This window comes from Lycorma delicatula, chromosome 4 (assembly GCF_047948215.1).
Source record: "Lycorma delicatula isolate Av1 chromosome 4, ASM4794821v1, whole genome shotgun sequence".
NCBI lineage: Eukaryota > Metazoa > Arthropoda > Insecta > Hemiptera > Fulgoridae > Lycorma > Lycorma delicatula.
In genome coordinates, this window is record NC_134458.1 from 52,251,136 (window position 1) to 52,827,851 (window position 576,716).

The 576,716-nt window shown below is 29.2% G+C and overlaps 2 protein-coding genes and 1 long non-coding RNA gene across 4 annotated transcripts in view; 1 reads left to right on the plus strand and 2 right to left on the minus strand.

The window, feature by feature from the left end:
* Positions 1-181,740: 181,740 nt before the first annotated feature.
* Positions 181,741-480,996, minus strand: Lim1 (LIM homeobox 1). Of its 2 annotated transcripts, XM_075361932.1 has the most exons (8): positions 480,567-480,996; positions 472,351-472,416; positions 409,534-409,741; positions 341,103-341,302; positions 223,699-223,893; positions 212,039-212,256; positions 186,185-186,464; positions 181,741-182,342 (listed from the first exon to the last, which is right to left on the minus strand). In XM_075361932.1, exons 2-8 carry the CDS (start codon positions 472,391-472,393, stop codon positions 182,128-182,130), a joined length of 1,359 nt encoding a protein of 452 aa, XP_075218047.1. In that variant the 5' UTR covers positions 472,394-472,416; positions 480,567-480,996; the 3' UTR covers positions 181,741-182,127. The 2 variants fall into 2 exon arrangements, with proteins under 2 accessions (XP_075218047.1, XP_075218048.1); XM_075361933.1 differs by lacking the exon at positions 472,351-472,416.
* A 69,817-nt stretch (positions 480,997-550,813) lies between these two features.
* Positions 550,814-576,716, minus strand: part of LOC142323392 (alpha-tocopherol transfer protein-like) — a 77,737-nt gene continuing 51,834 nt past the window's right edge. The window contains exons 3-7 of the mRNA XM_075362957.1: positions 570,396-570,552; positions 561,072-561,324; positions 560,081-560,191; positions 556,381-556,489; positions 550,814-553,630 (exon numbers count right to left, since the gene is read on the minus strand). Of these exons, the coding sequence (XP_075219072.1) occupies positions 553,467-553,630; positions 556,381-556,489; positions 560,081-560,191; positions 561,072-561,324; positions 570,396-570,552 (794 nt within the window). The 3' untranslated portion in view covers positions 550,814-553,466. The remainder of the gene's footprint in view (positions 553,631-556,380; positions 556,490-560,080; positions 560,192-561,071; positions 561,325-570,395; positions 570,553-576,716) is intronic.
* The window catches only part of LOC142323393 (uncharacterized), a 101,914-nt gene continuing 96,290 nt past the window's right edge, over positions 571,093-576,716 (plus strand). The window contains exons 1-2 of the long non-coding RNA XR_012756099.1: positions 571,093-571,415; positions 574,213-574,391. This is a non-coding gene — a long non-coding RNA (uncharacterized LOC142323393). The remainder of the gene's footprint in view (positions 571,416-574,212; positions 574,392-576,716) is intronic.

Here is a 576,716-nt window from a genome sequence, read left to right on the forward strand (position 1 = left end):
TCTTCGTGCAGAATATTTAAATAAAATAATTTATTGTAACTAGTTATTTTTCGTAACCGATTTAGTAATATAGTAAATTATTTCAAGATACAATAAATCTTTGAATAAAAATTTCTGAGAAAATTTTAGTTTTTTGCCCCGCTTTTTTCTTTTATATATTACTACTTCGTATATGTTACAGAATATATTTATTTAACGAAAAAAATAACATAGGTTAGATCGATGTAGATAAGAATAGATTTTTACGAGGAATCTAACCCTGCTAAGCAAGATATCTTTTATTGAATATCAGTAAAGTCTTGTATTAAGTAAAATTAATCATTTAAATTGAATGCTTTTATTATTTTTTTTTTTTAAATTACGATATTTTACTGTTTTGGATTGCAATATAAAATTGATTAAAAATTAAGTCTTCAATGTAAAAATTTATCGAAACGGGACCAGATGTAAAAGAGAAAAAAACTATTCCATATATGTACAGTTTCAGTTTTGTACAAAGTATATTAGACTATTTTAGATTTTACAATCCCACAATTTCGTAAAATTATAATTATAGTATCCCTCTAGTGATTGTTTATTATATCCATCCTTGTTTTATCAATTTTATTTCATCTTTTACCTTTCTCTCCACAGATCATCTTCATTAAATTTCTTTCATATCCGTATATGACTTATCCAATTTACCTTTCTCTTCATCATAGCAGATAATAATTATCTTCATTTCTTAATTCTATATAAGACTTCTTTATTGCGTATTTTACTTCTTATTACATTCTATAAAACCGATCTTTAAAAATGAAAATCTCCTGTTACTTCCCTTTAAAACAAAAATTGGCTAAATGTAATTTATTTACAATTTTACCAAAATATCATTAAACTTAATCTATGAAATTAAACTAACCGGGTTATACTATATAAATTATCCAATATTTGAAGAAATTGTTAGCCGTTTACTTCTTTTAAACAAAAATATTAAGTAAAGATTTTTTAAATAAAGTTTTGTTGTTTATTTTGTCGTATTTAACAGTTTCCACAACTATAGTTCAATCAATTTATTTCTCACAAATAAATCCAACATTTAGTTAGGAATATAAATAAATATTCTATTACAAAAAAATTAACTTATTGCATAGTATATAAATATATTTTTTTTTTATTTAAAAAAAAATATTAAGTATTCAGTTTGAAGGACAATTAAAGTCGAAGAGATTAAAGACCTATATATTTTATTAAAATTATAATAAGAATAATAATTTATGACTAATAATATAAATAATCAGAAGATCAAAATGAAACTGCAGACACTTTCTCGTAAAGAAAATAAAAATTCATTTTTTTAACATGATGATTAGTAATACAAATTTAGCAAGCAAAGTACATACTAAATTATATTAATGGCTTTATTTTATAACAAAATAACATCTGGTGTATATCTTATAACGAAAACTGCTGTATTAAAAAATTAAAAATTAAGCATAACCGTTTATTTTTTTAATTTGTCAAATATAAATTTATTAATTATTTTATTAAAATTTGAAAATCTTTGTTCGTTAAAAGTGTGTTTTTTTTTTTTTTAATTAATGGATGCAATCATGCATAAATAAAGTAAAAGTACGGTTATATATATATAAAAATTCAGCTACTTAAAATAAAACTGGCTGAAATAATTTTGGAAAATATAACATAGCAAATGAGCACACTAAATGTGCTTCCTCTGTGCAACCTTAATACAGCGAAGCACGAAAAATAATCTATTACTAAATATTTTGCAGCCCGGTAAATCCTGACTTAAAAAACCGCAATCAGCTGCTTGTCGTTAAAATCGATCAGCCACATCCTTTGATAGTAACAAATCTAACGTACGCAGCGTTAGATTTTACTATAACTCTCCGCAGGCTATCCTTCGCTTCTCTCATATCGCTATGTACTATACAGCAAAATCTTGTTTACGTCCTATTCTACGGCGATCCCAATAACAAATGAAAGACATAGAAAGTTTATTTATATAATAGCAATCTGAGGGATATGCGAATCAACCGGATCCGTATTCACTGGGGCTTATCTATAGCAAAGGATATTTTCTGAGAGCGGATCGGGTTCGGGATTTATGATACGTTACGACCGACTTTATCTTAGTGCTGTCACTCGGCCCCAGCTAACTTACAACGTAAGGCGCTGATGCAAAGGGATTATGACCAAGCAGTTAACAGTTAGATGCCGTAGTAGGAAACGAGTTAAAAGTGTATTTCAACGAAACGGGATAAACTTCTTCAGAAATAACGAACTTTCCAGGTTTACTAGGGAGTTAATAGAATTAAAAGATTTCTTCCTTCCTTCTTCACCAAGCCCAATATACCATTGCAAATAAGCATGTCGTGCCCAGCGGAACGTCGATTATATTACACGTAACCTCTGTTCACCGTAATTGCTGTATGTCTAGTGAACATATTATACCTTTCAGAGAAAGCAACTCTGACTGTTGCTTCTTAGATCATAGCGTTATATCAAGAAGTATCTCATAATCTATGTATAAAATCATTATACCAAGAAATATCTCGTAGTCTATGTATAAAATATTATCATAGGTACAATAATTACATTAAGAAGTATTATAAATATTATTGGCCTTTATTTCAAATTCTTTTAAACTATTAGAGCCAGAAACGTTTAAGTTTTGGTAAAAATAAATCATAAAAGGTGAAAAATTTACTCTAAATTATTCATGATGAAAGTTTTTAATTATTTAAGATTAATTTTAAAATCGGTCTGGTCATAAAAAAAAATTGGAAAAACTGTTTTTTTGACCAAAGAATATGTTTTCTATAACGATACTATAATTCAGCTAATTGTTATAAATATATACTGTTAGAATAGTATAAATTCTCTGTAAAAATAAATGTATGTTATATGTTTAGAAGTTAAACGTTGATAATGTAGAAAAAACAAAAGGAAAGGGGAAAGAACGTGAGGCAAATGGGGGAGAAAAAAAGAGGTAAACAGGTTTTTTTTCGAGGAGACAACTCTATAGGTTATCTATCTATTTTAGCTTAGACAATAAAATAAAAATACTGGGTAAAAACGTGGTTGGGATCCTCAGTAAAGCAGGTGTCCAATTATTTCAAGGTAAACCCTTAATTCTGTGAAAACACAACCAATTTTACCTTTTATGTACAAAAATTGGATAAATTTCCCCCTTATACTACGTATCTTTCAACAGCTTAATAGTACCACGTACACCAATAAACGCGCTTAACATTACATAACATCCTTCTGGTTAAAAAAAAACATACTATATAATAATATCAATTATAATTATTAGAAACTGATAATAATTATTTGGAATTCTTTCTTATACAATGTCGACTGTATAAACAACATTTTTAATTCTGTTATTATCTTAATGTATAATAACTGCACAGCGTAATCGTATACATGCATGCACGCACATATATACAAAAAGTATATGTAAATTAAGCTAGTTCCTATGTCTTATTAGAGACAAAAAAATTAACCTGTAAATGCTCACAGCATTAAATCTTTTTTAAATATAATAAAAATTTAGATTTACATTAATTCCAGAATTGATTTTTAAGAATAAAAAAAAAAATATCTAAAACTAATCATCCCCTTTTATTTTTTCATATTCCACTTTCAAAAATAAAGACGGTCTTAGTTATTCGAAATAATAATTCTTTTTATATATGTATATATATATAATTTGAGACCCCCCTCAAAGTCCCACTGTATTCTTCAACGTGGTGAGGGTGTGAACTGTGGAGGTGACAGCCCACAGGTGAGTTACAGGGGCACGGCGAAGGACCTGGCAACCCACCCCGTTATTCTTGCCAAGAAAATTGTATGGAAAGTTCTTCAACGATTTCAAATATGGTATGTAATGGTAGGACCCCTCCTTGATCGGCCACGAAGTGCCGAACAAGCAACTGGGGAAGGGCGTCAGTTCTCCACCATTAACCATTTGGGCATTTATGACGTAGGTGGGAGAACCCTCCTGGGCACCCAGCCGCTGATGAAGCCCATGGAGAACATAGTGGCCTGAGCCAAAAGAAAATCAAAAGGATTACAACATGGAATATACGCGGAATGCCACAAGGAAAATTGCACATTGTGAAATCAGAAATGACCCGACTTAATGTCGGTTTACTCGGTATGAGTAAACTACACTGGACAGACAATGGCCATTTTGCCTCTGATGACATCTCTATCTGCTATTCTGGTCATGACAGCATCAAAAGAAATGGTGTAGTCTTCATCGCGAATAAGGTTAGCTCGTGCTGTGGAAAGTTATACAGTAGTTAACGACCGGATTATGACCATTCGAATCCGGGGGAAGCCGATGAATATAACTACTGTACAAGTGTATGCACCATCCATAGCTGAAAGTGAAGATTAAATTGACGATTTTTATGCGAAAGTACATGAAACACTGGAACAGGTGTCTAAAAAGAAGATGATATACATTATTGGGGATTTTAATGCCAAAGTTGGGACCAAACAGGAACAGGGAATCTGTGACAGGTTTGGGTTAGGGAATCGAAATGAAGCTGGCGACAGATTAGTCCAGTTCTGCCAAGAACACAAATTGACCATCACTAACACCCTCTATGAGCCGCCGAAACGGCGTTTGTACACCTAGACATCCCCAGATGGCATATATCGTAATCAGATTGATTTCATCTTATGCAGTTAGCGATGGCGAGGCTCCGTTCTAGCAGTAAAAACGTTCCCTGGAGCAGATTGTGCGTCTCAACACGAGCAATTGGTAATCAAGTTGAAAGTCAGGGTATGTAATAACAAGAAAAATGCTCCTCCATAGAGGTTTGATATCATCAAGATTCCGCCAGCATATACCATAGAGGTGAAGAACAAGTTCGAGCTGCTTAATACTGATGAGAAGCTACCTGAGGAATTATGGCAAGAATTCCAATCTAAGTCATAGAAGTGGCTCTAGAACACATACCATACAAAAAGTGGGGAAAATGATCCAAATACCCGTCACCACATTTACTGAAAAACGAAGAACAGCAAAAGCTATTGGCAATAGAGATGAATTCAAGGGAATAAATGCTGATTTTCAACGTTCCGCTAGACAAGAAAAGGAAGCGTATTGTAAGCAACGTTACAAGTAGCTAGAAGAGAAGTTTAGTAGAGGCCACACCAGAGGTCTCTCTGCTCAAATAAAACAAGTCTAAAACTCTTTCAGTCCCCGCAAAGCAACCATCAAGAATAATAACGGAAAATACTTATCTGAGCAATCCAATATCAAAGACCGATGGCGACAGTATTAGAAGAATTATATGCAAGCACTAATATGTCTCAGTTGCCAGTTATAAGTACTCCATATGAATTGGAACCATTTATATTAGAAGAAAGATTTGGGCTCTGAAACAGCTCCTAAATAATAAGACTCCTGACATAGAACTGCTGAGACCTACTCGTATTCCACCAGCAGCAATCACAGCATTATGTCAAAAAATCTTGGAATCTGACGCATGCCCAATTGATTGGAAAAGGTCTGTTTTCATCTCATTAAAAAAAAAAGGTGAGGCTCGGATCTGTTCAAACTACCACGATAGCCTTGATCTCCCATGCAAGTAAGGTCTTTTTGAAGGTTATCCAGAACCATCTCAAATCGACCACTGATGCTCAGGAAATCGACCGGATGTCCAAGCTGGTTTTCGAAGTGGTCGTGGCATCCGTGACCACATTGCGAATTTGCGTTGGATTCTGGAGAGGACCCACGAACATCAAAAGACCATCTATCTATGCTTTGTCGATTATTCCAAAGCATTTGATTCTGTTAGACGGGTAGGTGGTGGGAATCAAAGATCTATTCATGGAAGATCATCAGTACCAAACAAATTAACGAATCCGAAGGAAAATTTCATAAACCTACCCGGGTATCGGTTACTTATCCTTTCCACAGTTCCTAGGGAGGTATTCTTATGTTGGATAGGAGTTGTATGTAACTGATCAATGTTTTGAGCAGACCAGTTTAAATACAACTATATTAAAAAAAACAAAAAAACAAGAAGTTACCCAGAAACAGAAAGGATCTTCCTAAGAGAATATTCTCACAAAAAACAAATTGGTCAACCCTTTTTTACTTAAATAAAAAGGATTCCCCTCGTAAAAAAGGATTTGTTAAATTGTTTTATTGAGGTTATTCTCTTCTTAAAAAAATTTGCGGGAGGAAACAAGAGCTTTGATAATTAATTCTCAACGGTACATTATATTTAAATTTATTTTTTGTTGAAAGATTAAATATAAAATAGTAAATAAATAAAATATGCTAACTTAAACAGTCACTACTTATCTAAAATAATTTAAATAAAACATAACTGCATGTACAATTTGAACCATTCTGAATCATTAGTGGAATTTTATTATTCGGCTTGCATTTTAGAACCTCACAAAATTTCCAGATAATTCCGTTAAATTTTTTGGGTACGGTTCATTATGATTTAAAAATTAAGTGAATGTACAGTCACATGTAATATTTAAATTGGTTGGAAGAGAAAATAATTGAAACTTAAAGAAATCTATGTTTTATAAATTTCTCCAGAAATTTCTTGTTTAAAAATGTATTGTATAAATGTCCTTATATAAAATTTCAGTTACCTAAATCTAAAAATAAATTTGATTTTAACTGAAATTTCTAATTAAGGAAATTTTGTGTTTTTTTGACTCGTATAAAACTGAGGTATCTTTAACTGAAGGTTAAAGATAGTATCTTATCTGAAGATACAACCTTTTTCAAAAAGATATTTATAGAATAAAGATATTTTGAATGATATTTAATTTGTTCTTTAAAACACGGGTTCAGGTAGTATGTGCTTTATATGTCGCATGTAAAGTGAAGATTCAAGAGACAACTAGGAGAGTAAACAAGAATAGAAGATTATGTTTAAAAACAAAACAAATAAATTTTCCTTTATTTCAGTCTATTTAAAATTTATTATATTATTTTTATTTGAATTTTCATTTAATTTGGCTCTACTTAATCGAAAATATGTATTCAACAACTTTAGTGAACAAACATTCAAGGAAAACTTTAAAATTTTTATTGAAAATTAATTAAAGAAATTTGGTGTAACCGGTGGATCAATTATTTACTATTTTTCTTTTAATTGCGTATTTTTATTCAGAATGTATTTAAAACATATTCTATTATAAAAATTTAAGCTTATATATTTTACGATTATACTTGCTTAAAACTGACTTTTGACATTTTCTTTTAGTAGTGAAAATATTTTTCAAGTTCTATTATATAAAACAAAACAATAAAAGATCGTTTTCTTCTTAAAAGTAGTAAACGATTTTTAAAATTGTTAACCAAGAATAAAAATCCCTCTATTGGGGAAAAAAGTCTTTATTTATATTTTTCTTATCTTTTCGATATCAAAAATTGGTATACATTAAATTACTCGTTGAAAATTAAAATTCATTTATTACATCCCAAAAAAGCGTTTTTTTTTTTTTTTTTTACAAAAAGAGTAATTTGAATAACAATCAAGAATTATCAAAGTACACATAATTTTCCAGAAGGTAATATTTACAATCAGAATAATTTAGCTTAAATAAACGAGTGAAATTATGTACTTGTAAATTATTTTAAATTAAAAACGTATAACCTGCTTCATAATAGACATAATATTAAAAATTAGTTAATTCAGAATGATCACAAATTATTCAGCGCATTAAGTTGTTTACAATTACAAAGCATTGTACTTACATCAGTATTTCGTTGTTGAACAAGGCATTTCAAACAGTTTTGTTTTCAACAGTTATTAATTTCACATAAGTTCCACATGGGCACCTTTTGTGGCGCGTAAAATATTTAGACGGTATTCAATTTCACGCCACACATTACGAAGAATAACTGGAGTTATTCCAATAATTACACTTTCGATTCTTCATTTTAGTTCATTGATGTTGACAAACTTCGTTGCGTACTCCCTGTCTTTGACAAAATCCCAAAGAAAGGAATCGAGTGGCATAACGTCAGAAGAACGAGGTGGCCAGAAATTGTTCCATCACGGCCGAACCAACGCCGAAAATTGTTCATATAGGTAGTTTTTAACATATAAACCCAGTGTGGTGGTACGCCTTTTTGTTAGAAGTAAACGTTAGATTGTCGATATTCAGATCTGTGTTCTATATCAGCTGATTTCGAAGTCCAGAGTTCCAACGTTCAAATCCTAACAAAGACATTTACTTTTTTACGGATTTGAATACTAGATCGTGGATACCGGTGTTCTTTGTTGGTTGGGTTTATACTTCACTTACACTCATACATATCATCTTCATTCATCCTTTGAAGTAATAACTGACGGTGATTCCCGGAGGCTAAACAGGAAAAAAATGATCCGTGTTCTACACACTCCTGCAACATGTCTAGATAATTAGCGATAGTAACCGTTGGCTCGGCGAAGAAGATCATTTCATAAGCAGTCAACGCACACAAAACTTTTCAATCAGGTTGTGTTTGTCGTCGAACGGCAAAAGAGGGATCTCGCTACTTCATATCAAAAAATTTTTAAACGCAATATCTTAATTCACTTTATCAAGAATGATCACAGCAAAATTGTAACGGATTGGTTAATCGTAATCATCAATCGCATGCACCGACTGAATTTTCTATACATGAAGTTTTAGGTGCTTGTAGAGAATCTTCACGATTGTCGATTGCGGTATTCCCAGTTCTAAATTCGCACGAGAGTCAATTTATCAGGGTTTCTCTGAGAATTTTCTCTTACTCGATCCACAATTTCCAAGGTGTCGTGAGGCGTGCCAACTCCTTTTTTGTTTACTACTTCATGTATCCTTAAACTGCTTATACCGACGTTTAATAGTGTTTTTATTAGAGGATCACCGCCGTATTTTAAACGAAAACGTCTAAGAACAGTAAATACAGTTCCGCTTTCATTAAACTATAGTACGCATATTACTTTCACGTGCCAGGTAGCCACTGCTCAACTGACATCGCGCCAGCGTGTTCATTTAAGGTCATCAGTAACTCTAGTACCTACAATAATGTTAAAAAAAATCATCGTGCGCTCCATTGCTTTGCACATTCTTTATTAACCCTTAAAATGCGCTGAATAACTTATGCCCACTGTATTTTTCGTGTAATTTAAGAAATTTATTTCCATTAACAACTATTAAATTAAAATAAAATCTAATAGTTATACATTACGACTTTTATTAATTAAATTTTTATTTTTATAAAACTCTAGTAACGAAATATTTGTAGTTTTTGTTACAACTTAGCTTGTAATAAGATTCTGTAAACGGTTTCGTTTACAGAATCGAGCTCACAGAATGGATAAACACCAGTATTCCCTTGAAATTTCCACCGATATTAAGATTTTGTTTGAAGCTCACCGTAAAAAAGAAGTGTTATCCGGTTGTCATATAGTGATGTCATAGTCCCAAAAATTGATTTCTGGTCTGTAATTAAAAAATGTACGCGTGATTTTTCAGCCATTTACGATTAAAATAAATATTAATAATTCAGTATTTTTTTATATGAATATTATTTAATACATTTGAGTAAGGTATTTTTTTTAGATCCTTTCAGTTATTTTAAAATCGTTAAATAATTAATTAACATGTAGGGAAATATTTAGCGTAGACATATTTTATTCAGTCAATAGATTGACGTAATAGCTTACGTAGTAACTGGAGGTAAGAAAATTTTTTATTTAATCTTATCTACACAAAATAATTAATTTAATAGAAATGTACTGTTCTCGTCACCGGTGTATAAATTACACGACATCGGGATGTTATTTGTAGAAAAGATACAATGATTTATAAATGACGGTAATAGAAAAAATTTAAAGGAAATTTTAGCGGTAGTTTTACAGTGATGAATTATTCTATCTTTTCGAAAATCGAGGGGTGACCATCTATTTTGTTGAAATCTTTTATTTTCTATTTATCATGGGAGAGGAAAAAGATATCTAAAATACCTTAAAAATGAAAGAAATCATTACTCTTGTAGGGAGTCTGATAAAAGTGCACTAATAAAATAAAAACAATATAAACTTTTCTATCATTTATCAATTGTTAAGAAGTTTAGAGATGCTGATATAATACAGTCAACAAATAACATTCTGTGGTACTTTATCAATACATTTTACAATTTCAGAAGATCTCACATTTTAATTTCTCACTGCCATACTTTTGATTGTAGAATTAAATAATTTTTGTCCTAAAAAATAAGATTTCTTTAATGTTCGAATGGAATTTAATTTAAATATTTCCTTGAGGACGGAGCATTCAGGTAACAGGCTATCTCTGCAGTAATCGAATAATAAAATACTAAACAGTTATTGAGAAATTTGTAAAATTCAGTTACCATTCACATATTAATAAGGGACATTATACATATATTTCAGTTTATCAGGAGTCGTAACAACCGGTTATATCATCACCACTAATAATGAAAGTTAGAATGCTGATATTTAGATTCAGGAATCAAATATTTAGAAATGTAAAGATTCTGTTAAAAACAACCACTTAATTACATCCCAGAGAAATCTCTATCTTTATATTTGTACATAGAGGTCATATAAACATAATCCGGCTAATTAGCATTCAAGGATAAACAGTGTTATCTAAATGATTTTCAGTACCTCTTTCCTTTTTGGTTTAAAACAGCTTTAAAAACAAATTGTTTTTCTTTTTCAAAATTCGATGAAATCTATAAAAAAGATTTAAATCATAAGTTTTGCAACTGTTCTAATAAAATCTATATAAAATATTTGTGATGAAATTTATTAGCGTCCGGCAATCTGCACATTTCATATTGTCAGATTACCCGTTTATTGGCGTGAAATAAATCCATTAGGGATGTACGCAATCAGTTAAAACACAAACAACAAATAAAATTTAAAGGAGATTTATCAACAATTTTCCCTTTATATAAGGTAAACTACTCCAGTCAATCAGCAGTCGGAGCGATACTATTATCTCTGTTTTTTTTAATATTTCTGTCCGATTCAATAAATTGCTTTCAAATGAAATAAAAGTATGTTTACTATATAAAATCTAGTTGACAGCTATAAATAATAACTAAATTCATAATTTAATTCCAATTTTTTCTACGGATTAAAAAACACAGGCAACATTTGTTTTTCACTTGTTCTGTATGATGTAAAATTCAGAGAACGATAAATTGTAGCTTAGCAGCTAGATCTTGTGATCGTTTATAAAATCCTTTCGTAGTGTCATGTGATAAAGGATTTCAACCAATGGTCAGTGAACGGTAACCATTATCTCTGGTTTTGAATTCACCTTTTCCTTTTTTAAAAATTGTTTTTAAAATGAAACCAGAGATTTCTCTTGTATACAATCTGATGGAATATATTTTTAAAAAATAAATAAATAAAAAATTTTGTGAATTTTATTTCTTTCATTTAATTTGAATTGTTACAATTTTTTCCGTGAGGATGAAAGTCACATATGACAGTGTAACTTTTCAGTTATTTTTTGTTTTTTTCTTTTTTTATCTTTACAGTTTATAAAATTATTTAGGTTTGTGTAATATATATTTAAGAAATAATCAGAGAGTGATAAAATGCGTTAAATAATAAGGTTTTAGAGAATTTTACTAAGATTAATTTTAAAGATCTAGAGGACATAGAAAATTTTTTAAGACTTGTGGCTTATTTGGTATTTTAAATATGATAATTGGTTATGAGTAAAAATATTACCTGAAATAATAAATTAAATTTAGTTCTTAAGATTTATAAAAAGTGTTTACTTTTCTTAATCCCTTGTTAAACTGTCAGCAGTACTTTCTGCGTGAACGGTCGGGTTTCATCTTTCTTATTTCTGAATCTAATTTAAAACGCGTAAAGATTAATATTTTATTTTTTCATTGAGAAGGTTGGCACTCTTTGTTAATTCTAAATGATTTATAGAAATTTCTGAGCGTATGATATTTTATATGGCTTTAAATATAATTTAATAATACACTTATTTTATTTATTATGGCGTATATTTATTTTTTAACTGATTTTTTTATACCTGATAAATGTAACTCACGTTTATATACAAGTGACCCACGAAGAAAAGGAGAAATATTCAGAACATGTTCTACTGGTGAAAACAATAAAAAAGTTCATATAAACATAGGCCTGGAAACTCTTTGTTTTCGATTCACGGCTAGCACAGATTTCAGCTCTTCTAATAAAAGAAGCCCTACTGTAAATTTTGGGACCCAAATTAAGAAGTAAACGTGATGGTTTCTTATGTAATTTAAGCTGAAAAATAGGATAAATGAAGTCCCACTGTAACTGTATTAGTTTTTAAGATATCCGGCTAAAACACAAAATTCGGTGTCGAAAAACAAGTTTTTTTTTTAAATATAGCACAATAGTTTTGTTAAATGATTAAGAAATGCGGAAAATTTAGTAACAAAACTTGTGGAGAATTTAATTCTGAGAAATAATTCTGAGAAAAATAACGTAAACACAGCCAATAAGGTACATAAAAACTTTTAAAAATTGGTTTTTTATTGAAGCAAAACAGACGAAAAATAGACTGAAAATCGTATTATTCTTTCTGTACTTAATGAACAATCTTTTAAAGCGTTCTTTTTATACATTCTTCGATTTATCAGCATTTACGAACGAAAGGGTCATCTCCAACCTGTTCATTTTCTGTTGAACATCAAGTAAATCATCGTGTTAATGATGAACATCATGTGGTTCATCATATTCAGCGTAGCTCAGGCATTAGTACTAGGCGAATTTCAATTCGCACTGGTTTGTCAAAAAACAAAGTGTGACTCATCTTACAGAAAGAAAATATTTATCCTTTCCGCATGCAGAAGGTTCAAAATTTTCAGCTAACAAATTACTCCCAGCGGTTAAACTTGTGTCATTAACCTGTAGACAACGCTGATAAGGTAAATTCAGTTTTATTTACTGATGAAACCCATTTTACGATAAATGGATTCTTCAGTTCTAAAAATAGTAAATTATGGAGCGAAGGCAATCCACATGATATTGTGGAAACTAGTTTCCAACATAGATTTTACATTAATGTTTGGTCTGGTATGATTTATTACAAAATTCTGGGACCTTTTGTTGTAGATGTACCTTGTATACTAGATTGCAAATGATTTTTTAGCTCGACGGTGCAACGCCACATTTTTCTTTAGTAGTTAGAAATCACTTGAATGCTAATATCTTAAACTGGATTGGCGCGGTGGACCAATCGATTGGCCACCACGATCAACTGACTTAACGCCACGAGATTACTTCATTTAGGGCCATATGAAAACAGCATATCAACAAAAAGTTAAAACGAAAGAAGAGTTACTCATTAAAGTCCGAAATGCTATTGAATTTATACGAAACGTTTCTGAGATGATACGGAAAGCCACCGGAAATATTTTACGTCGAGCAGAATCCTGTGTACATAGTGAGGGAGGGAATTTCGAACAATTACTGTAACTGTGGTTGGTTATTCTGTTATCATTTATCATTTCATTTATTTTATTGTTTTTATTTTTCTTTATAAAGACTAATTTTTCTTAGGTACAGAAAGAATAATGCAATTTTCTGTCTATTTTTCGTCTGTTTTACTTAATAAAAAAACCGATTTTTAAAAGTTTTTATTTACATTATATTGTTTGTATTTACGTTAATTTTCTCATAATTAAATTTTATACAAGTTTTCTTAAATTTTCCGCATTTATTAATCATTTAACAAAGCTACTGTACTACAAACCTAAATAAACTTGTTTTTCGACACGGAATTTTGTGTTTTACGTCGGATATCTTAAAAACTAATACAGTTACAGTGCTGAGACTTACTTCTCAACTCAAATTACATATTGGAGCACCAAATTTACCCCGTAATTTGAGTCCCAAAAATTACAGTAGGGGGCATCTTTTTACTGGAAGATCTAAAATCCAGGCGAAATCTTTTGTTAGCCGTAACTAGGAAACAAAACGTTTCTAGACCTATGTTTATACGAATTCTTTTCAATATTTTCACTAGTAGAGCGTGCTCTGAAAGTTTCTTCGTGGAACACCTGTATATAATTATTATTGATATATTATTTCATTATTTTGGTTTTTTCTTATAATAATGACACCGTAGATCTTTATTTGTACTCTTTTCTGTGAAATAGATTATCATTAACAGTTAAATTTCATACCCGTTAAGGGATACTGTCGTGTAATAATATTAGAATATTAGATATACATATTTAAAAACGGCCGTTATGTAATTGAAAACCGATGGATGAGTAATTTTAAATAAAACGACACATCACATATCGAGAGGGCGGTGATCTTATAACGATCGATACGTCCTTGTATAATATGCTCAGCAGCTGTTAACGCGGAGAAGTGAAAGAAGAAATAAAATCAACGTAATTCGTCGTTTAAACCGATTCCAGATAGCCTGAAGCGAAGAGCCCGAACTAACTTCCTGCAATTATCGAGGGAAAAGGCATGAGAGGCATCAGGCCGTCCTAATAAACTATAATCGGTTGCGCGCAACTTATTTTGACCATCGAAAGCAAACCGATTACCCGTTCCCTAATAATAAGGGATCGGTCGTAAAACTCAGGAAGCGACTAAAAAAAACACTATAACAATATCGAGACCGGTTTCCTTACTTTGTCCTACCTCAATTTTCTGTTCATTATCGAACAATAGCCGACGCAATTGTCACAAAGGATAAATCACAACTGCAAAAAGAAAGAAATACAACTCGGCATTTCTTCTCCGCTTGTTGCAACGACCGACCTAAAAGTAAAATGACAACGAAGTAAAGAAAAAGGGAACGTTATAATCTTAGTCTACTTAAAATAATAATATTAATAAAAGGAAATAACAAAAACAAAAAAATTACAGCGGTAGATAAATAACCTTGCTATAAATACGGAAAATAAAAATATTTTTTATCGTTAAAAATAACGGATTTAAAAAAAAATTGTAAGAAAAAAATTATGTGTACTTAAATAATAAATTATTATTGCGAATCCCGAGAAGCTATTTAAAATTTAAACTACTATATATCAAACGGTAAAATAAGTAAACTAAAAAAGAAAAGAGAATGATTAAAAATATGTATAAAAATGGACTTAAGATAATAAAAACAGTATTCTAAACTTAGTGCAAAATCCGAGTTGAATTAAAAATAACAAAAATCTTAAGTTCTAATACTGAAAATTAAATTGATGAACAGAAAGAAAATAGCTAAATTGTAGTAAATGCATATTGTACTCGTATAATTAATTCCACTATAGAAAGAGGCACATTAATTTCTTGCTTCACACTATCTGTTTCAGTCTTTTTTATCGCTGAAAATTATATAAAATAAAAGTACAAGTGAGAATAATCAAAATCACTTTCTCTGAGAGTAAGCTGTGTTCATTATACTCCCTTTTGGAATAATATGAAAGTGTCGTTTGTTTGAATGAACAACACTTGTAATTACTTATTCTTGCACTTGATATGCAGTATTTTATTGGATTGAGAGAACAATAAGGAACCATTCTCTTTTTAAATTTCTAAGTAATCTTAATATAGGATAGTAATACGGCTTTGTATTCTGATGACTGTTTTAAGATAACATCTTAAAGATGATTTTGGAATTCTCGAGAGTGGCTAGTCTCATAATGTCAGGTTGGCTACAACCGGTAATAGACATATTATGAAAAAAAAAAAACAATTATTAATGTTAGTATATTTTGTATAATTATTAGACTCGGTTTAAATTGTCCCTATATTTCAGATCACTAGGAATATTTTGCGTAATTTCTAATCGGCTTCCTTTTTTTCTAGATGTATTTAGCCTTATTATTTATGAGAAAGTAAAATAACGTTAATATTAAATTTTATAACTTTCTTTTATCAAAAACAATCATTTTTGTTTAATGGTTGCTTTGTAAGTGGTATTTCTTGGATAATTTTTTTATTTTATCTTTTTGTTTATAGTTTACTTAAATTTCCTTTTAACTAGTAATAATGACTGCTAAAGAATCGAAATACGTATTTATTTCTAGGCTTATATTTTATTTTAATTATTCTTTATCATTCCCTTAGTAATTTTATTCAATAATAATCTTTTATCGTATTTCATTTTTTGTATTTGATTTTAAACAAATCACCTCTTCGCTCACCTCATCAAACATTTAAATTTTTTTTTACATCTATTTGGAACATCAATAAATTTTCAACTTCTGTGTACATCGACTGTGTTTTTTAAAGAATGGCTATTGTGTCTCGAATATCAATTGGTAATCAGATATTTGTCATATACTATATTTTTTTATATATATATAATTTGAACCGTTACAAATTTTTTAAAGTTTACTTAACGTTTTTAATAGCCTTCTAAAATTTCAATTATGAGCAAAATTCCTTCCTCAGAAAAAAAGTGGAGCCTGGGGACTCGCAACAAAGTAAATGAAACTCTATCCTCTGAAGGTATAGAAAATTAATAAACTTTATTTTTATTCTTACAAAGATTTAATTAAAATTCATGATTATAAAACCTTACGGGGTGTAGAGTAGAATAAAAATGTCAAAAATAATAAAAAAATGAATGATATTCATAAAATTTAAACAAAACACGATCTATGTTAAAAGAAAAGCTTAACATTAAAATTAAAAAAAAAAGAAAACATTACCGAATTAAAATGTTATTTATGAAAATATTATATTTAAGTTCAATCTTTATAAAAAAGATGCTTTTCTGCTAGCAGGATGGAAATGATAATCCACCAGGAATTAATTAGATAAGAAATAATTTAGAACTCGCTTGGGCTTAAACTACAGCAGTTTGCAAGTTTTGTTAAAACATGAAGGACAGTGATCAGGTAATACTAAACAATTCACCGCCAGTAATTACTAAGGATTCTGTGACATATCCCATTCGTGAAACTTTAAATCTAAGATACTAATATCTCCTACAATACTTAAGAGTTGAGTGATAAGAAATGAAAGAGTAGTGCTTAGCTAAAATTTAGTTGCCGGTTTGCATACCTGTAATATATCTTTCTCCCATCTACTCTCACTTATTGGTTGTAGCACGGTCATTTTACACAAGCACCTACAATGCGATAAAATGGGTGCAACGATTTAGCAGTGTTGCGCCTGCTTGAATAGTAGTGTGATTTGTTGTTATATCTACAGCCAATGGCTACGTGGAAGCTAGGTTCCCTCTCATATAAATCTAGAATTGAACTGAAATATACAAGAGTAAAAAGCAAATTTATTTGTCATCATTTTATTTTATTGTTCACCGATCGATTCTAGTCTGAACTATTTTCTTGTCCTTCACGTAATTCTTACATTCTACATTTTGAATTATCTTTTATTTGTAATATAATCTTTATCACGGGTCATTTCTTTCTGCAATTTTAGAACTAAATTTGCTAACCCTTGACGCTGCATTATCTGGTGCAGTAAACACGTTCTTCTTTGTAAAAAACTTTACCGTAACTGGTTTTTCTTTTCCAGTTAAAACTTTTTGTACTTTTACCTATCCATCAATTTTAAAAAAAATTACATACCGTAATGTCATATTCCAAAGATTTTCAGTTTTTCCTTTCATGCTTTTCATATATTTGGTATAACAGATATACTCTAAATAAATATTTTTTAATACATTTTTTCTGATTCGTAAATCTTTGTTTTATACAAATTTATTCTATGCATGTCTTTTCTCCATGTTTGTGCCAATCTGCTGTTGATATCGTCCCTACTTTCTCCATTTTTAGTCACTTCTTAAATAGTCAGAGGTCCGATTGGAAAGCTCCGATTAAATCAGAGGTCCGACTGGAGACTATTTTTTCTATTTTTCGTCAAGGCTACCCTATAATGTTGTATAATAAAAAGAGGAATTAAAGGAAAAACGAGATTTCACTTTCTTGGAAAATACAGCTGGTCCTTTTTTAAAATAATCTTTTTTAGCTTCGAAGTACTCCTAGTAAATGCTGAATTTGAAGTATTCATCCAGTACCAAAAGCTTGCAAGCTCTTCCATTGATTATAAAGTTAAAGAATCCAAAACGGGATTTAAATTGTAGGTTTATGTATAAAATTTTTATTTAATAAATACTGTGTATGTTTGTTGTTTTATTCATAGCAGTTTGTATTATTAATCGGATTTATTTTTTTAAGGTTAAATTAGTTCGCCAGATTTGATTTAATGAGGTATATGTGTGAGTTACACGTCAGTTCATGGAATGCTTGATAAATATTTATATAAAAATTATACATTTTAAAAAACTTGGTTGTGATCCACAATTGTAATGTGAATACTAATTTTATTTTGTTATTATTTTATTTTTATTCTCTTTGTAGATTAATGGATGCTTCTCTCTTTGGGAAACTAAACTCTATAACGTGTACAAGATGTTGCCCCGTGTATCTAACAGTCATCAAATGAATAATTATCAATTTTTTATGTACGCGATTGGTTATCTTCAAAATATATAATAATATTTTGCTGTTATTAGATGGTAAGTTTAATTCTTTTATCAATCAATATTTTACAACATTTTTTATCATTTAATTTCTTTTTAACTGTTTGAAATAGTTTTTATTTACATCCTTTTTATAGAATTTGAATTGGTAACACCTAAAATAGTTTAATTAAACTTTTTTTACGTCTTAATGTGAAACATTATTTCTCATCAGTAAATTTATTTTTATCCAAACTAAAAATTGGACAGTTTTGTGATAGCTGCCTTCATATTTGTACATGTTAAAATTACAATTTTTCTGACAGTGGATTTTGGGTAATTTTTTTTTAGCATTATCTGTACGTAATCTTCAATCATCGGTCGACACTTTAAAAAAAAATATTTTGTCATCTGTAGGGAAGAAAAATTTATTACCCAGAAAAGCACTTACCTGCAATATGTTAATGGAATGTAAAAGTATTCTATAAATTTTAACTTATTCATTTATTTAAAAAAAATCAAACCTGCAATACGATATACGCGTATCATTTAAACTTTGTTTTTGAAATTTTAAAACTTCACTTGAAGTTACCTAATATATTTTTAAGTATTTTTATTTACAGTAATTTAGTAATTTTATTATGCCCCAATATAAATTTAGAGGATTTAAGAATAATCGGAGATGAAAAAGAAAGTATGTGGAAGATTTAAAAGAAAGATTTCAAGGAAGTATGTGTGGAATATTGTAAGAAGAATTAAAATCATCCTGAATTAATTTCGTTGCAGAATTTATTATTCAAAATAACAACGGTTATTTACCTAAAAAGTGTAGATAATATATGTAAAGCATTTTTTCTACACGAAAAAGGATAAGTGATACTTTACACTTTGTATTCAAATTTCTCTTACGGATGTATCGTACTGCAAGAAGAAGCAGTCGGAGTTACTTTTTCTGAAAGTAATAATATTTCTTATATAGCCAGATCCATTTGTGAACAGTATAAGGTGTTATCTTATAGGGATGAGCCTTTGCAAAGAAATGAACCTATATCGAAATGCAGATGTAAAGAGCACCTGCATTTCCATGCACTTTGTATGCCGATCCGTTATATCATAATGTATTCGGATCAGTGAAAAAGGCAGTGATAAACTTCTTTATTCGTTATTTTCCTCAGAGACCTTAGAATGATACATTCCTGGGTGAATTTATTGTTCCATTGTCGAGAGAGATTTGTACCTAATGCCAGATCGCCTACAAGTGTTGAGTAATTACACAAAAAATAAATAAATAAATAAATAAATTATTAAATAAATAATAAATATAAAAATAAATTCTGTCGATTAGAAAAAAAATATACCGGGATTTTAAGTCTTACGCTTGCGAGACTTTAGTCTTGCGAGTATGATTTTATACGAGCATTCGTAATATATTATAGTCAGTACTAATTAAAACTGAGTACGACTATTTCCTAAAAATGCATTTCGTATTCAAAAGAAAGGATATTTCCAGGTATTTCCAATCACCTTAATTGTCTTCTTCTGCTTCTTTTTCCATTAGTACCGATTGTTCTGATATGCTGTTCTGTACAAGAAAAAATATATAGGAAATAATAATAAGATTATCATTTTACTCCGAAGTATTTTGCTCAAGATTTGTTGGTTATTAGTTAATATATCCCCCGTGGTAATATACCTCATAGATCGACCTTGTGTTATTGCTACTGAATATATTTCCGGTTAATAATTGTTTATAATTTCTTGCTTAAGTTTTCTATCATAGATAAAGAAAATAAGTTACTAGAATCAAAGAAACGTGTTAGTTGCACCACAAACTCATCACACTTTACAACCACCTATATAAAAAAATAATAAAATAAAAAAAATAGTAATAATTGTAAGTAAGCAGTGAAGGACAAAGTGAAGAAATATAAGAGGCACATATTTAGAAAAATTATATACATACCTTTTCTTGACTGTTACTGACTTTTTTTTGTATATATTTGTGTGTATATATGTGTGTGTGTGTGTTTGTCTGTTTTGTGTGTGTGTGTGTGTATGTGCCTTTTATTTTAATATCTACTTTAACTTAGAAATCAAATAATGAGTAAACTTACCTCGCACAGTTCGCTACAATTGTGTGTTAATTGACAGTTGTTGGATATACCGACATTATAGTCGGGCCGTGTTTAACACCGACTATAATAACAATTACAATTACAATTGCATCCAGGGTCGACAAATTGAGCAACGCACACACACACTCACACACACAAACAAACACACACAAGCACATTCTCATTGTACGTTTGTAATCACGACTTATTTTACCTTGGAAAAGGAATAAATACTTACATTTATATATTTTCAAAAACCGCTGTCATTAAATCCACCGAGAAAAACCACAGTTTTTTATACATTTATATAAATGTTGTAACATTTTTTTATATTATTGTCAAATACGTGGTATGTTTGACGATTACGAAATAATAAAAAAAACTACTATAGATCTTGGTACTGAGGTACAAACTGGGTTGTTCGAACCCGATAAGTTTTTTTTTTTTTTTTAATATTATTATGTTTTAATATTTATGAATAATTAATTTGGTCTTCGGCAATGGTACATAATTTATTTTTATTTTAACTTATGAAAAGTTAGTTTAATAACCTAGAATTCTTCCACTTATTTTAAATCTAAAATTATCTTCATCTGAAAATTAAAAATTATGCTTCATAGAAACGCTTTTTTCAATTTTTATTTACGTTTATACTTTTTCTGGTATTTCCTGAAATATTTTTATTCAAAATAAATTCCCAGGTAGTAAAAATATAAAAAAGATACTATCAAATGATAACGGACCTCCCTCACGTTTATAATTTAAAAAATATTTTCGTGTGAAATTTATTTAAAATTCCATTTTCTGTTAATTTTAATTCTAAGAACGTACTAAATTAAAAAAAAATAAAATAAAATAACAAGACGTAACACTTAAGAATCATTATTAAGTGAAAATCAATAACTATATGCGCGTTTCGATTGTGATACAGTAATAATGAGGAAATATAAAGGAATTATTTAATGATTAAAGAGACTTATTAAAATTTGTTTTAATTCATCTATATTTACTGATGATTATTGTTTAACAATGGAATTGTGCATTTAGGTTTTATTTTATTTTGATTCCTAAAAATTTCACTTTGTTAATTTTCATCCTTTATTAATGTAATCGTGAAAAAATTGTTCTGTTTAATTTGGACAGATGGTAAGCGCTCATTCGAAATTAGAAAAACTGAAAAACTGTTGAACTGTTGAAATTTAAAGATTTATATATATATATATATATTCGTCAAGAGAGTAGAATAATTATTTTTTTAATTATTCTAATTTACGATGTAGCTATACCATTTCAATTAGAGTTGTGGTACTTTAAGCAGAATTAATTTATTACCCGTTAAGTTACATCAAATCAGATCCGCCGATAAAAATATACAGAAAAAATTTTTATATAATTTTCGCAAAAAACTTCCATGCTTTTTTTATTTTTTTTTTGTTACGACCTTAGTTTATTTGGTTTCAAACCTAGGTCATCCCTACACACCGATTTATCGAATAAACTTCACAGGTTATCAGATCCTCAAATTTTTGCTTTAAATATGTTATTTAAGAAAAAAGTGTTAGAAAAAAGGTGCTAGATTTAAACAGTATAGAAAGCGACCAATCAAATACTGTAAAATCTATGACTTGATATTTGCGACGGCCAATTCGGAACGGGTATGAACATTGGGAATGAGAAGATTAATATTATCGTCTCTTCCCTGCAGGAGATCGGGCTTCAGTCATCGTCCGAGAAGACTCGAGTAGTTGTAGTTTTACGGGTAGGTGATCCCATAAGGTTCATTCAGGGTCGGAACCAAGGTAATCCTCCCTTTCTCTGTAGTGCTTCCCAGAAATATGTGATGAAGGTGTTGAATAAAACCGAAAAACGGCAGCCGCCATCGGTCGGATAATAACCAACATCAGGGGTCCCTGCACATCGAAGCGGAAGTGTTGTACGGATCGACCAGTCTGGTTTGTCACGATAAAAAGGGGATGAGCCTGTGCAATTCTTAATCGAGTGTGCAGTTTTAGTTTGTCTCTCTTCGGATATGCTGAGGACATATCTCGGATAATTTCGGCTGCTGGCGAAGTGATTGGACTTGCACCTCTGCACTTCTTCGCTTGGAAGAGGGAAAAGATGTACCAGGGATAAAATAAGACGGACGCAGAGTCATCGTTTGTCTGCAGGTGGCAAGAGAGATGAGATCAATAGATGAAGGGCCGGTGGACGTACAGACTTATCCCGGACCACCAAAGATGACTAGACCGTAAAAACGAGGAACTGGGGTACGAGTTAATCCAGTTCCTTATCGATCTCGATCGTTTTAAAGCGTACCTCTGCACGTGGTTGTTGATACCCGTAGCGGATTGTGGTTATTACGGAGAGTAAGATACCGTAGAACATATGGTGTTCTTGTGCGTTTTGTTCTTGTAGCATAGGAAAGCATGCTTGGGAGAATTTGGCGTGCTTACCTCAAATAACATCATGGGGACTATGCTGCATACTGAACGGGCATGGCACGCGATGTCCACGATGTCAGTCAAGATCATTCGTACAAAGAATGCGGAGGAAGTGCAGGGGTGAATAATTTCCCTTCGATTCTCCCTTGGGCTGTAGTCATATTAAAGAAGGTTCGACTCCAAGGTGGAGAAACCGATAAAAACAAAACTGTAAAATCAAGTGTGAAAAGATGTGATTTCTACATGTAAAATAAGACTACAAAATTGATTATATTTATTAAAATTGTTTTTAATTTTTAATGAAGAATATTTATATTTGGTTTTAATATATTATACTATACAGGAAAAAAACGATATTTACTTATCGCCTATCGTGTGGGTGTATAAAGTTTTCTTTAACAAAGGTGTATTTAATATAAACGAGTAAAAGGTAAATGATGCTTCTTAGAGTGTTTTTTATACTCATATTTATAATAAATGCGTTTTTAGTCAGAAGGGTTATTATTTAATGACACAAAATCTTTATGAAGGTATTCTGATACAAATGTCCATTTTGATACATCTGCGGAGGGATGAGTTTGAAACTCTTAAACGTAATAGTTTTATTTACCATTGTTCGATCTCTTCAGTAATGAATTAGATCGTTAAAAGCAGATGTTTTCTGTACAACAGTCGGTTCAATATTATTTCTATGGATTTATTTGAGAATGGACAAACGAATTCTTCTTAACGCAACAAGTCGTTTCTGATTGACCTATTAGGAAAACGTTCTGCTCGTTTTATTTTATTATTTTCAATAATTTAATTTTCTTAAATTTTCTATAAATTTATTTTGTTTTTGTAATGAAAAAAAATTTCACTTCGAGAAAAAATAATTAACAATCATCAAAAAATAAATTTTATAAAATCAGAATTTTATTTTTGAAAGGGAGGATAAAAATTTGTTATAAAATAAAATCAATTCTTTAATACCGATATTAAATAAGATGCTGCGGCTGTATTTATCATCTAATACTCTCCGCGTAAATCGGTTAGTTAATTGCACGTTATTTATGTGTAATAATGGTGTACACATAAAGCATTATTCAACTAGTGATTCGCAGGAGACATATAAACAGGAAGACGGTAGCCTCGAAGGGACCTCCTTCACTCTTATTAACCTCAAGAAGAAATAAATTCCGTAATAAATCTGTCCGTGCGTCGGGTATATTGAATTTCAAAACAGGAGTCGATGCCGTAGGGTAAATCCAAAATTTAATGTGAACATATTTTTCTAAGCTCAAAGTATTATGATATATGTATATATGTACATATATATATATATACACATGTGCGTGTGTGTGTGTATTTATACCTCCTTACGTATGTTTGTTGAAAAAAAAAGTACATAATATTGAAGAATTTATCTTGAACGCCAATTTGCGTCATTAAAATATAACATAAATAACAATTGTGAAGTGAGTGACTGGCATCGTCGGTCTATCTATTAATCTTGCCAGTAAATAACACACCAAGCTTGAACCGAGCATCAATCAATGGGGTTACGTTTTAGGTATCATTAATCATAAAAAACTCGCTCCTTTCTTGTCCTTAAAAACTGACAGACGAGTGCTTCATGATAAGAAGGGCTGCGGTTAGGTTTTGGTACATCCGTAGTGTAAAAGGTACTGTTACCTCGATTACACCGATCGGAAGGTACATTTTTATATTTATTTTTTTTAATTATACAATAAAGAAACCCTTTTATAGAAAAAAATAAAATACCAGAAAAAATAAAAGTAACTTCAATAAGTTCATAATTTATGTGGATTTTAAAGTAAAGGTATCTACTTTTTTCTCGAAGAATTTCCCCTGTTTAAAAATAATAATTTTTAACTTCTTACGGCATACATTGAAAAATTTACGAGCTTTTACCGGATGTAAGTTATACATATTAATTTTGAAATTTTATCGCAACCAAAAATATATTATTTAAAATTTTAAAAAAGTAATAATTTTGAAAAAGAAATCAAATAAACATAAAAAATGTTTTTAAATAAACAGTAATTTCCGAGTTATTATATAAAACGTGATTTAAAATTTTAACATGAACGGAGATATTGTATTATTTTGCGAATATCGTAAATCATTAAAAATAATTTATCAGCTGCTTTCGGAATTTTAAGAATTCAAAATTCTTTATGTCAGCTATAAAAATTAACTTAAAAAAATTTTATTCGTTAGACTTCTTTTTGTGGAAAACAGGGCATTATAACCTTCTTTTTGGAGCTATCCTTGATCAGGAAATTCATTCCTGTTTTGTAACAGTGGAATTTAAAAAAAATAAAGACTATAGTGAAGAAAAAATATATTTCTCTGACGTTTAATTTAAATATTAATTGCATAATTTATAACATAGAAAAAAGACTAGGAAGTGTAATACTTAATTAAAAAGTCACCTGTAAATATGATAAAATTAAATTTTTATTGTTATATTTTTTATCACTAAGATATATTTGTCATTAAGATATATTTAAAAAAAAAAAATTAAAAACAAATCGTCCTAAAAAATTATTATAATTGCCTCTTTTGACTTTTAGAGGTGGGTGGAAATTAAAAAATAGCTATTAAAATCTTAAAAATGCGTAGTTTAGTAACGCCATAAAAAAATCGAAATTTAAGGAAGAATTTAAAAATTATGTTTTACTTTCTCTAATTTTATTTTGAAAGGCGGTTTTATATAAAAAAACATTTTATTTAAATTTTTTTTTATAATTCTACAAAGAATAAAAAACAAAAACGATAGTTATACCAGTATTAAAACAAACTTTCATAAGTAATACAAAAAATAAAAACTTGTGTTTAAATAAAGAAAAGAATGAAACGACTTAAAGAAATTACTACATAATTTAAGATTACTCTATCTGGAATGTGCAAATTGAATTATTGTTTTTATTATAAATTTTGTTGCGAGAATAATTTGAATTTGATATTCAATCAGATTACATATAACATATCATAATCACAATATAACAACCCAGTACTAACCAATAATAAAAAAAGAATATCTTCTAGTATTTTAAATTTTTTTTTTTGTCTTCAGTCATTTGACTGGTTTGATGCAGCTCTCCAAGATTCTCTATCTAGTGCTAGTCGTTTCATTTCAGTATACCCTCTACATTCTACATCCCTAACAATTTGTTTTACATATTCCAAACGTGGCCTGCCTACACAATTTTTCCTTTCTACCTGTCCTTCCAATATTAAAGCGACTATTCCAGGATGCCTTAGTATGTGGCCTATAAGTCTGTCTCTTCTTTTAACTATATTTTTGCAAATGCTTCTTTCTTCATCTATTTGCCGCAATACCTCTTCATTTGTCACTTTATCCACCCATGATTTTTAACATTCTCCTATAGCACTACATTTCAAAAGCTTCTAATCTTTTCTTCTCAGATACTCCGATCGTCCAAGTTTCACTTCCATATAAAGCGACACTCCAAACATACACTTTCAAAAATCTTTTCCTGACATTTTAATTAATTTTTGATGTAAACAAATTATATTTCTTACTGAAGGCTCGTTTAGCTTGTGCTATTCGGCATTTTATATCGCTCCTGCTTCGTCCATCTTTAATAATTCTACTTTCCAAATAACAAGACATATTAAAAAAAGAGAATATTAAGAAAAAGGTGCATCAAAATTCGAACATGCACCCTTTCCTTGAATTCGGTTTAAAAATACATCACATACCAAATGTATGTGATATCGTTTGGAATAAAAATTTCTTCGGATTATAACTAATCTACTGATGGAAAAAACTTCTAGAAAGTATTGTCCTGAATATATTTCCCTTCTTCATCGATTCTATTTCCACTCAACATTTATAGTCTTTTGTACTGTAGTTGAATTTATATATATGTATATATTCTGATGTAATACCATTCTGAAGGATCAAAGCGGTATTTTTCTGCTGATAAGCTAACTTTCTCTCTTTATCTACTGGTAAAGAATAAAAAACTAGTTTTTGACACGTTGGACTATTTCAAGACCAGAATGTTTTAAGACATGGATTCTTAAAACTAGGTAATACAATATTCATCTTAAAATCATTACCAGTTCCTTCCTGTTCTATATGGTTCAAAAAGGGAAATACTTATTTATAGAAAAGTGAAATCTGGTAAATATTATTTCGTTTTGACGCAAAGCGGTGCAATAACTAAAACTTTCTTAAGATTTTCCGATGAATGGGCCAAATCCTGATTACTGTTCTTAATTCTATATATAATCAAACTTTTATATAAAATTAGAAACTATAACTGATAAAAAGTGTGTGGGAAGTGGGAAAATGGTGAAGTTATAAAATAAAAAATAAAACTATGTTGAATTAAAAAAAAAAAAAATCACTTGTTTCATAAAAACTGAATCCTATTCTCGTTCATTTTTATATGTATTTTTTACATTTATTTTTAGTTCTACTTTTCCATTTTATAAATACACTAAACAGCTTAAGTTCTTACTTCAGTCGAATACAAAAGTCCTGGAATAGTATTTATAAAAAAATAAGTATATTGCATTTAAAAGAAGTTGTTTATGCAAGTGAACTTTCTTTTGTTTTCTGTTATATATTAATATTTTTTATTTTTTATTTATTAGGTTTTTTTACGGTATTGTTGAAAGAAACTAATAAGAAAAACTATCTAGTTTTTTATATTATTTAAAAAAAAATAACTGTTTATTATTATTTTTTATAGTTTTAGTTCTTTTCTTGCATCTTTCTAAAAAGTAATATTTGAAAATTTGTTGTCGAAAATAGATTGAAATGCGAGAAAAAACAAGGGATTTTCCAAAATTTAAATGCTTTGTAATCAAAATTAATTAATTTTCATATTTTTAAATATTTTATTACTGAGATTTATTTTATGTCTATCGATTAAGAAAAATAAATGTATATATATATATATATATCTGTAAATTTAATTTAATATTTTAAAAAATTATTAAAATTTTAAACTTCGGTATACTTATTTTTCCCATTTTCAATTAAAGGTGTTTGAAATTGTAGTTTTTTAGACAGCAAAAAGCTACTGTTATATTTCTTACAAAAATATTTCTCGTTAACTATTATTAAAATTTAAGTTTTAAATTGATTTCTCTTATCCGTAAAAGAGATCATCAATAAATAAAATTTGTGAAAGATTAGTTTAAAGTTAATTCTGTTTTAAGGTACGCTGCTATCTTAAGACAACATAAAATATAGTGAAATCTCTAATGATGATAAATCTTTACAAAAAAATTATTTTTTAAAAATCATTAAAATTTAAATTCATGAAAAATATTGAAAATTACCACGTTATACGAAATAATAAATAATGTCACATTTATAAAATAATAATAATACAGATTTAAAAAAAAAATTTCACATTTTTTATAAGAACTACGTTTTTAGAGGTTATGTTTTTACCGCCTTTATTCTAATAAGGATACAAAATTGTTTCCTTTCTCATAAAGTCTTCTCTGAAGAATTTTTTTTTAATTTTAGTTATTAGGCTAAACTAAAAAAGTTAAAAAACCATTTAAAAAGACTACAGTTGAATTTTTAAGAATTTCTCTTCAAAAATGTTAAAGGGTATTATTTCTCAGTAACTTACTCTCTGTTAAAAAAATAAATAAAAGTAACGTTTGATAATTGTAAAATCAAATAAGCCGCAAAATAAACACGCACACGTGCATGCATCTGTTACTGTGAAAGACCGATATCTGGCAAATGTCGATATTATCCGGTGAATATTGACACATATCAAATACGTCGGTGAAAGACCGATATATTTACTTATTCGAACCTTCGCCGGTATATGTCGACAAACCCAGATAAGCTCTGGTGGGGTCAAAACGATAACAAGAAATTAAAAAAACAATCACCCAATACCAATCTCTATAGATTACTAAAAATTCTCGTAAGTTTAAATTTAAGCCAAACATAACCTACGCTCGCTGATCTCGTCTAATTAACGTTAAATGTACAAATGATATATGTTATTCTCCAAAATTTGTGGTGTTTAATCAAATTCACCTCATTTAGCATGCACCGATTATTAAAGTTGAATAAAAATATTTTTTATAAAAAAAATTGAACAATGGTCAAACCATCTGACCATTTAATTGTATCGTTATCATTCATCCATGCAGTTACCATGTTCTGTGTATCCTTAATGACACTTTAAATTTATAAAATGCTGAAAATTTGATAAAATTTTTATATAAATGCAGTAAATTTGATTAATCGTTTCCAATGTTGGAAAATATCATATATAATTTGTATATTTAAAGTTAAATAGACGAGGTTAGGGAGGGTATTTCATGTTTAATTTAAATTTAAACTTCATTTTTTAACGAGGGTTTTTGTAATCTATTTACCTTTGAGACTGGTATCGGATGATATTTTTTTTTTAATTCTGTAGTTATCGTTTCGACCGCCGCCAGAGCTTATCTTTGTTTGTCCACATATACCGACGAAGGTCCGAATAAGCAAATAGTTCGGCCTTTCACCGACGTATATGGTTGAGCCGACATTTACCGGAGAATATCGACATTTGCCAGATATCGGTCTTTCACGGTAACATATATACAAAGTTATTAACCAAGACTCTAATAGTTTTGGATTTAATAAACCACAAAAACGGGCTGGGCAAAAGCAATGAAAGAGGGGACCGACTTATAGAGTTTTGCACGAAGTATAATTTAGTAATTGCCAACACCCAATTTAAAAATCATAATAGAAGAATATACACTTGGAAAAAGCCAGGCGATACTGCAAGGTATCAGATAGATTATATCATGGTTAAGCAAAGATTTAGAAATCAACTCGTTGACTGCAAAACTTACCCTGGAGCAGACATTGATAGCGACCATAATTTGGTGATAATGAAATGTAGATTGGGGTTTAAAAACCTGAAGAAAAGGTGTCAGATGAATCGGTGGAATTTAGAGAAGCTTGAGGAAGAGGAGGTAAAGAAGATTTTTGAGGAGGACATCGCAAGAGGTCTGAGTAAAAAAGATAAGGTAGAAAATGTAGAAGAAGAATGGGAGAATGTTAAAAAGGAAAATCTTAAATCAGCAGAAGCAAACTTAGGCGGAATAAAGAGAACTGGTAGAAAACCTTGGGTTTCAGACGATATATTGCAGCTGATGGATGAACGTAGAAAATATAAGAATGCTAGTGATGAAGAAAGTAAAAGGAACTATCGGCAATTAAGAAATGCTATAAACAGGAAGTGTAAACTGGCGAAAGAAGAGTGGATTAAAGAAAAGTGTACAGAAGTGGAAAGAGAAATGAACATTGGTAAAATAGACGGAGCATACAGGAAAGTTAAGGAAAATTTTGGGGTACATAAATTAAAATGTAATAATGTGTTAAACAAAGATGGTACACCAATATATAATACGAAAGGTAAAGTCGATAGATGGGTGGAATACATTGAGGAGTTATACGCAGGAAATGAATTAGAAAATGGTGTTATAGAGGAAGAAGAGGAAGTTGAGGAGGATGAAATGGGAGAAACAATACTGAGATCTGAATTTAAGAGAGCATTAAAAGATTTAAATGGCAGAAAGGCTCCTGGAATAGACGGAATACCTGTAGAATTACTGCGCAGTGCAGGTCAGGAAGCGATTGATAGATTTATACAAACTGGTGTGTAATATTTAAGAAAAAGGGCAATTTCCGTCAGACTTCAAAAAAAGTGTTATAGTCATGATACCAAAGAAAGCAGGGGCAGATAAATGTGAAGAATACAGAACAATTAGTTTAACTAGTCATGCATCAAAAATCTTAACTAGAATTCTATACAGAAGAATTGAGAGGAGAGTGGAAGAAGTGTTAGGAGAAGACCAATTTTGTTTCAGGAAAAGTATAGGAACAAGGGAAGCAATTTTAGGCCTCAGATTAATAGTAGAAGGAAGATTAAAGAAAAACAAACCAACATACTTGGCGTTTATAGACCTAGAAAAGGCATTCGATAACGTAGACTGGAATAAAATGTTCAGCATTTTAAAAAAATTAGGGTTCAAATACAGAGATAGAAGAACAATTGCTAACATGTACAGGAACCAAACAGCAACAATAACAATTGAAGAACATAAGAAAGAAGCCCTAATAAGAAAGGGAGTCCGACAAGGATGTTCCCTATCGCCGTTACTTTTTAATCTTTACATGGAACTAGCAGTTAATGATGATATAGTAATTCTAGCCGAGAGTAAAAAGGATTTAGAAGAAACAATGAACGGCATAGATGAAGTCCTACGCAAAAACTATCGCATGAAAATAAACAAGAACAAAACAAAAGTAATGAAATGTAGTAAAAATAACAAAGATGGACCACTGAATGTGAAAATAGGAGGAGAAAAGATTATGGAGGTAGAAGAATTTTGTTATTTGGGAAGTAAAATTACTAAAGATGGACGAAGCAGGAGCGATATAAAATGCCGAATAGCACAAGCTAAACGAGCCTTCAGTAAGAAATATAATTTGTTTACATCAAAAATGAATTTAAATGTCAGGAAAAGATTTTTGAAAGTGTATGTTTGGAGTGTCGCTTTATATGGAAGTGAAACTTGGACAATCGGAGTATCTGAGAAGAAAAGATTAGAAGCTTTTGAAATGCGGTGCTATAGGAGAATGTTAAAAATCAGATGGGTGGATAAAGTGACAAATGAAGAGGTATTGCGGCAAATAGATGAAGAAAGTAGCATTTGGAAAAATATAGTTAAAAGAAGAGACAGACTTATAGGCCACATACTAAGGCATCCTGGAATAGTCGCTTTAATATTGGAAGGACAGGTAGAAGGGAAACATTGTGTAGGCAGGCCACGTTTGGAGTATGTAAAACAAATTGTTAGGGTTGTAGGATGTAGAGGGTATACTGAAATGAAACGACTAGCACTAGATAGGGAATCTTGGAGAGCTGCATCAAACCAGTCAAATGACTGAAGACAAAAAAAAAAAGACCACAAAATTTCTTAAAACAAGAAAATAAATGACGGTTGGTCTTTTATACTGTGCGAGAACGTTTTACTTCTATAAAAACCGTAACACTTAGAAAAATCTTAGTAGAAATTAATAAAAACGTATGACCTGCCGTAAAACGTTTCACTGTAAGATAAATTGAATATTGTCCTTATTATCAATTTATGTGTGTAAATTCTTTCGGTAAAAAAAAAGAAAATTAAAATTGAAAAATACATTTTGATTAAACAATCAAGGTTAATTTATTACAGTGATCGTATAAATAATAAATTAAGTTAATCTTATGATAGTAATTAAAAATCATTATAACAGTAATGAAAATAAAGTTAAATTTTTTAAATGTTTGGAAAAGTAAGTGATCAGCAAATTATATGCGTTTTCTTAACAAGTGAGAGGAGATATTCGATCACGTATTTTTTAGTTAGCCTTCTTCTGATAAATTATCCATAATTTCAGACTTAAAAACCAGGAAGGAGGGGTAAAAAGAGAGATCACGGTAAAGAAGAAAAAAGAGTGAATGAGCGAGCGGGAGACCGAGAAAGAAAGAGAGGGAAGTAGTACCTTCGCTAGTCCATTCAGTAATTCCGGGTCATTAGAAGAAGCCACTTGAGGCAATGCCTTAGGCTTGTAATGGAAAATGCCGGCTCGCTAAGATAATTGCAGCATTTATCTGGCGACAATCAAAATAATGAAACAATTATTAAATAACTCGGACCGCGGCCACTACCTACCCGACGTATCATCCCCTGCCATTAATTATGGCCTATTATTGTTATTATTATTATTACTTCTTTTTTTTGTTATAAATTTAACAAATTTTATGTTGTAAATATATAATAATTAATTATTATTTACAGTATTAAACTTTAAAGCGATAAAATTACAGTTAATTTTTCAAAATTATATTCGGCAGTTTTTGTACTTTAGTCAGAAAAAAATAAAGTATAGAAATTTTTTAAGGACCCCAAAAATTAAAATTGTGATAAATTTCTATAGGTAGAGTCGACTTCTAAATTTTCTGAAACCAAAAGTTCTCCTATTAAGGGGTATTTTTAAAAAAATCCATTTTCAGTTTTATTTTCTTAAACTGAAATTTAAAAGAGAAATATTTAAAAAAATTTTATGATATGTTTATAACACAATATTTACTTGTCTATTTGATATAAACGTAATATAATAATTAATGTATTAACATAATTATGAAATTCTGGATTTTTCATCGGAATTATAATTGCGGTTTCAATTTCGTTTTTAGAATTTGGTTAGAGAACAGAAGATATTTTGTAATGTAAAGAAATATTTTTTTTATGATTTCAAGGCAATGTATTATATTTTTTTAAATTTTCTTATGAAATCCATCTTTATTTTAACTAAAAATAGTGTGTTTTTTATCATGCATTAAATCAGAATTTAATTCAGAAGGAAAAAATTAAATCACGTAGAAAATTTTAAAATCGATTTTATTGAAAATACTTGTTTTTTTAATTTTGATCAGGTTACGATAAGAAATGTTATTCCTATTTTTTTATTCCTTACGATATATTATATTAAAAAATAATAATAAGAAACTAGCTAATGCCAAGTGCAATAGCAACTAGGAAATCGATTTAAAAAAAAGGGAAATTCTTGCTCGATTCGATATGTATTTATTTTCTTTAAAATATTTTTTAAACTTTTATTACGTTTTAATTCATCACCAAATAATCTGATTTCAAAAATTATATTTTTAAATTGTAGAGGAAGTACCTTTGGTGTGTTAGTTTCCCAAATAGTTGAACAATTTGAAGTTAGATCTACGTAGTTTATTTACTTTTTTGTCACCCTAGTATAAATTTTCATTAGGTTACGATATTCAATGTATTTTCGCTGAAAAATTCAAGAATTTTATCGGAAAACTTAAGATAAAACTCCCTCTCATTCTGTAGAGCCTTAACTCATGCTAGATAGCTGTCTCTATGTCGTTTCTCAGTATTATTTTTTTTTTATCTTTATCAAGATGCATGATTTTTTCATCTTTGAATTTCTTATGAACGATTTGTTTTAAAAGTAATGTTTTTTTGTTATGTTTTACATGTTTAAAAGGATAATATTAAATTAAATTAGCTTAGATAAAACCGTTTTTAAAAACCGTCTCAAAAAACAGAAAAACAAAAAAACCACAGTTCAACTATTTTTTTTTAAATTTAGGCATCAAATTAATTCTTTAGTAGGCACCAAATTAAAAATATCTATCAGCAACAAACAAACCCATAATTTTTTTACATAGCTTCAAAAGTCGAAATCTCAAGAATTAAAAACCGAGGAAATCTGGGTTGGGAGTTGCATGTGCTATCGGTACGCTAAAATTTTTGAGGTGGAGGAAAGAAGGATGGTTGGTGAATTTGGGTTCTGTAGATTCTTAATCGCTCTCGCCATCTTCTTTGTCTTACATCGGCCGGGTCAAGGCTGGGCCGGGTTCGATATTGTGAGAAGTAGCTCCTTCTTGTTTGGCCTGTCTTTCCGTACTTTTTATTGTACATAATTACAGACCGTAGTATTAGAAAGACCTGCGAGCCCTGAAAAGGGCAAAACAGGGAAAAGTGCAGACCTCTTCGCTCTTCCGTCGGGTGACTACTGGGTTTCTTTTTCATCATCTTCTCTACCTTTCCGTGGTCTTCATCATTTTCTCTAAATAAGATAAAGGGTTACGGAGTGACTAACAGTTCATATAAGTAGGACATTTGCGTACACGAGAGTTCAGCGATTACCTTGTGTGCACCGTATACGACGAGAAGCAAGAAACAATTATTCATTTTCTTCTATACATATGTGCATATAGGAAGGGTTTGGGGGGGTCCTTGTTGATATGTCGGTTTATTCAGTCTGTAGCACCTGTAACAGATTTGAAACAAAAGAAAGGAACATTTTGAGTGGCATCAGTATAAAAGAAGCCAACATAGGTTTTTCAAGAGGAGGTTTTATATATATATATATATATATATATATATATACTAGATTGGAGGTAAATCTTGAGACCTCTGTGTGAAATATGAAGTTTTTCATTCCCCTTTTCTTTATTTTAAGCGCACTATGAGTTATAGTAATTAGATAAAAAATATATCCGAAAATATAATCGTATTCTCCTGTCCTAGACAGAGACCATCTAATTTACCATTGATTCATAATTTTGAAGGCTGTAATGTCATAAAATCAGCAAAAATTATTATAATTACATACAATAATGAATTGCTCTCACAATTTCGAATGGAAATTATGTTTCTTTTACTGGCGGCATAACCAAATGCTAGCAGCAAATTTGACAGGAGACAGAATCTACCACCAAAAATGGGGTAACCATTTTCAGAAGTAATCAGCATCCTGTATTTAGGGATTTACGGGAATATGAGAAGTTCCCTGTTATCTTTCTAACCGAGTTCCGAATATTTTATGTAACATATCGGTATGCAAAGCAGGTAATATTCCTGCAAATAATACTTTTTTTATCCTCTCGAAGTAAATCGGACTGTTGCCTGATCTACCACAGATAACAGCCGTGTGAAAGACTAGAATATACAGTATTTAATAACAAATTAATGTTTCCTTTTTACAATAAAATACGTTAATTGTGTATATTCTCTCTACTTAATTGGAAAATCTATCAAAAATAAAGAAAGTATGTGGTTTATTTTTTCGTAATATTAATCTTTTTTCATTCTCATTGAATTTTTAATGGTGGTTTAAAATGTAGTAACCTACAGTAATCATTTAAGGAGGAACTGTATCATGGTTCGGAAAAATCTTCTGAATTCTAACATTAAGATATAAACCACGATTGTATCTAGCTCAAATTATTTTTTTTTTTTTTTTTTTTTTTTTTTAGTATTTTTCATTACATTAATATAAATTATTTCATTCATTTCTTTTCATAATTTTTTTTTTCAGCAAGTAAATTACGTAATTAGAATTAAATTACAAGTTTCCTTTGTACAATTATTTGGGAAAAAATCAACTTTTTTTATAGTTTACTAGGCATTCATATAAATTTACTTGTATTTTTTTTTTGTAAATCAAAATATATCATTAAAATGCGGTTTCTCGGTCTTGAATATTTTTAGATTTATTAATATTTACCTTTTACTCAGAAGCTAGTCAAGAAATAAGTATTAAATTTTAAATTATATGCAGATATTTTTATTGTACGTATGTAAGTTTTAAAAAGTAAATTATATACAAATTAAAATATTTTAAAATTTAAAAAAGTTAATTTTAATCATGTAACGGTAATTTTTTTTCTCTAAATCAAAACATTAGTAATCGGTACGTAATTCTGCGTTATAATTAGGAAGAAAAATTAGAATTTTAATATTAGTAGTTATGAAAAATTATATGAGTTCCGGTTATGAGGTTGATGGAATCTCGATTTTATTTAAATGAAATAAGTACGAATAAAAAGGAAGGAATGTAGTAATGAAAGAGCATCTCGGTTAGGAATCAGTACTCCAATACAAATGGAATTTAAAATCTTTAAATACTCCATTTTCTTCATTCCTGCGCATTAACTAGGATTTTTATATTTCTAATGAAAATTTACTGTAATTTTTTATAAGAATTTCATTTCAATTGATGCATCGGATTTTTATGTTTACTTGTGTGAAAGCGTGACTCAAACCGTGTACCCTTCATATCCATATGAAGAAGTTGCACCCCTCTTCGTTGTAGATGTAAATGTATATATATATATATATATGAATCTTATATAGTTATTTTTCTATGTATTTATGAATGCGCATAAATTATAATTTTGTTATAAAAGAAGATATATGTTAAATGATTAAAATAGAAAGTTTTACTAAAATCGATTCACTACTCAATTTATAAAAAAATAATACCTCGATCATTGGAGTTTATATGTTTTAAAAGTTCGTGATATAACCGTATAAAAAAAATAATTAATTAATTATTTAACGTATTTTAATGATTTATAAATGTCGCATTCATTAAAAAGATTCTATTATTAATCACCATAACAGGTTTATAAAGATTTTTTTTGGATTGCACAACGTTATGATAGTTTCAAAGAAAGTGGAATGGTGGCCTTCGAAGGCCGTCTCATTTTTTTAACCTCATACGTATATTAAGAATATTACTTTAGTACTTTTTTTAATATATATACTTTTATTCATAAATTCTCACGACATTATTTGAATGAATGAATAAATGAAAAATGTACATAAATTTAAAAATATAAACTTACAAAAATGTGAATTTACAGATTTAAAACTTACATTCTATTTCAAAAAAATAAATGTTTTAGAATTGAACTAATGAATTTCTTTTAGTGTGCAACACACGTTAAAAAGTTTGGGACAATTAATTAATGATTTTGAAACCTCAAAATAGGCCTTGTTAAAACAACACGTCTATAAATTTTCTTGAATCCGTTTTATAGCTGTCATATCCTCAGCGGATCGGACCAAAAATCTTAAGAACGATGAGAGTGGGTATTAAAAAATCTACTACATAAAAAACCATACTGCTTTGCGTATAATAGCTTTATGATTATTTTTTTTTTCATCAGATATTTCGCCATAAAATTTCAGTACTAGAATTTTTGTAGAAAGCTTCGTATTACGGACGTAAAGCGCTGTGGTGATGTTCAACGTTTAACATCTGCGGCCTCGTTTACGTTGCAATGATAAATTAAAAACGGCATGAAAGTACTAAGGCGAGGTCACAGGTGAACGCGTGATCCAGCTGTAAGCCGCCCTCCTACTCGGTACCCGCATCACTGTGGATTACCCTACGAAAGAATATCACCAACCTCTACATCCCTCTCTACCTCCCCTCATTGACTGTTTCTATCTCGCTTATTCGTTGTACGAGAGAGAGAGATTGTAGTACGCGTAAGATGGTAAAGAATATCCGTGTGTTAAAGCTTACCGTATAAGTTCCTGGCTATCAGACCGGTTTTCGTAATTAGTCTATAGCTACATGGAAAATGAGCGACTCCGTGTTCCCATTGATCGTGTAACGATTGTCGACCGTCAGAAGATAAGCCTGTATTATTCAACCTCTACAGTTATCGGCCGATTCATGTTATAAAATGACCCAAACATGCATCCCGACAAACCACTTCTGATACCTTAGAAATATACACCGTATAATAACCTAAGTATAGATCAAAACAAAAACAAGTTTTGTTATAAGTAAAAACAAAACGTATCCAGCTATACGAGTAAAAAAAATAAGAAAAAAAAACCAATGGTTAAGCGCTTTAACAGCTTTCATTCATTTAAAATTTTTACTATATAAAATTTTAAAAGTCATATTGAGGTTCAATACTAATTTTTTCAGACAAAACAAAGAAGATAAAAAATCCCCTGGAATTTCTCTTGATTTATTAACGGATGTCTTATCAGTATCAGTATGTTAGTTGATATACCGTGCAATTTTTATAATTTTTTATTTAACGGATGGATTGCTGCAATAAAAACCTGATATTGTTTCAGTAAGACGCTAAATCGATCAAAATTTCTAAAATAGCAACCGATAATGTAAAAGTGTACGTTTTTCTTTTCGTTTCGACCACTAAAAATTACGTTTGCATAGTTTTGACTTCTTTTTCTTCTTCTAAAGTGTTTTCATACTTTGCTCTGTTGATGTCGTTTTTCTTCCGTCCATTTATTCACGTTTATACCCTTCTTTTACTTTCTCTCTGGAAACTTAGATTCAAGTTTCTTGAATCACTTTTCTAAATTTATCTCTGTCTTTACTACTCAAATCTTTAGAAATGTTTTTAGATCTGTTTCTGTTCTTTTAAACTTGGTTTTGTGGCTCTGTTTATGTAGAAATTATCTATTTGTTTTGTCAGCCTTTGGTTGTTTATTCTGCATAAATGTTCATGAAACTTCTTCTTAAAATCTTCTTTTTAACAGGGAATTAAGTCTCCTATTTTTTCTGTATGTTCGTAACTTTTTTTTCACTTTGCAAACTCCATCTTCATATTTTGGTCAATATTTTTTTTTTAAATTGTTTTTTCTACTTTCAAAATATATATATATTTTTTTTAAATTATAATTTAGTTAACATGTAATTATAATTACATATAATTTAAGTGCGTGTAATTTATATTTAGATACATTATAATTAAGGTACATGTAAAAAAAATATCGAAATATTTAGTAAAGTCTGTAAGTCTGTAAGTCTTTAGTAGTCTGTAAAAAATGCAAATATTAAAACTTAAATTGCAAAAGTTCAAAAACCTTAAGAATATTACTTAAAATTAAAACTAAAGCATTATAACACGTTGATCAATTATTAAATTGATTAATTAATTGATAAATAAATAATGAATGAATAAAATAATAATTACAAGGATTCTTAATTGAAAATAAATAGTATTTACAGAACATTGTAAAGCGAGATTTTTATTTACAATATTTTCGACAAAAAATTTACTATTTAATAGTAAATTTAAAATAAAAATTTTTATTTTAAAAAAACTGTTAAAAATGTTGGTTTAGTTACGTAAAATCATTTTTCAACTAATATTTGTTTTTTTTTTTATACATATTTATTTAATATATTTAGTTTTCTTAAATAAACTTTTGCCTTCTTGTCTACTGATGATAGTTTAACTGTCGAAACGGCTACATAGTATGTTTTATTTTTTTATTATTAATTTTTGTAAACAGTTCTTGAGTTTAATTTTAATTTCCAGCTTATTTCATAGTTATTTTAACATATGTTGTTTATTTATATAAATTACAACTTAATTAAAATCATATATAAAATTTTAAGAAGTTCAATTTTTAATCTTTGCAATTTTTGAAAAAAAAAATATAAGATAAATTAAGATTAATTTTTTGCAGTATTATATTTTGTTTAGTATTATATTAGCCTCCGCGGCGCGAGTGTTAGCCTCTCGCCCTTTCATCCGGAGGTCCCGGGTTCGAATCTCGGTCAGGCATGGCAATTTCACACGTTACAAAATTGCCATATCCTCTGAATCAATACCTAACGGTGGTCGCGGAGACTAAAAAAAAGCTTAGTATTGTGAGAAAACGATATATTTTGATATACAAACAAATCTAAGAAAATAATTGTTCAAAAACGCCCAAATGTGATGAGAACAATGAGAAAAAATTATTTAGAAGTTATTACGGCACGACTTTACAATTTTTTTTTCAAGTTTCGCACGGACGTAAACTCAAAGTGGGTTGGAAGTCAGTCAGAAAGATTAATTTTTGGGAGTTTTCTTCTAGGTCTTTAAAAAAATATTTAAGTAACGAAATGAAATTGCATAAGCTAACAAAAAAAAATATTGAAAAGTAAAATAAGACTAAATTCTATGTATTAACAATATTTATGACTAAAGCTAATTATTAGCTTCAAAATTATCAGTACAAAGACATATATCGACAAAGATATAGAGTGCAAAATATAGTAGCTAGATTGAACGTAATAATTTATTTATTTATTCGTAATAAAAATGCCACTGTTGAAGCTAGTCTTAGTTTAGTATTATTATTTTGTTACTGTATTGAGGTTATTATTTCTTATAAACTTATTCTGCACTGTTTTATGAGCATATATATATATATATATATATATATATAAATGCAATAAACTGCATGTAATAATATTAATACGAACAAAAACAAAGAAAAAACTACGAATACGAGGATTGCATTAGCAACAGCATATCTGGTTGCGTATGCACTCCTAGTTAAATACTTCTTTCGTTAAAGTCGTGATGTTTTACACCTTACGCCAAAAATAATTTTATTTCATATTAAAAAAGTACATTATTCTCGATGCAGCTGCAACTGAATGCGCATTAAAAGTGTGGCAGTCTCTACACACTCTCTATTAATACACAACCAACGGCTATAATAAATTTCATGTTTAGCTACCGAACGATATTATTATAAATACTATCATTATTCAAACTATCAAGGATAACCTATCTAGAATCTCGACTTATAACTAGCCTATATGACAATATATATATCGTTATTTCGATATATCGATACGTATTGGAGGTTAATTATTATATCTCAGTAATCGATTAGACCTGTAATTAATTTATAATTAACCGAATAATTGCAATTGAATTGACTATATCCCAGCAAATAATTATTAATATTACCAAGTAATATAATCATTAATACAAGAAAAAATTATTTATCAAGGAGATAAAATAAATTATCAAAAAATATAAACAGTTTCTTCTGTATGCTACATACAAAATGTTTACTAAATTATTACTAAGCAAATATAGCTGCTATGATTTAGCAATGGTACTATTATTTGAGCGAAAATTGAAAATGAATTAGAAGGAAGATGAATCGTATAGATTTGTTCCTGTGAGATAAATAAGTTTTCAAAATAAATAACCGTAAAATATAGGTAGATAGACAGTAGCGAATTAATAATAGCATATGCTCTATCTTATATATGCTTTATCCTAATAAAGTGTATTAAAATTTCATGAATTTTGCTTCTACGTATAAACGGATGGTTAAGCATATAAAGAAGACAGGAAAGAATTTAGATAAGGAAAAAGAAAAAAGCATGTTAGCTTCAAAAATAATTTAAATAATTAAAAAGAAATGTTTAATATCTGTATGGAGTATAGCGTTTTATACAGTGAAATATGGAAAATATAAAGATTAAAAAAGCAAAAATATGATAGACTTTTAAAAATATGGAGTTTTATACGTATAGTATAAAAATATTGAAAATTAATTGGGTTGAAAAAATACGAATTGGTATTGAAGGCTATAAAAGAGATTTTTATTATAAATTTCACATCATATAACCTAAAAATCTAGATTCTTAGATCTTCTTTAAAGGATATTAATATAGATCTAATTTAATCTGCATGAAAACAATATAAAAGGTTAAAAATGTACGGGAGACATAAATAAACGTAATACAAGATATAAAATTTATTAAATATAATGAAATTAGAATATTACTGCCACATATACTGACACATGACGCAAATAATTATTAAAATATTAAATTATTAAAAAATTTAATTAAAATAAATGAAAGTAGATTAATAAATAAGCCACATTTTTTTAAATATTCTATTTTGGAAAATATTTGTGTATATATACACACAGTATAAAAAAGTAATGGAAACTTCTAAATGACTTTTCAACAATTTAACATAAAGGATATAAATTTACCAAATGCTAATTCCTTCTTACGACCTATTTTTCGATTTGAGACCACCACTTCCTAACCACAGCTTATAAAAATTATAAAAATGGAAATGGTAGAGATAAAAAGGGACTGAAAAAGTAAAACGTTTGATGTTAGAAATTGCAGGTTACAATCTTTTATTCTTTCTTTTTCCTGTTTAGCCTCCGGTAATTACCTTCCAGATAATACTTCGGAGGATGAATGAGGATGATATGTATGAGTGTAAATGAAGTGTAGTCTTGTACAGTCTCGACCATTCCTGAGATGTGTGGATTTAATTGAAACCTAACCACCACCAAATAACACCGGTATCCACGATCTAGTATTCAAATCCTTGCAAAAATAACTGACTTTATTAAGACTTGAACGCTGGAACTCTCGTCTTCCAAATTAGCTGATTTGGGAAGACCCGTTCACCACTAGACCAACCCGGTGGTACTAACCAACATTTAATGTTTCGTTCATTTATTATTCTTCACAGCTGGTTTTAAAAGTGATCTGCAATACACCCAAGTACTGATCTTTTTGAAAAAGAGATCGTTTTGAAATAGGAATATTTGATAATTTTTTTTTTTAGTGTTTCACTATTGAGCAGAATTTATGAGGTATTATAAATCGGTTTTGAAACTAACTGTTAAAAGTATTATACGGCCGTCATTTTGGTTAGGTTTGTTTTAGTATTAAAGTGTTTTACATCAGAATGGTTTTACTTTTTTAATTTCATTTAAAATGATGTATCGCAATCGTATACTTTTCTTTTGAAACTTTTCAGTTTTCTTCCGATGGGGCATGGTGTGTGGTCGTCTGACACCGAAACATATATCGTCTGGGAAAGATCATTTGATAAATCTCATTTTTCTATGTTTAACTATTGAAGTGTTATTTAAGATTTACCATACTTAATTAACACTTTTATATATATATACTAGAATGGCCATCGCGGCTTCACCCACGCTATATGATTACTTTAGTTTCGCGATGCGGTCAAGGGATATTTAGCAGATCAGGGCTCGTTTCACTCAACCTTCCCCTCTAGCCAGGGCGCTCTGTCCGCTGAATAACCCTGTGCTCATAAAATTCATGCTTGTAAGAATAATAATGATAAATAGAAATTAAAGCCTGTTCAATTTATTAAACAAAAAATCAGTATATTCTAATGTCTTCAGAGCAACAGTTTGGTCAGAAGAGGACCTACAGCTTTGAGTGATCTGAAGAATGCGGGTTTCAAAATAATCAGTCTTTATCTTAAAAATATTAGTCATATTTGGTTATCTGTTTTTTGTACGAATAGAATTCTATTTTTCCCGGTACTTAGCTTGCCCGGCAAACACCAGTGACCGTACTTTATTTCTCAGTTTTTTAAATTAAAATGTTTTTTTTTTTTTCATTTAATGTTTATTAGTCAGTAACTGGAGGTAGGTGCAGTCAGTCGCGTGTCATATACAGTATAAGTGTCGATGGCAGTATTGGTTGAGACGCCGCGCCGTACACCATCGAACCCCTTAAAAATTCGAAATTCAAAAAAATTAAATCCGAAAATGGTTTTTAAATGTTTACCTGAAGAGTTTTTTCAAACCAAAATATAATGAATACCGTTTAGTGTAGCTGCAAATTGGTAAAATTTAGTATCATTTTTCAAAATATTTTTACCTTTCTTCATCCCTTTCAACGTTGAATTTCGAAAATTCTAGAGATTGGTTTTTAGATATTCGTATGAAGACTAAACATACAAAAAATGAAGTTGATATCTTCATTTATTATCGAGAAATAAAAAAAATATATCATTTTACTTCATTTTAACCCGTTAAACTCGGACTTTCAAAAAATCCTTTCTCAATGTGCACTTACCGTAAGAAGAACTTGTATAGACATTTTCATCAGTTTATCTTCAGTAGTTTTTTCTGGGCGTTGATTATGAATACACTCACTACTTGTTTTATGTATAGAACGGAGGATTTTTATTAGAAAACTCTATTCATAACTTTATTCCAGTAAGTTTTGTCGATAAGAGACTAAAGAGCGTATCTGGACCTTCACAAAATTTTCTTTCCCCATGCCAAAAATTGCAACGCCAGAAACTTCACCTATTAGCAACATAAAAACAGGAAAAACAGAAAATTTTAGCTGTTTTTTTCATATTTTTTATTATAAAAAATGAAATAAAAAAAAGCCGTTATTAAAGATATTGCGACAATAATAAACGTTTAATGTGAAAAAAAAAAACAGAGAAATTGGTCCACGGTTTATTAAAGAATTTGACGTAAAATTTGAAATAGAAAACAAATTTTTTATGATTCGTAATAATCAACAAAGTACAGAAATATTGTAAAACGTAATGCTCTTATATTTAACTGGAAATTAATCACGGGATTAAAAGAAGTTACGACATCTTTGTTTTTCTGATTGTATTATTTATGTAAAATATATTTTTTTGAGAAAACACTCTTTACAGGAACGAAGAAAGATTACAGGAGAAAGAATATGAATATCGTTAACACGGGCATTTCGAGTCGTTCACCAAAAAATTCGACTGTTTGTTACTATTTTGGAAACAAGATTGTAAAAGACACAATATTTAAAATATCTGAAGACCATTTTAGTTTAAAAGTATGAAGAATGGCATAGTTCAAAATCTACAAGGTTTTGTCATACAGTCCTACTACCCATCAACAATTTATACCCTAACTTATTATTATAAGATACAATTACACGAAAAATTTAATTAAATCCTCACAATATTATCTTCATATTAGTAAAAATAAACAGGAGTAAAAAATCAATTTACACACAATCATACGACCAAATAGTACATAGCAATTAACATAATCCTGGAGTAGACATATTAAACAGGTGTTAACTACTCAGAATTTTTCTATTACGTTTGGCAGACTGGATTAACATCTAACTATAAACTTAAACAACAATTAGACTAAAAATGTTACGCGTAAAAACAGAATCATCCTCTCATTTAATTCACCTCATACAAACAGGACTTATAACATACATGATATAAATTTTACCCATTTCAAGCAAAAGTCACTAACTTAGCGCGCTCGATGAATATAAAGATTACGATTATGTTAAATTAAAAAATGGTAATACAAATAATAATTAAATTAACAAATAAAACACATCGGGTATAAAGAGTGTTCAGAAAGTAACGCTTCTTTATGGAAAAATGAGTAAGTTACAATAGTTGTTGAAAGTGACCTCCAGAATGAGATTAATATAATTGAAAAAGACATTGCATGCTCTTAAACACATGTTGCAAAGTTTGTTGAGGAATTTCAGCGATATACCGTTCATTTTATCTCTGCAATTCGAGAATGGTGTGAGGACGAGCTTTGCAAGCAGCATCCTTAAGGTATTCCCACAATAACACGTCAGGAGGGGATAAATCAGGAGACCGCGGGGGTCTCAACCCCTTCGAAATCTTGTTCATGAACACACAGATCCAAGAAAGTCATAGTGTTATTGGCTGTACGAGCCATATCATTATCCTGCTGAAACCAAGTGTACTCTAACCGGTCTGCAGGTATAGTATTTATAAATTGTTGCATCATCTGTATGTAGCGCTCAGGCGCGGGGTCTTCTTTCCGCGGTTAGGTTTCCTAGCTTAGTTCTTGAGGGCGACGTGGTAGCTGCAGGTGTCCGTTGTCTTCATTCTGAAGGCATAAACACGTAAATCTATCTCGGGGTGAACTTTACCGATGTAGATGTCCCTCGGGGCATCTGCATCGGTGGCATCTCTGCGGGGCCTGGACTGAAAGCTGTGTGGCACAATCAGTTTGAGGGCGAGAAGATGTCCTCCGTTAAAGCCACTACTGGCTAGGAACGGAGGGGGTGGTGTAGCGACCGGACACGCTACGAGGTGGGATCTTCTCCCCTCGGGGGGAATCGAGATGTATGTAGCGCTCACCGTTCACTGTGCCCTGAAAGAATGTCATGAAGATTTACATTGTAAATGCCTACGTGACTTTGCACACCAAACACCAATTTTTTGTCCGTGGAAAGGAGACTATTGCACCTAATGTGGATTTTCCTTAAAACAAATGCGTGAATTCTGTGCATTCATACACCCATTAACGTGGAACCGTGCTTCGTCAGACGGAAACCCATCATCGAGTTCTTCCCCGTCTGGAATTACAGATGACATGAACCGCTGACAGAAAGCTACACGTTTTCCAGTGTCTGCAGACAACAACTCGTGAACAACACGAATTCTGTACGGATGCATCTTTAAACACTTGCACAATGCCGTGTGGGCACTACCGACGGCGAGACTAGACCGGTTAGGTAGGCGTCGCACAGGCTTCTTGGTACTAACAGAATATGCAGCATGTACGTCAATCAACTACTCTGGTGTTATCAATTTCGGTCGACCTCTTTTGGCTCCATCTGCCACATTCCCAGTCTCTTGGAATTTGTCGTACCGCCCCTTGATGGTTTGGTGCATCCACACCATACTTTTCTGTGAAGGCATTCTAGGTGTGGGCGTAACTAGCCAATATATCTAATGTATTGGGAAACAACGAATATTCTGTGCTGCATTGTGTAATCCATTTTTCCTCAATTTTCCTCAATTAAACCTTTAAAAACAGAAGAAAACACTCTTCCGTTACTTTTTGAACACTCTATTATTCTGTAATTTATTAAAGGAATTTCCTAATCTAATCAAAACGGGTACATCAACTATTGTACAACATACTAAAGTATCGACAAGCGGTAACTGATGTATAATAGCCCCGAAAATATCTGAAATATAATTACATTTAGTAATTGTAGTTATTAAATATTTAATAATCGACTTTAAAATTAATGGAAATTGTTCTTCCAAATTACCTCTAGGAGCTAATTAGCAGAGTCTTGAGTGGAGATGCCGGTAGCAACAACAATTTATGTTTTTTCTAAAATAATAACTGTATGATTGATATAAATCATAAAATTTTAATCAAAATAAGTGTAAATTCTATTTTTTTCTTGTTTTTTTTGCCGTTATCTTTTGGTCCGTTGTAAAACATTGGAGTAACGTTTAAAATCACATCATAGGTTTGAGTTCCGAGTTATATATACAACTAAAAAGGTTTCCTGCGGTTTTTATCCCATTTCGTTCACTGAGACTAACGCCATGATAATATAAATAACTCACAGCCAAGCATTAGGTAAGCCGTGTCGTAATCATGCCAGTCCTGTTAACGAAATTCCCGCCTTTATAATGTTAAATCGATTTTGTTATCCAGCATAAAAGTACTTTGAAATAAATTGTGAAAAAATATTCCGAATTTTCCCTCTTTTTTTATGTTTATATTTATTATTTATAATTATTATACATTACATTACATTATTATTTAAAATTATAATTATTTTATTTTGGTATAAACATAAAGTATTTGAAAAATGTTGAATTATTTCTTATCATAATATGAACTGATGAGGTCACCTTTATATTAATCATGTAGTTTATGGAATATGCTTAATATCTGAGTATGTAGTTGTGTAATTAGAGCTAATGACGTATTTTATATTGAAATTTAATTTTAAAGATCTTCCTTGTAACCACTACTATCTTTTTGCCTTTGTAAAGGTATTATCATACTCTGAAAAAAAAAATAGTTTTTAACATAAGATAAACTCGATATGTTGAATTATTTTTTGAACTATATTTTCATATAAAACTTTACCTTTTTTTTTACTTTTAGTACATTGTTATTTATATTTTTACGGTGCCGATAACTGCGCGCATTATAATTTAATGTTTTCAAACGATTTTAATTTCCTTGAAAATTGAGAAACTTAGTTTATGGAGTGAACAAGGAGCAGTGGATAGAAAGATGGCTTTTAAAACAGTATATAACCTATAATAATTTATTATTTAAAAATAATAAAATACAGTTCATGGACGAGGATCGCAGTTACCTACGGTTCTCGATTAAATACAGGTTGCATCAAATGTTCAAAAGATTTTTTATTTTCATTTGACTTGCCAAATTTGATTCTTATTAAAAAAAAAATATATATATATATATACGGTTGGTGGATCGTATATTTATGCTCCAGGTTAGATCATTTGGTACTATAAGTGTGGGATAAAGCTGTAGCAAGAATAAAGTTTAAACCAGGTAATTGGGAATGATACTAAATAATACGTTAAGTTAAAAGAATAACGGAAAATGTAAAAGAATACAGAATAACACCGAACTGGTCAAAATATTGATGGCAAAAATATGGGTCTGAGTGATGTATTATGATAAAGGATGTTCAAAAAGTGACGCAACCTTATGGAAGAATGTTTCCTTCTTTTGCTGAAGGTTTAAGTGAGGAAAAATGGGTTACACAATGCAACACATATATTAATAATAACTATAATATATAATTATTAATATATTAATTGTTTTCCAATACATTAGATTTGCCAGTTATGCCCAGATCTAGAATGCCTTCACAGAAAAGTACGGTGTAGATGCACCAAAGAAGTCCTCTATCAAGCGGTTGTACGTCAAGTTCAAAAAAAGGGAACGTGACAGATGCAGAAGTGCTGATATCAGAAACGTTGATCGACGTGCAAGCTCAACGTGCGTCTCAAGAAATCTGTGCGACGCCTATCTAGCCGGTCTGGTCTCTCTGTCGGTAGTCCCCACGCGGCATTGTACAACTGTTTAAAAATGCATCCGTACAGAATTCGTGTTGTTCGCAAATTGTTACCTGCAGACGCTTGAAAACGTGTAGCTTTCTGTCAGCGGTTCATGTCTTCTGTAACGCAAGATAGAGAAGAACTCTATTATTGATATTGGTCTGACGAGGCATGGTTCCACCTTGATGGATACGTGAATGCACAAAATTTACGCATTTGGTTTACGGAAAATCCACACCCGTCGGACGTCTTCTCTACACGGACAAATGGTGCGTGTTTGGTGTGCAATGTCATGTAGGCGATTCTTGATGACATTCTTTCACGGTACAGTGAACAGTGAAAGACTATTCACGCAGACCGGCTAGAGTACAAGTGGTTTCAGCAGGACAGTGGTACGGCTCGTACATCCAAAAATACTATGACTTTCTTTGATAAGTGTTTTCATTGACAAGTGATTGGAAGGGGTTTTGGTCCCTCGGTCTTCTGATTTATCTCCTTCTGACTTTTTATCTACATTTTCAACAACTATTGTAACACTCATTTTTCCCATAAGGTTGCATCACTTTTTGAACATTCTGTATTTTAACGTAAACTGGGTACTTATCCTCTCAAACGTTATAGCTTTAACATCATATTTTTAAGCGGTTGTCACATACCATCCACAATATTTGCCTGTGTAAGCTTAAACAAATATTTTAAATACATTTTTTTTTAACCTCCGGGACCACCGGTATTGCTTCAGAGGATGAGATGAATGTTTTCATCTCGAAGCCGGGACCTCCGGATGAAAGGCCGAGACGGTACCACTCGCGCCACGGAGGTCGGCATTTTAAATACACTTATGTCACCTGAAGATCGCGTACATAGAACTTAACACTTTCCCAAACTTAGGACGCAAAAGCGAATATAAAAACAAACTTATCGCCTCACCCCTACATATAATAAATTATAATATAACCGATTATAACCAAAACAAAAGATACGTCACTCTTTTTTACATACAATACCTAAAGAAATGAACGAATTAAAATTTCTGTCAACTTTGGAAAAGTTGGATACAAACTCACAAAAAACTAATACAAAACATAATCCACTGTTACATTGTCTCAGCACATATAAATTAAAATATTCCGACTGTACAATATTCTCTATTGATAATACTACGGTTTGTTGGATAAAACAAAGATAATGTGAACGTATAAAGCTGAGTCAACCATTTGTCAATAACCTCGTAAAACGAAATCAAAAACCACTGACATTAACAACACTGTCTAGTTATACTAATAATAACTTATCATTGTCAGTTCAATACTTTGCGGTTGGTTACACTTGTAACCGTACGAAAAAAATAGGATCGCATCTTATCGGACATGTACATTATAAAATGTAAATAAACACATACTATAACGGCATGCTAAATGAACGATACACTTAAAATATAACGGGCTTATTCGATCTGTTTGTCTTCCTAATTCAGAAAAAATATAAAATATCAATCGGGAATAGCTGATATCATTATAGCTGATGTCAAAGTTACAACGGCAGCACCGGTCAATGAAGTTAGCCGGACGAGTGACTGAAAGCGTTATGATGTGTTATAAAAATATTTTATTATTTTCATCGCTGTAAAATGTTCAATGCTCATTCTTAACACCGTGTATCCAGTCATTATTTTACTGAAATATAATTCTGCTTTCCAATATGCATCTGGCTGATGTGCAGGGAAAAATTAATTTTTTTAGTAGAGGTGCTACCCTTTTGTCCGTTTAACGTATCTGTAATTCGATCAATTATAAATACTAAGTACAAACGAACAGGTCTTACCCTTCATAACTTTTAACTTTTTAAACGCGCACACACACACACACACACACACACACACACACAGCTATTGCCATATATATCTTTTTATTACAGCTATTATACCATTGGCAAGAAATCATCTTTTACTCTCAAGATTGGTAATATTTACAAACACAATTTAAAATTTTAATTGTCTACATATAAAATAATCATCGCCAATTTAGTTCTTTGTAGTAGATTTTTCCTCTTTTTTATCAGTTATTTCGTTTTAGGGTACCGTGAAATTTATGTATAGAAAAATAATTGTCAAGACTTAAATTCAAATAAATTGTCAATTTTTATATAATATTAGGTGTTTTTTATTGTCTTTAATTTACGTTGCACGTGTCAAAAGCGAATTTAAATTTGTATTTATATTTTCTATGTTTATTTTCCATAGTATGATAATGAATTTGTAACACTGGCAACAGAATTAATACAAACCATAATTAGATAGTTATTTCCAGAAAGAAAAAAATATGTTTTGTACTCTTTAAAAGTTTTTTGTTTTATAATAATTTTATGAAACAAGGCCCGTTCGTATGATTATACAATAATAATAATTTATAAAAATCACTTACCAACAACCTTTTTATAAATGATCCAGTACTTTCGGATACCAAATCCATCTTCAGCAACTCAAAAAACTTTTATAATATTCTTAAAATAAAAAAAACCTAAAATTCATTTGTCGTTATGTAAAATGTAAAAATGTACAAGAGTGGTCGTCATGTTTTACATTTAATTATGTCCTTTTAAATTATTATTTAATTATGTCGACTTAGCCTCCAGTCACAATAAAAGTTTCCATCGTTATCCACAATTTTCCACCGTTTTATTTTGTTGTCTAGAGTTGGAAGTACAATTAGCGTGTGAACTTATTAACATAAGTTCTTCGCTGCAAAAAAATTTTTGTTTCGTCACGTAAAGAGAAATTGAAGATTAAAATTGTATCTTAATATGAATTTAAATTAATTTGATAAAGGATTTAAAAAAGATTCATTTTTCCTAATAAATTAAACATTTTCTTTAATATCGGTAATCTCATCGATCTTTTGTACTTCAACCTTCTTTTTTACTGTGTGGATCTATCGATCTTAATATATTCGATGCAAATTATAGCCACAAATCTTTTTCTTTATGAATTTTAAGTTTCTCTTATACTCAAAATTAATACTCTGCAATATTTCTTTTGTCACTCCAAATTAATTATTACTGATTTTCTTAAGCTCTTATCCTTTATATTTCATCCTTTAGTAAAATCTTGATAAAAATGTTCATATGATTCCCATTAAAATTTATTTCGAAATAGCAATTACCAAATGTAAAAATAAATAAAAAAGAATATTTGTACTTTACTAAGTTTTACATTCCTGTTAATATCTCCAGGAAGTGATCTAGATAGATCTTTGAGATCAATTTTCTCAAAATTTTGCAAACGTAATACTTCATATTAAACTCAGCACAAGCGTACATGTTTATCTTACCATTTAAAAAAAACATTGTCCCCAAATTCCCTTCTTCCTCAAATATCGAAAAAAACATTTTTTTTATTTACTGTATATTTTCTAATTGAAGTTCTTTTTTTTTTTTAACTGAATTTTTACGGGCATCGACTGCTAAGGTCATTAGCCCTCGTCACATTCTTTAATAGAAATTATTATCTCCATCAGGATCGTCATATGTAAGGGTGTAAGAGCCCTTACATTTTATTTAAAAACACAAACTTCAAAATAAACATTAAAACATAAAAGACAAGGACAATCACAAACACTTACGGGGTGTAAAGGGCCCCAATATTAAAATTTGAGATAGGTTCTCAAAAGACCATGAAATTAAAATTAAAATTAAACTTATCAATACCATATCTTTCTTTCTTTCTTCTACGAAGTCTCATTTATAGTTTGTTTAAGCACCCTCGGGGCGACCAGAACCGCCGTTGAGCAGTATATCAGTCGTGCCAGGGCGCCGTGGCAGTTGAATCCTTCTTATATCAGGCCATAGGCATGCACGGCGTACACCCATAGCCTCGCGTCCTCAATCCACCCTTGAGGGTCCCCCATGCCATTATCGGAAACACCCCGACTCACTGCTCTTGAATGCAGGTGAGCCAAAATGGCCTAGGCAAGAGGGCTACCTCCCGTCACTATACGTGCCACGCTTCGAGACTCCCTTATATGTATATATAATACTACCGCTTAGAGTATCTTTTACCACAGCTTTGAACTTCCATTTTATAGACTTTTAAGAAGTCCACTGGCGTGTAAAAATGCAACTATATTTTCTTCATTTCCATTATCCAGATCAGCACTAATATTATATGTAAGACGGAACCTCTTTCTGAGGTCCTCATATATGGTACACTCTTCTATTAGATGCTTCATTGTCAGTGTTTTATTACAAACACCGCACATTGGTCTCACTTCGCCGGTTAACATATATAAATTTGTTAATCGCGTGTGACCGATTCTAAGTCTGGTCACCGCTACTTGTTCTCGGCGAGTCAACTTAAAGTCGCTTTTCCATTTATAAGGAGAAGTTTTAACTGAGTTTAATTTTGTATTTAAACTCCTCCATTCAGCGTTCCACTTGTTTTTTACTATGTTTGTTTGACGGTTTTTAACATCTGCCACTCTTACAGGAAATGTATCCAAATCATCGCAGACTGTTGCCTTTCTGGCAGCTTCGTCTGCGATTTCATTACCTGTAATACCAGCATGCCCTGGAGTCCATACAAATACGCATCGCTGTCCTCGTTGTTTTAGTACGTATAAAATGGATAGGATGTTTGCAATTAAGACATCCTTAATGTTCTTGTTCCGAATTGCAACGAGTGCACTTAATGAATCGGAACATATTAGCACTCTCTCTTCGCAATAGTGTTCAGTGTAGCGAAGAGCTTGCTGAATTGCAGTGAGTTCTGCCGTGTAGACACTGGCCACATCTGGCAGTCTCCAAAAGTGGACTTCTTCATTTACATATATCGAGCATCCAACACCATGTTCGGTTTTAGAACCGTCTGTATAAATTCTAATATGTTCTTCGTAACTACTGACGGTTGCTAAAAATTCCTGCTGGATGATCACTGCTGGTTTCTTTTTTATTTCTCCTTGAGAGAGATCCAAATTTGTATTTACCGCTGGCAAGAGCCATGGCGGTATTTCTCTAGTAGAAATTGTTAGTGACTCTGGTATAGCAATTTCATATTTTCTTCTTAATTCGTGGTACCTAATTCCGGTTGGTCTGAAATAGGTAGCACGATGTTCATATACTGCAGCCATAGGATGATTCGTAAACAATTTATTATTTATATGAGCAGGGAAAGCCCATACATTTGCTGCATATCTTAACAAAAGGACCTCTCTTCTATAATGTAGTGGCATTATTCCGGCTTCAGACATCAGACAAGCCGCCGGACTTGTGCGGAAAGCGCCTGTTGCATATCTTATTCCGCTATTATGAACTACGTCTAACTTTCTTAAGTGCGACTTTCTAGCGGATGAATATACGATACATCCGTAGTCTAGTTTAGATTGAACCAATGCTTTATACAATCTCAATAATGTCTCTTTGTCTGAGCCCCAATTTTAATTCGATAACCATTTTATAATGTTTAGGGCTCTTTTGCATCTATCACTCAAGTCCTGTATATGTAATCCCCATGTAAGGGATTTATCCAATACTAGTCCTAAATACCTTACGCTATCTTTATATTGTATTGGATTATCGTCAATTGTCAACACAGGACTTTGATGAGGAATGACGGCGAACCCTGCGGTATGCCATTTTCCAAGATTCTTTCACATGAATATTCATTGTTGACACCTACTTGGAAGGTACGGTCATTCATGTAGTTGCTGAGCAGTATAGGCAGATTGCCACGAATGCCCCATTCATGTATCTGGAGCATTATACCATGACGCCAGGTCATATCGAAAGCCTTCTGAAGATCAAAGAAGACTCCGACACAATGTTTCCTTTTAATAAAGCTGTTATATATAATGTCCTCTAAGCTGATCATTTGATCAGTGGTAGAATGGTATTGCCGAAAACCTGCTTGATATGGTGATATCAGGTTTTCTTTTTCCAAAACCCAGACGAGTCGATTATTAATCATTTTTTCCAGTATTTTTACCATACCGCACGTCAAAGAAATAGGACGATAGCTATTGGGGTCTGTTAAATTTTTATTTTTCTTTGGTACTGGAACAACATGAGCTTTTTTCCACTGCCGCGGGTACGTTCCATCCCGCCATATTTTATTATAAAGTTCTAATAATCTGCGTTTTGCAGTGGTATTCAGCTGCCTGATCATATTATAATGGATTTCATCCGGACCAGCAGCTGTGTTACCTGCTTTTTCCAACGCTTTCGCGAATTCTTCCATTTTAAATGGTACATTATATGAGTAATTATACTCAGTTCTAAAATTTAGTAGACCTTCGAGTTCTTCTTTTTTGGTTCGAAAACCTTCCTCGTAGTTGGCCGTTCTGCTGGCCTTTTCGAAGTGATTGGATAACAGCTCTGCAATTTCATATGGAGTGTTTTTTATTTCATCTTCATCTTGAAGGCTAGTTATGGGAGCAAAATCATTACGCCCACAAATCGCCTTCACTTTCTTCCAAACATCTGATGCAGTAGTAGTTTTGTCGAAGGATGATACGTATTGCTGCCAGGATCGTTTTTTCGAGTCTATCATAAGACGTTTTGCATACGCCCTGTATTTCTTAAAGGCAACAAGATTTTCTATGCTAGGACGCTTCTAAAAGGCGTTATACGCCCTTTTCTTTCTTTTAATAGCTTCACTTATTTCATCGTTCCACCATGGAACGGGTTTTTTCGTAAGTTTCCCAGATGTTTTGGGAATATATCTCGATGCCGACTCAATTATTGCATTTGTTATGGCGTCGACATCGTCTCCGATAACTCCAGTTGTTTCCGGGAGTATCGTTCTAGCTGTGAAGCTCGTCCAGTCTGCCTTTTCAAATAACCATCTTTTAGGGATGGGATATATTGTTCTTGTAACATCAGTTACAATTTGCACCGGGAAATGATCGCTTCCATGCAGATCGTCTATGACATAGAAGCTGTTCCTCGGTGCTATCGATCCGCTTATAAGTGCAAGATCTATACAGGACGTCGATCCATCTCTGGCATTAAAAAGGTTCCTGATCCGTCGTTTAAAATAATAAGTTCTGAATTCATCAGGAACCCTTCCAGTTCTCTTCCACGGGGATCTACTCGATCTGATCCCCAAAGAGAATTATGAGCATTAAAGTCACCCACCAGTAAAACAGGTGGGGGAAGCTCGGAAATTAGTCTTGCTATGTCATCCTTATTACAATCAAAATACGGCAAGTATATGCTGCAGACAGTGACCTGGAGCGGACGCTTCATTCTAACGGCGACCGCTTGTAGGTTTGTGTTTAGAACAACCGCTTCGGTGGTAGCTCTAGTCGATGTTAATATAGCTACTCCACCTCTAACTCTTATATTTGGCGGTTGATCTCGCCGAAATATATTGAATCCTTTCAATTTAAAATTTTCATTTCGGCGGAAATGTGTTTCTTGCAGACATATACAGATCGGGTCTACATCATGTACCAAGCGTTGGAGCTCATGGATGTTTGAAAAACATCCATTGATGTTCCACTGTACTATCGACTCACTAATTATTAATTAAATTATTGTCTGGGTTTTCCTTTCGGCCATCCTTTTTTTCGCTTCTTCTCCATGTTGCGAACAGCAGCATGTTCGCGAAGAAGGTCGTCGCCTGTAAGGCTTCCGGTCTCCGTGTCGGAGACCACCGAAGCCGCCGACGACGACGGACATGGATCGGCGCCGGTTTCAGGCGCCGATTGAGAGGCGGCAACCTGGCCACTCCCCGACACGGGGATAGCACCGGTCACCGCCTGTGGGAGGGGGGACACTCGCCCCCCCTGTGTGATTTTTTGTGGCCTCTGGGGTTTAGAGGCCAACTCAGTTGCTGGAGGCTTTGGAGCCTCCATAACAGTCTCTGTAGGAGTCACCTTTTTCTTTTCATCAAGAATCTCACTGAGACGGACTTGACATTCTGCTTTGGCGTCCGTTTTCTTGAGAGTAAGAGCAACTTTCTGTGTTTTATCTTCAGGAGGCTGTACTAATATCTTTGGCTTTATTGGCTCTTTACTATTGAAAGGTTTCATTTTATTGTCTATAATTCTTTCAATCATATTAGCCAAGGTCGGAGCAAGTTTACTTATGAGTTGACCCTCATCGACAGCAACTGGAGCAGTGACAGGAGCGGCAGCCGCAGCCTGAGCGTAAAGTTGTTGTTGCTCTAGGCTTACGGGCGTTAACTATCTTCTTTGCATCGAAGTAGCTGACCTTTTGCAGGGTTTTTACTTCCTGCACAGCTATTTCATCTTTGTAGACAGGACAATTCCTTGATCTACAAGAATGCGCTCCTTTGCAATTAATACATGTAGGAGGCTCTTTACACGGCTCTCCCTCATGCACCTCTTCACCGCACACGCATATTTGCGGTCTTTCGCATCTAAGAGCGGTGTGGCCAAAGCGTTGGCACTTGAAGCACCTCATAGGGTGTGGGACAAATGCCCGCACATCCAAACGGTGAATCCCCGCTCTTATCTTTTCTGGCAAAGTAGGCCGATTGAAAGTGAGGACATGAGAAGCTGAGGGTAAGACCTCACCGTTCCTTCTCATGTTCAATCGACGGCACTCTATTACTCCTTGTGCTGCCAGTTCCTCTACAATCTCTTGCTCCGAACAATTTAAAAGATCCCGACAGACTACAACACCCCTTGAGGTGTTGAGCGTGCCTTGGGGATCAACACGTACAGCTAATTCTCCAATTTTCTTCAGTCCTAGAATCTTCTGAGACTGTATATCATTAACAGTCTCTACATGAAGTCCCGTGAAAGTTTTTCTTATTTCTTTAACAGGGCCTCCAGCACATTTGTTTATTTCTCGAGCGATGAGGAAAGGACTCACCTTCAAGAAATTACCTTCTTCCTTCGTAATAACCAAATACTTAGGTTTTGGGATGCTGCTCTTGAAAAAAGCTTTCTGCAAGCTTTTCCTAGCCTCAATCTCAATCCTCTTAATCTCCGTACTCTTTCGGCGTTTCGTTTCAGGCGAAACAGCCGGTTCTAAACGAGGGTGTTTGCGTGAACCCTCTGCCACGTATAATTGTTCAGTTTCCATGAACAAATAATCCCTTCTGTAGTAAGGCTAGCCGCCGGGGTACACCCCCACTCCAGGGCTACCATCCCTGGAGGTCCGTTCCGGTACTCCGGTGGAACCGGCATATGTCCTGGCAGAGAGCGGATGCGCAGTCTCTGCACTGACTCCAGGCCCCTACACACCGAAGCTTTCAGGGCTCCCATGCTCCGAACATGGGCACCTGAACTACATGCTTGCCATCGCGGGGGGCATGTGGATGACAAAAGGTCTCCGTTACACCTGCAAATAACTTTGACCGTGGCCGCCACATCGCCAGCTCTAAAGGCGGTATTAATCCATTTCCGTAATCGTTAAGAATGTCGTATCTGCAGGTGGCCGTAAAGTCCAGTCCTGTAATTCGACCTATAGATGTAAATCGACCGAAAAAATCATATCCGAGAAACAACACTCGGAACCCCGTTAGCCAGCTATATGTAATGTACTTGAGTACAGCTGTTGCCGCCCTGGACGTGGAACGTAGATGTTGTGTTCCGGACGTGGGGAATATCTACCTTAGGGCTTGAAGTTCTTTTTATGTCTTCATAAGCATAGTATTAATTGTGCAAATGCACCAAATAACGTACTTTGGGGGAACATTATGGGTGGCTGATCAAATTTAAAAAATTTTTAATTTAAAATATTTTTTCGTGTACCATTATTTTTTCACTGTATAAGAATAAATAATAAATTCTAGGAAAGTACAACAACTTTGTTGCCAGCTCTTTTATACCTTCTTAACTTTCGTATTTATTGATTTTGTTTTTTTTTTTATGCTGCTCTGATCAAGGATATCCTATGAATTATTTTGATCTTTCAGGTAAACCCTACAACACCTCCTTTTTTAATCCTTAACTAACATATTCACCTGTTTTTGTCGTAATCTAAACAATGTTTATTTATGTATCGATTTATATAAATTGCTTATTTTATTTATTTACAGTTTGAATAGAGAAACATTTTTTACAAGAAATTTTAAAAACTTTTAAAATGCGGTCAGTTGATGTGTACTGTAATCTGCGCTGTTCTTATTATGTTTTTTCCTGAATAATTAACATGAAAACGTGTAAAGAAAGAAGTAACTATTCATTTTTTTTTTAAGCAATCCAAATGCTCAGAAATTATCTCAAAATATAAATAATTCCGGAATATAATAAAAAAAAAAATATTAAAACAAAAGAAAAAAAAATAATTGTGATATTTATTTTAAACTTAAAGAAGGCAAAAAATAGAAAAGAAAATAAATCTGTCAATATAGAATTTTCATTAGAAAGATTTGCGTTTTATCCGCAACCAGAAAGGTAGCTATTAGAATCTTTTGTAACAATATTATTAATAAAAGCAAATTCGAATATTGTGACATTGACAATATAAGGTACTAATTTTAAAATAATAATTAAACATTTAGCCAAATTAAAAAATAAATGCTCTTGGGTACATGGCAGAGTATACTGTTTTCAGCATTATTATTATAATTATTATTTATTAGACTTCTTTAAAGAAATTTATATAACGTTGGTGAAATTGTTATCAAGCGTTTAAAAAAATGTGGTAACCCCTTTTATTGCTTTTTTTGTTGAATATATACTTTTTAGTTATTATTTTTCAAATTATGTTGAAATTTAAATAACTACATCCAACTTTTGATGTTTTAATTTGTAAAAGCAGAAGGTTTATACTTTCTCCCTTTATGTAAAAAAAATGAAAAAGTAATACTAGCTTAATAATCTGGCATTTTCTACATATTACCAGGTGGGAAATTGCTCGATCAAAACCATCTACATTCATAGAAACCACTTTTATTTGAAATCTTTTATCAAAAGCTGTGTAAAAATTTTTTTAAATTTTTTCTTCATTCAGTATTACTTTAAAATCAAAATTGAGTTGACAAAGCATACAAAACTATTTCTCTAAAAGAGTTGAAAACTACTTTCAAAATAAAAATAAAATATATATATATTTTTTTTTGTTCTGTTTATATGTATATATATATATATATATATATATATAAACAGAACATATATAAAGCCTAGCAGTTATTGCAAAATTATTGAAAAGAAAAATTATATATGTATACCTTTATAAATTAAAAATGATTTTCGTCAAAATGTGGGTGGAACCCTCTAATTCTGTATATATTTTATTATTAAGTTATAATTAAAATTTTTATTAGAGTTGATTTAAATTTATTCTGCGTGTTTGGTTTATGTTAATTCAGACTTTCCTGCATGAAAAAACGAAAGGACAGAAGTCTAGATAATGGACCAATTTATTTCGGTTTTATATAAAAAGCAAAGATAGGAAACAAGACGTTTATTTTGAATAATATACGGACAAACCTGTAACTTTACGTATGTGTGTGTATGTAATTTCTTGGCAAACAAAAACATTTGTCACAATAAAAACAGATTACACTAATAAACATTCTTACGATTCTGATAATGTTTTTATCAGAACTGGGATTCATTTTCTACGCATAGGCTTACAAATTAGAAGTTATTAATTAACAAATATTTCAAAATATTTTGTTAGTAAGTGAAAATATTTTTTTAATATAAATTATACCAATACCAACGGTGCCAAACGTTAAGAAAATTAAATTTTTCAAAATTTTGGGTAAAAAGTTAAAAAAAGATATATACCCTCCTTTTTTTGAGTTACATCCAATAAAAATATTTTATTTTTAAATGTCAAAATTAAAAAAAAAATATTTAATTAACATAGGATTTATAACTTCAATGGGAAAATTTCATAAAATGTCAGTATTAAATTTACACAGAATTTTATCATTTAAAAAATCTTTAAAAAATAATAAATACATGAACAATAAACAACAGTAGCAATTGAAGAACATAAGAAAGAAGCCATAATAAGAAAGGGAGTCCGACAAGGATGTTCTCTATCTCCGTTACATTTTAATCTTTACATGGCACTAGCAGTTAATGATGTTAAAGAACAATTTAGATTCGGAGTAACAGTACAAGGTGAAAAGATAAAGATGCTACGATTTGCTGATGATATAGTAATTCTAGCCGAGAATAAAAAGGATTTAGAAGAAACAATGAACGGCATAGATGAAGTCCTACGCAAGAACTATCGCATGAAAATAAACAAGAACAAAACAAAAGTAATGAAATGTAGTATAAATAACAAAGATGGACCACTGAATGTGAAAATAGGAGGAGAAAAGATTATGGAGGTAGAAGAATTTTGTTATTTGGGAAGTAGAATTACTAAAGATGGACGAAGCAGGAGCGATATAAAATGCCGAATAGCACAAGCTAAACGAGCCTTCAGTAAGAAATATAAGTTGTTTACATCAAAAATTAATTTAAATGTCAGGAAAAGATTTTTCAAAGTGTATGTTTGGAGTGCCGCTTTATATGGAAGTGAAACTTGGACAATCGGAGTATCTGAGAAGAAAAGGTTAGAAGCTTTTGAAATGTGGTGCTATAGGAGAATGTTAAAAATCAGATGGGTGGATAAAGTGACAAATGAGGAGGTATTGCGGCAAATAGATGAAGAAAGAAGCATTTGGAAAAATATAGTTAAAAGAAGAGACAGACTTATAGGCCACATACTAAGGCATCCTGGAATAGTCGCTTTAATTTTGGAAGGACAGGTAGAAGGGAAAAATTGTGTAGGCAGGCCACGTTTGGAATATGTAAAACAAATTGTTAGGGATGTAGGATGTAGAGGGTATACTGAAATGAAACGACTATCACTAGATAGGGAATCTTGGAGAGCTGCATCAAACCAGTCAAAGGACTGAAGACAAAAAAAAAAAAAATACATGAAAAAAATAAAGAAAATACATGAATACAAGAAAAAATACATGAAAAAAGAATTACATATATTTTTATTTTAATAGTTTATAATATGATTATATATTTCCTTAAATAATCTGGTAATTTATTAAAAAAAAAGTGTGTACTTTAGTATGAAAAGTATGAAAATTGTGTGTTTTTGGTAGATATTACTGCCACATAGTAGCAGGCATATCTACCGTTTCTTTCTCAAAATCGCACAGTCTAGTTGTTATGGAAGGTATATCCTCTCTTAATATTTTTATTGATTTCGGAAACTAGAAGTAAATGGAATATTACGAAGATATAACAAATAATCTCCTACCACAAATATTTAAGAATTAAAAAAAAAAAAATATTAAATTGGATTAATATTTCTTTTTTTAAACACTACTCCAACAAAATTGAATTCAAATGTTAAAGTACCCGGTGTTGCTTCGGCTTTCATTACCGGTTGAGAAATTTCAGTCAAAGTTAATAAAAAGTTATGACAATTGTTTCTAAGTGTATTTGATTTAATTCTTTTTCACTGAAATAATTCTCTTAAATACGTTCACGACGTGTTAATCAAAAAAGAAAGCTTCGTAAGATGAATGTTATCCTAAATTTTAAATTTTAAAAACTTTCTGATGAATACAATTTTATTCATTTTAATTTTCATCCCTTTAATTCTGTTATTAAAATACATCCTTAACGTATACATAAAAAAAATTATCAAAACGGAAGGCGATTTATTTTTTACATAATCTTGTTTTTTTTGTTTTTTTTTTTAAGTGTATTCTGAGGTGTAAATACCAAAAATGTATTTTCTTTCTTTGTTGCAAGAGTAATTATTTTAACTAACAAACAATACATCTTTCTAAGATATCAATTATATTAATTGCTGTCTAGTTAAAGTCAGCTCATTATCTAACTTTAGTTAAAACAGGTTTATGTCGTTCATAGGAATTCTTTTACAAACAGTAAAATAGACGAATCAAAACAATGACCAGAAATTAAAATAAACAATGATGTTGAAACAGAAGTCTTTTTACAAAGAATTACTTCATTTCCTACCATAAAAAAATCTCGATTTAATAGAATTTTAAAATAATATTTAATATCTAGAGAATATTTTTCGGATTTTTTTTGTAAATGGACTACTAAAATAATACTTATTTTTTATTAGTCTGGGAATTGTGTAGTAATTTTATTTTTATTGGACATGAGTAATTAAATTACTTAAAATATAACTATATTAAAAATGACGCTGGAAAATAGGATTTCCCCTCTATCTATGTTTAACATAACTGGATGGCTGTGTTATTGAGATATATGGATAAATTTACGATTTAATCCACCTTAAACGATAAATAAAAACAATGATAATAGAATCATTTAGAGTAACCAATCGATTCTTGAACTATTAGAATATATTTATATATTAAAAAAACATACCACGTATATTTTGATTTATATTTATAATCATAATGAATGAGAAGCACAGAAATAAGCACAGGTTTGCTAGTAATAATATTCGTAAAATATTTGTGTTTTAAATGTATATTTATTACTAAATAAAACATATATATATATATATATATATATATAATTAATTAGCTAGTTCTTTCATGAATAATATTTTTTTTAAATTTAACCATAGTTCTAATTTCACTATTTAAATAAATGCTTAAAAAATCTAACCTTTAGACTTCGTAATCAAGAATTCGTCATAAGAATATTAGCGTAATAACATGCAGTCATATCTACGGTTTATTAAAACTTATTGGGCTGATATAATAAAAATAATAGTAACAGTAATAATTATAATAATCCCGCCGACAAAACCAAACCCACGTCCGTGCAATAACATCTACGCACACGTCCGGGACAGGCAACGACACGGTACTTTTTGCTCAATGGTCTTGCTCAGGAGCTCCCCGTGGAGTACGGAATTGGCAATCCCGAGCTGTCCGAGGTGGTTGCGGTTGTGCTATTTGGTTTTACTGTTTGCAGAGGAGGTGGGAAGCATGACCCCGTGATCTTTTTTTTGCCTACGCTGGGCGGGTTGCGGACGGGAAGTGCTCATCCCTTTTCCCGGTTGTGGAGCTGAATTAAGGGTGGGCTGCTGTGAGCTTTCTCTGCCGAAGTCTTGCGCTGTCGAGTATGAGTCAATTTATTAGGCCCTTGGAAAAGATTGTCCCACGGGTGAGCGTATCGAGTCTTTACTGCTACGTGCGAACCCTGGGATGTAGTTATCGTGGGTCAGGCAGTACCTGACTCCCCGGCTCGGGTTATATCTATCAGAGGCGGTTGACTGGGGGGAACACATACAGGATCAGTGATCTGGGGCACACCCAACCGTCTCTCTTCCCGCACTTTGTGACTAACTGACTGGTGAAATATATTTTTACAAAAACTTCTATTTTGGAAAAGAAGTGTCGACCGAAAAATGGTGAACCGATTCCTAAATGTTTAGTAATCAAGAGAAAGGAAGGTGATTTTTAAAAATAAATCACAGCTTTTTTTTGATAGCTCGAGGCATCACTGAAGCGGCTGGAGGACCTGTTAAGGATACAAGAAACACTGCGACAGGATTATTTGTTGAAACCGTCAATGACATTCAGTCCTCACGGCTACTCAAAGCAAAGATGATGGTACTCATCGACATTGAAGTTGTCCCACAGAGTAGTTTAAATACTTCCAAGGGTGTTGTTGTGTGCAGGGACCGACTAAACTGCACAGAAGAAGAAATCGTTGAAGAGCTTCATCCAGAACGAGTCGTAGCATGTCGAAGATTGAACACACGACGTGATGGAGAAGTTGTACCCACCGCGCCGTATTTCCTCACGTTCACTTATCCGAGTGCCCAGCGAAGATAAAGGCTGGTTATTATCGACTTGATGTTCGTCCATTCATCCAACTCCGTTTAAGTATTTTCGGTGCCAGAAATGCGAACACACATCAGCGCGATATACAAGAAAACAAATCTGTGTGTGTGGTGAGCCGTTGCATCCTGATGACTTGTGCAGGGGCTCATCTGTGACCGTCAATTGTCACGGACACCACTCCACAAGATCGTGTAACTGTCCAGTTTATATATAAGAAGTAGCTTTCCAGGAAGTAAAGTCCGTACAGAAGGTCAGCTAATACGATGCGAAGAAAATTGTGACTAGTAGATCGCCTAAGAATACGTCCTACGCTCAGGTTGCTGCAGTTCTGGTAGCTCCTGCACCCCCCTTTAAAAGCGGAGACGTGATATCTGAACTGGCACCGGCATTAACGAAAAGGTCGAAATATCATTAACGAGAAACTGAAAACTATATCGGTCAAAGAAACAAGTCATAAACCATTACAGAAGGTAGTGGATGTTAGTAAAACACAACTTCTTCTCCACCAAGGATTGGGCCTTCAAATAGTTCTAAAGCAAAGACAAACGAAGTAACAGCTCAGCGAAAGCCTGACAAACTAAATCACAAATAAAATTCAGTTTGAGAAAATCCCCAATGAGGAATCGGAGACGACGGAAGTAATTTTGTTAGATGAAACAGATTTCGAAAAACCAACAAAGGAGCCTCTGAAAGCAAGGAGACCTTTAAACGAGAGGGAGAGCACTTCAAGCCATCCCATACGATCAAGCGGGAAGCGCATCGAGTCTCGGCTCTGATGCACTGCTGACCGTACCATCAGAGTTGGTATCATCTGATACCAGCATCAGGAGATCCTCCGTGATTTACTGTGTAGGATCAGAAGAATCCGTCTCCAAGGCCTCAGACATCCTGGATTTCGATATAGAGGCCTTTACGAAGATAGAAAAAATAAAGAAGAAAGGATGCCCTAAGGGTAAACCTAGGCAATAAAATTGAAGAAGAAGTTAGTTTATATGTGTTTAGAACTAACTGTACTTGATTTTGACAACACTTTTTCTGACAACATTTCTTTAAAAACGGTGAAGTGATTTTAAGTGTTTTAACATAATTTGAAGTGTTTTTAGAGTGTTAGTTGTAAGATTTTTATGTGGCAAGGGACTTTTACACCCTTATCATCATGTGTATATTTGGGATTTTTAATATCCTTGTACAAGTCTTACTGGACTATTTGTGATGACAAGACTAGACTTTAGACTATGTTGCTAGTGACTTTATCAGGGAGGATAAACATTTTTTCTTTTTTTTTATGTGGAAAGGGGCTAATGGCCACAGCAGTCAATGACACTAAAATTAAAAAAAAAAAAAATTAAAAATAATACTTATCAAGTTGTGAGATAAAAAGAATTTATCAAATAAAATTCTTTATAAGTTTATTTTCAATGATCTTTTAAACATATTTTCATTCCTTATAATTTTTTTTTTTTTTTTGTATTTACCATTATTCCTGGCGAATAAATTTAGATTAAGAACTAAATAGTTATACTAAAAAAGTAGACTTAATAATATGTAAAAAAATTAAATTAATCTTTTATTTATTAGGTTATTGATAAATAATGTAAATTAATATCTCACTAAAAATGAAATTAAAAAGATATTAATAATTTATGTGTACATTTGTAATTATTATTTGTATTTATCACATGTAACTATATTTATCTATAAAAGGTTACATTTATTTGTTTTACACCTTCCGTCCTAGTCTGTTTTTTATGGCTGTGATTCACAATCCATTAGAGTTTTTTTTTTCTGAGAGAAATGATTTTCATTATACCTCCTGTAATTCCTACGTTAACCAGAATGAAAGTGTTACTTGTAGTGCTGAATATTGTTGCATTTCATCGGGTTTGGCTGATATACAATCGTATATCTGGTTCAGTGAAGAAGGAAACGGTAAATTTCACGTCCCTGGCAGAGAACGCTTGTTATTCTTAAGGTCGGCTGTGTCATTTTTGGAAGTGATTTTTAATTCATGTCATGTCGCCTATAATAGTTTAAAGATATTTTATTTTTTTTTTACAAAATTTTATATTTGCGGAGATGTATTAGGGATTTTTTGTTAAGCTTATCCTGAGTAATTAAGCCAAATAGATGCCAATACATCCACACGCCCACACAGACACACGCTTACTGACGAAAAGGATTTATCACCCTTTTTTCCATTTCTTAACGTATCATGAACCCCTGAGTCCAAAAAAAATGTAGAAAGGTGATTTAAAAAAAATATATATATGTATTTTTTTTAATTTTCAAAAATATATCAGCAAGGGCCAACATTTTTTAGTAGCCATATTTGACTAAGGATATTTTATTTATAAAACTTAAACTTCTTTAATTTTTTAATGGCGTTTATATTAATTTTTTTTAGCTTGAACAATAAAAATATTTTGATTTTATTGCTTGTTAGAAAAAGAATAAAATTACTAGTAAAACTAAAGTGAACAAATCATTAAAATCCATTAATATTTATTAAAACGAAAAAATAACAATTATTCGAAATTACTTATATATTTCACAACATTCTTTTTTCTATCCCTGAATATTATTATTAATATTGTTATTGTTATTACTGTTGATGATATTAAAATATTATTATTAAGACGACGCGATCGGTATTTCATTTGAATCGTAATTATTGCAATACGGTAATCTTAAAAAAAAAAAATCATCAGTAGATGAAATTACCTTACGCGATTATATAAAGCTTATTTCTCATGAGTCATTTAACCATTAAATTTCACCTTGATTTGTTGTTGTTTCATACCGGTGACTAAGATTATACAAAACAAGATATGTAGAGGTAATACGGGCACATACTGCTGTTATGTTATCCGGTTTGACTACTTTACGCAGCCAAATTACTAAAAGTAAAGCATAATTTCCACGTTTGTAGACTTATACCCGCTTATTTTAGTCGTTATTCCCCTTGCCGTCATACATGTGTCTTCTTTCTTGCTTCGGCATAGCTCTCTATCGACGATTATTTTTTTCAGTCGCACAAATTGCAATACTTTTCAGTAGCAGGATAATCATGTACAAAATGCCAACCCTTCTTAAAAAAAAAAATTACTGTTATGTTATATATACCTATGAACTTTTAGTCACGACCATTATAAGATAAAAATAGTCTTGGTATTACTAAAAGTACTAAAAAAATGATTCCTCGAAAGTGGTCATTTAACTAAAAATTATCTGGAATAAGTCGAAACATCTCTACTTGATCATCTCGGATGACATGGGGCAAGCGTAAAATGATTCCGACGCACATTAATTACGTATCGTGGTTAAATCGCAAAATTAATGAATCTCCTGTTTGCAACAAAGTAAAACTTAATTTTATTAACTAAATAATATAACATAGAATGGTACATGCTATAGAGACGAATAAGTAAGTAGTTTTCTTGTCTTTTATGACTATACAGTAATTCTTTGGTAGGCCCCCGCTCGTTTCTACAGGTCAGTAACTCACACGGTATCCGATTAAAAAATATAATGATATAATCGCGTCATCCACACCACTCTATAATCAGTTTTGAATTTCGGTAATAAAACCTTAAAATAAAATATATAAAACCATAAACTACCTAAATAAAACATGTTCTGTATTTTTGTGCTGAGTTAAAAATATTTTGTGCGATTATATAAATATTTGGAACAATAATTGATAAAAATACCAATTTACTTTACTATTTTTTTTCCGTGTTGGTTAGCTATGAAGATTATTTGAAACTATAAAGCTGTAACTGAAGTCATTAAAAATATGACAAGGGTGACTGCAAACGTTTTAAAATTGTTAAAACACTTTGTAAGATGTAATTCGGGTTGTCTTTTTAAGTAAGTCATTTTAAGTAAATATGTTGAAATAAAAAATAATTTTAATAAAACAAAATTTTATATAAATCATTCGTGCGTTTTAACATCGATTAAAATAAAATTTAAATTTTTTAAACAATGCTTAATGTACGATTCTTCAAAGTTAACTGACCGTAGGCTTTGATAATGATGTACCTTAAGCACTCGATAGAAAATCTGTGCGCATATGAACTTGAGTTATCCAACTAATAATTCTGTTTGAATGATTTTCATAATTTTTTTCTTAAATTTATTAATTTTTTTTTGTAAACATTCGAATTTTTATCAACAGGATCCGAATTATTTATCAGTGTTACTAAAACGTCACCCGATTAATGAAAAAACGATTTAAACTTTAAAAAAAAAATGGGATTTTTTTCTGTAATAAATTTTTAAAATAATTTTGTTTATGATTGAGATATAAACAAAAATCTCGTTTTCCATACATTAAAATTTTATTTTTTAAAGATATTCGACTTCAGAATACAGTATTTTATAGAAATAATTATTTACTACAAAAACACACAAGTAAATTTATAAAAATTAAAAAAAAGGAATTTTTTTGAAACGATCAGCTTTTAGATTTTCCAGTTATCTTAATTAGAAGCTATAATTTCCAGAATAAGAACCAAGCATATCCACCAGGAATACCTAATAATTTTTTTATTATTAGTCAAACTTTCTAAAAAATATTTCTTTGATCCGATACTTTTGTTTGAAGTTCCAGTTTGGATAATAAATATTGTATGTGTGCGTGTGTATGTACGAGTATTTAACATTAGTGAAGAAATACTTTTGATAATTTCGTTAAATTTTTTTGTGAAAATTACTTATAGTAGCTAAAATTATGTTCGAATGTAGACTTAAATATTTTAAATAACTAATAAAAAAAAAAAAAAAAAAATGTAATAAAAAACTAATCTTATATCATTTAGAACCCGCTTTTCAATCCGTTGAAATTGCAGTTATGAAACTATATACATACGGTAATAATGTTTTTAAAACTCATGATTCATTGTAAAAATAGAATGTCCAGCCCACCAAGTGGAGAAGGTAATTTCGTTTTTTTAAATAGTTACCGTGTTGAAAACGATCCTCGGAAATCCCTTTAACGACAAATGTTTAAAAACTTTGTTTTTAAATATATTTAAACATTTTTTTTTTCAGTAATATTTTAATGAAGGTATAGGATAGTAAAATTGCACTACCACAAAAAAAAATTGAATACCTTTTATACCTGCTTTGCCGTAATTTGTATTGATTTTGTTTAAATAAAATGAAACAAGTATTAATGCAGAAAAGAGCATATTTATACAGAGCATATTTAATAATAATTTTCAATTATTCCTACATAATTTATTCAAATTAACTGAATGCGATAAATGTAATACAGAAAGAACAAATTATTCTACCGTGAAAGACATTTTTTTCATTTTACGGAACGTACGATATAAAACTTTCGTAACTACAGCTATAAAAATAATTTTACATAAAAAAAATTCTAAAAATTTTTGGAATAATTTTCTTTTCAGAAATTCAGTTTTACAATTTTTCAAAGTAGTCGTAACTGTGCGATCAAAAGAAGAAAATTTTTCAATCAATTTAGAACATTTGTATATTTACAAAAGTCATTGTCATGCGGTTACTTGCTCTAAGGCTGGTCTTTTGCAGTGTACCCATCTCCATTTTCTTCTACTTCCTGTTAACTTTTGAGTTCCTGACAATTCATATTTACTTTTAGATCTATTACAGTTTTTATTTTCTTCATTCTTCTCCTTTTGAAAATTTTATTGAACGTTCTACCGTTGTTTTAATCGATCACTTTTCTTTCATAATATATCCCAACCATGTTGTTGGCTTTCTTCTTCGGATTTGTTTATTATTTTCCAATGTAGCCTACTTCTTCGTAAAAAATTCTATTATTTAATTAAAAATAATAATAATTCGGAAAATAAGATCCCATAATACATCGGTTAAATATTATTTTTTGCCTTTAATAAATCTGTTACTTTCATTTTACGCTATCAATCGAATTATAATAATATTTTCATATTATTTTATTATTATTGATTTTCAGTGAACGGAGTAAAACGTAACAACAAGTAATGAAACATTAAAATTTTGCAGATTTCGTTTTGCAATTAATATTTGCCATTTTAATAATGGAAAATATAATAATAACGGTAAATTATAATAATGATAAATATAATTAATAATGATAAAAGGGGAAAAATTCGGTAAAATTCGATAATATAATGTCATTTTAATAATAGCATATGTAAGACGGGATAAAGTCGGTGTTTTAGATGAGTGTAACAAAAATACAGAGGGAATCTTAAATTGACTTATTTATTATTATTAACTACGGTATAATCTGTAGTGTTTCCGTTACCTGCTGATTAAACGTCTTATATTGTCAGTACATTCGATATTAAATGAAGTAAAAACAACATAATCACATGTTAAGACTTTAATATTTTTCTTAAAGTTTTATATGTACGCACATCAAACTTATCTTAAATTTGTATATGTATGCGCCAAATTTTTATCTATATTGAACTGTTGAACTATAATATATATCAAAGGAACAGATCAGATGAGAGCATAAAGTTTCGTCATAGCAGTTTCATCGAAACCCTGAAAATTATGACATTTAAGGTTGAGTTAGAATTGTGAAAAAAAATAAAAATTGCTGCTGGGCATACATTATTAATGCATCTACTCTTCGTTAATTTAGTTGTTGAAGGAAATTTTGAAGTCGCCCTTAGGGTACTGTAACAAAAACAACTGAATGCAATGCGACACAACTGTCGCTCTCGAATACAGTGTTACTTATCTTATACTTAAGTAGAATGAGGTTTGAAGTGGTTTCAAATGGTTTCAAATATTTACCGTGCTGAATTTACTCTTTTGGTCATAAAAATGAAGATCGTTTTTTAAATTTACATATTCTACCTCTAAAGGATGTATACTTTGATTCATAATTTTTAAAAATCAGGTGATTGACACGAGTTAAATCCTTTTAAAAAGCCGGGAGAGATAATATAAATTAACAAATTAATTTATCCGTATCATAAAACAGTAAATCGTACACAGTATCTAAGAAACATAAAACCGGTATTGAAGATGTACGATAGATGAAATGATTGTAAAAGAATAGAAAATTACTTGAAACCGGTTGCATGAATAATGATGATAAGGGGAAAATATGTTTCAAAACGGTATTAATATCTTCTTAGGAAGACTATATATTGAAAATTTTTGTTATCAAAACGGTACGAATTTCTTCGATTTCTTAATGTAAGAAAGACAAGAAAAATCACTTTTTCTCGCTCTAAGAAACTTTTAACTCGCTCTAAGAAAGCTGTACACGAACCGTTCTGGTTTTTTAATATTTAATTTTTTTTTTATTTGATGACCGACGAGCGGTGAGCGGCTGACTTGATTTCGCAGTCGGTTTTCTATACGAGTGTCGCAAAGTCATTTATATATTTCGTTAACATAACAAACGCAGCGACAGAAACAGGTAACACAACAACTCATCCGTTTCTTGATGTTCTATAGGCGATCTCACTCTATCTATCTCACCCACCGTGTTTCTATCTCTCTCGCGCTTTTTCTCTGCGAGAGGAGCTGCGGTTCCTCTCTCTCCACCCACCTGACTTCCAGAGAAGCTTGCATCACGTAGGAAGCCAACACTGGTAATTATCAGGGCCGCTAATAATACGTTGAGCTGTGTTATTTATGTGCCATGCAACCTACAATTTAAAGCAGCCACGACCAAAGAATCAAACTCCATCCAGAGCCACTCTGTTTACCGTTTTTTTATTGTTTATTTTTTACACGATGTTAGCAGGGAATTCTTATGAGAAATCCATATTATCTACTGCCAATCATATTTATTACGTTCAATTACCTACTACCTCAAAAACATATTAAGCCTACTACCCGCATCGCATTTACCTCGTTAAAAAAAATATGAATGGAAAATATTCATTATAGTAATCAAAATAATAATAATGATAATCGGTACCGAATAATTAGGGTAATTTTATATTTTCTGCCGGTCGACGTTCTTCTTTTACACAAAAATCAAAATTAGTAATATTTTAATGACATATTATATGTATCCTATACCGAATAAAAACTAAATTTCACAAATGAAGTAAACAATTTATAAGTTCTAATTTACACGCGCGTGAGAATGAACAAAAATATGCATAAAATTTAAAAAACTATCGGAAACTAAACAAAGCGAAAAAAAAGTACATTATAAAAATGACGATAAAAGCAAAATTATTTTATCTTGATAGATGATAACGTACAAACGCGTTTTGCTTTATCGGCCATCGTGTTACCACGAAAATACACCTTTTAAAAAAAATATATACCAGGAAATTGCAAAACGCAAATGTAAGTTTAAAACAATGAAAACTCATGCGTCATAACCAAACTTTAAACTTAAAATAAAAAATAATCTTAAATGTAGAATTTATCCAAATAAATGTCTAACCCGTAAAATAAACATTTTCATACATTTACGTGTTCCATCATATAACGCAGTTTTTTAATCCAGTTGAGTTAACTAATTAATAAATGTAGAACCTTGTTTTCACGATTATTTTGTAAGGTAGGAGAAATGAAGTTTAGACAGACTGCTAATCGTGATTCAGTTAAGATAAAAAAAAATGATTAGAAAATACGATTCTAACGTAATTCATTAGTAACCGATGCTAAAATAATTTTGCAATCGTTATTAACTAACTGTCCCTTCAGTAAGGATCTGATTGAACGGTTTAACTATTGCTAAAATATTTTGAATATAGTCGAAGGTTTTTCGTAAGTGTTACCTGAATTTAACTCGATAAGCTCATTTGTTCTGGAGGAAAAGTAGATTTTTTGCACCGTTTATATTTGAGACGATAAATATAAAGGAATTTATTAGTAATGTTCTGCTGTTGTCCTGAGTCTCCATTTTCAAAGGTATTACGAGCACGATTTCCACATTCTTTCTGGTAAACTCTTGAAATACTCATTTAGGGAATTTTTTGAACTTTATGATCCATTTAAAAGTAGATTTTTTACTATCTTTTGCACTACTTTCTTTTTCATAATTTTTCATTTTTGCATCACTTCTCAACATTAAAAAATAAAATTTTGAAATCCTTTCTCTTATTATTAAACTCTTTGTCTTTTTCTCAGATGTTCTGTTGGATTTATAACCCGAAAATTGTGGTAATTAAATTGATTTACTCCGAATAAAACATTTATATGGTTTAGTGGCGTCTACTTTCTCGACTGACTTGTCCAGGAACTTAGTTTCCTGTATTATAACTGTGTAATATAACCCGATATATATATATATATGTTATGAATAACCTTGCAGCAGAACGATATTCTTTGCCGTAAAATATTTTTGGCGTTTTTTATCGCTTTTTTTGTCTAATAGTTTCAAAAAAAAATTCTCAAGTACATATCTGAATTGAAAAAAAATAATATGTGCTTAAAAAAATTAATAAATTAATTGATTTATTAATAATAAATAAAATAAAAAATAATTGGTTTTGATCTTGATTAATTTTTTCAAACAATTTTTAAGTCACTGTGATTATTTCATTTAAACTTTAATGTTATGTTTAATCTTTTTACGTTTTAAAGTTTTTAAATTGTCTTTAAAATTCCGTATTTCCGTCATTTTTTCCGTTGATTTTCACTTATTGCTAATTTTTATCAAATTTCTTTGTCTTTCAGCTATTTTATTAATGTTTTTCTTTTTTTATATTTTATAAAAGGTAAAAATTTATTAGAAGATGCTGGAAATCTTCTAATAAATTTTTACCTCGGTCTTTCAGTATCCCTCTTACTTTCAAATTATTTCATCTAATTTTGAGTTTATCAAAACGCTACGTGTTTTTTGTGAAAATTGTGTCAAATTTAAGTAAAATACTTTTAGATATGTTCCATATGTATATATATATATATATATATATATATATATATATATATATATATATTAATTTTATTTATCTAATTAATTTAAGACCTCTTCATTTGTAGCTTTACTATCCCAAGATATCTTTTACATCATCTTTAAAATTTATGTCTGAAAAAATCGTGTTTCTTAGGTTTCTTCAGTAAACAGGTTTTTTGTAACCTAGTTTTCATAAAGTTTATAAAGAAAACAGCGTTTGTAAAAATGATATAAATATATAAACAATACCCATGGCGTATTCCATAAATAAATATTTCAGCTGAATAAAACCTTCTAAATTTTTTCTCAAAAAATCTTTTGTAAAAATTTAATATGGCATTTCATTCGTATCTTGAGGTTATAAGTTTTATACTTTTTCTCATCAGTACCTGATATTACTGATATGTAAACTTTATCTTAAGACGTTTCTTAACTTCAGAACATATAACTGAAATCAGAATACAAACTAATTCGAGAATAACAGCGTTTAATTTTTTTTTTGTCAAATTTACAAAACACCACAAACGACTTCCAAACCTTAACTTTCCACTCAACTGTTAAAGTTTAATTTTTAAAAAGAATTGAATATCATTATTTTTTATTGTTAATTGCGTTTTATTTAGTAGTTTTTTAAAGATTATGTCACAATTTTTAGCTTCATTTTGTGAAAATTATGGGAAAACCAACAAAATAACGAACACATAAAGAAACTGTTTACAAGAAATAAAAAGGTGTTAAACCTGAGCCTTGATTTAAAATAAGGAAAGGAATACAGGTAAATTATGTAAACTAACCACTACTAAGCGTGATCTAAAGGTATATTGTAAACGGAAATATACATATTTAAGATTTGTTTTACCTTTTCTAATTAATTTTCTTGAAGTTTCCCATGAAAATAGTTTAAATATCAAAATAAGTTATATGTTATTATACCATAAAAAACTAATGCTATACTAAATAATGATGAAAAATTAAAATTATATACTAATCATCTAGTCAAAATACTAAAGTAATCATGTAGTTTTGTTAGAATTAACTTTCCAGTGATGTTCTTTGGAAAAAACAACTTTAAAAAAAGAACTTAAAAGCGAATAATTAAAGCATTAATGTTTTTACTTGAAATTCTTCTTCACTCAGTGATTGAGATTTTCCGATAATTTATTCATCTTTTATCTTTAAAAATTTATATATATATATAAATGATATTTATTCATTTACAAGATTTATTTCTAAAAATATTATGCTTGTGAAGAAAGGTAAAAATACTAACAAACATTGTACATTTTCTTTCTTTTAGTATCGGCGTAGTCGTAAGAACTTAAATCACCATTACTGCTGAGTGAAAGTATCATTGAAAATTACTGTCTCATCTAGAAACATTTTCTATAATTTTTTTATTCATTTTTTCGTCCATTGAAAACCTTATCGAAACGTCACAAATAACATTTTTAAGAGTTCATCTCTCTTTTAAATTTTATATACTATTTGTAGTAATCTTCATTTTCTTCTGGTTGCCAATCCTGGATGATTATTATTTATACCACAACCACTTATGATCGTGTCTTTCTAATTGCGGTCAGTCTTAATTGCATTCGTTCCCAATTGCGGCCAGACCAATAGGAAGTTAAATATCAGTATTTGAAATAAGAATATTCATCGCAATTGCGGCTGCGTTATATATATATAAATAAAGATAATGTTAATGAAACAAGTTTCCTACATATGTCTACCTCTTATATTTATTCTATAATCATTCTTTGTGCTTATTTTGGATTCTAGATGTTTTGATTAATACGTTTCTAATTAATATAAATTTTTAAAATCAATCTCTTTAACAACAATTTCTTTAAATTTAAAAATAATTTTTATAAGCTAGTTTGATGATTTTTTTAAGCGGCATCTTCTAATGTACTGGTTATTCATTACTATATGCCAGCAGTTTGTCGTGAATTAAACCAAGCATTCTTAACTTCGGTTGTCAACGGAATCCGGTTCACGATCGTGTGATCTTACCTTACTGCTTATCCTTTATTTTCTAGAAATTCATTACTCCTAAAGATGTACCAAGTTTTGTGAAACCATCAGTTTTTAAGAAATGCAGTTTAACACCTTTCCCAGGATTCTTCTGTATTATTAATTCTTCTTGTTATATTTCTTTATTCTATTTTAAATAATTAGTTTTCTCTCCTGGGAAAAAAAATTTCAGCGTATTAGTGTTACCGGTTTCACACTATGTAACAAGATGTGATGAGCTAACTACCTTACTTCAATATTGGAACTTTTTAGTTTTTTTATTAAAACAATACTAACACGTAAATTAAATTGGAAAACAAGATTATGTACGTGTAAAAACCGTTCGTAAAAATTTTATTTAAAATTTAAAATTAGATTTCGATTGTTAAATAATCAGTAGATACTGACGAAAAAGTATGTAAGAAAATGTATAACAAATTAAATAAATCTATGCAAAAAGAAGAAATAATAATTATTAATTGACAAATAAACAACACTTACAAAATATTACATAACGAGTATTTTTAATATGCTTAACGCTGTTTTATTTTTGCCTTTTTAATTTTAAATAAATTTATTTAACATCATTTCGGGAAAGTGTTTAATCATAAGAACCCCTCCTTTAAATCTTTTTTATGGGAGACGATATCTCTTTCATCGGTTTTTAAGGTTCACACTGCATTTATCTTTTTGTGATAAATCTTTATCTATCCAACATAAGAGATATGTATTAAGTCGTGGTTGGCAGACAGAGTTAGAGGCTTCTGTGGTTTATAAATATTTTTAAGCTAAACTTAAAATATTGGCCTTTTTACTGGGATTTCCGACTAAAACAGACACAGTTATTGGTATTCTACTTTTATTCTAAAATACTGTTAAAAAACTCGTTTTATGTTTTGTAATTATTATATTTATTACTACTATTTTTTCTTAATTTATTATCTTATTTATACTATTCCTCTCCTTTCTACCGATAATGATTGTTAAAACAATTGAAAATGAGGTTTAATTTTTAATAAAATTTTTGTAAAATGCTTTTGATTTCCAGTTTGTTTCAATAACCATTTAGCATAGCTGATTTTTTGTATTTATGTAAAGCGTTGGATCGTCGTCTTAGGTGTTGTTTTTGTTTTTTTTTTCTGGAAATAATTATACTTATCTGGGTATATTCTCAAGTCAGTTCCGTATGGAAGCCGTTTTGAAAGATATTCCTGCTAAAAAGATTATTTTGTTAAAAAAAAGAAAAGAAAGCTACAATTGTTTGTTGTCAGTGTTTAAACACAGCTACTTTTAATGATATCCATTAATAAAGCTAAAATAGTGGTAAATCTAAAAGACGAAGTGACCCTTGTGACACCTTGAAATGAGCCGACTCCTAAAACATCTTTTAGAGAATTGTGTCGAAGAATAGATTGTAGAAACGCATTTGAGTTGGGTTTTAGGAGTTATTTTACCTCTTTTCATTATTCATTCTTTATTCATTTTTTTTTTTTTTAAATAATTTCATAGATTAAAAAATCATTGAATACGGAAAGCTTGGTGATGCCAAATAATTTACTACGTTCTTGGTATTCGTTTGTTTCTGGCACTGCCTTTACCGATACAATAAAATGATTAGCTTTAGGAGAGATCATTAAAATATAAAATGGGGCCATTTTAAGTCATTCTTAATACATTTATCTGTAGCTCATTTTCATTTAATTTTAAACTAAATATCCTGAGTTCTATTTACGATAAGGAAATTAATTTTAATGAAAAGATTGCGTTTTCATTCTAGTACTAATTAATTACACCTCATATTCGAAGAAATATGTATCGTCTATTCTAATTTATCTAAATAAGTTGTATGAAAAATTAAAGGTTGTTAATATTTTCATCAGGCCATAGTATATAAAAGTTTAAGTCTATGTGACCTAAACCTTATTGTATTAAATATTTTATCAGTTTATCGTTACAAAAAATAATAAACAAATTGACAAATAGAATTTAGGTTACTTATATCAATTAACACTAGGTTATTTGTTATATCGCTTTCGTTTTATAATGTTAAATCTCATTTCCCTTAAAAAAAATACTATTTTAAACGTGATGAGATTCAAAATAGTTTTTTTTTATTTTTAAATTATTATCAAATATTTTGTTTATAACTATAATTCAGTTTATATATATTTTTCTTCAAAGTAATTTATATTATTACATAATAATATATAAGAATAATTTAACAATTTCGCTGTTATAATAAATTGATAATAAATCAAAAAACGACTCTTAATTACAGTTTCGATAAATAAAAGAATGAAGTAGGGTTGGCGGTTTGGTGGGTGAAGGACGGGTGGCAGAGAGGAGTAGATGTGGCAGGGCTGTATACTATGAGAGGACGAGAAAGACTAAGGCTGCCGTAACGCCCACCCTGTTACTTAATCTTTGCCACCGCAGGGGTCGTACCGCCCTGTCTCGGGGTCAAGGCCTTACCCGGAGGCTCTCCTGCGCTCTTTATCCTTATCCATTCCAAGTTATACCCCTACGGCTATATATATATATATATATATATAAAATAATTATTAAAAAAATAAATAATAATTCTCAAACGGATATTTACTGTTTTATGATTAACGCCACCGTATTTTTAATTGCTACGATAAAAACATTGTATTATTTATTTTTCTTTTTTGTTTTAAATAAATTCATTCATTGTTTTTAATTTCTATTCAACATAATTATAGTAAACTTTAACCTATTGTGACGTTAATATTAAGAGTATACACGTATTTAAAAAAAAAAAAAAATATTTATATACGTATAAATAATTATCGATCTTTCAATAATGCATTTGTAAAGAAATAAACTATTAGATAGTTTATTGGAATGTATATAGAGTCCATCGCAGATTACCTTTTTTGCAACCAATTTTAAGGTTAAAATCATTAAATTTAAAATGGTAATAAACATTGAAAAACAAAAAAAAAGGTTTGAAAAATTAAATTTTTAAGTTTAATCACCGAGACTGAAACTTTCAGCAAAAAATAAACTGACAAAATTATGAAACAAATACTCCATTTATTTTTAGCAGATTTCCAAAGGATTTTCAGAAATCACTTCTGTAACCAGTCAGAATTTCTAAGGTCGTCTTAGGGAGGAGTGGCCAACTTTTGTTTACGTTGTGTCGTGTCCTAAATATGATTCTGCAATATTTATATACATATGTGTATAAAACTTGCAGTCAACAGTCTGTAAACGTTAAAAACAACAGTCTGCATGTATAAGACTTTCATCCGATCTACCGGAAGCAAATCTTAACCGATTTTGACAAAACTTGGTAGGATGATATTAACCTATTGGAAATATAGCGCTATTGATTTTCAAGAGAATCGGTTTACAGGAACCGGAGTTGGAGGCAAAAAACTGGGTTTTTGGGAATTTTCAAGGTTTTCATGTTGTAACTTCAAGGGTGATATGTTAGAAAGCCAAAATCAAATTTTTACGAGTACTACCAGGTGCGAGCTGGTTTCGCAGTGATTCAAACCCAAAATATCATGTTTGAAGACAAAATCAGATTTTTGCAAGAACTCCAGGTGCGTGCTAGTTTCGCTATAGTGCTTTAATTTCACATTAATCCAAAATGTGATCTGATATGAAGGAAAGCGGTTGATATCCTAAAATCGGTTTTGAAGTTTTAATAGTTTTGAATCACTTAGTATAGAAATAACCACCTTTTCCCTCTACAAACCAATAGGATTGTAGTATTTCGGTCACGTGACGTTGAACACACCCCTCTGTTATTTTGTTGGCGGGGATAAGATAACGGACTTCAAATTGGTACTCCGTTGTTAATTCTTCTTTAGAAACCCCTAAATCGATGACTTTCCATTTTCTATTTTCATTAACCTTAGGTCTCTTCATTCTCCAACTTTATTATTTTGGTTACTTTTCTCAACCACAGCAGAAATAAAAATTCATGTTGTAGCAACCGTGACGTGTTGACATTTTTTATTAACGAATGAAACCTCTTCCCAGCAGGACTACTATAAAACACTCAGCATTGTTTATTTATTTTTATTATTATTTTTATTTCTTGTCACTTCACAAACAATTACAGTCTCAACTGAATATTGAGAAAACTTTCTTCATCTTTCAGTCTGAAATAAACCATCTTCATTGAGAAAAACGTTTCATTCCTTAAATCTTCATTGTTAAACCGATTTACATAATTATAAGGTAAACAAACTAGAGACAGCTCGTTCTTTATAATGTCATTCAAAACGAATACCAACGAAACTCCATATTTGGTAAACACCCTTTTCATGTCTCATATAGCATATTCATGGAAACACTGAAGATCTTCTAATCTTTTTGTTGGATAAATGATTGTATACAAGGCGACACTGATGAATGTGACTGGATCAATTTGGATACGTGTTAACTGTTTGATACTAGTCAACATAGTATTAAAATTTACCAGCGTCGTAGTGTTTAAAAATTATCCCCTCCACTATCCACAACAAGATATGATAAGCATCTGGTCTTTTGGAATTAGTCACCCGATTGCGAATTTCTTGAAACAAACATTCCAATTTACAGCATCAATGATTTGTGATCCTTACAGTTCTATTCCATTCTTTTGTATAAGTGATCTAAATATCTTGACGTAATCTCTGATACATTCACACACACAATTGTATTCGTGAGTATTATTGTAGCACAAATCAAACAGACGACCACATTCGGGTACGTGAAAGGTGAATTCCTCATCCAGCAGAGCGAAAGAAGAATCGTAACTGAGATACAAAGCCGCATGTTTCATGTTGACGACAATATTAGTGAGCGGAGTCTGCTCTACGTGCTTATTGATTTGCAGTTTTGTAAACCTACCTGTTAAAAATACCAATTATCGGTAATGACGTAACATTTCTTTCACCTCTTTTATTATAAGCCCGAGCTTTTTTAATTTAAAAAACTTTTTAGATCGTGATCGCAAACTACCCAGGCTTATACGCTTCAAGCATTCATTCAATTTCTTGCGCGTGCGTACAGAACGGTATTGCTAAAACAAATTTTCCCGGTATTGCGTCGAACTCCTCGACTGTTCCGTTTGAGAAGAGTAGTAGTAAAAATGGATGAAAATTCTTTTATTGTGAAAAATGGCTATCCGGTAAATCATACACATCCATTCGTTAGAATCTAAACTAACAACTGGCTCGTTGTCTCAATGACCTCAGTGATTTTGATTTTCCTACCAGTCCCTTCTTACGGATATCGCAACCGCCTAATAAGCTGTCGAAAAAATCCTTAAATTTCTGCTTGAATGTATCTCTGATAACACGTACACAAATGATGCCTAACGGTTTCGTAGCGACACTCGTCCGAATCTCATTACCAGTGAACGTCATGGACTCTCTTTTATGATTCTCCTTCTCTTTTTCCGGCAATAGTTTGTTAGTCGATTCAGGTGAAATGTGTTCCAAATACGATAGTAGGTCTTGAAAGCGAGTTTCAAGTTTTGCCGCCATCTTCATCAAAGAACAAAGTAAGACTGTCCATCACCAGAACGATCAGCTCAAATTTAGAATAAAACTTTCCGAAAAAATACCCCCTTCATCATTGGTACCTACTGTAAAATATTTCACAGACTTTGACTTAATACCTATTATTTATACGATTTTCTTTGTAATATGTTTTCGTACAAGATAAATATATTTTCTACTTAACAATCATGCGAATCCAAAGTCCGACAGCATCAATTACATCTGAGTATGATTTAAAGAATAATAAAATCCTTCCGAAGTGTGGTATTCTTTATCTCGATGTCGGTATATCGGTCGACCTTCCTGGCAAAGTCCTTTGATGATATCTGCTATATCAACCATTCCATAAAGAAAAAAGTGCTATGCAGTGCACATTTCCCTCAATTGCGGAGAGGACAGATGTCTACATTTTTGAAATTGGATTTAAGAGCGGATTCCGCTATCTCCCAAACATTTTCGTAGTACCTACGAAGAAACGTTCCCGTTACATTGTGTATATCATGGAAAAATGTGAAAAAAATTTTCTTATCGTATAAGTGTACACAGCATCTCCGTAATCATATTCTTTATGAGGACAGCTGTTTTTAACCAATTCGCCATTCGATGATATCTCCCTTTGAGGTTAGATTTTGCATGAGGTAGGCGGAAGGAAAGAATTGTAAAGGAGTAAGGAGTGATAATCCACACCAGCCAATTCATTTATGACAAAATCATCACTATTATCGAGATAATCGTGCAACTCAATTGCACCTCTCATGACGAAAACCGAATAAGGAATGAAAAAGATATTGTTACATGCACTTCTATAAACCGAGAACAGTGGCTGCATTTACAAACCACCTTTGAAATAGAAACCTCGACGCGTTGAGAATTTTTATTAACGACTAAAATCTCTCCCCGGGAGGAATACCATAAAACACTCGTAATAAACAATTTTTTTCATATGAATGTTTGTTACATCCGCTTTTATTGCCTCATTCTGCGCAATATCAAACATGTATACAATCGATTTAAATATACCAGACATCGGAATATATATCATACAATCCGTAATTATCAGACAGTATGCTGCAGTATTGTCGAGGGTATTCGAAGAAGACTCAAAGTCGATTTCTACGTCTATCGTACCCGTCTCTAACGGATCCCTCTGCTTCAAGCATTCTAATACGAATACAAATAAATACGTCGTATACGAATTGAGAATTTTATAAAGTTGCTTGTCCTGATTAGATTTTCCCCAACTGTTTGTTACAATAAGATTTTTAAAACCGAACGAACATATTGTAGAATAAATTGTTATTGGCCTGCATGTTCTCATACGAATAGTATACAGAATTTAAATACAACCTGATATTTATGATGTTGCTATTGTAAAAATTCGAAGTGATCTTGTCGCTTGGTTCTTCCTCTCCGTTTGGAATACTACTATGACATAACCGTATTTATCCGCTTGGTAAGCGGATTTCACTGTCTACACATTATTTTGTGTTCTAAAACCAGACGGGTACTCGTATGTATTTCACCTTCTGAAAGCCATCATTATTGGTGTATCGTTTTCCACCATTTTTAATAGCTGCAACCGTTGATCATCTGCGACTTGTACGTTGGGAATCTTAAACTCAACTTTAGAAAATGTCAAATTAAAATGGTTTTACCGACTACCAAGTAAGCAAAATTACTGCCGGAAGAAGACCTATGAAGTATCAGTTCTCGTTTTCCGTTCAAAAGTATTCTCTTTTAGTCTTCAGCAAATACCATTAACAGCTCAAAGAAATGGAGATGTTTAATAGTGCTGACGCTATCTTATTCCCATCCTATTGACTATTTGTAATTCTGGTCGCGTTATCTTACAGGAAGTATATGTTTCTTTGTGGTGGTTATAACCGGATTTCTTACGCGGTCCACTTCTACGCCTGATATTTCATACCGTATTTCATCGAATAAAAAAAGAAAACAATTACTGATCGCTTCTAAACCGACATCTACCGCGTTTATTCAATTTCTTTCAGTTTTCTTTACCCAATAATGTACACATCACTATGATATAACTTTCAACCGGATGTGTGTAGACTCTTGTTGATAAAAGATATTCTTATTTTATGGTTGTTGTTTAGTTCGAAGAGGCGTCGCCGCATGAGTGTGGTATTAATAACTGGTGATTGAATCATCCAGTTTGGCGTTATTTGAATCCACGTTAAGTATGTAACTCATCGTTACTATCGGATATCAGTTCGGTGGACGTGTGCCATTGATACGGATCTAAAACGATTGAATAGAGCGTAATATTGGTAGGATTGTGTTCGGACGAGTAAAATTGACTTTTAAAGAACAATACAGAATAAATCTCATCGTTTTCTAATCGTAAAGATATGCAATACAGGTAGTTCTGAACACATTTTAATCGCTTCATTATTTGCCGATTTCAGCTTCTTTTTAATTTTAATTTTTTTTCTTTATCACTTCGGAAATACAAATTTATTTGCGTATGAATTCTGAATATTTGTGTATGAAAATTTGATTGGTCATTTCATGTCTCAACGTCATATGCATGTCTTCGATTTGGAATATGACTTTGGGTAATTCGATAATCTTGTCGGCATTATAAAAAAAAACATTGCTTTCGTCTTTCTTTTGACATTAGGTATATTATTATAGGTAATGAAAGCAATCAAACCTATTTTCATTCTCCATCTTCGAGTTGAAAAATTGGAGGAAAAAGTCGGTACTAAATAATGAAGACTTTCCTGAGAGACAAAACATTATTTTTAAGAAAGAAACTCGCACATATGTCCTCAGTTAAAGAAATCCAATTCCTATTTACGTTCGTAGTTATATGTATAAGTCTTTTGCTGGAAGTCTTAAAATATCTAATCAGATCTGACGGGGGTCTCAAGATTCCGATATTGTCAAAGTACTTAATCTTATTCCGGTTTTTACGATAATACACTCAATATGTTCATAGTTCGCTCTCCAAGTTAATACTCAACTCTATCCAGTTCATTTTTTCCAGTAACGCGTCTCCCATAAACGCGCCTCTGAAATTACTGATTTCCGATTTTACCACCAATTTCCACAAATCGACGTCCGATAGAGGACTGTGGGAAAGGACTTTTAACAGTGATATCATCTTCGCCAACTTCCTTGTCGACCTCATTTGACTTTTATTCTCTGATTTGATTCCACAACCCATACGGCATTATGGGTATGGTTTAAGGCTTTTACCACGTTTACAATTTTTTTCACCGAGTTTGTTTTTATCTTTCATGGTATTAATGAAAGCCGCATGTTATTGGTAAGCCACAATTTTTTTACCGATACCAGCCTCAGATAACTACTCTTTTCCAAGCTTTTTTTGCTAATATTCTGTCCACTTCAGCCATTTCTTCAAATATGAATACTTAGCACATCCGATATCGTGCTCCTTGCACGCGGCGCTCAGCGGATTTATACTTTTTCACCTCTTTTCAAGTATCGACTTTTCGATTCGACTTCATCAATAGAACTACCTTATTCGATTATTTTGCCGGTCCATATTTTTTCAAGCAATTTGGTGATCGGTTCGGTTATATACTTAAACGTCTTCGCATATATCTGTTATTTTTCAGTCAAACCGAGCTACAAGACCACATGTTTTCTCTGTATGTTCTTTCGATTCTTTGTGATTTTCTAGGTGATTCACTCGTGATCCTCTATTGTGGACATAACAAAACGTAATGATATATACAAGAATATCTCTCACATATGTATGTAATAAAATCAAAGGGCAGAAGCGTACCTGCCAGCGGACTCGGTAACGCAAACGTAACCGGACTCGTTAGCGTACCCGCTAGCGCTAGAGGAAACGTAAGTGGATCCATTAGCAGACACGCCAAGGGAAGCGTACAGGTTAGTCGGCTCACTTGTGTGCAGGCTTTTACAGACTAGCACGCGGGCTTAGAAAAGCATGCAGGCTAGCGAGTGCGCTGTAAATTCTGTAACAAATTATGCAACTTAGACATCGAAGTTAAAGCGGTAGCGGCTCTTTGTCTTTGGCTTTCTATATCAATAATTAAGAATACATTTTTATATCGATTCCACTACAATCGCATAAATGTTTTAATTCGTTAAACGTAAGTCCGGGGTTGTGTAATTGTGGTAAAAATATTTTAAATTGCACTCGTCCTCTCGGAATATCAGAAATAAGTTTGCGTTATTTCTTAGTAGCTGCTATGGGATTTTGCTGTACCTCTATTTTAAATAGAACATATCGATATAATTATGTTCCATAGCGAAATAAATTGTAATATTGTTTGTTTTTCATAAACATTATTATTAAAATTTATTATCAAATTTGGTTGCGTTTTTGGGGTAGAACAATCTCTTGGCTGTTATCCAAAGGATAATAATTTATACCTTCAATTCCAGACAACACGTTTTGCAAAATTTATGTTTTGGTTGATAAAGCAATTTAGAAAATTCATAGACATTGGTTAAACGAAACCGTTACGTCAGATAAATTAAAAACCGCGTTCCTCTTATTAAAGTTCAAAGGACTTCAACTAAATGCCTGACATTACTGTGAAGCACCTTGCTGTGTCTCTGTTTCATTTTATCCTCGACATAGTTTGCGCTTAAGCTATTGAAATTACACACTGATAGGTTATCTTTTGTTCCTTGAACATAATTTTTAAAAATGACGGTCCTTTGAAGCGCTTTCGCTTAAAATACGACATTTTTATCAACCCAATAATCGAGACTTTTACAAGATGGTTAAGGGACGGGGACAAAATGGCGAAGGAAGGGGAATAGCGACACGTTACCAAAATACTGCTGTCCTATTGGTTCTTGGAGGGAGAGGGTGTGACGTCAAGAGGCCTAAGGTGAATGTCAGAATTGACATTTCTATACTACTAGTCTCTTTTGGGTCAATTTGAAACGTTTATTTTTTTTGCGAGCGCTGCTCCAAAAACACACAAATTTTGGGGAGTCTTAAGCGATTTATACAGTCGCAACTAAACAACTATGTGAAAAGGATAAGGAAAAAAATAAATATACAAGTATAATGTAATATACAACTAGACAAGTATTGGAACAATACACAGTATCTCGCAGTGTTATAAAAGAATACATGATGTTAACATAACATGAAATACAATAAAACACCGAAAGCGATATTATTTTCAAAAACCATTACAGCTGTGCAGCATACATTCATTCATTGCAAAGTCAATGATGAACCCACCAGGCGAATTGGTAGCGTTTCTATATTTATTTTAAAAAGGCTCTTGTTTGGAGTCTTCCCTGTAAGGATTAACATTTTTCATGCTTTATTATGTTTATCTGTCATCACTATCATCATCATCATCATTAACTCTTAATGGATGTTTCCCTGTTTTTTACTGAAGGGAAAAAATAAAATGATTTTTTTTCTTCTGTATACTGAAGCTTTTTTGTACTGAAGTACCAAATTTTATCTGTCGCATGCTAAAGAGAAACTAAATCCGTTATGTTTTCATGAGGATCAGGTAGAGCTATATCAGTAGCTAATTTCAGTTGACAATCTCCATAATGAAGACCTTTTTATATTAAATTTTTCATGTTTGAATTCCGGTTACTCATGTCATTTGTTTTTAGAGACGTGTCCGAATAAATATCTCAACTCATAGGCTTTAAACTTACATTGTGATTTAATTCTTTACAAAAAGATTTGCTTTTAGTACGATATAATTTTAAAGATGGCAATCAAAAGTCATAAAGTATCTTATAATCAGTTTAACATTACTCACGCTTAACTGGTTTTATTCATAAAAGACAAATAGAATACTCTATTAGCATATTAATACACTTTGTTTTAATTTTGTTAACAAGAAATTAAATATTAAAATTATTGAGGGCTGATTAAGATGAATTTTTATGTTTATTGATTTATTTAAAATATGAGATTTTAGGTTATATATATTATTAGAGCTGACCATTTTTAGATGATTTTGCAAGTTTTCTTTACTTTTTTGTTTTTTTCTATTTTCCAATTTTCTCCAACCCGCTTTTTTAAATATGTCGCTAGTAAACAAAAATTGGTTCTGCTAGCAGTTTTTATCAAATAAAATAAGATATTTTTTTACACTAAATTAATTATTTATCTAATAATTATGTTAAAAATGTGTTTTTTGAATCGTGTTATTTGTTATAAATAAATATATAATATTAAATTGATGCATATGGGTTATTCGTGGTGTTATCTCAGTTAATTTTTTTATATCTTACCATATTTATTTAATCACTTAATCTGCCGCTCTTTACTTACCTGAACGTGTATCATCACCGAATTTTATTTTCCCCATCGTGATCCCTATCTTTTACCCATCAATCTTCTTACATCAACTTCCCACCTCTTGTTGGGGCTTCTCTTTGATCATTTCCTTTATAGTTTCGCCTCGTAACAACATCCTAGATAATCTCTTACGCTCTTAACACGATATCCAGGTATTAAAGGTGACTTTTTCCAATTGTATTTCTTTTTTTAAATGTTAAATGTTTTTTAAATCCGTTTCGTATATTCTGATCATCCTTTTCCTTCTAGTTTCCCATGATCCATTATTAACAAGTATCCCGATCGTTGGAACTGATTTTTTCCAGTTGCAGTCTTTAGTTTTTCATTTTTTAGAAATCTAAGAAAACAATTCCTTTATTTTGCTTAGGAATCCTATCCTTTAAGTGTCACTCATTAATAATTTTTGCTAGCTTATTTACAATGCTTGCAAATTACTTTAGTTCTTTTCGGTCACACTTCGATATAAGCAGACGTTTTTTAGGTTTGGGACAAAATAGATCGCTGTACAGGCACACTGGTCTTATTAATAATTTCCCGGTTTCCATTTATTTTCAACTACCTTTACTGAAAATATTCACGTGGTGAATATAAAACTGTCTTAAAGATGGCTTCAACCTATATTTACTAACAGACTCTTTCATATTCTACTCTACATAAGGTTTTACCTTATTCCCTAAGATTATAGAATAAATTTTACTAGTAACTTAAAGTTAAATTATTCCACTACTCTTCTGATAAACTTTTGTTATTATTTTTTTAATTGAAAAGACAATTTTGACTTTCCCCAGCATTTTGAAAATTACTGTACGTAAAGTATTCTTTCTCAGGATACTATAAACGATCTAATACAAATTAAGGACTGTTTAAGTGAAAAATAAGACAATAGAAATCTATATTAGAAGAAAGGTTTTGTAAAACTAGGCCGCAATATTATTTTTTTAGATATTTTAATTATTCATTCAAAATAATTAAGAAGAGATTATTCTTGTTGTAGATTGAATATGTAGAAACTTTATAACTGGTTACTCGTATAACAAATATATATATACTTTTTTAGGTTAAAAAATAAATAAATAAAAGTAAGTTTTTTGAACATATCAATAGTTTTTAACTCAATATCAGAGGAGTAAATAAATTTAAAGTTTGTAGAAACACCGGTAAAGTTCAGGTTTTACTTTTTATTCTTGTCTACTCAATTATTAATGAAATATTTGAACCAAATATTGTACATTTTTTTCATTGTTCAGTCGGAAAATTGTTAATATATTTTATCGTAATTAATTATTTTTTTTTTTTTAAATTGTTCAGCGTCAAAATATGAGTTTCAATGTTTAATTTTTTATTAATAAAAAGATAAAAAACGAATTGTCATCTTCGTATGTTTGCAAAATTTATTTCCTGGATGTATTTTGTTTTATTTTTACATAAAAATTAAGTATGTAGACAAATATCTATTCAGCAGTCATACACAGTAGAACAATAATTTTACTTTCTCGTCGAATATAACTATACTAAATAGGTATATAGAATAGCTATATTAAACGGAAAAGTATGGTGAACATGCCAAAAATAGGGTATTAGGTTTTTTGCGAATCTTTACATATTAGGGTCCAACAAGTTCATCTAAACCAAAACGTATGTATGTATGTATGTATGTGCATACATATGTTGCGCTCTTTTTTCCTTACATCTTAGAATTTTCTTCAAATATTTCTATATATGGGGCAATGATCATATTAATTTATTTTTTCAAAATTTGTTAAGGGATATCGCGCAAAAAAAAATTTCGATTTTCTTCAGAGCATTTTAGAAATAATTTGTTACCTACAATGAATACATAAATAATAAAAAAAATAAATAAATAAAAAGAATCAACTTATTAAAGTCTACTTTTCAAAATTGGAAAAAATTATTTTTGTACTTTTGCTTTATCTTCCTACGGTTTAGATACTTTTCAAAATTGTTTTGAAACTTTATAGCTTATATTTAAAGCTATGTCTACAAGTTGTTTAAGTTATAGATCCCATACCTAAAATAAAAAAAAAAGTTAAAAAATTTTTTTTTCCTATTTTGGTTATTGAACGGGGTGTTATATTTAAATAAAATATTACTTAAGCATATTTGTTAAACTTAACCTATTTATGAATATTTTTTTAAAAAAATCTTGCATAAAATTTATTCTTCACCTATAAAAAATGTGTATTCTGTTTTTTTTTTGTTCTAACTCATTTAATTCTCACTGATAAAAATATGTTGTATTTTTCTTCATCACTTGGGTCTATTAAAATTTAAGTAGTTTTGGTACCTATATTATATTCCGAACCCAAAATGATTAGCAATATTTTTCATTATTTTCATAAAAATTATACTTTACTTTTTCTGTGTTTTTAAACAATTCTCTTTTAAATTACTATTTTTTGTTAGCAAATATTTCTTTATCAAAAAATTTCCTAAATTTTCCCCACAGAATAAGGAATACCCTAAAATAAAAAAATAAAAATTGTTATTCAAAATTTATTTTTTATTCGGAATCTTTATGGTTAAATCTTATTTTGGTAATAATTTGACTGTCTTTACCGAGAAACTCATGTAATAATTTGCCAGTTTTTTTTTTTTGTAATAAAAAAAGCGGAATGAAAATTAGGATACATCTGAATAAAAAACACCGTATTGCCTACTAATACGTACATGTTCATTAAACGCGTGCGTATATATAACGTATTATTTACAAACGCTTACTTTGATTAAAAAAAAAATAGAATATGACTTTAAAACGAAACAATTTTAGCGTTAAACAGAATTTAAAAGGTTTCGTTGAGTCCTGTTTGCGAACTCATTAAGCTACACAGCACGTGTGCGTTACCTCGCCTAAACAGGATTGCACTCCTCTACTAGAACATATACACTTGTAACTGCTTTAGCTTCTAAACTCATATAAAAACTTTGTATATATATATATATATATATATATATATATATAAAGTAATAATAATAAATAAATAAACTTTTATGTGGACCGAAATAATATTAATTCAATTACACCTGCATCTGTTACGTTTCATTTAGTTGAATTTTTTTTCACTAATTGTATGTTACGGCTAAATATAGGCTTTATACATATGTGTGTGTGTGTATATATATATATATATATATATATATATATATATATATATAATACGTATAGTGAAAATAATATTATTTTATTGTAAATGTGTTTATAAAATCATAAAACACCATGCTTTTTATTATGCTAGGAATACAAGATTTTAGGTATTGAAATTTCGATAAAATCCATTCTTTTATCTCATGATTATTTTTTTAGGCTTTCATATTTATTTTTTGTTCCAAAAACATATTTAATATAGGAAAGATAAATATAATTTATTACCCTTTTCATTAATATTGATTTCACCATTTATCTTCTTTCTTATTCATTTTTCACTTTTAAATAACATTTCAGAAGTTAACTATCACGTATTAATTCTTTTACTAATTTTTTTTATGGCGTTATGGCAGCTGCTACTACATTCATTAACCATATTCCCAATAAGTAAATCAGGTAATTCTACCTTGATGTTTGTTGTACTAACTCGTACATGTATACTTACTGAAACTAGCATTTTTTTACGTTCTATTACTTTCATTCTAAACATTGTAACATGTTACAAAACGATATCTATACCTTTTTAAGATCGCGGCTTACTCATCGAAACAACTCTTCTTTTTATCAAATTTCCAGCTTGTAGTAAGATCCATCTATACTTGGATAAGTCAGCTATTCCTATTCTCATCTTTTTGAGATCAAATCGCTCTCAGACGACCCATTCTGGAGACGGGTGCCTGAGATATCCCTGAATATTTCTCGCTGAAGAAGACCAGGAGGCTCGCTCTTGGTGGGACTCTGGCACCTTCTGATTAATTTCTGGTTGCTGATAAGTCGGTTTTGCCCCTTTATTTTTGGAAACTGAGGAGCTAGGACCGGATTTGTCCGATAAGAGTTACTAACGGATGATTTTTCAATCTTATATTCTTTAATTCTCGGTCAGTATTTCCTCTCAGATTGTTAGTAGAACCGGTAGATGGTTTTTCATTACTTTTCTTCGGTGCAACGTTTTCAAGTAAAATAGCTATGACTTTGACCAAAACAGAAAATAGCACCGAAATGATCCGTTCGATGGTTTAAATCGGATCATAACATTCATTTAAAAAGGGAAAATCCTTGACCTTGAAGCATGTTAACATTTGTAATTTATACAAGTAGGGTAACCACTTGCCGTGGTGAACGTTTTAGGTTAAATATATGCTTTACGGACATGGACATACGTATAGTTTCTTTGCGGTGTAATATTGCATATATTTACGAGGCCTGTTTTTAAAGTAAGGTCAATTCCGAATTTTCCGCCTATATACAACATATAAATAGATAGCGCTTACATAGCTCATATTTTAATCAATAATCGGTTATTAGTAACAATATTTTAGTCATTTTGTTGTTAATTATTGATATTTTTCCATTTATAATGTGAGCTACAATTCATGATCCCGCCAAGTATGAAGTATGAGGATTAATCCGATATTTGATGGCAAAAGTAATTCTGTGGCTGAAATTCACAGAAAATTTGTTACATTTACGGGCAGAACACTATGAGTGACGGTGAAGTAAGACAGCAGTGTCGTCGTTTCGTAAAGGGCGAACGAATTGAAATTATGAAAAACGTAGCGGCCGGCCGTCAACGGATGATTTTATTGAAAAAGTTGACGAATGAATTCGAGAAAACCGGCGCTTCACCATATCAATATTGTCTCTGATGTTTCAAGAGCTTTGATTTAGGAAGTTTTGAATGAAAAATTAGGCTATAAAAAATTTTGCGCCAAAGATGTTAACCGGTACACATAAAGAAACAAGACTTGCTGAAGCAATAGGCGGCAGAATTTCTTTAAGAACGAATAAAGAAACTAGCTAAACACAATAGATGTGCTGAAGTTGTAGGAAGCTGTGAGTAGTAAAGAAATGTCGGTTCAGGAAAACCTTGAACTTTGACTTCGTTACGTTTCACAGGTCAAGGTCACATACTCCCGCCACGAACCAATAGAATTGCAGTATTATGGTCACATGACGCCACACTGACCCCCATCATTTTGCCATTTTTCCCCAGCTGTCTCTCTACTACTACTACTACTACTACTATCACTACCACCACCACCAATAACACCACTACTGTTACTACTACATGAACTCCTGCTACTATTACTATTACGGTCTACTACTACTACTATTACAGCCGCCACCACCAGTACCCCCACAACACCACCACAACCGCTAAAACCACCGCCACAACCGCCGCCACCGTCAAAACCACCACCACAACCGCCACAACCACCACCACCACCACCAACTGTGAACGCTGTGGAAATCCACAGCGTTCATACTTTTTTCCGAGTCCTCAGTTCCACTACAGGAATTCGTACGTGTTTTGTTGGTTTAATTCTGTCACCGACGAGCGCCTACCTAGTAATACCTAGTATCTAGAAAATTTAATATAAATTAATAATGTTTAATTAAATTATTTATTAATAGAAAATATTTATTATTATCTTCAAAAACCGTCAATATATTAACTATTTTATTTATAACTTTTTTTTTTGTTTTAAAGATTTTGTTAGCAGATTATTTTTAATTCTTTCTTGTACCTGCTGTATATCGTGTATAACTATTGGCACGTAAGTTGGCACGAAAAACTGCTATCATTCTGCAAACATTTGGCACGGTACTAGGCTGACTGAAAACATTGTCACTTTAATATAAATGATATCTATAACCAAAAATTCATACGATGCGATTTATATAAAATTAGTTAAGTATCCCAATTAATATTATTATTTTAAAGTACTTAAAAGAATTACTTTTTCTACTCACTTTATTTCTGTAGCTCACAAATTCTGAAGTCGCCTTAGTAGGTAGATTCTAAAGAGTTCGTGTCCAATTCTTAATTCACATTTATCAAAAAATTTTCGATATCCACATCAAACAAATGTTAATCTTCAATGTATTTTTGTCAACGTTGACAACATGCTTGCAGACATTGTTCCGCTCAGTTTCAGACGATTATCATATTCCTCTTCAGCTAACTTAAGAACGTCCGACATGTTAAAAATTGTATTTCTTTTAGCTTCTTGCCCTTTCACTTGTTTCCAAATCATTTCACTGTCATATAAGTCAGGGTGATAAGGTGGTAATCGTAGAATTGTGTGACCATAATTTCCGAAAATGTCATCTATTAGAAATTTCTTTTGATTTTCTTTCTGTAATTTATATCATATTATTTAGTCTTCATTTTTGCAGGAGAACAGTTAATTCGTTGTTCCGCTAATCATTTTGTTATATCACTTTTTAAAGAGTTAGAATTTTGCTGCTTTTGTAGTAGAACGTGTTGATACGATGCGTTATCTAGTATAATGACTGACCGAAGTGGAAAGTTGAGAATACACTTATCCCGTAACCATTTCATGTAAATTTCGGAATCCATCGATTTGTGATAATCTCCTTTCTTATTTGACTGATACATAAGTAAAGCATTTTTAACGAATCCTTTATTGCAGCAGGCATGGAAATACCCTTGGATACTGATTTTTTCAGTTTCTCATGAAGGTTTGTTTTTCCACTCACAAATTTGGTGTTCCATGACTACTGTAAATTTAGGTTTCATCTGTTTATACTACCGGTCTTCCTTCTTCGCTAATCGGAGAAATTTTTCGTAGAAATTTCATTCTTTGCATTTTAATGTCATGCCGTTCTAACAGTATTTTCCGGTTTTGTTCTTTTTTACATCTAAATTCCATTTTACTTAATATTCTCCTTAAATATCTTTCTCTCTCTTTGAAATTAATTTAATTTTCGCGGGCTTTTTGCATAATTACAATCACAGCATTTTTTGGTTACATAAAATTTATTTCTTAAACGCCTCAAAGCATGCATGTCAAACGAACCTACATTGTACACAGCACGAAAGCGACTTACATCTTTTCTCGGTGAAACGAACACGGATGGCTTCTTAGTTTCATTTGATTTTCCTTCTGCTGTAATTCTTTGGACCATTTGTTTTTATACTTTTGTCGCTTGAACAACCATATTCAGCTATTCAGTTTTCCTCATTATTCTGGTTCCGGTATTGTTTTGTAAAAATAAATTGTAAACATTGAATACAATTTCCCTCGCCTGACTGAACTTCTGTAGCGTTTCCTCCTAACTTGGGCATTTAAAAAGAAAACAACTGTATTGAAATATTAAAAATTTACATGACTGACTTTATGACTAAACCTTAAATGAAAACCACGCAACAAATCGTAAATTAAATCTCGTAACAGCTATTCACTTCATTAAGTCAAATATACACCGCAATAAATGTTTATATAATAATCACTTCTAGAACATAATTACAAGCGATGTGTTACACATGATTCTTCACCGCGTAATGATTAAAGTAGATTAAAAATTGTAAATGAAATTCTTACAATTGCGTGTTGTGTTTGCAACAATCCATAAATTGCACATTAGTCATGTATGATTTATGAATGATTTTATTATTATTAGTTGCTATGAAACAGGAAGTAGGCCTAGATCACAACACCAATATATAATTTAGAATAAAACTTAACAAATACATACACTACAGCAAGAGTATGAAACCTGTTTTTTTAAATATATTATCATACCACAAAGGACGTAAAGAAAATGACAATGTTTTTGGTTTGCTAGTAACAGAGGCCAATGAATGCAAAATTGTAGTACATAGACTTTTAGTCCCTCCGCCAACATATGTGCCGGCGAGTCTACTATTATTTGAACTCGGAATGATGTGGTTTCGTTAAAGAAACATCTGGTAATCTGCTAAATATTCTATTGAATTTTAAAAGGTTGCTAGTCAGTCCGCTTCGGAAATTGTATTTTATTATTTATTATATATATATATATATATATATATAAATATATTAGAAATTTATTCCTTTAATTTTACAGCATATATAAACTGAAGCAAACAAATATTTGGTAGGCTCCAGTAAATAAATATTTATAACATATAAATCGATTTTATATATAACTGACAAAAATTGTACTTATTGAATTAATTTCAGTCGTTGGTTGTGTATAAAAAGGATTAAGACTAAACTAATGCTATACATACAAAGAAAGCGACTGTACCACTCTTTATAAAGCCATCATTTTTCTAGTACAACAAAAAACAGAACCGGTGCTGCTGCTCTATCTGGAAAAACCGCACCGATACACTGTATCACATTAATTATCTAATTCCAACAAAGGATTAATTACCATGGTATCAAGCCGTTCCCTTAAACTCATTTAAGGGGATATGAACTGCCTATTTAATAAATAGAAGGGGCAAAAGGCTGTTTGTAGGATAATTTTTAATTTTTAAATGACTATTTTTCCTAAAAGAAGAATATACGATTCTATTTATGATAAAAAGAATAAATTTAAACGTTACTTCGTTATTGTACTTATAAATGTCACTAAAATGAATAATAATTCAAAGTATGTAAATTCAGTAATTGATGTTAGAAAAAAACTTGTATTAAGTTTCCTAATCTTTATAAATGTGAAGCTTTTAATTGTATTCAGTTAATTAACGCCAAAGTCCACCCATGAATTTTATTATTTATATTTATTGTAGCCTATTTATTATAATTACTATCACAAAGAAGTGTGAAGGTGGTTAAAATAGAAAAAAAGAGAAGAAAAGAAGGTAATGTAAAATGTTTTTAAACGGTGAAAGATTATGTTCAAATCGGTCCAATAGTTCTTGAGATTATCTACGGTTAGCGAACAAATATTTGCTTATTTTTATAACAATTCAGATTTCTTTCCCATATTTGAGAAAGTTATCAACCAGATATTAACAAAGAAAATAATGTAATTAACAAAGTAAAATAAATATAAGATTTACATTTACCTCTCCCCGCTCTCTCCCTCACTCTTTTTCTTTGTCTTTTGTGAAAAATTTTCTTTTAATCTATTCTGAAGTAAAATGAAATATTTGAAGCAATTGTGACCTAGTTATCATGATCCATATTTACGAGTATCTTATCGACACGCAAGTTTTTTTTAATTTATCACATATTAAAATAACTTATAATGTTTTTTTTTTCTTTTTTTTATGATAAGATTTTTATCGGTAGTTTAAATTTTCTAAATTAACCGTAATTATCGTAATCCAGTGCCTAATCAATTCAGTACGATTTAAAGAAGACTGGAATATAATATCTCAGATGTATTATTATATTTATAAATATTTCATCACTTAGGTGACTTTGTCCCGTTAATATATTAATCGTAACATTACTTTGATTATATGCATTTTAAATATTTACTTTATAGATGTTAATTTTTAAAATTAAACAATTACTATTTTATTTTGTATCTACAATAAATTATGAAAATTGTAACAATTTCTAAACATATATACGATATATATATATATACAAAAATAATAAAGTATTATACATAAAAAATAACTTCTTAAATTCATATTTAAAAAATTCAGTATTCAGATTTTGCTAATTTAAATTTTATTATGGCAGTTAAAATTTGTAGATTAGTAGTTTCTTGTCAGGTTGGACACAGCTTTAATCTTCGGATCAACAAAAAGATTTTAGTCGTCAAAGCTTAAAAACACATAAATCCATAGTACTTTTACATATGGTATCTGAAGTTGTATCATCGCTTGTAAATAGTAATGTGGAGGTGATATTGTACTGTGACAGGTCATCGTAGGTAGCAAGAAGCCAGTCGTTTGTAACCTGTACGCCAACCCAGTTTCCTAAACATTAATAATAAGTTAATTTTCGAAATAAGTAAAAGTTTTTTCTAGTCGATCTGAAATGTACAAGTACCTAGTATTTAATATAATAATTAAATAATTAGATTATAATTTTTTTAATAAATAAATAATAACATTCTTTTAGGTTCAATATTGAAATAAAAATTTATATATATTTTATAATAAAATTTTATCTTCCTTGAATGGCATGTAAAACGTGATAAATGTTTTAAATTATTTTCTTTTATATTAAATAGATATTACTTTTTTTAAAGATTTTTTGCAGGTAATTATTAGCAATTTCTTCAGTAGGTTTTCTGGTATCACTTATAAATAATACCTGTTTTAAAAATCTGAAGAAATTGCTTAGTATTTAATTGAATCTTATATTCGAATTACGATGGTTATTTGTTTAATATGATTTTTTTTATTCTAATATAGGTTTATCAATTTCATACTATAAAAGTGTGTTGAAATTTTCGTTTTTATACTTATATGTTACATTTTTAATTTACACGGTTCGAGTAATATCTTTGTATGCGTGATAATGACTTGAAGTGATTTTCAGAGTTGGTTTTATTGTTTTGTGTTGCGTGTATATGTCTTCCTCATAATTATGGATAAATGTGCATCCAGTTTGTCCGATCTAATATTTAATGAAGTCACTACAGTTTAATTTATAAACATCTGGGTCGCTGGATTTGTCGATTCAAAAAATCTTTCTTCTAAATGCTTTTTGAATGATGATGTGAATTTTTATTATTTTATAATAGAGTAACACTCTTTCCAAAAAATTTGGTAAATTTGTTAGTATTATGTATTTTCTACTATTAGTTATGATTTTGATATATTTATGTATTTTATATAGAATGTTGTCTATAACTGTGGATGAGTAACTGTTAACATGTGCCGGATTTTTTATTTTATTGACTGACACCAGGTGATTTCCGGTTGAAAATTGTCTGTATATCAAGCTATGTAACATATAAGAAAACTGCATGTTTGTGATGTATAGGGTGGTTAGATTTGTTATAGATAAGTGTGTCGGTTTTTTTAAATTTTTTTTTATGAATTTTAAGTGTACTTTTATTTATTTTGATTATGGTAAAGTCAAGAAAGACATTTGATTTTTAGTTTTCATTCTTTCTAGTGAAATGTACATCGAGATGAAATTTCTTGAAATTATTAGTTTAATTTAGATGAGATTTCTCCTTTAATTGTTTTGAAGTAATGTTAATTACTCAGATGACTTTCATAGATACTATTTAAGTGAACGTAACTCCCCGTAAGTGGTATTTTAAGGAGAGTAAATTTTCTGAAATTTAAAATGTTATTAGTGTTATGAGATAAGAGAAAATAAAATAATATTTTTCGTTTACCTAGTTTTAACATAAAATCGTGAGTATTTCAATTATCACGAGTTACGTCAGTTATCGTCTGACGATATCGTAACAAAGCACGCTGTAGTATTGTGCACATCTATGAATCGGAAATCGGTTTGAAGACAGCCAAATATCATCGTAAAATACAAACAACCGTTTCGTGTAGCATACACTTTCTTGGTCACGAAATAAACGTCGATTTCTTTTTATGGATATAAGTTAAACTAAGCACGGCGCAGTGGATAAAAATTGATACCTTCTGGAATTTTTTTTTGTTGAGATCATATCTTTTTCGTTACTTCGTAGTTATAATTTTTTTTTATCTTTGAAACTAACTATGAAAGTTGTAGTAGAATGAAAGGAATGGATAAGAAAAAGTTATATCATTTTAGTTGTTCCTTAGGTAAGTTATTTTTAGAAAAAAATATTATGTTTTATTTTTTTACTAATGAAGAATAATAAATTAACAAAAAATCTCAAAAAAAACACCAAAATGTCGAAGTATTTTTTTTAATCTTTAAATAGAAAGACAAAATAAAAAGTTATGGTTTTAAACGATTTCATAAAAAATCATTAATTCAGATTTGTTCATATATTTGAAAACTTCATTGTAACAAATAGAAGGAAATTTTTGCCCGTCTACAGGATTATCAGAAAATTTTACGTTTATTAGTATACGGATCCATTTCGCTATAGTAAATTATCTAACTAAAAACAGGAGACTAAATACTGAATGAAATTTTATATTAAAAATAAAAAGCTGAAAAAATTAATAAATTATGTCTTTCTTTTGAAATAATAAAAGTGTAAAATAAGTAAGAACGCCTTATTTCTAAGATACTTTTAAGGTTAATTAGCATCTTTTACTTCACTTAGAAAAAATTTTTCTCGCTTCCTTTAAAAAAAGAAAATTAATGAGCAGAATATTATAAATTAATTGCTGGGAAGAGATTCAACTTGAATTTAAATAAGTGCATAATAAATGTAATAAAAATTAGGTAATGAGTAAAAATTAAGATAAGAGAACACAAAATACCAGAAGTCGTGGAATTTTGTTATTTGGTTAGTAAAGTTACAAAATATATGATGTCAAAAGCAAATTTAAAAATATTTCAATTAAAAAAAATATTTTCAATTAAAGAGTACGAAGCGAAAAGATTTTAAAAGTTTGAGGCAAAAGACGTTTCTGATATAATAGGTATAAAGACGGGAGTAAGAACAATTAACGAAGGAAATTATTAAAATATATAAACAAATAATCTAGGATGCAAAATGTAGCAGGTACACTAAGAAAGGTAAAATGTAAGAGGTAAAATGCAAGAGATTGGCACAAAATAGAAAGCAATGGAGAAATGAATCAAGCCAAATAACTAAAGTAAAAATGAATAATAATAATAATAATCATGATTGTAAATTTAAAAAAAAAGTAATATTTAGCATGCCACATGGGGGGTTTTTAATGTTTATTTGACTAAATGACGTATTAATATGTAAAATTAGCCATTTATGTAAAAAAATATGAATTATTAAGATCGATTATTATTTACTTGGAATACACATAAAAAAAAAGAAACTAATAGATTTGGTCCGAATTTCAGTTGGACTGGAACAATAAAATTTAAGTAAATGTTGAAAGAACTAAGTTTTTTAGAACCTGTATAATTTATGTATGTATATGTGTATAAATATGTGTGTGTGTGTGTGTCCAAGCTAATTGGCGTAAGGCATACAAATTTATTTTTTTAAATAGCAGTTCATTTTTATGTTAATTAATTAATGAAATTAATAGTAATTTATTAGGTTTTTAGTTATGGGGTGTGTTTTTGTTATGTTGTGTATTTAGGCCTATAGATTTATAATTTTTAATTGTATGATTATTATGTTATTATGATAAATGTTGCTAAAAGCGAATGATTGTAAAGAATCATTTAGTAAAGTAAAAAACTGCCGGTATCTTTTTAGTAATGGTCGGTTACAAGTGTGATATAGACCTATAATTTCTGATCGTGTCAAGCTAATGTGTATTTTATTTGAAACGTATCAATTAAATTATTTAATAATCTAGAATTATAGGTATAATTCGATTTCAGGTGTTGCATTAAATTATATAAATCTATTCAATTGTATCGTTCAACGAAAACCATTATTTCCTCGACGAATTATTTACATTGCCCGGTAAAGAAGAAAAAAATTTAAAATTTTAGTATATACGTATTTATTATTTACGTACGTATAATTATATCCGACAATCGGTCCGTTCATAGCCTATTGATATCCGATTAATTCAGTCAGGTGTTTACATGTTGGCGTATTTAAGCCCTATTAAGTCCGAGACCTGTACAGATATATCATTCCCCACGGCCGTCTAGGGTGTTATTAAAGGAATTGGACTTAGTGACGTTTTCCCCGCTACCGGATAATGGAGACTGCCTAAGGCCGAGAGCGTAACAGAGCGGGCCGTAATTACAACCCGTCCACCGGCCGGAATAAATCACAATCGGCCTCCTGTCAAAACCTCTATTATTAATAACAATAATATTGAGAGTTAATCTAACGTAGCACCGACAGGTCGGTTGAAGTAGCCGTCCCTCTCTTTCTAGCTTATTTTTCTCTTTTTCCCCTCTCTATTTCTCTTAGCTCTCACTCCTTCGCTCCACTCAGTCCGCCAGGAATTAGTATTCGGTCTGCGGTCAGAAAATGAAGAATGCAATAGACAAAGTCCATCAATCTTGTCGTGTTGTTCTTCATACGCGTTTGAGTATGTGTGTTTGTGTTTTTTGTACGTGTGAGTGTTTATTGTATACATAATGTTGTACCGAGATTAAATATCTGGAGATGCTGTTTTAAAACACATCGTTCCACAGAATCTAAAACAACTTATTTTGTTCAGATTGAAAAAAAAATAATAATACTTGAAATATAAAAACCGATTTATGTAATATGTATATTGTTTACTGTAATAAATAAAATAAAATTAAACAATATTTTGTAGAAGTTATAATTATTTTATAACCCCTCAAAATCTGGACTTTTAAAATATATGACGATGTAAATAATAAATACGGTAGCTTAAACTTAAAATATTTGAGTTGGAAATGAATTTTAATACAGTTTCACAGTTTGTGTATATGTAATATAAGAGTCGCTTCAAAATCCTTTGAAATTAAGTTGTATTACTCGGTAATAAATTTTATTTTCTATCCAAAAATTTTGGATATTTTTATCTGCACGTTATTTTATTCGTTCCTTTTTTTCCATTGACAGTTAAAATTTTTATTGTCATCCATTGAAATTTTCTGACGTCGGCATCTTTACCAGAATAATGAGTTTTACAGGTACAGCTCTAAATTTCATCCGGTTTACAATGCCAAATTGAAAATCATTTGATTGAAAATTCAGAAGTATCCTCTAATGATCTCTTGGACTTAAGTTTTTTAAGTTAGGGATATTGTCATGCGTATAAGAATTTATTTTGCTTTGCTATTCTTTTGAAAGAAATATGCGATTTTAAACTATTTCATTTAAAAGTCTAATTGCACTTTCAGGTTGGCTAACTGGACTTTCAGGATAATTGGACTTATGGTTGGAACAGATATTCATATAAATCTGTTCCAACCGTTAATTATTAATTAAAAACGTTCTAAGAAAATAAAAATCGTTTGTGAATGGTTAGTTTTACAATATAAAACGTTAGCCGTAATTAAAATCATCTTGTATAGAATAGAATTAATAAAATTACATTTAGTTTTGTAGCGTATTTTGATAAAAGACAAAAAAAATTCAGATGTATAATTTGTAAGATGCACTTTATTTGATTTCCCTCAATTTTATTGCAGTTAACAAGGCATTGTTACGAAAATGTATAACTGCTAAGTTTATTCGTTTCAAAATTATTATTTATTTAAAAAAATAAAAATAAAATATCCACTTTTATATGTAATAATAATTTTATTACGTATTATAATTTTATATGGTATAATAAAACATATTTTTTATACCTTAAAACTATAAAACTTCTGTTTATTAAAAAAGGTTGTAACGTAATATTATGTATTGTTCAACTGTACTGTTTACACATCTGTTACGGCATTAAAACACAGACATGTTTGAACTATGCTGTATTTTTTACCTGAAGAAAAAACCTGTACACGTAATCTTTTTGAAAATTTACTTGTCATTTAAAATAAATACACAAAATTTCATCTTTCTAGGTTGCACATTTTACTAGTTATAGGATATATAAAATGTAGAAAATTTTAAGATTGTAATATTTAATTTTCGAAACGTTTATCTGAAATGGTGTTTTTTTTTGTTTTAAATAAACATTAATTTTTGATAACATTAAAATAACTTAGATCTACATCTTTTTAAATTTAAGTGAAAATATTTGTATAAAAATATCTCTCATAGAACGTTCTCCAACATCACCGGAATGGTTTCTACCCAGATTTTTTTTAAATACCTCTTGAAATTTATAGATTTACCGGAAAGAAATATTAAAATATATATATATATATTATTGATGAGCCTTTCATTTAATAAAAAAATGTATACAACTTGCAAATCAATAAATTTGAGGGATGACAGATAATTCAGCTTCTATTCAATTTTTTTTTTTAAATTGCAAAAATAAAGCAGACGCCTTTACCATAGGTCGAGTTATTAAATCGGTTTTTTCCTTATTACTCCATAAATCGTATTTTGAGAAAATTTTTCTTCTTTGTACATTGTTTTTTTATTCGTTCTGCTCCTGTCATAATGTTATTGATACTTTAAAAGTCTTAAACTTGTAGGCCAGCAGAATTTTTTAGAGCGGTTTGGTTTGTTATTATTATAAAGTTGATCGCTTGAATTTTTTACTACTTGAAATTTGATGCTGTATAACATTTTAACGTAAGTTATCTTTAAAAACCTCCTGATTTTGGATTGAGTGATATAGAACCTGAGAGAATTAAAGTAAAAGATACTTGTGAAAAAATAAAACGTTTAACAAAAATACAAAATCTAAGAAATAAGTCATTCTAAAGAAAGAAAATGTAGTATAAAATAAGAAAAACAAAAATAAATAAATAATAGCCGTTTATAAGAAGAGATTATTTAATTAAATATTTTTAAATAATAAGTTTATCATATAATATGATAAACATATCTGTTGTTTTTTTTAATATATAACTGAAATGATTCAGAGTAAATAAACTTGGATTGAAGCCAAATAAAATAAATAAAATGAAACTGTTCTGGCAGCTTTTGTAACGTTAAAAAAAAAGAACGGTAATATAAAAGTTGATCAGTATTACTTGTTTTTGTTTATTATAACAATATCATATGGTAAGTAATAAATCATTTTTATTTATATAAATAAAAACATTATTAATAATTAGGTAAAAATTATATTTTATGTATTTTTTATTTAGATTATGTTTGGCGATTTATTTTATTTGCATAATTGATATGGAGGAAAACAAACCTCTCATATTTTTTTAAATTTATATTGGAGAATTATAAGAAATCATATAACTTTTAAATATTTCCATTATGGGGGGCAAGAGAATCGAAAAATTAATTCTTTTTTAAGAAATTTCTACTGCGTTTAATTTTTGTGTGTACTTCTTTTGATAATAGCAAACTGACATATATCAGCCTAAAAAAACAAACAAAAATCTAGGTTAAAACATGCTAGTATTTAACCAGGATAGATAATTTAGGTGTTAAATTATATTGTGTAATATATATCAAAAAAAATTTTTTTAAATTGTAATTAAAAGAAAAAGAATTTGAAATATTTATAATCGACTTTGAAGCTGAAGGTATTTTGCTCTATCAGTACGTTTGTTTTTAGATTTTAATTTATGTTTAATCCTTACTTTTCCCAAAATTTATCAATTTTCATGACCCTTTTTCTTATGTATATTGTACAGGAAGCACTTCTGATGCTGCTATAGCTTTTTGAATGATACGTAATCATATTTTTAATCTTCTTCTCATCATAATTACTTAGCTGAAAATAATATAATGAAATATAGAATCTGAAATCATTCTGATATTCAGAGTATTTTCGTGCCAAAATTCTAGAAAATTACTTTGAAAAATTAAAATGAATATTTCCTTATTATAGGTCTATTGACAAAGAGCCTTTTCTCAATCCCTGCAGCAACCTCTTTACGTCGTTTCTCTGCAGTCCTTTACATATTTTTATAAAGATGCAAATGTTTTACTTTGGCATTTCTAACAATTGGATATTTTTTTTAGAGAAAACATTATTTTTTAGGGTTGTATACATTTCTAAACAAAAAAAAAATACATAAAAATTATAAATACAGTTCGGAATGTTGCTGTGCACTGGAATTATGGAAGAGCAATTTTGAAATTTTTTAAATTATAACTTTGGTTTTTGTTTCATTATTTTATAGAACCGGATATTACAATAACTGGAATAGTTTATAAAAGATGTTAAAAATGGCTCCTTTAACATCAGTACAACACTGCACACGTTTCAATTTATTGTCAAACACTTTAACCAGCTGATGTACTAGAATGTCTCATATGTATGCCGATATTGCGGTTTTTAGTTCGTCAACCGTGTGTGATCTGTTGCGATACACTGCTTGTTTTGCTGCCCCCCCTTAAAAAGTAATCTGAGGGTGTCAGATCGGGCTATCGTGCAGGCAAAAAACCCTCAAAATGATTCGTTTACCAAAAACATTTCGTAAAAATGTCATTGATCTGTTAGCTGTGGGCGCTGTGGTGCCATCTTGCAGGAATCAACCGCGATTGATTTTCACTTCTGTTAACTGACTAATGACGTTTGTTAAAAGCAGAATAACGATCACTATTAACTGCATTTTCAAAAAAGTTTGGACAAACAATGCGCGTTCTACATGTACCGACCCCGACTCCAATTTTGGCCTCGTGTAAAAATTGTTTGCGTGATTCATCGGGGTTAGTTTTCAACTACAGTCGTGTATTTTGTGAATTAATATACTCCCAGATGAAACCACGCTTCATCTGCAAAAAACGTAATGTCGAGGATACCTGAGGAATTTGGTCAATAAAACATTTAAATCATCGACAATAATGTAATTTTTGGCACAATCTGTAGGTTTCAGTACTTGAATACACTTTACTTTTTAGGGGAATAGTTTTAGTTCTTTTTTTACAGCTTTATGTGTGGGATCAAATCTGATATCTTGCTGCTGTTCTAAATTACGCTTGACTTTGATGGACTTTCGGCAATAGCATCCGAAATTCGGACAGCTGTTCGTTTAATTTAGATGATCTTCCACTTCGATCAGTATCATCGACAGAGCTTGTCGCCCGACATTTTATTATAAGAGTTTGAACTGTAATGCAGTGAACAACAGGAGAATTTGAAAACTTGTGCTTTTTTAAATCAGTATAATTGTCATTTTCACGAAAAAGGTGTTCAACGAGAAAAATGAGTTCATCTACCGAAAGTACCATTCCGTTTCTCGCAAGCGTTGATTCCGATTAACTAAACAACACGAAACGAAACGAAGCAAGTTCAATCAACAACTGACACCTTAATTTATTACTGAGCAACGCCCAATGAACCCACAGGGCAACCAACCCAACGCCGAAAGAAGAGAATGCACCACATAATTCTAAAGTATACTGCACAGCGACTTTCCGAACGCACTGTACAATAAAACGTAAAAGAAAATAAATTTACTTTAAGAAAAAGGAAATAAGTAAATAATATCGACTTAACAAAATTCCTGTAAAAATACTTCTGTCGCAGTAAGCGCGTCAGAAGGGTAGATTTCCATTTTTAGTTAACCTTGTAAACGTACCCAAAAATCTAGCTTTTGCCTTCTAACTCCGGTTCCTGTCAACCGATTCGATTGAAAATCAATAGGGTTCTACACCTACTAAGTGTACATCATCCTATCAAGTTTCATCAAAAATCGGTTAAAAGTTGCTCCTAGTAGAACGAAAAAAATCTGAAAATGTACAAAAATCCCTCGTTTTTTGGTCCTAACTCGGGTTCCTGCGAACCGATTGGCTTGAAAATCAATGGGCTCTATCACAGTAGCTTTACATTACCCCACCAAATTTCGTCAGAATTGTTAAAGATTTTCGTGCGGTAGAGCGGATGAAAAAATCTTATACATACATATGTATATAAACATTGCAGAATTGCGTTCCGGAGACTCCAAAACATAAAGAATAGTTGGTCCCCCATCCCACCGCCAACAACCCTTAAAATGTGACCGAGCGCAATAGCGATTTCTACAAATTCTTTGAAAACCCGCTTAAAAAATAATATTTATTGTATTATTTTTTTATGAATTTAAGTTTCTCGGTTAGGATATGAAAACGTAATAAAAAAAATTTTCTAGTGGCATATAATTAAACATTTAACTGTACTTTATCATTTATTTAAATGTTACCTATGACAGTATAAATAAAAGTATTTTGTATGCTTTATTAGTGCTCAAAAGGCTTTGTATAGAACAGTCGATAAGCATCAAACCAATCATACTTCTTAAAGTAATTTATTCTTAAGAAAATAAAAGGAAATTAAATAATTGTGCCCAATAGAACGAAAAAAAACTTAAAATGTACACAAATACTCCGCTTTTTGATTCTAATTTCCGTTTCTGTGAACCATTTCCCTTGAAAATCATTAGGGCTATATTCCCAATAGGTTTATATCACCCCATCAAGTTTTGTCGAATTCGGTTAAGATTTAGGTCCGGTAGAGCGGGAGAAAAATCTTATATACATATCTATATAGTAAACATGACCTGGCGCAGTAGCGATTTCTAAATCCTTTGAAATCCGATAAAAATATTATTTTAAATTTAAAGTATTTTAAATCGGAATAAAAAATTAAAAACAACAATCAAAATGTAAAGAAGTATTAAAATGTAAAGTTTGACTTTTTTAAAGCGTTTTTTTATAGTCTGTCTATAATTTTTTAAAGTTTATTACTCTTTTTTTTTAATTTGAAAACGAAATATCTTAAGTTAAAGGTAATAATTTTATATAAAATCTTTATATAATATATTACAATTTATTCATTTTATTTAAAATTTCTACAAGTTTTTAAAAATGTTAACGGAAAATTGATTTTTTCCCCGTTAATTTAGATATTTGTTGATTGATAATTGAAATAAGTTGTTTTATAAAAAGCAACTTGTCGATATCTAATTAAAAGAAATAAGTTTTCATATCTTGTTAAATTAAACAATTATAAAATAAGCAAGCGAAATTAAATTGATGCGAATTTAAATTATTAAATTAAAATAAGCAAGCGAAATTATTAAAATTTAAACGTCAAAGTAATAAGTTTGGCCGTACAATAAACTGGCTAGGAATATTATCGATCTAGCCTTCTGTTCTGACAACCTGGAAAAAATATTATTTCTTTAAATAATTATAAAAGATTATATCTAGTAGTGCAGGTCTTAGATGTAGAAGTGTTTTTAACAAAACACTTCGGAAAATCCTCGATCTTCACAGACTGGTGTCAAGTGTTTATATAGATTTGATTGTAACCATTACGCAATTAAAAATAAAAAAAAATATTTATCTTTTATTGGCCATACTTTAGTTGATATAAAAACAAAACATAATTTATTGAATCCATAAGTATGGTTTGCAAATGAAGGACGTCTTATTTCTAACAACTCTCTGTGTTTAGTTCATTCATCAGCTGGTATATAAAAGACTAGGTGAAGTTTATTGGGTCATACGATTAGATTTATGTCAATAAACGGTCTATTTAGGGATTCCATGATATTTTTAGTTTCTTCTAATAATAATCTAACGCCAGCTAATTTTTAAGAGCATCTATTTTTAAATTATAATATTTGTATTTATTATTTTTATAAATTTTATTACTGTATTTATTAAATACCATTAAAAATATAATAAGTATTTAACCTAACCTAAAATATAATGGCGCATTTCATATGCTTAAAAATAATCCTAGTACACTGCCCGTTTATTTGTAAAATTAAATTACATCTATTAAAATTAATTATGTTTATTAATTATTTTATTATAAATTAATTGAATTATTGTATGGAAACGACAATATCGAAACTGATGCAAACCATATCGTATTTTTAATTTTTCAGGTGAATAAAAAGAATAAAAACAATTGATATCGGCCAAATCTTTCCCAAATTATTTTATTTTTTAGCGCTTTGAAGTCACTTGAATAAAACTATCAAAATCATAGTTGGATGTCGCATATATTTGTACACTCTTTGTAGGTAAGTGTGTTTGTATCTTATGAACGACCTCGCTCAAAATTATCAAATTTAGATACATTTATCTGTATTAAGAAACCGATCTAAAAATTCAACAAAATGATACTTTAACTTCTTTGGATTTATGACTGTTATCGTGATTTAGGTTCAGTTTGTTGAAAAGTTTATTTGGGATAATTTTAAAGAAAAACTTTTTTTTATACTTTCCTCTTCTCCTTTTGCATGTCAAAAAAATTAATGTAGATATTCTGGGTTTAAGATTTTTCATCGCGTTAAAGAATAAAAATTCATAAGATAAGTTTTGTAAAAAAAAAATGGAACACATTTTCCTTTTAGCTCCACAAAAGGGAGGGCATGATTTTTTGAAGTTTTAATGAATAATTACTTGTTTAAAAAAGCTTTCGTTCTAGAGTTTAAAATTATTTTTTGTTAGTTAGAGAAACTAGTAAGTAAGGTTTGCCCCTTACTAATAATTTTCCGTTTTATCGCTGGTAGAAGAGTTAAATAATTTTAAGCTCTACATAAATGCCGGAAAACACAGCAACTTCATTGTTCCTCTAAATGAGGTGTTGTCACATAGATTACAGAAACTAAAGAAAATGTTTGAGAATAGTATTAATATCCGAAGACAACGGGCATAAATGTTAAAATTCGTCGGCGACATTAGTCTTTTGGCAAAAACGATAAATGAATAATAAATTCGATATAAAAAATTAAAAAATGAGAATCCCGGTTGTGAAAATTTATTACGTAAATTGTAAAATTATAAAAAATAAATGAAGTATGTAGGAGACAAAATACTAGAGCGATATAAGTCAAGAAGGTTTACGTCCAAAAAAATTCTGCTAGTATCAAGTACAAAGGTAAGCATTCAAAAAAATATATGTATGGAGTGTAGCACCACATGGAAGTTAAAATGGACAATAGGAAAAACGGAAAAGAAAAGAATAGAAATCTTTGAATCTGGTAATGCAAGAAGATTTCAAAAATTAGGCCGGTCGATAAAATTCCAAATGAAAATGTCTAAAACAAATAAGAGAATAGTTTGGAAAATCTTGTAAAGAGATGAACTAGGTTGATGGATCATGTATTAAGACATTCAAATTTACTTAATTTTAATTTTGGTAATGGAAGGACGTGCAGAAGGTAAAAATTGTTCAGGAAAAGAAATATTAAGATAAATGTAGGTGTTAGATTTAGTAATTATATTAAGGTTAAAAGATTAGCATAGAACAGAAAAAATAGAATAAAAACTCATTAAATCGGTCAAGTAACTGAAAAAATAAATAAATAAAATTTATTAACATTTATTACTGAGCTGCAAAATAATTTTTTTAATTTATTCAAATAGGTTTTTTTTTTAATTAAAACGGAAAATAAATTTCATTAAATTCCTTTTTAAACCTTTCCTCTTTTTTCAGTTTATTTTTTTTTAATTTGAAAGATAAAAGCAATTTTATATATATATATATATATATATATATATATATACCCAGTAACCTAGTCTCTTTTTCAAAATTATCTTATTAAAGTGTCTTTTTCTGATTCATCTGAGAAAAATCTTAAAAGTTTCACCCAACAGAAAACGTAATTTTTATGATTTTTCCACGACACATTTTATAACCCTGTATTGTTTGCTTCTGTACCTTTTCCTGTGTTTGTGCTTTATAGCTACATTCCATTCGACTCAATACAAGCATTTATTAAAACAAATTTTTCTTTTTCTAAATTATAATTTTTCTTTTTATAAAAAAAAAAATCGATGTAGATTGTTCGAGGAAGATGAAATAAAAGGTAGAAGGATTTATGAAAAAATTAAATCAAGTTTTTGAAAACTGTCAGTTTCCAAAACTTAGAGACTTAGTTTTGGAATTATGAATGTATTTAGAAAGTATTATCGATTTATTTGTAAAATATTAGAAATTTTAAATCTGTTATACGAAGTTCATAAACGTTTTAAATATTTTAACACGAGGTACATTCGTTTAAGCGGACTTATTCATTCACTAAGCGATTTTATAATTGAAAATATGCGTGCACCGGATTTTAATAGAAGGATTCAACTACAGTAAAGGCCTATATCCCATTGTTAAAGAGGGTTAGCTTACTATAGGGTGGAAAGGGCATTTGTGCATATGTCGTTTTAAAGTAGTTCCCCTTTTACAAACGACACATTTTCTGGGTACGCGGGACTGTGTAATTTCAGCACAGCAGGATTCCATTTCTAGTGAATCCAATTGATGTTAACTCGTTTAAGCGTTCCACCCAATAGAGAATTGAAGTGTGTTGAAACTCTTTACAGCCGAAGGGGGATTTAGTCTTCCAGAAAAAAATCCTCTTATGTTAATTGTTAATGTTGAGATCGATAAACAAATAAGTAAACATAAGTATGTGTTTTGAATTAAATTGTCAAAGGATGGACCTTTATATTCTTTTCCATAATAACAGAAGTATTGAACTCTTATAAAATTTAGAGTTCAACAAAACTTTTCAAATACTGAATCGTTATTACAGAACGCTCTGTGCGTATTTACTCCTAGCAAACGATTGAAAATCTTTTATTCTGAAAATGCAGCCCGAAATTTACCAATTCTATTAGAGATAACTTCCGGTTAGTAAAGTTTTAATGTAATTAAATGTTATGCTGCCTGTTGCCGTTGTAGAAATCGATAAATTTTTTTCAATTATGAATTTAATTCAGTGTAGTTTTTTGAATTTTATTGGAGTTTTATTAAAAATAAAGAATTCCTTAATTGGTGTTGTGTAGAATATATAATTCCTCTCAATACGAGGTCTGTTAAAAAAATAATGAGAAATTAAAGTGTAATCAAAAAGAATTTATTTATTCTTCTATACTGATATTACCCCCTCAATAATAATTCCCCAGAAATCTGACACAGTTTGCCCGCGTGTTTTCAACCAATATCGTACTCTAAATATTTTTTTTTTATCAGAAAATGCGTTTGGTCGTAACTGCGTCATAAACACACAAATGCCAAAAGGTCGAATCAAATAGAACCTCATTTGGCTTGAATTCTGTATTAGATTAAATGATCCAAAATAAATTAAACTTGTTTTTATTGGTATTATAATCTGAGAAATATAATTTTTTTTGTTACGTAATTTTGTTACCTGTAGGTTAATACCGTGAGATAGTAATTATTTGCAAGTATACGGTTAGATGATTAGTAGTACACTGTATAATTTTAGGTAACATCGCAAGTGAACTAGATATACCTATATGCATGTTTAACAATATATATTTTCCCTCTATGGATGTTTAATGAGAAAGAGAATTGGCTGTAATCAGAATTTAGAACTGGTATACTGACCTTGGTTTAGTTTGCAAATATAAGTGTATTAGAGGAATAAACAATATTAAAGACAAATAGCTTAACTATTCATTAGATTATAACACACACACACACACACACACACACACACACACACACACACACACACACACACACACACACACACACACACACACACACACACAATATTTGTATATTTCCTTCAAATATCAATTTATCTTAATTAGATCATAAAAAATAGTTACGGTTTGTTTGTGATAGACATAAAGGTATTCCCTGCACCCAAATGTCATCGGATTTATACATACTTGAATTTAACTATTAAACTGTGAATTAAGAAGGAGAAATTAAAACTAATTTTAATTCTCCTTTGCAAATCTAAGTACAATATTTTATTCTAATCGTACCATTTATTCTTAATTCCATAACTAGTAAGAATTTTGGGCGTCATACTCTTTTAATTTATATAATTTTTTTTTTGATTTTTGTGTCTTACTAGTCCTACCAGTTTATTTTTTAATGTAATTTTAATAATTTTTCTTATTTGATTTATTATATGCTTAATATATGCTGCAAAGAATATATACGTCGTACGGACGTCGTCGTTCTGACGGCAAGTTGACGGTTCTCGACGGAAAACTGTATAATGATAGTCTGGGTGAAAGATATGGTAAGTCTACATGAAATATATGGTAAGAGTGGATGGCTCACCTTTTAAGATTCAGAAAACAATATAAGAGTGAAATATAAATAATGGGAACTGGTATAAAATAGTAAATCTAAATACGTATCGGTGTGTAATACAATCGACTTATCGATAAGAAAAATAATCAGAGCACTTCCAGAAGATTTATTCTGAAACTGTACCTTTACAGAGAGGAAAAAAAGTGGACTGACACGCAAAAAAACCCGAGAGAAAATGTTTAATAATTGTAAAACAAATAAAAAACGAAATCATAAGTTTAAAAAATTAAGAATTATTAGTAAAATTGATAAGGTCTGTATGATAAAATATTTCCAAACAATTTACAACATTCATTTGATAGATCCCAGATCAGATCTACGAGAATTATATTTATACTGATTACTGAATATGCTGACCAATATACTTATGTATATTGAATATATTGTATCAAATAAGAAACGCTAACAGCGATACATTTTTCCAATTCAAATCGGATGAAATCAGCGGAGATTATTTACAGAAAGCAACAACAACACGGAGAAAATTGTTTGAATAAAAAAAAAGCTCTACGAATGGATTGATTATTTAAAAGTAGTAGGATTTTTTGCACATAGAAAACTCACAAGTCTACAGAGATGTTGATAATAGTGATATTCTGAGGTATGGAAGATGCAGTTTTATTCTTTACTATAGTTACCAATTTTGTGAACCACTAAGACAGTGAAAGAAAAAAATCAAGTCAAAACGACGTGGTAGTCTTTCAATAGTATGATTTTTCTATAGGAAAATGTTCGACCTCATACAATCAAAAAGCTATTTTTTCCCTTCAAGTTCTCAGGTTTTAGCTGTTAGACCATTCACAGTACAGTCCGGCCTAGCTAAGTGATTTATATCATTTTAACCCACTAAAGATGAACTACGAGTGAATCCATTTCTTTCTGATAAAAGGATGTGGAAGCAGTGCAAAATTGTCTACGCTGCAGACAGAAAGGTTTCTTCAAGGAAGGAATTAAGAATAAAAAATGGGCCGAGTGTACAAAATTAGAAGGGGATTGTATAGAAAAATAAGCATATTCCATTTATTAAAGTACAAATAAAAATAAGAATTACATTTTTTTTCCAACCCTTTTAGATTTTTATAACAGTATATTAAAAGATTAATCGTATAAAGAAGAACATAAGTGAAATTTATTTTAATTTTTATAGTAGTAAATTCATCTATCAACTAATCGAAGTTAGGTTTTTGATTTAGCCACCTTGTATTTCGTATTTGTAACATATTTGAAATATTTAATGTTTAAACTTTTTTAAATTCTGGAAAAAAGTTTTATCGGTGGAAAAATTAAATAACTATTTAGATCTATGTATTGGATACATATTTTCACATTTTTACTTTCATCTGTTTTTTCTTTTTTGAATCATCAGTCGGTTGAAAGGTTTGCTGTTTTGTTGGTATTCTCTATTCTTTTCTGTTTTTTGTGTTAATTTATTAACTAGAACACATTTCTAACATCCTAAGTTATATGTTTTGTGTATTCTCTAATCTTTGTCTTCCTGTACAGTTCTTATCTTCTAAATTTCCCTTTATTCCTAAATTAACTAAACGTGAATATTTAAATTTATGCTGTATCCATATAGTTTGTCTTATTTTCTATATAAAATCTCTCCTTACTTCTAGTTTGCTTTAAATGTCGCTTAACTTCATCTGTCCTTTATAATTTTACTATATAAATAAAAATTCGCTTATTTAGTGTAAATTTTTCATTAATAGTAATATAAGATGAACTGGATACAAGAATTTGTATCCTATAAACGAATTTTTAGAAGTTCTAAAGAAGAAACCCACGTATAATTCTACAGAATATAATTTCATTTTAGCAAACTCAGTGTTGGCCGACGAGCAATATAAGTAAAATTCTTTATCCCTGTAATAGTAACCATCAAATGCGTGTAGAATTGTCTCGGTTGAAGATTACACTAGAATTATTTTCCTGCGAATATAAACTTTATACAGTACGTCAGGTCGGCGGCAACAGCCTTTTCACTTTTCTTCTCACTCGATCGTTATGTTACGTCGGTATAAACATTTTTATTCCTGTGTTTATACTCGAGCATGACTTGTAAGGAGGTATTGATTGGGACGTGTATATATATATATATATATATATATATGTAGGAAATTTATTTCACCTTTAGAATTTCACTTACTATAGTCATTTGATCGTTATTTCAGTCTAAGATGCGTGAGTGGTCAATATAGGTGCTCTTGATCACCTAAAATATATATATTAGTAAATATTTTTTTTCTTTAACTGTCATCTCGTTATTACACAATAAATAGAGATGGAGTGTGTGTGTGTGTGTGTGTGTGTGTGTGTGTGTGTGAGAGAGAGATAGGTGGTAGAGTTAATAAATTTTGTGTGATTTTTTTCCTACATACAAAAATCTGTTACGGTCGGTTTTTAAGAGATTAATGATTGGAAAATGGTGGCCGAATTTCTTCACCGATACATTACTTTTCCACCTTTAGTTTTATAGTAAAAATAATTTATATACAAATATAAAAGGAAAATGTGATTAAAATTTTATAAAAAGGTTACCTAAGTAATTTTTATCGTGCTGTAAAGTTTATAACGATGAGAAATTTATTTATTTACTTAATTAAAATTTTTTGCGAAGTTTGCTGTCGATATAATAATTATCTTCTCGCTTTGTGTGCGTACAGATTTATTAAGTTTTACAAACTTTAAAAATCATACCGTTTCGTTTCGATGTACGTTAAATTTGAATCACAGAATCATATATCTTTATCACATTCAGACTTTTAAAATTGTTGTATTATCTATTACTATTTTATGTAGGAAAATATTTTAATTTTTTTCTTTTGAAAATGTGCTTCTACAATTTTTGTTGTCATCAGTAGTTGGCTCCTGTTCGTAGTTTATATTGAACAAAGTTTATAATAATAATTGCGCAACTTTTAAAGTAACCTGCGAAACTATAAAAGTTAAAACAGGAATTTTAAGAAAAACCCATAACTCGAAGATAATATTTATTAATTAAGAAAACTAGATGAAATTTACCAAAGTCTTGAAAAAATTGACCATACAGTGTAAAAATTTGCTCAAATTATCACATATGTAAAATAAATGAACGTAGATTAACAAAAAAAATCTATGTTTTTTTTCTAAACTAAAGTAAGCTGGTTCAAAGAAATTGAAAAAGGTTTACATTATCAAAAATTTCCATAGATAATTTTTGACAAGACAGCTTTTCAGAAAGTTAGTGAATGGATCTAAATTTCTAGAAAAACAGAAAAGAAAACAAACTGAAGAAAGGAGAAAAATGTTAAGGATAAGAATACATTTTTTTTTTAAATAAAGAAGTTAGGACTATGTATACGTAATTCTTAGGAGGCAAGAAAAAACTGCGTCAGTTGATCTCAGAAGATTTGTAGAAGGAGAGACCGAAAAAAAAGAAACCATACAACTTATGAATAGCATCCATTTTTAGGTATTTAGACAATTAGACGTAAAATCAAGAAACATTTTCGGTAAAAAAATCTTTAAATTTATTCAAAACTATCAGCTCGAATAGTTGAAAAATAAGTTTTATGATGCTCGATTTGAGACCAGACAGAAATCTAATTACTCTCTCTAATGGTTCGTAGAAGAAGGGTAAATAGCATTTCAAGCTATAAATACAGTCTCAAAAGAAGAGGCTATTTAAAAAGAGAATATAGTTGTATTTTATTTGGCAACAATCTGGTATCGTTGTGGTAATATTTAGGAATGATAAGTTATAATTAGGTAACAATCGACCTTTAATGATTATTAACCCGCGTATCAAACACTGTCAGTCAGTTTTAAATATTCTCAGGTATAACACATTTACACATAAGGTAGATTTAAAAATAAAGTTATAAAAAACTTAATTTATAAAGAACGAGGACTGTCATTACTCCGTTATAATATTTGTTAAACAGTCAATGATGCCAAAAGTTCAGGCTTAATTAGATAACAATTTATTTTATTGTTATAAGTGTAGCGTCCTAACAACAAGAATAATTTATTGTTTCTTAGGTAATTGACCGAGGATCTCCTGTATAATATAAATAACTTACAATTTTATATATATATATATATATATATATATATATATATATATATATATATATGTATGCAGCTTTCTTGCTTGTGTATCTTTATTTGAGTATGCCCTATGATATTTTAAGAATATTTTTAAATAAGATGTTAAAAATAATAATGCGGACCGGTTTTAATTAAACCTTTCTTAGTGAGAGTTGCGGTAAATTATTTTTTGAAATGTCACAATTACATAAAAAATTTTACAGAAAAATACAAAAATTTATGAATTAATTTAATTCGATCGATAAAATTCTCTGGTTGATTTGCTGACCGTTTTAAGATTAAGCTGAATTCAGCCATTTGGTTAATTTAACCGGTCCCATTTAGGATCCCATTTGATTTTTCTTAGATAATTCACCAGAAGGATGAAATAAATTCTAAAATACCGACTGATGATATTCAGTTAAGTAAATTTTATATATCTTTTTAATTTTCAGATAAACAAATCGAAAATGAAATGTACTTTTATAAGAATTAACATTTTTTAAATTCTGTACGTATGTTGTGCTGAAAAATGCTTGAATAAAATTACATAAAGTATATTCTACTAAAATTATACGATAACATTATCGATAAATTTTTTAAGAAATGCATGATAACGGAATTCAGATAATCAGAAATCGGAATTAATCAAGTATCCTTTTTGCTTTTTAACCTTTTGCCTAGTTTGATTGCATACAAAGCTAAAAAAAATATCGTATAGAAATATGTAGAATGAGGGTAAATAATCAACTTGAAAGTACGGAACTACAGTTCCGAAAGTTCAAAACATTCAAATTAATATTAATTTACAATATACCGTTAGGTATGACGTGCGTAATTTACATACAACCTAGCAAGGAGCTGTACATTTAACTTTTGTTTTATAGAAATATATTAAAGATTCATTGCAGTGAAATGATGTTGATGGATGATTTGAAATCGAATTTTAAAATCTCATAGCGTTTTCATTTTACGCCTTCGTGTAACTGAGCATAATTAACATAAACGTGTTGCGAAACGTTATTGAAGTAATATTGAAAACAAAATATTCATTTGAAAATTTAATTCGCGCGGCTCCCGGCCTCCTCTTTAGCCGACATAGGAGAAGGAGGGAAGGATGGTTAGGTTCAGTTTGTCATCTGAGCGAAGGGCGCTAATTTCCGGATAGGGTGTCACCCGGTCTCCCCTCGAAACGTTTTCATTTCAGGGCAGAAATGAAGTTACAGCGGAGGATGAAAATGAGATTTAGTAGAGGGGGGGATCCCTAACCTCTCACGCAATCCCCTTTTTGCTCCGGTTCAGCCATTCTCACTCTGCCTCACGGAAAATTTAAATTATAGCGCCTCCCGTCACTGCTTCGTACCTGCTACTACTTCTGCATCTCCAGATACTTCCCTAAAACATATCATATACAAGCTAGCGACCAAAAGCGACTCGCACCTTCTGATTAATGTTTAAAAATTATCCAGCGGCTGCTTACTCGATTTTATAGACCTACAACCGAGCTGATGTAATAAGCTTGTAATTTCAAAAATAAAAACATTCCCTAATACATCTGATTAATTTATAATTACATCATTAACAAGTTTAACGCAAGTGCACGTATAAATCTGTGTGTACATAAAACTATAGACATAATATTATTCAAGTTATATTATTACACAGCAGAAAAATGATCACAAAAATTATCAATTAAAAAAATATACAAATTAAATGGTCAAAACATTTATTTAAATAAATAAATATTTAATTAGACATACATTTTGATTGTTGAACTTTATCGCAGCGAGACTATACCTAGTAGAGCCTCCCTTTATTTAATGGAACTAATTTATTAAGTCTCATCTTTTATTCTAACTTCATACCTTCCTCCAATTTCCAGGTCACATTTAATCAGATAATCGTGGGTTATTGAACCATCAGATTGTAAGGCTGCAGTTTATTATTTTAACCAGAACCTATAAGAGGTAAAAATTGATATTTGAGGGTCAATAAAAAAATTTAATAATTGTAACCAATTAAGCAATACAAATGATCAAAAAATTGTTAACCCGTTTAAGTTTTTTGAAATACCGGGTGTTTCAAAATGAAAATCAAGGTTTTAAAGCTGCGTAATATCTCAAGTCTCATGCATATTGATTAAAAATACATGAAATGAAACTCAAACAGTTTTAGCTGTGCGAAAGCACAGCGTTTACAGCTGTTACAAGCTCTTAAAGCCTACAGGTTATGGTTTGCGTGCTAGCTTCGCGAATGAAATGATGCACCGTGACGATGAATAATTTCTTTATCGTGTCGTATTCAGTGACGAATCAACATTTCATTTTAATGAAAATATAAAACCTCATAATGTTCGTATCTGGGAATCAGAAAATCTTCGCGAAATATTGCAATGTGAACTGGACACCCCAAAACTGAATGTTTTTTGTGCCGTATCCCGACGGCAAGTTTACGAGCCGTTTTTTTTCGCGAAAGCAAGTATGTCTGGAACGAACTATCTTGATGTGATACAACTATGACTCTTCCCTCAGCTGCAATACGAAACCATAGAACTTTATTTGTCAACAAGATGGTGCGCTTTTTCACTGGCGTAACGCTGTACGCGATCGGTTGAATGAAATGCTTCCCTACCATTGGATCAGTTTCCGGGAACCAGATGACCAGGCTTGATTGCCATGGCCTCCATGTTTACCTGATCTGACCCCGTGCGATTTTTTTCTTTGGGGGGTTTATAAAGGATGAAGTGTATGTGCCACCGTTACCGGCTAACGTACCGGACTTGGAACACAGAATTGAAAACACTGTCTCACAATTACTCCAGACTTGCTGATTAAAGCATGGGATGAACTCTCCTATCGGCTGCATGTGTGCCATGTGACGAACGGTATGAAAAACTGTTTGACTTGCTCTTTTATTTTACGCATGAATTATCTATGTAGGTGAAATTTAATAAATATTACATTATTTTAAAACCCCGATATTCATTTTCAAATACGCGGTAATTACATGTTAAAGTCGATGAGCGACAGGACTATTTTTGCAAGAAATGTCTATGATTATTCCTAGTAATATATTTAAAAAAATACCTTTTGTATCTTAAAAATAAAAATACCGAATGATTTTTTTAATTAATTATTTTTTATTGATTAAATACAAATATCAGTTATTAAAAAGTCTGTTACAAATAGGTCTGATATTTTATTACTGTTTAAGATAAAATTTTAATATTGATCCATTATATTAATTTCTTTCATTATTTTAACCGTATACAGAATAATTTTATTTTTAAATTGAAAAGATCATTTACTTTTCCAGTACAAACTATTTTATTTCCGTTTGGAATTTTATCAATAGAGAAAAATTAATTTGTTGGCTTTAAAAAAAATCAACGCTGTGAGGTTAACAACATATCGAAAGATTTATAAAACTTTTTAATTTTAAATAAATTGTAATTCTAAAATTTTAATTTTATAATACTTATTTACAGGAATTCAACATAATTATAAGAAATAGTAACGTAAATATTATTTTCAAGCATTAATTTTCTTGCTTTTGACCCTGAAATATTTGTTAATGTTTTTAATTTATGAAAACTACAAAATGTGAATTACTAATTACACGGTAAACTTCTCAGGTGATTTGAATGGAGATAATAGTTACGTATAAATCTCAAATAAACCTTTCTTGTAATTTATATTGACGGCAGCTATATCTAAACATAGATCTTGAATAATTGCGACCGCAAAAGCTTGTTGCAATGAAAATTACTTTTGTATACTTTTAAATGTAACAACTAATATATGTTTTCTTTATTATAAAGAAAATCTAAGTTTTTCAATGATAAATTAACTTATACAGGAATCAGCTCTTCGAGAACAAAGTCATATCTTTTTTTTTATTTTAAATTTGTCTACTCTCTCTTTGATTTGGATCAAATATTATTTTTTAGGTTTTTCTTTTTTTTAATAAATCTTATTAATACTTCTAATATATTCACTCATACGATCTTCCGTAGAAAATAGAGAGGCACGCACACACACACACACACACACACACACACACAGAGTGTGAGAGAGGGTGAACGAGACTATTTTGACCTTGATTTTTGTACTATTGGCTACAGTGGAACTTAAAATGGGGGGTGGTAATTTTTACCAATAACAATAATTTTTCATTTACTGTGAGAATGTAAAAACTACATACGTTATTTTAACTTATAATATTAAACTTAGAATATTTTTCTATAAGGTACATAATTTAGGAAACAATTATTCTTTTCCATAAATCGTAATGAGCATTTGATTAATCATTTATGAAAAGTTTTATTAAAAGTTCATTTTTTATCAAACTTTATATATTATTCTTCAAAATCTTTCCCCAATAAATTTTGTTTATTCATAGTGATACAGTTTTTCCTTTGTAATGTAGCTTAGGTGATTATTTTTTTTATTTTTTACGTAAAACATTACGCATCAAGAAGTAATATTCCAATTTAAAATCGACTGATTGTAATCTTTTGTTATGATTATTTTATCGTTTTTAGGGATCACAGTTGGACACTAAAACGTCATAATGATGGTGGAAATGGAAGCTTTAATAACAATAATAAAAATAGTAAAAATAGAAATGTCAAGACTGGGAGTTCTTGTGAAAACGAACTAATCGGGTTAGTTTTGGTCGGGAGGAAATAGTCAGGCTTCTGCTTGCGTGCCAGCGTGCGTGCACAGTCGTCAATAATGTATAAATAACGCTTCCTCTCTGACATTTGCTTCGCATGACTCAATTGCGACCCTGTTCAGGGACAGTGATTACAGATCACGGTGCCTCACTCCACCACGCAACCTGTCTTGTCCCTTGCTTTGTTTTACAAGAATTTTCACGTCAAAATCTTGTTACACAGATCTTATTCTTTCTGAAAAAAAGTTTTGTTTTATGAAATTTTAAAAATTACATTCGATTGAATGAGAATTAAGATTATAGAAAAAATAGTTGCGTTGAAATTTACTATTATATATAATAATAGTAAACGTTTTTTTTTTTTTAAATATTAGTAATTAAATATTAGAGTCTAAAAAAATAAATGAAAACTTTTTTTTTTAATTTCATAAATTCGAAATTAAAAAAAAATTGTAAAATGATTTTTTTGATCCAAAAACCGTGTTTTTATTATTTTTTTTACTCTTTTAAATAAAATAAAGATCAGAAATTATGTTCATACGTTAAATTATTTTAAGCGAATGGTATACTAGACATTAATTGTGTACACTTTTAATAATATTCAGAATTTGTCCTTATAATATTACCCGATTAAACTTAGTTAAGGCTTATCTCTACTTCTCGTCCTCTTTTAACTACTATATGTTTAAATTTACTGGATCGATTGTGGAATAGGTGATTTTTTTTAAGTAATAAATTAGATAGGTTATAAAAAAAAATATTAATTTAATAATAATAAAAAAATATTTTTATTCAGGACAGAATTGCCTGATCTGTTAAACTGGATGGAAAATTTGACATTTTCTTGCCGATGAAAGTTAGTTTTTTCTGTTTACAACTACTTTTAGTTTAACTGAATTCCATTACACTTAGGTTATCGGTACAACAGGGATGTCCAATAAATATATATATATATTTGACCGATATATTGAACGATAATAGACCGATTAAAGAGGATATCGAATGTACCTGGTTGAACAGTTATATAGAGTTCTTATGAAGAAACAGACAAAATTTCTGGTCATATTCTACAAGTAAAAATATAGAAAAAGGTTCATACATGGCTTCGGATACGCTTCGACCCATATGAACGTTTTTTTGGTTTTTTAAATAAAATAATTATTCAAAAATCAAAAAACCCGACAACTAATTGTACCAATGTACCTAGAATAATTATGAAATACGAACAAAAAATAGTTGAATAAGTTTTTCTTACAGGCATTTTTTCAGAATACAGTAAGTTAATCAGCGATGTGAAGTTTAATATTAGTAATTCTAGATTTTATGTTGTATTCTGGTGCCTTTTAGTCTTAACAAAGTGGAGACCATTAAAGTTACCATCTCATTTAGGCTACACAGGCACCCAAATACAACAATTTAAATTTCACATCACTGACAAATTTACTGTATCCTGAAAAAATGCCTGTAAGAAAAGAAAGAAAAACCTATTTAACTATTTTTGTTCGTTTTTCATAATTTCATAATTATTCTAGGTGATGTGTAAAATTAGTAGTCAGGTTATTCGTGTTTTTAATAATTATTTTATTTAGCTTTTTTTGTTATTTCCGTAACTTTACCGTTGAATATAATAGTAGTCATTTAGATACGATACGGGTTGGTTTTTTTTTTAAGAAAGATTGTGATATTTAAACAAAAAATTTGAAAGTTAATGAATGATAATGTACATGCATATAACTCATGTATGTGCTAGCCGCGATGCATTCCTGCTTCTTTTTGCTGAGAACATTTTTGCTTATATATCTAGAGAACGATGAATTTTTCAAAAAAATCTCAAGAGACAAAATATGTTTCTTTTTTATCGTTTTATGGAATACCATTTGTATTTACTGATATATTAAAGAAGGTATATTTTATTTAGTGAAGTTTTTTTAATTTAAATCTTTTTTTAAACGATCAATGTTTCACTCAAACAAAAATGTTTGTGAAAAACAAAAGAAAAAATGAGATAATCTAATAATTATAATCACAATAAAATAACTTTTCATTTCTCATTTTATAAGAAAATAAAAAGATGGATATTAGTACCGCCTCTAAAAGTAATCATTTCATTTTTTTTAACTACATTGTAACTACGTAAAGGATAATCAACTTGTTCAAAATAAATTAAGTATTTTGTAAAAAAAATGCTTTTTATCAATTCAAAGTCCTTCAAACAGTACTTTTTAAAAAGCAATTTAAATCGTGTTTAACTGAAAATTTTTAGTTTTCAATCATTTTTTTGTAATCCTGAATGTGCTGAATAATGTGCTTGAATATAATAATTTAAATAAAAATTAATGAATTAAAATAGTACATCCGATTTCTTATAAATTCCGTTTTGAATTTGGAATTATAAACAATAATTAAGAACTAGAAACAAATATTTAAAAAAAAAATTAATATTAAAATTTTTAAATACACATATTTTATAATTCTTTAACTAAAAAACAACTTTTTTAATATTCCATAATCTGTTATTAAAAAAATAAAAATTTATTCTAAGTAAATATAAAAATAAACTTCTGTAACTAAAACTATTAAAAATTATGGTTGTGCATAAAAAAAGCAGTTGTTTTTACATAAGTTCTATTTTCTTTCAGTAAGTATTGCCGTTATAATTTTGTATTGATAATAGTAAAATATCATTGAACAGCATGACGAAAAGTGATAAAACTTTTAAAACTGTAATTTGAAAATAATTCGTTTATAATCTTTAATATCTGTAACGACATACGTACAATTATTTTTTACCATCGATCTTAAATCTTCCTTTAAAAATATTACACAGAATTCACGGTTACATATTATATAGAACGAATAATACCTAAAAACCAGGAAGCAAAATGGGCTAAACTGCTGGTAACAGCCTATACATTATTAATTTTAATTTAATGAAAAGTGAACAATTCTCTCAGAAAAATAAATATTTTCAATTCAAACTCGTTCCAAACTTTTTATTCATCTGTTGGACACACTAATTTTTACAATTAGTATTAAAGGTTTCAGGTAATAAAAAAGGAAACGGTCAGTGAGTGGTAATTTTAACTAGTATATTTTATTTTTTTTATTATTATACCTAATTACTTCATTACACAGCGATGTTTGTAGAAAAACAAATAAATTTCATTCAGTTCTATCATAACCCTTCCATCCATAACATTAAATTGATAATAACTAACGATTTGAATTGACGGACACGTTTTTTGATGACTGATAGAGATAGGAACAAAAACACGCATGCACATGCCAGTGTCATTTAATATGTTCTCTTATAGTAAGGCAAGTTTATGTTTATTTGTATAACATGTTTATGTATATACAAATAGCCTACATATTATACAGAATAAACATAAGGCATATAGGCATGTTAAATTACACGTTGTTTTCACACAGGATATTCTGTTTTGTTTTTATTAAAACGTTTCCAAAAAAAATTAAGTATTTTCATTAATAAATATTTGTTATAGGGGGAAAATATATATAAGCTACAAGGAGAAGTTTAGTAATACGTTTTGTAATTTGTAAAAACAATACTTATTTTTGTATATCCATGTATATATATATATATATATATAAAAGCCTGTCAGGCTACATATCGACTCTTAATGACATCAAAATACAGTGGATTTCCAGGTAACGTTTTTGTAGAATATACTTCTTTTTAACCAGATGGATTATATTCAAATCCGTGTAATAAAAACATGGTAGGGAAAATATGTTCAATTTTTATAAATTTTTACTCGTTTAGCAGAAAGTTCATTCTAACGGCCTATAAACTAACAAACAAAAACGTTGGAAGAAATGTATTGCAATTAGTGAGTGAATTATTTTTTTAAATCAAGAATAATACGTACAGAAAAGAACAATACGCTTGAGATTTAACAATTTCTGAGGAAAATTGACGATAAAATTGATTTTATAAAAAGAAAATGGCATAATTTTTTTTAATATAGAATTAAATTTCCTTAAATATTATATTCGAACAGTTTTTTCCTTTATGAAATAATTTTTCTGTTTTCTGTTTTAATTTCCAAAACTATTGTCAGATATCAATATGATTTACAGTTTTGCGGTTTATGACGATAAATGAATAGTGAACATAACCTTTTCGGGATTCATTAGATCAGTTTAGCCTAGAATTAGATTTTTTTTATAAAATAAAAAAGACAATAAATATAACCCAACTATTCAAATTTTCATATATTCTTAATAAATTGAAATTATAGTTTATGCAAGTTTTCACCTTAATTTAACAGGTGATAGAAATGACATATACCCGTCGCGTAAATCGACAACAGCTTTCGGGTAAATTTCTGTTAGTGATCGAGTTGACATGGTTAGATTTAATGTTTAGGTTATTAATAATATAATTGTCATAATGAAAATGTAATATTCATATATATGTAGCACATATATATATATATATGTATATATATATAACAAAATATAAAGTGTTATTTAATAAATATTAAGATTCATAAATGATTTTCTGAAAAGTTTTCAACGTTCTAGATATACATTATTACATTGGCTTCACGACTTTAATTCTATAATTTTCTGTACGGGAGAAACCCTTTTCTAAAATTTTTGTTACGGATTCTTGATGCCATTTCATTTTCTATCAGTCTGTTTTGTATATTAAAATAATTTAATAAATGTACAAGTTTAAATTTGCGTAAAAATATAAATTTATAATATACTACGGGCAGAAATTGAACTAATTGTATGTTTTTTAAAATATTTTTTGTTACCATCCATCACTATTAAAATTATGCCTTACTGAGAATTATGCATACTTTCGTTAGACTGTATAACGCTTTGTTTCTAGGCAGAAAACGGGTTTAATCAGTTGTTTTACACTTTCACTTCCCGAAATTCTTATGGTTGTGATCCATTAAAAGCTACTGAAGTACAAAAATTACCGTGGAGTTGTTTCTATGAGAATATTGATGTTTACTCTTCATTCAACTCGACTTTTTGCAATGAACGAGTGAAAGTTTAACTTTTAATAAATATTACATGCATTTCCGGGTTGACATGCTGATATGGAATATTATATTTGGCTAACTTATCTACGATAGATAGGAGGAGATAATACCTTAGGGGACAGCTCCAACCGTTCTACAACTCACCGTATCTAGCCTACCGGCAATGACGACAGTCATTTTTATTCTTGAATGACCCGATTGGGACACGTATATAGTGAAGATGATTTAATATTTTTAGGAAATGCGGTACAGTCACCTCAACATTTTTTTGAGAACCGCACATATCAACGCGGACACAGCATCCACACCGAGATTATTTTTCTTCACGTGCTAAAACGTACTGAAGATTCTTCTCATCGGCTTAATAAAAATATTTTCCTTAGTAAACTTGGTTATTGGATGCTTATTATTCTGGGTACAACCGTTATCAAAACGACATTAAAATATTTTTATTTTATATGTCCAACGGCATATTAAGGTACTAACTACTATGACGCAGCTATTTCGTGCAGATCATCTCACGTTTTGTTCGTTCCAGTAGATAAAGCTAAACAGTTCCTCACGTGTCTATCGATTCAAAAGTATATCCTATTTGATTATGGACACATAATTATGGACGCCGGCTTCAGTGGCGCGAATGGTAGCGTCTTGGCCTTTCATCCGGAGGTCCCGGGTTCGAATGCCGATCAGGCATGGCAGTTTCATACGTAAAAAATTTCATTTCACCCTCTGAAGCAATGCCTAGCGGTGGTTTCGGAGGCTGAATAAACAAATTGATTATGGACACACAGAATTTACCTTGAGATAACCTTGAATGGTTATATTTTTAAAATGTATTCCAGGTAAGTTACTCACTGGTTTTATTTGCCAGAGCGTGCGACGACCTTCGCAAATTTATCCACAACACAAACGTTTAGATTTGTTTCGTATTTCATTTTTTTATTGTATTACAGTAAGAATTCACCATTGTATACCTCTAAAATTAGATAAAAAAATATTTTTAATGAAGCCGGAAAAATAATGGTTGACCTCATATTTTTATGTAGACGTAGGATTTTATTCAAATTACATTTACAGTACGATATAGAGATAAAAATTACATAAAATTTGATAATCTACTGAGCTTCAGTAATAATATTAATGACGTTATGTAATACAGATTTATCTTTCTCCTAGTTTTCGGCAATTCCTTTAAAGTAAAGGTAGAAATAAAATAATATAAATCAAGCCGCTTTTCTCATCTCTTACGTATTTTGATCGACCAATTTCTTAGTTTTACTCATTTCATTACCTTTAAAAAAACTATCTTGTATCTAGTCAACTTATATTACGGTGAAATTTAGTTATAATAACAGTAATAACCTTTAAAAGTGAAAATTAATAAAACCTTGCAACAGGTTATAAAAAAAACTATTGACCTTGTCCGGGGATAAGCTAATCGCTAATTATCAGTGTATTGAAAACAATGGACGAATAACACTTAAGTTAAACCGATGCAGAAGCTTCAAGCTTATGTGGTAATATCAAGCAAAAAAACAAAATAAATTAATAAATAAAAACGGGTGGGTATTTAAATATCCAAATAAAAGTAAATAAACTGAATTTTTATTTTATTCCTGCAATATCAACAAAAAACCTCTTGGAATTATGTTGTCACTTGACAATGACAAAATAAATGTGTAATGTTTATTTTTTTATATATTCATCTGATGATGGGAGAAAAGTTGAAAGCGCTATTTTCGATAAAAAATTAGTTTTATTATTGTTTTATATATATATATATATATATATATATATATATATATATATAGTGTTTAACTCTAGGGTTTATGAACCCTTAAATATGAAAGGTTTAATTTATCAAATATCCTTACCTTCAAACGATATATTTTTCGATATGAAATCACTATACACTAACCACACAAAAGCCCTCAGTTGGGGGGGGGGGGGTGGCAACTCAAAAAACAAAAATGTTTGGATAGACAACCTTAACCAAAATGGCTGCCATTTAATTTTTTTCCCACCTAATTTAAAAATTGGTCTACACTACCTCTTAAATAACCGCTCATCAGTGAAACACTAAAAAAGAAATTTTAAATGCTCAAACGATCTTATTTTTCGATATGAGACTACTACTAAGACTGGAGTTGTACTGAAGAATACTTTTGAAATTAGCTGTAGAAAATATAAAACGACCACCATTTTGATTAGGATCGTCGTAGCTTGAAAATTTGTTGGCTAAAATTATTGTTTTTTAATCCCCTTTAAGATTACCTCACAATCTTACTGTTTCTATTAAAAATAATTGAGTAGTGGTCTTATACAGAATGATGCTCTGTTTTTCGAAGTAAAATTTCATCTTACGTTATTAAACGGTTGAAAATGTATTTAAAAGTTTCCCATAATTTATTAATAATCCGCAAATATGCCTGTATACAGCATTCTGTGACAAAAGATCCAATAAATCTTGAATAGAGATCATCAAAAGTCAGGAAATCTGGTGAGTCATTTATTTTACAGATATAATATTTTCCCGGTGTTGTAATGAAATCAAATCAGAGAAAACAAAGTGTTTTTTATTTTATAATTCATTTATGAAATAACGATTAAAAATACATACGTTTAAAGTTATTTGTAAAACCGAGTAAATTTACATATTAGTTAGAACAAAAATTTTTAAATAAAACTTCTCTTTTTCTAAAAATAAAATAAAGTAAGTTTCAAAATCTTCTCGAACTATATCTGTTTATAACAGATGTAAGGAAGACAGTATATGCATGTGTGAACGAAATGGGGAAGAACGGAAAGGCGTGTTTGTCAGTAATTACAAACTAAGTGAACGACATTCTTGGGTGGTGACACTACTTGTGACAAGACTATTCGCATTTTGCTTTATGGTAAGACCTATATTTTAAACAGGGAGGAGGATATCTTTATAAACACTACTATACTCGTGAAAAATTCTTTAATAACATGTAAACACATTTCAGTAATTTTACACACAATTACATTAATATAAATACGAATGTACATATTTATATAAAATGCTTAAGACAGTAAACGATGATCTATTTATGTAGATAATTATACGAAAAAGATAAGTAATTTTAATATCATTGTATAAAAATTCTTATTTATTTTATGTTTATCGATCAAAGCTCGAAAATCATGCGATTAAATTTTTTTATACGTTCACCAATTTATTTGTTTGTTTATTTTGAAAACATAGCTTTAATTAATTAAAACTTTTTAAGAAAAATCTCAACAATTTTTTCTTTTTAGAAATTTCAGTCGTTTGGCTTATTTTTATCCGTACGATTTTTATCGCAAATACTACACGACTATTTTTTTTTTCAAATTTTGTACGAAAGTTCAGTAATTATCTCTGTACAGCATAACAGTACGTAAAGTCTTAACGGAAAAATCCATGACTAACAGTAAAAAAATAAATATTTTTTCAAATAGATACATAAATATAAAAGTGGACTTCAAGAACAACTACACAACTTTAAAAGGATATAAAAATTTATTTAGATAACTTAAAGGTTCGGTCGGGGTCTCATTTCATAGTAAAATAGATCACGTTTTGACTCACCTAGTTCATTAGTACCGAATTCGGCCACCAGCGATGTTGAAAATGGATATATTTACTAGGGCGGAACGTGCTCGCTGAGTGTTTTGGTTTCACGATTTGCAGTCACCAACTGCAGTTCAACGTAATTTTCGTAGAGAGTACGCTAGGGAGCCTTCAAGTAGGCATACAATTTACTCTTGGCACCAAATCTTCGTCGAAACAGTTTGTTCTATTAAACTTACATAATCACCCACGCGTCCCTGAAGCTGCTGTGGAACAAATCAGAGAAATGTTTGTACGTAATCCGAAGTAATCATCTCGACGTGCGTCACGTAAGACTGGCATTCTACAATCGACTGTTTGGCGCATATTACGTAAACGAGTGCACTTGAAGCTATAAAAAGCTAACCGCGGTTCAACGCATTACAGACAACGATAAAGTTGGTCGGCTGCAGTTTTGAATGGAAATGACGGATAGGATTGCAAACAACGATACATTTTTGGACGATGTAATTTTTAGTGATGAGTCAACATTTCACATCAGTGACAAGGTGAACACCTATAAACGCCGAATATATATGGGGTAGCAAAAACCCTCGTGAAACTTTTCAGCAAATTCAGGATAGTCCTGAGGTCAATGTTTTTTTTCCCCTAAGCGACTAAAGACTGTACGGCCTGTTCTTCTTCCAGGAAACAACCGTAAACGGTATCGTTTATCTGGACGTGCTTCAAAATTTTCTAACTTCTCAGTTAGGCGATGATGAGCAAGATGTCCACCGATCGACGATGATCACCTAGAAGTCCGAGGTTTTCTTGATACGTGATTTCCAGGTCAGTGGATCGATGTAAAGATCCAACTGCACGGTCATCTCGCTCCCCAGATTTGAACCTGATAGATGTTTTCTACTAGGGTTTCATTAAAAATCGGGTTTATGTACTACCTTTGCCTGCTGATTTTGTTGACCTAAAATATCGAATTAACGCCGTAGCTGCAGAGGTAACGCCCGATTTGCTGGCTATAGTTTAGAATGAAATCGACTTCAAGTGAGATGTATGTCACATTAAAAATGGAAGCCATATCGAACCAAACAGAATGTTATTGACAAACTTGATGTGTTTTTTGTAAAATGAGACTTCAACGTAACCTGTAAGTTATCTCAATCGATATTTATACTCTTTTAAATTTGTGAACTTCTTTTTTTAACCCGTTGTGTTATATAACAATTAAAACAGAAATCGGTAATTTTGCTAATCCATGGATATAGAGATGTATTGCTCCAGCCATTTATATGGATGGATAAAAGGAAATCTTGAATAAACCTCTTGATCAGGGCAGTATCATATAATGCAAAATCTATTATGAAAAAAGATGATAAATTCCATAATTGTACGAATACAATTAAAAATTGTTCTTTTACAGAAAAAAATATTACTCTCTTGATGAATTTTTAAATAATATTAATTTCAAAATTAAAACTAAAAAACCCTGAATTTTCTTTACCCCGTTCAATGTATACATAAATAAGTGCTCAAATATTTTTTTATAGTCAGTTTCTGAATTAATTATTTTATATACATATTCTTTTATTTAGTATCTTCATGTCTTTACCTTTACATTGTTTAACGTGTTTATATTTATATTTTAAATAACTAATATCGACTTTAATCGCGTATATTTTTTTATTTTATAATTAATTATGTATTTTATGATGCGGTTGGTTTTCCTTCATCCAGGCAGATCCTGGGGCAGTCTCATTTTTTATCGATGGAGAAGTATTTCTACTCGTTTCTGACGTAACCTACATAATGTATAATTATATACCGATCAGGATAAAAGATTTATTTAACAAATAAAGGTAAAACATATGGTATATGAAATAATTAGAAATTAAATATGCAAATAAAAAATAATAATGATGAATTAATACAAAATAAGTTAAAACGTTTAAAGACGTTACTTGAAATTATTAGAATATGTATTAATTGTACGCGATAAAAAATTATGAAGAAAATTCCAGTTTTTATTATTTAAAAACTATCAGTAGAGAAATATTGGTTTTGTAAAATTAAATCTTATAATATAATTTAAATTGCCCCATCCACTTACATGGACAGATCAAAGGAAATCTTGAATAAACCTCTTGATCAGGGCAGTATTATATAATGCAAAGTCAATAATGAAAAGTTGATAAATTCCATATTAACGCGATTAAAAAATTGTGGAAAATCTTGGGAAGAATTTTTTTAATTACAAAAATAAGTGAGAAGATCTTTTTGTAATTGGTCGTTAATTTATTAAAATGTAAAATGAAGCATATAATAGTCTCTTTATCGAACGCCGAACACATCTTATGAATACTACACGAAAGTAGTTAATTCTGTTGTCTTATTCAATAATATTTTTAGTTATTGTTAGTAAATATATACATATATTTCGAATAGATGAACCCTTTTTTTCGATTCATCATGGGTTTTAGATTTTCCATTCTCCAAACGGTTTTTTACTCTCAATCATTAACACATTTTTATTTTTGTGTATTTTAAAATTTCAATTGTATTTTTATCACAGAAGTTATACAAAATAACTTTATCATTTATACATATAATCAAATTGTCATTAATGTTAAATTTGTCCCTTATTAGTTTCATTCATTCTCCGTTTCTCGTATAGTAAAAATCTACTTCATGGTATGTTTAAGAAAATCATTATATTCCACTTTTTTTCTTATATAAATCTTCATTTTTATCGTTAATTTACAGGCTAAAGATATCTTATATTCTAAAACTTATAATAATCTAATGAAAATTAAAAAAATAAAATCAAACTCTTTAGTAAATTGTAAATTTAATCTTTGGGTGATAATTTAATAGTAGGTGTAAGTTTGATTTAATTTCGTAATGTTATCAAAAATTTGTTTAATTTTGTCGATTATTTTTTGAGTAAAACATTCTTTCTTACAAAGCATTTCAACTTCAAATTGTGAAGTATTTTTGAAATGTTTATTGCTGTAAAAAATAAATAAAAGAATAGAGTTGTAACACTAATACATCACAATAAAATGTTTATGAATAGATATGTATATGTATAGCTTATGAAAGATTCTTTTTTCTCACAAAAAGCTAATAAAAGTAAAATTTAAGAAATTTGTAGCGTGATTTTTTTTACAAAAAAAAATATGATTTATAATTTCTCAACCACGTTACTTCTAAACTATAATATTACATATATGTATTTCTTAACTGTTTTGTGGATATATATATATATATATATATATGTGTGTGTGTGTGTGTGTGTGTGTGTGTGATTCGTGTGTATTTATGATTAAGTTATATATAAAATGCATGTATTAAATAGGTCGACCGGATTTCTATATATGGGTATATAGCCCGCAACTCAAGGACTAATCTTTTCCGCTTCAATTGTGTAGTTGTAAAAAATTATATAGGACACTATACTGACTGCAGGGCGTCAACTGAAAGGGCGTTGCATTAACAATATATCGGGTTTGCAAACATTATAAACACCAACAGTAAGGATATGCAGTACATGATTAATACTACCAGCGTGTGTGTAAGTTTCTGTGTATTTTTGATAAAAGTTTTAATCGATCTAAAAAATGTTTCATTATTAACGATTGTATAAAACTGCTATAGTTTTTCTTTTTATATATATATTACTTCAACGATTACAAACAAAAAAAATTTCACTGTCTTTAAGTTCCATTTAACGTAAAAAATTTATTTTAGTGTACGACAGAAAAGAAGAATCCTGTCTTTCAAGAGTAGACTGTATCTTACCAACCACTTATTAGAAAGAAATTGAATCTGACGTCATATATTCCATGGCAGAATGGTAGCATCTATACCTTTCATCCGAAAGATTTTAGGTTCAATTCCTGGTCAGATTTGGTGTTTTTTAAACTTTAGAAAATTAACTTCTCATCATAAAACTGCACGAGTTAGTTAATTATAGTTGGATATATTAGACCTATTGTTACCTAAGAGAAAATAAATTCAATTTATTATCTCTTGTATTATTCATAATAGCTTCAATTTATCTGAAAAAAAGACCTGAAGGAATTACTCATAATACGTATTTCGTTTTCGGCTGATTTCTCAGCAATTAGATTTCAACGTACTAACCATAATTTTCGGTTACAACGTAAAGTTTTAACTTCAAATGCTGACAGTCTCCGCCGTCTGTTAGAGAAGAATAGTCATTTCACGAGCTCTACAACGTAACAATTATGTGAAGATGTAACCCTTAAAGAGATAAACTTTTTCTTTTTGTCTGAATGATATTGTATAAATATTTCCTTTTAAATATACTATGAATTAGTTAAATTATTCAAAAAGATGAGTACCGTTTAAAAAATAATTTAAAAAATTGAGTTCTACCCCTAGAAAAAGCAGTATAATAATGCACACAGCATTTGTTTGAAATACTTGTAAACGTTTTAAAGTAAAATCCCTTTTTAATGAAATTGTTATGCCCGAATACAAGGAATCTCAAAATGGCATGTTGACGCAGAAGTTTTTCGATAAAAAAATAAAAGTATCAGATTTTTATCTTCGAAAGAAGTACATTTTTTTAATTTTTATCGAATTTAAGATAAGTAATCAAATTTTCAACATTATTTATCAAAATATTGAATCTTTTTGCGTGACAGTTTATATAAAATGTTTATTTTGTTTTTTTTAAATATTTATAACATAGTTGAAACGCTATACCTGAATCCATTCTTTTACTCACCGTTGTTCTATGCAAATTAGAAGATAGATGGCAGGAAAACAAAAGGTTAAAATATATGAAATTCAATAAATTTTTTAATCTATACCTTCAAATATTTCCTCTTATTTTGGTTAGATCATCAAGGATTATGCTGTACCTGCACAGGAAAGTATAACATTTGTAGATGAACGATATAATAACTAACGTAGGATCTAAGGTACGATGGCATTTTTTCGGTAGACTTACCGTATGTATTCCATCGTTTCATGAAGAATAGGAGCGAAGTAGTTATAAACGATTTGTTAAATTTTCATTTTTAATTAAATCTCTGTACAGCTGAAGAGTAAACTGTGGAATAAGCAAAAAAATGTCAGACTCTACAACAATCCTTTAGAGCAGTGATTCTCAACCTTTTTAGCTCCACGACCCCCAAAAATTAATAACGAATATTTGGCGACTCCCTCCCAAACCGAACCCGATGAAACCTAGTTAAAAATATTTAGCTACCTTGATAGCGGAGGGTGTGAACATGCATGAATGAAGTGTACAAACGAGCGATTTACAGGTTCCACTTTATATGTACGTACTCCTTGTAATTTGGTCTGCTTGCATAATATTCGCTATGAAAGGGTCATGTTCGAACATAAAAAAATTCAGTAGGCCGAGTATATTCTCGAAGATAAATATGATTTCTTGAAGAGATGGGTACTGAATCCATTTATTGAAACCTTGTTGCCCGGCTAAATTACCAGTTGAGATTCACAAACAGCTCATCAAAATGTCTGCCGATAAGACGTTGCAACTACAATTTATATCTGAAGATTCAGATTAGTTTTGACTTGCTAGTCGAATTGATTATGGAAATTTAGTCATAGAATCATTTAAAATATTAATCCCTTTCACCACATCTTACCTCTGTGAAAAGGGTTTTCCGTCTGTGGTTGCGCTAAAAACTAAGTATAGGAATCGTTTTATTTTATTTTCTGTGTTTGTAATATAAATCCACGTATGGAGGCATTTTTAAATGAAAAGCAAATCAACTATCCCATCAATTTATTTCTTCTTCATGTTTACTTATAAATGTAAGTAAAATTTTTATAATAAATGATTTGTTTCCTCATAAAATGATTTCGTTATTGTTTACGTGTAAATTTGTAGGCTAATTTCGCAATACCCTTTCATATCATCGCGACCCCTGAGAAACGCTGCGTGAGAAAAGCTGCTGTTGAGAAGCGCTGCTTTAGAATTTACGAACTATAATGCACAAAATTTAATGCACGTAATTAAGCACTCTTCACGTTTTCCCTAAATGGAAATTTTATGTTTTTTCAGTTGGATTTAGTTGATGAAGAAATGTTAAATTTTATTTTTTTTATTCAGTAAAAAGTACTTTATAGTTTTTCTTTGGATAAGTCACTCTTTCATTTGAACATTTATACTTTTTTTTCTGTTTCAGCAAACTAGCTTAAGCCGAAACCTGTTTACTTTTACATAACAGGAACATAAATTTATTGAAACAAATTTTAAGTTGTATTTTTTGAAAGTGGCTTAAATGATTTGGAAACTTTAATTTAGTATTATCATTGTGTGGATTAGAAAATGCTTGCAAAGCATATTTGTAGAACATGAAACTACTTAAACAAAATTATTGAAAGAGACTAATTATTTGCTTTAAAGAACTTTATAATTTCACGAACTAATTTAAAAATAAAATCGCTGAAACTTAAAAAAGTTTAAAAATAAGATTAGCTTAACTAACACATCAAAGTTCGGTACTCTATAAAAGTACCAAAGAACTTTACAGATCATCCGAATCTAATATTTTATCTAAGAAAGTTCACATAAAATTATAAGGCGCGTCTAGTAATCGTATTTAAAGCTGAAAATAATATAGATATATTACGTTAATAAAACTAAACTAATTTATTAAGTTTGAGTAATGTATATTGCCGAATTTTTCAGATTTGAATGGTAGATTTTACCGGGAGGGAACCGTGATTTGAAATAGGTATTGGTAGCAGTCATAAAAGCTATACACTAAATCGTAGCGCAAGTGTAATCACTATTTGCCACAATATAGGGGCTTGCAATCTGCTCTTACTGTTCCAGTGAGTGAAGAAAATAATACGTACATGCAGTCCCAAAACTACGATTAAGACAAGCACGGCTCTTTCAGTCGTATGAGTTAACTTTGAAAACTACTGGGATAGTATCGATAATTCTCAGAATAAAAATATTTTGTTTAATTATGTTTACTATATTATTTATTTTGCTATTAATCTGATTCATATTTAGAAATCATAATTCGTTTAAGATATACATACGATTCAATAATTCTGTATAGATATATTAATGAGTTGTGATAAATAATTAAATTTACAGGTTTATTACATTACCTAATTTTCAAAGTATCTTAATTTTACTTATTTATCAAAAAAATAAAAATAAAGTTGGACCGTTTACTTTTTTAATAACTATATTTTAAAACTATTACAGTGCTTAAAATCCTAATAGATTTTAAGTTTCTGAACATCTTTGTAAACGTTTACTTAATCTGTTGTCCAATACATCACGATCAGCACCTCTGGCTGTAAAACAACGAATAGAATATGCGATACAAAGTCACAGATCATACACGATTAGAACACACACACTAGAATTATTTCGCATGTACATTATTATTACTGCAAATAACATAATTCCGCACTATATAACTTTCACCTGTAACCCGTTTATATACCCTTGCCGGTTTTATAGAAATTGATTACAAAACAGAAGAAGGTAAATAGTCTACAGAGTAAGTAATAATTTTGTTTATTTGTTTACAAGTTTCATCTGTTCAGGCTTACACTTGATTTGTTCAATTATTCCGGCTCGATGACTTTCTGTCGTATGAGTGTCCTTCTGTTTATTTACACTTATTCATTCTTACGCTTCATTTGTTTCGAATATATCCGGTTGACTTACCTTAAAGTTTTTACTTCCACTAAACATTACTTTTGAGAAAAAAATAAATGGATAATTTTCTTTTCTGTAATGTTTCTAATGGTATTACAAATATTCTGATTACGATAGGAGTATATTTTCTTTCAGTTTTTAAATGAATTTAATTTTCTGGTTTTGCAAACTTTGATATAGTTAAAAGCAAATATCCCTGGATTTTTGTATTTTTTACTCTTCGAAGTCCTGAGTCCAAAAATAAAAATCTGTATTAAAAAATTCTATAAGAATATATAAATTTGTTTGTTGTGTGTTATAGAAATTATTTAAAATATAATCAAGAGTTTTAGGATAAGCTTGTTTATTAGGAGACAGGATTTACTGTTTTAAATTTAGGTTATTACAGTAATGTACTACATACTACTGAACTAAATACCATATATTCCCCGGGATCTACGGAAGGAATAACCAGTTGAGATTAAAAAAAAACTATTGAATGATAATTCAAATTTATTTCCTGTCGTGCATGTTCTTTGAAATATTTTATTAAATAAATCAACGCATAAATCGCGTATTTATAAATTGTATAACAATTTTTCACAAGTTTGGGAAACAAATAACATTTTTTTTTACATTATCTGAAAGTTGTTTAAAATCCTATCATTTTACTGATAAGTTAGCTAGTTATAAGTTTAGTTAAAACTGGTTTAACCGTACATCTGTAAACCGGTATGGAATGGAATGCAAAGTTGGCAGGAGTTTATTACTCCCTACTTTATCGCAGAACCTGGACAGAGTCCCTTGCTGCTGGATCATTCTAATCGGGCTTGTTTTTTTAAAAGGGTTAATTTTTAATAGCGGGTCTAATTTTTTCAAGTTTTGTTTATTATTATTTAGTATTTTAAGGACGGATTTAATTGCATTCCAATCCGTTGTTAAACCGGCGTTTTCGAACCCATTTTATGGGTCGACCGTGGAAGGCTAGGCTTACGAAACCTGTCCTCCCGACGTAATTCCCCTTCAGACCGTCCACTGAAGTCCTTTCGGTGCTAACGCTTCACAGGCTAGCAGGAATACGCCACAACGGGGCACCAACTATCAGGAGGGAGCAATGCGACCCCTACTCCGGAGGAATCGCAATTGCTGGTTTAATTTCATTTACTTGTAAGTGTTAAAGGAAAGGTTGTGTAGAAGTTCTTCATCCACTTCTGTTATGGCTGCCTTTCAGGACGCATCTCTGCTGGGCTCTGTTCCGGACTCCAGTCCGTGATGTTGGGACGAGTAGAGGATCTTCCCTCCTCCTCATCTTCTTCTTCTCCCTCTTCTTCTTCCGAAGACCTCTTCGTTCTTCTTTGGCCTGCACTTTCCAAGAATTGGTAGTAACCGAAGTTACATACCATTAACCTTGGAATTCCCGAAGCCCCGAAGGGCTGAACGGGGGAAAGTGCAGGTTTATTCGCTCTTCGTGCCGTCAGTGGCTGCTGGGCAGGTGACTGCCGGGCAGGCGGCCGCTGGGCAGGCGGCTGCTGGGCTTGTGACTGCTGGGCTCGTTCCCTCTTTCTTCTTTCTTGAAAGGAAAGGAAGGTAATAGGGAACTTACAGAATGGTGATACCTATTCGCGATCGCGGTTTTGGGGCGCGATTTTCTTAGAAGAAGTAAACAGAAATTATTTACTCCACGTAATTATTAACCTTCAGACACACGTGTGTCCGAGAAGGGGTTGGGGGGACCGCGTGGCCGCAGTGAAGAAACCATTTGTTTTGTGAAAACCGGTAGAAAGGGTAAGATATACATATCGAAACGTTTAGCAAACATAATTCAAATAATCGGTTTTTTCTTCAGTTTATCTGGAACAGGTGAAAACTTGGCAACAAAACCATAATTGTATATCCAGAGTTTCCCAAGAGATATTACGGGACTAATTCAGGAAATCAAAAAAACGCTGTGGTCAAATGTCCTATCTCTTTTCATTTTCCGTCTGTTCGCTATTTTGTATTTTTACAACAAAAATGTATATCGTAAGAACGGATTGAGATATTTTAATGAGATTTTGTATACATATTCCTGACGATATTTTATAAAAAATAAAGAGGTTTGAAAATTTTAACTTTTAAGATTTTAAAATGGCGGTCATTAAAACTTTTTAATCATTAATAACTCCATAAATATTACTTTTATCGAATTTTGCATTTTAAATAAAATTTTGAGGACTTTAGTATGAAGAAATTGACACCACACTTGTTCAAACCTGTTGATAAACAGCTGAGATACGTTTGAAATCGTTAAAGTAGATCCCAAAAATCGTACGTGATTGTGAGAAAATTATTGCGCAAAAATTATCACACTCCATGAAAAATTATGCTACTTTCATATCTGCTAAAAATGTGAAACTTTATATTTTTTATTTAGTAAAAAATGACATATCAAAATGACGTATACCCGATAAACTAAAGAAATAGAATTCAGTTTACTTTATAAATTTAATTTGCGGGACCCATTTAGCTGTTTTTTTACAGATTTTGTATAACAAGCGACTAAAAATGTTAATATTCGAAAAGCAAGGATTAAAAATACATGTTTTTGGCTTAATGCTTACTACTCGCTCAAAAATGGATTTCTTCTGGCAAAATTTAAACTTAAACCTTCCATATAATTTAATTAATTCAGTTTGAAATAACCGTTCAGATCGGTCCAGCGGTTCCCGATTTTTAAGCAAAGTTTTTGGTACATAAGTCGGAACATATTTCTTTCAGTTCTGACGTAAACATAGATGACATACTATACAGTGTTTGGTCTTTAGTCTATTAAAACCCAGGTATGAAGCAACCCGATACTGATCGACGATTTTGCATTCACTAAATTAATTATATGGTGCAACAAATGGGCTTTCCATTAAAAATTATACAGTCGTTTGAAATTCGGTTTAATGTTCTTAAAAGAGTACTCTTCTAATCAATTTCTAGGATCGTGTGTGGGATGTGGAATTATCCAACTATTATAGCTCAGCTACGTGAAAGAAATATTACCGATTGTAATGACGTAGACGAGATATGATTGACAGTTAAGATCGAGCGTTTAAAATATTTTTAGTGCTACTGTATAGGTAATTTTAAATTTATTACAATACTTTAATAAAACTCATTCTCCAGTATTAATGCGTAATTTTTCAGTACTATTACAAATTTTAATTATTTTTCTTTGAATTTAAAATTAGGATGAAGTTTCTGCTATAAAATCTAGGAAAGTAATCTTTGTTTAAAATTTAACAATTACTTTTTTATTTAGTTTTTCCTTGATTTTACTTGATAAATTTAAATTTATGTAAAACTTTATTTATCAAATAAAAAAGTGCAGAGTACAAGAGATAAAAAAATTATTACACAAAATACTGTAAAAACAAAACAATTTTTTATTTTATTTCGTAATAAAATATAAAAACTTCGTAAATTTTGAATTAATTGATGATACATTTACTGTTAATAATAAATTTTGCCAAAATGTTTTTATTTTATATTTTTATAAAGAGTGTATCACGAAGTTCTCCCGAAACTTTCATAACCTATACTCGCAAAATTAATGGAAAAAGTCCATATAAATATATGTTTGAAAATGCTTCGTTTGATAGTTATGGTTAGTGAAATATTTCGCTCGGATTTCAGCTACCCGGGTGCAATGAGGTCGTACTGAAATTTTTAGGACGTTAATTAAGGAACAGAATTAGTGATTTCTTATGGATTTTGACCTGAAAAATCGAATAAAATAGATACAAGTACTGTATTTCCAGTATTTTTTTTTGAGAAATCTGGGGTGAAAACCAATAAATTGGGGTAAAAACCCTGTTTTTTTTTAATTTTTGACTACAGTAACTATTAAATGGGTAATAAATCATAAAACATTAAAAATAAACTTGTAGAAAATTTTAATTTGAACAAAATGGTGTAAGATAAGATGAATAAAACAAAGAAAAGTTAGAATAATTCGAATTTTGTGTAGAAACAGTGCATTACTACATTCGTCAGAAAAGTATTTATTTAATGTAAAGAAAACCCTTTTTTTTGATGATGTGAAAAAATCTTTAAAATAAAATTTACTGTTAAAAATTTCTATTAAATAATTTTTTTTAAAAACTGGGATTTACACGACAATTGTAAAATAAAAATAAGTAAATAAGAATTCTTTACTAAACATATAACTCAGTTTATGATCATTTTTATTACGAGTTTAATGAATTATTGATTATATAAAAATGTTTATTAATTTTCTTTTTATCATAAAATAATGTAAGTAAGTAAAATAATAATTAAGTTTGAAGGAGTAATAGTTATTTTCTCCTTTATCGTTGGGATAAGAGATTTAAACTATAAGCTCTATTAAAATACAACAATAGTTCAGTAACATTTTTGCCAGCTTTTCAATTGCCACTTTTTCATAACTGATTTTGGAAACTTCTTCATTAAATTTGCAGTACGGTTTAAGATATAACATCATGATGGCGTCACTTTTAATATATCTCACGAATGACTAAAATGATAACTTTTTCAACGGCTTGTGGATTTACCATTCCATAAAAAATACTTCTTCATTGGCTATCTATTATATATTTTTTATTCAGTTTTTGCATTCATTCCCAATCATATGTGTGTGTGAATGTACTGATGTATTTTGTGTAAATATATATGGTATTGCAGCTTTACATTTTGTTAAAAATGGTAGTGTGTTGTGACTGGTTGAGGCATTTAGCCCACCTGTCAGCATTCTCATAAACACATCGCCCGTATTGAAATTAATCAATATACTCTCCTATCGATGACATATTGATATGCTTTTCCCCCAAACGCTCAACCCTTATCCACACCGACAGAAATAATTTTCCTTCAGTAAAAAACAAAGTTATGACTTTAATAAAGTATTCTTATTTATATGAACTGGAAAAATAATATTAACATAAGCTATTAAAAACTAAATTTTAAAATTAATAATAATAAAATATAAAAAAACGTCATTACCTGGATTTTGAATTGAATTTTTCATAATTCATATAAATATGAAGGATAACAATGTATAGATGTGTAAACATATGACACACAACGATACCCAGATGAGAAATTTACGAATTGCAACTTTTTAATAATTTTTAATCTAAGTATACATGGATATAAAAAGTTTCCGTTGTTAGTTCCCTCCATTAAGGTAATACTGTACGGTTTCTAGTTCATTCGGTTACTTACACATGCCATATTCATTCTAGGACAGGCTTGGGTATAACGTAAGTTACTACGTGGCAGTTTCAGAAACCTCTATACTTTCTGGAAGAAAACTGTATATATCTAAGCATATCAACGCGATATTTTTGATGGAATCAAGCATACTGAACTTTAGTAAAGATACACCGATCCACTGATGTGGCGGAGCGGTTGTCCATTGCCTTAATGGAAGTTTAAAGCACTCCTTCGGGTGGGATTTTTAGTCGTGTCTCTTACCATCCTTCTCCCTCTTTTTCGTACTAATCTTCATCACTTTCTCTCCGGTGATGTGTTGTATATTTTCGCTAGATGTTTGCTGAATCGGTGCTAAGGACGTTGGGTCCCTTCGTGTTATTAACACTTCGTTGTTTGTATGTTTGACTCCAGCTACTCGGTGACTTCGTTTTCTCTCCAGTAACTTAAATTTTAAGTTGCTTTATCCATAAATTACTTCCTTAGAAGGATTATAACCCGCAGGACTTATAATCCTTCTCGACAATCAGATTCATCCCTGTTTATAATAGCTTATTACCTTTTTAGGATTTTATGTATTTTGTTTCTAATAACTCATATTATAATCAAGCTTACATATTTCACTATTTTTGAGACTATGGGCATAAAATACCAGTAACACAAACAAAAGCTATTCTAAACTATTGCTTTACGGAACGGAACAGAACGCAAGAATGGCGGGAATTTCAATGTTTCTCCCTACAGATCGCAGAGCCTGGACGATGTCCCTTGCTGCTGTATCTTTCTATTATCGGGCGGATTTCATCGGTTATTTAGTGGCGGTTATAAATCTAAAGTTTTATTTATGGACGGATTTGGTAATTTGCGTTCCTATCCGTATGGACCAGCGTGAAATTTATTTACTGTGTCTGCCCGTGGGAGACTAAGCTTTTGAGCCTAGTACTCCCGGCGTGATTCCTTTTCAGTCCATCGCTGGACTGAAAAGTCCTTTCGGTACCAGCACCTTATGGGCTAGCAGCAATACGCCTACCGGGCCCTAGATATTTGGAGGGAGAATGCGCCCCCTTCTCCGGAGGGAGTCGCATATGCTGACTGAATTATCGCAAATATCGTCCGCAACGCTATGTTTTGGACGGCTTCTAATTTCTTTTGAAGCGTGGAGTTCAATTAAGCTCCCCATGCCGGGTAAGCATATGTTAGAATCGGCAGGATGTATAGCCGAAAAATGAGCAGTTTGGTCGCCAGTGGATATGGGCTGGCACTGTTCAGTACGTACTGGGTATAGTGAGGCCCTGACGGCCTTTGCCCTTTGGGTCACTTATTTAACATGTTCTCCTTAGGTAAGCCGTTTATCCAGGACTACTCCCAGGTACTTGACTGTTTTCCCAAAGAAGATTTTCTCTCCTGAGATTTCCAGCTGCCTGGCTGGAGCACATGTTTTGCATGTGAACATCACTACCACCGATTTTTCACTGTTGACCTTGATTTTCCACATATCGAGCCACGGCTCCACTAGATCCAATTTCCTTTGGAGTGTCTCGATCGCGTAACCTACACTTCTGGATTCATAATAATGTGTTGTGTCGTCGTCTGCGTATAGAGCTCTTTTGACTCCTTCCTACAGCGGCATATCGTTGACGTAGCCGTCTACAAGAACGGCGAAAGCACTGCTCCTTGGTGGACTCCAGCAGCTACGTCTCTGGTGGAGGAGATTGTTCCCCCTACGCGTACAACAAATTGTCGGTCTAGTAAATAAGACCGAATTAATCTGACATAGCGACAGGAAATCGTCGTATGCGCGAATTTATATAGCAAGCCGCTATGCCAAACTTTATCAAAGGCTTTAGCCACATCTAGAAAAACGGTTGCAGTTGCCGCTTTTCTATTTAGGCCTCCAACAAGACTGTAGATTATTTTAACCAGTTGGAGGGTCGTCGAGTGGCCCTCCCTGAACTCAAATTGTTCAGGCCGTACTTCTTTTCCCAAATGTCGCCAAGTCTCTCCAGGAAAATCCTTTCGAATAGCTTTGACAACACTGGTAATAAGGAGATCGGCCTGTAATTCTGGGGAAAGAGCACACTTTTCCCAGGTTTGGGTAGGCATACCACTTTTTCAGTTTTCCAGCAATTCGGAAAATATCCAACGTACAAAATTGATGTGAATATTGTGGTTATGGTCGCTATAAGAGCGGGTGGAACATTCCGGAATGCGCGGGCACTGATCCCGTCAACACCCGGAGACTTATCGGGACTCTATTGCTTTAGTCGATTCGGTAATGTTAGATGTTAAAAATCCGTTATAAATAAATAAAACTTCTAAAATTAAATGTGAATTTTAATTATTAAACAATAATTATTAGCAAAGATAAATGTAAAGAAATAGTTCAAATAAGAAAAAATTAATAAAACCATTACTTACGTAAACCATAAAAGAGTGTTTTGTGACTGTGTTTATAAAATAAATATATAGAAACAATAAAAATTTACAATGTATCCCCTAAGGCAATTCTAATCGAAAGCGACAAGTCGGCTTATAACAGTGTAGAACACTTAATATCCCCATTTGGACTGGCTAATTTTAGTAATTTGGTTATTTAAAATATTGATACACTAAGATAATGGTTACTTGATAAATCTGGATTTGATGTTTACCTTAGGAAAATTTATAAGATATTTTATTTTTTAACCTACTATTAGAGTAATTTAATTTATGAAAAGTAATTTGGGTATTTTGAAAAGAAAATCACACACACACACACACACACACACACACACACACACACACACACACACACACACACACACACACACACACACACACACAAAATATACTTTTTTAATTTTTTAAGATGTTATTGATTTCATGTTTAGTTTTAACAAATAACGAAATAAATTACGGCCGAAAAATAAAAAAGTAAAGAAAAATAAAGCACTAGCTGTAAGATTAAAATTAATCTTAAAAAAAAAATTTAATTTGTTGATCATAAGTTAGCGTTTTAATCAAAAACTTTTGGTTATTATTCAGTGAAAATCGGTATTTTCACAAAAATCTTTTTAGAATTAAACTGACATTATTTCGTTATTTTTTTACACTTAAGGTACGTAGTAAATAATTTAAAAATACAAAATTATAAATTCTGAATTTTCTATACCTACAAGGAAATTTGTTTTGCGAACTTTATTCGCAAACAATTCAATATGAAATCAAAAACTCATACAAGTGTGGAAGGCTGAAAGTTGAACCTTCAGCCTTCCCTCAGCATTTTTGGACCGTTTGTTTTAACGAAAAATTCCTTTTTAAGAAAGTTTTACAATTAGCCTTACTATCGAGGAAGAGAATTACAGAAGGCGTCATCTGAATTTGTTTGTTCATATTCGTTTTTTATTAATAACTGCGGTAGTATTTTAATAAAAAATCATTATGATGAAATTTTTGTAAACGCTTTCAACATGTATATAAATATTTCAGTTTTGTATACTATTCATTAACTAATTACACTAACAATCAGGAGTCAAGGTATAGAAATCAATCATTTTATGTTGGACTTATGTTTCGACAATATGAATGTATAAAATCAAATTTATTAAACCATTTCAGGATACTAAACGTTGTCTAATACGTTTTCTAATTTGTTCAAACGATTCTTCAGTGTTAAATTTTAGTCAATCGAATGCATACTTAGAAAATATTTAAATAAGGTTTAACCACCCTAGAAAGTTTATTCTAGTATTTTTTCTGGTTCTGTCAGGTTTTTACGAGGGCTATACTCTCTCCACTCTTCACTACTTATGTGTTGAACTATATTAATTTTGTGTTTCGGTCATATTCGGTAGAAGTCATGAAGCGCATTATCATTTTATTGTTGAATTCAATAACTGGCTTAAAGACATTTCTCGGCCACCCCTGCCGGTGGAGGAAGGCTCAGCCTTTACGGCTTCCCGTGGTTCTGCCGTTATATTTTTTTTCTTTCCAAGAAATAGTATTAAGTTGTTTTTATACTAGAATTATTATGAGCTTGGCGATTTTTTTTGCGGTTTAGTCAGATAAGATGCTTGTTTAGCCCTCGAGTCTGAACGTTAAGGTAACATTAAGTCTGACGTACATTTTAACAAACAGTAAATATTAATTATTTTTGAGTACGGTTTAGAGATGTGTAAAATAATATTTAATTACAAGAGGTGAAAAAAAACTAGATAAATCGGTAACATTTGTCAACAGTACTGGTAGCTACTATAATAAGATATCGGAGGCCGATTCACTTTCTCTCTCTCTTATTTTCTCTCTCTGTCACTCAGCTGCACATTGTTCGGTCCATGATTGGCTGTCTACTCCACCCACAAGCTATTCATATTTTGAACACACATTGTTATTGTTGCCTTTGCCTCTTTGCCTTTATAATGCTCTATTGAGGCCCAGCATAAGCATTGTTGCTCTTTCTATTCATACGTATAACAATAAGTTATCGACAGACAGATTACGGCGACAAAGAATTAGTTGTGTTGTGTATGTCGTACAAATCGAGGGAGCGGTACTCACGCTCGGTGGCCCACCCGAACGAACGGCCAAATGACTACTGCGCATTATGAATTTCATCCCGCACGATGTAACTGCACACGCGCACCCGCACACATCTTTATTAGGGTATAATCTTGTATAAACCTGTAGTTAGGTTCCTGGAAAAACCTAGTTTCAGAAAGCGGTCTTATATATTTTAAAAATAAAAATGTAGACCGGAAAATAGGTAGTTTTGAAAAATTCACTGACGATGGATTTTTAAATAAATCGGCTTAATTTTATACAGTGTATTTTTTATTTAATTTTATACTCGGATTACTTTTACACGTTTCCATATTTTCTAGTCGGATTTTAATGATCGCTCAAATTTTTTTTATTATTCTTTGCATACCTCTAACGATGAGAAATATTCATGAATAAAGTTTGAATCTCTGGAACAAAATGTAATCTTATCTTCAGGTTTTTTTTAAATTTTCCCGGTTGTTAATCTTTTATTTTATGAGAAGTAAAATATTTTAATTTAATCAACGTTTTACCCCTTTATAACGAGAACATTTAAATTAATTTGTTACGTAGCAGTTGGACATGTATGTTTGGTTAAACGTTTTGGTCGATGATTAAATTTTTTTTCTCAGATTTTGTTTCGTGATAAAAATATGATTTAATAAAAACCTATCGGCACAGCAGTCACTCGATTTTATGATGAATTTAGTTTTCTTAAAGCTGAAAACTTTCTGTTCATCACTGGTAGAAATGTAGATTTTAGGAACGTTATGATTCTTTCACCCGAAATTTTGTCATTAAAGTATAAAATCACATCTGCCAGATAATACGGTATTATCCATTAAAAAGTCATTACGGGTAATTTTTCAAAACTCAGACCTTGGTCGTTCTGTCACAAACATTATAGCAGTTGCATTATGTATCGATATGTTGTTCCTGTTTAAAATGTACATGGCTCCTAATTAGTTTATTTATACTGTCGTTCGTAGTAATGAGATTAGTTATTGTCATACATAAATTGATAACAATCAATTTATGTATGGAAATTCTTCGGATAAAAAACGGCGTTATTCAAAACATCGTCACATTTCCTTATATACTAGTGCTAAGTTATACCGGAAGAGATTATTATTTCCGGCTTTACTCGATAACAACTAAAAGTACTAGTCTGGCTGTTTTATACCACCATCGGTCATAAAATATAGTCCCTGAACTCTAGTTAGGTCAAAAGGCAGAATTCCATCAGAATATTCAGTTATCACGGAAACAGTTGTTTCAAGGATCTCGTCTTAATATAAAATACAGCGGCTCCAAATTCACACTCAAAACCAGCAAGGAAGTAATAATCAGAAAAAAAGGATGAATGAAAAAAGAACGAAGAAAAAATGAATGGATGATAGTAATAAATAATTCAGACAAAATATTCCGATCGTAAATAGCTTTTTCAAATCTTCTACAGATCACATTATGCTATACATTATGGTTGGTATCGTGGTACGAAATCCTCAGTATATTGGTGTATATCCAGTACAGAAATTAATGAGTACAGAGATTAATGTTGGATGATGGAGTCATAAAAAAATATCAGAGAACAAAACCGAATTTTTTTTTGAAGATACGTCCTTCTGATTCCTAAAATTGAATGGTACTGAGAAATACCTGAATGAACTTTAAACGGTTTTCCCAAAACCAATCAAAAGAGATATTACCAATAATTCATATAGTAATAATTTAAAAAGTGTATAAGAAAAAAATATGTCAAGTTTGTGCAAAATTTTTCCTTATCTTATTTGTTGTGTAATGATAGTTTAGAAATTATTTTGATAAGATATGAAAACTAAGTTACGTGATTCCTATTGTAAGCGAGACTTAATTTTATAAATACTTAGTGTAAAAATATCAACTTCTAATGACAGTTTTTTGTTACGGTTCATTTATTTAGTGTAATAAAAACATAATACAAGCATATTATATGCTCAATAATTTTTATTCCGGGGTTTAATTCAATAAATACTTTTTATTCCTTTTTTTATTCTCGAACAACCACAAATATAATTGGGCTAAACTCTTTAGCATTGTTACGCAAGAACAGTTTCGAATACCGGTATTTATGGTGTCAAATCGACCAAGAATATGCAATTTATATCAGTTGTTTTTATTTATATTTAATTTTTTTGTTCGCCTGTTTAATTTATTGTTTTCTTTTGAACTATTACAAACGTATCTATAATGTCAAAAAACTTTTACGTCCTGATGGCAAAAAGTTTGAAATTTATCAAAGTATATATATTTATCGAAATTATTTTTTTTTAATTATAATTTATTAGGTAATATAAAATAACTGATTTACTCTTTAAAATATCAGCAGTATTTTTGGAGATATTAATATTTTAAAGTTTGTATAATTTTAATCATGCACGATCTTCGTTTCAAAGAATTAAAAATAAAAAAAATATTTTCCTTAAGAAAACTTTAAACCTTTTGATATTGAAATAAATTTACTGATTTTAAGATTTTATTTTATTTTGAAATGTATTCTAGTAGATTTATTCCTCCAAGTTTTCTAAACCGATTGCAGTCATTTGTGGTAGTAAAGATGTGTGCATCTGGTTTGAAAGGGTTTAAAAAAATATATGCAGGATTTATTTTATCCTTTGAAGAAATTAACTTATATACATAATAAAAAATTAGGGTTTTGTAAAAATTTCAGTTTTTGCGGAATTTAAACTTTAACGTTTTCTTATTTGAGTGTGCTCTAAGGAAACTGTTCCTGTTTCAGTATACAGCATTAAAAAGATAACTTGATTAAGTGAAATGGAATATTTTAAACAGTTAGAAAATCAGTTTAAGTAATTCCCTTTTGGTGATTTCCATTCAAAATTTTCTTAACATCTTTGTTCTACGAACTAAAATACCTAAATAAGGTGACAAAAAAAACTCATTTTGAATATGAAAAAGTTTCATTCCAAGGGTTCTAGATTTTCATAATTTCCTTTTTTGCAAAACTCCAGATTCTTATTTCAATAACTCGATTATTACTAGAAAAAAAAAACAACTAATTATCAGTCATCCCGAACTCAAATTTAATTCAATTTTAAAGAATTTTTTACTTTAAAACCCCATTTTTGGTCAGCTTTTTGAGACGTTTTGTTTTGTTTCATGTTAGGACTTCATGTAAACGCAGTCTGCCTATGAAATACTATTTTCTAGTCTGGATAAAGAATAGAAAACTATATTTTATGATGTTTTAGCTTTCTCCTGTCGAAAAACTCATTGTCAATCGTAGTTTTTTTAATTTAGTTTGAAAGGATTTTTGTTATCCTATCCGTTTTTCAATCCCTAAAATTTTAGGTTGTCATTTCTTTTTACAATATGAAAGGCAATTAAATTAAAAAATTAAAGAATAATAATCCGTATTAAAAAACTACGAAATGAAGAATTCTTAAGCCGAATTGGAGAGGAAAGATATTTGTGCCAAAATCACGCAAAGAGACGAACTAGATTGCTGGACCTCATATTAAGAAAAAGGTTTAATTAAATACGACGTAGATGATCGTGTAGACTGTTAAAACAAAGATTAGAATATTACTCACAACTTAAAATGTGAATTTTTGTTCAAACATACAGGAATGAAGAATAGTTATAAACCAATCAAATGATTGTTGATTCAAAAAAGGAGATCAAAACCGTTTACAGTATGAATCACTCGATCACAATTTCTCTTCAAAAAGATTACGGCAAATTTTGAATTACGATTAACTAAGATGCAGTGTTTGTGGAAGATTAATATGATACTTTACACGAATAAGCGTTTATTGCTGAACTACATTATTTTAATCGGATTTGTACTTTAATTACAAAATAAAATAAAACTGTACTTCGAAACTATTTTACTTATTTGTAATTATGAAGATATTTTTGGAAACGATTTTCATTTAAAAGCTAAATGAAAATTACGCCTGTTCTAAAGACAGATATTAATGTTTAATTAAAATATTTTCACAAATGGGTTTTCCCCAAATAGTTCACCTTAGAGCACGTTAAATCATCTATTTATTTGCGGTTGTTTCTTTTTTCTGTTTTTCTATCTGCCCAGTACCTCTTCATTCTTTTTGATATCTCTTTTCTTAGGTCTTCAGAAAGTTCAGCTCTGTTTTTCTTGGGTTTTGGCGCTTCTTGGAACCTTTTAATATTTTCATCTTTTAATATTCTCTTTAAAATTTCCCTTTCTTTTTTAATTTCTTAAATTATCTTCAGTTTTTTTAGGTCTTATTGGACTTGTGTGAATCATTTGCATATATTCTCTTTACTTTGGAAGAAATCAAAAGGTTTCTAGTTGATCTACTGTCATTCATTCTAAATAAACGATAGTGAAATGCAGGTCATCATGTCTATCAATTTTAGTGTAAAATTTGTTATTTGGAATTAATTTTACCTGATCATTTTGAAATTTAGGACCTAAAGTTTTTCATATAATTTTCCTTTCTTTTTTTTCTAGATTTTCTAGCAGACCTCTGTTTCACAGTCTTAGGGTTTCTGCCGCATAGAGTGCTTCCGGCTTTATCGCAGTTTTAAGCGTCGAAATTTTGAATTCCATTATAAAGACTGTTTGTCGTATGTGGTTTTCGTTTGCTGGAAAGCTAACTCATTTTATTAGCTCTAACTTTTAACGATTTTTTATCTAAAGAATTTCAACTGATCCATTTTCCGAGATATTTGAAATTATACACTTTCTCTATTTTTTTATTATTTAAACTAAGGAAATTCGGGAAGTTTTTATCGTTAGTCAAAATTTTCGTTTACTCAAGCGCGATTTTTAGACCCATTTTAGCAGATCGCTTTTTTAATTCTCTAATTTGTTGTTCAGCTTCTTTTCAGTTTTTAGCTAATAATCCATATCATCAGCGAAAGCTTATATATTTTCAAAAAAATACTGTTAACGATGCGGTTAAAATTTTTGTTATTTAGTAGAACTTAAAATTAATTCAAGCTATTTTTGAATGAATAATTTTACCTTACGACGTTTCTCTAATTTATAACAGCTAGTTGTTCATAAGAGTTCATATTCCTGTTGGTAAAATGTTCATGTTGGTAAAAAACAGGTTCAGTTGGACTTTTCTATTTCTCAGAAGTTTTAAGTTCTTCGGCCCCAAACACTTAAAATGTTGCCTAAAATTATTTGTTTTTATCTCAGAAAATATTTAACTTATATATTATTGGGAATTGGTTAAACTAAATTTTTGAAGAATTCGAATGAAAAAGTGGATATATTTAAGCCCTATATTATTTTCAGCTCAAAGAAATTTGGACATAATAAAAATTTTACTTAAGAATCTTTTTGATTAATTTATCAAAAAAAAAATTAAATACGATAGGATATAATATCTCTAAAATAATTAAAGATTCAAACTACCGATTTGAAACTTTTTTAGAATATTTTTTTCTAACTGAGGCATTGAAAATTATTTAACTTTTTAAACAGTGGTAAGGTGTAAATATTCAAACGAAAAAATACTTTTTTTTGAAATAGCTCAAAATGTTTTCTTTAAAAATGATATTAATTATATTTTATGATACGTTAAAGCAGAGTACTTCAGTACAAGGATTTCTTTAATTTTAATAAAATGTTATTGCTACAACAGATCATTTTACTAATATAGCGGCTTTTTTCCGGTGAAATAAATAAAAAACAAAGAAATTTCATAAGGTAAAATTATTCATTCAAAAAGAGTTTGAATTAAGTGCTATTGTAAAGTAAGAATTTTTAACCGTGTCGTTGACAGTATTTTTTGGAAGTACTTGTATGTAAACCGTATGTGAAAATATTTTAATTAAACATTAATATCAGTGTTTAGAACAGGCCAATTTTCATTTAGCGTTTTAAAAAAAAATATTTTTCAAAGATATCTTAATAATTAAAAGTAAATTTTTTATTTATTTAACGTATATAAACAATTTATTTGTGTACAGTACAGTCGCTTTTTACTTATTTTGTATGCGCGTAAAACACTGATGGAGACAGTTGACAGACAGTTAATTATAAGTCAATGTTGTAGATACATTTAATATGAATATCATTCTGTTTTCGATATAGAATTTTGGTTAAAAGTCGACGTGTAATGAACATGAAAGTTCGATATGAAATTGTTGTCTTTATCCCCTGTAACAATATAGGACACAATTACCACAAAAACCACTTCAAAGGAATCCAGTACCTAGAATACGTTACTTTTATATCGTCTATAAATCAATATAAATTAAAACGATAACCGTTTTATACTTTGTAAATAGCGTTTAATTCATCATTTATTTTTTACTTAAACTACATAAAATGGACCGTGGTTTATATTCTAATATTAAAGCACATATACGAGTAAATTGATTCGTTAAAACAGATCTATCCAGATATTTGCCCGCATTCTTCCTTCTGGTATGACCATTTTGTGTTCGACTTAACGCCTATCATAATGAAGGTCTCCACCGTGGGGAAATTGGTAGAGACATTAATGACAGGACGTTAAGTCGACACAATTTTAAACACACGACGACCACATTTATATACTTTATACGCTTTAAATAACAATTTTACTTATGATAACGAAGTTTTAGTTTAAGAATAATATAAAAATGTTAAGTTCCTGAAGATGGAATTCGTTTCCGAAAGCGCTTGACGGCATAAAAAAATTTGTTTCTAAGTGGGTTTTATATTTTAATTATTTATTATATAATCATACCAACGTGACATGTTTGATAAAATTATTAAAGATATATACCTCTTCGGATTTTTGTACTTCTCCGCGTGTTGAAGTGTCTCAACCTATGTATGTAAGTTAGGTATCATAACCAAAATATTTGTAGGCGACTTGACATAAGATACAATTCGCATCTGAAATCGTCTCGATCATTCCCAAGATATCAAGAATCTCATCCCAGGCGTATTATAGAAAATAAAAAGTGAAATAGTTTTCTTTTGCCTTCTTCACTGAGCCAAACACATCCGTATTCGGGAAGTCATTACCACTATCGTGAAGTATTCTGTCACTGGCAGATTCCTGACACCAGTTCAGAAAGAAAGATCTTCCAGATCTTTCTGTCCCGAGCCAGATCTTTGGTATCTTTCTAACTTCCGTTTTTTTTTGTTATCTATCATCATCAGTCGTCGTTTTCTTCTTCTCCTTTCCCCATTCACATTACCTTCAGTCACGGTTGTTAATGTACGTTTCCCTCTTAATATAGACCGATACAGTTTCCCTTTTAATTGTTTCAAGCAGTGTTCTTTCTTCCTTTATTCTTTTCAATACGTCCTCGTTTTTAACTCTTTATATCCATTTAATCTTTTCCATTCTCCTCCACACCCGCATTTCTGTAGTTTCAATCTTATCCTTTTCTCTCTTACTGAAAGCCCACATTTCGCATCCGTATAAATGTACACTCCATACGTAACGCTTAACCAGTCTTTTCCTTAGAAATTGTTTATTTTGATGCAAAGCAGTTTCTTTTCCTTATTGAAAACCTCATTTACCATGGCTATTCTTGACTTAATTTCTGCACCACTTCTCCAATTATCATTTGACATGTTTCCAAAACATTTGTATTTCTGACCTTTACTTACGTTTCCTTCCTTTGTTTGCGGTTTTGTGATTTTGTACGAAAGTACGGGAAAGAAGAAGAAGACTGAAGATGATAGATAACATCAAGAACAGAAGTTAAAAAGATACCAAAAAGCAGGCCTGGGACAGAAAAAAATGGAGGCGTCAATGGTGTCAGGGACCCGACAATTTATATAAGTACGTGGCCAACTATTTTTCTATGGTTTCTATGGTTCTATGGTTTTAACTACAACTTAGATAATTGTTAATATGTTAGAGGAATTATAAATATTTTTTGAAAAATCTAATAAGAGATATTGATTAAGTGTTTGTCTCGAAGAGGGTTTTTACTTTTTTTTTGGAATCATTTTTTGCACGGTGTTCGTGTCGCAGTACAGTAAAATCTACAGACACGTTCTGAAAAAAAAAACAGGTCATCCTTGTTCTATAGAATGCCGAACACCTGATGTCTTGTAATTATGTCACTTATGAAAATGCGGTGTATTGCGTCGTTAGTTTAAAAGACATCAGGGTGCCTCGAATACTCATCCGATATCATCACAGTATCATTTGATTGGCTGACAGTGCTAAAGTGGATCATTATTGTAAGTTTTTAGGTGTTACATTCGTTCCTAGCTTTCTGATTCCTTTTTGTGTTTTGATATTTTAACTTTCAGTTTATTTATTTCATTTACTTAATTTTATCACGTTTATTCTTTTCAGCATTTTCAATAGTTCTTTCTAATCGTTCAATTATTCATTGAGTCTTAATTAAAATATATATCTGTCAAACGATTAGCGATGTAAATAGTACATGGACTCACCATGAGTAAAACTATGTTTGTGATTGGCACCACTGGAATTCTCAGTCGAACTCGATGATTATTTTCAGAAAGTTTTGACGTTTGTAGACCTCGGAGTTTTCATCTCGTCGGAATACGGCGACATAAACGCCATCCGTAAGGAGTCTTCTTCCTAGTACGTGGGTTTTATGGCATTAAAAAATAATAATAAATATTTTAAATAAAAAAATATTTTACTAGATATTAACTAACGCAAAAGAAACCTATTGAGGTAATAATAATAACAAAAGATTTGAAAATGTAACTCTGAATCTAAACTTCAAATTTTTACAGAATTTTTTATTTTAACCTAAAGACTAGAATTATTTTTATTAAATGTATTTAAACGAGTCCTTATCCGATTGGTGATTTTTTTAAATTATTATTAGTGGATAATATATTCAATAATTTTATTTACAGACATCTTTATTTTATTCAAACAACCAAAAATATTGTCATTTGAAAACACTTTTACTAAATTGTACAATATTTTAGTACTTAGGGTTGAATTTGAAAAAATTTTATAAAATGTTTATTAGTTTAATCAATAAACTTTTTTCGTTAGGTAAGAAGTTAACTATATAAGTTAATAATAAAATAAATACATTAAAAAAAGGAACTTTTTAATTTATCAGTAGGATTGAATTATAATCTGAGAAAATTTAGCAACATGTTTCTAGTTTGTATGAATTCTCTTCTTAGTATTTCTGTAGGTGACATATAAGAAAGAATTAACAAATCCAGAGAAAAAGATAAAATATTTGCTATAATTTATGAATACCACTTTATCAATCCAATAAACGTTTATTTTTCATTATAAGCAAATAAAAATACCAATTTAAAAAAAAAATATATAATATATCTTGCTAATGGATATTAGTTTTAATTGGTTGTTATAACTTACAAATTTATAAGTCAACATACATTCGGAAAAAGTTTTATCGGTGCTGTGGTTTTGAGATTAATTCGAAGATTTAAACGAATTTATTTGTAATATTCTGAATTTCTTTATGTTTTATATGTAATATAAAATTATATACAAAGTTTAAAAAGTATTTTTAAGCAAGTATTAATTTGTATTAACGTGTGTTGAAGACCAGTTATGTAACAAGAAAACTTTGCTGATTTTTAATTTAATTTGCAAATTAATGGAATTTAAGTACTGGCATCCTCGAAAATTTATAAATACAAAATTTATTAATTTCTTTAACCATTGTGTAAATAAATTACTAAAATCAATCAAGCAAACTAATTTTATTTTATTACCGATATTAAAATTAATTTTCAATGAAAGTGTACTATTAGAATATTCCGGGGAATGAATTACGTGAATTTAAGAAAAAAATAAAATCGAATAAAGGCCAAATAAATAGTTAAATTATAAATAACGTATGTATAAATATATTACAGTAGAATTTGTGTGTATTGATGGCTGTCGGAGTTAGAGAAGGAATTAACTAAGGGGGACAAAACATGAGACGTAATTATCATAGACATGCGCAAACATTTTTTTGAACTAGTACTTACACTGTTCTCATGTTTTATCATTTCTATTTCAAATTAATCTTCATTAATAATAGAAATCTTGTATTTAGGATACAGAATAAATATTATTTCTTCTAACATAAAATTCCCTATTTTTTTCGGCCGTGAACAAAGTGGGAGATTTAAGCAGATAGCCTTTTTATTAAAGAAGTCTACTAACAAGTTCTGGTACTTTTGTACATTTACAAATCAAATAATTGTTTCATTAAAGTGAAGCAAGATTATTTTATGTAAGTTATTTGTTTACAAGGCTGTATAGCAAAAATATCATTAAATTTTGATTCAATTTTTAATTTCTTTTCACTATTTAGAAGAGCAAAATCTGTAATTAGTATCAACTTAATCATTGAATTACAAATAAACTCGTTTAAATACGCTTGATGCAGTTGTTGTAGAAAGCTATTAAACAATTCTTTCTATAATATAAACATTTTCATATCCATATTTGCAGAATAGTGTAAACCGTTATTATTTATTTAACTTAATATCATTTTTATAATAAAAGATTATATCCAGGGTGTATAAAGTTTTACGAAATTAGGCACTAAATATGGCGTTAAGGGAGTGTAATTCTAATGGATATGTAAACCTTTTCACGTGATTTTTCAATATATTTTATCAGTATTTATAGAGATTCGAACTTATTCAGCAGAAGCGAACTTAGATGGAACAAGACTGGTAGAAAAACTGGTACCAGTCTTCAGCAGAAGACTGGTAGAAAACCTTGGCTATCAAAGGATATATTGCAACTGATGGATAAACGGTAGAAAGTATAAGAATGTTAGTGATGTAGAAGGTAAAAGGAACTATCCATAATTAAGAATTACTATAAACAGGAAGTGTAAGTTAGAAGTGTGGATTAAAGAAAAGTGTTCAGAAGTGAAGACAGAGATGATCACTGGTAAAATAGACGGATCATAAATAAAAGTTAAAGACAATTTTGTGGTACATAAATTAAAATCTAATAATGGGTTACATAAAAATGGTACACCGAATTATAATAGGAAAGAAAAAGTCGATAGATGGGTGGAATATAATGAAAAGTTATACGAGGAGAAGATATAGAGGAAGAAGAGGAAGTCGAAGAGGATGAAAAGGGAAATACAATACTGAGATCCGAATTTAATAGAATATTAAAAGATTTGAATGGCAGAAAGATCCTAGCTCCTGGGATAGAGGGATTCGTGCAGAATTACTGCGCAGTCCAGGTGAGGAAGCGATAAGTAGATTATACAAACTGTTGTGTAATATTTAAGAAAAAGGGAAGTTCCGTCAGACTTCAAAAAGAGTGTTATCATGATATCAAAGAAGGAAGAAGATAAAATGAAGATGATAAATGTGAAGAATATAGAACAATTAGCTTAACTACTCGCGCATCAAAAATCTTTACTAGAATTCTGTACAGAAGAGTGTTGAAGAGAGTGGAAGAAGTATTAGGAGAAGACCAATTTAGTTACAGGGAAAGTATAGAGAAAAGGGAAGCAATTTTAGCGCTCAGATTTATAGTAGAAGGAAGATTAAAGAAAAAAAACAACATACTTGGCATTTATAGACTTACAAAAGGCATTTGATAACATAGACTGGAATAAAATGTTCAGCATTTTAAAAAATGTACGCTTCAAGTACAGAGATAGAAGAACAATTGCTAACATTTATAGGAACCAAACTGGAACAGTAATAATCGAAGAACATTAGAAAGAAGCCGTAATTAAAAAGAAGTCCATTGAGGATGTTTGCTATCCTCGTAACTTTTTAATCTTCACATAGAACTAGCAGTTAATGATATTAAAGAATAATTTAGATCTGGAGTAACAGTGCAAGATGAAAAGATAAAGATGCTACGATATTCTGATGATATAGTAATTCTAGCTAAGAGTAAAAAAGATTTAAAAGAGACAGTGAATGGCACGGATGAAGTCCTACGCAAGAATTACCGCATGAAAATAAACAAGAACAAAACAAAAGTAATGAAATGTAGTAGAAATAATGTGGATGGCTCACTGAATATAAAAATATAAAAATAAAAAATTATGAAGGTAGAAAAATGTTGTTGTTTGGGAAATAGAAATACTATTGATGGACGAAGCAGCAGCGATATAAAATGCCGAATACCATAGGAAAAAAGAGATTTCAGTGAGAAATATAATTTGCTTACTTAAAAAATTAATCTAAACGTCTGGAAAACATTTTTGAAAGTATATGTTTAGAGCGTAGCTTTATATGGAAATAAAACTTGGACGATCTGTGTATCTGAGAAGAAAAGATTAGAACCTTTTGAAATGCGGTGCTATAGGAGAATGCTAAAAATCAGATGGGTAGATAAAGTGGCAAATGAAGACGTGCTGCGGCAAATAGATGAAGAAAGAAGCATTTGGAAAAATATAGTTAAAAGAAGAGACAGACTTAGGCCACATATTAAGGCATCCTGGAACATTCGTTTTGATATTGGAGGGACAGCTAGATGGGAAAGATTGTGCAGGCAGGCAACGTTTGGAATATGTAAAACAAATTGTTAAGGATGTCTTGGGGAGCTACATCAAACCAGTCAAATGACTGAAGACAGAAAAAAAATAAAGATTCGTCTTATCTACGTTGATGGAGTAGTTTTTGTTTAAAAATACACAAAGAGTGTATCACGAAGTCCTCCCAAGACTTTTGTAACCTATTTTACTCGTGAAAATAGTAGAAAAAGTTTATATAAACATATGTTCTGAAACGCTTCGTTTGCGAATTACGGCTAGTGAAAGATTTCGCTCGGATTTCTGCTACTCCGGTGAAATGAGGTGGTACTGAAATTTTTAGGAAGTTATTTAAGGCAGTATTAGTATTTCTTTGGTTTTTTGATTTAAAAAATCGAATACAATAGGTCCCTAAACCGTATTTTCAGTAGGTTTTGAGAAAACTGGGGAAATGTTTTGAGAAAAATGCCATAAAACCGAAAAACACAAGATAAATAAATTATATTAACTTAGCATATGTAGGACCCAAATAGAGATTTATTAAAACCGTAAAACAACTTACTTGCGCTACTTGCAGGTTAAAAAAAAAAAATCTTTAATTACAAAAATGTGTATTTTTTTAATTGTAACAGATACTGAAAAGGTACTAACGTCATATAAAACTATAAATTATGATTAACATAATACGTACTGATTTGATCGGCCATGAAATAAAGGTCATGTGACTTAAGGGAACTTTAAAACATAAAAATTCATTCACATAAGATCTATAAATAGCAATTGCATTAAATCAAACAATAATAGTCAAATATATTATGCAAACAAGTAAGATGTAATAATCTGAGTTAATAACGTTGTTAGAAATGAATTGAGAGAATAGTAATAATAAGAATGTTCGTTCGGGAAAGTCTTACTAGACTTCATTGACGACTGGTTTAATTATAAATTTTGCTGGTTTCTGAAGATTTGTATCTGAGAATGTTAAAAATTACTAAGCTCTAGTAACTTCCACTCGAATATATTTTACAGCGAACTGAAATTCCTATAAAGATGAGAAAAACTACATAAATGAGGTTGGTCAACATTTTTTTGTTAAATAAGATCAGCAGTTCTTGAAATATCATTTAGTTTTGTAAATAAATCATCTAGCGATCTCAACAAAGATCTTGAAAAATAATTATAAAAAGAAATTAAAAAAAAATTATTTTTAAATATTCGTTAAACGGATTTCAAGAGGTATGTTCTGGTTTATCAACTTTTTTTATTAAGCTACAGATTTTACAGCTTTCTAATAAAGAAAATAATGATATATTTTTCTTAATTTTTAGTACTTAATTTTATTTTAGCATTTTTTTATTTTTTTTATTTTTTATGAGTACTTTTAGTAAGTAAAAAAATACAGAGTATTTCCTACAGCGTGTATCAAGTGTTTTAAAATACAAGATTATTTTTATAAAAATTTTATTACAAAATCTTTTCATATTTCAAATGGTTACAAGTTTATTAAGAAAAGGATATTTATTATTAAAATTTCTAATTTTAGAATAAATAAAAAAAATCACGTCTGAAAATTCTGGAACCCGGAAAAGTGAAAATAGTAAAAACATCAACTGTTATTTGGAATAGTCGGTATATTGTGTTATGAGTAATTTAATTTATAACTGAAGATATAGTTTTACTTTTTACATCGATTTAAGAAATCACATCTGACAATTAGTCTATAAAAGTATTTAGATCCTCGGAATCACAAAAATGAGTATCAGTACCGTTGAATTGATGGAAAATAAATTTAATTTCAGTTAAAAAAAAAATTTAAAAAAATAGTATTCATTTTTATTTTACGAGTATTTTAAATAAGATAATTTTCGAATTTAATTTATAAACTTCTAGCAGACCCGGCAATACTTCGCTACTGCTAGATTTGAGTATATATATATATATATATATATATATATATATATATATATATAGATTAAATGAACACAATTGAAAGTTTGATAAAACATTAAAAACCGAATATTACGTAACTTCAAAAAATGTAACCTTTCACTTTATCCCTTTTTCTCTTATCCTTTTCCATTACCCCATTCCCCTTTTTCCCTTTCCTTTCCTTTATTTTTATTTTTCACTTTTGTTTTCCTGTTTCCAGCGAGTAAATCGATCCAGTAGTTTTTTAGTCTATAGCGAACACAGATACGATCATTGGCTTTTATATATACATAGAAAAAGAAAGTGTTTGTATATTTGTTTGTTTCGTAAATATTGCGACAGCAACGCCACCTAGCGTGTATAGTTTTGCAAATTTTTTTCTTTTCGCGTAACTAATATATATTCTGAATATGAACCAAATCGGACCATAAATATAATTTTTTGAAATATCTCCACCCCAGCGCCACCTAGCGGGTCCAAACTAATTCAGAAATCTTCGCGGGCGTGCGCAAAACAACTCACCAAACTTAATTTGTTCCCCGTAAATAAAATCCTGTAAATATAAGATATCTAGGTAGCCAGGTGTGGTTTGAAAATGATTATATCCTTTAAAATTTCCCGCAGCAAATTTAACGAAACTTTGGCGGTATGTTCTATCTTGTTAGAAACACACAATTTCTTCCTTATTTAGTCGGCTGATAAAAGTGTAAATGATTTCACCGCAATAATGTTCTGAGTTTACTGTGTTATGAAAAAATTTAAATATTCGTTTACGTGATATAGAACACCAAACTACTTTTTCGTCGTATAAAAAATTTTCGTCCAAAATTTCTTGAGGATTATTCACAGATCACACCCGACGTGACGAAACGGTCTGATACATAAAACATCGTTTTATATTTTAAAAAACGTAACGTCAAGATATACTCTTTTATTTATAAAATGAAAAATTATAAAATCCAAAATCCACTGGCATTAATCAAAAAGTTGAAAAAACTAGTAATGTTTAACCGATGCTCTACACTTATTTTGAACGGGTGTAGTTTTAAATGTTTAGTCAGTGCTTGTGAGTAATACTTAAGGTTCTGCTTGTTGCGCCAATTTTCTGATACATTTTTTGTTTTTAATTTGAGCTATGCGATCAGAAATATCATTCAATTTTCCACCGTCAGGGTAGATGGTCTTCGGGATTCGGCTGTGACTTTAAAAAATCCTGTTTCTCGGGGCCTGTCGATGAAATTTTACGTAGCATTATGATATGAAACATCGATGTCTGCAAACCTTTACGTATTGTGTGTATTCACCACCAATACGAAACACATTTTGAAAAAATGCGAACTCCAAATGGTAAAACTATCGATAAATAATGGAAATAAAATAGCAAACAATAGCTTCAATGGTTATCGAAATAAAAAATATTATTAACAATGAAACCTGGTAATCGTCTGTGAACAAAATCAGCTGTTAGTTTCACTGCTGACAATATCAAAAAAGAAGTTAAATCGTATTTTATTGATTAAAATATAGTCGATTTTATTTACGTGTACAGTTACATTCCGAGTAACCGGTATAATAACATTATAGATTTTTATGTATTATTAATCCCTACAAGGAATTTTCACAGCATTTATAAATAATAAAATGTTCTTTCCTCAGTTTTTAGTGATTTGCTGGTGTATTATTTTGAAATATTTGTTGAAGAACTCTTCATATTAATATTCAGTTTTTATTAGAACAGTCCATTTAAATTATATATATATAAAAGAGCAGAAAAAATATAAAATATTATAATATATTATCAGAGCCTTTAAATGGAAATTTTTTCTTAATAGTGTTCAATAAAATACTATTTTCAAATTATATAAAATAAGTAAACATATAATTATATAAAATAAGTAAATAGTGGCTAATTAGAATTCAAAATTTACGATATATGTGTACTGCTAAACGAAAAAATCCGTCTATTGAAATATATTCAAATATAGACCGCGTGTATTATATTTATTTGGTATACAAAAACTAGTAAAAACGGAACAGGTGGAGAGCTAAACGATTATAAATTAATAATGGTACTGGGTAGTTCCTCACTGCCTCAGGCCGGCCAACCCATTACCCCCTGTTGTGGGCATATGTCACCCTCGAATACACTACCCTAAAATATTATTTCTCGGTTTTCCTTTGTTCTGTCCCTTTTACTCCTGAAATGATTGTATCAACTAAATAGAAGAACAATTTGCACATAGAATAATGCGATTTTGGAAAAAAAAGAAAAACATTTGTTAATGTAGGCAATTATTGTAATTTTATTACTGTACGAATAATGTTTGTAAAAGAGAAAAAAAATCATGAAATAATTCCTCAGTACAATTAATAATATAGAGAGTAAACATAGCACGTGTATGTGTGCGCGTACCGCTGCTGATTTTATAACAAAATACAGATAACATAATTATAGGTCAGCAGAATAAAGTCAACGATGCGTGTCATGAACAAATTTACACAACACAAAGTTCGTGGATCGCGCTCACGTATGAGTCCACTATGTTATTTTCATTAAAACTACATGTAGCAATTTCATATAATCGATACATGTCACAAAAAAACGCACATGTGAATATAAAAAAAAAAGATAATATCTAGAAATTTTGTGCGTAAAAGTGTTTTAATTTCTAGACTTGTTATCACCTTTAATTCGCTGATATCATACAGTCTATATGGCATGCATAAATAAGGCTAAAAACCTTTTATTATAGTAAAATATTGATTAATATAACCTACTAGGAAATACGAGCCTTTAGAAAATCTATTTTTCATAATTAACACGTTAAAAAATGTATTTTGTTAATAGTTATTGCAAAAATTCTGTTTAACAATTATGTAAATAAATGGGAAAGAATACACGGTTGAAAGTTTTCTTTCATTAAATAAATACAGCATCTGAAACCAGATTTGCAAACGTAAATATTAAAACGTGGCTTAAAAATAAGTAATAATACATTAACAATTGAGTATAAACCATCAAATTTTTTTTAAATCACAAATACCGCCGGTAACTACAAAATTATACGATATCAATTTGGACATCCAAAGCGACTGACTATATTGATTATTTATCACTTAAACAGTTCTTTTTGTGATTTTGTTTTTACACACGCAGAAACTCACTTTTCAGTGTAAAGTAAGTACTGGGAGAAGTAAAACAATATCTTAACTATGCTATTAGCAGATAATCGCCATATTATATCAGCAAGCGAATATATTATACAGGTTTCTTTTTGAGCATATATTGCTAAAATATTTAATCTTAGTATATCATGTAAGAAGAAGAATGGAGTGACTTTTAATAGATTTTTAGCTGGTAGAATCAGCTAGATAAAGTTTTGGAACAGTTACTTACTTTCTTGGATTAAATAGATCATAATAGGTATAAATGGATATAAATGAGAAGATATATAGAGATTTACAGAGCTAACAGTACTATAAAAATCACTCTGGGAAAAGAGAGGGTACTAGCAATGCATAGCCGGGTGCATAGGGCTGGCTTTCTTCGGGTATTCTGCGGGTAAAAGACCAGCTCGGGCGTTTCACCGGCATAGTGGCCGGATTTGCACCCCTGGATCTCCTCCTTTGGAAGAGGAAGGAGATGTATAGGTAAGTGGGTAAGGCGGATGCGGAGGTTGTCCGCAGATTCCAGGAGAGACGGGATCAGTTGACGAAGGGAAGACTGACCCACAAACTGATCCCAGATGACTGGACTACAAACATGAGGACTTGGGATACGAGCTTATCCAGTTCCTTACCGGTCACCGATGTTTAAAGCATACCTGTGGACGCGGCGGACGCTGAGACCCTTCGCAGAGGGTGATTATTTCGGAGAGGAGGGCACCGCAGAATACATGGTGTTCTTGTGCGTTCGGTTCTTGCAGCATAGGGAAGCATGCTTGAAAGAATTCGGCGTGCTTACCGCAAATATCACGGGCACTATGCTGTATACCGAACGGGCGTGGCATGCGGTGTCCATGATAAGATTATCCAAACAAAGAAGGTAAAAGAAGTACAAGAGTGAGGAATTCCTCCTGAATTTCCCTTGGGGCTGTGTTCATACCAAAACAGGCCGGCCGCAAGAAGGAGAATAAAAAAAATTACTATCAAAATAAACTTCGAAGGGATGGATAGACTTTCGAAATTTAATTTATGTGGATACCTATTTTTTTTCTTGTATGGAAGTGAGACTTCCACACTGTCAGCTGTTCACAAATGTAGATTTAAAGTTTGCAATACATTCTCTGACACCGTAACAGAATACACAAGAAGATATTGGAACGTAAATGCCAAGAAAGGAAGAGAACTGGGCACATACGATTTGAATGATAAGTTACAGAGTATCGCAAGCAATGGAGGAAACATTTGGAAAAAATTCAGGTATTAATTCCGTTATTAATTTATACAATATTCTATACTCTATAAAGTATTCGGTTAAAATTAAATAAATGCATAAAACTATGCACAATATTTTATAAGGTGATTTTAAATATTTTTAAAGTATTCAGGGGAATTTTAAGTTCTTTTATAATTCATAACAAACGGTTATTTTAGTGTAATAAGTTTAATTAGTTTTCTTTATTTTTACACGACTGCCCAAAAAGGAGTGTAATGTTTTTGGGGTGTACGACTATATCTGTATGTTTGTTCCACCGTAGCAGCTCAACGGCCGAACCGATTTAGTTGTATGATCCCATGTTGGAATCCTTACATTTCTGGGAGTGACATAGGCTATATAAATAAAAAAATTAAATTAAATAATTTTAAAAAAATCTCTGTTTAATAATAATGGTCTTCCCGTAGAGACTGCGTGTGAAGTTAGAGTGGTGAGTGATGCAAGCATTTCGTGCGAGGCTAGACCAACATCACCATCAGCTTGTAACAAACGGGGTGCCTCTAGGGGGCTGTTTTGGGAGATGCAACGGGGTGCTCTTATAATATCTCTGAAAACAATGATCCGATTTTCAAAATTCAAACTGGGTATTTGTTAGTAGGTTGAAGGCTAACTTTTGCACGCATGAGGTACACTCTCGATCCAACAGATCACGGTTATTCGGATATTTTGTTATATTTTCGCAACCAATCTTCCAGTTTTCAAAATTCAAACGGAGTATTTGTTAATATAATACAAAATCACGATGAAACCAAACCAGAATCAAAATTAACTAATATACTCAGAAAATCGAGTGGCCTGCGCTTTGCCGAGACCGACTTGAGCCCGGCGAGCTCCCACAAACGGTCTTTGTAGAATTTGATGACAGTACGATTAGAGATAATGCTGTCAGTATAAGATTGAGGATCGAGCCCACTATTGTCAAATTTGATACTTTAAGGGGACAGGAGGAGACATCACTAGAAAGTATTAAATAATAAAAACAATTAGAAAAATTAGAAAACACGCCTGCCAAAAAATAAAAAAAAATTTAAAACTAAAAACCTATAATAAATCAAACTAAAAAAAAAGGAAAACAAGGTATGGAAATAAAGGACTAAACATCCTTATGTAGTATTTAATTAAAGAAAGTAATTGGTGACCAATCAATTTTCAGACAGTTTTAATTTGTTTAAATATACTTTTCATGTTGTAGAAACAGCAGGCATTTAAGGTTATCTAACGATAAGTTCACACGAGGTCTTTCATCGATAAGAAAATTTTGTCCAACGAAAATATTTAAATGCAGTCAGGGGACTTTAATTGCCCTATATTAAAGAACTCTGAATAGTAATTATTCTATATTAGAGCCCCCCGACCGCATTTAAAGATTTTCGTTGTATCTGTTTTTCCAAAATAAAAGTTATTGTTTTTGAGATATTAATATTTTAAGAATTATCACGGCCGTAATTTTTTTACAATTTTTAAACAAAAACTATTTTTGTATTAATTTGTTTTAAAAAGAAACAAACAGACAGATTGAAGACTCTCTATTTTCGGACTATCTTAGTATATACGTTTCTCTTATATTGATGTGAAGCATGATGAAATATTGGTTCGGACGACCTTTTTTTAAAAAAAAATTCTAAGTTTATTTCCATCAACTGAGATTCAAATATTTTGTTTTTTCTTTCCATATTTCACGATAACTTAAATAATTTTAATAATCCACCGGTGCTCTGCCGTTTGCTTCGACACTGCGAATATTTATATTAAAATATGATACGGTATGTTATTAAAAAAATAGGAAATTAAATAACACGTAAATATCAAAAAAGTGATAAAATGATTTCTTACTTTAAAGATCACTAATTTCTATGAATAACACGGTTATTTTAAGCTTCTAATTCTCTCTACGTTTATTTTTTTGAGCCTTCCTCAGAAGGATAGAAAATAATTTGTCTTCAGTGTTTATTCAAAATCGGCTGAATTGGTATTAAAGAATCTTACTGAAAAAAAATCTTTTCTAAAAATTTATTAACGTCTTGGTTTTCTTACTAGAAATTTCGGTAGAGTTTTCAATCTTTTCTTAATCAAAAATATTTTTCAAACATCCTCGTTCAGTGTAAATTTTATTGATACTTTTTTATTCACAGGTTTTAGATTGTAGTCATTATTATTAATTTTTTTTTCACAAATTTGAATAGATACTTTGTCACTCTTTAGGAGAATTATGTAATGGTTTGTATTTTTTTCATCTACTGATTCGAGGTTAACCTTTTGAGGTTCTTTCTTTAAAGATGTGTAAAGATTTCTTTCTTTACACGTCTTGAATTATAGTTTTAAAAAAACGAACAAATGATTATCTTCATTCGAAGATAAATATTTAGTTAAAATAGATGAATTTTAACTATAACACGATCTAGAATAATTATTTATCTACAGTTTTAAATCTATAAAACATCAAAGAAATATAAATTTATTCTGTACGGATCTCTTGTATTTATAAAAAATTATATATAACTATTTTATGGTTGAAGCATAAAGATCGTTAACCAATATTTCATTGTTATTAACCAAATAATGGTCGTTATTTTATTAACGACCATTATCGTGGATTGTTTCAGATTAATATATTTCTTTAGATCTTTAATATTTTATATACCGAGAAAGTGATGAGCGATTAAGGAAGAAGTAGTACATGTATATCCACAAATGTAGTTATAAGTAGTACGTTTTTCTTCGTATCGGTAGCAAGAATACGTTAATTTTTTCGGGAATTTAATTGATTTTTAAAATCATAGATTAACCTTAGTCCAAAATGCAATTTCTATAAGGTGACTACAGTAGATTAATAATCGCAAATTCAACAACGGCGACGACATGATATAACTTAGTGGCGTTTTGTAACAAAGTTCTGACGAAACTTTATCCTTATCATCAAAAAGTGACTAAGGAACTTTTTTCTGCAGCAATTATGCAAGGTGTATTGACTGATTATAATAGTTTTTAATTTTTGAACCTATTGTTATTATACTTTTTTTTTAATTTTAGCTTTGCAAAAACATTTAAAAACTCCAAATATGAAAGATTTGGTAAAGTAATTCTAACACTTAGCATCCTATAAGATTTGAATTAATTTAAATAGTTGGCCTACTAAACGCTATTATATGTGGAAGTATAATTTAGAGGTACAAATTAAAAAAATTATAAAATTTTAAATATTATATAAGATAACGTATTCTGTTGGTAAGTAATATATAAAAATTTCAACTGTTCGCACCCTTAAATTATAAATTAATCTTTGTTTTATTGTTACTTGTAATAACAAAATAACATAAAACTTTTAAGTTTATTATATAGAAAGTGTAGGAACACAATTTTTTGATTAACTTTTGTGTTTTCAGCAAATAAACTGCAAATAATTACATAGTTTTTTTATATGTTCTTAATAAATAAATTATATTATTTTATTTGAACCTGAATTTATCATTTTTTATTGAACGAACATTTTTTCTAGTGTACCTATAATTTTCAAAACGCGAAAACCTTTAAATCGTAATATTTCTCTACACAATTTGCATGTTATAACGATTTTAAGTTTATAATTCTAGTGGTTCCCCTATTTTTTTAAATGCTTAGAAATAATTGATTTCTGCCTTTTAGCATGTGCCCTAAATCCAAATAATATCTATTAAATCTAGAAATAATAATATAAGTAGCACGTCTGTCGGCTTTATTTCGTTATACTTCGAAATATTAGGTTAAATGAAAAAAAAATTGAATTTTGTTACACTGTAAAACAATTATCTGTGACAACCATCCTTCTTACAAATTTCTTTTTCGTAATATATTTCAAGGATCGTGGACGACAGTTTACATTTTGTATTTTTTTAAATTTTGTACAGAAAAAGTTCCAGGATTATCTGATTAACATGAGGACAAATTTATTAATTTTCTATTAGTTTTAAAGTAGAAATATAAACATTAATGTATTTTTCACTACAGTTATTTGATATTAAATTGTATTGTTTCCTATTAAGTGTTATATCAAATTTCCCCATTACTAATGAGGCTAAGTTAAATCATTATAGAAATTGATAAAAGAATTAAAATCAAATCGTGGAGGTTTAACTTGACCCAATTTTTTTAAATGATATGAAATTATATACATTCGATTCATCGTTACTGTAGCTCATTTTTTAAATTATTTTGGTAAGAAGTTTCGCAAACCGATAAAATGTTTGGATTTTCAGGTCTCAGTTACCACAAAAGAAAAAAATGGGTATGGAGTCCAAAAAAATCTGATTAATTCGTAAAAGAAATTGTTTTTAATGTATTTCTTGCCAGATTAAATATTCACACCAAACTTTACTCGTAATGTAATCTTTTATTAAATTTAATTTTAAGGTATATATGTTTCTGTCTTTTCACGAATTACGAAAGATATCAAAACAAAATTTGGTAGATATTTTAACTGTATCGATGAAAATAAAATAATTTTCTTTTATTACTGTAGGTGGAAAGGTTTTTGAAAAATTGAATTTAATATTAAAAATATTTGCGAATTTAATCATTAAAAGATTATAAATATCTGTTTTCCGAACTGTCCTTAAACAAATCAAAAAATCTCACGATTGATGCGCACTACAAGTATTTTCTAAGAAACTAATTTCGATATCTCAGAATTGTGTTTAATGAAGTAGTATAATTTTTATATGGAACATTAAATTTTTTCTCATATTTTTAGTCCCGTTGGAAAATTTTCAAATTATAAAGGAAAGAGTCATTACTGACAATAACTTTACCATTGTAGGGGAACATAGGAAACAAGGTACTTCTGATAACAACTGTATCTAATGACAAACATGCCAGAAAAAGTAATAAGTGAAATCGCTTCCCATCGTCCTCCTCAATGAGCTAAATGTATTCTTCAGATCAACATGTATTTAAGCCCATCAGATTACAGAAGATATTTTCCACTGTAACACCTCTGTTCACCACAGAGGGTCTGTATAGTGAACATCATTACATTTTGAGAAAACAACTCTGAATACTGATACTCAGTATTCACTGAATACCTCAGATGCGCAATTATAATAAGGATACGAGAAGTCACCGGAATAATAAACACTACAGGAATAGTGTAAAGCTGGAATATCCTTTTTTTGAGTGAAAGTGGCAAGTTATATTTATTGATTTTACTTAAAAGGGTAAAAAATATCATTTTTGGAAAACACTTAGAGTATTCCCAACAGAAGTTCATTATCAGTCTAAAAATAGTTTTTCATTAAGTTGACTATTTTTAAGAAATTTCCATTTTTGTAATCCAAAGATTATGCACTTCTGATTGTCGGGTCTAAAAACTAGAAAATTCGGGCTAGAAAGTAGAGATTTTACTTGTTACTTTTAAGATAAAGATTGCAAAATTTTTAATCTGAACTTTTAAAAAACAAATAGCACGATTTTAATAAAATCTTCATGTATTTATTTATTGTTACACAAAATGTGGTTTTCATAGATTTAATAACTGAAAAAAAATGTACACAAAATTATTGAAAACATTCATGGTGTTTTCTTTTTTACTATGGCACACATTATTGAATTTCAAGAAACATTGAACTGGAAGGTTGTTATATTGTTTTCAACAAATGTACATAAAAGATATTATCAAAATAGGTCTAAAAGAATTACGAGGGCCGTTCTGAAAGTTTAGGGTCCGACAAAGAAAACAAAAGATTTTTCAGAAATCTAAAAAAATATCTTCAACGTAGTCACCTTGCAGTTCGGTACACTTAACCAGTGACATTCCAAATTTTAATAGCCTCAGTACGAGGTAAAGCTAAAAAAATCTGATTAATGCTATAAAAATCTTTATTTTTTTATGGTTCACAATTTTAATATTATCTCCTTCAATATAATCCCCTCCACGATCCCTACACAGCTCCATGCGAATTTTCATTGGTCAAAGCAGTGTTGAAAGTCATTTTCAGAAAGCATGTTTATGTCGTTTTGTCTTTCACAGTTTCAACTGTCTCAAATCTCGTCCCTTTCAGTAATGATTTCACCTTGTGGAACAGAAAAATGTCACACCCGGCTAGGTTCGGTGAATGTTTCAACACAGGAATTCCATGCTTGGCCGAAAACGTATTGACAGACAATGTAGTATGGACAGGGGCGTTGTCTTGATGAAGAATCTATGACTTGTTTTTCCCCAGTTCAGATCGCTTTCTTCTTACTCGTTCGCGGAGAGTTGTTAGGACCTCATGGTAGTATTGCTGATTCACAGTTTGACCTTCAGGTATCCAATTTACGATCAAAACACCGATTTTATTAATTTTTATGTCCGTCTTTAACGTGGTAGGTCGTCCTGGACGTGGGTCATCTTCAATCCCTTCTCGTCTCTCTTTGAACCGTTTAAACCAATCAAATACCTGAATGCGTGATAAATATTCATCACCGTATACTTTTTTTTAACAAAAAATGAATTTCTGTGATGGATTTTCTTAGTTCACAAGAAATTTCACAATAACGTGTTGGTGTTTTAAAATACAACATTTTACGACGGGCTGTAGATGCAAAGTTTAATACAAACGAAGGCCACGGCCCGACTAAGGGATCCGCAGTCGACTCGACGGCACGAATGGAGAGAGGGGATGTCAGGTGATTCGGTTGTGTGCCGTATGACCTTTACGCACGCGCTGTTTGTAGATCGATCAGTCCCGTGCTTTATTTCAGTCACACCTTTTATATTGTCCAAATTTACAAAATAAGCGTTTGTTGCAGGTTTAACCTCGTCATTTGATATCAATCTTCGTCTCATTTCATCAGTTTGGGGAAAGGAAGTAATCGCTGGCATCCGAATATAGTGCATGTGGAAGCACTTCAAACCGTAGGTTATGATGTTTTGCAGCAACAACCCGAGACCTGTGTGCGCCAAATTATTGTGATGAAAGAGCACTTACTTTTTAGACGGTTTTTTAAGGACGGTTAGATTGAATGGCAACCTTCAATCGGTCCAGTAGTAAAGCATAATATTTCTTTGTAGTTCTGCTTTTTTCCAGGTAATCTGCAAGAACCATACCAAGAGAATTCCAGGAAATCGTAGAAATGATTTTTTTCTTTAGATGGGATAGTTTTTGCTTCCTTCGTTACACTTTCAACTGCCCTTATTCATTTTTTTGGAGTATTGTTTAGTCTCTGGAGTGTAATGGCAAAACCATCATTCATCCACTGTTATAAATGATTGAAAAAATCTTGGAATCACGTTGCAGTAAGTCTAAACATCCTTGAGAAGTGTTCATTCGAATGGATTTTTTGTTAAATGATAACAAACATGAGACCCATCGAGCAAAACATTTTTTTCATACCCAAAACATCGTGTAAAATGTAGTGAACACGGTTTTTCGAGATGTTTGCAATGTCATCAAGCTCGTGTACCTTCGGTGAGCCATCATTTAATTCGGTTTTATGGATTTTTCTGATGATTTATTCGGCCGTAGCGGTTTTTGGGCATCCCGAGCGTTCATCATATACGACCACGTTTAAATTCGGCAGCTCCTTTTTTAACGATGAAACGAAGGAAATAATTCTTTAAAATTTTATCTAACTCTTTTTGTACGTCTATCGCGGTTAAACATAAAAAAAGTACTTTGTAACAGTTCGAATTTCAATTTTATTTATTTTTCAAAAGACGTCCAAACTTGTTTGCTTTTAATAAAAGTGACTTAACCCAAGCGTCTGAAACTTCGCACATTTTCTAAAAAATCATACTTGACAAATATCATAGTCTTTTGCTTATACTTCCTCTATGTTTGGCTCAGAACTTTCCGAACGACCCTAGTATTACACGAGACACACATCGGTTCATGATGGACGTTTTGGACCACCCATTTTTTTTTTTTTAAGAAACTTCCACCTTTAGTAATTCCAAATTTATAAGGTATTACTCTTACCTATATGTAGTGATCTTGCTTAAAAATAAAAGTTTAAATGATTTTCATAATATTTCGTTAGTAAAATAGTGGATAGAGTGTGGGAATATGATGAGATTTAGTTGACCTATCGTAGGAATAATTGGAGTTGGAAAAATGAAATACTTTCTACTACCTTTTACACTGGATAGAGTTTACTTTTGATGGTTTTCCATACAGTGCTCACGGGGAATTGTCAGTACAACATCGTGCAGTTTCCCGTTCACGGTGTTTATCATTAGTAATCGGTCACAGATTTTCAAAGAATAAGTCGTAAAAAATTTAATCTGTTTGAAAAGGGACGAACTAATTCATATAGTATTATTTAAAAATCTTAGAAAGATTACCAAGTGATCGGAGGTGTTTTTGAGTCCACCGCCAAAAGCTGGAACTTTTGTATGTTCTGGAACGGGTAAGATAAGCATTTATTTATAACCCTCATTGCCAATAACATTTTATTCACTTTTGATGTAGCGAATAGAGAAATAGTCGTATAACAAACACTTCATTATGATGTTTTCATCCGTGAATAATTAAAAAAATTCTCTGAAATGATCTACCGAATTATCTGGACTTCTCTGGAAAATTCCGTCAAGTGCTATTTAAAACCGTCCAATGTTATACTGGTTAATTAATTCAGACAATGCTCGTTTTCATTTAACAGAGTAATAAATTTAAATAAATCTCTAGACGTTGTACTTCCGGACATTATTAGGTTTTATGCGAACAACCACAGGATTATGAAAAGTTAACTGTTCGGTGTAGAGTGACAATGTTTGGAGTCGCTTGTTCTTGAATCCTCGTCTTAAAGAACTAATCAGTAATTTTAGTAGCTCAACGGTATGCTGATTTGTTTAAATTTTGTTTAATTGGTTAAAAGAAAGATAATTTTGAACTTCAGTTCCAGAAAGATGATGATACATCCATACCGTGTAAATATTCACAGTTACATATAATCTTTCCTGATCGGTTGATTTTCGGATTAGAAATATTAATCGACGATAAAATATAAACATTAAGTGTGTGTGGTTTATTTGAGAGGGTTATTTAAAAGCAAAAGTTTTTAGAAAGACCCAAACATTACTTAAAGAACTGAAAAACGATATCATTGAAATCAAAATCGTTAGTAACAACAACATGCCGGAACGCAATTCGGAATATGATGATTAGTATGTGTTGTCAACAACGCAGCGTATTTTTTAACGTTATATTTTAACTCTTCATTATATCCATCTTGATCCTATAATTTACACCAATGATTCAGTAAGTATATTATTTTCGTGTTTCACAATTAGGTGTACGCAATTTGTAAAATATGAATCGTGACACTAAGTGAAAGTATTTTATGTTATTTTTAACAATATTTTTTTGTTTTAATTTTTTGATTTTGGCATACGAAGTTATGAAATACTAAAATCATACTGATTTAGTCTACAATGATTCGTTAGAAATTATATTTATCGAGTTTATGAAAATGCACCGTGGGTTTTGCAATGTTTAACACCCGAGTGAAACAGGACAAAATAGATAGTTTTTTGAGGTTTACTTCCTGATAAAAATGATCTCTCTTGGAGTTAGCCAAATAGCTGTATTTATTTATTTTTAAAAAAATAATCATAAAATAGACAAAGAAGAAAAATAAAAAATTCTTTTTTTTACTTTATTTTTTTTTATTTTGCCTAAAATTATCGGATATATATTTTTTTTATCACAACGCCGAATTCATTCTATCGGTTTATTAAAAACGCGTTAAAAATTGAAATGGTTGAATAATATTGTTTGAACAATATAATCTTTATTAATTTTTTCCTTCTCATAAAAATGTTATTGCGTTCACTTCGGTAGTGACTTACAGAAATGATATAACTGCTTCAGTCCAATAATGAAATAAAGTTATTTCAAACTGACTCATTTGATTTTATGTACGCGAGCGTGCACATTTCTTGTGTACGCATTCACATGCGAGAATTTGCACGCACTTAATATTACGCAGCATCGTGTTAAAATATAACACGATTCAGATTTATAGTCTATTGTATTCTTTTAACGACCATGATGAAAATAGATGCCTCTATAACCGGAGGCTATTTTTGTGTATACGTTGATTCAGTTGTTTTTTCCCATTCGAAGTTTATTTTTTTATTGTTTTTAGAATAAAGATGGATTAAATATTAGGATATGGAAGTATAAGTAAATATTATAATAATGATAGGCACTTTTTTTTTTAGTTTTTAAACACACTGTTTAATTTTCAGCATAAATAACAACACAATGTCAATTCACTGGCAATTCTCTCTCAGATTTTTTTTTAAATATATTTATATATATTTATGTATTTATATAATCAATTATTTGGGACACATTAAGTGACTTATTAATGATATCAACCCATATTTATTATTTTTTTTCCCATAATTGATATTAGAGAAAACATAAAAACGCCGGTTTTGGTTATCTATATACAATGGCATTATCTATATTACAGGTTTTACTACAACAGAAAAAAATAATAGTAATAATAATAATAATAATAATAATAATAATAAGCTATATTAAATACATAGCTAAAAATGTAGCTACTACCCTTGTGCTTCAACATTTAATAGGCCTAACCCTATCATTTTTTATTTAATATTTTACAATAGTTTATTAAAGCGTAATTATTTTATTTAATCGTTTTTTTAATTATTATTTATTATTATTATTATTATTATTTTTACATTGGATTTTTTCTTTAATTGTTAGTGAAAAGAAATAATCTCTATTTATTTAAATTTATTTAGCAATAAAAATATCACTATCATCCAATCGAATACACGTTCACCATTACTTTTACAATTTACTCTCACACTCTAACATACATATACACGCAGTCATATATTATATGTATAAAACCAGTCACTCGTACATTTTCACAAAAAAAAAAAAAAATACAACAAAAAACAAATGCTCACTATTTCTCACACTCCGATGTAAATAATTTCGTACTGTACACCTAATTCATTTGAAATGTCAATAAAACCTTTGTTACAAAAATTTTATTTGTATTGGTTATATTAGTTTTTGTTTTAAATATGAGTGTGTGTGTGTGTGTTTGTGTATGTGTGTGTGTGTGTTTAAATTTAAAAAAACAATAACAAATTAATATTAACGAGCACAATATTATAACAATAAATAATTTTATTTATTTGTTTTTATTGTTAATAATTTTTTTTTGAGATAAAAGCTTTGCACACTATACACATTTTATTATAAAACATAATATTATGTTATATATATATATATATATATATATATATATGAAATTTGAAAATAATATTGTTTATTTACTGTTTTGTAATTACAATTCCGCTTCATCAATAATTTATTTTCGATTAGAAATTTTTAAAATTAAATCAATTGTTAGATAAAAGAATCAATTTTTTTCTTTAATTTTAGTTATTTATGTATTAAATAATAATTTAATCCTGTAATATGCACAATAATAATAATAATAATAATGTATATATGATAAAATAATGAATTTTATTACTTTTTTCTACCTAAATTCATATATATTTTCTATTTTTGAATTTATAAAAACATATAATCATTCTTGTCTGTTTTATTTATTCAATTACTTTTTCTAATATATTAAAAAATGATTGTTCTAATAATCATCTAAAAAAATTACATATATATCTATTACAATGACCGGCAAAGAACATAACAAAGCCTCTTTTAGCGTATTAATTTTGTATAGCTAGCGTATATAACACAAATCATGTTAACCATATAATTTTGAAGAAGATAACAATTGAGAGATTTGATTAAGTACTAGAAGACAGGCGTATTGCAAAATAACTAAATTATTGAATTTGTTAAAATATTGAATATTTGACTTTATTAAGTAACGTTCCTAATTTGCCTAATTCTGTTTGGCTAATAAAAAAGACAACTGATTTTAAGTTTATAATAATTTTTTAGTAAGAAATGAAAAAGGTTGATGTAGATCGCAAGAAATGTGTTAAAAAAAGAACGCTGAAAACCAGGTTTTACGCCTATTTTTGTATATGAGATTTCCAAGCCTTATAAATTCGGTAGAACAGCCTGAAAATATTAAGTTGATGTATTTGAAATTTCGAGCTTTAAGCTTTAACCTTTGCAAAATTTTAAGTCGTAAACTAATCTGCTAAACACGAACGTTTCGCGTTTAGCAGATTTCAAGGCTTTTAAAAATATTTTATGACAGTTTAAAAAAATTATAATAAAATAGTATTAAAAAAATTAATTACCAAAGGATTAAAATTACATTTTTTGTATAATGCGTTAAAAAAAAGTACTGTTAATGGCTACATAAAAGCAAAGCTTTTTCATCATTGGACAGTGACTGTACTTCTGATCCGAAAAGCTACCCTGATGCAAAATAAAAAACAGCTTTAATTGAAAAGAGTTTACGTATGTTTATTTTATTAATTTATCTGTTTCTTTTCCAAACCATATAATTTACCATATAATTGAAATTATAAATTATTATTACCATATTATTAGCAAATAATATATTTTATTATTATTATTAAAATACCGTATAATTGATTTTTATAAATGGTGAAATTTTTTAAATTTCTGTTATAAAACAGTTAAAAATTCATCTTGATAAGATTACTGGAGACGCAAATATATATATGTTTTAAAACCAAATATTACCAAAATAATCACCAAAACGTCTTGAAATTCTATGAGAGTAATGATAAATTTTGTATTTTAACCAGTTATTTTACAGACTTGTTTTAAAGATTTTATAGAGCTCTCGAATTACATATACCAAAAATAGATAAAGAAAAACCGTGCTTTCCAACGTTATTTTTAGATGAAAAAGACGCGTTTCTTGTTGTTCAAATGAATTCTTAATAATTTAATCTAAAAAATAACAAATTTTATATATATAATAATATTATTATATATATATATATATATATATATATATATATATATATATATATATATATATATAATAACTATAGTTACAAAATAAAAATAGTACAAATCAGATATCTCCTTTTAATAAATCAGATTATAGTCAAACTGTAATAGATTTATGATTTATTAAGTGTAATGAAGTAGGCAGTTTTTTTAATCTAAAATAACTTACAATTTGTGAAGAATTTTTATTATTTTAATAAAATATTACGTAAAAAGTTTACATTTAAAACTTTTTAGATGTATAATTGTTTTAGAAATAACAATTTTTTTCAGATATTTAACCCATTTTCCTTTCTTTCATACAGCCTGAATATAATTAAAAAATTCAAAATATTGAGATATTTTTTTAAAAAAATATCAAACAATTTTAATATATTTACTCATTACGAGATTTTCTGTAATTTATCTTTTTATCTTGAATACTTAATCTCTATTGTTAATACATATTTTCTTAATCAGTCTTACCATTACCAAACATTAGTAAATAAATAATGTAAAATAAAGGTTATTTTATATAGACGCATCTTTCTCAAATAATAGAATATAAAATAAAAAATATTAAAAAACACAAAAAAATAAAATAAACCTATAAAAAAATTTTTAACTTATTTTTAGTGTTTATTAATTTATTTTTATTTTTTTTTACTTATTATATTAAAATTTTATCAACGATTTTCATACTACCTAAAGGAAAATCAAATGAAGATTGTCGACTATTTTTAATATGCTTTATAGATTTAAGTTTTAAATTACTTATCAGTGTTTCTGATCCTTGCTGGTAACATAGTTTATAATATATATTTATAAATTTTTTTATTCTTTTTTTTTAATAAAAATCACAGGAAAATCAGACATTTTCCAGGCATTGTTTAAACTCTTTTGTTAATATAGCTTAGCTAATGTTTACAAATTTTTACAAGTTTATTAATGTTAGGAAATTTTATAAGAATAATTGAAACTTTTGGGGGTTTTAAATTTTAATTTCTTATTTAAGAATATAAAAAGAAAACGTGAGTTTACCAGTGAATTTTTTATCGCATAAGTTACATATATTTTTATACTATAAATATAACAAAATGCGATACCGCATACAAAACACACGCTTTTCAAAATTTGTACACTTACAATATAACGTATTAAATGCGTGCGAATGTCTGAGAATTTGTTTTTAATTTTGTTATTATGTAGAACTTATTTATTAAAAATTTGTTTTGTTTTTTTCTAAATGAAGGCTATGTGTACAGTATACAAAACAATAAAAAAATAACAGTTTACTTTTATTAACAGGTCGTTTCTTCGATCATTGAATGCTTTTCAAAACTCAAACAATTATTAAATCACCTTAAATTTAACCTCGTACGTTTGTGGCTATCTGACACAAAAATTATTATCATAGTATAAAATAAATAATAGTAATAATAATAATTAATAATAATAATCGTAATAATAATAATCATAATAATAATAATAATATAAAGCTTAAAGCGATAAAATTACAGTTCCGTTTCAGGTATTTTATTTATTTTCTTTTATTATTTAATTATTTTTTCGGTAGAAATACAAGCACATTTCCCAGTATAATTATAATATTAATATTTACAAGCTTAGGAATACTATGTTTAATAGTAACGGTCGAAACAGAAACGAAGCCGGTTTAGTCCTCGCCGATAAATGAGTGAAATTCGCTCGTTGCTCGGAAATAAGTCGGCAATAAGTACGGATATCACCACACGCATACATGCACACATGCACACACACACATAATTATCCATGACGAGGAGGCAGGAACTGCAAGCGGAGCGAACGAAGAAAGGTTTATGGCGACACTTCGTCTCGTAACCGTCACTCGCTATCACCAGACGAGGCCCTCGTTTTGCAGCGATTGCGGTTCGGAAAACCCGCTATTTCCTCCTTGAGAGTTGATGAACTCAGGACTTGCCCGCTGCGATAGAAGCTGTTGCTCTGTCGCCGGAGGTGGCTGAGGCATGAACCCTGGAGGGGGGTCTGGTGTCATCCCACCGAACTCGCTGCCCATAGGCCCCATCGGTCCTGGTTCCATCGGACCTCCTGCGGACAAACACGCAATTATATTCTCTCACTACAAAACGGTTACATTGAAGAAAAAAAAAATAACACGCAATATTACAAATTACGATAATATATAACCTAGGTTATGGTACGAAAAAACATGAAATTCCTTAATTTTATGTCAACAAATAGCATTTAATCTACGATGAGCGTAGGTACAAATACTAGTTTGACCGACCATCCCAATAAAATTTGATCGTATAACGTAGTGAATGAAAAAAAAAAGAATCTTAGTAATAACAATTCATACATTTGAACACGTTCTCATATTCCACCAGGGTTAAAAAAAAATTAATTTCGTAAAAAAAAATCCTTAAACGGTTATAATATCTGTACAGAAATAAATTTTTAACAAATTGTTTCTTTTATCAAACAATATTTTAACAATTTAATTAACCAAAAATATATCAACTCTCCCTGATGATGATATAAGGCCGAAAGTGCTCAATTATATTAATTGTTATAAATAAATTAATGGGGACTGACAGATTTATTGTTATTTTAATTAATATAATATATATTTCATTAGACTTTTAAATGTAAATTTAATGCAAGCACGTTCTTTTCTGCATGAATGCTTTTCTGAGTCGTTCCAGTTTACTTTTGTTGTTTTTTTTTTTTTTACTTCAACCTATCTTCTTATAATTTTGTTACTTAAATAATGAAGTTTTTTCTCTGTCGCGTTTTATTACCTTAATTTATTCCTATTTATTTTTCAAATTGAATTTCTTCCCTAGGAATGAATATATACAAATCATTATTTCTTCTACCTTAATTTTTAATTTCGACCGAAAGAGCGCAATGTCGTCAGTGGATACATAATTAATTTTTTATTTTTGGATTGTTACTCCGTGCTGCATAATTTTTCTTTTTATTTCAGTTAATTCATCTTTCACATCGTCGGAAATTACAAAGAAAAGGAATTAAGCTACATCTTGTTTCAGAATTTTCTCTATTACAGGTTTCCTTTTCCGTTTACCCGAAAATATGCTTGTATTAACAAAAATTAAATAAATACAAGTATTTTGATAATAAAGAAATATTTTTAATCAAATAACACTTAATAAAATATTTCGTCAATTTTTGGATAACTAAAAACCAGTATGTTATTTTATATATAATTTTTTTTAATTATCTGTTTATACTTTTCAGTATATTAACCAAAATCATTATTTTAAATCAGTTACCACATCTCTTTTACTGTGCAAGGTCAATGAAATTTCGTTGTCGCTGAATTTTTCCTTTCAATTTTTGATTTAGAAAAGGTTACATAATTACATGTAAATTTGCATTTTTTTCCAAGGTAAACTCGAAAGACTAGCAAAAATATCCGTTATAAACAAGATTCCAATCAATTCACGTTCTATTATGAATATTGCAGGTTAGCCTCTAACGTATATAAAAATTTAAAACCAAAGCAATCTTTACGCCTCCTTAGTAATTTGCGTACTTACTTATTTTGATATTAGTTAAGCCTAATAGATATTTACTGTTTAAGTTATTTCAATAAAGTAGGAAACAACTAACTTAAACAACAAATAGGCTTATTTAGGTATGTACAATCGCGTTACAATTTCAGATAGAAATAAATCATGTAAATTGTCAGGAATGGTTGTAGTACAGAAAGAATATATATGTACAGAATACGTAAAAACAATTATTTATTACATAATTAAACACCTTTTCTTTTTACATAAGATTTTTTATTTTTTTTACAATAACCATCAATTTATTAAATAGGTATAATGAAATTAGGAGAAATTTTTATTTTACCGGCTATTGTGGTATACAATGCTTATATGAAGGGAAAGTAATGTAAAATACTTCACAAGTATTTTGGTCATCTTGGGCATCCCTTTTCTTTCTTTCTTTCTCATTCCAAATATTCGCAAAAACTAGTATACGATTTTGTATGTTTATATGTGTTAGTTGATGTCTATTTTGCATAATGTCTCTGAAATAAGAGAAAATATAATTACGAAGTTTTATATAGTGAATTATGTGTATGGGCCATTGATGCTATTTGTTTTTTTGAAAATCGAATAAGGGAGGGGTAGTTTTTATTTTCACATGGTGGAGCTAAATAAGATTTTATAATATCAGGAAATTTTTGAAACCGTGCTGCCGGTTGTTTTTTTTAATCTAGAGATAGCTATTATAAAACGTAAAAAATTATGGTACGTAAAAAAGGATTTAAAAAAAGATCTTTTAGATATTAAGATGTCTCATTAAAGTTTAGAAAAAGCTTTAACCTCAACATTTTTTTAAACAAATTATTATAATTAAAACCACAACAATAAAAATTAAACAGTAATTCGATTTGTAATTTGTTTAATTATTAAGTCTGTATATAAGAAAAATTAAGTTAATTGTATTAACTTTAAAAAAATACACCGTTAGTTTTTGTTTTTTTTTTTAGTTTATTAGAAACTATTTAGTTTTTTTAACTATGTAAAAAATAGAATTTTGTTTGAAAACAAACTCTGGGAGATAGTAATGATTTTTTTAAACTAAGTTTTTCTTAATTATTGGCCTACAGAGTACATTATTTTCCTCATTATTCTGGTATTAATTAAAATGTATTTAAATAAATACAGTTAAAATATATTCAGTTAAAAACTAAGTACTGCATAACTAAATTAACATTAGATGTGTACTGGATCGGTACAGCGCTGCAAACACCAAACTAAAGCGCAACCGAATTAAGTTCATATACTGGAAAAACGTAAACTAACAACTTTGATTGGAGTAAATAAAGTAATCTGCCGGTTTTTTTTAGCAAGGTATATAATAATATTGCTATTAATATTTCTACCTTCTTTATACGGTTTTCTCATATATACGAACTGAGATAGACTAAATTTAATGATAACTGAAAATTCCATAAACTACGCAAAATTAAATATTAATATTCGTACTGAATACAAATAGTAACAATAATAATAAAAATTTTAGTCATATACTATGTATATGACTATTTATTGAGTCAACTAGCGGTTTAGAAAATTTTAGTTAGTACTTTTTCCACATACAATATTAAGTTAGTCGAGCTATAGTTTTCAAAAATCATAAATTTGCAAGCGTAGTAGAAAACAAAATTAAAAAAAAAAATAGGAATAGCTGAAAATGGGAATATTAAAAATTATTCAATTTAAAAAAAAAAATTGAGTAATTTTACTAGAACTAAACAGTTTGTTTTTTTTTTTTTAGTATATCTATCTATGTGTATCTGTGTTGTATGAGTTTTCGAGTATAAAAAATCCCTGTCCTTTCAACTAAGAACGTATATTAAAATATGATTTTTTTAGTTGAGGTGAGGTTTTTTTTTAATTTTTAAATTCTCTACTATCAAGGATACTATACTTTAATTAAGATTAGATCAGCCCTAATAGATTTTTAAAGCTGTTTAAAAATTAAAAATTCCTTTTCAATTTATTTTATTGTCTCTTGAATACGTATACACAGTTTATAAAAAGTAGAACCATGGATCGAATAACAACAAAATAATTTACGCCTTTTTTTTACCAACATTTTACAGATTACATCTGATGAAATCGAAGGAATAATTATTTTTGCACTTAGTTTATTAACCAATAAGAATACACATTACTTGGATCTAGTTTTTTATTTTGAGTGTAAACGACTCTCGCTCGTTTGTACGCATTTTTTTATCGGTGAATTTATTTCATTCTTTTAAATTAGAAAAGATTTATTTTTAAGTTAAGTTGAAAAAAGAATTTATCCATTAAAATTTATTATTTTATTATTAAATCGCCTTTTTCATAAAAGAATGGTTAAAAGTTATTTTAAAATAAACAAACCTTGGGGATTAAACGATAGAGGTTGTCCTGGAGGACCGTGCGCATGATGTCCTGGAAAGAATTCATGATGAAAACCTGCAGGACCTCCATATCCGAATTCGTATTTACCATCCGCTGCAGCGAAATAAGGAAATCCTGGTGGTGGTTCATCCAAACTTCCAGGACTAAGATTCATCGGAAATCCTCTCATTTTTCTCGAACCTCCGAAGAACGGTGCTCTGCCCATAGACGTTAATTGTTTCATTCTCCTTTCTTTGCTTCGTTTGTTTTGAAACCATACCTGGAAGTAAAATAATTAATAAATAAATAAAAATAGGAAGTTTTTTAACAATATTTTATTGTTCATATTTTTATCATAAATTTGTTTCTGTTTTAATCGAAATAATTTATCGGTTTAAATCTATTGTTTGAATGTCGACAAAATTGAAAATCAAGACCGTCCCAAAGAAACGTAAATTATTTAATATGATTTTTGAGAAATTTTTCAATTTATTTTCCCGTAATTATTATCCTTTATTAATGATTACAAAGAGTAACCGTATTCTAGCATACTCTATCACAGGGGATATTAGATACAATCAGTGCAGGTACGATCTACTTCAGAAAGAATAGAAACAAGATTAAACTTGTTTTTCAACTCGTGTGTGAGCGTGCCTTTTTTCTTTTATATAGATACACTTAGCGATTAAAAAATGACTTCACAAATTTAAAAGCATATAAAAATTTATTGAGATGACTTACAGATTTGGTTGAGATCTTGTTTCACAGAAAAGCAACATCAAGTTTGTCACTCAACATACACTTTGGTTCGGTATGGCTTCCATTTGTAGTGCGATATACATCCCACCTGAAGTCGATTTCATTCCAGACTGTAGACAGCAAGTCGGGCGTTACCTGTGCAGCTGTGGCGTTAATTCGAAGTCTTAGTTCAACAAGATCAGCAGGCATAAACCCGATGGATGCAGGCAATGAAACCACACAAGAAAAAATCTAGCGGGATCACATCTGGGGATCGAGGTGGCCATGCAATTCGACCTTACGACCGATCCATCGACCTGGGAATCGTGTATCAAGAAACTCTCGGACTTCTAAGCGGTAATGAAGTGGTGCCCCGTCTTGCTGATAGTAAGAACATTTTGGTTATCATCGTCATACCGAGGATTTAGAACATTTTGAAGCATATCCAGATAGACGATACCGTTTACGGTTGCCTCCTGGAAGAAAAATGGTCCGTTCATTCTAGAAGAAGAACAACGTGTCTCGACGAAGGTTTTCTGTCAAGAGTAAATTCTATGCTTATTACGAATCTCTTTTTTTACCTTACTCTCTACAAAAATTAGTTCAACTGCAGCGCTGACTGCAAATCGTGAAACCAAAATACACAGAGAGCACGTTCCGCACCAGTAAATGTATGCATTTTTAACAGCAGTACTGACAGCGCTGGTGGCCAAATTCGTTACTAATGAACTACATGAGTCAATAATTGATGTGTTTTGCTATGAAATGAGACCTCAACCGAATCTCTGAGTTATCTCAATAAATTTTTATGTGCTTTTAAATTTGCTAAGTTCTTTTTGAATTACCAATATATATATTAATCTTATATATATTATATAAGAATTAGTATGGAGTTAATAAAAAACTGGGAAACAATCCAAGAAAATAAAATAAAAATACTAAGCTTTTTTTTTGACAACGGTATATAATTTGTTTTTTTAATTTTATTGAGGGAGCAACCAAAAGTGAATTAGTAGTAGCTCTTACCGGCATGGATGTATTACTCATAGTGAAACTGAAAGTAGATGGGAAATTTTTAAAATAGATAAGAATAAAAAGAAAGTTACGAAATGTCATACAATGGAAGACAGTTATTTTTGAAGTTATCGATATGCCAACCGGTTTGAGGCTGTGCTTCATTCCTTTCTATTTTATGTTACTCTTATGGTATTATAACGTAACTCTATCCTACATCCTCAGTTATTTAATCTATGTATCCTAATCTTTATCTTAATATACTCTTTTTCTCTTCAAAACATCCTGCTTCTATTAAGCTAATCTGAATGTCTTAATACATGTCTCTTTACAAGATTCTGCCACGTTTTCTTTTTCTCTCTTATTCGTCTAAAGCCTTTTCACGTTTTACTTTACCACCCAGCTAATTTTAAAAATCCTTCTTACGATCACATTTAAAAAGCCTTTATAATTTCCTTTCTATTTTTTCTTATAGAAAACAGAATATGAAAAGAATAAATATTTTCAAAAACGGTATTAGAGAAGGGTTTTAAAAGGCTGATAAAATACAGAATAAAGATGTTAAATATCCACATAGTTTATAAAAAGGAAAAACTCTAAAGGAAGAAAGTATTGAAATATTGCATATAAACCGGAAATTCGTATCGGCACAAAACAGAATGCAATATAAAACACCATCAAACCGTACTGATCAATTGTTAAAAAACAATTTGTAATGACATAAATACAAATTTTCATAGATATTTTAATCTACATTAGAATGTATCCACACGTTTACCGATAATGTCTTTAGTACTTCATATCTCAGTTTAATTTAAAGTTAAATGGTATAGGCAGGTTAAATTAAGCTTAAATTTTGAATCTCTTAACGGAATAAGAGATCAATGAGTTAGAAATGTTATATTAACATATTATATGCAATCGAATGTTCAAAGAATGATTTAGTTTTATATATGTATATATATATATATATATAGTATCATTAATTATTACTTGAAATCATAAGAATAATAACTGACAAACATATTTAACAAAGATTTATCATCAGTTCCTTTCTTTATAATTTTATACCTCATCGTAAAATTTATTAATCACACTTTAATTTACCTGGTTACAGAATATTTTTTACTATATATTTACAATTTTTATACGATATAAATATGTTTTTGTAAGATGTATAAAAGAAACACCGTGTAATTAATAATAATTATTAATTTCTCTTCTTTAAAAAAACAAATTTTATTGATGTTTAGCAGTAGCATTTATTTTTAACGCATTTCTTATTTAGGGAGTCTAGGGTGTAACGTTCCTACGTGACCGCTATCATTTCACAAACAATGAACGCAGCTTCCTAACGGTACTGAATTAATTAATAAAGTTACGCAATTTGTACGAATGTAATCACTGATTTAGAACTTCTACTCTTAATTTTTTACAGATTATAATGATAATAATTTTAACTATATCATATTTGTAGTATTAAGTATGTATATGCACGTATGCAAACAAAGTGTATGTATATATGCATTTGTGTCTAAAAATTAATTATTTAAATTGTTGTTTAATTATTGAGATGAATTCGTACATCGGCAATTAAAAAAAAAAAATAAATAAATAGAAATTATCAAGGTTAATTTAGTTAGTTATGAAAGAAAATCCTGTTATTAAAATTATATTTCACACGCGTATTAAGGATTAGGTATAAGTCTATAGATAATACGTTAAAGTATCAAATCTTCTGAAAATTCGAACTTCCTTTTCATTAGTCTATTTTAAATTAAACATGAAATTACTTTCAAGGACAGTGGGGTAAATAAGGAAGAAAATATTTGGAATTAAAGATATGTTTGTTTGAATTTTAAAGTAAAATTTTATTCCCTAAGAATTTGTTATAATTCAGCATCTTCGTTTGTAAAACTAGGCTTCATCGCGTCGTAATCTAATTAATATGCTTTATACTTTTATAATTATAAGTTTTACTTTTCTTATCGGGTTTATCTGAGTAAAAAATATATAATTTAATGTTAATTACACGCTCGGGACATATTCTCTCTCTACGGAAACCTTACTAGTATTGTTTCTAATCTAAAATAAATCTCGCTTATTTAATATCTTCACAGTTGGAAAAATTACACACACCTGACAAACACAAATCTTAATGTCGCCCTCAAAATCTAACGATAATTGTGAAAATCTAGAGCTACACTGTTTTGGGTAATTTTTTTCCTGATATTAATATAATATAATAAAAAAATATATATATAATGACGATTTATGGTAAGATTATATACATTTCATTACAGTCTATAATTTACGTATTTATTAACATAACAAATTATCTAACTAAGACCTTTTTATAAATTTTCCCGTTATTTGAATCAAATTTTTCCAAACACAAGGCAGGAAAAGGTACTATTGGAGTAAAATTCATTAAATATAATTTCGTAATGTTTTATCATTAAATAAATAATTTCAATACTTGGGTGTAAGAACGTAGAACTTAGAACAAAATTCATCATACATTTGAGGAATCGGGAAGGAGTATAAATTTATCTCCAAACAGCTATAAATTAAACTTTTTTCCATTCGATATGGAAGCGTTAGACTTTTATTCAGTTTTATATAGAGATTTAAAAACTCTCAATCAAAATTTTTCGTAAGTAAAAAATTACTAAATTTTATTCTGGTTCTCAAATCATCAAAATCAGAATTTCCGTTCTCAAAATATGAAAAATTCCACTAGTCTAAAGGTGATAAAGACAAAATTTTGTCAGCAAGTGAATTTACAAAAAATTAAAACAACAGCAATTACATTATTACAGAGATCTCAATGATTTTTTTTTTTTAATATACTTAAACGGTGTAGGAGTTATAAAAACTTAAATAACTCTAATCTTAAACAAAAACCGCATCAGGCTTTTATTTTGCGAATAAAACTATTCCGTTTCACTTTTGGGGAATAAGAACAAACTTTGGTAATTCATAGATATCAAGACTTTCATTCTACATTACATTGACGTCCTATGTTTACAGTGCGAGCTGTCAATAACGCATAGTTTATAAATTAAATTGTTTGTTAAATGAAATTAATTAAGTTTTAATGAAAATTTAAATACTCTGGATTTATTAAAATTTTTCAATTCTTTTTCAAGATTTTTTCCAAAAATGATCTAATTTCCAAAAACTATACATTGTAACGTTTATCTCAAAAAGTTATTAGTTTAGTAAATAACTAAATTAAAATAAGCGATCACTTTAAACGACGAAAAGAAAATACTTTAGGATAAAGTTTTTAAAAAGAGATCTCGTAGATCTGATAATGAAAAAATACCGTAGATGATTTTTGTAACTACTAACTGCGATTGTCACCCATATATGCGTGTGTATTTGTTCATAAAAAAAAGATAAATTTACAGCTAAGAAATAAATTTAAGTTCTGATTTATACTAATAGGAAATGAAAAAAAAAACAGATTGGAGATATCCCTCTTCTACATTAAAAATGATACTATTTTCTCTAAGTAAACTTTTTTCAACAGTTCATCAAACTTTTTGAGCACAAACATATTTCTTTAAAAAAATAAATAAATAAAATTATTTAAATTACACAGCGTATTGAAATTTAAATATTTAGATAGTAAAAATTGTTAGAATGTACGTATGTTAATGAAGTGAACAGCGTGGTTCTAAAAATACAAAGATGTTATTGTTATTGCGAAAATAATAATAATCAAAGTAATGGAAAAAAAATTATGTTATTTATTTTTTTTTTGGGTTGATAGTTACTACCTCGCGTCATCGGCGTCAGTACCAGCTCCTTCGAATAACAGCGATCTCCATGGAGATGAGGAGATGAGTTTCATACAAAGGAACCGCTAGCGTCTACCCGCTGTGAAGGGCTGTCCGCTCGGGACTCCGAGACTCCAGGGGGGCTTAGAGGGGCCACCCGCCCCGGTCGTATTCGCAGATTTTATTAAAACTTGTAATTTATCAAACGGTCATGTTACGAAGTGTTACAAATTACACAAGAGAACAGGCTGTTGTTAAAAAATCATAATAAATAAACGTAATAAAAAAAAAAAAAACAATAACAAACGAAATAAAATAAATGAACTACATTAACAAACGAATGCGCGTGCAGACCGACATCAACTGGTAACATTAATTCAAACAATAATTTTTAAATTTATTCACTTCATTTATTATGTATCAACACAGATTACTGGGAATGTTTCATTTAATAAGCTCTTTTAAATCGTTTTGAATAAGTATTTCATCTATCAAACAAGAGAATTTTGTACCAAATCAGTCCTAAATTTTATTTACCGTAAAATTTATAGGTGTACGAGTATCATCTTTTGGTTAGTAAAGTAAAAAAAAATAAATCACGAACAAAAGTTAGGATTCCTAGTTAAAAAAAAAATTTAAATGTCCTTGTAAATTCTATCGGCTTTATTTTCATTCTTTAGTTAAACTTGAAAGTATATTACAAGACTATTACTAGACTACGTTAAAATAGTGCTAATCCCCCCTTAAGAATGTTAAAAAAATAAAAACTATTCAAAATTAAATTTATTTATAAACTATATTCATTATTTATTTACTTTTACCTTTGTAATGTTATAAATATATCCAGAATATATTAAGATAAACAGAAATATAAGTAAATAATACCACTAGTTGAAAAAAAGTTAAGATAATAATATGTTTTTGTTTTCAAATTAACCGATCTAAAAAGAAATATATTTTACTGCCTGCATAAATGACTATTGGAAAAATGGCTTTAATATTTTAGTCGTAACTTTTTGAAAAAGGAGTTGTAATATTATTTTTTTTTTTTTTATAAAAAATACTTGTGACAATAGCCATTTATTGACCGATCTGATTTACTTTTAAATCTTGGACTAAATGTACATTCATTTATTAGTCTAAATTAATGGAAAAGTTAAATGATACGGTACAGGGAAAATTTATTATTTAAGTGGTATTACCGAAATAGTATTTAGCTTAATCTATTAATGTAATGCACGTAAAGCTCACAAGGATTTATTATACCTGACTTTACGGGTAGTTTATTTAACGTCCCTTTGTCTGTTTATATTTCTAAAACTGGAATTAAAATCCTGTTAAAACGGTATATCAAGAAAACTGGCGGTAAATAAAAATTGAAATGAATTAGTTATTATCATCAATTATACGACAATTTATTTGTTTTAGTCTTATAAAGAACGATTTCAGCTGTAATGCACTTAAGATTTGCTTATTTTTACACTGAGGATACCGTTGTGGTCTCATAAAGAATCCATACGTGGAACAATGTAGGCGTGTACCGGGATTATTGTGCGTATTAAAATGGCGTCCGTGCTTCGAACAGTTGCCACGAGTAAATATTTATAAAATCAAATTTACATATAAATACTTTAGACAGAAACAAATTAATTAATTCCTACTGGAATACAACTTTTTTAAGAAGAAATTCAGTAGTTTTAATCTAAATGTGTCCACGCTTTCTTCCAAACTTGAAACTAACTGCCTGCGTCTCTACTTCGATTCATCCTCCGAGAAATTTTTTTTCTAAACTGCAACAAAACGGAAAGAATATATTTTTGTCTAAATCTGTTGACTGATATAGTAAATTCAGTGTCAGTAACGCTCTTTTATATAAATCTTACTGTAGTCCACTTAAACAGAATCGCTTACAAATTATAAAGGGTTCTCTTATAGCTCTGTAGGCTGAAACTATTTGTTGTGCTGAAGCGATAAGTGATGTTTCTCTTTTATTCTGCAATTCCCATATATCCTACGGTATGCATCTCCGGTGTGGTAGTGTTCCGGAGCGAACGAAATTCAATAGCTTCTAGAGAAAGCGATGAGAATTCTAACCGAGTTCCCTGTTACGCTCGTTGCAGAATTCTATTTTTAAAAAATAGAAGTTTACATTACTTCTTTTTTTCCCGGATATTTATTTATTTTTTAAAATTAAGATAATTTTTAAAGCGTTTTGGCACTTATTAGATAAGCATTCTTATAACACGCGATTATTTGTTCTGCTTAACCGTTTAAAATAATTTCAATATTCGAAATGCGTTTTTTTAATATATTACAACCGCATATCGGAGTTATGAAAAAGTTTCTTACGCATGAACGTTTATAAAATCTATAAAAATACTTTTAAGTGGAAGTGATCTGCACAACTTATTAAAAACATTAAAATTGTATTAACTGTTTAAGGTTAGATCACGCTAGATAACGAAAACGTTTAAAGCAAAGCGATTAAAATAATAATAAGTGCACTGTATATGAAGCTATTAATAAAAACTTTACATATTATTTTGATTAACGATTGTGATTTACGAGTTAATGCGGGATGTTTATCGTATAAATAAAGAAAATTACCCGTTACTCAAAGTATTTTGTAATCAACTTATCTCTGTCATAATAATGCTGAATATTTTAAAGACATCCACAATTATGGTATTTTTAAAAGTAAATATGTATTTCCCAAAACATATATTATCAAGAGGTATTGATAGTGGAATAAGAATCGTTTAATTTCGGTGTTCTATGATAAAAATTTATTAAACGATCTTTGTTTCTTTTCTTTACATAAGTTAACTAAAAGATGCTAAACCGTAAAAGATTTTATTTATCGTAGAACCACCAGATCGTCATACAAGGTTTTATTTAGAATCTAAAATAAATTTCTATTTATTAGAGAACATAATCCCTTCCATAAATCTTTGATTTTTGTGAAAATTTATCATAACGTATTCAAATATATACTACAACTAAGAGGTATCCGCTAACAGTAGTATTCAATTTAACTGTCATTTATAGACTATAAGAAATATATAATCAAACTGGATTACGGATGTTTATAAAACATAAATTAATGTTTTAAATATTAAAGACGTTATCGCATCGTAATTTATTTATGTGCAAAATTGATAGTTTTCTTCTTATAGGCCTACATTTATAGGCATTATATTTAACGTATATGAAATTAATGAAAAAACGTTATTTGCCTTCATTGTTAATAATAAGAGTCTATCTATTTGTAAACACAAAGATGACTACCAAATGTCAATATATATATATATATATATATATATATGCACGCGCGCGCGCGAACACACACACCCACATATATACGCACATGTACAAGTTTACGAAGATTACATTAATCATAATACTAATCAGAAATTTATAGACTTCGATTTTTTTTTTTTATGTACACGAGTATAATCTTGTATACATACACAATAAACACGCACACAGGTTAAACAGTACGTACATATTTCAGCTCAAGGCGATCAATTACGGAATGTTGTGTTCCGAGTCTCATTTCTTCATTTTTCAGACGAATACATTACAAGCAATCCAATTTTTTGTAGTTTTTATTTTTTATTTTAAATTAACTACATGTTTGCATTGTGATTTAGTACAGGTTGTTGTGCTACGTACAATGTTGTACGAGTCTTTGTGATTATGTAGGTCTTGTCTATTGGCTGTATACCTAGCATTAAATAACCGTATTCTTTCATGCAAAATTTTTTTTATAAAAATTATTAAATTACATTAGATTGTGTCATATTATTTCTTTTTTTAATAAATTATAACCCGATTAAACATATATAATAGATTTTTAAATTTAATTGATGTTTTTATACAAACAGAAAAAGTTTATGGATACATTTTTTAATACCTTTAAATAAATAAAAAAATATAATTTCTGTTTGCTTTTTCGTATTATTACTTGTAACATTTATTTATCTTTCATAAAAGAAGAAAATAATTCTTTTTTATGATACCCCTAACATAAAAAATAACTTTAGAGTGTAAAATCTTTTTTTATAACTATAATTAAGCTTTCATGTTATTTTTAACATGAACATTAATTCTTAGTGCTTGAACTCTAATGATAAACACTTATGCATCGTTGTCTAATTTTCAAACCTGCAACAGGTATAAAAGACTGGATAGTAGAATATATATATTAAATTTATCTATGCCGAATATATTTTTAAAGTTTTTAAAAAGAATGATAGTAATTGGGTTCGGTTAATATAATTCTGGGGTTAATCCTTTTTGACACCGACGTTAAGAACATAAAGTGTATAATGACCGATCGTTCTGATCATATTATTTCAATCGTATGATTTTATTTATAAAAAGGGCTGTAATAAAATAATAATAATAAAATAGCTATTAATTACATTTGTAATTCTTAGTTCGTGGTGAATATAGTCTTTATTTAAGACTAAGGATGTTATTTTTTTATGGTCAAAGAAAGGATTTTTAACATTTCCTTATGATTGATAATTTTTTTTTTTTGTTATCTGGTGATTACATCTAACTCAGTGTTACAAATATTTTGAGCTGATTGATCTATGATCTTGCTTCGCCGAATTAAATTTAACAATCCCCCCTCCCCCCCACGAGTAACCAGGTTTTAAAATATGAAAATCCAAGGTCGCATAAATAGAAAATATAAACGCAAATCGGTTTCTTACTTTCAAGTAGAAAACATCTTTAACGGCACCCTTATAACAAATAAATATTGGAAAAAATTTTTTTTTGTCTAAATGCAGTTAATTTTATTTCATACTTTTTTTTTGTAGTATAAAATTTATAATATAATTCGTTTTATTTTTCAAAATATTTAGTTCGATGGAGTAGATCTTTAACGTCTGACAGCGTAATAAATTACGAAATACAAAATAAATTTGGTCGGCGGCCCCATAAAATTGTAATTAAAAGGGGAGGTCCCGCGTTCACTGATGACGGCTGTTCATTTTTCAACAGCCGTACCGAGTGCTACAAAACAACAAAACAAAACAAAAGGTTGGTAAATCGTCGGAGAGTTGAGGGATGCCTCCTTCTTGTTGTAAAAACGTCTCATAACTGACCGTAACTCATTAAAAACTGGAATGTAATCATATTTTTTCCCCTCCGTTGTCTAAAAGGGAAAAAACATCGCTCTTGAAGGACGCAGGAGAAAAGGATGGGCGTAGACAGAAAAAAAAAATAAAAAAAAAATAATATGCAGGCAACAAACAGGCAGCAAGATGGCGGGGGACGGCGGACCGATTCTTCATACCTTTTAGTTAGGCGAAGTCCCTTTTGTCTCTTTTTTAATGGAAGAGAATGTAAGTAAGTAACATAGTTAATGATAGTGTGCCAGCGCGAAACAATTAATTGAGAATTCTAATTCCATCCAGTTCATACACATCTCCTGTTGAGGTTTAATGATTAAGCCTACATCGAACACAATGAAATACCATTTACGCGTGTTTTTTTTTTCAACCGTATTTTCATTTACGTTTGGACACGAGTGCACATCAAATTATTTCGTTTGTAAATAAATGTAATATGTGTTGTTAAATTGATAAATAGCCGAAAGGTTTAAACGTCTTATAAAAGTTTCAATTAATTATTCACGAGTTAAAAAAATAAAATTAAGATAAAAAGGGGGTTTTGCATCTGTTATGGAATATTACGTAAGAAATGTAGTAAATCAACTGACATGTTGGATTACAGTAAATTTGTTATTGATAAATAGCGCTCTAACGTTCACCGCATGTAACTTTCTGTAAATATATTTTAAAGTATTTGCAATTTATTATGATGTAGAAAAGATTTAACCATAGACCTCTTGACTCCTCCAAAGCTACTTAAAATCTCTTTGTTTTTAGACACATCGCGAGGAACGACTAATAATAATTTTTGGTTCTTCAAAAATCGATAATTTTTCAAAAGAAAAGTATTTTAAGTAATCGAATCTATCTCCGTTGAACATTTTATGGAGATTCCTATGTAAATACTCTTACATACATATTCGTTTGTCGAAAGTTCTCTTTTAATCGATTCCGATAATTTGTTTAGTAAATATTTTTTGCAGTCATTAATCGATATTAAACCGGTATGAAAACTATCCGACTAATATACATGTAAACTGACATCGTATTAGAGGAATCGTTTAAACCCAACAAAGTGATTTTAAAATAACTGCGTGCATTTACTTAACTTCTTTTCTTAAATCTAGCATACTACATAGAAAAATCTACCACCATTTTTTGAGAAATTTAACAATGAAGTTTTACAGAAAAAACTTGTGATCTTTTTATCTGGATTATCATGTCATGTCATATCATATGTGCCCTTAGATAGGTCCATTGCACAATGTCCATCTCCATTCTTCTTCTGATCCCAGAAAGAACTTTTTAAGGTCCTGATAGCTTCCTTTTTCTTTTAGATCGTTTTTTTTAATCTTTTCCGTTCTCTTTTCTACGTAACCTTTACTGATCGTTATAGCTTTAAACAATCCTTACGATTTGTCATATCCCATTAGCTTTCGTATTCTAAATTATTCTGATTAGACTTATATATTTAGTTCACTCCCCTTCATTCATTACTAATTTAATTTTTTTCTCTGTTCATTTAATCAAACTCGGCTTGGACTATTAATTAATTATACGAATCATTTATTCTGTAATTTTTTATTTAATTGTATACAATATTTCAAAACATCATTTTGTTTAACTAATCCGTCGTCAATATGTTTTTATTATTCAATACGTCAAAAGAGCATTTAACAATCAATTTTCTAATCAGTAAATATATATTTTTTGCCAGTAAATTTCTTTTACACACACACACATACACACAAGCGCGCGCACACACAAGTATATATATATATGGACTTTATATAACTATAAAGACTCTTTTATTTTTCTTATTTAATCAATTTTTACACTTAGACTGGAAAATATTTTAATTTGTGTCGTTTTACGTTTTAATTGTATTTTACTGTGTTGGTAAAAGTGAACCTCATTCAGTTTTTTATTTTTTCTTACATATTTAATTTATTTAATTGTTTGCTTTTTCGTACTAATATTCTTTGATTAAATCTATCCTACTTAAAAATAATAGTTTTATTTTTTGTTTAAAAAACATCTTTACTGAAATATTTAATAGCAAATAACTTTTAAAAATAATAAATTTCTAGAAAACTGGAATTTTTTATAGAAAATAGAAATATATAATTAATGTGTTTAAAAAAAGTATATATGGTAAATTTACAAAATTTTTAAATTGTTAAAGATATATATGTACCATTGATACTTAATATTTATATAAACTTTTATATTAAATACAATTTTTTTTTTTATCGAAATAATCATTATGCTTATAATATATATTTCCTTTCGCAGGGATTGACAGAATTTTAAGAGCTCACGGTCGGAATGTTTAAGGCGATACCTTTACATACATTCACCTTCAAACATCGTGATTTTTTTAGGGTTATTTATTTAATTTTTATCCTCCGTTTATTGTGATTAATAGGAAGTAAATAAGAAAGAATAAATTGAACGGTTACGATTTTCCCGGCTTGGTTTTCTTTGTGCTTTTGTGTACGTATAAATGTATTTGTGATGTAACCATTGACTGTTATGTATTTACTACAAATAAAAAAAAAATCTTTACGAGTTTGAAGACCGACAACGTTCTTTAGAACGGCGTTTAAAGAATACTTGTGCATAGAGATGTGGAAAAATGAAGATTATCCTGCTTCCCATAAAGATGTTTCTGTTTATTAATGAAGTACGCATGTGTGTGTGAGCGGGTATCTGTGTGTGTTTGTGTCGGGAAGGAAAGAGGGGAATAGTAAATGGTGACATAAAGCGGTCCTGTTATTTTACTTCCACCGTGGACACTCATAATGAACAACTACATACTACCAGGGTATCTCCCCCTCTCTCCCTTAAAATTAATTTATCTACCACCTGTCACCGTCCAACAACACCACAGATTACGAGTACATGCATAGATTGCCCTATTCGACCCCTGTATAAATTCTACAGATTAAGCACACAACATGAATATTATACGGAAAAAATGTACATACTCGTTAATAAATAAATAAATATATATATATATATATATATATATAAACAAACGTACTATCACCCAGCTCGATTTTACGTCATTTTTTTTCGTTATAATATGATTTATTCTTCTAGCATCGAAGGTTACAAACGTGTACGAAGTTTTTACGCCTTTAAAACGGTTCCCATAGATTTACGTAAAATTCTGCTTACTTGAACTTCGGTCAACTATAATCCGGTTTATTCAAATTGCAATTTAGTAATTGCGACAACGAAGACTAATAGAGCGATGTTAATATTTAGCTTATCTAGTAAGGGATATAAAATATAGCTATTTAAAATTTAATCGATAAAATACATTGTCGATAAAATGATAAAATAGACAATTAAATAAGATTAACAAAGTCAGATCCTAACCTGATGGTCATGAATTATGTGGAATCTCTTGGTGACTACCATGATAGAATTTAAAAGATTTATAAACCTTTTTAACGAATTCTTTTTTACAATTTTCTTAAGAATTGGAAATACCAGAAAAATGGGAACGGGTAAACAGGATGAAAATTATGTTAAAAGTGAATGTATTTCCGTGTGTTTTATGTTGTTTTCAGGTGCCTATTAGTGTAAACAAAGTGGAGGCAATTAAAGTCGCCATCTCACATTCTCAACAGAAACATCTGACTAAATCATAAATTGTAGAAGTACTAATATTAAATTTCACATCGCTCACTAAATTAGACTATTTTGAAAAAATGCCTGTAAGAAAAGAAATAAACATTTATTTAACGATTTTTTTCGTTTTTCATAATTATTCTAGATAGATATGCACAATTAAGAGTCGGGTTATTTGTTGTTTAATAATTATTTTATTTAGGATTTTTTTGTTTACAAAACTTTACCGTTCAACATACTAGTCATCTAAATACAATACTGGTATATATATATATATTTTTTTTTTAAATGTTGCGTAATTTAAATAGAAATTTGAATTTAATGAATGAATGAAAACGTGTACGGGTTAATGAAAATAATTATCGTTCACCTACTAAACATTTAAAAAATTGCATATTGCTTTTCTCACTTTTTTGGAGACATCGCGCGCAGGTTCTGACCTATCATACTGCATCACTAACAGCAATGCAATGCAACATATACCGGCCGCAAACGGGCACTAGCCGCGATAGATTCCTGCTTCCTTTTGCCGAGTTCATTTTTCGTTTATATCTAAAGAACGATGAATTTTTCGACAAAATCACAAGTGTCTAAAGGTTTTTATTTTTATCGTTTTATGGAATACCGTGATTATTGTTTACAGAAAATAGCGTACTTTTTTAATTCTGTCTCCCGGTGAAGCGTTCTCTTTGTTTTACAAAAGACGATTTAAAATAGCCTATATTATTTCCAGACCAAAGACCTATTATTATCCAAAAGGGTTGAAATTGGTTCAGTCAAGCTACAGAAGGGAACAAGTATATATAAATTACAATTAAATACATTGCAACTCCACCTACGGACGTTGTCGGGTAATAAGTCCGATTAAATTAATTATTCGGTTATTAATTCAGTTAAATTCTATTCACTAGAAATTAAAAATGCTTTTGTTTATATTTGATGTAGCCTTCTTTAATTAGCCGCATCAGTTCAATGTAAATTATACACTACGTACAGCGGCATACTCTTAAAAAAATACATAAACATTTATGTTAGTTTTACTCAAATGTTACAAAATGTAACGTACAATTTATTTCCGGATATCTATTCAAGTATAAAGATTTTTAAGAGCAACTTGTGAAATAATATTTTAGTAAAATGAAAATTATTTTTTTAGGGATGAGAAAAATGATGAATAATCGATCATAATTTTTCTTTTTATAATTTTATGGAGAAACTTTAAGTCATTTAAATTGTATGTTAGTAACTTCTTATAAAAAACTATCGTTTGCTTCTTTAAAATTTATAGACACGATTTTTCTATTCAAATATATTGTTTTCACCGACGTGTTATCTATTAAACAAAATCGGATTTAAAACTATTGCAAAAAACAAGTTTTCCCCGTTAAAGCTTTAATCAAATTGAAATTATTACGTTTTAAAATCGTTCAATATGGAATATCGTGTACAAAATAATAGCAAATTGAATGAAGCCGGTGAAGTGACTGATAACATAATTTATAATTGACTTTTCAATCGAATATTTAATTAAATAATTAAATCGTGCTGACTCAAAACTATTTAATCAATCTTTTTTAAAAATTAATGTTCATGTGTTACTTTAAAATGTTAAATACTTAATTGTTATGGATCTTTTTCTCCGTGTTCGGCAAGGACATTTATTTATTTTTAATAAAATAATTCGAAAGAAAAAAGACATAAGTTACCTAGTAATAAAGAATTGAAATATCGATGAGAGTAAAATAAAATAATTTTTAAAAAAATTCAAAACGACTTTAATACAAGTGTAGTTTTAAAAATATTAAAGTTCTTTTTTTTATTTTTTTGAATTTATGTAGAAAATAATGGAAACTGAATATATGCAGGAAGAAACGAGTGTGTCTACAATCGACTGACTTGCTTTTACGACACTTACATATGTTTTGCTTTTAAAAAAACGACCATTAAATCATATTTATTACAGTTGATTTTTTTTTTGTTTTCCCCCTTTCTGTCCGTCTATCTCTGTCTTTCTTTCTTTTGCTTATCTTCCAAGAGGTAACGAAAAATAAAAAGAATTCTTGGATCTTCTTTAACGGCAGGCATCATTATATTAAAAAAATAAAAATGGTTATAGATAATATATATATATATATATATATATATATATATATATATATATATACCTTTTTTACATAAGGCACACCTTATATTGTATTGTTGTAATATAGATGTGTCCCCAGCCACTTCTTATAGGACTTTTAAAAATAAAAATATAAAAAATAACTATGTTTTTATTTATGTTATAGTGTAACATTATGCTAAGCTATTGAAAATTCTTCTGTTGGGTTGTGTCAGGTAACGTTTAGTTTTTTTCATCATATTGTTGATGAATAATGAACTGTAGGCTTGCTAAGGTGATACCAATGAATACAGTAGTCAGTCAAGAATAAAAATATTATCGACTCTAATACGATATAGTTTAGCTCCACTAAACCCTTACCCTGTTATTTAACTAGTGTAAGATATTAAAAATATCCGAAATTCATTTAAGCGTTTTTCAAATACAAGTGTTAGTTTTTGTTCTTATATTTTGAAATAACATCTATATAAAATCATAATATTCGTATTTATGTAGGTGTGCACAAATGTTCTTTTAAAACTTAAACCTAAGCAGATCCGGTAATATTTTTAAATGTTTTTACCGACTTTTCGAAGAAAAGTATGGTATTACCTTTGATCGTAAGGTGCGAGTAGGGGGTGAAAATTAATTTTCTTTATGTTTTGAGGTATGAGAAACACAAAAATACCATTCATTTAAACTGCGGTTTCCTTATATATTTATGTATCTATGTATAATATTTATGGCTCGAAAATTTCCAAAAGTATTCGATAAATTTCATTAAAATTTAGGTATTCTGTAGTAGTATATCTGAAGTTGTGCATTAAAAAGTTTAATGAAGATTGGTTGAGTCGTTCTTGAATTGCTCGATTTAAGGTCGAAAGAATTTGAGCAGGGCAGGTTAGAAGCGTGGTTACTGCAAGTTGAAAAACGGAAACAAAATAAAATAACAAAAATTCGGTCTTCTTGTGCAGAACTACGTAAGATTTTCTTAAATTAAAATTTAAAGTAGCTTTTTACAAATTATAAAGCTATTCGGATTATTACATTACTGATTGTCCTATAATTAAAAAGAAACCGAATCTTCATCTTTCAAATAATATCATTTTGATTAAATCACGTTTTGTAGATGAAATTTATTAAGAAAAAAATGGCTTTTACTTTAGCATTTAATTTTTAATAATCGGGTAAATTTTTCTCAAGATATCAACTGTTTCATAAAATTCTATTGTTTTCGGTTTTTTTAGGTAGGAGATAAAGTATTTTTCGTAAAAAGGGCTATCTACATGCGGTACGGATGTACAGCATATAAAATTACAGAAAAAAATGGCTTTCGATTCAATATCTTTATTTATTTCAATTTATATCGATTATCTCGATTTGTGTCTCTGTTCGTTCGTTTTTACGGGATGATATACCAACAAAGTAATATGTTTAATGTAACCCAAAGAATTATCTTAACTTTCCTTAAACATTTACAGGTTTATAATCTTAGCAACGTCTGTTATTTCTTTACTTGAAATATTTACCGGTGAACTACCTCTTCTTGAAAAATCAATGAAAATAGATTTATGTGTATATTCGCGTAGGATCCACTTTAGAAAAAAAATAGAAAAGTCAGAAAATTAACCCGGCTTCAGTTTTGGTAATTATTTTTCTATGATGCTCAGGATGCAGCTTAATAAAAAAATTCCAAGAATGAAAATTAAAAGCGAGTAGATCGTTTATAGCTTTCATAGAAACCTTTATGAAATTTTAAACGAGGGTTTCTTTTCCTACCTAGAAAGAACAGATTTTTAAAAAATTTATTCGTTGTGGATGAATTTTTGTGGAAAGTTTCAGAGGATAAACGAATAAAACTTAAAATAATTTTACATATATATATATATATATATATATATATATATATTTTATCCTTTCTCGAACTAACATTTGGATTGCTTTCATTCTTAATTAAGATATGATCCCGGAAAATTATCGGGTAGTTCGGGATGTCCTCTTATTAAATAAGTTTATTGAATTCGTAATTAGCTAAAATCGAATTCATAAGCTTTTATTTTTGCGGGCATGACTTTTCTCAGTGTGTTTTTAAAATACATTTTTATATAATAGCTTTTCTTTTATAAATGTAGAGAAATTATTTAAAAATGATGAATCTTTAGATTTTCAGTTTCGATGAAAATTTATGGTTATGTTTACAGAGATTAGATTAAAAATAATATAGTTGTATTTAAAATTATTAATTAAAAGAAATTAAGAATCCTTATTTCCTGAATAAAACTTCAATTTTTGTGAAGTTTTAGAGTAAAGAAATAATAAATCGATATTATATGCCAAAACGAATAGAGATAAATGAGAATTTCATCAAACCATCGGATGAATTGACGATACAAAAATACTTCCTTATGTGTCGTAATTTTTTTTACTATTGAATAAAAGTGTTGTAAAACACGAATAATTAACTCGGTTGATAATTCAAGTCGGCTTTTATTTTTTTAGTTCTTTGCTAATAAGAGAATATGAAATAGGCGAGTCTTTGATGTTAGTTACATTGTTCTTTAACAATATACATTGTCATCGTTATAAAAAAAAAGTAAAGATTTATTAATAACATTTTTATTTGTATACATATTGTTATTTACATAAATAACAATCGGAAAAAATTAAAATAGAAGAGTAGGTATTTAAAAGCGTCAATAAAGTACTACATTTTGAATTTATTCTTTTCAATCTATTGTAACATATGATTGAATGGCTATTTTCGTTTTTTTAATATAATTTTCTAGGAATCGTTACGTGAAAACGTAATGAAAAAATTTAATGATTAATTAGTCCCGTAGGTATGTCGTAAAAAATTTTATGTTTATGCGTTGTCATACATCTTTTCGTTGACATTAGAAAATTTCCCTTTTCGTTTTAATTAGGTGTTAAACAAAAATTGATTAATTTATATTAAAATGAAGAAAATACATAGCGTAGTAAAAAGAAAAGAAAAAAATCCTTATGCAATTCTGTTAATTAATAACGTAACAAGAAAAATCAGTAATAACTTAATAATTCCGAAGCCCTCACTATTTCGCTATCAGAAATGCACTGTTTTTCAGAGTACAACGAACTACGTACTTCTGAATAAACAGTAGACCCTACACACAAGTATCAACTCAAGTTTCAACTCGTTCACTGCATAAGCGGGTATGAAAAATACCCCTCTACATAGTTAACATAAAGCTTACATAAAAACACATACGTAGTCATCATGACCTTCAAAGTAGGTAACGCTACCTGAATACGCCGAACAATATTGCCAACAATATATACCGCAGGTAAAGAAGAAACGTCAACGTTCTAACTAACGAACCACGTTTCTAACTTGCCCCGCTCAAATTTTTTTACCTTAAATTGAGCGTAACTCAAGAACGCTCAAATTTTTACATGCACAACTTCAAAAAACTACTATCTACATTTAAATAAAATTGATCTAATTGTTTTGAAAATTTTCGAGCCACAAAATTTTATACATAGATCTCTCTCTCTCTCTCTCGCTGTATATATATATATATATATATAAGGAAACCACACATTTCAAGTGAATGATATTTTTGTACTCCTCATACCTGAAAACTTTAAAAAAATTCATTTTCATTTCCTACTCCCACCATACGATCAACGTAATACCGTATTTTTCTTAGAAAAGTCTGTTAAAACAGGTTATAAAATTATTTCAATGATTCATAGTTTTACTATTTTTAATAAATGAGCTAGCTGAACGATCCGATATTATTTTGGTTATCAATAAATAAATATTTGTTATGGGGAACTGAAAAACTATTAACTGTTTGAGAATTTCCGTAGAGCCTGAAATTTAGTTTTTCTTTATACAGTAATAAATATAAAAATTACTGTTAACTTATTTATTTACAATTGAAATATACTTAAATATATTTATTTATCTATTTACTTATTTTCAAAGAGAAAAAAATTCTACAAAAATATGTCAAGTCGATTAAGTATAATAAAAGAACAGCTGAAGATTCAGTTAAAGGTAATTTTTCATTACGTATTTAGAATATACTAAAACTTTAAAAATATTAAGAAACCATTTCAAATGAAAAAAAATTCCAACAATTTGTATAACAACTTTTAGGGAGTTTTATTCTATATAATAAAGGTTAAGATTTTATATATTAAGATTATATTATATGTTAAGATTATATATATATATATATATATATATATATATATATATATATGTATCTTCACCCTAATAATAACGCCTCATTTAGGAAAAAAAATATAACAATTTTTTGTCGCTATGTTAAACAAGTAAAAACACCTTAACCGAACCATTCACAGATTAGTAAAAATTAGAAAAAAAAGATAAATGTTATAATTAATAAATAAATTATTTTACCAGTAAATTAAAGGAATGAAAGAGAGGAAAGGACAGAGACGTTCAGTTACTCTTTATTTCTTTTATAATAAATTATATATATTTTTATCTTCTTTTATATTTTTAACATTCTATTATAGTGTTTTCATATAAGTTATTCGTTTTATTTTTATGAGTACAGATTTAAATAAATTTAGTAGAATGATCTTTCTGGAACTCAAGATAACTTCTATATTAAAAATCTTGAAAAATTTTCCAACTTTTTGTATCCGCTATGGAAATAAAACATAAGTTATTTCTATCAAAATAATCATTACTAGTCAAATTATTATTATTAACCTACTATTAATATTAAAGCTTCTAACATCATTTTGACGTATTAACCCCCATACATAATGTTTTGACGCAACAGTTTTGTCAACTCCCCGTCTTGAAATTTGAAATTTTTTTAATAATATTTATCATTTAATATCACTACTATTTATTACTTCATTCATTTGTTTAATTTTTTTAAAAGTAAATATATAAAATTTACCTTTATATTTATTGTATCATTGTTAATGTATTAGAAGATGTTCGTTGATTTTTTTGCTTATAAGTCGATCATTTGTTATAATGAAATAAATGTATTTTATTGAGGAGAAATTTAAATATTCGAACGATTGTATCAATTTGTTTTTTTTTCTTTTAAATAAAATAAAATTAGATTACTCTTTTGAAAATCTTTATGAAAGAATCTTAAGAAAAAAGTATTTAAAATTTGTGGAAAGTATTATAGTCTAAGCAACAATTTTTTTAATCGTTCAAACTGTTTTTAAAATGGAATTTTTCAATTTTTGGAAATATTGGTTATGTCTATCACGTAAAGGCAATAGATTTCCTATATTTTTTGAGCTATTTGTTATAAAATCAAAATTTCTGACTCAAGAATGAATATAAGCATTACAGAATTAAGTTAAAAATTTAAGCTTGTATCAAACTTTCGTTAGTATTTATTTATTTAAATTTTTTATTTTATTTTTAGGAAATCCTTTATGTACAAATAACGTATTTTTTTGTATTTGTTTTTTCTCCTATTATTCAACTAGTCTTAATATATTAAACCATCTTTCTTTCTTTTTTTTTGTTTCACACATAACTGACAAGAGTCGAAACGGCCTACATATATTACACATTTGAGATTTTGCTTATCATGTAATACGGTAAACAAAATTTTATTTTATACACAACATTATTTATAATTTATTTTTTCTCAAAATATATTTTCTGTGTAGTTTGAATATTAATAATTGCAGTACTTTCACAATTTAAAAAAAGAACATTATTTTAGGCTATATTAAATCAAGTCATAAGAGAAATATTATTATATTTTCGTTCTAAATTGGACTTAAAAAATAATACACAAAATAAAATAAAAATTTTAAAAAATTAGTTAATTTTTTTTGTTTAAAGCGGTACGATGAAACGCATCTGTAGTTTTGGCACTGAGTAAACATATTTAATATAAAGTGAACGGTTTAGAAGTTGATCGTGTGTGGTTTAGTGTGACGGCACGCTCCGTTAACGCTCGACGCCGACGACGCCGGCTCTCCGGTCTGACTCTTGCTTTTTGTGTAGTGTCATTTCAATTACGAGGGTCAACATTTCAGAGGACAGGTCCTCGTTAATTCGCGTGTCACCAGGAGCTCGGTGACTGATGACCGTCCCTTAATTACCTCGATTCCCTCTCGGTTCCTTCTACTTTACATAACGTTACGTAATATGCATCTCAAAACTGTAAAAATCTAAACGCGACAGTTCATAACATCACCTTAACGCCTCATCGAACACATCTCTATTATATACCGCACACGACACAACAGTTTAATTAAACCGGAAACGTTGAAATATTTATAATATAACATTTATATATCCTACTTAGACCTATCAAAATATTTTTATTAGCGTCTAATCAGATTGATGACACGTTTATAAATCCGATTAACCGAGTACAAATAAAAGTTGTACAATCGGTGTTATAATGGCCAAACATTCTCACGTAGAAAAAAATAGCTTCTGAAATCTTTTACATTTTAAACAACTATTTGTTGACAAATCTATAATTGAATTACCGTAAAAAAAAAATCTTAATAAATTTTTATGATTATCCTAAATGATTTAATTGGAAAACATTTTTGTATAGGGTTTGTCCGATCTTGTTTTTTCAATATCGATTTAACGTTTTTGATAAATCAAAAGTCTTATCTCAAGCTACACATTTTTCTATTTCATAAATTCCTTAGGTTAATTATTTAGTAAAATTTAATTTTATTATTCATATTTTCTGTATTTAGAAGTTGTCATAATGTATTTTTATTTGTTTCGGTGCACTGACGTAGCTTGTAATATCAGTACAGCTCACATAACATTTGTTTAACATTTTAAGAAAAACTGTCATGATCTACATTCAGATAAAAGTTGTTTAAAAATATTATCAGATAAAGAAAAAGCATGCAACTGGTGAATGAATAAAACAGAATAATACATATTCTTCATTACTTTTTAATTTTCTCATAGTAAAAGTGATAAAACAGTTAAAGATAAATTTATACTCTTAGCCGATCCAGCGATAATAAATATTAAAAATTATTAGTTTGCTTTAAGAAAAAGGAATTGGGTAGATTAAATAATGAATCTGATCAATTCTTTGTTATTTTTAAATAAAAGGAGGATAAACAAAAGTAATAAATAAAGGATTATATTCAAGAATAAACAAAAAGAAAAAACTTAAAAGATTTTTTGTTTATTCTTTATACTATATAACAAAGAATATAAAAATATAGTGTGATAATAAAGTCTTATGAAGATAAGACGTTAAATATTGTACCAGCCGTGCAAAACACACGAGAAATTACACGATTTGTTATTCAGGTATAACACTGTAAAAGATTGACAAGATTGAACTTAAGGAAAGTAACAAGGAAGACTGGCAGAACCTAAATAATATATATATTTGAGAATTAAAACAGAATTTAAAAAATTTTTTTTAAGAAAAATAATTCTTTTTAATTGTTATACATGAGTTTATACAAAAAATATAAATAAAAAATGGAAGATTTTGAAATGAGGTGTTACAGAAAAATATTTTGTATAAAGAACAATTTTTTAGACCATACATAATGAATAGTAGATTATATGGCAGTTATCTGAAGTTAAATGCAGGTGATACGTAAAATTAAAAGAATAAAAGTGCTCAGAATAAAAAATAATATACAATTATATGAAACCTGTCAAATAATGACTGATAAAAAATTTACAGGCCAATACGAACAGTTGACTTAAGGCATTAAGGCATTACTGGTTTTTGACACTACTAGAGTAGCCAATTTCAATAAACTATCCAATAAACAGTACTTATTACGACAAAATAATTGCACATCGCTTTTTCTCGAAAATTTTCTGTTTTCTATTATTTATTTTTTTTTTTTTTGCAATCTTTATCGAGTACTAACAGGCAAATCTACACTTGTAATACACTAATATGCTGTTTTATTTCTTTGTAAGATTTCCTTTTTGGAAAAGTACCGACAAGGAATCAAAACAACGACACGGAATCTACAGAAAATTAGATTATTTAACTGGAAAGTATTCGATTTAAAAGATAAACTTTTCAAATGATATTTTAATCATTAAAAGTAGTTAGTAAAAATAAAGTGTTAATTTTTTATCCGATCTGAAGTAGCGTTCTTTTTTTTTTAAATTCAATGGAAAGTTTTTTAAACCTCATCAAAATATTTTTAAGTAAGCGTGGGTTAATCGCCATCAGATTTACCTTTACTGGAAAGTAATTGGGATCGAAATTGTTATTGTAACTTTTTTCAAATAATAACACATTTATATAAAATTTTATTAAAAGGTATTAGTTTTGAGTTGCATCTGTAGCGCGTTAAGATGTTTAAACTTTTTGGAAATTAATTACTGTAACTATTATTTTACAGACTTAAGTTTATCGAAGCCGAGACAGTTTTACATGAAGATTGCATGCGCATAGCTAAAAATTGTAAATGAATGAACCTCCAAAATTTTGATTGTAAAATTCTTAACTTGAAGTATAAACATTTCGTTTAATTAGTTAAAAACTTTCAATTTTTAAGTATTTATTTGTTATATGAAATATTTAATATTTACTAACTTTCGTTCTGTTATTTATTATTTATACAATTCTGCTGCTATATATTAAAATTTTTAACTTGAAAAACACGAAAACATTTTCGTGTTTTTCAAGTGCCCGTCAAACATTTATCAGACCGATTTCCTGATACTTGTCTGGTAGAATTTTGTAAACATTTTATAAAACAGTTATAGAAATTTTATCTAGATTCAACTGATCTAAGATTCGTACGATTTAATCAATTTAAATAGCATTTTTGTTTCAGATTTCTGACTTCGTTATAAACTTACTATTGAAATATTTTAAATAGGGCTTTGCTCTTTAAATTAATAGGCAATTAATAAATATTTATTAAAAATTTTCCAACTCAAAACCATTTTCTAACAAAATGAAAATAGTAATTTTTTTTCAAATCGGTAAATAAGGTAGTTGTTTAATCGTCGAGTTTTGAAAATCTTTCCTTTAATTTCTCGTTTAATCTTTCTTCAGAATAAAAAAATGTTTAAGAATCTATAGTTGTATTTCAAAAAAGTTTTAAATAATTACTACAATTTCTTATTGAAGGAATCTTATAAAGAAGATATGTTATTTATGACTAACAGAACAAATTACCTCTCAGACGAGGAACTATTTTAAAATTAATCTAGGTTTTTACAAAGCCTGTTGTGTGAATTTATGAAACAAAAACAAGAAACGAAAAATATTTATATCAAGAGTAAAACGGAAAAACAACGTCAATCAAAGTAGACGTATCATTTATGTTCAAACATGTGTTAGCATATCTTTTTACTAGCAGTGAATCAAGCAACATGCGATTTTTTTTTTCTTTTCTGCTCATCTCATCTTGTTAGTCAGTAATTTATAACAAAAATAAAGAAAGAAAAAATGAAATACATCTTTACCTGTATAACTCTCATAGGAAGACCAGTTTCCTTCGCTAGTTGTTCACGGATGTGCCGTGTCGGTTTCGGTGTTTGTGAGAACGCTGTCTTGAGAATTTCAAGTTGTTTGGCTTTAATAGTCGTCCTGGGCCCCCGTCGTTTTGATCCGGAATTTCCATCGTCGGGTGATTTGTTTTCCGTTTGGGAATCTCTTGTTTCCGGATCACCGTCCAGCGATCCTAAAATAAATAAAATCAGAATTTATACTATTAGTTTTATATATTATCTATATTCTATTATTATTATTATTTTTTTTTAATCTTTAATGTTAAGAACATATCCAATCTTATTTGACGGAATCTTTATTTTTTTTTGTCTTCAGTCATTTGACTGGTTTGATGCAGCTCTCCAAGATTGCCTATCTAGTGCTAGTCGTTTCATTTCAGTATACCCCCGTACATCCTACATCTCTAACAATTTGTTTTACATATTCCAAATGTTGCCTGCCTGTACAATTTTTACATCTACCTGTCCCTCCAATATTAAAGCGACTATTCCAGGTTACTTTAATATGTGTCTCTTCTTTTAACTGTATTTTTCCAAATGCTTCTTTCTTCATCAATTTGCCGCAACACCTCTTCATGTGTCACTTTATCCACCCATCTGATTTTTAACATTCTCCTGTAGCACACATTTCAAAAGCTTCTAATCTTATCTTCTCAGGTACTCCGTTCGTCCAAGTTTCACTTCCATATAAAGCTACGCTCCAAACATATACTTTCAAAAATGTTTTCCTGACGTTTAAATTAATTTTTGAAGTAAACAAATTATATTTCTGAGTGAAGGCTCGTTTCGCCTTTGCTATTCGCCATTTTATATCGCTCCTGCTTCGTCCATCTTTAGTAATTCTACTTCCCAAATAACAAAATTCATCTACCTCCATAATCTTTTCTCTTCCTATATTTACATTCAGTGGTCCATCTTCGTTATTTCTACTACATTTCATTACTTTCGTTTTGTTCTTGTTTATTTTCATGCGGTAGTTCTTGCGTAGGACTTCATCCATGCCGTTCATTGTCTCTTCTAAATCGTTTTTACTCACGGCTAGAATTACTATGTCATCTACAAATCGTAGCACCTTTATCTTTTCATCTTTTACTGTTACTACGGATCTAAATCGTACTTAATCATCATTAACTGCTAGTTCTATGTAAAGGGAATCTTTATTACGTACGTTTGACTTTTGCCCTCGAAAAATCTTTAAAATTCAACTACGTTCATGAAAAGAATACTTAATGAAATAGCTTGGCAAAATACTACACTTTAAAAATGTTACGTCTTATATGTGCTTTTTATTGATTACGAATTGAAACCATTAACAGCTATTTGTTTTTTAATTGAAAACAAACTCTCAAGTTGCACTATACTTTTCTTGATTGTGACTCAAATTACGTTTTCTGTATTGAGCGTAAAGTACTGTTGCTGTTTTGTCTTTTTACCGGCAACTATCGGAATAACAATTTATTGATCTTAATTTAAGGTAAAAAAATACTTATTATTAAAAAAAAAACCAAATGTCGACTTCCGAGCCGTTGTGGTTGCTACTCAACCTTTTATCTAGAGTTCCTGGTTTCGAATCCGGTCAGGATTGGTATTTTTTAATCCATTCCATATTCCTATGCACAAGTTTAGATCTGAAATGGTAAACTTATCATTTGCACTAGAAAATAAATCGAATTTAATTTTGAAAGTTTGACAATTTGTTTACTCTGATTAAGATTGAGTAGGCCTGAAACATAATTTAGGAATAGCAAGCCATTTCTTTAAATATAAATTATTTGTCTAATTTTTTTAATATATTTTTTTTGTATTATCTGTCAACAGTCAGAAGAACCTTCATAGAAATAGTACTATCATCAATACAATTCACTAGTCAAGGATCATAACGAAAAATATTCTTCGTGAGTCATATATGATTGTGACCTACGCAGTAAAGATTTATTGCATTTTCGTTAAAAAAAGAATAATAAATAAATGTTTTTAAATAGATCTTGTAACAACATTAGTAAATAAGAAATATTTTTACATTGTTTTATAATTCCTTGTTTCATAAATTATTAATTAAACTTTAAAGTAACACTATAATCACTTTTTGTTTTTGATGGAATATTTTTTCTGTAAACAAAATGTTTAAATGCTCTCATGAAAAGGTATAAAAAGAATCAAAGCGTGTGAAATACTTTATATTACATCACTTCACATTCAAATCTAGATAGTAAAGGTTCTACTGTTCGTTAAAATGTATTAGATTACGTTAAAGTTAAAATAATTTATTTAAATTTCATGAAAACGGGTAGATATTCAAAGAAATCAGATGTTTGCCTTTTTTTATCGATTTTAGGAACTTTTATTCTTGAATTTATACACAAGATCATAGAGATTAATTTTACTTCATCACGATAGGTTGTACACAGATAATGAGAAATGCCATATCACACTTTTATTTTGTTAAGAACGGAAATAAAAACCTCTACAAATAAAACATTCCGGATAATATATTATGGAGAAACAGTAGCTGTTTTATTAAAACAATCCACTACAGTGCTGTAATTTTTTTCTGTCAACGATGAAATGGTTAGGAAACAATTCGGATGATTCTTAAATTTCTGGCGAAGATATTTCATTTGGAGCATAGTCAACGCATAAGTAGTAACGTTTTGTTTCTATTTTAGGTAAAAATACGCCGATACATCAAAGATTTGGTCACAGTCGAATGGAACCGTTTATCTTCTACTTCGGTTCCAATATATGTAGATTTTTCCTTCTTACTACCCATTCCATTCTCTTATCCTTAAACTTTTCTTTCTTATTTTGGATTCTGTCGATGTACTTCATCGTACGCTGAGAACATTGAAAGATTTGTAAAATAAATAACGGAATAATATAGAACGGAACTCATGAGTGACGAGGGGGGATTATTTAATCTCCTTCATATGCAGAACCTGGATTTTCTTCCTTGGTGATGGGTCTTTGTTATTTTATTGCGAGTAATTTATTTTTAGTGACAGGTATAGATTATTTTTTTATTTGAACAAGTGTGAAGTTGCATTTCGATTCTTTTCTACATCATTAGTCTTTTAAAGTTAGGGGTGTTATTACTCTGGAGATTTGTAAAATAATGCGTCTTTCTCCCGACAAAATTTCTCTTCAGTTCGTGCTCTGAAGGCCTTTCGGTTTTGCAATAAAGCACCTGGTGAGAGTCCTAGTTTTACGAAGGGGAAGTTTAAGTCTCCTTCGCGAAGAGAGTTGTGTAAGGTTGAATATGTTGTGAAGGAATTTGTTATTCACGTACTTGTCCAACGGTACCCAGACAACAAATTGTCTATCAAATAGAATCTGGTCTTTTAATCTGTTTAAAAAAAATCCTTTATTTATGTCATCAACTCATTCCTTACAGATACAATTTCCTCGTATCAAATCGCAAAAAATAATCTTGGTACAGTGGGAAAAAGCAGTATGAAGACTGGCAAATTTATACTTTACGGACCTCGGTTATTTCTTCGTACGGAGTACAGCGGTTCATATTTCTTTCTGCTTTCGTATCAAAAGTCCCGATTATCGACGTTATCCCGTTTATTATTAGAATAAACTCTCTTAATTTTCGTAAGTTAAATTACTTTCTAGCAGTTCCCTGGTGTACTTTAATTATTCTCACCCTTCACTCGGGATAAAAACTTTCAAAATGAGTAAAACGGGTAAAAATATTTAATTTTTACAATCGCTTTGTAGTACAGTGGAATACGGATAATCGGACCACTTCGGAACTAAGACCATATGGCCCTATTAAACGGCTGGCTCTATTAAACGATATTAAAGGAAAATGAGGAAACATACACAAATAAAGTACTGTATATTCTAATTATTAAACACGAGTTAATGTTATTGTTACGAAACGTTATTGTTCAGAAATTTATTTCTAATACGGTATTAAAATTATATAAACATTATTAAATTACAAGATTATTAAATTGTTTTTGAAGTCTTACATCGCTAATAAAAAGCAAAGCGTGTTAAACAAAATACAGGTACAAGTCAAAATAATGACTGTCTTTTATCGTCAGTAAAATACATAAATATGTAGTTTCATGTCTTTTTTCTTGAAAAAAACTTATATTTTGCTTTGTCGTCTCCCTTGCATTTCTTGGCGTTCTACAAATTTGGCAAAGATTTGCAGTTCTGCAAGTGAGCTTCCTTCTCCACCTTCTTGCATCAAATACTGCTATGTCCGTCAATGATTTTTTTTTTGCATCTTGTGTAGATAAGCGTTTGACTTCGGGTTCGTATTCATTATCTTCTTTCTTTTTCCTGTTTAGCCTCCGGTAACTACCGTTTAGATAATTCTTCAGAGAATGATATGTATGAGTGTAAATAAAGTGTAGTCTTGTACATTCTCAGTTTGACCATTCCTGAGATGTGTGGTTAATTGAAACCCAACGACCAAAGAACACCGGTATACAAGATCTAGTATTCAAATCCGTGTAAAAATAAGTGGCTTTACTAGGACTTGGAACTCTCGACTTCGAAATCAGCTGATCTGGGAACTCGTATTCATTATATTAAAATTGATCCAATTTTTGAGTAATTTCTTTGATTATTTCGCCGTTACTTCCATACAACTTGAAAGAATTACGTACTCTGTAGACCAGTACGTATAAAACTTTTCTCCTAGTACCTAAGGAGAAGTTATCTCTCTCTCTCTATACCGTTTAAATAACGGTTAAACGACATACATCTCTAATAAAATTTCATTATTTTACGAGTAAAATAAAGGAAAATATAATCTAATGGGCATTACAAGCGGTATTTTGGACGATAAACCGACTTAATTATGCCCAAAAAGTAGTATAATGTATTTAAGGTGTACGTATGTATGTTCCACCGTAGCAGCTCAATAACTGAACCGATTTAGATTATGATCCCGCGTTGGAATCATTACGGTACCGGGAGTCTCATAGATTATGTAATATATATATATGATGGTGATTCAAAGGAAAAGGGAAAAAATCTGGAAACTAATTCTAGAGCTGATTTAAACTAATTCTATAAGTAAAACGTTCATACAAATATACGTCCGAAAACACTTTGTTATTAAGATACGGTTACCGAAAAATTTCGAACGGATTTCAGTTCCCCCGGCGAAATTTCAGAATATTAGGGGTATTGATGGTTTCTTATGTTTTTTAACCTGAAAAATCGAATAAAACTGGTACCCGTAGTCTTCATTATATCCAACGTAAAACTGAAAAATTTGGTGACGAAAACCATTTTTGTAGGTTTTGAGTACAATAAACTTTGTTAAATGACTAATAAATGCGTAAATTTTATTATAAAAACGTCTAAAAAATTTATTTAATAAAGTTTATGAAAAACGAAAAAAAAGCAAACTTTATTAATAATAGACTTAATAAAAAAAATCTTATGAGTTTGTAAAAATTAAAAACAGCTGTTTTTAGTACAATAAATTTAGACCTTTGAAAAATAAAAATATTTTTAATTTACTTTTAAAAAAATACTCACTATGGTTTATACTCTAATAATTTATCACACGACTGCCAAAAAGAAGTGTAATGTATTTATATTTTTTTCACCGTAGGAGCTCAACAGCTGAACCGATTTAGATGCACGACCCCGCGTTGGAATCCGTACGTTACCGAGTGCTTGTATATCTAGCAGCTATGTAATATGTATAAATATATATTTATAGTTAAATAAATTTAAAAAAAAATTTTATACTGTATTCAAATACTGCATACAAAATTGTCACTCGCGCGCTCTTTAATTATCCTATATTAAAGACAATGTCAGCAACATTTTTTTTTGCAGCCGTGTTTTTTAATTTTTGATATTTATCTCTTGTTTAATATTTACAATTAAACGGCTACCCCGAATAGCCGGTGATCGTATTAACCGGAATCCACTGTATTAAATTATCAGTATAATAAATACATCAGTGTTGCATTCGTCCACTACAGTTGCAGAAATGTTCACCAACCTTACAGTTTTACTGTCACTATATTTCAAACGTTTCTTTTTCTTTTTAAATAGCCAACCACGCAGGTTATTATTAACTTTATTTTATTTCTACAAATTCCTTTTGAAATTTATCGTAATTGGCTGTGATTTATTTATTATTTGATTTGCTCCACTGTACTATATGTTTATTATTATTATTATCGCTAAAGCTATTTTATTTATACAGAAATGAATAAATAATGGATAGTTATGACTCATTTCTGAATTCACTGTTTTTTTTAAAGAAATTTAATTATCTTCCTAAACTAAATACTCTAACAGAAAAAGTGAATAGTTTATTACCATTAATAGAGTAATAAATGTTTATATTCTTCGCTCCAGTGCTACCAACGCTATAAATTTAATTTTAATGTATATAACGACATAAGTAATATTACGTTGTTTATTTATATGAAGTAAAAACTATAATTATTGCTATTGAAATACACTATTACCAAAGCATTATATTTATGATATCATTTTCAATTTTATTGCTCGGATAAAGGGGTTTACCGGTAATTGGTTAAAGATCATTTAGCCGGGTATAAGTTTCATAAAAATTTATCCTTTTTTTAAGATACATATAAGTTTTCGATTCAGTATAATCTTCTATCATGCTTACTTATTCCCAGGGTTCTTTGCTACATAATATTATGTATTGTTCGGCTTGGAATTATATCCAAAGCTCTTTCTAAATGATTATATCGTTCGGGTATTTTCATTATATCATTCCCTATATATCGTCAAAATACACGTATAATATAACATTCCGGGCTATTTATTGAATTCTTTTCTAATACTTTATTTAATTTTCTGTCATTTATTTTTTTCTTACAAAATATGTGAATTGCTAAGGGAAATCAAAATATATATATAAATAAACAAAACCAAAAAGAATAACTTTCGATAACAGTTTAAAAAACATAAGAAAATAAAGTTATAAACATATTCGACTATTAAACAATCATTATCATCAGTTACAGAGGAATTATTACAAATTATTAAATAAATAGATAAAAATATAATTTTTTTTTATATTGTTTCGCAAGTATTTTTTTTAACTGATAATAGTTTTAATTTATATTAAATTTTCTTTTTTAATTATTCATAATCTGCTTTCATAATAACCAGTTCGACCAAGAAAGAAGATCTTCTGTACGGTTATTAACGAAAGCCAAAAATACACACTTTTAAGAGACTGGACGAAAGGAACTCGATTGTTTCTTGTTCCAAGATAGAATCTTTGAAATTTTATGGAAAATATCCAGTACGTTCCAGAATAGTTTTAAATAATCGGAACAAGTTTAAATTATCTTGGCTCTAAAATATCATATATAAAAAAATAAATAAATAAGGTTTTGTTCATCTATAAAATATTACTTACAAATTTTAAAATTATCAATAAAGCTGACTCCAATTTTTAAATCTTATAGTTATAATATATGAGAATGAAATTTAGAAAACATGGAAAAAATAGAATAAATTAAAATCTACTAAAATTCTGCTTTGTTGAAATATAAAAGTTTGTACAAGACTAATATTTAGAAACAGATTGTGGCATTCAACCAGAGTTTTGTATTTTCTCACAAGATTGATTGATTATTAATACAATTAGTCGTCCCTTGAATATTGTTTACTTATACAAGATTTTAGGTATAAGCCGACTAAAAAACAGAAGTAAAGGAAGTGCGCTAAAGAGATAAATATCAGAACATCTCTTTTAGCTTTACTCTTACGAGATAAATATAAAGTAAAGATTTTGGAATATTTAGTTAGATATTTACACTAATTAATTCATATGTATTTATTCATGATTAACAACCAAAATTAAATTTAGTTTTAATTTTTTGAAAACGGATTTTAAGTGTTTGCTTTTTTAATCTTATTAGCAATGTTTTTATCTTCGAATGATGATATGAGTAACAGTATAGTTAACAGATATTTTTGTGTACTAATGACAAAAGAAGTAAATCTTTCGTTTAAAATAAATTATTTCATCGGTATTACATCTGGATTAACTCGGAGGTCGTATTATAGGTTATATTTATTATTCGATGTCATTCTTTGAGTCACCAGGCTGTATAGGAGCCATTCATTCCCTGGTAGGTTAAATCTAATATTTATGAAAATTTTTTAAATTTACCTTTGTTCTCGGAATATTTCCTTCGTGTACCCAGTGGATATTCAATCAGTCAGTTAGTTTATCATAATTATCTGGTTTAATATATTGATATATCATTAGTTACTGGTGACAAGAAAAATCTTGAAACATTTAATTCTAGAACTCAAATATAGAGTAATAATTTTTTATTCAATCAACATTTAGAGTCATTTATGAAAGTTCATAAATGAACTTTCATAAATGATATTGATCATTAATCATAAATGATCAATGGTTTGATCGTTGCGCTGGTAGGAGTTTGTGGACACATAAACACTTATCGTTTATTTGTATTTATAAAGGAAGTCCCACAAAGAAACGTAGAAAATTTCAGGGCATGTTCTACTGGTGAAAATAATTCATATAAACAGAGATCTGGAAACGCTTTGATTTTGAGTTACGGCTTGCGAAATATTTCGCCCGAATTTCAGCTCTTCTAATAAAAAGAAGCCCTACTGTAATATTTGGGGCCCAAATTAAGGAGTAAAGTTGGTGATTTCTTATGTAGTTTGAGCTGGGAAATAGGATAAAACAGGTCCCAGAACTGTAATCCACCGGGTTGGTCTAGTGGTGAATGTGTCTTCCCAAATAATCTGATTTGGAATTCGAAAATATATAATATATATATATATAATATTATATATAAAGTTCCAACATTCAAATCCTAATAATGACAGTTACGTTTATACGAATTTGAACACTAGATCGTAGATACCGGTGTTCTTTGGTGGTTGGGTTTCAATTAACCTCACATCTCAGGAACGGTCGAACTGAGACTGTACAAGACTGCACTTCATTTACACTCATACATATCATCCTCCGAAGTAATACCTGAATGGTAATTCCCTGAGGCTAAACAGGAAAAAGTAAAGGTCCCAGAACTGTAACTCCAGTTTTTTCTAAGATATCCGATGTAAAACACAAAATTCAGTGTCGAAAAACAAGTTTGTTTTTAAGTTTGTAGTAGAATAAATTTGTTAAATGCTAATAAATACCAAAGATTTAGTAACAAAGGTTGTAGAGAATTTAGTTTGGAGAAAATTAATCAATACAGCCAATAAAAATAAATAAAAACTTTTAAAAATTGGTTTTCTGTTGAAGCAAAACAGATGAAAAATAGACAGAAAATCGTATTAAAATGAATTGCTAATATAATTTTATTTACTGATGACGTCACTTTTACGAGAAACTGAGTCTTCAATTCTAAAAATAGTCATCTATGGAGGAAAACAATCCACATGATACTGTAGAAACTAGCTTCCAAGATAGATTTCACAATAATCTTTGGTGTGGGATTATTTACGACAAAATTCCGGAACCCTTTTTTTTTTTCAATGAAAATCCTACCGTAGATGCATACGTTCATTTCTTGAAAAATAATTTGTTGGCTTTTTTGGAGGATATACCTTTACAAAAGATTGCAAATGATTTCCCAGCACGATAGTTTATCGCCACATATTTCTTTAGTAGCTAAAAATCATTTGAATGCTAATTTCTTAAACTGGACTTAACGCGGTGGACCGATCGATTGGCCACTACGGTCACCTGACTTAACGTCACTAGATTGTTTCATTTGGGGGCATATTAAAACTATAGTATTCCGACAAAAAGTTAATACTTAAGAAGAGTTACTCATTAAAATAAGAAATGTTATTGAATTTCTACGAAACGATCGAGATGAGCCACCGGAAATATTTTACTTCGGGCAGAGTGATGTGTACGTAGTGAAGGATGGAATTTCGAAAAATTACTGTAACCGAGGTTTGTTATTCTGTACCATTTATCATTTCATGTATTTTTTTTTTTTCTATATTATGAATAATTTTTATTAGGTACAAAAAGAATAATACGATTTCCTTTTTATTTTTCGTCTGTATTGCTTAAAAAAAAAAACAATTTTTAAAAGTTTTTATTTACCTTTCATTCGCTGTATTTACATTAATTTTTTCAAATTAAATTTATTCTGTACATGTTTTGTTACTAAATCTTTCACATTTATTAGTCATTTAACAAAACTATTGTACTACAAACCTAAAAAAAATTGTTTTTCGACACTGAATTTTGTATTTTACGTCAGATATCTTAAGAACTACAAAGGTTATAGCTGTGGGACTTGTTTTATCCTATTTTCCGACTTAAATTACATAATAATTACGAATTTACGAATTACGAATTTGAATAGTAGATCGTGGATACCGGTGTTCTTTGGTAGTTAGGTTTCAATTAACCACACATCTCAGGAAAGGTCGAACTGATACTGTACATGACTACACTTCATTTACACTCATACATATCATCCTCATTCACCCTCTGAAGTATTATCTGAAAGGTAATTACCGGAGACTAAACAGAAAAAAAGGGTAGCACCTTTACAGCATCGTCATACAATAAATTGTTTGATATGGGTTTTGCTGGGTTTTTTTTATGTTGTTTCGGACAAGTCTGTTTTGTTTGTAAATTTCCTATTATTGGAAAGTGCTACTTTGTATGTAATTTTTTTTTATGTCAAATTATTCACTTTTATATATTTATGTTATGTTTTTCTATATTGATAGTTGAATGTTTGCCAGTCAGTCTGTTCAATGCGATATTTTTTGCAGTCATACTGTTTAATCTGTGTAGACTAAATAAATAAATAGACTATGCCATTTGAACGTCTGTTAATCTTCAAATAGATGCTATCCACAACAAAGCTACCGACGAAGAGCTAAATAATAGCTCCGAAAGGATCTAGAAGCATACTTTTTTTATATTTAGTAATTTCTTAATTTATTATTAATTCCTCCTCGTAATTTAAGTAATTTGCCTTAGAAAAGAGAATATGATTAGATTAAAAAAGATAAGAAACTTTATGTAATATTATATTATTTTGCTGTTTTGTTATCTGCACTACATTTAAACTTGTCATTATGTGACTGGTGATTGGTCCGCCGTATCGCTCATAGAGTTCGTCCTCCAACTGCCTGTCATCAATAGCACCCTACTTGCAATAATATTTAGTCCCCTCCTTTTTTATTTAAACGAATCAGCAATATACTCATAACCAGTGTGACATAATCGGTCAGTATTTATAATAATTAAGAAGAATTTAAATTCATCATGAAATGTAATGCAATTACTCTACTCGGGTGTTTTAAGTTTAGATTTTATTCCTTCCTTATAATAGTCACCTAATCGTGTTTGTTCATCTCAATATATTACTCTATTATATATTTTTTTTCATTTATACCTACATTTTTCTGTTAAATTACTTTGATAAAATATTTTTCTCCTATTAGGCAGAAACCTTTTGCATAAGGTTTTAGTAAATTAACTTCAGCCATACTAAATATAAATATCGTGAAATAAAATAAAAATAGTTTATTTTAATTTTATTATTATTATTTTATAAAAATACAAATCTTTTTAAATGTTCATGTACCAAACTATGACATTTATTAAAATTTACCTTGGTCCTCGGAATCTTCCTGTGCCGTTTTCGTGTCCGCCGTCGGTGGATGGCCAAGAGGGTCGGATAGTGAATTGTTATTCGCTTCGGGTGTCGCAGGCAGTAACTGTCCATGGTGAAGATGGTGGTGCTTTAATAAACCTCCTCCGTTATCTTCCTCTTCGTCCTCTTCAGATCCGGAGTACGGCAAACTATCTGTAAAGATAGAAAAAAGTAATCGATTATAAGATTTTTCATTTAATCAGTATTAATCAGTATAGATTTCTACACGACCAATGATTGTTGCGTACAATAGACTGACGTTCTTTTTGTTTTAGAGAAAATATCTGTTTTAGAATCATGTGATTGTACTCAAAAAGTTAATAAGCTACAAAATCGGTCTGTATATTCACCCATTACTTTACGACACAATTGGTAAAAAATTATTTACTAATTTATTCTTTACCGTAAAGTCTTATTCGAGTATGAACCGAATTTATTCTGTTCCGTTCGGTATTACATTAGGATTGTCTATAAAATTTTGTTCATAGTTTTAGGAAAATGCAGTATATATTAACAAAAAGATTGGCATAAGAGGGAATGTTATCATTTCCAGACCGAGTTGGATCATTATACTGTAAAATTCTCAACTCAAAGCTATCTGAAGATCAATACCCTGTTACAAATTTTACTTATTATAGATTCTAAATCGTCATAGATTTTTTAACCGTCTGAAAATTTATAGAAGTCGTATTAAAACTTTTATTGCTCGTCATAGTTTAAAAAGAGCAAACACATAGATGCGCAGTAGTGACTGAAGTAGTATCGTGGCTGCTAATAGTTCATTGGACTGAATAATATACCGCAGTAAAATACTATCCAGTTTGCTAGATAATGGTGTTTGCTTTTAAAACAAGTGTTGTTATATCGGTAACAAAATTTTGAAGTTAGAAGAGGAAAATAATACGTAGACTCGAATTAAGATTGATAATTTAGCAGAGTATATGAGAGAGTAAGTTTGAAGAAGTGAGGAAACTCTAAATAGAGAGGAATTAAGAAAAAGAATTAAAGTTAAAAACGATGACCCCCGTATGACACTGAGTAAGGTGAAAAAGATGAAGAGTACCGATGCAGCATCTACGTACATATGCTAATATCATTATAACGTATCAAACTGTTATTTAATATAGAAAAAAAAGATGTGAGAAGTGTCTGGTCAGCTTCATGTTTTAATTCACGAACTAAATTTTATGAGGGTGTATATAAGTTTTCTTTTTTCTCCTTATTCTTATCTGTTTGGTTAAATGAGCGCTCGCATCCTTCTGAGTGCGAGGAGAATGTGTAAGTATGTGTATGCGGGCTTAAATATGCGCTATGGTTATAATAATAAAGAAATAAATGCGGTAGGGGTCGTGAAAACGAGAGGGTTGGAAAAAAGAAAACATTACGTCACGAAAGTACGACGATATAAGTGTACGACAGTTAAGATTAAAGCGTGTGGGAGGAGCTGGTTAATATTAGTTTTACAGGAGGACGGGTGGGGGGAACGGTTAGAATTATATAGTGCGTTATGATATTAACAGGAGGGGAAGCTAATATGGACGAAGTGGTAGTAATAGTACTATTTCTACTAGTATTATTAGTAGTAGATAGGAAGGCGGGAATTCGTGTTTTTGTGCGTGTAAAATGAATCGTGCGTGCGTGCACAGTGCTTGTGTATGATATTCACAGTTTTATAATGTAGTCCCCGTAATCATCTCCGTATAAAACAGCATAACGATTAACCTAACAAAACTATAAGGTTACTTCATGTTGTAAAGGCCTTAATTTTTTTTTATAAAGATATAACACCGTTCCCCTTCTCATAATCTGTGTATATTTATATTTGCAGAATATGGGCGTGTCGTACAAAGATAGAGAATGGATCATTTTGCAAGTCTTGGAATTACGGGCCCAGAAAAAACGTATGAGTTTTTCAGTTGTATTTTGATAATGTAAAATCATCGTTACACGATATTTGAACTCAAAAAATATCTAGATTTTTTCATTAATTAGAATCCAAATCGAATCTTTTATTTTATAATATTTTTTTTTACTTTTAAAACACTCAATTTGTTTTGTAATACAGTATGATTACTCTGATTTTTAACCCTTGTAACATTTATTTGTGGATTGCTTTTCTAATATTTAATTGATATATAATACTCTGAACTTAAATGAGAGTTATAGTCAATAATTAATAGCCAAATTGTATTTTTAAATTATTTTAAAGAAAATATTAAATTCTACAGCGTATAACTGAATAAATTTGCAAATAATTACTGTTAAGTAATAGTAATAGTAATAGTAATACTCTACAAATAAACACATTAATAAACTTTGTTTTTTATATAATACATCTTAAAAATAATAAGTTTTGTAAAACAACTAGGTGAAGTATATAATAACACTTTAAAATTACATTATTAAAATAACAAATGACGAATCTTTAAATGATACTGAAGTAGTTCTCCTAAAGGACTATACCGGTAACTCAGTTAAACGTGTTTTAGTAAGCGAGTCCTCAATAATTGATACCTTAATATCATTAAGATGTTTTAGTTAGAAAACAAAGTTCTTTAATGTTTTAATTTGTAGATTTATTTCATTTTGTAGTAGTAATTATTTGCGATTATATTCAGGAATAGGTTTTAAATTTTAATATTCTATTTAAACTAGTTTAGAAATAAAATTTACCTATTAATTATTGACGATAACGTCAATAAAATACATATAAGTTCTGAAAATTCTTTGGGAAGAAATATTTCTAAGTAATTTTAAAGTGAATAATTGATTTGTTTCTTTTTTAATAATATGAAATTGTAAAATATACATCTGTCAGCATAAAAAAAAAAAAGTTTTTACACAGAAAAAAATCGACGACAAACATTCCATAAAAATCAATTATAAAATGGTTGAGTTTTTAACAGGAGTTTTTCATAGTCTACTAATAAAAAAAAATAATGGTTGGATTAGATGAAACGAAAAAATTTACCGGTAATTTAGAAACAAAGACTGATGTTGGTAGTTTCGAAGTACAATTAGACTGAGAAAATCAGCACGTCTACTATAAACAGATGAATTTCATTTCTTTCATCAGTAACAGAACTTAATACTTTTATTTCGCTATTTATTTCTAATATAAAAATATCTAATATAAGGAAAATTTGAATACTTTAATTTTTTCTCTCTTCAGTCATTTGGCTGGTTTGATGCAGCTCTCCAAGATTCCCTATCCTATCTAGTGCCAGCCGTTTCATTTCGGTATACCCTCTACATCCTACATCCCTAACAATTTGTTTTACATATTCCAAACTTTGTCTACCAGCACAATTTTTCCTATCTACATGTTCCTGCAATATTAAAGCGACTATTCCAGGATGCCTTAATATCTGTCTCTTTTGTCTGTCTCTTCTTTTAATTATGTTTTTCCAAACGCTTCTTTCTTCATCAATTTGCCGCAACACCTCTCATTTGTTACTATCCATCCATCTGATTTTCAACATTCTCCTATAGCACCATATTTAAAAAGCTTCTTATCTTTTCTTCTGAGGCACTCCGACTGTCCAAGTTTCATTTCCATATAAAGATACGCTCCAAAATATGTTTTAAAAATGTTTTCCTGTCGTTTAAATTAATTTTTGATGTAAGCAAATTATATTTTTGACTGAAAGCTCGTTTTGCCTGTGCTTTTCGGCATTTTATATCGCTTCTACTTTGTCCATTTTTAGTAATAATTCTACTTCCCAAATAACCAAATAATCTTTTCACCTTGCACTGTTACTCCGGATTTAATTTTTTTTTTTACCATTAATTGCTAGTTCTATGTAAATATTAAAAAGTAACGGTGTTAGGGAATATCCTTGTCTGAACACTTTTCTTTAATCCACTCTTCTTTTGCTAATTTGCACTTCCTGTTTATAGTATTTCTTAATTGTCGATCGCTCCTTTTACCTTCTTTATCACTAGCATTCTTACACTTTCTACGTTCCACCATCAGCTGCAATATATCCTTTCATATCCAAGGTTTTCTACCAGTTCTCTTTGTTCCGCCTAAGTTTGTTTCTGCTGAATTAAGAATTTCCTTTTTAACATCTCCCATTCTTCTTCTATAGCAATATATATTGCAATTCCTCCTCAAAAATCTTCTTTACCTCCTCTTCTTCAAGCTTCTATAAATTCTACCGATTCATCTGATACCTTTTCTTCAGGTTTTTAAACCCCAATCCACATTCCATTATCACTAAATTATGGTCGCTATCAATGTCTGCTCCAGAGTAAGCTTTGCAGTCGACGAGTTGATTTCAAAATCTTTGTTTAACAATGATATAATCTATCTGATACCTTGCACTACCACCTGGCTTTTTCCACGTGTATCTTCTTTTATTATGATTTTTAAATTGGGTGTTGGCAATTACTAAATCATACTTCGTGCAAAACTCAATCTGTCGGTTCCCTCTTTCATTCCTTTTGCCCAGTCCGTATTCACCTACAATATTTCCTTCCTTTTCTTTTCCAGTGCTTGCATTCCAATTTCTAACTATTATTAAATTTTCATCCCTTCTATAGGTTTAATTGCTTCGACAATTTCTTCCTGTACACAATCAACCTCATCATTATCATGGCCACTTGCAAGCATATAGATGTTAACAATTGTTGTCGGCCTAGGTTTTGATTTAATCCTTATTACAATGATTCTATCGCTATGAATTTGAAATGCTCTACTCTCTTCCCTATCTTGTTGTTCATTACGAAACCTACTCCTGCCTGCCCTTTATTTGAAGCTGAGTTAATTATTCCAAAATCACCTAACCAAAAGTCGTTTTCCTCTTCACACCAAATCTCACTAATTCCTACTGTGCTTACATTTATCCTAATTAAATTTTCTAAGCTATCAACCTTTATTAGACTTATAACATTCCACGCTCCAACTTGTAGAATGTTACTTTTTTTTTATTTCTCTTCCTTAGCCCCCACCCGGAGATCCGAAAGGAAGACTAGTTTACCTCCGAAATATTTTACCAAGGAAGGCGCGAATAACATTTTTGTTACATGAAAATGCAGAGAGCTACTATATTTTCTTGAAAAAAAAACAGCTGCAGTTTTTCATTACTTTCAGTACTCAGAAGATTGAGTGTGTTGATATGGCCGTTTAAGTCTTCCTGACCTACACCCTTAACAACACTGAAAGAGCTGCTGCTCTCTTTCAGCAATCACTGATAAAATAATAATATTCTCTAATAAATAGCGTAAACAAATGAAATTTACAAATTTTAATTTGATTTTAATTTATCAAAACACAAACTCCCGTTTAAAAAATAATTTTTAAAATTGGAAGTGAATTGATTTAAATGAAAAATAAGTAATAATAACGAAATTAATATAATGCAATAAAAAAGAAATATTGATAAATTATATATTAGGTAGAGAAATAATCTTCACAAAAACAGATGTTGTTTTTTGATCTCTTTTCAAAGCAAAATTAGATTGTATATGTGAAGAAAAACATTAAAAAAATAATTTTATAACCAGATAGATTATTTATCTAAAAATTATATCTACTATACACAACACACATTTAGAAGTTGAAATAAATTTTTAAAAATATATATATTTGAGTTGAACGTAGTTTTTTAAGTAAGAAAAACATGAACAATATTTTTTTTATTTATTTAATCTTAAACTGTAGGCTGATTGCCCAATTACAGTTGTTTTTTGCTTTTGCATGATCAATGAAAATTACTGTTTTTTAAGGTCCGTAAAAAAATCAAGTCTGACTGAAATTTGAACCAAACTTTTCAAATGAAATACGAAGATGCTACCAGTCTGCCACGAAGGTCGGCTTTCGTGACCTTTACTGAATCGAAATCCGACTGAATAAGGGTTTATAGAAATTTGGTATTAGGGAATCGTTAAAGGTTGATAAATTAAATTAAGATAAAAAAAATGGCTGCTGTAAGTTGTATTAAAGAAAAATAATAAAGGTATACTTCAAAACTTTTGGTTTATCAAACTTACCTTAAAGCATCCATTCCTTGAAAAAATATGCAAATGTTAAAAAGTATATTTAAATATATAGCATAAAATAAATAAAACATAAAATTGAACTGGAGGTATAAAATTTAGTAGATATTTTAAAACTAAAATAATAGCACAGAACAGAAGGGAATTGAGAATTGCATCAAACCAGTTAAACGAAACAAAAAGGTAGAAAAATCATGGGGTTTCACTTTCTTTTTTTTGTTCGTATGTTCTAGGAATTACAGAAACATAAAATGCTTCGTTTTTCTAATTTCGATCAAGTAAAAAAAAAAAATTGTTTTTTTTGTTTAATTGTATTTTACTTTTATTCCGTACGCAATAAAGAATAGTTAATAATTTTAAGCGTAAAGTAGAAGGAACAATAAGTTTTAAAAAAATAAGATAAATATGTACGTTAATCTATGTAATTTCGTAACTAAAAATCATTAGGTTTATTGTTGTAACTACCTAATGTCTGATTCTGAAGGTGTGAATCGATTTAATATGTAAGCACCCTACGGGTAAACGAGGATGGATGTAACATAATTTACTATAACCTACAGTATACAAGAGCGTTCATTAATGTATGCTTTTAACACGTGAAGGACGTCGTAGTTTTAGCCTACCCGACAATAAATTTATTGATTATGCGATGCAATAAAATAAACCACACGCGATGTCACTCTTCAATCGTTCACTTATTAATGTGGCCAAACATCGGTCGTTATCTACGGATCAACGTTCATTTCTATCCTATACTTCTTCTTTTTTTCCACTCCCTCGCCCTTTTCTAATTTATGTACTCTATTTCCGCCCGTTCTGTATATAAAAAAAAAATCAACAGTAAATGTAGTTTTATACAAGATCGATTAAGAGCTACGTCTTTATCATTTTTATTGCTTAGCCACCGGACAGGAACAATATACCCTGGTCAGTTTTACTACAGACGCACCCGTTGGGTCAAAATGAGGGAGCACTGCTCTGTAAGCCAGCGAAAGAATGGTCTACCGGAACCCGCTTGCCTCACAGAGTTTGATGTTTTCATAAAAGGGAATTAGCATAAGGAAATGCAATAGATGTTGAGCAAGAAGTACAAACGAGACAAGAGATAAACCATCTCTACCTAGAGGGTAGCTTGTACGTTCTTTCCGGGCAGCGGGCGGTCGCTTTGATCGCACTTCTTTAGAGATCGGGAAATTCTAATCCAAAATTGGGGGAGTAAATGAACAATCAACGATTATTTGCTTACCGGCTTTAATATATTCTGAAACAAAAAGTTTTTTCTTAAGAAAGTAAAAGGCCACCCGTAAAAGATATCGGGCTACAAAAAAGAAAACTCCCACCTATTCCCGGAATTAAATGCAGTACAGTATGAAGCAGAACTTAAAATCTACATTTAGAGTAAAAAAATTAGTTGTAAATACTTAAAAATGAAAGAAAAATTCAAGAAGTTAATAATCCACCAATTTAAATACGCTTTTCTTTTAAATTCCAGACAAATAAGATTATTTAAATCATAACTTCAAAAAGTTTGTTCTTGATGGAATATATCAATGAAATTACGTTTTCTACATTTAACTCGAAATACTAAATACTAATATTTGCGAGCTTAATTATAATGTTTGTGCTTTTTCATAGAGTTGAAGATGTTTATCCGATGACATACATTTTTTACAAATATTTATTTGTTACTCTTTTTGAGTATTATACCACCGCCTAACCGATTTTAATAAAACTTACAGGATTAACTTTCTTAACCAAAATTCAAATCTTGTTAATTATTATCTTAAAATATATGTAGGAGTATCATTACAAAAAATAGAGCCTTTACTCTTTTTTTTCAAAGAAAAAAAAATTAATTTTTTGGTTTTGTGTTTTAATGGATCGAACTAAAAAATTATATGAAAATATGATTTCAAATAAATCGTCCTTTTATAGAATATTTTATAACGATTCGTACCTCCCGTCTAATACATTTTATATGACACATTTTTCATAGAATGCACATTTTTCAATTTCAAAATGGGGTTGTTCAACTGATTTTTCGATTTACTAGCTGCATTGAAATATTTTAGAAATAAATTTAAAGCGATAAGACAAAAGAAATAAAAATGTTAATATATTTTTTTGGAAACTTTTTTTTAGAGTTTTTATCTAGCTTTCCCTTTCTTGTTTTTAATATATTTTATCGGAAGAATACTAGAAAATTTAACCCGTAACATTAATATTAAAAATATTGTAATGGAATACAATGGGATTTGAAATCAACAGTTAAGTGAAAAAATAAAATAAATACAGAACTTTATTCTACCTACATTTTTTAATTATTTCTTTATGTTTATGTTAATGTTAATTCTGAATTTTAAAAAATCTAGCTGTTTAAACTGATAGTCTTGATTTCTGATTTCCGTTGACTTACAGCGGAGATGAAATACTTTTAACGTTATAAAAATGTCAGCTTTTCAGCCCATTTTTGTGTCATGCGTAATTAATAAAAACTACACAAAACATAGAGGATGATTAATTGTTAACGATTTTAAGGAATTTTCATCGGTTGTTTTACGCGACATGTATTTTCCAGCAAATATACAGGTAACACTTCTCGCGGTTTTAAAGTAATGAATAATCATTATATACTCAGTTGTTATGTATTAGTACACATTAATACTATTGATTTAATCAACAGAAAACACATAAGGATTGTTGATTTTATGCACGCATCGTGTTCTGTATCCAGTATAAAAAATGAGAGTGCCGTCTCGGTATTTGAATAATAATACTAAAGAGAATTGTTTTTGTCTGCATAAATTTCATACTAAAAAGGGAAAAAAAACAAAAAAAAACGGATAAAATAATTGTCGTTACATATTTTAATTAATAAATTACTGAAAAGTAGTGCAGGTTGCCGATTCGTCTTTCAGCAGTAAAATAAAATGGGTAAATTCAGAAAAAAAAAACAATTTACTGAATTAGGTCGTTATCATTAATATAAATAGGAAACAATAAATATTACGTAAACCGATGATTATTTTATTGTACAGACAAATATATCACAGCACCAAGTATCTTACTGTATTAGATCAAAATCAAGTTTTCAGAATTCATTCAAAGTAAAAAGCGAGCATGTCAATCACATTTCTCAGCTATATCGTTGACCTTCATTTCCTTAAGATAGACATAATGCAGGATAAAGTAAATCAGTTCTTTGAAGTTCTGAAGTTCTTTGTTTAGATATTGAACAGTACGCGGTATATTTTTTAATATTTTGAACAAACTCTTGTGCCACTAAACAATGAAATATGTATTAATTGAAAAATAGAAGAAAGTTCCTGTTTTTAGTCGACCTTCTGACATTTTGACTGTTTATGTGTTCGTGATACAATTACGACCGAATTCATTTTGCTACTTTTATTAAATTTTGCAGTAAGGTTTCTTGCTAACAGGCGAAATGATGTACAAGTTACTATATTTCTTTGTTCTTTTTAAAAATGGCGTCCGCCAAATAGCAGCTAGGCTTTATAATTTGAAAGTTAACAATTTAACGAAAGATCCGATCAAATTTTAAAGCGTTCTCTACGTAGAGAATTAAATTAATAATTAAATCGTTTCGTTAAATTAGTAATTAAATAATAAAAAAGTACGGATGAGAAACTAACTCTCTCTCAGCAAGTGCAGGGCATGATAAAATTTGATTAAAATCTATATTAATTATTTAAATACAAACACATGAAATAATGTTACGTGAACTAAATATATTAAATATAAAAAATTACTAAAGAATTATTCACAGTTTAGAAGGCGCTGTTGAAAATTATTTTATATTTATGTACAGGTTGAACGGGATGAAGATAAAGCGATTTTTTTGTTTTTAATTAGTATTATTTAAAATTCATACACGTGTGTAAAAAAAACACAAAAAAAACCTTTTAATAAATTGGTGAAAAGGTTTTTCAAACGATTGGAAAATTTATTTAAAATGGTAAATGGTAACGGAAGCATTATAGCTGGTGATTCAAAAAGGACTTCACAACTTTAAAAGCATTTAAAAATTTTTTTCAGATAACTTACAGATCTTAAGGTCTCATTTCGTAGCAACACATGAAATTTTAACTCACGTAGTTCATTAGTACTAAATACGGCTACTAGCGCTGTTACCAGTGTTGTTAAAAATGGATAAATTTACTGGTGCGGAACGTGGTCGCTGTATGTTTTGGTTTCACGATCTACAGTCAGCAATTGCAGTTCAACGTAATCTTCATACAGTACGGAAGGAGCCTCCTAGAAGGCATACAATTTACTCATGGCACCAAAGCTTCGTCGAGACTGGTTGTTCTTTTAACATACACAATCACCACGACGCTCACGCGTACCTGAAGCTGCTGTGAAACAAATCAGAGAGAGCTTTGCACGCAATCCGAAAAAATCAACTCAACGTGCGTCAAGTGAGACTGGCATTCTGCAAACGACTGTTTGGCGCGTATTACGTAAACGATTGCACTTGAAGCCATAAAAACTGACCGTGGTTCAACATATTACGGATGACGACAAAGTTGATCGGCTGCAGTTTTGTTTGGAAATGGATAGGATTGCAAACAACGATACATTTTTAGACGATGCAATCTTTTAGTGATGAGTCAATGTTTCACATCAGGGGCAAGTCGAACTGCTCCTGAGTCATAACTGCCGAATATGGGGTAGCGAAAACCCTCATGATAGTTTTCAGCGCATTCATGATAGCCCTAAGGTCAACGTTTTTTGTGCCCTAAGCATCTAAGGACTGTACGGCCCCCTTTTTTTTCAGAGTCAACCGTAAATTGTATCGTTTATCTGGATATGCTTCAAAAGTTTCTAATTCCCCAGTTAGATGACGACCAAGATGGACGCCATTACTATAACCAAGACGGGCACCACCTCATTACCGCCTAGAAGTCCGAGATTTTCTTGATCCCCAGGTCGATGGATCGGTCGTGAAGGTCTAATTGCATTGCCACCACCTCGCTCCCCAGATTTGATCCTGCTCGATTTTATCTTGTGTGGTTTCATTAAAGATCGGGTTTATGTACCTCGCCCTTGCCTGCTGATCTTATTGAGCTAAGACTTTGAATTAACGCCGCACCTGCAGAGATAACGCCCGACTAGCTGGCTACAGTCTGAAATGAAATCGACTTCAGATGAATGAATTCGCATTAAAAATGGAATCCATGTGGGACCAAAGTGAATTTTGAAAGGAAAAATTTGATGTGTTTTTCTACGAAATGAAATCTCAATCAAATCTGTAAGTTATCTCGATAAATCTTTATATGTTTTTAAATTTGCGAAGTCTTTTTTGAATCACCCGGTAAGGCCCTTTCACGTAAGCCGAAGTATTGTATTGAGTAATAAGAAAATAATTTTGTTGACTGGTCTGGTAGGGATTTTTAATGTATTCTTTTTTAAAGAATAAATAATTCTTTTTAGCAGAGATTGTACATTAATAAATCTATACTTAAGGATAAATGAATGTTTAATTGTTTTAAATATTGGTTTACACAATTCATACTTGTTGGTGCCATATAAACGATCTAACAAGAAATGTTACAATGCAATTTAAAAGGATCCTTTTAAAAACTCTTTGTTTAATGATAATTGAAAGTATCAGTTAATTAGAAATGTATGATTTTATTTGTTTATAATATTATTTTAAATATTTATCCCTGATCGATAAAGAACAATAGTTTTATCGCTTTAGCAATTGATAATCAGGCTCTCTGTTCCATAATAATGTTTTTCTTGATGATAGATGTTTTTCTTTTCCGACTTTAAGGTAGTTCACGCTTACATTTTTTTAGAACGTATGTAATTTAGCCTGCTTTATATCGTGACTTTAAATATGATCAAATTATATCTTGACGTGCACCCAAATATTTTGGTATGATTATAATACTACATTATAACTTATGTACATTTAATATAACACTATTTATCATCATTTTGTCAGGTTCTTTGTAGCTTTGCAATATATCTATTTTTTTATAAACCAAACATATAACTGCACCCCTGGTTGTCAATTATTTAAATTTACATTTTTTCCTTTTGATCTATTTTTTTTGTAAAATTTTTATTGTCTTTTTTTATAAACAATAGTTTTCTTTGATAATAATCTGTTTTATTGTTAAATATTAAGAGAAAAGATAAAAACGACTTTTTTACGAATGCATCGTAAAACTAACCCAATTACAAAGCTTAATAACGATTTTTAATTCTTCATTCAGTCATATCTTATATATGGTGTGTTTTTTAATTAAATAAATGTCAGACTACTTTGTCGTGATCTATTCAACCAGTTATTTCTCATTTACGGATATTTGATCGATATAAAAAAAGCCCACTAAAGTATATGGTTGATAACAAATATCGCTATAAAAATATATTAAGGAAAGTAATTAATTCATCACTCGAGTATTCGTGTTATTTAAAATTTTATTGCAGTTTTATCTCTTATATTAATTTTTATTAGAAACTGGAGAAAATTCAAATAATAAATTTTAATAAATGAATAAAGTAAAATTAAAAAAATGTAGGATTACGTTCCACAAAATATTTCATAATTTATTTATTTATTTATTTATTTATTTTTTTTGTAGCTAAGTATGATAATAATTTACAAGAAACTTACTGACAAATAATAAATATGCCTTTTAATTATTTCATTATTTTATCATATTTCTATGAAATTTAGGTTAAAATGAAAAAAATGTATTTTTTTTCATTATTATATGAATTCAATAATGAGCATAATTAAAGTAATAAAGATTCTGTACTGTACATATAATTTCATTATTAATATTTAAACTGGAATTCTATAAATCTATTTATAGAATGTACATTTTTAAAAAAAAATAAAATTAAAATAATCATTTCTAATCGCATAAAGATGCTTAATACTATTAAATATATTAATTAATACTATTAAATATATCAATTAAAGTAGTGAAAAACTGAAACGATTTTATTACCCATCACAAACAATAAAGAGACGTATTAAGCAAGTTTTTGTAAAGTTATTAAGTTTTTTTTAAAATTATTTATCACTAATCAATACGAACCTTTATGAATTCAAAATTAAAAAAAAAATTGCATACTGATAATAAGCTCCTCTCTGAGTTTTAGAATGAGTCGGCATATAAAATGATTTTGAGAAACGATGATATTTGACGATTTTTTTTTTTAATTCTTGAAAGAATATGTCAATTTTATATTTCTACTTATTAACGGCTCCGTTCAAATAAACTTTGATCCTATTGAGCAGAGAAAATTTTAAACTAAACAAAATTATTTACTAAACAGTAAAAAATAGAAACATATCTACTGATGATTTGTACAAAGCTGACCGTTGTATTTAAAAAAAAACCAATACAGAATTTATCGATATCAATAATATTTTATTATATTTTGATGAAAAATTTATATTAAAACTGCTAGCCATCTCGTATTTTTATTAGAGAAGAATATAGTCGGTCATCTTTGAAAAGAACGATAGTGAAACAGCTGTTCAGACAACTACGATGAGAATATGAACTTCTAAACTTAGGATACGTGACCGAACTATTTTTTAACAATCAGCAAAGTTTTAGTCGTTTTATAAAAAATTCATCATTCGTTCACAACCCCATTTTAATTGTTACTAGTTGTAATTATTTACGTACCGTAATAGCGTTGTTGCTAAAATAGATTATTCTACGGGAAGAAAATCTCATATTTTTATAAATTAAAAAAGAAAAAAAAAATCACAAAAAATTATTTAAAAAATCACAGAAGGTGTTTCGGTACACAGCATCTTCCTCAGGACAGAAACAGACAAATCGCAGGTGTTACCAACAGAAACAGTGTTTTTGTTGGTAACACCTTAGGAAGGTACTGTGTACCGAAACAGTTGTTGTGATTTTTAAAATAATTTCGTGAAAATCAAATGCATATATTTTTATTTATTTTATTTTGTTATAATGGATTTTCATCAAGTAATGGCTTGATGAAATCGATTATTCGCAATAAATTCTCGTTTTTATTTTGTTGTTCGCCCTATAGAAACCTTCCTGTGATTTTTTTTAATTTCTTAAACAGAACAAAAAGACTGCTCTTAAATAACTTTAACGCTAATTCTATTTTAATAATCTATTAACGAAACTGTAGGACTTATGACGATAAAACAAATCCGTATATTTGCACATTCAATTTGTCGTAATTCTATAGTAATTTATTTTAAAATAAATAAAAAATAACAGAAAACATAAAAATTAAACTTGTAATTTTTAAATGAGTGATTTATAAGACATAACTCTGAGGAAAAAATTTTTTTTCTTCATGACAGCTACTATAAAATCGTATTTTTATACAGTACCCTATCATTTTTTTAAGCAATTAATAACAATTTGACAACTGCAGGTTGGTTGAATTTAAAAATTAATAAATAAGAATAATATCTAAAAAAAACTATTAATCCTTATTTATAGAAAGGATAAGAAGATAAAAATTTAGCTTATAATTCAATTAATCTTATAAAATAATAATTATACAGTGTATGTTTCCTATAAAATTGGTCTCGTCTCTGATGCTAGGACAAACTGACTGAAATAAATTTACGGGGTGATTTCCTTTTATGTTATATGAATCACCAATAATTTTTCAGAAAAGCTTTTTCTTTGGGGTATAGAGTACCCTCTAAGAAGTACCCCCTAAATTTCTTAGGGATATAGAGTAACTTAAAATTTATGTATATATATATATATATATATATATATATATATATATATATATATACGATAATATTTAAAAGAAACATACATATAGATAAAAATGTCATCGAATAATTTATTAAAACTTTTATGACGATCGTAAAACTATGAATGTAAATTTACATTCCTCGATAGATGATTTAAAATAAATCAGAAAGTTATACAATTAAACCTATTAAATAAATGGTAAGCGAGTCGAACTCATAATAGAAAAATGGAAAAAAAGCTTTGAAATAATGTAATAATAATAATATACCACAATAAACTCTTTTGACACAAAAGCCACTCGGTGGATATTTTCACTACTTTGTAGTACCACAACACTAAGAATTTAATAACATGTTAAAAGATTGTCGTATAGGTTGCGGTCTTTTCTCAAAGGAAATAGGCGTTTTTCAACAGAGAAGCCGGCAGCTGTTGCGAGGCCATTTGCCGTTACTGGTAAATGAGTTTATCAGCCTCCGCAAATTATTTGCGTAGGCTAACCGGAGAAATAAATTGTCCAACCGTATTCCAGATGAAAACATATATAACTTTATTTAACAAAATAGTTTCTAGATTTTGTTTTTTTTTTAAATATTATTGGAAGATTAAATATATAAATATTACGTTAAATAATATTATATTGGTTGTTTTCTCATTTTTACAAACGATTTCAAAATTCGGTTATTAAATTATCCATATTTATTATTATTTTAAACAAAATTTTATTATTTTTTTTAAAAAACTTGGTTGAAATTAAAAGATTAAATTAATTTTTTTCAACTTGGCAATGTAAACTTAACAGTAGAGATACTAGTTTATTTTAATTCTTTTAAAACTTCTAACTTTCTTTCATCAACATTATTATAAATTTGATATCAGTCAGCTTAAATATTCTGATTATTTTTCAGCCACAGTTCTTCTATTTTATATTTTTTTTAAGGAAATAGAACTGAAATCTAGAATTAGAAAAGTAGTATATGAAAGTTTATTAAAACTAATTTGCTGATAGATAGATTCTCTGTTAAGCTAATATATTTTTATTTTTATTACATTCTATATGTGGCTGTTTGTGTACTAGAAATGAAAAATATATCAAATGATAGAAAAAGATAAACAAACGCTTTATTAACATAAATATAACAAAATGAAGAAAAATCTAAGGATAAAAAAATAATAAGAATAAAAAAACGATCGTAAAATAATGCATTATTTCTCATTTAACATAGTTACACCGGTGTAGGGGTATAAAATAATTAAATCAATTCGGACGAAATAATTGCAAATAAACTAGAAGGATTCACATTAGAACAAAGAAAAGTTGAAAGAATATAAAATGTCGGAATGAAGGACGAAGAAGTAATGAGGAGAAAGAATGAAAATAAAAGATTAATCAGAAAAGTTCAGAATAGGAAAGCAGATCGGCCGAATCGGATCATATTATTAATAAAAGTAAAGGATCTATTAAAATAGTGTTTGAAGAATCAGTTATTAGAAGATGCGAAGAAGAAAGGAAAAGAAAGATTGATATTTATAGACGATTTAAAAAGAAAGTAGGAGCTATTAGGATATGAAATGTTTAGCTGGAAATAGAAAAAAATGGAGACGATTTTGCATCTACCTAAGTAATCGTGTAATGATGAAATAAAAATGATATCTAATTTTCACAATATTTTATATGAGCACCCAATTAATATGAGATAGGTCGGATTTTGATCGATAAAACTTGGATAGTTAAAGTTATTAAATATATATATATATATAAAGATTAGATTACAGGTCTAAGAAAACGTTTAAGAGAGATTTTAATACCTCGCCGACAGTATATTTATTGCATAAATAAATTCGTAATAGATTAAACGTAATTTAAAGACTAATACACTATAATCGTAATTTATTCATTTTTAATATATGCGTGAGGTTATATTACTATCGTAGAACGAAGCAACACATCACGGAAAGACAGGTGACACGTCGCAGACACGAATATGACGGCGGCCGGCAGTCTTAATGTAAAATGAGATGAGGGATTATAGAGAATAGACGGTTAGATGATGCCGCTCGAAAGGCTGGACAAACATCGTTTGGATGGTGTTGGCACTCACTCGAGTTAACGACCTGGGAAACCAACACTGGTGTTTTATAAGCCCATAGGCTTCTCCCCTAATCCGATCTCCTTACAAAAAAAAGAAAGAATAATAACAATAATAGTATACTGTGTATCTATCTATCTTTCAGTGCACGATTCGTGGCAATAAAATTATATTTTTTACCCTCTTTAATAAAAACAACAATGATAATGTTATAAATAGTAATAAAATATATTGTAATATTAAGAATTACTCGCTGAATATCCTGGTGGGTTGTAATTTCTTATTTATTGCAGAGACAGAAAATTTTCCTGAAAAAAAGTTGTTGAATATTTTAACTGCTTTAAACATTTTTCGTGAAAGTATACCCTTAATGAATAAATCACGAAAATTATTCAGTTTTGTGAAGTAGGTGAGTATGTATAAATGAGTAAGCGTAACTTCATAACTTATATATATATATATATATATATATATATATATATATATATATACGTACTCTAAAAAATGTTTTAGCAAATTTTATTCCTACTAATTTTTATTGTTTAAAATCTTTCTCCGGCGGAATCATACACAGTAGTGGAGGATTTCCTCTACTAATAACTTGGAAAACTCGTTTAAAATTTCAAAAAATGTTTTCTTACAACAGACGTTTTGCATATATTCCATGATAATACAAATATACGCTCCCGTGAAAGAGACATTAAAGAATGTTAGTATTCTCCGGTGAATGTCGACACATATTAAATACGTCGGTGAAACACTAAAATATTTGCTTATATTATTATACATACAGACCTTCGCCGGTATATGTCAACAAACACAGATAGGCTGTGGTGGGGGTTGAAACGATAACTAGAAATTAAAAAAATAAATCACCAATCTCTAAGGTAAATACGTGAAATCCTCGTAAAAGAGGATGTTTAAATTTAAGCCAAACATAACCTACGCTCGCTAACTTCGTCTAATTAACGTTAAATATATAAATTATATATGTTATTTTCCATCATCGGAGGCGATTAACCAAATTCACCGCATTCGGCATGCACTGATGGTGAAAGTTGAATAAAAATATTTTTATAAAAAAATTGAACAAAGGACAAACCATCTGACCATTTATTTGTATCGTTATCGTCCATCCGTGCGGTTAACATATTCCGTCTATCTTGATCGGGCCTTTCAATTTATAAAATGCTAAAATTTGATTACATCTTTTTATAAATGTGGTGAATTTGACTAATCGCCTCCAATGTTTCAGAATAATATTTTTAATTTGTATATTTAACGTTAATTAAATAAGGTTAGCGAGCGTAGGTTATGTTTGGCTTAAATTTAAACGTCCTTTTTTTACGAGGGTTTCTCGTAATCTATTTACCTGGGAGATTGTTATCGGGTGATTTTTTTTTAATTTATAGTTATCATTTCGACCCCCACCACAGCTTATCAGTGTTTGTCGACATATACCAGCGAAGGTCCCAATAAGAAAATATTTCGGTATTCCACATTCATCGGAGAATATCGACAGTTTCCAGATATCGGTCTTTCACAATAATATATGTTCTCCATCAAAGATCATATATATTTTTATAATGGATCAGTGATAAAAATATTTCTCTATAACATCAATAAATACTTAAACGTAATTTATTAATAAACCATATATTTTTTATAGTAAAGTAAATTAAAGCTTAAATTTTTTTATCTCCCTTTTCCTTGGTTTGGAATTTGATTGGAGCGTCGATACTTTATAACGACTACTACCTCAGTTCGGTCATTGGAAATCGTATTTGAATAAGTATTATATCATTTTTTGTTTAAATTAGTGTATATTTTATGTAATAAAAACATAATTTTATTTAATTAATAGTTAGCGAGATGATTGAAATGAGTACCACTTTACAAATGGAATTAATCTTTTAACTCACATAAAATTGAGTTAAATAAACGATTAAAGAAGAGTAATGAATAATATAAAAGGGAACAAGTCATTATGTTTAGTAGAAAAAACCGTGGATAAATTTACTACAAGATTATTAATCTTTTCTCTATATTTATTATTATTTACTGGGTTTATTTTTTTAAATTTTTTTTTTAATAATTTGTCAGAATCTAGGAGTCCAATAAATCGATTTCTTATAAATTACCATTCTCGTCAAAAATTGAGTAACATTATATGTTTTTCCCGGAGAAAATTTAATAATTAAAAAAATACATTTTTTAAATAACAAAATGAAGTTTAAATAATTATAACAATACGCAATTAAAAAAAAACTTTACTAAGAATCAAGTAACAAATTTTCAATATTTTTTTTAAAAATTCAACTTCATAAAGTCGGAACAAAATTAATAACAATTTACTAACTACGTAATTCTTCGCCGATCGCAAAGAAATTTAATCTTTAAGATGAATTTATAATGTAGTAATTCTTTTACTTTTTATACAGTTTTTAACTTGCTTTTTTATTTTTTAATGCTAATTTTATTTAAACTTTTTACTTTTGTTTTTATTTGCCTACAAAAAATGCTGTCAATATGATAAAACCTCTGGCTAAAATGCAAATGTGAAAAAACTACGTCTTTATAGAAAAAAAAAAAAAAAAAAAAAACTAAAGAACGCAACGTAAAGAGAATGCTACCTCTAGTTTCAGCAAAGGCTCTCAAAGAGTGCAGGAATATTGTGCATAAGATTTTTACTCAATTTTTTCAACTTATTGTATTCATAAGATTATGAAAAAAGTACTTTAAACATAAATATAACTTAAGATTACATAAATTATTACCCCGTAACAATCCGATACCAACAAATAACAACGAAAAGGAAATTACAAATATTTTCAAATCTTCTCTGAAGACGTTATAATTTTTTGTTATGAACAATTATCCCATTCGTGATATCTGAAGGAAGTCTACAACAGAACCATCAGAAGTATTTCCTCTACAAGGTAAAAAAAGAACCATCTAAATAGGTCGATTTCAAAGTGAGGTTTTAACATATATAAAGATTGTATATACTTACAGGTTCTATTCAAAATTAGCCTTTTAGAATTATCTGTTTTTTTTTAATTGTTTCTAGTTTTTCTTATCTTCTTTCCTGTTATTATTAATCTAACGCTATCCTCTTCAAATTTAAACATTATAAGTAAAATGACTATATATATTAACTGAAAATTTTAAAAGAACTTTTATATAGATAAAATAACAGTAAATAGGATTTGTAACGAACTACTGAGTAAGCTAGTAATTTAAAGAAATTGTAAATCTGCTTATTTGGAAAGATTGTCTAGATCTGAATTATAACTTTTATTCAGTTTCTTCTGATAAAATACATTCTGTTATATATTACTATGTTTTAATATTTATTTTCAAATACAAACATGAAAATGTTTTTATTAACACAAAAATTCATAAAATACGTTTAATGAAAACACACTTTAATAAACCAGCTAATTCTGCATTATAAACGCGATTCTACTTCTTAAATATTCAAAGTTGAATTATTTTTTAACTGATAGCAGTTTTTTTTGATTATTTATTTCACAGTATAAGGTTTAAAAAAAAATCATTCAGAAAGCATCTTTATAAGTTTAAACACTTTTAATTACTGGCATAAACATTAGAAATGTAGGATAGGAGATTAAACATAATTTCAATATTTATTTATTACTATATCAGGCTAAAATATATCGCACGAAAGGGCATATAATCAGACATATGGACTCTACATAAGATTCTCTTCATCACAGTAGAATTATAGGTATCAACTGTAACCCTAATTTTTTTTTTCATAAAATTCAGTTTATGAGAAGTGGATAATGAAATCCGAAGTTTTAAAGAACGTTTACTTGCTATGAGTGTATTTGTTTTTATTTTACGTTGTAATAAAATGTTTCTGCTTCTCAGACTCATCTTACAAACAACAGCAGTTTAATGGTACGATAATTAATCAAAAATATGATCTGTCTTTATGTATAAGGATGTATGGTTAACTGTTTCATCTCATGAAATGAGAATCTTCATTTCTCGTGACGATTTTAACTCCGAAACTGTAGATAATTTAAATATATTCTTTAAATAATCAGTAATTAGTATTCAATATTAGTAAATTATTATTTTATTTTTCAGTTTCACGACCTTAGTTTTTATCCTTTTATTTGTATAACAACAATAAAATAAAATTTTCCAAGTTAAAAAAAATATATATATTTAAAACGAGATTTTTAATTATTTTTTAAAAACTATATGTATGTATGAAACCTCGATTAAGCAATTACAAAAGGTGTTGCTAAACTTTCCAGACAAATGACCCGAGTCGATATGACCCTCTCTGACCACGTCAATCTCACTACCCTTTTGATACCTTCAATTCAAAACTTTAATAGCATTAATGTTTGTATTACTTTAACTTTAATAGCACACACACACACACACACACACATATATATATATATATATATATATATATATAAAAGTCACCGTGTCAAATTTGAAAATTTTGGTCCAGCCAATGCTGAGTTAATAACCAAAATAGATAATAACATACAAATACATAGATGCGACTGAATAAATATAAAAGTTTTGAATTTCTCAAGTTGTAATGACCTGTTGAATCCAAAAAATGTAGAAAATTTATTTTTGGCAGGATAATCATACTTTTTTCTTGTTATTTAATACGTATCGCATAACTGCTGGGGAAGTAAAAAATAAATAGAAGTATTAACAATTCAATATAAGCAAATTTTAAACTTTTAAACGTAGGTTTAGAAAGAAATACATCTATAAAACAAAATTCACAACGTTATAATGAACATAAAATTTAATTTTATTAAAATATTATATATATATATATATATATATATATAAATTTTTTAAACATATTGTCCTGTGTGTCAGATCACAATTAATTATTTATAGTTTAAAGATCACTATATATATAACTCAATTTTTAAGCTATAAATGATTAATATGTACAATTAAGAAGGATTCATTATTAGAATTTCAACTTTATTCCATTGTTATTTAACTATGGTAAACATTTTCTTCCAAAGACTTCATTTTAGTAATTAAAACCTGATTTACATTTTAACTAATTTACATTTTAATCAATGTTCATTGATTCAGTAAGTGACTATGAGAAATTTTATAATTATGTAAACAAATTTTTTATATTAACTACTTTTAACGTTCTTAATGCATAAAAAATATATTTTTTTTTTAATTTGAAATGATAATTCAAGGCAATATATTGAAATATATCTCATTTGTTTAATCAACGTTTTAATATTAATTTGATTATACGGATCAGAATTTGGGTAATGGTTGTTTTTTGTTTTAATTTAATTAAAATTGTGATGACGTTTCTGTTACACGAATAAAAATTATTTTTTTTTTTACGAATATAACAAACATATCGTCGTTGTAATGTGGGTTGATCTACAAAGTTCTTTTTAAGGAATAGGTAATGACTGGGTATTACGACAATTCCGCACCCAGGCTTTAATATTTAAAAATATGACAGGTAGATACTGTTCTATCACTCAAATTTAAAAATAATAAAATAGATAAAATCTTCCTTGAATAAGCCCTAAAAATTAAACCTTCTAAGAAATGCTGATTAGCCTTACTAAATAGATTGTTCAGAATTGTAACTTTTACATGATACGCATTGTATCTGCTGTAGGAGACGTGTGTTATAACATCATTCCGTATTCTTCGATAATATTATTAAAAAGCGTGAAAGAAGCGATTACTGCAGAAGAGAAAAAATAAGCATAAAAATGAACGATAATCTTTTTGTCCCTGACGATCAGAAGTTTAAATTATTAACTAATTAGTCATTTTGATGATGAACTGAAAGAAATTTAAACGATGTTTTTATTACGTCAAAATATTTTCAATTAAGTTTAGCAATTGTAACGACTGTCAGTGACTGTCCCCGTAAATGCGGTTAAAATAGGCTGACGTAAAAGAAACGCTATGTTTATCTTAAATCTGTTTCAATCTCTTATAAGGTTAATAATTTATTTAGGGAAATCAAAATATGTAAATTCATCCTAAAATTGCAAAAGTGTAAGTTGTTTGCAACGTTTTCCAATTATACGAGGAATAAAAATTTCCTAAATACTTTTATAAAATATTTTTCTTAATTTCGTTCGTACAGCTCAAAATCCTTTATTTTAAAGTAGATGCGAATAAAATAAAATTAAAAACTATTACATATAGGCTAGATAAGCGTTTCAACAAATGTTTTGCAGATCAAATGCGAATAAAAATATTTGTATTCTGGTTTAGTTTGACTTACATTTCTCCGAAATTCAATTTATAATAATTGAAATTTTTAAACCGTGAATCGAGCATTTATAATGTAATTCAATTTCACGTAGTGAATCGTATCACATTTATGAAGTACATACGAGTGTACACATCAATTAATATATACGTTTGTTTAAGTCTTTATAACCCTTGAGGTGTACTCGGTTAAAGTCATTGTTTCATAATGAGAAGCCTAATCCCTAAAAAAGGTGCGTTTCAAGGTGTAAGGGAGGCATGGAAGGTTTTTTACGGGTGCCGAAGATCATTAAGGTTTACCATTGTGATCAGTGATCGTCAAACCCACCGGTTATGTTTTTTAATAATTTTTAAACCCGAGGGGAAGTTTAGGTTATCCTTTTAAAGGATGACTTAAAACGAAGACTTTTTACAGTTCAGTTAACGATTTAAAATAAATAATATGATTAACATATTTTGTATTACTATGAAAGAAAGTATATAAGATGTTTTAAATACAGTAAATGCTTTCTTTATGAACAGCCAATGTTTGAATATAAAATGCATTGTTTCTTGCCAAAATCGGTTATTGAATCATTCGATTCACGTAAAGCATCTGAGATACAAAAGCTATTAGAATAGCTTTTAGTGAGAATAAATCGGTCTGTTTCCCTACATTGTCTGTGATGAATTGAGTAAAAGATTTCATAAGTAGGACTAATCATCACCTATATTTCGGGTGCGTTATCACACCGATGTGTTAAAATATGTTTAGATCAACGAAGAAATCTGGAAACCAATTTTACTAGTAATCCTGATACGGGATACACATTATTCTTTAATATTCCCTCATCGATTTTGGGAGTACCTTGTGTATAACGTTTTTTTTTTTTTTTTTAGAGAACCCATCATATGTTCATAGTAATTGTGTTTACCTGTTGTTTCGTAAAATTAAAAAAAAGAAGCATTTAAGGAATGATACGTAGCTCCTCCCAGCATCTATTCTAATTAACACCCTAAATTTTGATCGATTAACTCGAAAAATAATAAAATAAAAATAAGCTAATAAATTGGTTCCCAAAAATCAGAAAAATAAATTACTGAAAAGAAAATTCAGTGTAGGGAAATCTTTATGAAAAGCTCCAGAAATTGAAAGGTTTCCAAACCAAAATTAAAAAAAAAAAACACTAATCCGATGGTCAGAAGAAAGAAAGCGACCGTACGGTGAAATGATGAAATATTGGAAAAGATGAAAACAATAGAATAAGGCAAATAAAAATTGTAATGCGTTCCGTAGTGGAAAAATTGAAAAAAGAACGGAAAGGAATCCCGTAGATTTTCAATGTTCTGAAATTGGAAGTGAAATATCTGAAAAGTGTTGTCTTAATTATAAATATTTTTTAGGTGCAGTTATAAAAATTTTAAGCTTTTTGAATCATAGGTTAAAATCTTTTTTTATAAAACTTAAAAAGTTTTATACATTTTCAGATTTTCTAATAATTTAAATTTCAGTATCACATCTGTTTTATTTATGGAGTTTATTTTTAAAAAATAATGAGAAGTATTTCAGTATTTATTTAATTCGAAGTTATTAAACGTACATAAATAATTTAACTGAAAGATTTTATATTTATTTATAATTATTAATCTACAGGAGGTATTAAGTAGCAAAACATTTTAATAAGCGTTAATTTAAATTAATTAATTTACGTAAACCTGTTTATCAACCGCAAGAAATTTAATCCTTACTCGTTATGCTTTTATCTTCAGTATTCTTTACCGAGAGGCTTTCAAAACGTGGAACCATAAGATCGTAAGAAATATATAGTTTTGTATCTCGTCTAGGACCCGTAAAAAAACTTTTTTCATATAAAAATATATCGGCTCTTAAGGCTTAGCAGACTTAAGTATATCGATAATTCTTTTTATGGAACTTCGACTGCTAATATAAAATGCAAACGTGAATTATTTCAGTAATTTAACCGTCTGACATTCATTCATCTGTCTGAGAGTTATCATCGTAATATAAATGTTACGGTGAAGTATCGAAGTACGGTATAAGGAAACAAGAGTAAGAAACAAAATGTGTAGAACGAAGTCCCGGATGGCAAAACGGAATGATCGCGGCAAAAGAAACGCAACCGATACCGGCTGCATAACTCAAGCACCTCCTTTATTTTTTATTTTTTTGTTTTATTCGATGATGTGCCGATAAATCTTTAACACCGGACAGCAAGTTGACAGATATACTGTTGCTACGGCCGAATCGACTCGAACAGCGTTTGTAATAAATTACAGCCACAGTGTCAAAATGCGTCCGCCAAGCCGTTCGAGAGGTGTGAGAAAACACCATCACTATTTCTCTGTTTCTTCTTTTTTCCTTTTATCAATGTTTCTTCCCGCGACGGCCGTAAAACTCGAACGGTTTTACCTTTCACTATTAGAAATCGTGCAGTATTTAAAATTTACATAAGGCGCAAGTTACTTGCTCTTAACGTTACTTTAAGTATTTTATTAATTTCTTTACACCGTTTAAGTTACACACTTTAGTTACAATATTTTGTTTTATTTACAAATATTAAACCAAAACGAAACTTTTATCATTACTATAATTTTTAGAAATTAATTTATAAAATATTTTGTAGAAGGTTATTTTGTGTTAGGGTCATATACGTTTCACAACCAACCGGTTGTTTTGTTGAGATACACGTACACTACTCATTTAATAAAACATGTAAATTAGTAAATGCAATGTTATACGAGATGAAAAGTATTAAAGGATAACATTTTTTCAAACATTTTCGTTAGTATTAACTCCACCCACTTTGATAAATAAAGTGTCATTTCACCGTGACCCTCTTTCTTTTATCGGATCTGATACAGATCCTCCTCCTCGAAAATTTTGTTCTATTTCTCGGTCTTCCCTTATAAAATTTTTTTGTTCTCTTTTTGTATTTATAATTAACACTTAAAAATTTCTTTGTTTAAAGAAATTATAAGTAATAATTGAAAAAGATAATTTTGAAATAGAAGCAGAAAAGATGGAAATCGCTAAAAATATACGAGTATATTCTGAATGGGCACTTGTTTATGTACTTATCCTACTCCTGTTTTTTATTTTTATTACAATACTGAAAAATTTCACTCATAAATATTATTAATTACAGCTCGTTTTCTCAGTAATCGTAGTTATTTTATTGTAAAATAAATATGCTAAACTATTTATTTATTTTACGTTTTATTTGAAAAGCTCGCCATTTTGTTTGTATATAATAATGAAAAAGCTGATATTTTGTGGTATAATAAATGTGACTTAGTTTGTTTCACATTCTGTACTTGAACGACAGTTGTTTGTCTTTTTTTTATCATTATTTATCAATAATCCGTCGATTTATCAAATAAAAATGTTGAACAAGTGTGTGTAAAAATATGTTTATTTATATTATAAATAAAATTACGAATAGATTTTTTTTTAATCGTTGTGTTAGTTAAATTTTATAAATGTAGTGTACAATATTTTTGTGTGTGAATGCTTGTAGCAAGCTGAAGTAGGAAATCTCACTTCATAGTACATCTCCCCACGTATGTTGTCTTACGATTAGTATCGGTGCATTGCACATGGAGTCAACGTCTTGTCCATTAGATGTGTACGTGATCTATTTGTGAATCCGTCCCATATGATGTGACTGGTCGTCATTCACCACAGCCTTTGATTTATCTTTTTTTTTATTCGTTTTTTCACACAAATAATTAAAAGAGAAAGGAAATTTTAATCTCTCCCATAAAAAATTATATATTTAGATAAGGGTAACAGTAATTTTTCTGTTTCAAAAAAGAAAAATGTGAATTTTTTTAAAATAAAGTATCTATCCAAAAAAAAAAACAACAAAAAAACGCCTATATTCATAAGCTTTATTAATGACTTGTCATAAAACGTGGGACGTCATAAAAAATTGTTGTCATAATGACTACGTGTAGTAAAATGTGACATGCCTTCTTTACTGAGCCGAATGTATATACGTACTTTTACATTATTAAAGCCCTAGAATATATACGGTCAGATATAAAATTAATCTTCGTAAAAATTAATAATAATAATTGTCTAGTCAATTCATTGTGGAATACAACAGAAGGATTTTAAAATTTTTCTGGAAAAAATTTTACAAAAAAATGTAATATTTTGATATCACCTAATTGTTAATTATGAGAAAGGAAATGTTGAAGGGTTTTTTTTTTAATGGGACACAAAAGTCATATAAATTAATAAATCTAAGATTGTTCAGCTTACATATATATTGTTATTTTGTTAATGCATTTACGTTTTTTTTTTAAATTTAATTAATTAATTTTAAATTTTAATAAATAAAATTCACCTACTAATACACAGAGAAACAAAATATATACAGAATACGGCGACGATAAAAGAATTATTGAATAATTTCCTGATCTAAGGGTTGAGCTTGCTCGAAATTTTAACTGATAAAAACACAAATTTTACATGCGATAATTCGGAGTTAGGTTTACGACTTCTAAAAGTATAATGATTTTTCTTTTTTCTAGTTTAAGTTTGCCGTGGAACTTATTCAGCCAATCTTGAAAAATTAGGGTCGTCTTGCATGATGTTTTTATTTGCATACCAACGCACACCTATTGTTGAAACGACTTTTTTTTAAAAAACCTTGGTCAGTCCAGATTAAAAATATTGTGTAAATCGTAATCTTTGATTGTTTATGGTATTCTTAACATCTAATCAATAAAATCAGTTACAATTACGCAGACTTTTTCTCCACTTACCGCACAAAAAACAATATTGTTTCCAGTACAAAACCTATAAAGCCGATCAATACTGCCTTTAAATTGCTCATTATTTAAAGATTTCGCAAATAACAAAAATTTTTCTTGTATCACCGACCCGATGATCGGTTATCCTCTACTGCGTACTTCATTAAACCACGCAAAAGTAAGCTCATTAGTGTTTTCAAATTCTTGTGAACACTCCTTTTTTGAATTTTTTTTCCCGTTCTTAAACTACTTTTCTTTAATCTGTTCTTTATTTTTCAAAATTTGTTTAATCTGAGTTTTTCCACATTTGTGTTTACCGGTTAAACACCGTTGGGAAAGGCCTTTTTCACTGTCCTTTATCACATTAATTTGCGCTTTCAACGTTAAAACAGACTGTTTAAAACCCTTTTGTGACATTTTAAAACGGTTAATTGTAACAAAACTTCTACGCGGTAACACAGCACATCACCAGAACTTTACAAGTCGAACGAACACATACGGTTAAAGTTTTACACTGAAGTTATAAGCTAATAACACTCAGGATAATATTAACAAAAAGAAATTTATTACAATATGATTTCATCGACAGGAAATAAATTTGTATTCAAGTTTCATTAAAGAGAAATGAAGGAATACATGCAACATTTTGTATACGTGATTCATCGCCTTATTTCAGTAAGCGACAGTCTACCGGCTTAATTCGGTAATTGCGTGTGTTTTCGATAATTGCTTCTGTACAGTATGCATGTAAATAACTCATTTTAAGACGGACGTTAAAATTCCATGAAAGTGGTCGCTTTGTATGGAATCTAACCTAAATTATGTGGTCGCGGTTGGTAAGATAATTAATTAACCTATGAATGCAAAATTCCATCGTTCCTAATTTTTAAGTCGTTTAAGGGGGGTGGTCGTGTTTGGGAGGTGGTCGGTTGGGGAGGTTTCGTTGTATATATAAATTAAGTTATTGACACCAGTGATTCTTTTTGACAGAAAAAGAAACTTGTAATAAAATAAATAAGAAAACACAACAAAGCAATAAAATTTGACAAATATGAAACTAAGATGTAATAAAAATACTAGAAACAAGACAGAGAAATATATATATAGGACGGTGAAAAAAACAGCTGTAGGCAGTTAAATTATAAAATACGAACTAACGAATAAAGAAACACATAAAAAGGAGATTACCCTCGAACGGGATAGATTTTTCTACAGAAAATAAAAATATATACGTAATACATTAGTATTAAACATATAATTCGGAATCAGAAAGAAAATTGTTATGAATGCAGTAAGTTTATATACAAATGTAAAAACAGTAAAGACACATACAGTAAATTGCATGGAATAGAATAAAACATGGTTTTTTTTTTAATTAAAAAATAAAATATAAATATAAACATAAATAAAACTGATTGAGAACAGCATTAACGAGTATTAATAGAAATCAAGTTTAGATGAAATTATAACACTGAAGATTAATCATTTTCAGGAATTATATTTGGTATAAACGTAAAGTAAGACACTTTAAGGGATTTGAGTACATAAGTAAGCTTATTCCATGGTATTTATTTATTAAGATGTAAACTAGTAGTGTAAAAGAGAAAACGATTATGGAGTTCCATTGAACATAACAAGCAAGTGTTTTCTTTAAATTAAATATGGGCCCATTATATATCTATGTGAGAAAGAAAATTATTTAATATTATGGTTATTTTTTTTAGATTTTGAAAGGTCTGAGTTGGTTAAAAACAAAATAAAAATTTATCGGAAGATTTATTCGTTCCAAAAAAATATTTTTATTTTTATTTGAAAAATTTATGCTCACTTTGAAATTTTTGTATTTTTTTTAATTTTTGAGTATTATTGAGATTTCCTTTGGTTAATTAAATAAAAAATGTTAGATTTTAATTTTACCTTTAATATTTGCCTACACACTTTTGCTTAATTAACTTTTATTTTATCTATGCATCTGATTTTTTATGAACATGTGATACTTTTTCTGGCTGCATAGCTCTACAGTTGCAAGAAGGAAAGTATGGCAATCAATCAAAAAATGTGATATGGGTTATTGCATTTTTGACAATTCTGATCCAGGGACCCTAAAAAACAAAAAACAAAAAAAATAGTTAGTTGTAATATTCGAACGAACTAATATACGTGCGTTGACGTGTTTGAAGCTTAATAAATTTTAAATGAATAAACCGATTTGATGAAATATGGCACAGTTTCATGTATATGGAACAATTTATTGGTAAACGTTTGAGATCAATATTCTCAAGGGATGGAGTATTTTATTTCGGGTCAATTTTCTCAAAATTTTGCAAATATAACTTCATTTTAATATTAAGCTCTCAGTAAATGCGTACGTGATTATCTTACAATTTTAAAATAAATTTTGACCCCCAATTCTCCCCTTTCCTCAAAAACCAAAAAATAAGCTATCTTTTTATTTATTGTATATTTTTTAACCGATTTTGTTTTATGTCTTCCTAGCCATACCAGCAGTTCAAGTAGCCTTAAAATATACATTACGTTATTGGAGGTAAAGAAGCTGATCAAATTGTAAAAATATCGATAAATTTGAATTTTTTCATGTATAATTATTTTTTCATTATATAAGAATAGATAACCAATGCCAGGAAGTATAACAGTTTTGCTGTCAGCTTCTTTCTTTCCATAGAGTGAACGAATAAAATTTCGGGTAAACATTTTATGTTGTGTACAAAGATAAGGAAAGTCGGTAATAATGGTTACCCGTACTGTTATTGAGATAATAATTTACGTAATAGATAAAAAAGATTAATAACGAAGAGTTTCACACAATTCTAAATTTATCAGAACAATTCTAAATATTTGACAATAAATAACGGTGAAATAAATTAATCAGAAGATTTTTTTTTTAAACAATAAAATATGTAATGATTATAGTGACAAGAAATGCTATAAAATTGGCGGATATTTTCCTGAATATCGTTTTTACATTTCTTAAGTTTTTATTTTATTCTTATTAACAAAGCATTAACAGAGGTTTTTTTATTTGAAAATGAGGTAATATAAAACGAAATACAGTAAATTAGTATTTATATTTTTTCCTCTGAAAATTATAAAAATATAATAACAAATACAAATGACATAATTGTATTAAAATAAGGAGATAAAATTATCCATTGTTGAAACGAAAAACATGTAAAATATTTCTCAACGTTTCTTTTATACTGCGATGTATTATTAGTATAAAAATATTTATATGTTTCTTAGTGCAACGGAAGATAGCAAAGAAATGACGAAAGATTTTGTACGATATAAACTTTAGTCATTTCCTCTCTCGTAGATTCATTTATCTTTAATGATAAAATATGTATTTTTATTCAGTTTTCAATTGTTTTTTTCCTTTATGGTCTGTCATATATTAATCATTAAAAGTACTATGTCATACATAAAAATTCTAATTATTGTTAAAAATAATACCGGTTACCTCTCTGTTCTATAGAAATTTTACGACCGTACCACCTAAATATTTTACAAATTAACATTCAAGTATAGAAATGTTATACGTATGTTTAGGAAAATATCACGAAATAAAAATTTAGTACCTTTAATTTGATTTTTATTTATATTAAATTATAAGCGACGACAAAAAATATATAAGCCCGGAAATCGATCTTAACCGACCTAAGAAATTCCCAAAATATTCCTGCCTTTAATTGAACTCCAACGATTAAAGTAAATAGATAATAAAACGTGTAAATAAAAACTAACCGTCGATAAGCGTATTTAAACCAGAGAAGTAGATTTTCACAGAACAGTGTAATGAATAACAATTTATCGGTGAATCTTATACCATTTACTACAATTGATTATATGTACGAATATGTCCTAAGCATAATTAGTTCGTACATACAATTTTTTTTTTAAATTATTTTACTTTTTATCACATTAAAAATATTTCGTTTTTGATGGTAATAAAAACCATCATTTGTATTAATTGTTCAAAATTAAAAATAGTTTTAAAAAATTAATTAACCATTAATAAAAATTACTAGTATATACTTTTTGTATAAATAAACGTTTGAAAAAAACGATTGGTTATCAATTTTTATTTTATTTTAACAGCTTATGCGATTGATAATGACTGATTAAAAGGGTTTCTTGTTTTTTTTATTTGGTTAAATAAAAAAATTAAGATTCTTGTTAAAGATGTCAGGAAAAAAATACACAGAAAATTAAAAAGTACATGTTTTAAATAAATTAACTTTTTTGTATTTTAAAAACCGAATTTGAAAGTATTGTTTTTCAAATTACGGGTTTTCTTAGTATGCGTATTAGGAATGCATCACAACATATATATAAAATGATTTGCGTTTTTTAATAAAAACGTAGGTAAACAATATTAAAAAATAGTGTTCTTAAATTTTCTGTATCAACAGCTCTAAACTGTTAAAAAACATATAGTTTCCTTTTACTATCAAAATTTTAAATAAAAATTATGATGAGAAAATGTCATATAATGATAATATTAGCTGATTTGTAACCTGATTCTTTCACCACGTCTATCTCAGTCCACTTCGTTTAGAAAAATAAAAAATAAAAAAAAGGTAAACGTTAAGTTCCTGATAGTTCTCATTTCCTTTTTGATCGTTAATAATTTTTATTTTTTTTTGGTACTTTGTACTTTCTACTGATCTTTCTAGCATCGATTTAATCCATACTTACACGTTTGAGGTGTTCTCATTAGATTTCTATCTTCGTTCACTTTCCGTTACACTTCTTCAATTTTCATTCTGTCTATATATTTAATGTTTTCCAATCTCCTTTATGCGTATAATTTATATCCGTTCAATTTCACTTTTTTCTCCTTAGTGTCAATATTTTACATTCATATTGGTATATACTTCATTAATCGCTTCCTTAAGTTTAACTCAAATTTACAGCTTAAGAAGTATTTCTTTGTATTAAACACGCTTCAAAGAATTATTAGCCGTTGATATTCAAGATTTTATTTCACATCCACTTTTTTATCTATCATCGCACTTTTACTAGATTAATTTTTCGTTTTTTTTTTGAGGAAGTAAGTAATGTACATTTTGATTTTGTATTCTGAGCTGACGTAAATAATTGTTCCATATCGAATTTAAATATCATTTTTTAGGGTTTTACAATCTGGTAAGAATAATAATAAAAACTAGTTAAGAATAAAGGTAAAATGTGCTGACTATTTGAGATAGAGGAATAATATTTTTAAATAGGTAGATAGACTGTGTATATATTTGTATATATGGTATACTGAGTGTATATATTTGTATATATGGTATACTGATTTATACGTAAATGTAATTTTGATGTTATTTTAAATAATTTCTTTTTTTTATTCGGCATTTATGATTTTTTTATAAATATATAATGTAATTTCAGATACAAGGTAAATTATTCTTTATATTATACAAATACTAGCAGATATATGGTAATCTTCAGGCTTCTAGTGAAAATAAAATTAAATAGTTAATTCTTTGAAGATTATAATATAAAAAGATAAATTTATTTAAACACAATTTATAATTTCAGTTTACCTAATAATGTTAAAAGAAAAAACAGAAATAAGTAGTGAAACAAAAAAACAACTCCTGATCGTTAAGTAGTATGTAAGTTTGTTCGGTCAGGCATGGCATTTTTCACACACGCTACAAATCATTCATCTCTCATCCTCTGTACAGTAATGCTTAACTGCGGCCCCGGAGGTTAAAAAAAAACAAAAAAAAAAAAAAGTTTGTGCACATAAAAATACACCCGTGGACAAAATTTATCAATTTTCATGACGTTTAAAAGTTTTCTTTTTCTTTTTTTAATTATTATTTAATTTCGGTTTATAATTAACGAACTAATTAATTTGGTTTCGAGTACCTCAGAAAGTACTCGGAGTTTTAATTATTATTCTACAATTAACATTATAATTATAATAAAAGATACTGTAAAAAAAAAAGATGTAGAAATTTTTATTCGCACATGCAAGGTTGTACTTGTACTAATGAATCCAGTAAACAGAACAAAACGTTGGTAGTTGTAATAATAAACATTAAAACAACTTGCAACCTATATAAAAAACGACAACAGGGCAATTAAAAATGATTTGTACCGGCAAGTTTCGCTGATGTGTTTTTAAACGGCGTGTTTTATTTCGGTATCGGGTCGAAAGAAGAATCGTGTATTCGACGGGGGTTTATGCCACTGTAGCGAACGTAGAATCGAGAGTCCGTTCGTCCGGCCCGGCCGTACTTACGTCCGTCCTTTTTCAATGTTTATTGCTAGCAGGCGTTTTCAATTGTAAATTAATGGGAGGATGGGGCCCTCCTACGGCGACAGCCGCAGGGCGACTGCTTAGTGTTGGGATTCCGTTTACCTTACACCGCGGGGGCCCCCGGTTCCTAGACCTTTCGATCCGCTGCCTCTGTGCCGCTCCTCCGTCCCCTTCCTACCGGTCGTACAATACTCTCCCTCTTCCCTCTTTTTGCCGCTATATTGCAGGCACAATAAATACGAACATTTAGATCTATAGACGATGAAAAAAAAGCGATATTCAATATAACAGATAAATTCGACGGATACAAGTTAAATACTTTATTAATGCTATCGGTCAATGTAAATCTAGTATTAACTTCTTTGAAAAAAATTGTTTTACTAATATTAAGTGTACGTTTTATTACGTAGACGGTAGGCTTATATACGAATAATAAAATATCCGATCCGTTGTTGTTGACACACACGGCTACAACAAATCGTGTAACAATATATCAATACAACTTTTGTCGCCAGAAGAATATTAAAAAAGTTACATTAATACAGATCGTAACTTACGGCATACAGACACACTCATATACAAAAAAAAAGTAATAAACATGTGTACTCTTTGCATTCAAATTGATTACAATACACAGTTATGTATAGAATTTAGAATTTTATCGCTCTTGAAAATTATTTTATTTTGTTATTCGTATTTTTTTTTTCATTTTTTTTACGATTCAAGTTAAAAAGATTTATTATCCATTTATATTATAATAAGAGGTGAATAATGACTGTGGCTTGGAAAATAGTTGTAAACTCTTGTTACTTTCTTGTAAATAACACAAAAGTAGGTTATATTTTCATCGTTGGTGTTCTGATTTACGAAACATACAAATTACAAAATGTTTTATTTTTAACAGAAACATTTCATACAAAATACAAATTAAAATTAACAAAATAAACTCGCTTCTTTTCATTATTACACGCGCGCGCACAAACACAAAATACATATAATATAGTGACAGATTTTTAATTTTTTACCATGAAAATAAAATAATAAAGACTTTTGAAACATATTGTTATTAAAAAAATATTGAAAATTAGGTGAACCACTAAAATTCAAAATAATAGGTTTTACGAGCAGCAGTAGAGGAAAGAGATTTGTGGCGGAATCTTGATAAAAATTCAGGTCGATCAAAATTGATGGGCCATAAATGTATTTAAAGATAAGACCTAAGAGATATCTTGAGATATCCTAGGTCTAGGTAAGGGTTATGCAAGGTAATACCAGTAGAGGAAGATCTACCCACCGGGCTGGTCTAGTGGTGAACGCGTCTTCCCAAATCAGCTGATTTCAAGTCCTAGTAAAGCCAGCTATTTTTACACGGATTTGAATACTAGATCGTGGATACCGGTGTTCTTTGGTGGTTGGGTTTCAATTAACCACACATCTCAGGTATGGTCGAACTGAGAATGTACAAGACTACACTTCATTCACACTCATACATATCATCCTCATTCATCCTCTGAAGTATTATCTAAACGATAGTTACCGGAGGTTAACAAGAAAAAGAAAGAAAGAAAAGTAGAGGAAGATCTGCAACAGATGACTGAGGATGTAGAATGTACTAAATATGTGAGGTTAAAAGAGTACATCGTAACAGAAAGGAGTAAAGAAGACCGCCGAGAAGACAAAAGTTATATTTCAGAATTAAAAAATAAAAATAGATTGGTTGCTGTGCGTGAATACCGGGAAAATGATCCAGATCGAAGAGTACCGCATCGTAAAACATTTGAGACTTTGGAGAGGCGAGTTCGAGAAACAGAAACGCTTAAACCACAACGATTTGATACCAGTCGGAAACGTTTTGTGAGAAATGCTAAAGCTGAAGAACCAATACTGAATGCGGAACAAGTATCTCCCACCTCAAACACCAGAAGGTTGTCGCATCGCTTTCATGTTTCGTAATCAAGTATGTGTAGCGAATGTTACGGGAGCAACTATTAATCCGATTCCATACAACACGTATACAAGAGCAATTAAAATCTGATTTGGATAAACGGATGAAATTTGTCGATGGTTAATTAGAAATATGAACACCATCTCGATTTCCTAAGTAATATCTTAATTACTGATGAATCCTCTTTTACAAAAAACGGCATTGTAAATTATTAAAACACTCACACTTGCGCGGAAGAAAATCTGGGACTCTATTTTCTTTTTCAGTTTAGCCTCCGGAACCACCGTATGATATTATTTTGGGATGAATGAGGATAATATGTAAGAATTTTTTATGAAATTTAGGCTTCTACAGCCTCAGGTCCACCGTTCCTGAAACGTGTAGTTCATTGAAACTCAACCAATAAAAAACACCGGTATCCACGATCTAGTATGCAAGGTTATGAAGGTTTAAAGCCTTTACTATGTTTTGAACCTTAGAACTCTCGACTTCAAAATCAGCTGATTGCGATGACAAAGAACACCGCTATTCACGATCTATTTCCAGCGCACTTCATCGTTTAATGTGTGGTATGGTCTTCTTAGTGATATCTCAAACGCCCTTTTTTCTTACCGTCAACGCTCTATGAGAACGGTACTTGCATTTTTTGTAAACAAATCTCATGGAACTCTTGGAAAAGGTTTCACTTGCAGGTAGAGTGCAGATGAGGCTTTTCAATGATGGCGAACCTGCTCACTACTGTCTTGATGTGATGAATCATTTAAATAACACATTTAGTAAGCAATAGATTAGTCGAAACGGACCAGTAAATTGGCCATCTAGATCTCTCGATCTCGCGCCAGCGGACATTTTCCTTTGAGGTTGGAAAAGTCGTTAGTCTATTGCACTTGAATTAGCACATAAGAAGAACTTTGATATCGTACAATATAGAAACTGAAGCAACTATTAGGAATAGTAATGATGCTATTAGACGTACCCGGATAACATGAATTTACCGAGCTGAATTATGCGTTGAATAGAATAGGGCCACATTGAGCAACTTCTTTGTATAAATGTTTGCAGCTTTATCAATTAACCAATTTAATATTTAGTATTTTTTTAGAAAAAAACAAAACTATTTGACTGTGATTTTTTTATATATATCTTTTATTTATTTTCTTGTTACTTAAAAATCTTCTTTTTTTTTCATTTACATTATTTTGTTCACACATTGATAAAAATTGATTTGCTTAAAATCGTATCACTTTCCGATTGCTTTTGTGCGTTTTGTTTCTGATTAAATTTAACTTCTGAAATTTGTGTATAATTTTAATAGACGTTATTCAAACTAATTTTCTTAGAATTAAATTCTCTACAAAGTTGACTAGAAACATTTGTTTGTTTATTGTTAAATTAACAAAGTTATTTTATTCCATACCTAAAAAAGTGTATAACCGAAAAAACATTTTCGTGTTTTACCCCGTTTTTCTTAAAACCTAAGTAATATAGAGTTCTGGGACCACTTTTATTCAATTTCTTAGATTAAAAACTATAAGGAAGCACAAAATTTACCCTCGATTTTTCCCCCAAGAATTTTAGTACGGTTTAATTTCACAGAGGAAGCAGGAAATAGAGCTAAATTTTTCACTATCCGAAACTTGCTAACGAACCGTTTTCAGACCGATGTTTATATGATCGTTTTTTCTTATTTTTGGCTATAGAATCATCTGCTAATAAATAGATTGCCATGAAATCTGGAATACACGATATATGAGAGATACGATATATGTGTATATGTATATATATATAACGTATGTATATACCAGCCAGCTAGTCGTTGGAAGAAATTAATTACAAAATCTCTTTGACAGCAAGTTCCTGCATCAGTAAATAATACTAAGATAAAAAGAAGTCAAATCTATAAAGAAGAATGATTTGTCACAAAGCTAAACCTAACCTCTTAACAATTCACGCCCTGCTTTATTTACACTGTTCAACCCAGCCAATCTCCCAGAAAAGGCACGCAAAGGACAATCATTAACTATGTATTCTACGATTTGAGTATCAGTTTCACAATAACATGAATAAAAGTCACGTCAGTCCCCATTTAAAATTCCAATAAGCTGCACCTTTCCACTCCGGTACGGAAACGATTCAAGACAGTCCAATCCTTTCGAGGAAGGTTCATTCCACTTATTTGAGTTAGGGATTAAAATTTTTCCCGTCCGTCAAATATATCCCAGGATTGGTTTAAGGCAAAAAATCCTTTTCAATTAACTTGGAAGCTGACCTCAAGGGTGGGTTTCTTGCCCTGAGTCACCCTTCTCGGAAAGGGATATCTTGCAGGATGGGAGGTGCAGAGAACATCTGATATTGTTTTACTCTCCGAGTAATTCCTCCTTGCACCGTATTTAGGAAGAGCAATATTAGACAGCACTGGGAGTCATGGGAGAGATGGGTGCCACTAATTGTCCTAGTGATTCTATTCAGCTGGATATCGACTTCCCTAACATGAACATTATTTAGTCATTAGCGCACTAATCGGCGCAGGAATAAACTAAGGACAAAGCTGTGGAACGCAGCTCTTAAGCATCGGCTCCTCAAGTTGATCCAGCGAGATGCTGTATAATATTGGTCGTGGTTCTTACCTTCGCCGTAGTGTTTTGAAGGTGGCCTATGAAAGTTAGTGAGCGATCTAGAGTAACTCCTACGTACTGCGGTTGTTCGTTATGTTTAAGTCTCACATCATCAAAACAAATATTAAGTTTAATTTTAATTAGTCGATTCCTCAAGTGAAAGCAGGCTACTTCCGGGTTGGGTTTGAGCTTCCAGGTTCTAAAATAATGTTTAAGGGCAGCAAGATCATTGGTGAGTGTGGCTTCTGTATTTTGGAAGTCCTTATGTTGATAAGCTAAAGTAGTATCATAGGGATAAACTTCCTGCAAAAGTAACGGAATTAGCTACAGTAATTTTATTTATAACGTAAAAACAATAACTTAACAAAATTTGGATATTTTTGTTAAATTGCAAATTAAAAAATCAGTACAACGAAACAATAAAATAAATGCTAATAATCCAATACAAGAGAAACAATACATTTTTGAATATTTTTTTTGTAAATATTAATAATTAACTGTTAAGTAGCACGCTGTAAAACTAATTCCAGTTGGATATTACGCTCATTTTTAAAAAAATATCTTTTAAGCCCCCATTAACATCCTTAGTACTGATATACTTCAAATATATCCTATAATCATGAATATAAAACTTACAAATAAATATTTCGATCGATTAAAAATTGTGCACGTAATAATAAAAGTAAAAAATCTCTTTTTTTATTTTTATTTTTTAATGAAGATATTAAATTTTAATTAATCTAAATTTTCGGCCGTGTACTATGTATATGAATAATTTGTGGAATAAACGAGCTTGCGTTAGGACAAAGAAGTTTGCCAACCGACAAAGAGGGGATATAAAAAATACAAAACGAGTTGATGACAATGAGAAGTAGCTTATACGTGACAAAAAAATACGTTATAACAAGGTATAAGTGGCTATTAACAGTACAATATCCCTAATTGATCTAAGTGTTTTAATTTGAAAAGGTTTTACACTTATAAATACACAACCCTTTTGTTTTATTCTTTCAATTATTTACTTTTTTTAATTAAAAAATTAGATGAAATACATAGGGACAAACACAACACAGTAATATCTTTTTTTACATATGTTTATAAATTAAAAATTATCAGTTGTTATTAAAAAATTACGCTATTCTCAAATCATTTTTAATGTTATATCATTAGTATTGTGTAGTTATCATAAGGTAATACGAAAATAACAAATAATTGTGTTTGATTCATAGACTGTAAATCAGAGAACGATAAAAGATGTTGTGGAAGAATATGAAAAAAATAAGCATTTTATGATATAAGCATAACATAAAAATCTTTGACAACTTTCATAATTTGGATTTTCTGTATATATATTCACTAAATATTAAGAATTCTTTGGTAGAATTTTTTTTTTAGATGAATATGAATTTAAAAACATTTGTTATTCACCAGTTTTTATTCCAGTAAATACAAAGGAATCTATATTTTTAAATACTTTCCTCTAATTTTTTAGATTCTAATTTTTTGGATGTGTTCTGTTTTGGAATAATATATCACAATATTAAAATATTAATGAAGATTTTTAATTTGTGGTTACTGCTTTGGAAATAAATATCTAAAGATCGCTCTTATTTATTTCTATATATTTTATTTATTTATTTATATATATATTTTATCTACATATTTTATTTATTTATTTCTATATGCAGACTTAACTATATTCAAATTGTTTTTTTTTTCGAATATAAAATAAAAGGTAAAGAAGTATTTTGAAATATTGTTCCAAAAAATGGTGGTGAAAGTTATTAATTAATCCAATTTAGCCTCTCCAAAAATAAGCTTATTTTAAAACTACATCATTTACTTAACTGTAACTACGATTTTTTTCAATTTAAATCTTTGTTTTAAAATATTATCCTTTTTTAAATTAATAGTCTTTTTTAAACAAAATATCGATTGTAATGCTTCATCTTGTATATTTTTTTAAATAAAGAAAATCCAGTAAGACAATGGATAAAATTTTTTTCGATATTTTAAACCGATACATATAGGTATGTATATTCACTTTTTTGTAAAGGATAAAGTTTTTTTTATAAATTATTAGTTGCAATAATTATTATTAATTTTATCTTAATTTTTTTATGAAACGTTTATCACATAAATTCTGAAAACTTGCTCATTGAAATACGGTATTGAAATAACATGTAAAAAAATATGCCTGTCCGGGATTCGAACTTGGAACCGTTTGAATTGAAGCCAGAAACTTTACCGCTGCAGATAATATTTTATAATATATATTTTTTATACAAAATACATAATTCTGTATAAGTATTATAGATAGATTAACATTTACAATAATTTAGTCTAATACTGCTAAAATTCACATTATTTTAAAAGTACAGCAGGATTCTTCTGTCGAAAAGTAAATTAAAAAAAAATTCTTCAGTCATTTCTTTTACATTACTTTCAGAAATAGTGATTTTTTTAATAAATCAAAAAGTTATTTTTAAATAATCATGGTAACGTTGTATCATGTCAGTTACAAAACTGAAATTCCTCAACGGTTGATTAAAATTTTATAAGTAGCTATTTTGTCTACTTAAATTAGCCCTTTTAACCGTTTGAAAAAAAAGGTAGAAAGGTAGAAAGAAAATGGTCGAAAGGTTTAGAAGAGCTTGCATTTATTTTTTTTACTCTTCGGATTGAAAAATTCGGAAATTATTATAAACAAAATAGGACTTAGCAGGTTGATATAAATCAGTATATATTCATCTCGGTAAAAAACGCAACCGGGAAATTCCCTCCCATCTTAATTTCTCTAGAAGACGTGGTATGCACATTATGTCGCTTTCAGAACAATTCATTTCAGGTCACTTGCAACCTACCGTTAGAACACTTTATATGTTATATTATGTATACATACACACACACACACACACACACAGAGAGAGAGAGAGAGAGAGAGAGAGAGTGTGTGTCCCACGAAGAAACTGAGAAACTTTCAGGAAATATTCTACTAGTGAAAATAATGTAAAAGAATTATACAAACATAGGTCTGGAAACGCTTTATTTTTCGAGTGACGACTAACAAAAGATTTCGCCCGGATTTCAGCTCTTCTAATAAAAAGAAACCCTACTGTAATTTTTGGGACCCAAATTAAGGAGTAACGTTGGTAGTTTCTTATGTAATTTGTGCTGGAAAATAGGATAAAACATATCCCAGAACTGCAACTACAGTAGTTTTTAAGATATTCGACGTAAAATATAAAATTCGGTGTCGAAAAACAAGTTTTTTTATAAGTTTGTAGTACAATAGTTTTGTTAAATGACTAATAAATGCGGAACATTTAGAAGCAAAACCTGTAGAGAATTTAATTATAAGAAAATTACAGTAATTGTAGCCAATAAAAAGTAAAAAAACTTTTGAAAATTGGCTTTTTATCAAAACAAAATAGACGAAAAGTAATCAGAAAATAGTATTATACTATACCTGATAAACATTATTTTTGAAAGGAATAGCGCTAATTACTGAAAATAATTTTAAAAGAAACACACAATTATTTATAAAACAATTTTAGCTGTGTGTATTCAATAATTTACACAGGTAAAACGATATAATTACGTAAAAAAAAAATTGAAATGTATGTTACTGTATTTAAAGAAAATTTATTATATAGTTTGGCAGTATTAACAGTTGGTCAACAATGAAAATTGTATACTTCGTTTAAATCTGTTGTCATAAATCATCAACAGATAAAGGAAGTGTAGTGTTATCATATCGTGTATAAAAATGCCGTTTCAATTTCCTAACGATGAAAATGCTGATATAATTTTTGTTACGGATTTTATATTAAGAAATTCGAAGCTGTTCGACGTGAATATCAGGAGAGATTTTCTGGAAGGTGGATTCCAAATCCTAAAACGTTTTCTTCGGTGTATCAACATTTTCGAACGAAAGGGTCATTTCCAACGTATTCGTTTTCTGTAGAACGTCAAGTAAACCACTGTGTTAATGATGAAGATCGTGTGATTCAGCATATTCAGCGTAACCCAGGCACTAGCGCAAGGAGAATTTCATGTCGCACTGCTTTGTCATAAAACAAAGTGTGGTGCATTCTACGGAAAGAAGATGTTTATCCTTTCCGCCTGCAGAAGGTTCAAAATTTACAGCCAACAGATTACCCCCAGCAGTTGAACTTCTGTCATTGGCTTCTAGACAACGCCGTAAATTCAATTTAATTTACTTATAAAGCCACCTCTACGAGAAACGGAGTCTTCAATTCTAAAAATAGTCATTTATGGAGCGAAGGTGATCCAAATTATATATTGGAAACTAGTTTCCAACATAAATTTCACATTAATATTTGATGTGGCATTATTTATGACAAAATTAAGAAACCATTTTTTTTTTTACAAACTAGTTTTCAAGTGATTTTCTAGTTATATGTTATAACTGTCCTTTTTTCTTTAGCAGTTAGAAATCCCACGATTACTAATTTCTTAAACTGGATTAGACGTGGTGGATCAATCGATTGGCCACCACGATCACCTGATTTAACGCCACTAGATTATTTCATTTGGGGCCGTATGAAAACGACAGTATACCGAAAGAAAGTTAATACTAAAGAAGAGTTACTCATTAAAATACGAAATGCTATTGAATTTCTACGAAACGATCCTGAGATGATACGGAAAGCCACCTGAAATATTTTACATCGGGCAGAGTGCTGTGTACATAGTAAAGAATGGAATTTCGAACAATTACTGTAACCGAGGTTTGTTATTCTGTAGCATTTATGATTTCAAGTTTTTATTTACCTTTCATTGGCTGTATTTACATTAATTTTTTCAAATTAAATTTATTCTGTACATGTTCTGTTACTAAATCTTTCACATTTATTAATCATTTAACAAAGCTATTGTACTACAAACCTAAAAAAAAATTGTTTTTCGACACCGAATCGTTTATTTTACGTCGAATATCTTAAAAAATACCGTAGTTGCAGTTCTGGGATATGTTTTATCCTATTTCCCAGCACAAACTACATAAAAAACTACCAACTTTACTCCTTAATTTGAGTCCCAAAAATTACAGTAGGGCTTCTTTTTATTAGAAGAGCTGAAATCCGTGCAAAATCTTTCGCTAGTCGTAATTCAAAAACAAAGTGTTTCGAGAACTAAGTGTTAATGAGATTTTTTCATTATTTTCACCAGTAAAATATATCTTGAAAGTTTCTCCGTTACTTCGTGAGACATTCTGTATATTTGTACGTTCATAAACATGTACAAGACTTTTTAATTTCTTAATACCATTAAGCAATATTTAGGCTGTTGGATGGATAATAATTTAGTTAAATATATACAAAATCAAAGGATAATCTTATTGGTACTATAATATCTTACCGGTACGTTTTTATAGATTATATGATAAATTCAAAAAATAAACAAATAAAAATAGGATTTTATGCGGAAAATTAACTGCGAAATACAAAAAAAAAATGTCGACATCATTTTTAAAGAAACGTGCTTAATGTAATACCTTTTTTTATAATTCCTGTTTAAGTAAAATAGGTTCATAGAAAAGTGCTGCGTGAAAGGAAGTAGGTTGTCATTCTGGCATGGTTATTACTAAACGAAGAATTGTTGACTGTATTTTTACTGACGATCGTTACCTTCATGAACCAATGTCACATTCGTGCACCGCATTTATTTAATAAGCAAATAAGCATGCATCGATTATTGAACAATTAAATAAGAACATAAAAAAAGAATGTTTGTTACAAACTAGTAATAATATGGACCCTTTAATTTCCTTTTCTATTCCTGTTATTAATTTTTTTCTTCTTTTTTATTATTACAACACGTCTTGTACAATTACCTAGTTATGTTGTTATACTGGTTTTGCTCTGTTTTGTTTTTTCCTTTCTTTGAATACAGGTTATGATCTATCCGTTCGTTTAAAAATATTGATCAGTTATTAAATCAGGGTTTATTTAAATCTAAAACCTTTGTGTAACACCTTATTTTGGAAATAATTGTGTACTATCGTTTTGATTTATACGTCGATATAAAATTTTTAACCGTAAAATTTAAGAAAATTACAACAAAAATCGCAAAATACGTATTACCAAAAAATTGGTTTATTTATTTTTACAATTCTTATGAAGAAAATGTTTTAAATCTAGTTATATAACTTTCTTCATCCGGGTAGGCCTACTGAGCAATACATATTGTAATTCATTGTTGTTTGCTAAAAAACAAACCGTTACAGGAATTAATAATAGTCATTTAAACTTAAAAAAAGGGATTAAGAAATTTGAAAAAGATAAAATAAATTCCAGTTTGAAATTGAAAATATACCATACAGGAAAGTTTCAAACAAATTTTAAATAAAAATCATTAAAAAATATGTATATATCTTATTATTAAATTTTAATAAATACAACTTGATTCTAACAGATTTCATTGTCTATTAAGAGAAGACTTCTGTGTTTTTTTTTTTAATCTTCTGCACATAAATTATGATTTTTTTCTTATTCATTTGTAGCTGCAAGAAAAAACTGAGTGAGAGAGTAAATTAAAAATGAGGGTTATTAAAAAAGGGTTGGTTATTAGCAACAGTCATTTATTTGCCCGTTTTAAAAATATTATATTTTATTTCCGCCCCCCAAAACCTTAATTATTCTTATGTTCCAGAACATATCTTGTTCAGTAATCTTAAATTTCCTATCATGTACATGTTAAAAACAAACAATATTAATTATTTATAATTATAGACTACGATTTCTGCGAAATACAAGTAATATTTTTTATTAAATAGGTCAGACAACGAAAAAATATTTAATAAACATTTTAATTACTATTTTAAAATCTCCAAAATATTTGTTAAAAGCCAGGAAATTGGGTAAATTATTTTAATTTTCCATCAAGATATCACAGTTTAAAAAAAAAAAAACAAGAATGATAAAATTTACCAAACAAAACCTTTGGAAGTTATATAATTTTAGTTATTTTATACTAGGTTTATTTTTTTAAAAGCGATCAAAATATATGTTGGAAATTAAGGATCAGTTTGATTTCACAAATAATTTTGATGTAAAGGAGGTTTTTGGTTTTATTTTAGTAGATTAATTTTAAAAGGCAGATTTGAGAAGAAGAATCTTTCTTAGATTTAAGAAAGGTAATTTGACTGTGTAGGATGGGAAAAATGTTTAAACTTTAAAGGATATTGGAAGAAAACATAAGGAAAGATCAGGAAGCAGTGATAAGGGTAGAAGATGAAGAAAGACAAGCTCTGATTAAAAAAGGAGGATGAAACTAAAATTGTAGTATCTTACTGTAGTTTTTCAATTTTTATATAGAGAATCAGGTAGGAATTAAGAACAAATTTGTGACTGCAGCATTATTTTCCTTCGCGGAAAAAAATAAAAATGTTATAGCTCTTTCGGCAGAAACTAAAATAAATTCAGTTTGAAAATAAGTAAGGATAAAACAATGGTAATGCGATAGGAAAATACTAGGACGTAAACAAAAGATAATATCAAACATGATTGTAAGAATTTGAAACGTATTTTTTTAAGTATTTGTGTGAACTGCAACGTTTTATGTTAACTAAACGTAAAAAATAATTTTACTTGAAAAAGAGATAAAACAGTTCAAGGTATGCATAACCTCAACTAAACAGTAAAAAATTTTTTTAAATATTTTGCATCACAGCCTTTTTTATATTATCCTACTGAAAAATTGTTGCAGACCTGATAATCATTTGATTTAATTTGACCATGATCTTGAATCGAATAAATGAATGCAGATTTAAACTTTTAGATTTACTTAAAATAGATAAATCAATAAGGTTAAAATAATTTTTACGAGTACGTAGTTCGAATTGTTATTATATATATATTTCTATGAACAAATTCAATTAATATAATGCATGAAATTCTATTAAATAGCACAAATATGTGTACAAAAATTCATGAACAATTTATTTTTTATCGTTGTAATTTTCCATCTGTTACGAGCTTTAGCGGAAGGAATTTCGTGAAACGTGTGCGGTTGGATGCTTTCCTTTTTGTCAGACTACTGGTAGAAGGCAGAAGAACATGATTTTAATGAACGATCATTCATTTATTAAACGAGTAAAGTGTAACTTAACTTAATTATAAACAAAAAAACTTGTATATTATTCAGATAATTTTACATTTATTAATATTTTTTAATACGTTAATATAAGATTCATTCATTAAAATTACATGAACGTTTTTAATCAATGAAAAGTGCACGAAAGATATGTTGTAGTTTAATTTTCTAACAAATTTTTTACGTTTACTTTTTTAACCTACTTTACTTTGTTTTTAATATAATTATAAGCATATTTTACTATAATTATTAGGCATTAATTTTTCCTCAATTTATAAGCTGCAAGTTTATCAAAATAGATACAACCTACATCTAATAAGTTAATTAAACTTGGAATTTAAAGCTACGTTTATGTTTTTAAAATGTTAGTGATGGAGTACGGGGGTAGACGGAATCAAAGGAACACTTATTCGGTTCAGCGAAGATGAAGAGAATGATAGATAAATAGAGAGAGAGTGCTAGAGAGAAAGAGTGAAAGAGATAGAGGTCGCGGTATAAAAGTCAAGGTTAACCGTTGAGCCCCGTTGAGAGGAGCAATTAGTTAGGCCTACCGCTGTGAAAATCCATGTTACCTTCCACCGGTATAAAATAAGATTAAAAAAAAAAAATACTGAAAAAAAATAGAATTCACAGGATTCTTAAGTTGTTAACAAGATCATTAACGGCCTTGCAGTATACAGAACATAACGAAACAACCTCCCCCTAAGAGAGCGAGCAGATGTGCGCGCGCAATAGTCATCATCATTAACCCCCCACCCGCGACTAACCGACCGATGTAGTACCAAATACCTCAAATATCATTAACCCTTCGTAATATTAATACCTTAATATAGAATCTATAAACAGACCATAACCGGTTATAAAATTATGTGAGAATTTTAATTCATAATTTAAATAAATTTAAAAATAAAATACAACAAAGTTACAAGTAACGGATGGCGGGTTGAATGAAAATTTTTCCGGGTATGTTTAATTTATCCTGAAAAATATTTACATTTTTATATTTATTGTACCGTTCTAACACAAGCATGCAATGGAAAAATGAAGCGATGCGTTCGTAAGATTTTATTCCTTCGGTGATCATCGCTTCATTTTTTAATTTAAATTTATATGTAAGATAGCTGGAGTTAAGTAATGAGGTAAATACGTAGTTATTAATACAAATAATGGAAAAAATAAATTATTAATTAAAATAGATTCCACGAGTTCCATTGAAGAACTTAACAATTTATTTTATTGTTAAAAATCTAATGTGGACACCACGTGACTTCCTTGTACGCCTATTAAATTACATATACACATTGTTTCCTGCATTTCATTTAAACTTATTTCATTTGAAAGTGATATACGGTCCTCCAGTCCTTTAATAAAGTGGACAGTTACACAATTGCGTTGTAGTGGCAGTTACACATTGCATCACATTTTTTTGTGGTGTCCGTATCAGCATTTTATATTATTTTATATATTAATTTTGTTTCACGTCGTCAAATAGATATGTGGTGTAAGTGAGAAGTACCGAATCCATAACTATGAATACGTCAGTTTGAATCAGACTTCATATACATATATTTGTTTAACTTTTTTAATTTAAATATCGATTTATTAATAATTATTAACCTCTGATAGTAAAAAAATTTGAATTAAAATGAAAAGGACATAAAATTTTATTTCAGTAATAACTTCTGATATTTTTCATATTTTTTTTGTATTATTATTGAATTATTTTTTACTGTTATTTTTTTTACAATCAGAGGTTAATGATTATTAATAAATCAATATATTTAAAATTAAAAAAAAGTTAAAAAATTATGTATATGAAGTGGGATTCGAACCGATGCGCCTTCCCCTTCTAAGATCCAAATATTTCATTAATTAAAAATTTTATTTGACTATAACTCTGGAACCGATGAAAATAAGTATCACTTATGATATATCGTTGAAAAGGTCTCAACAAGGGCTTATTACTGCAGTTAAGAAAAAGTCAAAGATCCAAATTTATTTAGAGGTCTCACTGTATACAAATTTTTTTCCCAGTCGATTGCAATCAAAAGGGGAGGTGCACAACTAGATGGTACAACAGTCCTAAATACAAAATTAAAAAATTCTACGCCTAATCGTTTTTGAGTAAAGCGAGATAAATACGTACGTACAAACGTCATCCTGAAACTAGTCAAAATGGATTCAGGGATGGTCAAATGGATATTTCCGTTCAAATGTGAAAACCAAAATTTTTCGCGATTACAGTACTTCGTTTACTTAGTACAAGTAAAAAAAAAAAAAAAAGGCTAATAGTAGTTTTGAACTGGGCTTAGGAATGTCACGTATTACTCTAAAGTTTGTTATCGTTTGTTTCAAATCTTTCATCGAGGGGGAAAAAATTTTTTATTGTTAATTACAGTAAGTTTAAATATATATTACGAACCAATAAATTTAGAGCAATTTCGCCTTATTTTAGAACTCAAGATAATCTGATTTGTAAAATTTAATTAAGTTCGGTTTAGCCTTTCAGAAATTATCGTGTCTGACAAACATATACAACTATTCTATAATTTACTCGCTTCTTGATATAAAAGGAAACATAAATAATCCGGTATTGATAATATCTGACATGTTGTAAAGTCTTGAAGTAAGTAGTAGTCAACTCTTTTAGTACACGTTTCGTAATTTATTTTTAACGGATTACGAATAGCAAAAATTAACATATTTAACTATCTTAATTTGAATTCAGTAAAAATAATCATAATTTATAAAAATAAAATCGAGAGGATCTTCATTAAAGATAGGTAAAATTATTTCTGTACAATTAGTTCTTTTGAAAAGGCTGATAATTTTTAATTATTATTGCAGTGCCTTCTGACAATTTAGCGATAATTTGAACGTATCAGATACTTTTTTAAGGATTTTATGTTTAATTATTGAAGAATCTTAACAATTGTTAGATTTTAACCGACTGCGCCTGTCCCGTAAAAATTACATTTACAAAAATGCTATCGTTTCCTTTATTTTCTATCAAACCAGATGATACAACTATATCCCTGTAACGTAGCACCACGATTCGATGTCGAGACAGTAGCTTATAATGTTTCCGTTACCATTCTTACTAAGTGACCGACACATTTAAGAAACCTTCCTTAAGTTTTATTTAAAATTAAATAAATTTTTTTTTTAGAAAATCAATTTTATTCTATCGATGACCTATTCTAAGTGATCCTAATTTTTAAAAATATACTAAATTTTTTGTATCTTCGAGTAACAGATAATTTCTATTAACGCCTATAAATTACTATTCATTTGTATTTATTTGTTTGCAGTTTTCACATGTCCTTTTTATTTCATTTAATTATTATTTTTATATATATTAATATGATTTTAAACAATGATTTTGTTTTATTCTTGTACCACTTCTCTGATCTATGTTTACCACGTTTTCTCTTGATTTATTCAGAAAGATTCTATAAAATCTCTTTTTTATCTAAGGAATGGTACCTACTCATCCCTGATAGTATATATATTATACCATCCAGTTACGTACGGATTAAAATTAAATACTTATTTATTTAGTATAATTGATTTTATGCGTTAAACAGGTTTTAAAAATTATAAAAACATAAAATTTATATATGATTCAGATGTAGTAAAATATGGTATAATTTTATGGGTATTGACCAAATAATTTTACGTTAATTTTGCTGTATTTGCCATTTGTTTCTTTGAACTGAATGATTGACGATAACATTCTTTAAATTACAAAATAAATTTAGTTTTTCCTCATAATTTTGTATATCGTAGGAATTTTTATAATTCGATAATTTTCTACACCTGATTCCAAAAAAATTGGTGGACCGTAGATTTTATTGGTTTAATAAAACTCTAAACTGATTTTTACATCTACTTAAGTCGATTTTCTGCGTATAAATTGGAATAAAAATATAGAAAATAAAAAATTTATTAAGATATTTATTTATTTTATTTTACAAAAAAAAAGTTTAATTTCTAACTTTTATACAACTACAACTAATATTAATATATTTTAATTGTATAATTAAAAAATTGATAGTTCACTTTGATTTAACCTAAATGGATCTCTTTAACGGTATAAAAAACGTTCAATCGAGAAATCTAAAATATAAAAAAAAACATAAAAAAAAACAAAAAGCCGATTTAAAATTTGCTAAAAAATTGAGTTGATTATGGGTTAAAAAAATATATTAAGTAGGCTATACGTTGAACAAAAGTGGGGTCAGGTTAGAAATAACAATTTGAAACCGGAAGAGTAAGTATTAGATTCTTAGCCGTTCTATGTTTCTGCATATAACAGTTTTAATCATAAACGATAACGACGTCTATTTGAAAAAGATCATTTTCCTTGATGGTTATAGCTGCCGTTCGACCGCTAACTATTAAGGGAACTAGTCGGATACGAGAACCCGACGCTGTATAAGACCGATTGAGTACAGCGGTATCGACACCTGTGGCCGAGAGAGAAGAGGAAAAAGAGATCTTTATCTCTCAACAGCAGTACACGGAAGCGTTTACACCGCACCACTCAATAAGCGTTCGATGTACGCCCTGATGGTCGGCATACCATCATCCTCTGTAATCATCAATTTTTTTGTAATTCTAGTCGCTGCAGAAACATATTTTACCGTTATCGACTACAAGCCAACAACTTTACCCGAGTACCTGCAATTAAATATACCCAAGTCGTGAACTTTGAACGTTTCTAAAATCGCTGTAAAACGGCTCCTCGCCTACAACACAAGAGAGCAAACCTTCAAAATGTTAACTATCGATACCTCTCGACCGATTATTAAAAAAAATATATATAATAATAAAAAAATAGGCTGTATCTTTCGATATCTACAACGATGGTGAGTGTTATCGATCGCCTAATCTTTATAACGAGTTACATCAAGAAATGTTTATGTACCCTTTTTATCCGATAATTCTACGATCGACAAAAATATTTTTAGCCGTAATATAGCGTAAGAGTAGAGTGTACATTAATTAACATGCACGTAAAGTTCTTCCTTTAAACCAGCGCTGATTTTGATAAAAGATAATCAGTTTTAACTAAACTGCAATTATCTGTCCCATTACCATTTTCTTATTTAAATACTTTTTCATTCGAATGTTTTACTATTTGCAGTTTTCCTTCGTAAAAACTGGTTTGTCTTTGTGTACCTAATCAAATAAAACAATAAAACTGTACTTTTTTTAAAAAGGTATTCTACCTTCGTTGAGGAAGTAAAAAAAATTTGTAGCTTTCTTACAGCTTCGTTGTGGCCATACATACCAGTTACAAATGTTCGAGATACTTTCCATACAAACAGTTTGATTTTTCATTTTATGATTATAACAATATAACGAAAATTATACCAGTTGGCCACTGAAAAACTGAAGGGTTTGAAAAAGTCATAACTTGTTCGTTTTCAGTCTTTTTTTGCAAGTTATAGAGTATATCTTGTAGATTAAAGTGGCTACTTGTGATGTCCAGCAACTAATAAAACTCATCGAGTTTTTTTATTCCGGTGAAAGATCAATTATTCAGGCTCAGAGAAAATATGACGACATTTTAATTTCAGAGTAACTCCTAGCGGTAACATGATTCGGGACCCAATCACCCGGTTTGAAAGAACCGAATTAGTAGGCGATCTTCCGGGAAGAGGTCCTAAGCGCACTGATGCAGCGATGGAAGCTGTACGGCAGAGTGTCTTTGAGGATTCATTTGCCTCTACCCATCGTCGCTCTGCTCGACTAGGTATCGCCAGAACACCGCTTCAGAAGATTCGGAAACTGGATTTAAAAACTTTTCCATACAAGATGCATATAGTCCAAACTTTACCACCTCAAGATACTCAACAGGGCCTGCAGTAAGCCACTAAATTTCAACACCTTCTTTCTTTTTCTTGTTTAGCCTCCGGTAACTACCGTTTAGATAATTCTTCAGAGGATGAATGAGGATGATATGTATGAGTGTAAATGAAGTGTAGTCTTGTACATTCTCAGTTCGACCATTCCTGAGATGTGTGGTTAATTGAAAACCCAACCACCAAAGAACACCGGTATCCACGATCTAGTATTCAAATCCATGTAAAAATATCTGGCTTTACTAGGACTTGAACGCTGTAACTCTCGACTTCCAAATCAGCTGATTTGGGAAGACGCGTTAACCACTAGACCAACCCGGTGGGTTAAATTTCAACACCTAACTAGAGATAACTTTTGAACAACTTAATAACAAGTGATGAGGCCTATTTTCATTTAAACGGGTATATCAATAAACGAAACTGCAGATTTTAGGGTACTGGGGATCCCAGGGAATTACACCACCATCAATTGCCTCCCCAAAGATGCACTGTCTAGTGCGGTATTGTGGCTGAAAGAGTTATCGGCCCCTATTTCTTTGAAAATGAGAAAGATCAGCCAGAAAGAATCAACGGGGCTCTGTATAGGACGACAATGCTTGAAAATGTTTTACGCCCAGAGCTCGAAAATAATCATAGGTATGGTTTAAACTTAATAGAGCTATTACGCACATTGTCAGGGTGACGATGGACCTCTGCGAGAAATTTTCGGTGAATGAATAATTTAAAAAAAATGCCGAACTTGTTTGTTCTTCGCGTTCACCTGATTTGATGAGACCTGAAGACTTTTTGTGGAGTAAAAGAAGGGTTTACGTAAATAAACCTCGAACAATTCAAGAACTTAGGAAGACCATTCGAGCCGAAATTCTACGTTTAGGACCTGAAACCTTGCATACAGCCATAGAAAATGCTGTGGAAAGAGCCTGTATTTGCGAGCAGGAAAATGGTGCGTCGAGGGACGTTGCACACCTAATACTGAAAAAAATCTATAAATTATATTTCCAAATAAAATAATAAAAAAATTTAAAAAATGTATGTTCGTAAAAGTTATTTTTGTTTTATATAATTCAGTCTTTCAAGAATTTTTATCTAGAATTATTTACAATAGAATTAAGGACCAACTAGAAAGCGAGCTAGGCGATTACCAAGGTGGTTTTCGGCCTTGGCGCAGTTGTCCAGATCAAATTATTACTTTGAAATTACTTATAGATATTTATAATAGAAAGCAAAAACAGATGATTATTTCTTTTATTGATTTCAAAAAAGCGTACGATTGCATACATAGGCCTTCGATGTTAAAAATTCTGAGAAATCTCGGATCGGATCATAAATTGGTAAATATGATCGGTTTAACATTGACAAATACAAAATCTAAAGTGAAGTTTCGTGGCGAATTTTCCGAACCTTTTTACATAAAATCCGGACTGAGACAAGGTGACGGACATTCGCCTTTATTATTTAATTGTGCACGAGAATTTCTGATGCGCGAATGGTTTAAAATTAATTCAAAAAATATTCACATAGGATACAAAAGAGATAACTTAAATTTAAATTGCCTAGGATTTGCCGACGACTTAGCTTTATTAGCTAATAGTATCGCAGAAGCCAGAATACAAATAACAAGTATAGAAGAACTTGCGAATAAAATTGGACTTAAAATTTCTTACGAGAAGACTAAAATGAAGGCTATAGATCCTTTAGTTATTAATTCTGTGAATATTAATGGAAACAAAGTAGAACTTGTAGAAAAATTTAAATATCTTGGAGAGATTATTACTTGTAATTGTAACGAAAAACAAAATTGGACTGAAAGACTTAATAAATTATTTAAAGCGCTACAAGTAACCAAAAATACTTACAACAAAAAATCGCTCTCGATGAACACTAAAATTAGACATTACAAAACTGTGGTTAAACCGGTAATTACTTATGCGAGCGAGACTTTATTTAGATTAAATCAGAAAAATAGGACTGAACCTTTGCTTAAAGTTGAACGCAGGATTCTTAGAACCTGCATAAACAAAAAATATAAACATGAAAATCAGTACAGATTATTCCCTACTAAATTTCTGTACGAAAACTTGGAATCCTTAACTGATACTATGAAAAAGAAGCGAATTTCTTTCTGTGCACACTTGTTAAGATTACCGCAGGATAGGATTACTAAGTGAATTATCGATCGATTTTGGTCTTTAAAAAATCCGCCATTATGGATCAAAGAAATTAAAGAAGACATGCAAGAATTAAATTTGACTTACGAAGATTTACTTAATAAATCTGAAAAATTAAAATTTGTTATTAAAGATCCGAATACCAACTTTAAAGTAAGAACTTTTAATTATACAAAAAGGATTTATTCAGAAGAGGATCGTAAAGCAAGATCATTAAGAATGACTAAATATTGGGAGAAAGTAAAAGCTAAGAACTTAAAGGTCAAAAGATCGCCAAAAAAGACTTGAATTATTCTGACTAAAGTGGTCCTTTGCAGCCTTAAAAGTAAAAAAAAAAAAAATCAGGCTCAGTGGCCACACGGTATTTTATACAATAAACATTAACTTATATATATTAACGTAAAATAAATGTTTAATTATTTATTAAAATTCAAACAGATTTTTTCTCGTAACAAAATATTTGTGTGTGTTATATATCACAAGATTATTCAAGACAACCTGACATGATATATCTACCACTCATGAAAATAGTGTAGCTATTCTCAAGAATAAAAAATTCTTTATATGCATCACAGCCATATTATAAAGTAAAAAATTAACGTACTTTTGAGAAAAAATCGTTTAAATACCGATGGAATCCAAGTTGTGAATAGTTACAATAAATGGAGCCAGTCGTTCTAGTATTAACTGCTAATAATCGAATCAAATGCACTGATATATATATATATATATATACTCGTATATATCAGCTCGTTCTTGGATTCGGGTAATATATCCTCACCATTTAATAGGAAAAGCCAACACTTATTATTATTCTATGGTAATAGATTAAAAAAATGTCTATTTCAAATTATTTTCTGTATATGTAATATTTTAATCATCTTTGTAAACTACGTTTTAACTGATGTTTAGCTGAACTCGAATATTGTTTGATTTCTTATACATACTGAAAATAAAATTTGGCAGAGGAACGTATTATCTGTATTCTATATTCACCTCAAAACAGAAGCTTGTAAGTCATATAAATATCAGTATTATTACTATCAATTTTATTAATTACAAGCAGACCCGGCAATGCTTCGCAATTGCCAGATTTGAGCCAGAATCTATATATTTATATATATATATATATATATATATATATATATATATATATATATAAATAGATTAAATGAACACAATTGAAAGTTTGATAAAACAAAATGAACATTACGGAACTTTACAAAATTTAACGTTTCCCTTTTACCCTTTCTTCCTTTCTCCCTTTCCTCATTTCCCCCGTTTCCCCTTTTTCTTTTCTCCATTTTTCCCTTCTTCCCTTTTACCTTTTTCCCTATTTCCTTTTCCGATTTTTCCTTTTATCCCTTTTCCCCGCACGTAAATCGGTCCAATAGTTTTTTAGTCTATAGCGAACACACAAATAAAAAACATTGAAATGGAATCGTAAAATATTTAGTTAGCGTGTGTTGCTTTTACGTCCAACAGATAATGCTGTTTTTCAAAAAAGCATGTTTTTACCTGCCACAGGTATGCCATCTTAAGTATATAAATAGTAAGTATATAAAAACACGCGCGTATTCGAATGCAACGTTGTACCAAAATTTCAAAGCAATCTGTGAAGAACTTTCGGAGATTTCAGATTTTGAACAAACGAACATTTACATTTTTATTTATATAGATTTTTATCCTATATTTTTTTATCTTTTTTTAGTATAATTTCTTGTACTTTTATTTTTACAAATTGTTTATTTTTTATTTCGTATACATTTTCATTATTGTACTACCTTTATAGAGTTAACATGGAACAGAGAAACACATTAATCAAAAAATAAAAGCAAAGAAAACAAATTATATTCAATATGTTCTACCTGTGTTTTTAAATAATTTTCAACTTCGATATTAAATTTTATAAATAACATCTAACTAAGCCCAATAATTATACTCAAATAAAAATCTTATTATTAGAATACTATTGTATAAAAATAAATAAATTTGTAATGTAATATTTAATTAATATTTGAAAATAATATATACCTATTCTTTTTTAAGATTTAAATATTTTTTATTTAGTTTTTCTTCTGAATGATAATACTATATATAATTCATTATTTTTCTTAGGAGTTGATTAATTTCTTGAATCTCATATCTATCCCAGCCTTTATTATGATTTAAGAATATAAAGCATCTGAAGAATAAATGGAAATAGTTTTCTTCGATAATAATAATATTCGTTATACAGCTAGTCTTGGTTGAATTTCAGTAAGTTTGGTATACTGTTAAGTACATACTTACCCGACTAAAGAAGGCGACAAGACACCACTTCTTTCCTCATTATACTTAATCGACCTGACGTGGGATGATTATTATTCTTTCAAATAGCTATCATTCTAAAACTGATTTTTCTTTGTACCTAGAATGTCTACAACCTTTAACGTTATGGCAACTAACATGTTTTTTTTTTTAAATACATTAACTGAAGTAGTTTTTATTTTAACATCTTTTAACTGTTATTTTTGTAGAACTGCTTTAATTTATAGAATAACGCGATGAGTAAAAAATGAGTAAAGGGACAGTAAAAAATCATAAATATATCAAAAATATAAATAGAAAATTTATTCATTAATTCCAAGCCTCTTGCGTTTCAAATAGCACATTAGATTACATGTACCCGTACTTACATACTAGTAAAATATCATACCGGTTGCCAAATTAGGTGATAAATTAGAAAATATTCATCGTGTAATTAAGTCTTATTTATTAGCCCAATTATTACAGGTTGTTCTTTTAATTTTTCATTAAAAAATATTAATATTACCGTTTTGGGGCGGGCGTTATTATAATTTCTTCTTTGCTGTTGTTATTTAAGTAATGATGTAGTTATTAAAAACCAACCATACAGCCACCTGTTGTGTATTGTTCTACTCCTAATTATATATATATATATATACGCGCACTCGCATATACACGCACGCGCGCGTGCGCACGGGAATAAAATCTGTGAACTAATGCAAACAGGTAGTCCTACGTACAGTTTTACCGTTTTTATCATTATTATTAATATTCAACTTTTTTTAGCACCTCTGCTAAAGTTTTTACAGTACTAAAGAAAAATGGAAAATGTCTTAATACACTGTACAAGATTGAAAAAATAATACAGATTAATGTAACAGCTCATCAAAAATATTTAAACTTCATTATATCAATTCGGAAACGGAGTTTTAAATGCTAAAATATAATTAATTAAAAAAAAAAAGAAAAAGAAAAATATTTGTTAAAATAATGAAAATATTTTGTTTTAACCATCTTCGTATATAGTTCTAATTTTTTGAATAAAAATTGATGTGGTGTACTCAATTATTACATCTCATAATTAATTGATGAAAATTTATTTGAGTTTTATTGTATAATAACCTCATTATCCACGTTTTCTGTTAAAAAAAAAAAAATTGTAATTATTACACTGGTTAAAGCTGAATATTAAGAAAATATATGTTCTGTATAACAAGAGGTCATTTTACTATGCTTTCGAAATGTAATAAAAAATAATAATTCAAACTTGTTTTGTATAATCTTCTTTTCCAGATTAAGCCCCCTATTTTTTCTGTATATTTGTAAATTTCTTTTTCACATTTCAGTTTGTAAATTCCATCTTCATATTTTAGTCCACGAATCAATCTTTCTTAAAATTCTTTTTTTTACTTTTACTATTTCTTCTGAAAAAGCTGCAGACATTAGGCCCAACACCTTCTTCTGGAAGGACTACAGTTTTATAGTGCCTCAATCTGCAGTTTTATGACAGGGATATTTTATTGTAAATTTTCTTCGTGAGATGATGGACAGTTTCCAATTTCGTTCTCTCTTCTTCATCCCATTTTTTTTTTTTTTCAGTTTTATTCAGTGGTATGATTTCTGCCAAGTATTTATATTTTTAAACTCTACTTATTTCTTTGTTTTCGGAAATTTTTAGGGTTTGAGTTTTGTTCTCTTTTTCAATGGAAAATAAGTTAATTTTTCCACAAGAAATTTGAAGACCAGTTTTGTCTGCACATTTGCTTAGTTTTTGAATTTAGCCTCGTCTTCATCTCTTACAAAAATTGCAATATCATTTGAGAAGGCTAAAATGTTTGTATTTATGAATTTAGTTTTGGTTCCCATTTTTATGGTTCGTGTATGTTTTACTTTTTAAGTGAATCCCTATTTATTACAGAATTTTTTTTTTTAATTATTGTTTTTAATAGAGTAATTTTCAGATCAAGCAATGTTTCCTGGCAAAATTGGGTTCCCATCGGTTTATCTTATTGTTTATATAATAAGCCAAAAGCTCATTTTTTTGTTGTTTCAGTCTTTCTTTTAGTTTTTTATACGTATCCTTAGGTACAAACAGGTCTTAACAAATCGATTTCTAAGTTTCTGCCCTTTCAACGGGTTTAATTTTAATTTTAGTTTCCGAAAACCGTGGCCAACTTCCTACATATGGTAAAGGAAACGTATAAGTTTTGATATTTTGCGTTGCCGCTATACGGAGGGCAATGTAAAATATTTTTTCACGGTTTTACTGATCCTTCTCAATTATTCGAAAGGAAGGTATTTGCAAAACTTTTTGTCGATTCTTTTCTGTACGGTTTATGTAACCTTTGTACTCATCCATATTTTTATATATTAATAAGCGAGCTGTTTATATGAATTAATTCTTTTAAATGTTAAATTTACGTTAAAATAGATGCACATTAATTTGTTCTATTAGAATAGTTTATTTTAAGATAATATAAAAACAAAAAATATGATTTTTTAATGATAATGAGCTTCACGGATTTCTTTTTTTCCTAGACATATTGTAATCCTGCGCACATATCTAAATAAAAATATCCAATATTCTAATCAGAGTAAAAAAATATTTATATAAAAATTAACATAATTTTTATTTTCCATCATGTAGACCATAAGATACGAATTAATTAAAATATTATGTTAATTTCAACTAATCATGAAAAAAGACTACGATTTATTATTTTTACACAAAAAGTTTTATTACAGAAAATGTTATCAGATTATAATTCTTGACTTTAGATATAAACAGAGTTCTTATCCTAAAAAGATCGTGTTTGTTTTATTAGATATTTAGTTTTTTATAATATATAAAAAAAAACGTCTGTCGTAGTAAGTGCCACAGAAGGGCAGACTTCCAGTTTTAGTTAAGAAAGAAAGGATGTTGCACTGCTGTAATGATTTTTGAAAATACGTAATATTGGTTTCGGTGTTTTAGCGAACTTTTGTATTTAATGTTACCTTAGTAACATGTGTTCTTTTATAATACTGAGACGTATTGTATATTGTTCCCATAAATAATTATATTTGTGTATTTACGGTTTTTTTTCTTCCTCCTTTTCACATAGTTGTTAAGTTGTGAGTGCATCAATTGCTTAACACTGTTTTTTTACCAAAAACCCACTATGATAATGTTACCCATAATAATTTGTGCGGTTCCGAAACAATTAAAACTTTTAAACTGACTTTTTCGACACCAACACCTTTTCTTCACACCAGATCACATTTTGGATTATTGCGAAACTAAAGTACTATAGCAAAACTAGCTCGCAAAAATGTGATTTGGGCTACAAACTTGATGTTTTGTAACCATTGGAAAACCAGTTCGCACCTGGTGGCGCTCGCAAAAAACTAATTTTGACTTTCTAACATGTCACCCTTCAAGTTACAACATGAAAACTTTGAAAAACTACCCAAAAATCCAGTTTTTTGTCTCTAACTTCGGTTCCTCTGAACTATTCCCTTGAAAATCAATTATGTTCTATTTCTACTAGGATTACATCATCCTACCAAGGGTTCTTCATCCAAATCGGTCAAAAATTTCGCCCAGTAAAAGAAGAAAAGATGAAAATATACCAAAAAAACCTCGAATTACGGTTATAACTCCAGTTCCTGTAAACCGATCCGCTTTAAAATCAATAGGGATATATTTAAAATAATTTTACATCACCGCAACAAGTTTCATGAAAATTGGTTAAGAATTGCGTCCGGTAGAGCGGATGAAAAAATCCTAAACATACATACATTTGTACATAAAAATTGCAGAATCGTGTTCAGGAGACTCCAAAACGTAAAGAAAAGTTGATACCCCTCCGTCTCACACTGACCGAAGTAATAGCGATTTCCATAATTCATTGGAAATCATAGCTTAAAACATAGCCACTATAACTTTGTGTGTAGACTTTTATTCATAATATAGATTAATATGTTATTTTTATAAATCCCATATCACTTGAAAAATTAACGGTAGGCTGTATAAGTACGGTAAATTAAAATCGATATCATTAAGTTTTTAACGCAACATATTTCTGTTTGTTACTTTCTTTTTCGTACTAGTAATCAGAATGATTTATGAATTTATTTTTAAATAAAAATTCAGTAAAATAAAATCATATATTTATCTCCTTTTTTTCAGAAGGTAACTTACTAAATCTAAAGATTGAAAAAAAAATAGCTGCCATATAAGTCAGAGGGGAGCAGAACGGATCATCAAAAAGGAAATAAAAAGAAAGGTTTACTACGGTGGTTTCAGTTAACAAAAGCTGTTTGTCGGCCGGGTAAAGACGCCATATCTTTTTCCCTTTCAATAATGAATCTATTTGCTAGAACCCCTACCGCCCCTACCGCCATTTCAACGCGTACCTCATTTCAACACGTCTGGATAAACATTCTTTCTTTCTGATTGCTCTGTGTTTTCATAACTTCGGGGGAATATCATAGAATACTATTCAATTTGCACTGTGACGTCTAAACCTGAACCCCTCATACACTTCATACCCTCTTATACCACCACGCCTTTTGTAATTCAGATCACGGACTGAATTTTCAATGCGGTTTGTATTTATGTAAGTACGTATAGTGTAATATATACGTCTACACACAAACGTACACACAGACATATGAATTACGTGGTTGGATCGTAAAACGTTCTTTTACTTTTAGTATGGTTATTTTCAAAGATCGGTCTACCATCGATTACAAAATTATTTATATCCGTGTTTGAAAAAAAATACTAAAAAACAGTTTGTCGGTTGTTAATTCAAATTTATAACCTATTTTAATTTATATATGTATTCAAAGAAATTCTTGTTAAGTAAACAGAGAAAACCTTAAAATGGCTTCATTGATACAATTAATATTAATGAAAAAAAGTAAATATATGTAGAAAAACAATATATACCTTGTTAAAAAAATACAAATAAACTTTAAAATACATGTATACAACCAAAAAGCAGAAGCAAAAATTAAAGATTATTAAAAAAAATACATACAACTATAACACAAAAGATAAATAATAAACTAAAATATCTCACACACACACACACACACCCGCGCGCGCATAAAGAAAGAGACCTGTATTAATCGCGAGCACAACTTAGGAACTTTTTCTGGAGAATAGTAAAATAAATGTATCTGATCAGCAAACTTTGTTAAATTACTTCAGTATTTTGTTAACTGTAATCATATTATTAGTGATTAAAAGTTTTGCAAAGAGGAATAATATAAACAGTGTTCAAGTCTGTATTTATAGAATTTAAATATTAACATTTATAAATTTAATTCGGAACGTAGTAATTAATTTACGTGAATTATAAATGTAATTTTTACCACTTCTAAAATGAAAAACTAATCATTCCGTTCCTAAAAACTTTAAATCGGTTAAATTTTTTAAGATTTTACATATTTAAGATTTAAAATTCCAATATTTATTTTTAAATTATATTTTATCAATTATTTAAAATAGCATTTTTTCTTCTTATGTCAAAAGTGCAGTTAAGCAAGTAAACTCTATAGTCTTATGTATTTCGGTGTTTTAAGTGAATAATTTTTTTGTTGTACTAAATTACGTTTTTAATAATAAATAATAAATTCCAATTTGATGTTAACAAGTAACTTCTGGTATATTATTTTTATAAATTTCTCTTTCCAGCTAAATGTGGAATAGAAAACGGTAAGGTAATTTTACCGGCTGAGAAACCGTTGATGGTACATTATTTTAAGAGTTCTGAGCCTCGATTTAAATAGAAAAAACAAATTTACTCTATTACTGTTCAGTGCAGATTAAATCAATTTAAAGTTTGATGTTGTATAAATATATATTTTAGGTTGGTTGTTCCCCAGGAATTTGTTAAATTATTCCTGAATATTCATATTCCTACTCAACAGAAATATGGCTTTAATTTAGCCAATTTTTTTATGATTACAATTATAAAACTTTCAAAGTTCCAAAACAAATATTTTTTAACTCGAATCTAATACGAACTAAATGAAATCGAGTTCAGTGTGGATGTTTATTTAATTCAGATCCGTCGAATAAAAAAACAAACTGGAAATCATGAAATGTGGTGTATACAGGGCAATTTTTAATTTTTTGATTGTCTCACAACGCTAAAAAAACAGCGAAAAGATATCGCTTTCGATATAAAAATGATCCCTTCCTTCACCGAGGTTTTCTTGTATTTCTTAAAATCCTGACGTCCAAGAGAACTAAAATTTTGGTAATAGAATTCTTTATTTATGCACGTGTATTTAACAGTTGTAGGCGATTTGACATGAGTTAACAAATAATTTTCTGAAAAGACGTAGTTATCTCAAAAGATAACAAGCATCTCACGCCAAGAAAAATTTTCCATCGCCTTCTTTATTCGGAAAAGTATGTACTATTGCGTAACAGCATGCCGATCCCACTGAAATATAGGTGATATTCAGCCCACCACTTTATGGAAATAGGTGATATACACTACAGGCTGTATAATAAACATAATTATCCACAGAAAAAGCATCTCTAACTGACGATTCTTTTTCTTAGGTGTAGTGTATTCACAATTATAATAAAGACTGGATAGACGTGCAGATTAAAAAATTAATGTACCCGTTTTTACACAACTTCAACTCAATTTATGTATTTTATATGCATTTCTATGTATTTCGCTTTAAGTTTTGGAATAGTATAATTTTTTATATTGAAATGGTGTCGTAGCTGGTTTTGGAAGGGTTAGATTTGAAGAAGCATATAATAAAAAATCGGATTAAAATGTGATACGTCTCGAAGAGGACTTTATGGAAATGTTTAAATGTAATTAATTAAAATCATAAATACCATCGAAAAATTACTATTGAAAATTGTTAGGGAAAAAAAATTAAACTGTTCCCTAGAAATTAAAGATTTGTATATTTTTCAAAACGTAGACTGGATCAGCCCATAAACTTGAATCTTTAAAATAATGTTTGTTAATTAGAAGTTATCAGAGGTAGCTAAACCTTTTTTTCAGTTTTTATATTTTTAATTTTTGTAAATTACAAATTTTTCAGAGCGGGAAGGTTTTTTAATTTTTATCACAATGGCAGAAGAAAACGTTACATATATATTTTTTTTATTCACACAGTTTAAATATTGTGTTTTGAAGTTAATGATTTTATAATTTCTATCAGCAGTAATTAAAAAACCGTAGTTAAAGTCACTTTATCGGTAATAATATTTTAGAGGTTATAAAAAATACTGGATTATTTCTTATTACTTTTCTTTAAATAGATAAAATCGTAATTGTAAAAATACTATTTTCTCGGCGCCGGAGTTAAATTTTAAGATCTCTTCAACTGTCAGAAATTTTCTAGCGACATCGTTATAACTCTACATTATTTGTTCGTACCCACGACATGGCACGTATTTTAACGATTGAATAATATATATTTTAACCGAAATTAAAATTTCGGAGATATTTCATAGAAACATTTCAACTAAAATAATAATAATAATAATTAATGACGAAAAATTTACCTCATTATATTCAAGCTACTAAACATATAATTTTTATAATGTACATTTACGCAATACTCTTACGCTTTACAAATACTGTCGAAGTATAAACACATTCGTTGTATTCCATTATACATATATTTATATTGCATAAAATTATAAAACCACTAGGTAATAATTATTGCCTACTGCTACAATACTATATTTGCTTCTTTTTTTTAATAGTAAGATATATTATTCAGCGATGGTAATAATAGGGGAAAATAGGGAATGAAAGGTTGGAGGGTTTTAATTATCCTAATTTTTAATAATACAAGAAAAAATAACGTAATTTTATCTAACTTCTCATTGCTTATTTTCGGATTAGAATATCCTGTAATTATAAATATTTCGACATAATTTAGTAAATAACGTTTTTATAAATGAATCTTTGAAAATTACCAGCTAACCTAACTAATTCTAAATAAATTTTACATACACAATAGGTTACATATTCGTATAAACGCCCAAATATTTACAGGGTGTTCTACAAAGAACAGAGAAACTTTCAGGACATATTCTTCTACTGGTGAAAGTAATGAAAAAGAATCATGTAATCATAGGTCTGGAAAAGATTTGTTTTCAAGTTAGGCTAGCAAAAAATTTCGCCCGAATTTCAACTCTTCTAATAAAAAGAAATACTACTGTACCCAAATTAAGGAGTAAAGTTGGTGGTTTCTTATGTAATCGTAGCTGGAAAATAAGATAAAACAGGTCCCAGAACTGTAACTCCAGTAGTTTTTAAGATATCCGACGTAAAGCACAAAATTCGATGTAGAAAAACAAGTTTTTTTTTACATTTGTAGTACAATAGCTTTGTTAAATGATTGATATGCGAAAGACTTAGCAACAAAACTTGTAGAGACTTTAATTTTGAGAAAATTAATGTTATTACATCCGATAAAAAGTAAATAAAAACATCTAAAAATCGTTTTTTTTTTTTATTGAAGCAAAGCGGATGAATAATAGACGGAAAATCGTATTATTCTGTACCTAATAGCATTATCATTAATATTACAAAACAAAAAATAAAAAAGCTATTTAGCTATTGTGCTGCTGCAGAAAAGAAACTATCGTCGGGGGGGAAAGGGTGTATTTTATGTAATTTAATAAATTCGTATGAAAATAGAAATATATTCAATATCCGAAGAAATGAATACTAAAATTAAAACATTCTGTTAATTATATTGGCTAAGTTTTGTACGCATCTTATTTTACATTGTTACTTCTGGGTTCATTTTTTTAAGGTGTACTGAGTTAATGTCTACATAGTTAGTTTCAGATGGTAAAAGTTAATTTTTACAGACTATGTTATGTGGTGTGTTCCGTTTAAAAGGTGTCATAATCCACTGTAGTTGAATAAACGTAAGTATAGGCTTATTTCATAGACTACCTAAAAATAATTTAAAAAAGCTTTTAATTTAAAATATATACTTATTATTTTTTACGAATATTTAATTACTCGTGTACGTTCAAATTATTAAATAGAAAAAAATAGAGGAAAAATGTTCACCTTAGAAACAATAAAGAAAGAACAGGTTAGTTGGAATTTACAGATCTCTTATTTGCAATCATAAAACATGATTTTCTCAGTGCTGCAAGAGGAGAGGAGACTGGATGTCAGTCGAGAATCGTGCGTAAAAGATCTGTGTTACCTCTGATTCTATACAAGATACTGAGAGAGTTATATCCCTTGTTTAGTAAAGCAGGTACATTTTTATTCGATTTTATTGTTTAAATATACTGAAGTTTAAAGCCGTTAAAGACGAAATAATCCTAAGCTATTTAACAGTTCTATTGTATGATAAACGTACACATTTGCATGCATTCATATATACGCGTTTATTTTTTATTTGCTGTCAGTACCGACCACTTAAATAAAACATATTATCGTTGTTATCGTTATTATTTTAACAAATATTTGTTCATTCTAGTGTATTAATTAATTTTTTTTAATAAATTAAAAATTATTAATATCACTGCTTGGCTTACCTTCCTCGTTAAGCGTAATCGTAGAACGTTACTCTGCTTCTTCAGACGTTATTTTATAAAAACAAAAATTTATTTTAAATTAAAATTATATTTCAATATAGTAAATATACAATTACACAGTTACAATATAATAATAATTATAAGAAATACAGATATGTCAGGAAATATTTTTAATGATAATAATAAATAAAATTATTACCGATAAAGATTAATTTTTAATAAAATAATTATATTTTCCTACAGGATGCAGTTTTATAAATTATATTTTTATATTAAGAACTTTATTTAATGTCACAAATTAATTTTATAATACCCCATTTGAATAAACTTTCAAAGTATATATTACGTAGCAAAATTCTCAGTGTCAGGCAAAATTAAAAGATTTATATCAAATTGTTTTTCCTTTTTAATGAACGATCGTTTATCGGAATTTTCTTAAATACTCCTTAAAAGAACTGTTTTCATTATTATTTTATGTTTATATTTAATAATTAAAAATTATTTCTACATTTTAAATGTATCGCTTCAAAGAAAATTGATCAGTACATAGCTTAAATATAGGTTTTTTACTTTTGTTATACCGATTTTTCCCAGAAAGTTTTTAAAACATTAAATAAACCAATAGACGCATAATAAATTTACAGTAAAATTTTCGTTTCCATTTTCGAACATAAAAGAATCGATAATATTTTATGGCTTTATCTTTATACAGATTTTATAGAAATTCTCCTCTATTTTTTGTTATTACTCTAAACTTAGAATGGAAGGATTAGATCGAACAGAAACTTTGAGAAAAAAAGGGGTTGAAAAAATACAAAAGATCAAAGGTGGAGAAGGAGACAACATAAAAAGGGTGAATAAAAATAAATTTATGAAAATAAAAAATCAGTAGGATGATAAACGACTTAAACAAACAATGAGATTTCTCTGTACAACTTGGTCGTTTTGCAGACCATATTCTGACGACGATTTCGGAATATCTGTAATGATGAAAGTTTTCATTCCGTATTTAAATTTTTTTTATATCCAAATACCCCGATTTTCAATAACATGGGTATAACATATTAAGCGTTATTCAGTTATACTGGGTGATTAAAAAAAACTTTAAAAGCATATAAAAATTTGTTTAAGTAACTTACAGATTCGGTTGAGGTCTCATTTCATAGTAAAAATCATCAAGTTTTGACTCGCATAGTTTGTTAATACCAAATTTGGCCACCAGTGGTCACTAGTGTTGTTAAAAATGGATATATTTACTGGTGCGAAACGTGCTCGCTGTGTGTTTTGGTTTCACGATTTGCAGTAAGCAACTGCAGTTCAACGTAATTTTCGTAGAGAGTACGGTAGGGAGCTTCCTAGTAGACATACAATTTAGTATCGGCACCAAAGCAAAGGTCAACATTTTTTGTGCCCTAAGCAAAGATTGTATGGTTTGTTCTTCTTCCAGGAGGCAACCTGAAACGGTATCGTTTATCTGGACGTGCTTCAAAATTTTCTAATTCCTCACTTAGCCGATGATGACAAAGATGGACGCTATTACTATAAGCAAGACGGGACACTACCTCACTACCTCCTAGAATACTGAGATATTTTTGATTTCCAGGCAGATGGATCGATCGTGAAGGTCCAATTGCATGGTTACTACGCTCCCCAGATTTGTCTCCGCTAGATTTTTCTTGTGGAGTTTCATTAAAATCGAGTTTATGTACCGCCTTTGCCTGTTGATCTTGTTTAGCTATGACTTCGAATTCAGCGGCAGCTGCACAGGTAATGCCAAACTTGCTGGCTACAGTCCAGAATGAAATCGACTTCAGGTGGGATGTATGTCGCATTACAAACGGAAGCTATATCGAACCAAAGTGAATGTTAGGTGACAAACTTAATGTGTTTTTTTATGAAATGAGATCTCAACCGAATCTATAAGTTATCTAAATAAATTTTTGTACGCTTTTAAAATTGTGAAGTTCTTTTTAATCGCTCGGTATATACGTATTTGTAAGAATTTGTATGTTATAATCCATGATTTAATTGTTCATTGGAAAGTAAAAAAAATAGCACTATATATAGGACAAAAAAAAACGTTTAACAGGTAATTATTTTATTAGACATAAGCTTTATTCAGAATCAGTTTTTCTCTTGTACTTTTAAAAGTTTACTTTTCAAATAAAGCATAATACGACTTTTTTAATGATTGATAATATAAAGTGAATTTGATAAGGAAATCTAAATTCTCAATTTTATTTCTTCTTCTATTTTACATTAATTTTAAAATAGAATCTTTTTATTGAAAATTATCATTTTTACAAAAATTATATTAATTGAATACAGAAAAAGGTACCATTTATTATTCCACTATATTATTTGATTTATATTATTCTAAGCGTAATTATCATTTTGGAGTTAAATTTAATGTGTTGGAAAATAGAAAAAAAATTACTTTTTTACAAAATGTTTTAAAACGTCACGCACAGCTAAGTGAATCAGCCGTTCATGTTTTTTTATGTTCTTTGTTTTTGTTCATTCGACACGGTTAATTTGTACGTTTTGGTATTTCTGAATAAAAGAAAATTATCTTTTAAATAAAAAAAATATAATAATAATGATGATGATGACAAAAAGATATCGATTTTATTTCATTGTTGATAATCTACTTTTTAAAATTAAAAAAGATTATTTAAAAAATTTTTTTATACTTTCGCAATTTCTAAAAAATAAAATTATAAAGATTTTTGTCTATAACTAGCAGCAGTATTTATGCTTTTTTAGAAAAAAGGAAAGGTTTTTTTTTATTTATTATTATTATAAATGTACAAATTGCATTGAAATGAAATTTTACAGTTGACAATCTAAAGTTGTTCTGTAAGATTTTTTTTTTTAATTTACAAGAAAAATTATAAAATTTATATATTTCATGAATAAAATTTAACGTTTTTACAGGTTAAATAAAATTCCATCGGTATATAAAATTTAATGAGAGATAACTTTAATGTAATATAGGATTTGTTAGAACTCGATTGTTAGTATCGCTATCGTATAGTCCATAATATATAAATATACACACACATACACACCGCTGCCTTATTAATTACTTATTACTTTTCTTTTATTTGAAGCATTATATTAGTAATTAACCATAATGAAATAAGATATATTTTATTGCTTTTAATTGCCTTCGATCGTTTTATAAATAACCGATAACATGCTATTTTTATATCTTTGCCTTACAATATCGATGGATAAAACGTTGTCTGTTATTTATAATTTTCAATGCTAGATACTACAATACGTATAGAATTGGATAAATATGCAGTTTAAAATATAGAAAATAATTTTTATCGGTAAATAAAGCAAATCTATACATTTAATTTCAGATCGTATTTAAAAATATCTAATAAATATGTACAATTTAAAACATCATCATATGCCGGTAGATAGATCATAAGCGTATTAGAAAAATTAGCACTATAGCTATGGTTTTCAACAAGTATAAAATTATAAAATCTTTAAAAAATTAAAATAATAAGTCAAATTATTTGACCGGGTTTTAAAACATTGTGACATGAGTCCTAACCAAGAAACTCGCAATCACAAAGGTATTGTATTATATGAGCGCTTGCGAGAAGTGCTGCTTTTTACAATTGTGACGTTAAATCTTGTAGACAATTTAATTATAAGCTCTTTTGAAAGTTAACTGGTATAGCTTTTACGGTGCCTATTACTGTTAATAAGCGTGGTTTTCTTTTTTCGTAGTCGTTAAATTTTAATCTGCAGTTGTTGACTCAAGTTATTTTTCAAATTCTTTTTCTTAGAGTCGATTATCGCCGGAAATAGCGATATCTATTATCCAAACGCGTTTTCTCCCATTACAGTGATGTCTGGTGTACTGTTCTTCAGGTAGCGAGCAGTTTGAATTCTGAAGTCTCAGAGGATCCTTACTGATCATAATCAACTATTTTGTCTGGCTGATGTTCTCACTAATTTTTGCTTGTTTCTACTCCTTACTTCTTGTATAAGTGCCCGTAAATGATGGTTGCTACTTTTTTGTGCTTCTCTAAATAGTCCGTTTGTGCGATTTCTTGCAACTGAAAATTAGGTGATCAATTATCTCTTCAGCCTCTTTGCACAATCATCATTTGCTCTCACTCTGGGTCTTATCGATTTTGGCTTTGATATTATTGTTTTAAGTCCTTGGTCTTGCGCTGCTAGTATAAGGCCTTCTGTTTCTTTTTGCAGTGTTCTTTGCTTTAGCCACTGTCGTGTTTCACTGCCGCTGCTATTCTTTTCGATGTTTTTCATGTACTAGCCGTGCAATGGTTTATTCTGCCGTCTTTCTCTTCTCCTATAAACCATTTACTTTTATATTCTTTGTTACTTTGTTCACCTCTTAGAATTCCTTTTTTGCAGGCTTCCTTTAACCGTTGTTCTTGACTTCCTTCAAATATATCCGCCAGCGCTCTTTTTCTTCCTCTACTGCTTGCTGCAATTGAATCATGCCTCTTCCTCTTTCATTTATAAGCTTTAGCCACTGTCGTGTTTCACTGCCGCTGCTATTCGTTTCGATGTTTTTCATGTACTAGTCGTGCAATGGTTTATTCTGCCGTCTTTCTCTTCTCCTATTAACCATTTACTTTTATATTCTTTGTTACTTTGTTCACCTCTTAGAATTCCTTTTTTGCAGGCTTCCTTTAACCGTTGTTCTTTACTTCTTCAAATATATCCGCCAGCGCTCTTTTTCTTCCTCTACTGCTTGCTGCAATTGAATCATGCCTCTTCCTCTTTCATTTATAAGCAAGTACAGCATATCAGTGTCCGTTTTTTGGTGTAAGACATGATTAATTGTAATTTTTTTCGGGTCTTTCGGTCTAGGTTCTCTAATTCAGCTTGTGTCTAATTAACTATTCCAGCAGTATACCTAACAACAGGCACAGCCCGGTTGTTCCTGGTTTGATGGTATTGCCAACATTGAGTTTTGATTTTGATACTTTCTCCTGATGTGCTCCTTGCTTATTCTGGGTTTTACTTTTTTGTGCTTTGATTTTTTTTTTAATATTCTATCGGTGTGAGGCAATTTTCCCTCTATTTAATGACAAGATCGCTCATTTATCCAGCCCGAATTCCATTGAAGTAGCAGAACTATAGATTCGTACTGTATTTAACAGGGACTCAATTTCATCTTGGGATTTGCCGTACAATTTTATTATTAGAAAAACACATCAAATTTTGACTTACTAGTCATTAGTACCGAATTTGGCCACCAGCACTGTTAACAATCACTGATTACCATTGTTATCTTAAAAAGATTCGGCAAGAGAGACACACCCAACTGCGACTACTGCCAGGAGGTGGATGACGCAGAGCATACGATGTTCGAATGCCGAAGATGGGCACAATACAGACAATTCATAGCAGTTAATAACCTGAACGCGAATAACATAGTAGAGTGGTCGCTAAGGACGGAGCAGAACTGAAACGTTTTTAACAATTTCGCCGGTACGGTTCTTCGCACTAAGGAAGAGGAGGCGCGACGAAGGAATTGTTAGGTTCAATCGTAAATAGGGATAGGTAGACAGCCCCGTCTCTGAGAGCCTGTATGCCCTGGCGTGCAGGTTTCGGTGAGGGGATGGGGACTCCGGGGAGATTTCGCGGGGATAAAATTAAAAGACCTAGACCCGGCCGACGTGGCTGGTTTTGGGGGTGCGCCCGCTCCTAGTGCTGGTCGCGCCGGTTTGAGGCAAATGGCATAAAGACCGAGACCCGGTTTCTGTCGGCGGGGGTGGGGAACGGCATAGCCGGGCTTTGCCCTCGTCGGCGGGAATTAGAGGCAGGCAAGAAAAGATCTAGTACCGGGGCGGTTGACCTGCCGTGCCGGGTATAAAACCGGTGGGCGGGAAGTCCGCCTTAGAGTCAAAAGACACGTCTCTGGGCCGAGTATACTTAATTGGATGTCCGGCCCAGGGATTTGGGGAAAAAAAAAGGACTGTTACCAATGTAGTTAAAAATAGATACATTTACTGGTGCGGAACGTCCTCGTTGCATGTTTTGGTTCCACGATTTGCAGTCAGCAATTACAGTTCAACGTAATTTTAGTAGAGAGTAAGGTAGGAAACCTTCTAGTAAGAATATAATTTACTCTTGGCACCAAACCTTCGTTGAGACAGATTGTTCTTCTTCCAGGAGGCAACCGTAAACGGTATCGTTTATCTAGCATGATTCAAAATTTTCTAATTCCTCAGTTAGACGATGATGACCAAAATGGTCTTACTAAGAACAAGACACTACAACCGCCTAGAAGTTCGAGATTTTCTTGATACTCAACTCCTAGGTCGGTTGCCCAGATTTAACCTCACTAAGGTTTTTCTTGTGGGGTTTCATTAAAGATCAGGTTTATGTACCATTTCTGCCTGCTCATCATGTTGAGCTAAAACTTACAGCTGCAACTGGCACACGACTTGCTGGTTACAGTCTGTAATGAAATACACTTCAGGTGGGATGTATGCCTTATTACAAACAGAAGTCATATGAACAAACGTGAATGTTTGATGACAAACGTGAGTGTGTTTTTCTGTAAAATGAGACCTAAACCGAATCTGTAAGTTATCTCGATTAATTTTTATATTCTTTTACAGCTGTGAAGTTCTTTTTGAATTACCCGATTATTCGGTTCTCATTGCCTCAACATCAGGCTATTCCTGGAAAAGGTGTTTTCATAATTATTTTCCCAGTTATTAAAGAATATAATAGAGGAAACTTTTTCTTTAGTATCAAAAATGACTCGTCCATTTTTTGCTGAATCGGAGACCATGAATCTTGGAAATCTGGGAAAATAATTCTTAAATTATGTGTGTTTATATATGTACCGACATATGGGTTTTGGCGTGTACTTTACTTAGATTCTTAGGAATGGATTGTTATAAAAAATTTTAATTCGGCAGGATAACTTAACGTGAAATTAAATTTTCGCAACACCACTCCCTCGCCCCCAAAAAATCATATATACGAATTCCAGTGCTGGCCTTTGAAAACTTTTACTGTAATTAGTTAGTTAATTATTAGGGTAAAGTATGTTTTAGGTAAGCTAAAGTCTTACTTTGATAATTTTTTTTTATGATTATTAAGATTCTAAGAAACGTTTCAGCTAATAAAACTCTAATTATTTATTAAAATTTTATTTAATAGAATAAAACAAAAAAATGTTTAATCTTTTTAATATTAAAAATAATAATTTTAAAATATTAAACTGTTTTTATAAACGCTCAAAATATAAAGTTTTTTTAGTACAGTCTTGGAAAAAAGTTAACAGTAAACTATATCAACCGCAACCTGATTGTTGTAAATACTTTGTATAACTCAGAAAACAACGTTGTATAAAATAAAGCAGGATTCATTATCGATGACTGAATCCGTAGTTAATAAACTGTTAGATTAGAAAAGATAATCAAGCGACTGTAATTTTTCTTTGAATAGATAATCGGATATGCAAATGTAATTTAGTAGTTAATAAAAGTTAATAATTACATTTTTTTTAAATCATCCAAAATATTTAAATTTTAGTTATAAAGTTATCAGAATAATAAATGAAACTTTTTTTATGTACAAAAATTGGAAATGAAAAATATTTTAACATATATCAGGATGTAATGCCTGTACTGTTTAATTTAATCGTAATTCTCATAATGATATACCTGATTATACAGATGCATGTATATAATTGTTTCACAATACGCGCGCGCACGTTCACGTGTGAAACTGTTTGTATAAACTGTTTATAAAAATATAATAGAATGTGTAAATGTACACTCACCTCGTTTGTCCACCATAAATCCTAATTTCTCATATTCATAAAAATATTTATGTTACATATCACATTATAAACATCCTAAAAATCGTAACCAACTAATAATTGTATTTTAAGATTCGTTGGGCAGTGTAAAAGAAAAAATTTCACCCATCAGTTTCTGTAAAACTTGTCATAAGTCGCTTAAAAACTAAATTTTCTAAAATTGGTCGTAATAAATAGGGATTAAATAATCGGGAAACTTACTTTAGCATCTGAGATGCAGAAACTTTATCGTAAAAATTAAAGTGTGGAAACAATACGTAAAAACTTTTAGAATTTTAAATTTATTAAAAATATTTGTAATATACTTTTTTTTTAATCTAAAGAATGTACTTTTATTTAGAATTGTTTTTTTAAGATAAGAAATGCTTTCTTGACGTTTGAACTTTCTTGAGATAAATCTTCATATTATTTTATTAAAGGGGAGCGAAACAGGGCGTGGTGGTAGCCATTACTTAGTTTATTTTTTATGTATAATTTTTTCAATTTTTTATTTGATCAACACAAATAGAACTTACTTCAGCGATTTTATGCATTATTTTCTTTTTCTTTCGTATATATTTGTTTTTAATTAATTTCTTAATACAGTAATGATTATTATTAAACATATTAAAGCTCATCTAAGAGTTATTTTTAGCCGTTTTCTCTTACTTCATAGAAAATTATAATTTTTTAATTGTATTTTTTTTTTTAAATTCCGTGCACGTATTAAAATATACGCGGAAATTCAAAATTTCACAAAACAAAAAACTGATAGAATCCTATAAAAATCGTACAATAAAATCAATTTTTGTAACGTTTCGTTAAATATAAATTTTTAAAAATCATATGTTTTTTACCTGGATATCTTTCAGCCCTATTTTACTAAATAAAAAGTAGTTTTACTACATCCCGTGTCATCTAATAATAATAAGCATTATATTCTCTGTGCGATAAACCGAATTCACTCGCACATACGCATATAAAATATCTGTAAATTATTACATAAATATGTCAAACGAAAAGAAAAATTATTTAATTTTCTGTCAAACCACTGAGATAACTAGGTAGGCATCCCGGTGGATTCCGGAAGAAATATCTAATTTGCAATGTGTTGGCTCGTTTATAGAAAAGTTAAAATTGTGAAGCGTTCTGTGATGGATGCATCCCGTAAGATTTATGTTAGCGTGCCGGACCGTTAGATACGCTTGAATTCCTTTACAGATGTCGACATCTACTTCATTGTACAGACAGACACTCACTCGGCTGACTGGCTGGCGAGGTTACTTATCTCGTCTTTTACTATCCTGACCGGCCCGTTCTTACTTTTCAAACTTCGTTTCATCTTTAAATATTTCAAAACTTTGTTTTGAAATAACTTATTACAGGCATTAATTCTAATAAAATAAAAATTTACGTAAAACTTAAATATGTACACCCTATATTAGCACAAGTTAATAAATAAATCTCTCGAACTTCACTTCACCGGAATGAATCGATTCTATTTTTATTTTTTATCGAGTTACAACAAGTCTTAATCGGTTTTGTATTATATTTACTAAAGTAATTTATTCATTTATTCCGTCAACTACAGTCTAACGCCCAACTACACCGCTACCCTTGTTTTTATTTTTAATTAGAAATACGAAGAAACTAAGCCTCAGTGATGTATAAATTTATATTGAGCAAATTAAAAGTTACATTTGCGTTTATATTTAAATACGCTGTCTGCTTAAAAAAAATAATTTATTCTAAAAAACTAACAACGTACTCGTACAACTCTATAAAACCAGATAAAAGAACTATTTTCCAGTAGTTCAGCAAAATATTTAGTCCTGCAAGAAGAAAGATATACTATACTTTAGTTGAAATTTTTAATAATTTATCAACCCGTTTAAAAGATCCACTCGGTATTTAAATATAAAGACTTTCTTTTATAGAAGGATTATTACATTGTTAATGAGGTTTTAAATAATATTAACTTAAAAAACAACAATAATAATAATAAATTTTCTGCATCTTTGTTTAACGTCGTAAAAATAATATGAGCTCATATAATTTCCATTAACGCCTGACTTCCAAATTATTACTTTTTTTGATAATTTGTTATAGCTGCTGATGCATTATTTCGTATATTTATAATTTTTATTCTGACTATTAAAATTAGTTATGTTTTACACTTTATACTTTGATGAAGATCGATCCTGGAAAATACCGGGGAGGTCGTTTTTATCCGTGTAGTAGCATTCCCGCCCATTCCTTACGTGATCCATACAATATACAGTCAAAATAAAATATTTATTTATTCGTTTCTATTGCCTACATATAAAATATAATAATATTTATGAAATCTAATATACGATTTTTACATTTTTTTATTTTAATTAGAAAAAGAAAACAGAATTAGTATTTTTGTTTTATTTGGGTTGTAAAATTATTAGCCGCAGAAAAACTAAAGAATGGATTAAAAGTAATTACCATAAACAAAGAGAAATTTATTGTAGAAAAAACTCTAACACTACCACCACATAAGTTATTTAAAAGTAAACAAAAAGGAAAGAGTAGTTAAATAAACTAAAAGTTTTTAAATTATAGTTTTCACATGAGAAAGCTTAAAAATTGATGGATTTTTAAGTTCAGAATGAAGAAGTTTCAGAAGTAATTGGAGAAGTTAATAAAAAAGCTTGTGGTAGACTGTAGTAAAAAAAAAAATACAAAACATAAGGTGTTGGCTAAAAAAATAAGGTTTTAGGCTATATATTAAAGCAAACACAATTAGTAAATTTCGAAGGAAGTGAAAAAAGATTAAAATACTGTAAATGAAGACTAAAGGAAAGAATATATAAAATAGATAATTAAGAATTTTAATGGTTATGTTATAGTTAAATATTAGTGCAGAATAGAAGAAATGTGACAATATAGTCAATATTTTAATTACAAAAATCATTAGAATTTTTATAAATTGATCATAAATTCCATTTTTTTAACAGAAAAGAACGATCCTGTTTTGTTTTTTAATTGCATTGTACAAATATTACGTATGAATATATATATTAACCTCTGCAAAACAAATGAAATAATTTTCATTAACTTTTTGATAAGAGACTCCTTATCAGAAGAAATCATAGCTGAACGCCTAATCTAGAAATTTCACAGTTCATTCGTAATTATAATAGATTATTAATATTTCTTATTTTCACAAAATTTATGTATTTATTTTAATTTTAAATATAATTCCCACATTCAAAAGATACATATTGGGATATCTTTAATCTCACGTTACAACAGTCAGTATTGCTATATTAGAGTTTTTCATAGAACATTAACTGTTCAAAAACGCAATTTTTGGATATCTAGGAAACCATAAAAATAAATAAAACCGGCTGAAAAAAAAACACTTCAGATAGTAAAAAATAAAATTTTTTGTTCGATTTCGATTTTTTGAAATCGACACCAAATTAAAAAATGAACCTAAATTCCTATAATTAACGTTATAAAATCGGAACTAAACAAATAGATTTTTTATTTTTTTTTTAAGAAAATGATTTTACTTATTTAGTTTTTAATTAATTTTATTTTTATCTAAAATATAAGAAGACAGATAAAAACATACTGCCTGCATGAAAAACACAAAGACGAGAAATAGGCACCTTGATAAAAATAAAAACTGGAATGTTGATAAATATAATAAATAGAGAGAAAGAAACAGGAGGTTCTAACTAGTGTGAACTTAGGCCGTATGGAATTTGACTTTTTAACCCTCCCAACCAACTGTTCTGTTTTCGCATTTACAGTTATACTATAAATTTTTCTATAACAATATTATATTAATATTTGATTACGACATAAGAATTAGAAATATCTTATATTCTTTTAAGCAGATTTTACGTTATTTTTTAACTTAAAAAACTTACGCTTATGTTTAAGAAAATTGAAACGGAAACATTTAAAAAATGTTTTTAAAAATAAAAAAAAACATAGAAATCGATCTTATTTGACGCAATAATGTTTGAACATATATATATATATATATATATATATATATATATATATGTGTGTGTGTGTGTGGAATTCTTTTTGTAATGAATTTTCTTTAAAAAAAATTCTTTTAAAATTTGTTAAACTAAAGGAGAATATTGAAAATTAAATGATTTAATAGAATACGAAATGAAATTAGTTTAAGTTAAACTGTAAAAAAAGAAGTTTTGAAAGATTCTTAAAAGAAAAATTACTACGTCGGTAAGTCATATTAAGTAACGAAAAGTTAATATAGCAGTAAAATGAACCACAGAATATAAAACTAGTCAGCTGAAGACAGAAATTAGAATACATAATTAATTTTTCAGGTATAAAAAATAGCAAATAATATGAAAATATAAATTTTTCTTTTTCTTTTTTTTTGATATCATCCAAAAATTTGAAAAAAGTAAGGATACTGGCAACCACGTAGCAACCATTTGTAATATTATATACAGATATGTACTCTTCTTCTGTCCTAGACGGCAAATTCAAGTCAGATTTTATTAAAAATTTGCCTTAAATTTTTACGCTCCATATTTATTTCAAATTAATTGAAAAGGGTACGTTATATTATGATAAAAATCGATACTTTTCATTGTTCTTTTTCAAAAAATAAAAAATTAATGTACCGTTTAATCAAATTTTCATTACTAGATTTAGATCAAAGCGAACTTAAAATTTGAAATATAATATTCTTGGTCAATTTTTTACGATGATATCTTTTTTAAAAGGAATAAAATAACAAACAAGAAAATAGATTACCATTTGAGAATTTTTAAAGCAGCGTTTCTCGAGAAATTGCCAACATATTACGGCTTGACTTGTTTTAAGCGAATTTAAATCATTCAGGGAAAGTTCGCTTTTAAACATATCAACCGTGTGTAAACAATTAAATTTTTTGTCGTAAAGTTAAAAAAAAAAAACAAAGTAATTTTTTACTTATTAGAATAAATTATATATAGATTATTTTTTCCCTACGTGTTTTATTAAATATTTTATTTTTGATTTTATAAATAAATTATATATTATTTCTGTGTATAACATTAAACTTCATAATTTATGTACCATATCCTTATATTTCGAATTGAGTGTTCGTAATTAAAACATTTTTATACGCGTAATTAATAGCTTAACTTTAATGGCAAATTAAAAGTACGATGTTAATAGTTTCAAACGAATTGATTATGTATTTCACTTTGAAATCTTATTATAATTTTATGACTATAATTTTTAATCGTCCACAAACTTATAATAAATTATTAATAGTAATATTTTTATAACTTTATATATATATATATATATATATATAAATTATTATTACATTCTATTTATTTGCCAAAGAAGAAAATGATTTCTTCGATAAGAAAAAACAATTAAATAAATAAATTTGCTTAACATGATAATCAAGGATTATAAGTAATATTGAATCCTGTTACAATCTGATGTAAAGTGTTCCAACAATAGGAATATTTTAGGAAATATCCAAAAAATTGAAGGCCGCAATGGGTGTAGATGTGCTAACATTTGAACCTCCGAATACTAAACCGGTTTCCATAGATCATGGAATTTAAAAACGGGATGCATTTTCCATGTTATCGCGTAACGGCATACTACTGATTTTTTTTAGAGGTAACGACTGCTATGGTATTAAAGAAATTAACGACAGCTACTAAAAAAAATTATAATTAGAATGCGATGAACTTCGCCAAGGGTTCTTTACTTCGATGAACGGTCTACTGGGATCGGTTCAATGAATTTAGCGATTTAGGATGTACGTTACCTCTCCATTTTTAGGATGACAGTTTTTGAAAAGTTCCTAATGTTGCAGAAATAGCAAGGGGTTGTACTTCAGTTGGGGATAACCTTACACTATTAGATCGGTGTGACATCTTATCTTAATTTTAATATTAATATTTTCAAATTTATTATCCAAAATCTTATTGATTCACGCCAATAATTAAAAATATAAACAAAATATTGTTGAAGAGAACTTCAATATAATAAAAACTTGAGAAAAAACTTCAATCTTTAATCAACAATTATTTTTTATTAATTAAATTTCAATAAAAAAAGTTTTATCTACTGTATGGACTTACTGAGCTGATTTTGCTGTTCTCTTTTTATATGTGTTAGTAGTGGTACCTTCCGTGAAAATTAAGATACTGCTACAGTTAACTTCATTGTAAAAGCATAATTAGTACAGAATAATTTGTTTATTGATTATGCTATTATATTTTCAAATATATAAAATTTCAAATATTAAGTTAAATTATCATATTTACCATAAAATACCGTTCCTTTTTTACGTAGCCACAAAATTTCAACTTATAAAATATTAAAATAAAATCTAAAAATACAAAACATTGAAGTATTTTTATTTTAAGTTGTATCATCGCAAATTCTGTTTATCTCGGAACACATTTAATTGGTTTATACGAAATAGAATTAAAAGAAAAAAATAATTAACCCCTCTTAATCTCTACTTGTTAACTATCTTCAATTTCTCCTGCACTGAATTTAAAAAAATTACAGAAAAATTGTTTATGTTCTTATAGTAATATCTTCTTTTATATGAAAGAGAATTGCGGTAAAAACACGCAAAAAATAAAATAAAATCATACCGTATAAAAATTAACAAAAAAAAAACGTATTTAATGTAAATACCAGAGAAACTGAAAATTTTCCATTTAAAAGAATTCAGTTTATTGCCTTAAAAATTATTTTATGTTTTTGTTTGTCGAATACGTAACCTAATGTTTGTAGTACGACCTAATATGATACATATATCACTACCAAAATTAATATAGTCATTCTCAGTGATAATAATGAACATCACATGCGACGGTTATTTGTGGTATAAAGGCTTATTGTTTTTTTTCATTGATAAGAATTTACTATAGCATATCAGTTCGCCCATACCAACTAAATACCAATCTTAATCAACTCTCTACAGCTGTTACTTTCAAACTACGTGAATTTAATGTAGTTTAATTAATGAACGTCTTTCTATTGAAAAACAATGAAACTGTGTACGCTATCTGCTCAATATAAAATAATTTTTTTAAAAACGTTTAACAAATACTCTCCAGTTTTTTGAAAACTGAAAAACTTAATTTTTTTTTTGGATAGCCTGAAACAATCTATTTTTTAACTTTAACTGGATTTGTTCGTTTTATGATTATATCTAGGCAGATTTTTGTTTTTCTAATATAAATTAAAAAATTGAATGTGGAATAAATTAAATTACAAATAACTAAATTAATTAATTAATTATAAATTACAAATTTTGGATTTAACTTATACTTTTTCATTGTGTGGAGAGATTAATTCTTCTAAAAACATGTTTTGATGTTTATTTTGTAGAATTAAAAAAATTACTAAATTTAAAGTTTCGTCTCACTTTACTTTTCTTTTTTTTTAATTTTTATAATCGCATCCCTTGTTCTATAATGGTAATCTGACCCGCTTTAATAAATTATTGTCATGTTCAGATTAATAACATTTTCATTATTTTGCTTGAAAAAGTTTATTTACCCTTTTTTAAAGTATATAGGTCAATAAACTTTAACTAAAACGATTTAATATAGGTTTTTAAATAGGAAGGATAAACTCAGGTCGATAAGTGGTTCTAATCTATTAGGCCACATTATTGTAATTAAAATAATCTTTATACGCTGTACTTAATGACAGTTTCATAATGTGTGGTATATATACCGAACATCTATTTTCCCGTGTTATTACGAGGAAAAGAACGGAATATTTTTCTGATTGCAGTGCAGAGTGCAGTCGTGTTAAATCGGTTATACTTAGTCAATGCCTGTAGCCAACGACGCTATTAGCGGTGACATCGTTCGCTCGCTGGGAGTGTATATCCTACAATAGTGTGCCAGTGTAACATGATTAATGGCTACACGTTGACAGATGTTTTGTTGTATTGCGAGAGTTACTTTACTGTTTACGGCAAGCAGGCTTAACAATGCCGTAAATAAAGCGCAGTGTTTCCCCTCTACCGCTAAATTGAACGCGGACACGAACAAAATTGAGTCGCCTACACTACAGAATAAGTCATCGATGTGATAAAATACAAATGAATAAACTACTTTATATTACAATTAATAGTTTATCTTGAACTATTAATCTTCTTATGTAATATTTTTTAATAAGCGTTAAAAAAATAGTCAGAAAACTTCTCGACATAAAACTTATATTTGTAACCGGTTTCATTCTGTAGTATCATCATTCATAAAAATTATTCACGATGTTCGTAAAACCTACCCCTAAAATTTGAGAAGTTCCTATCGTATATAATTACGACCGGTTTGAAACAACTATCCGTACCCTTTCTGTTCTCTCTAAGCATTAACATAAACTTTAGTGTTACATTCTTAGTTTTCAGTTTTAAATAAATCCTACCTTTTATTAATTATTTTTTTTAAATTTATTTCTAAATTGATTACAACGAAAACAATTTCAATCTAGAATACGAGGGGAAAACAAAAAATAAATAAATAAAGAATAAAGGAATATTTTGCTCATCGCAAACATAGAACCCCGGAAAAAACGACCATAGTTTATCATACCCTAGAAACTGGTCACAAAATTAATTTATTAGAGACAAAATTTTAAAAGAAATGATTACCCTTATTACCCGTTTGATAATTGTATCTTCTTACAAACTATTTGTTTTAAAATATCTGGAGTGAAGTAAAATCATAAAAAGATTTCAGTTCAGAAAGAATTTGCAATTATATGAACTCATATTTATTAAACGATTTGATATAGTTTATCAAGTTAGTATTCCAATTAATAATTGATTAAATCCTGTTAGTATTAAGTAATTACTAGTAAAATATATTTTTCAGTACTAATTTTTATATAAATACGTATTTTTGAAAATTTACTTAATAAACAAATATTTCCGAAAAATATTTTGAAAGTTTTTCATATAAATCGCTAATTTTCTTTGGTTGAAATCTATTGTTATGTGCAGATCGTAGGAAAATAAAAGATAAAACAATAATTTAAATGAAATAACATAGAGATTATTACACTTGCTTATAATACGATTAACCCGGTGCTGTATAAAAAAAAAAAAAATGAAGTTACTGTTCCTTCCAAGGGTTACCGTGACATGATAGCGACCGAAAATAGATATATTCTTGACTCTATGTAATGCAAGAAAGAGATTTATTCGTAGTTCTTCCTATACGTTTTGAGACCTTTAGCATTGTTTAATCTTCAAACGTATTTTATAGCGTTCTAGGTCAGTTGTATTTTAATATATCGATCAAATTTTTTCACGTCATATAATACAGAATGCCGAGTCAAACCAAGTTGATTGTGAGGTTTCGTTTGTAGAAAATTATAAAATATCCGTTAGTGATATAACAATTCTAAAGTATACTACATCGAGTTATCGTAATACACAACGTTCCTTTTGTTAATGTCGGGCTTTATTCTTAGAAAATCGGCAGAGATTAGTAAGAGATAAAATGGAAATTACGCTTATTATTCGTTACAGTGGTGAAGAATTCTTAACAAATGACAAGATGGGATCAGTGAATATGCAAAATTATTTATACTCAAAAAGTAAGATTTACCGTAGGATATTTAAAAAGAAATATTCTATCAAATATTTTTCCAAATCTTAGGAATAAATATTTTTTTTTATATTTAGTCCACCTAAAAATGTTTATAATGTTGTAATTGTTGTATTGAATGTTGTAATATACTATTTGGTTTCTCCTAAAAAAAAAAAAAAAATAATAATAAAAACTCGCTGTAAAACGTTCTAATTATGTATATATCCTCTAGATTCAAAAATCACCCTCATTAATATGGAGACAAGTTATTTAACAAATTATTTCCGGTATTATACATTTAAACGATTAGTAGTACTGTAAAATAATTTTATTGGGAATTTATATCGTTTTAAACAATAAATTAAAAATAGAAATAAATTATAGATTTTTAAATTTACATCAGGTAACTTAGTATGTTAAATAAGATAATTTTAAGTTATAATCGCCTGTCCCATACCCTTTTTAAAAGTATAAATAAAAGTATATATTAATAAAAGTAAAAAGTAAAAATAAAAGTATAAATTACTACCATAATAAGTTAAAATAAATAGAAAATTAAATTAGAAATATAAATAAGTAATGCAAGATACTTTTTAATTTAATAAAACATTAATTTTTTTTTTGGAAGATCATAAGCAGAGAAGCCGTAAGGATTGTTTGTAATCAAACAAGGCTAAATTATTTGATAAATATGATATAGGATTATATTGGAAATCGAACATAAACCCGATCGATAGATCGAGAAAGCACCTCTTTACCGATGGGTTAATATATTCTAAATTTAGTTAAATTAAAAAGTAATTATTTAAAAAGGGAAAACACATAATTGGTCACTTCATTTTTGTGTCTATGGTTTTGTGTGTATATTTTTATCAAAAGGGATATTAAATTTAATGAAAACTGTAGAGGGTAGTAACAAAATAAGTGGCTTGAGAAAAGAAATATTTTTTTTTTTGTTACAGTAGATTTCGTGGGCGGAGAAGGGCTTGCCTATATTTTTAAATTAGAAAAAATAATATATAATTGCCCATCGATCAAGACCCTAAAAATTACAGCTTTTATATCGACGTTAAAACTACATTAATCTTTTTACAACTTTAACTTGCATGATTGCTTTAATCGATGGAAATATATACACCTGTTTTATTTTATTTATTTATTTTTTTTTTTAATAAATAAAAATTTTACTTCGTAAAAAATTCTGTTTATAAATTCAATTAATATAAAATATAACGATCAGATTATTGATTTACAAGAAAAGAAAAATCATAAGGTCTTCTATTACAAACAATTATTTTAGTAAAACACATATCATTGATTGCTTTTTTAACACATCAAGTTTTTGATTCATTTTGTAACGGAGATCGAAATAACACTGCATATATTATATCATTCATGAATACAATTAAAGATTTTTCATTATATTATACTAAGAAACTCATGCTGCTCCGTTGCATCAATAAATAAAGTTATAATAGATAAGCTACTTTGTGGTTCGTAAGACTTCCTTCCAGATAAAATTAGCTGTGTGTAGACCTTTAGGTTTTATCTCCAATCACATTTTTAAACGATTTTGCGCGTGATTGTACAATTTTACATGGCTAAAAACTGGTTCAAGTAGGTGGATTCTTGCTCTGTCCAGAGTTTGTGCAAACACAAACTCTACATTATTACATTGTAGATCTACATTTTTTGTTACGGTCATGCAAAATGAATTACCGAAGTCGGTATGGATTCATTTGATAAGGCTTGTCGCGGTGATCGTTTTAAGATCCAATTCAGTTCGGTATCTTAATTATTTGATGATATATGACGGTTTCAGTGTGCTTTTAAAAGTGAGGAAATGTGCGTTTATTAAAAACTTTTATCTAAATTCAACGATTGAATTCGGTATGGACTCATTTGATGACGTTTAACGGGGTGAGTGCTGTAAGATTCATATGAATTCTGTATGTTCATTATTCGCTGAGATATTTCGGTTTGAATTCCATTGAGATAAGGCTTTGAGTATGAGAAAAGCCTATGTTCACTTCAAACTACTCTCCTGTTTCACTGAGCGCAGTCAGTGTGTGCTGGTTACCTGTGGCCTGATGTAATGAGTGTTTTAAGAATCAATCGAAATCTGTTTACAAACTTTTCTTAATATACAGATATAATTCTTGGCTTTTTTGATCATTTTTATTTTTTTTATTTTATTTTTTATTTTTTTCATTTAAATGTGAAGTAGATTATATAAATAAAATATGTATTTTTCTCTCTTATTTTGGCTATTTAATCCCGCACACAAGATTTGTTGGATCGCCTGTTACTTTTAAGATAGATCTACATTAAATCTGATTAGCAAATCTACTTATTCGTAGGAGTTCCTGTCGCTATTTTGATAAAACGTTAGTTTAGCGATTAGCTTAATGGCTGAAAGTTAACTTTACCAAAAAAGATCAAAATATTAAAATTTGTTAAATTTATAAAAGGTTTTTAGGGTGGCTATTGTGTTTATTTTAAGCAGTTACTGTAGATCCGTTGTAAATGAAAAGGAGCTGTGAAATTAGAACATTTTGTGATAATACCTATTTAATGAAAATACGTTAGAAGAAAAGTTTTTTGAAGATAATGTATTTAAAAGCACAATAAAATGAAAGGGGTTTTAATAGTACATTTGGAGTAACGTTTCTAATTTTATTCAAATTATCAACATGCATTGTTTTTAAAATAAATTAGCAAATTTTATGTTTTTGCTTTTATAATAAATAATTCTGCGTAGGTCGTCACTTCCTTTGTTCGATCAGATGAAGGTAAACTTTGACCTTGTAATCTGATTTGAAAGTATAAGAATTCTTAATGGTCCCCGACACTGAGTCCGTAAACATACAGCAGATTTTATGGTCGGACACCGGATGAAAGATATTCATTATGTTTATTTGCTTAAGCCAGCTGCAGCCTACAGAAAATTGAGTCATAGATGTAAAAATAGTATTTTTAACTTTAAAAACTCAAAATCTAATAATATTTTTCTCTATTCCAAGACATAATTTTAAAAGGAAATAATTTTTATTTACAATTTTATAAAAGAAGATACTCAAATTTAATTTAATATACACGAGTTCTTTACACCCTTGGTTACAATTTAATATGTCATATTAATTATAACATATTAAATCGTATAACAACAGTTTTATTGTAACAAATTACATTACTCGTAATTGCTTTTCAATTTCTATATTCAACTTTGCTTTGTAATTTGTATACCGATATGCTCCTTTCTTAATTTTCATTCCTACTTAAATTTTTTGAATGTCAAGATCTAATGACATAGCGTGATTATATTTATGTTTTACAGTATTGTTATTGGTTACTTTACAAAGGTTGACAAACCACTTAGGTGGCAAAAATACGAAATACCCTTGTATCAGGGTTAATTGTATTGATTTATCTTTTGTCATTAAAATAAAAGAGAATTGCAACAAAAAATTAGAAATACATTTCCTCATGCCTAGAAAATGAGTGTTTACACACGCGCACACACACACACACACACACACACACACACACACACACACACACACACACACGCAAAATAGATTTTCTTTATTTTTAATGATGTTGGTAAATATACTATTCCTTTAATAAGAGATACTAAATTAAAGTAGGATTTACTTTGTAAGCAAAACTATTAAGGTAAAAAACAAACGGTAATTTTCCTCAAATGCAGTCGGATAACAAAGGTAAAATTTTTATCTGTCTAATAAATTCAACCGACAAAAATTGTGAGTTATTAATTCAAAAGTATTTTAATTTTAGAAGAAAAAACAAGAAAATATTAAGTCAAATCTTTATGTCATTTTCATTATATTTTATTTACTAACGTGAAATTTTATTTAATATTTAATTAAATATTTTAGGAATGGTATGCATTTGTTTATCTTTCGGTTGTTAATTTTTATTTTCTAAAGAAAGAATTATGTAAAAACCTTTTTATAATTAATATTTTAAAAATACTGAAACGAAATGGAGAGTGATGATTAGCCTGTAAGATAAAAAAGTAAACAAGTGTGTAAGAGAGAAAAAAATGAGAAGATAAATGTTTCATTTATGAAGATACGAAATAATAATTAATTTCCCGTGTATAGTAGCGATCACCTGGTTTTCTTTACTATCTTTTATTGCGATCATTTTCAGAAGAAGAATAAAAGTGACCGCAGTACAGGTTAAAGATATAAAATTATCCTGAAATTGATGTTAAATTCCGATAAAAGTAATTAACAAAATTATATGTTTTATTAATATTTTTTTCTTGATAATATTTATTATTATTATTATTATTATTATTATTATTATTGTTATTATTATTATTATTATTATATTTTGAAACATCTTGATCGGTTTAATTTACATAAAGGAAATAAAATATTGTGGTATTTCAGTTACATAAACTATAAAATAAATTATCCTACGTAATGCTGAACCGTCTGAAGTCATCGTCACTGGCGATGCCGAGCTTCTAGTTTCATTTTAGGATGGCACGGACAAGTCGTGCATCAAATAAGTGTGCGCTACCTTGGCGACCAGCACGTTTACACAAACTTGTAATTTTCGTGTACGTGTAACAGAAAAAGAAGGATATATATATATACGTATATAGACCTAACGCGAGAGACAGAGAGAGAACGATAGGTTAAGAACAGGAGAGGGAAAGCGAGAGGCGTGACCGACTACTCTAAAAAACGACCAGAATAAAAAGTCATGATGGCCGCGATGTCGGTCCGCTCATTCTTTCGTTCGTTGTTCGTGCACTACGTGAAGAACACAAGGGAGACCGGCTACGGCCGGTCAGCCATACCGGACCGGGCATCATCCGTTTACAACCGACAGGCCTAACTTTACTCGGACCACACGACTGAGAAAAAGCACGATTTACCGATCGGCAGCCGAATTACAGTATTACGCCGGTTGAACTGTAACAATGCCACACTCTCACCACCTTGATATCACGTAGTCGTACCTATATAGATAATATCATGTGAAAAATTTACGAACAATTCATTCTACCATTTAAACATTACTACAATTTAGATTGATTAGATTCGTAATACAATTTTCCCTTTTTCATCTTAAACTAGTCATCAGTTATGTAAAAATATGTATTGTTTAAAAATAATAATAATAATAAATGTAATTTTTTTTAATTTATCGATCAAAGGTTTTCTATCTTTTTTATATTTTAATATGAGTCATCGTAAGCCAAATGACGAAAAATCATGATCAACTATCAGATTTATTTGTATTTACATATAAAAGTATTTTTTTATAATATTTTAGCCTAAAAAAAAGTACCTTATTAAGCTTAACTTTTTATAAATCGTTCGATCTAAACAAAAATCTTCCGACCGAATTCGTTAAAATTAAATTAAAGATTTTCTACTACCAAAACGTCATATATGTTATACGTATTCGTTCAAAGAACAATTCATATAATTCGAAATTAACTACTTTAAGATTGTTATTTCTGAACCGATTTAATTTACGTATCATTTTCACTCCCTATTTTTAACTTATAGAATTATTATTTACAAATACGGGATTCTAACAGTTTATTTTCGTTGTGTTAATTAATTTTTTACTTCGTAATCTATTTGGATCATCCATGATTTTTCCAGATTAATCCTTGGACGATTCCTTTATTGTTATCGGTCGAATAGCGCGCGTCATCAATCAGTCTTTACATGATCTACACACTCTATGTGCGCAGTATATAATCTCGATAAATTATTTATTCTATTTATTATTTTTCTATTACAGGCCAAATCATTAATATTTCAGTTATTACATTCGTTCCAAAAATATGTAAGTTTCATAAAATTTTTAAACATTGCAAAAAGTTTTCTTTATAAACTTTATTTTTTATATATACGAATATATATATATTAACAATCGTTTTATAACATTTTAATTTACTTAAAATATTGAAACATAATTTTAAATTAAAGAACTTAAGATTTCTTGGTTTTATATGAAATAGAACGTTATTCTTTCGTATTTACATGCGTAAATACTATTCATAGAGATTCTGGATCGGCTGTAACCACCTTTTTTTTCCAGAAAATTTAAGTCTTTTTTAAAATAACATTTTATTTCTTATCAAAAAATTATAATAAATATTCCTCATATAACTACACACTGTTATTTAAAAAAGTATTAATAATTATTAATCAAAATTGAAAATTTGAAAGCTGGATTTTCTAAAAATGGTTTATCCGCTTTCGTTTTGACAAAACTTTATTTATGTTATCTAAAAAAATGTATTTTTATTAGTCGATAAAATACTCATCGGTTTATGTAAGACTTTTTACCATTTTTTTCGAAAGTACGAATAGTACCCTATTTCCATTCCTGTAATGCGTTTGTAATACCTTTTCCTTCATCTGATTTTTCGTGATTGAATCTCCTACTCTGGTTTATTTAATTCGCTTGTTACAAGACTTCTTATAATGTCTTCATACAAATTTGTAGATTACACTGATGAAAAGTTTACATAATGATCGTTAGATTTGGTGAAGTAAAACTTTAGGTATATGATTTTCAAGTTAAAAAAACATTTTTATTGTTGAAATATCTAAATACATTTTACCTTACGATACCTTTAATTACGTTTCGAAGTAAGTAAACTAGTGATCGATAGGGTAAATCAAGGAACGATAGATATATTTAGAAAATATAATAGTGATGATAAAGAAAAAAATGAAATAATTTTAAATAAATCATTATATACTGTAGAAATGAAGCTTAAATATATTAAACATATAGAAAATTATTGAAAAATCCAAGGAAAGCAGTAGAAAATTTTCATTAATTTTTTTTTTCTCGGAATAATAATGTAAGTCTTTATGAAAATATTTATCTTTTAATGCTGAAATTATTACTGAAAGAAGGGAAACTAAGTATGTTAGAAGTTCATTACATATAAGTTTCAAGTTAAAAAAATAAATAACTATTCACAGGGAAAATATTATATATATTTATAAAAGCCAAGTAAAGTAAAATGTTTTTAAGAAAAATTTCTTTACGCGGAATCACCTAGAATGTGCATTTCCATATATCGTAAATTATAAAACATAGGTAATAAATTCAAAAATTACCGTTAAAAAATTGTTAATTTCAACCGATAACATTTTAAGAAATAATTTACAGGCCTAAAAGAATTAAGAGTGCTCATTTCAAAAAATAAAAAATAAACCTTTAACCAGACTTAAATGGTTCTTGTACTTTAAATACATAGACTTTACGTATAAACTTATTATTTATTAAAAAATAAATAAATAAGGAATAAATAAGAAAAACCTTTTAAGTATTTACGTTTTGTCAAATACATAATTCTATAACGTACTTACATATTTATATATTATTTACCTCGGTTATTATACGCTGTTTATATACAAGGTACAGCCAATTTAAAGTTTAAAATTCAAATTGAGTTGAGAATTTAATAACATAAGAAATATTAATTTTACTAGTTTAATATTTCCGTGTAGTTTAATTACTTTTCTTTTTAAATAAGATAAAATTAAAATAAATAGTCAAAAAAAAAGTTTTATTTCTGGTAAATTAACTGCACAAAATAATCTTTGTGCGAATTAACTTTTATTAAAAACTACTTATCGTCTACTGCATTATTTTAAAAATAATTATTGGTAGTAAAATTTATCTATAGAATGTATCACGAAGTTATCCCAAGGTTTTCATAACCTAGTCTACTCGTAAAAGTAATGGAAAAAATGTATAATTGCATATATTCTAAAATGCTTCATTTGCGAGTTACGGCTAGCGATAGATTTCCCTTGGATTTCAGCTATACCGGTAAAATAAGGTCGTACTTAAAGTTTTAGGACGTTAATTAAGTAGCAAAATCAGTGATTTCTTATGGCTTTTCATCTGAAAAACCGAATAAAATAGGTCTCAGAATTGTATCTATTGTAAATTTTGAGAAATCTGGGGTTAAAATCAATAAATCGGGGTAAAAAATCCTGTTTTTTATGTTTGATATACAATAACTTTTGATAAATAGGTAATAAACGTATAAAAATGTTAAATAAAACATGTAGATAATTTAATTCTAAACAAATGAATATTAGATAATTTGGAAAGATGAAGTAAATTAAGAAAAATTCTTTTTTTTTTTAGAAACAGTGCACTAGACCAAAATGTATTATAAGTATCAATTTATTAAAAATGTTAAAAAATGAGCCCGACATTTTCAACACATTTCTTAGCACGCTTCTGTACTGCTTTTGTTGCTCTTTTTAGTTCTTTAAGGCTATTCTTAATTCGCTCAGCCGCATTCATAATGCGGACAATTAATCCCTCAGGAGAATGTATATTTGTTTTGTGTATAATATTATTCATCCATTCCCAGATATAAAAAACTAAAGATGTTAGATCAGGCGATCTGAATGGTCAGGAATGTGGACCTCCACGATCGATCCATTTCTCAAGAAAAGAATGATTTAACTGAGTGGAAACGGCACAAGTGAAGTCATAGTGCTAGTCGTATACTTAGCGTTTCAGCGCCAGAGGGATGTTCCTCTGGCGCTGAGATGCCAGAACAATCAATGTTAGAACAACATGATGTAAATAAAAACAAAAAGAAAACTTATCAATAACAGAAAATATGAATACAAAATAGATTTAAAAAAATAAAATTACTTTTTGGTTTTTTCTAAAAATTATGAATTATCAAAATGGTTACTTGATAAAGCAGCAAACATTTCTTCAAAGTAGTTGGTCAGTGTGGCCACCATTCTGCCCAATGTGTACTTTAGCTTGGCGAATCCATGCTAATCGGGCTCGTCTAATAGCATCATTATTATTCATAATAGTAGCTCCAGCTTCTATTGTACGATGTCTCAATTTTTCTTGTGTGCCAAGGCGAGCAGAATAGACTAACGTCTTCATCCAGCCCCTAAAGAAAACGTCCGCGTCCGCTAGCGTGAGGTCGGAAGATCAAGGTGGTCATTTTACTGGTCCGTTTCGACCAGTCCATTACTTACCAAATATGTTATTTAAATGATTAATCATTTACCGAAAGTAGTGAGCAGGTACGTCATCATTGAAAAACCACATCTGCAACTGGAACATCTTCCAAGAGGTCCACCACATTTTTTTACAAAAAATTCAAGTACCGCTCGCCATTGAGCCTTGGCGGTAAGATAAAAGGTCCAATGAGATTATCACTAAGAAGATCACACCACCACATTAAACGAAAAAGAGCGTTGAAAATTACTTGTAGCGATCTCATGGGAATTTTCTTCTGCCCAAATGTGAGTTTTCGATAATTTATAATGCCGTTTCTTGTAAAACAGGATTCATTAGTAATTAGAATTTTACACAGAAAATCGGGATGATGTTCATATTTTATAATTAACCATCGACAGAATTTCATCCGTTTATCAAAAGCAGGCTGTAATAACTCTTGTACACGTGATGTGTGAAACGCGTATAATTAATGGTCCCGTAACTTTTCCCACACACTTGGTTGCGAAACATGAAAGCGATGCGACAATATCCTAGTGCTTGAGGTAGGAGATAATTGTACCGCATTCAATATTCCTTTTTCAGCGTTGACATTTCTCACGAAACGTCCAGGAACAGCATCGAATCGTTGTGGTTTAACCATAGCCATTTCTGGAACTCCAAGGAGCAGAAAGCGGGGCTAAATATTTCGCAAGCCGAAACTCGCTAACAAACCGTTTGCTGACCTATGTTTATATGAACATTTTTTCTTATTTTTGGCTATAGAATCATCTCCCAAATCATCTGCCGTGCAACTTGGAATCACTCTGTATATAACAACATGTCATGAACGATTCATAATCAACGCCCAGCAAAAACTACTGAAGTTAAATAAAATTAACAAAAATTTGTTTACACGTTCAAGCGCACACTCAAAATAAAGTTTTGAAAATCCGAGTTTAAAGGGTTGAAATTTGCTGCTTTTTTTTAATTTCTCGTTAATAAATAAAGATATTACCTTGATTTTTCATGTTTGTAATCTATATATAAATAAATAAAAATGAATTTATAGATTTTTTGAAATTCCAAGTTAAAAGGGTTAAAATTGATTTTGAAATTTTTTAAACCCGGCTATTTTTTGAGCTTTCGGTAACAAATGTAGATGTCAGCATGACTCTTGGTGTATTTAATCTTCATATGAATATCTAAAAACGAATTTCTAGAGTTTTCGAAATTCGACCTTGAAAGGGGTGAAGAAGATAAAACAATTTTGAACTTTGATCGCAAGTATTCCGTATTTCTGACTATATTAAACGAGATAGTCGTTAGAATTGGGCTTTCAAATACTCTTCAGATAAATATATAAACACCATTTTTGTTTTTTTTAATTTCGATTTTTTTAATGGTTCGACGGTGTACGGCGCGGCGGCTCACCAACACAGCCATTGTTACTGTATTTTTCGACGTGACGCTACACCTGCCTCAGATTACTAGACTAAAAAAAAAAAATATAAAAAAATAATTTAAAAAAAATTAGAAACGAAGTGCAGTCACCTCCATCTGGTGTTTGTCAGGTAATACTAAGAACCGGGCAAAATAAATTATTACCCGTACGAAGGACGAGTAACCAGCGATAACTAATATTTTTAAGATGGAGGCCGACTATTTTGAAATCTGAATTCTTAGATCATTCAAAGTTAAGGCTTGCACTTACAACTGAATTATTGCTCTGAAAAAATTAAAATATACTGATATCTTTTATAGATTGAACAAACTTTAATTTTTTTATCATTATTATTCTCACTAACATGAGTTTAATGAACACAGGGTAGGGTGCAGGGAGCAGCGCCCTGACCTGCTAAATATCCCCTGACCGCGACGGGAAATGCAAGTAACCATATTACGAGAGTGAAGCCACGACGTGGATGCTATTATATACAAATATATAAATAAAAATCTAAGTTGGTATTTAATTATTAAATATACTGAGAAAACTGTGCAGTCCAAACAATCTATATGTGAAATCGTATCTAAAATCGCAATAAATTATTTGGTATTTTTTATTTATTATTAGGCGAGTGAATGATGTAAATCTTTTCTATTTTGAATGCAATTTTATTTTTTTATATCAAATAATTAATAAGCAGTAGGAAAAGTAATCAGTTAAACAATTAGAATTTATTGTAATGTGCAACCGGGCATTCCATTCCGTATTTTTGTTTTTCGGACGTCTTCAGTTTGTTTGATACTGTACTATATGTGGTAGGGAAAACAGTAAGAACATTACTGGTAACTTACCCACCCACCGCCCATTAACCTGCTTACTTCCGTAATTCTAAAATTTAACTTATATATAAAACAACAAATACAATATAAATAATAGTAATTTCATTAAAATCGGTTGGCGTATATAATAATGTTTTCAAGAATGTAAAAGTTACATGTTAAAATGTAAGAAGTTATGAATACTTGAAAATAATGATAAATATTCCTATAAACAACTTATTATTATTATTATTATGCTTTTACGGCCAACATGGGACCACTTAAGTCAATTATAGTTGGATCTTTTCTGAGAAAAGCGTGTTATTTTACTCTTCCGAGCTGCCCAGTATTTCTTCATCCGTTCAGATCTTGCTTTCTTTTCTTCATCCGTAAACACCCTCTTCGTTGTATTTTGTCGTTTGTCTGTCTTTTGTTTAAATCTAATGCTTTTGTCTTTTAGCTTTCTAATTTTTCCAGTTTTATTCTGTAGGTCAGTCAGGGAAATTCCCAATTCTTTCATATCTTCTCTAATTTCTTTGATCCATCCTACTTCTAGCTTTTGGAACCATAGCTTTTCAAAGATATTTCTTGACAGTCTTGTTTCCGGTGTCCTTATCAGATGACCAAATAAGAGATTCTTTTTTTCCGCATAGTATCAGTAACAGGCTCTATTTTTTGATACACCAACTCATTTGGCACAATCCACCATTGGCCTTCTTTTTGGTGTTTTTTATTGATATACGTTCTGACAATTCTCCTCTCTATTTTCAGAATTTTTTCACTTCGGTTTTTCTGAATGATTTTGAAAAGGGGCTCGCTTCCGTAGGTGACTACTGGCTGTACTACAGTTTTATAATGTTTAAGTTTTGTTTTAGCAGAAAGGCATTTTTTGTTATATGTTGAGCAAGTTAATTTTTGGGATTTAATCATTTTATTTGTCCTGTTTTGCCATGTCACTTTTTCATTTAAATTATAAGTTATTATTTTCCCTAGATATTTAAATTGTTTTACTATTTTAATTTTCTGATTGTTTACCGTAATGTGCTCTATTACTAGAGGATCTATGGCCATTAGTTCAGTTTTTTCGAAAGAGATATGAAGCCCTATCTTTTGTGCTAGGTTTTGAAGGCTCATGATTTGTATTTTGGCTTCTTGAATATTATTTGCTAAAACAGCGAGGTCATCTGCAAAACCTAGGCAATTTAGTGTGATGGAGTTTTTCTTAGTACCCATTTTTATATTTTTGGGATTTATTTCATACCATTTTCTCATGGCAAATTCGAGGGCGCAGTTAAAAAGGAGTGGTGAGAGGCTGTCTCCTTGCCTCAATCCAGTTTTTATGTAGAAGGGTTGAGAGAGTTCACCTCTGAATTTCACTCTGGACTGGGTATCGGTTAAAGTTAATTTTATCATGTTTACGAGTTTAGGGTGAAGGCCCAGGTTTCTCAGAATATTCAGCATGAATGGTCGGTGTATACAATCATAGGCTCTTTTAAAGTCGACGAAGGTGATTATTAGTTGTTTTTTCCGTCTTTTATATAAGTCCATCATAAGTTTTAGGGATATTATTTGCTCCGGGCAACCTCTCCATGGCCTAAATCCCCCTTGGTATTCCCCAAGTTCCAGTTCAAGTTGGTCTTTGCATCGGTTGTATATGATTCTCGACAGGATTTTGTATGTGCAATCCAGGAGAGATATGCCTCTGTAGTTTTCCGGATTAGTTTTATCCCCTTTTTTATGTAATGGATGAATGAGGGCTGTGGTCCAGTGTTCTGGAAGTTTTTCTTCGTTCCATATTTTTACGAGGCATAGATGTAGGGAAGTTTTGACTGAATAAACTGATGAATGTTTCCAGAGTTCAGCGAAAAGCTGGTCTTCTCCGCTTGCTTTGTAGTTTTTTATTTCATTTAAGGCTGCGAGAACTTCTTGAATTGTTGGCGGGTTGATATTTACCGGTGAAGTTTTACTGGAGTTTCAGTGTCAATCTCAAAAAGCTCTGGGGAGTCGTCACAGTTGAGGAGTCTATTGAAGGTTTCTGCCAAAATTTCAGCATTTTCTTTATTGGTGTGGGCCATATTTCCTTTTTTTCCTCTCAGCATAAGGGTGGGTGGTTCATATCTTTGAAGAGCCTGACCAAACATTTTATAATAGTCTCGGGAGTTAGTTTTCTTGGAACTTTCTTCTATTTGCTGAATCAAGTTTTGTTGGGCTTGTCGTTTGGTTCCTCTTATAATTTTCTGAGTTATTTTCGTTTGTTTGGTGAATTCATGGTTAGATTCTTCAGTTTTCTGGGTTTGGTGGTTGATCCAAGCCCGGTGTCGGTCTTTGAATGCTTTGTCACATTCTTCATTCCACCATTGGTGTTTTTTTCTTGGGTTTATAGGGGCTAGTTCTTCAGCTATTTCTTTCAGTTGGGATGTCAGTTCTTTTAAATTATTAGTTAATTTGATTTTTTTTTTGTTTCTTCAAAGATGGCATTGTGGATCATAAGCTCTTTTGTTTTTAGGTTGGGATTTTTTCTTTTTATGCGGGGTGCATTTTATTTTAACTTTAATTAAGTAATGGTCCGATCCAGTATCTGTTCCTCTCAAGACTTTTACATTATAAATCTCCTTGTGATAATTCCGGTCCATGCAAACATGATCGAGTTACCATTCCCCTTTTTTCCAATCTGGGTGTTTCCAAGTCTTCAATTTGTTTGGTTTTCTCATAAAATAGGTGGATTTTGAGATCATATTATGGTTACTGCAAAATTCGACAAGTCTTTGGCCGTTCTTGTTAGTTTTCTTCTGGGCAGGCCATTTTCCGATAATATCACGATATCTTCGTTCTTTACCAAGTTGGGCATTAAAGTCCCCTATTAAAATCTTGGTGTGGGTCTTATTTATGTTGTTTGCAGTTTGGTCAAGAAGTTCCCAGAATTTGTCCATCTCTTCTCTATCTTTTTTAAGATTGTTTTTGTCATTGGTGGGAGCATGGACATTTATTATGGTGTAGAATTTATTGGCTGATTTTAGGGTTAAGGTTGAAATCCTGGGGGAGTAAGACTTAAATTCTACGACTGAGTCAATTATTTTAAGATTGATTGCAAATCCTGTTTCGAACTGTGGGCAATTCTTCATCACACGTTTCCCGGGGATTCCTTTGTAAATTCTGTAACCCTGAGATTCAAACGGCTCTCGATCGGTGTTTCTCATTTCTTGAAGTCCTGCGATTAGAATTTTTTGTTTGTCCATTATGTCTGTTAGAGTTTTTAGTTTGCCGGGTTGAGTTAGAGAATTAATGTTGTGAGTGGCAATGTAGTTTATTTTCTTGTGTTTTATCCTCAATTTTAAAGTTGTGTTGTTTTTGGGTGTTTCCAAACGCTCCGATTCATTGTTATCTTTTAAGCAGCTGCCCACCGGATCCGAGTGCAGCCTTCTCTGGTATTTACCAGACGGTGGATTTTTTCTTAAAAGACCTTCCATATTTGACTTTCAAAGGCAAGTCAGCCTTGGGTGGGAATAAATTCCCGAGTTACAACTCTGGATGTGATCCAGAGAGGTGATTCCGATTTAGTTCACCAGTAGAAATCTCCACGTTTCTAACTGGTTATCCAGACGAACCAACGTGGAGGCGCAAACCGATTTTCTTAATTGAGATATTAAGTATGGAGAAAGTTTAAATCGGTTCCGGAATCATTTCATCCTATAAACAACTTATAAAATCAAATTAAGTATTGTAATGACGACTTTATTCAAAATGATTTTTTTTACCGGATTATTCAATTAAGGTATATCTCCATTCGTTTTTCTTTTATATGTTAAAAGCTGAAACACTTAACTCGTTATGTAACTTAAAATCTGAAGACCAAAAGTAAAATCTGAGACCGACATAAAATTTGAGATGTGGTTATTTAAAATAATGTTAAAAAATATTTCAAATAGATAAACATCTCCCAAATGGAAATATATTAAACCTATTCACTTGGATTGCTGTTTAATAGATATGTTGACTTTCTTGTTTCAATCCTATATCTACCTTCTCAACAGACATCATTTTTTTATTTCAAATAATCAGGTAATTGTTTTAAATTCATATAATCTATAGACTCTTATTAATATATTGTTACATTTTTAAAATGATGTTGCAAGTTTCCTAGTAAAATTAAAACATGAATAGTAAGGTAAAATGTAATCAAATCAATCAGAGAAACAAACAATTTGTATATGTATATATATTCAAGTGTTTTTTTTTTAATTTTTAAATGGAAAATAAATATTTTAGTTTAATATTTCTTTTTAATATTTATCATCGATACATTTTTTTTTATTCATGCATTTATCCAGTTTTACTTGATAAAACTTAGTGTTTTACATTAAATCAATAGTATTATTTTTTTTAAAAATGACAACTTTTTATTTTTATAAGTTTAAAATTTTTTTACGTGATTTTAATTTTTTTTTATAATCATTTAAATTACACACCTGTTAAAAGATTTTTTTTTTTAAATTTAACAAACAATTCAAACTATTTGAGAACCATATCAGTTAGAAAAATCATAGTTTTAATTATGTAACAGATACAGTAAGATGTAATACGAACGGGCTCTAGGTTATAGTGGATTCAAGTCCTAGTAAAGTCAGTTACTTTTACACGGATTTGAATACTAGATCGTGGATACCGGTGTTCTTTGGCGATCAGGTTTTAATTAACCACACGTCTCAGAAATGATCGAACTGAGATTGTGCAAAACTACACTTCATTTACACTCATATATATCATCCTTATTCATCCTCTGAAATATTATCTGAACGGTAATTACCGGAGGATAAACAGGAAAAAGAAAGAAAGGTTATAGTGGATTAAATATGAATTGGTTGTGAAAATTAGGATTCGGAAAATAAAAATTATATTTAGATATAAAACTTGAGCTCTATTAAAAATAAATAGTATATAAAATTATTTAATTATACTAAGTAATAAAAGATTTGAAAACTAAAGTAACTATGACTATCTACCTTGTGTAATTACAACTAATTATCAATTATCCACTAATTTAACCGTGATACGTATAACAAAACAAAGAACGAGGTAGGAATTCAAAAAATCTCAACGTTTGGAAACGTTGTCATATTATTATTTGAAATATATTCTTCGACTAAATTATTATTTCGTCTTCGTTCGAAGACGAAATGTATATCGAAGAAGGACGCCGTACCTCCACAAATTTAGAGTGTTTCGTTGCTACGTTTATCCATTCATTTTGCTCAGCGGCTGATAAAAATAACTGTGATGGCGAACAAACATCGTGAAGATGACGAAAAAAACGAGGCTGTAATCTAAATTTTGAAAAGTTGCGAAAATAACGGCTATCTGCTTATCATAAATAGTGAATTCCAACTAATATCAAATAATTATTAAATACTATTTATTAAAGGAAATTTACAAAATGGAAAAATACAAAAAAAAAACATTATATTAAATCAGAAAAATTGGTAAATATTTAAAAAATGAATTATTATTTATTGTAATGTAATCGTAAGGTTGCTAATTGTTACAATAATTAAACTCATACCGGTACTTATCAAAAACTCGCATCCTTATGAACCCCCACAACGCTGATTGAAATTTTATAATAGAAGTTAGAAGATTATTTCATATTGATGTATTGCAAAAATTTACTAAAACATCTTATATATTAAAAAAAATATATTAAAATCAGTCTAAAAGGATTTCTATACGAATGGCTTCCTGAACTACTTATAAATAGTCTCTTAACATCTTTTTTACTTTTTTTTTTTTTTTTAATAGAAATCAGTAGAATGTTCTATTTTTTACAATCCCAAAATTTTTAAATTATTCATCTCATTAGTATCTTAAAAAAATGCGGGTGAAATTTTTGTTTTGTATCAGATAAAATTTTATTAATATCTTATGCTGTTATATTACATATTGTAACTAATAAATTCTTTTACATCTATGATCTCATCGAGTTATTTCATATTTTTATTATTATATATATTTTTTAATTAAAATGTACACTATTACCTTAAATCCACATCTTTTTTGTTAATCCTGTATTAACAGTTTAAAGACAAATGATTTAAAATTAAATGTATATATATATATATATTATATATATGTTAATAATCTTGGTTACATATATATATATATAAAGCAACTCTTTCTTTTCAAATTTTGTTCTTGCTAAATTAAAAATCTGACCTTATTATGATTAAAAAAAATTTCGCGATATGACTAATTCAGTTTGATTTATGCATACAAATAGCTGTAATTATATAGTATTACTTTATTATTAGAGATATAATTTATATGATTTGAGGTTTATTACTAGGTATGTATTATTAGTTCAGGAAGAAACTGGTGGATTTTGTGTTAGAGATATTCATTAAAAAATAGTATATGAATTTTTATATGCGTATTATAATCTGTGCGTTACATATTTTAATTTAGAAGAAATCCCGAAGAAAAAAAATTTGTAATATTTTTTTGTATGTTAACTGGATAATACGAACAAAATATGAATTTTTTGATTTTCTTTCTTTTTGAAAATTTCTTTATTTCTTAACCGAACGGTTTAAAGAAGCTATTCATTCCTTTTCACATATGTTTAATATCTTTAAATATTTTCTTGATCCAATATTTTCAATATTATTGCTTTGAGTAGAAGTATAATTACTGTCTGCTTAATTTTTTACCCTATTCATATTTATTAGCCTATAGTAAATAGTATTTTCATCTAATACAAAAATAAACTAACTCTAATTATTCTAAACAGAATTTTTTACCCTTTACCAATAAATTATATTTAAATTTATTATTCCTAATTTAATATATCCATTTAAATTTCAGGACTTCGAAATATTTCAATATTAAATTATCTACCTATAATAAAAAATTTTAACAAAATTTGCAGTTAACATCTATTAAGATAAGGTTTCTATGATTATTTTTTATAGCTAATAGCAATTATTCACTCTTTCATTCTCTCGGAAAATGAATATGTACACCTGTTTATAATTGCATAGTATCAGAGTTCATACACTATTTTTTTTTAAATTTATATTACCAAAAAATAGTAATTTACTGGAATTCCAATCCACGTTCCACTTAAGAAATTTAGAAGTTAATTATTTATTTTCTATAAATTATGTTATCAGTCGCAATTATTATAATTATTTATAATAGTTAATTTTATTATAAAATTTTCTTTATTTATAAAATAATTTAGTAATCTCTTAAATATTCTTTTTATTAAAGTAATATAATTAATTTTGCCCGGTTGAATTTTTAGAAATTTAACCTCTTTTTTGTTTTTGGTTATGATTATACAGCATTAAAGATCAACCTTTAAAAAATACAAAATATGTGCTCCAATAAAATTATACGTAAATGTTAGATAACATAACCGAAGCGTTGTAATCGGTGTGATACGAGATAAACGTTTCTCTCGAAATAGATTTAGCTATTCTTAAAAAAAAAATCTCATACCAGGCTTACTAGAAAAATTAAGGAATGAAGTGTTTTTCTTTAGTTTAGCCTAATGTAAAGCAGGTGATATTTAATCCTATTAGTAATATATTCCATGTTCACTACACGGACTGATGTAAAAAAAAAAAATCATTGTTCATACAGAAAGAAATTACATGTAATCGCGTTTACCTTGGATGCTTTATGTGAGCTGTAAGAAATGTTAGATCAGATAATGTAAACAAAAAAATTAATGTATCCGTTTTTGTGAAAAACTTCATTGTAGGTTACACAATTTTCCCATTCATCAAGAGATGATTTATTATTTTCTTGGTGGCATATAGAATAACAATTTCAATTTACTGAGGTTATTTATTATTAATAATGCTCTAGCAACCTTTTTTTTTAGAATATTGTAACTGTTCCTGTTTGATTATTTGATTTCAAAATAAAGTTTATAAAGTCATTAACGAAACCTTTAACATAATTTGAACAAGATACAACAAAAATATTTTTAATTATTTTAAAAATGAAATAATAATAAAAAACAAATTCAAAAAGCATAATTAATTTGCAAAATTTCAAATTTTAATTTTATAAAAATTTTTTATTAGATTTTAATTCTTTGCCCATTCTAATATCTAACTTTCTCGTTTGACACTGTCATAATTTTTACAACCCTTGGAATACTAAAACTGAAAATTTCTTTATATTTATATTATTAAAAATAATGAGAGTGTGTGCGCGCGCGTAACGCTGTTACAAATCGAGAGAAACAAATTTTATATTCTAATAGAGAACCTGATAAAAAATTTCAGCATATATTCGTGTTATTTCATGGAAAATTTAAATACATACATAGAGGACCTTGCTCCTTTGACGAGGAGTGGTATGAGGGGAATAGCAGATCATCACGTGAGAACCAACAAACCGTTTGCTTTCAAATTTTCAGGATACATTTGTGTTATTCCAGAGAAAGTTTTAAGCCACAGATCGAGCACCTATCTCCTTCGGGGTTGGTTTTGAGGGGGGTATCAGAGCTTCTACGACAAGAACGAGGGAAACGTTGGAGGAAAGAGAGTTTTTCAAACTTAAATTGTTATCCATTTATTTATCAGTATTATTCTCACAAACCTGAGAATAACGAACACAGCGTTGGTCCACGGAACGGAACTGTCCTTACCGGCTAGTTAGGGAATTAAAAAATAAACAAATTAATAAATAAATACTTTTATATAATCGAAGACCTTTCTCGGATACTTTACGGATAGTTCTTTGTGTATTTGTGTGTGCGCGTGCGTGCATGTGTACTCTATATAAATGTACATGAAACAATTATTTTCGGTAAATAGGATTCGTTTTTTTTTTTGTAGCTTATATTACTGATAGAACTCGACAAATATGAGAAAATCTTCTAATCAATATTTCTAAAATAACAATTATAATTTTATCGCTTTAAAATGAAAATTATTATTTTGTTTTACTTAAAAATTTTATAACATTAACTCAAATTTAAAAAATGCATGCTAAAGTATAGTTATGTGTGTATTAAAATAAACATTTTTGTAAAAAAAATCGTAAGAACCGCTCAGCAGAAATTCATGTTTCGTTTTTTACAACAGTAATTTTTCTTTTTAATTAATTGACCATATAAGCTTCGAAGCTAGTACATGGGAATATGAAATGGAAATCTTCTAGCGTATGAAAAATCCCATGCCTGACCGAGATTCGAACCCGGGACCTCCGGATGAAAGGTCTAGACGCCTCAGAGTCGTGGTATTCCGCCACGGAGATCGGAAATTTATAAACAATATTACTGTAAGAGTGGATACATGCATACGTAAAAATTTCTTATTAAGCACCGCTACACAAGATTTTGGATAGATTTCGACTCCTTTTTTTTAAACCCTAATTTTCAGGAAAACTTTCTTTTTGTAACCCGAACATTATAATTTACTCCTTTTCGTCGCGCTTAAAAGTTGTTACGAATTAATTATTTATAATTAATTCATTACGAAGAACAATTATAAAAAAAATAAATAAATAAAGTATTACGAAATAATTATAATTTATATTACGTTTTATATTACGTAATATTTATTATGTTATTTCTATATTTAAATGGCACTATTATATAATATTATATTTTTTACATGATTTTTTTTTTATATTTTGTTAATACTTGCTGAATTTATTTAAATTTCAGTTGTATATAAATAAATAAAACATTGCAATTTAAATTATTATTATTATTATTTTATTATATATAAATTCATAAGTTATAAAACAATCCGGTAACTATTTAAATATGTTGAGATGATAATAATATAACGTAACATAAAAATATGGTAGGAGCGAAACCACAGAAATCCATCTAACGTCGAAATGAACAACAACAACAATAACAATAACAATGAGAAGCATCCATCGTCTGTTGTCCTCTTCTAAAACATTTCAACCCGGAAGCTTACAGTGATTGTGTGACTGAATGACTGCTAGAAGGGAGACGCCACAAAATTACTGCAGGTCTCCGATGCCTTTATTCAACCTGCCTTCTTAAGGTCTTGCGATTCGAAATTATACTCCTGTGAACGTAAAACTGTTTGTTTTATTTACCTCAACGGAAAAGTACAATTTATCTTCCCTATTATTATTATTATTATTTATTTTTATGATTTTTATTATTATTATTATTGTTATTATCATTATTATTTATGTTATTATTTTATTGCAATTTAAAGATTTCTCTTGATTTAATTCATAGGAACGTGTGTAAATAAAACGGTTGCACCAGTTACTCGTGTTCGTTGATATAATCTTTACCATAATAGTGATGTAAAAACAAAAATCTTGAAATAACCAAATATTAGGTAAAAAAAATCACATTTTTTCATTAAAAAATCTAGTATTATATCAACTACCACGATGAAGTATGATATTTTTAAAAAAAATATATAAAAAATGTTTTTTACTGAATGTTTCCACAGTTTTACTTCTGAAATCTAAGTTTATTTAATCCTGATATGTGCTTGAAATTTAAAAAAATGATTATTATGTAAATGAATAGTATACTTGATCTATGTTATATTCGTTCGTTTAACATGTTTTCTCATAAATAATTTATGTAAATTTCAGATTGTTCAAGATCATAGTTCTTATGTGATATGTTTTGCAGCAGATATATATATATATATATATATATATATATATATTCTTTGAAATGATTTGCAATTCTTGATTCGACTGTTGTCTGTAGTGCCTGTAAGAGTTCCGTGTATCCGTAGGTGAATATAATTCTGTCTATCCGATGTAGTATCTAGTACGATCACTGCATTTAAATTTGTGTACTCCTTAGTTTCTTATTTAGTCGTTATGTGTGCCAGTCTCCGTACCGGAATGGTTGCGTCTCGAGTAGGTTCCGATTTCGAATCTCGGTTAAGCATGGCATTTTTCATACGCTAACAATTTTAATTTGAGCTAATCATCATAGCAGTTGAACCCGTAATCTCATTAAAAAAAAGTACGTGCGTATATCCCATTTGCTGAATGATATTGTCTATTTTTTTGAAAACGAGACGATACTTTCCTATAATACAAACGAGAGAATGACGAAAACAATTTTTCATCTCGTAAGGATAGACTAACCGGAATTGAAATTTTTATTCGGTTTCATCTAAACTATGTGGATATTTTGTTCCAATTAAATGTTACTTACCATAAAATATTAATCTTATTCTCCTATATAGTTATTGATAGAATATGAAAGAAGCGAGAACACAAAAGAAAATTATTCCTTTCTAGATGTGGAGCGAAACCAAGGTACAAAATTTCAAGGTATAATTTAAACTACCAAACTGGATATCTTTGAATTTCTTCACCTAAAACTTAATAGAAAATAAAAAAGCAAGAATGATAGGAAACATTTTTTTTATTTTACGGGTTACAGTCAACGTTTTTGAAACGTCATGTATTCTTTTAGTCATCAAGCTTTCCAAAGCTAAAAATTTAATCAAATCAACGTATATTCAAATTTAATACAAATTTACCCGATTTCACTAATATAATTTAGACGCGATGAAAAGTAGAACTTACAATTATGGAATCATCAAAATTTGTAGTTTTGAAAATGATATATTCTTAATAATAACATAAGTTTTGCGTAATATAGAACTCTTTTTATTCTGGGTAGGTCAGAATACGGGTGCGTACGTGTGGTTGTATTTACTTTCTTGTAGCGATTATTTATATTCAGTTTCTATTTTTTTAATTTTTTCGTGTTTAATACGATGTTATTCTACTGTAAGAACATGTTTTTACGTAACTTATCCGATAACATCATACATTTAAAATTTTATTTAAATTAATTTATTTCATAAATAAAGTTATTTATTTAAATTTAGATAAATAAAGGTATTTTAAAGGTAAATTTTTTCATATTAATATTTTTTCGTATTGAAGTTTAGATATATGTACAAATGTCTTACATCACAAATAGAAAAAATTTTAACATTTACCTTAATAATTAGTTTGTAAATCTACCGATGATAATATTACAAGCGACAGGTAAGTAGGTTTATAACGTTAAACTTTATAACGTTAAAGAAAAAAATAAGACAAACTGAATCTTAATGATGTAAATAAGCATCAACAAAAATAGAGCAGTAAAGATTCAAATTTCTCTTTCCATTATAATCCTGTTTTCACGAAGAAGCACCTTGATTTTCCTCCCATAAAATCTTTACCCTCCATGAAATTCTACTGTAAGATTAATGAAATGCTCTCCTTATTTCTATTTAAATTTATTAATAAACAGATAAGTACTATAAAGAGTTATCGCTTAAAAGTTATTTATATGAAAATTATTTATATCCTTTTTTTTAAGACAGATATATAATTATTTATTTGATGTGTAAGTATGTCAACGTTAAAGAAATAATAATAAATGTATTTATAATAAGGGCATACAACTTGGAAGGAACTCAAATAAGATCGCGGTAGATTGCTTAGCTTTCGCAAATGACATGGCATTAATTTCAGATTCACTTAAAAATGCGCAACAACAAATCATAAAACTACAAAAACACACAACAAAAGTAGGATTACAAATATTCTTTAAAAAAACACAGTTGATGACAAACGTCAGCGATGCATCCCAATACATTAACAAAAATAATAAAACCATATCTAAAACGGATTGCTTTAAATTTCTTGGAGAATGGATATCGAAAACCCCACAAAAAAAATTAGCGATACAAACTAGAATACAAAGAATGAAAAGAGCATTTCGGATTACAAGAAACACATATAACAAGAAATCGTTGTCGTAGAACACAAAACTGAGACATTATCAAAAAGTGGTTAGATAAAAAATACTTTACGCAGTAAAAACATTTTGACTAACCGGAATTGGAGATCTCCAAAAATTAGAATAGACTAAAAGGAGAATTCTGAAGAAAATACTAGGGCATAAAAGTGACAGGAAATTGGAATTCATATTACGACCCAATAGAAAACTATATTTCAAAGCTGAAAAACTATCAGAAGTTATGAAGAAAAGATGTCTATGGACATAAACGCAGAATGGATGACAACAGATTAACTAAACAGATCTTTGTAACTTCCTAAGAAGTTATAAATCCAAGCTCACATGGTTTCAAGAAACAGAAAAACATGGAAAACATTGAATCAACACAGACACACAATAAATGAGAGGGACACAATAAATCAACACAGACACACACGTTTTAGAAGGGTAATTCAGTAAAGGAAAAATTAAAAGGAAGTGGATACAAGAAGAGAAGGATCCACACTATATGGGCACATAGAAAGCATAACCAAAGTTGATTTATCGTAACCTCTAAGAAGGTTTTTCCAAAAAAAAGAACGTATTTATAACACATCCGTGATAAATCTGTATAATAATATCAAGTACTGCTTCTGTGTTCATATTGTTTCTTAACTTATTATTCGTCTTCTTAGAAAAAAAAGAAATCAAAAACCAAAAGTCATGCTGTAAATTTAGTGTACTATTTATAAATATCAAAAGTTTTAAACGTGAATATTAAATTAAAAATAAATAACAAAAATGAATTCAAAAGTACAGTAATGTAGATAAATTTTTATTTTTACGGTTCTGTTTTCCGAGAATCAACGATCATAAACGTGAGCGATAAAGACAGGTACATTCGAGTAGTGTGTATATAAGTATAAAAAAAAGAAGATGTTAAGGTATAATTCACATCCATACAACATACTGACATAAAATACGATGAAACTAATTATTGAGTTATTTGTGAATTTGATTTATTCTGTATAGTGTGAAATCTTTCAATTTTCAAAGGAGTTTTATATTAATATATTTTATATATATTTTTAATGTCAATTTGTTTTTAATGTTATAGGTTTTAATAGTATTCATTTAACTGTTTTGTTAACTTATAAACCACGACTTTGTTTCAGTTATATTAAATATAATTAGCGAAGCGATATAGAAAACTGTGATATATTTATGTGTTATTTACAATTTTCCCTATTTTTACATATATAGTGCGACTATCGTTGCGGATGATTTTGAGGTTTAACTCCCTTCATAATTAGGATAAGAAATTACTAGTACTACTTTTTTAACTTTTTTATATTCCGATGACCATTCTGTTATCCTACGCGATTTCACTTCTTTATTCTAATATAAATGGAAGAAAAATGAAAGAAAGGTGCCCTAATTTAATTTTTTGTCTTTATGACTTTATACTTGTTTTATGATTTTTTGGCGGAACGAATTTACAGTTATCAACCGTTCTTAAAGTAATAATTTTTTCAGTCAGTACTGGTTATTTTATGAAATAAAAATAAAAACATGTTAAGTTCATTTTGATATGAATAGTGAAAACATATTCATAATAATAATAAATGAATTAATAAAAAATAAAAAACAAATTACTTTTATGGACGAGTATATATTTTTTAATATAGATTTTTATTAATAATTTCTATATGGATTGGAGAGTACAGCAACCCTCACGAAAGATTAATTAAACCAGACATTACCATAACAGCAGAGTTCCATTATGCTGTCCATGTGATCAATGTTATGCGACGTTACAGTACTTTTTCCTTTCTGCAGAAGTTATTTTAAACAATTTTTTTCTTAATAATATAATTTCAACGCCATAATAATATAGGTTAATTATAATTATTGGATAAAATATTATTTTTCGTCTTATTAAAATGAACATAAAAGTTTGATAGTTTTCCCGTTTTGTAATAATAAATGTCGTATATCTTTTCCTAAGTATCAAACTAGTAATTTTATTAATAATTCAGTTAATTTGTTTTTTATCATCTGCTACGTTATTTTTAATCTAATTTGGGAGGACTTATTAAAGTTTTAAAATATTAACGGATATAATATAAAAATATTTTTTTACTACAATTAAGTAATTTTTAGCTTTGCTGATTTTTAATATAACGTTTCTTTTTCTTTTATTTTAATTTACGCGATTATTTTCTTTTAATTTCCCACAGATTTATATACGACCGTCTTAGATAGAATAATGGGTATCTGATAACATAGAAAAAACAAATTATTTTACTATCTTCTGAGATCTATTACGAAAATGATCGCAGGATATGTGATATGAAACAGAAATTACTCCCGAAAGTTATCTAACTATTTTCAAAACTAAAATGAACCTTATGGCAGGGAAAATGAGGAATAAAGTGGTTTCATATTTTATTTCTCCTTGAACTGATGATATTAATGTATAGCGGCAATAGGGCCGGGTAATTTTCAGCCCTATAAAGTGGCATCTTCAGTTTTTTAACCGCAAGGAATTGTTTTATATCGAATATAATTATTTTCAGAAAACATAACTCTGAACCGTGGTTTGATGAAAAGTTATTGCATAATTTTCCTGATTTAATAATATATTGTAAAATTAAATATAAAAGTTAATTTAAATTTAGTTTTATCTACGGCCAATAAATAATATTAAACCAGTTTATTTTTATTTTTTTGTTTTGAGTGTTTTTTTTAAATTCGTTTATTATAGGAAAATGGATTATGAAAATTCTGACCGATCTTTATGGATAATTTCAAAACTGGACTTAGTGATTTCCATTGTATATAAAAATAAAAGCAGAGTAGTTTCAGGTAAGTAAAAAATACATAATTTTTTTTTACAGTTCATAATATTTTTAATATTATTTTATTACCTTGGTATTTTGATTTTTGTATTTTTATTTAACGTTTTACAAATTTTTCTCGAGTTTTCATATTTTTTTTATTTAAAATTAATTTATTCGGAACGTATAACATTTTAATCTAATTGTACTAAATTTTACACTTTTATGCAGCTGTTACGGCAGTTACATAAAGAAATGACGTTTGGCAGACTAGATTTTTTTATTTTTTACGTTGAATTATGACAGAGGTGGATCCCATTATTGCTATTATTATCAACACGATTACTACCACTACTACTGATGCTGCTAGTAGTAGTAGTGGTGGTGGTGGTTGTAGTAGTAGTAACGTTTGTGGAGATGGTAGTGATACAGTGGATGAAGGACCAAACATCTTAGTCTGTGACGGTCGATAGCAGACAATGAAATACTCTTGTACTCAACATCCCATCGCATCCCACCGTTTTCAGCCAGCAGTTATTATTATTAAGTTATATGTTTCAACAAACATTACATCTACCATTAGTTACAGATAATTTACGATCAGACACTACTAGATATTACATGCCGTACCGTTAAAAAAAATCTATCTGCGACCGATGTAATGACGCAACTTTAAAATATATTTCATTTTTATTCATTAAGAAGAACAATAAATAGGCTTTAAAATACGTAAACAAAATAAATATTTTTAATCAAATTGATTTGTCCAAGAATATCTTTATATAAAATTCCTTAAGGATATTATTATTAAAATAAAAATTCCATAACATGAGCGTATCAAAATGATGGTGGGAAAAGACTTATCATTTTACAGGTCTAAGATTTACTGACCGGGGAGGAAAACATGAAGTTTTGCCTGACATATTTCAATCTTTAGATATCTTCTTTAAGATATTTTGAGCAAAAAATTATAACTACTCCATTGTGTCATGACGTCACGGTCACAACCGTTCATTCCTCGACTCGGGGCCTTAAACATTTAATTCGTTATTTATCAGCATTATGTGAACCACATTGATTTTTTTTTAAATTCATTTCCTGAACTTAAAAAAAAATTCAAAAAATAGTTTAGAATGAACTAAACGTTTTTAGATGTTAAATTTTCTAAAATTAGAGAAACACTATCTTCAGGTAGAGAAATAGAAAATTTTGGTGTCCATTGAAATCGCAATTGTGCTTATAAATAAATAAATCTTTTTGTCCGATCATAATAATACATTATTCAGACCGCGTTGAAAATTGACTGATATGCACGTATGAAAAAAGGAATTACCCTAGCATTTTCCTGGAAGGGTAAAAAAAAAACCATGAATAAATTTTAATCAGAGTCAGCATTACAAAATACACAATCTATATTTATAAAATAACATGTCCTGAATGATTCATAATCAAAGTCCAGCAAAAACTGTTGAAGATAAATTGATGAAAATCTAAATACACGTTCTTCTTACGGTGTAAAAATTGTGGTTACCTGTTAGTAATAAACGTTAGGCGGTTTAATTGTTTTTGACATAACTTTGATTGTGTTTAATTATTTTTTAAAAATCAAGTTGTGTAGTGTTTTTGTGTTTGTTGTACTTTAAACTGTGCCCACACTTTTCCAATTGAATCTGAATTAAAAAAAGTGAAATTTTTGAATCCTTTGTTAAGAAAAATGCCGCGTCTCTGTTTTCTTTCTTTTTAAAAATAAAAGTTTTTTTTTCATAGGCTGTTAATCTGTTTTCTCATAATTCAATTTTCTATAAGTTTTGGTAATAAAATTTACGCATTTACTGTCATTTAACAAAACTATTGTATTTAAAACCTGAAAAATTAATTTTTTTGTCACCGGATTTTTCTGTTTTACGTTAGATATCATGAAAACTATAGGACATACAGTTCTGGGACTTATTTTATTAAATTTTTCAGTTCAAAGAAAAAAAGAAACCATCAAGTTTACCTCTTATATAATGCTTTAAAAGTTTCAGTTTGATCTCTTTTCAACAAGGAAACTGAGATCCGGCGAAAAATTTCGCTAGTCGTAACTCGATAACAAAGCGTTTACGGACATATATTTGTAATAAACTTCTTTCCTTATTTCAAGCTCTAAAATCAAATTTCAACCTTTAAACTACCAGTTTATTTTGTATATATACGTTTATCAGATGGATATTTATTTTAATTTAAACTTTTTCCTAAATTGATATTTCCAATAAGGTGTTAGTGAAAAATAAATGTTATAATAATGTATAGATTAAATAACGTTTTATCGATTTTTTTTAACAACTAAAAACATCATATTTTTTTAATATAATTATCCAGCTTTATAAAAATAAGGAAAAATAATACTTCATATTTAACTTTGTGGGTATAATTTTTATTATTCTAATAATTCTCATCGTTGTTATTCCATAGTCAGAAAGTGTTTAATTTTTAACGTTAAGCGAGAGGTGTTTTTTTTTTTTTTTTTTTTTTTTTTTTTTAAGTAACAATAATCAGATTAAAACTGAAGGGCTATTTCCACCCTAACAGTTAAAAAAAATTAAATATCACAGTGTTTATAGATATATAAATCTACTCTAAAGGTATTTTGATTTTTTATGCGTGTATTTTATACGATAAGTGTATGATTTCACGCATAAACACGTAAATGTTAAAAAAGAAAAAAAAACAGTTCTATATTTCGTTGAAGAAATAAATTGTTCATATATAAGACAGGTTTTAAAGGCGAGATGGAAGATTTTTCCTTCCAAGTACGTAAATTAAGTTTCCCTCAGGAAATCCACTTAATCCGTCAGTGAAGGAGATGGAACACTGTGTATCTCTGGCAAGATATTACTCTCCCGGGATCGGCTAATTTTCGACATAAAGTAATTTTTCCTAACCGTTCTAAAAGTAAAAGAAATGAATTAATCGTATTTTAATGGGCTTTTACATAAATAAAGTATAAGGTATTTTTTTCTTATTATATGAATGTTAAATATTCTTTTTTTTTTTCATAAAAAGAAATAGACTTTTATAATCTTAGCAACCTAATTTTTAAATAAAAAAAAAAAAACTCTTTAGAACGGTCATGCTATTTTTTATAATCTATAAGCCTGTTATCTTAATTTATGAAATATTATAATCATTATTACGAACGATGAAAATCAATAAGTAATTCTCAAATTTTAAATAATAAAAACACCTATGTAAAGATGAATTTTTTTAGAATCCATATCGGCTAAAAGACTGAGCATTTTGGCTGTGCATTTTGTTTTGGCAGGATGAAATAAATTTCTTGAAAGGCACGCCTTTTTACATGACTACCCAGAAACGAGTATAATGTTTTTAGGGTGTATGTATGCTTGTATGTATGTATTTACATTTTTTCCACTGTAGCAGCTCAATTGCCGAACCGATTTAGATGTATGACCCCGCGTTGGAATCTTTACGTTATGGGGAGTGTCGTAGGATGTATATATATATATATAAATATATGTATGTTTAATTGTAACTATAAGGCCAAAAATAATCATATATACGATTCTAAATGGATAATCGATAGTATTTTCAATATCTATTTATTTGTATCGAAAATAATTGTGTTTTAAGAACAGCTACGACATTGAATGAATGAATTACGGTAGCAAAATTTATTAATTTATTTTATAATTATTATTATGTATAATTTAATTAAAAATTTTATTTTTTTGACGGGCAGCATGTTCGATCACGTAAGAATGTTCTTTATTGTTAAATATTAACTAATAATTCCTTTCTTTAATATAAATATAATCTGAGATAAAAAAATTAGTTTCTATTAAACAATAAAAAAAAATTTTTTAATTAAAAAACATGACTCCTAAAAATAAAAAAAATAAATCGAACTAAAAAAAAAAAGAAGAAAACAAGGCATGGGAATAAAGGACTAAACATCATTATGCAGTATTTAATTAAATAAAATAACGCGTGACCGATCAACTTTCAGTCAGTTTAAATCTGTTTAAATATATTTTTCATATTGTAGAAATAATAGGCATAAGGTTGTTTGTAACTTCTCACCAGGTCTTACATCGATAAGAAAATTTTGTCCTTCAATGAAAATATTTAAAAGCAATCAGTGTGCACTAAATAGTAATATTTCTGCATTACCGAACCCTCGACTGCATTTAAACATTTTCGTTGATGGACAAAATTTTCTAATCGATGTAAGACCTGGTGAGAACTTAATCATTAGAGAACCTTAAATACCTACTGTTTCTACATGAAAAATATACGTAACAAATTAAAATTTTCTGAAAGTTTATCGGTCATCCATTGCTTTGTTTAATTAAATACTGCATAACGATGTTTAGTCCTTTCTTCCCACACCTTGTTTTTTTATTAGTTAGATTTATTTTTTTTATTTTTTTATTTTTGGCAGTCGTGTTTTTTTAATTTTTATGATTGTTTTTATTATTTAAAACACGTCATCCAACCGCTACTTACGGTACATCTTATTATTTAATTACCAGAGTTTAGGGATGCTTTGGATAACCTGCTTAGTGTATACTTGTGCTAATTATTTATTTTCTATGGTCTTTTACCGCAAAATAAATTAAGATTGCAGTAATTAATTAATTAATTAAATCTAAATATTTCAACAATAGATAAAACAATTTAATCTAACTAACGATTGACCATTTAAATATATAGTATTTTATCTCTTTTGATCAGTAAACTTCTTTTAATGTACGTATCGTTCATATTTTTCTGCTATATTTATTACATAGCTGCTAAAAGTAATATAATTTTACAGTTTAAATTCTGGAGTACCGCCCAATATTATTAATCAATGGTAGTAAGCGAGTGGTGTGATGGGAGTGTATGCGTGGTTAGAAAAATTCTGTAGTAAATCAATAAAACATAGTGATTATAATTCATGACGGCTGATCTAATAATCAGCACAATTCCATACTTCTAGAATATTGCGTATGTAAAACACGTTTAATATTTATTTTTATTTTTTGATAACATATGTTCCTTAATTATTCAGCTAAAAAATATTTATTAATATTATGAAGAAATCGATTCTACTCCTGATAATAAATTTCAAACTAAATATGATACCTATCTCCGTTCAGTTAAAAATAATAATAAATATAAATATGTAATAATTGTAAGAAATTGGAATTTTGTTTCGAAACAATAGTGGCAGTCTATGCTATTTTTTTCTTTTTATTATGCTTTGTTGTTAAGATTCTTGTATATAATGTGCTTATCTTAATTAGTGCGCGAGATCGGGTGTGTGTATATGTTTGTGTAAGCGTAACCACAGCTACAGTTAAGTAATAAGACCAAAATTCATTGCGTGTTGTATTCATTACAATTTATAATGGATTATAGAATTATTGATAACCTTTAATTGAAAGTACAGAGTGTTTACAATAAATTCTACTATCTGCTCTTGTAAAATTATTTTGTGTTTAAAATCTGAATAAAGTAATCGAATCGAAGGATAAAGAAGACATGCAACGAAGTATTATTTTCTATTACGTATAATTATGATAGGTAAACGTACATGTTCTGTACTTAAGAAAAAATATTAAAATAAAAGAAAGTTTTTTCATCTATGTAAAACGACCTACGAGGATAAAGAGATTTAGGTAGATATCAACAACAATATTAGTTTTAATGATAATATAAATATAATCAAGTAATTGTAATCCGCGTGATAAATAAAATACTCAATAATTAACAGTGGGAATCTTAAAATTTGCTAACTATAATTTTATAACAACTCTCGATCTCAGACCTGATACTAGTTTACCTCATTCAACATACTTTGTTGTAATGAAATTTATCCTTTAATTTTTTTTTAAAGTAAAAGAACAGAAGAGTTTGAATGAGATACTGGATCAAATTTATCCATAGATTTAAGATCTAGGTTCAGGATCATTAAATCCAAAAGATATTTATTTTAATAGAACTGTAGTGTCTACAAAAATTGTAAATCAAATGCGATTTTAAGGTTAATATTTCTTCATTTTTTTTTTAAATATCCAATTAAACGGTATATAAAACTTGAGTTTCGATTCGATTCTATGTGATGATTATATTTAAAGAAATGTTTTGAATTCTACTTCTTGGCATTTTTTAACTTTACGAAAAACGCATAAATCGATTAACTTTTAATGATGTAAAAACAATTAAACTTCGACACTATATTAGATCATCTACAACCTCAAACCGTAATTTAAGATTAATCACATTAATATTAAATAATCAACTCAACACGGATTTATTATTCCAATCGTTTATTAAAAATGATAAAATAGAAAACACTTACCTCTTTTTCCAGCCATAAAATCGTTTTTGCAGATAAATTGGTTGTCCTCTAGTACATAGAGTTCTTCACCGGTTGAAGGTTTCTTGCGGCAAACGATGCAAGTAAAACAGTTTACATGAAACACTTTATCTCTAGCTTTTCGAACTAACTCTGCCGGAGAGATGCCCTGAGAACAGCCGGCGCACTTGGTCCCAAACCGCCTGTAATAGAAAAAAAAAGTTAAAATCTATTAATTTTTTAAATGGAAATAAAAGAAAATAATTTTTACGGACTCTAGAAACTACCTCGAAACATCCACCATGACCGATGAAAATACTTGGAAACGATCGTTGATCTAATGCGGAGAAAAAATAGGTAGTGTCTGTCTTTCTCAGCCGAGTTATTATGTAGACATTTCACTAATATGAATCCTGAGCGTTTAAATCGCAAAATGAAAAAAATTGAAATTTAAATATAAGGGCTGAGATCTCCGTTTGAAATTTTCAACATTTCAAACATTTATTATTTTTTTCTTAATTTTTCTTTTCTGGGTAACGTATACCATATGCATCTAATTATTACGAAACCTTTTCAAAAATTGGAAATCAGAGCATTTGATAAAACTTTCTTTAAAATAAAAACCTTCTTAATGTTTGTAATCCTTATGGGTTTAAGTTTTGCCCTAAGACATTTTTCTATAATAAGTAATCAGACAGATAAAATTCCTGAAAAGATTACATATTGGGAAGGGGGAAAGTGTATGAATATTGAAGTTTATAATACAGCAGAGATCACAGCCAAGTTTTAAGAACCTTAAATTATATTTACGGTAATTTTAATCATTCTTACGCGATGAGTGACGCTGAGCAAACTCAAATATAATGGAAAAAAAGAGTTATATCATGAAAAATCTACAGTTTTTCAACGGTATTTTAGTGAAATATTAATAATATATTATCTTCGTCTCTTGCCCAATAATTTTCCTGATGGCGATCATTAAAATGAAAAATGAACGATATAGCATCTTTACGAAAAAAATACTCATCAACCTAAAATTGCTAACAAAACCCTCTTAAGAAAAAACCTTGTAGGACGACTAAGGAACATCAGTCAGCAAGTCGATAACTTAGAGAAAACACGACACGGTATTTCGCTAAGATGAACATAATAGAAAATCATTCAGTCAGTATACAAATAACAAAGTCAATACGGAATATACCTTTATAGTCGATGAAGTTTCATAATTAAATCGTTATTAGTAAAAAATAATTATGATAAATGACTATTTGAAGATAACAGAAATAATATTTCCCAAATAATTGGTAAAAATGATGGAGTAGTCGTTATAATGTAAAAGTACCCTCTCTACTGTACTTCTTAATTCTTTTCTTTAACTCATTAAAATTATTGGTAGTTGTGGTTCCTAGTAGTTAAATATTATACATTAAATTAAAATATATTCTTAAATAAATTCTAAGTAAAAGAAAAAAGTTAATGGCAATTTTTTTGGTAATTATTTATTCGCAAATAGGATAAATATATGCCAAAAATATTTAATTTTTTGTTTAAATCTACCGTACTGAAAAAATAATAAGTTTAAAAGTAAATGGATAATTTTTCAGCCATTTATTTTACGAGGTGGAAATAAAAGCGATAAATAACTGAGTAATAGGATTAGATGTTTGTGGTAAGAGTGTAAAAAACTAGATCGGTTGTTTGTGTACAATACATATAAAAGAGATTAGGATAGGAAATGAAATAATAAAATAGTTTTCTAGAAATTAGATATCACGTACAAATTATGTTGTAAATTCCAATTTACATCAAATTTAATTTGTATTGAATCGGAGGATAAGTATATTTTTTTAACAGAGTAGAAAAACACTTGTAATCAATACGCACCGCTCTTCAAAACAACCGCTTCAGATAGTGAAATAAAAAAAAATTAGCTTTTAAAAAAAATTGAAATAAAACTGAACGGTTGAAATTTGAGGATACAATTTCTTAATGTACTTACTAAATTATTAAAATAACATTCATCGCTAACAAAATTGCAAAAACAAAATTTATTCGAAATCTGCTGTCTTTTAAAATTGTTGGGAGATAAACGGGCAAAATTTTCGTTTCCTTTGATAGTTCAGGCCGATATCATATTTTTAAAAATCCCTCGATAGAAAACCATCAAATGAACCGTACACAAAATCTTTTTGAACGGTATAAGGAAACCTTAAATACTTCGTTAGGGTTTTGATCGATTCGTATATTCTAAAACTTTTCAGATATCTTGGGAAGCTTTATTTATTTGGAGTCCGTAGGTAGCTGCGTTAGTAGTTCTTATAGCAAGTGTAACTGTGAGTTACAAACATAAAATTTTAGAATATCAAGATGTATTAATTGGAAACAGATGATAAAATGATGGTCGAGAGGCAATATTCAAAGGGCGTTATCGTTAAAATTTGTCTGGTCTCGAACTTTTTATGGAGAGAACAGGCAGTATCTCTGACACACGTTTCCTTAGGACAACTCTATTCCTGTTAAATTTTTTCTTATTAACAAGTCATTTTTCTTATTAAAGATTCCTGTAAAAATGGGTTTGTATACAATTATCTGTAATTTTTTAAAATACTTTTACCTGTATTATTTACAAAGAAAATTAATCAATATTTCCAACTCTTCTTTAAAATAACTTTATTTTTTCATCTTTGTACTATCGTTTTTGCACAACTGTTTAAAGTTTTGCCGATCTAGTTTTATTATATTTTATATTTCGTCCATATTGTTTAATTCTATAGGCTAAATAAAAACTTTTATTGTATATATTCTGATATCTTAAAGCTTATCATTTTTTCCTCTTTTTACAGGCGCTTTCATTATTTTAAAATTATTTATTTCCATTTGAATTTATTTAAATCCTGTTTTCTTTTACGATGTTTGAATCATAAATATAATAAATGTTATTTAATAAAAGTTCGATTTAATTAAAAAAATAATTGGTTTTGAAATGTGCACTTAAGAGTAAGAATAGTTAATAACCGATAACTTGGTTACCGAAGCTTATTTAAGATATTTAAATAAATTTACTTTACGAGAAATAAAATAAGAAATTAAGATTTCTATAAGAATAAATGCTTTATCACATCGCTAAAGATTGAGATGAGAATAATGATTTCAAAGTGCTCTTATTATTAGACGAATGAAAAGGGAAGATAACCCTTGTTTCTTATACCACTAATCGGAAACGTATCAATCAGTAATGTTCATTCGTTCATTTCCGGTACTCTTCCTCTTTCCTTCCGTCTACTTAAATGATTATTTAGAATTAATAAAAATACTGTGGTTCTCTACGAATAAAATAGCTTTTATTTTCTAAATAACGGACTTGCATTGACATGCCAAATGTTAATATTAAATCTGTTTCTTAATTCATGCTTTTGTCTCAGTTTTTAATTTTTAATAGAAACTTGTCAAAGCACAAGCATCATTTTTAATAGCAAAAATATTTTGTATTATTTAGCAAAAGAAGTCTGTCCTCTATAAGAAATTAAAAAATATATATTTAGATTTCAAATATTAACAAAATATTTTTCTTACAAAACTTAATTACTTGTAACTTTTCTTAAAAATTAACTCTGAAATTAGTGTCCCTAGCTGCTCTGCAGCGTTACGAAATAATATATATTTTTAAAAAATCTGCTAAAAAACTATTCCATTTACAACATTTCTGACTCCCAACCCCCCTTGTTTGTATCTTTCCATTCCTACCGCAGTTAAAATGCGCGCTCAAAACCTATTTTCAGTTCGTCCAAACGTTCTACTGGACGGATTGGGCTGATTTTTTTTTATTCTGCTCAGAATGGTTCGCAAATACGTCATCAAGCACTGACGGATCTTCAAAGTTATTTTCGTGTAATAACTTCGGAAATTTCCTCATTTAAGTAATAAATGAGAATTATTGAGGAATTCTCAGAGGAGACTGAAGTTTGATGTTCTATGACACATCTGATGACATATCTGTGAGCCACTTCGAGCAGATTAAAAAAAAAAATCAGCCCACTCCGTCAAACGCCCACATGTATTGGAAATAGATTTTCAACCTAATTTTTTTAATATATAAGATAAGCCGTTTCAAATTAAGAATGACAAGTTCATGGTTTGACAGATCAAATAATCAAAAACTACAAAGTTTCTTGATTAAAAATAAATAATGCTGTAGTGTTTTTATATTTACTTCATTTAAAATGATAATTTTGAGTAGAGCCACTTAAATGCAACCAACAGAAGTATTTTTTTATGGATGTTCACGTTTTTTCAGAATTCTAAACAGATCAATATTACCGTCGTAATCACGAAATTTTACTGATTTTACCTGCATTGCAGATAGTATTTTGAAAATCTGGTGAAAGGAGTGGAAATGTTTTCATACTATTTGTACTATTTGTAATTAAATATAATGCTGTCAAATAACTTTATACACATATATAAACAACGTAGCATTTCAAACATTGTTTACAGTTTGTTATAAATCAATCTCACAATATTCATTTTTTCCTTTATAAGATATTTTAAGCTTTAAAAATGAAATAAAATGCAAATAAATAAATAATTTTAAACAGTAATAATTTTACAATACAGCGCAACAATTAATTAGTTGTATTAGGTATGGTTGACATATTAGGAAGGTGAAAATGTTTATTTAAATTTATAACTGCCGCTAGTTTTCCCTAAAAAAAAATAAAAATTAGCACTCACGCATGCATATTCAGAAGTAGTAATATATAAATTATAAATTAGTAATAACTTACAGATAACGTTAATACATTTTACACATATACAAGTATATAAAAGTGCTGATATGTTATTAGTGTGTCCTTAAGGATAGTTTTAGTCTTAAAGATGTTATTAATAACAGTAAAATTATATAACACTAATTAATTATTCTTATGTTTTAAACATGCAACTGTAAAATGATAAATATTCCGTTGATTAAAAAAATATGTTTATTACACGCTCGAAAATGTAACTAAAATGGAAAAATAAGAAACATAACCTTTAAAATTGATCCGATCTTCTTCTAAGTTGAATATTCATAAAAAAAAAATTACATGAAAGATTTTAAAGTATGTAAAAGAATTCTATAAATCAGTGAAAATTATACTTTCTGTAATGGGTGTGATGGGGGCTGTGAATGTTCTGAGTAAGAGAATCAACAAATAAAAAGCCAAACTACGAGGTTTATCATGCAGATCTTCTGCTTTTATTTCAAAAGTATAATCGGTAGATACTGGGAATAACAAGAAATTTACAGTTTTATGGACAAAATCAAACGATGAAAAATTATAAACATTAAATTAGATTAACTATAGAATAGAAGATTTTAAACTAAAAATAAATAACTTTATAGAAGTGCAAAACTATTAGAAGTAAATCCTGTCTTTGAGAATTATAAAAATATACTATTAACAGGAGAATTAACAAGTCTTATAAGGTAATTGACGAGTGAAGAATTCAGATCAGTTAATCTTACTACAACGTATATTGTAAATCGAGTTAAAAAATCTCGAGACAGCAAAGAAATAACCATCCATTGCAATATAAAAAGAAACTTCCTAACAAATTTAATAAGGAAAGAAAAAAGAAATATTACCAAACCTCAATTAAATACACCAGGGATATAAGGAAAACATGGAAATCCATTAATCTATTATCTAATAATAGATTATTATTACAGTAAGTGCATCAAATTGAAAGCATGAATATAGGGGCAAAATTTTCCTGTCAATCAGACCAGTTAGAAAAAAATCCTAAGCATGCCCCAATTAATATACTAAAAGTTAAAAGCCTCACTACCATTTCGACATCTGTTTATAAAACAAAATAAAATGTTAGAACTATGTTTTTTCACTATTTTGGCTGTAGGTCGTTAAATACTGATTTTACAGAAAAAATCCTCTTGTCAAAAATGTACAGCAACAAATTCTACAAAAGAGATCTAAGAATACATTCCGATCAAATCAAAAATAAACGAGCTAGCGCAATAAACATAGCGCTTTATATACTGTCTATACGGAGAAATACGAGGTAGTCGGCGACACCATTTCAACACGCGCACGCGCGATAAAAAAATACCTATAAGTTTTGATCTACGGTAGATAATGCAAAAAATCAAAATGTCATCGATAAATGATATCTAAAAAAATAACTTTTGTTAAATTTAAAAGAATTTGCTACATTTAGGAATAACATATTACAGTATAATGTTATCAGGTTGAAGTATTTTCAAATTTGTTTATCAAAGGCCTGCAAATACAAACCAAATTCAGAAAATAGTAAAAACTTTGCGAATATATTTTTAAGATAATTATTTATGAATGTAATGTTTCGTAGCAAAATATATTGTTATTTAAAAAATAATAGACATTTTAAAATGTCTATTATTTTTTAAATAATAGACATTTTAAAATCGTATTTCAAAAAATTTATTTTGGGACTTTCACTAAGTACAAAAAAACTAATCACAACTTACTAAAATTTTAAGAAATTAAATGTTAAACAATAGCAAGTGTTAGGAGTAAACTTTTACTTTTAGATGGTAATATCAATTTTATATAATTTTTTTTTTTAACTGAGTTTTGGGACCGTAATATTTGTAAAATGTGTCACTGCGCACTGACAGTAAAAATAGCAATACAAATAAACGTTTTTAAAAAGTTTAAAAAAATAGATTTTTATATTAAACTTGGTAAAGTTATTCAGAAATATGTACTTTATTGTGTTTCAACTTTCGATTTCATTAGTTTTTTAAATTTAAAAATAATTTAATTATTTAACATAAAAAACGAGTTTTTTTTTGTTTTTGATGTAACAGAACATTCTTACGTTTATTTATGATTTGTATAAACTTTTGTTTGAAACATTTTTCGATAAATTCAGTATTTAATTAATTACAACCGAGTAACTGGACTACGACACGTTTACATCGATATAGAGTGGGCCGTTTTACTAGATCCATCCGGATATTTCTTAATTTTTTTGATAAATTTTTTTCGGTAAGGCTCTCTACTTTCAGTATGTTAATTAAGGCATGGGACATTTTCCACCTGATCTGATCGACAGGAAAATGTTGCCCCTATATTCATGTTTTGAATCTAATGCTCCTACTCTATAAAACAAAAATTAATTCTACAAATAAATTTTAATATCAAAAAAGGAAAATTTAAAATAATATCAAATTAATTAAATAACCATGTCATTAAAAATATAAATAATCTCAATAATATTAACTAAACATAAACTTAACAAATAACATACAGAAATAAAAAAAAAACACCCCAACAAGCGTAAATGTTAATATAAATTAAAAATTGCTAACTGAAATAACTAAAAATCTAAACTAAACAGCTGCTGCTGGAATCAATAACATTTATCCGAGACAGAAACAAAGTACCAATCGTTAAAAAATTTACAATTTCATTTTAAAAGAATATATTTAATGATTAATATAACACCGCTTATAAAATTTATAATTGTTTAACCGATATGTAAAACGGGAGTCAAAACATTAACAAATTAACGTTTCAGATAGCAGACGTTTTCATGAAGAAATATAATTCAAATTACAATAATGATTATTAAGATATCGCATCGATTAAAACTTGTTTCATAAATCACGATATGGATTCATACCAGACCGCTGGAAAACACAAGCTTTAAAAACGGTAACAAATGAAATTAAAATAACTGTAGGTAAAAGAAAATGTTATGTAGATTTATTTCTAGATCAAACAAAAGAATTTTATACAATAAATCATAACATATTATTATATAGAATAGAAAATATAGGTAACTATGGGAAATTTTTATAATTCAAACTGTATTTCAAGCATAGAAAAATAGCAATAAAAATAGGAAGTGATAAGAGTAAATATAGAGAACAGACCTATATATTAATGAATTAATATAGGACTCTCCAATTCCACCGTACCTTCTTCATATATATATATATATATATATATATATATATATATATATATATATTAAAATATAAACAGATTGAAACGTAATGGAAGTGAAAAATTAATGAAATTCAATCTCACTTGAAGCATAAGAAAATCTTTAAGTGAAGTTTATTTGGAAATGGGGTCGAGTTGAAAGCTGATACTTAGAATTTAAATTGGAGATCTTCCTCCTGCCACGCTGATAAAGGTCACCAATAAACCCTGTCATAAAATAATCGCTTGGTTAAAACGAAATGCGTATGAATTTATATGTATAAACATGATATAGTATAAGTAAATCTTTCTCACACAAATTAATTATAGCTTTCAACGGAATCGCCACCAAAGAATATAAATATGTACAAATTATTATATGAAATAAAATTATTAAAATAAAATATTATTATTAATGTTAAAATTGTAAACGTGAAGAATAAATTGAGTAAAGCATAAATTTTTTATAAATAAATTTATAAGACATTTATAGTAAAAATACATGAATAATAATTACGACAAAGAATTAAAGTATTTATAATAAGGTGTTAAGAATTTTAATGTTAAGTAAGGCGATAAAATTTAAAATTATGACATTTTAGGATAAGTAAAATAAAAAAGACAGTTGTGGAAAAATATATAAGAACAAAACCTAACTAACAAATTAACTAACTGTAGACACGTTATGGTACAATTAAAACAAGTGATAAAACTAAAAATTTTAAAAACCCACGAAGCCGTTTTGAAGAACCATATCTACTGCAGCGCTCCCTGGCAGTTTATAACCGTAAAACTAATCGAAGAACCTGCTCTGAGGTGATAAGTATATAATGCAAAAAACCGCATCAAAATCGGCCCAGCCATTTTAGAGAAACTCATCTACTGCAGCGCCACTGGTAGCCTCAAACCGTAAAACATGTCTAAGAACCTGCTCTGAAGTGATACCTATTGAATGAAAAAAACCGCATCGAAATCGGTTCAGTAGTTTTTGAGGACCCCAAATGCATATACCGTCTCCGTTCCGTCGTGGGTAAGAAAATAAAAAATAAATATATTATTGACCCAGAAAATAAAAAATAATATTGATTTTTCGTTTTTTTTTGTTTGTTTTTTAAATATCCATAACACTCAGATGTAATTTCAGAAATTATTAATTATTTAATAAATCTAATTTATAAAACAAGATAACTCATGATTAAAGAATAATTTAATAAAAAGAACCAGTTATTATGTAGTAAGATGGCATTAAGAGTTGAAGAAGCGTTTTAGGATGGGTATATTTTTACGGATGTTAAATACAGACGCTAAGAAAAAGAGGGAAAAAGAAAGGATAGAGGGATTTTAATTAAAAATATAGATATGAAGAAGATTAAGCGAACGGAAAAAAATTAAAAAAAATTAGGTGAATAAAAAAAAAAATTAATTTAATCGGAAATATTCAGAATATAAAAGGTAAACGAGCGGGAGGTGTCATGAAGAGATCGATTAAAACTGAGCTAAAAGGATCGGTAGAAGATACAAAAAAAAAACAGACCCAGAAATGAATAAAAATTCTAGATTATTTAAAAAGGAAATTAGAGTTATCAGTATCTTAAAATTTTAGCCGGTAAAAGGGGAGAATGGTGTAAGAGGCTTCGATCAGGGTGGATAACCGTGTGATCATGATGATTAAAAAAAAAAAATTATTCGTAAATTCGCGTAATACGAGGAATATGTAAAATTTTGCCCCAAAAACCTAAAAATGTGATGCTTACCGGTTAATCGTATATTTAAAAAACATAAGTGAATCGAGTGATATATTCTGACGAAAGAAAAATATATGTATTTGTATGTATACAAATTTTTAAGTAAATCAAAAAGATATAAAGTACTTGTTTTTATGTTTTCTATATCGTACACTAAACGATACGCATTGTTATTCACATCATAAAGTTATTTTCCGTAAATAATGCTGTTCTAAACAAGAATAAGATTAAAAAAAACGAGTCAAATTACAACTATTGTTAACAAATATTATTAGTATTCTTAAAGTATCACCGTAGTTGGTGTAATTTTTAAATTTATTAACTGGGTTCGGTCGTTAAGAAGGCAGATGACATCTGTTGTTGTAATATTAAATTGGTCATTTTATTGGATAAATCTTTGATATAACCGCCTCCACCCACCGATTCCACTTTTACCTCACCTTATTGGAACTAATAGTCTGTATTGCGTGTTAGAAGACAATATATTAACTTCCACTTATAAGTTATTTATGCATAGACAGACCTACCTTTGTATTATTGTTCGACCGGACCGATTGATGATAGCACAGTAGCATCATGTTTCATATATCACAGCTGTTTACAAGGAATTTAACAATCCCATTTTACGATCTAATCGACGATTTTATTAAAATAAAATTATAATTAAGTATCTTTATTTTAAAATTATTTAAATAATTAAATGTTTCTTAACTAAGTGATTAAAATCATAAAAATATAACTGTATAAAAAAGAAACCCAAAAAATTATTACTTTTGAGAAGAAATGTTTTTTTAATACAAAAAAATAAGAAATATCCGTTAATGTACGTAATGAATATACATTAATACATTATTAAGACAATAATATACATTAATTATCAAAAATTCCAGACGATTGGCTTATCGCTTTAATTCATCCATTACATATAATAGGCTCAAAAATTGATGTAAATAGCTGTAGAGGAATCTCACTATTACCTGTCACATACAGAATATTTCCCAGACAAATTTCAACAGACTTGAACCACAGATCGATTCAAAGCTTGGAGAATATCAAGGTGGATTAAAGAAATAGATCTAGTACAGAACAGATCCTCAGCCTAAAAATGATATTAAAATATATTGCAACTCGAAGCCAAAAGACATCTTTATTTCATTCATTGATTTTCAAAAACCTTTCGATTCAGTAGATAAAAAAGCTATAATTGATAAATTAAAGTAATACCAAGTTGACCGAAAAGCTAAAAATTTAATTAAACTTACTTAACCAACACTGTATCAATTTTTTAGGTGAAATCAACGAACCATTCCAAATAAAAACAGGACTAAGACTTTCACCGATGATTTTCAACTTGAATTTAGATAAAATCATAAAATATTTTTAGAAAAATAGCGGCTCAAGAGCAAAAATAGAGACATAAGATCAGAACCGTCAAGATTAAATTCCTAAATTTTTCCGTCGACTTACACTCTGCAAAAAATCAAAACAAGAAATCAACCAAATTAACCAATTGAAAGAAGTAGCTGAAAAATCAGACTTGTAGATCTCCTTTTCAAAGAAAAATAATAAGTACCAGTAAATATCCCAAAAAGACACAAAAACACTGTGAAAAAATTAAGTTCAGGAACCAACCTAGTGATTGAGACCAGAAAAAACATAAATTTGAACACCTAAACTTTTACACAAAAAATATTTATAATAAAAAGAATATTTCTATAAATGAAAAATTAAGGCATTACAGCGCACTTACGAAACCAGTAATATTTTATGTCATAGTAACTACAAATATAACCAGATAAGACAATCTACTCAAAACAAAAAGAAGAATTTTAAAAAGTATTTATCGTCCAAGAAGACCACAGACTGAGATCAAATAAAGAGATATACGATAAAATTGAAGACGTGGAAGTAACAACAAGAAAAAAACGGCTAAAATTTTACGAACACATGAAAAGTTAATTTTCCAACTGAATTTTTTGGGTTTGACAACCATATATTTGGCTCGGTGAAGTACGCAAGGGAAACCGGTCCACTTTTCACTTTCTTCAATACCTCCGCATGGAATAGATATTTTTCTTTTAAATGGCTACGTAATTTTGGGGGGACTTTCATATCACTCCAATTATGAACCAATCAAGGCTAAACAAACAGATCGTCAATAAACTCCGAAGTTTTAACGGTCAAGGTGGCTATGGTAAATAGATGAAAGAAGTGCTCACAAAATGATTGTCTAGATGGAAGATTTTTACATTAAAGGTTCCTCTTGATAAAAAGAAAAACTCAACAAAGGAGAATGGACTGAAAAAAAGAAGAGCTTAACAGTCCGATAGAATGAAGAACTTCTGGAAGGAAAAGAAAGAAACTACATGACATGATATTTGTGTGATCCTTGAAGGCCTATTCGCTGAGAAAAAAATACACACACACATATATATATAATAACAAGACATATTATACTTAAAAAAATTGTCTTTATTAATCTCTTGGGTTAACCAATCAACTATATAAACTAATAAATTAAATTCACTACTTTTCGCTTAGAATTCTCTAAGCTTCCTCAGGTGACAATACACGTTTATACACACATCAAATAAAATTCCCTTACATACTAAGAAATTAACTGATCTACTCATCCTATAATAATATTTTATCCCCACCCTAATTTAATAGATCCCCTACTCACACATTTTATCTTTAGATAATTATATGTATCTCTTTATATAACCTGATTGCTCTACAGAAAAAAGGAAGTGACAGCGCTGACAAAACTTACAATAGAACATAAACACTCGTTTGATTTCAACAGCACGAAAATATTAGACAAAGAACAAAATACACATAAAAGGACCACTCTAGAAATTATATAAATCAAGTAAATGCAAACGCTGTCAACAATAGTACGGACATAGCCGGATTAAGCAACATATATGTTAATTTAATTTAAAAAATCATATATTTATATTTTAAATTTAATATTAAGGAAAATAATGTTTAGTGTTTGAAATTTTTGAGAAAAATATGGGCATTGTAAAGGTTTCAATAGACAGGAAATAGCAATCATATTATATAAAGAGATACATATAATTATCTTAAAGGTGAGTCATGTGTGAGTAGAGAAATCTGTTACAATAACAGTGGGGACAAAATATTGTTATCTAGGATGAGTAGATCAGTTTCTTAGTGTGCAAGAGAATTCTGTATGTTGTGTGTATGAATGTGTATTGTCACCTCAGGAAGCTTAGAGAATTCTAAGTGAGACGTAGAGAATTTGATTTATAAGTTTGTGTAGTTGATTAGTTAACCAAAGAGATTAATAAAGATAATATTTTAAAAAAGTAAAATATGTCTTGTTATTATATTTAATTCTATCCAATCAAGAGGAAAATAAATAAATTACATTTAAGTTAATATTCATATATAAATAAATATATATACATATAATAACTAAACTAATAATTGGTTAGACAAATATAAAAAAAGCTAAATAGGCTAGAAAATTATCCAAATTAATAGGAAATTTTCTAATGCAATTCATCAGATCAACAACCAAACAAACAAAATAACAAAAACAAAAGTAGAAAACCTTGACATTTCATCCAAGATGTAGGACTTTATCAAGACAAACCACAAATAATAAAAAAACAGCACCATGGGTGTTTGCTGGTGTTGTTTTTTGTCATTGGATTAGAAAATTTTCTATTAATTTGGATCATTTTCTAACTTAATTAGTTTATATATATAGAAAAAAAATCGGTTTTAAAACCTTTAGTTATAACAAAGGTTTCCTTTTTTATTAGTAACCTTTACAAGTGAATAATATGTGCAACAGTATTTCACTTTTTAAATTATCCTAACGAAGTTATTTAAGACAATTTTTCAGCTCGGAAAGAAGATTATATTGTATCGCACAGAAGCGGAAAATTAACTTACATGAGATGTTTAAAATCATTCGTATTATTAAAGGTTCAATTAGAGTAGATTTCTGTGAGTAACATTTCTGTGATGTTTATAACTACTTTCTTTGGTAAAAAGAATGAAATTATCAGTTCTAGAACTATTATAACCTGCATTTTGTTGGGTTTGGTAAACTGATATGTAACTTTAAATTTGGTTCGGTGAAGTATGCAAAGGAAAATTCTTCACTTTCCTCAATACCTCCACATGGGATACTTATTTTTCTTTTAGATGGCTACGTAATTTTTGAAACTTGTGATTCATATCAGGTCACCCTTACAACCATATACGTGTTGATTCAAAATTACACGACAATATTTCGGAAGCTGATTTAAGACATTATTTTGATTGTATATAAAAACAAAATCTTTATAAACTTACATCAAGAAACGATATTTTTGAGTTACTTTTGCAATATATATCCATAATGAAATATTTAGAACCCGAATTAAGAAAAAAAATTATTAGTTTTATAAGTGTTTTTGCCATTAAGATTGAAAAATGAAGTTCCCCAAAACTGCATCTCTTGTAGTTTCTGAGAAAATTATAATAAAAGCAAAAAAAAATTAGAATAGAAAAAACTATTGTTTAGGTTTGTCATAAATTAACTTTGTTAATTTTCTTTGCCAACACGGGCTACCGCCCAATTATGGCAACCATCCTTCTCTTTTTTTTATAAGTATGAATTTTACTATATGTGAAAAATGCTTAGCCCGGCTGAAAAACGCCTAACTCAAAATCTTTCAGATGAAAGATAGAGACGTAACCAATCCTTTGCTTCCAAGGATGGTTATTTCCAACCCTCGACCAAATATTATGATATATTTTATATTTCACATTTTTAAATTAAATTTTCAGAACTGTTGTGATAGAATATTTCGGTTTGTGCAAAAACTGCAAAAAGGACTTTTACGGTATTCTCTTAAATTATGAAATACAGATGGAAATGCGAAAAAAGTGTTAACTTTTGTCGTTATATGTTAATTTATTTGTATAAAATGAAGTTTTAAAAATTAAAAAGTACACATAAATATCGTATAGAAAAGTAATTCTGATTAACTCATTCTTAAAATCCTCTGGGAATTTAAAATTCCTCTAGAATTTAAAATCCCCTAGCATAGCATTTAAAATGTAATTTAAAGTTTTATTATGTTCTGATATGTTTCTTACCATTTAATATTATGTTAACCGATATTTGTGTGTGTGTTGTGTGTTACATATACTCTGTCAAAAAAGTATATGTAAAATGTTTCACGGTTTAATGCAATAACTTCAAGTGATTCGGCTTATTAAAAGAAACAAAAATCTCCCTATATACATAAACCAAAAACGCTTTATATTTCGTCTATAATGCTCTTTTATGTTTTTTAAACATAAATTCATGTTTTACATAAAGACCAAAATAATGAAATAAAATTCACAAAAAAATATATACTTACATCGACGTGATCTAAAAAATAAAATATCTACTGTTAAGTTGAGCAAATTTCAAAATGGCAGCAGTTTCAATTTTAGAAACATTAGTGTCTCAGTAAGTTACAAACCAGATAAAATTATGTTTTATGTTTTTAATAAAATCTGAATAACTACTTAAAACAAAATATTATGATATGGCAAAACAGTCGTGTTAAACAAAATCGTTGTAGCACATTTATGCTCAGATTTCAAAATGGGAAAAAATCAGATTGAAATTTTAACCGGTTTTCGTTTTCTCCAGGTGAAAAATATAATAATACTTATAATAAAATAAATTATAAGCTTTTCTGATAGGAATAAAAATGTATTTATGAAGTGAACATTAAGTTTTGTCACATTTTGTATGTAGTGTTCTTCTTAATATTATTGGACGACAGCGAGTTGCGCACAACATGAAATTTTACGGCAGAGGGAAGTTGATTAAATTGCGTGAATGTTACGATGGAGCTGAAGGGGTAAGTTTAGCGTGGGTTGCTATAAAGTAATAGCGAAAGAGTACTTATAAGGTACGCTGTAATATTCATTGAAAAGATTATTGTAAAGAATAAAAATTAATAAACGAAAATTTTAACTGACCGAAACCTTGTAATAATTTGTTAATACAGAAATTTTTTTTATAATAAGTAGAAATATTCTTTACGAAAGGATATCTCTCAATTTCCCTTCTTTACACCGTATAATATTGTCATTTAACTTAGCTTATCTTCTGAGATTTCCTCTCAAATTTAGCGCTTCGCTTAAGAATAAATACTCTTTTAAAGTAATCTTAAAACTCCGTTAAAAACTAGTATATTTAGGTAACAGCTGTTAAAGCATTCGTTCAATTAAACGTGGATTGACTCGTAGGTATTGATAGTCCTATCCAATGTTACGCTATTGATGGACCATATAATCGACTAAAAGTTGTATTATTATTAATATATTTCTCAAAAAGGTAAAAGGTCAAAGGTACCCCTTCTACACTAAAGGGAAACTACAATAAAAACACAACTAATTCTAAAATAGGAATTAAAAAATAAATAACTACCAAAAGAAAGAAAAGAACAGTTCTCTTGTATATTATATGAGTTTAAAATAAGATTCGTAAAGTCAATCTTCAGCTGAAGACAGAGATAAAAGAGTAACCCCAAAGCACCAATTGACCCACGTTCCACGATCCGCTTTCTGAGTTCTGTTTTTTATACATTTTTTAATCTTGGAAAAAACTTGTTGCACTTTTATTTTTCTGTTATTGATCGTTGGGATGTGAATGAAATTTCTTGATTTTTAAGTAATAATAAGTTAATTTAATTTTAATAATAATAGTTTTTCTTGAATTTTAAATAATAATTTATCTCTCAATAAATATGAATTAGCTAAATTTTGAACTTTCTTATACCGAGCTTGAGTCGGATGGAAATGGCATCCTGTTACTTGTATTTAAGGTCATGTAGCACTAATAGCATTGTGATCGCTTGCTTTGTATGATCGTTTTCTATGATGCGGTTATCATAATTCAAAGTATGTTATTTTGAATTGAATTTATTTATTTTATTCGAAACTGCCTTTTCTTTATAAAATTTTATATAGTCTGAACAATTCTCAAATTGATGAGCTTGTTTTCTGTGGGATGATTTATTATTTTCACGGGACTTTATTCGAAAAATATTTTTTCCGAATATTATCAATGTTTTCAGTTGTAATTTATTTTTTCTTCTTCTTTTTAACATTATTCAATTTATATAAATAAAATGATTTATTCATTCGTTTATTTTTACATTTTATTAGCCCTAGTGCTAAAAATAGATTATTGTGTTAAAATAAAAAAAATGTTTAAATAGAAAAAACTGGTTCCAATTTGGTAAATCGTAATGATGATGAGTATATGCTTATATAAAATATTCCATCCCACGGTAAGTCCATCGTGTGAGCGAAGTTTTTATATTATTTAATTTTTTATGTTTTCTTAAATATTAATATTTTTTTTTTTTTTTTTTTTTTTACTGATTTCCTAATTTTTATTTTATTGAAGGTTTTAGAACGAACCAAGTCGTATTATTAATCATATGATTATCCTAAAGTTTTGAAATGTTTGATATACTCGTACATTTATTTAGTAGACTCACACGTAGCTGCGTTCTACGTACGTGAAGTCACAGATGTTAATTTATTAAACCCTAGGTCAACCAAATCATGACGTGTTTTTCATTAGAACCTTAAAACAAATTATGACTGGGAAACAGATCCCGGGAACTGACACCGTTAAAGTAGACCTAGGTTTCAACTGCGTAACTCCCGTGTGGAAAGGTAAATTGTTAATCGCTGCGCTTTACCGACATACTTTTTTTTATTTTAAAAATAAATTTTCTCTCGTCACATGTTATTTTTATTATGGATAATTTATATCTATATTTGTTTTAAATCACCTATGAAAGAGCTAATCCATTTCGTATTTTTATCCATTAAATATGGATAAATCCATTAAAATAAATACATTTTAATCATACTTCAAAAACTTATTTGTATTTATGACTTATTATTTGTATTTTGTTTTCAAAAACCGTAAAATATATATACTACATTTTTTCAAAGGTTTTTTTATCTTTTCAAGTACCTTTCTATATGAATATTTTACTAACAACTACACTAACAGCAATACATCATTATTTATTCCATATAATATAGTTATATGCAATTAATATACACGTTAGCTTACGAGTACAAGGTAATTTTCTTTTACGATTGATTATTAATATTCAACTATGAGTGGGGCCGTTAAGTATACTAGTTTATAAATATATACACGTACGCGTATAGTTTGCTATAATTTCTGCATATGTATAGTGTGTGTATATATATATATATATATATATATATATATATATATATATATATATAAATAAGTTTTCGTTTACCAACCTAATTTAATATAAGAGGGCTTTCGAGAATATACTTATTTTCATTTGTATATATTTATTAAAATTTTACAAAAAAATAAAATATATGTGTTGTATATTATTATTATAAATAAAGTGAACTTTCATTATTAAAAATTATTCCTGGCCATGTTAAATGAAACAGAGATATCGTTTTTAATTTCTTTTTTATCTTGTGGTTCATTAGATTTATCTTATATTTTTAATTTATAAATTAGAAATTTTTCTAAATTGTGACAAATATACAATTATTTTTCAATAATGTTGTTTCATACAAGAAGTTTATATGCTAACTTTTTAAAATATCTGAAGTGCATCTGGTTTTAATAAAATGTTTGTTTTTAACAAAACATATGCAATATATTTGCATATATATAGATTTTAATTTATTTAGATGAAGTTATACGAATTTTATATGCAAATTTGTTTATATGTAACCTAAAGTGTATTTCATGTGTAGTTTTAACTTTATAAAAATTATGAAAAGGGTAGAACGAAGACGGCCTGTACTGAAAAAAATAGGTAAGGAAAATTTATATTTTTATTAGCGTTAGTTTATTAAAGAGTGTGTGTGTTTTGTGTTATGAACATGTAAAATACTCAAACAACAATAATAAATGGTTGACATTCATTATTATTTGTCACTGTTCCAAACTGTTCAAAGGAGTAATATATATTTCCCACACTCGCATAAAAGACAGGTCTACTTTCAAGAATATTTCATTCACAAACAAAAAACTAAATAAAACCTTTGGTAATGCCTTTTTTGTTTAAATAAGCATATAAATTTTATTAATAATTTAATTATATTGTAATGAAAAATTTTATTTTGTATTCCAATGTTTTAAAATTTAAAAATAAGTACGACATATCTCTTTATTGTGGCTTTTTCAATCTTAGTTTATATGTATATGTTGATTTTATAATTCTATTTATTTTTATCCTTTTTTTGTTATTTATAAAATATATTTAGTCCTGAAATAACTATTTGAATATTTAAGACTTTTCATACACTAAAATTATAATAAAATAATATTTATATATAATCCGTCGGATATTTTTCTGTGCATCAACAGTTCTATAATAAATTATACATACGCTTTACATTTTCGAGTAAATATTTAAATTAAAGTATTAAATTTTATTACTTTCTATTAACTTATATAAATAATTTTTGAAACGTCGTATCTAATATACTTACGTTATCTGTATAAGAGACGGCTTTTACCCCCCTCCATCAGCCGACTGTGACGTTGATATTTTGTTATGCACTATAAAAATGGTCGTCGGAGTTTATTAATACAAATGTTGTACAGTGGTGACAGATTCCCATCAACATTTCTCATTTTGTAGAAACGCGCACTTTTTCGTTGAGGGTTCTGAAATTGGTTTTTATAAAAATAGCTGTCGGGAGAAGAAAAGGCATTCCAAGGCTGATTGCAATGTATACTCGTGACAGTCGCTGTGTTTCTTCTTCTGCCGTTTGTCATTGCGTAGGCTTTCTCGCTTGTCGCGCTATATGACATTTCGGCTCATCTTCTCGACGAAAAATTAACAAAATATATGTTTTAATATTATTCTTCGTCCTGAATATATTGAAAGATTTTTAAAAGTTTTATTTTATGTTACGTCATCATTTTCAGACGTTTTCTGCAGTTTATACAAGTTACATATTAAAATTAAGAATAAAAGTAATGACATTAATAATTAAATCTTCTAAAAAAACGTTTACTTATTAAATGAATATTAAAGACAAATTTGAGATTCAAAGATAAAAAAACTTTTTTCTTCGCTTTTCTCGTTAAACAATTTTCGAAAATAAGAAATTGTTTACTACTAGAAACAATAATATAACACAATACATAAGATGTAACAGAAATAAAATAAACTTCGAAAAATGATTAAAATATAAAAAAACATGAAAAAATGTTTCTGTACGTAGAAAACGTTCCTGAACTCTGTAAAGTACCTACATATCGAAAACATTTCGATTATACACCTGTCGGCCGTTTTATGAATTTTTAAACAGAGATTCATTTCTCATGAAATGAGTTAAATCTGTCATTTTATTAAAAAAAAGTACCTAAACTTCTGTTTTTACGTTTTTGTAAGTCCAAAACGGTAGCCGATTCAGTTTTTGAATGTTTAATACCTAGTTAAATATTATTATTGTAAAATTATGTTTTTATAAGATAATATCTAAAAACAAATTATTTTTAACAAAATAACGTTTCCATTTATTCAGATACGATTTTGATAACAGAGTTACAACGAAATCATTATAGCATGTCGACGATACAATTCTGAAACGGGAAGAATTTTATAATCCAAATTTTCGTTTCTTTAACTATAAAAAAAAATTGAATATTGTTAATTAATAAATTATTTGTAAACATGTTTTTGTTATAAACATTTATTGCAAGTTAAAATGTTACTCAAATAAATATTAAATTAATTGAGGTTTTTTCAACTAAAAATAAACGAAATAGACTCAAAATTCAATGTGGCTTTCCCGTTTTTAAAATTAGTCCGTCGATAATGATTTTTACTGTAATTCTGTCATTTGAAATTATATTTTATTATTTTTAATGTAATTCTATTTTTTTAAAAATAGTCTGTTTCAAAATTTATCTAATAAAATATAATTTGATTGAATTAATAGTTATTAAGCAATTGATGATAAAAAAAATCCCTTTCAGGATTTTTTACAATACGACAATGGTTGCATCTGAATAAAAGTTTCAGATGTTTAGCATACAAGCCCCATCTTCTTACAATTCCAGTAAAGGTTTGGTCTTCCCTTGCCGTACGGGTTGGTCGTATCAAAAATTGTTTCAAACAGAAGTTTTAGGTAATGTTTAGAGGATTAACGACCACGTTAAACCGATTCGATACTGTGCTTACTAAGGGAGGTAAGATTTTTTTGACTTCGAAACCCCATTTTTTCCATCCTCTGGGCCAATGGTTGGTGATATCAAAAAACTTTACTTAGATAAGTTTTAGGCCCTTATCCAAAGAATAGTAGAAACTTTAAACGAATTCAATATTTTACTTAATAAGCAAGTTATAGTGATATTTTTGTTTCTAAAAGCCCCTCCATTTCCACCCCCATGGTCCGATTTTTCCATTTAACAAACTCGATCGAGATTTTGGGTCGTTTTATTTTATGTATCAATTTGAAAGTGATTGGCGCAAAATTATGGTAGTTATCGTGTCTACAAGAAAGTGATTATATATATATATATATATATATATAAACTTTTCAACTGATGGTGGTTTTGGCGTCTGGTTGATGTGAAACGCGAAGATAAGTCGAAATTTTCCGGAAGTCGAATCATGGTACCCATTATAATAGGTAGCTCTTATTTATTTTTTTCTTCAGTCATTTGACTGGTTTGATGCAAACTCTCTCCAAGAGCTGCATCAAACCTTTTTCTTTCTTATGAAATCTACCTAAAAATAATCTGATCTGTGCCTCAGGTGTTTTACTTTCATCACAGCTGCAAGAAAAACATGTAGTGTAAATAGTGTATACATATTGTGTAACACATTAATGTACCCCTGATGTGAAAAATGGGTTATATGCATCACTAGGGATAAGATTTGTTTGCAATTTTTGTTATTTTGAAAACCTGCAGATTTTTCAGTTCTTGATACAACATATTTTCTATCATTGATGACTTCTAATTTGATTTTGAAAAAATAAAAATGTAGGTCTGAATATAACCTGATTACTTATTTCCAAGCATAAAATAATATTCTAGTCAATTTAAATTGTGATTTCTTTTCCTATTGAAAATTTTAAGATTTTTTTTCTATTTTTGTAGCAAGGTGTAAATCAAATCTTTAATTTCTACAGCATCGTTGAACAATCTTTTTTTTCTGTGCATGACATCGTTATACTTAATAATTATAAAGCTATTAAGAATTTTTATTAATTATCGATTTCTCTATAATAATCTTCTTGGGCGATATTATTCAGTAATTTTCAACTTACATTTTATTTTTTACCGAGTTCTCAGTGAACTATTTTTAATATATCGTCTTCAGTTATGTAATTTTCTTTTTCTTTCTTATAATTTATTCTTTATATTTCCTACCGTTTATAAGTAAATTAATCTACGTACCACAGTATAAAACCATAAAGGTTACTCGTAGTTATTTTTTTGGGAAGTTTTTCAAGGAATTCTACTTGCTTCATTTTAAAATCTTTTCATTTCAAGTTACCGCCGGATTAGCGCCATAGTGACATGGAGAGTCATCCTGATGTGTTCTCAACCTACCCTTCTCAAAAAAATAGTCGAGATTTCTCGCTCGTAATTGTTGTATATTAGAAATTCTTTTCTTGTCTTTACTAACAGCAACGGATTTAAAGAACCATATATTTTTTAAATTGATCACCTCTATGCTCTTTTATACTTATGAATTTTTGTCATTTTTTCCCCGAAACGATTGTCACATAATTTCGAATAGTACCAGCGTAATTTTTGTTTGTATATCTTTATTTATAATATACACGTAAATACGATATATTTTTACAATCAAATCAAAGATTGTTTTAATATTTCATAATTATACGTATTTTATGTAAAGTTACATGATATTTGTATAGTAATATTTCACTTTTAATATATTGCTAATAAATTTTTAATTTCTTAGCCACGTAATTGTACCTAATATCTTCTTGAAAATGGTCAATTGAAATAAAAACATTCTGTGACCGAAAACATTTTTTTGACTGTCCTTTTACAGAGTTCGTATAATATATAACAATATATATATATATATATATATATATATATATATATATATATATATATATATATATATATATATATATATATATATATATATATATATATATATATATATATATAGTGATTATATGTAAATCACAACCATGTATAAAGCAATTTCTTTTACCAATTTTTTTTTTTTTTTAATTAAAAACTTGAAATTTCATTAATAGAGATATCTTCCGAAATATAAAAATTTAATAATGGCATTTTTAATAATAGTGTAAAGCGATTTAAAAAAAAATTAGAATCCTTTTTTATAACTTTAAAATAAATTTTGATAGTTTCTAAAAATATGAGTTAAAATGTATAATTCAAAGAACAAAGATTAAAAAAAAAGCTTATACCCTATTTATAAATAAATTGAATTAGAAAAATAAAAAAAAAATAGAATTTTTAAGAAACAATTATTTTTGAATAATTTTTTAAGCGTTTAAATTAAAAATGTGGAATTACGCGTATATATAAAAATAAATATATTAAAATTTGATCAGAATCATAGGCGGGATTCGTAAGAAATAAATCACTGAATCTTTGCAAACCTAAATTGTGCCTATTACCCATGAGTAGTCATTAATATATACTTACACAGATATACATGAAAATTTTAAAATATATCTTAAAAATATAGATATAAATCGATTGTTGTCCACGTTTTGACCCAGCATAGCATGAATAAAGAAATTATTGTTCGTCGGCGAACATGAACAGTAAACTCATGCGTAAGTACACTAGACTATATAGGTATATATCTATAAGTGTGAACATGTGCGTTTGTATCTAATATATACATTTATACTTGGGGTGTGTATGTGCGCGCGCTAGTGTGTGTGTGTGTGTGTGTGTAATATATGTACATTAGTGTAAGTTTACTGTGTATGAAAAACAGGAGTGGAACGAAATACAATATGTCCACATACATACACATCGATAGAGTTGCTCGTACGCACATATAAAGGTAAAGGAGAACAGAGAGAAAAGATTGTAAGGAGGTGAGAGAGTGAATGCACAGAGAAGGGAACCCTTTAACAATAAAAGAACAGGAGAACAAAGACTTAGTCACCAGGTACTGACAATGATATCCTTCGGCGATATGTTTTGTTGCTTACAACAGCTTTGTTTTTTGTCCCGTAAAGATGGCGTAGTACCCTCTTACAACAATTACTCAGCGATTGTCGCAACAAAAAATGATCTACCTCTTGTTCTTAATACGCCCGATCTTCCTTTTGTTTTCTTCTTGTCCTGCAGGAGAGGATAAGAAGAAATAATAGTCAAAAGGATGTCTAACTAAAATCGATCGGCATATATCGATTATGGAAACGACTAAAAGAATTTAAAAAAACTATTGAAATCAAGATATCTAATCGATTAAATATATAATTATTTAAACAAAAACGGAAAATCAAAGAAATAAACTTTTATTGGTGAATATTAATTATAATACAATATTCGGGAAAAGAACCGGTAAATCGATTCCATTAAAACCATATGAACAAATCCAGAGAAAAAAAAACGAAATAATTGTTTATCTCGAAATAGTAATGTTTGTATTGTATTTATGTATTGTACTTATATAATAGTATGATTTGATAAGTCGATATTCGATAATATAAGTTGTAAGAAAAAACCGAATCTATTTATTGACTGAATTATCATTTAAAAGCTGTCAGACTTATGGCACCAAGATAGTTGAAAATTTAAAAAATTAAATGAATAGCAAGTTGATTACGAGTGAAATTTCTTGAAACCAAATTATATCCTCCATTCAAGCTTTTAAATATGCTAATGTGTAAAATGTTACCTGATTTTTTTTTTTTTACGCAATAAAATAACGTATAATTCAAAATTTTGAAGATATATGTAACTTATCTATAATATATTAATTTTCAGCAAGCAGTATTTTTTTTTTTTATGAGATTCTTTATAATTATTGAAGATTTTCATAAATCAAAATTTATGTCGTGTTACAAAATGAATATCGGGGTTTTAGCTCTATGCAATACTTCTCAAGTTTCACGTACATTAATTAATTATACATGAAATGAAAGAGCAACTCAAACAGTTTTAGCTGTGTGGAAGCTCATAAACTATTTTCTGCACCTTCCGCTTGAAAGCGCTAGGAGCAAAAATGGCGACCACCCCAACAGAAAGGGTTATGTGTTTTGCGGTTTGCAAAGCGTGAATCTGTAATTACCGATAAACCTGCGTTCCGTTTGAAGTTCCGTTGTAGTCCCCCGAGTGACAATAACATTCGTAGACGGTACAAACAATTAGAAACCACCGGTTGTATTTATAAAGGGAAGAGATCAGGACAACCGTGTGTGTCCAAAGACAATTGAACGTGTAAGATTATTTTGTGCGTAGTCCTAGGAAATCCTTTATGAAGGCTAGCCGCAGTAGCCGCGAATTAGCGATTCCAGTAACGTTTGTGTGGAGAGTTTTAAGGAAACGCTTACAACTGCATCCGTATCGTTTACAGCTGTTACAAGGAATAAAGCCTACAGATTATGGTTTGCGTGCTAGCTTCGCAAATTAAATGATGCACCGTGACGATGAAGACTTTCTTTATCGTGTAGTATTCAGTGACGAATCAACATTTCATTTTAATGGATAAGTAAACACTCGTTATGTTCGTATCTGGGGGATCAGAAAATCCTCACAAAATATTGCAGTGTAAACGAGACTCTCAAAAAACTGAATGTTTTTTTGTGCCGTAACAAGACACAAGTTTACGGGACGTTCTTTTTTGGGGAATTGAGTATGTCTGGAATGAACTATCTTGATATGCTACAACTACGACTCTTTCCTCAACTGCAAGATGGACCACAGAACTTTATTTGGCAATAAGATGGTGCGCTTCCACGCTTGCATAAAGCTGAACGTGATCGGTTGAATGAAATTCTCCCCGACCGCTGGATCGGTCACCGGGGACCAGATGAGAAGGATTGTTTGCCGTGTCCTCCACGTTCGCACGATCTGACCCCACGATTTTTTTCTTTAGGGATATTTAAAGGATCAAGTGTATGTCCCACCGTTACGAGCTGACCGACTTGAGACGCAGGAATGAAAGAGCTGTCGTTTCAATTATTCCAGATTTCCTGATTAAAATATGGAATGAAGTCTGGTATCGGCTAGATGTGTGCCGAGTGACGAACAGTGCTCGCATTGAACAATTATACGAAAAACGTCTTGAGTTTCTCTTTCATTTAATGTATTACTTATCAATATAAGTAAAAATTATTAAATATTGCATAACTTTAAAACCCCGATATTCATTTTGAAACACACGGGTATTTTATTCAGAATTTTATGGCTTACAAAATCATGCAAAATATTAGAAGTATGCTACCTTATAAAAATTCTATCCTTTTATTCTGTTGTAGAATTATATTCATATAGTTCTAAACAGATAAAGTAGTTCTTTATATAAAGAACCGTACGAAAACATATATGTATATATGAGTATATTTATACATATTTCTTACAAATCGGTATAGAATAATAAAATTTTAATTATAATTACTTATTTTTCGACGTCTTTGACGAAATAGTAGCGGGGAACCACCCAGCCACGCATCCGGAAGTTCCCAGGTTCGAATCCGCGTAGGTCAGGAATGGCATTTTTCATACATTTCACGATTTCTGTTCCATATTCCCACGTATATTCTCTTCGAGTTTGCCGGTATGTGATGATCATCGACGATAAAGATTAAAAAAGAAAAAAATAGTTAATGCGTTAAAATTTAACGCAATTAATTAGCTATTTTATCTATTCTTTTGTTTGTATGATATTTTTATTGAAATTTAAATACGCAATGATCACTTATTTAAGTGCATGAATCCACACATCAATGAGTTCAAGATTTCGAGATTTTTCTTTAAGTTAGTACATAACATAATTATAATATAGACCTTGGGCAATGCGATCATATTTTATGGAATTTATCGATAGTATATGTAAAAATCTCTTTAAATTCGTTTACTTTCATAACGAATACATACATATTAATCACGTCAAAAAAATTAAATTCAAACCGATTGAAAAAATCATCATACATTAATGAAAAAAACAAGGAAATTTTATCCATTTTTTTCAAATCTAAATATATTCTTTTTTTTAATAGCTCAACCATTCATCGAAATAATTAAAAATTTTAATAAAGTAAACATTAATTAGTATAATTCCGCCAAATTTATGTATTTTACTTGTCGTAGCCGTAATTTGTAGAGGCAACCTGACGTAAATTACAATTCATTACCGAAAATGTTAGTCATTCACAAGAATAACAACCATTGCATTTCAGGTTTACAACAGATTAAAAGATTAAAAGTAAAGTAGTTTTTGGAGTTTTCTATACCAAGCACACGGGTTTGGGTATCAGCATGCCAAGCCCACCGAATTGCTGATGATGTTCATATTACAAGCGGCAACTTCATTCATTTCATTATAGCGATTGTTTGTATATACTTTTTTTTTGACTTCAGTCATTTGACTGGTTCGATGCAGCTCTCCAAGATTCCCTATCTAGTGCTAGTCGTTTCATTTCGGTATACCCCCGTACATCCTACATCCTAAAAATTTGTTTTACATATTCCAAATGTTGCCTGCCTCCACAATTTTTTCTTCTACCTGATCCTCTTATATTAAAGCGACTACTCCAGGATGCCTATAAGGATGGCCTATAAGTCTATCTCTTCTTTTAACTATATTTTTCCAAATGCTTCTTTCTTCATCGATTAGCCGCAACACCTCTTCATTTGTCACTTTATCCACCCATCTGATTTTTAACATTCTCCTATAGCACCACATTTCAAAAGCTTCTAATGTTTTCTTCTCAGGTACTCCGATCGTCCAAATTTCACTTCCGTATACTTTTAGAGAAGAAAACATTTATGATTAATCGTTCTTGTATATAAGATGCTTTACATGCGTTTAGTACACATGTAAATTGGGATATTATGTAAAGCAAACAATTAATACACTCCATTCCTGTTGTGAAACAATGAATTACCTTAATACCACTGCCTCAACACAACAGGGAGAAATTCCATCAAACAAAATATTTAATTTACTATAATTCTCAGCTTATTTCATGGTAAGTGACAGCTAAATATAAAACGTCAGCAACCGATATCATGTACCCTAATATTCTATTTTAAACAAAATACATGACGACAGAATAGATTTATGTTTCGAATAATTAAAGGCCATCAATTAATCTCCTAATACTTCGCTTAAAAAATGTTTCGAAATTTTGATAAGAAACTCTGCTAATCGTTTATAAGACTGAAATTTTGTATTTTTTTAAATTTTTTGAATATTTTTTTTTGCCGGAGGGGGAGGGAACAAAACGAATATCACTGCAAGATTTATTATTTTACCATTCTGATTTATATTTTATTTATTTTTTGTTCGTAAAGATTTAAAAACCGATATACTTTTACGAAAGAGATCTAATGATAAATTTACATCGTTAAATTAATATTTCAACCAACTAAAAGAAAAATACAATATAGAGGCTAAATAAATTTGAACTCCTATATTTAATTCATGAGTTTGTAACGAGTAAATTATATTTTGTTAAAAACTATTATACTGAGCGATTCGAAATTGCATGGCAATCTCTCGGAAGATGATTCTATAGCCAAAAAAATAAAAAAAGTTTAATATAAACGTAGGTCAGAAAACGATTCGTTTGCAAGTTTTAGCTGGTGAATCATTTAACCCTGCTTTCTGCTTCCTCTGTGAAATTAAACCGTACTAAAATTCTTGGGGTGTAAAGCAAGGGATAAATTTGACATTTCCCTATATTTTGATCTAAAAAATTAAATAAAATGGTTTCAGACCTGTATCTTACTTAGGTTTTAAGAAAAACGGGATAAAACGAAAACTTTTTGTCGGGAAATACACTATTTTAGGTTTGCAATAAAATAATTTTCTTAATTTACCAATAAAATATATAACTTTCTTGTTTACTTTGTAGAAAATCTAATTCTGAGAAAGGGATGTAGATAATGTTTATTATAATTAAACTCAAATTTGAGAAGTTCAACTTTAATTAGAAACAAAGCATACAAATTTGATCGGAAAAGCGATACAATTTTAAACAGAAAAATTTACATACAAATGCTAAAAATTATAAAAATGAATTTTAAAGACATCCTTCTATAACCTATTAAAAATTTACACTTTTTCATTGGTTTGCAATAACAGCTGATCAACAGTTAAGTTTACTATTTGAATATTGGTTTGAGCGGTGTATGTGCTGTTATTATTCATTCAGTCGTTCACAAAGGGTGATACCACAGATCTGTTTTTTTTGGAAGGTTGACAATTTGGATGTTGTTAATTTACGGCAAAGTAAATAAAAATAGATTGGATGCATCAATACCGGGAAAATCGTTCAGATCGAAGCGTACTGAATCGTTAAACATTTGAGGCTGTGGAGTGGTGAGCTCGAGAAACAGGGTATGCTTAAACCGCAACGTTTCGATGCTGTTCGTGAACGTTTTGTGAGAAATGTCAACGCTGAAGAAATAGTACTGAATGCGATACACACATCTTCCACCTCAAGCACCAGAAGGTTGTCATATCTCTTTCATGTTTCATGTCTTATGTCTTTCATGTCATATCTCTTTCATGTTTCGCCACACATAAAATGTGTGGCGAACGTTACGGGAGCAACAATTATACGCGTTCCACACAAAACGTATACAAGAGTTATTACCACCTGATTTTGGTAAACGGATGAAATTCTGTCGATGATTAATTAGAAATTGTGAACATCATTCCGATTTCCGAAGTAATATTCTAATTACTTATGAATCCTGATTTACAAGAGATGGCATTGTAAATTATCGAAACATTCACACGTGGACAGAAGAAAATTCCCATGAGATTGTTACAAGTCATTTCCAACGCACTTTTCCGTTTAACGGGTGGTGTGATCTTCTTGATGATAATTTCATTAGCCCTTTTTTCTTACCGCCAAGGCTCAATTTACAGCGGTTCTTGCAGTTTTTCAAACAAATCTGACGGAACTCTTGGAAGATATTCCACTTGCAGATAGAGTGCAAATGAGGTATTTCAATGATGACGCACCTGCTCACTACTTTTCTTAAATGGTTAATCATTTAAATAACACACTTGGTAAGCAATGGATTGGTCGAAACGGACCAGTAAAATGGCCACCTTGATCTTCCGACCTCACGCTACCGGACGCGGACGTTTTCCTTAGGGGTTGGATAAAGTCGTTAGTCTATTCTGCTCGCCTTGGCACACAAGAAAAATAGAGAGATAATTGTCCGCATTATGAATGCGGCTGAGCGAATTAAGAATAGTCTTAAAGAACTAAAAAGAGCAACAAAAGCAGTACAGAAGCGTGCTAAGAAATGTGTTGAAAATGACGGGCTCATTTTTTAACATTTTTAATAAATTAGTATTTATAATACACTTTGGTCTAGTGTACTGTTTGTAAAAAAAAAAGAATTTTTCTTAATTTACTTCATCTTTCCAAATTATCTAATATTCATTTGTTTAGAATTAAATTATCTACATGTTTTATTTAACATTTTTATACGTTTATTACCTATTTATCAAAGGTTATTGTATATCAAACATAAAAAACAGGATTTTTTACCTCAAATTTACAATAAATATAGTTCTGAGACCTATTTTATTCGGGTTTTCAGATGAAATGCCATAAGAAATCACTGATTTTGCTACTTAATTAACGTCCTAAAACTTTCAGTACGACCTCATTTTACAGGTATAGCTGAAATCCGAGGGAAATCTTTCGCTAGCCTTAACTCGCAAACGAAGCATTTTAGAATATATGCAATTATACATTTTTTCCATTATTTTTACGAGTAGAATAGGTTATGAAAACCTTGGGATAACTTCGTAATACACTTTATAGATAAATTTTACTACCAATAATTATTTTTAAAATAATGCAGTAGACGATAAGCAGTTTTTCAAACAAATCTGACGGAACTCTTGGAAGATATTGCACTTGCAGATAGAGTGCAAATGAGGTATTTCAATGATGACGCACCTGCTCACTACTTTTGTTAAATGGTTAATCATTTAAATAACACATTTGGTAAGCAATGGGTTGGTAGAAACAGACCAGTAAAATTGCCACCTCGATTTTCCGATCTAACGCCAACGGACTTTTTCCTTTCTGATTGGATGAAGTCGTTAGTCATTCGGCTCGTATCGGCACACAAGAAGAATTGAGACATCGTATAATAGAGCTGCAGCTACTACTAGGAATAATAATGATGATATTGGACGTGCCCGGCTAGCATGGTTCGCCGAACTGAAGTACACATTGGGCAGAATGGTGGCCACACTGAGCAACTACTTTGAAGAAATGTTTGCAGCTTTAGCAAGTAATCATTTTGATATTTAATAATTTTTAGAAAAACACCAAAAAGTATGTGATTTTTTTTTTTTTTTAATTTATTTTATATTCATTTTTTTCTGTAATTGATAAGTTTTCTATTTATTTTCATTTACATTATGTTCAAACATTGATGAAAATTGTTCTACTTAAAATCGTATCACTTTTCCGATCAAATTTGTATGTTTTGTTTCTCATTAAAGTTAACTTCTCAAATTTTTCTTTAATTTTAAGAGACGTTATTTATATCCATTTTCTCAGGATTAAATGCTCTACAAAGTTCCTTACAGATTTTTATTTATTTATTGGTAAATTAACAAAGTTATTTTATTCCAAACCTAAAAACGTGTATTTTCCAACAAAACCTTTCCGTGTTTTACCCCTTTTTTCTTAAAACCTAAGTGAGATAGAGGTCTGAGATCACAGACCTCTTTGATTTAAACTTCTTAAATCAAAAATCATAAGAAAGTCCAAATTTACTGTCGATTAATACCCCAAGAATTTTAGTACGGTTTAATTTCACAGACGGAGTAAATAGCAGGGCTAAATGTTTCGCGAACCGAAACTCTCTAACGAACCGTTTTCTGGCCTTTATTTTTTTTTTATTATTTTTTTTTTTTTTTAAATAAAAATAAAGTGGACCTGGTACTATTGGCCGCAGTTAAGCATTACTGTACAGAAGATGAGATGAATGATTTGTAGCGTGTGTGAAAAATGCCATGCCTGACCGGGATTGGCATATTTTCTGACCTGTGTTTGTTAAATGAACTTTTTTTCTTATTTTTTATTTTTATTTTTTGCTGTAAAATCATCTCCTGAGAGATTGCCGTGCAATTTGAAATCACTTTTTGTAGTTTTATGATGTATTGTACCGGCGTAAAGAATAAATTCTTAAAATAATATCTCATTTTGATATAACAATAATACATGTACTGAAGAATATGTGTTCCACTCATTGACATTTTTTTATTGATTTTCTTCCGATTGCTGGACTTCAGACGTTTTTAATACAGGATTTATCTGTTATAAAAAAAACTCGATAACTTTCTGTGGAGTTACTAAAAACATTAAATTACTTCAAAATTGTAGTCAGTGTAAAAATTTAGTAGACTTTAACTAAATATAAACAGTTTTACAAATTTTAAAAACCTTACATCAGTCCTTATTCATTATTTATAAAATTTTTTTTATTATTTTTTATACATAATTGAAGGCGAAGGCCCGTTTTTTAACGATTTAATATTCAAATATAAGGCGTTCAAAATGTTTAATGAAAATTCATGAAACGTTTTTTCAAACTTCAAGTTTTTTTCTAGTTATCCAATAATCACTTTTTTTTATTAAAAAACCTTTATTAAAAGCGTCAAAATTTATAAAACAAATGGTTTTTATTAACAAAAGAGTGGATCCTCTATAAGAAAATTGTAAAATATAGTATGATAGAATTATTTTTAATATAAGTATAATTGTAAGTATTTTAAATTATAACTATATAAGCATCTTCCAAGTTTTATTCAAAATCAGTCCCACATTTTTATATCAGCTTGTAACAAATAAAGAGTTGAAAAGGTCTTTTTACGGTATACGTATGTATGTGTGTGTGTGTGTGTGTGTGTGTGTATATATATATATATATATATATATATATAACGTAAACTATTAAGGTTTAGTTTATTAAAGAATTTCTGATAACACTTTTATTATCGAGTATTAACATAGGTATCTTGAACAAGTAATTCATGTTATTCAACATCGATAAGTCGGTGGAGATAATAGAAGAACAGAGTTCGATTACCGATGTAGGGTTCAATTTATCATTTTATATTTTTATTCTCGCCAAGTTAGATTTAACGCAGAACATCAAGGATCCTTTCCAATCGATTAGTGATTCTCAACCTTTTTAGTTCTACGGCCCAAAAAATATAATTATATAATGAATATTTCGCGACTCCGCAACCCCAACCCAATGAAACCTAGTTAAATCAATTTAGCTGCGTTGATTGCGACGGGTATGAACATGCACGTATGAAGTGTACAAGCATCAGCAATTTACAGGTTCCAAATTGATGTGTACGTACTCCTTGTAATTTTGTCTGCTTGCATAATATTCGATGTCGGAACATCATGTTCGAATATGCATATGAAACGTTTGAAGACGTCGTGCTCTGAGCACTGTGAAAGAGGCATAAGATTGCAGAACGTCAGTTCATTTCGAATGCGAAGCGTGCGTCTGGTGCCTTTATTTAAGTTTTTAAAAGGGTAGTTTCATTGAAAATAATAATAATTCAGGTTTCGGTTTAATAGTGTAAGGTCAAAGGTGTAACTGTTTTTTTTTTTTCAAATAGATTCTTATGCAGAATTGATACATTTTTTGAAATAAACTGAGCCACTTATATCCAGTGAACCGATTGGTAAAAAGACAAGAATGTACAATGACAGTTATTTAAATTATGGTTTTAACTCGCTGGATGGAAAGCCACAGTGCGTTGTTTGCTTACAAGTCCTCTACGATGAAAGTATGAAGCCATCAAAATTAATTCGACATCCGGATCATAAAAGCAAACCCTTGGAATTTTTTGAAAGAAAATTACATACTTTGAGAAATCAACAAGCTTCTATTTGTAAATCAAGCCTTACTGATAAAAGTACACTTGAAGCATCTTATCTCGTAGTATTAAGAGTAGCTAAGATGTCCAAACTCTACACAATCTCAGAAAACCTCATATAGGCTGCTGTAATTGATATGGTCAGTGTTTTAGTAGGCGTGGAAAAAAAAATAATTGAAAAAAAATCCGCTTTCTAACGACACAGTATCAAGGCAAATCTAAGACATAGCTGCTGATGTTCGCAATCCGAATTATTCCTCAGGTGAGTCAAGTGAATTTTTTAGTATTCAATTTGATGGATCTACAGATGTGGCAAACATTTCTCGGTTCTTTTGTTTTGTAGGATACCAATTCGATAGCAACAGATCAATCAAAGAAAATATGTTGTTTTACAAATTAATAACTGGCCATGCAACAGGTCAATGCCTTTTTGATGATTTTATGAATCTACTAAAAACTATAATATAGATTGGACAAAACGTATTGCAGTATGTAGTGATGGTGCAAAGACGATAACAGGAAAGGATTTCTGAAAAAATTTAAAAAATCGTCTTAAACCAAGGGCGGAATGGACGCAGTGGTTCCTTCACAGACGTGCTCTTCCCACAAAAAGTATGCCGGAAAATCTCAAACAGATTCTTTGTAAAGCTGTAAAAAGGGTTAATTTTATTAAAAGTCGATTATTACAGAATATGTTTGCTAAACTGTGCGATAAAATAGGCGAAAAGAGAGAAAACTTCTTTTCCATACAGAAGTCAGATTATTATCGCGGGGGAAAGGATTAACCCGGTTATTGGAATTGCGAGATGAATTAATAATACTTTTCCAGGATAAACTACTTGAATGTGAATTTACAAGGACGTGGTAATAACATTTTATTAATAGCAGACAAAGTTCATGTTTTCATTAAGAAGCTTGATGTCTGGGTTATTAGCCTTCAAAGCAAAAATTTTCATGTTTGCACTCGCATTATTATACTGAAACAAATTTGGATGAAGAAGAAACTACTACACACCACACTTTGAATAGCATGAAGATGCATTAACGTGAACTAAAATTTCAGTTGGTGGAGTATTCTTAGGAAGATAAAAATGATTTCTGGAAGAGACGGGTTCTGAATTCATTTAGTGAAAGCTCTGTTGCAGCTGCTTAGTTACCGGTTGAGATTTACAACCGGCTCGTAGAAATGTCTGCCGATAAAACATTATAACTGCCATTCACATCTGAAGATTTAGATACACTTTGACTTGCTCGTCGAAGTGAATATGGAAATTTAGTCACAGAAGCATTGAAAATATTAATCCCTTTCGCCACGTCTTACCTCTACGAAAAGGGTTTTTCATGTACGGTTGCGCTAAAAACTAAATATAGGAATCGTCTTTTATCACTTGAAAACAATTTGCTTTAATGTGTTTCTAACATATAGATCTGGGTACGGTGAAACTTTTAAATGAAAAACAAACGCAAATACCACGTTAACTTATTTTCTTTACTTACGTACTTATAAAAAATGTTAAGTAAAATGTTTATAATAAATGATTTTTTTTCCATAAAATGATTTCATTATTGTTCACCTGTAAAGTTATAGGCTAATTTCGCGATCAGCCTTTCATAACACCGCGACCCCCGTGCGGGTCGCGACCCTCAGGTTGAGAAACACTGCAATAGATATACAAGTAAATTCTATTTCTCACTGTCACTGTCCTGTAGGAGATTGAAATAATTTTAAGAACCGACGGAAACCTAAGTCGAGCGACTCGCTCGATCAGTCATTCAGTCAATTCCTTTATTTATAGTAATTCTTGCAACGACAGTTTAGCGTAGATTTTTTTCGCTTCAGGGGTCATTATGCATCGTGCGTAACACGCATCAATTGTTTATTTTTACGAATGTACTGTATTTAATCATTCAAACGGAAATCTTCCTTCTTTAAGTCGATTTACCCGTGTACAAATAGTTATTAATTTTCAATGTAGAGCATTCCCGTTAACACAAAGCTATAGATCTTATAGTCATATTTTATACGAACAAAAGGTGTCGCTGAAAAATTCTGTTAAAGCGATTAAAAGCGATATGATATTGGTTAAAAAAAAATTTTCTTTTAAGTAATTTTGGTTAAATTTATCTTTAAAAATTAATTATACTCTAAATTCTTCCGATCGTCAAAATCTTTTTTTTATATTTATAATTGCATTTACCCATTTAAAGATTTTCTTTGTTGTTTTTAAAATAGCCTTTTTATTTCACGTTTTTCTGATTTAAAACTTAGCACTTAAAATTTTTTAATTAGTAATTTTATTTTATTTTGGTAATGTAACTTCATGATCTAAAACAAAATGTCGTGACTGTTTCATAATCAGCGCCCAGCAAAACCTACTGAAGATAAGTTGATGAAAATTTCTATACAATTTATTCTTACGGGTTAAGTGAACTCTAAGAAAAGATTTCTTGAATTTCGAGTTTAAAGAGTTAAAATGAATTTTTTTTATATATTTTTTTTTTGGAACGCGACTATTTTGTTAATTTCTCGGTAACAAATGAAGATATCAACATTATTTTTGGTGTGTGTATTCTTCATGTAAGTATTTAAAAACAAATTCCTAGATTTCTCGAGATTCAACCTTCAAAGAGGGGAAGAAAGGTAAAAAACGTTTTGAACAATAATTGTAAATTTTCCTTATTTCCGATTATACTGAACGGCATATTCACTAGTTTTGGGCTTGCAAATCCTCTCAGATAAATATCTAAAAACCATTATCGTGTTATTTTTATTTCAATTTTTTAAGAGATGCGACGGCGAACGAGGCGGCTCAACCAAAATAGCCACTGCCACTGTTACTGTACAGTATGTACGACGTGACAGTATGGCTCCATCTACCTCCGCTTATTTGACTAAAAAACATAAAACAGAAAAAAAAGGCGGGGCAGTGTCGGGGCCGACGGCGTTGATTTAACCTGAAACGTTACAGACCTTGGATGAAGTTCCTCCGAGCTACAGACCTACCAACTTATCTGTACAGTTAAATGGGAGAGCCACTATCGTATATTTTTTAACAAACTGAAAGTTTCCAATGGGAAATTTTAGATCCTTCATTTGGTCAACTCTATAGATAAATTCGTCGGTCTGTATATCAGCGACTCGTTTTTAGTTTATCGGATTGAAATAAAAACGAGACATTGACTGCGTACTAAATTTAATTTAACAAAAAACAGACACTAAATGGTACATGATATCTATTTCGACAAATATTCGACGACAATTTTGTTCAACATTGGTATGTGATACGAGAAGAGACATGAGGCATAATAAGCAGCGGTAGAGGTTCTCGCACCGTCGGCGTCGTTCACTGAACTCGCCGTGCCAGCTTTGCGAAGCTCCCGAAACAGTCTCGCCCGCTTGGCATCGGACATTGGTGTACCTGAGTGTGGCCCATAACCTCCGCTTTCCAACGATATGCGTAATTTATATTTCCGGTTGCTTTCACGCATGTTGAGGCTGACATATTGCATTTTTATACTGTTTTACATGTTTACTTTAATTTTTTACGCATAAATATTGTAAAAAATATACTTATTATTACTTAAATCGATCTATCTCGACAAACTGTAAACACAAACACACGAATCATCTCACTATCACGTCTAAGTCGTGAGCTACCCTGATTGGAAATGAGGGACAGCGCCGGCTTTTGTCGATCTGCGCTGTGCCCTCCCAGCCAACACGCTTACCAGTGACGCAAACTCGAAGTCGTATCGGTGAACTGACCATGTAAGTTATAAAATGATACCGCACTTACACCTCTGAGACTAATAGTAAGGGAGTTGTTAAGACAGGACGATATAGACCTTTTTTGTTAGGCTACAAATCTCTGTTCTGGTACCCGTATGTATCGGTGTGATTTTAAAGACGTTTCACGTCAAAATTTTTTTTAACTATGAGAAACGAAGTACTCATTTCCTAATGGTGTTTATCGGTAACGGTAAAACCGATAAATATACATTTTTACCTAACGAAGGACGGGTAACCAGTTACAATTACTATTTCTAAGTTGGAGGCCGAATATTCTGAAACACACATTCTTCAGATCACTCAAAGGTTTGGTTCCTGTATGATGAAACTGTTGCTCTGAAAAAATTACATTACACAGATATTTTTTATAAATTGAACAGGCTTTAATCTCTTTTTATCATTATTATTATTACAAGTATGAATTCAATGAACACTGGGGATCCAGGGGGTAGAGTCCCTTACTAGTCGGGTAGGGTGAGCAAAGCCAACCAACCATGAGCGGCTAAATATCCCCTGATCACGACGGAAACGCAAGAAACCATATTGCGCGAGTGAAGCCGCGAAGGGGATATTAGTTTAATATATATATTTGTATAAATTTTCTTGATCTCAAATAAACTTTATTTCGAACACTTAAATATTGTTTTTTTTTTTTTTTGTTTTTTTTAATAGCGTGTACTACATTTGACTTTAATATATTTGCTTTGTAAAATTATAGCATTCATGAGTAGTAAATAAAATCTTGAAATCGAAAGAAAATAATGTGAAATAAAAGTAATGGTGAGGGAAAGATTATATTAATCATTAATAATTAACAATAAATTTAAACTTGCTAAAAAAAAATCTATAGAAATAATCAAATTTTTTTTTTATCAATACAAATGAGTAATTTAGAATCTTTTTAAACAATAAAGTAAAATGTTAATTAAAGTTAAATTTCTTTCACAAAAATACTTAATGAATGCTGATTAAAATAAATTATATTATATGCGATGCAAAATACTGTTGTCACAAAAATTAATAAATTAATAATTCTAAACATGTTATTTACTCAAATTAAAGGAGAGAGAACAATCTAAATGTAAAATTAATCATGTACACGTATGATTATAATAGTACATTGTTACGAGTAATCTGTCAGCGTAGTTTTATAAAAAAGAAATAATCATATTAATATTGCTGGTATAATTTGTATTATTTTACGAAATAATTGTTTATTAGTATCATTACGACTATATTTATTTGTTTCTTTTAAAAATTTTCCTGTTCTAAAAATCATACATTAAAAATAAAAATAACGAAAATATTACTACGCATAGATACTGTATTTCTTCTATCAAATTTATCAAGGTATTACTTCTATAATCAAATGGCTCTAGCTGTTTATCGATATAATTACATACTAGATTATTATAACGCAACCTATAGTTATTCTAATGAAAACAAATTATAAATAACACTGCCGTGTTTAGGTTAAATTTTACCTACTGAAAAGATAAGATTTAATAAACATAATTAGCTATTATAACAGTTTTTTGTGTCATTAAAAAATTTAAACCTAGATCTAATTAAAAGTATAGACATATTTACTATTTGTTAGTCTGTTAAACTTTAGTTATCGTTTCCGTTTAGTTACTGTAACTAAATAACGGTGTTTAACAATATTTTTTTTTTTTTAAGCTCGAGGTGATTAACACCTTGTGACACACATGTATTACCGTCTTCATCATCAATTTTTTTTTTTTTTTTAAATTTCCAACGTTTTAAAATCTCTATGAATTGTTTATAAAAATCAAAATCATAAAGCGTTTTTCGTGATCATTTACTAGTCTGGTTCAATGCATTTCTTCATTCCTTTCAATGCTGCGTTAATCTGTTAGTACCAATTTATCTGTTATATCTTACATTTTCAGTTATATGTTGTACAGATTTTAATTTCTGTTTTCCTATATAGTTTTAACCTTCTACATTTCTTCATCTACTAAATTAATTAATAGCATAATCTTTACCTTTTCGATTTGGCTACATGCCATATTTTTGTTCCCATATTGTGCTACTACCGAAAAATATATATAAATTCTCGTTTGGATTTATTTTTACTGATAGTAATGATTTTTACTATATATTCCATCTCTAATATATTAACCGTAGAAGATATATTAATTATTTGTTCTATAATATTTGTTTTTTCATTTAGTTACAGATGTAAAATAACCGAATTGAAAAAAAAATCATCATTCGTATTTGCTTTCACTGACAGTAATAATGTTTATTATATAACCGCTCCTCATAGATTAATATATTAATATAAAAAAATATATTAATTCATTGTTCTATAATATATTTTCCTCAGTTAATTACAGGTGAACAACAACCGAGACAAAAAGAAAATCATGTGGATTTGCTTTCACTGATAGTGATGATGTTTACTATATAACCGATCTCTAATATATCAACCTAAAAAGATATATTAATTCATTTTTCTATAATATTTTATCCTCATTTAATTACAGGTGGAAAACAACCGAGTTTAAAAAAAAAATCATTCGGATTTACTCTCATTGATAGTAATGATTTTTACTATATAATCGATCTCTAATATATTAAACGAGAAAAATATATTAATTCATTGTTCTATAATATTTTTCCTCATTTAGATGAAAAACAACAGAGTTGAAAAAAAATCATCTTCAGAATTTACTTTCACTGATAGTAATGATGTTCACTATATAACCGATCTCTTTAGTGTAAGAGGTTAAAGTTATACTTGTTGGGTTGATTATTACCATCATTTTGACGGGTTTGTCATGTATTTTTTACAACATAAATATTTGGTTCGGTGAAGAAGGCAACAGGAAACTACTTTATTCCTCACTTTATTCAATAAATTTTTTATAACGTTTCTTCCTTTAAAGAAGTGACTTACGTCTCGAATCAAGCCATCTATATCTATTCGGTTAAGACATGTAATAGACAAATAAGTTTTTGTTTTTTTTTTCAGTAAAAGGGAATTTCGTATGTAAGCGCTTGTTAAACGTTAATAATAATTAAAATGTAACTACGTTTTGGTCTTTTCATTTTTACCAGATATAAACCGGGATTTTCTTTTAAAGTAAAAAAAATTTAAGTTAAACTCAATTACTCTTTGATTTAAAGTAATTAAAATGCATTTCGTGTTTGTTTATTTTTGCGCGCGCGCGTGTGTGTGTGAACTATTATTACAAAAGAATATAAGGGAAACCGTCTACTATATAATTACCAGTGTTTCGCGTAAATAATTATATCACAGTTGAATTACATATATCACAATTAATAAATTGTTCGTGAAACATAGGTTTATTTACCTATACACTATGCAGTAGTTTAGAAAAAAAGGAACATTATTGTTTCGTATAAATGTTAAGAATGAGAAAGATAATATGTTGGTATAACATAAGGGGGGTTTCCAGTGTCTCCGGTTCAGTAAAGAAGGAAAGGAGCGGGCGTGGCTCTGGGATACGCCTTTATAATGTCCTGCACCCACATACGAGATAATAACTACTCTGTCCGCTGCGCTACTAAAATTAACTCTATTTCGATCTGACGGCGACTACGAACTGGCTCGCCTCACCCCACCAGCTTCATCTAACTGCCTTCCAGCTCATTTTATCTCACTCAATCACTCTTTCTTTCTCATTCTTACATATATATATATTATATATATGTACGTACATATAAACACTAACAGACACAAATCAACATCTAAGAAGAAAAAGAACACTATTAAATGAGTTAGAGTTACACGACTTCAGTCTATTTTATACATTAAAAAAATTATATAATAATCTACTCATCTGTTTTTACAAAAAGGAAAAACGAAAAAGTTAAAGTATTTCAATGAATAATTAGGGCCTATATATCTTTTACAACAAATTTAACATGTTAAATGTACTTTACGATGTTATTTATCGTATAAAATTTTATTATTATTGCTAATATTATAATTACTTAATGCAATTTTTATTACAAAAAATATATAAAACCAATTTATGTAAATTCAAGTAAAAAATTTGGATAATAAATAGGAAAATTTTTCATTATAAAAACTTTTGTTGCTTAAATGCTGAATAAAATTTCTGGAAGTAATTATTTATAGGAAAAATACATACCAGAGTAAATAATGATCCAAGTATATAAATTAACATTTAAAATAATTTATACTAATTTCGTAGAAATATCGTTTAATATGATATATAATTTATAATTTTATTCCGATGATATAATAATAATAATAATAATAATATTTAGCCATAGCATATCTGTAAATATTTGAAAGTTAACAGGTAACATGGAAATCTGATGTCATTTATTTTAAACTAGATCGAATTCAGAATGTGTAAGAAAAATTAAAAATATTTTTTTTTTTATGAAGAAAAAGGGAAAGAAAAGAAAAATTAAATTTTTATGAAAGTAGCCAGATCGAAAAATAAAATTAGCAGTTCTTTTTTACGTTATTTTTTACTTATATAAAAATAAAAAGAGGTCCTCAATTTTTATCCGTATATATTCTATATTAACTACGATTAATCTTCATCAAATGGATTTATTTCAGGAATTTTTATATTTTTTTATATAGAAAATTATTTCATTGATGGCGTTTTGTTAAAACAAAAAATTACATTCACTGCATACCTATATGATTTGAAGTTTATTTTATTTAACTTAAATTAACATTATTTAGTTTTGAATTTGTATGGTATAATAAAATATAGTGTGATGTCATTGTGATATTAAAAGTACTTTAGTGAGAAAATAAATAAAAAAATTAGCTAGCAAAACTTAGATTATCAATACATGCTCCGAAATACGAGAGAACCTTTGTTAACTTATGAGAGCAATATCTTATCTTCATTCCTCTGTGTTCATTTTTTCATGGTTCAAGATTTCATACCTTTGCGTTTCTTGTGAACTTCTTTATTTCATGCAGACAGTATTTATTGTAGGCTTATTCCAATATTTTAAATAAAATTCTTTTAAAAATTAAACCGTAAATTTATTATTTTTAATTATTTTTAAAACAATTTCAACTTGTTAGAGGTAAATTAAAGATTAGTTAGTGATCAATAATGGTTTGTTTTTTTTATTTTGGGTCGATTCAAATCAAACTAGTTGAAGATTAAAATTTGGAAAAAATTTTTTGTTTTATTCTCTTGTAGGTATTTTTGAAATCGGACTTCCTTTCGTTTACTTTATTTTAAAATCTTTGTGGCTCTTTTCTGAAAATTTCCATATTTTTTATAATGGAATATTGTTTTGGAAATACAGGACCACTTTTATTTTTACTTTCCCGTCTATACAGAGCTATAGCAGTGCTATAGTTCTAGAAGGGAAAATATTGCAATCGATAGAGTTTGGACATATGCGATTTTCACGGATCATGACGTTTTGATACCTAAGGATCCCAAAAAACGCGTGTTCGATGTTGGCCTCTAAATCTCCAGAACTACTGGACTGAATTTGACCAAACTTGTTCTGATTACTTCTATATATGAGGCATTGATTCCATTAAATTTTAAACTTAAAACGTCAAGGGAATGAGACTGTAGAGCAAGGTTACCCTCAGTATCTCGTGATTTCGACTAATTAAGGCCATATTTTTTTTAGGCACATTTGTTAACAATTGAAAGATAACAATATTTGCAAAAAAACGTTTTAGAAAATCGCACCCCTACACCAAAAAATACTTTAAATTGCTGCTTTGTTTTTGTGACGTCACAGGTCACCGTTAGAATTAAATGAATGAATAATATTTAAATATTAAAAAAATTAGCTCGGTCTGGCCAGGTCTCGAACTCGATTGCCCGGTCAATTGGGTAACTGGTGCGTTAAGCCTCGCGACTACACCAGTCTGCAAGCGAAATTTGTTCTATATAAGTTGTGAAATTACGTTAGTGCTGACTGTCGCCGCTAGTACCGCCACACCCGCGCGAATTAAATTCTGTATGAGCACGCGCTTTAGTTAGAATCGTTGAATTAAATAAACGAAAAAATAGTATATTTAAATAAAAAGATAGATATTTCAAATTAAATTATGTGATTGTATATATGTGTGTAAGCGGTGCATCAGAAACAACTCACAGGTGTAGGATTTTCCCGGAACGCGGCTTTAGTCGCGTGACGGGAAAGTCCTACAATTGTGTTGTCAGCTTTTTTTAAATTGTACAGATTGGTAAGGTGTTAAACTTATTCTTTTATTACTGTATGTTAAAAAGAAAACTGCTGATTTATTTTCAGTTTTTTTAAGATTGGACATATAAAAAATTCATGGAAAAGTATTTTGAAATTAATACCCAAAAAAATTGCAAACATCTTAAAATTATTATACTCGGTTTTTTTTTATTTTGCGAAGGTTTTAGATACACTGAATTTGATTTTTTTTTTTAATTATGGCGTAATTTAGGATGTACAGATATGTATTTGTTGAATTCTATTATATCTGAAATATTTTAATGTATAATAATACAATTTTGTATGGTAACTCCTGTATATGTGTATCATAAATGACATTAATTTTTTTTTGGAAATCAGGCAGCAGTCGTTTATTTCAGCTTTAACAAATGGTGGAATTAAATACGGCAAGATTTTTATAACCACTTCGCTAGCTTATTTATTTAGTCATACAATAGTAACAATAGGCTGATGCCGAATAGTAGTCATTATGATGGACGGTAATGAATTTTGTATTCTGCAGTAAATGCTGTGCTTAACTAAGATTCGAACTCCGAACCTTCGGATGAAAGGTAGACGAGCTACTACTATTGGTGATTTTAAATAAGTAAAGCTATTGTAATACAAATATTCCTTGTGATCCTCATTTAGTCAATACTGCAATCAGTTAATATAATTTTTTTAATTTATTTTACTTTTTTTTATAAATTTGTTGATCTTTTTCATTTTCATGAAAACATTTCAAGATACGATACGGTACTATTTGAGGATAAGAAAACATATAATGAAAAAAAATTATATGGAAAAGGAGAGAAAAGTCTTAAAGAAAAGTAGACTCTACTGTGGCGAGGGGGGTTATATTCACCTAATATTGGTTTTCACGTGTTCACGTCACAGGTATTTCCCAAAGAAAAATCAATCAAAACTAGATTTAATTCATTAAAGCATTTCATACTGTATAAACCCGTATAAAAAAAAATTTACCAAAATTGTTATAAATGAAATACTGTACATTAAAAATTATTAAAAAAAGTTGATAAAACCGAAAAATTATTTATATCATATTAAAAAATGATTACGTTTAAGTAGTTAGTAAATTTCTTGGGTTATTTTCACTGCAATATTAGTAAACTAACGCTAAATGTAGAATATATATAAATTTTTTTTTATCTTCCTGTTCGTAATTACATATATGGTAGATATTGGGAAAAAACCAGTTCCATAAAATTCATATGTATTTATGTAAATACATAACCTAATTAATTATCATTTATATGCAATTACATATAGATTTAATCTAATAATTAATTAATTATATGTAATTCATGCATAGTTGAATTATAATCGATGTAGTTATACACGTATTTATAATATTCACGCGTTAAGTACTTAATTTACGCGACAAATTAATTTATTTGAGTCTTTTTATTTAATTTCTTTTTAATTAAAATGTAATAGAAATTATTCCTTTTTTATTTAATTTTAGTTATGGGATAATTTAATAATAAAGCACAATTAAAATTAGTATTAAAATAAAAAACAAGTTACAGAGTGTAAGTATCCTTACACTAGTGCATATATGGCTTTGTGCGAATATATATATATATATATATATATATATATACATACACACACACAAACACACTAGTGTAAGTATTATATAAAGTAATCATAAAAATACTAGAATATATATTCTCCTATGTACGAGTATACTCGTGTATAATAAGCACGCAGATTAATTTCCTGTACTGTATAAAATAACTTATTTTTATTTTATACTGACTAAGATGTAGTGCACGTTTTAGGTGCCACACCGTCTACCGATGTAAAAGACAATATCAAATGTAAACAAACAAAAAAGGGAAACGGTCGTGCTCAGTGATTCCAGAGTAGTCATCAACTCCATCTTCATCTTCTCCTGGCGACTAGGTTGACCGAATCATTTCCTCTCTCCACCCCACACGTTTCTTCCTACCTTAACACCTCCTACTGATTCGATTACTGATTAGTGTCGGTGCAGACCTCTGAATCAGCACCTTATTTTATACATAAATACACTTTATATATACACTACTATATAAATACTGAAACAAAGTCTGATACCTTAAACATAAGCTAAAACTAAAAAAATCTATCCTTTTTATCCGAAAATGTTATCGTGGATAAACCACGCCTAACAAAAGTAATTGAAAATATAAATAGACGCAAGTCTTATTAAATTATTATTATACAAATGGAAACGGTAACTTTGCTACACAATTTATTCGAAATAAATCGTAAAGCAAGAATAAAATCAAAATCCTTTTAAAATATCTTTCTTAAAATCTAAAACTAGGTTGTCATTTTGAGTATTAAACAATCATCATCTATTTCTTCAACTGAAGAAGAGGAATGTATACATAATTTTAAAATGTTATCAACGAATCTTTAACGCTTATATTTTTATTCTTGGGTTGTTACTGTACGTTTAACTCTTTCTAAACCTTTTTTTTTTTTATTGTTTCTTCTATTGAAAATCAAACGGAAAAGTTTATATGTTAGACTAACTCCTATCGCACGAGGAATTATTTTTTATATATTTTTTTTATTATCAGCAACTTATTTTCTACACAATATGTAAATAAATCTTTACCTAAATTTCATCCCGATTTTCCTTAAATTATAAAAAAGAGAATTACTTATTCCAGCCGATATTATTAATAGTTTTTCAATATCTAAAACAAATATAAATCTTGTTTTTCTTCAACGTATTTAAGCGATTAATCTTAGAAATAAAATGTTTCTTTTCTGAACCCGAACTAATTTTCAACTAGTCGTACATTCCATGTCTTGTTTAATTCATCTTTTTAATATTTCTTTTGAATACAATTTAAAATTACTAGTGCATAAATCTAATATGTTTTTTTTCTTTTTAAGATTGTATTTTATTATAAAAAGAGGTTTTAAATGAAGATTAAAAACTATGATATAAAGAAAAATGCAATATAAAATTGCTCAATATTGCATTGTTTTACTCTTCAACAATGTCTGTACCTTGAATTTCTTCCTGGTTACATACATGGGAGTTTGGAAGCCCTGATATTAATAAAAAAATTAAAAACCTAAAACGTTGAATATCTCTTTAACGATTTTTTATATTATAAATAACTTTTTTACTAATTATATGAGTTTTTTGTTTTAATGAAAAAAAATTAGAACTTAATAATGTTATTTATTATTTAGGAGAAAATAAAAAACAAAGATTTTATATTTTAAACGTCAGTACGTTTTCACAGAATTTTGATACTTTTTTTCTTATTTTGGATAAGAAATCCTTTTCAATTTTTGATCAATTTTTCGGTTTAAAAAAACGAGGACTTTATTGAATTTGTTTAATTTTTCTTGCATGCCCATTTTACTTGAGTTTTTTTTATAACAATTTGATACGGAGTATATGAGTTTCCTAATATCAAGCTGCCAACACTAACAACACTTGATGTTAATGAATGGTTACCCATCTAATCATTAATCGTGATTAAAATGTTATTTAGTACTAGCAGACCTGGAAATGCTTCGCTATTGCTAGATTTCAGTATATATATATATATATATATATATATATAGATTAAATGAACACAATTGAATGTTTGATAAAACATTATAAAACTGAACATTACGAAACTTCACAAAATTTAACCTTTCAATTTATCCCTTTCCCTTTTTTATTTCCCCCTTTCCCCTTTTCACCGTTCCCTTTTTACTTTTTCCATTTCTCCTTTTTCCTTCTTTCCCACGCGCGTAAATTGGTCCAGTAGTTTTTTAGTCTATAGCGGACACACCTACGAACATTGCCTTTTATATATGTAGAAAAAAGTCTGTTTGTATATTTGTTTGTTTATTTCGTAAATATCTCGACACCAGCTCCACCTAGCGGGTATAGTTTTTGTAAAAATGTTTCTTCTCACGTAAGTAATATAATTATATTCTTAATATGAGCCAAAACGGATTATAAATGCAATTTTTCGAAATATCTCCACCCCAGCGCCACCTAGTGGGTCCAAACTTATTCAGAAACCTTGGCGGGTGTGCGTACAACAACTCACCAAAGTTTCATTGCAAACAGATGAATGGTATATGAAGGCATACGGGACAAACAAACAAACAAACAATCAAACAAACATTAATTTATATATATATATATATATTCGTATTTTATATAATTAAAGAGTCAACTGGCAATAACGGAAAAACTATTTAATATATTAAACTGAAATAGTCTTCACATGCAAGTTGGCACCCCTGACATAGAAATTATTAGTTGTTCGAAAATAATTTCCATTATTATAACCTCATATGTCTATTCAAAATTGACGGCTTCAAATATGAACAATGGAAAAACAGGGAACTGTAATAAAATTGTTATTTTCTGAAGGAATGAAACCAACCAAAATCTACTTGCAGATGTTAAAATAGTAAAAAGTGTATTAACCAGCAAATTTTTATAAGCCCAATTTAAACAATTTAAATCGGGCAGAAAGAGTTTCATTATTTTCTCCGTAGCGGAAAAATGATGGAAATTTCGACTGTCACTTGCCAAAATCGCATTAATGATTTATTCGCAAAGACAGACACGTAAGAATTTCGGAAATTCCTCAAATTTTTTGTCTGGGTATGGGCACTATACGATAAGCTAAATTTCCGGAGAACTTTTTTAAAGTAGGTTCCGACACGGTCGGTTCGAAATCACAGAGACACCCGAATTCCCATTTGTATGGAATTTCAACGTCCGTCTTTAGCTGAAGGTAATGTCTTTTTATATAGCATTATAATTTATGATGAAACTTGGCTTCATTATTTCGAGCCGAAATCCAAACATCAGAGTATAAAATGGAAACATCTGAATTCATCCGCCAGGAAAAAATTCAAAACCTACGCAAACATTAAGAAAAAATACTTTTTTTAGCTTATGGTTTGCTGTCTATAAAACTACGTAAAAACTTTTATCTCACACTATACCATGTACGAATAACCAAACAAAAATTCAGATCACTGAAGTTCGAATAATCGATATTTATTGAAATATGGAATTATACGTAATCAAGTACATATATTTTTTTTATATAAGTTAATAGTAAGTTATTACCATATAAGTTATCTGTATGACTGGAAAGTGCTTTTGTCGATCTCATATATATATATATATATATTTAAATATATATATATATATATATATATATATATATATATATATATATAGTGTATGTGTGAGCGCGTGTGCGCGTATATTTTATACTGAAATTAAAGAAAAAATTTAGTAACACCAATTTTATTAACAGATATTCATAAGAAGACTCAGCAAATTAAAACCCATCATAAAATGAACAAGTCTTTTACGACAGAGACTTACATCTGATAAATTACTCACAAATCATATTCTAGTTTACAGTAACTGGGTATGGTTAAAACCCAACTATCGCAACATAAATTTCACCTGTCTGAATGCTGTATAAAATACACACATGCTCACAGGCGTGCAATAAACTACTCACACACATACACAAACACAATAAAAATTATGTTACTAAATGTTTCTCATTATTCAATGTAAATTTTACATCAGTGTTTCAATTATTTTAATATTATTCAAAATAAAAGAAATTTTAATTCTCTAAAGGTTTCAAAAAATTCTCAAAATCGCATGACACAACATACAAAAGCTTAATTATCAAATATAAAAATTGTAAAATTTGAAGTAACATACAACGAAAGGTTTTGGCGTTAAGCCAAAAATAAAACGACTATGCGTATTTTTTATATGACAGGCACTAATGTTTTGTTTCATTTCAGATATTTCTTAAAAGTCCTACAATTTTAAGAGAAGTTTAATATTTTTGTTATTTTATTGAATATTATATTTCAGCATATAAAAAAGTTTATCTATAAAAAAGTTTCTTAAAATTATTAAAAAAAGCTGACAATAAAGTTGTAATACTTTCTTGGCACTGGTTATTTATTCTTATATAGTGCAAAAATAATTATAAATAAAAAAGTTAATTTTTTTTGAGGGGGGAATCTATCGTGAGGTTTTATTGTGAAATTATCATTAACTGTTTAAATAAATCAAAAAAAGTTTTAAAAATGAATAAAAACATTATTTTTCTGTTCCCTCGCCTCTAAAATCACCTTCCAGGATTTTTTTTTTAATTTTTCTACGTTATTAATTATGATGAAATTTTATTGTAAATTAATAAAAGTTTATTATTTAAACATTTAATTATTAACCCAAAAAGTTTTGAAAACTCAAAAAATTGTTTATTAAACCTTTGATAGGCTGCCCCACCCACTAAATTTCCCTTAAATTATTTTTTCTAGTCGCTTGCACTACTACTATACCTAGGAAGACAGAAAAAATAATTCGGTTAAAAAATATGCAATAAATAAAAAGATAGTTTTTTCGATTTTTGGAGCAGGGGAAAATTTTGGGTAAAACTTGTTTAAACATGGTAATATAAGCATGCACGCATGTACTGAGCTTAATATAAAGTGGGGTTATGTTAGCAAAATTTTGAACAAATTGATCCCAAAATTTTACCAATAAATTGCCTCGTATACACGAGTCTGCACAAAATTTCATCAAAAGTCCAGTCAAAAGTTATTAAATTTCAAACATTCCAACATACGTATTTTAGTAGATATGTACGTACTACGAATATTTCCCCTCCACCTTTTTTTGTTTGTTGGGTTCCCTGGGTCATGAAACGTCAAGAAATGCAAAAATCCTCATTTTTTGAATGATTACCATACTTTACTTCTTGCTCTTGAGCAATGGCGTCATGAAAGTAAAAATAATTACGTCTTTAAAATGTGAATTATAAAATAAGAATCTCTTAAAAGCGATTTGTATTATTTAAATCAGTTTCTTTTTAAAAGATATACAACTTTTTTTAAGTTTTTCATCCATAGATAAGCTTTAGAAAATTATTTTTAGAGAAAATAATGGCCTATATTCGTTTTTATTTACTTTACACAATTTTCGGTCATTTTACAACTATTGATCAGAATGAGTTCATGCTGATTGAACGTCAATTTTTTATTGCAGCAATTTATTCAAGAACTTCATCAAAATGGGTCTACAGTAACGACTACAAAAATTAATTTGTAAACTCGCATACATGTTCGTAGTTTAGATTAACCAAAAAAAGTTCAAGAACAATCGAATCTTTTTTTTTAATAATTATTTTTAAAATATACCTTTTCTTGAAACCAACGGTTATAAGTCTCTAAGTTAAGTGTGGATGAATGTGTGTTTGTGTTTATTTAAGTTGGCGACGAAAGGCAAGATGAAAACTCCCCCGGGAAATTATGAAGTTTATTATTAGTCGAAGTGTTAAAAAAGTTTTGAACTTCTCTTACCCTCCGTTTAAATTAAATAGATTATTATAAAAGTAATTTATATTTCTTTAAATTATAGAATCGCATATAAAGATTAGTATACGGTGTTGAAGCCGAAAGGGTAACATTTTCCCTCATAAGTCCGTAAAAGGAAATTATGAATTAATAATTTTAAATAGTTGTATACATCTACTTATTTTTTTTATTTCTCATTTGTTCAGAAAAATAATAAATAAACAAAAACATTAATTAACGCTCAAAAGGTAATTATACTTTTTTAGATTATTTTAAGATTATGTTTTTAGATTTTTAATTTTATGCTCCATGCCGATATGAGGAAAAGTTCATAACATCTATAACACCCTTTTATTATACACGTTTTGCTCTAGTAAACTAAAAATTGCAAACAGTAAAATATTTACTTCTTTTATTTTAGTTCCATATATTTTAGACTTAAAAATATTTTAGACATTAACATTTTTTTTATATTTATTCAGTTTTACTCTGTTGAAATTCATTCTATAAGTCTAGTCTTAAACTTCGGAAAACGTTCAATAAAAGTTTTTTTATTACATCTTAAAAGATTTCGTTGTAAATTTAGCTTAAAAAAGTATTAAATTATTTTTCGTTTCGGGTGAACGCATGTGTGTTTGTATAAGGGTGCTCTTTAACAAGTAGACAGCCTTACTACGGCCGTAAATATTCAACTATTGTATGAAACTCACCTTCTCAAGGATGTGTTTATAAGCGTTATATTTATTATTATTAGTATTGTTATTATTACTATTATTATTCGGCATAGGTACAGAAAGAGTCGGCTGACTATGTGTGTGAGTGACCAGGCCGTAAAAATGTTGATGTTTCCTCACCACATACTGTGAGATAAAACTACAGATCCACTACGGGTCTAAAGGCCGCCTTCATATATACGTAAAGCATAGCACCGGCCTTTCTTGAAGAAAACATAAATGTTAAAAACACCGCTCCCCATACTGTTAGGTGGTATCCTCTCCCCCTCTCGTCAACCGTTCGTTTAATATGTCTTATATAAATAAATTTGGATGAGGTAAGAATTTCAGCTCGATAGTGGTCTCTTAACTTGATACTTACGAGTAAATTTATTTTAATTACTTAAGAAACGGAAAAGTTTTCAAAAATGAAAACTTATATATATATATATATATATATATATATATATATATATATATATATAAACTTTACATGATGCAGGGGTTATTTCGTATTTTATTCAAAAAATATTGTGGAATACATTTTCCGGATTAATTTTTGAAAATACTACATTTAAACATTAAAAAATATTAGCAAATAATTTACATGTCATTTAATTACTAAAGCGACAAAACATTTGTACTCGTAATTTTTTATTTTTTTTTAGAGAAATATAGAAAAAATTTCCAATGGAGTATTAACTTTTGCTTTCATTTTTATCCATTTATGAGATACAAAGGTGATGATTTTTTTACAATCTTGTACCCTTATATTTGTTATCAAAGCCAAAAAGTAAACCAATTATTTGTTAATCTAAACTTGTTAACGTGAAACTGAGTTTTAGTATAATATCTTCTCGTAATAAATAGATCACAAAAATATATTTTTTACACGAATAGTACTGATACACAATACTGTCATTATACTATTACATTTATTTTATTGTTTTAAAATCGTTCTTATACACATAATATATACTGTTAAATATTACTAACTTAATGATTTTTAATCAACTCAATTAAATAAAAAATGGCTTGTCAGTATATCATAATTAATCGATTATACATGATAAAATTTTTATAATTATAATGAATTAAAATTCTGTTTATTATAACAATTTTGGTAGTCTTAAGTGTAAACTAATATTTAACTCGTGATCTGATTGTATACAGACAGTTAGAAAACGAATATACCACTCTTTGTAAGATTATCTCTCTCTCAATATGCCGTAGACAGATGTCAGCAGCGCCCCTGTCTTGATAAACACCACGATCTGTCACGTAAAATATATGTGTACTGTATGTATGGTAGTTCGTTTGTTTATTCGTATATAGTTAAACGATTTTAATAAAGCAGGTTTCAAAAGATTCACGTTAATTTCACGAATAAAAATGTTTATTTTGATTAACTCAATTTAGCGGATAGTAGTGGTATTTCATCGAAGGTAAAATAAAAGAATTCATTTAAACTTATCATATCTGGTATAAAAAACTTTTTTTTAACTCACTGGGCTGGCCTAGTGGTTAACTTGTCATCACAGATCAGCTGTTTTAACAGCTGATTTCGAAGTCAAAGGTTTTGAGGTTCGAATCCTAGTAAAACCTAGTTGTTTTTATACGGATTTGAATACTAGATAGTGGATACCGATGTACTTTGGTGGTTGGGGTTCAATTAAACACACGTTTCAGGAATGGTCGGCCTGAGTCTGTACAAAACTACACTTCTCATTTATATGTCATACATATCATCCTTATTTCATTGGGCGATGGAGAGGGGTTGCTTATTGATCACTAACTGAACAGATTGCAACGTACACATTAGGAAAAAAATAAAAAATGAAAATTGTTTTTTGAAAGAAAAAACAATGAATTGATTATCCATTTATGTACGTAGAGTTTTATTTACATATAAATTAATTGGAGTCGTGAATTAAGAATTAAAGTTAAAAGATCATATAATTAAGCGATTTCATTTAAATAATTAAATACCTTAAATTGAAAATATAAGATAGAAATTTTACAGGAATCCTTTATAATTGTGTGATGTGCGTGTGTGTGTGTGTGTGTGTGTGCACACAAAAAAATTGGGGTTATTTGTTTTTAAAGAAAGATTTTGGATTTTTTTTAGTATAAAGATTCTTTGAAAAAAATTGCGGGTTTTCTTCTCTTTTAATTTGTAAAAAATGTACGTTACTTTTTCTTCGTTGTTACTAATCCAGCGTAGCTAATCCGTCTTCTGAGCACTTCAGAAAATCAATGTTTAATGTTACTAATTTTGATATTTTACTTTACTCAAAAATTATATTATACTTTTATAATATTCCACTAATTATAATACTAATACTTATAAAAGGTTTCTCTCGTTATCTACTTGTATACAAAAATCAGATATGATATTTATTACTAATATTTATTACAGTTGATATTTATCGATCCAGCGATATATTCCTTAAAATTATATATTTATTGAAATCTTTTTCTGGGTTTGATAAAACTACTTTATTTTATGATAAAAGTAGAAATCATTCAGTCCTTTAGTTAGAAAAGAATAAAATAACGGTCGACCTAGAGGGGGGATTAAAAACTCTAACTTTACTATATCTTTCTCCATTATTATCTCCCTAGTCTTTTACATCCTTTTTTGCTTAGCTATTATTATTATTCTGGTGTTCTACAAACTGTTAAATGTTTGATACTTTCTCTCATAGTGTTATCTGAGTAAATTAATATATTTATAAAACAAATTAGTGCTTAGAAAATGTTAAAAATAAATAATTAATAAAATAAACGAATCTGTTAACTAAGAATGTAGATTTAAAGAATTTATTAAAAAATTAATGCAGAATAAGAAAAACCTGAGAAGAGCATTTAATAATTTAAAGGACAGATAGTTTAAAAAACATTGACTGTATATGAAAAAATAAGTATTTTATCTGTGTAATACAAATTAAAAATAATATTGATGAACTTAGCAATTTATAGTAATGAAATATCGACAATAAGAAAAACAGAAAAAAAAGTCTTAAAGGAGAATGATGAAAATTCGGTGAGTCGATAAAATTCGTAATGAAGAGATATTAACAAGAATAGGAGAGAAGAAGCGTTTATGATAGAATCTTATAAAGAGAATAGATGAGTAGTTTGGCCGTAAATTACGACATCCATGTGCGTTAATTTGATAATAGAGGAATGTGTAGAGGGTGAAATTTGTACTTAAAGAAGATAAAGATTACATTTTGTAAAACAGATAACTGAACAAATAGGGTGTACAAATTAGCCGAGGTTAAAGGGTTAACAAAGAACCAATGAAATGAAAAAAAAAATTATCTAGCCCAAAATTGCGTTCATTTTATTTTTCTATAAATTTAAATCAATTTTAAATAAAATATTTGCCTTAAAAACTCCACACAATAGTTTTGATTTAGTCAATTTTAGTGTATCGTAAAGGCTATTTAGCCTTTAGATTGTAGTTATGAAAAGCCTTTAGATTTTAAGTTATGAAATTAAATTTTTTATTTACTTAAAAATATTATAATTTAATTATTAGTTGTGTTTCTTTTATTAAACTTTACTATTTAAGAATATTTTTAACGAAACACTAACACTAACCGTATTCGGAAAGGTATTCGGTGAATGTTTATTTATTTATTTTTTAATTTTTAAATACCATAACGCAAGCTTATTAAGTATATACAACTAATATACGAAATCCTCTCGACCTCGCCCACCATATGTCTATCATTATGACATAAGTCTTCCCTTTATAAACAGCAAAATGTCTGCTTAAAATTAAGCAAGATACTATATATTTATACCGAAGAATAAATTAATATTAATGAATATTATATGTATTCATTTAAAAAGGATTTTTACCTGACCAAAATTTTATTTAATAGAAATATAGAATCCAAAATTTTAATATACGTTTCTAAACCTGTTTTTAAATTTATTCGAAATAATCTCTATCAGTACGCTTTATGAGATGTTATAATGTCACGTGTTTTTTTTAAAATAATAATAATAATAGTAATAATAACGAATAAAATAGATAGCGATGAAATCTGTATATTTTTGTTTCAATTTATTATTAGCGTTAGTCGGCCGATTTGATCCCTTTTCTGTTATTTATTCCTTTTTGTTCTATGCTAATTTTTTAATCTATATCCTACAACCCCATTTATGTATTTTACACGTATTAAGGTTCCTTAAATACTAGCTGGAATCATATTTCTCATATCATTCTGTCCATTTATTTTAACGGATCCCCATTTTAACGGAAATATTTGTTGGTTTTATGCACTTCCTATTTTTTCTGTGTTGTTTTCTATATCTTAATGTCAACACAACGACTCTTGTATTCTACAAAATAAATAATTCGTTTTATCTTTCCTTTTTTATAGTTTTTACTCTCTAACTTTATTCTAGTAGCGAATTCATTTTGGTTGATTTAATATACGGTTCGTCAACATTTATATTTTTTAATTAAAAATATTTTATCTTCTTTTTATTTCGTACTCTGTCATTTTAGCTAATTTTTTAATTATTTCTTTAATCATAAAAATATAAAAGGCTCCTATTTATTTATTTTTCTATCGACCATATTTTCCTGGCAAAAAACGTTACACTTAATATAAATTATTTCTACTTCCTTTTTCAAATGTATTTATCTTTGGTATCAGCGGATTCTTTTCCTCATAGAAAACTATCTTCTTCTGCTTTTGATATCCTCTTTACTTTCATCCATTCTTTAGAATTTTATTACTAAATTTTTAAATAACACTTCTTTTCTAAATAACTTTGTAATCTAAATCTTATATTTTGTAAGCTAGCCGTCAATAGGCCATAAAGAGATTTTGAATAATTTTCTTTTTAATATTACGTAAGTAGTAGAAATAAATGATACACATAAAAATCGTTTAATAACCGTAAATAAACAATTTATAGGATCTGTAACGAGAAAGAAAATCATTCATGAGGATAGTGTAATTATTTTAAAAAATAACAAGCGTGCCTTTCAAGGCTTTCAGTAGACATTGAAAAGTAAAGTGATGTCTCGTTGTCTTTTTCACTAATTTATATACTTTTTTATTACCAGTATATCAAGCCGATCTAAATCTAAATGATATTCAGTTCGTTGCGTGAGATATTTATTTTGTTATAATATAACTGGTTTGTATAGTTAAAATCATTACTATCAGAGAAAGCATACGACAGTATAATTTTTCTAAACAGTTGCTTACACGTTTACACGAGTGAAAGTCGTAACAAAAACCGGAAAGATTTCTTAAAAACAATAAATGAACGTACCCCTTTCTGTTGGGATATAATAAATTATAAATGTATATGGTTGTCACTCAGTAGGGGAGTTATAAATAATATAGCTTAGTTAATTTAATTTTGTACTCTTCTAGTGATTAAATATCCATAAAATAGGAATACGTTTGTATATTAATAAAAGTTTCACGTCAATAATTAATTTATTCTGAAGTTATTATAATTACAAATTGTACTTGGATCTTATATCGTTGAGACTAATGCATTAAATAAAGAGATCGTGGAACTTTACATAAACTGTGTAATTTAAATAAGTATAATGTACAAAGTTTAAAATAATTTTGACTTTTCATTGCTGTATCATTTGAAATAAATAAGCTTTTCTTGAGTTCGGTCATATATATTAATATTCATTTTTGAAGTTTTTTTTCTTCACATGTGGTTATAAGAAAATATGAAAGCTTATTTAATTTTAGATTTATAATACGTCTACGTGTTATAAATTCATTGGTAATGAAATGGTTTTTTTTATAATCTTCTCAGGCTTTATACAGAGTGTATCACGAAATTCTCCCAAAACTTTCGTAATCTATTCTACTAGTGAAAATAATGGGGAAATTTCATATAAAAAAGTGTCCTAAAATGCTTCGTTTACGAGTTACAACTAATCGAATAAAATAGATTCTAAAACCGTATCTGCAGTAGATTTTGAAGAATTTGTGGTGAAAACTAATAAATTGGGGTAAAAAAAACCTATTTTTTATGTTTGACGTACAATAACTTCGTTAAATGGGTAATAAATACATAAAACTTTTATACAAAACCCGTAGAGAATTTAATTTTGAACAAAATGGTGGTAAGATAAGATGAATAAACCAAACAATTAGAAAAATTCGAATTTTATTTAGAAACAATACACTAAACCAAAGTGTACCAGTTTATAAAAAATGATCAAAAAAGCGACCGCCATTTTCAACCCATTTCTTGACACATTTGTGTATATGTTTTGTTGCTCATTTTAGTTACCCAGGGCTCTTCTTCAGTTGTTCAGCCATACTCATAATGCGGACAATTAATTCCTCACGCGAATGTATTTTGTTTTGTATACAGTATTTTTCATCTAACCCCAGAAGCAAAAATCTAAAGGTGTATTTATTTCTAATTGTGTATTTATTCCATATATTCTGCAGGAAGTAATATTTTATACGTATACGTAAAACGATCCTGCCCAAAATTTAACACAAAACTAAATCAGGTAGGAAATTATTAAAAAATAATAATAATTTAACACTGTTTTCATGAAATTTCTGACAAGCAGATTAATTTTTAAAAAGAAACATATTAAATAAACATTAAAATGAACTTCACATTTATGAAGATTTATTTTTTCCGAGATTTGATGTAGTCTACCGTTTATATTTTCTACTGTAAAATGTACAATTAGGTTTTTAAGAAAATACGCGTTTTAAATTTTTCAGTTTTAAATTTCAAGGGGGTATTTTTATTAATAAAATTATAACACGTTATAATAAACAAAGAAATATGCCTGTGGCATTAAGGGTTGTTACGAAACAAACAGAATCGTATACGAGGTGAGTAAAAAAAAAAGTTATCATTTTACACGACACGTTACGAACAAGGGGTATGTAGGGATCTACTGCTGCCCAGCGGCTGTCACACTATACGTAAAGAGTCGCCTGCGGTCGATCTCAACTGACCTTGACAAATGTCAACCGGGGCGCCACAAAAGGAGAAAAGGTGGATCTAGGATTTGCGGCTAACATTTTTTTAAAGGCGCTGTATATATATATATGTATACAAAAAGAAATAAAAACACCGGTTTTGCCCCTAACTTTCTGTTCTAATACTAATAATAATTTTACCAGAAAAAGCGTTAAATGACATTTTATTGTCCACACTAACAACCAATTCTACTTCCAAAAAAATACACCCTTACTCACAAATACAAAAACACAATGAACACTGACAATATAAAAGCATATAGAATTAATTCCTTTACCCGCTAAATATATTTTTTTTTAATTCTATATTACTCACCTTGATGTCCTCGTAATAAAAATACATGAAATATCTGAATTTTATATTATGTAATTAATTTATAAATTAACATAAAAAATATTAGACAAATATTTGATAAAACTGATGCAAATTCCATATTTTTCAGCTGTATGAATTGGATCCTGCCTTAAGATCTGAAATCTAGGCTTAGTAGTTTGAGATTTAAAACTATTAAATTTTGTTTTAATTAATGGTTTAGAATATTTTAGTTATATAACATTTTTTTCTTGTACTAAACTGTTTAGTAGGTCTTATAATTGTACTCTTTATTTTATTAGTTTTTTTTACTGTTTACTTTGGTAGGTGTTAATATTATTAAATTGAGTAAAACTGTGAAATCTTTTGAAGTTTTTTACGGATAAAAAGGTTTCATCAAAGTATTATTTTATTTTTAAATAAATAAAAAATAAACAAATAAATAGTAGATTATTTTATTTATTTAAAAAATAAGACAGAAAGATTTACATTTCTGTAAAAACAGAACTACTCACTTACTACGTACTTACTTACTCAAGGACTTAATAATACACTTACAACTTACTCAAGAAATGTTTTTTTTTAAAAATTAGAATTTATAACTAGATAGAAATTTGGATTGTAAATTAATCGTCAATACATAACTACGAATACTAAAAACAAATCAGAAAAGAAAACCGGAATACTGACGAATACACTACAAAAACCATTCTCTGTATTAATAAAAAAACAAAAAACAAAACATACACACACACACATATATATATATTTAAAGCTCATCAATTAACAGTAAAACTCAAAAGACCAAAGACCACCAACAACGTAGATTATGCTGATCAAAAATTTTCCTCGGAATGGCCCCCAAACCCCCTTTTAATTATCAATTTATAGAGTAAAGACATATGTTTAATTTTTTTTTTAATTATATAGTTTTTAATATTTAAAGTGAATTACAAACCTTTTAAACAATGTCAGTTGGGAAAGTTTGAAAAGGACTTTAAAATATTCGTGCAATTGCTACTTTTATACTCAGAAAATAGAAAGCAAGAGGTAAATCTTAAAAATTAAAAAAACACGACTGCCAAAAAAGAATATTGCTCTTTAATACAAGATAATTAAAGAGCGTGCAGGTGAAAATTTTGTATATAGTATTTGTATACAGAATAATTTTTTTTTCAAATTTTTAAATTTATTTAATCATATACATATGTTACCGTGAAAGACCGATATCTGGAAAATGTTGATATTCTCCGGTGAACGTCGACACATACCACATACGTAGGTGAAAGACCGAAATATTTATTATTCGGACCTTCGCCGGTATTTGTCAACAAACACAGATAAGCTCTGCGTTTGTCGACAATCGCATTTGTAAAAATATTGAATAAAATTTTCAGCATTTTATAAATTTAAAGGGTCAATCAGGATTTAACTGTATGAATGAATGATAACGACACAAATAAATGATCAGATGGTTTTGCCCTCAAATCTTTTGTAAAAATATTTTTTTTCATCTTTTACCGTCAGTGTATGCTGAATACGGTGAATTTGATTAATCGCCTCCAATGTTGGAGAGTAATATATATAATTTGTACACCTAACGTTAATTAGACGAGGTTGGAGCAAAGCGAGCGTAGGTTATGTTTGGCGTAAATTTAAACTTGCTTCGTTTTTACGAGTTTCTCGTAATCTATCTAATTTGAGATTGATATTGGGCGATTTTTTTTTAAATCTCTAGTTATCGTTTCGATCCCCACCAGAGCTTATCTGTGTTCGTCGACATGTACTGGCGAAGGTCCGAATGTATAATAATATAAGTAAATATTTCCGTCTTTCACCGACGTATTTGAATTGCGTCGATATTCACCCGAGAATATCTACATATTGACATTTTCTAATTTCGGTCTAACGGTAACATTTATATATATATATATATATATATATATATATATATATTTATATAGCTTATGACACTTCTGGTAACGTAAAAATTCCAACGCGGGGTCATACATCTAAATCGGTTCGACCGTTGAGCTGTTACAGTGGAACAAACATACATATATGCACCCTAAATTGCACATTACACTCCTTTTTGGGCAGTCGTGTAACAAGAGGGTAAGAGAGTATAGAAGGCAACCAACCATTGGTTGGATGACGAATTATAGAAAGTAGAGTATATTCTGAAGAAAAGAAACGAGAAGAAATAGTTCAGGGAAGGATAAAAGAAAAAAATATTGCATAATAAGAAAAATTTAATCGAGGAGTTTGTTAGAATGAATTGAAAAAGCAAAACTTCGATAATTTATACTATTGAATAGAATGGAAGGGTAAAGGTTATCGAAGAAACATGTTTAAATGGAGAAGGTGGAAGAATAAGGATGAAGTGGATGAGTAAATTGATGAGAAAAGGAAGGAAGGTTTATGAGGTAATGGGATGTAAACAGGAAAAATAAATCTTAAACAGAGAAATTTGGAAGAAAATAGTCGAAGCCCTTACTCGACAAAAAATAGAAAAGATAAATGATTATTTCCTTTAAATCTCTAACTTTCATGTTTTTTAAACCTTTAAATAATTCTGAAAAATTAAATTCCACAGCTGTATATTATTCTTAAAATTACATTATATAACAAATTTTCATTAGTGTGTATGAAGAAACAAAATCTATGTCATCCGGAGATTCGCCACTCACGGAAATTTTATATTTTTAATATGAAATCAATTCATTTTCATGATTTTAAACGGAATATCTAATATTCCTTAAAGCATAATTTGACTCAATGAAATATATATTAATGATTGTGAGTCTATGAGTATGTGCGCGCGCATGCGATATAAAAAATTAATAATCAAATTTGTAATCGGTCCAGATTTTCAACTGATTATAACTCATTTCCACTTACAAAGACAGTCAATTTAACAAAATTTCTTTTGGATCAGTAGTATTTTTTCCAGGGTACAATAAAAAATATGAGCTGTTTATGGCTGGGCGAAACAAATTTTTAGGGATTCGGAAAGGAGGCTACGAAGAGAAAATCTAAATTAAGCTTCTGAATTCCGGTAGAAAAATGTTGTAGTGGGGATTACAGAGAAAACGGATGTCATAACGTTAAAATAATTATACAGAATGTAACGTAGAAATTGCGAGATAGTTTTGATTAATATTTCCATAAATTAAAAAAAAAATTTAATTCAGTGTTATTTTTCAGACCTCTTCATTCTTACAATTTTTTTTCTTTTTTTGTTGTTTTTTAAAGAGCGAAGCATGGAGGCGTTTCCTTTCACCAATGTCGGTAAGCGAAGCGTGCAGAAGTTTACCATAGTTCATTGTATTATATTTTTAAACGGAGCATTATTTTTATAAATAATGTTCCATAACATATCCTTCGAATGAATAGCTTTACTGAAAGAAAATCAGAATAAAACAGTACGGTAAGGGTTTAACAAAGTATTTAGTAGTTAATTATTGAAAAAAGAAAGATAGTTTAATACAACCGTGCAACGTAAATTACTGTTAAAAATTACCACCTTTTTTATAAATAACCGTAAATGATAATTTAAAATATTTATGAAACCCTGAACGCTTTAACTTCCAAAAATAATGAATCTATTTTGATTTTGGTGTATATTAACTTCTTCCCAAAAAGTTTACGGTTTCCTTTCTATATTTTCTGGGAACTCCAAAAAAGTTTTATAAGTAAAAATATATCTTTTAATTTTCCATCCTTGACTGTTCATTAGAACAAAAAATTTATAATAATAATTAAGGTAAAAAAACAATCTGTCAAACTGTATTTAAGGATGTATTTTTTACTTAATAGAAATTTTGTTAATTCTTGTTACGATTAATCTTTTGTTATGAATTCATGCTCAGGATACGTATATAATTATTTTTATCCGTAATATTATCAATAGATTTTTTTCGAATCTTTTTCTTTATAATTTTATTCGAGTGAATAAAAATGTCCCGTTTACGCTTATTTACTTTATTTTTCTTTTCTAAGAACGGTTTTCATCTTTTAAATTACACTAGTTTCATACTATGAAAAACTTAAATACAAATAGGGTTAGAAATCATATTTTTTTAAAACTGCAATTTTTTTTAAATTTAATTAGAATTAAAGTGTTAAAACCCGTTAAATATGTTATTTAATTAAACTAGTTGTAAATTTTATTAATACTTAATTTTAATCGTTTATGTATGTACATGCGTACATGTATTACACATATTAGCGACGTAGACTATATATATATATATAATTTTTTTTCTGTTAAATAAAACATTATCCCATCTTAAATTTTGAATCGATATTACCTTTATTAAAAAAATATATATTATATATTTAAACTAAAAAACGTTTTAAACAGTAGGAACTCAAGCGGAACACTAATTTTGAGGACACCTGGGGCACGCAAGGTGTCACAATCGAATTCCATCTGTCGTAAGGTTTTAAAAGATCCTATCTGCAGTTTTTACAGGCAGGAAAACATCTCGGTTTAATTTATGATTATTTTTTTCTCTCACACTCTCAATCACTTTATTTATCCCTGCATCTATCTTTCCTCTTTTTACCTCTCACTCTTTCTCTCTCACACTCGCTCTGTCACATCCATCTTTGCACAGCTTCTGTTGAACTAAAAATTCTGTTTTCTTTTTATTATTATTATTATTACTACTACTACTGTTATTACGCTAAAGGCATTTTTTAAAAGTCATAACCCATCCTTTTAGTAATATCATTAAAAGAAGTTTAAAATGTGTAGAAAAATTACAAACTGGATATTTGTTTACAGTAAAAATTTTACAGAGTAGAAAATAAAGTCCTGTCCTTACGTTAAATTTCCATAGATTCGTTTATCTTTTCATTAAAAGCTATTCGATCATGACTTATTTTGTATTGTTAATCAGATACTATAAAAAAAAATGTATTAGTGATTTATCAAAAGATGCACTTTGTTGTTCATTAATTTGATATCTTTCTAAACGTTGACATTTAATCAAGGTAAAATGCACATCATTTACCGTTGAATTTTCCTTCTCTTCTATGTTATTTTTGGTTACATTTAAATAAAAAAATTCAGGTTCTCCTTTTTTTGAGGTGAAGTATTCCTGAATGTCTAAACGTCTATAATGAACAAATAATTATTTAAACTACAATTTTTATTGGACAGACGATTATAGGCAGTTATTCAACTATATAATCAAACAATGATAGCATTTAGGGAAATGGCAATACATCTAATCAGTAAATAGCAACCGACGCGTCTTTCAAATCGACCTACTTCTAGAAAATGTAAAATCAAACTAAAACTTTAAGAAGATAGGAAGCCCCATTCTTTCCTTTCTATAAACTCCATCTCTCGATTTCTATTCATATTACAATAGTTTAATTTAAAGTGATCGTTTTGTTTAAAAAAAACTGGTTCCCTTGAGCCATGGATATATTTAACGATGATTGTGAATAAGAAAAATTGTAGAGGTGTATTAATTCTATAATAGTTGTGCGTTACGGTTAATAGATCAATCAGTAATCAGAGGCGTACGCTTCCGAGTCTGAAAGTAACCGGTTCTTCTATATATGTATGTATATACTTCATTTTTACTCTCCTTTAGTTCTTCGTAGGCTCTATATAGCGATTAACGATATCATTAGAAAGGTTGCAGCAAGTTTTAGGGAGATGACAATATTTACAAGCAAACTAAGTGGTAATATGTTTATATATATATATATAATACATAGCCTAAAACAAAATACATTATGTAAAACACCGTTGTTAACAAAACTGTCATGAATATATCATATAATAATTATAAACAAGAAATGGTGTATTATTTAATATAACATTTATGAAACAATTACCTATTACCGATCACTAATTCAAAAACCTATTACTAATTCATAAATTTACAACGACTTTTTTATGTTTCGCTTACAGCGGATACACGTTATATATTATACTAATAATTGTTGCATCGATTAGTTAGCAAAAACAACGTACTACAATTAACGTACATTTACTTTATTAAAATGTAACAGTTTATGAAGGTCCTTATGTAAAATACCCGGGAAAATAACAAAATAAATTGTTTTTAAATTATTTTTCTTTATAATTAAAAATAAGCAAACTATTATCATAAAATGTATATCTCGAAGTTTAAGTATTTTAAATTCTATCGTACTTAATATGAAGATGATTCATAAATAACCGGTATCCTGCAGAATGAAGGAAGAAAATTTTACGACTTCCTACAGATGGAAAACTAAATTAGTTCCAATATATTTACAAAAATGATTCTATGTGTATCTGAAATTAATTAAACATCCATCAGAAGGACTTCATATCGAAGCATTTTGTTCTTACTCCAGCAGTTCATTAAAATTAAAACTACCCGTACTTTTATAAAAAAAAAAAAAAACAATAAAAAAATTAAAAAAATTATTTCATAAATGAATTATACACACGCGTTCGAATTTACTGTACTGGACAAGTTTGGACTGTACAAAGATAAAATTGATTTTTTTAAAGTGAGCATTTTTTGTAAAATTCTATTTTCATGATTACACGGCATATCATTGCTTGTGGTTCGGTAAAAAAAGATCCTTAATATAATTATATAAATTAACTAACGTATTTAGGTTAAAATTAAGCAATATGTTTAGTTCTGATTTCAATACTTTTTCTTTTACGTATAAAAGTAAGTTTTACAAAATTATAAAATAAAAATCCCTTTTAAATAAAAAACGCTTCTTACTTTGATAGCAATAAACTGCTTCTTTTCTATGATTAATTCACCACAATTGAACCGCATGGGGCGTTACGTTCCCGGCTTGTTATATGACATATGTTGCCTGTGACAACTGCCCAGACCGACCTAGATTCAAACAAAGATTCTTCCCGATGTAATCCAGAAACGCTAAAACTCCACCACGTAGATCGTAAGGATTTTTCAAGGGGAAATCTTAATTTCTTAAAACTTTTTTCAAATTAAATATCATACCTAAAGCCTATTTTGATAAAAGACCAAAATATTGTCTGTATGAAATATTGTTTTCTTATTCCAGTTGGCATTTCGTTTGTTTTTCCTTTAAATACGGTAATGCAATTTTAACCTTCAATAAAATACCTCATATTCCAAATATTGCTGAAAAAATATACAAATAGAATAATTTTTTCAATAAAATAAAAAAGACTTCAAAAATAAACGCAATATTTTTTACAAATTAGACTTTTAATTTCAACTTTTAGAAGTCTGACATATAAAAAACGACTAAAAATTATTAACACTTAATAATTTAAACCCGACTTCAAAAAGTTGAAATTTATAAAATAATTGAAAAAAAAATTTTTTTTACTTTTGGACAGCTATTTTTAAAGCTGATTTTATAATCATTATTTTTAAATTAATGTAAATTAGTTTTATTTAAAATATGGATAAATTAAAAAAAACACTTCCCACAAAAATAAATTGTTCCTAAATGATCTGCTTTTTTATAAAAATAACAGAATGGAATTTACATAAATAGCTCAAATATTATGCTATGAAGCTTGAATTAGGTCTCTGGAATTCGGGAATATGCATTGTTATTTTATCAGAATTCTTTCAATTAACTTTCCAGAATTTTCGCGTGAAAATAGTTGGAATATCATAATAACTTCGGGCTCTCTCTCTCTTTATCTATCTCTCTCTCACTCTGTGTACAAATATATATAATTTACAGCAGGGCTATAGGAGAAACTTCCTATGAAAATTTAAAAAAGTAAATCATGGAAATAATTCTATTTAGTGGATAGAAAGCTTGAAACATACATAAAGTTTAAATTGAGATCTCTTCAATTTTAAGTCCATAAAAAAATATCGGAATAAGTAAAACTATCTTTAGATAACACGTTTTTTTAAAAATAATCTGCAGATGTAATCAATTGTTTTCTGAACACATAAAAAAAGACAGTATTTATATACCAACGCTAAAAAAAAATACGTCATTCACACAAGCTTTGTAAACGTGGCAAAAAAACAACAGATAAGCTGTAGTGATACGTATGAAAACCTTTTTATTCTCGAAATAATTATACAATATCTTACGTTTATGCTTATCCAAACTGCACATTTTATATTTTCTAACTTTGTTATATAAATACTCTTAATGAAAGATATAAAAAAAACCTTTATTTAATTTTTTTTGTTAGCTTAATAACAGAGTAAAACAAAAAAAGTATAGATTTTTTTAAATATTTTATCGTCAAATTTGAAAGAAAATTAATATTGTGTTAGGTTTGATACTAAATTAATTTATTTTATGTAATTTACTAGAATAAATCAGATTTTTATTCATTTTTAATATGTACAGAAATATTTACTAGTCTGTCCTATATACTTACGTAGAGATGTGGGTTTACCAGAAATCCTCTCGGCCAAAAACTGGATTTTTGTACAGCCACCGGTTAGAAAACTAAGTTATCGGAGAGATCTATAAGCACAGCCGGTCGACACAGTAAGGTGTCGGTAAGTAAACGGTTTTCCATAACCTTAGCACGGATCCGTTTGACATCTAGACAAAACTCCCGAGGATAAAGGGATGAATCGAAAGAGAAACGAGAGTGTAGTGAGAATCTATCCGTATAGGTGGCCTCTGTACGATAGATATACTATAAATAGAGTCTCTCTACACGAAACAAATAACCGTGCTTAGAAAAAGTGTTCTCAGTCAACCGAGGATAATCCATCCTACCCACAAATCCTTGGTAGATACTAATTATTTTTACGCAGTATGGAAACGGCATATAATGATCGATGATTTCAGTTCGACGATTCAAATATATCCTGTAATAAATTTATGTTTCCTCCAAATAATTTAAAGCCAAATCTGAACCGGTCTTATAGATTATTAAAGTCGATTGTTAAGTAAAACTAATTTGGTTTTTTCTGTAATATATATATATATATATATATATATAGATCCAGATTTCTTAAATATAAATTGATCTCACGTGATCACGTTTTTGTATACAGTTCCTTAACAATAAGTAATTTTAATAATTATCTAACTGCGAACACTTGCTCGAATTATTTTTTACTTGGCTTTCACCCTTCTTCCCAGCCCAAATATCCTAACATATGAATAAAACTGAAGCACTTACCTGAAGAAGTCGTTTCTGCAGAAGATCTTGCCTTCACGACTGAAACATTTATCTGTTAGATTGCTATTACAATCACAACATCTGACGCAATCCGCGTGCCAGGTCCTATCCAGCACGTTCAGCAGAAATTTGTCCAATATTGGCTTCTCACAACCGGCACAAGCGATGATCATTGTGGCGGCGGAGGACGCTGCACCCGGAGCACGACCTGAAGCACAAAAGAAATGAAAAATTATGAAAAATAAAATATATTATATTGTCTATAGTAAATTTAATAAGTCTGTATTGTTCATCTCTTACATAAATTGAATGTTTTTCACGTATTTAAATTAGTACGGTCTGATTTATTACCCAATAATAACAATATTTTCACTTTGACGCGTTAATCAATGACGCATTGACTAACTAATAATTATTTAACTCGATACAATACAAAAGGTAATAACTCTTTTTTCCAACTAAATAGGCAAGTAACTTACAAGCTACTGCGCTTGTAAAATGTATTGAGCGTATCTTTCGAACACACTGAAAAGACAAGTCTATCAATTTTAGTAGACTTAAAAGTTCTAATAACTAAATTTATATACATTAGACACATAAGTAACAAAACATGTCAACGAAGCGTTAGAAATATATAGAAAATAATCAATTACATTTATCTCCAATGAATTACATAGTCCGTAATAGAAATTACGATTTCATACCATATTCCTATTAGAAGTAATCTCAAGTAATATCTAATTATATTTACCTAGCAATTAGTGGTATCTTTTCTTAACGTAAAGGCATTTTTTTTTTAACTACTGTGTTTGTAATAAATTGTTTAATAATACTAAATAAGAAAGAAGTAAGGCGATAAAAATAATTTTACAAGGTAGGAGGAAATTTCATGCAGAATAAAAGTTTACTAGTATAAAAAAGAAATAAATTATAAATTAGGAATTATGAAAGCAGATTATTTAATAATAACTGAAAGCTTGAACTACGAATTATGGCCTTATTTTCCGTATGTTACTGAATGATCTTAAAATATGGATTATCAATAAAGATAAATGAATAAAAATCTTTATCTAATTTTTTGAATATATATCGACGAACAGAACGATACCAATTACGTACAAATTTATTGAAAAAAAAAAAACAGGATAAAAAAATTACGATTATTATAAATTTTTTTAAAATTTCAAGCGAAAACAATTAACCAGAAATATAATATTTTACTAAAATAAAGAAATATATTATTTATAATTGCTACAAAACACAAATAATAATTTTGTCGCTGTTAAGAGAAAATTAATTTTACTGAAACTTAATGTTGGCTCAAAGAAACTCTTAGTCTTGGTAAAGTCGATAGAATTTCTTTACGGGAATAAAAAATACGAAGTAGAGAGACTAAGAAAGCAAATATTAGTGTCTTTTGAAAAGTGTTGTTAAAGAAGAGTATAGAAAAAATGAATAAGTTGGAAAAGTACGAAATGAAGAGATTTTAAAACCAATTGGTAAAGAGAAGTTTTTGGCAAAATTTAATAAAATAATAAGGTCGAGCGAGTATTAAATTATCCAGAGATACTGGATATAATTATAAAAGTAAGTGTTGACGTTAAAAATAGTAAACGAAGGTAAACATCTATATATATACGCCCAAATAATTGAGGATATTTGAATGAACTTATTTATGTTAAGAGATTATCGAAAATTATAAATAAATGGAAAATTGCATCGAACCAGACAGATGACAGTGGATAAAGTGTGAGATGACCGTGGATAGTGTTTTATACGTTAGAAAACGTATAAAGAAGAAAAAATAAATTTTACATTACGGTACGAGTATTTGTTATATCTACATAAAGAATTAGTCTTTTAAAATAACCCTAAGAAAATCACTATCATTAATACTGAAGCCTTAACGAAATAAATCTCGTTGAAACACTATAGGCACAATTTATTTCTTACAATTTGATTTCATAATAATAAAAAAACAGTAAATTCAGTGTAAGGGGAAAAGAGAAAGACAGAGTGAGGAGAAGTGACAAAGAAACCGTACAGGAGGGTAAGAAATCGTGTTAAAAGAGTGCAGCCGTGAATAATCAGGCATGAGGCACAAAGTTAATGCACGAATGGACCTATGTTTTGTGACAGAAATAGTTGTCGAGTTTTTAGTGGTCGCTCTTGTTTTTGCTAGCCACTGCCACGCGTAACCAATCTGAATTGCTCTGCCGCACACCAACGCCCGCTACAGTTAGATCATGCCGCGCAATTCTTAAGACCATTTAATGCTACAGCAATAAGTATCTCATCACTTAAAATACTCTACACTATTTTGTTTTTAATATTATTTTTATTATAAGTTAATTCATCGTATCGTATATATTTAACATTATTCAAAATAGGAAAAAAGGACTTAATTTAATTACTTTCTCACACTTTTTTTTAATTGTAATTCTTAGTAGTTATGTATCTATATACTAGCAGACCTGTCGCGGCTTTGCCCGTGCTACATGGTTACTTGCGTTTCTTGTCGTGGTCAGGGGATGTTTAGCCGATCAGGACTCGCTTTACTCCACCCTTCCCGTCTAGCAAGGGGCCTCTACCCCCGGACCCACCTGTGTTCATTGAACTCATGCTTATGAGAATAATAACGATAAATAAAAATTAAGCCTGCTCAGTTTATAAAAACTATCAGTGTATTGTAATTTCTTTAGAGCAACAGTTTGGTCAGTACAGGACCCGAAATTTTGAGTGATGTAAGAATGTGGGTTTCAAAACAATCATAAAAATATTACTTATAACTGATTACCGGTCCTTCGTACGGGTAAAAATATTTTTTTACCGATTCTTAGCGTTACCCCACAAACAGCATCAGCAGGTGACCGTACTTCGTTTCTCTTCTTTTTTTTTAATGTTTAAATTATTTTAATTTTATGTTTTTTAGCCAAGTAATCTGAGGAAGGTGAAGCCAGTCGCGTCGCACATTCAGTAACAGTGGGTGTGTTGGTTGAGCCGTCGCGCCATACACCGTCGCACCCCTTAAAATAAATCGAAATTCAAAAAACCAAAAAATTGTTTTTAAATATTTATCTGAAGAATATTTCCCAGTCTCAATCTACTGAATAACTCGTTTAGTGTTGTCGGAAATAGGGAAAATTTGCAAGCATTGTTCTAATTTTTATACTTTTCTTCACTACTATCAAGGTTGAATTTCGAAAAATCTAGAAATTGGTTGTCTAAAACTCAAGTTATAGATTTTTTGAATTCGATCTTAAACGGGGTGAATACAGGTAAAAAATTTTCAAAAAATAATTGAAAACTTCCACCATTTCACACTGTACTAAACGAGATATTCACTTGATTTGAGCTCGCAAATACTCTTCAGATAAATACCTAAAAACAATTTTCGGGATTTTTGAATTTTAATATTTTATAAAAGATAAAAACGCAAAAAAACATAAATTTTTTTTTACCGTTTTATGCTACTGCTATTGAATCAGTCTTTTTAAGATTTGGTAACACTGTGATGGTAATTTATGATTGTAATTCTGATTATCTATTTCGCGAGCGAAGCCGAGATGGAAAATCTAAAAACCAATCAGTAGGCTCTGTACTGACCAAACTGTCGTTCTGAAAAAATTGCAATATGCTGACAGTTTTTAAAAATTGAACAGACTTTAATTTTTATTCCTCATTATTACTCTCATAAACATGAGTTTAATGAACGCCTGGAGGGGTCCAAGGGACAGAACCTCTTGCTAGACAGGATGGGCGAGAGTAGCGAGTCCTGACTGGTTAAACATCCCTTGACCGCTGATTGGCGAAGCGACTACGGGGATGCTAGTCTCTCTCTCTCTCTCTCTCTCTCCCTGTTTTTTTTGTGCGCGCGCTTGTGTATGTAGTGGTTTTTAATAATTTTCCCAGCTAAAATTTTGTAAACAATTTTTCCTTTGTGAAATACGGTTTATTTCAAAGGATATACCTGTAGAGTATATAAGTAACTGTTTGTCCCATTCATTTCCTCCTCTCATTCTGGATTAAAACAAACATATAGAGCCTAACCGCTTTTTAAATTCTTTTCACTTACTAAATTTTTTTCATTTATTCTTTTAATTTTCTTGCTCGATATCACACGTTAATTCTTCGTCGGTCTACCAAGTTCTCTTGTATCTTCAGTGTTCTTGCTAGTAAAAATTATCCTGCCTTTGTTTATTCGTTCATTTAAACCGTATAAACACACAATCCTAGTTCATTTGTTGTCTCAGCCTTTCATCACTAATATTTTTTTCTTCTTCCATACCTTCTTTAATTTACATATTTCTTGTACGATCCCGTTCATAATTATTTTTCCAATATACGATTAGGAATCGTAAATCTCCTAGTGTAAGGCTTACCTTTATTTTTATTCATAATATTTAGTTACTAAAAATTCTAGGTTTTTAAAATCGAATAGAATATTTTTTTAACGTAACGGTAAGTAATCGTTTAAATAATAATACGGACCGATGTAACTAAGATACAAAAAGAACACTTCTTAAATTCTTAAATATTAAAGTTAGACGAAATTACAGGAGAATAATTACAAAAACAAACAGTTGTACTTACGGTTATTAAAAAAAGAAAAACCAATCGTAAGTAGTAGTTACCCAAGTCCGAATAGAGAGTTTAAGTCGTTTATACTATTTTAAAATAACTTCAAGCTTCGACTTGAACTGCCTAAAGTTACGTTTGTTAATTTTTCAGCTATCCAATATATATATGAAAAAACGTTCTTTTCGTAGTGTTACATAAGTACGGCTATTAATTTTGTAAGTATAGTTATAATTCACCAATTGCACCTGTATCTACCGATAATGATTTTTTACAGTAGAAATGTACATTTAGTTTTAATTTTATTTTTTGAACAGTCTTTGAAGAGACTTTTATGAGCGATTTATACATAAAAATAACAATAAACAATCGAAACCAAAGTTTCTCGATTATTTAAATATTACATAATATTAAAAACTCAATTTTATGTTTTAAATTACGCTATTAAATATCCGCATACCGAAATCCTTTTTAGTTTATAATTTTTTTTTTTAATTTAAAGGATATTTTTTCTCAGACAGGACAGAGACTGAGAGAATTTATGAACGTTTCTCGTTGTATATCTTATAGGAGAACAGTAATGACTTTTGATTTCATGCAAACGCGAATCCACAACATTAAATAAGAAAATATATAAACCGTACGTAAATATTACTGAATTAAATTTACTTTACAAAAAACAATTAATAATTTTACCGAGTTAAATATAACTCGTTTTTAAAAGATTGTTTTGCATTACTTGTATAGATATTGTATGTTAAAACTGGGATTTTATAATGTAAAAAGTGATATACTTTTAAATTTCCTATATTGAAAAGAGTCAGCGAGTGTGTGTGTGTGTGTGTGTGTGTGCTCGCGCGCGCGCCCGCGCGAACACATACATGCAAAATATTATGTATTAATACATTGTCTCATTGATAACATTAAAAATTTAGAAACCGGATGTGTTTATTAGTATTATTTTTTTTCTTCTTAAGTTAAAGATAACTATAGTCGGGCACTTAAATAATCAAAAAGTTATTCAAAACAAATACATACTAAAGAATATATAAACTCAATTGTTGAATCATCATGATACCTTTTCACTCTTTGCTTGCTTTCGCTCTTTGCTCTTTCTTCTTTTTATATTAAAAGAACTTTTTTTTTTCAATAACTAATATCTAGATTTATTTTAATTTTCATCTACTTTAATAAATTAATTAAATGGATTGGAATAAATTATTAAAAAATAGAAAATAATGTAGTTTTCCATAGTTAAAATTTTAACAGGCTTAGTAGAATATAAAATGAAGTATATACAAAGGGAATTTTCAGAGTTGTTAACTACACAAACGTTTCACTTGTTATATGTATTACCATTCATTATTAATAAGGAACATCTGTCAGGTGAACAATTTAATGTTGGAAACCTCATTTTGTACTATCGTTCGTTTAAATAATAGATAATTAATTCGGTAAATTTTGTATATCTGCCAATTTTTTTTTCTCTTTTTGCTATATTGATTAAAAAAGGTATAAATTATATTATGAGGCTAATATTATTAAACTAAAAATATACTACTTGTTTGTAACTCTAATTAATAAACATAAATATGTACGAGTAGTTTTGTTTGTGTTGTTACTTATAAATACATTTTTAATTTGCAGCATAGCTGCAAATTTAGCTATGCTGCAAAAAGAAAAGTATGGTAATCGGTAAAAAAATGGAGTATGAGTTTTTTGTATTTCTCAAAATTTTATGACCCAGGAATAAAAAAAAAAAGTAGTAGGGAGGTAATATTCGTCGTACTTACGTTTGTACTCGTGTTGGCATGTTTGATGCTTAATAACTTTTGACTGGATAAACCGAATTTGATGAAATTTTGTACAGTGATTCATGAGGCAATTTGTTGCTAAAAATTTTGGGGATCAACACCTTCAGGGGGAGGGGAAAATAGTTTTTTGGGATCAATTTTCTAAAAATTTTCCAAACGTAACCTGAAAGCTAAGTATAAAACAAAGCTTAGTATATGCAATCGTGCTTATCTTACCATTTTTTTTTAAATTCCACAAAATTCCCCTTTCCGAGATGATCCAAAAAAGTTATTTTTTATTTATTACCTATTTTTTTGTCTTGAAACGTCTTTAAAATCACACCGAAACACACGGGTACCAGAGCAGGAATTTGTAGCGTAACGAAAAGGTCTAATATTGTCCTGCCTTGATAACTCCCTAACTATTAATCTCAGAGGTGTAAATGCGGTGTCATTCTGCAAATTACATGGTCATCTCTTCGATGCAATTTTGATTTTACGTTACTGGCCAATACTGCCGCTCTCGCTCATTTCCATTCAGTGTAGCTCACGAGAAACGTGATAGTGCGGTGATTCGTGTGTTTGTGTTTAGAGATTGTCGACGTAGATCGATTTAAGTAATAATAAGTGTATTTTGGACGATATTTATGTATAAAAAATTAAAGTAAACATGTAAAAACTATAAAAATTCGATATATCAACCTCAGCCCGCGCAAAAGCCGGCCGGAAATATAAATTACGCATATCGTTGGAAAGGGGAGGTTATAGGCCACCACACACAAGTACCCCAATGTCCTGTACTGAGCGAGCGAGACTGTTTTGGGAGCGTCGCAAAGCTGTCACGGCGCGCTCAGTAAACGACGCCGACGGCGCGAGCACCTCTAACGCTGCTTATTATGACTTAACGTCTCTTACTTCTCATATCACTGACCGATGATGAACAAAATTGTCATCGAATATTATTCGAAATAAATATCATATACCATTTAGTGTCTGTTTTATGTTAAAAGTAAACTTAGTACGCAGTCAATGTCTCGTTTTTATTTCAATCCGATGCACTAAAAGTGACTCGCTAACATACAGACCGACCAAATTGTCCGTAGACTTGATCAAATGAAGGAACTAGAACTTTCCGTTGCAGACTTTTAGTTTTGTTAAAAAAATACGATGACGGCTCTGCCATTTAACTCTACAGATAAGTTGGTCGGTCTGTAGCTCGGAGGAACTTCATCCAAGGTCTGTAACGTTTCACGTTAAACCAACGGCCGTGCGCCCCGACACAGCCCCACCCGATTTTTTAACCAAATTTTATGTTTCTGTAGGCATAGTAGTAGTGCAAATGACCCAGAAAAAATACTTCCGGGGCAATATTAGGAGTGAGGGAGCCGATCAAAGTTTTAAAACATCGATTATATTATTTTTTTTAAAAACCTTTTTGTATTAAAGATGTATTATGTTTTTGTTATGATAAATTCACAATGTAAACTTAAAGGTTATTTGTGACAATAAAATATAGAAATTTTGTAACGTTTGATAGTTGTCAAGCCTGATCGAAGTTTAAATCGATTGAAAGGCTCAGACCATTTTGACGCGTAAAGAACGGAATTTTTTATCTTATGAGAGAAGTTTATCGTTACGTAGCTTTAAAATTTCATATTTCTAATTGTATTAATGTTTGAAAGTTCTTCAAAGTTATACTTTTACGTCATGAGTTATAATGTAAAAGATTATTATTATAAAAATGCTATGATTAGAGATGTGGGAAAATTGATAAAATAAAATATAAAATAGGATGTTTTATTTTCTTTTTACTCAACTTTTACATTTTCTTAACAAAATTTTTACCTACTCTTATTTTTACGCAGTAAAAGTTAAAAATAATTTAAATTTTTGCAATCGTTTTCACCTTTTATTATTACATTCCATTTTGAATTCATTCATAAAAAATTAAACCTTGCAAAATTACCTATAATTTAACTAAACCATAATAATATTTTACCTTTTAATTAGTTCGTTTTTTTTTAATATTTGGAAACTGCTGTATAATAGAAAATAGTATAAATATTTTGCTACTATTTATATCATTTTAGCAGTACAGTAGTACAATTTATATAAAAGTACTTCAATTTTCCGGATTTACACAAGTTTATCGGTTCTTCATTAATTTTGTTAGTCTTATTTTATAAAATGCAAGTAGTTAAAAATTTCAAAATTTTGCGTTACACTCGATAATCTTTGGACATCTCTATGTAAATCAAGGATTTGATATGTTTATTTTTGTATATATATATATATATATATATATATTTTTTTTTTTTTTTTTTATTACTTTTTATGAAGTCTTTCGTTTTTCATACGGGCAAAAAGTAAAAATGACGTCCGAAATTTATTATTTTAAACTGAATAAATTTGATTATGAATTTTATACTAGTATTTATGTTTTGATATAGCTGATGATGGTTATGATGAAACGGGAAGCGGTAAAAGTTGACGTGAATTTTTAAAAAAAAAATATATACTGGAAAGATATAGACGTATTTTTTTCTGTCTGTCTCTAATGTTGTCCAGTTTAACATGATAATGACAAACGGACAAGTCAGTGACCGTTTTATATAAGCTATGATGTGTATAGCCACTGGAACTTGAAGTTGTAAATTAGAATGCGGCTGTCTTTTTCATTCATTTAAAAAAAAGGGAAGCGTTATTAGCCATCAAAAGGAAATGGTTTATAACAGTCTTGTAAAATATTGTTGATTTCAGATTTCCAATGTAAATTATATGATACGATAAAAAGTTTTTACCCTGACTGAATCGGCGTTTGGTCACTAAATATTTTAGGTTACTGTATGCAGTTTTTTATCCCTGACGAATAAACAAATATATTATTTTTCCGCATGATTATTATTAGATAAAAGTTTTTATTCGGCGATGATTGTAAGCGTCTAAAAATAACGTAATGTGATTGGAATTAAGATGGTTTTGTTACGAAATGTTAATTAAAGTTACGTGAATTAATTAAATCCGTATTTTGTTATATAAAATAAATAATTTTTATTTTATTCTATATAAATTCTCGTTTAGGGGAACATGTCTTGACGTTAGGTAATCCTCTAGATGAACCCAAATTAATAGTAATGTGACCAATTTAATTTTTTTTTCAAAAACTTGAATTTATATATTCATGATATACAGTATTTTAAAGACTGAAAATGTTTTTAAAATCGACTATTGCCCACATTATTTCAAAATGAAAATGATAGTTAAAAAGACCTTATCTGTATCCGAAAAAGTTTTAACTATGTTATTTTTATCAGAGACTGCTACTAAGGAGGACTAAGTGTCCGGAGTCGTGGGATGTGGCGCAGGAATATAAAACTATCCTCCTATGAAAAAAAATAGTTTTTAAAAGAAAAGATAAAATTATATACTATTGTTAAAAATAGGAAAAAACCAGTTCATAAAGCTTTTTAAGCTATACTGAAATGTGTGTCATATTTCCCTCTGATAATTAAAATTTTCCTTTTAATTCTTGCCTGAAAATACTTCGAATATCAGAATTATATCAAGTTATATGACATTACACTACAACAATTCTGGTTTTTTATGCAATTATAACGATAAAAAATTAAAAATATGCATGTGGGAAAACTTTTCATCGGGACCATCAAAGTAAAATTTATGTACTAAAAAAAACAGCATTATTGAAATCAATCCATTTAGTAATCACGGCCTGAACATACGCTTAAAAACATAACATACGGGTCGAATTGAGAACCTCTCTCTCTCTTTTGAAGTCAGTTAAACATTTTTAAGTACATTATGAATAATAAGATCAAATGAAAAAGATTCTTTAAAAAGTTTCTTTAAGGAAAAGAATTTCAGGGAAATATGACTTACTTTACCAAAATATTTCGATTTACTTTATATGTCTAAATTCTATCAATATCATTCCTGATCGTGACACTCACCGTGTCATTCTTGCTTGCAGCACGAAGATCATAAGACCGAACGAATAAAAAATTTAACATGTGCGAACAATTTTTTACTATTTATCGAAGTAAAATTTTATTTTCATAAATCATTAAAAATTATATAACGAACGTTACGAATACTAAACGCATTAATAAAAATTTGCTTTACATAATACGATAAATAAATGACGTTTTTACAAATCAATGGATAAAATTATTATTCATAAAATTAGAGGTGATAAATAATAATAATAATTATTATTATTATCTTCCATTAAATTTCTTTTAATTTCTACCGAACACAGAATTGAATAAGTTCTATTTTTTCAATTATCAGTTTCTGATTTATGTCATCTAAAGAACAGTGCTGGAAATAAAATCATTGCAATTATAAATGCATGTTAATCCATTAAGATGTTTTTTTATTGTTTTCGTGTAACTGATTAGATCTTCTTAATTTAATTTTTTAAGTATTAAAAACTTTAATCATATTCTAATAAACTCAAAAAAATTAAATTAAAAAAATAATTGTAGTTATCGTAGTTTATTTTCAATAATTTTCTTGTTAAATATCAGTGAAAAACAGAATTTATTTCAAAAGAATACATTCCTTTTTCTTTTCAGTAGAAAAACTACTGAATATACAATATTTGCATACATGTTCTTCTTATGGTATAAGTACACATTTGAAAGGAATTTTTGCAATTCTAAGTTTAAAGGGTTAAAATGGAGTAACAATGAAATTTACCATTTTTTTATTTCTCGATAACAAACGTAGATATCAACTTGATTTTTTTGTGTGTGTAATCTTCATGTAAATATCTAAAAACAAATTTCTAGATTTCCCAAAATTTAATCTTGAAGGAGGAGAAGAAAAGTAAAAAAAAATTGAACAATGATAGCAATTTTTCCCCGTTTTCAACTATTCAGCAAATTTGGGCTTGCAAATACTCTTCAGATAAATATCTTAAACCATTTTCGGGTGTTTGTGAATTTCGATTTTTTAACGGTTGCGACGGTGTTCGTCACAGCGATTCAACCAACACATCTACAACCACTGTTACTATACTCGTACGTACCATAGGATTGGACTTTACCTTCATCCGGTTACTTGACTAAAAATCATTAAATAAGAGAAATTGACTTTGATCGGAAACGTAAGTAAAGCTAAAACGCGGGTGAAGCCGTGACAAGGATGGTAGTATATATACATATATATATATATATATATATATATATATATTGGGTGGTAATACTAAATCATAAGTATTTTTAAATTAAGGTTTTCATTAATTTTAGGATTCAAATATAAATAATTTTCTCACCAAATTAATATTTCTATCTCTCATTTTCTTAACCGTATTACACAGTAATATAAATTAATCACCTTCCTTTTACCTATGAGATACGGGGAATCTCAAGAGGTGTATTAACAGATTAATTCAACCTCATTATTCTCAAAGCTTAATAACCTTTGAAATTAAGTTTAAAAAAAATAGTTAGTATTTTTTTTCTATTAATACTAGTCCCTCCTGTATTTCTTTCAGCTGTGCTTTCATGGAAAGCATTTTAGGTGTAGAAGACACTTCTAAAACATTAATGTTCGCTAGATTTTGTAAACAGTGAAGGTTTCAGTTTTTTTGCGCCGAATATTAGCTAAATTTCAGTCCTGTCTTTTATTAAGCGATTAAATTCCGCTCAATGAACCAATACACTCCTCATCTCCTGCAAAAAATAACCATCTTGAGCAGTGGCGGCTCGCATATAGGCACTGTGGAACTGCAGCACCCCCTATTTCAACTTGATATTATCGATAACATTTAATATAATGAATCCTTTTTTCTTTATACTCGTGTAATATATAATCGTTAAGCGTAATGCCAGCAGCCGTCCCTCAGTTTATGAAAAAATACAAAACATTTTGCATGGAACTGTGCGCTCCACAGTAGTGTTTGACTTGTGCACATGCGGACATAGGAAGCTGTACGCGAGGCTGCGAGGGGGGGAGAGCACTGTCGCTCCCGCAGTGCCACTATGGCGTACTGTAGAAGGTAGTTCTTTTTTATTCCGCGCGTGGATGGAACGTTCCTTGTTCGTTCCCTTTTCTAGTTTAGTCGGTAGAAGGAATATGAAAGCGGTTTAGTTGATTTTTTTCAGAAGATTGCGGAAAGCAAGGGCTCTTTGATTGCCACATCTGTCCAAAAATACGCTGGAAGGGCGAAAGAGAAGGTAATTAGTAAATACTAATTATGTATTTGTTTGTGTGTACATAGAAATTTGAATTAAGCACCACTGGACTATAGTGTTTTTAAGCGGATATTCTATTAAATTATTATCTAATAATACTAAAAAATATTATCTTTACTGACATATTATTATTTAATCGGTTAAACCGAATACGGTTTTTAAGTACAATGTGCTTCAAAACCGTTTACCGTATTCTTGAATGTGATAAAGTGTAGAATTAGATTATTACCCTGCTTACAGCTATTCTATTTGATTCATATTTTTCCGGTTCTTTTATTTAACAGAAAACTTTAACCATGGCCTTGAAAAGGCCAAAAAAAAATTTTCTGGAGCAGCACCTTCAATAATTTTAGCTACGAGCCGCTACTGCTCTTGAGATTAATTATTTCGGGAATAATTTGTTCATCGTGTCAGATCACCTACTATTATTTGTTTTAGTAAATAACAAATAAATAATATTTAACATATTATTTAAGTAAGATTAATTTTATATTCCTTAGGTAACATAATGACATTAAACACGACTTAAAAAGATACCGATCAGTTATATTTCAGAAAAATTAATTGTTTTTCGAAACAATCCTTTGTGTGTTAATAGTTAAATGAGAATCTTTTCAAGGGATTAACTTAAGAAATTTTGTTATAATCTTTCCTCATCGTATCAAGAATTCTTTATTCCAGCTTTTTTTTTAGTCTGGCCGCCGGAAGTACAATCAGTGGCATATGCCGATGATTTGGCTGTAGTAATGGCGGCGAAGGAGCTGGAAAAGGTGGCGGGAATAGCTACGAGGACCGTTGAGAAGATCAAATCATGGCTTCAGACGGAGGGGCTGCAACAGTCATCTAAGAAAACTGAAATTGTAGCGATGACGGGGACAGCGAATACCCCCTTTTTCTGTCCATGTCGATGGAGAAATGATCGCCCCAAAGGAAGCGGCAAAATACTTGGGATTGTAGCTCCATAGATCAAAGGGTTTCTCATTTCACGTGCAGCAAGTGGCCATGAAGGCGGAAAAAATGTCCTCGGTATTGCTAAGGCTTATGGCCAATGCCGGGGGTCCTAAGACGATTAAGCGCAGAATGCTGGCGTCTACCGTGGTATCGATGATTTTTTACGCGGCACCGGTATGGTGGGAGGCCTTTGGAGCGGTGAAAAATGCCCGGAGATTGAACGACATATATAGGAGGCTGGCGATAAGAGTTACGCCGCTCTACGGGACGGTATCATTGGATGCCTCACTGGTAGTGGCTGGTATGCCGCCGTTGGACCTGCTTACCAAAGAAAAAAGAGATAGATAGCCACAGATGGTAGAGAGGGGGCGAGGGGCCGCTTGCTGGCTGACCGGCAGGAAAGGTGGCGGAGTGCGAAGGAGGTACACTGGACCTACACTTTGATCCCAGAGGTGGCTGCTTGGGTCAATAGACTGCATGGAGAGGTGGACTTCTGGACGGCTCAATGGTTGTCGGGATATGGGATCTACCTCTGCAAAATCGGAAAGAGGCGCACAGAACTGTGCCGGTATTGCGATGAAGCGGATACGTGGAGCACACCTTCTTTGTGTGCCCCAGATGGAGACAGGAGATACCACGTGACGATTTTAACTCGCCGGGGGAAGTCATGCGGGTGATGCTGTCTTCTGGTGAGGGATGGACTGCGTGTGCCTGGTGATTGAAAAAAGTGCTACAGCGGAAACTGATAGAGGAGGACCGCGAGACGGACAACGGAGATGTCGGTTGAGGGCAGCGATGGGCGCCAGGCTTCGGGGGCGTGTGGCGGGGGTGCTTCGGCATTGTCGTCACCAATGGCTCCCGCGGGACGCGTTCCTGTTGTCTGAGGCCGGTTTAGCTGTGGTATATGTATTCTGAGCTGTACGTATTATTGATTGTAAATGGCGTCTGAATGAGTTATGTAGTGTATAGATATATTTTAGTAAATAGAGCTTGAATGGTAGGTGTAAATATTTGGATGAATGTGAGGTGTGCCCGTGACGCGCGTGGTGCTGAGGTTATGCCATTGACGGCAATTCCAGCATCACGTTGCGTGAGGGAGTAGTTTTTTAGTGGGTGCCATTGCAGTAGACAGTGAACCCCGCACACCCAGTATGTACGGGCTTCTGGGCGTTTGGTTGAGGCAAATTTTCCCACTTCCGACGTAAAACAAAAAAAGTTTTTTTGTCAAAAGGTTGTCACCATTAAGATCTATATTTCAAGCACCCTTCCTCCTAAAATGAATGCTCTTGCAAAGCTAAATCTATTAAAAATATTGAATTTTGGTAAAATTTTATAAAACAATGGTTTAACAAACATAGTGCGAATAGATTAACTAATTAGAAAAGTAATTATCGTAAAATGAAACAATACTTAGGAATAAGATTACTCTACATAAATATTGACATTTAAATCTATTAAAGTTTAGACATTAGGTTTTATATTTTTTGAATAACTTCAAAAACAAATAAACGTATATAATTTTTACAATTTATTCCAATTCTTTTATAGGAGTCTATAATAATTAATATATAAATATATATATATATATATATATATATATATATATATATATATATATATATATATATAAAACACTTCTTTTTTCTCTGAAAACTGATTTTTTTCTTTAATATTTAATAGGCGATTGTTAATCCATTATTTATTTTATTTAATTAATTCTTTAAAAAAATGTTACATATATATTAAAAACTATGATCGTGTGAAAATTTATAATTAAGACATTAAAAGAAACGAACAATGTTTAAAAAAATAGTAATAAAATGAATGTGTCAAAAAGAAAAAAAGAATACTTTAAAAATAATATTTTTAACGGCTTTTAAAAACCTTTGTTATAAAAAGTGTTGCATATTCGCATTTCATATATTTTTCTATATTCCTTTTAAAAAAAGGGAAAAAATGATTTATAGTCGTATTTCAAAGTGACATTCATATACACAACAAATATAAAATTTTTGAGTAACCATTAAAGGAAACGTTTGTTTTCTGTTGTGTATATTTTTAGTGGAAATAAAATGTTTTCGTTTTATTAGCTTGACTTTTTCTTAAAACTACATCTAATTTTTAATGTTCCGAAAAGGGTTTCATTTTATGAAACCGACGACAACCATTATAGTTGAAAAGTTAAACGATTCTTTCTATTGTATTTGTTTAGAAATGTTTTACAGTAATCTCTGTATACGATGACAATCCGTTATAAGATTGACACACCGATCGAAAATACAAGAGGTATTTGTAAATTTTCTCCAATAAATTATACATTCGTTTTAAATAATAGCTTATATTTTATAAATGTAGTGAATTTTGTCCCTCACCTTACCGATAAAATGAATCATATCTATAATAAATAAGCGGCTTCAAATTTTTAAAGTAACAAAGTTTCCCTAGATTCCTTTTTCACTTATTCAATAAAAACAAAAATTAAAAAATTGTAAAATTGCTCATTTTTATTGTTTCATACGATGTAACTTCTCGGCACTTAAAGATTTTTTTTTTTAGAAGTTAAGAAAATTTTCTTGTGTGAAGAGAATCTAGTTTAAAATTTCTACTGACAATCATACAAAGTGTATAAATAATTAATGGATTTTATTATTATTTATATAAAATAATAAAATACGCAAATATAAAGAGCAACAATTAGGGATTGCACAAGTTATTATTTTGTATCACTTTTGGTTTTTGTATTTACCTTTTTCGCTGTATGTACTTTTAGCTTCAGTATTCTGTTTGTAACACCTGAGGAAGGTACTACCGAAACAGTTATGATTTTTTAAATAATTTTGCGAAGATAAAATTTATAATCAAAAATGTTGAAAAAATTTCCGCAGTTAAGGAGTTCATTAAGACATTGTTAGGGAAATTCGTATTTTATAATTTTTTCTCGTCGTTTATTCAAATATTTTAGAGAGTTTGTAGTTTCTAACCCAGAAAGTAATGACTCTTCTCAATTTCCACACAATTTACGATGTTGCCCCCTTACAAACTACGAAGATATGTCAGTCTTAATATTTTACACACACAATATATATATATATATATATATATATTTATATACTATCGTTCCCGTTGCGGCTTTCGCCCGCACTATATTTACATGCGTTTCCCGTCACAGTCAGGGTACACTTCGCTCGCCATTCCCGTCTGTCCATGGGGCAGAGCCCCCTGGACCCCTGTGTTCATTAAATTTATGCCTGTGAGAATAATAATGATAAATAAAAATTAAAGCCCTTTCAGTTTATAAACAACAGTGTTTTGTAATTTCTTCAGAGCAGCAGTTTGATCACCACAATTCCCGAAACCTTTAGTGTTCTGAAGAATGCGGGTTTCAAAATAGTCGGTCTCCATCATAAATATAGTAGTTATAACTGGTCACCGACCTTGTAGTGTTTTGATTATATAGTTTTATTTTTAAGTTTATTTTTATTTCTTGTTTTGTGTTATGTTATGGTTGCGTATTCAACTCAACTTCTAACCTATCAGGTGTGTAGTTGCGTTTTTAATTTCAGTTCCTTCATGTCACTCAGTCTTGTTACAGACTCGACATAGATGTGTTTTATTTTAAAGAGTTCATTTCCGAGAAGTACACCGATGGGAATATCATATGTGGTATTCGCATCGGTGGCATCCTGACTGAGGCAAGAACAAAGCTGAAACATGCCTTTTGCCGAAGTTCTGAAATTACCTCCAGTAAAGTCCATAAGGGTTAGGTACAGAGGGGGTGGATTGGCTACTGAAATCGCTACATGGAGGATGTATTCTCCTACGGGGTCAGAACGGTCACCGTCCTTCTTACGGGTAAAATGCATTTTCCCGGTTCTTAGCATTACCCGACAAATAACATTAGGAGATCATCGTACTTCGTTTTTCCTTTTTTATTAATTTTTAAAATCTTTTTATTTTATGTTTTTTATTCAAGTAGGAGGCAGTTGCAGCCGATCGTGTCGCACATACAGTAAAAGTGGCAGCGGTTGTGTCAAGTGGTTCATCACCACTGCACCCCTTAAAAAATGGAAATTTCAAAAACTCGAAAATAATTTTTAGATATTTATCTGAAGAGTATTTACAAGCCCAAATATAGTGAAGATCTCATTTTAGTGTAGTCGGAAATGGGAAAAATTTAAATTACTGTTCAAAATTTATTTACTTTTCTTCACCTCTTTCAAAGTCGAATTTTGAGAAATCTACTAATTTTTATTTAAATATTCACACGAAAATTACACACACCAAAAATCATGTTAATACCAAAAAAAAAAATTCATTTTTACTCCATTTTAACCCTTTAAACTCGAAATTTCAAAAAATCCTTTCTTAATGTGCATTTACACCGAAAGAAGAACGGGTATACAAATTTTCACCTACCTATCTTCAGTAGTTTATGCTGGACGTTGATTATAAATCACTCATGACATGTTCTTTTACATATATATATATATCTATATATATATATATATATATATATATATATATATATATCTATATATATATATATATATATAACTATCTATTTTTCGGTGTGAGACTACCATATCCTGACCATCTAGGAGCATGGTGTGGCAATTCAAAAATTTTAAATAGAAAGTGTATGCTTGTGACATATAATTTTAAAGGGCACTGAAAAAAATGAGTATTTGCTAAATTTCATTTTTCTATTTTTAACTGTTAAAAAGTTGTTAAAGATTTTCATACTTTGTTAACACTCTGTATATAATATTCTTTTTATGAAAATTGATTTACTTGTAGAATATTTTCCCTTCACGCCTGTTTATTCCAGTTTTTTTTGGTAAAAAATTACCAAAATTGTATGATTAGATGTCCTTACTAAATATCACTTAACGATTAGAAGATACCAGCGACACATTATGTAATTCATGTCGTATTACCAAACTTCGGTGTTTAAGTGTATCTATATCTCTTTAATAAATAATTTCTTGTTAATAGAAATAAACTTAAAGGTTCAATGAAATAAGAGAAGAAAAAAGGCCCCATCTAATTTATTTATTTCGTTTTTTGTTATTGTTTTTAAATTTTACAAAAAACCTTTATTAATATCGTAAAAATTGCTTCGTATTTTAAATTAAAATAGTTCTAAAGGAGATCAAAACGAACCTGAATCTTTTTGACAACATTGATTATTTTATTTATACCTATAATTACTCAAGAGAGGCAATCAATATTTATTTTTTTCTAAACAGAAGAAACAGATAATAGAAATTTTTTTAGATGAAAAAATAAACACCGTCCCTGTCAAAGAATACGAAAGTTAAAACGCACCGTAGAATTTCGTGTAATTTAGTAATGGGCTACCAGAAACAGATAAGTACGATTTCTATTTTATGAATTTTCTATATAATCAGAATTTTATGAAAAACTGGGTCATAAAGAAAACTTGGAGAGATGCCAATTTAACCCGAAAAAAATTATTGATTCTATCAATAACATGAAGAGTTAAATTAATTAAATATTTGTAATAATGGGTTTGTTTGTTTGTTTTTGTGTATGTATGTATGTAATAGAGAGGGAGAGAGAGAGAGAGTGAGCGGTCGCGTATTCGCATGTAAGTGTACTTTATTATGTTTTTTCCAAGACGTTCGTTTAAAGTAAATAATAATCTATATTGCCCTGAGGTAGATAATCCCCACGTCCGGAACACAACATCTATGTTCCGCGTCCAGGGCGGCAACAGCTGTAGTTTCGTACATTACATATAGCTGGCTAACGGGGTTCCGAGTAAATTCCTCGGTTATGCTTTGTTAAGTTTGATCTGGTTCCAACTTCAGGTCACTAAACGGACTGGATTTTTGGCTACCTGCAGGAAATGGAATAACAAACGATTTTGGAAATGGATTCATACCACTCTTAGAGCTGGCGGTGTGGCGGCCAGGGTCAATGTTATTGCAGGTGTAACGGAGACCCTTCCGTTGCCCACATGCCCCCTGCGATGGCAAGCATGTAGCAATGGTGCCCATGTATGTCGGTGCATGGGAGCTCTGAAAGCTTCGGTGAGTAGGAGCCTGGAGTCAGTGCAGAGACTGCGCATCCGCTCTCTGCCAGGACATATGCCGGTTCCACCGGAGTACCGGATCGGACCTCCAAGGTTAGTAGCCCTGGAGTGGGGGTGTACCCCGGCGGCTAGCCTTGCTACAGAAGGGATCCACTGTTCATGAATATTGAACAATCAAACGTGGCAGAGGGTGCACGTAAACACCCTCGTTTAGAAACCTCCGATTCGCCGCAAGCGAAGAGGAAAAAAGTAAAGAATCTGATAGGATAAAGAAAGATGCTGATAGGATCAGTAAAGAAAAGTCTATTTGGCTATAGCGCACCAAAGCCAAGATTTTTAATTATTACAAGGGAGAATGGAAACTTTCAAAAAGTTAGTCCATTCCTTATCGCAAGAGAAGTTACAAATTGTGCTGGTGGTCCTGTCAAGGATATTCGTAAAACTTTTAATGGATTGCATGTCGAAACCATCAACGACATGCAAAGCCAGAAAGTTTTGGCGTTGAAAAAGATCGGTGAATTTGCGGTTTCTGTCCAACCGCATAGCACACTGAACTCATCCAGAGGAGTTGTTGTTTGTCGCGATCTTCTTAATTGTACAGAAGAAGAAATTGTACAAGAAATGTCGAGTCAGGGAGTAACTCAATGTCGCAGACTTACTACGACAAGAAATGGTGAGATTCTTCCTTCGGCCTCGCATGTTTTGACATTTAATAGGCCGAATCTTCCTGAAAAGGTACGAGCTGGCATCCATCGGCTTGATGTACGAGCTTTCATCCCGCAGCCGATGAGATGTTTTAAGTGTCAACGATTCGGACACACAGCAGCAAGATGTGAAGCGCAGGAAATATGTATATGTGGAGAGAAAACACATGAGGGTTACCCATGTAAAGACCCTCCAACCTGCGTTAACTGTAAAGGGCATCACAATTGTCGTTCAAGAAACTGCCCTACATATAAATTAGAAACAGCAATTCAGGAAGTTAAAACGCTTCAGAAGGTAAGCTATCCTGAAGCAAAGAAGATTGTTAATAAGCGTACACCACGACCATCGACTTCTTATGCAGAAGCAGCGGCTGCCCCTTCCACATCTAAAATTAATGTGGAGCAGTTGCTTAACACGATGGCACCAAGTCTTGCGAAGATGATTGAAAGAATCATTAATTCAAAGATTGAGTCGACTCATCAGAGAAAACAAAGTAAAGATGGGAAGGCTCATCCCCGGACTGACGCCGTTGACATGAGAGACACACCAGCGCCGTTTAAAAAACCAGCTAAATCTGCGATTGTAAAGTCACCAACTTGTGTAAGAATTAAAAATATTGATTTATCTGACAAAGAGAAACAGATCGTTCCGTCGTGTAGTCACAAATCTAAAGAAATTGTGACAAGAAAACCTGAATCTGCGGAAATGGAGGTACAAGTTATTATAGAAAAAGCACCAGGTGCAGATGAAATAAAACCTGTACCAATAGAGCCTCCCAAAGCGCAAAGACCAGCTTCGGTGAGAGCATCTATTTCAGCCGGACCCAGTACTGCAGTAGAGACATAGTCCGGCTCATCCGCCGCGGAGACATCATCGCACATTAATTTAGATTCTTTAGCAAAGATGCTAACAGCGCCGGCGAAAGTTTCATCAACTGACGTCAGCCGAAGAACGTCACTGGCATCCGAAATAGAGGAAGACGATGCCATGTCTGAGGCCTCAGATACTCTGTCATCAGAGGTTGAGGCCGTCAAAAGAATGGAGAAACGTAAAAAAGGATGGCCGAAAGGAAAGCCTAGAAAGTAATTTTATTGGATCAGAAGTTATAAGAAAAGTAAAATTTTGATCATTTTTTTTGACACATGAAAATGTAAAATTTTGAACCGTTTTTTTATTTTTTTTTGAAGTGGGATGGGGCTAATGACCAAAGTAGTCGATGCCCCTAAAAACCTCAAAAAAAATAAAAAAATAAAAAAATAATCTATATTAATATAATAAACTAAATTAGTGCCTTATATTAGTATAATTGACCGAGACATATTTACTGTATATAAAAACAATAAAATAACTCACAGTTTAATTATGTTATTAACCCCCACGCTAATTATGAGGTAGATATGTTACGAATTACATTTAGTTATTAAAACTTTCAATCTTTCTTCACAGCATAACAATGCGTCGTATCAGACGAATACCGATATGCGTCACATTTTTATTATTAATAAAAATATTAAAAAAAGCAAAAGTTTATTTGTTGAATCATTCAGAATACTCACCGTGGAATTACGTTAACATTTTAAAATTCAACTAAAAACATTCTATTAAAGTATGTTTTTTACTTATAAAAATAAAATTTCACATCGCTCAAAGATATAGGTTCAACATATTTTCAAATTCAATAACCGATCTGGCATGAACTTATAAGTGAAGATAAAAACGACGAAGCCGTTCTTAAGGAATACAAATATACCATGCGAGGCATACAAAGGAAAACGAGGAATGAAGTAGTTTCCGCTTAGCTGAACAAAATATACTTTGACGTATCAATATGGCTAAGCCATTAAATTCCCCATACCTTCACTCTATTCACCACAGTAAACATCATTACTCTCAGAAAAAAAATCTGTTGTACTTTAAGAGCTTTATGGTGATAACCATAAAAAGGCTAGACAGGCTGTGTAAAGCAACATTTTATTTATTCACATTTTTTAGCCATAAGCTCTGCAGTTTTCTTAAAAAAGATCTTTCTGTATGAATTACAGTTTTACAGATTCAAATAAAAAACGATATCGATTTTTATTGTCATCAGAAAACACGTGTAGCACCTAATTTGGTGCTAAGTTATTATACGATTATCTAATCTGGTCCCTCGCACCGTGTCTGTTTTCATTCTCCTCTATTACCAGCTAAACTTCTATGTTCCTGGTAGGCTTTATTTCCTTTTAAATCTTTTACACTTTTCCCTGTCCTTCTAGTTTTCGTCAAACCTCCTTTCTCAGATATATCCCAGTCATTTTTTTTTTATTCTGTATTGTTCTGCTTAAATTTCACGTTTTATCCCCTGGATACTTCATTTTTTCTATTTAATCTTCTTCATACCCACATTCCAAACATTTCCAACATTTCTTTTTCCAATTTTTTTTTTGTATCTAGTTTCATGTTCATGCGGAAGTACATAAAAAATATCTCTAACTCATATTAATATGCAAGAACAATTTTTTTTCAGCTATATGCTTTTTTAATCACTTTTATTCTTTGTTTTTATTTTTTTTTTTTCACTTCTACACTGTACTACTATTACTGTAATACCTATTTATCTACTTAGGTATGCAGTAACATACCTAATTATGTTACTTAGGCTGTTTTACTTGTTTTTATTTTTACAGACATTCACTGATTTATTGTAAGAATACTATCTCACTAATTTGTCATTTATTATTTTAATTTTTTCGCTAAATGTCTTAATAATTAACAAATCAAATCTGTTTATATAACCACTACATTAAGAAATTTTAATAAGGACAAAAAATTACGAAAAATATTGTTCAGTTTATTTTAATAAATACTTTCCACATACGGTATTTTGCTTTAATTTTATAAAAATAAACGGTTTTTAAGTAAAGCTAAGAACAATTTTGGAAAGTTGTGACAACGTCCAAAAGTTATAATAATATTTATTATTATAAACTTTGTCTGTATTACAAATTTATTAAAATCTGTTAATTTTACCATAGACGACGAAACAGAAATAATTTTTATTCTTTCATCTCTCTCTTCTTGCGACTAAAATATTTCCTTGCAAAGTGTCATTTATATTGATTTTTACTAACAAAAATGTAAAGATGCCGGTTTCAACAATAGTAATTAATTTATCAGTAAGGTTTTTCTTTGTATTTTAAAGACCAATGCCGAGGAATTTCACAAAAGTATAAAAAGAGAAAAAAAAAAAAATGACATTCACCTATACAAACCGTACTTTTTATTATGTAAATGAAATATTTCAAAATTACTAACCAAGTTTTTTTGAAGGAAAAAGTACTTTAATCATATATATATATATATATATATATATATATATATATATATATCTACGGCCACAAAAACACAAAATAATTCGAATAAATATATTTTAAATTTGGGAAAAAATCTAGGATATTAAAATTTCAAATTTCATAAAAGACCAAAACATTCTAACAAACATATGCCCCGAAACTCTTTGATTAACACGACAGTTTTTTTAGGTGTTAAAAAAGAAGTTTATATCTCAAGAGCGGATCGAATATTCTACCAGAATTCAAGATACAGCTTTAATCAGTCATTATCTATCACGCGATAAAACCTTGTTTTTACTTTTTTTAAATTCCAAAATAATAATCATTACAATTTTTGAATTCCTAATATCTGATACTATTTGTATACTATTTTGACTGATTTATATTATTATAAAATATAAATCAGTCAAAATTATTGACTAAAACAAAATAAATTATATTTATAAAAATATTATATATATATATATATATATATATATATTAATATTTTTTTTTTAAATGAAAATAACATCTCGATTATTCTAATACGATTTAAATCTAGACTGCGGGAATCTTAATAGTTTTTCAACTCTATAACTCAAAGATGAGGGAAAATCAAGACTGAATTTTGATGGAATTTTCTTCCATTATTCAAAAAAAATATTTTTTGTTAATAAATTATGAACGATTTCACTTCATGAAATTTTTTAAGTATAAAATTTCATCTTCATATAAATTTCACCTTCATCAAATGAAAATTGTTTTACTGGAAATAAATATAAATGAAATTTTATGTTTCATTATTTTTCAAAACAGCTGATATTTTTAACTTTTTTCTTTAGTAGTATTTCATATTACATAAAAAAAATAGGATATAATCGCTTCACATTACATATACCAATCAAACAAATTTGGAACCGATCAGTAAACCTTCTTATACAAAATCCTTAAACATATGATATTATTATTTGATATTTATTATATTTAACATAAATCTAATGACATTTCTTTAATATTTTGGAAAATATTTTTTATTTTATTTTTTTATTTTAGAATCTTGTAAAATAATACGATAAGAACCCACCTCACAAATAATAACATAACAAAATTAAACTATAATAAACAGATTTATTCAATTTTCTACCATTCGTTAAGCAAGTTAATGGATTTTCGACAGACGGTACTTTATTTTATCAATACCTCATCTCAAAATAATTATTAGTGGTAATTCGCAAAAATTTAACGAAAATCTATTTTTTTTATTCATTTAACGAACCATATTTTTTTTTTATATTTGTTATCGTTTAAAATATTTATTCTACAATTCGATAAAATGTTTTTTTTTTTTTATATCTAATATCAGCCCTCAGTATGAGACAATATTTAATCTATCTTATAATTAAATTCTGATTAATTATTCCAAAATTTCTGGTTACGGTTTAGATTCCCCAATTTTTTTGGAATACAAAATTTTTATAAACAACTTCTTACACCTCTCATATAAACGAATTTTCTCCACCCCCTTTTTGATAATTTCCAGATAAAATACAACCCTTAATTAAATAATAAGAAATACAATTCTTAATAAATAAACAGAAAATTATTGTAAGTGAAACTTACATAAAAATCGGTCCCTCGGTTCTTCAGTTTTAAGGTATAAATATACATGAAATATGTATTTTATTTATTTATTTTTAGAAATGTTAATTTTAGATTATTTTTTTTTTCAATCGCACCTTCGTTTTTCATAATAAATATTTATAACTATTTCATAAAAAAGTACAAATTATTTATTAAAAACAAAGAAAAAATAAATCAAAAGTTACACTTATAAATAGCTTATAACTTGTTAAGTAATCACAGATCCAGATGTACTTAAAGAAAGAACGAATGCGCGACTCTTAACCGACTGGAAACGTAAGTACTACTGTTAACTAATGAATCAGTTATTCATTGGATCGGTTGTATGGTATTTCACGCGCATTACATACAGCGCATATATTTCTAAATATAAATTGGTGTTACTTTCTTCCATAAAAAAATGTTTCCTTCCGAATATTTCAGAAGAAAAGAATTGTCAACAATGATTCTTATCAGTAATTAAGAATGTACCAGCTCTGTTTACGTAAACTATTATGATAAGCCAACAATACAAGTCTTACAGAACAAAAAAAGACACTGTATATTAAATACATAATATTAAGTTTTTTTTTTTATCGTTGAGGTTTAATTTTACGAATTAAATTTAACTAAAAAGGATATTTAACTAATTTTTTTCATATTTAAGATTAGTTAACAAGTATACAATTACGTTAAATGTAGCTGCTCTTTATTTTATGTCACGTAATCAATGATATTCAAAACCTCTTTTATAATAACTGTTAGTATCATGTTTAAATAAAAAAATAAAAATAAAGCTGTCATCGGTGATTTTGAACATTCCCAACTTTTGCAGAGTTTAACAAATTAATTCCTGCCTTTTACTAGTTGAAAATTTTAATTATCTTTATGATTTTACTTATTTCTTGACTAAAAAAAAAAGATAATAAAATAAAAGTATCGAAGAATTTAACAAAATTTCTAATACGAGGGTTGTCTTTTAATTTTTTACAGAAACAATAAAATAAAAAAATACTTTTGATACAAATCGTTTTATCGTTTCTCAAAATATTCGCCTTTAAGATTTATACATTTTTGCATGCTTTCGAACCAGTTTTCGAAACATTTTTTCCACTCTCAAGTTGATAACTCAAAAACATGGTTTCGGAATGATTTTCACGGATTTTTTTGTTTGACATTCGGGAACAAAAAGAAGTCGGTAGGCGATTAAACAGATGAATACGGGCAATGAGACATTAATTCAAAGTGATTATTGCTGCATGATCAATATAACTGAAGAAACCAGGGATCATTTTCTTGGAAGTGCTTCTTGATCGAACCACTTTCGTTGGATTCGGTCCATCTTGGAACACTTAAACAGTTGATTGTTGCTTAGTTTTTGGTAAGAATATATTCAAGTTTCATCTCCTGTTACGATGTTTAATACCGATATTGCATTTCCTCGGTCGAATTTTTTGAGCGTTTTCTTATACCGGTTTACACAAGCCTGTTTTTGATCTTCGGTCAAATTATACGGATCTTTTCAACAGCTAAATGTTCATGCAAGATCGACGTACTGTATTTTTCGATATGCCTAAGAGTGCCTCTATCTCACCGTACGTCACATGCCAAACCTCCTTAATCATATTACGCACAGCGTCGATGTTTGTTTGGAACAACAGCCGATTTTGGTCGACCTTCACGAAATTCATCGCTGACGGAAGCACGACCACGAAGAAATTCTGCGAATCGATTGTAAATGGTCTTTTCTGATGGTGAATCTTTAAAAAATGTTAAACTAAATGATTCGAGGCATTGTTATTGAGTCAGGTCCTTACTAAAATCGTAAAAAATCATCCGACGAAAACCTTCACGTGAAATTTCCATTTTTTCACAAAACATTTTTTTTAAACGCTCACTGTAAACAAACTACGCGGTCGATTTCTGAGCTGCCACTGTTGTAACAATAAAAAAATCAAATTTAACTGTACTATTGTCACATCTCAAAAGCGCTACTTAGTGGTCGTTTGTAAAATCTTAAAAGTCGTCCTCCGTATGTTAAGGAAACGTTGACTAAACTTTATTATTTAGATATTAAAATAACAAAGAATGGAAAGAAATAAAATAGAAATCAACAGTACACTGGCACAATTAAGATGACTTTTTATGTACAAAGGTTGTTTGCTAGAATCTATAGAAAATTATTCCTAAAAATATTTGTTTGGAATGCAGCGCATTATCATAGCGAAATTTGGATAACACGAAATAAAAAAGCCTCTCGAATATGACGTTGAAGGATATTATTGAAAATTAAATGAGCAGAAAAAGTGCTAAATGAAGTCTTAAGATCAATAGGACCAAAAGAAATTTGTGGCATAATTTGATAAAGGGACTTATTAGGTTGATTGTTACATATTAAGACATCCAAGTTTAATTTGATTTGATAATTGAGGACTATATACAGGATAAAATCTGTAGAAGAATAAAATTGTATTATATAAAACGAATAACTGAGAATATTGAACAGAAAACGGTTAATATTATTCAAAAAACGTTAACAAAAACCTTTTTCAAAGTAAAATCTCTACGAGCAGATCTGATCCTTTTGAAAATAAAATTGGTGTACGAGAAGAAGATGGTCTTTCCCCAATACTGTTAAATTGTGCTTAGAAAAAAGTTATAATAGAATGAATCAGAAAGCTTAAATAAAAGAGTTAAATATCTATGATTCTGTAAAATTTGGTACTAAAAATAAATTTCTGTCGACCAATCATCACGCTTACGCGGATGATTTTATAATCTTTGTCAAAAATTCAAAAGGAGGAAAACTAAACTAGTAGAATTAAAAAAATGTGCAAGTAAAATAGGATTATTAATATCAAACAAAAAAAAACGGAATGGATTTCCAAACAAGGACCTCAAAATCAGTGTGATCGAAGTGTTTCCTAATAAAAAAATTAAAAGAACATCTAAATTTAAATACCATGGAGAAGTAATCACCCCTAATTATCTTAAATTAGAAAGTACGAAAATAAGAGTACAAAAAATAGAAAAAACTTATCATGTAACAGCACAAATTTATATTAAAAAATCGATATTAAGAAATCTTAAACTTAGACACTACAAGATATTACCTACAGTTTTATATGGATATGCATGCCTTTACAAAAAAAAATACGTGGAAAAGAGGAAAGAAAGGTACTAAGAAAAATTAACGGTCCGATTCTGGAGAAAGAAATCTATAAACTTAGAAAAGAAGATCTTTACAAAACTGGAAGAAAATTGATCGTCTTTTACGAAAAGAAAATTAAAGTTTTACTAACACCTGTACAAAATGGAAAAGAATAGATTAACAAAACAAATATTTAACTTTTTTGTAAACAGAAAAACTAAAATGAAGAGATCTCAAGAAGTTGAGAAGTATCTTAAACCGTTTAAGATATCAAAATAACAGTTTGGGCAGATTTATTTTCATAATTTTGATTTCAGAAGTTAGATTTCCAGAGGAAAAGAATATCTTTGACAGTATAAAAAAGAAAAAATCACCGAGAAATTGTATTATATAAAACGAATAACTGAGAATATTGAGCAGAAAACGGTTAATATTATTCAAAAAACGTTAACAAAAACCTTATTAATTAAATATTAGAAGGACAGGAAATTGAATTCTGTTCATCTTGATCCCAAGGTGGTCCAAACGAAAAAAAAGTAACTGAGAATGTAGCGTCTAATAATTTAAAAATTTTCTCGGAGCAGAAAGGAATAGAGAATACCATCAAACCAGTCAGATGAATGTAGACGCAATTATAACTAAAAAAAAAATTGTTGAATAATTTGTTAAACCGGTAAAAATTATCATTAATTCAACTGTTTACTAAGGTACTTGTTTTAACCTTTCATAAAACCTGGTTAAAATACCTTAAATAACAATTTTTTACGCTATTTGTGAAAAAGAATTCCTTTTTAAATATTTAAAGATGACTTTAAATAATATAATGTAATTTAAAAAGAAAAAAAATTACAAAAATAACTGCAGAGTGACAAAAAAGATAAAATAAATTTTACGGAGGATTTTATAATTTTTTTAAAAAATTTTTCGATGATATTATTTCTCATAGTATGACATTATCTTCTGAGAAGCCAAAAAACAGATAGAGTATGATTTTTAAAAGTCTATAATCTTTTTTGTAATACCTTTTAATGTCTCCCACCTCCTCAACTGTTTTTTTTTTCTTCTAAATTCCTATAATATATATGCATATATATATAAAAAGATCAACATTCATATACACAGAGATACGCATACATATAGAATATTATAACCAAGTCATCACTGTAAAGTTACCATCAAATGACTTAAGATTGACGGCGTTCCTGCTGCTCACTAAAGTGGACTTTCCAGTTCATTAGATAGCTAATGAGACTTAGTATGTTTGTATGTATGGTTTAGCACACTTGAAGAATTTAGAATTATAAGCAAAACATTGAGTATGTTATTTATATTATTTTTAATTGTTTAATATATATATGTTTGATTGTGTTACAGTTCAATAAAGATAATTTTAAAATACATACTCTCTGAATATAATTAATTATCTGAAACTAACGGAGAAAATATGTACTTGAACAGGTATATCATATTAGACGTAAAAAAGTACATTATAAAATTGTTGTAAAAAATAAGTTGAGGAATTTCCAATAGATTGCTAGGAATATTTATAGGGGTTTTGGAGGAAAAACCCAAATTTTTCAAAGTTAAGATGTTTGTCTAATAAGCATGTTTCTTTATTCAAATATTTTAAATAAAATTAAACGAATAATAAACAACTTTTTCAACATATATGTTTATACGTCAATCCGTTTTAAGTGTCCCAAAAAAATACATAAGCTCGTTGCTTGACCGATTCATAAAAAATTGGAACTTCCACGCTTTTTTCCTACATTTTTCAGGACAGTAAAACTATTTTTTTTTTTTTTTTTTATTTAAGCAGTTTACCTGTGTCCGATCTAAGATTTTTCTTGATCTTTCTACTAAATTATTTCAAATTATTTTATTCCATTATTACTTATTGTAGTTCGATATTAATCAGTATTTTTAAAAACATATTTCAGGTTTATAATAATAATAATTATAATTTTTAGAAAAAAACCTTTAATAAGTTGCTACAAATGAAAGATAAAAAGCAATACGTATTTTAATTCTTATTTATGGTTTGTGAAAATTCGTCACGTAACGTTTAATAAACGTTTGATAGGAATGCTTTTCTGATAATCCTTTAGGTCTAGTTTTGGCAAATTCGTTATCCTAAGTACCCTAATGGGCCAATAAAAAAGCATTTTTCAATAAATTAAAAATAATTTAAAAAACCAAGTATCACTGGAAAGCCAAGCAATTAAAAGATTTTGCTTTAAAATTTGCTTACAACTATTCTAAACTATTTTTTTAAACAAGTTTTTTATAAACTATTCTAAATCATAAAAAATGAAATTTTAAAGAACCCTTTTCGCCAATTTTCCAGGGTTCTTTAATTTTGTTCGAGTATGAACACTAAATGGAAAATTTTATATACACATGCACCTGTTGTTTTGAAAATTTAAAACGTTTAAAGTAAGAAGTATTAATAGTTTTAAATTCGGTATTAATTTAATTAAATTCAAGGATTCCACAAATTGTTTTTTAGATTTTGATTTTTTATTGAATGATTTTTTTTTTGTGAAAAGTAAACAAGTGCAATGTTTGAACCATTTACAAGAAAAAAAATAATACGTTTTATTTTGAAGTAATTCTTTTGTTTTATAAACCCCCTTTTGACTTCGTTGTACGAAATAAAGGAATTATTGAGATCGCGAAAAATTTCGGTTTTCAGATTTCAACGGAAAGATCCATTTTGACTAATTCCGGCGTGACGTCTATACGTATGTACGTATGTCGCATAACTCAAAAACGATTAGCCGTAGCATGTTGAAATTTTGGATTTAGGACTGTTGTAACATCTAGTTGTGCAACTTCCCTTTTGATTGTAATCGACTGGACCAAAAGTGTCCAAAAAAGCCCAAAATCCAAAACAGTTTTGATTTTGGACTTTTTCTTAACTGCAGTAATAAGCCCTTATTGAGAGGTTTTCAAGAATATATCATATGTGGTACTTATTTCATCGGTTCCAGATTTATAGCCAAATAAAATTTTAATTATGAAATATTTGGATCTTACAAGAGGAAGGCACATCGGTTCAAATCCGACTTCATTTCCTTTTCTTTACTTTTTTTTTAAATTTAAATATATTGATTTATTAATATTATTATTAATTATTATTATTAATATTATTATTAATTATTAACCTCTGATATTGAAAAAAGTTTTACGATAAATAATAATTAATAACAATAAAAAATAAAAAACAATATGTAAAAATATCAGAAGTTATTAATGAAATAAAATTTTATGTGCTTTTCATTTGAAAAAAATGTGTATATGTAATTTAATAGGCGTACAAGGAAGTCATGTTGTCCACATCAGATTTTTTTTATTTGGAAAAATGGCTAATGAACAAAGTAGTCGATGCCCGTACCCCCAAAGAAAAAGATATTAATAAATGAAGTACAGTAGTTAAAAATGTACAATTTCTAGATATCTAGTTTATTTTTTTAAAACCTATATAAAGTGTCCGACGAAGAAACGGAGAAAATTTCAGGGCATGTTTTACTGATGAAAATAATGAAAAATTTTCATATAAACATAGGTTTAGAAACGCTTTGTTTTCGAGTTGGTAAAAGATTTGGCCCGGATTTCAGCTCATCTAATATAAAGAAGCCCTAATGTAATTTTTTGGATCCAAATTAAGGAGGGAAAGTTGGTGGTTTCTTATGTAATTTGAGTTGGGAAAAAGACTAAAATATGTTTTACAATTCTAACTCTAGTAATTTTTAAGATATCCGAAGTAAAACACAAAATTCGGTGTCGAAAAACAAGTTTATTTAGGTTTGTAGTACAATAACTTTGTTAAATGACTAATAAATGCGGAAAATTTAGCAAAAAACTTGTAGAGAATTTAATTCTGAGAAAATTAATGTAAATACAGACAATAATAAGTAAATAAAAACTTTTAAAAGTCTGTTTTTTGAAGCAAAACAGACTAAAAAGAGACAGAAAATCGTATTATTAACAGAATACGGAATTCTGTTTGTATCACCTACAGAAGGTACTGTGTACCGAAACACCTATTGTGATTTTTTAAATAATTTTATGAAAATAAAACACATTTGTTTCTTTTGTTAAAAATATTTTGATTTCTACATATTTGTCTACTTAAGGTATCGTGATCATAACGATCGATATATCATAAAAACTTCTTTATTCTTTTGAATATTAATATGTAACTTCTAAATTTTGAAAAGATATTCACGATATATAACTAAATTACATTTTTATTATTTTACGATACCGGGTTAACGCAGAATAAAACAGTAGCTCCAACAGTTGAAATGACTGTGGATATCCGAAAATGGATCAGATATAACTTTAAACTGATCGAACGTTCTTTAGATATTACGGGGAAGTATCTTCATCAACAGGCAAAGAAATGTATAGGGACCCTTTTACTTAATAAAATTAAACTTTTTTTTTCGAATCGACCTTTAAAATTGATAAAAATAATAAATAGAAGAAAATAGCATTTAAATCGAAAAAAAGGGAATAAAAATTTGAGAAGTACGAATGAAACCGCGAGTAATTTATAATTTATATTATTCTCGTGCAGCTACCCATTAACTGGATACGTGCCAAAAGCATTATTAGAACAAGTTTGGATTTTTACAAATACGATTACTATTTTATTATGCCATTAAACTGGTAATAAAATATTAATAGTTTTGTTCATGAAAAAACTGTTTTCAAAAATAATACCGCAATGTTTTCTTTTCTTACAGTAATTTCAGTACTACCATAATTTTTATTACTTTATTTATAATTTGTTTTTTTTCTGTTGTCGCCTTTTTCTATTTTTTTTTTTTTTTATTTGGCCATATGACAAAATCTACTTATCTCAGCACTTCCTAGAAATTAATGTTAATAACATCTCATAAATAATATTTACTAAAAAATAAACTATTTTAATGTACTTTTAAACTTAAGGAAATAATAAATACGATAGTTTTTTTAATTTATTTTTAAAAAACCCATAATATTCGTTTATTCATCAAATTTTGTCCTTTTTTTTTACATCTTGTACCATCCGGCATTTCGTAATTGTAAGCGCAAGCGGATGTGTATAAATTTGTCTGATTATAACTTTCAAACCGCTGTACAGATTTAAACTAAAGTTTGTTGAATTGTTTCTTAAACTTTATTAGTAAATAGGTTTCTTGTGAATACAAGGTGTTGAGGAATTCTTCAGCGGTTCTCAAATATTTTACTATTATGTAATCCTTTAAACTTTATAATTAGTCAAGCCAACTGTTGAATTTTTACTAAAAATAATAAGTTTTACCCTTCCTGTTCCGGTGTGTAATAGTAGAGTGATGTATCTTTATACTATTCAGGCATCGTATTACCGATCATATTGTAATGTTTAATTATAATTTATTAACCGTAGAAAAATCAACCAAAAAAAAAATAATTAAAAGGTACATAAAATTATTTTATATCTTAAGTTTGCAAATAGTAAAATAAAAAATTATTATCAATAAATTAAGAAAGAAGGAAAGTAATTATTTTTTATTTAAACAGCTGATTTTTTTCAAATTTAACTTTTTTTTTATTTTTAATAAAATATATAATCATTTTTAATCAGCTTCGTGTTATAAATCCTAGTTGTTTTGTTTAGTTTTGCCATGAAAACAAAATAAAACAGTTAAAAATAAATTATTATTATCATTGTTAATATTAATATTAACTCCGAAACGTAGCAATCTAAGATAATCGATGTAAGTTTTTTAAGTGCTATAACCGAATCGTTGCAGATGATATGACATAGATAAAAGTTACCCTCGAAAATCTCTTAGCAAAAATTTTCGAAAGTAATAATCGTTTCGTTACAACCTTACAAAAGAAATTGAAGAGTTAAGTAGTTTCCCGTCGTCTTCTTAATTGATCAGAAAATACTGTTCCATCTTCGCATCAAATCTTTATTAAAATGCTCATTATATTTGTAGCCTACAAGAAACATAATACTTTGTTCACCGAGGAGATCGGGTGCATTGTACACATCACTAATCTCAAAGAAAGCAAGAAACTAGTGTTTCTTGCAACTCAAATTCTTTAAGTTGGTCAATTCATAAGAATCATCGGATAGATTACATAAAGAAACAATTTAATATGCCGTTAGGTGGATAAATACGCGTTACATTAGGGGAAACAGATATAGAAAATAATTTTTATTTTTTGCATAATTCAATTTTAATTATCGTTAACTTTTTAACAAATAATGAGGTTTTCTCATGATTATTGGAGTAATATAAATAAGGCAATATCCAAGAACCGTTTAGATAAAAATATATTGTTAGATTCCGATATTTTCGTATAACATATGCACTTTTAAAATGTATATATATCAAATCTTTTTTGAAATATATAAGATAATTTTTCATTTATACTAAATTTCAGTATATATATATATATAAACAGCATATCGTGAGTGATTCATAACAACTCCCAGAAAAATTTATTTATTGAAGATAAATTGATGAAAATTTGTATACAAGTTCTTCTTACGATGTAATTGCATACTAAGAAAGAATTTTTTTGAATTCTGAGTTTAAAGGGTTAAAATAGAGTAACAATGAAATTTGTTATTCTTTTAATTTCTTAGTAACAAATGAAGATATCAACTTGATATTTGGTGTGTGTAACCATCTTGTGAATATCTAAAAGCCAGTTTCTAGATTTTTTGAAATTCCGAGTTTAAAGACGTAAAATTAATTTTTTTTTTGAAACTCGAATATTTTTTAATATCTTACTAAAAACTGAAAATATCAACTTGATTTTTTATGTGAATAATCTTCATCTAAATATTTAAAAAACAATTTCTAGATTTTTTTAAATTCGACCTTGAAAGAGGTGATAAAAAGTAAAAAAAATTTGAACAATGATTACAAATTTTCCTCATTTCCGACTATATTAAACGAGATATTCATTAGATTTGGACTTGTAAATACTCTTCAGATAAATAACTAAAAACTATTTTCGGGTTGTTTTGAATTTAGATTTTTTAAGGGGTGCGGTGGTTCAACCAACACAACTGCTACATTTACTGTATGTGCGACTCGCACAGGTAGGCTGCACCTCTCTAAGGTTACTTGACTAAAAACTATAAAATAAAAAAAATTAACCACGACGTGAAACGCAAGTAATCATATAACACGGGCGAAACCGCGACAGAGATACTATTTATATATATTACTTTTATATGTTTTAACTTTCCCGGTTATAATTCTATTACTGGTGCAACAGCATGGCTAAAAAGGAAATTTAGGCATCGATCAACATTTTGGGTATCGGTGTTTTTTCAAATGTTTGCGTTACAAAATCTTTCCTTGGTAAAAACCACAAAAAAGTTATAGATTTCTGAAGGATTTTTTAAACGTATAAATATCAGTATTTTTATTATCTCCAGAGTAGCTCAATACAGATTCTGAAATGGCTCAAAAAAAATTCTATATATGGGTGCATTGATGGCATTAAATTTTGTAGAAAATCAGAATAGAATCTGCATTTTTAGTTTTGGCTACTTTAAATTTACGATTTTTGTATAGTGGTCGTAGAAAATTGAGCTTTAGTACGATGAAAGTATATATAAGTTATGAACAGTTACAAAATTTTACGTCGCTCGGATTTATTGTTGACAATATTCAACATTTTTTCTAAGTTTTTGTCTCATATCTCGAAAATCTGTTAACCAAAGAATTTGAAATTTGGTTATATAAAGTAGGTCCCTAAAAGAATCATCCGATTTTAAAATTTCATATCTACGCGTATTCAGGTTTTAATCCGTTTTGATAGATCAAACTACTGTTACAAAGAGGGAATTCTCGAGTTTCACGCGGTTACCCCTAGGTAGCATCAGAACTTTGTTCATTATATTGTTAGAGAAAATTGCGACTCCATAACAGAAATTTTGTGTTCAACGCTTCGCGCAGTGTAAACCTGTAATTAGTATTCAACATGATTTCTATAGTGAATAGGATGCTGAAGCTCCTACCGCTGCGCTCAGAGCATTAGGCGATAGTATAGACAATTTAAAGACACGGTTTATCTATGTAAGGGGGAAATAAAGCGGTCGACCCCGTGTTTCAGAGAAGATGTGGAGCGCATTCGTCAGAGTTTCTCATGTAGCCCAAAATCAACTCGCCTTGCCGGCAAAGAATTAAACGTTCCCAGAATGTCTATCTGGAGTGTTTTGCGTCGACGTTTTCTTACGAAACCGTAGAGGATTCAGTTACAGCAAGCTCTTTATGAAGATGTCAAACAACGACGTTTGGAGTTTTGTAAATTCGTCCGTAACAAGGCGGCAGAAGATGACAATTTTGTTACACGGTAAGTGTTCAGTGACGAGGCTACTTTTCATTTAAGTGGAAAGATAAATCGCCACAATGTTAGAATACGCAGTACAGAAAAGCCACATGAATTTGTACAGCATGAGAGAGACTCTCCCAAAGTTAACGTTTTTTTGTGCAATTTCTCGGGGAAAGGTGTACGATCCTTTTTTTCTTAGAAAGCATTGTTACAGGAACAACTTATCTCGATATGTTTGAAAACTGGCTTTTCCGTCAGCTAGAGGCCGATTCGTTAGATTTCATTTTTGAGCAGGAACGAGCACCATCGCTGGAATTTGAATTTCGAGAATTTTTAAACGATAGGATTCCCCAACGATGGATCGACCGTATCAGACCTAACGATTCAGCTTTACATCACTGGCCTGCAAAATCACCAGACCTCATTGTGTGCGACTTTTATTTGTGGGGTTTGTAAAAGTTTCCGTCTGTGCCTCCCCTACCGGTTACAGTGCTCGAACTGTGGAACCGTATAACAGCAGTCGTGGCAACAGTGAAGAAATGCTTGCTAATGTGTGGGACGAATTTGACTACCGTGTGGAGTTATGTCTTGTATCCAAGGGGGACATACTGAGCACCTATGACTAGGTATGTAAAAAACCTTCATGAATAATCCTTTAATTCAAAATTAATATTACTTTTTTGTATTCAATATTTTTCAAAATACAAACAATTCAAATTGGATGATTTTTTTGGGATCACTATTTTCCAAATTTGGCCTAATTTTGTACTTCATCGAAAAACATGACATCAGGTTACAATTTTTTATTTTTAGTAAGTAAACTAATTTTTTCTAGCTTTGTTGAACAGCATTACACAAAATAGGGCCAACTTATTAAAGTAAATAACACTGGTCAACATGATTTTTGTCTCACGACTACCAATAGGTGTAATTAATGCAGTTTTTTATCCTGTTTTCAAATATGTATTCGGAATTTCTCCATCACACACAGCTTTTTTTTATTATTTTAATTTTTGTTAAATATTTTAAAACTTTTTTTCATCCATTTGTCTACTGTCAAGTAAAAGCTCCTAGAGCATTGTAAATATGATGGAACCAAATGAGCTAGCTCAAAGGGTAGAGTTGCTACTGTTGTACAGGTTCGGACGTGTATTGACTAGTACAAACGTGATCTAGTGTAGCACACATTCATCAGAACAATTCCATTTGTGAGATAGTAGTGAACCATTGTGAATGCTTTGTGTGTCTGAATTATTTTGTATTACATATTTACAATTTTATTTCTTTTTATTAGTCGTTGGTTACAAAATGATTAAAGTTTGTTTAAATGAACCTAACAATATTTTTTATGTATGTGGTGAAGTGACGCTCAAGTTCCAAAGGCGAAACCTTACTCCATAAAAAAGTGTTATGATCTTTATTTTGGGTATAAAGTCGGAGACCAAACAAGGGCCTGGGTCCCACATATCTGTTGTGTATCATGTTCTAGGCTTCTCACCACATGGTAAACTGACACACGCCACATGCGTGCCACATGCCATTTGCTATCCCTATGATTTGGAGGGAACCCAAAGATCATTCTTCTGACTGTTATTTCTGCTTAACAAGCATTAAAGGGGATTCGTCAAAATCAAAACATACAGTGGTGAACCCTAACTTACAAGCTGTAATGTGACCAGTTCCACTCTGCGAAGAATTGCCCGTACCAAAGCTTCCAGAACATGTGACATTAGATGAAGAGAGCTCAGAGTCTGATGGAAATAACGAAGAAAAAGAAACAGATTCTGGTGATACAACATTTGAACTCAGCCTCATTTACTGATTCAAGAATATCTTAACGATCTCATACGAGATTTAAAGTTATCCAAAAAACAGTCTGAAATGCTTGCTTCCCGGCTAAAAGGATGGACTCTTCTTCAAAAGAATACAAAGGTATGTACTTATCGTAATCGCCATTCTGAATTTAAAGACTATTTTTAAAGAAGAAAATGGCTTAGCGTTTTGTAATGGCATTTCTTATGGAGACACTTTCTAACGAACATAACACAACAGAATGGCGCTTGTTCATCGTTTCCTCTAAAGTTAGTTCAAAAACTGTGCTTCTGCATAATGGCAATAAATTCCTATCAATATCTGTGGCTCACTCTGTTAGTATGAAAGAAACATATGAAAATTTTAAATTTATAATGGAAAAGCTTCAATATGCAGTGTATGAATGGAATATTTGTAGAGATTTGAAGGCAATTGCACTTATTCTTGGTCTGCAGCTTGATTACAAAAAGTACTATTGTTTTTTGTGTGAATAGGATATTAAGGACAGAAAAAACCAATTCATTAGGAAAAAATAGCCTAAACGCGAATCTTTCATTCCTGAACAGAGAAATGTGAAACATGACCCATTGTGTAATCCTAAAAATGTGTATCTACTTCCGTTACATATCAAACGAGGATTAATGAAGAATTTCGTAAAGGCAACGGAAAACACTACTGGTTTAATGTATTTAAAATAGAAGTTTCTTAAAATTAATGATGCAAAAATTAAAGGAGGAGTATTGTGGGTCTACAAATACGATCACTAATGTATGTTAAAAATTTTGAGGAACTGTTGAATCCTCTGGATAAAGCAGCTTGGCTAGCATTAAAAAATGTTATTCTGAGTTTTTTGAGAAATCGAAAGGCGGAAAATTACCTGATATTGTCAACGATCTTATAAAAATTTGGGTTGTAATTTGTCATTAAAAATACACTTCCTGCACTCGCACCTAGATTTCTTCCCGGAAAATCTTGGCGCAATGGGAGATAGCACGGGGAACATTTTCAACAGGAGGTTTCAGCTATGGAATAGAGGTATCAAGGCAAATGGAATCCTAATATGCTGGCCGATTATTGTTGGACCATCAAGAGGGATGCTCCACAGGCGAAATATAGCAGAAAATCGTCATTTCTTACTTTTTAGGGGAGTCAAATATTTGAATATTGTGTAGTTAAGAATGCAGAAAGTATTTAAATGTTTGAAGTTATAAATACCTGTCTCTCGTAAACCTTGCGTGATGGGGAAAAACCGATATCACATTTGAATTCAGAAGAAAAAATACTATCAGAATCATATTTTTCTTCCTGAGATAAAAAAATTATGTTTTGTTCCCCAGTGATAATTCCTTCAATAAATAAAGTTTTAATTTCCCTCTCCAAAAAAATTGATCCTTATTTAAAATACCAATATTTAAAAAATTGAATTTTCAAGATTAAAGTATTAATATAAACAATATGGGAATTTTTCAAAAAGAAGTTACCAGAACTGAAAATTTAAACAAAAAATTGAATTTTATATAATTTTTTTATATTTTTTTCAAGGCCTGGCTATAAATAAAATTGTTATGAGGTAGCTGTTGAGCAAGAAGATCAAGTGAGAACCAAATTTCTTTTTTGATTTTTTTTTTTTTTTAGCAATTATACTCTAATACAGTATAATTTTGATGGTCTCTAAAAGTTTTGGTTCATAATACATTTCTTTAAGAAGTGTAGTAAAAGAGTCACAGAAAATAAAGGCTTAAGATTCAGAAAACTGAACAAGCATCAAATACACTACCTACGAAAGGTAAACTATAAACATTACAATAATCTGCTTCACAAATTTTCTGTAGCTCGTTCATTTATATGAACATTGATTTGCTAACAACATTTCGATGTTTAGAAGTTAAGTAACCTCAAAACGAATTTAAAAGTTATACGTAAATTATTTTTTTCTGCATTTTCTTAGTTCCTTCATTAATTTTTTGAGTTTTCATACCTTGTTTTACTAGTTTTTTAAAATTAGTAATTAATTTTGGTTCATTATTCGATTTTTAGATAAGATAAATGTTTATTTTAACGTAAATTTTGTTCTTAAGTATAAATTTCACGAAATAAGTTTGATTTAAAATAATTTATAATACTACGCCTCTATCTTCTTTTAACCCCAAAATTAAAAAAAAAGTTTTTTTTTTCAAGCAGATTGGATCAATATTTTTATGAAATTTCAATTTTAAATATCGGAAAATCCCAGTTAATGCCACGGTTTGACTTAGAAAATGGCAGTTATTTATAAAATTTTCTTCTTCTATGGTAAGTTGTGCCTATTGAACGTAAAATATTTTCGACACAAATGATTTGATTCCATACGCGATAACTTCTAAGAGCCAATATCCAGAAGCTTAAAGATGTATATGTTTCCGTAAATTACAAACCATAATAAAATTTGTAAATTCAAACAATGATAATAAAAAAACATTGTTTATAAATTAAAATAGAAAAAAATAATTAATTGTATTTTGATTAGTATTGCTTTGTTTGTACAATTATTTTATGTCGACTACGGTAAAAGAACGTATTTCTTTTACCGACTGGACAACAGTAAAACCCGCTATGAATGACCTTGTTATACTCTACTAGGTCGCTACAACATCATAATAAATAAAAGATCGAACGAGATTTTAAAATGCTTTCCTAGTTAAAATTATAAAATGACTTTATGAAATGTAAAAATTCTTTTTCCAGTACGAAATACTATTTTATTATTAACAACTCTCATAATCCCTTTTTATGAACCTGAAATAAAATTTTCAACAAAATTATTTTTAAAATGAAACTATAATGAAATTCCAGTAAAACATTATAGAAGAACTGTATTATTCGAAATATGGAAAAATCAACCGACGATACGTATTTTAGGTTCGTGAAAAATAAAAAGTTAGAAATAAAGTATAAAACTTCTAATTTCAAAACTTTTGTTGTTCTATATGATCGTTAGTAAAATCAGAGTCACAAAATCAGAAAGCTTTATATATTTAAAGCGGACAATGCACGACGTAAAATTGAGCAAACGCCAATTTTCTTCTTAATTTTACTCTAGAGGTTTTAAAAGTGCAAGTAAGTGCATCATACTTCTCCCCTTGAAATTTCCTTCAGTAAGTAGTGGGCTATAGTTTTTATACTATTAGAAATTAGATATTAGGTTTTTACTTTTTTTTGAAAAGCATAAAATTATAAACTTCATCCTTTCTTATACATCCTGGATAACCCTTCGATTTCTGAACTAGACAATTCACAACATAATGATTTTTATAGTACATATATTTTTTGGGTAATATCCCAATCACGCTTAAAATATTTGGTCCAGAAACGTCCAAACTGGGTGAGAATAAAGGGAAAATATTGATTATTAGCCATTTAATAAGATATGTTCCTAATAATTTTTTTGCAAGTTTCACACGGCTGTGAAATAAAGTTTGGTTATAAAGCATTAAAAAAAATGGTACTTTGATTTAATTTAGTTGTGACAAATTTTTGTATTAAAATGAGATTGGAGATTAATAGAAAAAAACATAAGTGATAAAATATTTTACTTTATTATGGAACGAATTATAAACTTTGTAAATCATCAGTAAAGATGTAAGGAAATTAGTAAGGCTGAATGTTTTTGTTATAGATCACTTTGAATTATTTACAAACAGACGCAGAAATGTGTTTACATAATATTCATAAATTATTTCGTTGAGCTGGTGTGTAAATAAAACATAGTTTGATGTACATAAAAAAAAAAAACAGTAAAAACAATTGGTCAATAAATAAGCTAATTATGAAAATTTGGAAATTTATGTTTATGTAATAACATTACATAACTGTAATGTTTGTAGGCGACCTATCATGAACTCCCGAAAATTATACAACTATTATCAAGAAAATAATCATCTTATGACAGGCATTCTAAGGAAAATAAGAAGATTTCCTGTTGTCCTCTTCATTAAGCCAAATATATGTTGCAATATGGCTAGCTCACCGAAATGCAGGCGATATTCATTCCTACAAGCGATTCATTCATTCTATTCATCTCAAAAACTGGCTGTATATTGGTGTAGATTTTTTGGGGGCGCTTGATATTGCCACATAAGTTTGTAGCTTGTGCGTGGGATATGGAAATTAGGAATTTTGTAGAGTATGAAAAATGCCATTCCTGACCGAGAGTCGTACCCGGGACCTCCGGATGAAAGACTGAGACGCTACCACTCCACCACTAACTGGTTTATGATAGTGTATTAACTGGTGTATGACGGACAACTCGCTTTTTTATTTTTTTATTTTTTTTGCAAAATGCAAAGAAAAAGGATGTACAAAAAATCTTGGACTTTTTTTGTTGCAGTATATCGGTTTGTTTGAAAATAAAATAAAATATATTTATTACTATATGTCGAATCGCTGCTGTTTTGGATACTTAACAATTTTTTTTTAAGGTCTACTGTGATAATAAATCGAAATTGATTCGATATAAAAATATTTTTATTATGGAAGCTATATTGAGATATTAAGAAAATGGAAGCTAGTATACGATGTTCATTTTTTTTTAATAAAAAATTTATTTTCATTTTTATTTTATGAAAATAACATATAAATGTTAAAAATATTTCTTATATCTCATATATAGTTAAAAATGTAACTTTAAAGTTACATTTTTAATATTATATTATATTTAATTTTTAAATGAATAATTTGTTTTTTTTCATGATATATAGCTGTAATTTTATTAATGATTAACCTAAAAATACTTCACGCTATCTGAAAAAATTCATTTGATATAAGCTTATTTAATGAAAACAAATATTGAAAAAATTATTATCTCGCCAAATTTGTATTTTTTATATTTTATTTAAAATTTAGAAGTTTTAACGAAGTACTTATGTAACCGATCCTTTTATTAATTTATTAATTCTACTCGTGGTTTTTGTCAAAATTGCATCGTAAAATATTTAACTGTAACTTAAGAATTACAACAAAAAATCTTAAAGAAAAATTTATTCGATAAAAAAATTAACTTAATAATTAACGCGATATATAATTTAGTAATTACAAATAATTAAATAATAAATAAATAATAGATCGCATCGAATAAACCGATGACCGGGTATCGAATAAAACAGAACGAATACAAACGTTAATAGGAGCCAAACGAATGGCGGCGACGGAAAGATATCAAAGATCAAACCCCCGATGTTAACTGCGCAAGACACTCTCGACAACGGGTAAAATTAGTCGAAGGCTTTTGTAAGCTGGCGCAGTAAACGATATCTTCACTCCATAAACTGATCCGCATAGCGCACAGAAATACAAATACATTTTCTAAAAATACTATTCCTTAACGCCTACAAAATTACCGATCGTTTGTTTGTTTATTTGTATTAATTTTCAAAGGAAAATTCAGTATAAATAAGATCTTTGTAAGGAGATCAATTTATTAATATATAAAAAATATTCCCGGTAGTATATTAACTGTTTTATTTAAAATTAATAAACAAAAATATAATATACCTATTTTTTTTTTATTTCTTGTCATTTTACTGTTATTATTATTTCTTTTAGCATATTCTTCGATCGAATAATTACAAAGATAAAATTACGAAATATCAATTTTATAGCCTAATTAAATGATAACAAAATAAAACAGAACTAAAAATAACACTTGAAAAAATACCTTTTGTTTTATTTTTTATTTTTTTAAAAGATTATAAAAATTTGACTTTCAAAAGTCGTCGCAGAATTAAAAACAACTAGTAACATTTTACAAATTCTTAATCAAAAAATTCAAAATTTATAAAAGAACTGAAATAACATAATTTTTTTTTAGTTTACGCCTATAAAAAGCCGCTTCGAAATCTTGTTGGACCAATTATATTTCAAAACTGACGAGTATTCGATGCCTGTCTTCTGGTCATAATTTTATAGTCGGGTTCTAATAAACGGTTCTATTGACGGGTTCTAATAATCGTCCTGATGACGATTTAGGAAAGCAGAAACCCGTTAAAATTCTCTATTAGATTGAGAAATTATATACTACAGTATCTATGGTTAATTTACTTGGTATTAGTAGGAAAATTAAAATCTGCAGAAGAAAGAAATATTTTTATGAAAAAAAGAAAAAAATTGACGAAGATATAGAGTGTAACGGATTAAAAATTAGAATAGAAGTGAAGAAGAGTTATCAAACGATGATTGCTGAAAGTATTAAACTAGTATTATATATATATATATATTTAATGTCTGTTAAACATATACGTACACAATAGTAGAAGAATTATAAATTTTAAAACTTGTTTTGAGTTTTACAATAAATTGTTGGTTAAAAATCATAAGTTATGTTGTTTTTATACTTAATTATGTAAGTTCAATTAAAATATATATATAATAAATCATTTTTGCCAGCGATTAGATATGATTGCATAATAACTTATTATTTTTAACATATATATATATATTATAAATTATAACCATCGATAAACATGTTACACGTTAATTATAATCACAAAATTATTTAATAAAATTGTAACTTTATTTTTATAGAATTTGAAAATACGTGTGTACCGGTATATTTTTATTATTGCGAGATAAAAGTCGTTATAAAGACCTTAATTAAGTCATATTTAATTTTATACAGAGTTAATAGTTCATGTAAATAATAAGAAACAGTATTAAAAAGGAAATATTATGTATATAAATGATTAAAATAATAATAACAATAACAATAATCTTTTGTAAATAATACAGTTAATAAATTATCCATTAACATTATGTTAAAGGCGCTAACTTAATAATGTTATTATACAAAAGATAATTTCTATCCTAATTAATTGTCATAATCGTAAAATATTTGAAGGTTACTCTTACATTTTATTATAAGATATTTAATTGTTTTGTCAATGATCTGGGTTTAAAGTCGTTAGTTTTAACAGATTATAATTTTAAACTATTGTGTGACGACGGAGTGTAAATTACGCATTATTTTCCCTCAAAAAAGGTTACATTAATTAGTTGTTTAAACTATTGCTCTTAGTATATTTTATAACTGTAACCCGTGTAAAACGTTTCTGGTACAAGCGCCACTAATTACAATAAACTTTTCCCGATTTTAATGACACTCGTATAATTTATTTCAGTTGTTAACAGAGTAAAGGTGACGCTTGTAAGGCTAATAATTTTCACGTCAGCAGATTTTTCATGTTTATATTTTGAGGATGGTAACGGAAAACCGTTCCTAAATACTTCCTGACATGCGATAATTTTTATTTTTAAGAATGGCTATTAAATTTTTGGAAACGATTTATTCGTGTCTGGTTCTCGATAGTCGTTATCCTTGCGGTATCTAACGTAAGATAATTTTTTTAACTTGTGGCCACTTTTTTTTTTCAACTAATTATAATGTTGAAATAATATAATTCCGCTTATTCAAACCCTGAATAATTAGAATTCTAATCGATCGGAAAATTATTACTTTGTATTATTATAAGTACAAGTCTACAACGCGTCAGAACTAAAAAAAAATTAAGCGATTGGACTACAGTATCGTATGGCACTCCACAAGGTACTGTTCTCTCCGTTGTTCTGTTTTTAATATTCGTCAATGACATGTAATGAAAATTTCAGAGGGAAATGTCTCTTCTTTGCGGATGATACTGCCGTAGAATATAGCTACTATAAGCGGGAAGATATAAAAATACATGGAAGAAACTCTCGTCATTATCAGAGATCGGTTCTACAATAATAAATTAGTTTTAGCACAAGTAAATCTAATTTTGTTAATTTCCTGAATAGGGAGGAAACAACCTTCTCCGTAAAGTAACATAAACACTCTTGCTCGTATATGTGAATGTATAAGCTAAACTAATTCCGCTAAATATTTAGGCCTAATTATAGATTGTGGATTAAGTTGGAAGCCACACATATTGAAATTAAGGAAAATATTATTATTATACTCGTATAAATTTTACAAGTTATGACATTATTGCGATCAAAATGTTCGGTTTTTATATATAATGCGCTTATTAAATCTAAACTTGAATTTAGAATCGAATGTTAGGAAGGCGCTTATAAATCTCACATAACAAGTATGGAAATAGCTCAAAAAAAAAGAATAATTAGAATTATGGATTTCAAAAGCAGTTTCAATCCATCCCTTGAGTTTTTCAAAAAACTGAATATTATACCCGAAAAAGAATCTATGCATATACAAAGTATTAAGAGTATTTTTCAATAGTTGTGAAGATCACGAAATAAATAATGTGTACAATACAAGAAGTATGGATGCAGAAAATATACAAATCCCGGCTGTATTTAAAGAACGGTTTCGAAAATCATTTGTCTATGACCTAAAATTTATAACACGGTAGACAATAGTATAAGGCGTATAACTGCTGAAAATATGTTCATTAAAGAGATGAAGAAATGGGTTGCCGGTATTCAAGATATAGTGTTATTTTTTGTAAATTAGAATGAATAAAATTAACATAAAACTAATAAAATTGAAATAGTGTTCAAAATTTACAGTATAATCAAGGTTTTGTTCTACTGTTGTGAATCGAACCGCACACCGCCGTTTATGTAATGATTGTTATGAACTAGACTCGGTGTGACAAACTTTAATTGTGTTTAAATTAGACTGCATTTTAAGATTCATTTACGTATTATTACCTTTGGCGCTCGAGCTTTTATGTTGCTCTAGGTATTTCAGAGAATGGAACTTTGCGTATCTACTTATAACATTATTATAAATTTGAATAATTGATTTGATAATTAATAAATTTGAATTTGAATTAAAAGGATTACCATATAATTTTGTTATTTTCATAAATGGAATACTTTAAAAATTCCTAATTTCACAAAAAAAAAAATAATAGTTTCAGCTGATGTAGAACAACCCTTGTGTACAAAATCCTGATATCTGTATGTTATCTATTTGTACAGTAAGATTTTCTTTGATTAATTTTAATACATATATATATATATATACTTTTTTTAAAACATAATTTTATAATAAAACTCAACATCGCGTCAGTATAAAGCCATTGGATTATTACTTCCAATGATTATTAATTAAGTAATGAAATATATCAAACTGGAAAACAAACTATTCCAATATATAACTTTTCCAATGTATCAAACTTTTTTTTTAATACCATTTCAAGTATTTTTACTAATTCCTTAATTTTTTTGAAAAAAATAGTGGCCCGTATAAGAATAAGATTAAAATTTAACAAAATGTTTGTACATTGATTTTGGAAAAAATTTCGTCTTTAAATTTTAATTATGCAAGCGATACCTAAAATTGTAGCGTAGCGTTTATATTTGTGTTTTGTTGCGTGAAATTATAATAAAAATTCTTCAAATCTTGACATAATCTAGAATTTTGAATTTAAAAACTATCAGCAATTATAAATAAGTAATTATTTTTTAATAGTTTCGTGCAAACAAAGCAGTATTTAACGATGTTAAAATATTTAATAGAAAATTTCAATAATCATTAAAAAAACAAATAAATAATTGTATAAAACAAGAACGCATTTCGATTGTTAAACAGCCTTCATCATTACTAGACTCAAAGGAATTATTAAAGAAAAATTAATTTCTCTATTTGATCTACAATTGTGCTATCTACGCAAATAACAAGACTGGGTTTTACCTTTAGTTTATTAAATAGATCCATCCTTTTATTAGAGAAAAAATTTAATGAAATCTCTGAAGGAAAATATTTATAATATATAATACTATATCATATTCAACAACAATGAAATTGGTATCACGTTTATATTAAATTTATCTTTCCAGTATATATATATATATATATATATATATATATGTATGTATATATGATAGTCCTATAATTCATGATATTATAAATAATGCGATAAAGTCTAATAAAAATATTAGGTTAGATTACGTTATTATGTATTCTTGACTTATTAATCTTAAATCTAGGTGTTTTATTTATCTGTAAGATTCTGTAACCGATGTTATAATACATTCTCTTTCGGAATATATTATTTAAATGTTAATTTAAATTATTTATTTATTAAGACGTTTATATAACGGGATTTTTTGTAAATTATGAATTATATATTGTGTTTTAAAAAATATCCAATGAAACGAGTGTTTAAAGTTTGTTTTTGTTTAATTTTTTTTGTAAGTTTTAGAGAAATATTAAGAAATCCTTTAGCTTATTTTTATTTTTACAAATCATAATATTTAAGCAGGTTTGTTTTCTTAAACAAATTTTCTTTAGTTTGAATCCTGAGAAGTTTCTTTTTTTACCGTATTATTAAAAATTGTATTGTAATAATTTGGCACTTCTTGTTCAAATGAAATAATTTAATTATCTTAAATTTACAGTTTTTTATCAAATCATGAAAAATAAGTTAATTATTTTATACTTTAAACGGCGTTCCCTCTTTTCATGGCGATTCTAAAACTTATGGTTTGTCTAGAAAAGTAGCCTTCTCGATAATAAGAGGATAGAAAAGAATGATAGCATCCAAGCCATAGAAATTACGTTAATAATAATAGAAAAACGTTTCAATTGATCGCCAAAATTATTGAATTTTTAATATTTAAATGAAAATGGTCAATACGTTACCGTTTAAGCTATTAAATGATACTATTTTTATTTTTTTGGTCAATTACCTTAATAATAAAGGATTTTTAAAAAAAATAGTTTTGTTTTGGGAAAAAGCTATTTATTATAATTATTACCTCATTAAAATTTACAATCGATTAAATATTAGATAAGTATATCATTATTTTATTCATCTAATATGAATTTTAAACATCACGTAAAAAACGGATAGGAGTGCTAACTCCTATCCGTTTTTGGTTATCCGTTTTTATCCTCTTGGTTTCCATTTTCTTGGATGAATCAATGAAAACCTCGATCGTCACAAAACACATCGTTAATGTTATAGAAACAAAATAAAATGGTTTAATTAATAAGCATATTTATAAAATAACAGTTAATAAAATATTTTAAAATATTGGATATACAAAATAAGTAAAAATAGAAATGCTTTAGATAATATTAATTGAAATTATTTTAGTTAACATTATTTATAGACGCTAAAAGAAGATGCATGATTTTTTTTAAATTAATATTATTTAAAGACTTCAAAAAATAATACTAATTCTGTAATAGGATACATTTTAATCCTCTTTTAAATAAATCAGTGGGAAGATTTTATTTAGTTGTTCAATAATTTATTTTTAAAGAAAAGCAACGAAATCATTACGCTCTTGTATGCCAAAGTAGATAAATAGATGTATTACGTGTAAATTTTTCTGTTGGGTTCAATTTAAATGAATCTTGTCTCGGTTTAAAATTATATATTTTTCTTCCATATTTCGGTCTGGTTTTTTTTTTAAAAGTCAAAACTTTTAGTCTTTTTCCTGTCCAATCAACGGTTTTTATATAAATTTTCCAGAATTAAATTGTCTACAAATGTCATCTTAATTTTTTTTCTTTACTGGTAATTTAACGAAAAATTTAATGTAAGTCAAAACTGAAAAAAAAATTTTACGACACCAAACTTGTGATTTGCAATAACCTTCTGCAAAATATTTGAGATGCAGTTCTGAGATCTATTTTTATTCGGGTTTCAGGTTAAAAATCATATGAAATCATCAAATCTACCTGTTAATTTAAATTGTAAAAATTTCAGTTTGATTTCATTTTACTCTTTGAACAAAGGTCAGGGCGAAATGATATAAATCTAAAAAGAGGCGTTTCTGGTAGACTCAAGCTTAAATTAATTTTTTCTTTATTTTTACTTGTAGAACAAGCCATGACATTATTTCTTTTTAAGACACTCTGCATTTATGTATATATATTTTGTGTGTGTGTGTGTGTGTGCGTTTTCTCCAGCGTGTTAAAATATCAGCTTATAATATATTTCTTTTTAAAAGGTTCATTATATAAATTGTATATCAACAATACTGGGAGACTTATTCAATTAATATGAGATTCCCCAAAAACCAAAAAAATAATTTTTCAAGTTTACCTTTTTTCACGGGCTATGATTTTAATTTTATATGCCTGGTTATTGCTATGAATATAATATTGTGCTATAAAAACCAGAACGTTAGCAGTAAAATAAAAAGCATTTTAAACTAAGGTGCTTAAACCGATCCAACAAAAATCTAATCAAATTTTTTAAAAAGTAGATGTTCTACAAATATTAATTTTTGATCCCATTTTTTTGAAAATATAATATCTAAAGTAAAATATGTACGTAAGAAACTATACTAAATCGTTTTTTTAGTGTTTTGTCCCATTTTCAAATTTCTTAAGATGTTATTTTTTATTATTAAATCGGTTATCTAATTATGAATTTTTTCCTTTTTTCTTATTGTTTGACATATGTATAGCTTTACTATGCTGTATCATCGTAATCTTTATGTTCATGTATACACCTATTATTTATATAAATGTATTCTATCACCTGACTAAGCAAACACCGTAATGCTTCTCAGTTACATAGAAAATTAAAATTTATCATATCTATATTTAATAATTCAAAACAAAAATAAATTAAAGAAATTATGAATTTCTTAATGAGATAGAAAAATAAAAGATTTTTGTAAAATCAAATAATCAAAATATTTATTTCAAACGAGTAGTATGAAATTTGTTTGAGTTTGGTTTCCGAGTTACAGTCTATCAAATGAAAATTTCAAACCAGCCAGCATTTGAAGTTATTCGAAATTAAATTAAAATAGTTTCTTATACTGAAATAATATTATTTTGTTGATTAGTTCTTAGATAATAGGTATTATACATAAGTTAGCATTAAGAAATTAACGTCTTCAAAATTGTTTCTTTCTTCTACACAGATTTTATTTATGCATATTTTTCCACGATCTCCCTTCATCCTTCCATGTAAATGCTGATAGTGGTTTTGTGTTTTATTCTTAAAGTATCAAAACTGTCGTTTATGATGAGTTATTATAATTAATAATCTGAATAAAATATTTATTTACCTTAAAAGATAAATAAATATTTGTATGTGTTTTAATGTTATTTATTTAAATATTTACATAAAGGAAAATAATTAATAAAATTTGAAAATACGAGTTTTAACTCTCTTAAAAGTAAATATTAAAAAAACTATTTTATTTTCAAAAGAGGTAACACCCTCCTGTTAATATATTAAATAAAATTTAGTCCAAATTGCAATCAGGGTTACGGTAATTTTATCACATTTAAATCCGTTGTTACCGCGTAAGGTGTAAAAAATTTCAAATTTTACGTTAAGTAATTTCTTCCAGTTTTTTTTTTTTTTTTGTAGACGTAGAATAATCATGAAAATAAGTAATTAATAGAAATTTGTAAAACCTGCGACTTCGTTCGTATATATGCTATTCGAAATGAACTTTATTTTCAGTTAGGTGAGTTTAATGTTTTTAAAAAAGAAATTGTAATAACCACGATCCTGTTTATATTAACGATATGAAAATGCCTGTAAATAAGATTTTTTTTTAAAATTATATATTAATATAATACAGTCAAAATAGCTTTAGATTATCAAAATAAAACAAAAAACTGAGGAATATCATCATTGTCTTTATATCAGCTTCGTTTTAATTCGCTCTTAATCGTATTATTGTAGTATTAATTAATTACCGTATATATACTCAGTAACACTGGGATACCGACAGATATTTGTACATATTTCAGTGTTTCAAACAACGTTTAAATTTTTTTACAAGGAAGCATTACAGGAATACAAAAATTTAAGAGAATGAAATTTAACCCTGGTAAATTTTTCTGCATAAAAAATTTCATTGAAGTGTACCGGTTTTAATTTTCGTTCTTAAAGAATTTATATATAAAATAATACTTACAAGAGATTTAGATAAACAGAGTTTGCACAAAATTATCTTTTTTTTTGTGAAGTTTTATATAAAATAAGTGAAAAACTTTTTTTATTTACTAAAAAAATGGGTAGAATGCCGACCTAATAATTCTAAAATAGTTTAGAAAATGTTTATTTACAGATATTATGAATTTTGTTTCGGCAAAGTTTCTTAAAGAATGCAATATTAGTAAGAAAATAATTTGTTTTTTCTGTTTTTTTACTAATTCGGTAGAGCCGCCATCGGTACATTTTTGATATTCATTAGGATAAAATTAAAAAATGTGTGTCTAAAAATATATACTGTCTGTGCGATAAAAATATATTAGGTATCTTATAAATTTCGAAACTGTTGCATTATAGGGAAATAATACAAATTTATTAAATGCATGTTCACATATCGGAAAAAATATTGTAGAAAAAATTTAATTAATTTTTTTAAATTGAATTTTATTGTATTCGTTGTTGTTATAAATTTAGTCTACAGTGATGACATGAAATCCTTCTGAAATTAAATTAGAATGCACAGAAGTTTTGTAAGATGATTTTTGATTGTACGCAAGTAAATATTTAAAAAATATAATTTCAATAAAAATTTAAAAATTAAATTACGGATTAACAAAGGTAAAGCAGAATTATAAATTTTATACAATTTAAAAATGCATTTCGTAATTTAAATTACATAAAAGTTGTTTAATATTTAGATTACTATAATTAAAATTTTAATGCGATTAATTATCTTATTAGATAATAATCGGTCATTTTATCAATAAAATTTGCAATTCATTTCGATAAAATCTATTTCTTTTTCAAAGCATAATTTAGCAATAAATTTAATCCAGTTCGATTTATAATTTTTTAAACGGTGTATTTTGTAAATACTAATTTAGCTAAACGTTTCATTTATAATTTTTTTTGTAATTTTATTTTATTTATTTTTTATTAAGACTTTGATTTTACGTCCCAGTACATTACACTTACAAATTATTTACGTATCATTGAACATAAAACAAGATAAAACTCCTATGGTATTACTCTTTTAACTATTATCAAATTCAGTGCACACACCGGAACGTATTTCTAATAACAGTCTTGTATTTTCGTCCTTTTTTATTTATCTATTTTTTTTGTTAATGTATTTTATTTTATTATTTTTTTGTTACTACAGTAATTTCATATTATTTGTTTACACGTTTTTTAACGGTCTTTTTTAACCAGTTTAAATTGGTGTTAAAAATTTTCTTCTTTTTATTGACCGCACATTTAATATATCATTATGACTAAACGACTGTTTTTATTTATTTATTTAGCTGTAATTTTATTTTATATCGTTTTAAATTATAAAATACGTTTTCATATTTTAAATGCGTAGATTTCATGGAATATGTTTTTTTGTTTAAGTTATTAGGCATAGATAATCAGTTGAAACTTGAAATGACTGATGAATACAGTTTTAACTAGAATATGGATGTAATGAGTGCATGATATAGATTTAAAGCGAAAAAAAAAATTGTTAAAATACGTTACATGGTTCTGCCAAAACAAACATCTCTTTTCTTTTGATTAATTTAATAGAAAAAATTATAAATCCAATACATTATAACAATCTAAACAATTAAAAATTTTCTAAAGTATTTGACTTTGTATTGATTTATTATAATGTATTGTTTCTCAAATTTCTACTGTTTAACCATTAATCATTTTTTTATCGTTATAACAGATCGAATATCTATTTCCGTAAACCTTAATTTATAACAGCCTATCACTTATATAATAAAAAAATATGTACGATTACTCGGAGATCCGGACGAATATATTTCAAAAACTTTTGTATTTTTACATTTTCCTGGAGCAGAAAATTCTATTTTATATATATATATATATATATATATATATGTGTGTGTGTTAAAATCATAATATTTTGAAACTTTTAACATAAAATGAACAGCAAAATCTAAGAGCACTTCATTACAATCGAGTTATTTTATTTACTTCTAAAAATAAAAAAAGTCGTATGAAAACAATTTGAATTTCGTATTATTTATCTGAATGGAGAAAACAGTCAAACGGTAGAAAATATATAAAATAAAAAACCTGTAGTAATCATATATTTTTAAGTTAAAAATAACAGTATTTTTTTCATAAGCGAGGCCGACCTAAAAATGAGGTAATGTACATTGTATAATTGTAATTCAGTAATCCTGTATTTTAATTTTTAAAAATGATTAAATTATTTTGTAAATTATTACTTTACAAAATTAGAATGATATTTTACAATATAAGAAAAAACGATAAACACAAAAATCGCTTTTAAAATTAAAAAAAATAATAAAAATATATATATTTTTCGTTTCTTCTTTAAATGTCGACTTAGTCGGTGTTAACTTAAAATAAAAATACTAACAGCTTGCCAAACAACGAACAACTTAACTACTACATATAACTAACATATATTCTTATTTTTTATGTCGGATACATACACATATTCCCCTATTGTTATACGGTACTTTACCTACAAAATACCTTTAACATATAAACTTTAAAAAAAATTAATCTTTAACAAGTAACTATAAAAGTACTATTATTTGAAATATTATGAGACAGTTTTTTTTTTGAAGTCAGTTTTATTTAATTTCGTAAAAAAAGGCGATAATTCTGACTTTATAAAAATTATAAAAATAAAAAATAAATTAAGATGAACGAGTAAAAACCCTCTACTGAATATAAAGTACGATTCTCTGAAAGAATTTTAATGAAATAAAAAATGATCTCACTTTATATACCATTATTCAATAATAATTCCATACCAAGCGATGGGACGACAAAATAGTAGAAAATACTTTCTATGTCTATGTAAAAAGTGTAATTTTTCGTTCATAAACACTTACATTAAGTTATTTTTAACTAAACTTACGACCGGACTATAATAAATACTTTCTCTACAAAATAAAACGAAAAACATCGAAATCGGTTCAATTTGTGACTAGTAGGGCTTGAAAATATGTATAAATAGTTAATAATATATATCCAACCATTTTTCCGGCTACTGCCGGGTCTGGGTGAGTATGTATAGAAAAATGCAATTACTGCTACCGGCTTGCCAGACCAGATGTAGCTGTAATTAAGTGTAAATGTATCGGTAAACATGTAGTCTGGAACAGACTCAGGTCGACCACTTTGAGACGTGTGGTTAATTGAAGTCTGACCGCCAAAGAACACCGGTATCCGCAATCCAGCATTCAAATTCGTATAAAAGTACCTGCCTTTACAAAGATTCGAACCTTTCAACTCTCGACTTTCGTAAAGCAACTGATTGTTTAATGACGAATTTAATAACCGCTAGACTAACTCGGCGGGTTATAAATGATTAATAATAATAAACAAAATTTATACCGGTTGAACCGAAAAATTTCATTTGTTTTATTAGAAGTAAATTCTTATATTCAATCATCAGATATAATTAACAGTAAACTGAATATTATTTTGCCGTTCTTAAAGTAGAAAGTTAAGTTAGGATAACGGTGCCCAATGTTAAAGTTGATACCCACCGGGTTGGTTTAGTGGTGAACGCGTCTTCCCAAATCAGCTGATTTGGAAGGCGAGAGTTCCAGCGTTCAATTCCTAGTAAAGCTAGTTATTTTTACACGAATTTGAATACTAGATCGTGGATACCGGTGTTCTTTGGTTGTTGGGTTTCAATTAAGCACACATCTCAGAAATGGTCGAACTGAGAATGTACAAGACTACACTTCATTTACACTCATACACATCATCCTCATTCATCCTCTGAAGTATTCTAAAAACGGTAGTTACCGGAGGCTAAACAGGAAAAGAAAGAAAAGAAATGTTAAAGTTGAATGTTTCAAAACCGCCGGCCAGAAACTCATGTGAACCACCTGATAATGTACTTACTGTTAATAACTATTTATAAAATTAAATGTTTTAATAGTTTATCAAATCCATAAGTTTAAGTTACTATTAAAAAATAAAGATGAATTAAAAATGAAAAAGATGAAAAAAAAAGACGTTATTTGTTTAAATTCTTTCCTCGCCCGGTCCTTTGAAGTTATTTTTCAACGACCGTTATGATGATCGCATTCTTTAAATAATAAAAAATTAAAAATGCGATTATGTTTTGTTTTAAATCGGTTACAGTTAGGTAAAAATTATTCCATTTATCGGTTGGTGTAAAACGGCTAATCAAAATTAAAAATTAATTCTTGAATTATTTTCCTTCAAAAATGTATGATCTTTAAGTACAGAACACCACCTCCATCAAAAATAGAATTTTTTGATATTGCTCTAATATAAAGCAGTACCAACAGCATTTTTTTTCACCGTTAAATATCCAACTGTATAAACCAATCACTCAATGTAATTTCTTATTTTTGTTGGATGGACATTGAACATATTAGCTAGATTTTTGTGTATGACTAAGTTTTTATATATATCATATCAAAATATCTCATGCCTATTTTTACTTTGTTTTAAGAATAGTGAAATATTATTACTGCAGGATGATGTAAAAAAATCATAAGAGATATTATTATTTTTAATTTTGCTAGATGTTGAAAGCCGACCCCATAGTTTGAAAACAACATTTTTCATGAAAGAAATACTAATGAAAAATGTATTAAGAAAATCAAAAAATTTTCAATTTTATAAAGAAAAAATAATATAATTTTAATTAGTTTAATGGTAACATTGAATTAAAATCGATTTGCAATTTTGTTTATTAATTAAATATTTAATTTTTCTCAATTATAGGTGTTATTTTTACTTAGTTTTACGAAATTAATCCTGTAGATTTTTTTTTTATAGATGACTAATTCATTAAATAATGTTGAAGCTTATGCCTGGAAGTATGGAATGAACATTTTTTTGCTAAGAAAAATGCCATGCCTGATCGGAATTAAAACCCTGGACCTACCGTATGAAAGGCTGATTCCCTCACAGATATCGTTTATTATAAAGAATATAATAAAATTTGAATAGTGAAAATAAAAATGTATATGACGGCTTAGTAACAAAATTTTACTCTGAAAGACCGAAATTAGAGAATGTCAATATTCTCCGGTGAATGTCGATGCAAACCAAATGCGTCGGTGAAAGACCGAGATATTTGCTTATTCGGACCTTCGCCGGTATATGTCGACAAACACAGATAAGCTCTGGTGGGGGTCGAAACGATAGCTAAAAATTAATAAAATCACCCATTATCAATCTCTAAATTAAATAAATTACGAGAAGCCCTCGTAAAAAAGGAGGAAGCTTAAATTTAAGTCAAACAACCTATGCTCGCTAATCTCGTCTAATTAACGTTAAGTATACATATTTTATATATTCTCCACCGTTTGAGGCGATTAATCAAATTCACCGCATTCAGCATGTACTGATGGTGAAAGTTGAATAAAAATATTTTTATAAAAAAAAATTGAAAAAAGGGCAAACCATTTGATCATTTATTTGCATCGTTATAATTCATCTATGCAGTTAACATATTCTGTATATACTGATTGGTCCTTTCAATTTATAAAATACTGAATATCTGATTAAATTTTTTTATAAATGCGGTGAATTTTATTAATCGCCTTCAATGTTGGAGAATATCATGTAAAATTTGTATATTTAACGTTAATTAGACGAAGTTAGCAAGCGCAGGTTATGTATGGCTAAAATTTAAACTTTTTTACGAGGGTTTCTCGTAATCTATTAACCTTAGAGATTGGTATCGGATGAATTTTGTTTTAATTTTTAGTTATCGTTTTGACCCCCACCAGAGCTTATCTGTATTTGTCGATAAATACCGGCGAAGGCCGGAATAAGCAAATATTTCGGTATTTCACCGACGTACTTGGTGTGTGTCGACATTCACCGGAGAATATTGACATTTGTCAGATATCAGACCCATATCACGGTAAAAATAATATACAAAAGCTAGTCGCTTTACTTTTTTTTATGAAATCTAAGTAAGATGAAACTTTCAAAAGTTTAATAGTTTTACAAAACAAAAAATATAATCGGTTGAATTTATCAATAATTAACCTTTTTTTTTTGTTTTTTTTTTGTTTTTTTAAATTACTAAATAACGAACAAAATCTACAAAATTTTAAAAACATTTGTGAAATTTACGTAGTAATTTTTTTTTTTAAATAAATAAACTATATGTTAAAATAACAAGAGAAAAAATAATATTAAAAATTTATTAACTGTGATAACTTTCATCAGAAAACCAAACTTTCTTAACCGTTTTAAGTTATTACATTTATAAAAAAATGTCTTTTATATAGACTAGACTAAGTTTATACGTATCTTAATAATAAACATTAATAAATAAATAAATGTTTAATACAGGCAAGTAAATAGTAGTACATTACAAAGATCACGTTAGGAATGACAAGTGTGATAGCTAATCCTATAATAAAAAAGAGACTGTCCCAGCATTTGCTTGGACGGATCGACAGAAACCTTGGTAAACCTTCATCGGAACTGCTTTACAAATTATATATATATATATATATGTGTGTGTGTGTGTGTGTGGTTAAAACCTTAATTATTCTAAAAATACAAATAATAAAATAAAATAATAGTAAACCGTATATGTTAAGACAAATAAATAAATAAAATGAGTACAAAAGGATAGAAACCGTACATTGAAATTATTTGAATACATATTAGTTGTGTACGTGTTGAATGAAAACGCAGAAAATTCAGGGTTATTTTTTTTAAATTAGTGCTTACACGTCGATAGAATAATATTTTTTCTGTAAGTGAAAATCTTTTAATTTTATTTTAAATTCATCGGTGGGAAGATCTTTTAAACGGATCGGAAAATATCAACGGATTATTAATAACAATTCTTTTCATATAAATACGAGGGGCTCAGTATCGCGATGTGTTACGCATAAACAAAATTATGTTTTCTGGTTTGAGCAGAATATATTAGTTTTAATAAGAAGTGATTATTTTGATTCTTTTTTTCCTTAATGAACGTACAATGAGAACTTATAAGTGTAAGGTTCAAAACAAATTTTAAATTTCGTTTAATATTTAATAAACTCTTTAGCGTGGAAGGATATTTGTAATTTTTTTTTCAATTTAAAATACTTTAATTCGAATCGTTAGAAAATATATTTTTGATTTTATTTTGAATACTAGTTAGGCTTAAACATATTAATACGCTTTAAAAAAGTAACAACCTAAAATACAGCGTTCACATTTTTTTATCTTTACTAAAGGATTATTTTCTGTTCCAAAATATCAATATTAATTAGATTACCGTTTCCTTAGAAAAGGGGAAATAATTTTAAACGAAATTAGTATATCACTCAGCCGCGAGATTTAGGTAAAATTTAACTAAATTGTAAAGGAAATGTCTGTTTGAAAATATGAAAGTTATTTAGTTTATACTAGAATCTGTGAGCAATAACACGTGATTTAATTCACGAGTACTGAAAGAAATTTAAAACGATTTTACTAGTATTTGATAAATGTTATAAGAAACGATTAGTGATCAATAAAGAGAAGAAATCGTTAAAAAAAGATAAATTTTTTGTTCTATTCTATAATCTATATAATTTATTGTTCTATTTTCGCTAAATAGAAACTTTATATAAAGTCTTAATGCTTATATATAATTTTATGCGATACAAATTCGAGAACAAAATTTCACTAAATATTTTATTCAAATTTACACGTAAATATAGATGTTCTGACAAAAATGTAATTATGTTTTTGCTTTGATCGGTAAAATTGTTTTTATCTTTTTTATTTTAATAATCAGAATTATTATTTTTTTTAAATAGTTTACATTATTTTTTTAATTACATATATATGTAATTTCTTAACTATTTTAATAATAAAACCAGATTTTGGACGGTTGAATAATACATTTCCATAAAACTGGGTTCAGATTCATTTGTTTGCAATTCTAAAATTTTAACATTTTACCCCCTACATATTTATTTTTATTAAAAAGATTTTTGGTTTTGGTTTTTCATTATTATTATTATAATTGTTATTATAATTATTGTTATAATTTTTTTAAATTTATATTATTTCAAGGATAAAATTCTAAAAAATGTTAAAAGAACAGTTTACGAAATATTTATAAAATTTTAATAGTTTTATTACTATACATAAAATTATCCATTTTTATATTATTTGCGAGCAATTTCTCCAAAATTATTAAAAAAATAATAATTCTTTTTAAAAAGTGTTTAAAATAATTAAAATCTTTCGAACAGTTAAAACAATAGCAATAAAATCTCAAAGTGTTATATTTATATCTATATTGAATATTACTTTTTTCAAATTAGTAAAAGGCTTTTTTTTATTAAATTAATTCCGCTGTGTAATATGTTAATATCAACTATATTAAAAATATTAATTTAATAGAATCCATATATATATATATATATATACATAATATCTACAAACTAAATTACTTCTTAATTGTGGAGAACCCAAAACATTTCCTTTATCCTTACTCGAATTTAAATAATCCATGTTTAAAAAATTATTATCATTAATAAATGCAAGTAAAAATAAATTTTACTTTGGATATTTTTTAATTAAGTTTGTTTACAAACTTCAATGAATTAGGAATAAGTAAAGTTGTAATTTTAATCACGGAACAAAAAAGAAAAATCTATAATTTCTCAAGATCGTTAAAGTTTTTACGCGATACAACTGTCGCTTAGCCTATTCATACTACGACCCATTTTTTTATCATTTTTAATAAATTTATTAAATTAGGAAAACAAATTAAAATTTGAAGAATTTAAAAGTACCTTTCTTTAATATTTTATTATGAAATATATAGATCGAGAATGTGTAATTGTTAAGATTAAAATGTTTATTTTAACTCAAAATGATCTAAAATAATTAGTAATATGAATTTAAGATAAATCATTACTTACTACGTTCAAGAGACAAATTAAAATATTCTAATTTTTTTCAGTAAAGTTAAAATTTTTTTTTAAAAATTGAAAACTGTTTATCAATGTATGTACGTATGTTATCATAGATATAATTTTTTTATAAAAATATCTGTAGTACAAATATTTAACTTTAGATATAATATAATTCGCAAATTGTACGGTTTTTTAATTGAAAAAAACTTTTTTCACGGAATGGCATATTATTTTTTTAATTATGTTAATGAATATTTTACGATGTGTGTGAGCCGGATTAGATGATTATTAAATTATTATTCAAACTTATTAAAACTTAACTAAATTTTATTAAAATAAATATAAAAAACTATATTTCTAAACAACCATTTAGATCCTACGCGTAAATCAAGTGAAAAATAAATTTAACTTGCCAGTACATCAGTGTATCATTGAAAATATTATATTAAATTCATTTATAACTAAAATAATACAAATTTATTAACGATAACGATTAATTTTATATTTTTCATGAAGTTTCAAGTATGTAGATATAATTCTAGATAAACATAAGACGTTTAAAGATTAAATCTTTGAAAACCATACACACACACAAAAACAAATATTTATCCGTTGAATTACAACGAATACATAAAAATATGATCTACCATAATATTTAATTACTAAATCCATCAGGAAACGAAGTCGAATCAGAAATCTTATATAGATGTTAATTAATTACACAGATAACAATTATATAGATACAGGTAAAATTACAAACAATAAGATTTCCTAATTAAAATCCAAAGTTAAACATTACATAATAAATTCATTATTTTATTTTAAAATATAAATACATTATTTTTATTACTACAAATAACTGTAGGCTACTAAAAACATTTTACGTATATATATTTTTTATTTCGATATAATTTGAACTGAAACCGCGTCTTTTCGCTGCAATAACAAATTGACATACGTACATACATGATTATACATAAATATAAATAAATTATGTATATATTTACTGATATTAATTTTTATACCTCGTTTGGGTTTTTTATGATACGATGTTTTATTTATTATATTTATGATTATTTCAAATCTGTACAAAACTTTTTATTTAATTATACATACCATCATATTTTTAAGAGAAACATTTTAATTAAATCATTTAATTAAGAAAAATTCAGTTAACATAAATGGCATGCGTATTTATTATTTACAAATTTTAAACAAAATAAAACGGGTTCGTAATATTATTTTTGAAAACAAAAACATTTTCCGGCAAAACGTAATATATATTTTTAATATTTTTCATTTACAAATGAATTTTATTCAGTCATCATCTTTATCTTTCTTTTATTAAATCCCCCGAAAAATTAAACGATTTAAAAAAAATATATTTTTTTTTTATTATATGTCACTTTTAATAGTTTTTAATAGCCTAACGTAAAAAACGCGTATAAAACAAATAATAATATTATAAGAATGGCATACCTTTAATGTTGCAATAGATGTCAGAAAGGTAGGACGCGAGCATGTGTTCTCTGCGATGGAGAATTTCTTCCAAAACACACATAAAATAAAAAGAACGTGTAAGTTAAATGCATTAACGTAAAATATTATTATTATTGTTATAATTTAAGTAGAGTATTACTTATAATAATTATGATATATTATTATTATTGTTGTTGTTAAAATTTCATTTTGCTTTTTTAATAGCTACACATCTTAACGGCTATAACATGCACGACAGTGTTTTAGGGATATTAGGGATTAAGCTATTTTATTTATATTTAGATATAATTAATAATTCAATTTGTTACAAAGCGAAAAAGATTAAACCTAACTCTCTCTCTCTCTCTATATATATATATATATATATATAGATTTTTATTTTCTTGCATTTAGATTTTATATATAATAAATATGTATGATCTAATTTATATAATAATAAACTGGGAAATAATTTTTTTAAATAATCTATATAAAATTGTCTTAATTTTTTCATTAAAATAATAATGATTTGAAAGGTTTCTATTTATTTCACGAAGAATTATTTTTTCGATAAAAAAATATAATCTGAAGAATTTCATTGTTTACAAAATATATTTATTATCAATTGAATTTTAAGAAAATAAAAAATAGTTTTGAATTTATTATATTAAATTAATTATTTTTTATGTAAAAATAAGTTAAAATTTGTAAGAAAAACCGATAGAAATATTGAAACAAATAACGATCATTTTGTGTAGCCTTATTATTTATTTTTTATGATAATGTTTTTGAAAACACATAATTATTAAAGTATCCAGCCTCATTAATTATTAGAATATTATAAAAATAAAATATTATTTAAAAAAATAAATATATATAAGTAACACAACTTTTATTTACACACGGAAGATAAAATATTATTGAACTAAACTTAAACGAATATCAAAAGAAAAAAATGTATCGTATCTCTGTATTACTCTTTTGATCTATTTACATGTAATTAGGGCTATGAAAAAAGATTATTATATCCTAAATATTTAAACTAACAATAAAACAAATTAAAAAGAAACTTAATGGTTATAAATATATGTATATATATTTATAAACACCCAGTTAATTAATTTAAAAAAATAAATTTATAAGGAATTTAACATAATCTATTAAGAGTTTGTTTTACACTATATACTCCTGTATATATATAAAATTAAATGCTAAAATATAAGTTAATGCTGTTAATTGGTATATGCTAAATGGTATTAAATTACAATAACAATTATAACAACAATAACATATATATATACGATGTATTACGAAATATTTTATTACATATTAACAATAGTGTTTTACATAAAAGTATATATATATATAAAGAAATATTAACATAAGAAAAACTTGTAACACTATAATTGTAACAGATTATTTCTTTAAAGACTTAATACATCATGAACAGATGTTTTTTTATAGATTATTTTTTTAACAAAATTTGCGTAGAAAAAACATTGAATAAAAATGTAAAATGCATTATTATATGAAATAAATACGCGTATAAGTTATTGAAAATAGATATTCTTAGTAAAAAAATTTCAGAGGTTTAATTATAAATAATATCGTAATCACGAATTTTTAGGGTTTATTTCTAAAATATAATTTTTTTAATGCAATTTTTCTGAAATATTTATTTTTTTTTAATTTTTAAATTCAATGAAGGATTTTCTTTTAAGATGATTATCATAAGATTTAAAAAAATAAATTTATAATTTATCTTCTACCAGTTTTTTAACCGTAAAATTATATTTTTTAAATTGTACAACTGCTGGAAAAAAAGATGTAATTCTAAATATATCCAGAAAAAAATTATCAAATTTAAAAACACTGATAAGCTACGATTTAATTCGATATACTTTTAACCGATTAAAATATGTCAAAGAAAATGAAAACAAAATATGTTTTTAAATTTTCACAGAATTAATTTTAAAAATGACAGCTGTTTCGGCGCACAGTACTTTCTTCAGATGTTATGTATAGGATAAGTTATACCTAATGAATTTTCATCAAGTAAAAGTTTCATTCGTCGATTAAAATACGCCTATTGGAGAAGTAAAATTGTTAATGGAAAATAATGCAGTAATATATTTAATATTTATTCAAAGGGTCCATTACGAGAATCGACCCTGTAAATAAAAATTCCTACAGTATGTCTTCTTATATAAATAAATTTGTTAATGAATTTATGAATATATCATATTCATTTTAAGAAAAAAACTATCATAAACTGTTCATTTTAATAACAACAGCCCTTTCTGTTATTCGGCGTCACGAAAGGAAACGATGAAAAAATCCCGTTCATACTAAATCCGTATGAAGTTTTAGAAAATAATGGTAAAAGAAAATAAGGTACTTTAATATTTAAAATAATAAATGAAAGTTTGTAATATCTCAGAGATTGAATAATTTTTTCTTTTATGTATTAAACTGTGTTGTTTTTTTTTATAACTGCAGAAAAATCTATAATATTTTCTTTAACTCTGGTAAATGCAAGTTACAAAAAATGTAATAAGGAAATTCATTTTGAATTATTTTTATCTTAAATACATATTTGTTCATTTTATAAATAAATAATTATACAAAAAAAAGTTTGAATTTTTTATAGTTAACGACCATACTTCAAAAACCCTCATAAAATTATTTTTCTTCTAAATTCCACAACTATTATATATATATATGTATTATCATTCAACTCATAAAAATACTGACCGAACTAAATATTACTTGAAAAATTAATCAATCACTTGCAAATCAATTGGTCCAAAAAAAAACACGGGAAATTTGGCACGGAAAGATGAAAGAAAAAAATTATCAAGCAATTAGATGTTTTCGATTTATTATTTTTTATTTAAAGTTTTACACGGGATTAAATATGGGTAAAAGTAAATAATAATAAAAAAAATAAAAAAATAGTCAGATAAATATAATTTTTTAGATTTTTGTTTTTACAAAATTTTCAAGAAGTATTTAGCCAACAGGAATACGAAATAAATCAAGAATTTTTCTCGGTTTTTTTTAATGGTTGTCATAAAACGAGTCGGTAAGCTTTAAATTAATCCGAAAATATAACGCAAAATGTATTTGAAAATAATTTTAGGTATATCAATTATACAAGTATTAATAAGTATTTTTAGTAAAAGTTTATAAAAGTACGATCGTTAACTGTATAAAAGAGCCAAATAGTCCTTTATTTTTTTAAATAGTTCTTTTTGTAAATTAAAAATAAATATATAACAAATAATTAAAAATAAAAATGTATTTTAACTTCATTTAGTGTTCTTTTATTTTTATATATGTAAAATTTCTACGGTAGAATCTGCAAATTTTTTATAAACTTATTTAAATTAATAAGAAGAATTCTGAGTATTAATTTCATTTTCGATAGTCTTTATTTATGAACCAAACGGTTACGTAAGGAAGAATGAAGTATCCGTGTGGTCAATCAACCGTGCGGGAAAATCACCGCGGGTGACGACAATCAGCCGAATAGGTTATAATGATTGACCAACCTGCTTAAGCATAAGTAAAAAAAACCCTCCAATATTATTTGAATGATATTATAACTAAGTAAGTTATTTTTTTTTAATATTAGCCAATTTTTTTTTTTAATTTTAATAAAAATAGATTTTTAAATAGCAACTAATATAATCTTTTAAGGGTATCGGCCACAGATATTCTGGGGAATTTTTAAAAATTATTTTGTTTTATAAACATGTGTTATATAGATGATAATAAGTAAAAATTTTTAGTTAAAAAAAAGCTAGTACAAGATAACATTCAAATAATAAAATCTAATTTTTTTCCATTAGCGTTTTTATAAACCGATAAGTATAAAATTAATTCAATAATTATAAAATATTTGTAATTTTCTAATTTTATTGATTGTAATATAATATTCATTTTGTTTATAAACAAAATATAACAAGTGAAATTTTACGGCATTATCTGAGCATAAAACTTATTAAAAAAAAAAACAAAAAAACTAAATTACCCGTAATTATTTACTTATATTTACAAAAATACATATTAATAAAGGTAAATAGTTTGAAATAATAATAAAAAAAGGGTTATACTATTTTATAAAATGTTTATGATTTTTTAAAAATAAAATATGTAGTTCGAAATTAGTTATACATCTCGCTCAACTATTTCAAAGTACAGAAAATTTATTAATGATAAAGATTAATAGAATTTTATTAAGTAACTTATTTTCTATACAATTTTTTGTATTAAACTTAAATTTTAGATATTATTTTAACGTTTGTAATGACTTTATTTAGTTTTTCTTTCCCTATCTTTAAAAGCTAATTTACTCCATTAAATAGTTAGTTTTAATTTTTTATTTTATCATTATAATTATTATTTTAATTTAAAATACGGGGATATAACACTTACATTAACTTTACGATGAAAAAATCGCCTTGTTTCATATCATATATCCCGTAATTAATTATTAAAGCTCCGAAAAAATAATTTAATAATCCTTTTAAAAAATAAAATGTCTTACGATATTTAATACGACCGATTTTGTACAGTTATAAAAAATAAAATCAAAATCGCTGAATTTTGTTTAGGTTATTTTACTTTTAGTGTTGGATATTTTTCGTTTAATTTAAATATAATTTTTTAAACTAAATTTCCTCGTATTATATAATATTCTCGTAATAAAACACAGTTCACTTTTTATCGTAGTTTCTAAGCTAAGTTAAGGAATTTAGCTGGATATTTTGATACATAAACTACAATAAATTATCTTTTTTACATTTTATAAAATTGTTTCCTGAATTATATTTAAATAGTTAACAAAAATCCTAATTTATCCTAGAAAACTGATATGGTACGATGTATTCTAAAACATTAAAATAAGTCTATTTTTAAAAACCTTTTTTACTAACAAAGTAATATGTTATTTAAAAATATTTGTACGTTATAAATATTTATATATTGATTATAAATTTTTACGTTATTTTCCATAGCTTTTAATATTTAATTAAGTTGTACATTTAAGTAAGCCAATAATAAGTTTTATTTATTTTTGTTTAAATAATACTAAATTTTAATATTTGTTTGTAAGAACTGTACGGTTTAACCGGTAAGTTTTTCTATTTTTGTTTTTTAATTTTAAAAAATACATTTGATTTTTGCTTAATAATTTAAAATTTTCAACTGAAATAATTTATTGTTATATTTAAAATTTAATTTTATCTTAATTTTATTATTTTTTAATTAAATTTATATATTTTTTTAAAGTTTTTTGTTGATATTCCAATTTAATTAAAAAAATAATAAAAAATTAGTTTCCAACCTTAATTAAAATAATTATTTACATATTAAATATTGAAATAATACGCAAATTTCCTTTAAATTTTTATATACATTTTTTTTTAATTTTTGCACAATTTGCACAATTTCTTAATTTGTTTAAGTATTTTATAAAAGTATAATCAGAACCGGTTAAATATTATTTATATAATGTAATATATATTTATTTAAACATAAAAATCTATTATGAATTTAATCATCGACTTAAATATATAAAAAACTAAAATCTATTTTAGAAGAATAGATTCGAAAAATGTATTACAAGAGAAATTATACATCAAAATTTGTTAAAATAAATACAATAATAACAATTTTATAGCATACAAAACGTGTAACATATTTACTCTGCGACACATTAAATTTCCAGTTGCAAAAAAAGTAACGTATTTTATATATGTGTTTTATTAGTTTTTGTAATTTATAAAATAAAAATTACGTGAATATTTACATAAGTTTATTACGTCAAATAATTATTTCTTAGTTTTGTTTTCTTCCTACTAAAAAACAGTAATCTAAATATATTATTTAACTATTTATTAAATCTCCTAAAATATTACATACGATGTATGTCTAACCGATTTACTCGATATCATTACGTTATACAAAAAATAATAATAATAATAATAATAAATGAATAAACAGAAGTTGTCACATAAGAAATAAAACATAATAAAAAGAGAGATTTTCAATTTACCTAATCAGATAGAAAAATGTTCTCATTAAACGAGAACATAATTTTATTTTCTGAAAAAAATCTCATAAAGCACGTTATTCTTATTAACATAATAAATATTTTTTAATAAATAAGGTTAAATAAATTTATTTTATGGGGAACAAATAGTAGAAAATTATAATGATTATTAAAAAATAATGAAGTTTGAAGTTACACAACATTTGTGAATAACGAAAAACTGTATTTTTTTAAACAATATACTTATATACGTGTTATTTAAATCCTTAATTATGGGGTAAATAATTATGTCTACGTTTTTTCAGTACGGTTTTAACGTTATTAATAGTACTGTCAAAAGATTATTTATAAAATTTATATATATATATATATATATCACAAACTTTTATATTATGTAAATATATAATTTGGAGGTATTGTTATTATTATTAAAGATATAACCTTTAAAAAGAAAGAATTAAATATAAGTTAACATTTTTAATTAATCGTTTTTATTATTAAATTCTAATCAAAATTAATTTTTCTTTATTATTTCTTAAAATAAAATGAAATTGTTTGATTTAAACTCATACTTTTTCAAACTAGGACTAAATAATAATTTTTTTTTCATATATATATATATATATATATATATATATATATATATATATATATATATATATATACACAAAACCCTTTAAAATAACATATATTAATAAAATAAAAACTAAATAATTATTTAGCAATAACAAATTCAAAATTATTAAGCTTATTTATTTTTTAAGCCTAAGTAAGTATTTATTTAGCTATCATGTTAGAAATTAAAAAAAAAAAAAAAAAATTAATCTTTTAATTCATTAGATATTATATTATAATAAATAAGAATAGTATTTAACAGAGTCTATTATATTGTGTTCTTTTTAAATATGGATTAAATCTTATTACATTATCATTAATCAAATTTAGGTTAGATCTCGATTAAATTAGGAATTGGAAAATCAACAAATTTTTTAGGCTCGTTAAGGAAGAAGTTATTGTTTAATTTATTAATAAATTACATAAAAATACACATACATACGGGAAATATATATTATCACCATCGAAAATTATTATAAATATTTGTTTTTAATTTTTTTTATTTATTTATAGGTTATCACTTTCTAATGTATTCCTGATAAGTCTTATTTAAGGTTATTTAAGAATGTTATGTACGAATTAACCTATAATTTTATATTTTGTCACTGGAATCTTAATTAATTATTATAATAAAATGTTTTGCTTATATAAATTATATTTATTTAGACTTATATACAATTATTATTATTATTATTACCAATGTATGTATGTACAAACAGAAATTTTGAATGATTTTTAACCTATACTATAAATTAGTAATTTTTTTTATAAATATTCAACGATTGTGGACTATAGAGTTTATATAATATTCTTTTTATCGCTAAGTTCAATAAACAAACCTGTAGGTTGTAATTAATTTAAGGTTATGTAGGCTAATATTCTATTAATTATTTAGCGGGTTATAGCTTAATTTACATTTAGTATATAGCTACTTGATTTACGTCAAATTTAACGATCTCAAATTAATAATATTTTACGTCCTGTACCTATCGCACAAATAACGAATAAAATGGTATAACTTCTAGGAATTCCTTTAACGTTATAATCAGTTTGACACGAATTTTTATACCGATCGTTTATTATTTACAAAAATACACAGATTAAGATGTTAATTTCCGTAGACGTGTTTTTTTTAAACCGTTACATTAAAGTATAGTTTTGTATCGCAAACACTGGTAATTTTAAAAACACTGTCGGATCTATAACACTGCGTTTATAAAGATCTATATGTCCAGCGGACAGGGAGAAAGGACGGCATGCAATTGTAATCTGTTTCAGTTGGTTTTGTTTGAAAACGGGTATATATTTTTAAATAGTATCTTGTACAGTCATTCTAACTGGATAAGCGTGCGTGTCCAGTCCCTCAATTATCAGTCGAGTCGAGAGTGTTTGCGCCCATGATAAGTATATACAAACACATCTGTCTCTGTCAAACATTGAGTCTACGGCCTGATGCCCGTACTTTGATATTGGTTAATGTTACGGGCTGTTTTATTGGTTTTTTTTATGTTCTTTTTAACTGATAAAACATTATTCAGCCTACCTATGTTGTGGGCCTGAGTGACCGGTAGCGGCAAAGGAACGGCGCAACAGGGGGCGCCGTGCAGCAACAAGGGATGCGGGTGACGGGTACCCGGGCTCCCTATCAGTCCCCCGGACCCGGCAGCCCCAGGACCCGTCCCCGTCTCTTCTGAGAACAGTTGTAGGCCGCCCCGACGCCTACCATACGGGGGCGGAGCCGCCTGGTGTAGGTCTTGCTGTATAGGCGTCGTGGTGACGACGATCCGTACTCCCTTCGGTGGAGTCGTCCCGGGCCCGGCTATCACCAGGACCGGGTCATTAGTAGACACACGTTCACTTTCACAGAAAGAGACTAGCGTTGAAACCGACAGACGAATAGATAAATAAATAAATAAATAAATAAATGGCGCACAGCCGCACAACGATCAGAAGGACACGTGTACTATAACAGATGACAACGTCAGGCCCGCGACACCAGCCGACTGGCAAGACACGACCGGCCCGGTACTGCCGCCCCCTACCGCGCATGCGCTTTCGATCACGTGATCCGAATCCTATTGGAAGGTTCGGCGCAGGCCCGCCCCGCGTCGCCATGGCAACACAAAGGAGCTGCGCGAGCGATTTTCGACCCGAACTACGCATCTTTCACCTTATTCACAAAGCTCCGAATCGTTTGCCGCTCTAATTATAAGGATAACACTGTCGAAACTCAAAGAAAAAGTAGAGAATTGACATTTCAGAAATCTTTCTGGAATATTATTTTCACTCCCTTTTATTTCTAGTCTGTCTCTTTTTGTTTCCCGGTTATTTTATACGACGGTGGCGCCCGGGTGCCTGAGAGTCCGACCGTAGCTTCGTTCGGAATTACAGCGTACGTAAGTACCCCTACCGCTGTCGCAGCATATCGTTATACACCGAATTTTCAACTCCGTGAAACCGGGACTGTAATGTAATAACGTAAATGAAATTCATTTTAATAACAGTAAACAGATATTGAACTTTAACATGTGTTATATTACGACTTACAGCGCATAAAAAAATAACCTTTCAAAATACAAATAAATAATAGCCTACTCTTATAGCGACAACCTACCAAGCTTATATTCATTCATTATTAAGCTTATTTATTACTATTATTATCTCGTACTTTGCCGCTAAAAATCGACTTATAATAGGCAATCTCCGACAATTTATGAATAAAGATAAGTTTGAAAAATCATACGTTAAAATAAAAACAAAAAATAATAATAGATAAAAAAACGAAGTGGATTACTCCTAAGTAAAAATCACAATGATAAATGAATTAATAACATTAAGTACAGCTGTTACTATCTTTGAGTACACCTATATATATAGATTACGCTCTATATATTTTCTCTTTTTGTATTTAATGATAAATGAAATAATAAAAGTAGCCGTAAGTTATTTTCATACTTGACCCGCCTGTCGTGAAAAAAAAGTGGAAGTATAAATTTTAATCCATCAATATTTTTTTAAATGAAGAGATAAATTTTTTAATTAATTAAAAGCGATAGGTTTGAGACTATCATAAAATTGTTAACGTCTAAATTTAATTATAATTATCTTTAGGGAATTGATTAATATTCACCTAATCAATTAGACATGACTTGAAAAAAGTCCGTTTTCATACCTTTTATTAAGAAAAATATCATTATTAATAACGATACCACGGCTGTAAAACTATCGAAATAAAAAATAATGTTTTTTTTTTTACATTTAAATGTCTCTCTTCAGTAGCAATTCCTGGATTTACTACTGCTATAAAATATTATTAACACAACACACCAAAACTTTTTTTTTCATAACACAGATTTAACTTAGGCTATTAGAGAATATAATGACAGCCCGTTTTTTACTTCAAAATCCGTCACTACACTTACAGCTTTGTTGTCACACAATTTAAGAATCATTGATTTTTACTTTGAATATATTCGTACATAAATGATTTATTTAGAATATAATGCCTATAAATATTAGGTACTAAAAAGCTAACAGTTATTAGGCAACCTTACACAAGACATACGTGACTCCTAACAAAAAAAAAAATTTTAATGAAAATACTATGAAAAAACAATAGTGAATTAGTATCTGTCGTCGTCTATTTAAGTCGAATATACTGTTATATATTCTACCAAAATACAAATGATATTCATCCCTATGAGTGAAATCCTTACTCTCTTCACAAGGATAATCGACTGTAGTGTGAGCATCATTACTCTTAGAGAAAGCGACTGAATTAGTTTTTTTTTTCATCAAAAATGCTTTATACACTTCAGAGTCATAAGAAATATCGAAACAACTAATGTAGATTAAAATATTAATGTACCCCTTTCGATGGAATATTATTCATTAGCCTACACAAATAATATTTGCGTTCAATAAGGGAAAACCAAACACCACTCCTCTAAAAAGGAATATTTGAACTTGTTATTATAGACAATAGATGAGAGGTCAAGATTAAATTGCATATAATTTATTTCTCGTACCGAATCGAATGAAAAAATATAACACATTGTTACACAACTGAAAAGAAGAACGTGGATTTATTACTTTACAATATCTATCCCAGACCTTTTTATAGATGTGATGCGTGCAAATCATCTGAGATACAAAAGGCATCTATCAGAGTCGCTTTCTCTAAAAGTAATGATTTTCATTAATAGCCGATCCTTGTGGTGAACAGAATGAAAATATCACTTGTGGGAATAACTGCGGTAGCAGCTTTTTTCTCAGTGAAGTAGGCAAGTATTTTAATCATTAATTACTCTAGTAAACCTGGCACAGTAAGTTTTTATTCTTGAAGTGGTTATACCGGGAGTATTTTTCTCCTACTCAGATCACATACAACTGTTGCAGCATTTTCCGTACATACAACTTTATATAATAAGACTGACTTGTTCTTAAGTATTCTTATTTACTTTATTTTTATCGTTGTTTCTTTTATAGCCGTTCAATCACGATCATAGAAGTGTAAAATAATGAGATTAATTGAAAACGACTTGTTTCCAAAATGAAGCATTTTTTGTCGGTCAAAAATCCTTTCGTTTGTTTTGAGGAGTAAACCAAGGTAATCGATCGTGTGTAGCAATTCTTTACATCAATTTATTTTAATAAAAACTTAACTTGATACAATATTAATATTATCTCCAATAGACATACATTTCTAAAAAGACAGACGATCATGTAAAGCCCTTTCAAAAAAAAGTCTTTTTTTTAATAATTATACTATAATTTACCTGAAGATGCATTGGAAAATATGAAAACATTTAATTTTCCCCGCAAAATAAATTCCATCTGCCTAAATAAATTTTTGTTTTTTTTTATGAAATCGTAAAATAAATACATAAAATAATTCTAACCATAAACATATACTTTTTTTTTTATTAAAATATTTTTTTTAGAGAATTCAACTTTGAAATTTTTGCAAAATATCGTTTTTTTCCTTATCAGATAAATTAAATTTTAAAAGTCGGATTAGGCAATCATTTATTAATGTTAGATGTATTAAAGAAGAAACTCGGTTAGGCAAGATTATATGCAACTAAAACGAGATGAATACGTTGCGTTTTCATGTTTTTATAACTCATGTTCCTCTTATTTTCGTTATAAATCGATTATAATTTATTAATAATAAAATAATCGATCGATTGATTTATTTATAATTTTATTATTTTTTTTTTATTATTTATTTTTTTTGTCAGTCACAAGTTTTTTGGATTAATATATATCATTGGTACGTAAACAGGAAACGTTTGTTTGTATGTTAGCAAAAATCTCAAGAACCGCTAAACTAATCGCTACCAAATTTTAACAGTAGCTTCATTATGTAATCCGGAGTATCATACGCTATGTTAAGATAAAAATTATTATTTATTAAAACGTGTATGCGTAAATAATAAATAATCCTTTACGGTGCTGTAATTTTTATTCGGGCCGCTTGGTGGCGAGCCGCTCCCAAGTTATCTTTCATTAGAGGGCTTATTGAAATTGAAGATAAGACTCTAAGTCTCGGTGAAAAGTATTTATGTGATTTCGGTTTACCAACACCAATTCGTGATAATGAAAACCCGTATTATAAAATGTTCTGAAATTCTTTTAATATCAATTAACTTCAAACGTACATAAATATTAATATTTCTAAATTAGAACCAGATCAACACCACGCATATGATTCCACCACTCATAATATCCATAGCGACAGAAAAAAGTACTTTTTTTATTTGCTTCTGGAGGCGCTGGGAAATCCTTTTTGATTAATCTAATTCTCGCATATTTTTGATCGACAAGTAGCTTAGCTCTCGGTGTAACATCGGCAGGCATCGCTATGACGCTCCTCTCTGGTGGTAGAACTGCTCATTCAACTTTTAAACTGCCGTTATCACGTGGAAAAGAGTCAGTTTTCTCCATACGTAAAAATGATCCTCTTGGTAAACTTTTCCAAGATACAAAACTTATTGTACGGGATGAATGCACCGTGATTCATCGAACTCATGTTGAAACGATTGACTGTAGTCATGTTATAAGTTGAAGGGAGGTATAATCATTTTCTTTGCAAAGAAATTCGGCAAAATTTGCCAGTGCAGTCGAAGCCGCGAACAGGGATGCTAGTGACTAATAACGGTAAGAGATTTGTTCCCTTACTCCTCACACTGATAGAAATAGTTCGTATAATTTTTTTTTTTTTTTTTTTTTTGTCTTCAGTCATTTGACTGGTTTGATGCAGCTCTCCAAGATTCCCTATCTAGTGCTAGTCGTTTCATTTCAGTATACCTTCTACATCCTACATCCCCAACAATTTGTTTTACATACTCCAAACGTGGCCTGCCTACACAATTTTTCCCTTCTACCTGTCCTTCCAATATTAAGGCGACTATTCCAGGATGCCTTAGTATGTGGCCTATAAGTCTGTCTCTTCTTTTAACTATATTTTTCCAAATGCTTCTTTCTTCATCTATTTGCCGCAATACCTCTTCATTTGTCACTTTATCCACCCATCTGATTTTTAACATTCTCCTATAGCACCACATTTCAAAAGCTTCTAATCTTTTCTTCTCAGATACTCCGATCGTCCAAGTTTCACTTCCATATAAAGCGACACTCCAAACATACACTTTCAAAAATCTTTTCCTGACATTTAAATTCATTTTTGATGTAAACAAATTATATTTCTTACTGAAGGCTCGTTTAGCTTGTGCTATTCGGCATTTTATATCGCTCCTGCTTCGTCCATCTTTAGTAATTTTACTTCCCAAATAACAAAATTCTTCTACCTCCATAATCTTTTCTCCTCCTATTTTCACATTCAGCGGTCCATCTTTGTTATTTCTACTACATTTCATTACTTTTGTTTTGTTCTTGTTTATTTTCATGAGATAGTTCTTGCGTAGGACTTCATCTATGCCGTTCATTGTTTCTTCTAAATCCTTTTTACTCTCGGCTAGAATTACTATATCATCAGCAAATCGTAGCATCTTTATCTTTTCACCTTGTACTGTTACTCCGAATCTAAATTGTTCTTTAACATCATTAACTGCTAGTTCCATGTAAAGATTAAAAAGTAACGGAGATAGGGAACATCCTTGTCGGACTCCCTTTCTTATTAGGGCTTCTTTCTTATGTTCTTCAATTGTTATTGTTGCTGTTTGGTTCCTGTACATGTTAGCAATTGTTCTTCTATCTCTGTATTTGAACCCTAATTTTTTTAAAATGCTGAACATTTTTTCGTATAAATAATATATAGTAATGAAAAAAGTAACCAAAATAATTAAATAGATATGGATAGATTATTATTTTAAGTTTTTACAGTAGCGTGCAAATTAATCCGAACAAGGATATTATTTAATAAAAAGTATTTTTTTAAAAAATTCATACCTGTACAATTTGTGAATATCTAATGATTAATATGTCCTCCTGTATTCTTAATCACTACACGTACACGATTTGGCATCGATTCGACAAGAGTACTACATATTTTTTGATTCCTTCTTCATGAAATCATACCGATATTATAGATTTAATTAAATAAATTTTTACGGTACAGTGCATTTTTGAGTAATTTTTTGACTATTGCCCAAAAATTTTCAATTGGGTTGAAGTCTGGGGAGTTGCCTGACCACAGAATTCTAATCTTTCGTTTTTGAAAAAGTATGGCAAAGTATGAAAAAAGTTTTCGCAGTATGGCATGGCGCTAAATCTTTTTGAAGCACTCCGTTGCCTTGTGGAAATTTATTTTGAAATTCTGTCACCACCCTTTCCTTCAGAATCTTGATATATCCATCCGCTTTTCAATGTACCATCTACTAGAAGTTATGAAGAAGGACCTTCAAATGTGAAACAACACCAAAACACTTTACTTTTTTTAGGATGTTTAACTGATTTTTAGATATGAACCAGCCTTTTTTGCTTATAGCTGGTGTAAAAAGCTGATTTTTAGCTGGCCACGAACTTTCAGTCTATGCGGCAAGAAGTCGGTATCTAACGGTTTTCACGCATAAATTTATCCCACGGCTGAAAATTCTCGATTTAACCCATATCAGATAACTTTGGATCGAATTTACTTTTTGTCACTAATAACCGATCCTGTGTTGGAAAAGTTTTTCTTTTACGGCCACATTTACCTTTCCTTTGAGGTGAAAAGGAACCGGTTTTTTAAATCGTTTTAAAATAGTATTCAATAACCCTAGTCCAACACCACACTCAGAAGTTATTGGTCGTGTCAAACTGGTATGTTCGGTAAAAGAAACAATGTTGGAACGCTTTCTTGGTGTTATGTTCATTATTATATATTCAAGACACACAGAACGGAAAAAACGAAAACATGATTTTGTGATAAAAAATGAAATACATTTTCACAAAACACTATTTATAACATTAACATTGTTAAATAACCAAAAAACAATAACCTCACATCACACAGAAACTTAAATAATGGGTGTGGTTAAGCAGTGTAGCCACAACATAGAAATAAAGAAAAAAATTCTCTGTGTTCGAATTATTTTGCACGCTACTCTAGTAAGGATTGAAATTTTAAGTAGACCATCGTTAGCTTCGGCAAATAAAGTTAATGAGTATTTCACCTAGTATCCGATTAAAAATTATAATAATTTGTCGTTGTCAAAAGCTATGTAACCATATTAAATATAAAATATAGCTGAAATTGAATAAAGGTAAAAGATTCATTAGTTTTATTTTTCCTGTGCAAGTGATGGTCTATACAAAATTGTGATCACCTTCATTAACCATATCTGCATAAATTACATTTTTTTAAAGTAAATGATAACATTCCCTAGCAAACTAAATTAAATTGTAGGTAATAATGGAAATAGGCCTAAACTAAATCGGGTAAAAAATAGCATGTTTAATATCTATAAAATTCAGTTAAAAAAATAGGTCGTTTTAATTACCCAGAACATTTTCGCGTATATTAATGCGTGTATGCACTTTAACGGCAGTTATAGTTGACCGATTTATTCAGTCAAAAGTTTTTTTTTAATCTGAGAAAATTAATTTTTGCTGTTATTTACTTCTGCTGTTAATTATTTGTTTGAGGTCGAAATATATTTATAAAGAGTTCTTTATTTTAGTGTCAACAAAGCATTATCAAAATTATATTTAATATTTTTGAAAAATATTACAAATATTTTTCCAAAATTTTTAAAAACTTGCTTTATACTTTTTAGTCATACTTTAATAAAATTATTATCATAAATTGCACGAGTTTAATTAGTAAGTTAATTTGGATTTCAAAAGGTAACCTCATATATTGAAATTCTAATATAATTATAAAATATCAAAAATTCCCTTACCAAGTTTTTGTCATTTTTTTATGTAAGACGGCTATCGGACCTCGAAAACCCCGCATAGCCATTTTGAAGATTTTGCAGTTTTTTACACCCGCACCCTTAATTTACTTATTTATGTTTGCAAAAGTAATGGTGGAATATTGTATTGTCACCCCACCTTGGTAACTGTGCAAAATTTTATCAATCGGCAATGTCAGGAAGTATGTTAAATTAAGGATTCAAAATTTGAGGATAAACATGAAAACAAAATTTGAAAAACATTGTGAGTTAAAATAAAACAAGTAAAAATCATACTTTAAAATCTTTAAACAGCAAAATATTTAAAATAGTTTTGTTTACTTTGTATGAGCAGTAATTTCTGCATTCGATTTAGATTAGTTTACTATTATACAATACACTGTATAAAGTATTAATATTAACTTCTTTAACGTTCAAAATTTATGAGATAGTAAAAAAAATTTGGTTTGAATTTATTTTTAGGTTTTTTAAATAGTCTATAGCTTAGCCGGCTTATGTAATATGGAAAAAACACAATTATTTTCATGATAAAATTATACAACCCTTTGTTATATAAATCCCTATAGGTTACACTGCAATTTTTTAAAAAATTAACTGTCAATTAAATGACCTACAGACTGTAAATAGGACTCTATAAATGATCAGTTTAATAAAATTGTTATTTATAAGAATATTTATCCTTTTTTACCCGATTACATACATAGTAGTAGTGGTATTGTGTTTAGCTGTCATATATGTTTGTTCCTATTTGTAGCTTCACAGATCTAACCAATTACAACCAACCTTTGGGTAGTAATATGTCTTTGGTTTGGAAGTAACATAGGCTATTTTAAATTGTCTTAACCAAAAAGGGGAGGACGCTACACTGGGGAAAAGATTTAAAAATTATGCTTTTTTAAATCTGAATGATGGTATTCTATAATACGATAAAAAAAAAACACCTTTTGCCTCTTATGATTTTTTTTAAAAATGCATCGTTTTCGATATAACACAATACAAAATTGATTTATCGTTCATCTAGTAACAGTGAAATGGCTTAACTCTGTTGTTGCTATGTAAATAACAAAATAAGTAAGCATTGTCAGTAAATTTGTATCGAGTGAATTTTTGTTCGGTCTGTAAGTTTTTGTTGAGGATTTTTAATTATTAGTGTAATGTAAGTTTTTACTAAGTTAATTGTGACTTTTTTTTGCTCACATTTTTTTTTTTTTTGAAAAAGAAGAAACTTTTCTGTTTAATTTTGTTACTGTTCACATAAACTTGATCACCATAAGGATCTTGTAACACAAAGGTTCATTATTGGTGGATACAGTAACAAAATCATTTGAAAGTGAAGTAATCTGTAATGTATAAAACGTTTTAGTAGGTGAAAAATAATAATTTTTGTAAACCTGTAGACGTATGCGTTAGCGCAAATAAAGATTAAATTCCCGTAAAATATGTTTTTAAGGGAAAACGTTATATTAAACAATAAAAATCTGTTATATTAAACAACAATAAAATTCAGACGAAAGTTTATCAAGAATCATAAAATACATTTTACAGTTTTCAAAAATTGGATTTTGACGTAATTTTTTGTAGCAGCCATTATTTAAATAATGTATGTAAAATTAAAATTATTTTTATATCGCTAAGATCTATTTTGTTATCTTACTGTATTTGCGTCTTGTAAAAAACCGAAGTAAAAACTCTTTATCTCAGTTCATACCGAATGTGTTACCACATTATCTAGTTTTTTGTCGGTTTTCTATTTATATGGGATTATCCATGAACTATAAAATCTGGTTTAATAGAACTTGCAGAATAAATTTACTTTAACCAAACATAGCAATTTGCAAGACTCCAATCTTACTTGTCAGTATGTTTAACTTTAAATATTTACCAGTGGATAATTTCTCCCTTTTCAACGGGGAAAAAATTTATGTGAAAAAAAATTATTAAACCCGTTTATGATTTTTGGTGATAAGTAATTTTTTTCTGGTTTTTATCACTACACAATTGCACGGTCAGGATTAATTTTAGCAAATGATTTCAACGGACAAATCGACAAACTTCCAACGGACAAACTTCCTTGGAAGTTTTCCTTTTCATTTCGTACTGGAAACAAACGTTCTTTCTTATTTTATTTATTATAATTTTTGTTATTAAATGCAAGTTGAGAAAAAATACCATTCCGTAAAAATTAAAGAAAACAAAATTTTAAAATAACTTTTTTAAGGAACTTTTTATCTGAAATTTCAAACCGAAGTTATCAACCAATCATGCTGTAATAGTTTTCTTTTGAGATTTTCTAGTCGGATATTTATTCTAATAAAAGATTTCAGAGCTCAGAAATTAAAAGAAATAAAATGTGAAACAGTTTTCATACGAAGTAATTTTACATTTTGACAAAAAGTTCTCTTCTCAGTAAACTATATCGATTTATTATTTAGGTGATTTAAAAAGGACTTCGCAACGTTAAAAGCATATAAAAATATATTAGGCTAACTTACAAATTCGATTGAGATGTCATTTCATAGAAAAAGATATCAAGTTTGTCACCCAACATTTACTTTGGTTCGACATAGCTTCTATTTGTAATGTGACGTACTTGCCACCAGAGTCTATTTCATTGCATTTGGTTCGACATAGCTTCTATTTGTAATGTGACGTACTTGCCACCAGAGTCTATTTCATTGCAGACTGTAGCCAGCAATACGGCCGTTACCTCTGCAGCTGTGGCGTTAATTCGTAGTCTTAGCTCAACAAGATCAGAAGGCAAAGGCGGTACATAAACCCGAGCATTAATGAAACCCCACAAGAAAAAATCAAGCGGTATCAAATCACCGAGGTGACCTTGTGATTGGACCTTCATGACCGATCCACCGACTTGGGAATCGAGTATCAAGAAAATCTCGGACTTCCAGGTGATACCCCAACTTGTTGATAGTAATGGAGTACAACTTGACCGTCATCGTCTAACTGAGGAAGTAGAAAATTTTTAATCATTTTCAGATAAACGGTACCGTTTACGGTTGTCTCCTGGAGGAAGAACGGACTGTACAGTCTTTTTTTGTTTAGGGTACAAAAAACATTGACCTTAGAGCTATCACGAATGTCCTGCAAGTTTCATGACGGTTTTGGCTACCCCATATATATTCGGCGTTTATGGGTGTTCACCTTGCTACTGATATGAAACGTTGACTCATCACTAAAAATTAAATCTTTTAAAATGTATCTTTGTCTGCAATTCTTTCTATCATTTCCACACAAAAATTCAGCCAAACAACTTTGTCGTCATCTGTAATGTGTTGAACCACGGTCAGTTTGTACGGCTTTAAGTGCAATAGTTAACCTAATACGAAAACAAGTCGTTTGTGGAATGCCAGTCTCACGTGACGCACGTCGAGTTGATTTCTTCGGAATACGTGCAAAGCTTTCTTTGAGTTGTTCCACAGCAGCTTCAGGGACGTTTGGGCGTACTGGTTTTACGTTTAACAGAACAATCTGTTTCGACAAAGGTTTCATGTCAAGAGTAAATTGTATGCCTACTAGGAAGCTCCCTACCGTACTCTACGAGTTACGTTGAATTGTAATCGATGACTGCAAATCGTGAAACCAAAACACACATCGAGCACGTTCCGCATCAGTAAATGTAAACATTTTTAACAGCAATAGTGGCCGAATTCGGTACTAATGAACTACGTGAATCAAAACTTTGTTTTGCTATGAAATTAAATCTCAACCGAATTTTTAAGTTATCTATATCAATTTTTATATACTTTTAAATTAGTGATATCCTTTTTGAATCAACCGGTAGTGCATTGCTGTTTAAATAATTAGAATGTTTTTTTTAACCTTATGAAAACTTTTGATAGGTACTAAAAATAGAGCTACAGAGCTGTATTATCCGTTTTACCTTAAAGATATGTTTTATTTTTTATTTTTGATCGGATAGTGGTAATTAATAAATTTGTCAGATAAAAATACAGACTTTTCATTTTATTACACTAGCAATAATCTTCTGATCGTTCATAAAAACATAATAGCATAATCACATGTTAAAAAAATAGACATTGTCTTAAACATATCTATTAAAGATTATGGCTTATTGATTGTCGCTTTTGAACGAGTTTTTGTAAGCAAATAAATCTTTAGTGTAAAAAATGACAGTTTATTCTCTTGTAACCTCATACAGATCAGTTTGTCTATTCTTGAATAATCGAAGAGACATCTCGTTCCCCATGTACGTTTTAAGTTTTGCAAAAAGTGATAGAATGAATTTAACGATAATAAAGTCTATATAAATCAACGACTCAAAAATATAATTTAAAAAAAAATTACAATTTAAAATTTAAATACAATTTTTTTTTCTAAATAAAAATTACAAAATTATAATTTTTTTCTTTATAGACAGTAAAATTTAAATAATTAATATCTCATAAGATTTTTCTTATTTATAAAACCTCCCAACTCAGTAATAAAAATGTATCAAATACAGAAGACCCAAATGGTATAGTTTAAGTACAAAGATCTTCTGACCTAATTTAAACTAAAATTAATTTTTTTTTTACTAAAATAATATAACTGTATCGGTTATTTAAAAAAAAAATAATGTTAATACGAAAAAATAAAATACTGCGTACATTTTTTTTACTTTTTTGAATCTATTCAACTACTTCGCCTTAAAAGTTTTTATTTTATTCTGTAACCATTTATTTATTAAATTAACAGAACTTAATTACCGTTAAATTTTATTATTTTTATGCAATAATATAGTAAGTAAATCAATTCTCTATTTTGCCCTTTAATTTTACTGCTGCTAAGATCAAAGTTTTTCCAAACTTTCACTTTCAGATAAATTCTGAACCGGTTACATTTTGTTATCAGTGAAATAATCTCAACCATTCATGATATGATTACGATACCGTGTGAGTAAACTGTTTTAATTTTCTCCATTTTATCACTTAAAAACTAAAAATCATATCGTTATCATTCAGAACGGTACAAATATTGTTATTTATAGATTAAATAGTGAAAAAAATGCAGTCTTCTTAATCTTTTCACATCACATTGTGGTGTTTCGTTTAAATTTTAAATATTGATTTCGTGTGTTACATAACAGATAAGGAGTACATAAATTTTATTTAGTGGAACCAGGGAGAATATGATCAATAAAAAAAAATCTTCAAATTTATAAAATTTGTAAAAGAAAAATAATGTAATTAGTACGAAAGTTTTATATTATTTTGACAAATAACAGAAAAAATCCAAATATTTATATACTTCATTTTTTTTTTTTACCATCAGAAAAATAATCATTAAATATTTGAATAGTTATTTTAAATATTTATTTATTTTTCTCCAAATAAAAAAAATTAAAATGGCTATGAACTAGTGTCTGGACGATGGATTAATTTACTAATTCAAACGGGCGTATTTTTATTTCTCTCTCACTCCCTTTCAGTCCGTCTCCCTCTATCAGCAAAGATAGAGTCTCTCTCTATGTCTTTCTTTCTCAAGTTGCGTTAATCGGAAAATGTCGTGCTCCTTTACAAACATATATGGGTATGTACAATTATTATACGTATTTTCGGCGTTAAATATGCCATTTTTAAATTTCAACCCCTCTGAAGGGCTCCCCGATGTTTCAATCAAAATTTATCGAAAAATTTCGTTATAATTTTTTATGGAGAACCCAAATCAAATCTCAAAACCTGGAGGTCGAATAGTCTCGACGCATCCGAACTGAATTGGTAGATTACTCGGTATAAAAACTTCAGTGTATTAAAACACAGAAAAAAAAGGAAGTTTGTATAGATAGCCATAACAAAAACTGAGAACGGAAGAACTTTAAAATAATAGAAAATTCTTAGTGGTTCCTACTTAATAATATACAGATAACATTTGTTGTTATCTTTTGCCAATTTTTTTTTTTTTTAACTAGAGACATACGCGTTTGATTACAACAGTTGTACAATTATCTGCCCTAGGGCAGGTTTTAATCTCGATACAGATATCTGTATTTAACTTTCTTCAGTATGTTTATACGCCACGAAAGCTATAATTTGAACTCATAATTAATTTTATGTTGCAACAAGTTACTTACGTTTGCATTAATTCAATGATCTTATGAATATATATATACTTACATATATATGATGTATATATATATATGAATCAATGAAAAATATAATTACCTCTTTTTTTTTTTAATTTTTATTTTAAAAAAGTGTTATAACATTTTTACGAAAAAATTATAATTAAATTTTTCTTCACCAAAGTGTATCCGCTAGAAATTTCCTATAATAATTCTAACATAATGCTTATAAAACATAACTTACGAAATTATTATTTTTAATGACAAAAATAACCAAATGTTATTTAAAGAAACATTTTTTATTATTTCCTCCATGAATATTTCTATCCCTCTTGTGACGTTTTTCAATAATAATAATAATAAAAAAACTTCTAATTGTTTTAAATGTAGTTGATTAGTTAAACAGATTTCTAACAGTCTACTTTTTTAATTAAATGTTGTATTTAAAATATACTTGAAAAGAGCGTAGAAATTTAATTAATTGCAATTATTTATTAAATAACTTACTGTTGTACGTTTGTATCTAATGTATTACGATATGGCAGTTTTTACATACCTGTAAAATGTCACGGTTTTTGTTTTTAGAGTTGGTGTATTTACGTTATTTTTTTCTGACAAACTTAACAAAATATTGACTTTATGTTATTATGGATGCTTTTTATGAGTTAATTTTATCTTTGAAGATTCATCCCGTTTGTCCTATATAGAAAATTATTCTGTCAGAGTAGTTTAGTTTATACATACAGATTTTTTTAACTATTATTATTTCATAAACGGCTTAAAAAACGACTACTTTTTTAACCTTTTCTTTCCATAACTAGCTTTGAAATTCTGCAAATTAATCTATGAGATTTTGCGATGATCGTACAACAGTAGCAACTTTTGCATTTGACATCGGCCGATTATATTTAAAAATAAAAGAAAAACGAAAACGCTTCTAAATTACTGAAAACTAGAAAGATGTTGAAAAATGTTAATTTTATTTTATTTATTTATTTTTTTAAAAATTATATTGCGTGAGAACAGGCTATAAGTGCAGTTACAGTTAATATATTATTTACATCCTGCCTTAGTGACTTAGGTTGACAAGTCCTGAGGCAATATTATTTAAATAAACAGATTTAATATTTAGCTAAATTATACTATGTAAAATCCGAACAACAACCGTATTAAAGTGTTTTTTATTATATAAAATGTTCGTTGTATATTAAATTTTTATACTAAAATCCTTGTGATTTCACCGTTTATTGAATAATTCCAACAAAAACAATTTTTTGAAGTATACACTGTTAAAAAAAATTACATTAATCTCATAATTGTTGAAAATGTAGAAATCGTACTATTTTATTTCATCACAAATAAAAAATGTTATTACAAGGCAAATTTCAGATTTCCCAGGGGGATTTAACTGTTCAGCTCTATTATTTATCAACAGATTGGTAAAGATATAATAATAATAAGAGTTTCAGTGTAGCACTAAAAATTGAAGTCCTATCAAATATTAATGTTAATAAAACAGTTAGGCTTGCATAAATTACAACGTTCTCCTGGTTTTGTTAAAAGATTAAAACAAAACAAATTAAAATCAAATACAATTTGTTTAAAATATTCACCTAGCACAAATAAATTATTTTTCGATTCATTATTAATCTCTTAATTATGTAGAATAATTTGTTTGATTTAGATTAGATTAGTTTATAATTTTCGTGAAAATAAGTTTAATTTAAAAATGAATGAGAAAGAAAATGATTGGCGTAACATTTAAATTTGTGAAAGTTATTGATTCGCCTTTTTTCCAATTGAAAAGTGTAATTTTTTTTTTGTTTTCAGTTCTTGAAAAAAATAATTTTATCTCACAAAGAGACTGAATACTGCCAAGTTTCAAAGAAAAATTCATCAATATGCAACTGAGAATTCAAGACGGAGTTTCAAAAATTTTTCGGACGAACAAATTTCGAAACTACGAGTTATAATTTGAAATTCATAAATACCGGTTGGTCCATTTAAATTGAAACACATCTATATTTCAAAAATTACACATTTTAGAAAAAATGTTTCCTATGAAAACTTTTCCATTTCAAGGGGGAAATACGTGCACAACATATGTTGTCCTTGATAAGGTCAAAGAAAGGTCATTTCAAGGTCACCTTAATTTTTTTAAGTAGGAACCTATATATTTTTTTATTGCAGAATAGAATTTTTGAAAAAAAAATTAAAATTTCATTTCAGACTTTTCGAAAATCGATATTTTTTAGTTATTCATCTTCAAAAATGCTGTAGGTTTATAAAATGGTGTTTTTAGTTTCATTAGGTCTTGCCCAGCTGTCGAGTTACATGCAGTTGATGGAAATCAAGAAAATGAAATGTTAAATAAAAAACAATCAAGTAAAGGATTGACCTAAATAAAATCCATTTACGTTTTAATGCATTTTTTTAATCAGATAGTACATACCGGTATGGTACACAGCCTACATGTGTTGCACGCTTTGGTCAGTTAAGTTATGTCGACTCTATAAAAATATTTGGTTTAATGAATTACTGATATTTTAACTTTTTTTTTTTTTAATGCTCTTTAAAATAATTACAAAATTTTACTCTACATAAATTACAACAAATGTTCGAAGTAGTGAACTACTTCTATGCATTTTTCGATACGTTTTAAAAACGACGCGAGAACATTTAATAGAGTTTTTCACCTCGTATCTCTACAGACGTTTGTTTTCAGACTTTTGTGTTTTTAGGGGGTATTGGTACTTCTAGGTAAACCTTTTCTTTAAAGTATTCCCATTAAAAAAGTCTACTGGAGTAATGTTGGGGGAACGAGCAGACTAATGAACTAGACCAGATCGACCAACCCAACGATCATTGTGTTCGCAGTCCAAAATTATTCTGTTGATAATTGAATAAATTGCTGGAGAGCCATCATGATGAAACCACATCGTTGTTCTTTTCTCCAAGGGTAGTTCATCAAGCCTTAAAGGCAACTGATTTTCTAGAAAATCTGCGTAGTTCTCTCCGTTCAAATTTCCGTCGAAAAAATGCGATCCGATTAATGTACAGCCTATGATTATGCACCAAACAATGACAGTCCACGGACGTTGATGTTCTACTTTCTTTAGCCACCGTGGATTTTGCACTGCCCAATAATGCATATTGTCCGTTTACTGCTCCATGATAAGAAAAATCTGATTCGTCGGAAAATAGATCATTAAGAAAAAAATGTTGATCTACCTGTACTTTTTCCAGCGTCCATCGACAAAATACTGTTAATGAAGTGAAATATGGTACGAAATATATCACAGTATTTTGACGGTTCCTATTCTTGGCCACAGCACCTCGAGCATCACTAAACTGTATTACGTTTCTGCACATAGAAGAACAACTTGGACTGTTTCTACCGGGGAATTGTAAAGCTACTGTCTGATCAATATTTCGGTGGCATTTCCTGTAAAGCAAAATTACCTCAATTTTTTCTCTAATTGTAAATCGTTCCATAATTTCCAATAAATAAAAATTAATTATATATTTATTTATAGTTGACGAGTAACAAAGTAATAAAAAAATTAATTGAAGACACTACTAGACAATGCGTTCACATAGACAAATATAATTTGCAACTTGAACTTCACTTTTAGGCTATTTTAAAACTTTCGCTGGTGTTAACATAATTAACTTATTTTTCTTCTTCTTCTTCATTATTGTTAGCAGTGATTGTTTTTTATTTAAAATGTAATTTTCTTTCATTTAAAATTTAACAGCTGCATGTAACTCGACAGCTAGGCCAGACCTAATGAAACTAAAAGCACCAGTTTATAGGCCTACAGCATTTTTGAAGATGAATAACTATCAATTACCTATGTTTACCTATCAATTTTAGAAAAAAGAGTCTGAAATAAAATTTTAATTTTTATTTTCAAAGAATTCGATTCTGCAATAAAAAATATAAGTTCCTATTTAAAAAAAAATTAAGGTTATTTGAAATGACCTTATCTAGGACAACATAGGTTATGAACTTACTTCTTCCTTAAAATGAAAAACTTTAATGGGAAACATTTTTCCCTAAAATGTGTAGTTTTTGAAATATAGATGCGTCTGAATTTAAAATAGACCACCCGCTATATTATAAATATAATTATGAAAAAAATAGCAAACTAATAATTGATCTATTTGATAAAATAATACACAGTTGGTTCGAAAAGCAACATCAGTAGAAATATGATTAATGAATGCACTAGTACAACAATATGTAACATCGACTTACTTTAAAGTTGTTATTGGAAATGCTCCCCAGAAACATCCAGACAAATTTGTACGCATTTGTTTTTCATGTGGAATGTTCTGAGAGAAATCATGAATTTACAGTTTGAAGATCCTGGAAGCCTTGAGGTTTCCTCGATAAATATTACTTTTTGCATAATTTCAAAGTAAGACTCCTTGGGGCTTAAGTTTGGAGAAAGAGGTGGTCACAAGGTTAGAAATAATTCGATCTCCGAACGCCTCTTTCAGTAACTTCACGGACTGCCTGTCGTATGTGCCCCGTCTTGTTTAATCCAAGCGTTATTATTTTCGTCTTTGGTTAGCTCTCCAATGAAATTATGTATGATTTCACAATAACGACTGAATTTATTGTTTTTGCGAAGAATATCGGGCCTCGTTATTACAATTCACACCCCAACCTTCTGATCGTGTAGAGGAATTTCATGTACGGTGTGGGTTATTGGCAGGCCATAACTTGAGTTCTGTACTTGGACGTACCCTAATAAACGGAACCGTGCTTCATCGGTATCGAACACTTAGTCCAAAATATCGTAAGAATTGTCCGCTAGAAACTGTTGAAACCATTTTCTTTTGTATGAAGGAGACTGAGCTTCTTACAAATTTCTTTGTGTGCAGTTGCAACACCAATGTTTTTCTGTCGGGCATACTTTCGCATGTACTTATTTGGACTATGACACAAAGTAGCTGGTATGTTTCGCGGTTTTTCTTTATCAAATATTGATGGTCTACCATCTCGCTCATAGCTTTTTACCGATTTCGTCTTCCTATATTTCTCTTATACTATATTGATTAGGAACCGGTGTACCTGAAAATCGAATGAAAAACTGGCCTTTCGCACTATTTTTGTAAACTCACCGTGCTCACAAAAGACGTATTCAACGGAAAAAAATTCACTGTTTAAAGTTAACACCGTTCTGAGCGTACAAGGACGATATGATGGTCTTAATCGTTCAAAGGCGACGAACACGCAATGAACAACAAAGAACCAGAAACATCTCATCTCCAAGTCAACTGCCTGACTGGGTCTAGAAGGAAATTGCACACAACGCAGGTTTACTAACCTTTGCAGAAAACATTACTCGCAGCGCACGGGATACGATTTCTCAACATGTAAGTTCTTACATGTAACACTTACAAAATTTATAAACTTATTTAATTCAAAACGTTTCAGAATAAATGGAATAATAATACGATAACAAAGTGCGACATCGCATAATTATCAGAAGTAAATGATAGATGACTAGAGCTACTGATTAACTTATCTTGCTACACTTTTACTTTTTCTTCAATTATAGGTTTCAACCTAGGAATTCATTATTTAACCCGTTTTATGTTTGCAGATTTATTTCCTTAAGTTAGGAATTATAATTTTTATAAGTCAAAAGTATTTTTGTAGTAAATCTGTATTAGGTAATCTAAAAACTTTTACCTATACTTATTGAATAAATAGTACAGAAATAGACTAATCAGCGTTACAAAATACTTTTTCAGCATCCTTTACTTTTTTTTAACCCACCGGGTTGGTCTAGTGGTTAACGCGTCTTCCCAAATCAGCTGATTTGGAAGTCGAGAGTTACAGCGTTCAAGTCCTAGTAAAGCCAGATAATTTTACATGGATTTGAATACTAGATCGTGGATACCGGTGTTCTTTGGTGGTTGGGTTTCAATTAACCACACATCTCACGAATGGTCGAACTGAGAATGTACAAGACTAACACTTCATTTACACTCATACATATCATCCTCATTCATCCTCTGAAGAATTATCTAAACGGTAGTTACCGGAGGCTAAACAGGAAAAGAAAGCATCCTTTACTTAATTACGACCAATTATTAATTTTCAACTGTCCAAATTAAGCAAATAGCGGTTTCCTTTTTAAAGTTTCTTTTAATTCTTAATTTTTTCTTGAGTGGCGCACCATAGCTTTATTACCTTCCAAGTAAATTATTTACTGATAGAATATAAAAATTTACAACATATAAAAAAATTAAATATTTAAAAAAACAAGTTAAAACATAAAATCATAAAACGAATTATTTACAAAAATTTTAAGGGAAATAAATTTTTTTATTTGCAAATAAAAATTAATATTTTAAATGATATAAAAAAAAACTAAACAGAATTATTTTTTTTTTCTATAATAACTTTTGACTAAAAGATTCACTGAAGACATAGGTTTCATGCAATTTAGTGGTCATTCCCTATGGAGGTAGAAAAATAGGCCGAATTCCTGAAGGAATAGATTTTCATGAAATAGGTCTATTTTCTTAGCTGTTAGTGCTTGTTCTCAAATACATAACATGTACTTAGAATCTTCTTTTTTTTAACAAGTAAGGATTTCTACTGTTCTATTAAATGGACTAAGTTACAACCGGTGGTTTTCTAGTTTTTTTTTTCTAAATTCCGTTCTGGAATTTGAATACCAATTTAAAAATACTAGCAGAGTAGGCTCTATTAAGCAAAGATTTTAAAATAAACTGTAATGATGTATGTTTTCAAAAAAAAAAAATTATAATTTGTAAAATTTTAAAACCTAATCGATCTGATTGTTATTTTACAATAAAATAATCTTTCAAACTATTTTTATTCAAAATTTATTATTGATAAATATACGTATACTGCATGTTACTCTATAATAAAATACTCAATGTTCAGTAGAATACTGTAGTTAAATTTTATCAGTTTGCAGTCTTTTTATGACACGTTTAATAACGGGGGGGGTTGGGGAGGGGTGATAACGTTTAGGCCAATATAGCGATAATTTTTATGTTACCCGACTTTTGTTATACTATTCGGTAATTTGTCATTGTCGTTAATTCATCACCCTCTCGGTCCCAAAGGTGATGAATTATCGTGGTCCTACTGCACTACTAATTTTCATAAATTAAAACTAAAAGATTATATTGCAGTTTCGACTTATTTGCATGCGCGCGCGCGCACACACACACACACACAAACAGATATAGTAAAATATACTTACAGCTGGTTGTTAATATTTACAATATTAAAATTTAGGAAATGTGTTTTCAATATTCGCTTTAATATTTCTACGAAGAAACGGAGTCTAAAAAAAAATTGACATGGACAAGTCACATGACTTTCTTGTACGCCTGTTAAATTACATACACCCATTTTTTTTAAAATGAAAAGTACATAAAATTTTATTTCATTAATAACTTGTGATATTTTTTCTTTCTATTTTCTTTGTTGTTATTATTGAATTATTATTTATTGTAAAAATTTTTTTTACAGAGGTAAATAGTTATTAATAAATCAATATATTTAAATAAAAAAAGGAAGTTAAAAAAAGGAGATCTCAGAAGAATATTTAAAGAAAAGTCGGATTTGAAGCGATGTTCCTTCCCCTTATAAGATCCAAATATTTCATTAATTAAAATTTTATTTGGCTATAACTCTGGAACCAATGAAAATAAGTACCATTTACTTATATTGTTAAAAAGCTCTCAATGAGAACTTATTACAGCAGTTAAGAAAAAGTCCAAAATCCAAATGTTTTGAATTTTGGGCTTTTTTAGGACGCTTTTGATCCAGTCGATTGAAATCAAAAGGGAGGTGTAATTTTTTATTCGGAACAACAGTCCTAAATACAAAATTTCAACATCCTACGGCAATCGTTTTTGATATATGCGAGATACACACGTACAGACGTCACGCCGAAACTAGTCAAAATGGATTCAGGGATGGTCAAAATGGATATTTCCGTTGAAATCTGAAAATGGAAATTTTTCGCGATCACAATACTTCCTTGTACGAAGTAAAAACAAGCCTTGCAACATCTATTCCGAATAGATGCATGTAATACATTCATCTTTGGGAAACAGGCGTGTCCACTTTGAACGGTAAAGTCAGTGTGAGTATATCTTTATACTAGAAAAAGGCTAGGATTTTAGACGAAATTTATCGTGTATCGTTTTATTTAGCGTGAGAACTTTTAATTATTTATTTTTGATAATTTGTATTGTTTATAGGCATTTTCCAACATTGAAATGACTTTTATTCGTTTAAAACTTTTTTCATGTATTTTTCTTCTGCTATGTTTCGAACTGTTTTTTTTTAACCAAGTCAAATTTCGTGAATTTTTAATCATGTTCAATTGATATTATTTATAGATCTTCACAAAATTATAGTCTTTAAAAATTTTTTAATTAAATTCCATTTGTTTACTGGAAATTTAGCAAATTAATTTGTTACACCAATTTTTTTACAATAATTTTCTTAGAATTTAGTAAATATACAGCTGTGAGAACTATTTTACTCATTTTTTTTTTATTTTATTCTTTTTTTTATTTTTTTATTTTACTCAAATCATTGTTTTTCAGCTCAAAAACCATATTAAACTAGTAAAATTTTCTCCTTATTTTAGTTTAAGTTTCCTAATCGGTAAATTTAGGGAATCGGAATCGATAAAAACTGTGCTAAGTGGTAGAGAGCATCAGTACTCGATAAAGAAAACTGCAAGATATATAAACTGCTACGCGATGTAGTACCAAGTACTTGCAAAAATATGCCCGACAGAAAAACATCGGTTTGTAACTACAAACAAAACAGTTTGTAAGAAACTCAGTCTCATCCCATATAAGAAAAATCGGTTCAAAAGTTATCGGCCACAAACAACGGAAAACGAATTCAAATACTGTGAATGGTTTCAGCAGTTTTTAGCGAACTATTTTTACGATATATTGGATTATGTGTTTCATCCTGATGAGGCACGGTTCCATTTATTAGGTTATATGCACAATCACGTTATGCCTGCGAATAACCCGTGCCGTACATGCTAATTCACATGCCGTACATGAAATTCCTCTACATGACCAGAAGGTTGGGGTGTGGATTACATTTCAGGCTCGATATCCTTTACAAAAACAATAAATTCAGCTCGTTATTGTGAAATCATTCACAATTTCTTTGGAGAGCTAAACGAGAAAGAATTTAATGTTGCAGATTCAACAAGACGGTGCGACCGCGCCATGGCAGTCCATGAAGTTACTGCAAGTGGTGTTCGGAGATCGAATTATTTCTATTCCTGTGACCACCTCTTTCTCCGGACTTAAGTCCGAAGAATTTTTACTTCTGGAATTACGCAAAAAGTAATGTTTATCGAGGAAACCTCTAAACCATTAATTATTTAATTATTATGGTTATTTTAAACCATTTCTCCACTTTTACAAAGTTAATAAAACACATAAAAATATACATTATGGAATTCTCCTGAAATTCTCTATTATTTATTCCGGTTTTTCCTATTAACCGTTTTTCAATTTCATAAAATGTTATACTAAAAAAAACATATATAAAAAATAAATATACATTTCCTTTCTAATTATTAAACATGTAATTGATTATATAACATTTTTTGCAGGCATGAATTTTAAGATTCTTAGAATTATAATTAAGTAATGTTGTATCTACGGCTAGAAATGTTTTTAATGTATTTTTATTTGTGGTATATACTAATAATTAGAAGCGATTGTTGGTTATTTCAATTTGTAATTCTTAATTATTAAATTAAAAAAATTATCTGTTTATAAACATTAAAAGCATTGTCATGTTTAAAACATTATCTGTATGTAGTTAGAGCTGACCTAGGTAATAATTTTTTATGGATTTCATGAAGAACAGGTGTATCCATTACTCTTATATAAATTCTCTTAGACGGGCTTGTTTTTTGCTAAACTCCAAAATATTAAGTCTTTTGGATTAATATTAATCAAAATTTCAGCCCGTATGTAGTTGATAAATTTTTTGAAAATGGTAAAAATATGTATAAATGTTCATAAAATTTTATCAAATTTTTATGAACATTTTTAATGAATTGGACTATATAATTTATTAATTTTAAGAAATATATAATAAAAATTATTTTTCTTGTCAAAAGAATTGTTTTCAGATGGTAGAGCTGCAGCTAATTTTTGAAAATTTCTTCTTTTTTTCTTTTCATTCGAGAATTCATCTTTTACGTTTTCCAAAATGTTAACTATCAATAAAAGCTAACGTTTTTACAATCGGCCTGATATGATTTTAAATTAATTTATATAGTTAATCTTCTTAAAATTTGAAAAATTTTAAAGGAAACTTAAAATAAATTTTATATTTTGTAAAAAATTATTAACAGAATTTATTTTATACAAAAATATTTTACTTATGAAAAGAGAAAGCTTAATGATAGGTATCGTAAAATAAACCTCATAAAAAATATACTAAAAAAAATGAATGCATAAAATATTCTATGAACCACAGGCTGTCGGCTTTTAACAAAAGATTATAACGATAATAGTGTACAGCAAGAAGCTCTTAAATAACATGAGGTTTTAATCACACGTTAAAGAGGACGTACAGGAAGGTTGGAGAACGTTATGAATGAGTATCAATGAATAGCAGGGTTCATTAGTGTGTGCGATTCTACTTTTGATATAAACAACAAACCGGTGTGTGTGTGTGTAGGTCCAACACGATAATAGCGGTAATCTATTATTACTTATACTATAATATTATATCTTACTTAATTTAATATCTAAATATATTATGCACATATAGCAGATACTGCATAAATCAATTTTTAATAATTCGAGTTAACGTGTAATTGAACTGGTTTTGAAAAAAATTAGAAATAAAATTGTACAAATAACTGTACAAAAGGCACAAACTTCGGGCCGTATTGCATAATTTCTTCAAAAGAAATCAAATCTTTATATTAAAAAAAAAATTCAATTTAGACTATAACGCAGTCGATTAGAATTTTGGAAGCCGAGAGTTCCAGCGTTCAAGTCCTAGTAAAGCCAGTTATTTTTACACGGATTTGAATAATTGATCGTGGATACCGGTGTTCTTTGGCGGTTGGGTTTCAATTAACCACACATCTCAGGAATGGTCGAACTGAGAATGTACAAGACTACACTTCATTTACACTCATTACATATCATCCTCTGAAGAATTATCTAAACGGTGGTTACCGGAGGCTAAACAGGAAAAAGAAAGTCGATTAGAATTACCGAGCTTTTACTCCACGTCTACAGATTACGTAAACACAACAGTTATTTATTAAAAAAAAACTTTTACAAAAATTTAGTATAGTGTTTCGATTGCAAACTATTGATCGCTTTTTAATCGCATTTTTATTTATCTATTTGTTTATTTTTTTCATCTTAATACATTTTTTATAAACTAATTCCTCATTATTTACTTATGATGATTATTTAATAATCGAAATAGTCATCCAGTTTTAGATTTTTTGGGGGAGGGGGTTTAATTATATCAGTAAGGTTTAAGAAAAACATTTTCATTGAATATTGAATGAATTTTTTTATAAAAGAATTAGCAGAAATCATGCGGCGATTTATGACGTTATTTTTAGATATTTAAAGAAATATTTTATGTATTTAGCTTTCATGGTTATAATCGTAATGTATGCTATTTCGTTATGAACTTTATAAACGATATCGTAGTGTATTGAATATTAATTAAAGAATTGGAATATAATGCGTTCATATTAATCGATTAGTAAATTTAAAAGAAATGAATACATTATAAAAAAAAAACACGAGTTTATTTTTATGAAACTAGATTATTGTTTATTTTTTCCATCTTTTCATCATTGTTTACAGAATTATCAACGACGTTTACTTAATTTCCCCAAACGGTATTTTATAGCGATATTAACAATATAGTTACAGGCTCTCGGGATACAATACTAAACATTTTGAGATCGTTTAATAGAATTTTTTTTAAATGTTATTTTCTCAAAATTTTTCTCGATCTGAAAAAGTTTATCAAAATTTTAATTTTTTGGGAAGCCTTTAAACCGTCTTTTTACTGATCGCTTGGTCGGATCAAGCTAGGTTCAAAATTTAATCGGAAATAAAATAAAATAATCTGAAATATTCTTGAACATGTAAGACTTTTAACAAATCAAAGAACGCATCAGTCTTTGATTTATTTAGAAGTAATGACTGGGAAAGACTGCAAAAACTGTAGTGCAGTCTTTCCCAGTTCGCCTACATTACTTATGTATCCAAATGTGAATAAACATCATTATTGTAGGTATGTATATACGAAACAAGACCCGGCTTTATCACATTAGCACGTCAGTCTCAGATCGTGCTTTTCTTATATATACATTCCACACATACTTAATCGGGTGTTCGGTGTGTCGTTACCTAGCATAGTAACAGTATTTTGCTGATCAATAATATTACATTAAGGAGCAGATGCTGGAGCTGCAACAAAAGCTTTCATATACTGCAACAATTTTTTTTACCTGCAGACCCATCATAAATTATTAAGCCACCTCACCGACCCGAATAAATTTCAAGGACGAAAAATCAAACAGGCTTCTCACAAAGGATGTTATGGATAGATTTCCACATTTTTATCGCATATCAATAAAAGTATAATGAAAATCCGTAGAATACCGACTGAAAAAGGGGATCAATATTAAGGAAAAATAGTGGATAACCCAGGATGAGAGAATATTACTGATCAATAATTTTGGGATAACCGGTTTAAATATGAGTAGCAACAAATTTCTGTAGATAATAAAGACCTACCTGAAAATAAGCTCAAGTTTTCTTAAATAAATTTGTCATCTATCACCAGAATTTTTTTATTTTTTGGAAATATTTATTTGTATTGCTATCGTCCAGCTAGAGCTCCACTGCCCGGTACGGTTTTTTCTTGAACTTCTGTGAGGTTCTATCACCCTTTGCAAATATATGTAACCTATTACAGTAATTCAGTATACAGTTACTAGACAGCGCCTAATTTTCCTGGGTCTCCCCTTTTTCTTTTAGTTTTATTTTTAGTGAAATCTTAAATATAGTATAAATATATACCTTACATTAAAAATACCCAAATTATATCACCAGAAACGATCACACAATTTATTATGAAGTCAAATGTAAGGAACTTACTTTGATAATTCTATATAAGATAAGAGGGATTATCCAGTAATTTAGATTTGAAATTAGTCCAAATTTTAAGAGTATAGAGTTGTGAATTTTAAATATAAGTTCCTAAGATATTGAATTTTATCTAATAAAAAAAAAATTAGGTAAAAATTGAAAAATATATATTGATACGATATTTTACGGATTAACATTTAACTGCGATGTTTAGTTATAACGGAAAAATCTGTAAACTAAATAAAAGATTATAATTTTGTACCCTTTTTACTTAAGAATAAATTTAATAGCCTGTAAGATAAAAATTAGAATACTTTTTTTTTTAATGATAATATTTTCAGTTACTTTTACCAGCCAACATTTTTTTTTTTTTTTGTAGGAAATTGAAATTGAAAAAGTTCATATTATTTTACACGTATTGTTGTCAAAGAGAAATGAACTGTAATAAAAAAAAATCTTGTCGTAATTCTTTTTTATTACTTTTAAAAATGTATACTCTGCGCTCATTGGTATATTTACAATATGCTTATATAAAAATTAAAGATTTAAAAAAAGGGGGAAAAAACTACAATAACATCAATATTTGTTTCGGAGACTGTTTGCAATAATTGTTTTCGTGTTAGGCTTATTTACGAAGTTAATTAGCATGTTTTATGATTAATAAAAGGCCGAAAGTAATTCAATTATTATTATTAAATTACGTCGATGAATTAACTAAAACGATCACGTTAGTTCGTTTCTTTACACGATTATGCTTTTTAAATACGAAATTATAATTTCATAAATTTATATAGATACTTTATTTTGTAATATGATACTGGTCTTTAGTTTTTAACGATTTTAGAAAAATTCAAAAAAGATAATCTAGTCTTTCTGTAGACATTATTCCAAAATTATTATTGAAAATTCTTTAAAATATTAACATTATATTTTTAAATTATTTTTAAAAATTGGTTTTTACTTTTTTTAAATAATTCTTTTAATTTAATGAAATTTCTTTTTAATTTTTTATGAAATCTCCCCTTACTTTGTAGATTCTTACAAATATGTTTTTAACTATAACAGCATCACATTAAAATATTACCGTTTATTAATTTTAAAGATCTTAAACTGGTACGGTTTATAAAGATTTTAGGAATATTTTACAGTATTTAATACAGTTGATTATTGAAAAATCTAGGAACACCTAATATTTGAAAATATATTTGTATTCTTTGAAAAATCATTGAAAATTCTATTCTATTAATGAAATTCTTTCTTCTTTCCTAATCTTCCATAAACTTTTTTTTTTTAATATGAAGTCATGCTAAAAATAAATAAGACCAACTTGTAGAAACCCAATAAAAAGTATAGAAAAATAACCAATTTTTATTTTTTTCAACGTTCATAAGTCGGCACCAAAACAAAAAATTAACTGATCCTTAATTTGAACTAGAAAAGAATTATAAAATGTTACTTTTAAAGATTTCTATCAAAAGTTTTTTTAAGTTAAGCGTGATCTATCGTGACCCCTAGATACTTCACTTTACGGCTAAACCGAATATCATGATCCCCTATTCTTAGTGCTATTGGCTCTATCTTCCTCTTGCCGATGAGCGTAATATATTGGAATTTCTCCGCAACCAACTTCAGGCTGTGGTCATTCAGCCGTGCTATAGTGGCCAGGGCCGAGTTCCCCCGATCCTACACCTCCAGCTCAGTCCTGCCGCTGACCAATACCGCCAAATTATCCGCATAAGCGATGATCTCCGATTGCGCTGGCAGACGGACGTTCAAGTCGCCATCATATACGACAATCCACAGGAGGGGCCCCAATACCGAATACCGTGGGCCCCCCCTCCCCACCACCCGAACATCTGAAATCGGAGACTATCCTCCAGTGACTCGGCATACACCCGTCTGTCCTTCAGGTAAGCACTTATCTGACGTAGTAAATAACTACTAATCCTCTTATCTCTAAGGAATGACATTATAATATCCAATGGCACAGAACCGAATACGTTTCTAATATCTAGTAGGATATGAGCCGGGATATTCCTGGTACTCCATGTTCCTCGTTTTGTCACCTCTGCCCAACTTACCTTGGAAATAGCCTGTATGGTCGAAATCCAAATTGATTAGCATGGATGCCCGCTCTGTTGTTTAGCTCTTCTATAATGCGGACTACCAGCATTCGCTCAACATCCTTGGACATATTATTTACTAAGCAAAGAGAACGAAATCGCCCTCTACAGGGTCCTCCCTTTCACTCTTTGAGAAGAAGACGAGTCTCGCCTCTTTCCAACATGTTGGAAACTACCCATCCTCCAATCCCTGGTTCACCATGTGAACAAAATTCCACGGTTGACCAGTCAATTGAGCACCCGGACCGGAATCCCGTCTGGTCCCAGACTCCTGTTATTCCCGAGTCTATATACAGCTGCAATAACCTCATCTTGTGTGAAGCGCCTCTTCTCATAGTCTGTGGGTCCCTCGACCATCTGCTCAGTGCAAGGAAAGAGCTTATTGATCTTTCTCCTACCCTTCTCCTCGGCGAGAACTGGCAGGCACCTACCAAACCGCTTTATTACGATTTGGTAGGCCCGCCCCCAGGGTTCGTTGTTTAGTTCCTCGCATAACTCCGCCATTTCTGTCGTTTGACGCATTTAATGTCATAACTGAGGGCCTTCCTGTGCTCTCCGTATACCCGGGCCGCTTCCTAATAACCCTCCCTGTCGTTACGTCGTAACCGCTGTATAAGTCATCTACTATGTTGGAGGTCCGTCTGCATTAATGCTACCTTCGAAGACCTCCAGTAGACTGATTTGTGGCCCCTTCCTCTACATACAACTCGGGAGATATCCTGTTGATCCCTTGCAAGATCTCAGGCGATAAGCATGACCCGTCTCTCAGCTTCTTGGCGACATTTTTAACGAACAGGTCTACCTCACGAGAAGATAACCGTCGAGGTGGCCCGCGATCCCTCACTCCGAAAGACGGTTCCCGCATTTCTAATAGTGACGCGAGGTGGTCACTGATTAATTCGTCCTCCAAAATCCTCCAATCACACAACTCACGGTCCCATCTCACGTCCAAGATGCAAAGGTCCAAGACGGACTCCTACCCTCTGGCCACGTATGTGAGCGAGTCATCATTGATGCAATATAGTCCCATAGATTACATCAGTTCTGTGAGGACTTCTCCCCGTCTATTCGTGGTCCGACTACCTGCTGCCACAGCCTTGCAGTTGAAGTCCCCGATAACGATTACCTTTCTAGTCGCCCTGGATATGAAATCCTGGAGCCGGCTCACGAATTCCTTGTACCAAATCACAGTTGGGGTTAATATATGCCGCTATGAGCACAGTATCCACTAATTCAATTGAAACAAGGAAATTTCCCCTTTCAAGCAACCACCATCCGGGTCTAATGCTCACATCACGCACTGCCATGTCGTCCCTTGCGTTCGCACACCAGTCCCGCTTGGAGGCCACGAACTTATTCGGCTCTGATGTTACCAAGAAGTCAAAGTCATGTCGATTCGCTATCTCCTCCACCAAATCGTGTGACAGGGAACTTCTGTTAGCGTTAGATAATAATAACTTAATCATTTTGCAGTTATCGGGTACTTTGAGCCTCCTGTGCGCTGTTTCCATGTTCTCTACACAATCATCTTTAAAATGGCCATCCTTCCAACAGTTAAAGCAGAACTTGATTCTGTACAAGCCTACTCATTTAGCCGCGTTATGGCTCACAGCCCAGCATCGGAAACATCTTTCAACCTCGGCACTAGGGACCATACGGCAAGATATCCAACCAATCTTCACTCTTTGTCTTTTGCACAATGCGTCCGCCGTCTTGATCGGGGCCAGAATTGTGGCAGTCTTGGTGTTCCCGTAAGATGGTCGCAGGGTCAAGATCATAAGTTGATTCGCCTCAGAGCCCGCCACCGCTCCAAGAGCCATCTTAATATATTTTTCCGACGACAGTTCGTCTATATCCTTGATGCATAGTCTCTTTGTCCGCAGACCTCTCATGCAGGTGATTGTGACCCCTTCTACTTCTTCAGTAATCTTCTTCTGAAGCTTCTCCGCTCCCTGTTTCTCATCCTTCACTCTAATTAGGACCTCTCCAGCCTGGCTCTTTCTCAGGGACAAAATTTCAGGGAGATCTCTCCCGACCCCGACCTTCATCAGCCTTAGTAGCTCCGCATAGCTCTTTCCCTGTACCTTAACAGCCACGGTCGTAGACCGGGGGCCCCGGACTCTCGGTCGAGTTCGCTCGAAGAGAACCCGGCTCGAGGAATAACCCCATCTTGGAGCCATTCCTCCTCCCGGCGTATTCAAGCAGCTTCTTAGTATATGCGCCCACTTTGTCTCCTGCAGCCCGAAAGACTAGTCTATTCGCTGTAAGCTCAAATACCCTTCCTATTCCAGTCTTCAAACCTTCAACTGCCTTACGCGCACCCTGGAAGGAGTCAGTGACCACCACATACACCGTAAGTAATTAATGTAACTTGCAAAATGATTTTAACACTAGTACCGTATTTCGCATTGTTGATCAGCTGTTACTATCTTATTGCCAACTTTGAAATAATAATTTTTCAAATAATTAATTGTAATTCTGTCTTTAATTAAAAAAATTATTATCTAAGTAATTTTTATTTATTTATTTTTATTTTACAATTATTAGGTTATTTACAGTTTACTTTTTTAATTCTTTAACAACGATTTTGAACAGTAAATTTTGATTTTACAAATTTTTCACATCAACAAAAAGAATTTGGTTTTTGTTTACATTAAATAAGTACTTTTCTAACAAATGTAGTAACGTAATGTTTTTAAATAAAATTAAAATTTTTCTAACTTTTCTTTGTTTTATTCAAGTTATCTTCGCTATTTTGTTCAGAATTAAACGCTCTACAATTTTTTTTTAAATTTTCATGTGTTTATGACTCATTTAACAATGTTATTCTACGTCAAACATAAAAAAACAGGGTTTATACCCCAATTTATTGGTTTTCACACCAGATTTATCAAAAATAACTATACATACGCTTCTAGGACCTGTGTTATTCGATGTTTCAGGACAATAACTAATCAAAATCACTAATTTTGTCCCTTAATTAACGTCGTAAAAATTTCAATACGACCTCAATTCTTCTGAAATCCGAGTGAAATCTTTCTCTAGCCGTAACTCACAAACGAAGCATTTTAGGACATATGATTATATGAACTTTTTCCAATATTTTTACGAGTAGAATAGGTTATGAAAGTCCCGGGAAAACTTTTTGATACACTCTGTATACGTATATCAATTTACATAACGTCAAATCATCTATGTAATTGATTGATTAGTCTTTTGTTTAAAAATTTTTTTTTTCCTTAAAGTTATTACGAGGAAATATACAATAGGAAAAAAAATTAAATATGCCATTTTTTCTCTTGTGTTTATAAAATTAAGTGTTTATTCTTTTGTTTTTTGCTAAAATTAAGTCGCTTATTCTTAAAATAGAATTAAGATTTCCATCTTTATCAGACCATATAAAACTATTTTTGTATAACTCGACGTAGTGCTTGGTTTTTGAGAGGGGTCTTATTGTACTTTCATTGCCATTTTTGATAAATTATCAAATAAATCAAAAACTCTTCAAAACAATTGATTTAACTTACAATTAAGAAAAACAATATTACTACTCGGTCGGTGAATTTTAAGTAATACCAATTAAATATTTTTTTTTAACCTGAATTTTCTATTTTCCCATGTACATAAGTATGTGCTCAATTAAATATTTTTTTTTAACCTGAATTTTCTATTTTCCCGTGTACATAAGTATGTGCTCAATTTTCAATTCCCTTTCTTATTTTTTTTAAGTTATTTTTCTTATATTTAATATCTTCATTTATTTAATGTATTTAACTTAATTATATTTCATGTGTTTATATTTTAAATAATTAATATGCACTTTAATTGCATCTATTTATTATCTTATAATTAACTGTACATATTTGTGACTTGATTTAATAATAATGTATTATTATGTACTCATCAGAATAAAATATTTATTTATTTATAGTATCACCACAAGAATTTTAAAAAAAACTTCGAAATCAGTGTGATTTTTTTAAAATAAGGCAGCTGTTCAAAATAAATGTGAGTTGATCCTCCTCCATTTTTTTTAGTAAAAGAAAAATATTTCGCAAAATATTTTTTTTTTTTAAATGGTTGGGTAAATAAGTAACAAAAAAAAGGGGGAAAAATAGCTCCCCCTACATTTTCCAACAGAATAGCTTTATTTAAGTAATATATATTAAAGTAATTTTTAATTAAAAGCTAAATTTTTGTACGTTTGAAATTTTAAAATTAAGAGTTTTCTCTTGCGGTTATGAATCTAAACTGGTTGAAATATCCAATTATCTAACTCCCGAGTAATCTATTTTTAAATACAGCTCCATTTTTAAGTATTCTATAACTTATTTCACCAAATTACTTATTTTTCTTTATCTGAGATAACTTCTTTCATGGTTTATAATAAGGTATAAAATTAAAGAAGGTAAATGTTAAAAGATATCTTTTGAAATAGCGATAAGAACTCTATATCAATTAATGAGGAGAAATTTTATTTAACAAATATTTAAAATTACCGGAAAATAAAACTGATTTTCGACAATTTTATATTTAAAAAAATATATAGATAAGACATGAAAAAGCATTAAGGGATCTACTTTGAAGATTCTAATATTGATTTAATATTTAAACTATTCTTCTACAGCAGCAAATAGAAGTTTTTTTTTTTTTAAATAGCTCATAATTTTTAACTTATAAATGCTATGTCAATTTTTTGAACAGATGTAATAACTTAATACGTAATGAGATAATTATGAGAATAGATTAACGTTTAAAAAATATGTTTAATGAAATTGTAAATTTGTCAAAACTCCTCTTAGTTTTAATTTATAAGAATGACATAAAATAATTTCAAAATTGTGTAACTGTCATAAATAAAATTGGAGAAAAGACGTTTCAGTTCTTAACTGTACTTGCATAACATTACACGGTTCACAATTCCGGTATATCAAAAAATTGGCAGTGCAGAAAGTTTTTTTCTTTTTTGTAACTCTAGAATTGAATGTGCTTACGTATGTTTGTATTCCACTGTTACTATGTCCAAATTTTATCTCCTTGAGCATTTCATTTGAATAGTAAAATTATTAGTTTTCTACTTTCTGCATATAATATTTTAACTTCTCCGGTTAGATTACTTTTCACATTTTGAAGAGTGAAATTAACCTAGATGTAAACCTTTATTTTTTTAAATCATTTTTTTAATTTTATTTTTATTTTTTTTTAATATTATGGTCATTGAAAAATCATTATGAGACTTCTAGTGTACCTGATTTTTAATATTGTCAAAAACCTATTGCGACTGTGCGTAATTGGATCTCCAGTTTCGTGGAATACATATTTATAATGTTTCTTTATAAGTATAGTTAACTAACTTAGAATTTATTGTAAAATGTGTTATAAAATTATGTATTTTGTAAATATGGATAGGTTTGTATAGATATGAGGGAAGGTAGTTTACATTTAGGTAGTTATAGTGTTGATAGAACACCGGTATCCACGATCTAGTATTCAAATCCATCCAGATATTTTTACACGGATTTGAATACTAGATCGTGGATACCGGTGTTCTTTGGTGATTGGGTTTCAATTAACCACACATCTCAGGAACGGTCGAACTGAGAATGTACAAGACTAACACTTCATTTACGCTCATACATATCATCCTCATTCATCCTCTGAAGAATTATCTAAACGGTAGTTACCGGAGGCTAAACAGGAAAAGAAAGTTATAGTGTTGGTGGTGAAGGGAAGAAAAGAAAGGAATACCTGCGACTAGATGGTTTCATTATGTTCACATTGCTAAATCCAAACTAGATATACAACTGTTTGTTGAAGGACATTAATAAAACACAAAGGATGATATAAATTTTTCTACAGCTCATTAAAATATATTATAATGTTTGTTTTATTTTTGAATCGTTTGATTAAACAAGAATTTATGTATTCTGGAAACGTATCAAATAAAATTTTAAAATGTTAAGAGTACATTACAGTCTATCGTGTTTTCATACTTTAGTACGTTTAGCAAATCTGCTAAAATGATCAATTAAAGAGATTTTAATTAAAAAATAAATCTATTACGATTTACTTTAAGTTTTATAATTTATAAATAAAAGAAAGCTCTTGGTAAAACAGAATCGATTACAAACAAAAATCACCTAAGAAAGATATTTCATGGAGTAGATTGTTAGAAGGCAAAAATAATGGTAGAAGATTACATTTCAAGAACAGCTGAAGACAAAATCGTTTAAAGTGGTTAGAGGCAAAATTTTATATTGGCTAAGGTAGGGCAAAGAAAAGATTTAAACCTATGTTTTTGAAAAATATGTTGAAGGAAAGATTGACAGTATTCATCAGGATTCCTGGAAAGGACCCAGTTCAGTTAACATAGAAGAAGAAGAAGAAAATCTTTTTCATAATAATCGTTAAAATCCTTCATCTCGATTGATCGATAACTGACAACATTTGCAAAAGGTATCAATAATAGCATTCCTATAGTACTTTTTTTATCTAAGAGGGTTCTAAAACTGGAGTTGTTTTTACGGCTGTATAAATTGAACTTAATTACATTTCCGCCTAATTTTCTTGCTATTAAAAGTATTCTGTTTCATTAATACACCAATGAAATATGATAATATGGTGTAAAATCTCTGATGGAAATAAAATTAACTTTTCCTCTCAGAAATATATACCAATAAAATAATTTGAATTACTCAGTTTTTCTGAAAATAACTCCAAAAAATAATTAATTTATTAATTAAAAGCAAATAAAATAATACACTTACAAATATTTAACAAAAATATTTATTAATAAAATTAAAATAAAGCTAATTTTTTATTTTTTTTTATTAATAACACTTTTTTTAAAAAAGAAAAAGATTTTGAAGATATATTTTTGATAATTTTTGATTTAATGTATTTAAAGAATTCTTCCGCCCTGAGGTAGATAATCCCCACGTCCGGAACACACCATCTACGTTCCAAGTCCAGGGCAGCAACAGCTACGTACAATACATATAGCTGGCTAACAGGTCTCCAAATATTTTCCTCGGAAATATGATCTTTTATATTTGACCTGTGTTCCGTCTTCAGGTCATGAAGTTGGACCGGATTTTTTCGGCCACCTGCAGATCATATACTTTCAAAATTATTTAGAAATGGACTTATACCACATTTACAGCTGGCGATGTGGCGACCAGGGTCGGTGTTATTGCAGGTATAATGGAGACCCTTCCGTAGTCCACATGCTCCCTGCGATGGCAAGCATGTAGCGAAGGTGCCCATGTATGTCAGTGCACGGGAGCCTTGAAAACTTTGGTGAATAGGGGCCTGGAGTCATTGCAGAGAATGCGCATCCGCTCTCTAGCAGAACATATGCCGGTTCCGCCGAAGTACCGGATCGGACCTCCAAGGTTAGTAGCCTTGGAGTGGAGGTGTACCCCGGCGGCTAGACTTGCTACAGAAGGGATCAACCATAATGCAACAACTTGAACAACAAAACGCGGCAAAGGGTCCACATAAACACCCTCGTTTAGAAACGAAACAGCCGATTCGCCACAAGAGAAGAGAAAATGTGGCAACGAGACAGAGAAAATCAGAAAAGATACTGATAGAGTCAGTAGAGACTTGAAGAAAGCTTTGTTTAGCAATAATGCGCCCAAACCAAGGTATTTAGTCATTACGAGAGAGAATGGAAACTTCCAGAAGGTCACTCCATTCTTAATTGCCAGAGAGATTACGAATTGTGCTGGTGGTCCTGTCAAGGAGATTCGGAAGACTTTTAATGAATTGCACGTCGAAATTTTTAACGATAGTGAAAACTAAAATTTCAGTCACTGAAGAAGATCGGTGAGTTCGCGGTATCTGTGCAACCGCATATTACGCTTAACTTATCGAAAGGAGTCGTTGTTTGCCGTGACCTTCTTAATTGCACGGAAGAAGAAATAGTAGAGGAAATGTCGAGTGAAGGTGTCATTCAATGCCGCAGGTTAACCGTGAGGACAAATGGTGTGGTTCTTCCTTCAGCCTCGCATGTGTTGACCTTCAACAGATCCAATCATCCTGAAAAAGTACGAGCTGGCATACATCTACATTATGTACGCGCATTCATCCCATAACTTATGCAATGTTTTAAGTGTCAACGTTTCGAACACACTTCGATCAGATGTAAAGCTAGAAATCTGCGTGTGTGGAATGAAAACACATGAGAGTGATCCATGTAAAGATCCCCCAGTCTGCATTAACTGCAAAGGACACCACAACTGCCGGTCAAGAAACTGCACGGTGTATAAATTGGAAACGGCCATTCAGGAGGTTAAAACGCTTCAAAAGGTAAGCTATACTGAAGCGAAGAAAATTGTTAACATTAGAACACCTCGACCGACAACTACTTATGCAGAAGCAGCTGCTGCCCCTTCACCATCTAAAGTTAACGTGAAGCAGTTGCTTACTATGATTACACCAAGTCTTGCTACAGTTATAGAGAGAATCGTTGATACTAAGATTGAGTCTAGTCACTGGAAAGAACCATTAACACTTATGAAGACTCATCCCCAAATTGGCAATGTTGACACAAGAAACGAACCTTCTCAGCAAAACCCGCGACCGTGACACTCACCAATCAATGTTGTACATAAAGATAACTACACATCTGAAAAAGCCAAAAAAATCAAATCGTCGTCAAGTCATAAGGCGAAGGAGGGGGCGGAATGAGTACAGAAAAAATCTGAGAGTGGTGCAATGGAGGCCCAAGTAATAATAGAGAAAGCACCAGACACAAACGCTATAGAATCCATACCTATAGAACCTCCAATAGCTCAGAGGATAGCTAAAGAGAGGGCTTTTATTTCAGCCGCCCCAAGTGCACCTTTGGAGATCGAATCGAGATCGTCAGCCGCCGAAATATATCACTAGCGATCGTATCAAGTTTAGATTCAATAACAACTATGCTAACTGCTCCATCTAAGTAGTCATCACCTGATATCAGCCGCAGGACGTCACTGGTATCAGAAAGGAAAGGAGATGCCATGTCCGAGGCCTCAGACACTTTGTCATCAGAAGTTGAGGCCGTAAGGAGAATGGGAAAAAGTTGCAAGAAAAGGGATGACCGAAAGGAAGCCTAGCTGGTAAACAAATACATGTGATATGTTCAGGAATCCAAATTCATCGTGATTAAATTTTTTATTTGTTAGACTTCGTAAGCAAGAAAGAATAAACAGTTCCAACTTCATTGGAAATGTGAAAAATTTAAGTCTTTTTTTCTTTTCTTTGAACTGGGAAGGAGCTAATGACCGAAGTAGTCGATGCCCCTAAAAAACTCAAAAAAAAAAATTTCTTCTTTTTTATTATTCTTCATAGTATAAGTAAGAGAATATTAAAGAATCATTTAAATTTAACTAAATATATGCGCATTTCTATTTTTAAACAATCATAAGTAGTTATAAATCGATTATTAAAAAATTAATATAAATACAAAAATGAGAAATGGAAAACTGCACTACAAAGCAATACAACAAAAAAAAGTTTCTCTTATTAATAAAGTAAAATAAAAACTGAAAACTTAAATATGAATACAATACAATTTACCTCAAAAAGTACAAGTAGAAAGGAAAAGATTAGCTTACAGTATTGTCTATGCCACTTTAACTTTTCATTTGGTCTGAACATCACTTTCTCTTCGATTTTCGTATTTTGTAAACTAAATGTTTGCTTTCCGCTTGGATTATTCATAGGGAGAGTGTAGTATGCTTTTTATTATACTGCTTTTAATTTATTTCATAATTGAAATTTCTTTTTTTATATTGTTTCCTATGTTTTTTTTAATATTTTTATTAGTTTATTTTATATTTCTTTACCCAGTATAATAGAGGCACTGTTTTTCAACAACAGAAATAAGTTAATTTGTTGCTTTACAGTACCCTTCAAGGTTTTTTATGGCTATGACATACGTAAAACACCTGAGTGCAATTGGAAATTATCAGATTACTTTCTCTGAGATTAATGATGTTCATTACACAGCCAGTCCTTGCGGCAAACTGAGTGAAGGCATCATTTGTAGTGTTTAACATCTCCTGTTTAATCGACAATATATATTTTGCTTAGTGAAGAAGGAAACGGGAAATCACTTGCATTCCACACTTTCTCTAGTAAGCTTGGAATCGTACTGATTAACTAATTACGATGATCGTTTAGCAATCGAAATGCACAAGACATCTCGTTTAAGATTTTACTTCATGTAAGTGATCGTTTTCCCGTTCTTAGTTATTTTATTTTCACGATCGAATTAGACAATTCATTCCTTCTATAATTAATCATCATTAAGCCAACATCCGTTCCTTTTCAAATTTTTGGAATGCATTTCATCATTTTCATTTTAATGATTTTTAGTTTCCTGGTATCATACTTCTAGGCTATGCTGCAAGAAGTAAAGTATGGTAACCAGTCAAAAAATATTTGCTTTTGCATTTCTCGACGTTTCTTGACCCAGGAACGCCAAAAAACAAAACAAAAAATCGGGAGTAATGTACGTAAGCTTAATAACGTTTGATTGGATAAACTCTAAATTTGATAAAATCTTTTACAAATACTCGTCTTTATGGGGCAATTTAATGGGAAATTTTTGGGATCAGTATCTCCAGGGGATGGGGTAGATAGTTTTTTGGGGTCAATTTTCTCAAAATTTTTCAAACATAATTCCACTTTATATTAAGCTCAGAACATTCGTGCGTGCTTATCTCACCAGTTTGTTTTGTAATTTTCTCCAAAATTCCCCCTTCCTGAAAAATCAAAAACGTTATCTTTTTTATTTATTGCATATTTTTCACAGAATTCTCTTTAATGTCTTCCTAGGTATAGTATAGTGTAAGTGAACAAAAAAAAAAAAAAATATTTTAGAATAATATTTGGGGCGGGGAAATTTATCAAAGTTTAAAAGTATCGATTTTTTTTAATTTTTCAAAACGTTTTTAAATTATTTAAGCTTTTAATATTATTAAAATTTTAGATACTAAACTTTTAATAACAATATTACAATGAAATTTCATCATAATTCACTTTCCATCCCGATAAAAGAAATCTTAGGTAATTTTTTATTAGGTGTAGATTTTTTTAGTGGAATTTTTTTTTTTAGTTTCTTCCATTTTAACATAGTAAAAATCAACACATAAAAATCAGGAAAATTATCTTGGAAGCTAATTTTTGTGGTGGGGGAGCAGAAAAATAATAAAATACTGATTTTTTTTTCATTTTTGAACTTTTTTTTGTTTATTTAAATATATGATGATAATTTTACAATAAAAGTTCATCATAAATTACTCCCACCACAAAAAATAAATCTTAGGTAACTTTTTTCATGTATAATAATTATTTTTCCTCTATATAAGAATAAATTCTCAATGCCAGGAAAATATTACAATTTGACTGTCAGTTTTTTTCATTCTGGATAACAAATTTGTTTTATTTTTATATAATATAACTGGGGTTTTACTTATATATACTGATGAAATAGTTTTTGAGAAAAAAGATAATAAATTGGAAAAAACTGATGAAAATCAAACGGCAATTTTAGAACCTATTTTGTTAAAAAAAGAAAAAGGTTGATAGATTTTACATGAGAAAACCTTAAGGTAGATTTATTTCATTACAGTAAAGAAGTAATTAAAGACTTTACGTTGATAGTTAAGATTCTCTAAATCAATCTTTTTTTTTGTGTATCTAGAAAAAATCCTTTTTACGTATATATTTATTTTGTTTCTAATCTCATGTAGCACTGTATTTATGACCTATTAATGATTAAAATTCGCATTTTTATAACGTGGTAGAACTGACATATATATAACTTTTTTTTGGTGGAATACGGATGCAAACTTATGTCGTAAAACTTGTCCAATTACGTGTTATAATAGGGGATTTTTCGAGTCGGTAAATGTTAGTAATTACCATTTCAATGCTTACATTTCAAACGGTGAAGAATTGTTGCCTGAAGGGTACCACAATAGGCACCGACTAACACTGCGCGCTCACTGTTTTTGGTTTGTTATAACCCAGAAGCTGTAACTTAAACTATACTTAGCTTAAGATCCTATACTTAAGCTTTCACATTAAAATAATGACATCGACAAATAAAATAGTAAAAAAAAAAAGGTAAAAAAAAAAACCAACCTCACCCACTTAATTACAACAATCAGAAAGGGTGCCTCAAGGGGATGCACCTGTATAAAAACACTACCGCTTGTCTTATTTCCCCCACACAGTCCTTTAAAGGTAAATGAATCTACACCCTCTTAACTTTTTGTTCGTTTTGCAGACATCTGGGTTTTACTACCTTGTCGATTAAAAACTGTGTAATAATTATTAAATAAAATATTGCCTTCAGTAGATAATATTTATATGTATAAGATACCGTATAACGACCTCTTTTTAGTAATTTATGCGATGTAATTTTTTTTTTTAATAATTGTCTCATTATTTTTTGAACAAATAATACTTTTATCTATGTAATATGATATATCTAATTTAACATTTATACTAGGCCGTATGACGGCTACAATATTTAAACAATTGTGTTTCCTTTAGTTAAATCATTTCTAGTATCGGCTGGGGTTATTATTTATAAATATTTTAAGGATGTTATATGAATCAAGATTATTATTAAGTTTATAGAATGTGACTAGGATTTATCACAAGTCCTCATTTAATATTATCCTTTAGATACCTTAGACCGGGATGTATTGTTAGGTTCTAATCTAACAGCAAATACTAAACGAAGGATGAAATCAATCGCTTAACGGTTTCAATTTAATCGGTACAGCTAGATCTCAATATTTCAATTTTATGTAGGATATATAACTTTCATTCATAAAATAATATCGTGAACGTCTCTAAATGAAAAATGTTTAATAATTAAAGTAATTTTAATTAAAAAAATATTGTCATGTATGCGGTTGGATAACCAAAACAAATTTTTGAAACGCTAAATCTTTATTTATCTAGCCAGTATACTCAAGTTTTTATAAAAATATTACGCCTTAAAATAGGTCAATCTATTTTGTAAGTTCGGTTTACAAAATAATAAGTATATCGTCAAAGTAAAATAGAAACTGTACGTTAATTTATAATATATTTACGTTCTAATTTTAATCGAAAATATAAGATCATTCAGCAAATAACTGAAGCTGGATAAACAAAACGATCTTTTGTAATATTACATTCCCCTTGGATATCCCTAACCTTAATTCAAATTATAATCTCGTAATCTCCCACCAAATAAAAAATAACTGAGAAAATGTAATTGTAATTTTACTAATTTTAAATTACGAAACAATTTGGATAAATAAAATGACGTTTTAAATATCGTTTAATCTATCCCGTAAACTTAATACAAATTATTATTTCGTAACGCTTTAAAAGTAAATAAAAAATTATGAAAATCAAAATCAGGAATATTGTGTTTTTAATTAGTTGTATTTATACTAATTTTAAATGAAATATGAAAATAAAAATGAGCGATATACATAAATGAATCTGAACGTGTTAAAATAATACGAATCGATAAATTACGTTTTACCTAATGTTAGGTACTGCAAAATTTGCATAATTAAAAATTATTATTGAAAATTTTATAAAATTTAATTTATTTTATTTTATTTAAATTTTTATTATGAAAATTTAATTTTTAAAATTTTATATAATTGTATTTTTAATTCAAATAGAAAATTTAAAAATAAAACGATCTTTCTAGATGCCAAAATTTGTTTATTCTACTTATCTACTACACTCAATTCTCGCAAAACTATTTCCCTTAAAATAAAAAAATGATTTAAGATTCTTTTAAATCATGAAATCTAAACACGAAAGAGCTATTAAGTTTACATGGGTTTTAAGCATCTGTTAAAAGCTTAAAAAAAAAAAATCAATCGCTAAATTATAAAACAAAGAGGTTAAACGGATTATACAGAATAATAATAATTTATTTGTAGAGAATAATATAAATTTTCTAATCGTTCAGTTTTAATTCTTCCAGCTGTAGCTCTTTTGTTGCTGCGAAAATATGATCGGCCAAAATTTTGAAAATCGGGTAGTTTTGAAAATGTCCATATTTCAAGATACCTTCAGTCCAAAAACACAAAAATAATTTATTAATTTCCAGAACATGTACGTACATGTGTTTACCAGTATTTTTATTAACATCACCGGACTGACTCAACATAAACTGTTCGAAAATGGCTCAAAAAATGTTTATACATGCAGTGTCCAACGAAGATATTTTCAGGACATTCTGCTGGTGAAAATAATGAAATAGGTTCATATAAATATAAGTCTGTAAATGCTTTATTTTCGAGTTACGGCTAGCGAAAGATTTCGTCTGCATTTCAGCTCCTCTAATAAAAAGAAGGCCTGCTGTAATTTTTGGGACCCAAATTAAGAAGTAAAGTTGGTGGCTTCTTATGTAATTTCCGCAGGAAAATAGGATAAAATATGTCCTAGAATGGTAACTGCAGTAGTTTTTAAGCTATCCGATGAAAAATACAAAGTTCAATGTCGAAAGTCAATTTTTTTTGGTCTGTAGTACAATAGCTTTGTTAAATGACTAATAAATGCGAAAGATGTAGTAAAAAAACCTTTCTGAGAAAAGTAATGTAAATACAGCCAATAAAAAGTAAATAAAGATTGTAAAAATCGGTTTTTTTATTGAAGTAAAACAGATGAAAAATAGACAGAAAATGATATTATTCTTTCTGTACCTAATAAACATTATTCTTTATAGTTTCTTATGTAATTTGAGCTGAAAAATAGGGTAAAATAGATCTCAGAACTGTAACTCTAGTAGTTTTTGAGATATTCGACGTAAAACACAAAATTCTGTGTTGAAAAACAAGTTTATTTTTAGGTTTGTACTACAATAGCTTTGTTTAATGATTAATAAATGCTGAAGATTCAGTAGCAAAACTTGTAGAACACTTAATTATGAGAAACTTAATGTAAATAAAGCCAATAAAAAGTAAATAAAAGCTTTTAAAAATTGTTTTTTTATTGAAGCAAAACTGACGAAAAATAGTCAGAAAAGTACCTAATAAACATTATTCTTAGTATAGCAAAACAAGAAAATAAAATCAGGAAATGATAAATGGTAACAGAATAACACACCTCTGCTAAATAACTTCGAAATTTCCTACTTCACAATGTACACAGAACTCTGTCCGACGTAAAATATTTCTTTATCATCTCAGGATCGTTTCGTATGAATTCAATAGCATTTCGTATTTTAATGAATAACTCTTCTTTAGTATTAACTTTTTGTCGGTATACTATAGTTTTAATGTGCTCCCAAATGAAGTAATCTAGTGGCGTTAAGTCAGGTGATCGTGGTGGCCAATCGATCGGTCCATCAAGTCCAATGCAGTTTAAGAAATTAGCATTTAAGTGATTTCTAGCTACTAAAGATAAATGTGGCGTTGCACCACCGTGCTGGAAAATCATTTACAATCTAGTTTGTAAAGGTAGATCCACCAAAAGAGCCGGGAAATTGTTTTCAAGAAATGAACGTATGCATCTCCCGTAAGGTTTTCATTGAAAACAAACGGTCACAGAAGTTTGTCATAAACAACGTCACACCAAACATTAATGTGAAATCTATGTTGAAAGCTATTTCCACAGTATCACGTGGATTGTCTTCGCTTCATAAATGACTATTTTTAGAATTGAAGGCTCCGTTTCTCGTAAAAGTGGTTTCATCAGTAAATAAAATTGAATTTATCTTATCAGTGTTGTTTAGAGGCCAATGACACAGCTTTAAACGTTGGCGGTAATCTGTTGGCTGCAAATTTTGAACCTTCTTTCTACAGGCGGAAAGGATAAAGATTTTCTTTCCGTAGGATGCGTCACACTTTGTTTTTTGACAAACCAGTGCGCGCTGAAATTCGCCTTATACATGCCTAAGCTGAATATGCTAAATCACATTTTGTTCATTATTAACACGATGATTTACTTGGCGTTAAACCACATTACTACCTATAATTTACACATTAAACCTGGACTACTAATCAGTAATTCCATTATTTTCTAATATAACAAAATATTTCTACAAAATTAACAGCTGATAATTATTTCGTTATTTTAAGTAATATTCGTTATTTCGTTGACTTGTTACGTATATCATTTCAAACTAGACACTTGGTGAAGGTTTTACGAGGTACAGTTTATTTACCGTTGTAACTGAACCGGGCGGTACAGAATATTGTTCTATATACAACAAAATAAACAAACCGTATTAAATTCTGTTAACGCATAATCAAGTTACATAATTTTAAGAAAATAACGTTGATGTCACGATATAGTATTATAAAACACTACAAAACAGTCATCGCTATTAAAATTATTAGGTGTTATTGATCATAATCTGTCTTAGAATTACCCTGACTTTAACCGTAATAAAATAGCTTAGATATCATCGTTCTAAGATTGTTATCTAGGGTTAGAAGTGATATCGGTAAAATATTTTAGGCTAGAGATAAATACTGTTACATACTTTGTGAATTAAGATGATTCGTTATTAAAGTATGGAGCGGTACTAATTTAAAGGTAGAAATTTTTTTTTTAATTTAGATCCTCTTGATTATAATAATAAAACTATAACGAGCAGATTCTACGTAAATAGAAATATTCCATTATTTTGTATTATTTACGTTTAAGTAATTCAAAGATGCATGAAAAGATCAGTGTTCTACAAAAAAGTCTGGGATGTGATTTAAAAACTGCTAATATTATTACTGTACTTTTATAAAAAAATTACTTCCTCTCGACAATTATTGGGGACTTAGGTTGTTATATTCGTAGGATAACTTCTGATTCATCCTATACTCGTAGAATATATATTCCAAAACTCCAAAATCTGTACGGAGATGTATTAAAAAAATTGGGTAACATATTAATAGAAACTAACAGTTTGATAAATTTAATTTGATGTTAAATTAAGCTAAACGTTTAAAAATTAGCAATTATAAGCGCATTTAAACAGAATTTTTTCTATTATTATATGAAGGGATTACACACTTAAATGGTAGATTTAATAAGTGGTATATTATACATAAGGAGATTATTTAAAACCAGTACTAAAATTATATATATAATGTATAAAATAATACACTACACGTTTAATATTAAATAGAAAATCAAACTGAATTTAAACTCATCAGATGGTTTTTACTCAACGTTGAGTAATGTCAAAATATTTTCGATCGTTAATTGTCATCATCTTCAGTGATGACTATTGTTTTGTCTTGCGATTCCAACAAAAATAATTTATTTTTTTAGCCGTGAAAATGTGTATTTAAGATTTTGTAAAATATTTTATTAGTCATTCTTTTACCGATCCTAAATATAGGCATTTCTGAAAAAAAAAACATAGGATTGTAACGAGAACAACAGATTAAAATAGGAATACCTTATTTAAATGTTGTTGTACGCGATTTAATTTTGGATTATATGATAAATAACACTAATCCTTTTGTTTAAAAATATGTTGAATTCAGCCATTTATTTACGGTGTTATATAAAGTATTCAACTTACCGAAATTTTATGTTTTCTTCAAATACATTCGACGAAAATTGTTTTTGTACTGCATCCAGAAGTCGGTAGAATTAGGGTTTACAAATCCCTTGGTAGCCGAAGAAATCACGTCCGAGTTCGCTGTACGATGTAGAAGGAGGTGGATTTGGGACAGAAGAACTTGATGACTGCTGTTGCTACTGCAACTACTTTGCCTCCTTCAGAGGCTAAGCGCGCACTCCTGCATCGGTCATTTGATAGAATTCCTTTGTCCGTTCATACTTCTTATTCTGTTTTCTGTTATTCATCGAGTATTTTTTAGTTATAAATTTGGTCGTTTTAAAATATTAATTTTGCAGAGAATAAAAATAATTTTTTATATATCTTATTTAAAATACTGCACCTGTTTTATTCAGTACACTTTAACACAGCTTTCATGTTTGTTTAACGTTTACTTTAAATGTGTTATAACCGTAAAGAAATATAGGCGATGAAATAATCACGTAAATTTAACTCGATTTTTAGATCGATCCAAAAACTTTTTATCTTTGTGAAATATAAAATCCAAAAGCATATACCATCAGACACATTGATTGTGCTCTTTGTAAGGATATATGTAACAGTTTTTAATTTGAAAATCGTAGTTAATATGTTCATTAAAAATTTATCGTCGTTTGGTTTTGCTATTAACCGAATTGGCTCCTAGACAAGGAGAGAACAAATACGTAATTTTACGTCATAAACCGCTAGAAAAATTTCTATTGGTACCTCAGCGCTAATACTCGTATCACTGAGGATTCTCATAATTAGTTATTTTATTTCTTTTTATTTAAGTTAAAAATTCTCATTAATTTAAAAGTTTTTAGATTTGTGACTAAGTATAAATCATTATGTATAATCGATATTACAAATTTTCTTGTTCGATAAAAATAAGTAAAACTTTTTCTGTATCTCTGTGCCATCTGAAGTTCTCTGTTAATACTCGCTTCGTTTTTTTAAACTGAATATTTAAAACAAAAAAATAAAATAAAATTTTAAGAGAAGAGTAAAAAATTACTGTACTCGTGTTTTTGAAGAATGAAAAATAAGCTGTTGTTAAGATGAAATAGAACAGCAAGGTAGAAAAAGAACGGAAAAGAAAATATAAGCTATAAGAAAGAAGAGTACGGGCTGTCTAAAAGCCGGTGAAATGAAAAAATGAAACATTAGTTTTCGGAACAGTAGAAATTCTTGTAAGACTGAGACGTCCTGCTGTTAAGGATACAAAGTGTAGGGGGCAATATCAGTCCGAACCGCCTTCTTAAACGACTCCGCTACCATAACTTACAAAACCCAAACCCTAACATTATACTAGTTGTATTAGTAATAATAGTAATAAAAACATGTTGTAATACCAGTATAAGCCTAAAAAATTATGACTAAATCAATTTTTTAACTATTTATACTTCACGATAACCGATATTGAAATCAAATTTAAATTCGTTTTGCACATATTTTTATTGTAGATTAACTTTTAATGAATGATGTTCTATAAATTTCAACGAAATTGTTTGACATAATTTTATTTATAAATATAATTTATATATAGTCTTTTGTTTTGCTTAAAACAACGTGTATATACATGAATCTAATTGTCTATTATTCTCATTATTCTTCATTATGTAATCCTTTTACTCGAAATTAGTAAGAGAAAATAATATTATTTATTTAGCGATCGATACACATTTGTTAATTTCAATCAGTGCCTTAAAAAAAATAAATGATTACAATAAAGATAATTATAAATTTAAAGATCATTATTATTTAAAAATGATTTTCCTCCTCATTTTTCAAACTTATGCAATTTTTTTTCAGTTACTATTCCATAATTTTATATAGTTCCGGTTACATAATACAGAGTGATTTTTTAGTCCTATCACCCAATCTTAAATGTAATTTAAGAAAGGGAACTTTAGGTAGAATAAAAAAATGTATTTGTTACTTACAAAAGAGATTTAATAAAAAACTATTACTTACATTATTGTTAAAGAATATGCTCAAAATGCCCACCCCTTGCGGTTATACCGCACGGACTCGTTTCAGCATATTAGCAGAAACCTTTTTAAGAGTTGCATTGGAAATATTCGTGATTAAGTCTGTAATATTGACTTTAAGTTCATCAATAGTGTAGGGATTGTTTTTGAAGGCCTCGGACTTAATATAGCCCCACAAAAAGTAGTCAGAAGATGTGAGGTCTGGGGACCTTGGAGGCCATAAGCCCTTGCTTATTATTCGATCATCAAAGAACTTTTGCAGAAAATCCATGGTTTCTCGAGACGTGTGGCATGTAGCGCCGTCTTGCTGAAACCAGCAATACCGTTCTTGAGGTTCCAGGAGGGACACAGATTGGCGCACAATATTCCTGTATTCTTCACCATTTACTGTCTGTTCGAAGAATATGGGTCCGACTATACGATGACGAGATATCGCACACCATGCACCAATTTTTTCAGGATGCAAAGATTTGTCTTGTAAAGCGTTAGGATTTTCAACCGCCCAAATTCGACAGTTTTGACTGTTCACATAACCATCGAGATGGATCCAAGCTTCATCACTAATGAACACTGTGTTTAAAAATTCGATTCTGTTATCGTTTACGAGAGACCTAAACCAACGGCAATATTGCAATCGCTTGATTAAATCTGGAGGCTGAAGCTCTTGGACTAATCGTACGCGATACGGACACTTTCAATTTTTTAATAGCTTTCTGAACACTCGAATATGACAAACCGACTTGCGTGGAAAGTTTTTGTAAACTTTTCCGTGAAGAATTGAGCACAAGAAGAATTTCCACAATCTCTAAAACGTCATCTGTCAAGCGAGTTGGTCGACCGCTACGTTTTCTGTCGCAAACACTACCTGTCTCTCGAAATCGGTTTGCTAGCCTAGAAATTGACATTTTTTCTGGCGGAGGAACACCAACAAATTTAATTTTAAATGATTCTTTTACTCTCGCGTACGATTTCGTAGCAAAATATTGTTCAAGAATGAAAACTCGTTGTTCTACAGTAAAAGACATTCTGTTAGTAAAACGACCGAAAACGGTAAAAGTTTACACAGCTCAAGGAGAATCAACTCACACTGCCGTATCTATAACGGTTGAGTAGCGCTACCAACTTCGTGTCACAAAACAAAATTTCCCTTTCTTAGAAAAAAATTACCAGACATTAACAATTCGGTAACAGGACTAAAAAATCACCCTTTATAAATTATTTAAAGAATAAATTAATCTTTATTTCACATTTTTTCCGTAAAGAAAGTATTATTTTCTTGGTACTGCGTGAAATACAACGTACATAAAATTATAGATTTTCTTTATTTGACTTGTAAAATCGAAATGATGAATCATATAAGAAGATATTAGGTATAAATTAACGCAAAAAGAACTTTTATACATTTTATTTTTAATCTTAGTATCAAACGTATATTAAAGCATTAAAAATAATTGTATGTTGCAAATCACACGAATGGTTTATGGGTTTTTTGTGGTAGTCAAACACGTGAAGCAGATGAGCGACGGCAGGGGGATTTACAGAGGAATCACTACGGGTCACAGATTGAGGGGGAAACCAAGGAGGCGCTGGATTGAGGATGTGGAGGATGATTTTGCGAGGATGAACGTTAGAGAATGAAAACAAAAAGCGACAGATAGGGAGCTGTAAAATGGCATCTTGATGAAAGCCCAAGGCTCTACATCGACTGTAGTGCCAAGGAGTAGGTAAAACCCGAAAGAAGTTTTAAAATCGGACGGGAAAACAGAATCTAACTTAAGGAAGAAATTTCTAAAAATAAAGGATGTGAGTTATACATTATTCCATCCGTGTTTAGCTAATTATATTATCCTTTAAAAGGACATGTAGGTGTTAAAACCGTGAAGAAAGACAAAGGTTAGAATATATAAAACAATTTTCAGATTGAGTGGAGACAATGTGTATGTTGTTTAGTTTCCTACGTAAAGGAGAACGTAGCCTCTTTTCAGCATCTGTCCCCAGACTTTCTTATAGCTGTGACAGATTCGAAGTACAAGCGACAATAATCAGATTCGTTTTCTTTGAGAGAAATTATGTTTATCAAACAACAATCCCTACTGATAGTAGAGCAAAAGATGCTTTCACTTACAGACTAAATATCAACTTTATTTCGGTTGAATCGGCGAACGGGAAACTACAACCTTCCTCACTTTTCTTAGTAAGCCTGGCATGGAATACGTGGTATTCTTAGAAACGGTTATGAAATTTTCTGGAGTGATGTGTCTTATGTTACTCAGCCTAGGACTGTTACGGTTATTGCGCTGTACCAAACATTACATACATACATAAAATATATATTTGAGAATGTGTAATGTATCAACGTTAAAAATATTTGCACTGAATAAGAAGATAAAATAAAAGCGCATGAAACCGGTCGATTGAATAATGAAAAATCGGTTATACTTTTTTCTTGGCTATTTTATAAAGGTTAAAAAATAAATTCTAAGTGAAAAAAATTGTATTTTTTCTACCGTATTAATATGGTGGTCAAAAATACAATTAAAAATTATTTTATAAAAATACATTAAGGAAAAATTTTCATGAAATTATATTCGATCAGAATTAAACGACAAAATCAACTAGGTAAACTAACCGAATGAACTATTTAAAAAATATTCTGAGATTTGCTAGAAGATACACTGGCCGGTAATTATTAAGATGCAGTATTCAGTTCATTTACATTAACAAACTTAGTGATCTAGTGAAAATGAAACGTTAGAGATACCTTAACAAAATACTTTTATTAATATTATTTTTATTATCAAACATCTTTTTTTTTAATAATATTTCAAAATTTTCTATTCATGCCTAATATGACATCCCGATAATTAAAATTTGTCTGACCAAACCGAAATAGGCATTGCTGAACATCAGAACTTCACAATTGTGAAATACTGATGTAAGGCAAAGATTAAAAGCGTATGAGTTTGTGAAAATAATTTCTCGTTAAGTTGTATAAGTAGTATATAACAGGAATTAAAATTTACAATTTTATAATGAAAAATTTTCTGCTATATTTTTCCCATTTGATTTCGGATAATTCTGTATCAATAAATTGTTACAGCTGTTATATGTGTTTATTTCTACTATTTACCTGTGTATAAAAAAGGAGTTGATTTTTTTGAAATGCAAGATTAAGGACCCCCATAGGTATATCAAAAATCTAATTCGGCAAAAAGTTTCTATTTTTTGCAAGGGTGGGTTTTATGTATTTCTTTTATACTTTCGATTATCCGGTTGTCCAATTATCCGGTCATTTTCTTATTCCGAAATTCAGTTATATCTTCGAGACGGTATAACCAGTTTTAAAAATTCAAACAGCGTATTTACTAGCAGTACAAAGGCTAACGTTTGCATTCAAAAGATATACTCTTGATCATCCGGTTGTCCCGTTATGTATATTCATACCTATATATATAAAAAAGAGTTGATTTCTTTGAAATGCAAGATTAAGGACCCCGACGGTATACAGAAAAATCTAATTCGGCAAAAAGTTTCTGTTTATTGCAAGGATGGTTTTCATGTTTTTCTTTTTTCGACGCGAATACAGCGGTAAACCGCACATTTCTACTGCACAAATCCGGTTGCACAACTTTTTTTTCTGAAATTCCCAGAAGATTCATTTTTAATTATTATCCGATATGCCAAATAAAAAACATATGCTGTCGATCGTTATTTAAAGTTATTGGTTATCAAAGATTTTAAAATTTCTGTTTTTCTTAAATAATTTTCATGAAACATCATATAAAAATTAAATTCAGGATAATGATAAATCTCGATTTTTATGAACTTTTGAAGTTTTTAGAACCTTTCTATACCCAATATTAAGGCCGTAAACCGCGAAAATTTACTGGGCAGGCGCTATTGAGTACAGATTTTTTTTTTTAGAATTGAAGAATGTTATCTTTGAAAACATTTATTGAGATGTATTTTTTTCCATAAGTTGCTGTTGGTTATTTATCAAACATCGATAAATGGAGCTGCAGATAAAAAATCACTACAATAAGTTCATCGCGGCGAAATTCTAATAAAACATTCTATGAAAGAATATTTTGTGATCATTTATAATCAAAAAAATAATATCAGATAACAATATCAGTAAAATGTGTTTCTGTTATTGTTATTGTTAAATGTTATTCTCACATACATGAGGATACGAACATGTCGAGGGTCCAGGAGGCAGAACCCCCTAGCTAAACGGTTGGGCGAGCGAAGCCAGCCCTGACCGGCTAGTTTTACAATAAGTTTTAATAAATGTAATTAGAATCTATGAGATTTTCATTTTGAAAAACTTCATTATAAAACTTAATTCCGGAAGGGAGAGAGTTTTAATAAAAATCTTACATTGATGAAGTCTGTAATGCAGTAGCTATTTAATGTATCCCTTATTTAATGTAATCTTTATGTTATCGCGGTAATAATTTCTTTAAATGTTGAAAGAGGAAAAGAATTCTTTGTAATAAAATAAAGTTGTTATCTATCTTTAGGACGTAACATCCTATTGAAAGAAGGAAGATCAACAAAGCAATATGATAAGAGAATGACGAAAAATAGAATTTTTTGTGTGCAGTAAGCACATCTAAGACCACTTAAATAAATAAATACAAAACTTGAAGTAAAATCACTGAAACATAAATTTCTTGTGGTTTTTTGAAATTTTATAATTCAGAGTCCGTATGCTCACTTTTTCCCCGATATAAGTATTTAAATCGTTTGACCGGATTAATTCCTTCCATATCCTTTTAAAGTATACGTTTATCGGTTAAAATATAACTGTAAGTATCAGCTACATAATCCGTGTTTTATTTTGTAGATTATTACTTTCGGTAGAAGTGACAAAGAGAAGCGAGACAAAATGAACAGAAAAGTATCATTTCTCAAGCGTATATTCTTTGAAAGAAAAAAAGGTTTCTCGCGTTTTATTCACTGAATATTTATAGTTTATTCTTTACCAATAGGCGGTGTAGAAGAAGTTCATCTGATAACACACGATAGGGCACGGAAAATGAGGAAGATAAAATATTCTTCACTCTTCCAACCCGCCAGCAGTAAGATTGGAAAAAATAACGGAACCTGTTTGTTCCCTAGACTGCACTTATAAAAACTCTTCCTTTTGCGTACTCTCGTTTCAATAAAAAGGGATCCATTTAATAGCATGTTAATTCCCTTACAAAAGAATCTTTTTTAATTATTAATTCATCCCTTAAGCTCAAAGCATGTACATTGAAATTAAAGCTTTGTTTTGTATTTTACAAAAAACGCTTGACTAGAATTCGAATTCGGAACTGAAAGCTGAAACGCTACCACGGATATTTTCTTTGCCACTCTTCTTCAACCATCATCAGGACAGGAAAATTTATCATTTTTGTCCTTTCTCATTTCCTTAAACAATGAATTTTTAGTTTAGTCGTGGAAGACTAAATTAATCGCAGTTGCTTAATCTTTTTAAAAAGATCAACAGAAAATTTTTCTCTTCATTTAATTTTAAAACATTTTTGTTTAAAATTCTATAAACATACCTTTACTTATACAGACTGCTATAAAATAATGATTATATTCGACCTGACATAAATTACAAATCACTCGAGCAACTAGAGCAGTCATTACCAAGAAAAAAGACGCTTCATGCCAGGCTTACCAGGGAAATTCAGCAATTAAACGGTTTCCTTCATCAGTACGCATATCATATCAGCATGCCAAGACTTTCAGAATATAGGTAATGATGCAGACCTAAAAGCGATACCTTTATTCTGTTCACCTCAGGGAGCGGTTACAAAATGAATATCGTTACTTCTAGAGAAAGTGACTCTTTCTTTTTCCTGTTTAACCTCCGGTAATTACCTTTCAGATAATACTTCAGAGGATGAATGAGGATGATATGTATGATTGTAAATGAAGTGTAGTCTTGTACAGTCTCAGTTCGACCGTTCCTGAGATGTGTGGTTAATTGAAACCCAACCGCCGAAGAACACCGGTATCCACGATCTAGTATTCAAATTCATGTAAAGAGAAAGTCACTCTGTCTAATGACAATTTTACTCCAAATGCTTTACACGAATATCAGTTATAAAAAATAAATAAATATTAAAAATTAAAAAGCACGACTGCCAAAAAAAATTGCTGACAAACATTGTTCATTAATATAGGATAATTACTAATGTAGGGTAATTGTCACCCGTAAGCATACGGGTGACAATTTTGTATGCAGTACAATTTTTTTGAAATTTATTTAAATATATATATATATATAAATATTTAAATATGTATATACATATATGCATATTTATACAGCCTATAACACTCCCGGTAACGTAAGGATTCCAACGCGGGGTCATACATCAAAATCGGTTCAGCCGTTGAGCTGCTACGGTGAAATCAACATACATACATACACCCTAAATATATTACCCTCCTTTTTGGACAGTCGTGTAAAAGGGCTGCTGCGGATTGTAAAGCAATGAATAAATGTAAATTTTTCTGCTGGAAACAATGCATTTTAGCCTCTATCTTGTATCAGAAAAAGAATAAGAGTTTTTCCCAGAAGAAATAATATTAAACTATATTTCAGCAATGAAAATTCTTCTTTCTTTATAAGAACGCATATATTTATTTTAACCTGAGTGAAGTCGTGAAAAAAATTCCTAGATATGTTTGATATTTCCAGAACGGATTTTTGTTAAAAGTAAAAGGTACTTGCCGGTGCCCAGCTCTAACAAAACGTGACAAAGTGATTCAAAATATAAATATATAATTAATGAAGCTGTAAATTAAATTTGGCAAATACCGTTCCGGTATTTGGACACACTGTTAAACTAATTATTTTTGGTAAATTTATGCCTAAATTTTTCACAAAGTGATTACAACATTTTTATTTAATATAAAACTTTACTTGTTTTTTTGTTTTTTTAATACTTTTTGTACAGTTTGATTTAATATTGCTTTGAATTCGTTATGAGAAATTGTGTTTTCACCTAAGCACGGAAAATGTGAAAAATAAACTTTATTACTAAATTTTTGATATTTCTATACTCTTTTTTTTTTGTAAAACGTGATTTAGTCCCCAGATAATTTAGTAATATTCCTAAGAACAAAAGTGATGCTATAAAAGATGACACGTTCAATAGTTTTATTCAGTCACAGAATTATAGATACGTAAATAAATTTAAACTATACACCATTCTCAAATTTCAGTAGATAGGCCATTAGCGATCATTCTAATCGGACCGGTAGTTCTTGAATTTTTAATGAATATTGGTACGTACATCCTAAACGAACTTTCTGCTTTATGTTAAAATATTATTTTAGAAAGGAATATTCTCGGGTCTGGTTATAATGTTAAAAAGGGGGAGGGTCATGAAAAGATAATATTTTTGATAACCATTAAATTACGCATTACTTTAAAATTAATTATAAGTAATTAAAATGATATTATTCGGAATTACTTTGGACGGTAAAGATTGATTTCATTTTATACTTTTTTTGCATAATTATTAAGTAGTGGTTTTTACAAAGGTTTGCCAATTTTGGGACGGTTATAGATTTATTTAATATAGAATTTTAGTCAAATTGAATTGGGCTCTTATTGTTAAGATAAGGAGGGATTTATGGTACCACTGATTTATTATTATTATTATCTGTTATTTTCTGTCAAATGAAAATATTATTTTTTTTATATTAAATCAGATTTAGAACAAACAAATATATAAAAGTGAATAAAACTTTGTATTAAAAAGAATCACATTAGGTCGAGTATTACTAAATCATAATTATTTACTTAAATTAAAATAATTATTTTACAGTCGTAAATGCGTATACCAAACTCCAGTAAATACACGCGACCAAATAAACCAAAAGTTTATTTATGCATCTGTTATCCATCACTTCCAGGCATACGCACTGCGGAACGCCCCGGTATTCACACGTTACCGTGTAGCTTAATCGTCGTGTTATTGTTTCATAATGTTATTTTAGCGTAATACGTTATTTTGGTAACAGTACGTTTAATTACGTGAAAGGTTTAGATTCCCGGTGAAATTTAATAACTAAATATCGTTTTATTTTTTAGTACGATAAATATATTTCGTTTAATAAATAAGGGAAGATAATCTAGTAACGACTATGAAAATAACCGCACTAATCTTTCGATACGTGAATAATAATAATGAGTAGTGTAATCTTCTGCCGACCAAGCCGTTTATGAATGAATTAAACAACGTAAGTGTTATGTATACGTTACTTCAAAGTTTATTATACATCCACACGAAGGGAGAAAGTTATACGTGAAATGGGCTAGCCCTACACAGTTGTTGACGGAATATGCGTGGGTCTCAGTCGGCCGATAAACAACACGGCCGTTTAGACAGAGAGAGACTTGCCTGGGCGGCTTGTAACGTTTTGTAAAAAAGAAATTTTTAACACGCACAACAACAAAAGTAAGCTGCCGCCGGTTTCAGGGGCCCATAATTCAGACATCCCCGGCTAGGAGCCAAGCCTGCTTCCTACGACCTCATGCGGCCTCCGAGAGTGTCCCTACTGTGGCGGTGATAATCGCTGAATTCCCTCCACCGCCACCCCTCCGGTTCTCTCCTCTCGTGTCGTTCTTGTTTCTTGAACACACACTCGTACACGTAGTAATATAAATGAACATACATACAAAACAAAGCTGTGTGAATTTTTTGCAGGTTCGTATTCGTGTATCCGAGCGGAAAAGATACAAATAAAAGTTAAGCACGGTTCATTCTTTTTTAAAGGACTTTTAATATAATATTGTACGTTTATAAAAATTCTTAGTATGCAAAATATATAAGGTAAATTTTCGATTAAACGCAAAAAAAATCTTCGTTATGGTCTTAGTAATATTAAACTTAAATAATACTTAATGACTTTATTCTTAAATTTAGATTAAAGGTCAAAATTAGCAAACATTATTTATCTCCACATAAACTTCTTTTACAGACCATCATATAAAAGCTTTATTGATTCTACCGCATCTTTTCAATATCTGCTTTTCTTCTACATTCCCAACAATTCTTTATACCAGCGGTACGCAACCTGTGGTTTGCGAGTGACCTTGAAGGGGTCCGCGAGAGCACCAACAAAATCAACAACTCTAAAACTAAAAAATAATAGTTATAAGGAAATAATTAATTTTATTTTCGAAATAAGATTATTTTAAACTTCAATTTATAATGTTCTCAATTTTATGAATATGTTCAGTTTTGTCTCAAGAATTACCAGCCTCAGAATTTACAAAAGAATGTTTTTACCGTTATTTGGGTATAGTTGAGTAATCGATCCTATCATGTTTTGTTAACAAAAGTAACACCCCACCTCGTTCAATTTTAACTATTTTGATAGAATTTATTTTTACTCTGTAGCCACTTGCCAGTGTTTCAAACGTTCTTTTTGTAGTTTGGTTGGTTCGGACTTGCGTTAATCGTTCTCTGAGGAAGTTCAAAACGTGGTACTTGGGATTAAGATTTAATTTTCCTTTTAATAGTACGGATCACTGGTCGAGAGCAGATTCACTAAAGCGTCCGAACAATGTAGCATTCACACAATCATGTAGCGTTTCAAATTCACACAAATCCAGCTAAAGAAATCTCCAAAGCATTTGAATGGTTGCTTAGAATTCGAATCGACAGTGTTAGATAAAGGCGGGAAGGAAAAGCCACAATGTGTTATTTGCGGTGAAATTCTATCGGATGAATTCATGAAACCTTCATAACTGCAGCGGCATTTACAAACAAAACATAGTGACTGGGAAAATAAAAAATCTGAGTATTTTCGAAGTAGGCTTTTACGGGTGTAAGAGATCAACAAAGAGTTTTTCATCTAGTTCAAAAAACGAAATGGCTGTTCTATCTTCATATGAAATTGCTCATATAATAAAAAGGACAGCCATATACGATAGCAGAAGAGCTAACTCTTCCTGCAGGGAAGAGAATAGTAACTATCATGTGTGGTGGTAAATGTACAAAGAAAATGTCTTCAATATAACACAATAGAAAAAAAAGACAATAAAAAGACGAACTGATGAAATGGCGTAAAATTTAAAGAGTACATTAGTTGAACGAGTGCGATCAAGTGAATACATTTTATTGCAACTGGATAAAAACACTGACGTTTCAGATACTGCGAATCTATTGTGCTTTATGAGGTACAAATATAACATGACATTTATGTATTGTTAAACAAAAATTCGACTCGTTTCCCTCTCTCAGTGACAACCTTGCAACAAATGGTGATCAATTCTCTTCCGATATAACTAAAACAAAGTAGGACAACTTGAATCATTAGCATTGAAATTAAGGGAATATTTTCCTTCCTTGAGAGGAAATAACAACTGAATGAAAAACCCCTTCATGGAGAAAGAAGATATCCTTCCCGTCAAAGCATAAAAGGAGCTGTTAGAATTATCGTGTGATTCCTTTTTGAAAATTGTATTTCCTACTATGACCCTGTCATAATTTTGGTTGCATGTACTACCGATGTATCCAGATGTTTACAGGATAGTATTTCAACATGTAATGCCATTTTCATCAACATACTTGTGTGAGTGTATATTTTCTGTTCTAGTTTTAAAAAGCAAGTGTAGAAATAATGCAGAACCATATTTGTGACTTCGATAATCCATAATTGAACTAGACTTCGGAAAATTGGCAACTGCAAAGCATCAACCGTCCCACTGGTAACCTTATGATAAGCCTGAAAAACTTTGTTTCACAGTGGTATCTTGTAAAATTATGTTAATTTTTATAATACCTTCTTAGATGAATTTACAACCTAAAATTGAAAGGTAATTTCGCTATCGCTTGTTGAGATGTTTGATTCGTTGCGTTATTCAAATATTTAATGAGGGTGCATTAAGTTGACCAACGTTAATTAGGAAAATATTTAGGGGGTCCGTCAGAACACTGTATGGGCTATAAAATGTCCATTGTAATGAAAAAATTGGAAACCGTTGCTCTAGAGTGGTGTAAAGATGTAAATAAAAACACAAAAAAAGAACATTTATCGCGACTCGATACCATAGCGTATATCTTATGATAAACATTATTAATAAGATATTTATCTCTTCTAATGATGTTTGATGAGGTTCTGCTCACAAAATTTAGTTTTTCTGAAAGTAATTAATTTTCTTTTCTTTTGCGAATATGAATACATATCTCCATTTGATTTTGCAGTGTTGTTGTTAATTTCAGGTAAAATGAGCGGCCTTAACGTGTTAATACATTCCATATTTAAACCTACTATAATCGCTATCGAACTCGATAAGTAAATTCGTGTATTTTCAGAATTATAGTTGATACTACATTAAAATTATAGGCAACTGACTAGATTAACATCAGAAAAGGAAATCAGCAAAAGAGATCTCCTAGAAAAATCCCGGAAAAAATGAGCGTTAAGGAAAAAATAGCAGAAATTTTTCATTAAAAAAATGATAGAAACCAATTGTTTTATAAGAGGTTGAATGAAATTAGATATATTAAAAAATTGTTCATACGCAAAAAATTTACTTAAAATTGTAAACGTAGAAGGCCAATATGATTGTTAAACAATTATGATCAGTAAACACTGTGAATGATGACTGTGATGTGTAGTACTGTACTGTGTACATAAAAAAGTAAATAAATAAAAAAAAAAGAAATACTAAAAATAAAATATTAATTAACAAATAAACAGTGCTCAGGAAACGTTAAACCTATAAAAGAAGCGTTCGTCAAGTCGTAGTGGGCAAATGAAGTTGAAAGTTCAAATGATTTAGATGTTTTTAGGATAAATCAACTTATTCTATTAGGATTACCAAAAACGAAAAGAGCTGTTCGTTTTTTTATTTTTTTTATTCTTATTTTTTAAATTTTGCTAAAAATTTCGTTTGATAATGTTTCGTAAGTACTGTTTATGAATTAATCATTTTTATTAATAGTATTTATGAAATTGGTGGTATGTAACATTCTGGTCATAAAAGAAAAAAGATTAAATACGGTATTTATTCAAAAAAATTCAGTGAGAAAATAACTGCTTACTATATTACAAAGCAATCGATTTGTTTTCAACACGTAACCTAACCATTCCACTCCACTTAGGTTGTATAAAAAAACATGACAAAATAATTTCAACTTGATAAGTTAATATCATGTTTGATAAGATAAAAACATTTTAATTCCTGTGTAATTAGACAATAGATCTGTAATAACCTTACCGACAATTTTACAGCTCATTTTAGGCTTATCAGTTCTACAATTACTGTGCATAGGTAAAAATAATTCCCCGAAAGTAATCGGTCACAACGTTGATCACACATTGAAATTGACGTCAATTGTTAGTTTAATAGTATTTATAAACGGTTATTATTTATATTTTGGACGATTCCTTTACATGTTAGCAGTATTATATCTTGCATATTTCGTGTTATTATTCCTGGTACATCACAAATATCACAATATATCTCGTGTATAGTTTTCTCTTTTTTGTAATTTGTATTTTGTAATTTGTAATTTTTGTAATTTAATTGTATTATTCTGTATTAAGAAAGTAAGATTATAAATAATATTTGAAATAACTTAAGAGTAAAATTTAAGCAGATCAAATATTACAAGGAGAGGGTCATAGATTAATGATATAAATCCCATTCATATAGTACGGTGACAAATTCATTCATTCATTCATATGGTATGGTGACAAAGTAGATTTAAAAATTAGGTCGAATTTTTTAAATACTTGTGAGCAATGTAATACCCGTGTGACAGTGAAACATGGACACAAAAAGGTACATTTAAAATATATCTTAATGACAAATCTTAAAAATGATTCGAGTAGATGAATTAAAACTGAAGAGTTATCTGATGAAGATCAATAAACCGTCAGAAACAATCTTACTTAAAGAAGAAAATAGGTTTAAATTGTCGGATTGAATATCCCCTGAGTTTCTGTATGCTTGAAAAGTTTCCGAATAATCTACCGGCTCAAAATGGATAAAATCCGCAAACCTTGTGGATTTTAGCATTTCAGTTGATAGTTCGGCAAATGAACATACACCAAGCCCTATTAGATCTCTGAAAAGTCACGTACCTTCCACTTATCCTTGGTGGCAACATCATAATTTTCCGCCTATCGCTGAGTACAATTAGTCACACCTTCCTCCATAATATCAAACCTAATAAATGAAGGGCCGGCTGTCCCCTTGATAAATCATACGCTATCTACTTGGATAGCAACATTTCTCTGTGAACTCAGAAAGAAGATTTAGTTTTCTTCATCAACGGGCATTAACAGTTGCCGATCGAATCCCCGATTTGTACGCAAAAAGCATGAAAATCCCTCTGTGGAGTTCCACCAAAAGCAACAGGATTTTATTGGAAGCGGAACCGGTTCAAAGTTTACTGTAGAGTTTGGACCGTATTAATCCTATCCTGTTCGATCACCCGATCTCAACCTATTGACAGAACCGCTCCACCGATGAATAATCTACCTGCGACCCCCTGTTGCGCGGAGTGGAATGCCAGATCTCACTATAAGTTTGTTATAGAGGCAGAAGGCAAAGGCCACGTTCCATAAAGTCAGATTGAAACACGAGACGGCTATGAGTTATAATTGTCGACCGTTTAAGGATTTCATCCACTAATCCAAACCTCCATGAGCCTCTGATTAAACTTTTGATATTATTTACACAGTATTACGAGCAAACAGTTGCTTGTAATACAAAACACTCTACTCAGATTTCTATAAACCGTTGTACAACTGAGGCGCGTGTTGCATGAATTTAATACTCTGCATCAGACTGGGTTTCCAGGTGGGCCCGAAATCTATTAGCTGAAACAAGAAAAGAGTAGAAATCCATTTCAGTACTCAATTTCACAGGTATTTCTGGTATATAGTACCTTTTTCTTTGAATAAGTCAACTTTTTGAATGGCTTGCATTCATCACATCTGTTTAAAGCAGATGAGTAAAAATAATAATCCTGTTTGAAAAAGAAGATATCATAAAGAAACACACAAGACAATATTAAAAAAATAAATTACAAAAAAAAATACAAAGTATATTCCAACTTAAAAATACTAAATAATGGTAAAAACTTTGCTGAAGCTGTAATGTAAGAAATTCCTGCCTTAGTAGAATATTAAAAAGTTAAATCTGATGTATACGGCTAAATTTAAATAATCTGATGTAAGTGTTTTGATGCGGTATAAACTAATATGAAATAGAATATATTTCTTCTAGCAAGAATTTTCTATGTTTAATTTTTGGCAGAACCATCTCTAAAACATCTTTATTTCAATATTTTTCGACTTACTTAAATCTTAACATTCTTCTACATCACATTTTAAAAATGTGGCCCGTGTTTTTACCCAAAGCGTTACATCCGCATTTTTAAAAGTTTCTCTTTAATTCCTAAATGTGTGTTTAAACGGTTATATTTTTCTTGAACTAATATCTCTTGCGTCGTCCATGCTTTGTAATTTTACTCCGTAAATAAGCAAATTCTACGACTTTTATTATATAATATTCATCAGTTTTATTAATTAACATAAACGTCTATTTAAACAGCTTTATTATAGGTATTTAATAAAAAGGCCACTTTCTAAATTTAAAGGACCATAGAAATTAAAATTGTTTGGACTTCATAGTTTAACACCACTTACCGGATCGTTCAAAATATCTTTTAGCTCAGAATATCTATTTTGATTCTAAAAGTAGAATATAAACAGTATTTATGTAAAATTGTCAACCTTTGATCGAATAAAAGTAAAACAAAATATAAATTTGTAAAAGGATAACATATTTTAAAATAATGTGCGAATAAATATAAAACTATAACGGTAGACAGATACATGTATAGAAAAAACCGAAAATCTTTAGAAAGCTGCGGATACATTTGTCTATATTTTGAAATATTTACGTCTCAATCCCCTATTCATTAATAAATGTAACGTAAGAAATGTGGTGACAAACAAGACATGTGTTTCTTTTAATTAGGTGCTAATTAGGTCACTAATTGGGTTTCCTTTCTCTAAATTCCCCACGTATATCCTATATATATATATGCAGACAGAACTGTCTACGTATACTGATGTCTTCGATGCTATTCGAATAAGCAATTCTTTAAAGTCGTGTAGAAAAATATGCAAGCATTTTTTCAAACATGGGAAATAAAGAACTACGATTTATCACGGGAAGTTAAAAAAAAGAAAGAGTTTATCATTAGAAGTAATATAAAATACAAGCATATCGTGGGGGGGGAGGGATTAAGCTGTTTAATTTTGGGTAAATATAAGTATTTATTTTTTGTCCTGCTCAAAATACACGTGCGAATACTAGTAGTTAATAAAAGGTTAAACATACATCTAAATATATATGTATCATAACAAGAGCAAATGTTTTCAACAGTTTATTGATACAGAAATTAGTATAGAACAAGATATATATCTTGTTATCTGGTAAGTTGATTTAATCTAGAATTTCTTTTTGTGTATTTTTTTCATTTTGAAAAACAAATCGTTCATTTTTCATTAAAATAAAAAAAATCAAATATAATAAAAAAATAGGAAAATAATAAATTAACAAAACAAAATATTCACGAACACAACAAGAACTAATCAAAACTAAATCACTAGAAAATACCCCAAAAAAACAAAACAACAATGAGGTACCATTTATGATTACCAGGAACAATACAAATAAACAGTAAGTTTAGTTAAATAATTACCCTGGTTATTATTTTTATATTATTTTTTAATTGTATTTTATTTTTAAATATTATTATTTTTTTATGTGTTATTACTGGGTCATTAATAAGTTCATTTATTAATGATTATTTTTATTTGTTTTGTCCGAAACGCTTTGTTATCGAATAACGACTAGCGAAAAATCTCGTTCGCATTTCAGTTCCCCCAGTGAAATGCGGTCACACTGAAATTTTTAAAGCGTTATAAAAGGGGTAAACTTGATGGTTTTTCTTATGTTTTTTGATCTGAAAAATCGAATAAAACAGGATCAAAACTGTATCTCCCGTAGTTTCCATGACAGCCAACATAAAACAGAAAAATTCGATATCGAAAAACAAGTTTTTTTAGGTTTGAAGTACAGTAACTTTGTTAAATGACTAATAAATACACATTTAAAGTGCAACGGTTGACCGGTCCGGCACATCACACAAGAAATAATCACTCATTATTCTGGAAACACCTCCGAATACCCACTTAATAGGATAAATCCGACCTACATTATGTTTCCGCCCAGAAATCCACGATTCATCTATTTCTATTGTGCGTCCAGACCCATTGATTCTGATCGGGTTAATAATTAAGGAATCAGTAAAACTTCCTGTAGATAACACTTCCAATCTGTTCCCGTGCCGAGTCCACCGGTGCAGATTTTGTTGTGGAGTATTGCTTACCCCGGCAATAAACAAATAATGCAATCTTATCGGATGGTAACTAACAATTTTCCAGCTACGTTCCCTTACGTAGACCGATTTCCGTTTTGAACGTTATTTTATTGAATTGCCTACGATCAGAGCGTGCACTTAATGATGTAACCACTTGATGACCACATCCTTTCCCGATAGGGAATTCCGCATCGCTAAGAGTACGGTACTGCATTCTCTTTCGAGTTCTTTCTCGTGAACTCAAATAAGGACATTGTATTTCTTCCGCAACTCTAGAAAAACTAAACGCTAATAAAGCCAAGTTATGTATTAGCTACTACAAAATAAGTTAATCAAAAACTATAAAAAACAATTGTTGAATTTAATATTAATGTTATCATTTTAATTCCCGCATAAAAAAAAAAATTGCTTGAATTAGTACGCAATCGCATAAAAGATCATAAATATGGTAAGATAAGACTCATAAATACGAATTGCAGGGACATTAAAAATAGAACCGATATCTTATATTACGTACAAGAATAAATAAACAATTATCTATAAATCAGACCCAAGGCTTACGTTATTTTAATTAGAATACTTAATATAATTCATTTTTTAATGTAATCCTCCAACTTTCGAGGCAACTACGTCGATGTGGTTGTTGCAAAATTTTAATTTATGTCGTCAGAAATAAAGTGTGTTTCGCTTAACTATGAGCCAAGCATGTACCGCGTCCGAGCGAATCTACAGTCTACCGATGTCGTTTTAATAGGACCTAATAAATGATAATCTAAAGCTGTGTGAGAGATCACGAATATATTGAGAATTAGCCTATTCAAAAATTCATTTACTGGAGAATATCGGTAATTATGCAAATAGATGTTGTCATGCAACAACTCTACATTAGTCGTCGACATTTGTTTCGAATTACAGGCTTTAACTTTTCGGTAATCGTCTCGACTGCAACAAGCACTGTTTACTGTTTTCGTTACTTTTAGCCTTACTGGGACATCTGACTCCTTCATTCATGCGTAAAACTATTACGAACATTTCAGATAGATTTTAAATTTATTCGTATACACTGTATTAAAACATTTTCCCGTATTACGCTAAAATTCTCCGACTTTCATAGCGGCACGAAGTACGAAAGTCTACAATACGAAAGTTTTAGGTGAATTTAAGGATCAGATACGCGTTCTGACCAAAACCAAATTAATCACTGAATGTAATTCTCGTGAGGTGAGAACGTAAAGCAGAGGGATCGTGATTAACACTGCAGCCTGTGTAACCTCCGCAGCATCAATTATATGACATTTTCCCTTAGGGTCACGCAAGTACACCAGATTACTGTCAACATAACTCCACATATGACAATTTTACTGGTAATTTTTGCTTTATTCTCATATTTTTAGTATTTTCGCATATTCATATCGTCCATTGGGTAAATATATCAATAAATAATCAGTGATTGTGTTAGTTGTGTTTATTTAGCCTATATGTACGTTTAAATCGGTTCTTTTACATTAATTTTGGTTACTAATTAGTATTTTTAATAATTCCTTATTATTAAAACTGTAAACCTCAATACAGCTTCCAACAAATATTTTTTAAAAAATTTTCAACACCTTTTGTTTTAATAATAATTGCCAATAAGATTCCAACTTCTGGTTTCACTTATCCGTTAGCGAGTGAAATATTTTTTTAATTATAAAATTTTTATCTTCATAAATATTTCGTTGAAAATTATTAATCGATAAAATTTAACGATTAATAATCCAAAGATAGACGAGGATTTCTTATGCAAATTTTGTATGTAAAGTTTATTTATATTAAAAGTAACTTTAATAATAGTATTGCCTATCGTACCGACTAATAACAATAATTTATATTTGCTGGGCGTGTGAATATCATTAGTTGAAGAATTGATTTAGGGAGAACATTGCGGCTGAGTCGAGGGGTTGTACGAGCTGCGTCAACACGAAGCGCCTGGACTAGATTTGGCAGGAAGAAGATGAAATGGTGTGTGACGTTGAGACTGTGATGAATGGCATGTGTCAACCGGCATCAAGAATTATGGCCGTCGAGAAGAGCGAACGCGGTGCTAAGTTATGTGCATCCAGCCGACTCCCCTCTGCCGTTATCCCGGCAATATAATGATACAGCTTATGTGGCCGAGCTTGTCACTACACGCCGACCGACCGGCTGACTGACGTCAAGTTGACGCTGTTGCGTAAATTATTAACGTTATAGTATACCTCGTCTGATGATCTCTCATTCTCTGCCGACGTTTCTCTAACTTAGTTTCCTCTATCATTTTGTTACGGAATTACATCATTGTAAGTGGTTACCGATCTTCATTCGCTTATATTAAATCTTCGATAAACAGTTCTTAGAAGTTAAACATATTTTAAACGTGGTAATAGATAATAGCTACAAGGAAAGGTACATTGTAAACGAATCGAAGATCTCGTGCCGTGGAAATTAGAAATAAGTTCCGCTGTTAACTAAATGACAACTTCTTTACTTTGTACAAAGCATGATGTCATCGACACAATGATTACAGTGCAATATTTTGTCTCTATCTTTCCATTCTACAATATGCGAATGTTTTATAAAAGAAGGCCTTAAGCAAAATCTGCAGTATTCATATAATAGCAGAACATAAATTAAATGAAAAAATAACATTACAGGCATCGCAATGTTGATCTCTCCTTTATGAAGTAAACAAATGAAAATATGTTTAGGACTTAAATACTTCACGAAAAACTTATAAATAACTGTTATTACTGTTGAAAAACTGCTGCCTTGGTGAAGTATCTTGGTTAGGTTTAATTATTCGAAATCTTTTGTTTTACTGGTTCAATTAAATAAATAATAGTCTTTATTATTTTATACTGTAAATTAATTTTATTATAATATTTGAACTTGTAATAACATCTCATATACCAACATTGTATTAAGACATGTTTAGTCCTTGACGGCTGGCAGAAGACTGACTATTTTGGTAGGAACCAACGTAAAGTAAAGCATTGCTTTTTAGTGTGGAAGGAGCCAAGTGCAGCCGTCCGAAGGACTTTTAAAATTTAAAACTTCTTCTTTAAATAAAATTTAAAGTTCCTCGTTAATAATCAAATTTAAAAAACATGAAATGAGACTTAGGTCTCATTTCATGTTCTAACAATTACAACAAAAATGTTCATATTCCAATAACTAAAATAAGTTTAGAAGGTTGTAGAAAAGAGTTTTCTTAATAAAACTATTACATAGGTGGTTTTATTTTCTTAGAGATTTATTTAAAAAACCAAATAGTAATTAATTTATTAAATACAAATATTTTGTTTTTTGTTTATGCAACAATCCCCCGTGGCATTATGTACAATAAATAATCCGCATATAACAGCAATAGGTAACCATCTATGTTGATTGATCTGGATTCATTTGATTCTATACACTCCCAGTCTCATGAAATTTAACTTTCAAATGTATATTGTTCACCTGTAGGGAAATGCAGAATGGGGAAATTTCAACCGAAACGTGTTTTTACAAGTTTGAAATATTTATAGTCAAAATAAATCTATAATTAACATGCTGGAAAATGCTATAGTTCACTCAACACATAGGGATGGTTACCAGAATGATACTCCAGCATAAAAAGGTTATTTAAACTGTTACATGTAGATGATCTTGAGTATACTGTTGCTCTGATGAATACAATAAGATAAAATTTACCCGTCCATAAGTTATACAGTTATAAGGGTTGTGTTACTTTTGAAATACCTGTTTTCACCAATCAATCAAGTCATTCTAGTGATAAGCTTCAAGCTACTAAAGTAATGGCCTTTATTTCTGATCTAAAAGGTTAGATAATATTGTTGGGCTATATTTCTTCAAGATTTTTTTAATGTTTTATCTTAATTTTCTACTAGTACTATACTCAAATGCCATTACATGTGTAGAAAAAAACATAGAAAATATGACATTGATAGTAAAAGTCTTAATATGAGATAGTAAATCTGAACTTAGATGCTACATATGAAGTCTCTTGTTGTATAGAAGTGGATAATGATGGAGAGGGGGGAGGGATTGAATTGAGGCTTTTGAAATGTGTTTATGAAGAAGGATGGAGAAAGTAAAATGGATGGATAAAATGAGGAATGAGGAAATGTTAAACAGGATTAAAGAAGAAAAAGCACTTATATGGAAAGTACATAAAAAAATGCAGACTAATTAGGACATATGGTTAGAGGAAGTGGAATCTTGACAACTATATCGGAAGGGTCAATAGAAAGAAAAAGGATTAAGTTAATAGATGAGGTGAAGACTGGAAACTAAAGGGGGGGGGGGGGGTGAAAAAAAGGGTTTGAGACAGAAATGAAGGAAGACATGGCGTAATAGACCTGCTGCCAGGCAGAATTTGGTTTGTCATTAAAAAATAATAATTTTGAATAAGCTTAGTTGAAGACTTTCATAAACAACAACATAGTAAATTTTTACTATTTATTCAGAATGAAATTCTAATGAGATGGTTAAATTTTTCTATACAAGGGGTCACTTTTTTTTAGTTCCATTTACATTTTGGGAGCAATTTTTTTCATTTGGGGTCTATTTTACCTCTAGAATTTTTACCAAAGAGAATACTATCATTCAGTAAAAAAGAAAAGTAATTAAAAAATATTTCTTAAAAAATTAAAGTTGTATTTTCCCACTTTTTCAGGTTTATCACATTCCAGGTATTACACATACCGAACTTTAGTTTTTCAGCAACTTAAACAAATAATAAAAGGCTACTCTTTTTCAGTAATTTCTTTGTCTGGCCTCTCTACAGATATCCAATTGCTCATTTATCATCTATAATACGTTATTAGGCTACTTTTTAGGTTATTTGCTTTTAAGAGCTATAAAATGTTATCAAAAATTTGGTGATATGACTATCCTTAAATGTATAAAATCTTAACTGATGAACAATTTTTTTATTATTTTGTTTAAGTAAATTTGATTTCTACTATTTAAGATTTTTGAGGTTTTTAGGGTATGCAATAAAAAATGATGATAAAATAAAAATGAATTGTTTATTAAAAGCAATCAACTCTTTATATAATAAATAAACAACATATTTTTAAAAGTAACTTCCTTAATAATTTATTTTAAAATATACTTTAACATAAACTAAAATCAGAAAGTAACCTTATTTTACCTTAAAGTAATATTTAATAGTGTTTAGTAATCAGTTAAACTGTTTACGTTATTATAAAGTGCACTGAAGTATGTATGTAGTATGGTAAAACTAACCTTATTAAAAAAAGAAAGAACAGAATGTTGATTGAAATTATTTAAACATTTTTAATTCCGGTACTAATTGTGTAATAGTAACTAATTTTTAAATAATTAATTGCAGTTTATTGAATCCTTTACCATAACTACATCACTTTTACCTAACTAACAATACTGAGTAGCAATTTAAAAACTAACTACAATTGACTTAATTCTGAACAAATCTATAACGTTAAAAAATGAATACTAAATTTAAATTTTAGTATACTTTACTTTACCTGATAAGACCTCAGTTGCTTGTTGGGCTTTCTTTACAATCTCCCAATCAAAAACAATGTCTTCAGACAGTCTTACAGATAGAAATAATGCCCCAATATAAATACATTTTCTCCACTGGATACCAGAAGGTACTAGCGTGGTGCTGCAAAAAGTATTAACAAAATTTCCATGATACTTACCCTACAACGAAAAAAAGGGAAGTGGAGAGTGATGAACAAAAGTGGAGGCATGGATAATCAATAATCAAGAAGGATAAAATTTTATTTCAGGTGGATGTAAACTATATTTAACTTAACACCTTAATTGTTTATTCTCAGGTAACCAAAATTCCAACTTTTTAGCAGCAAGATGATTGTCATTAGAAATAAATCATAAAATTACATAAAAAAGAGTAAAATTGCAAAACATTTGCCAGATCTCTTTTATAGAATATCCTACATATCTCACCACATGGAAGGGAATTTTATTATTTCCTACCATGAAATCATTACTTATACAGAACAAATCCCTTAAAAAGAAAAAGGATGTTAAGAAGATAACAAACAATATGAATTGTTAAAATATAAATATTAATATGAAAAAATCTGATTCTTCTAATTCTTGATATTACACTACCTTTTTTGATACAATTTATAACATGCAAGGTCATCTATACTTAAGAATTTACACCTGTAGCTATGAGAGAGAATAAAAAATAAATACAAAACTATAAAAAAAACATTTACACTTATAAGTTTTATATATACTTAAACAAAAAAAAAAAAAAAAGTGTTCAGAATTGACAAATTAAAAAAAAAAATTTATACCAATAGTAAATATGTGGTAACTGTTGTGTTAAATGTTAGCCTAAATGCTACGTAACTTAAAAGTTATCAGTGTCGGATATATTCATAATTAACTGTGTAGGAACCAAAAGGTTCTTCTAGTATCCATAACTCTGCAACTGAAATAATTCTGTTCTTCAACTGAATTTAATGTTGTCAGATTTATTCATACATCCAGAATATAAAATTATTAACCTGCTATTAATGAAAAACTTGTAAACCATAGCATTTTAAAATGGGTATAGAAGGTAGATTAAGACTACCTCATTTCACAGCCAATAATATACTAGGAGTTATATCATTTGAAAAAAAAAATAGCTAAAATAATAATAACAAATTTTTTAAAAAATAGTTATTTGAATTCCCATAACTCATTAAATGCAAAAAAAATATAGCTTTACTTATTATTTGTCTTATGAATAATTTGTACATTATATTTTTAAAATAATTAAACAACTCACTTTCAAAATATATTTTTTCCTTTAAATGCGGTTGGGAGCTTATTATTGACTCCTTCTTCAGTGGAACATGCATTAGTACTCTTGTTAATACAAGAAACTAACCTTATCTTAAAAAGGTTAGGAAACCCTCTATGTAAATACACAAAAACCAAGATCTCATTGCACTTGAATTGTACGAAATTTACACACCTACAAAATTGTAAAAAATGAACATATTAAAAAAATAAACACAATTCAGATTAAATATATTATTCAGTTATATACTTAACGGTTCTCCTACATTTTTTTTCAAAAAGACATCACTAACAACAGTGTTAGTGAATAATCCAGAAAGGAAGAGTAAATAATTATGTCTGAAAGGCCTTAAGTAGAAAAAGTTCCATTATTTTGAAAATGAATCGTTTAACATTTAATCATGTTAAGGTGTTATTATTTTACCATAATGATCAACAAATGTATTTTTAAGTTTTATGTGTATCACATAGGAAACTCGTTCCATTATTTTAATACATCTGCTTCATTTCAAGAAAAGATCTATAGAGTTTTTTCGTCATAACTTATATTGCATCAGTAAAATACATACTAAAATATCATTACTAAAATGAAGGATATTCATTCAAATAAATGTGCGTGTGCACACATTCCCCTTGATATTTCCTGACTGTACCAACAGTCAGCATACATATGCTTTACTAAACATGCAATATACATATATTTTATGTATATAAGTACAATTTAATATTTGCAATAATGTATATGTGTATATTCCTAAACCAATACAAAAATTATGTGAAGTTATTGTCATAGAGTGTAAGTATACAATCGGTTAGAGAATATAAAATAGAACAAGAAGTAATATATTAAAACTAAAATTTAACTCAATCAATATCTAAAGATTTCAAAGAAATCTCACTGATTCCATCATCATCTTTCTTTTTTTTAGTTTTCTTATTTTCTGGTCTTAGCGACTCCATAACAGGGAATGCATTTTCTTCTTCTTTAAAATATGGACGATCTTTTTCTAACCTTGAAATATGTATCTCTGAAAAAATAACCAGATATTAGTAGAAGACACAGAAATAAACAGTACACTATATTCTAACAACATTTTATCTAGAAGAACATAATTTTTAGAGATAAAATATATTCAGTCGTACAACATAATGCAAAAATTACATTCTAATTTACTTTCCATTTCACTTTTATGAAAATCATTGAAAAAATCTTCCAACAAATGTGTAGCAAATAATAATAATATCTTTAATAATAGAAATTATAATGTAAATAAATTGTTTATCTGCAAACACAGAATTATCCATAGTCTTGTTTGTCTCTCTTATCTCCGTCACTATTTCCAGTACACCCATTGCCACTTATTGATAACATACCTCTCTTTCTAACAAATTTTTCGTCACTTGTTTTTTACAATTCTCTAGTGGTACTATACTAATAATACCTTCTTTGTCCAGAATTCCTAAATTATTGCTCATGATCGAACTGATTTAATCATGTTATTTCACTTTCCTTTATAACATTCTAGTCCATTTCTGAGTATTTTCTATCAGATTGGACTTAATCTGGAGCCCATTGCCACACAGTAAATTAAATTCAGGGAGCTTGAAACTCAACTTTACAATCGGCTGATGATCTGTATACAAAAACTGACTGATGAGGTAGTTGTAGATAGTTATTATGGCAAATAGAAAGATTGCATTTTAAAATCCAAGGTGAGTTTGCTCTCTCCAAGTTATCTTGTTTATCAATTTAACTTTGTGGATAGTGTCTTTTTTGCTTCATGCTTCTATAGACCAGACCCAGGCTGCAACTTCACATCATAGTCGGAGATCCTGAACCAGGTCAGGTTCTTGTGATTAATTGCTCATTGATGGAATGGTTCTTCTGAATATTCTATTTATAGAATTAGTTAATACTCATTTATCATTCATTTGTCATTCTGTCATTTGAACAGAGAAACCCATTTAATTTTTATATACAATTTTTGTTATAGCATCAGTAAAATAAGAACCTGCACAGAAAGAAGTGTTGAAGTTATACTATAATTCCTAGTATTGTAAAGCAAATAAAGTAAAACTTAAAATTGTTGAAACTGTTTTTTTAATTCTTGAAGAAACAGAACAAACATTTGCCAGCATGATAATGAAATATGAACTAAACATTTTGTAATTTTTTATAGTGGTTACTGGTAAATTTTTTCCATAATTGTCAAAAACATATAGAATTTAGAATCTTGAATACAACGCTTCATTATTTTTAAGATATTAGACTATCTAAAAGAATTGATTAAAGACTTCTGATTTTAGTTCATCTAGGAAGATAATCATTTTGTGTGTGAATATGTGTGTTGCCATTGAATGTCATAATTAACAAACTCTTTGAACGTAATGTAGTTATTTATTTTTAAATTTTATTATGCTACTTTATCATACATATTACAAAATAAAATGTACAATGTTTTCTTGAAAATTGAAAGCAAAAATTAGCTACAATAATTTAATATATATTCACACATAAGTTTTTGCAAATTTTTTGGTTAATCGACCTTTACTTGGAGGAGATAAGCAGTCAGGGAGAAAATCACCTTCATTATCTACTGACCATGAACCAATGACCAACTGTATTACCAAACAGTTGATGCTAAACTTTTGTGTAACAACTACAACAAATGGGTTCATATAACAATTTATTGCGATTTTAAATGTATAATGTATTAGTGTTTGCATATGGAAATTTCTTTCATGTCAAATATTAATATGTATGTACAAATTGAAAGAATAATAGTTCTTGAACCATCAGTCCTAATACCTTTCACAACAATTTTAATTTAACAGAAAGGATAGTTTTCAAGTTATTATGTTGGGCAAATTCACTGTGTGAGGCAGTTTTCTAGAATTCTGGGGATTTCTTCTGTAGGTGATCATTAATTTATTTTGTTTTTGAACCCTAACTAATAGAATTTCATCATAAGCAATCTTTTACATGTCGCCTAAGTACTGTATAGCTTGCTTTAAAAGAGGGAATTTCCTGTTACAAGTAATTTTTTATATTTATTACATGCAAATAATTTGTAATATTAAATTTCACAGAAATGCAAGTTATTATTTTTATTATCCATTTTGTGTTTACATATTCTTTAATTTCATAAACACTCTTACATTCCTATTACGACTACATTAACTTATCAGATGTTTTTGCAAAAATCAATTATTAAGTAATTTTTTATATTTATTACATGCAAATAATTTGTAATATTAAATTTCACAGAAATGCAAGTTATTATTTTTATTATCCATTTAGTGTTTACATATTCTTTAATTTCATAAACACTCTTACATTCCTATTACGACTACATTAACTTATCAGATGTTTTTGCAAAAATCAATTATGTTAGTTTTAATTTTAAAACTAAACTTTATGACTTTTTTTTAAATTTTATTCCCTTTCATATATTTCTTTAAAAAAATGAGCTTTTTCTGTAAGCAAAGAATATGGAAGAAATTGAGACAATAGCAAAGTTGTCAGCTTCAATTGAAAGGGAAGAAAAATAAAAAATCCTAAAAGTGCAATTAAAGCACTTGGTGAATTTCAAGATAGTTTAATGTTGAAAGCAAAACACAACCAAGCAGTTTCATTTCACATTTGCCTGGATTATTCATGGAAAACATTTTTTGTAACTTCTTATGATACAAATGTTACCACAACCACAATGATGAGTTAACTGATACAGAACAAAAAATAAATTTAATTATAAATAATGTTTTTAAATATACTTACTCTTCAAAGTGAATGATGATGGTTGCTCACCGCCATAATCTGATGGCAAACAATCTGCTGGTATAATCGGAAAAAGCTTTTCTAATTGTCCTTCTTGATAAAAATGAATCTGTAAGGAAATAACGTAAAAAGAATTCATAGAATTTACATCTACAAAAAAGTTATTAATTTAGATTAAAGTAAATGAAACCTTGCTAACATAGGAGCTATTAAAGAATCAAACTAAGATCTATGTGACAGTAAAACCTACATCGGCGGAGTATAAAAACTATATTTAAAAAAAAATCCTTACCCTTAGTATAAGTTTGTTAATTTTCTTTTAACCATTAAAAAAGACAGTCTTTAAACATCAAATCTACTATCTTTATATTTTTAGAATTTGTCAAGGTACATTTTTATGTGAAAAATCAAAAGATAAGACCTGGCTAAAAAGATTATATTTCATCAATATCATTTACTCAGTTCTATCTCTCAGCAACATTTGTTGTTTGGCCTTAATTAATAACTCATTCTGGTCTGCCAATCTTAGATTTTAATTGATTATATTAATACTGTCCTTTTAACAAAAAAGGATATATTATCCTGCTGGCTCCAACTTATTAAGTGGCTAAAAAGAGGGTAATGAGTTTAGATGAGATAGAACAACATTTTTTAATAAATTTGTTTGTATGTTTATAAAACAATATTTGTAACAGAAGTAAGGTATCAAATGACTCTACTTGTACAAAAATAGGTTGAGTTTAACTGATGTAAATTAAAAATTTAATGTTCTGAGTTCAAATAGATCAGAATCAAAATAATTTTATTAAAATCCTCTAAAGAATGTGAAGCAATGCATCAAAATATTCAAAATAAACAGGATTTTCTAGATATGTTTTCATCAACAGTTATGTTTTTATAATTGATACAGGAATAAATAGATTAATTTAATACAATAGCTAATTTATTAGTTGACAGGGTATTATCATAGGAGTTAACATAAAAGTAGCCAATAATGTTAAATATAACACAGAAGCTAAATTGATTAATTTTCTCAATAAATTTGTATCTGAAGTGTACAATGAACTTACTTAAGTTCAATTAGGAGGAGGGCAAAATAAAAACAAATCATGCAATGAATGGATATTCAAGGAGTCACTGAATTTAAGCGAAAAAGTTGTAGAAAGTATATTATTTATTGAAAGTATGTGGCCTCCATGGATAAAGAAAGATATAATAATTATTTAAGATAAAAAGTTATAAAAAGACAGAACAAACAGCTAAAAGTCAAAAACCACATAAAATTTAAAAATATCATAAACTGTCAGCTTGACAATGGGAAAATAATAAATGAGGAAAGAGTGTTTGTAATTCAGGAAACACTGACTATCAAAAGTTGTGGATCTGTAATGAAAATATGTTACTGCTAGATGATAGGGAAATTAGTAGATTAATTGATAAATATTTATAGACAATAGCAAATAATGCAAAATACAGATATTCTGAAACAAACATTTATATTCTGTTACAAATTTTTATTTTCTTAAATTATTCTATAGCAGGCTTAGAACCGATCACAAAGGAAGAGAAGATTCAAAAATATGTAATATGTTATGTTTCATAACTCTAACAGTTGTAGGCGACTCCAGTTTTTGCAAGTAATACAAGTCGCTTTCAAAAATGACATATTCACCTTCAAGAATATATAGCATCCCATGCCAGACATACTAGGAAAATTAAAATGAAGTGGTTTCTCATTGCCTTCTTCACTGAGCCAAACATGTTCCGTGACACTCCATCCGTAGAAATTTAAATTTTGAAAAATGTCCTCTGAATGCCAGGTTACAATTTTATAATTATCTACCTAATAACTTAAAATCTAATCCAGATTATAACAGTTGGTCTGACTTAGAGGAGAGTGTACAAGTTGTTAATGAAATTATAAAAGATTCCATAAATATTGATGACCTATTTGATGAACATACATTGTTGAACCAGGTAATTCAAAACCAAAGGGTAGGTTGTGGTTCAATTTCTGAAAAAGTACCAGATACTATTGATGAGAAGTGGAAAAAAGTTTTTAAGGTGTTTCAAAAGATTGATATTTCATGATGCAATATTTCTAAATTGGTTTAGCTTGCAATGTCTTTGCCTGGGACATCTGCTGCAGTAGAGAGAGTTTTTTCAATTATGGGGAACATTTGGTCTGCAGAAAGGGGTTGACTTTCAGTATCCACTGTTAAACATCTGCTAGGTGTTAAAATTAATTTACAATTTTCTTGTGAATTTTATGATGTAATTAAAACATACTAATCGTTACTGAAAAAAGCCATGTATAGTGAAAAATACAACTGAATAAATAAAGTTTAATGTTTCAGTAAACTGTTAAGCCTTTAAGTAATTTCAAAAATATGTCCTGGTTGGATCCAAAAAAATATGTTAAGCCAAAATAATAATGGTCTTCCCGTGGGGACTGCGTCCCCACGGGAAGACCATTATAGAACCTGTAGCACCTCATGGGAGGCTAGACCAATTATCACCATCAACTGGTAACAAACGAGGTGCCCCTGGGGTGCTGTTTCAGGTGCAATGAGGTGCTCTTGTAATATCTCTACACACAATTTTCAAAATTCAAACTGGGTATTTGTTTGAAAATTGAAAGCTCACCTTTGCGTGTATCAGATACATTCTTGATCTAACAGATCACGGTTATTCAGAAATGTACAGTGCAGAGATTCAGGGGGTGCAACGCTCTGGGTAGATTGGAATGCCGACCGAAGCAAGCTCTGCAGGTGTCAAGGGTGCCAGTCTCCCTACAAAATTGGGAACGGCAAATGAAGCGAGCTCTGCGGCCATGAGTAGCCCCAAGGAGTTCCTGAATTAGCTCCAGGATTCACCTGGGTCGACCTGAGTTCTGAGGGTCCAGGTTCTGGCTATACGAGCCACTAGTTTTATTATAAATGTGCATATTTAATTTTTAAAATAATCCTGTATTTTTTTAGTGTATGTACATTTGTCTTATGACCCTTTAAATTAAAATTTCCAAATCTGAGTTTTTGGTATCCATAAGTGAGTGTATTTAAAGGACATAGAACTGTTTATTTTTTGTTTTTTTTTTTAATTAAGTATAAAAGACTTGATTTTAAGATAAAAGATGAAAAAACTTTGCCTGTCTAAGTTTGCTTTTACTCTGATTTCTTTAGAGCAATTAATCCTATTGCTACTGGGAATGTTGAGTGTTGCATTAGAACAGGTTTTGAAGGGTCTTTGGTGGCCATAATATGTTGAAAAGAGTGTGTTAAATTTTATATTTTATTTTTTGTACATTCAAGAATTGTTTCATTGGAAATACAATCAACAATTGTAAAAAAAATTTTTAGTTATTTTTAAAATAAGGGACAATTTAAAAAAAAAAACTGTTTGATATTTTTTAAATTTTAATTTACAGATTTATATTATTTGCTATAGTTGCAATAATTTACAATTTATGAACAAGTAAAATTAATTGAATTCATACTACTTAGACATGTTAGCTGGTTTTACTGGCTGGACCAATGTTTTTTGATACATAACAAAATAAAATTATTAAAATAAACAGTTCTGATCTTAAGTTAAACAACTCTGGATACAATTCCAAGGCATGCTGTTGGAATTTATTAAGACTAATATTCACAGCAATAAATGTCACTTAAAATTTATTTTTAAAATAAGTAAAACTTACAATGTCAAACAACTCCTTCTGCATAAATGGTTTAACGAAAGTCATAACTTTATCCACAAAATAATTCATATTTATCATGTGAATTGACTGTAGTCTTACAGGTGCTCCTTCCTGTGAAAAAGTGATAAAACAAGTTTTTTTAATAAGGTAAAATGTTGCAAAACAATTGTATTTATAATTTCCAAATAAATACATCATTATTTAAAAATAGTTTGCTAAAATATTTTAGCATGTAGCAAGATCATTAAAAATTTGTAAATTGTAATCAACAATCATCAGTAATTCTTACCTGAAAAAAGTGTAAGAAAAGAAAAGATTAATAAAAAAAAGTTACGGTTTCATTAGCTTCTGTCACCTCAGTACAAACTACTTTTATAAATATAAATTTAATATGCATTGATATTTTACATTTATTTTATGTTGTTAATTATTTTAAACATTTTTTTCAAAATATTGTTATTGTTCAGAAATATGGAGTAATTTTTCCTTTTGTCTAGTATAATTATCCATTGTGACATGATCTACATAACATATATTTATGTTTGTACATCAACTGTGCATAAAATGATGAGATCAATCAAATGTTTTGATATTTACATATTTATATTTATTTTTGTCAGATCTGAATAAAACATTCATTTTATTTAACAGACACACGCGCGCGCGCGCGCGCACACACACACACACACACACACACACACACACACACACACATATATATATATATATATATTTCTCATTTTAGTGATCCTACAGTAATATTAAATGATATATCAGTTAATCAAAGTATAGGATGTACAACACACAACTTTAATTGATGTGAGAAAATTAATTATGATAAAAATAATTGCATATTTCCAAACAGATTCTTTGTTTGTAAAACCACTTTAATTTTCAATTTATAGGAACTGGAAAAATCGCTATTTTCAGAACTATTTTAAAAATATATCTCATTTAATTTACAAGATAATTAAATGATGTACACACTAACCTGAAGATACTTGAACATTTTTCTCATAGTAGAAATACTAGTCTTCATTAAATGCCCCAGACGAACATTCTTATAGTCCAAAACAATTACATATCCAGGAACAATACCTTCGTTATGAATGATAGAATCAATTGCCATGAAGAACAACCTACATGATTCTTCAAAGTTATATTTACTACCATCTGTACTTTCAAGTCTTTCAAATATTATCTGGTAACCTTCTGGTGTTCTTTTTGGTAATATATTCAAAGTTCTATAATTAGAAATTTCAAAATTTATAACTTAATTAAAAGTCTAAAAAAGTATAATAATAATAACAATTATTTTTGCGGTGGGAAAAAAACACTTTCCCATCTGCTCAGATTACGGAGCATCATCGCAACCACATTGTGGGGCTCAGTGCTCGGAGATCCCCCTCTAGTGTCCCTCAATCTGCCGCCCACCGAGCACACTTAAAAAAGTTGTGCTCAACGTCGTCCCGTACACCGGGGCAATAGAGGCAGTCGGGGGACGGCGCTTTCCCTATGACATGGAGGTAAGCGCGGAAGTACCCGTGACCAGTTAAAAATTGGGTCATGTAGTAGGAGTTCCACCTCTCCATGCCGCCGCTTTGTCCACGGTCTGATCAGAGAGATAAGCCTTGCGGTCCATCGTTCTCTGGTCTCGTGCTCCCAGGTCTCTTGCCGTGCGAGGAAAGTGCGAGTGCGTTCCTCGTTGGCAACGGTCTCCCGGTCTTCGCCTGCCGGTCGCCTCCTGTAGATCACCTGGCGCTCCCTTGCCAAAATAGCAATGGGTATGACGCCGGCGACCACCAGTACTGCAGGCTCGGAGACCGTCCGATACGCGGAAGCGACTCGCAAGGCTGCGGTGCGTTGCACCTGCGCGAGCCGCTTCCGGTTTCTTGCAGCTCTTAATGCCTGGGCCCACACTTCCGACCCGTATAACAGGATGGAATGCACTGTGAACATCAGCAATGGCCGTCTGCTGGCCTTCAGTCCGCCGAATAATAATAATAAAGCCCTGAGGTAGATAATCCCCAAGTCCGGAACACAACACCTACGTTCCACGTCCACAGCGGTAACAGCTGTACTTACGTACAATACATGTAGCTGGCTAACGGGGCTCCGAGTGTTCTCGGACATGGAATTTTTCGGCCGAATTACATCTATAGGCCGTATTTAAGGACTGGATTTTGCGGCCACCTGCAGGTAAACAACTTTTACTGATTAAGCAAATGGATTGATACCACCTTTAGAGCTGGCGATGTGGCGGCCACGGTTGAAGTGATTGCAGGTGTAACGGAGGCCTTTCGCTGTCCACATGCCCCCCGCGATGGGAAACATGTAGTTAAGGTGCCCATGTATGTTGGCGCATGGGAACCCTGAAAACCTTGGTGTGTAGAGGCCTGGAGTCAGTGCAGAGACTGCGCATCCGCTCTCTGCCAAGACATATGCCTGTGTTCCACCGGAGTACCGGAACGGACCTCCAGGGTTCGTAGCCCTGGAGTGGGGTGTACCCCGTCGGCTATCCTTACTACAGAAGGGAATAAAATCTATGCAATTTTAACAATCTACAAACGTGGAAGAGGGTTCACGTAAACACCCTCGTTTAGAAGCAGCCGTTTCACCTGAGGGGAAGCGGAAAAAGATTGCGGAATCTTGTCGAATAGAAGTTGAGGCTAGAAAGAACTTGCAAAGAGCTTTTTACAAGAGCAACGTCCCGAAACCAAAGTATTTGGTTATTATAAAGGAAGATGGTAATTTCTCGAGGATGAGTCCCTTTCTCATTGTTCGAGAAATAACTAAATGTGCTGGAGACCCTATTAAGGAAATAAGGAAAACCTTTAATGGACTTCATTTGGAGACTATATATGATGCTCAGTACCATTAGATCCTAGGGCTCAAGAATATTGGAGATTTTGTTGTACGCGTCGATCCCCACGGCACGCTCAAAACCTCAAGGGATGTTGTGGTCTGTCGAGATCTCCTAAATTGTACGGAGCAAGAAATAGTTGAAGAATTGACACCTCAGGGAGTAATAGAGTGTCCCAGATTGAACATGAGAAGAAACGGCGAGGTCCTACCTGCAGCCTCTCATTTCCTCACTTTTAACCAGCCCCAACTTTGCCGGAGAAGGTTAGAGTAGGAATTCATCAGTTGGATGTGCGAGCATTTGTACCATAGAAACTGTCCTGTCTATAAAGACGAAGTAGCTGTGCAGGAAGTAAAAACCCTGCAGAAAATCAGCTACCTTGAAGCTAAAAAGATTGTAAACGCCCGCAAACCTATAGCAACAACAACCTATGCTCAGGTTGCGGCTGCTGTTCCTGCTCCTGCTCCAGTAGCTGACGATGAACGTCAGCTTATCAACAAACTTGCGCCCACTTTGGCATGATTGAAAGGATTATAGAAAACAAAATGAAGCCTTTCAGTAATAAAGAACCTGTCAAGCCAAAGATATTAGTACAGCCTCCTGATGATACATCTTCGCAACAGAAATGTGCTCTTGCACAGAAAAAAACGAACGCCAAGCCAGAAGGCCACGTCCGTCTTAGAGAAATTTTTGTTGATGACAGAAAGAAAGTGATTGCTTCGTGGTCTGTAGGACAAGTGTCCTCCCTTCCAGAGGCGGTGACTGGGGCGATTCCCGTGTCGGGGGTCGGCCAGGTATCCGCCTCTCAATCGGGGCCTGTAACCGGCGCCAATCCATGTCCGACGTCGTCTGCGGCTTTGATGGTCTCCGATTTGGAGGCCGGGAGCTATACGAGCGATGACGTTCTTCGCGAACACGAAGCTGTTTGTAATATGGAGAAAAAAAGGAAGAAAGGGTGGCCGAAAGGTAAATCAAGGCCATAAGTTAATTTTAAATTAGCGAGTCGATTGTACAGTGGAACATTAATGGATGTTTTTCAAACATCCATGAGCTCCAGCGCTTGGTAAATGATGTAGAACCAATTTGCATATGTCTGCAAGAAACACATTTCTGCCGAAATGAAAATTTTAAATTAAAAGGTTATGATATATTTCGGCGAGATCAACCACCAAATACAGAGATGGAGTAGCCATATTAACATCGACAAGAGCTACCGCTGAAGCTGTTGATCTAAATACAAACCTACAAGTGCGCCATTACAATGAAGCATCTGCTTCAGGTGACTGTCTGCGGCATATACTTGCCGAATTTTGATTGGAAGGAGGATGGCATAGCACGATTAATTTCTCAGCTTCCCCCCACCTGTACTTCTGGTGGGTGATTTTAATGCTCATAATTCTCTTTGAGGATCGGATCAAGTAGATCCCCGAGGAAGAGAATTGGAAACGTTCCTGATGAATTCTGATCTTATTGTTTTAAACAATGGTTCAGGAACGTTTTTCAATGCCAGAGATGGATCGACATTCTGTATAGATTTAGCACTCATAAGTGGATCGATAGCACCGAGGTACACCTTCCACGTTTTAGAGGATCTGCATGGAAGCGATCATTTCCCGGTGCAAATTCTAACTGACGTTACAAAAAAAACATATCCCATCTCTAAAAGATGGTTGTTTGATAAGGCAGATTGAACGAGCTTCACAGCTAGGACGATACTCCTCGAAGCAACTGGAGTTATCGGAGCCAATGTCGACGCTATAACTAATGCGATACTTGACTCGACATCGAGATATATTCCCAACACATCTGGGAAACTTACGAAGCGACCCGTTCCGTGGTGGAACGATGAAATAAGTGAAGCTATAAAAAGAAAGAAAAGAGCGTATAACGTCTTTAAGAAACGTCCCATTATAGATATTCTAATTGCCTTTAAAAAATACAGGGCGTATGCAAAACGACTTACGATAGACTCAAAGAAACGATCCTGGTTGCAATACGTGTCATCCATTGACAGAACTACTACTGCATCAGACGTTTGGAAGAAAGTGAAGGCGATTTGTGGGCGTAAATACTTTGCTCTCATAACTAGCCTTTAAGATGAAGATGAAATTAAGGACACTCCAAACGAAATTGCAGAGTTATTAGCGAATCACTTTGAAAAGGCCAGAAAAACGGCTAACTACGATGAAGATTTTCGGACGAAAAAAGCAGAACTTGAAGGTCTACTAAATTTCAGAACTAAGTATAATTACTCATACAATGTACCATTTAAAATGGAAGACTTCGTGAAAGCGTTGGAGAAAACAGGCAACACAACTGCTGGTTCGGATGAAATCCACTATAACATGATCAGGCAGCTGAATACTACTGCAAAACGCATATTGCTAGAACTATATAGTCAGGTTTGGCGGGATGGAATGTACCCGCAGCAGTGGAAAAAGCACATATTGTTCCAGTACCAAAGAAAGATAAAAATTTGACAGAATCCAATAGCTACCGTCCTATTTCTTTGACATGCGCTATGGGAAAAATACTTGAAAAAATGATAAATAATCGACTCATTTTTACTTTTAGAAAAAGAAAACCTGATATCTTCACATCAAGCAGGTTTTCGACAATACCATTCTGCCACTGATCAAATAATCAACTTCGAGAAAATGATATATAACAGCTTTATTACAAGGAAACATTGTGTCCAAGTCTTCTTTGATCAACAGAAGGCTTTCGATATGACCTGGCGTCATGGTATAATGCTCCAGATACATGAATGGGGCATTCGTGGCAAACTGCCAATCTTATTGAGGAACTATATGAATGACCGTACTTTCCAAATACGTGTCAACAATGAATATTCATCTATAAAAATCTTGGAAAATGGCATACCACAAGGTTCGCCGTTAAGCGGTACCTTGTTTATGATCGCCATTAATAAACTGATATTAGCCATTCCAGTAGAAATCAGCAAAAGCGTCTATGTTGATGATTTGGCAATTGTGTATGCCAGCAACAAGACTGCTATGGTGAAATACAAATTGCAACGAGCGATCAACTCTCTAAATTCAGTTGCGAGGAATAATGGATTCCAATTTTCACCAGAAAAAACGTGCTGTGTGCACTTCTGTAGTAAGAGAATTCCTCATCAAAGTCCTACGTTGACAATCGGCAATGATCCAATACAATATAAAGACAACTTGAGATTTTTAGGACTAGTATTGGATAAGTCCCTTACATGGGGATTACACATACAGGACTTGAGTGTTACATGCAAAAAAGCCCTAAGCATTATCAAATGTTTATCGAATATTAATTGGGGCTCAGATAAAGAGATATTATTGAGACTGTATAAGGCATTGGTTCAATCGAAACTAGACTACGAATGTATTGTATATTCATCCGCTACGAAGTCGCATTTAAGAAAGTTAGACGTAATTCATAATAGCGGAATTAGATATGCGACAGGGGCTTTCCGCACAAGTCCGGCGACAAGTCTAATATCCGAAGCCGGAATAATGCCACTACCTTATAGAAGAGAGATCCTTTTGTTAAGATATGCAGCAAACGTACCCATATAAATAACAAACTTTTTAACAATCATCCTTTGGCTGCATTATATGATCCGTGCGCTACCTGTTCCAGACCAGCCGGAATAAGGTATCACGAATTGACAAGAAAATATGAAATTGCTTTACCAGAGACATTAGCAATTTCTACGAGAGAAATACAGCCATGGCTTTTGCCAGTTGTAAACACAAAGCTGGATCTCTCTCGGGAAGAAATAAAAAAAGAAGCCAGCAGTAATCATCCAACAGGAATTTTTATCAATCGTCAGTAGTTACGAAGAACACATTAAAATATATACTGACGGTTGTAAAACCGAACATGGTGTTGGATTCTCCATATATGTAAATGGAGAAGCCCGTTTTTGGAAACTGCCAGATATGCCCGGTGTTTATACGGTAGAACTTACTGCCATACAGCAAGCTCTTCGCTACCCGGAACACTATTGCGAAGAGAGAGTACTAATTTGTTCCGACTCTCTAAGTGGACTTGTTGCAATTCGGAACAACAACATTAAGGACATCCTAAATGCAAACATCCTGTCCATTTTGTACGTTTTAAATAAACGAGGACAGCGATGCGTGTTTGTATGAACTCCAAGGCATGGTGGTATTGTAAGAAATGAAAGCGCAGACGAAATCTGAGATAACTGTGACAGTCTGCTATAACTTCGATGTAATTCTCGTACGAGTGGCAGATGTTAAAAATTGTCTAACACAATAAGAAACAGGTGGAATACTAGTTGGAGATGATTAAATACAAAATTAAATTCAGTTAAAACTTCTCCGTATAAATGGAGGAGTGACGTGAAGATGACTCGCCGAGAACAAGTGGCTGTGACCAGACTAAGAATCGGTTACACGCGAATAACAAATTCATATTTGTTAAACGGCGAAGAAAGACCAATGGCGGTGTTTGTAATAAAATACTTATAGTCAAGCACCTAATGGAAGAAGACTATATATGAGAAACTCAGAAAGAGGTTCCGACTAAGAAATAATATTGCTGCCGATTTGGAAAATGGAAATGAAGAAAAAATAGTTTATGTGTATGCCAGTGGACTTCTTAAAAGTTTGTAAAAAAAAAACCGTTTCAAGCTGTGTTAAAGAATCTCTAAGGGAGTATCTTCTATATATACAATAGAAGTCTCGAAGCTTGGCACGTATAATGATGGGAGGTAGCCCTCTTGCCTAGATCGTCCGGGCTCACCTGCATGCAAGAATAGGGGAGTCAGGGTATATCCAGTGATGACATAGGGGACCCTCAAAGGTGGACTGAGGGCGCGGGGCCAAGAATATGCGCAATGCATACCTGGAGCCAAGTAGGTCAGGACTCCCTGCCGATGGGTTCTTTGGCCATCCTGAACAGGTTGTCAAATTGCTCTTATGATGCAGGGGAGGACCTCGATGGTTTACATCCTACGGGGGAATCAACAGCCACGGCATCCTAGGGCGAGTGAGGTGCTGCTTAACGGCGGTTCTGGTCACCCCCAGGGGTGCTTCAATAAAATAAGGGAGACAAAAAAGGGAAGATATTGGTATTGCATAGACCTTCTTTTCCATGTATACTTAATTCTATTTCTCTTTCATTTTAAGGTCGGGGCCCTTTACACACCATATGTGTGTTTTAGTGTTTTGTCGTTAAATATTGTGTAAATTTTGGTGTTTTTAAATAAAATGTGAGGGCCCTTTACACCCTTACATATGACGACTCTCGTGGTGATATTAACTTCTTTTTAAGAGGGCTAATGACCATAGAAGACCAATATCCATAAAAAAAAATAATAATTACGCTCATTTCTGGTAAAAATGATATCACTAGGTTAATTTGAAAATTATTTTTATTTTTATAAATCATTTAAAATATTTTTTTATTTAGAAATGTTTCAAAACAGATGTCAATGTTCCTTTCCCATTATGCTACAGATGAATAATTGATTCATTCTTTTTGAGATTAGATATTATACTATCTAATCTGAGGTATTATTGATTATCTAATCATGAAAATAAGGCCAGAACTATCTAAATAGAAATGAATGCACCTTAAAGAACACAAGTAGTCCATCACTTGATGTGAAAACTACATAAAATTTTCAAAACATTTTTTTGTTAAACATGATTTAGATCAAGTATGACATAAGTTATTTCTTAAAGAAAAAAATACACTTTACTCTTTCAGATATCTTTGCTTTAAATTCTATCAACCCACTTACTTTTCAACATTTCCTGTAGAACCTCATTACAATGGCCTCTTTTTCTTTTTTCTTTTTTTCCAATTATTCATGTAATAGTACCATAAAATACTACACTCCAAACAAATATTTTCAAGAAAAACAATTGATTTATGAGAAAATGCTTTCATAAATAACACCAGAAATAAAACAAAATTTTGGTGGAAGAATGCTAAATTCAGATGGAAGGATACATCGCTATCAGTGATAAACAATGAAAATTAATGGTTAATATTTTGCCCCTCCCCTTCAACACCAGTTAAAGGCTCAATGCTAGTTTCACAATTAAATTACATTTATTTTTGTAGTGTTACCGTGGTTATTAGGTAATATCACAAAATATAAATTATTCTTAACAAACAAAAACAAAATATCAACTAAATTTAACAACTGAATATAAATACAATATATAACTTTTCATGAATACTATCAGAGAAAGAAACTAAGAAAAGTGCTATTTCAAAATTTACAAGATCAGTAAATATTTATTTATAACACATTTAAGCCCTTCAACCTCACATTAACTTTTAGATTTAACAACCATCATTCCAAACTTATCAAAAGCACCCGCAACAGAAAATCTCACAGAAGAACTTAACATTACAAAATATTTATCATATAATACATAGAGATATAAAGGATATATTACAATGGTGGACTACAATTGAGCAAACTATTTATGTTTTATAGAATTTTTTACGTACCTAAGGCAATATAACTATTAAACGTAGACATAAATAAGTTCATTATGATAAACTCTGACCATGAACAATTCTGAGTTATCATCATTAGAAACTGCTTTACTAGTTTAATCATTATAAATTATACTACAATTATATAACTTTTTTTTTATAGAAATTGTTCTTTCAAAAGACTTTTCACAGCTCTATGCAGAAACACTCTTACTGACAACAGCTCCAAACAACACATTTACTAAGGTAAGTGTATTTTTTGCAGCATATGTTTTTTTACATGAATAATAATTGGAAAAAAGAAAGGAAGAGAAAGAAGTCTTTGAAATGAAGTTCTACAGGAAAATGTTGAAAAGTAGGTGGGTTGATAGAATTTAAAGCAAAGATATCTTAAAGAGTAATGAGTAACTTTAGTAAATAGTTACAAGTTACAACAAGAAGTAAGAAGTTACAAGTATTGGAAGTTACTCCAGTAATTGTAGTACTGTTGTTAATGGCATCCATCTTAAATACATTTGAAAGCACCTTTAGTACATTTCATTTCTGTGTTTGTTTATTTAACAAGTTGTTTTTATAAAATATAATATATTACTAAATTTTATATTGTTCAAATGTGTTGAGATGTTGACTATGTGCTTTTGGTAAAATCATGTCTCTATTAATGTTTTTTATTTGTGTCCAATTTTTACAAGATGATTTTCAAAAGTTAGTTCTATTGTTGTGTATCATGTTTTGTTGTTGCCTTCATATGTTCTTTTTATCTTTGGATGAATTTGTGTTTAGCCTTTATGGGATGGTATTAATCAGTTTAATAATCACTGAGAGAAGAGTACCTTATTTGAATCAGAAGATACAGTCCTAATACAATTCTGAGATTTGAGAACTGTAATTATAAAAAAATATTGTCTTTTAAATTAATTTTAATAAACATTATTTTAACAAATTAATAATAAAATTGTTATAATTACTCACAAGTTATTCACAGAAACTTCTAAACTCTTATCCATTACATCCCTGTTTTTAAATACTTCTGGAGTACTGCTCCGAATAGTATAATATACATCAATACATTCTTTTGTTTTATTTAGGTCGTGGAAGCAACTGTGGTGGAATACATGCAACATATTATCTAAAACAAGAAAATATTGCATTTTAATAAATAAAATAATTATTTACATTGCAGTGACTTCTAATAAACATAGTAGTAGCTTTAAACAATGTTTATATGAAATAAAATGTAAAAAAATAGACTGATGATTTATTGTTTTAACTTTATCACTATTAAATAAATTAAGTTGCAATTTTTTTATTATTTATACAATAATTTTTTTTTAATATATTAGCATATTTATTTTTTATTACTTTTACCTTAACAACTTGTTAATTTGACCAATATATGCCTGATCTTCGTTACAAACAATTGAATCATTCTAATCAATTATGTTACTTTGTTCAGTAAAACAACAAATTAAAAACATACTCGTTACAAGTACTTGAAATAGTGGTAACGTTGTAATAAGTATAAATATTCATTTAGTAGAGAACGCTAGTAGTAGCTCTATTTGCTGGTGAATAAGTTTAGTCAGAAGTTCAATAGATAGCAGCAGCAGCACCAGCAGCATTATTTGCACAATAATTTTGATACCGCTGAAAATAAGATTAACAAGCTTGAGAGCGTATTGTTTGTTCTGTGAAGTAAACAAAACCTTCGCCGAAAAATATCAAAATAGTTCAAATAAATTCTTAATAACTTAAGCCTATTTACTGAAAGTATTTTTGTTCGTCATTTTAAAATGATCTTGTTAAATAGTTCCTGGCAGATTTATGCATAAAATTATTAATTTTACTATTTTTGCAACGAATTATCACTGATAAGATCTTAACATTATATTAATATTTTAGGTATTCAAAGAAGCAAATAAACTTCAAAAACATAGAGTGAACTCGCCGAATAATCAGTATTTCACGTGGTAAACCATATTAATCCAGCTGGTAAGATATGATTATATTATTAATTATAAGACAAGTAGGTTATTAATTCGTTTTCAATTTAAATATTTTGATAACATTAAAATGCAGTAGCATTCATTTCCCATATCAATTAATTAATGAAATTCAAAACCTTTCCCAAAAGAATCATAAGTGTGTATGTATGCAATCATGCTGTAATTCTTTTGGACATATTTTGATAATTTTTTTTTAAGCACTACTGTAATAAAGATTTTGTCTAACATCAGCATGAAGTCCTTCCAACCAATATTATAAAATGTTGTCAATAAAGCAAAACGCATTGAACTTAAGAAGTAACTTATTACAATTGTCTTGGAAAAATTGCCTCAGGTGCTAAAAATATATGCTAAATTTATTATCCCTTTAACAGTAAATCATTACAGTTTTTTATTGTTACTATTTTGTAATGATATTCTTGTTTAATTGTTGAATATTAAGCAACTTTTAAAATAATGACAATTTTTCTTTTAAAGTCAAATTATTCTTTCAGTGCTAATTACGCCTCCTTCTTCAGTGTAATTAACAACAGCACATTTTTCTTTTTTTTCTAGGTTAGGAATTCCCTCTATTATATCATCAAATAATACATTTGTTCTGTATTGTTTGTCATTCATTTATTTGCTGTGTTTTTTAAATTTTATATTTGTAAATTGCATATTGTTCAAGTGTGTCAAGATCCTTGGTTCTTATGTGCTATGACTAAAATTTGTATTTCAAATAAACATTGCCTATGCATGTTGTTTTTTCTATGAAGTGATTTGTAATAGTTAATTTTGTTGTTATATGTAGTGTCTGTATGTGGTATTTGTATCTATAGGTAAATTTTTATTCAGCCTTTATGATGTAATAAATGTATTCAATCCAGTTTAATTTATATACTCCTGGTCACTATGTTTATCAATGTAAGTTCAGAGTATGGGTTTTCTTAGTTTGGTATATCATCTTCTGTTTATAATACATCGTTATGAAAGGACAGTAATATTCTTCCTTAAAATTATTGTAATTTTACATGAATATTGTTTAATATACTGTATGTTAAAGATATGTTATGTTACTAGAGAAATTTTTTATTTTATTCTGAATTTTAAGAAGTTGCTAGTATGTGTGTGCAGATAATCTTGCGTTTTATTGTATTAAATTCTTAATGTAGCTTTCAGCTGATAATGTGTTTATTAGTTAATACAACATTTATAAAAAAGCTGTATGTTAATCCTGTATAGGGCTAGTAAGATGTGTTTGCAATAGTGGGTTTTCAGTCATATTTAAAATATGTGTCTGCTTAAACAATTAAATAAAAAAAACTTTCAGTAATAATATTAGCTGATGCCAGGGTGGGAACTGTGCAGTACCAGTCACAGAAGATGGTCATGTTTAGAAGTAAGTTATTAAAAACATTTTATTTAAAAAATTTGTTTTATATTCTTGTTTCAAAATTTTATATTTTTAAATGGTTTTTTATGCATTTTTAAAGCTTGTTTGTTATAAATTTTTGATGTGATGAGGTTAATCAGATGAGTGATTTTTTATGTTGATACACAACAGAGACATGTAAACTAGGGAGAAATTTATTGAAGAATGTGTGATAATTTCTTGTTTTCTTTGTATGGGAGTATGATGTCATCACCATAGCAATGACAGCATAATATTTTGCCTTAGCATTTCTCATTGCATTATTTATAACTGTTTCAAAAAGTTGAAAGATACTTCAGCCAGGAGACTAGAAATAGGTGAACAAATTGTTGATTTGGTCAAACATAGCATTGTTTTTACATGCAAAGTAATTTTTCTTCTGTTACAGTTTGCATTAATATTATGACATATCTTCTGGTAGTGTATTGTGGGTACTTACATATTAACGCCACCGCAGCTACAGCTTTATTTAAAAACAAGTAGTCAATCGGATTTCGGTGGAAAATGAACAGTCTCTTTATTAATTTTAATAAATGGGTATTTATATTTATTTATTTTATAAATATAAACTAAACTTAACCTACGCTCGCTAACCTTGACTAATTAACACCATAATTTTTTGAGTATTTATTTAATAAATTCAGTAATTATTGCAATTATTTATTATTGAATTGCAATTATTTATTATTTAAATAATCAAATACTCCTGATAATTAGTCAAGGTTAGTGAGCGAAACGAGCGTAGGTTAAGTTTGGTTAAATTATAAAATAAATAAATATAAATAACCATTTATTAAAATTAATAAAGAGACTGTTTTGAATCTATGTTAAACTCTATATCAGCCCATTTTCCACCAAAATCCGATTGACTACTTTGTTTTTAAATAAAGCTGTAGCTGTGGTGGCGTTAATACGTAAGTACCGTATTGTGTTTTAGTGGCTCATGTAGTTTATTGATGGATTTTTATGTTATATTAGTTTATAAATATATTATATTAAATATATTATTATTAAATATATGGTTGCTTACAACCAAAGGATGTAAGCATGAAGTTGTATTAAACTGTTCAACAAATTTGCAACAATCTTACAAACCAACTTTGAGAAATTTAACTTTGAAGTTAATAAAATAGCAGTTGTACCTATCACACAAAAGTAATAACTTTCCCATTTGGCTTAAATCATCTAGTTTAGAAATGGCTCACATCATTATCTGAGATCAATTGTAACATAATTTTATTAAATACAAACCTTAACAACTAAAGATAAATACTTCAGTTTGGTTTTAATACATTATACTGCAATATATAAATAAGTTTAATAAAATATAGAATAATAATAAAATTATTATTAATATTTAAATTTTCAGATTTTCTCAACAGTTGAAGACAGATTTTACATTAACAAACTACATCGTGATTATTATCCACTGTAAAAATTAGTGTACACGTGAATCCACTGTACATGTGAAGATATTTACACCAGTGTATTAAATAAGAAACAATGGAAAACAACAATCTACCAGTGACAGAAATTTTTTTTTAACATGTGAGTAAATTTACTTGTTCTTATATCAGAGATACTTTTTGTGTATATTGTGCTATCATCATTATTATTGTTTAATTTTTTTCTGTAAATGGATGCCCACTACTTTTTAACAGACCTAACTAAAGATAAATTTTCTTTTATTGTTAGAATATGTAATGGAATGAACAAATTATGTTTAACATTGTTTTGAAAATCAACCTTTCTGTATACTTTGAACTATGTACTGCGATAACTTAGGTCTTGTACGAATTTTACTGGAAATTTAGGAACAGTTCTTTCAACTCATAAGATTAACTAGATGATGTTTTCGAATTTAGTTGTAATCTAACAATTACTACATTTCAGAATAATTTTTATAATTTTGTATAATGCAGGTCTACAAGCATCACTTCAGGTTTAAAAATATCAGGTAAAGTCAATTTAGTACCTAGAAATAATTTATGTTTTTTTTTGTATTTACGTGTTCAGAAAGCAAGTACAGTTTAGAATCAGCCTATTTTTTTTTATCACTGGCAACTTACACAGTAATTTTTGAAAAGCTTATCCACCTCTCTTGAAATACTAGTATTATCTCGTCAATTAGGAGTCTAGGTGAGACAATAAATTATCCTAATCAGAGATAATCCCTCTGTGGGTCGATCATCCCCTTCTTCTTTCCTCTCTTTTCTTATCCTTTAGCTCTTCTTCCTCAGGTGAGTGCTACCCATCTCTATTATGCAAGTAGTCATTCGGGTAGCTGCTTCTTTTTTGAAACTCGGTGCGACAGAACCACTACACCTGTGAAATTTTCCGAGAACTTTTTATTTACTAGAGTATGCATGTAAAGAAGATCTAATAGCTGAAACTATCAGCCAGGACTTCTGTCCCTCAAAAAATGTCATCAATGTCTGTCAAGTTCAAAGGCGATTGATAATTTTGTCATGTCAGGATTAAATTTCATTAGTTTACATTTATGCTAAAATGTAAACTAGTGTTTACATTATGAATGTACATAATAAATCTTATAAACTGTGTACATAGAGAATATTTAAAACCTACAATTACAAGACAGTTTAATTTCAATTTGTTCATTAAATTTTTTTAGCGTTTCACAAGTGTGCCATTTTCATTCATAAAATTAAAAAATTTCTTTATCTAAGACAGTAATATACTATTATAATATATTATTAAAAAGTATTATATAATTTGGGAAGATAAAATTATAAAGATTGTTTACAAAAGATTTTTACTTAAAATCTAAACCATTTAAGTTCATGCCAAAAATCTGACTAAAATTTAGGTTCACTGAAATATGATGGTTTGCATCATACTATGACCTGGAGGCTTATCATAAAAAAATAAATTTTATTTAAAATACATCTAAGTTAAATGGTTTTATTAGAAAAACCATAGATAACATACATAAAAGAATTGGTAGATATAGCAAAATAAGAGTGTTAGAGAAGAATTGATGAAAGCATGGATAACAATTTTATGTTGCCTTCTGTATGGCAAAAAAGTAAAAATATTAAAAAAAAATCACAACTGTAATATTATTACAGTTTCGTCTAGAAGCTGTCATTGGAAATGATAAAGATAAAACTAAAATCATTGAAAGAGTGGGCATTTATATATTGATTTTTAAAGACAAGAGTTTGAATTTCGAATATGTAGGGCAAACTAATCGAAATATTGAAATCAGAATAAAGGAGTATTTAGCTCACTACAAATATAGAAGACCAGAATAACTGGCTCTATCACCTGAAATTGGTCTCAAAATTATTTTATTAGAAACTGTAATTTTAAAAAAAGGTACACAATAAACAGGAATTAGGTAGTTGGGAAATTTTCCTTTTTTAATAGTGAATTAGAAACCTCATTGTTGAGCAAAGATCAGGAACTAATATCCAACAGCTTCTTTGAAATTATTTAAAATCCTTTTGTTCTTGGGTGGAGATCAGTTTAACTGTCTTAGTCTTTCTAGAAATAAGTTTTATTATCTGACCTATAAAAGAGCTGTCAATTAAGTCATGGTGAACGTTCTGATATGGAAGTTTAAATATTTTTAACCTATATTTACCCTTTTTAATGAGATTTCCTGAAGCAACAATAGTCTTATTTAAGTGCTGTTTATTTCTCAATCGACATTCTTTATTATTATTTCTTCTTTTTTCATTTATTTATTATTATGTTATTTTATTTATCATCCTCTCTGCAGGAGAGGATGATATTTGTACAGAGCAAATTAAACATTTCGGAGACATAACCAGGAGCTGGGTCCTTAAACTCTTTAACAACTGTGCTATTAAATACACTATTCCAAAACTATGGAGGATATCCAAGGTG

What these genes read in the sequence shown, in the direction of transcription:
- Lim1 (XM_075361932.1), bottom strand. Translation starts at nt 472,393, where the DNA reads ATGCTCGCGTCCTACCTTTCTGACATCTATTGCAACATTAAAG. An exon ending in CATCTATTGCAACATTAAAG is followed by an intron (nt 409,742 to 472,350) that starts GTATGCCATTCT and finishes TTTGTGCTTCAG; the next exon opens with GTCGTGCTCCGGGTGCAGCG. An exon ending in GGAAGATTCCGAGGACCAAG is followed by an intron (nt 212,257 to 223,698) that starts GTAAATTTTAAT and finishes TATTTATTTTAG; the next exon opens with GATCGCTGGACGGTGATCCG.